Below are 437,097 nucleotides of genomic sequence, written 5' to 3' on the forward strand. Positions count from 1 at the left end.
ACTATCATCGTAAGATTTTAGTGGAAATATATAGCAGCGTTAAAATTCTATCATAATTGACTTTTTGTATTTCCAGCTTTCACCGATATTTGATGTCTATCTCTTTTGACTGTATTAAAAATAGCAAATGTCACAGGAAATACACAATTTAGCAGGTAATACACATTTCAAGATCCACATCTTTATATCTTCTTCGTCGGATTCCGTTATTGATCGATTCTTTTTTAAATTTTATAAGCGCGTACAGCGATCGTTTCTCGCAAAAGAGTGCGTGGGTTTGCTTCTATAGTCGCTACTACATCTGCGCTATACTACTGCCATTTACTCCTGAAGAATAATAAACTTGAAAAGGTTAAATGCCGCTTCTATGCGTGTACCAACATAAAGAGTCCACGATTAGAAGTTGAAGTATCTCATCGATCTACAAAAACTTTTCTTCGAAAGCAATCGGAAATTGGCACGCAATCGTGCAAAGGCTGGACAGGTGCGAGTATAAAATTATTAGCTATCTATATACCCTGATTACTTATGCATCATCGTCTATGGTAATAATCGTGCTTCGCAATTTTGTATCATTTTACTGATAACTCGATAGTGACATATATAGAATATTGTATCTCTCGCAATTTTTGCCGTCTCCATAATTTGTGAAAATTTTATGTATGAATAACGGGATTATTTTTTAATTAATTTTAAATTAACATTATAAAAATAAAAATTTAGATCAAAATCTAGATTTAACTTATTAACGAGAAGCATAGTTTATGTAAAATAAATTCCTAAAATCTTTTTAAATGCGGAGCGAAAAGAGAGTAATTCATATAAACGCATTAATATAGAATAATAAGATATCCGTAATGCGAAAAGATCCTCATAAATACAGAGTTTAATTATCGGCTATACGACCCAATTATTTATTCCTCATGAATTTTGATCAAAGCTAGTATTACGCGTTGCAGCCGAAATTAAACGCGTCATGCATGATTAACACGCCTGTATGTGCATCGAGTAACGAGAGTGTCACTCTGAAAAACAGAACGCTCGTACTTTTTTTCGCGATCGCGCACCAATTTAGCATATTTTCTTGACTCGGTTCCAACATGGCGCGTCGTTTTTAGAGTGATAATCGCGTTGGCGATCAATCAACTTTACTCGCGATGGAAAGAAGAACGCAAATAAAACAACTTCCGACGAAGTGGAATAAAGCGAATGGAGAATAAAAGAGATAAAAAAGCGCACAGCGCTGGTCGTATTTGTGCTTTCGAGACGCCAGCGCGACGACGAGCCGGCCGCATTTTAATCATAATCCTCTCTGCGTTTGGAATATGTAACATTTAACCTACCGATAAATGTGCCGATAATTACGAGAGTGTGTCTCAATACGCAAATATGAAAAAAATTTAATTAATTATACCCTCAGTCTTATCTCGTTGTATAATTTTCAATAAATTTAGCAGAAAAATTAATACTAAAAGTATATCCCTTAAATCGTGAAAGAATATTTTTCAATTACGCATGATTTCGAAATAAAATATAATCTAATCACGTGCACGACTTGATATAGGGCAGCCTAAAAATCTCACGCTATTTTTGTAAACATATGATGCAGCAGAAGAGGATCAATATCGCCAGGAATGGAGGCGTGCTTTTACGTTAATATGTTATACGTGCACTCAAACAGCAGAGGCGCGAGAAGAAATCGGCGCGATGAAAGGAAGAGAGAAAGAGAAGATATCGCCGACGGGAAGAAGGCGAGGAATTGAAGATAAGTCATCCCGATATGTATACGGAGAGCTTGGCCGATGCGCGACGGCCGCTTTGGCTTCGGCTTGTCGAACGGGTTGTAACTTGCCGCCCTGTTACTCACGCGCTCGCGCGAAATTAATCAACGGTAAAGTAGAGGTGTGCGTCCGACTCTAAACGCGCCGCGTACATCTGCATCGTTGCACGTGCTCTCTTCTCGCGGTTACATTCGTTTCGTTTTATTCCATCTCAATGTACCTGCTACGAGAGCAGCAGAGATGGTTATTCTAAAGAAAACTTTCGATGTTGTGTACTTTCGATATTTGCGTACGTACAACCAAAACGGTAAAAAAAAGCGAAAAATATCAATATTCTTAAATTCTTCAGTCAATCCTAACATTGACAATTCTTATATATACGGTCTACACAGAAAAAATATTTTTCCTCCCCGCGTTCAATATTGTATATAGATTTTGCATTTATAAATATAACTATTTAGAAAAAAATTTTTTTAAATAATCATGCAAGAGTAAGTTAAAAAATACAGAGATATGTCTTACTTTTTCACTTTTCTTTGCATAATTAGACGGAAATCGATTTGCAAATTAAGCAAAAGATAAATATTTGCGATCAAATTTCATACACGAACAAATTACCGGATATTTGCTTACAAAGAATTTGTTCACGGTGCGTTAAGAACTGACAAGTACGTCTTCTATAGTATTCTCCCATATACATGTACTTAGACAGACTGACTACCGCTGCGGCTGACTGACAAGTAGTAAGGCCGGATTGTTACTCATGCATTTGCGCGAAATTAATCAGAGGCAAAGTAGGCGTGCTAAACTAAAAGGTTTAAACCCGATCTTCTCTCGACTCGGAACTCGTGTCGCTCTTTTTGCAGTTCCACGCTACTTGGCCTTTGACTTCGTAGACTCGACTCTGGGAAATCTAGATTAGATGGTACCGCTAGATTAGCTTTACCTTCTGTTGTATCATGTAATATAAAATGTCAATAATATGCGAGTATATTCGCGATGGTGATAGTCATGTATATAATCGCATCGATTCTTTACATTTCTTTACGTATTAAGGAGACTATAAAAAGCCTACATCATACATTTCCGAAGGCGCCGATTTCCGATTTACAAAACGGTGTGTGTTTAATAATAATAAAAATAGTATGCCTGTCCGATTAACATATTCGTTAATATATTTAATTTAATTTTTACGAAGAATTTCTCTCTTTTAAGATTTTAAAGAAGCTTTTTTAAGAAATCTCTCTGATATGCGATTTCATAATACAATTATAATGTGTGTTATCTTATCTTTTCACCTCGCTTTCTATCACCTCTCAACCATCGCCGCTCATATCTTTTTCCCGCTTTGAATTAATCAAAGACAAGAGGCATACTTAGCGCCACAAATAGATATATCGCCGTAGCGACTGCTCCCGTTTTCTTTCAGTTTCATTTTCTCTCTTTCTCTCGCGAACAGGTAGTAAGTAGTAACGACCTTTCAGCAGCTGCTGTCGCGCGTAAAGCTTCCATCGAAGAAGTCTATAAGAACGAGTGCGGGGTGCATAAAACGCCCGTTCGAGATTAACGTCAAACGCCGCCTGTAAAACTTGCAGTGAGCTTTTTGTAGTTTGCTTGCAAAGCCTGGCACTTCGTAGTTACGTATCGTACTTTACGCGAAATAAAGATCGAGCGAGTTTGTCAAGGCTCCTTCAACTAACGAGTTATATAAGTTGTGACTTTGACTTCCGGTCGAAGATCGACACGGGTAGATTTATTGCGACGCAATGTTAATTACTGACGTATTCGTAACACAATTTTATCCCTTTTCTCCTCCCGGAATCTCTCGTAAAGTCGCTCCGGATTAAATACGCGGCCGTCCCGTGTCCGGTGGCTATCCTCCTGAAAGAAAGGAACTTCCCTTCCTCCTACCGGCAAATTAGCGTCGGTTAATGTAATTTCGTGTATGAAACAACGTGCGGACGTGAGCTAGCACTCTGCTAATGCTGGTTATATACAGAGCGGCGAGTTTAAAACATTTTCAGAGGCATAGTACATAGAATACTCATCACGCTTGCTTTTGTCTATAAATTCTTTCAACAACGTTATAAGATTTTCCATTAAAAACCAAGGCACTAATAATTTACGATCTATTTAAATTAATCTAAGAATTTTAGTCTCAAGAAGCTTCGTTAATTATACAATGCAAATGCTGACTGACAAACGAATAAGACGATTGAAATCGATCGAACAACACGTTTTAATATAACTTCCGCTTATAGACAGTATTAAGATATGATCAATCAATGTGGATAAACGTGTTATTACTTCGTTAAGAATGCGCGTAATTTCTGGATGTATGTCGCGACTCTTTTTTCTCTCTTTTTTTTTTCTCCATCTCTCCCCTTCTTCCCCTTTGGATCCCATTATAAAACGCATTATCGCAAAAATAGCTCTAATCGCGGGTAGGCGCGCTGTATCGGCGGACGCGCACGATATTATATATGCTTTAAAGAGCCGGCGAGATACGCGGGAGCGCGAGGCCCGCTTTATCCGTGCCGTACCGTGTAATAGCCTCGGACTTCCTGTTCGTGTAAAGAGCGACGTACAGCACGTATACGCGCGCGCGCGCGCACACATATACACGCGTGGTCGCTGCTCACCGTGGATAAAAGTGAATCGATAATGATACGCGGCCGACAAAAATGCCGCCACACCGGCATTGCCGCCCTCTCGGCACCCCTCCCCGTGGGAATGCACGCGGGCCACGTCGAACGTTCCGGCTGATAACCGTGTTACAATTTAACGCCGAGAGAACCGGTGCGCGGTGTCAGTTTCGTCGGCGCATAATAGCCCCGTGTGTCGATTTGTGCCAAACGCGCGAGGTTACGCCGTACATCGCCGTGATCCCAAATCGAACTCAATATGGTCGCGCAAAGCATGCAAAGGTGTTGTGGAAAGGTGTTGAAAGGCACCATAGATACGCAATAATGAGATAGGTGTCATTGCACTCCCTAAAAGCATTTCGCCCTTTTTCCTTTTAAGCAGCTGATTTGCCATAATTTATTAGACAGTAATTCACAAGGGAGAGTCAAAAAGTAACCTTAATATTTACAGTCTCTTTTTATTAAGGTTACTTTTTTTTATTCCCCCTCGTATATGCTTTGCAATCATCGATAATATGCTTAAAGTATATCTTTCATACCTTTATTTTATTTCTCTTATATGATTAATGTTCCTTGAGTGTAATGTAACACCTTTCAATTAAGAAAAGTCTGAAAAGTCTTCTAAATTTGCCACTATCTGTTATTGATATTGAACGAGAGGAAAAACTTGTTCATCGGATACTTCTACCGTGGATGGTTCATCCGGTTCATGATCATCAAGGGTGAAGCGTGTAAATTCGCTTTTACATACGCGCCCGCGCGTACGCAAGAAGAACGCAGCGCGCCGCCGCCGATCTTGCAACAAATCTATTTCCACGGCGCGCAAAAACAGAAGACACGCCGTGCCGGGTAATGAACTAATCTAGCGAGCTTCGCCGTAGACGTGGCGGAGGCCGGCCGACCGAGGGAGGGAAAAAGGACGAGAGACGGAGGACTTTTGCCGCGGCTTAATAACATGAGTTTTTCCCGACTACTGGCCGGAGTAAATGCTCGCGAGAGAACGGGAGATCGTGAGAGCGACGCGGAGAGCATATTCCTTAACCGCCGCCGTTCCGGTGATCCCGCGATCATTCGACAATTGAAGGGTTCTTGAAATAAAAATGGATTAAATCCATAAAAGATCCACGTTAATTTTTAAAAACTTTCTAAATTAATAAAAAATGCAGCTCAGCTGTTAATCATTTTTCTATTGAATTTTTCATTATTTGTTTCATTTGTCTTAAGATACTATCAGCCAAAAATTGTAATAAACGTTCTGATAAATTTATTATTTATTCCCTGAAATTTTAAACGTGTGACAATGGAAAATTCGAAGAATTTTCCCTTTTACAAAGCATATCTAAAATAAATCTTACAAATTATAAATTTACTCCAATTTTTTTGCCGATTTTTTGAATTATCGAAATTGAAAAATTTAATAATCTTTTATTAGAATTAATTGTATCAATAGCATTATATTTTATACTGACAGCCGATCAATTATTCCCCGTGAATAACGCGGTGATTGTCGCTCTGCGACTTGCGCTCACTTGTGTAGTGACCTATGTAATTTTCATTCAATTGCGGAGCGTAAATGCGCGCGGTGTTCATAGACATGTATAAACGAATCGATCAACATTTCTATTCGCGCACTTCTGAAGCACGATGCCGCAATTAAATACATAATAGAGTACGCTCCGCCGTCGCAGCCGCCGCGCCAACTAATTAGAGGTATTTCGTTGACTAATTCTCGGATATCACGACCGTATACATACAACATTTGCGAGCAGTGTTCCTTCTAGGCTCACCACAAGTTACATCGCGTAGAATAAGTTTAATAACCGCGCCGTCGTAGCTTCTCAGTCACCAGAGCACTGTTTGTCTGCCGGACTGTCATTATCTCGGCGGCGAACTAACTCTCGCCCTTGCCATAAGCGCGCGCGCGTCTCCTCTTCCTTTCTTTATCCTCGAGATAATGACGGTCGCGAGGGTGGTCAAGATGCGGCATAATGCGTGACTGCTGCGTGGCGCCGCTGCCGCACTCGGAATTGTGCGCAGCGGGAATTACGCACGGAAGAATCTCTCGGGACAAATCTAGATCCGCGACCGATTGGGCGCAATCTGCGACAACCACGATTTAGATTGCGTACCGTAATTTCCGTCGCGTGATGCTTCCGAGATACCTACTGCTGACTCACGCGGCAAAGTAACTAATCAAATCCGCATATTATATTAAATAAGATATAATATTTATAATTTCTAAGAAAATTATACTATGCAATGTATCTCGATGCAGAAAATTATACGCAAAATTTCTCTATGTTTAAATGAGTGTTTAATATTACAGAAATCCAGAAATTCTCGAAAAGCACACGACGGCCATCTCGACGTTATAAAATCTCGATTCCTTCTATATATTTGGCCTCGGTGGTGAACGCGGTTGATCGAGCATATATGTATATATATATATATATACCGGGGTGTACGTTTGCATGCGATTGCAGTCACGACACGCAAGAGAAAGAAACGCACGGCAAACCTGGTTACTTCCTATGTTATTCCTATGTTATTCAAGTATTGATATTTTGCTACAAATTGTAAGTATCGCTAATTCTTTCGTCTTGAATGTTAATTGATATATATAAACAAAGCATATAACAGATTAAAAATATTGTAAACAATATCGTATATTTTAACAATATGCTTCGAAATACCGAATATAAGCTATAAGATTATAAGATAATCAATTCATGAAAACATATGTTTCAATTACTTGGAATATTTTTATAATAGATACAATTTTAGATTTACTATTAGATTTAATGTAATCTCAAAGTTCAGTAATTAATTTTGCATTTTTCCAGTAATAACTGCAAAATTATTTTCTATTGATTATATAACTAATACGAAATGAGTACCGATAGCCAATTAAATTAAAACGTCACTCGCGTGCAGTTCACAGCAGGGCTAACAAGCACGAGGAACCGGATGGTTTCCGAATGAATGTCGTTCTTAATTTAAACGCGTCATTAAATAACGCCGCAATTAGCCGCGAGTATGATGCAAAAATGCCGTGTGCATTTGCTACATCACGTCGCGTCATGCGTTCGAGATGTGCGCACGAATGATAGCATTTTATAGCACGCGCTGGCTGAAAGTTTGCGCGTAAGAAGTGACTGTCGTAAAATCTCCCTTGAGATTCCCTTGAGCGGACCGTTCTAAGAGAAAAGCACGTAGCCGACCAGGCCAGTGCGTGTGTTTCTGGGGGACGTGTGCATTACACCTAAGCTCGGTACGTGTTTACACGATGGCGGTGCGGGTTTCTCGGCAACCGCGGCGAGCTTCGGTACCCGCATGACTCCGATCCCACGTAAATCAAGTCCTCGAGAGCCAGACGCTTTTTCCATGCCCGATCGTTAATACCATTTTTCTCCACGTTTATTTAAAAATAGATTGTTATTGCTATTATTATATCTGTTATCTATTATACGAATGTATTTTGCAATCTTGCTGAAAAATAAATTTTTATTAAAACCAAACACCGATTATATTCAAATATTGATTCTGTCGATGATCAAATAAGAAAACTTGAACGTTTTATAATTATTTATTGCAGACTATTTTCACGGTTATAGAATCCAAAAATAAGCAATATCCAAAAGTACTTCTCATCATGATTATTCATAAACTAAGAAAAGAAATAAGACAGTTTTAACGTGCTCAGAATTACTAAAATAACTAAAATCAGTAAGAACCGGATTGGTTTAACTTGTCGATTGCTTAGTATAATTTTCGAGACCGTGCGGCATGGCACGCAGAAAAGAGAAAGTGAACCATCTGCGAGGAAGTCATTAGTTCCTTAAATATAAAACCGTGGGCCGTAAGGTAAGAAGCATCAATTTGTACCCTTCTCGAGACGCATGAAATCCGACGGTTTATCTCGGAATAATCGCAGAGTTCGATGACATCGCGTGATTACTTCACGGTCGCCTGTTTTAATGACCACCGCTGCTCGGCCGCACAGTATCGCGACTCCTATACGTAAATGTACTCAGTAGTTTACTCTCCTAACTCGCTTATTCTCCCCCGATTCCGAAAGATTAAACGCCGTGCAAAAAAAATCCGTAAAAGACAGAATTACGTGATAACTGATTAGAGTTTAGATAAAAATAGAGAAAGCTTTAATGTGATTTATATTATTATATCACGAAATTAATGTACTGTTCAAGCGAAGAGAAAATATATAATTGTATAGGAAAGGACGTATTAATATTTTATTTAGCTTAAAAAAGTATGTTTTTATAGCGCTTCTCACATTTTTAAATATGTTTTATGTAAAAAAATACGATAAAATATAGTAAAGCATATATTATTAGTTCAACCGGAAGTATGTTAATAAAATATGTTACTGAAAAATTAAAAATGTTACTACACTATTTGTGCTAATTCTAGATGCCGACATCATTGTAGCATCTTTGATAGCGCTACATCGCACATGCCTGCGGGATATCTGTCCCAGGATAATTAAACTCATCTATCTATCTGTCTCTATACCATTTTTACATTGTCGTCAGAAAATTGAATGCCAAATTAAATCCGCGCTAATGGCTTCATAGACTGAGCGAGCGAGTGAGCAAAGCGATCGATCGCCATGCGAGAAACGCAAATCGGATCAAACTTAATCGACCGCTTAGCTCTAGTCTAGGTCTTCTCGACTCTAATATCTTCCGCCAATACGTCGGTCTCACCGACGGTTCATGCGACGGTTCATGCGACGGTTCCCCAAAATTTGGATACCGCGAGACGCTTTGTCGAGAAAACCGAGAACAGACTTCGCGCGGTGCTGCGTTCCGCGTTGCGCAATCGACACGAGCGCAAAGCTTGCGCAACGTTCTAATTGCGGGCCGCAGGCAAGAGAAGTATAGGAATCATGACATAATTAATACCTCACGCCGTGCCGCATGCCTGTAGATATACGTGTATGTTTGTATATTACGTGCATGTATACGATATGTTACGTTACACGCTTACGATAGCCGCCGCTTCAATTACGACAAATCACGCGCGCACGCTTTTATTTTCACCACGGATTCTAAATAAATCGCGCAAAACCGTTCTGCGCGGAAGGATCAAACGCGATCTTGCCGCCACTCTGTATTATAAAAGGAAGCTGGCGTGAGGGATTTCTGACGTTAACTTTCAGTCCTGCCATACGATTCGTGCGTGCGTGCGTGCGTGCGTGCAAGCGTGCATGCGTGCCTGCGTGCGTGAGCCGACCCGCTGTCACGCACATTACCAAAGGTAGGCGGGAGGAGGAGAATTAGCAAAGATTCTATCTCTGCCTGTGACCTCGCCGCCAAACTCGGAAGGCCTTGTGTCCATGGCAAAGTCAATTGTGTGCTTCACTATCAAATAATGCCAAAAACTTTCGCGATTAAAGCAATTCGTATGTAAAATGTAATCCTAACATTAAACCGAAAAAACGCTTTTTTTCCTTAAAAAAAAGAAAAAAACATTTTTCTATAAATTATTACATAATTTAATCTTTATATAATACAAAATTATATTATTGTTATATGAATAATTGAAATATTAATTTTTACGAGTTTTATACGCGATAAGATGCTTATTTCTTAACTCTCAAAGGCGATTATCTAGAATTATTTGTTTGCCATGAGTTTGCATTAATTGATAATTAATATATTATTTGAAATAGATATTTTTGCGCAATATGTTTTCTTGTTGCTTAAGTCTTTAATGATATAACATCTAATATCGAAGGACGACGATATGGCAAGTTAATCGGCAATGGCCAACGGCGAGTATAGTAGCGTCTAGCGAGATACTCGAAAATTGTACTATTAAACCTCGAAAAGTGCCTGCGGGTAAGATTCAAAATACCACGGCGGACGTTATATTCCGCGGATGCGCATTCCTGCAGCCTCCTGCAGCTGCTTCTCTCACGGTGCTCCCGTGGAAAACTCCGGAGCACAATTGTAGAATTCGCGTCTCTCCCCCTTTCGAATCGCGGGACGCGTCTACCGAAAACGGGATTAAATGCTAATCGCAGTTGCAACGGTAACAATGGCCCAGTCAGCTATTCTCAACTGTCTTGCCATTGTCTCGCGGGGTGTGTAAATGCGTATACGCAACTCATAAAACGAGCAACTCGCACTGCGTTCATATAAAAACAAACGGACAATCGATTTCCGTTTGAAAATTCTTTCCTAAATGAAGAACATATAAATAGCTAACAATAAGTGTATTAACAAATTCTAGTAATTTTTTTCAAAAACAGCTGTTTTGCAATAATACGGAATAAATCTTTCCTCCCCCCCCCCCCAAATTTGAATTTTGTCATAAATAGTTCAAAATTTTATTTTAATTGTCATAATTGGTATCCAAAGTTGCTTGCTCACGCTTTGAAGAAAAAAATATGTTTGATCAGTGTAGCTAAGAAGAACAAACCTATTATTATTTTATATAAAGCGCTACTAAGTATTATGTATGAGTGCAATCGATGGCCATCCACAATACTATAAGTCAAGCATATTATAAGTAGAGAAACGCGACTGATCAACGAGTAACTCGCGAAGAATCATGAATATCAGCGTCATCCTTCACGGAAATCGTCGAATTTAGCGTGACGATATTCATCGCTGTGAGCGACGAAATCATGCCGCTCGTAAAATACCATGGCGCACTTTAGCGGCTTTAATTTGAGGTACAATATATTCTTCGTTGCGGCTTACGCCTCGCGATGCATTATATGTGTATGTACGCGTGCATTTTCGTGCTCGTGTGTATAAGTGCGTGTGCGCGCATGCAACCACGTAAGGCCTTCTTGTTCCGTGACGAGCGACGTCGACAATGTCGCGTTTCCGACAAGCACGAGCAACATGCGTGCCTACGCAAGATTAGCGGAATGAGTCTGCACACACCACGGTAATGTCGTAATGCAGTCGCTTGGGCTTCAACGCTCCGACAACGGTCCGACTTCCCGAAGAATCGCGCAAGTCTTATTAGTCAAAGTTAATTATTATCTGCAGCGGCACGGCGGCGAGAAGCGAGACAAAAAAGGATTTTAAAAAATATAGACTGACGACTGCGACTTAGGTTGAAACATCGAAGAACGAATATTAAATTGCGTTTTAACACGTGAGTCGACAACGCGCGATTAAAAAACGGGTTAACGGAATAATTAATAATACTATAAGCAATATGATAACATAATCTGAAAAATATTCCAGTTGATTCTAAAATAATTTATTTAATACTCATGTACTCCTTTATTATGTGTGATAAACATAAAAAATATTAAAAGCTGCTCAACAGCTTTTCGTATTGTTTCTGTTATATCTTACGAAAATTACTAACAGAATTCTGTATTGTTTCTATTACATCTTACGAAAATTATTCGAAAATACAAATTTGTGAAGAGAAATGTACTTTGAAAGGACCGAGTTCAACTATAAGTTAAACAAAACATAATTTATATAAAACTTGATATCACAACAAGCATTAAAGAAGTAATTATGTGAATATATCTAACTTATTTTCAATTTGAAAGTTATTATATGGTAGAGATGTAGAAAGTTTTATACGTAGTTTAGAATGAATAAGTTTAAATCCTATACTTCTCCAACATGGAAATAAGCGAAGTGATTTGAAATAAATCCACTTGCGTTGTTACGTTTGCAATAATAGCGCATCACTCACTCGCTCACTCGTTCGTAAACGCTCGCGCGCAAAGTGCGTCTTCGCAGTTGCGAACGCAAACTTTTAGCTGGAACATTGCATAATTTTTTGTCGTTGCGTAAGAGCATCGAAGAACACCGGCAGTTACGTAATCGTATCGTTCGTCTCTTCTGGAAGTACGGCCGCCGCTGCGGATAAAACGCGTGGCATATGATTTTTATTGTGCTGTTTTTTTTAATTCCGCTTCGTACGTACGCGATGTCGATAGCATTACCGTGATTCACAGATACCGGCACGATATCTAAATTCGCGCGCGCGCACGAATGTAAATATATCATAAATATGCAAATGTATTTATGCATGCGTATCGGCCATGCAAATACACTTAATGCCTTTTGTTCGCGCGTTGATCTAATTTAAGCTGTAAAAACGAATTTATTTTCTTGCTTCTCCCGTATCTTTTTAGGAATAAATTGCATTATATTAATTTTGCTAATTCAAGATGTTCGATAATCGCGTGATAATGAAAACAATGCGCTGAATATATGCTGCAGCATCATACCGTAATCAAAGTTTAACAAAATATAATTAAATTAAGATGATTATTTATATAATTACTAAATAATTATTCGCCATAATGAATAAATAATTGAAATAATCAAACAATTTTTATAAATATCGTAATAAATTAAATTATATAAATGAATAATTATGGAAACATCATAAATTTACTCACCAGTCGATGCGCTGCCACTGTACATCTTGCTCCCTTTTCTCTCTCTCTCTCTCTCTCCGGTCAATGTTTTGCTCCTCACTGCTCCTGACTACTCCTTCACATCGGGCAATCACCCTCATGGATATATCATATGATATTCTTGATTTTATTCACTATGAATCAATTCCAACTTTACTCGCGCTTCGCAAAAAAAAGACGATCGCCCGTTGTTCAATTCGGCACTCCCGACATTCATTCGCATGTAAAATTCACTTTCGGATAAAAAATTTATTTTTGATGAAAAAACGCGAGAAACACAAAGTGGACGTAATTCGGGCACGACACCAAACAAACTGGATAGCTATTAACAAAATTCATGACGCATTATTATATACACATAACCTCACAATACGCGAATATCTTAATATTTCAAGCAAGCAATGTTACCTGCCTTGAATCCATCGCAGTAATTCCTTCATGGCCCTGTTGATGTTTGTCGATGTTGGAAATAGTATGGATGGCGCACGCAACGTTCATCGAACCTGTAAATAATGTAAAATACGTGTATCAGTAAAGAGTCCCGCAACGGAATGCGAAGTGATGAGCTCCAATTTCAAACGCCGACAAACGAGTTAAACGCGCGTGATTCCTTTGAGATAATCACTAAATTCGACACTGCTGATACTCGTTCGCACGCGGAATTTGTTTAAAATGGGCGAAAAATATACGAGAGCGCGGAGCGATCGCTATTTGTTCGCGGTATCGGAGCGGTTCGACGCAACCTTCTCTCTGATGAGAGAGACGCTAACCAAGTTCATAGTGTACCTAATTTCACGCTATTATGCAGCAATATTTCAAACAAGCGGCATCGCTTGTATTGATGATTCAATCAGCAAATTCTTCAAGAATTGCATCAATTCTTAATGTTACTGATGTTGAATAGCCTGGTAATGTTTGTCCGAAGTGAAAATAATACGAAATACGCACGAAAAATGTTTATTAGAAGAAGGTCGCACGACGAAATATCAAGCGATAAATGTACTAAATTCGATCATGCAGATATATTAATGGTTTGAAACAATTACCTATCGCCAAATTCGACACTGCCAAAACTCGTCCGCACACGGAATTTGCTCGGAGCAATAAAAAAGACACGCAGAGCTTTTGCGATTCAGCCACATCGGAGCGTTCGTTGCGAACTAAGTGATCTAGTAAAATCCGTGACGTCACATTCATGCGTCTAATTTCGTGTTATGCCGCAGCGAATATTTCAATATCAAGCAAATAGTATTACCTTTCTTGATGAATCCGTTGCGACAATGCCTCGTCAATGTTTTTGATATTGAATAGCACGATCAACGTTCGTCCGATGAGCGAATTGCGCAAAATACGTACGAGCAAAAGGAAACATGAAGAAAGCGCAATTCGGCGCTCGAGCACGCACTACGCAATACAACTGAGAGACTTAGGAAAATATAGGACCAATGTGGAGGGGGAACGATTTGCCGTCGCAATGAGAAGCGCGCCCTTCCTATACGCAGAAATTCTTTCGTGATAAAAACAAAAATATAACTCGAGTTATTTTGATCGCTTGTTTTCGTGAAGAAAACGATAGACATTAAAAATCATTTTCGAGCACAGTAAGAATGTTACGAATTAAAAAACAGAACATAAAAAATGAAAAAATATAACACATTGCAAAATTGTTTTCAACATTTAAATATAGATATACTATGCAAAAATAAATTAATCCATTAAATACTTTTAAACATATTAAAATTTGTATTAAATGCAGAATTATAGGGCTTGCTGCGTGTAGCATGTAAATTTTTACTTTAAAAAATTTTTTTAATCCACAGATTTTCGTATGACACGTGAATTATTATAAATTTAAGAACGATTCTTACAAAATTATCTGCTTCTTTGTGAAAACGAACAGTCGAAATCTCAAAACAATTGAATTTCGTTCTTGTTTACATCGCGAAGGCTCCCTACTTTCTTAGAAAGCGTGTTCCTGGAAAGCGCGCCTCGCATCCAGATGACATAGCATTCCCTCACTCCATCTATATTTCTATACCTACTTTTCTAAGCCTCTCAGTTGTATTACGTAGTAGGTCCGAGCGTTGATTGCGCCCTCTTCGTATCTCTTGCAATTTTTACTTGTCGCAAGTGAATATTATATATTACGGTTATTAACAATGCCAAATTGGACGACGGGCGATCGTCTCGAGGCTTTCCGTGTCCATGCGATCCGTGATTGAGTGTCCCAGTGCCGAATTTATCAAAATAGGTAATGCCGTATGTTGAAATATTTGCCGCGTAATAATATGAAATTAGATACTTGAACGTGACGTCACGGGTTTAGCTAACGGTCGGTCATTTTGTGTCGAGCGTCCCGATACCGTGGTCAAATGACGGTCACATCACATTCTCGTATGTCTACGCTCATAACGGACGAATTCCGCGTACGGACAAGTTTTGAAAGTATCGAATTTAGCGATAATCAATCATCACAAAGTATTAATATGCCTGCGCAATCGCGTTCAGCCTATTTTTCGCCATGGAAGCCCATTGTTACGAGTCGTCGCGAAACTCTTCCGATACGTATATTTCGTGTTACTCATTCATCCGACTAGATGTCATCAACAACACGAGGAGCAGCATCGAGGAACATCAATGGGAGCATTGAGGGATTACCACGGATTCATCGAGGGTGGTAATATCGCTTGCTTGAGATATTGAAATTCACCGTGTAATAGTGTGAAATCAGTTGCACGAACAGTACGCCATGAATGAGTTAATGGCCGACTAGATCGCGTCGAGCGCCTCAGTGCCGCGAGGGGGTCGCTCCGCTTTCTCGTGCTCTTTTCTTCTGTTCGGCAAATTCCATGTGCAAATAAATATCGAAAGTGTCTAGTATTGAGCCATCGTATCAAGACATTAATATACCAGCATGATCGCATTTATCTGTTTCTCGACGTTCGAAATCAAAGTTCACGCTTCGCGTTTCATCGCGGATCTCTTTTGATAAACATATTATTCGTGTTAATGAATATTGCACGTACTATCAACAAGAAATATCAAGAAGTGAGATGTATGAATTTAGTGAACAATTGGTCGAACACCTCGGTGCCGTGGTCGAATCAATTTTGCTTCGTTTTTTTTCGCATCTTTTTGTCCATTAACAATGAATTTTATTTACAAATATGTACAGAATTGGACGGACGATTATCTTTTTGCAATACGTGAGTAAAAAGTGACGAGTAAGAAAGATAAGTAGTGATTAAAAGTGCCATGTGATCCAAAAGAGTACCAAAATAATGCAGTAACAGAGAGCAGAAAAGGAACAGCAGCAACAAAAGATAGAAGGGAACAAGGTATACAGTGGCGAGGTATGCATCGACTGGTGAGTACCTAAATTTGTTTACTGCACGGATTTGATTGTTGATTTATTTACGACAATTTTGTACCATTACGAATTATTGGGTCGCAATAATTGTATTTTGTGACAGACGTTTCGTGGTGTTAATCACATAAATAACATTATTTTAACTTTCATTTATTTTGGAAAATCAAACCTGAAATACAATACAAATGTGTCTGCATAAACAAATGCAATGTAAAGTATAATATATTTTCGATATTTTTGGAATGATTTTTTAAAGTATTAATTTTAATTTATCTAAACTTTAGTTTTCAAATTGAAAAGAAATGAATGCCTCGCTATTATACTTAAACCCTTCAGAATTGATGACATTGTGCACACGCGATTCCTCCCTGTTAATCCTTTTTTTAGTCAAATTTGAACGCTGAATATTCCGTGTCGAGAGATGATAAGATCGGGATTTACAGAATCGTTGCAATCAGTAATTACACATACATTTCATAACACTGTTGCGCAACGTTGTACATGATGATCAGCGAACATCAAATTAAAATAGAGAAATCACGCTAACTTTTATAAAATATTTAAGGATACAAGCACATAATAAACATACAATTGAAGAATAATATCATCACAATACATTTAATCAGATAATATAGAAGCATTGAACAGAATAAATTTTCTGAAACAATTCTTTCAAATTTTGTTAAAATAATGTCCTAAAGAACAATTTTAATTATTATTACATTATTATTATATATATTATTACATTATAATATTACGATATTATATAGTAACATTATATACAATAATATAATGAAATATAATTGGATATTATGCCACATAACTCAAATGGAGGGAATTACTTAAATTTCTCAGGAGAATTTTCTAATTTAATCTTTAAGAAATCCATACCACCTCTTAAATTAAAAAATTTAAAACAAAAGTATACCTATATTATGCAGTTCTAGCGTCGAACATTAATAGATAATTTTCAATAATTTAATAACAATTAGCATTTTAACTTCTCCGTTTGTTCCATTCGTCTATCGGCATTTCCTTTACAATGTATTGCTACTTTATTCTTCACCTCTTCTTCTCCATTTATAGTTCGTCTTTCTTTTTCTCTGTTCGTAACGCCAGCGATGCGGCAGCGCGGCGCCGACAGATCGTCGAATAAATTTTTTATCGCTCTCGTCGACGAGCCAGCTCTCTAACCCTTTGTACCTCTTTCCCCTCACCTTCGCCCGTCTCTGCGGGGTCATTTTCGAATGCATTAAACGCACCCGCGGGATCGTCGGTATTACGGTCGACGCATCGAGATTCGTCGATTCTCTTCTTGGTGGTCGCTTTTCGACGTGTAACTGACATTTACATTGCCGCGAGTGTTGCACAGGATAACTACTTCACGTTCTCATTTTTATCGGGGGTAAACGCACCCTTTGCACTTTCCTCTTCTATAGCGAAAACGAATAATCGCATTTGTTCTCAACCATGTTACGTTACCATTGTACCGTTAATCGTACACCGTCAGCCAAAGAGCATGCACCACAAAAAGATATTAAAATACTGCAAGCTAATTAACTCTTGGATTAATTATTCAATAAACGCCTTGGGGATGCATGATTCGATAAACGCTGTCAGATATTCAGAACTCTAAAGATTTGTTTTTCATAATGCTTAGGTTTTATCATATTTTTATTATAACAAAATATTTATTGCTCTAAACAACATTTTTGTATTTTTTTTATTGTTAAAATAAAAGTTCTTGATGTATATAAATATACATATGATAGATTTTAAATTATAAATAATTTAAAAAACGTATGTGTGTGTATGTGTGGTAATTGAAACTTAGGAGATGCAAATAGATAAACAAGCAAATATATAAACTTTAGAATTTATTATTATTATTTTCGATAATGATTATCCCACTTCAGATTCACTTTTATTAAAATCAAATTTATCATCAAATAATAATGAATATATTGAAATAATAACAAAATTATTAGTTATTGTAGCGAGAGTTGCAAATCACCTTGCGTGTGTTTGCTCAGATAAGTACTTGAATATCGTCATCGATATGCTCCTAGATAATCAGTGAACTCGTGCATCAACAATTTTCCTAATTTTATCTGGGGTTGAGGTTCGCACGGTCTTCGGGCGCGATAATCTCTGAAAATTGGCGAGATGCAAGCCGGCATTTCCCCGTGGAAAAATCGAGCTCATCGACCCGCGCATATATAGTGTGTGCAGTAGTTACGCAATTTTCTTTCTTCTACGAATTTTCTTTTTAATCAACATTAACAATTGAGAATTTTATATTTATTTAACTATCATCGTAATTAGTTAAATAATAAGATTTTATTATTTATTTAGATGAAGACTTTGTGGAAAGTATTCGATGTTAGAAGCATACTTAAAATTTTTGATCTCAAAAGTTAAATTTGAAATCATATAAAGTATAAAATAATTTTTATAAAATTATCCTTTTCTATGTTATATTATAAAGATTATACATAACGTTTCAATAGTATGTTAATAGTAACCTTTCTTAAGTAAATACAGAAATATCGTTTCCCTTTCGCTATTTTCTTACGGTACATCCTTCTTCAAATTAACTTGTGTTGTCTGTACTCAGGGTAAGCACGCAATTTCTGAGACACCGTATATATACATAACGTACAAGCCGTCGATGTGTACGTACAACGGAGACCTGCCGAAGTCGTTCCGTAGGCAGATATTTACAGAGGCGAGCAAATAGTTTCCGATCTCCCTGTGCTTTTCTCGTGACTACTGTTTTCAGTTCGTGGTCGACTTCGATCGACCTTTGATCGATCGTGAATGCACGTTTAATCGAGCGTGCATGGAGTCACGCGAGAATGCACGCTCCCTCTCCCTCCCCCCCTCTCTCTACTTATCTGCGAGAATTTTTTACTCATTCTCTCGGTATACACATGCGGTAACGCATTGTGAAGGCAGACAGTGTAAGATATCTGTATACATACATATGTATAGAGAGAGAAAGCATCCAACTATATTATATACTATAAGTTTAAAATACACTTACTTCTCTTTTGTGATATAATTTTATGTTATTAATGAAAATATATAATATATAATATTTCTTTATTTAAAATACAAAAAAAACATACTTATACAATAATCGAATTGTCCTATTAAATTTGACTTTAATATGCTTATAAAATAATACCGCACATATTATTAATATTTTAGAATATGAGATCGTACGTTTTTCAAATTGCAAGAACTATGCGATTATATTTAAAACCTCGTGAATAAATAGAATGAAAAGTATTATTAATTCCAGCATATACATTTTTAGAAAAGTCACATTTTTCACATAAAAAAAAAAAACTCAAACGTGTCGTTGCATTAATGTTGTGCAACGTATTATTTTAAATTTAGAAATTCTCGTGTTTAAAGAGTTTACGCCGAATAGCCCAAGGCGAAACGATCAGGCGTGTTTAAGGACAGTCGAGACGATCGCTAGGAAGACGGCTGGTCCGTCTGACGATAGAGGTTCGACTTAAAGACGAAACTCTCCGAGTTGCGTTTGAATAGCTAATGTTGCGTGCGTGGCCGCCACAGCGTGCAACAACTTGTATTCTCGTAGAAAATATATGCATTTGTATATCTCGTCCGTTTCGCGATACACAAGCTATTCATACAGAAAAAAGCATTTCTATTTTATTTCGCGGAAATATCGTGCACAAATTAACTCGTTTGCAAATGCGTGACCTTGGAACTTGAAATTAACATTCTACATACAAAGAATGATTCACTAACATTATTATGCCACACATTATTATTATTATTTTTAGCGCAGCTTCAGAGTTTGCTGCAATTTTACCGAAACGACAGAAAAAGTCATACATTAGCATATGAATCTTTTAGAACTGTACAGTCCTCGAAAAACTTTCTCCGCAAAGTTGCATAAAAAATATTCCATTAACATTTGATGAACTACTCTGCAATATATATGAACTGTATTTTCAAGCTAAAAAGAATTTATTTTAACAACAATATCTGTCTCTTTAATCGCTTTAGAATCTGATATACAAAGACCTGGTTTATAAAATATATCTTTTATTTCATCAAATATCAAAAGTAATGGAAAAATGAAATCTTTTACTGAGATAAAAATGTATAATCTCTCATTTTTTCGAAAATTAAAATTATGACGGGGAATCTTAATATTTGTTTCATCAAAAATTCTCGACCTCTTTCTGGTAGTTGTTCTGAACTAATTCGCATTACAATGCTATCATCAAATTATCCGTAAGACATTTTATGGGCACATTACTAGACACAGAAACTATACAATCTCTTAGTTCAATTCACGCTATTATCTGCAACTCAAAGTGAAATCTGTTCAACCACGATAATACTCGCAAAATCCTGCATTCCGTTAAACACCGCAATTCGCGTGTCTCGAAAAATTCCCGCTTTCGAAATAGGTCCAAATAAACGGCTCAGATTTGTCCGCGGCCCATTTTGCAATAAAGATCGTCGCGAGGATCCGCAATGCCAGGACTTCTCGTGGACGTATTCGCGGAAAAACGGTCGCCGGAATGGCGCGACGTCGATCTTCCAACACGGGAAACGACTTCCGGTCGGCGACAGAAAAGCGGAGAAGATCTTCTGTTTTTGTGCGATCGGGACGCCAACGAGTTCAATCGAGCGGATTTAGAAGCGTTATTCCGCGTCAGTTGATAGAGTAGCCATCGAGGACGATTAAACGCAAAAGATATTATTACCAGGATTAAAAATAATTTTACGAATTAATAATTCATGCTTTTGCATAACAAAGATTACTTAAAAATTATTGTTAAATGCATTTCTTTTAATTAAATTTTTATTTTATATTAAAAATTGAAACTGAAAAATTGAAAGCTGATTTGGAATGTCTAATCTTGATAAAGAGCGTGCTACTTTTTTACATGAATAATATGTTTGAAGGAACGATTGGGATGTATGCTGTTAGACGTGACCTTAATTCGTCATCGTTGCTCGGAAGATCGAAAAACTCGCATCTCCGATGAGTCTTTTACTTGAACGCGTCAAAATTAACCGTTTTACGCTAAAATAGCGGCAATGTGATGCGCCTTCTCTCTTTCTCTCTTTCTGCCGCAATAGCCACGGGCAAAGATTCCGCTTCACTGACGAGCCTATAGCTTCTTCTAGTGTAAGATGATAATAATTATTAGCTAGACAAAAAGGTAACGTGGCGGTCGGGCATCCTGCGTGCTGCAGGTCAACATAACGCTATTTTTGCGTTCTAAAACGCGATAAAAACTAAACAGTCTCTGACGAGGCCGATCACGGTCTCGCCGTTTTTCCATTGTCTCTCGATTCCCTCGCATATTCTCACTTAAAACCAAAACATTCTCACTTAATTTTCGCATTTGTCACGTTCATAACGATATCATAAATTATAATAATCAAATGGGATGGAACATTGAAAATTCATTATTCGAGCTTTCTCACAATAGATTAATTACGACAATATGACGCGATCATCGTCAGTATATTTTCGTGCTTGCCATTTCAATGAAGCTATAAAAAATGTATTCGCGCCGCTCTCGCGAAACTAGGACTCCCGTCGTGCGTCAAATTATTCAAGGTGCTCCGCATGAGGACCCGACAACGGAGAAACTATTTTCATACTCCAATAGCTGCATAATTGTATCCGTTCAAGTGCGCAATTCGGTGTCGGTTCAAGAACTGATTCAAGCGGATTAAAACTAGGAATGACAGTTAGCGGGTATTAATACTTTGCTTTCGACACTGAATATTTTTGACACTGATTCCTTATATTAGTGATAACTGAAGATTGACGAGTTGGAAAGAGTGCCAATTTAATTATCATTTGTGTTTCGTCAATTTTTAACATTAAGTATTGTGGAAGATTACTATAAATTTAATTACCGTAAACATTTAAATTGCATTGCGTTAATGGATACCGAAATAAATATCATAAAACGTAATTATATAAATAATAAATTAGTGCAATGATAAATTTTATAGTATGTAAAATGTTCTTCGTTTTTTTCTTTTTTCAATGAAAAATTGAATCGTAGAAGTATAAATCGTGCGACCAATTTTCCATTTTCTGTTCATGAATTATGTTAGTGAAACCGATGTCTCGTTCTAGAACGGGAATAAATCGCGAGATGAAGAGCACAGAGTTTTTACGATTCATGCGATTTTACATCATTGATCCAGATCAGCATCCGCGCCGCGCCGCGCCGCGTTGCTTCGTGAGGAGGAACCGATCCGAATCGGTTCACTTTAGCCGTCTGGAAAATAGGCCAATCCACCCGAAGGTTACCGAATCGCGAGCGCCCGCAACGAATCAATTGTGAAAAAGCCAACCGGACCGGTTTCGCGGTTCCGCAAAGTTAAGGAAATTGCAGAACAAATCAGCCACGCACCGCGAACCGTTCCGTAAGTAGCATACATCTGAAAAACTCAGGATCCTATCGCGATAAAAATACATTATTGTTGTATTTGTATTTGAAAATTAATCAAATACATTATTTTCGTGTAAAAACACAATTGTTCGTTTTATACACTTATCCATTTTTTGAGGAAAGAATTTTTATATACAGTTCGCGCGGTCGATTAATTTTTTATGAAGACGATGTTGCGAACCCGTCGCGAATCGTGATGAACGGCTCGGTTTACGGATGGACGCGCGACCGCGAGATCAAACGAGGGGGGAGGGGGAAGGGGTTATAATTGTCCAGGGCGAGAATAAAGACGTCGTCGTATGCGCGATACGAGCGAACAACGACCACCCATGGTCGAGTGAATCTTGCGTAACGATTGCGATCCGTCTTGAACCTTTCTTCAAGGATAATCAAAAGCACGATCGGTTTTGTTTGTTCAAGCAGTTTTGTTTTCTTCGGTGTGTACAATAGATCATCGGTTGTTGAACGATCTAAAGACAAAGCGAGCAGGATACGAAACGCGCTCGATTTGTCGATACAGAAGTATCGCCCGTCACCATCGATAAGACATTTCATGTGACACGCCAATGCGTGGTGTTAAACAATCGTGCATATTATCAGTTTTGCGCTATGTAGTCGATTACGTTCAACCATCGGTGCCGGTTCACTGGCGCACAGCGACAAAACGATTTTTATGGTTCGACCGTTTCTCTTTAGTCTGTCAAGGATTAATATGTCTCAAGTACAAACGCAACTGTACAACTGAATTTTATGCTTATTACACATTAACTTTAATTACGCGCCGGTAATTTTAATCGCTGTTAATTCAGTCAACGCTTTACGCACATCACTTTATTCAGTAAATTAGAGAAATTTTTTAAAAATATAAAAACCCATTTTAAAAATGCAAAATCTCATTTTTATAATAATGCGACACGTATAACATACATTCTTGTTCTTCTCTGCCTAGATTTATGCATTGCCAAGTTAAGAATTAATTCGAAGGTATTTTGCCTTTTTATCATCTTTATTTTTTTCTGCACGACTATTCGAAATATGATAGCTTATCTATAAGACGACGTTTTTCAGTGATCGATACTTTAATGCCTTTGCGCCAGCTAAGCGCTACCATAAAATTCGTTTCGTGCGATGATTCATAACTGTCCGTAGCTTACTCATTTACTCTCGCGAGAGTAGATAGGTACGCATCGTTCGTTCCACGAGCCTTGCTTCTCAACGCGGCGGTTACGCAGAGAATCGACCACAAAGACAGGACCAGTTTCCTTTGTAGTTCGGTAAGACTTTGTTCTAGGTATAATCGATGCTTCTTGCACGACCACCTCGCAACGGCGATAAAAAACGTCAGTATTCTCGCCGCTTCCCGTCAATCTTCTCACTCTCATGATTTTCGTTGTAAAAAAGAACACCGAAGTGTGATGATACTTGAACAAGAGAAAATTTCAAATAACTTAAGCTACGAAATGCAGAAGCACCTGTTTATTAATTAAAGTTCTGAGATCACGAAGTCTTTTCTTATGTAAATTCGTACAAAAAATTTTTCTAATTTTTTTAGAGGTAGATGATATAAATTACGAAATGCAAAAAACATTTATTTACTAATTAAAGTTTTAAGATAATAAAGACTTTTTTATGTAACTTTATATATACATTTTTATAATGTTTAGTAGAGATAACGCAGATAATTGTAATTAAACGTAATATTATGACAAATTTTATCAAACTTTTTTAACTTTCTAACTTGAAAAAAAACTTGCTTGGCGACTCATGTAACTCATACAGTACTAAAATGTAAATCTATGAATTTTGCATTTTATGGTTTGACACAATTTTTACACGATAAAAAGACTTGTTTTCCTTTTTACTTTTCGAGCATATTTTAATCCAGCAAGAATTACGTCATCACCGAGAAAATAATCGTGCGCGAGATTAACGAGGCCAGTAAACGGAAGGCAATAAATGGCATGCGTTTATGCGGAAAAGATTCGCGGCACTGTTGGAGTTGTCGACGAAGAAAAACGGCGTGTCTCTCCTCTTTCTTTCTTTTTTTTTTTTTTTTTTTTTTTTTTTTCGCTCACCTAAAACTACCCGCGAGCTCGCGGCAGCTCGGGTATTTAACGGCGCGTTAAAAAAGTAATGCGGAAATATAATGGGAAACAAAGGAAAGAAAGTTTCCGCGCTTGCTTGCTCGGGCTTCCAACAGCAGCGTGCCGCAGTTTTACTCCCTCGCTATTTGGTTTGGATAAAGAGCTACCTGTTTGTTTACGTTTCGCTTTCAGCCGTTTGTACTCTCTCTCAACGGTGCACCACAGTGCAACGAATGGGTATGTGTGCGCACGTGTTTCGTGCATATATGTATCCCTCTCCCTCTCTCCCCTCTTTCTCTTCTCCTCTCTCTCTCTCTCTCTCTTTCTCTCTCTCTCTCTTTCTCTCTTTCTCTCTCTCTGTCACTCTTTCGACCGCAGTAACGTAGTTGTATTGTAAGCGATAAGCAGTCGCGTGTGCATACAATCACCGCGAGCTAGCGGATCCGTTTCGCAGACACTCGACGCGGTCCCGTATCGTAATCACTGCACAAAAAGCATCAAAACGAGTTATCGGAAAAGCTTTATTATCCTTGATGGAACTAAAAAAGGAAGTAAAAGGGTAGATCTTTTCCTGGGAAAACTGAAACTCGCCGCTGTGTTGCGTACGAGTGTTACGGCGATCGAAAAAAGGATAATAAATTTTACATTATTGTAATTCTCAATACAAAAATTATCATTATAACGCATTATAAAAAGTGCGCAATTTGTGACTCACGAATTAGATTTACCGAATAATATAATTTTAGCAATCACATATATACACACATACACCTAGAGCTAGATACACAAATCCGCACGCGTGTCTGGTTCATGTTATTTACCGAATAGCTGTCTGATACATAATACGCGACGTAAGAACAGATTTCGCTGGAACATCCGCAGTGTGATGCTATTGTATCAAGACGAGTGCTTGCACAGAGACACGAAACGCAACGGGAAAGGGCAAGAAGGTTCATCGACCAAACGAACGAAAACGTAACAAAAGGAGCGGAAAATCCGACGTGCGTTTTCAACGAACAAGATAATAAAACGTGAAACTGGATGAACGCGAATCGCCGAATCGCATGCCGTTATCCAAAGAATAGAACCAAAAAAGAACGAACTAGAAACGAGATGAAAGATGCGTGTGTATGTGTATTCACATCTGTGTGTGCCACCAAAAAGAGACATAGCAAGGATAAGAAGAAATGTGAGAAAGAGAGAAGAAGACGTGGAATTCTACGTGAATAGGGGGGCTGAATAGTTTGGCTCCGCGTTTATCACCGGCAGGCATATATTTTGCTGCGTTGTGACGTAGAATCCCGAGTCTCAGCGTCGCGACGAGCGTCGTTAGGAGACGGCGGCGTCCATCAACGATATCGACGTTGTTTGATGATCGTTAAAAGCATGCGTTATCTCAATACTATCAGTACTTTGGTCACTAAATTTTCGCATCGATATTTTTAACCGAAAATGGCTTTCACAATTTCGATACGTTTTACGTCGACGTTCAAAGATCTATCGACAGATAATTTGTAAGGACTTCGTAAAACTGTCATGAGACGGAAACGTTTATTAATTAATGTGAAAATTATTCTGACGAAACAAAAATGACCTTTTTTGCAGTCGCCTTTTTTCGCGATCGTAAACGGTTCAAAAGCGTGTCGTACTTTATGAGAATCGAGAGGCGGACGAGTGCCAAGCGAGTTTTGCTCTACCGTCGAATCGATCTGGCGTCATTTGATATAGAATATGTAGATTCATTATAAAACAGATATAGAATCAGAGAGAAATCTTTCCGTATAATTAAAATTTCTAAGGAACTAGTTCAATACTATTTGGTAAATAAAAAAAATATTACTATATAATATATCTATAACGAGAAATATCTCACTATTGTTGTAATAAAATTCGGAAATTACGCTTCTGATTTTTATTTCATCAGAATTTTTTTCCGTATCTCGGAATACGGAAGAAGAGTATCAATTGGACGATGGGCCTGAATCGCCACGCCTATAGGAGACTGACAAGAATTATTAGTGGGTGAAGGTAGCCAGTAGCTGAGCCGAGGATCAATACTAGGCAGACGTCCGTGCGGTGTGGTGGAGTGCACTTCTACACGACTCTAGGCTAGGCTAGAGCTAGGAAAGGTTGGGACGAAGGGAAGAGGTTGGGTAAGGTTGGATCGTGAAACGTCTACGTAGACTTCGGTCCCCATAAACTAAGCGCCGGCTGACTTGACAGTGCCACCATGGGGGCTTGCAGGTGGAAGAAAAAAAAAGTAGTACCTCTGCCGATCCGAGGAAAATTCGATTTTAATATCTAACAGCTCACGGAAAGAAATTGCTACCCTTGAATTTAGCTTTAGAGCTTTCGAGCTTTATGTTGCACGCGTGTTACAATTTTCTTTACATTTACTTATTCAATACTTGCGGTGTTCGTATGTGATGCTAATAACAGCTTACATATAAAAGATGTAAATGAGTTTTTAAGAACTTGGATAAAAATATACGAGTCATTTCATATGCCTCGCATTTTTTAAATCTATAGATTTTTCAACTTCAATTTTTTTTATTACGAATAATAATTTTTTTTAGAAAAAAATTTGATAGCAAAAAGATTGTGGACAATAGCTGTGCGCGAAAACAACTTAGAGTCTTTCAGTAAATCTAACTTCTAACATGAACGAATATATAATTTCTGCGTTCACTCTACAAAGTATTATGTAACGAACTAGCGTAACTGTATCAAGGGAGGGATTTCTTCGCATTCGTCGCGACCGAGGCTAATGCGATCTCGCCATTGCGAATTAGCGGCGGAAGGCCGTGTGTTCACGATCGATGCATTTTATGATCGGCAAGCGGACACGCGGCAGCAAGGCAGCAAAAATAATTCTCGCAAAGCGCAAGCGGAGCAAGAAGTTGCGAAAACTAGTTAAACCGCTTCAAGGTCGAGACCGTGAAACTCGTCCAATTCGCGGTGCAATTCCGCGCACATATCCTTCGCTTGGATACGGCGCGCCGCGCCCCACGTTAGATAACGCCGCAGCGAAAACTATTGAAATTTTATGATACCTTCCTGGATCTCTCCCGACTGTTTTCCCGTTTAAAATGTTTGATATGAAAATAATATCACGAAAATCATACGATTTTAGAGATATAAAAATTAAATTATCAGAATTAAATTTTAATATGAAAAATTATACGATTCAGATATCTTGGATTTACGTTGATGTTCCAAATTTTAGTAAAGATTAAATAATTTAATACGGTCTAATTTTTCTTAAAACTTACATGTTATCACAGATGCAATTAGAAATTTTATCAAAATCTCATTTTGACACAAATAATAAAGTTGAAAAGTGGTCGACGAAAATTCTCAGAAGAAAATTCCCTTCATATAGGAGAAGAGCTCGCGTGGGCGTATAAGTTATCCCTATCGAATATCCCTATATTTCTATACAGGCGTAATTAGAAGATTCTTGGAACCACCAACGTAAATCGAGGAAGCGGATACGCGTGGGTGCGAGATTGTTCAAATGTTTCAGAAGAGATTCCATCTTAACTCAGTAGCTAATTCCCAAGCAGCGCATCTTGATAAAGCGAGTTCGCGTGAGTGCGAGATTAACGGGATCACATGTTACTAAGAACTGAATCTTTTAGCATAGACGCAATTAGGCGATTTCCAAGAATCTTACTTTCACACCGGCAGTTAGAACATCCCAAGACTGTCAATGTAAATGCGTTTGGGTTTGCAAATGTAGCTTGAGTCGAAAAAAAAATCGCAATTAACGTGAGACATGTTTTGTTTTTTTCCTCAAACATTAAAATGTGAAATCTTGAGCATCCAACGCGTTGCGCAAAAGCAAACCGAATTGAAAGAAAAATAAAAGGAAATCGAAAATTTTATTTCGAATGCTTGTTCTCGGAAAATCTCTGTAATGCAATCATCGAAGCGAAATTGCGTAGACGCGGATAAGAGTCGCATAAGGGCGTGAGTATATGTCGAAGGGTGCGAACGTCGCGTCACGTTGCGTACAGACGAATGAGCACACACACATAGGGTACATACATGTGGGTGCGCGTGCGTTCGCCCACCCACTCGTTCGTTCGCGCAAATGCTGATGATCATTCACGCCACTGACCTACTCTGTGCCGCGCGAGCTTCGCCCTCCGACGCCGTGACGAGGTGCTGGGAAAGCAGGGAGAGGCAAAGAGAGAGAGAGAGAGAGAGAGAGAGAGAGAGGGAGGGGGAGGGGGGAGAGAAGGGCGAAAACGCTGCGTATGAAAGAGGGAGCAAGACGATGCGCGGAGACGAACGAGAGTTAAGCAAGGAAGAGAGGAGGTGGGAGAGAGAGGCGAGGAGAGAAGAGAGTTTGGTGTCTGGTCGGTGGGTCTGGGCCTGCGTAACGACGCGTGCACCACGACGATACAAGTACGCGACGGCAGTCGACGGTTGAGGGCTTCGTGCGAGTCGCAGGATGGTGCGGGGGGAGGGAACGGGAGAGGAGAGTAAGGGCGACTGACGGAATAACAGGAGAGGGGAAGGGGGGAGATAGTAGAGGGCACGAAAGGAGGAGGCGAGTTGCAAGGGGTGCAAGTCGGCTGTAGTAGTTGAAGGAGCAAACGGAGGGGGAAGGGGGCGAAAGTCGACCGAGGGGAGGCAGGGAATACGGAAGGCTACGATTGATCCGTGGTCGCCCACCTCATCCTCCTCATCCTTCTCTATCCTCTTCCATCCACCTTCTCTCCTTCTTCCGTTGGTGTCCCTTCCGCGCCCTTTTCGTCCTCAACCTTCTCCTCCTCCGTCTCCTCCTAGTTCTACGTCGCCGCGACCTCACGAATTCATTGTGCGCTTCCGGCTCTCGTCCTTTTTCTCTCCGACGGCCATTAGCTGTCCGTTCGGGTCGCCTCTTATTAGCATAGTTGCAAATTCTATGCCACGATGTCCAACGGCGGCGGCGGCGGCCTCCTCTTAACGCTTGATTGGAGGCCAACGTGACGCTTTGCGTCGCACCAGATACATACACGCGTTGCTTGGAAACTGAACGAGAATGAAGGAACGTCGAGTTTTCGACCGCACATCGTATTTCGGATTTCCGAACCTCAGCTCGGTGCTTTTGTTCATTTCGCAAAAACGAAATTTTTTCCAGATTTTTTTTTAACTTTTACAGTAAAATCTTTTATACAATTGCACTCGCAATTATTCACTCATATCGGTACACCGTTTTAGCGATAACAATTTTAACGATAAAGCACGCATAAAATATACACGGTTCCTATTTCGAGCTGTTATATGATAAATGCAAACTTTGCACATAATTTCTTATTCTTCTCATTATGCTATTTCTAACAATTTTTTGCTTTACGAATTAAAAGGTCTAGTTTAAAAAAGTTATCTTCCTAAATTTGCATTCAAGAATACATAAAAGATACGTGTCTCCTATTTCGAGCTGTATTCTACAACTTATATGCAAAGCTTGTCAAGACCGCAGGTGATCGCTGCGAACGTTTCTTCGTGAAAGACATTAACGATCACTGCATCACCGTGCTAAGGGCACAAAACAGCACGTCCACATTCAAGTTTGACCGCGCAATTAATATTCCGTTCGGTGTCGCTGATTGATGATAGCGCGTTTATCAGGCGACGTGCGGCGGCGACGAGGCTGGATTATCTGTCGCATTAAAAAGCGTTTTCGACATTCGCACGTATTATCCGAGCGTTACATTTCGATAAATGGAACTTAAACAATCGGTCCGTAGAAATTGGCCCGGGCGACGCCATATGACGTATGTGTATGCGTGCGGCGCGGCCTCTCCCGTCTACCGTAAACAGAATTATACAATACCGAATGCGCTACCATTAATTAGCGTGACTTGGTGTCGGCGGTACGGCCACGCACGCGCGCGCTTTTATTTTAGCGTATTCCAACAAAATGTTTTCGCGCCCCCAAAATAAATTGCGGACTTTTTAATTGAGATCCATCGCGTCGATGATTCTGCCTGCTCGAAAACACTTTCCCTCCTCCCCGCGCTTTCCATCGAATTTTCGCTGCTCGTATTTTGGGAATAATATTCCTCGATAAATCAGGAATAATGGAATTCAGTGTCAATATTTAAAAACGTTTTTGTTCTGATTAGTTGATCTCATCATCATCGAAAACTCGTGATGTATTGATCCGTTCTTTTTCTTTCATTTTAAAATATATATCTACAATTTAATTTAACAAATATTCCTGCGTATTAAAAGTCAAATATGCTGGAAACAAATTTGCGCGGTAATATAAAAAAGTATTACGAATCTCGTCAATAACATATGGTACAGTGTATTGCCTGAACTTAACTTATATGATAAGAATGATGCTACTTTCGGGGAACGTGTGGCATTTCGAAGGTGGAAAAATGTGGCAGGGATCGTAAGTTGTAACGAGTTTGCCCCACCAATGCGTATTACTGAGAAGAAAAAAATTTCTATATACGGCGAGATGTATTACTTATGTATATAGCGTGTCGAGCTCTGATTACACGGCTTGTAAAGCGGAAAAGTTCCTGCTGTTTCTTGAAATCCAGTATCGATCGAGCGCATCGAAACGCTACCACGCGACGAAAAAACTTGGAACACGACCGGCTCGGGCAAAACCATCTCGACTGTATACTTTGTAACGTAATGAAAGTCGCGAACACGCAGGAATAATCGGTTATACCGGCGAAGTTGCGTTCCGTGAAGTAGTTATCATTCACAGTGTAATAAATATCGTTACGCAATGCGTCTATTATTATCGAGTCAGATAATTTATGATGATTGAGCAGTGAGAAACATTGTACATCTCCGTAGCGCTTGTACATGATGCTGGAATATTTTTTTTCCAGATATTTTAATAGATTTTTCGTATATACGTCTAAAATGTTCGAAAAATTTTAGAAATAAACAATATCATCTTTTTTATCGATTGGTAAATTGTGTGTGAAGTTAACTGGGTTGGCTATACTTTGTAATACATATATTCAATGTTTTTTAGTTTGCACCACTAATGAACTAATTAACTAATTTGTTCTATTATAAAATACATATTAGAATAATTTACGTAGTTTACCCAATAAAAACTGTTTTTTATCAAGCTATGCAAATTCTTTAAATAGATTCAATATTATTTCAAATTTTGTCGCTGATTGCGACGAATTTTTTAAAATAAAAATAACACGTAAAATAAAATGCCAAAATTTAAAAGAATTAAATATTTTTCACTTACAAATAAATATATACATTCCGTGCAAATTGCGAAGCACTCTCGCTTGTTTAAGTATGCGCTGCATTTATTCAAGTGAATATACACTTGACTCGTTACACTTTTCGCTTTTATAATGTCAAATTACACAGCAATACAACCGATTTTATTCGATCTGCAATCTAATTTGCCTTGCCGATAAATCAAAATTTATTAAATAATTAATTATCTACTACACTACGTAATGCACCTACATAATTCACTAATAATAAAGACATGTATTCTCAACATCACAAGTACATTGTGCTCATTATGTAATCTCTTTTTCAGATCATTCGAGAATTCAGAATTAATGTTTCATTTTTTGATTCTTAAGGCAGCGATTGCATTATTTTACATTTCAATTATTTCTTTGATTTTATAAAAATAAATAGATTTAGCAAGATAAATGCATCGATTCTTGCTTTAGAGATACGTTTTATCTGTTCTATCGATTTTGTAATCTGATTTATAGTCTTTTTTGTTATAAACATTCAACGAAATATCCAAGAAAGAAATCGTGCATTTTACTTCAATTACAATTATTTACTTTAATTACAATTGGCGAAACATTCCTAAATTCCTGCATATAATATAGATAATATAGATTTATAAATGTTATAAACAAAATTATCAAATTTTTTATAACATTTAAATCAATATATATTTGTAATATTCTAAATTGATCTTTTGACAACGGTAATAAGATTCAAATCTACGCGTATATCTATGAAATGATATTTGCAAAGATATTGTTTTGTTTGCCTTAATTAATCTAAGTGATTTTAATACACATATAAATTACACATAGCACATAAATTCACTTAAATAATGCATATTGTGTCTAGACGGCAATATTAATTTAATCTAAATGGACAAAAAAGAAAAAAATAATATCTTTATAGATACCGTTTTGTATGAGTGTACATACGTGTATATAGACCTTTATTTTACTGTTATATAATAATATAGTCTATATATACTAAATATCAATTTAGAACATTACAAATAGATTACTGAAATTTTGGCGTAATTAATGTGACTGATCATGATTTTTTCGCAATAAATATCGAAACACATTTTGTTTTTTTTAGACATAAATCTTTGTAAATAATTAAAGCTTGTTGAATAATACATGCGTGTGCTTCATACGTTTTTATAAGCTAATTAAAATTATAGAAGTGCTAGAAAGTGCTTTTCCTTGCCCTTGTTTTATAAACTTTTTTTCTAAGTTTATAAATCTTTTATGCTTTAGATTCGTATGAGTTTCAGTAGTTTGCATTTAATGCAAAACCTTCTCGCAACAGTGTCTGCGAAAGACGTACTCGTCAATACGACGCACTGCGTAAATGAAGCGATATGTAACGTTTTTATGAAAATGACGAGATAAGAAATTTCCGCGTTGCAACGAACTAGAAAACTAAAATAGCGGCTATAAAAGACAAAATATTACAAAAATTGTTTCAGGAGCTACGAAAGTGCATATCCCGTAATTCGTTAATTAATAATTAATTTTCAGACGCTTTTAAATTTGTATTCTCCCCACGCATATTTAATTATCAATGTGATTGCGGTCTCACTCGTTTCACATTTCCACAATATTCATATATAAGCAAATACAATTCAAAATTCAACTTTACATTTAGTCATGTAAATCTCAATGCTTATGATGCTCGTGACTATTTTAATTTCCTATTAAATTCTTTTTTTTCAGTCTGCATAATGACGTCATTTAGCTATTACTATGTAGCAATTTTATTTTTTTATTTCTGCGTTCTTACACTGTTGGAAATATTGTGCGTAAATCGAAGATTTAAATAAAGAATATGAAACGTAAGGTGTGAGAAATACGAGTCTGAATTGTAATTTAATGATTACGTTCTGCAATCGTCGCCGTAGCGAAGAGATCCGACTCTGACGCGCTATCTCAGGGTTACCTAACAACATGCGCGAGGATGCACTTTCGGGCGACGTCACGAGCGTCCGATACGCTAGTCGACCGGCGCTCGCACAGTCATGCAAAGTAAAAATAAAACGGCGGGCTAGCAATTCCGTTCACGCAACACGCGCGCCGTGCGTTACCTAAGAACGCGTAGACGAGCAATTCAGCGTAACCGCACGGTTATAAAAAAAAAAAAGACGCAAAGAAACAACGGACGCATGGTCGCGCGTGCACCGTTGGATCGATGCATATACACACGACGTCGGACGCAGACGGACTATAATCGCATTTGACACGCAGGACCACAGGTGCCCGAAAGCGACCGCGAGTTGGCCTTCATATTTCTTTATTCCCTTTTTGTTCCTTAAATAAAAAAAGTCTCTCTCAAAGGGATCAAAGTATAGCATGATTAACAATTAATTTTTTTATCTGCGTCATTTTTTTACGAGATATATATTTCTGCCAATAAACATTTTTATATTAAAAACTATGTATTTTTTAGATTTTAGAATTTATTCGACAATTGTGAAAAAAAAAAAATTGTTTAAATATTTAGCGTCAGCATATTTTATATTTTACTCAAATTGTTGGCGATATTGCGTTGTGGAATGATACGCAGCAATTGTGAAAAATGCACGAAAACAATAAATCATGAAAGGTGTTAGCGCTTTTAGTATAAAATTATTAATTATAGATTACACGCAATAGAAAATATCGATAGATCGCACAGCTTCAGCTTTTTTTAGGCTGAAATATGATACTTAGACCGCACGTTGTATATCCATGTATCGATTGCAAATCATCGATTTGCTGGTAACATATAAGTAACGATTGATAACGATCGCAGAGTAACTTTCCTTCGTATGCACACTCGACAACAGTATACACACATCCATGTATCAGTGTTTTTTAGCCATTTTCAATAACTATTTTAATTCATAAATTTTTCGAATATCTGCTGTTATAAAAACAGCAAATTTATAAGCTAGTCATATCCGTGGAATATTTTATAAATACATTCGTTAAAATATATGCACGTCTACGTAAAGAAAAAAGTAGATGAGAGATGTTCTTGCTAAATTTTTTTTATTTACATACTGATAAGCGTTCCATTGACGTGATCTTCTTTAAAAATATAGAACAAATGTAGATTTTCACATTACATGCTGAATTATTTCTACTATATTATCATTTAGACGATATATCTATTAACACACTTTTTAATTTTTAATGCTAAATTAAGTAAATTATCATTGTGAAATTAATCGTTTGCAAATGTTCGGGTTGACATGAGATGAAACTCTGCCAAACGCAGTTGAAAAACACTGTTGGGATCGCATACGCACTACCTGTTACGTGTCTCTCTCTTTCTGTCTCTCATGCGGATGCACAGCGAGCATCGGGTATAATTCGCGTTACCTAAGAATCTATATAAAAGCACAGTGTATCGCTGCGAGAGTCGCGATAGATGAATATATGTGCATGCATTACTAAATGCAATCTTAGCAGAACTTACGCCACGCATGCACACATAATGCATTACGAGAATAAAATAGAAAGAATAAGAAGTATATGATATAATGTTAGCAGCGCGTAATAAAGTGCAAAAAATAATTAGTTTGAAAATAAATGTCGAAAATAAAAGAAGAGCCCTAGACATCTGTTAAATAATATATGAAGGACACGTATATTTATCAAACTTATAAAAAACAATATCATATAACAATGTACATCTCAGGCCTGTTGTTTATAAAAATCAAATTATATAAGAATATGGACTATTAGAATTTGCTTGTTATCAACACACGATGCTTGTAAAAAATCAAAATTATTTACTGATACGTAAACAATGATAAAACGTAGCGAAACATAGCTGTCAATATGATAAAGTAGTGATTTTGTTAAAAACGTTAGTTATACAGCATTGTTTTTTAAATAACAGTATATGTAAGCTTAGAACAGAAATTCATCGTGAGAATCTTTCTCTTTAAAATAGTTGATTTATTTCAAATGTTTATTCTCTTAATTAAGATTGAAGTCACTGACTCTTCGAAATATAAGATAGAATATTTGTGTTTCTTTCATAAGAAACCTCACGCTTCATCGTGAGACTCTCTATCGACATTAGGCTTATGAAGGAGTCGATCCGTCATCGTCAGACAAGTGAAAAAATAGCTATGTTGCGCGTGATCTACGTTGAAAATAATAATTAACTCCGCGCGCGCTGCGTAAGACGTCAATGCGTGCGATACTTTTACGCGTTTCCCCTTTACCCTTCTCTTGCAATACTTCCTCCTTCTCTCTCAGCCACCGGCGAACATGCGTTTTTTTGGTCCAACAACGCCTGTGCCGCGCTACGAATCGCGAGATCCGCGAGAGAAACGTGCGCGACGCTGCCTGTGGTGTGTGTTTGTGTGTATGCATGCGTGTCCGTGTCGCGCGATTTTCTACGTGTACGTAATGAGTGTGTGTGTGCGGACGAGAGCGCACGCGCTCCTCGCGGAGTCTGTGTATGGGAGAGCGCGCGCGGCGTGTGTACGCGGCCGTGCGAGCGTGAGTGTTTCACACCTGACTACTACGTGAGTCGTGGAAGCGATCGTACGAACATCGAAAAACGATCGCGAGTCCGTGGAAAGACGCGAGTGACGTTAAAAATCACGTTGGCGAACACGCGGATTTATCGCGCGACGCTCACGGCGCTCGGTCGCGCAGAATCGATTTATTTTGTCCGCACGGTCTGCGCGGCGAACACGGTAGGTTAGTTGACCGCGGGGCCGAGCGAGCGCTGAGCTGACAGTAGGCCGGCGACGTCACAGTGGGCCGGTTCGAGCCTTCCTTCGTTCGATTCAGGCAGGCTCCTCTATTCGTTTTACATGTAGCAAGGTAAATATTTAGACGCGGTGTTTTGCGAATTCACAAAAGAACGTGGCCCAGTGCGCGGATTATTATTTTTATCGTCGTACATTCGTCATCGGCGCCGTCGTCATCGCTGTCATCGCTGTCATCGTCGTCGCGGGGGCGGACAACCGTTTCTCCGTCCCGACGGTTTTTGTGACGCGTGCGATTTCGCCGTGACAAACGTTTGATTTTGCCACACAACGTCAGACGGATGAACAGAGAATGGGAGAGATAATGTATGTATTCACAACGGAGAGGGTGCGAGCAACAATTTTCGTCTTTCGTCGTACGTCGTCCGTCGATACGTCTATACGTTACCACTTGCCGTGTTCTTTAACCACCGCAGCCACTGCCATCGCTGCCACTGACGTTCCGTCGCCACTGACCGTTGTCACCGCTGCCCGTCACGAGTGTGACGGGTTCGCGATCAGAAAAACGGACAGAGGGAAAAGATAGACGAGCGGAGAGAAGGAGAGACGAAAAGACGGGAAAATGAGAGAGAAAGAGAGAGAGATCGACAGCGAACGGAAGGATTACGGGGAGAGCGCGAAAAATCGTGACCTCGCGTCACGCAAAAACCGCATCGCGAGACACGCACTAAGTTTCGCGGGTTTCACAGTCGGTGTTTCGATTCTGCGATTCGTGCTCTATGTCGATTCATCTGACACGTCGATCGCTGCATCCGCGCGCGTTATTTGCGCTTCGGCGGAGCTGTCATGAGGCGCAAAGTGACGAAGGACTCTCTGTATCTCCCTTGCGTCTCTTCGGAGCGCGCGCGTCTCTGATCGGGAAATAGTGGAGACACGTGAAAACGCGCGCTCTGACAGCTCGCGCTGCGGCGCGGCGCGTGTACGTCACGTTCGTGAGCGGTTCGCGCGCGCATTTCCGGCAGTCACGATTATAAATCGACGCGGCGACCTTGCGCGGCCCCGAAAACTTTTGGCAGGCGTTTTCAAATCTCGCGATCGGTCTCGTTACACCGTGACGTGGACGCGCGTTCGAAATAGTTCAGCCTCCTCCTCACGACAACGGAAAAGTCTGGCCAGAAACAGAAAAAGAGAGAAAGAGACATAGAGAAAGAGAGAAGAAAAGCGATCTCGGGATGTACGCTCTTGGCACGTTGGTCCTCGCGCGTGCCGCGATCTGATGCGACTCGACGCGCCGCGACGTGCCGCGACACACGTGACAGTGAACAGTGCAACGTGTACCGCGCGAGCGACGCACTTAGAGCCACGAGACGTCGAGGAAGCGAGCAGCTCGCGGCGTCTCGTGTGCGTCATCCGTCGTCGCGACGCGTCTTGAGTCGCTGACGTATATTTCGCGGAGACGGGATCCCTTTCGGGGCGGGAAAGAAAGAGAGCCACTACATTTATTAATGCTCAGTTACATGACAGCGCCGGGTTTGCGACGAAAAGATAAACAGGAAGCGAACGAAATTGTTAAACGTCGGCTGAAGGACGTTACGAGAAAGTCGTGATGAAATGCGCTAATATGCAGACGCGCGTTGTCAAGAAAGAGGCATATTGCGAGAGTGCGTGTCCCGCGAGCCACCAACGCAGGCGGACAAAAATACCTCACGTGCATCGAGAAATTGACGAGAAAAAGGGAGAGAGATAGAGAGAGAGAGGGAGGGAGGGAAACGCGTAAGGGGAGGTAAGCGGCAGGTCGTTTTCAGAGCACGATGCAATCGCGAGGAGACGATCGGGTGAGCGAGTAAAAGTAAAGCATGACGGTCCCGAGGAAATTTAGAACGTTCGAACGGTCCGTCATTACGACGCCAAGAAGGCCTTAACTATCGAGATGTTCTCTCTCGCGCGCGGATTTTACTTCAGCAGTGACAGAAACGGCAGTCGTAGTGACGTTACTTTCAAGGAGGGCTTATTCCGACGAATTCGTGCCAAATTGATCGAAAATAATTAATTGGATGATGTTATGCAAAACTGATTAATTCTTAATGTCAGCCGTGATGTCAGCCTTTTTTTCTTCTTACCCTTTTATTGTAGTTGAATACTATTCAAGAGCTTTCTTATTTTCAAATGTCTAGTTTTAAAATCCCTTTTCGCGCACGCAAAATATCACGAATATTCCTGTATTGACATATAGTTGAATAAAAGAAAGTAGTAGTATCGTCATAAATAAGACTCGTAAAATTTTATCAAATAAATCACATAACTGTCTCGGCACGATAAACCGTAGTATTTTGCATCTAATTTATTAAAAATGATTACGTATGTTAACTCACTTTCGCGTAGCGCAGTTAAAGTAAACGAATTCTGTGTTAAAACGAGCGCTCTGAATAGATGTTGATACGAAAGAAATTCTTTTGTAAAAACTACTTTTTCTCTGCGCTTTTTATAGATCCATCTCACTCAAGAATGTGTAGACTTTCTGTCTGCTATTTGAGTATCTTGACTGACAATGATCCAATAATAGGTTCTAAGCACAACACGCGTTTCTGCGTGGAATTTTCTTCCGTGCCAACATCCATTTGCCCTTGGCTCTCTCATCCAACCCTATCGTTTTAATTAGTCGAATTCACTGTGAAGAGGCTTAACAACCATTGTTAAATCCGATCGTTTACGTTAAAGTAAAGTGCAAGTGGTAACGGTGGCACGCGCTCTGTGATCAATTGTCGACTGACGCAACTGGCTTCAATGTACTTCACTCGAACCTTTGACTAAAATCTGTTCCCCATTTCTCGAACTAATTCGATTAGCTTTGACATTTTATACAGGTTCGTTAGAATAATTTTTTTTCGTTTATTATAATCATAAAGTCTTAAATTTGTGAACGATAACACGCGCGATTATCACAAGCGGAAAAATTTAACTTAAAGATGCAGTATAAATATTTATCATAAAATATTTAGTAATTTCTTAATAGTCAAAGTTTATTATATTCAGCTTTTTTCAAATTACTGAAAGATCTCACATATGTTATTAATTAAACAAGTTACAACGCGACGTATATTACGAATAATAATACGAACAATTATTTGCAGAAGTCAATATTCAATAGTTATAGTGCACATTTATACTGATTGTAGTTGATCAAGTCCTGCTATAATCAATATATAATTATGACACTAAGAAAAAATGCAAAAAAGTAATTGCCAGAATTATTGACATTTCAAACTGTCTATTTTCTCTTATTCTCATGTTTTATTATACCGCGGTCCTAACGCGTGTACAGCGACGATAATAGCATTTCCGCGATCGACTCTTGCCTTGACAGAGACAGACCGCGTGACGTATCGCCTGCGGCGCGAGGACGAGAATACCGAAGACGACGTTCCGTCCTCGTTTCTCAGTTCGGTCCTCGCGCCGCGCAGTCTGTCTTCGTCAGGGAACTGCATCCGATGTTTGAAGCGCGCGTGTTGTCACGCTGTACGGGGCGTCAGAGATGTCGAATTTTACAGGGACTTTAATAGAAAACTTGCTTGCAATACTTTGAGTACAGTAAACGTTAAAGTTTCATTTGCTGCTATAAGATACGAATTATTGTAATAATTATTATCCTCAATTTGCATTATCGTTCACTGCATGTTAAACTCAACGCAATCAACGCAACGTAACGGAGATAAGAATAACTGTTCCGCAATTATAATTTTCAAAACTTATTTTCTAACCTCAAGAAAGAAAAAATAAAAAGATAAGCAATGATTAAGTCTTAATAGTAATACGGATTATCTATTTCAGATAACTAAGTTTTCTATGAGAAAATAATATTCAACGTATCGCGGGTGTAACTCTTTCGGCAATACGGCCCTGTACTCTAAGCAACATAGACATTTGACGTTTCGCGAAGGTCGCGTATTCCAACTCTCCTTCTCTCTCATTCTCTCTCTATCTCTCTCTCGCTATCCGCGTCTCGCTCTCGTCTTTTTCTACTTCTCTGTCAGTCTTTTACGCGACGCGTACGCATACGTACGCTCCGACATTTAACGATCGTTACGCGTTCAATTGTTCATCGTCGTCGTCGCCGAGAAACCGCGCACGACTTTCCGACGTTCGACACGAACGCTTTTCGAGCCGCTTCTGCAACGATACATTCCGCAGCGCGTTATCGGCGAACGTGACATTGAGGATCGCCCGAGAGAGAATTGCAACGTAACGCACCGCGGCGTTAGCCGCCGCTATCGTAGATACCGCGACGTCGCGATGCGCCGCGCCGCACCGCGGCGTCGATCAGCTGGCGTCTCTCTGTCTCTCTCCCTCCGCATAACACCGGCGGCGTGCATGCTCCCTTGTGTTCCGTCATATATGCGTAAAACTGACTGCTAATAGGGCGTGCAGACGCGCGTGAGACATTTGTTTGCATGCGAATTGCGTATAGGATGTCTCGGAAACTCATTGAAAGATCTGCACCTGAAAAGTATATAAACAGATGTAAGTTCAAAAACTCATTTTTCAAGCTTAAATCTTTGAAGATCGCAGCTATGAATACATACATTTGAGCTAAATAAATGCGACAATTAGAAAATAAATTCAATTAAACTCAAATTTGCATTAAAAATCATATATGTAGTTTTTTGAAATACATTTTTATAAACGGTTTTTATCTTATAAATACAAATTGTTTAAAACTCATTAAATAATCTTACTATGTTATCGCATTTATTTTGAAATGATTGCAAACTTGTAGATACAGTCATTTCAAGTGAAATTTATTTAATTCTTTCAAACTTATAGAGCTTGTTTTCCTGATAACAATGTGTAAACATATCAAAATCAATGAAATTTACTCTATTCTGCTTCTCAGGTACAGAAATATTTTACGGGATAGATATTTTGAGGAATTTAAAACTGATTTTCTCATTTTTATATATTATTCTGCAATTCTTCTGCTGTAAAAATATCTCATTATTTCTCTAGTTTTGATTTTCTTTGCGAATACAAATCTTAACCACTTAACATGATAGTGATGATGATCAAAAAGATAATCAAAAAGATAATTTTTATGATCGATTTTGTTGATTAGAAATGATTAAAAAAATAACTTGTGATTTATTTTGCCGGTTTTTTATTTAACTATTTTTGCTTTTATTATTTCCTCTTCTTTTTATGTTGTTTTAATTTGTATATTTGTTCTCATAATGCAATATAATTTCCTATCGGCATATACATTTACATTTGAGTTTTGTATTTTTTGAAAGAGAATTATAACGATTATATATTACGTGGTAAAGAAAAGGGGCATTATCTCAGTACGATAAATATCACTTCGTCTCACACTTTTTCTCTCTTCCTTTTTTCTGTCCCCGTCGCGAATCACGCGAAACTCGAAAAATCGACCGACTCACGCACTGTGGCAGAGTTAAAAACAGCGTCATCTGGCTGTGGCGAAAGAGAGACCGCAGTATTTTGTACATTTTCTGCACTGATTAACGCATCCTCGCGCCGCGAGGTCGTTAACACTGATAAATCAAAAGAAAGCGACGCGTTCAAGACTCCTGCTTCGTGGAAGCATCGATCAAATAATTTTTGTAATATCGTGATATGCAAGGATATCTATATATATTTGAAAATATATAAACTCGATAATAATATCTCGCAAGTACTTAGCTACAAATAAACCGATTTCTTTGTATTTGTTGAAAATTTAAAGTAGAATAATACGACAATAATTATTTTAAAATAAATAGTATCTTACACTCAAAAAAATATTTCGCTGATGTAGTTAGATTTCTAGATATCGCAACAAGAATGTATCGCTATTTTTCGTATCTGTGAAAACATTGTTTGTCACATATAGAATTTATAGCAGTAATGTTCTAGCAATAGCTTCTGAAAAATTTAGGTACCATTGCTAAATGTTATTCATTGCATGATCTAACACGTGATTGATCTTATATAGATAGGCGCTTTAGAGAAACTTTCTTTTTAAAGTTCACAAACAATACAGATATATATTCTGTTTCTGTCATCTAAACTGATTAAGTAATTACATATGCAATATCACAACAGTTGCTAATCATTTGTCTGTTTTAGTTAATTTTTTACACCTAGAAAATTTTAGCTATTATTGCAAGATCATTTTTTTGAGTGTACATGTAATATATATTTTTTAAGCATTAACTTTATTTTTGGCGCTTAGCGCTATAATTTACATATATATATACATTTCAAATCTTTGATTTTTATATATATTAATCTAATATTGCAAATATTAAATTTTTTAATTACTGTAAGCAATGTAAATATTGCTGAATTTTAATGCAATGTTTTCAAAAAATTTTAGTAACGATATCAAAATGATATGCATAATACTTACGTAGTATTGATAAGTTGTATTTAAATACATTGCTAATTGGCATTTGTAACGTAATTCTTGCGACGGGAAAATTACAAGCGGCAAGACGCATTTGTGTATCTCCACGCACTAGCGTATATCGGCACGGGTTATCGATTTATAATCATAATCGTCGCAGATAACAACAAGGCGAAAGAATTAGCCCGAGGTGTTTCATTGCCAAGCGATAGACGTTCGTTCGTTCGCAGGCGTCTTCAAAGAAAGGCCAATACGTTTCGATGTTCTTATCGAAACTTTGATTATTGTTTGACGGATTTGGAGCAAGAATGAACTAGATTCGTGACGGTAATTTTAATCTTTGTTTCAAATTCAAAAATGTTGTTATTTAAGTTATGAAAAAAACTATCTAACTTTAATGAATTCGCATTTGAATCTCCATGAGATAAATACATTTTTCACAAACATTTATGACACAAAAAAAAACTATTCGGAATTTTTCTCAAAAATACGGTTATCACTGCTAAACACCGTTTCACGTTAAAAATTAAAATATTTCGAAAAATATTAAAAAGCGCTCTTGCACAATCTCTGAACCGTTTATTTATTTATACGTATCAAAAGTACGGAGAGTAATCTCGGAACAGGAGAAAAACTCCACGCTTCTATACATATCGCGAAAAACAAAAATTGCGTAACAGCTATCTATCCCATTGTCAGCCGGCCGGACGACTTAAATCGGTTTCGACTGGTTCACGATCTTTTGATTGGCGGCATTCTACAGAGTGATTTTCGATGGGCACCGCCGATGGGCGGTTTTGCCTACAATCCCGGCGTACATGTATATACGTATATATATATACGTATATATGTATATACATATTGTAATCATTTTTAAAACGTGACGGAGACAGACGGGCGAGGTTCCCGAACCTCGGAGATAGAGACGTAATGATTGCAATATTCCGCCAGTAATTGCTCCAGTCGGCCACACTGTTGAAACATCATTCGCGCGCGCGACTCGTAGATTTGTTTTTCCCCCGTTTCCATCTCCGCGTGTCGCGCCGTCCGCCGCCATGCCGTGCGCCGCGTCGGCCGAAATGTCATTCTCGCTGGGGATTCGTTTTCTCTTTCCCCGATTCCCGATCTCTATCTGGTGGCAAACGCTCCCAACCCCACGTCGCTACCAACCTTCCCCCGGTCCCGAACCGCGTGCTGTTCTCGATGCCATTCATCGCGGTTCGAAATCGATACGTGCCATTAAATGCTGGCGATGCATTTAAAACGCGCCACGACCGATCGAGTTGGACGAGAGGCGGGGAGCACGCACTCGATTAGATTCGCGAAAACTGATCCTCGTTAACGCCGCGTTATAATCCGCAGATTGACTTCCCGTAAATGCGGCAAGCGAAACTAGCGTAAGTTGAGGTGTGCTGACATCTCAAGTATTTACGGCGCTCATCTAAGCACCGACGTCATTAAATTTTGATCGTAGTTTAACTAATTTTCTACCGTGCGGCAACAAAAATATTGGTGCTGAGTGATTTCGATGTAACGTGCCTTCGCAGAACATGCACATACACATAACTCGCGTTAAAAAAAACGTGAACAATTGTTTAAACATTTGCGTATTATTAGTATTCTTTGTGACATTTTCGAAATCTCAGCGTAAATTTCTTTAATTATCGTCTACTGATACTTTCTCGCAATTCTAATGACAATACTTTGTCTGGACGTTGCGATTCTACGTGCCATCGTTCTTTTTACGCTAAGAGAGACCGATAGGAGCGAGCGAGCGAGCGACGGCGCTCACGAGCGTGTCGCGCGCGTGAAAGGAAGCCCCCGGCAAAAAGCTCACCACGGGGTATTAGTCATTGGTAACCGACCAGAGCTTTTTCGCCGCGCGTCGTGCCGTGCGATTCCTGCAGTCGTGACCGTCGCCTCGGCTGATTTATGGCGAGCCATCGTTATTTTCGCCTAGCCTAGCCTAGCCTAGCCCGTCTGGGCTAGCCTGGCCTCGCGCTTCTTCTGGATGTCTCTCCCTTGGTACTCTTTCTTTCGTTTTCCAGGTTCTTCCTCTCGCAATCTTTCATACTCTCGCTCTTTCTTTTCTCCCATCTTACCTTCCTCTTTCTCCCTATCCATCTCCGTCTGTGCGTTTCTTCTTCCCTCTCTCCGACTGTATTTCCTACTTGCTCAGTTCGCGTCTAAACGTGGGTGGGAGAGAGGCCGGTCGTTACCATCGGTTAACGATGGCTAGGTGCTACTACCAGACACCTCTTGTTCCCCGTCGGAACCTCGTAACCGAGTGAAGTTGCGCGAAAAATATCCGACCGGACTGGAATGCCTCCTCGTCGCCGGAAGTCCGGCCGTTACGCGTCAATTTCGCCGAGTAATTGACTCGAACATCCAGATAATATCATTATCCTTGACCGATCGTAAACAGCTGCCGCCGCTCGCTGCAACCTTAAACTCATTGATTCTTTCCCATAGATCTGCGAATTCTACAAATCTCTTTGTTGCAAGTACCTACGTACACAGATTCTTGGATATGTTTGTATAATCATATGGAATCTTAAATCTGTAGATCCATAAATTTAGATTTCTTGATGTGCAGTTTTTTAGATTTATTCATTTGTCAGTCACGACTTTCTCAACTCATCGATTTTTAGATCCATGAACACTCATTATATGAAGTTTTTGATCGGTAAATGTTTAAAGCCGCAATTGAGGTCCACTAAATTTTTGAATTTTAAATGTTTTCAAAATTGATTGTGCATTGGTCGTGTTATAAAATTTTGGTACAAACAAAAGTTTCAGTTTACTGTCAACCGCGCAGATCGACCGCAGCATAATAGTGATATAATTCTCTCTTCATTATATTATATTACCTATGTTGAGCGATTCGATTATTCCTCGCCATTAATTTAACAAAATTTGCGTTACACCGCGCAGAAACAAAGCGTAAATTATTACCACGATCAAAATTACCGCGCCGTCATTGCGGTCTGGCTCGTTACGAGCGAGCGATTTGCTCATTCTAAAATTCATCATTTAATTATAATGCGTTACAACCGCTGTCACTCTAACGATAATCCCGGCTCGCCGCATCGACTCCTGGATTTTACCGATTTCGCCAATTCGCATCGACCCACGTCAACCGGCTCATAAATTTCGAGACACGCGGGATGCTGGTTGCCCCGAAACTATTGCATATCTTTTCAGTTATAAATCCATTTAAAATATATCATAAAGAAAAATTATTCATGTATGCTTTTTTCAAGCTTAATTTATTAGCAATCTTTAGTTTTTAATTTGGAATACTATCGTTGGCTATTATAATACTTCTCCATCAAAGTAACTACCATTTTTCTTAACGTATCGACCAATATATATGATTGAAAGGACATTTGATGATTACGAGACATTATGTACATTCTCGCTATTATTTTCGCGTCTCTCTTCGCCTCTTTTCTCAAATGGATGCACCGTCGTCCTTTTTCTCAGGTAGCAGTCGATAAACTGTTTGGAATGTCGTCGAAGTTGTAACGAAGCGCCATAAAGTTACGACTACGTCTCCGGCGCGAAACTCCCACGAACTTTCGAATACCTCTGTCCAGGTAAAAGTTTAAGGAGTTTTCGTAGTATGCGCGTTCGCCCACACGCGTTTCCTGCGGGGATAAAAATGCAAATAATCCAACGCATATTCTCTCTTTAACGAATCGAGTTTCGATATCCTCTAATTGTTAGCGAAAATTTGGGGGAAGGGCAATTTATGTAAATATTTTATACCGAAAATTCGTTCAAAACATTAAGAATCTAAATATATTGCAAGATATTATTTTTAAATTAAATTTTTGGATTTATTTTAGTCACAGAATGTAATTAGAAATTTACTTTTATATCGGTATATAATGTTGAAACTTAAAATAATAACATTCTATTCTTTAATTAATACAGTAGAATTTTATACGATTTGCATACTTTTATATTATTAATATTCATTAAGTTCTTAGCGTCAACTCTTTCTATTTCTTTTCTTTTTCTTCTTTTTAATCTGTAACTTTTCACTTTTATCTACAGATTTTTTATATTTACATAAATTTTTGAAAACTGTAAATCTCTGAACTCTGTAAATTCTAAACTCGTGGTCAGTTAGTATAGTTTAAATTTCACAAATTTGTAAATAAAATTGAAAAATACGTATAAAACTAATAAATTAAACAAATTATTGAACGGATATAGGTAATTTTTTAAATAATATCTTGCAACAAATTATCGATGATGCCGCATTGAAAAATATTTTATATCCATATACTGCATAACGTGCATAACGAATATTTTTCACATAATTCTTCAATCGGCTAGACATTCCTCGAAAGCTCATCCCGGCAAAAAACACCGTAGGGCAAAAGTAGCCTTAATTACACACCGTTGTTTCGCGGTTTAACGATTAGCAATTACTTCGCTCGCGATTACTACTACCCATAAGAGCCGGACAGGGATATGTCCTGTTTAGCGGCCCTGTGCCTTCGTTATCTCCGTAGCTTCGACCACGATATATCGTCATTAGCCGTCACGCACCGTCTCGCAATACGCACACGCCCGCTAATTAACGTAGACCTTATATTTCTTCCCAATAAATTTACTTACAACTTTTAATTAACTTGAACATTCGGTCATAATTTACTATCTCTCTCGAAGACTCTAAATAATTTCATAATGTGACAATCCTTGTTGTAAGCCAGTTTTCCACAAAGCGCTCGATAGAAATATGTTTCATATATTTAAGCGCACATAAAAGTTGAGTATCTGAGAAAACAGGATGTCGGGAAATACACTATCAGATTCGATATAACAATTGCAAAGCCTCCCACACAGTCGCTTTATTTTAAGATAATCAATTATAAATAACGAAGTGTCATTTCCGTAATGTCAGCTTTAATATCACTTAAAATGCCAGATCTCTAGATATAAATACGCGTTCGTACATTATCCTACGAAAAAAATTGCTATTAAAGTATGGTTTTATAAAACCTTCAAGTTTTCCTATGAGCATTATCGATTTATAATAGTTTCCGTTTTCGACAAAGGGATATTGCCGTGAAACACGTCTACCACCATTATAAGGGATTTTTCATGAGATACGTTTTCTTGTGTACCGCGCGAGTAACGATGGATTGCGCTTAAAAATGACACAGCTATAGATAGAAAATTGTCTTATCAAACTGTTAAATATGGCGTGCATAATATATAATCGCAGCTTTTTTCCTTTAGCGTAAATTTGAAAGTGTTTCCGGTGTTTGCCAAGATTATTCAGTTACTTCAATTATTTATTAATCGCGATATTTACTTATATTTGCTTCCGAATCGTACATAAGCTAACTAACTTCATTTTGAGAAATTGATTTTCACAGAAGTGTGGAAATTATTGAGCTAAAATGTTACAAATTGAAGAATTTAAATAAACTAAAATTATTTTCAATTTTTTTTCTTAAATACGCTAAGTTTTAGTTTGACTATAAATATTTTAAATAGTTAAACATTTACACCACTTTTATTTATACCACTTCTACGTATTCTTCGAAAGAAATTTGTAATACGGATTTTGTAAAGTACGACTCTAAGTTTCTTCCTGGTTGCATATGTAAGTGCTCCGACACTGAGATACATTATAGTGTATAACAACCTGTAAAAACGCACGCGTCGTTGCATATCGCTGAGAGAAGCGCCGCTAGTATTGTACTCTTAATGACTTCGCAGAACGAAAGAGAAAAAAAAAAGAAAAGGAAAATAATCCTCTCACACGCGCATTCGCCCACCGCCTGTGCATTCGTGCTCTTTGCGGAAAATCTGCGCGTGTCGATCGTGACGCGCATCTACGAGTCGCGCGTGCGTGCGGCCGCGGCGATACGGAACGATTTCGTAAGACGCACTTGACGCAAACCAGGGACGGATCTGAAAAATTTTCAATAGGACTTTCTGATAAAATTTTATCGTAATAATTATTATTTCATGAAACAATACTTTTACTCCACAGCAATAAATAATTTCTTGTGGATTTAAACATTTTATAATTAACCAGATCGTCAAAAAGACATGAGCTTATTATCGGGTTTCTTTTTAGATTTGATCCATGTGTGTGTATGAAGTAATTTTTATATATATAATTATTTTTTATACATAAAAGTCAAATTATATTTGGGGATGATTTATATCAGTTTCATATTCAGCGTTCACAGAGTATGCAATAATGAGATATTTAATTAAAAATTAATATAATTTTCTTCTACTAAAAAAATCTCTTAATTGGTCAAAAAAGATTTGTACTTTGATATTTTTATTAGGTAGAATCATATTACGGTAGAATCATATTACTTTTCTCTACAAGGAATATTTCCACGCATATGAAATGTGTATCTATTATTGACCACACTGTATAGACGTAACGCATAACCGAGTATTACGAAAATTTGCGAAACGCGTCAGTGAAGAGAAGAAAATTCGTAAAGCAAGCTGCACTTGTTCCTCCCACTTGGAGGGTAAAGCCGATATCTCGGTGTTCGCCAGCGTTATCCATCCCACGCTCTTGTACACATACGTACGCGTATCAATTAACACGCGCTACAACGGATCGTGCGTACGACGTGCGCAATCGCGGATTGCGACTGATATACATATACATACATACAAACGTCACCCACGCATACGTGCTCGCAAACGCACGGCCGCGAATTTTTGCCGCACCGACGCCGGTAGCATTGGCTAATTTTACCGCGCGGATCGCGCATGCAAGTGGAACGTTGTAATTCTACAATTTACGAGCAATTTATGCGGGGAAATGGACCCCCCATCAACTTCGACTTCTCTTATTGTCTCGCGATTTCCTCCGAACACTTTTGTACAATAACTGCATATCTCTTGTACAAACAAGTTATTTTGCATTTTCTAAATTTGGTTCTCTCAGAATGTAATTAGAATTATATCGTAATTATATCATAAAATTATATCATAATTAAGAATCTAAAATAACGAAAATGTGATCAAACAAAATTATATACTGTTTTTACATCTTTTAATATTTCACTTTAATATTTCATGAAGCATGACTTACAAAACGGAGAATAATTTCAATGTTTAATAGGATAATTAAAATTTATATATAAATATTATTTATATATAAGAGTTAACATTTTTAAATGATGCTTTGCTTGTAAATATGAAATGATAGATTGAAGCAGACAGCAAAACATATATTTCAAAGGTTACATTGCCAAGTTTAGGATTAAGAAAAATTATCCGTATTATGTATTACAACACAATCATAGAAGAGTTGGTGTTCTAATATTAATCTCAAGTTTCCGCATATTAATGATTGATAATTACAATAAAAAACTAATTCGATAAAATGCTTTTATAATTAGAACTATAGGTAATCATTTAATAAATATGAATATTTTCTCAAACTCCACAAGAAATATACTTTAGTATTTTTATATATTCCAAATTCTATTCTTGTTAAAAAATAGACATCAATAATTCATCTTTTCGTTAATTAAAAGTGTAAAATTTAATTCTGTCCAAAGTGAAATCTGTGATAAGGGCTATATAATTCTATTGTATTTCGAAAGCTATTTCAAAGATGATTTGCGCGGATTTTCACGGGATGTTATGCGGAGTATAATGCGAATGAACATTCGTGAAGCTCTCACGTCGCAAACCGCGCGTGCATATCGTTCGTAAATGGATTGACCCAAAGAAAACCTCTGAAATGACATAAATAACGACGGTGTGTGGGCCGTATCGACTTACGTAACAATACGCGCTGCCGTCGCCACCGCCGCGAACCTCCGCAGAAAAATCACGCAGGAAGATTAAGCACACATAGTGAGAATGAAACGATCGCGCTCATGGCACGATCGTTACAAACTTGGAAAAATGCAAAGACCGGGGAAAGTCAGGAAACGTTCGAAGTCCATCTGTGTAGCAGTCTAATAGAATATCGATCGCGTGGTTATCAGCGAATTTTTTCATTGTCGAAGAATTTATAGATAAAAGGAAATACGGATAGCCTGAGACACCCCGCGTATTTCTATATAATTTGCTTTTTTCCGAAACAAAACAATTTTCGATAATTTTTATTTTAAATAGCTTATTATACTGACGATTATTTTTTTATTTCTGAAATACAAGTTCACACATTTATAAAAGATAAAAAAGAAAAAATTCTTTTAGAAAAATTTCTATATTCATTCCTGACGTCAACTAGCGACGAAATAGTTGTCACTGGCAGGGTGCCTAGTGAAATCGAAAAGATAAACGTCACCGAATAACATTACTTTTATGAATTTAATACTAATAATTTATAATTATAGACATAGTTATGAGATGTAAAGAAATATTTTTTTACGAAATGCCATCAGGCGAAAAAGCCGCAGTTGCGCAAAAATCCCGCTTCAATTTCTCTCTTTCTCTCTCTCTCTCTCTCTCTTAACTACTTCTGAGAACACAGGAACTATTCCCGGTTGTATACAAAAGAATGGAAACATTAGGAAATAAATAGATCGCAACATTTTGCTGCATTTTTTACATTGCAAAAGCTTTATTAGTAGCGAATAAATTGTTTTTTGAAGTCACATAAATGATTAGAATATCAAGATTAGACAGAAAATTATTTACATTACATTTTTGTAAATATTACATAATAGAACAAAATAATAATGATAGAAATTATAATAGAAATTATAAATAGGAATGCCGAGCGAAGAAATACACATAACAACTTAAATGAATGCAAACAGGTGACGATTGCGCTTAGCATTGCGCGCCGGTATACGGCTTCACTACTCGCTCCGCGAGCGTTCATAGATATGTACATCCACTTTGGGTTCTTAACTTTCGCTATTAAGCGATTTCGCTGAAACCGGTACTTGTGAGTAAAGTTTGTAAAGCGCGGCGAGAGAGAACCCGCCAGACTGCGGTGTTTATTGCGCGGAAAAAGAGCGGCAAGCCGCAGCGGCGTTTCATGGCACGCGTGCGTCCGCACCTTTGCTGGATTAAATCAGCGATTTCTATATTTGCAGATGATAAATTGTCTATGAATGCGCGCACGAATGACGTGAGGCGTTTGCTTTTTTTTTTTTTTTTTTTTTTTTAATATATATATTTAATAAGGCAATAAAATTCCGCGATCGATGCGACACGCTTTATACTTGGCATTTACGTGCCCGAGAAAGGCTATATGAAACGCACAACCGCGTAATCATTACAAAAAAGAAATAACTGCAGATCTGGGGATTGGCAAGAGAGCGTTTTTATTGTTTTATTTTTGTGTATTTTCGGTAATCGAATAAGAAACCTTATTGCAAACAATAATTGCAATTGATATTCTCATATGTTTAATATTATCTTTACTGTTATAAACTAAATGAATATTATAATTATATTATGTTACATATATACTCTATTCTTATATATTTATATCAAATTATCTCATTCCAAATTTATATTAAATAATAATTACCGATATGCGAATTGTAAACACCGAGGATGTTATTTCAAACTTGTGAATAAATATATCTCACGGGAGTCGAGCAAAATATGAGTAGAGAGCGTTAAACATATCAATCGATACTCCATGACAAGATCGTCGTTACATCACCCATGGAAATGATTTGATGCGAGTTGGCAAATAGAGTTTACCGGTTAGCGGACCTAGCGCTTCCGGCAAAAAAAAAAGTTTCGAAGGTTCCGGTAACAACCGACGTTATAGCCGTAAAACGATGAAATCAATGCGTAACGACCGTGCCGACGCTATATTTAGCGTGCGAGAGTACAGGTAATTCCTATAACCGTCCCGGCGCATTGACAGGTGCAATTTATCTGAAGCCTGAATGCACGCTGTGCGCGAGCCTCTGTTTTAAAACGCTCGAAAACTGATTATTCGCGCTTCGACATCGCTTCCCTCCAATTCGCGATACAGTAACCTCGCACAGACTGCAATGTAATTGGCCAAGCGATATAAAGCGGCGTCAAAGAATAAAGGAGATATCCGTTCGATCTTTTAGTTATCGATTTTCAATCGTTATTCAGTTCTCGCTTTGTTACATAATCAATTAATCCGTTTAATTTTGCGTTTTAACGTCGAATCAAAATTCAGAAAAAGCAAGATTTAAATATTTTTCGAATTTAAACGACTAATAAAATTTTATCGTTTAAATTCGAAAATTCAATCGCTACTCAAACGAGTCTTATTCTCATTTTTATGAAAAAGAAAAATTAGCTTAGATTATTGCTGAAATAATCAGACGGAGTTTCGGACACCGTGTATACGATGGCGATTTCGTCATGCACCGTCATAATATCGCGGGGGCCAAACGAATCACGCGAGTATCGTGCGACGGTATATACACGCCATCTCGCATATATCCGCGAATATATCACGCAAATGCACGTTTACGCGAATAACGCTTCGGCATAATTATGTGTGTGCGTGTCGCTCGCTGGGCTGCGCACATATCCGCGACACGTGCGTGCGCGCCGTTTCACGCATTAGGCAGCGGCAATAAATACAGTCGAACGCGGGAGAAGGAATAATAAAAGATAAGCCCATATCGTCAGCTGATATCGGCCGTGCATCTCCGGATGTGCTCGGATGCACCGGTATTAAATGTTGGCGACGAGCGCGCGCTGGTAAACATGCGTTCACAAAGTGCGTCGGTGTAAAGCGCACGATGCATCGATATGCTACAAAACAACAACACTCTTGAATAATAAATCGCGATTACGCGTCAAAGAATCGCGTCATTCATGTCGCTCGCACACCTCCCAACGAATCGTCCTGTTAAATGTACGTGTTTCGCAATAGATACGTTCAGTGCGCATGATAGTTATTCATTATAAAAAAGTGAAATGATTTTTTCTTAAATAAATATCGATTTATGAGTGATTTTTAGTGTAAAGTGAGTAAAACATTTTTAAGAGTCTCAGCGAAACACATTTAGGACAGATAACAAAATCTTTTTTTTTCTCAGTCTTAAGCGATCTTTATTTTAATAATTTGACGCAAGATATTTAATTTTAACATTTAAAAAACTATGAAAAGACGTGACGTATTTAAATCTTTCGGTGAAGAAAAATTATTTCAATTTTTTTTGTACGAAATATTACTGTGTTGTCGAAAACACCGTGTTTTCTAAATACGTTGTGTAGCAACCGAAAGAAATCGCGACGCCTGGGCCACGTGATGCGGTGTTCTTAGGAATTATTTACGTTATCGGTCGCGAGTTCCGGCGGTGTACAGGTTTCTCTTATATAGCAGGGTTGCGGGGTGCAGTTCAGACATGGGAAGTGAGCATTACTGCCTGAGGTGGAACAATCATCAGAGCAACTTGCTGGGTGTGTTCAGTCAACTGCTGGAGTCGGAGTCGCTGGTGGACGTGACACTGGCGTGCACGGAGGGACCGTCGATACGCGCACACAAGGTAGTCCTCTCCGCGTGCTCCAGCTACTTCCAGGCCCTGTTCCTCGACCACCCGAACCGCCACCCCATCGTCATCCTAAAGGACGTACGTTTCGCCGAGCTACGTACCCTCGTCGACTTCATGTACAAGGGCGAGGTAAACGTCGAGTACTGCCAGCTATCGGCCCTCCTCAAGACAGCGGAGAGCCTCAAAGTTAAGGGTCTAGCGGATATGACGAACATCAACGCGGCGGTAGCGTCTAGGGAGGAGCAGCAGCAGCAACAGCAGCAGCAACAGCAACAGTCGCAACAACAGCAACAACAACACACAAGCGCCTCCGATACGTCGCGGGAGCATCATCGAGAACGAGAACGAGAACGAGAACGAGATCGAGACCGAGAACGAGACCGAGAACGAGAACGAGAACGAGAACGAGAACGAGAACGAGAACGAGATCGAGACCGAGACCGAGACCGAGACCGAGACCGAGACCGAGAGAGCATAAAAGAGACGAGCGGTAAAGATAGGGAACGAGAGTCGAATGTCGCCGGGGTGTCGGCTGGCGCTAAAGAATGCGAGCAGCAGCAGCAGCAGCAGCAGCAGCAGCAGCAGCAACAGCAGCAACAACCTAGCAGCATCGCTCAAAACACTCCCAGCGAATCCGTGGATGCGGTGGACATGACGGATTGTCCGCCGTCGCCCGCGGGACCCGGTAGTCCGTGCCCGGGACCGCTCGCCCTCGACCGGCCCAGGAGGGACTCCGAGGACGCGGCCAGCCTCGAAGAGACGAGAGCCGGCTCTCTCAGCCCGATCTCGGTGCACAGCGGACCATCCGACATGAGCCTCAGCAACAATACAGGCGGCGGCGCGCCCGGCGGCGTGCTGCCGTTGAATCTGCCACAGAGCCGGCTTCCGTCCCCGCACAGTACCGAGCCCCTCGCCGGCCCGTCGGGCTTACCCCCGGTTCAGCAAGTTCCGCTAGTAAGTATTTTACGATAAGATTAATCTCTCAGAGTGGAAACTCAATCCTGATCCGGGCAAGTAGGATCCGTTGAATCTAGAAGCTCGGCTGACATAATATTTTCATTTAGTATTTAGCAGGAGAAGGCCTGAGCGTTAGAATAATCAAATAGATCTTTTGTATATATTGAATGGTTAAATATTTAATAATTTACATATTATACATACGTAAAAATATTTATATAGAAAGATATTTATGCAAATCTAACGAATCTTACTTGCCCTTCTTCTTTATAAAATTATCAATTAATTTTGTTTATCGATAAAACTTCTGTCGGTATACATTGAATTTAAATTTTTAATTAATCAAAAAATCTATCATTAAAGTTAACGTCGTAGATTTTCAGATGCATTATAGAAAAATAATATACGAGTGCAAACATAAGCTTAAATTCGATAAAGTTTTGTCACGGTGATGATTTTTTTTTTCTGCACATATAAAACATCAGATTTCTAACGTAAAAATGGTATTACGAGAGCTTTTGTGCTTTCAGCTGACACATTTATTGAATAATTTTATTTCCGATCGGTTCAGCTGAAACATCGATAACTAACGTCGCGATTATCATGCAGAAGGTAAACCGACGATAATTTCAATGTTATCTGTCGATAGTGTCGCGTCTGATTTTCACGGTGTGTTTGTTACCTGGATGTAAATCCGATGCACTCTTTTGTTGCAGTCCCTGAAAAAAGAGATGGACTGGGAAAGGTCGACCGAGGAGCGTAGCGCGAGCAGCGAGATATCCACAGACTACAGACTCCCGCCAGATCCGGTGAGTGTCCTTTTTTCCGGCGAAACGTATATATATATATCTATATATCTATATATTTCCAATTTATTATTGATTACTTTTTATTCTCGTATATCCTCTCTTTGCTCTGCATTTCTATACATATATACATAGACTATTGATAACCGTTATCGTCTCGCTCATTCGCAATCGTCGGCAGGAGCGGCGCATTGCAGATGAGACGACGATGTACTTGCGCCAAGTTCCTTTGAGTTGCAACTGCAATTACATATTGCAATGCATTGTATATCGCGTTACGGTCATCATCATGACCGAATCACGGCGGATCGTTCGTGACGCGCCACCCGGTGATGACATACGCGGCTTTGAAATATAAGTCAGTACATATAAGCGTACTTTGCTTCACCCGAAAGTCCGACGGTGATCGCATACGCACGTATACGCGCGCACGCACGCATACGTGGTGTATATGCGCCGAATTCACTTTGCATGTGGGTCTCTTGCATGTGCCCAAGTGCTTTGCTGTTTGCTGCTCTCCCTGCTAATTTGATAGAAATATCGCGTCATTAACGAAATTGCCGTTCGTGCGGTGTCTCGAGGATCATGATCAATGGTCTCACAGCAAACAGGACACTCGTTCGTTCCATTGCGCTTGATTTGTAACAAATTCCCCCGCCGACAGTAGCCACCCCCTTTATGATCGAGCTCTTTCAATGTTTCGACGCGAGACATGTTCTAAAACTCTTCGCCAGTAACGTCGATGCTCTCATCGCTTGTCGTTGACGTACGTCAAAGCGTTATTTCAAAAGCATCCTCAACGTAGCTTTCGTTCGGTAAATTACGGCCGTGACTTTTCACTGCGGCTACAAAGAGAGAGAGAGAAAGAGATACGCGCGGTATATTGTAAATATTGTTCCAATGATGATCGAGGAAAAGAGAAAGGAGAGGAATAGCAAAGAGACTCAAAGCTGTCGCGACGGAGATTTTGACATTTTGAAGACTAGAGGATTTTACAAAAAAAAGGGCTATAAGTGAAAAATGATTTATCCGCTGAAGAGTTCTTTATGAAAGGTCGAAGAAGCTAGTTTGCGAAACATTTATGAGATATAATATAAATAATAAGGAAGATTTTTCGCGTTTATTGTCTAATTAATAATATTGCTTTGTAGAACTTTTTCCCCGAAAATATTCTTACTTGCAATACTTTATAGCTTTCTTTGTATAAAGTCTTCACTTGCGTGTCATATCCGACGCCAGTTTGGAAATCTCGTTGGGACATAATAAATGCGAAAAACGAGATCGTGCATGCTCGTCTACTGTGGCGAATATATTGTCTTCTTTTCCGAACTAATTCACTGTCCATCACGTCCCTCATGTATATTCCCTCGTTTTCTCTCTGCCTTCCGACGCATAAACATATATATCCAGCCTGTCTTTCTCTCTCTTTCTCGTCCCTGTTTGAACATCCATCTTCTCGTCTTTGCCTCTTTATCCCACTTTATCCGTCGTCCGTCGATTTCTAAACGCTACTACAGAGGTGTGAAAATTATTAGATCAAAGCGAATTATTCCGCCGATATCTCCCTAAATAGGATAATTATGTAGAGTCACACTTAAAACGCGAGCGTTACAGCGTAAACAAAACGCATTAGAATGGAAAATGCTACATACATTAAGGATCTCTAATTACACAATTTATAATTGTCTAAATAATTGAAAAATACGAAACCTTCATCCTAGAATCCGATCGGTTTTTCACACCTTTGTATCTTCCACTATCTCGCAACGGTTTTTTCTACTCCTTCTGCACAGCATTCTTTCCTCCGCTACGCGTGCAGCTCGCGCCAAGCGTGTACTAGCTGATCGTAAAAGCTCGACCCCTTCCGTCTGTGAACTCCATCTCCACGTACTTTGAGGGGACCGAGAAAAAGCGCTCGAAGTTTACCATTCGAGAGAGACGGAAAAAAAAAAAAACTGACAAGCGAAAGAGACTACGAAAAGCCAGACGAATCCTCTCCCGTCCTGCCAGCCTGTCTTGCTAGCTCACTGTCAAGAAGTTGACCTTCGTTTTTGGCCATGGTTGTTTTTTACTACATTTATATATATATATACATAAATATATATACATATATATATACACATACGTTATGTATCGCATACCGTTTGTACATTGTGGTATAAATATCTATATATATTTACATATATAGTTTTTGCAATATATATATAAATATTTATACATTATACATATATCTATATATATATATTGGAAAATTTATTGACATATTCATTATACCATTTGTTACTTTGTAATATCTGTATTTCGATTTGTCGTTTTGAGTGCAATGTCTTTTGCTACGGCGAATAAATTTTGCGGCGCGGCACATACGCTGCGAGTACAATTAAAGGGAGGAGGGACGAGAGGGGCGGGTTGAGAACGAGGCTGTGAGGGTTGTCATGGACCTGTATAGACATATATATCTGTTGCTATTTTTATCTACGTATATATATTTATTCATTTATTTATATATATGCAAGATGTCTCCCCCGGAAATATCGTCACCCATTTTATTTATAGATTTCTTGACCAATTTGAAATCAATCTTACTTCAAAATAAATTTATCAACACGCTTCTTTGTAATTTCAATATCATATATACATACATAGTGTCAAATATCCTTGTAAGTTTCATAATAAGATTCTGATAAAGTCTCTGAAATTAATTAATGAAATAGTTTTTATTTTTTATTTGCATTGTTTACTTTGTCAAGAATTTGTTGATTTTAGTCATTTATAAATTAACAACTCTCTTAAATAAAATATTTGAAAAAAAAAATTAAAGATATTTATGTTTTCAAATTGGTCAAAAAATCATAGATGAAAGGAATGGCGGTAATTCGGGGACACCCTGTATACATATATATATCAATACGTCGTGACACACTCGAATAGTTTGTCATACATGTGCCTGGGGTGCGCGGCGCGCCAAACAAAAATGAGCGTCAACTTCTTGTGAATACCGTCTTGCGTGCTGCCGAGAAGCGTCAGCTTCTCGCCACGCCGGAGACACTTTCTCCTCCGAACGAATAGAATTTGTGAATTAGACACGAAAGGAAAAGAAGATAGAGAAGGAAACATAATGGAGAGACAAAGAGAGAGAGAGAGACAGAGAGAGAGAAAGAGAGAGAGAGAGAGAGGACCTGGTTTAGTCGCAACACGTGCTTACAGTAGTGTCGAAAGAACGAGCTTGCCTGTTCTTCCTTTCTTTATTTATTTATTTTTTTTTACCGAAAACTTAGATGCATTAGAGAGAAGCGAAAGAAGGGAGCACGATGCGAAGCGGAAGGATATCTTGTTTTTTTTTTTTTTCTTGTCCATTCGAGGTAACCGCGGCGCTCGTCTGTTTCCGAAACGATGCGCCGCGGTTTATATATATATATATAGATACATATATTTATATAATATACATATATACATATATGTAATATATGTGTGCATCTGTGTATCCTGCGAATCGAGTAGTGCCGGGACGAACGATTTGTCGCACATTATTGCGGTATACATACGGTAGTGTAGTATTGCGGTATATAATCAGTACTAACGTACCGTCGGGATGCTCTTTCGGAACTAGATCGAAAAAAAATGTTTTCAAAAAGAGAAAAATAGAACAATAACTCGAAGTAGATTAAAGTAGAGACCAAAAAAAAAAAAAAAAAAAGAAAGAGAAAGAGAGAAGAGAGACTAGATAGAAAGAGAGATACAAAGAGAGAGATAGAGTCGGAGATGAGTCTTTCCCGCGGGGGTACAGAGCACCGGAGGGAAGACAAGAAGTTGATGTTCTTGTTTGTTTGGTTGCAGGAGTTGATGGGTGTGGATGAGCGGGTGTTTGCGTGCATGTACTGCGGTGCCTCGTTCCTCCACCAGAGCAAGCTGACGCGGCACATCCTCTCGCACAGCCTCGAGTCGCTCAAGTACCGCGAGCAGGCGGCCCACCTGCAGCTGCAGGCTCAGCTGGGCCTCGAGCCCGGCATGCACCTGCCGCCGGAGGCCCACTACCCCGCCGCGGGTACGATCGAGCCGATGGACTTCGAGCTCGCGGCCCACTCGGACCCGACCTCCGGCGTCGTCCTCTGCAAGTTCTGCGGCAAGTCCTTCCCGGACGTCGGCTCGCTGATCGCTCACCTACCGGCGCACACCGGCGATCGGCCGTTCAAGTGCGAGTTCTGCGGCAAGGCGTTCAAGCTGCGCCACCACATGAAGGACCATTGTCGCGTGCACACCGGTGAGCGGCCGTTCCGGTGTACGCTGTGCGGCAAAACCTTCTCGAGGTCGACGATACTCAAGGCCCACGAAAAGACACATTATCCGAAGTATGTGCGCAAGTTCCTGTCCCCGAGCCCCGTGGACCCCTCCGAGGAAGAGGCCCCGCCGCCGCCACCGCCGCATCATTGAGTTCGCCTTAGCCTCAGCAGTAAAGACCGCCGTCATGCCGCCGCCGCCGCCGCCGCCGCCGTCGCCGCTGGCGACGACGACGACGACGACGATCGCCGTACGGAACGCGCTGCTGATCAACGACGCCACCGCGTTGTCGTCGTCGCCAATCGCTCGAACGGACCGACGACGACGACAACGGTGTCGTTTCCGCTTCCGGTGCGGCCGCCGCCGCCACCGCCGCCGCGACGCGTCTCTCCGACATCGTTCCGCATCCGCATGTTCCGCCCCGCTCCCACTCCGCACGTTCTCCGATTCTCCCCCGGTACCACCCGTCTCCTCTCATCCACCTGCTGATCACACGCGTCGCGACGCGCTGCACCCGCCGCGGGCCGCGCGACGCGCGACTCCCCGCGTCGTCGTCACCCAACGGTCTCAACAATCGAGCGACGGGGCAAGAAGCCGGCGGTGTTTCTAGTTAGTCCTGTGATTTTGGTTAGGATGGTTGGTAAACGCGTGTTCAGGGGGAGGGACACGTTAATAACGAGCTCCCTCGTTTAATCAGTGCTTTAAGACGAAACGTTTAGCTTATTATATACATATAAATATATAAATATATATATAGATATATATTATAAATTATACGTATATATATATCGATAAATTATTGAAGGTATATATATACATATACACACACACACGAGCGAGACGGGGTAAGTTAAAAGGAAGAAAAAGGGAGGGGGGGAAACGGGCAGAGCGAAACGGAACAGGAGGGTAAACAGGGGAGGGAGCGAGGGGGGAGGAGAATTTGAGCCGCCACGGTTGGTGCTTTTAAGAGATTTTGATAAAATGCTGTGAATATTATATTGATTACGATTAACTATAAACTATTGTAATAATGTACTGACGTTGTACGATGTACGATGCGACTGTTGTTGATATGATTGAGAATATTTTATACAGTTGACACGGGGGGTTGGGAATAAGAACGCGCGCGCGCGCGCGCGCGCCGACGGTAAAAAGACACGACTGGAAACTGGATAGGGCGGGGAGGGGGGGATAAACAGGAAACGTCCACTTAGTGAAATTCTACTATGGTGCAGTTTGACTCGGTGGACACGCGGTTCGTAAATTTGCAATAGGGAAAAACTGAGTAAAAGAAAGAGAGAAAGAGAGAGAGGTAGGAAGAGGGTGAAAGGTAGAATTTGTTACGAGTGCGCTGGCATTAGTGGCTTCTTCGATTAACTATTGTTCCTCATTTTTTTTCCAAGGCAATATCACCTTCCTCCGCGCTCTCGCCGTCGCGAGTCGACGGATCATGGACGGATACCGGCGCGCAGACCGCACCGAAAAACACTGGATCGAATCCGTCTTTTTTTGTGCACGTCGGAAAGTGTTTCGTGCGTTCCGACGTTTACGGTTTGCAGAATTTGCTGTCCGGAGTGCATCCTTCAGCGAGTCCGCGCGCGCGAACTCGTCGCCGCAAGAAGGTTTGGAAAAAATCAAGTAATCAAGCGATTCCTTATCGCGAAGCCTCTCGTATCGGACACGTTTCCGGCGCGATTCTCTCGCATCTCGCCGATCGAGAGTTGCAGTGAATACGCGACGGCGCGGTAGCCATTGAGACAGTGCAATACCTGATTATGCGACACATCATTACGCTACTTTTTTTTATTCTATTTTAGTTTAATTCTTATTTAACGTTACTTACATTTCTTATGTACATTGCGAAAAAATTCGACAAATTTACAGAGATAAGATGGAAAAATTGTATGATAAATAACGAAAATACGCTAAATAAATAGTGTGAAATTGATATGAAATTATGTAAACTTACACTATTTATTTAGTATATTTTCGTTATTTATCGTGCAATTTTTACATCACATTTGTGTAAATTTACCAAATTTTTATACATTGTGCAAAGTAGTTAGATAGTTCAATCGCGTTGACTCGATTCACGGGTGATACCGTTTTTCGTTCCACTCGCGAGTTCGTCTTTATTTATTTATAGCCCTCTGGGGGCGAATAGGAAGACACTCGGACGTGCGTGTTCTCGGAGAAAACATGGGGATCGGATATGGATCTTATTGCACGATTCACCCTGTCATCGGCGACGTATCGACCGTCTTATCGAACTGGCAAGTTAAACGCGAGTGAATCAAACGCGATATCATATGTACGCAAACATCCGCAATAGAGATCGATGCAATATAGGGTGTCCAATAATAGGTGTGTTCTTTAAAATAGATGACATTTCCGTGAATATATTAAGGTGTTTTTTTCAACTTTTAGTGAGAAATATCATAATAATCAGGAAAAAAATCAATTTATTATTTTATCGAAAATCTGTTTTAATAATTTTTAATTTAAAATAACGTGCAAAATTAATAAAATTATAGTAACTCATAAATTTGTTAAAAAAAGAAGAAATTATTTGAGTTTTTGCCTGACACAAATATCGCTTCGCACATCTGTTATTGTATACATTCTGTACATTTTCCACATTACGCATAATGATCCCACACGTTTCTCGCCAATGTCCGAGTGAGAACCAGTATTTGAGACACATATTTTTATTTTCCTATTAGATGAAGTAAGATAATTAGTGCGCACGCAAGTGGCCTGTGTAAGCAGACTAGCGACTTTTTTTCGGTAAACGATGGAGATGACCATCGTCGACGGCGGCCGACGGTCCGATTCCTCGAAGGCGAAGGTACAAACGTAATTCTCATTGATTTCCTCGGGTAATTTAATTCGGTGCGACACGCGAGTGCACGAGGACGAAAAACAGGCGCGTCTTCGCGGATCCTCGTAAGCAGTAAACACACGCTGCACTATCGCGGCCGAGACGATTGCATGTGATCGTAAGCGAGCGCGCAACGAGCTCTTTCCCCGTCTCTTCCTTTTAAGCGATTCGATGAGCGCATTGTATATTTAGCAGCCACTTACTTTCCGTCGTCCTCCTTGGAAGGGCCTTCCCCACCCACCGAGCGAACGGAGTCGCTCGAAATCGATCGATCTCTGAAATATTCATTGCATTCCGTGCGCGGAAGCCTGCAAAACGGCACCGAAGGAATCGCCTCGCGGAAGATATCGATTAATCGACGTCCAATACACGTGCGAGTCAATTTTGGTCCCTTTCAAATCGCCACGAATAGACAATCTCTTGACCCTAAAATGCTAACCATTGTGTTGAAAAGACGCGTATACTTTAGCAAAATGTTGTCTTGAAAGAATTGTTTTTAAAATGAATTTCTCGCTGAAGCGTTATTTTTATAGCAGTTTTGTTTTAATAGTGTAAAATTTTTGTAAATATTCGAGAACGCGTAAGAATTTTAAAATCTTAGTACATATCTCTGATTGCAATAATGTACAGTAGACATACATTTTACTTTTCTTTAGTATTCTAGGATTAGCGGAGCGAAAGCGTGGTGAGCGGCAGAGTGAATTTATTTAGAGCTGTGATGATTATACGAATTATCCGAACAAGCGATACTTATTGCGCGTTCTCACTCAATTTACGAGTGATTATTTTCTCTCTTCATTTCGATGCGTCTACGTCTCTGTCGGTGATCGTAATTCCTGCGACTTCTGTGATATTTCGCGAACGCACCGCTATTTTATTAGTAGACAATGCACTTGTCACTTATCGTGACTTACATTCCATCGCTACTTTAGTTTTAATCTCGCAGTGATAGAATGCTTTCGTCTTTTGACTCGTCGTTCGACCAGATTCGAGAGCGACGCAGACTTTTCGATGCGTGTGATTTAATTGTGATCTCTTGAGCGGCGTTAAACTTAATTGCAACTCGGTGCTTCGATTTCGATTAGAAATTGTTCGCTTTAGGAAAACGCGCATTTTATTTTCGAATTTGCGCGTGTTTTATTTAAATTCTTTAAACGCGCAGCACACGATACACCCTCGGGAAACGTAGACGCCAACGAGATAACATATGATAGAACGGATTAATGGAATGGTCCTCTAATCATCCGAAAGAAATTTTATTCTGTTGTACAAAATATAAATCTTTGACTTTTCATTTGAAAACCGAACAGAAGCGTGATTTATTTTACACCTGTGTAAAAAAAAATAGCGTCCAAAGTATCGCGCACATCTATCGCGCGCGATAGAATCAATCCGTTCGTTTCGACGGACAGAAGGACGAAGTTTCATTCTACTGGCGATATACGAGCCGCCGGTCTCGAGCGCGTAGCTTTAATTAGAATATTCGTCCGACAAATCGGCATTCCTCTGAAAACGGGATTTTAATTAATATTTACGAGTGACGGTGCCGTTAATGACTGGCAACCGTGAGGGTACATTGAAATGAAAGTTCCGCCGCGATTCTGAACGAGCCTGATTAGAGTTGGCGTGTTTGGCAAATGGATCATAAAGTTTCCAAATACTGTATCAAAAATGCTGTCAGCGGGTTGTAAATTCCGGAATACGATTAATTAAATCCGCGCGACGCGCGGCCGTTACACAACGGACGACGACGCGTACGTCCGACTGTCCGCGGTATTAAAATAATGATATCGCGAATTAAACATTCGACTCTCTCTCTCCATAAACTCGTAACTCTATATTCGAGACTCGAACATAGCAACCATTCCTATCGTCGTGCACAATTCATGAGTTCTGGTCTCGATATTATTCCACATTTATCCACATTTATTTATTAATTGATTTGATTCATTGTGTTTTGCAACTTAAATTAAATCCGACTAATCAGAACAGGAAATTTTCAATATTTTACACAAGCACTGAGCGATAAGTAAAAACCCGACAATGAAAATTAGAATTAGTTGAAAAAATTTGAATTAGTAGAATTAATTCTTGCATTAACGAAAAAATTTAGGAAAAAATATCACATTTTATTGCCTTTGAAAGGATCATCTCTACAGCTATCATTTACATTCCTTTTCTATTCGCGCTATCTTGATACTCGTCGACAACAATATCGCTGAAAGTTTTGCAAATAATTGCGGCGGACGTAATATTGTAAACAAAAAGATAAGTGAAAATAGTATATGAATCACAGCTGCTTTGAAATTCATGTCGCAACTCACAACTCGGTCGTAATCTTCACGCTTCAACGCGCTTATTTGCGTTAATTTTCCGCATATAATCGCGCAAAGCTACGCACTTTTTATCGTCTTGATCGTGGTAAACAGTCGAGGAGTTTTTTCCGCCAAGGCAAACGCCAACTTATCGTCGATGATTCTTTTCGCGTCGCATCTGTCATCCGGTCGACTCGGTTGCATCGACCGGCCAGGAAAACGCTGATGCTAATCGGAGAATTTTGCGGGCGTAACCTTATAATCATAAAAATATAATGAACGCGTACGCGTGGGGGACTGCATAATGTGCGTCAGTTCAACTGTTCTACGTTATCGCTTATAAACGTAAACGCGCGTCTGCGGCACATGTCACGACAGATAAATTATAAATTGGGCAGTGATGCTCAAACGTTTTCAGGTTCTTGTATTCGCACTTTATCATCAACGTAGTATCCGTAATTTTGGTAAAAAATCAAATTTCAGCGAAACTATCATGAAAAATGATACTTTCCATTGATGCGGTTTTTTTTTAGATAAAAAATTATCAAACACGTAGTTCCATGTTCGCGAAACAAAGTTAGAGACGTTAAAAACGATCGAGCGAAGATTTACACGCAATCTATTTCGATATAAGAATAATAACGTTCAGCGTCGGTATGATTTTATTTTTCATGTCGAACAGAATCACCGTCGGACCGTCGCCTCGCCTGTTTTCATTACGTTAAACGAGACTTCGTCGACGTCCGTGTTTTGCCCGTGGTTTTACCGTCGTTCACCGAATTCCGAGTGATGTAAATATTCTGTTTACGCAACGATACGTCGCTGCTGCGCATCATGGTAACGCGGAGTCGCAATTATTCGCGCCGCGAACGCAGAACGCAGGATATAGACGGGCGATCTCGCCGTTAAAGTGCAATCGAGAGGAGAATTAATGAGCGCGACGTATACCGCTTGGCGTAAGGTACAATCAGTTAGCAAAGTTCCAATTAACCTAGGTTTTAAGTAATCCAATGGTTCGTGTATGCGCGATAGAGAGAAGGAGAGAGTACGATTTGACGTTTAGTCTCCTACGGCTGCGTCGCTCTAAGACTCTCCTATTTCAAAGGAATCCTCTTTCCACTTGGCGAAATTCGTTCCAAGGCACTCCGTGTCTCGCGGATGTTTCATATGCGATAGACGCAGATGCGGCAATGAATGACCATTATTCTTTTCTCATCTCTGTAGTCATATATTGCATACAAATTGGTAAAAATTTTCTTCTTTCCTTAAAAATTGATGTAAAAAAAGAAGATGATGTGCTTTCGATATGCAATTATTACTTTTAATATTTAATCTCGCCATTTTATCATTTTTACTTTTAAGTAGTGCATTTTTGGCAGAAAGTCAATAACGTTGAAAAATTTATGATATAATAGAAAAGTAATTATATGGCACAGTAATTTTTTTCATCCAAGTGATTAAATTATGAAATTTCCTTAATAGGTCAGTCGCTGACACATCTATCCTTGGCGATGATTAATTATTTACGGCAATGAAAGATCCGTAACGTGTCTAGGAAAATTCTTAGTTAAATCGAACGCTTCGTATATTTTGTTAATGTCATTCCTCTCGTCCATCCCTTTTCCTTTTCTTTTCGATCTCATCTGTTCGCCGTGAATCCTCGCGAGAAAATGCACGTGCCTCGGATATTATTGTACGTCGGACTGTATTGTACATAGGGGGAATTTATATGCATACGTTGTATAAGTATTCGTCATATACACATACATACACACACAAAACACATACACACTTAGGCTTTCGTTCTGTTTTTATATATATGTATGTAAGAGCGACTTTGGCCAAAAATACTGAAAAGATCGTTTAGGATCGCTTGTCTTAGGGATTGCTTTTAATTTATCTTTAATTTATTATCATCATGATGAACTGAAAATTAGAAAATATTGGTAGCCTTAACTCGATTTTTGGAGATCCTAAAAAATTGCAACCTTCCGATCCCTCAGCTCCACCGTCGTCGAGGATGGTCGCTTAGTTTCGTAGTAACTCCTGAGTTTCTCTGTTCTGAAGTTCCTAAAAACCCGTTCTAACTCAACTGTACATAGTCTAGACGTGTAGCTTGTACCCATATTAGAATGTGTAATGTCATAATCGTTGTATATGTGTGTGTGCGTGTGTGCGTGTGTGCGTGTGTGTGTGTAACGCGCCATGTAGAAGAACGCAACTACGGCGAGGGCAATTTTTTCAAGATATCCAAAACTTGATGCAGAGGCCAGTCTTGAGCGTAATATCTCTCGGAATAATCCGTGGAACCCGACCGATTGCGTTTCCACCATACCCACTTCCGTCCGCATGCGTTGTGAGATTTTTCGTTCATACGTAGGACGTAACTCTTAAGTTCTCGCTAATCTCGCGCATCAGTATGTTTGGCAAAAAGTCTGCTGATATGGTCGCAAACGTGAGAACGTAACAGGACGGAATATAATCCGGAATAACCGCGCCTAACATTTGCACGTCTACTTACATGTCACACATTCGCGACGGATTTACTTCAACGTCGGAGTAGCGCTCGGATTTAAAACAAGCGTTATGTACAAGGTAAAATTTTCTTTAATTATTGATTCTTTTAACGCGACATTTCAATATAATGCTAGTAAAGTGCGGAATATCACTCTGAATTCGTGTGACATTTAAATAAATACATTCACATAGCAAAATCTCGAACGTTGAATCACGCGTCTTCGACTTCAAACTTGTTTCGTCTAATCAAGTATTTATCTTAGACTTCGTACTGTTACATTCTTGCGTCTAATATCTTGAGCGACGCGCGACGCGATGTAGACAAGCGGCTGTAAATATGAAGCGCGATTTATCCTCTTGCCAGAAGGTGTCATGATGCAATACACACATATCGAGTAATAGACTAATTCCTAGTTAGAGTTCCTGTGCAGGAAAGGCAGCTTATGGACAAGTGGACTTTCTCGCCTTTTCTTTCGGCGTCGACACATGCGACGCGACGAATACGGCGAATCAGAAATAGGCACGCGGATCGATGCGCGAATTTTGCTTCGGATTTATTTCCACGTTGAATAATGATCTTTTTTCGTTCGCTGTCTCTCGCGTTTTCACATCGTTTCCCTTTCTTGCTACTCGTATCTGGAGTGCAGAGCTGAGCATGGAGACAAGAGACAAAATACGACCGCAAAAATTGGCACAAAGAGAGTTTTCAAACTCACTGTCGTCCAAAAATCTTACGATAAAACGCAGAAATGCATTGTTTGCGGAAGAAAAAGCTATTCATTGTAATATATAAGTTAATTAAATAGAAAATATGGAGGAAAAATACATCATCAATTTTAATGCATTTCCTGGAATGTGTCTTGTAAGACGGGTAATCAAGAATAACTAGTTTTTATCCCAAGATTTATGGACGGTAACATATATTAATCCCAATTACGCATACATATTAACAAACGCCGAGAACTATCTTTAGAATTCAACATTTCAGAATTCAGAAATATGTATATTCTCATTTGCCTAAGTTTATTTAAATGGAAAACGATATGCGCGCGATACATTATACACAGTGGGTTTTTATGGGTTTAAACGGGATGACGCGCTGAGAAGTTGTTCAAAAAGTTTTCGACATAGTACACACAAATAATAATCACTATGTCGTATTTCGACATTATGCATAATATTGCTTACGCATAATATTTACTTGCATCGATAGCATAACATATTTATATAAGAGAATCGCGAGATCGTTTTCCGTTGCATAACGGACGAAGCGATAGCGTTCCAAATACGATTAGCAATAAAAGATAGAGGACGTACAAGCAATCACATCGAGTGTGAAGATCCAGCAGCTGTAGACGGGCGCTAACACACGAGTGTAGACGCAACAAAATGCTCGTTTCTATTTCAGAAGCTGTCGATAGTTTCGATCGATTTTCCGCGAGATGCCCGGGATTTTTTTATCTTCTCATTTTTAGTAGGAAACATTGACAGTATTAAAAGAGTTACAAAGAGTTAAGTAATCCTGTCGAGGTTGTTCCGAGCGTATGCGTGTATACAATATTATCCGTCGTTAATTTTATATAATATATACATATATATATACATACACATACATTTATATATATATACATATATATAAATACATTTTACGGGATACACAACGTGTAATTGGCAAGCACTTTAACAAAGTACAATATTAGGATTATTATCATTCTGATTGGATGTAGCGTGCATGGGTGCGTGCGTGGATTTCGCGACTTTCGCAGGAAATGCGTGAGCGCCTCGCACGAGTACGAATGGCGTCGCGCGTGCGAAGGAATCACACAGGGAGCAAAAAGGGAAATGTCAGATGTACAATAATTATTTAGGTACTTATACACATACGGATCCATGTATCGCTATATTGTTTCCGGACTAAAGTTCCTTAGGGGCACGCGAATTTGCTCCGAATTCGAACGCCGCCCCGATGTGATGACGGTGCTTTGTTTCTCTTTTAATTGTACTATTAATTTTTATCACCATCCTTACGCAGTATACTTAAGTTATGTAAGATTTATTTTGTTATTCTAACATACATATATTATTATTATTATTATTATTATTATTATTATTATTATTATTATTATTATATTATTGATTATAATTATTAATTAATTAATATTATTGACTATTCAGTATATACTATTATGTTTACTTATGCATATATTATTAAAATATATGGATAAATATTTTCAAATACAAACTTCCGTTCACGAAATTTTTTATTTTCTTTTTATCGTACATATACGTACTGAAAACCCTTTAGCCATTGATACCCGTCCCTCATTCACTTTATGTTTGTAACTTCATCAATGCATACCCCCGGCTGTACTTCCTTCTCAATTATCGCCAATTATGGTATTTATATTTTAATAGTTTTCTCTGCTTATAGGTAGTTTATTTATTGACAGTTCCGAAAAAAAAAAAACGTGTCTCGGTTGAGCATCCCTGCTACGCATTGGCAATTATTAATTCCAACTCGCGCGCGGTTCATGTGGGAATTCATATATATATAGCGGATATAACGTAATACTCGCCGAATTAAACATTTTTTAATACGGATTACAAAACACATACAATTTTTCGAAAAATTTGCGAAAAATATCCGAAAACTTACACCGCGTACTTATTCATCATCGATATGCAAATCTCTCGAAGCGCGTTATCGAGTTTCTATCACGGAAATGTATATATATGTGAATTATTTCTCACCACGTCCATGATCGCGTTGACAGACGATGGTCTGTCGCGCAGGTAATCGTACGATCATCGAGGACACTGCACACACAACGATAAAATTCATTTAAAACGGAAATTTGATCTTATCGCATTTGGCGATTATTTAAAATAAAAAAAAGAGCCGTAAATCGATATTGATGAGGCTGCCGGCGCACTCGATCGACTGTAACATAATTAGGCGGTAACGATTAACGAGTTGAAAATGGGAGAGAGCACACACAATAAGTGGCATAAGCATACCTACGTATAGTATTTTATTGCAAGGCATAGACGAGCAGCATGTAGACTTACGATTACACGTAGGCGAGATAGCCTTACTACACACACGCATATTATTGGCAGGCACGTCAGCGCAACGTACGCGTGTATGCGTACGTGTTCTGTTCTGTAGGACGATGCGTAAGCCGGTGGGTCTCCAATATCCATTACGCGATTGCGTTCAGTTATCCAAAATCAAAGGTTTTCAAATCGAACAATATTTTCCTTCGCGTCCCCGGAATTGTTTCCGATAAATCGCGAATCGCTCTCGCGCTATTATCCATTTTCCGATTTCTCGCAAATTTCAATCGTGTGACATCCGCTGTGTCGGCATTGAGTCGAAGAGAGTATCTTCGGTGAAAAGCATTGGAGACGACTGGCCCAAGCGAACTCACCTATGTGCAGAAGGTTCGTGCTGTCCCTTCGCGACAGCTATGTGCTCGTGCGTTTAATGGTACGATGAGAATCACAGTGTGCGTGAAAACGAAAACATTCGCATATCAGTTTTTACTTCATATCAAGGTGCATCAACGACGGTGAACCATCCACCAAAACTCGATCGTAGGCTATTGTAAACGCGCGTATGTTGTGTGCGAAAACAAACCCGGCGCAGATCCGGCGCGGGCTCTCTAATTAACCATCGCTCTCGCGCAATTAATCCGGATGGCGCGGGGGGAAACCACTCGAATTGCGACGCGAGACACACCGCGACCTCGATCATACGGAGGACGTACGAGTCGCGCGACAGCAGAGCAGAGCGGCTCTTTATTCGTTGAATCTCAGGAATAGACGTTAACGCATTCGCCGACGTAGACTCGCGATTTCGAACTGATATTTTTTATTCGGCCTTTCCCCGCCGCGATATATATATATTTTACCGTCAGAGTCTCGGAAAAAAGTTTTAACAGATCCCATCGTCGCGTGTTTTTACGCAAACGTATAGAGACGTTAATCGCTTTTGTACATATAGAAGAAGTTGCATGTCAGTAGAGACGCTCATACTCGTTGATGCCTTCCTTTATATGTTTCGAACGACTGTATTGTTACGCGAATGCACTCACACGGCGACGACAAGCGGGCAGTCTGCACGAACCTGAAACCAGGTCAGGGGATGAGAGCTTATGCTTAGCGCGTAAAATTGAAATTATCGATTAATCTCGCCAGCCGGATGTTCGAGTATTCGATACGAAAGGCAAACACGGCGCGCGGAGCTTTATCGTTTATATCGACGGAACACCGTAATAAATTTGTACGTCTAAAGTGCAAATTTATAAACTATGCCCGGTGAGAGCCGCTTTAATTTCGCTCAATGTTTATCCGTCTAATTGTATCGATCTGATTATCAAGCAATTTTCTAATTTTCGCTACTCGCAATCAGTTTTTATTAACTTAAAAATTATATGGATAAAAAAAAGAATTAAAAATATTAATTGGCAAAAAAAACGAAATAAAGACAGAAATATACAACCGACACGCAAGTGTATTCTTTAAATAAAAAAATAAAAAAAGCCCTCAACCCTTGACCCGGGCTGATAATTATTACTGTTAAAATGGGGAGAGAAGTGCGCGAGACAGAACAATAGTAATAAATATTAAGATTAACGTAACTGATATCCGATCGATAAAAGATGGCGAGCGGCAAATAGTTGCTCGTCGAAGTAGTTGCTCATGGAAGAGAAGATCGAGTGATCGAGTGATCGACAAGAGAAACGCGGTGGCGGTCAAGAGAGAAAAATTGGCACATTTTAATCCTAGATTTATAGACGCTCGATATATATTTTAAACTTCTAATTAGGAGACTGACTGAAAATTAGAGAAAAAGAGGCATGAGACATATATTGCCGGCGGAAGAAAGGTTGTCACGGTTTATCTACACGATTTACTCTTATTGGCGTTTCGATCGCGGATTTAAATTCTAATAGATGCAAAAGATTCGCTGTTAATGAAGTACTTGTTACGTGAAAAATTTTTTACGATTCGGCATTAATCCGATCGAGTGTGATCACGTGTGATCCCGATATCTTTTGAATATATACATATATATATACAAAGAGAAATGTTATATGTTGTCGCGAATTTGGAAATTCAAGAATAAAAATAATGTTTCGACAACGAGGAACGTTGTAGAGGCGTGTAGAGGGGAGAACTGTTATTCGGACTGATGTAATTTAAGATAAGTCTCACAAAGTTTCCAAGCTACACGCTTGATCGCGCACAAAAGGCATACCGCGAATCGTCCGGTGCTTCACGTGTTCCCTCGCTCTCATAGAGTCCTTATTCTCTAATTAATATCGCGATTAATTACCTAAGCAAACTTAAAACTGTTGCGCACTTTGTCCACGATCGGAGAAGCGTGAAACGACGCGATCACGTCGCGCGCGAGCGGCTAATTTCGACGATTCGCTTCGCTCAACATCTTCTCTTCTATAAACCGCCGCACCGTGAGCGAGTAAGGAGAAAAGGAAACGTAAGCGAGTATAATGAAAATGAATATATCAGTTCACACACACGGGAGAACCTACTACGCAATGAATCCAATAGCAATAAATGTAAAAAGAAAGGGAGGAGGAGGAGAGGAGACAACCTCGCGGAAACGCCGAAACGTATGTAATAATCGACGCTATGTATATCGTTTTCAACTAATGTCCATTCGTTTCTGCGTTTCCGCTGCGATCACTCTACACTATACATATATAAATAAATAAATAAATGAATAAATGAATACATATATATGAAAAAAATATATATATTATATGTCAAGAGATATTTATACTAGTATTTTAATAGTTTAGTACATAATACGATATATAAATATATATATATATATATATATTATAAAAGAGAAAAGGGCGAATGTAACATATACAAAGGTGTCGGACAGTATGCGAGAAAAACCGAGCGAGCAAGAGTGTGTGAGAAAAAGTGAAAGAGTAACTGGGACACTGTACATATATAAAACACACATAGAAATATTATATATTCTACGATATATTATATACATATATTGAATATGACTAGTGATACAGATATATACATAGAGTTATTGTATACACCAGCATATAGAGACAAATATGTGAATAGGAATTAATCTAAACTGAAATTAACTATAGGCAATGAGTATTTAGAGAGTAAGACAAAGTTTATTATGTAAAGATGCATAGGCATTATTACTACGGGGACACCTAATCATAATTATTGACATTATGATAAAAAAATTAGGCAGAGGAAGAAAACCTAGCGCGATGAGAACATGTTGATAAAAAGTTCTTAGGTAGGACTATATAATATATATATATATATAAATATATATATATATATATACTTTATTGTTTGTACATTGGGCACGAGTGCTCTCTTATTTTACTGTGATCCATGTTTTGTACAATTTTCGAAGGTCGCATTGCATACACATGGGCCGGCATTAGGCAGCGTTGCTTTTTCGCCGTTTTTATCCCTCGACTCGTCGTTTTGGGTAGAGCAATCGCGTTTTTGACGAAAATTTGCCTACGTGTAGAATTCTCGCGAACATCACTTACACTGAAATATAACGCGGAACGTGTACTAAAAATTCACACAGCGAATATTCGATAACATTTCATCGGGATCCCCTGGACTCAAAAGACGTCATTGTCGATAAGCTTTTCACAAATCATTGATTTCGCCTGACTGACGTCGCTATCAAAATTCGCATTATTTTTATCTTGTTAAAAATTGGTCAAATTCCATCGGAAGATTTGTTTGAGATATTTTTCGATGAAACAGCCTGTTGTATACGAGGCATGCCGTTCTTCCGATCGTAATGGGCAAAATGGAATCATCTTACAAACGTGACGATAAGAAACGATGTTTGTACATTTTTTGATCGATTTGCACGCTTATAATTTTTTCCGCCGAAACAGAACTACGATTATTTGGATGACATCACAGTCTGACATTCGTTCACATCCAATCTTAGCGACCGTATTTTTCTTTCGCTGTAGACGCGAGATCAATGAAAGAACGTAATCGATCCTCGCGGACTGACCGAGTTCGAAAAATACACCGGATGGTTCATTCATATCAATGTAAAACTTACTCGTAAAACGACAACAAATGCGGGATAACGAAAGTGTTAGATTGGTACGAAAGGTTTGTTGTAGTTATTGAAAAAAAAATTGAAAATAAAATTATACTGTTCCGAAATAATTTTAATTAATAAAATAAAGTTTTTTATTATATATATAAAAAATATTTTAATCCCCTTTTTAAAAAATTTCGATTCGTAACATTATTCAAAACAGAATTTTATAGAAAAAATAGCGATAAACCTTTCGCACTAACTTAATGTCTTTGTATAACTTTTCCTTCGCTGTGAAATGAAGTGAAAGCGCTAAACGGCTCTATGATGAAAGCATTTGTGGATCGGTGGGCTTGCGAAACGATGCGGGAAATCGCGGGAAGAAATCATGCGAGTGATTCGTCGAGCAGATTCGCGAGTCTCACGGAATTGCATTACGCGAAAACTTCGCGAGGTGCACGCGCGTGTCGAAGTGCATCTCTTAGTCGCGTTGAGGATGCGAGGAAGCGGGAGGGATACGATAGAAGGGGGGGGTGGGTAGGGGATATCAAGCAAAGGTATCCTCCGGCTTGTAGTACACGTTGCACATACACGTGCGCGCACACTCCCGAGACCGATAGAAAGAGAAAGAGACGGACAAAGAAGGAAAATCGGGATAGAAGGGGAGAGAGGAGGGATGCTTCTGGAGTTACCCACAGTTGCAGCGAATCGACCTTTCGCGCGTTGGTCGAATACACACGCGCACCGGCGACGTGGACAAAAGAAATCGGTGGCTGATATAAATTCGGAGACACGCGTGCGGAGCGCAAGAGAGAGAGAGAGAGAGAGAGAGAGAAGGAGTGATAAGGAACGAGGGAGAGAGGGTGCAAAAGGATCGGGAAAGGGAAGGAAGCATAGGTCAGGGGTGATATTCACCTGGCACCGCCCCAAGTCACGCCTACCTGCGCGATTCCGAGCGTAGGTAGGCACGCCTACGCGTGCGGCACCAACACGCGACGCATCCACGGACGCACACACGCGCGCTTTGTATCCACGTGGTCGTACATGTCCAACGTAGGTATGCACATACCGCAGGCAGGTGTGCGAGCGTCCGATATCTGAGCATGCTAAGCCTACGCCTACCACTGCCTTCTCGTCCGCGCACACATTGACAACGCGCGATCGACTGCCGCTGCCGCCACCGCTGTCGTCGTCATCGTCGTGCCGAATCGCGTCTGACTTCTACCGCGAACGTCGGCTGCTACTACTAGCCCAGTTAGAGGCATCGCACGAGGCGCACGTTTTGCGAGTTTGCGGGTCGGGTCACCCGGTGACACGTTCCTGTAGCGTATCCGCGTTACTACGTGCTTGTGCTACAAGCGAGGCTTGGTACTCGATTTTCGGATGCCGAGCGTGTCGTGCGATCACGCGACTAAAAGTCTATAGCGCCAGGAAGTAATCGAGCGACCCTTATGTATAGGGATGACAAGATTGACGACGGGTTTATGCCAGATAATTTCCAAAGAACATGAAGTCTATCCGAAAATAATATGATTTCGTTCATATATTGAGAATTTACGATCTTTCGGTTATAAAGAATTAAAAATGAGCAGGATTATTTCAAGCTGAATTATTCTTCAAGCATTGCGAATGAACAACTTTATAAAGGACTTTATACAGAGATGCTTATAAGAATCCAGTTATAACTTGGATAGTTTGTATCTTGAGTTAAACTTGTATATCTTTCGAATGGCAGTTCGACAAAAAACTAAGTTTATCGCTCTTTTAAACATCTATCGTGCGATTAATGTTACTATCAGTACCGTGAATATCGATAATACCGATTGCACGGCGATGTTTAAACTAAAAGACAGGATGTAATTGCATTTTGAATATTATTGGATGATAAGACAACGAAGGACGAAAGTTAATTTGTTATCGTTCAAAAGATCGCTATATGTTTAATGCCGTCATTTTTTTCATAACGATATTGTGATGATTGTAAAAAACGATTTAAACTATCGAACAAAAAAGTAAATGAATCTCGAGCACCATTAGTTTTTTTCGACGTAATATTTTGAATACCAAATTAATGAAAGGATAAGCTTATATAAAAGAAAGTGTGAAATATCGCAAGCAAAGTTACAGGAGGCAATTGACAGTGGCATTAATAGCCGAATCAAATCGATTTATCCGTCGTGATTGTATTTTTTACGAAGCTCGCAATTCTTCTTTCGTAACGCGGAAGAGTAGGCAGCCTCGTTCGCGTTGCCGTCGTCGTCGTCGTCGTCGTCGTCGTCGTCGTCGTCGTCGTCGTCGGGTTCACATCCGCGCACACGTGTGTCCCACATCTACAAGATAGAGACAGAAAGATGCGTGTGTATGCAACGCGCGCGGCGAGATGCAGCAGTGTATACCGACTCGTGGAGCACGTGCATCCCCCCGCGCGCGATGGGCCGCGGGTACGTGCCTGCTTGTCGCTCCGTTATTAATGGGATCTCTTCCGCGGGAATTCCGCCAATAAGGTCGACGCGCAGGATCACGGCCTCTCTCTTTCTCGCTCTCCGTCTCTGTCGCTGTTTCCCCCGCGTTCTCCCCCGTCCGCACCCCCTATCTCGACGCTCAGGCTTGTCAAGCCGCTCTTTCTCTCTCTCCGGTCGAGCTTTTCAAAGTACACCGCGTACATGTAAAAAAAAGTGTAGAAAAAAATTGTACGCCCGACACGTCATATCTTACGGGGCGTGCAGCTTGCCGACGCTCTCGCCGACGCTCGATAACCGCGTTTGATGAATACCGATTTATCGCACCGTGTGTGCGTGCGTATCGTGTTTGTAAAACATGTGTGGGAGTATCTCACCTGTACGCGTAGTATCTTTCATCCAGCGCATTCGTCTGCGAAGGTGTTCGCAAAACAATTTGGTATCTCGCCCGGAAGGTAATCGAAAGCCGTGATCATGTATCGGGAAGAATTACAACGGCAGAATCGCAATGCGAAATGTACGAAACGTTAAATTATCACGACAGAAAAGTGTTGTCTTTCGCGAATAAGAGCGTGAAGATTTTAAAAAATAACTTAGCATCGCGCTCGAAGAATATTGAAACAATTTCGAAAATAATATTTAAAATATTTGAACTTTTTGAGGTATTTTAAGAACACATTTTCATACAGAGTTCTGATTATATGTCGACGAAAAAAATAATCGTGCAGGAAAATATAATAAAGACTAAGGATACCGGGAATCATCAACATTGTCAGTTGTATTGTGCACCCGTTGCATATTTCGCGTCCGAGGCACATCCGTTTTCGTCATTGTTCCGCGGAGCAACATTGTATAACCGCAATATGTACTTAGTAAGCACGTTCGGGATCCACGAATGCATTTCTGCTGTTTCCGCGTCACTTTTTTTCGTGGGCACGTATTAACAATTGACGAAAGAAATGTGCGTAAAAGAAGCACGAAGAGGAGGCTTGGCCCTTTAAATTATTATCTGTAATTCAATAAGTTTTTTTTTACACTTCTACGTTGGAAATAATTTGCAGCGACATGCTATTTTACTTACGATGTGTGAACGCTTTCTTTCCGGCAAAATATCGTTTTTCGCAACGTTGACGAAAATAACATCCGTTCGCCGAGGCTCGATTACAGCGCGATTGAGTTCTACGTTAATCCTTTTTTCGTTTAATTCCCCGGTAATCAACAGAGACAGAGAAGGAAAGAGAGAAAAAGAAATCACATATACATGTACACACGCGTACAGATACATACAGAGAAACACATACACACGCAGAGACACAATCGCAGTGTTCAATATTTTCGGAATCACCCTGTAGATCGGAATCTCGCATATAGTACTAACAGATTGTATAACACTTAACTAAGCTTTCCGTAACGATACGAAAGACATACGAACCTACGAATTGTTATGTTTTCTACAGTAACGTTTGTACTACCGACTTACAACAATATTTGTACAATATACGATAAAAGAGAACGTACCTATACAACATAGGTTACCCAGATGCAATAACTTTTTTAAACGGTGTTACCGGTTACCGGAATATTTTTCATACTTGTAACGACTCTCGTTGCGGCGCCCGCGCACCGTCCGTCCGTCCGTCACGACGCGGACGCGACGCGGCCCGGTCCCGCGGCGACCACTACTCGTTTCGTTTTGTGCCAACCAGTCTTAGATTTTGCTTTTTCAGGATTTAATAACATGGTGTTAAAGCGTAACAACACATGTAACCCGATCTTTAAGAAATCAATGCCCATGCCATTCCATCTCAGCACATCTCGACACCAAGCACCTACGCCCATTCGCTTGATTATCGAATGTCAGAGGGAGAGAAAGAGAAAGAAGAAAAGGGAGAGAGTGTGTATGCGCGCGTGTGTGTATGTGAGAGAGAAAGGGAGAAAGTTGAAAGACAGAGGGAAATGTGTAGTGTACACATAGTTTGTCAGTAAAAAAAAAAAAAAAAAAAAAAAAAACAAACATTGTTCTTCGAACGAGCGAGAGACGGAATTTGAGCGCCGACGAGAAAATGTTTGTTTGCGACGAGACTCTCGAAACTATCTCGCGGCGTTAGTAATTCGATTATCGGACTTTGCGAGGGCGGATACAGGAGGAAAGCTGTAAACGGAACGCAAACGCCAATGGTGCCGTTACGATCTCTCCGCGATGCATTCGGCAACTCGATATTCCGATGCGCCGAGTCGTCGCGGAAAATTAAGAGCAATATAACTCGCACTTGTCATAGCTCAGAATGAAATAGTTTTTAGAATTTAACAAATTTTCATGCGCAGAAATATCATTGACATTTTTAATCACGTTTGAAAGTCTTGTTTAATTGAAAACCTAAAGATCTTCAATTTTCTGTATCACAAAAAGGGATGCAATCGAGTATTAATATCACGGTCGTTTACTTTGAGATTTTCTTCGTCGCACTCCGGAGATTGTCCAGTTCGAATTGAAGCACGAAAAATTATCAATTGAAGGCGAAGGAAAAGGAACGAACGATGAAAACATATCGATAAAATAAAAATACGATCGTATCAAGACAGTTGAACAAACTGTATGATGTATGTCGTTTATTAATATTGTCAGTAAAAAAAACTCAGTTACAAAATGCTCAGACATAAGCGATTTAGTTTTAATATTATTCTCCATTTTAGTTTCATTTTATTTTATATATTTTAGATTAAAAAAGTTAATTTCTTTCATCATGATGTAAATTACACCATTATATTCTGTATTGCGAAAATTTTTTAATTATACATAAAGAAACGCTATCATACAGAGAGAATAATCGATACAAAATTTCAGTATTACGAATTAAATTTTCTTCAGCCGCCAGCGTTCACATCACGTTAATCAAATGTGTTAAATTACTTCCACACGCGTTTAATCAACTTTTCTTTTAACTGTTTTCCTTTGACGAAGTGTTCCTGCTAAAAACTCTCGGACGATTTTTCTCGACCGTCGAGCACACCGAAATATTTTATCCGGTTGCACTTTCGCTTCTCTATTTTTTGGACACCTTGTATGTGTACGATATCGCGTGATACTCGGAACTCCCGAGTGCGACCTTGCTGATCTTAGATATTATGGGCTGCGATAGGACACGTATGTGAGTTATCGAAGCGCGATCTTTACTGCGGAGAAATAAAAAAAACCTACCGACCGACTGACCAACCAACTGATGCGTCTCGTTTTTTTGGATATTCTTTATTTCTACGGGCTGTTCGCGATATCAGAGCGGCGCGATGTTAATTTTATACGTAATTAAGCCATAAGCGATGATCGGGTCTGTTCGTACCGCATGTATTTTAGTAATGTATCCTTACACTTATTGCCGTATCTTTTAAATTATTCAGCTTAAAAGAGTGAGTGCATGATCACACAGTAAAGTCTACTTTTTAAATCAATTTTAACTAATCAGGATATTAATATATAATTATTTAACAATAAAAGGAAATTAGCGCTAATTATCTTCTCATTTTATGCAACAATTCAAAGTTAACTGCTACTAAAAACTTTAATCCGAATTAGTAAAATTTTTATCTTAAAATACTTATCTTGAGTAAAAAATTATACATTTAACAATGATTAGCTATAAAAAGTCGTACGGTGCTAACAGACTCTAATATCGCGAATGTATTTGACGCGCTCGTCGCTATCGCGAACGACTCGTCGGAGGAAAAGAAAGGTAAATATGTGTTGTCAAAAATCGCGATGCCCCCGAGCTCATTGTAATCGAGCATGGCTATGTTTCATTCACAAGTGACGCACAAGCGTTCACTAGACAGTGAGGCGTATAAGATGGACGTGGCTAAAAAGACGATAACTGAATGAATAATCCGAGAATATTTTCCGTCCGTCCGATACGTTTCAATCTCTACCATCAGTGTTGCAGATCATTGTCGAAAGATTTGATTTTAAATAATTCCAAATTAAATGTGAATGAGAAATTGAATCGAAGTCGTGAGATCGTAGCCGTGTGCGAATGCGTACTGAATTTGTGAGATTCGTTTTAACAGCATTTTTATATGCATATACGCGCGAACGCTTGTGTACACGTATACATTTCAGCTGTATCAGGGATCAGACGTTTCGGAAAATCGGCAAAATTCGATATCTCGCATAAGCTCGCGCAAAGGAAAACCCACTCCAAAAGCCCACTCTCGTCTATAAAACTCCATCAACATCGATAACGCGTTCTGAACGTTCCGATCATTGCGGATAGCCACAATTGATTTGGCTTGGCGTAAAAAAAAAGTAAAAAAAAACTGGTTTGTTTCGGTTCTTAGACGAACGAATGCATATCATAGTTGTAAATTAACAATTTGTGAAATAAAAGCTGCAAACTGTTTGTGTTAACAATACGTTATGTGCGTACGATGATATGTGTCCTTGCCTACCCTATGCGCGCAATCCCCGGCGTGTATCCAATCTCGCGTAAAACCCAGAGCGACCGTAGGGATTGTTTATCGCTATCATAAGCCGCGTCCGCGCGATACAAAGGGTAAGTGTATAGTTCATAATTCTCTATTCGAGCGTGAAACGATTCCCGAGACACTCGCCGCGACACGCCATCGAGTTGTGCCTCGAATGAAAGATTCGAAATCAGTTAAAAATATTTTTTTTTTTTTTTTTTTAAATTATTTGCATCATGCAAGTTATTAGAATTACTTGAAATGCACGAATCAGTAGAATTATTCGATACATTTGAATGATTTAAATGTTGAAATTTTCAGACTCTGAATGTGACTAAATATCGAAACAGTTGGAGACAGATTCCCGATTGAGATTCACGTCTCGATTCGAGTCGTATTGCGTAAGGTGCGACGTAATTTTCTTGCTTGTGTTGCAGGTCTCGCTCGCCCTCGGACTGGAAGCGGGTGGATGGGGCGCGCTGGTGGAGCGGACGAGCGGTAGCGGTGGCACCATGCTCGGCCACGGCGGCTTCACCGGCCTGGCCGGGTTGGCGCGTCGTTGCGGCGTCTGCCTGGCGACGTTCCCGTCGCCGTGGCTGCTGGAGCGTCACGCGTTGCTGCAGCACGCCGGACAGACCAGCGACGACAAGCCGTTCACGTGCGAGCAATGTGGCCAGCGTTACCGCTACCGGTCCGCCTACGTGAAGCACCGCGAGCAGAATCACCGCGCGCGACTACCGGCCGACAAGCTGTTCACCTGCGACGTGTGCGGCATGCAATTCAGGTATCTAAAGTCCTTTAAGAAGCATCGTCTCAATCACGCGCTCGAGCGGCTTCAACGCGCGCCCGAGCCACAGAGTAGCGTCGTCGTCGTCTCGACGCCGGCCGAGCGCAGCGATCAGGTATCGAGCACCGGCGAGCCGTCCCAAGTGGAAACCGGCAGCGATACCACGACGAACCCGGGCGACGCCGAGGAGTTGCGCGGCGTGTTCTCCGAGGGCGCCCGCGGTGACGAGAGCGTCTCGGAGACCGCCAGCATCCAGGAGAATCCTGGCGATGCGGTGGAGGTTCAGATAACGGAGACCACCGCTGCCGGAACCGTTGGTGGCGTCGGTGGCGGCGGCGGTGGCGGCGGTACTAGCAGCGAAGCCGGCGACGTGGACGACAATGTCGTCGATGACGATCGGCACGAGCCGAACGAGGCGATAATTAGCCTCGCGCGAAGCAGCACACGCGAGGCCGATCGGCGCGAGCGGCGTTTCGCCTGTCCGTTTTGCGGCAAATGCGTAAGATCCAAGGAGAACCTGAAGCTGCATGTGCGCAAGCACACCGGCGAACGCCCGTTTGTCTGCCTGTTCTGCGGCCGCGCTTTCGGCGGCAAGAGCGATCTGACGAGGCACTTGCGTATCCACACGGGCGAACGGCCCTACCACTGCGAGATGTGTGGCAAGTGCTTCGCCCGGGCTGACTACCTCTCCAAGCATCTCACCACGCACATTCACCAACGCTAACGCGATCGCATAACTCGGCTTATTACCCACCTCGGCATCCTCGAAGCCGGAGAGCAGCGCGACGACACTCCTATTTCTCACCAGCGCGTCGCTTCGCATCGATAAGCTGCGACTGTCGCGGAACGCGACTCGAGGATCGATCTTGCAAAATTACGCTAGCGATGTATTAATAAAAAAACAAATTGATTGCTATTCTCCGCGCACTAAACTATAAAGTACATGAAACAATATTATTCGGAAGACAAAAATTCCCACCGCTTACTTTGGACTCGTAAAATCGCGTCGTAAGACTGTGTGTAGTCGATCGATCATTAATTGTTGCAAGATTATTCCTCAACTGTCGATTCACGACAGTTATCAATAGCTCTCCGCTCTCGGTTGTCCGTTGCCGAGTAAAAACCGTTCTACTCGCGAGAGGTGCAAGCAAGTCGGGTAAAATCGGGTGAAACAATTCCTACTGTGAAGAAAGAGAGAAAGAAACGGACCGCGTCCATTCATCGCCGCCGGCCCAACAAGACGCGTCAATTACAGAGAGAGAGAGAGAGAGAGAGAGAAGTAGTAAAACGCGATTACGCGCAATCTCACTGCTACTACTACGATCCACCAGCAGCACGTCTGACGATGGTTTCTAAGCTACGATAGTGAGACTAACTTGTGATAAGGGATAGGAAACCAAAAGAAAAAAATTAGAAAAAAAAGAAAAACCAAAGAACGCAACGACGCGGCGGGCGAAAGCCGACGGTCAAAGGCTTCCTTTTGTTGTCTTCTTCGTCTTCGTGCTCCACTGACAAAGTGATATATTTGTAATAGCTAACGTAATAGCTAACCTTGATATACTCGATGTGTATTCGATATGTAATATAATTCGCGATGAGCCGCGTACGATAACGATAATTTCTCTTTACGCGAGCTCCGTGCAGACGCGAACACGTCGATGGAATTTTTTTTCTTTTTTATGAGGATAATTCGCAGCCTGTACAATTGAGTAGTTTAGCTAATGATGAAATTTTCTCTCCCTTTTAAACTCGGGCAAATTAATCTTGCAATAAAGAAAATTAAATTTTGAATTAAATTTGATTAAAATTATAAATTAAATTTCTTAAATTAGACATTCTTAACTACAGGATTAATCTTCTTAAGTTCTTGGAAAAGTGGGTTAGAACTCTCAGGACTCTTCAACTCGAAGAACTCTTTTGCCATGAAAAACACACTCTCGACAATTGGTGTACGCGTGCACAGCATGTTCATGTCTATGGAAACCAAGACATAAGTTATTACAGACTCGCAACGCCTACACTAGACATCTTTGATTATGCTGTCAGAAGCGAGGTGAAGCACGCAAACGATTATTCATGAAGAACTTTTTAAAAGTTTTGGCCTATTTTACTAATTTACTTTTTTCCTTCAACATAATGAAAGAATGAAACTCGATATAATTATATCGCGATGAAAGTTAAGGTATCGATTCTGAAAGGTATCGTAAAAATTACGTAGCGCACACATACGCGATATAAATTTAAACACTAATTAAATTTCTATTGATAAAATTATATTTTTCTCCCCTTGGAAAAGAACGCCAATTTTATTTATATTTAAATTTAGTTAAAAATAAATGTGGAGAGATCTGTATTATTCTGCCCCATTTTTTATAACAGCGATAAAATTCCTGAGATAAATTTGAATAGAAATGAGATACAGCTGTGACATTTTGCTTTGAAATTCTATCAATCTATAAGGGATTAAATCATTCATTGAATAATTGTTTTATCGAATATATCAAAGGCGATGAAATTCACGACGTGTTCGACGTTGGCACCGATCGGGAGGGCGAACCTCCCGGAAAGCGTTGCCGGTGCCTTTGAATTCCCAGAATGAACGAATGAATAATATATCCTTTCCTTGATGATGCGGATAGCAATAATATATATCTTTCGTTCTCTCCCGTACGTCTATGTCAGAGACACCAGCGCGATTTAGGTTCGTCGTCGGGAGCCGCGAAGTAGCGTCTTGTTGCACGGTCTACATTCGGTCCTTCCAAAAGTCCTCTTCACTTAGTCGCTATCCACTCTCTTAGATATTTATACACGTGTATATACGCGATATACATACACACATACATATACAATAACGACATGCTGTCCAGTTATGCGCGAGCGCAGAACGAGAGTGGCCGGCTCATTCTCTCGGGATCGGTCTCGTAAGTAGCTTTAACTTTCGACCACTTCATAAACCAAGTCCGATCGTGCGATCCCGTGGCGAGAAAGATAGAGAAAGAAAGAGAAAGTGACGGAGATAGCGATTCTTAGAGAAAACTCAAACGAACTCGAAGGACTCGAACTCTCGAACTCACTTTACGAGGCCGAATCCCTCCACTTGGTCAGGACACTTACTTAGCCCTTAAGTGATATATAGTGTACTTGTGCTGCTCTGTGTACTCTCGCGCACTCTCGAAAGTACGCGAAACGAAGTTGAATAACGAAGGTGCTATCTAACGAATAGGGTTGATCGTCAGATGCCGGCCGGCCGGTACTTCTACCCGAAAGACAAAAAATATGAAGAAACAAAACGCGACGAGAAGAGAGTAAAGCGAAGCTCTACATTGCCAGCTAATGTCGTGCCAAAGAGGGAACTTTAGATATGAGGGAGGAGAAAGAGGAGGAGAGAGAGAAAGAGAGAGAGAGAGAGAGAGCAAGAAATAGGTAGAGAGCGAGATTGAGAGTGAGAGAGAAAGAGAACCTATTCCGTCGGGCGAAAATTCAATTTCCCTCCAAGACCGGCCCGGTGCTGCGATAGGCCAATTTAGTCCGTAATTACCATATTATTATACCGTCTCGATAAGGATGTAATTTAACGATTAAATAATATGTCGATATTGTCGTCCGTGGTCGGTGGTGCGACCATCGTGTCGAGGTTTTATTAAGAGGAACGTGTCCAACGAATGTCAACGAGAATTCGCGGCGAGGCGCGGGGGAGCGTTTCGCTCGCGTTCGCACAGTTTTGATTTCCCACTTCTCGCCGGTTCGCCATATATATATATATACATATACTCGTCCGCCCTAATAAGTACGGACGTACATATGCGGTCCTCGCGCATTCGGGTTCGAGGGGCGCAGTCTAGAAGATTAAAGAAAACAGTTCCATGACGCCTGACGCTCCGATCGTTAGTCCAGTGCCCAACGTCCGCCCACTGCCGTTTCATTTCCACTATGCACGTCGGATTCGTCGTTACCGGAGAAACCGAGGGAAACAGCAAATCGTTATGAAGCAGAGGTGAGATTTTTGGACTTGGAAAAAACCTCAAGTATTTTATCATTATGTACATTGGTGTATTAGTTTCATTCTGGTATACTTTATAATTATTGACGCACCTTTTTGTTAACTAAATACTTTCTGATGTCATACATTGTTACACGTGTATGCGTCATTTTATTCATTTTTAGTGTTTTAGAATCAAGCTCGGTACTTTTGCGCAATGTCTGACTCTCGAGTTTCTAAAATTCTTGAATCCAATTTTTGCATCCTTCGGTTCTTAGATTTTGACAGTCTTGGAAATGTTCAGCGATTTTACTCATGTTTGCATTAAGAGTTCATAATTCCGTTGGAAAAAAAATCGCACGATCTCCGCTACGATCGCGACTTGAATCGCGATAGGACTTGATAGGAATAATAGTCACAGTGCCAAACGATTATTCTGCACCGAAGTGGAACGAATACTACGGTAAGGCGAGGAAACGCGATCGTATAACTGCAACGCGAATGCGAGAGCAATTTTGAAAGCATTTGCTATTTTCCGAATTCGGTTGTCCCTTCGTTTTAGGAGATGGGAACGAATGAAAGTACGTTCCGAATTAAACCACCGGAAGCACCACCGGATGTAGTGCTTGCGTTCGGGCGTAATAACGCTAAACAGTAACTACGCGGACAATCTAATCTCGTTTACAGCGGAACACATTACAACGGAATGCGTTGTTACTCCTATTTACCGTATTAATTGTATTTTGTAGACAGTAATACGACTCCGGGTCAGCTACCGCCACTTTGTTCAATTAACCGATGGAGAAACGCACATTCTCGGATAGTCAATACAAAATCGAATTCTTCCGATATGATTTTTAATAAACATCGATATCGGGGACGAGGAGCGTACACATTTTTTTAACGACGTGATCGCGGAATACGAAGGTACCTTAAAGTAACAACTACATGATGTGATATTTTAATAATGTGTGCCAGACGTTTAATGTATAGTACAGACTACTAGTCACTTCTCGTATAATTAGTTAGAGTTCGACGGGCGCTAATCGTATGTGATAAAGTCGATTAATCTATCTTGTGTATATGGGTCATGGATAATGTGAATCGAAGAATACTTCCTATGATATGCAGCTGATTTTAATCCTGACACAAAATCGAACACGCAATGTTTTATATTCGCCGTTCGAAGTTTAGACCTTCGCACGGTGCGGCTATGTATTTTCGACTTTTTCATTTTATTCTTATTTATTTTATCAGTTTTTTGTCATTCGAGTTGTAGGAAATTGCATCGCTTCGCTGCTACTTTTGTCAATTATTATCGAGAAATATCCTTAACAGAACTTAATTGGGTTTAAACGATCAGAGCCGGAACACACCGGAAGAGAATGGAAAGCATACCAAGGATCGGACAAATCGACATTTATCCGGATACGCGGGGAATATCGAGTCTCGTGGATTCGTTTATACACTCGCATGCTCTGAAACTTACATCGAATTCCGGGAATCAATTAATCGCGACGCGCACGGCGTGTGTGCGACTCTCCGTATCGCACGTTAGTTCGCGTGATAGCCAGTCGTCTTTCAATCGAACTCCGGTAAAACATAGCTACCTACCGAATGCGGTAGAATAATATATTTATCGCCACGCCGCACCCCATGCATGTGCGAAACGATCGACGATAGTTTTTGACTCGTATTTTCAGGCCAACGATATCAGCATCGCGATATCAGGATGCATACTTAAAGTTTCGAATTAGTCCTAGGAATACCAATTTTTCTCTCAACTTGTTTATTTTTTAACAAAAAAGTTTTGAACAAAGAAACTTCTGAAGAATTTTAATTATATGTGATATTTATTTTTTTTAAATAATTTATATATAAATATTATATAATTAAAGTCTTTTAGCAAATTTTTTAAAACAGCGGTTTCCAAATTTTAATTCAAAGAAAAAAAATTTTAGACAAAATTCTTAGTAATGGATGGTATTTCTAGGATTAATTATCTTTCGCATATTTTATAAAGCACTCTTCTAATAACAATTGCAGTAGATCACCGCGATTGCAATTGCAGCATGACAATTTTGAATCTTGCGACTCGCTCTTCTATTGCAATCCAAAATCTTGTCTCTTCAATCTTCAATGCATTTCCAAAATCCGCCGGATAAATTAGATTAGCACGGTTTTGTCATCATGCAAAGTGCAGACTGGCGAGCTTTTATTTTCCACGACTGTCCTTTACACGCATCGATCGTATAAATCGAGGGTTGCATTCTGCAGCTGTAGCTTGTCGATGCACCCTATCTTTCATAGAGATTGAAGGGTGCAGTGTGTGGATCGAAGCTCAAGAATATAATCTCCGTGAACTCAATTTTCAATAGCATGGACGTGAAAAATTTGCATGTGAATCGTCACGAATAAACATACGGATCATTTTTGGGCCTGTCGGAATTTATCAAAATGACCTCGATTTCAGTTGCTTTAATTGATTTGCGATTTTTGTTAAGAGTTTCGGAAAATTAATTTTGATAGAAATTGAAGAATGAAATTTATAGATGTCTCTAAGTTCTGAAAACAACGGACTCCGGACCACCGAATCTTTCGATCGCCGAAAACGTCACGGGATCGGACGATCGGATGCCCCATAAACAATATTTTGTGTAATTTAACTAACGTGTAATACTTATATTTACGGATGAATTTACAGACAGGTACCGTGAACTGTTGCAATCCGTCTCTCTTATGGCCTATATACATGTTGAGAAAGTGTGTGCTGAAAGTGAGCGTCGCGACGTTCGACCCGACGCGACGTTAAAAGGGAGCCTGCGTCTTCGAATTTTATTTCCGAAAGAATAATCGATACGATTTTATTGACTCACGCGTTTTTTCCTTCAGTTTGTCTAAAGATACGCTTGATTCAATCGTCGACTCCTCTAAAGTGGTGGACTAACCGCGGTTCAGGCGTTATGGAATACATTGGGCATTTTAAACCACGTTTAAAGTTATAGCTACAACACCAAGTAATATATATACAAATATATACAAATATGTATATACGCACATATGTATTTGTATATATGCAGATTCTAATATATATATAAAAATATATATAAAAATATATAAATATATATATATGACGATAATATTATATATATATGAAAATATATTTAATGAATGTTCCTATATTTATACTATAAGTACATAATAAGTGTATATTATATTGATATTCGATGGCGATTTCAGGTTTTTACCAAAACTTAAATGTCTGTTTAGATAGTAGTTACTATCGGATATTAGTTTAAAAAAATGCTGGAAGAGCGAGAAAGACGGCGCGTGAGGAGGGGAGAAAGAGAGAGAGAGATAAAAATGAGAAACAGAAGGAAAATGGAAAACAGGTTGTGTGGCGAGGCGACAAATTTCAAAATCCTCAGAGACGTGTGAATTGAGGGCGGTTAGAGGGGGAAAAGGGGACACATTAGGGCACGTATATGTTAAACGGGTTTGCGTGTGTCGACGGCGAGGCGAGGGTCTTCCTATACTGACTGAACGATCAGATGTGATATACGCATAAGGATTAATTATTTACTCTAATCGTATATATGTAATTAATATTAATATGGTTACGATATACAAACATTATATCTATATATTGTGTATAGGTAGATAGGAACATATACAATGTTTTTAATGGTTTATCTATGTTCCGAGGATATATGCTAAATGTATTTAGGTAGGAAGCTGTAAGAAGGTCTCTCGCCGTTAATGTTTGATCGATAGAGACCTCCGGCTAGCGAGCGATTCAATTCACGCTAGAAAATCCTCCATTGCGTATTTTCGCGTACCTGTTGTAGAAGAGAACGCCCCCGTCAGCCGGAAGGTATCGACATCCCGACTATCGTAACGATATGAATGATTTACGTGTTTTGCAGCGAGAAAACGTCCTTGCGCTATCATCTATACGTACGTCTTGAGAATCGTTAAAAAGACGTCGATAAATAGAGGAATATTTGATACTTTCTGCCTGTCATTATTTTTACAGTTTTAATATTTTCGGTAATTTATGAATTCTATTTTCTATCGGATTGTTTTAACAAATTGAAAATCTTTTCTACGCTCCTTTAAGAGATTAGACATTTAATATTGAACATTTGAAAAGTCCAAATATTTTAACAAATTTCAAATATATAAAAGACAGAGAAATCTCATTTTACAGTCAATTCTAAGTGTACTTTGCTCAAACAAAAATTTAATATAAAGGTTTATTTGAAGTTTTATCAAGACGTTTTGAAAAAAACCCGATTTTGCTGAGACATTCGAAACTCTGCAAATAAAAAAAATGTCAAATATTGTAGAAAACGCGAAATTAGGCAATGCAGGCTCTTCTCTTGCGAATCCACGGCTAGCTCATAGAATGCAGAGGGGGGGAGGGGGGGGGGGAATTTTTGGGAGTGTTTCGATTTTCACGCGTTCCGTGCAATAACAGTTTGCTCAATCCTCGGTGTCCGTCGGTCCGTCCGTACGGAACGACTACTTGTAGGTTATAAAAAGACAAAAAAAAAGAGAAAGACGAAGAAAACATGATGAAGACGCGAAAGCGTCTTACACACGCGTGTAGAGCGCAAAGTGACTTAGAAAGTAGTAGCTCGACTCGTTATAGTAGCCAGACTTTTCGATCCTAATTAGCCGAATGGACTTTATCTCCTTTTTCGAAACTTCCTTCGAGTCTCTCTCGGTGTCTTCGGTGTCTATTCTAAAGAGATTTAAAGTGAAAAAAATATATAAAAAAAAATAAAAGCGAAAAAGTTAAGCGTTTAGAGCCTCGGTCTGTGTAATAGCGAACCTAAGAACACGCGGAACCTTTTTTCTTATCGGCGTGATTGATTGAAGAAGGAGTCAAATCTGAAAGACAAAAGGCGGTCCCTGAATACATTCAATGATTGTGCTTATTGTTTTTAGCAGAACTAGTCGTCGCTAAATCTACTCACCGAATCGCTGCTATTCCGGCAATTATATGACTGATAAAAGCGCTGTTACTTCCTCTTTAAACATATGCCGGTCCATTTAACGTCGATCAGTTAATCAGAAGCGTAGGCGACCTACTTGTTACAAAAATTATTATAGATTATATATATATTGACTTTTGATATAAATATATATTTTTCCTTTTTATTTTATTGTTAAAAATTCATAATTTCGGATCTTAATTTAGCTTGAGTTTTTTTCACATTTTACGTTAAAATAAAGAATTTAAATAAAAATCATAGATGAACAAGCTTGTGAAAAAATTCTATCGCGCGAAATTATGTTATGTCTCTATTTTCTTTATGTCACTGTAGACGATTTGGAAATCTTAAAAACATCCGCGAACTTTCTGTCGTTGGTGACATAAGCATCGTGCGGTCCATCCGCGTGTATGTTCCCCCGGAAACGTCGTCGATAAAGAAAAGGTTCTGCGACATATTGAATTCCGCGTTTAACTTTAACGAAAGTCGATTTTGCAATCACTTTGCCGTCGCGAGAAGAATTAATAAGTCCGTGGCCGTACTATCATAATTGTTTGTCGTACCTATCGTTAGATAATTAATTGTAATTTAATAACTAGCACATAATTAACGATAACTATTATACAAAGCGGCGTTACGGACGCGCGTCAGCGCGCGCGAAAAACCCGCGCGAAGGGGTGGGTCCGCGTCGCCGCGCGTGGATGTTAGAGATATTTTTCAACTTGTACTAAATGTGATAAACCGATGAATTGACAATGAGCAATCTAACTGTAATATATGAATATTATATATTACATATATATACATACACAAATATTCTATATATATAATATTACGCGCGCGACACACACAAATATTATATATATATTATATATATATATACATGTCTGTCGTACAAGCCGTAATTAGGATTTACTGTAGCTAGTACGTGTTAGCTTATTAAACGAACACACTTGTAAATGGCAGATGGCGGAATGACGCGTTTATGCGGTCGAGATAAGAGAGAAAGGAAACGAGAGATGGGGTGAACGAGAGGGAGAAGAGGGAATAAGATACAGAGGAAGTCACAAGAGTTAATATCGTATGCCGTCTCGAAATCTGTCCACGAATTTTCCATTGACGCTGGGCGCTGTCGTGCAAAAGCGAAGAGCGCGTCCGCGACCCTCTGGCTCTTCGGCTAACTAACTAATTAATTAAGAGAACTTGGAGTAACGCGTGAAAACAATGTCTCGCGAATCTTTAGCGCGCGCTGTCGTTGTAACAGGATTTACAATCATATCGCGATTTAAACGAGCAAGTTCATAATGATAATGTTACAAAATAAAGGGCGAGGAAAAAGGATCACTGTGGAGAAGAAACTTGTTATTAGATCTTACAAAAAGAAATGAATTTTGTCATTATTATTGTTATCCATTGTTATCTACTGTTATTACTTTATAAAAAATTATAAAAGACATTGTTATCATATTTTATTATTAATTCTTTTAGATAGCCACGATATTTGAGATTCACATGTGAAATGACTTTTGAAATAATCTCTGCAGCCAGGAGTGGCTGATCTTACAAAATTTGTTCGGGTGAATTTTATATTTATATAATAATAATGAATAAAAAAAAAATGCGAGATACCGTTTCGTCAATCTTGTTGCAACGTTTTTGCGCATGGTACCATGCTGGAAATGGAATGGACATGAAGCTGACATTTAAAAATCGATCATGGTATTGCTTGCAATCGCGAAACATGAATCACGCAGCCACGTTCTCGAAGCGCGTTCGATATATATATTACGTATGTTATAAACAGGCGTTGGTACAAAAGTGCGAATCTCCCACTTCGAATCCGATCCTATCGATCGCGAGCGCCGATCCGTGATCGACGATCGATCGACCAAGTTAAACGAACGACTAACGAAACGACGAATTAATTATAGTGTTTTACGAGCCATTATTTAGCGCGGCGCCCCACGTCATTGGTACGCTTTAACTAACGGGGAATATAAAAGTATTGTGTGAAATAAGCACACCACTATTACCGGTATATATTATATACATTGTAACCAATTGTTGTCTACGATATAATGTTATTTTTCTAATTCATATTCAATTGTTATTGTTGAGCGCGAGCGAGAGAGCGCGAGGATGAATGGGGATGAATGACAGAGAGAAAGAGAGAGAGAGAGAGAGAGAGAGAGAGGGGGAGAGAGAGAGATAGAAAGAGAGAGAGAAAGAAAGAGAGAGAGAAAGAGAGGGGAGGGGGATGATAGACGCAGACAAGAATGAAAAAAGCGAGAGGCGAGAGAAAGATGGAGAGAAAAAGAGGAAAGAGAGAAAGGTATTGAAAGATTGTGGAACGGGGATGAGAGCGAAAAATGCGTACGAATGGAAGATGAAAAAAAGCACATCGAATACTTAAGCGCGAATAATGTATTCGATCAGAATAGAATCTCTTGTACTTTCCATTTCCATTTGCTTCCCTTTTGAACACATTTACATACATCGTCACGTACAACGAGTTCTATGTCTTTCCCAGGTGTTAGCAGCTCGATTCTTATATAGATAAAATCGTATTGCGGAATACAATTATAAATTAATATTCATTATCTTCGATCGATTGTAAAGCCGAGGAGTCTCAAATGTGCCAAAAAAAAAAAAAAAAAAAAATATTTCCTTTTTGTAAAACTAAATGCAATTTTACATCTTGATGTGACAGTTCTTGATCTTAGCTCTATATATAAAACTAGAATTTATAATCCACAAATTCTAAGTTCTAACTGTCGCTTCGTATCAGTCGAATTTGCTTTCTTATGAAAAAAGATCTGTCTCAAGATCGATAATTTTGATTCATTCTCTTTCCGCTTTTTAGAAGCCGCAGGATGTATTGTTCCACATATTGGTGTGACCAACATTTTCTAACTTGGCACTTTGAAACTTTGCGACTCGAATTTTAATAGTAGTTTATAAGTGGGGGTGTTTTTGTGCGAGAGACCGCCAAATCGAACTTTCGTCGTCCCAGTTCCATATTCGTCCCGCGCACAGTTTGTTGTGTGCCCCCTTTAGTTCTGCTTTTATTCTCCGCAGAGCATTTTCCACGCGTATAGAAAGTGTGGAAATCGCGCGGCGAGACGAGATGCAAGTGGTGACGGTGCGCGATTAGCGCGACGAAGCGCTACAACGGTGCGCCGGTCGTCTGTGATATACATACAAAGTCGCGAGCGCACAAGTATTGTATTTTTTGTAAGGCTCATGTACGCCACGCAGATTGTGATAATTGAGTTCGCGGTGTCGTCTCGAGAATGGACGATGGACCGGCGTACCTGACGTTGAACGGCGCGAAACGGATTTAATCGAGTGCGATTCGGCGGACCATCCTTTATTTCTCTTCCGAAGCAGAGTGAATGAGGCTTTTACTGTTACGGTTACTGTTTTAACTGTGCGAGGAGGATGCATTCTTTAACTCCAATATGCTAATTCAGAGGATTTTTAATTGCTTCTTGACTCATGCCAAAATAAAAAAAAAAAAAAAAAAAACGTTCTTGCTATACAATAAAAGTATAGCGAAATACTTTAGATTTATACTTCGAACTGTGTTGCTGTTCCTTTTTAAAAAATATCGAAAAATTTAATTTTTAAGTGTACTAGAAAAATTACATTGATAGATGTGCATGAAGTGATACTTTTTATATGGGGAAGCATAGAGTTATGAAAGGATTTCATTTCGCCTTGGAAAAAAATAATAAACGTACCGTGTTAGGACAGTCTCGAAAGAGACGAATGCTGCCTTGTATTCTGATTTGTTCGTTAAAGCTGTCGAAGAACTCTGTCGGCAGAATATTGCTCGCACGTTGTCTTGATTAATCATTGTTATCTGATCGAAGTGAATCTTCGCCGAGAGTTTCGGAAAAATGTAGAAAGAACATTGATTAGAATATTGATTTGAACATCAACTAATTCGAGCTTTTATTCATCTTTATCCAGTGCCATGATGATCATTTTAGAAATTGTTGAGACTCAAATGAATGTGACGTATCAAAACAATTTAATTTTACAAATTACGATAAATTACAAGAATATAACCGACTAAACACTTATAAATTCTGTATTTATATCGCGAAATGTTTATCCTTGCCGAACGCTTATTCAAATGTTCTAACACACCGATACAATAGCTGTTGATAAAAATCATATTGAATTATGTAAAGTTATTTGACCGCAAAAGTCTTGAAAAAAAAATCGTAAGTCTCCACACGAGTTTCGTGTTCGCCAATCATTAATCGTGCAATCTAACCATCGACCTGCCTTATGTAAAACTGCAAGTTTTATTCCGGCTGTATATAAAACGGGAATTTTTTACGACATTGGACGCGCAATCATGCCGGATATTCGTAAAGAGAGTGTTTAATAAATAACGCGTTTAAAACGAAATCGTGTTAGATTGGCACGCTCTCGATGCCCGTGTGAAAATTTTACGAACTGCACAATGTTCAATACAAGCCGAACAATCACAATAACCGCACCACTGTCGAACAACCGATCGTTATAAATTCGTAACTTCCGCCGGATATGCATAAAAGCTCGATTTATATATTCAATATTCGCAAAAGTCGAATGAAAATGCCTGTAGATTTGGTCTCGGCGAACGATTCAAGCGCGAATCAATTATTTCTATAAAATCTCAACGGGACTACGTTAGTTATGTAATTACGCGTCGCGTTTTTGTGATATTTTTAATCTGCGGGTGCGAGCGTCTGCGTGTATGTAGTACGTTGTTGTTGAATCCGGCGTCCGTCGCGACGCCGGAAAGATTGTAAGTCGTGTAATAAAGTTGTGGCTGTAAGGTAACTATGATAACGTCAATGATGATAACGATGATGATGGAACGTCTGGCGCGGTGATAATCGTTATTGCTATCGTGTAACGTTTAATGTATATCAGTGTCGTGCAAAAAAAAATAAGAAAAAAAATGAGCGGCTGAAGCTCCTCGGTGTTGTGGGTATGCATACTCGTTCCTAGCAACTCGTATGACAATTACTATTCGATACTACTCATAACAATTGCATTGATCTACTTTACTCTACGTACACTTTAAAGATAAATAAATACATTCTGTCCAATCTCACCTACCTATGCTTATGTCTGTTCCTCCCCCCGTTCATTCATCTTCCGCTACGACTATTCTTATTGGAGGAAGAATTTATTCCGAAGAAGGTAAATCTGTATTTTCTTATAAAAATAATCGACTACTTAAATGACGGTTAATGCGGTTGTTAATTATCGCGTGCGCTTCAAGAAAGTTAGAGAGATCTATCGCGTGAATCTTTTCGCTAATCTTTTTGTTTCCAGGCGAGGAAATGGAACGAAGAAACGTGTCTAGAAGAAGAAACCATATCTCTTTATTATTCTGTCAACGATATTACATGATTCATTTCAATTCAATCGACTTTTTTTTACAATATTTAATACTCAGATATTTATTTTTAGTAATTTGTTATTTTTCCAGAGTTCCAGACTATGTCATGGTTATAGAGTATTTTCAGCTAGCTATTATCGGCGTACGGAAAAATATGTACGCCTACATATATCTATCCATCTATCAGCAGTAGAAAACGATTAATTGGCGCGAACTGACGAACTTATTCTAGCGTCGCAATAATGTGATCTATTCTATTAAATGATACATTACATAAAGATTACATTTTTCTTACTAGCGATTTGTTTACTCTAGCAAAAGCTGCCTACAATCTAGAGATTATTATATCTTGTAGCACATCTTTGTAAATGCACCATAAATGTTGTTATTATTATATATCTTCATTACGCGCCGTGGCGTTTTTATTATTTATTGTTCTAAACTGGCAGATCGAGAGCATATACATTTCATATAATGTACGTACACGTGGCTCAGCGTATGTTACTTTTGGCCTCCAGTTGAAAATGGGATGGATACAATCGGATATCAGTGACTAAACGTGAAACATGACTAGCTTGAAACGGCGATTCTATGAATCCGCGGCGCGTTACAATGTTCCGACGATTAATTGCTACATGCGACATTTTGTTTTGCGCCCTGCAATTTGTTTCACATAACAATAGTCTCGTATTGCGATATCAGAGTATCTGACAACAATAATGCATGGAAAATGTATAATATAACATGTATATTAGTTATATCCGAGCCACGTAGACATGCAAAGGATAGAAGACTTTGAATTCTTAACAGTTATTATCATCGATTTTTTTTTTTCGATAAAAATGACATTTCATTCGATAAACGGATCTCCTTTAAAAACCGATAGAAAAATATGTTTTCATCGCGTTTTATCACTTCATCGAGATAGCGGAATGCTGAAAAATTACGATAAAACACAATATTCTATTCATCGTGAAAGTACGAGTTTTACGTAATTATAAATATCGTTTCGCGCAGAGAAACATTGAATAATTCTTTATCATTATAATTTTATAAGCAATAACTACTTTATATGAACATTGTTCGAATTTTCAATCGCCTATACTATAAAAAAAAATATTTCTGCATTTTTTTCGTTAATTTTAAACGCTCAAAAAACTGTATCGAAACTAAAAAATAACATGTTTCATGTTACGTCTATCACATAATATTATCATCGACTTGATAAGCAAAACTTTCATATAGAATCACTAGAGATTCGATCCCTTTGTCCAATTCGTACTAGTTACTATTGCTATCGTACATATAAATTATATACGTACATATAAGACATATAGATAAATGCAACAGACTTAAAAAAAAAAAGTAACAACGAAGTGTTAAGCTACAAATAAAGCTTAAAATGCAAATGTATATCGTATGATATTATAGATCTCAGAAATGCCTTGTCATAAATTGTGTCATGTTACTGTAGTACATATCCATACGTCGTGGTATTGTAGATTCGAGTCGCGCAAATATTTTGCACCAAAAAGTATCTTAAGCGTATAAAAATAATCCACCGTGTGGATATCAATGGGTACGTCCATTTATCATTCTACCTATAATCGGACTTTTAGCTCCTCCATTCTCTGCTTTATTCTTCTTCGCATCTCTTTGTATCTGAAACAACAAATTCATATTACAATTTTCATTTATGCATTGCTTGTTTATGCACTCACTTTTCTTTCAAAAGGAGAATTTGACGTTCCTCTTCGTAGTGATAGCGTTGCAATATGCCGTGGCATTCCGCTAGGGACAGATTGAGAAACTGCGCAACGTCGGAGCTGATTTCGGGCGTGGACAACTTGTCAACCAGAAACAATCGCGCAACGTTTTCATGTGGACCCAAGACTACTCTTACTTCCAAGGGATACTCGTCTTCCCTCAATCTTCTTTGTTCTGGAAATAATACAGGGCATGGTATCCTAGGGGAAAATATAATTACGTGTAAGATAATTTCAAATTTATGCATAGAATCACAATTCTCTTACCACCATTGTCGCGTACAACAAACAATGCAAAGTTATCGGATTTAGCATCGACTTTGTATTTGTCTAGCATAAGATTGATGACTTCCTGGGTGTTTACTAGACTCGTCACCCAGACGGACATCTGTGAACCATGAGGCGGTGTGAAGAAACTGGTCTCCCGATTGTAAAAATGACCGTTGATCGAGCAACGACGTCGCAATCGGTTTCGCGATTGACGCCTGCCGCCTGGACGTCGTCTGATCGCGGTGGAGCCTTGCTTACGACGCAAAACGACGCCATCCAACTGTAATCAAAATAGATTGAAATACAACCTTAAAAAAAAAAAGAAATCTTTGATTGAATAAATATTCTGGCGATGTACTTACCTCTAATCCGCTGTCTGTAGACATAGTCATATTATCATCTTCTCTAAACTGCAAAGAATTCACCGAATCCGTATCGCTGTCAGTTCTGTGTCTCTGTAGACAGTCTGGACCGGACAACGAACGATTCAGACCCTTCTCGATCCAACTGTCGTCGGTGCTGATCGATCTATTACTCGAGGCGTTCTTGTCCAAGCTGTCAAAGTACTCTACTCTTCGAAGCGTACCATTTCGATTAGAAGAATTACAGACGGGCGTGTCTGTACTGGAAGAACTACCTAAGCTGTGCGTCGGTGTGCTGTTCACGCTGCTATCGTTATCTCGGCTAGTAGTCTGGTGATTAGGACTGCTCGTTTCCGAGTTCTCGCGGGAGTCTGATCGATCGAGACTTGATTGCGACGAGAGCGGTGGCGTATCCACGCTGGATTGCGAACTTATCGACGGAAGATTCTCGGGCATCGTCTGGTACAATTTATTGCCATCCTCGACTTTTCGTTCGACCTACAATTATATTCCTGAATTTACACCTGTTTTACAAACCGGCATTAAATATGTCAAAAGTAAAACCTGTAAGAGTTCGTCTAGCTCATCCCATTCCATGTTTTTGACATCCAGCTTCATAGGTAAAGTGAGACTCTTTAAGTGATCTGGAGACGTTGGAACCGATTTTACGTTATTCTCTGCACTGCTATCTGTTGTGCTTTGAGACAGTTCATCCTCTTTATCCTCGTCCTCAATATCCTATTGCAATCAAAGGCAATAAATGCACACGCTATTATTATATGTGTCAAGATGTGAAATATATATAAATGACAAACCTCAGAAACGCTGTGTCTACATGAATTTCTATTTCGTGCAGTAACTACTGTGCGTTGATCGTCATCTTCCTTTAAATGAATCACACCACGAACTCCCCAATAAATTCTTAGTGCACCTTCTAATATCAATCTTCCATTGACCTGTTTCAAATTATTTATTTATAAAAAAGATTTAGATTGTGCTTTACAATAATAAAAATGTAAATGTTTTAAGAAATCTTTTCACCTCACGACTTCGAATCCCTCCACTTTTGCCTTCGTAATATTGGTTAAAAACTTTCAGCTTCGATTCTAAGTGAGACCTGGGAAAAATATTTCTTTTTAGAAAATTATTTAAATAATTATCTGAATAATAAAGTTTATCTTTATATACAATAAAATTAATTTTTTATAAATTATAGATTTTGAGATTTCTATCAGATTTCTATCAAAATAAATAAGTTACTATACAATTAAATAGTTTCAATACAAAAGATAAAAAACTCATGGTCTATTAAATTATTTGCAGGACACTTCTGTACATACTTGGTAATGATGCTTACCTTGGTAATGATGGTCGACTTTCCTTTTTTCCAAAACTTGTATGTGACTCCACTCTCGTACCATGACCGAATAGTTGGGGTCCAAACAGTGCTCCATAACAGGGAACATGGCAATAAGGCACACCTTTGTGCTGATTATAATAAAGAACATACATTTTATGATTGCAATCTATTATGTGATCTGTAACATTCATCTATAAAATAAAAGAATAAAAATTAGTTTGCTTGCATTACCTCTGCATGTTGCCCAGGATTTAATCGTTTGCCACATTCTTCACATCGTAGACATTCCGGATGCCAATCATAACCCAGAGACTGTTTACGCTCAGCTAAAAATGAATACGTTTGTTCAAATATATTAATTATTCACATTTGTGTCTATACTTTTTTCAAAATGATAAAATTAACAACATAATTCTATCTGTTATTGTACAATGATGCATAATACGCAACAATTCTGAATGGTACTGTGAATAAAGTAATACACAATAAAAAATTTGAATCTTTTAATAAATTTAAATCCAATATAAGACATAATTAAACGATACTTTACAATGCATACAATATCCCGTAGCAAAGTAAATTAATTGCTTAGCTCCAACTTGCCAACGACGTGATACTTGTCAAAATGAACACTTTGCTTCGAAGACTACGAATTGCTAAAGCTCACCGAAGTAAACGGGTTTTCCGCATTTGTGGCACTTCCACATGACGACGAACGCTCGGTGCAGCAATAAAACAACGGGCGTGTTTTCGAAACCTTAAATGCTTTTAAACCATTTTGTTTATATTAGCAGCGCACTTCGATCATTGAAAATGACATGCGGGTTAATTGGAGATGTTACTAGTAAGGAAACCTTTGTCGAAGGGAAGAATGGGAGGTATCATACTCCGCTGCTTTAGTAACCTGTAATCGTTAAACGCCACCTAGATTTAGTCTTACTTTTTAAACCTTTGTAACAAACTCTATAAATTATCATTAAACGGTAAAATATACTTATTACAAAATGTAAAATATTATACTCCAAAATGTAAAATATTATTACTCCATAACTGTTAATTTTACGCTGGACCTAGATTAATTCTATTAATTGTAAAATATTATATTATGTCCTATCTACACCGAAGGATGATCCTGCTTGTGGCTCATCCGACCACTTTCGCCTTCAGTGTGATTTTCAATTCGTCTACATTACTCGCTCGGATAAGCCACAAGCAGGATCATCCTTCGATGTAGATAGAGCATTATCAGAGAGAAACCTGAGAGGGGCCACGCTGCCGTTTTTTGCACGACGCTTTTACTAGGCCGTACACTAGCGGCGCGTACATCCATTTTACAGCCTGCCTGGAACTACATGGCCACATCCATTTTCCGGGATGGTGTAGATAAGGTATCAGGTTTCTCTCTGATATTATAAAAAATAAGAACATAACTCAAAAACAAAAATAATATCAACTAATTATATATTTTTTATAAAATATTATATAAATACATCCTGTTTACATATATTTAAAATATTTTTACATATTTAAAATTTTTTTTGTATTATTTTAGTGAAAAGTATGTTACATCAAATATTCTAAAAGTATATTAATTAAAAAAAAAAAAAAAAAAAAATAAACAAGAAAATAAGAGCTTGAAAGTGATGAGTAAAGATTTTTTAAATTATTTTTAAACCTTGGAAAGTCTTTCCTAAATATAACAAAATATCAGTCAATTAAAAAATCATTATCATTTTTATTTTTTACTACTAATTGTATTATATAAGATATATATTATTCTTACAATATGATTAAAAGTATCACATCTTTTCTTCACTACTTATTTTTATGCTGCAATTCCATCTCTTCCAAACGTTGCCTTTCAATGTTAGTATTGAACTCATGAATAAAGTTTTCCAATTCCAGAGTTGCTTGTCTACTTACAGGTGGAAAATATTCTTCCTTCGTTTTTACCACCCATTTTTCAAAGTAGTCTGGCTGATTAACATAGTGAAATATCCCCACAGGAAATGATATATACAGAAACATCTTAGCTACTTCTAATCCCCAACCCATCTTTTGAGTACCTTCAACAACATAAAATATTGTGCTTAAAGACACTTGTTTTTAATAATTATTTATAAATGCAGCTGTTATAATTTGCTATTAATTTAATTATCACAAGACAATCAAAACTAGTTAATAATTCTTCACATTTATCTAACTCTATTGTAACATTTTTTATTTAAACTTGTTTTAATTGTGCAAGCAAAATAATATTAAGAAATATTTATACCAATCAATATTATGTGCTATAATTTTACAAATAAGCAGCATTTTCACAAATACCTTTTTTTAAGTATTATTAAAGTCATAATTATAAAAAATTATATGATATAATATTGAATGGAAAAGTAAAAACTTTTCATGCTATGACGTTATCCAAATCTAAGTTACAATAATAATTAGAAAACATGACAGCATAGCTCAGATATGTTATCATATGTACACAGAACTTGCAAAAATTATAGTATAGGGTATACCTCAAATAGATGTTTAAAAAAAACTTGTAATATCAAGAAACACTTTATAGAAATATTCGAGGTTAGTTTCTGATTCCTGTTTATGTCAGCTGTGTTATCATAAACTATATAAAGTATTTAGTAAGCAAAACTACTGGTCCAAATATTATAGTTTTTTCTGTGGTTATCATCCGTGTATATTTGTTAGTGTTTCTTATTTTGTCCGCCAAGAGGCCGCAAATAAACGAATATTTTTTAAGCTACGCGAATTCCTATCTTTAGTTGTGGTACAAAATTAAAACATAACCGCGAATCAACCGCGAATTGTGCAAGTTCAAAAATTAGAGATATTCTTTTTGAATTTCGAGCATCATTGATTTTTTTATATTTCTATTTAATCTCGTAAAACACTTCTGCATAATATAAATCTCTGATAAAGCATAATAAAAAAATATTTCACGACATTTGGCACATATATGTAATTGATAAATAAGCAATAATTGTGATAACGTTACAATAGATTCGTCTCATTACGTACAATTATGCTGAAACAAAGAAGAACGAACCTATTTTTTGTCAAATCTGTCAAAACTGAATTTGAGAAAACGAAAACAGAGCACGTTGGTAGCAATGCATTACAAATGTTTGCCATTTGTTACGACTGTTGAGACGTAGTAGATGCATCCAAAGCGTCCGTTGTTTATCTCAATGTGAAACGTGCAAATAATTCGATAAAGTTTTGTCGGAATTACGAGGCAGCTATGGAAGCTTTATTGCCGTCTGAAATAGCTCGATTAGTCCTTGGTAAGTCCACTTTTATTTTTGAAGCTGAAACACTGATTGTAACCTTTTTCGCGGGAATGCCACACTCATTCTTCCAAAGCTTTGTGATCAAAACTTTGCCATTTCTTTGTCAATAATATGTCATAATGAATGATTAACATAAATTGTTATATTTACCGAAAGAATATATTTTTCCTTATGATTAAATTTTTTGTTTACATCATCTATTTACTCCTTGTATCTAGTGAAAGCTAACAAATAATAATAATAATAAAGTATTATTGATAAACAATAAATAATTAACTATCTTTTTTTTAAATGTAATATTGATTTACTTTATTAAGTCTAAATTAATGAGTTTTTTTTAGTAAACTTTCACTAAATGCGTTTCCTTGAATTTTTGTTTATGAAGAAAGTTAAAGAACATAACTAAAGTATAAAGTATAATAAAAAAAAGAGAACAAATCTTTTGTCATTTAATGTATAAGAATATTTTTGTGTTTTATTTTTGTGTTGGCCTTATTTTTACTTTGATCATATCAATTCAGTTATTAGAATGATTAAATTAGAAATTTATTTTATAGTTACATATTTTGTGATTTTAGGTTATTTAGAAGATCAGAAATGTACTGATGCAGCTAAGTTATTTTTGGAAACATCTCCTCATTTACAAGAATGTCGTACTGTACTTTCTCATGGAAGGAGATTTAGCACTCGAGTCAATGGTTTAACTTTGATAGATGTTATTGAAAAATTGTCTGCCATTAACGCTATGAGTAAGTTGCTATCAATTAGTTAAATTAGTCAATTAACTTTTCTATGATAACAAATAAGAAAGATTAGTAGATTTAATCACAGAATCCAAATATATCCAAATATATTTTATAGATCTTGATTAAATACATAATATTTCTTGCAGTTCAAGAGCGATTGAATAAAATCACGGACTGTGAACAATTGAAGCATTGTGGAGATCTAATAGAACAACTCAAGTTTCTTGTAGAAGAGCCACGTGGCCAACGATTTGTTGTAAATATAAATGTACCCTCACAGGTGATTCATCATTAGCCTGATAAATTTTTTTACAATATTCCAAACATGGTAGAATTTTTCATATTCAATATAATTGATATTATTTAAACTTAATGGATAGCTTTCAATGTACAATGTATATATATATATATATATATATATATATATATATATATATATGCATACACATTATAGATTGAGCATGGGTTAAATTATATAAAATAACATGTTTCACATTTTATAGAGTAACACACAAACATCAAATGGTTCACCTACCATCACATGTAATGTGCGTAAAAGACGTCATAGTAACAGTGAACGGATTAAACGCATTATTAAATCCCAATCAAATGCTATACAACAATCGGATATTATAATGAGTCCGCGTATGTTCATTTGTTTTTTCCTATATTTTTACTTGTGATGTTTAACTTAAAATTTTAATTATGATATTTTAATATAACAGCAAGTAGCCACAATATCGATACAACTCCATTAGAGAGTCTGCCTGGAAATATTCATTCATTACAACAGGCAGAATGTAGTATAGTCGAGAAAAGAGATGAAAATGTTTCACATGAATCTCATAAACAATGTGATTTTGATAAAAATAACAGTGAAAATATTGTATGCAACAGAAATAATATTCGGATAAGTTCAGGTAATTATAATAATAATTAATTAATTGCATATATAAATCAATCACAAAATTGATTCATCTTTCTGTTTTTTTTATAGATGATATCTCAAGTATAAGAAATTGCGAAATGGATATTGACGATAAAAAAAAGGAAGAAAGCAGCACAGCTAACATAACACCTAAACGATATACCACAGCCACAAGTACAGAAGAATTGTTGAGTTTTTCCAGCACAGAAGTTCAAACTATTCCTTATGAAATACACGAATCAGAGTCCGAGTCGAACGACGAGCCTATTGAAAATCTCAGTGTAAGCTTCTAAATGATATAAATTTATGTTCTTTATATGTTTACACTGTTTATATATATTGCAATTTATAAAAATCTATTTTTCAAATTACTCATAAAAACAAGTGATATATTATTAAGTGTCCGTATGTATTTTCAGATATTAACAAAAGAAATCTTAAATCGTACAGACTTACAAGAATGTATTGCGGAGAATATCAACAAAGCAATCATTCCTACAGACATATCTCTCAAGGATGAGAACTTGAATGATTCAGTAGAAGGAAATACTTCCATTATGGCCGAGTTAAATAGTGCTATTAAGTCAATTGTAGAAGCAACAGAAGCCGATCCTGTATTTGAAAAGTTTCTCGATGAAATCATCGGACCGCACACAGAGACTGATACAAGTCCGGAGGAAGATGGTGAAGGAAAACTAAGTCCAAAATCTGTTAATGAGTATGTATATATATTGTATATTTTTATAACTTGTTACAAATTGTTAAAATATTGGAACGTTTTCAGATCGCAAGAACAACAAGGAGAACCAGTTTTGAGCAATATTAATTCACCAGAGCCAATGATAACCGATGTGAGAGCACCTGTAGAAAACGACACAGTGGATGTGCCTTTGAAACACAGGCTTCGCAGTTCTTCTAGACAACAATGTAATCGAATTGAAGACGAAGTTGACAAAGTGAGAGATCAAGAAAAAGAGCACAGCGCTTTGGAAGATCAAAATGCAGCCGCGATATTAAGCATTATTAATGCCAATATTATTAATAACGCACCTGAAACTGATAAAAGAACTTTTCATGATCCAAAAGAATCAGTAGTCACAAACGACAACAGTGGACAAAAAATCCAAACGATGGTATCTACCTTAGATAAAGATGACATATCTTTAGCATCAGTTCAAAAACCAAACGATATTATGCCATCGACAAGTAACACCGTACAGTCGAAGGTTAGGAAACCAACAGTGAAGCGACCAAGAGCTACGAAACCTAAACGTGATCAAGCGATCAGTAACAGTCAGCCTATAACGGAACAAGAAATCATGACTATGCCAACATTAATACTATGCTCGAAAGAAGAAGTAAATAATCTTTTGATAAATCGTTCGTCAACCATTAAATCGAGTTCTTCGCGTTTTATTCCGATCGCTCCGAAAGATTCAAATAAAATTAAGGAAACTGTGGAAACTGTGTATTTAAAAACGGTAAATGTAGCACAGAAACCGATAGCCGCAACACAGCCTGTTGTAGTGGAAGAAGCAAACAATTTCGTTAACCAAGTGCTACCGCAAGGGAAAAATAGCAAAATTAGCAAAGAATTAAAAACTGTGCCCAAATTTGATACGACAGTACCTGTCACTATTATTAATCAACAAGTTTTAGATCAGCCACAGATAATAGAATCGATGTCAACAGGTAAGATCGCTGGAGATGAATCGATAACGCTTTACGGCAATGAGACCAGTGCGAAAACGTCATTGGACGGCACTAACATGCCTATGATCAATCTGGAGGAAAATATCAGCATGTCGGAAAGCGGTCTTTCTCCATATCTGAAATTCAATTGTAACAAAACCAACCAAAGTCACAATCTCTCGGACATTGATTTAGCACCCATGATGGAAAACGCGAGAAAAAGATCAGCGGATAACGATGCAACTGAGAAGCAGCAGTCGCCTAACGCCGATATTATTGCTAAACGCACGCCGAAGTCCCTGTTAAAAAGTAGGTCCAAAAATCATAGATTAAGTTTGTCCACACCGCGTAAGCGAAGCAGTCACGTGAGAGCGCTTGACTTTAGCACTCCCACGATGAGCTCTGCTAGGAAAGCGAGCGGTGAAGGTAACAACACTCAATTCTTGTCTTCGTCAACAAAACGTTTGAAATCTGTTTGTAGAACCTCGTTGTTTAGATCACCACTGTCTAGTACTTCCACTCAGAAACAAAAGAGTCCAATCAAAGTTTGTCAACCTTATAGAATTCCCATAGCCACTAGAAGTCCTGCACCAAAACTCATGGGTGGTTGGGACAAATATAACGGTGTTGGTGTTATTATAGGTGAAGTATCTCCGCATGGGAGTGCATCTTGTTCGTCCTCCGAAGATAAGACTGTTCAGCACAAGCCTTCTAAAGCGGTAACGGAAAGTTGGGATGCTGATTTACGCAAAAGTATACAATTGAATAAGAAAGACGAGGTTGTGACTAAGAAACCTGGGAAGAGGAAGAGAGATTCTATTAAAGAGAAGAATGATGTACACATGAATGCTAAATACAGTCCACGGTCAACTAAGAGCAAAAAGAGAAAAACTAACAAAATAGATAGGAAGTCCAGCCACGATGCGGAAAACATCGAAGAGAACGAAACAGAAGAGAATTCCCAAGACAACACATATCGCACTGCTGCGATAACAGAGGGAAATAACGAGGAAGAAAATTTGAAGAAGACTGTTATAAACACAGCAGATTCTACCACGAATAAACCGGCCAAAGTTTTGAAATCAGCCAGTATTGACGAGACATCGGTAGAGATAAACAGTACAAGCGCACTTAACAGCAATACGGTGATTGAGAAGAAACCTGTGAAAAAATACGCACAATTAAAAACGATAACGACCAATTTAAGGAAGTCTGATGATCAAATGAAAAAGAAAACGGAAGACGCGCAGATTTCCGAGATCTCGAGAATTTTGTCTGTCGACAGTACACAGCACACCTGCTCGATCTTGCGACTGCCTGATATGATTAGCTTAGAGACACCTAGGAAGTTCGACAATATGTCTGGTCCTCCGCCGACACCGAGAGTTCTAAGTCCTAGTAGCAATATCGTCACGCCGTTCATCAAAATTAGTGAAGACTCCAGTAAGATACGTAGCTTTATTACCACGCCGGAATTTCCGATAACTCCGTGCGTAGCTTTAACTCCGAAGGAAGAGACAACTAGGGATATTAAGGGTGAATACAATTCTTCATATTACAAACCGAAATCTGAACAAGTTCAGGACTCTGAATTGTCTAAGCCTAGAGATAGCAGTTTACAGGAGTCTCCTATTATATCGTCATCGCACATATCATTACATTCGACGCACAATAGCCTTACATCTGGCAATACTTATCAGACCTCTAAATTAGAGATAACGCAGTTCGAAGTGATTAAGGAGAACTTGCCAAGGGAAGAGGCTATAAAGGAGCTCAAAATTGCATCCAGTTCGAAAGATTCAGATCTCAATGCGTCTATTGTCATAGATCGCCATGTAGATTTAATAGAGATAAATGAATTTAAAGGCGTAAGTGAGATAAACGACAATTACGTTGCGGATTCCCACAACAATCCTCACAACGATTCTGCGGAGAGTAATAGCTCCTCGTCGTCTGACACTTCGTCATCGTCTTCGTCATCGTCTACATCCAGTTCGAACACGGATACGTCGACGTCGGGTTCATCAAATTGCGACAAAGCACAGAGTAAAACGAGCACGGACACCAGCAATGATTTTGCGGAGAAAGGCATTAACGCATCCAAAAACGAGCGATCGACTGATATACCAATCGATACATGTAAAAAATCCGATAACGATCTGATCGAAGAACAAGAATCATCACCGCAGAAAGTATTCGCGATCGTAAAAACTGATGAGCAGATAGAAGCCACGATGAAGGAAACTCCCGTCAAAGATGAAACTCTGTTAAACGAGGCCGTTATTTCGGAAACGCCTAGCAGCTCGAAAAGCGGAATGGAACATTTCACTAATTTGTCGACAAAGATATCGGCCATTATAACGGAAGACGAAAAATTGTCAAAAGTGAGCAAACCGTCGAAGGATAACAATAAAATTCAAATCAACAAGTTGAAAGCAAAGCCGAAGATAATAAGCATGCAATATATTCGACCAGGATCATCGAAGATTGTCATCGAGCCTGAAAAAGAGCCCGTTAAAGACCATCATCGACCCGAACACGATAAAGTCATGCAGCAATTAGAAGAAAAGCGGCAACGCATGATCGCAAAGATTAAGGATACTTCAAAACCGAATCTTTCTAAAGTGACGAAGCGTAAATGCATTTCCAACGCTCTGAAGAAGATTGGCAGAGAACCACGAAAGACACTGCCAATTCCAAAGTCTTCTCTCAAGAAGAATGCTAATAAAGATGTCAATAAGAATGCGAAGTGTGAAGATAAACCACAAAAAATTTCGACAATAAATACTCGGAAAAGATATCAGCAGCAAAAGCTGAATTTCGTACATAAATGCTGTGATAACGAAGAAGACAGGAAGAAGAATGCCGAATTGAAAAATGCAGCTTCTAACTTAACAAATTATGGAAATAAACCACTCAATGATCATACGAAAAAACAATCATATAAAGGTAACATCTGTGCGGAAAATAATTTGGCTAAAAATCAGAATAAAGAAAGCGAATCCTTACAGTCGCATAAAACTTCTTCGTCGGAAAATCAAGAATATCTAAAAGAAAAATCGAACGTTAAGGAAAATACGGAGAAAAGCTGCAGCGTCAAAAGTAATAGCACCAAAGAAGAAGGAGAGAAACTTCAAGATAATACCAAAAATGCAAAAAGCTCGGAACAAGAAGTGACTTCCACTGAACATATTGTACAAAAAACATCAACTGCAGATAAGGCGAAACAGGAAATTTGTGATCAACCGGAAGATAAAACGAATAAGCCGAGACACTTTGCAAGTCACCCCGACAAGTCTGAATGTTTTAAAATATTACGGTACAAAGTGGATCAAGTAAAGCGCGACTTGTTTAGCGACGAGGAAAGTGATCACAGATCATCTTCAGCCGTAAGCGAGAAAACTAGCAAGGAGGTGATTAATACGGAAACCGAAAACCTTGATCTCATTGAAATTCCAAGTAAGAGGGAAAACGTTAATCCCGAAAATCCCAAGCAAGAATTGTCGTCTGTTCTTCAGTGTCTGCGATTAGTGCCGGCATACAAAAATGAGAATTTGCACAATGGTGAAAACCAGATTGAAGAGCAACATGAGGAACAGAGTGAATATGAAAACAAGGACAATGTCAACAATGAATTACACCAAGCAGCCAATATTCATCATTACAAAGCGGAGTATCATTTTGTGCACGATGACAGTGCACCGATAAGAAAGAGAAGACGAAGGTACAGCGCACATGAGCTACAAATCGAAATCAATCACGCTGATGTTTCCGATCCAAATATTTCCAGTCCCATTGAGTGCATTAGGATAATGAAAGCCTCCGACTTTGAGGAAATATTTAATCTAGCGCCGAAATCTAAAAAACGGGCGATAAGCAAGAGATCACCCACCAAAAATGATAAAGGCAACGAAATGGACAAAGATGCGTTTACTTTAAAAGAAGCTGCGAAACCTTTGGCTACCTCATCTCCTGTAGAGCCTCCTACAGATAAGTTATCAAAAACTAAATTAAAGAAGATGATTACTAAGACTGCTACGACAAACAGAACTGACACCAATACGCAATCCGAAGCAAGGAAGAAGCAAAAAGTTGATAAGCATCAGGAAAAAGGTAAGATCACAAAAAATAATCTATAATTTGAGATTAGATAATTCTTCATTCAAGAAGTTAACGCTTCAGTTTCAGATACTGCCAAAAGTCGGAAGAGGAAACTGTCGGAAACAAAAGAAACGAAACAGGTAATAAAACAACTCGCACATAATATTCATATTCTAATATTTAGACAATATAATTGTTTCCTTTTCTTTTTTAAGATTGAAAAAAAGCCGTGCTTAATTGATCCACAAATGTTGCTTAATAACATGAACAAAGAAGATCTGAATAACCTTCTGGATAAAGTTCATGGACCTGTATAAATGCTCTCTATGATGTACAAATGTACAATTTGTTTTAATTACTACACTCTTGTATATATATAAATATTGCCCTTCTGCGTATAATAGTAGCATGCATTTTTTATATTTTTATACGCGATGTATAGCATTAATGATAAAATTATTTAATTACTTATAAGATAAGATTACTTGGTTATTTAAGTAATTATTCATTGCCAGTATTGCAATCGGCAGTTTATATTATTTAACATTTTTATATGATCAAACGTCACAATATCAAAGCAATTAACTCTGAGGATTTTTTTTTAATGTAACCTCAATTTATTCAAAAATAGATATCTTTTCTTTCTTTTTAATTTAAAGATTTTATTAACTAAAGGACAATGTAATATTTTTAAAAGAATGTGAATTTATGTGGTTTATGAGGAATGTGATACACGTATCACATACATTATAGGCAATATTAATACCATATAATAATAGCGTATAAACCGTTCGATTGACAATCAACAATTTTATTTCATTATCATATAACAATTTAGAAAGGAAAGAATTTTCTGATATTAAACACAAAGCTTTATGTGTACAAATATGTGATACTTTATGTGACGTATTCTATACAAAACTGAAAACTACACATTACAGTACACATTATAAAGTTTAAAAATTATATAATTTAGAAATCTTATAAAACTTTAAATACTTCACTATAGGTATGTGATTATAATTTTCAAAATTATATTTCTTTTTTTATAAATTAGTGTATCAACTGAAATATTTTATTTATCTATTACAAACAGCAGTAATGTTATTACTGTGAATATGGCTATGTTTTTTAAATAATAGTTTTACATTTTATACAATTTTAGTTATAATCCAGTATTTAAAAAAATGTACAGTTGTTTGGAACTCAAAATTTCAACATATGAAAAATTATAACTGTAAAAAAAATATAAGTGAAATTCTAACACTTTGACTTTGCAACTTTGTCCACATCTGGTACCACCTCCATGAACTTTCGCCACTGTTGCATAGTTAAACATATTCCTGTAAAAGTTACAAAGAGAATACAGATTAAATATCAAAATATCTTATAAATATTTATTGTTTGTAATTAAAGTCTTGTATTTAATTAAACTTAAGAACTAATTTCGTATTTAAAAAAAATAGTGTTACCTTTTTTCCCAGGTTTTAAATCGCCTTCTTTGTCGTAATACATTTCTCGAATATCTACATAATATTTTCCTTTGAAATTCCTCACGTTTACTTGGCGATTGTTGCCTAAATCCCAGATGGTTTCTTCTACATCGTCTGATTTCACTTTTTTATGTGACGCTCCTTTGTCTCCCTTGTCTCCCTTGTCTTCCTTTTCATCCTTTTCCTTTTTCTGCTTCTTTTTAGTTGGTTTTAACTCCTGCAAATAAGAAGTAATGTGTAAGGATCAAACTATTACAAAAATTATGAAGATAGAAAATAACATCATACCTCCTCACTGCTATCATCACTATCAGATATGTATTCTTTCGATTTTGGCATCTTTGCGATTCTTAATGTGTAACGAAACCAATAAATTCTTTAAAAAAAATTGATATTACTGTTGATTGTACATGTATTAAATCCGTTTTAACACATAAATTTTGCAATTTTTTATTAAATATTTTATACTGCTAGTAGGTTAATATTATGCATAAATATATTTGTTACTTTTATCATAAATATTTTAAAATATCTTCTAAAATATCAGCTATCTCATGGCCGTTATGTGTACAGAAAAATATAACCTATAGTGTGTAATTACGTTTCATTTTCACATAACAAATTAATCAATATTTGAATATATGTAAACAGAAATTTTAATGCTTAATATTTTATTATTGTGCTTATTATAGTTATATCATAAAATCATAGACATATATAACTATTATATAAAAATATACCAGCTTGGTCTTCAAATAAATTTCAACGCTTCAACGGCCGTGCAAGGCTACGTTACATTGACCACTGACTACATCAGACTTGATCAGAGACTATATTTCCAAACGACGGTTATAAGATAGCTGTCGAGTGCCCATTGGCGGAAAGATGTTTCTCGAACAGAATTTGAACAATTTCGAATATATTTGAGCGTAAGTTCAATATTGTTCAATTATGATAAATATAAACATTTTAATAATTCTCATTTGTTTTAATAATTTTTACGCCCGTACTTTAGCAAAACATTACATAAATATAGTAAAAATACTTATTTTGAGTAATTAAATTTTCTATTTAATTTCAATTAAAGTAAAATTTATTTATTGTCTTATTAATTGCGTTTTTTTCAGAAATACACCATAAAAATATCAAAAATGTGACTTTATTGATATTACATATTTTTTATAAAGATTATATTTACAAAAAAATGTATGTGCAAAATTAACATGCAAAAAATGAAAAATATCGCACTTTACAACATAAAGCTTAAATAAAAAAAGACTAAATATATATATATATATATATATATATATATATATATATATATATATATATATATATAAAATGTATATATATATATCTTCTCTATCTGCTATTTTCGATCAATTTATTTCAAAAAATTTTCATTATTTCTATTAGTAACTGCTTATCAAACCATTTTTATTTTTTACAAGATATTGTATGATTGGTGCCAAAAAGACAGACAAATTTCTTTTTAGCAATTCAAAATGCAATCAATATTTAATAGATTTTTTTTGCAGTAAGTAAACACTATCATAAATTTAATTTTTTGTTTGCATATCTTATAAATAACTTCGTGTGTGAATAATTGTGTTGATGCATACATTTTCTGCGGCAACAGTAGTATTTGCGGAAACATCATCTAATTTCATGAATAATGCTCATTTTGTTCTAGTGCGATGCGCTATAGCCCTGTAAATTAACATGAAAAGATTACATGTACACACATTTATTCACTTTCTTCCTTGGAACGTTCTCTGTCTGAGCGTCTGGATTTCTTCTTACGTCGACTTGGACTACGCGATCTCGATTTGTGTCTACGAGATCGCGATCTTGATCGATGTCGATGCCTAAAGAATATCGGAATCGAGAAGTGTTAACAATATTGTAATATAGACATAGAAGTTTGGAAAAAAAAATAAAAAGAATGTATTACCGATCTTTATGCCGATATTGGGATCTAGACCTATCACGTTCTCGATCTTCATCTCGAGTCATAGATTCCCTATCGCGGTCCCTTATCATAGAATCCTTCTCTCTGTCACGATCACGATCTCTCTCCTTGTCCCTTTCCCTATCTCTTCCCATAGAATCCATTTCTCGATCTCTGTCCCGCTCACGATCTCTATTGTCTCTCTGATCACGTGGCTGCATCAAAGGAGGAATGGCCGTTGGTGGAACCATCGTAGGTATTGTCTTAGGTCCCATGTCTTTGTCATCTTCACCTTCCGTCATCGGAATTGCTAGATTTGTCGGCTGCCACGTCTATAACCAAAAGGAAAAAAAATGGATATCTATTTCTAGCATAAAATATTTTGCATTATTGCATTAAATAGTATTTTTTAAACATTTTTGTTTAGATTGTTAATAATAATGTATAATACGCCGCTTTCTTACCGGATCATTGCCCCACTGGTTATCCTGTGTAGGTTCATAACTCTGATAATATGGATCAGTTTCTGGCATATAAAATGGTGTTGGTTCACTGGCATATCCTGGTGGAGGCATATCAAACGGTGGTGGCGGCATTCCTGCTCCAGGAGGCGGTACACTCATATCAGGAAAACCTGGTTTTCTAGAATACTCTCTCCTATCGGCGGTCATGACTTGTATAACATTTCCTTTTGGTGGAGACTTGTCCAAATTTCTTCTGGAGGCCAATCCAGAACTTCCAATAACATCTATAGTGCCAGCCATCTTTCTTCCTGGTGGTGGACCTGCTCTCTTAGGACCCATAATACCAGAATATTTGCTGTTGTCATTAGTTATTGCAACTTGTGGTACTCTCATACTACTCTGATTGCCAGTACCACCTCCTGCATTTAAAACCAATCCCACTCCGGATTCACTTCGCATCCGCTTTTGACGTTCGCAATATGCCCTCCAGGTCTCCTCATTAAAGCCATAATTAAAGTAATCTGTGATATCTGCACCAGGTTGTCTCCATGGCTTATCTTCCAATTGATCTAAATTGTACTCATGGGCTGGTATTCCATTGATAACTCCAATAGTTTCAAATTCATCTATGCTGAACTTTCCTGGTTGTTTATTCAATTTATCTGGTACTCCGGATGCATTAGTTAGCAGTCCTCCTCTCTTGATATTTAAACTACCATATGCAGGTGTTGATTTGATATCGCCGATAACAACATGCACATCATCGTCAGAGTCAGAATCACTAGCTGCTTCACCATCCTCTTGACTAGAGACTTCCCTTGCCCCATTTTTATTTGCGTCCATATTCTCTTCTTGTGCATTATTTAGCGAATTGGATTCCTCATGATCACCAACAGGAGAATCAGCATCACCTTGTATCTGTAAACACAAATGTATATATGTAGATACGTGTGTGATGTTATACATATTTTAAAAACATCGAGATGTCACAGTTTTTTTAATTATCTTTGTTTATATATATATTGTTTATCGTTTAAGTATTATATATAGGTTATATTACCATTAAAACATAAATACAGATAAAATACAAATTATTATACAAAAAAGACTGTATGCAACATAAAACATTCCAAATATTAAATCTGCCAAATTAAAATAAATAACGAACTATTTCGTTATAACATATTTTGCAAAATGTTACTTTATGGTGAATGGTTGAGACAAGACAGGTTAAGTCACACACCTCAGACTCCATTCCATTAGTTCCTTCCACTTGTTGGTCTTCCTCAATTTGGGATTTGTCTTGAATGTTAACGAGCAATGAATCATTTTGCTGAACTTCCGGTTGAATATTCACTGGAGTGTATTCTTTTCCATCAGTTGAATCTCCGTATAACCACTGATCCTCGTTTTCGTCCGCCATTTTTTCGGCTTCTTTGACAACCATACTGTATGAACATGAACATAGAGGAGAATTCATACTGCGTTTTGTCTGACATAATAGCCAATAAAAAAATTTTTCTAGAAACATTTTTGTTAATGCAAAATTTCTCCATAATATAAGTATTGTGATAAAGCTAGTCGGTGGAAGGAAGACAAAATAATAACTATTAAAATTTAATTTGTATAATCAATATAGATTGTGTCAATGATTTAAAAACAACAGAAATAATTTCCTATTGTTAATATTGAATACAACGAAGCCTATCGCAAGAATGGAATGTGGTAAATGTTCCATTGGCAGTCATATCACAAATTGTAGTTCTTATTGTTAGATACAGACGATTGTCCAATGTCTTGTGCTTGAAAATTGAGTAAACTTTGTACATAGTGGATCGTGGACTAGCTATTGTTTAGCTCTTGAAATGTAAATTTCTTCAGCATTCCACTGGCAGTCTAAAAAATAAAAATTTATTATTAAACTACAGACTTATCATTATCAGTTATTAAATGGATTGTCTTTGATGGCGTGGAATCTATATATATATATATATATATATATATATATATATATATATATATATATATATATATATATATATATATATATATATAATCAAAGTTTCAAATAGTTTTTTAATTTATATTAAATCATTAACTATAATTAATCTCAAATTTTTATATATTATTTCAAAATTGTCAAATTTTCCATAAAGTATCACTTACGATTCATCTGTGCAGTTCTCCCCTACCAATCTTTCTATAATTGTTTGTAACTGAGATATAATAGTCCTTAAAGTACGTATTTCTTGTCGACAAACATTTAGCTCACACTTTAAAGTTGCTACTTCATCCGAACTGTTATTTGTACAGTTATCCATTTTTACTTCTGTTTCCTTTTTGAGTTCAAAGTTTAAGTTTTCTCTCTCTTCTTCTTCTTCTTCTTCTTCTTCTCCTTCTTCTTCTTCTGATTTATTGTTTGATTCAAGAACAGTTACAACTGTTTCCTCTTGTTTTGGAAATTTTTCTTGTTTATTTTCTTTACAATGAGAAAACAGTGTAGGAACAGCATTCCACTTCAATAATTTTTTATGATCTGCTCTTCCCAGTTCAAATTGATCATCTGTAAAATGATCCTAAAAAATAAATGTTCTGAAAGTTAGATAACATTATTAAATCTAAAATGTATAAATATAAGTATAACTTATGCATATAACTACTTATATAATGTAAAATTCTTGAAATGTAAAAGATTGAAATACTTACTTGACAAACATATGCATGTAGTGGTAATGGATCTTTTCTATTTATATTTTGTATCCACAGTTTTCGCCTAGCATTATTTTTACTTCCTTGAGGCAATTTGTAAAGTTTATATCCTTTTTCTGCTCTATTGTAGCACCCTTTGACACAACAACCAGGCATTCTTAACATAAAAACAATTGTTCCAATCACTCTCCAATTACTTGTTACACATTTATTTTATTTATCCTTTTTACACAATCATGAAAAAGTATTTATGGCCACGTATTAATATAGATGTTCTACTATGAGATAATGTGTTAAAATTTGCTCCAATTAATTTAGGAATAATGAAATATATAAAGTATTGTTTAAAAAATGCACTACGTTCTAAAATTAATCCCAAACAGAAGTAAAAATAACAAATAACACATATAGCTGTTCTGAAAGCGTTCAGGCAATGCTGAGATCTGTTCTTTATCACTGCATTAGATTACACTTCCTACACTCTCGAAATAAATGTGTGATTAAGGGCCACTTTTTCCAACGTCGGTTAACTTTAACCGACTGGTAACTTTTCAGAATAGCCAACTTAAAACTCGAAACTTGTATATACATATACATATACAAGTTTCGAGTTTTCAGTTGGCTATTCTGAAAAGTTACCAGTCGGTTAAAGTTAACCGACGTTGGAAAAAGTGGCCCTAAACGTTAAAAAGAAAGGAAAGAAATAAAAATTCAAAAAAATATAGATGTTACAAAAAGCATATTTTTTATATTAAACCTTTCAGATTTTTTGTTCTATGTATTTCTATGCAACTATATAAATTCACATAAATAGAACTTTAGCTATTTACTTGAATAATGCATATGTAGATACCAGATTATATGTTGCCGTTGCACGTTGGAGGACAACATTATCTTTCTCCTTTCAATGTGAAGGGAAAAAGATAAACTCTGAACTAGTGCAGCCGGTTCAGCTATAAAGAACAAAGTTAAGAACAGACCTCAAGATCGGAGAACTCGCAAGGACCAAAAAACGCTTAATCGCGTCCTTCAATTTTTATTTCTTTTACTTTTAGGGTCCCTAATGCCCTAATCTACACCGAAGGATGATCCTGCTTGTGGCTCATCTGAGCGAGTTATGTAAACGCATTGAAACACATTGAAAATCACACTGAAGGCGAAAGTGATCGGATGAGCCACAAGCAGGATCATCCTTCGGTGTAGATAGGGCATAAGTGAAGAACAGTTAAAGCGCCATCATATGATATAATCACTGAACTATAATGGAATGGGCACTGAATCGCTAGCCGAGAGAGAACCACATATCAGGTGTTGCTGTTCTTCTACGTACAGTCAAGTTTGAAACTTTTGACTGTTTAGCGGAGTAATAGGTACAATCGGTACAATACCGAATCTCGATGTTGTTCTCTAAACTTGCACGTTAGTTAGTTGAGGACAAATGTAAAGAAACGTGAGGAAAACATCGAACTGCATGATGAAGGAAATTAAAATATTGACATTTTGTAGAATGTTTAGCAGGAGGTCTTACAATCCTCTTGCCGGTATTCGTCACAAAGTGGAAGTAATGAAAGAGGATGGATCGGTTGATTTAGAAAGTTTCGATATCGAAGATACAAGCGAGTACGAGTCGGATTTTATGAAACTTGATATGAGCCATAAAATGCACGAAAGGTATATATTAATATTTTATATATTGCATTGGATGCACGCTATACTATATTATATTTTATAGAAGCAAATAGTCCATATAATAATTTCGCTTATATCTAAATTTTATTCATATCTAACTCATTTAAGATTGGCTACATTTAATCTTAAATATAGCTTAAATGTAGCTATTAATTTAATATTAACTCGATATTATTTTCTGTAAATTAGATTGTAAAAATAGCTATTTATATATGATAATATATAAATTTATTAGAAGATATTATTAATATGTTTCTTTTCAGAGAAATGCAGAGACAGAAAGAGAAACTTAAACAACAGATTACTGCTCAGAAGTATTTTACAGAAAATGAACCACGTTTTATCACATTTGCAGAAAGAGAACTAATTCACAAGTTACACAGATCTAATCCTGAAGAATGGACAGTAAACAAACTCAGTGAGAGTTTTCCTGCTTTACCAGGAACGATACAAAAAATCTTAAATGCTAAATGGTTACCAAAATCAGTAGAGAGAGTTATTGAATATGATAAAGTGGTAGTTGAAAATTGGAAGAAGTTTCGTGCTGGAAAGCTTCCAGTAAGCCCTTTATTTAATGAACATTTAATGAAATTTAAAAACAGGAAAATTATTTTAACAGACAGAGAATCATTGGCAAAACAATTTGTTTTACCCGAGCCAGAATTTAAGAAACCAAAGAGTCAATTATTTTCTAATATTGTACAGACTTGTCTAAATGAAAAACAGAATGATGAAAAGTTACTATCGCAAAAGGAATATTCCAATAAAGTGATAGGTACAACTGATCACTTGAAACAAAATCAGAATTTGATTGCAAATTCTACAATTGATGATGATCATGTTGCTGTTAAAAATTCAGAGAAACTTACATTAACTAAGGAACAATGTCAAACATTAACATTGAATGAAGAATTGAAAAAACGTGATACAATGTCATTTAATAAGGAAAAGAATAACAAGCTACTTACATTTGATGAATTTATAAAAGCCAAGCTGGAAGATATACGCAAGGAATCTCCAGAAGAAGGTATTGTATTGCTAGATACATACAGGAAACAGGTAGAGGCCAATCAAGAGTTGAAAACTACAACAGTTGCCACAGTGTCTGACGATGCAGAGATTAGTGTGGAAAAGAGCGCTGTATCACAAAATATACAGAAATCTAACAAGAGCATTTCTGTAGCTCCTAAAAATGAAAAATTTTTGAATATTGTGACAGCAGATGATAATTTATTAGATACTAGTATTAAAATATGGAATAAAAAAATAGACACAGAATGCAATTACGCTAAACCAATAAAGATTGCGAAACATCTTCACAAACCTGGTATGATGTATCGAATCAATGATTGTTATTATGATGATGATGGAGAGTTTTTGTATCGTATTCCAGGTGTACGAAGTTAATTGTTTCATTTATTTTTTAATTGAATTATTAATGTATATAACATACGTTATATGTAATATATGTAAGTAATATAATTAATAAAAGAAAACTATGACTTTTCTCTAATATATTTTTTAATAATTTATTGAACTTGATATATTATGCCGTTTTTATCTTTCTATACTTTGTTATAGCATTTAAATTTTAAAAATATGTTTTCTAATGTAAAAAAATACATTTGTATAAAGCGGCTAAAAAGAACATGTATTTATGTTGGTATCACTGGATGAATACAGAACACTAGAACTGATATCTAGTGTATTTAACATAACATAACCTGTATTATAAGGGATTATGTGGGAAGAAGTAGATTGAAAACAAAAATAAAAAAGAAGTTGTTAAATAAAAATTATCACTCAATTAATATAGTTTTACCATCAAATATGATGTCAATTACTGGGACTATACTTCGTATTGAAAGACATATAAGTTAGTATTATTAGACATATAAATTAGTATTATTGAAAAGTTAAAAAATTGGTGTATATATTAGTCATATTATAATATATTTTTAAGAATAAATAATATATTAAATATGTTTGTTATGCTATATTTATGTATTAAATATAATAAATGAACATATTTCATTAATATTTCATATTATCTGGTATTACAGATTATATAACAATTAATGGATTTCACCAGTCTTGTGTACAACATTTGAACCAAAAATGGCGAGAAAAGTATGTATTTGTAGAATTATTTATATGTAATTTAGTATATGAAATACTATATATATTGTTCTGATATATTTAACACGAAATAATTATACTTAACTTTCCTTTTCTATAAAATATTAAGCTTTATAAAGTATAGGTTAATTAATACAAAATATATTTTAGACGTGGATTAACATCAAATCCAAATACTTTTGGCCCATTGACAAATTTACCTGATTATACATTTAAAGATGGAAAACCTACACCTCTTGGGATAAGAGCAAAAGCACGTTTAGAGAAACAAAGTGAATATGCAGTATGTAAAACAAAATTGTAATTATTATTATTTTGTTAACAATTTTTATTGTATTTTTTATTGTATCTATTATAGGTAAAAATTATTAAATTAGTAGGAGAGGTAGATCATGCAGTAGAAAGACATGCTAAATTACAGAAAGAGAATGAACAAAGAAGACAACAAATCCTTGATAATAAATTGAAACCTAAAAGAGATTTATTACTTGAAAACCCAGTAAATAAGGTAAAAGCATAGATTTTGTAATTAGGAAGTAATATACTTAAATATAAATATTATATATGATTGTGTTTTCATGTTTATCTTATTATTCTTTTTTCCCGCGCGATTGATAATCTATTTAAGGATCAATACCGATCAATATCTTAATTAAAAAATATTTCAATGCAAATACTTTAATACAATGCAATACAATATATTTTTTTTTACTTTTTTTTATAATAACATTTTTCAAAATGTTATTATAAATCTAACATTTTTTCAAATGTAATTATAGAGAAAAGTATCAAGAAATATATTGTATTTCTAATATCCTATAAACATTTCTATATTTTTATTGCAATGTATTTATATAAATTTATATATTTATAATTCATATTTTTAAATTTTACATTATAATATATGCTAACGTACCAGCTACACATTGCGTTGTTTTTTAATCTCGATTAGCAAGTAACACAGATACATAGCCAGCTGATGTTTTTAATAACTGAAATATTTAGATTTTTTATGATGAAATATTAAAATATGAAAAACTATCGATATTTAAATATATTAATTGCAAAGATAATATCATAAGATAAATTTAATATCAAAATTAATGCATTTAATGCATTTAACGATATCAAAATATTATTATTTCATACTATATTCAGAATAATAAAAGACAGGTGATACTATATTTTATATATTATACACAACTTACATTGCAAAATGTGGCCATTGTCATTGGAAACGTTTTTCCTGCCGTAATATAAAGTGGTTTCTTCGCGCGGAGCATGACTAGTATTAAATGTTTTGCTGCTTTTGGTTCCAAAGTATACCATAAGTATTCATACGTGGCGCTATGTATTTTTTCAGACTGAAAACATATGTTATATTAATTTTACATTTGTTAAAAAATTAATTTAATTAACTGGAAAGAACAAGACTAATTTTTGTCAATAAGAAAAGGTTAATTATTTCAATTAATTATAACACAATTTTAAAGTCAGACATTTCAATTTTCTGACTAATAATTATAAAAATTATAATTCTTTTAATTTCGATTGCAAATTATGCATTAATAAATTGGCATGCCAATGAAGTCAAATACATGTCAAATTATGCATAGAATAAATACAATTTTTAAAATTTGTGTCTTCAAGACATATTTTAATTCAATAACTTTTGTTTGCACAAAAATTATAACATTTATTCTGATATATATTATCATAGAATTATTAATTTATAAATTTATTAACTCTCTCTCACGCTATATATTATTAAAGCCACTGTAGTAATAATATTTTACTTACTTGTGTCACAAGAAATTCACCGATCGCACAGTAAAGACACATGTGCAGTAAAACACATACATTTGCGGAGATGTACCAAATGAAATGTAAAAGTGTTAAGTTTTCTCCTTGCTTAAGAACCTAGATTATTGTAAATCGGATTTACAGTATAAAATTTATTTTATACTTGAAAGATTGATATTGCAAATTATCGATATTTGTTTTAGGAAAATTACTGTTATTCATCTATTTTTACGTACATTAATTATTAGAAAACCTTGAAGACAGAATAGTACACCAAAAAAGAATATTAGACCAAGCAGCATTAAGTTGAACGTATTATCAATAATTTGAATGGAACTACAATAACAAAAGATAATAAAATTTTATATGGTATTTATAAAATATATAGTTGGATAGTATATCTTCTTACATTTTCTTTGAAATTAGTCATTATAAGTTAAGTAATATAAAAATATTAATTAATACTATATATAATATTTATTTTTATAAAATTACTTTAATTCACATTCTTTAACAAATTCAATTTTTCTTTAAAAAAAGAAATAACGATTGACTAATTCATATTATAAGTCATTTACGAAAACCTGATCAAGCGAATGTGATCCTTGACGTTGAATTTTAAAGTTGCTATAAAATTCGAATTCTTTCCTAAATTCAATAATCGCAAATGCAGGTTTTCTATTTGACCGCATATGTGTAAAAGTAATAGTCCAAGAAAGTTGTCGACTGCTGTATAACTGAGACCAGATATGGTTACTGCGATTCCTTGTGTGAAGAACGTCAGCTCGAATTGCGGACTCTTGGACACATCGTGCAAGTAATATGTTTGAAGTGGCAGTGGTTTTCCAGGATCAGTTAAATTTGTTACGTGCCTCAGCGTCAGTCCAAAAAACAAAGAGCTGAAAGTGATTAAGAGTGTAAGAAATATCATGAATCCTCCGCACATCGCAAGTATGCGAGTGATTCTAGCTTGCTTTAGCATAACATTTCGCTCTTCTTCCATTTTCACTTTCGTCCAGTCTTTTATCACCATGTCAATTAGCGGCGATAAAGCTGCAAAGACAATATATAAAATTATTCTTTTTTGCAAATTTATTTTGGAATTTAATTTGTATAATCTTAAGTGATCGTTTAATAATATATTTGTTATAATCTTGATGAAAGTTTAATAATGAACAATTTATAAATTGAATAGTAAAAAATCTAAAATCTTAGGATAAACATAATTTATTAATAATTTATAAAATGATATATACCTTCTCTTTTGCACCACATAATGGAGACTTTTAATATCGTAATCAATAAAGGTAGAGTATATTGCAAGTTATCTATCATCAGTATCATATCACCCCATACTCTGATCAACGATGCTAAAGCCGGTATTGTTAATACGAAAATCAACGTGATAATGTTAAACAACAAGCAAAATTTCGAGAATATGACTTCATACGAAATCGTACTATTTTGTGGCCACAAACCAACAAGTTTCAACATGCGGCGATTTAAACCAATTGCCCATTCTAAATCTATGTAATCAATCAAATTTTTATATATTAAAATTTTCTATTTTAATATTATTTCACACTATATTAACGTAATATAAAAAATATATCACAATGAATCAAGCAAAGTTTAGTTGCACTCAAGTATCAACATTTCTTAGTAATGAATTCTTAATGAATTCTATTCTCAAAATAAATTTTTAAATTAGAATGTTAATTATATAAAATGATTTTAGATTAGTTATTATTTTCTTGAGTATTCGACTCTTGTGTGACATTTTTTAATAAATTTTATATAAGACCACACAATCGCGTATTCAAAGATTTATCGAAAAAAAAGATATTTAAATGCAATTTGTTGCAATAATGTTAAATTGTTACGAAAGGGCACATCATTTTACACTAAACATTATAAAAATAACGAAAGAAGCACCATTATATCCATTTGAACGATCCATGTCATTCGTCAAAGGGGTACTGATCTTCTTTCGTTGACAATATTATCCCCACTTTTGGAGTGTTGTTATCACGCATGCTTTCAACGAAATTCGTGAAATGCGAAGGCACATTGTACTGTCGTAAATATTACAACAGCCAGAAAGGTGTTATTATCGTCTCGTCAACGTTCATCTGCCAAAAAGGGTTGATAAATAAATTACAATGACAAGTGCACGCAGACGAGTATTCGAAATTCATCGACCGCCAGAAACGTACTTTTCGTTGTTTCGTGGTTTTTTTTTTGCTTCATATATGTAAAGTTGTGACCATGCACGTGCAGAAATTTTCAGAAACAATGCAAAAGTTTCTTACGACCATAATTATGATGATACGAAACGAGGCAAACTATTGAAAATTTCAGAAGACTCGTGGAAAATGTGCAGCTTGCAGTATTTTTTACGTTGTTGCAAAGTATTGCAACTGAAAAAAAAATTGCCACTTAGAACATCTGGTGAGAGTGCATTATTAATGAATCCTTAACTACAGAATTATTTCCATAAGACAGTCGTGACATAGCCATATAACGAGAACGATAGAAAAGGGTAACATTTAAGTGACAAAAGAGTGAGTTTGTCAGTAATGTGATGTTAACTTAAATAGTGAATGTATAAAAATCGAACGTGATTAATAAAGTAAATTTTAAACCGAAACATTTCCACAAGTAAAAAATATATAATACGTGAAATAATAATATATATGCTATAAAAATCTTTATATAGTGATTTCTTCATTTACTAATAAGTGAAGTATAAACACATTTATAAGGATAATTATAATCCGTGTTGTAGAAAAAATGATTTTTTATATCTTTCAAAAGAGGCTCCAAGGAAAAAATTCCATGTTCACACTCTAAGGAATTATCAAATGCAAATGATTCTTTCAGTTCTTGTTCTCAGCTCTAAAAAGAAGAATAGAATTCGTTCCGAGATATCCGGTTTTGCACGCTGACCAAACAAAGAAAAAAAAGTGATTCTAAAAGAAAATTGTAATAACGCATTAATGAGCTGGTTTGGCAAGATGCTGGGATGACATTTCTACTCGCTAAGTTGTTTGCTTACGATTTTATCGGTAAAAAATGAACAGAAAAAGAAATTTCACGACATTCGTTTTCGGATGCAAACGTCTAAGTGTATGTGTATGTCCGTATCGATAGATGGTGCATCTTAAGTTTCGAGACTGATAGATTTTTAAAGCTTAAAAGCAGACCAAAAATTTCGGGACAAAATATTTAGAAAAAAATTATTTTGTGAGATCGCATATATCTCTGAAATTAAATATCTCTCATATGTTCCATATTATTATTTGTTTTTAATCTATTTTAAGACAAAAGTTATTTTGTGAAATGCATTTGTGTTTGTGTTCTTTGAAAAATCTTTATATCATGATGTAACGCCATGAAAATAGCATATACGAAATTTACATTTGTTACGTGTGACAATGCTTACGCACCTTGCGCGGGTACGTGAGTTGCAAGAAGAATTATCCAAGTATTTATTATACAATATTAATCACACCTTCGCTGTTTCATGAACTATTTTTACATGTCTAGCTATAAAATATACTTTTGCATTTGTATTAATAATATTTTATAAAAGCTGAAAAATAAAAAGTTTTCCTTTTTTGGGCAAGTAGACGACATTCGTTAACCATGATATTATTGCTGACTTAACAGAATTTGTTTTATTTTCATATAGGATACACGATACAGTGAAAAATTCTTTTGCGAAAGGAAAAAAAGCAATTTTTCTTATTTTTTTTTGTTATAAATGCACGAACTATAAATGCTGTTCCTTTTTGCACATGCTTGTTTAATGTACTGCTGTGATTACTGTAAGATAGGATTTCGTTTTGGCAGCGGCGCGGATATTAATGTTCCCTCTGGATGATCCCAAGGTGTTCACCTCGTCACATACCACCGCGTAACTGCCACTTTCATTCACTACGCTAACATAATGAATGATTCCTGTAAAAACAAAAATGTTCAAAATAATTAAGAAGTATCTTCTTTTGGCATGCATATCCAATATGTATATATTCATATTAATCAAGATTTAATTTATATGAATTTGTTATGTAATATTTCCTTACCATTAGTGACGGTCAGTGTTAGGGTACTTGATTGAACAGTATTTGTCGGATTGTCAAACTCGATAACTCGGCGGAAAATTGTTTCGTCAGGATATCGTCTTCCAATCTCGAGATTTCCAATAAATCCAGCGGCGTACGAATTAGGCAGTAGATTTTTCTGAATAGACACGACATAAAACAAAAATATTTTTTTCAAAATAATCGAGGATGTGTGCGTCTATCTAGATTACTATTTGCAACATGTTTCCTTGCATTATTTTGCATTATAAAAACTAATAATCATATTTTTATAAGATTTTAATATTGATTCAAATTAATAGTCGTTTACTACATAAAGTAAGAATGTGAAAAATTTTATTTTAGTATTAAATGTCAAAAATCAGCGAAATATATTGGATTTGTCTCATGTTTCAGAATTCCAGAATTTTTTTAAATTTATTAATGAGTCTAACATGAAAATTAAGATTGCAATCATGAATATATCTTATAGTTTGTATATATTATACATCTTGGAGCAAAAGATTAGTCTTAATTATACTATGTACATAAATATTTAATTTTTCCAAATGCAGGTATCGTAAGATATTTGACAAGCAATTTTATCTTACCAACGCTGTTTTCGGCACGGTATCCGTATCAGCAAATGCGATCTCAACATTCTTAGTTGTGGACAGATCTATGGCGGAGACCATCTGCAGGAGCACCAGAACTCCGAGCACGACGATGATCAGACGGGACATTTTGGTACGGTTTGATCGGGTGACGAGGTGCGTCCGTCTCTTTTATAGACCACCTCGAGTGGTGCGCCAAGGTCAGTGTGCCTTATCTGGTTCTTTTGTGATTTCTCCACCATGGCCCTACCACGTTTCTCTCCTGTTGAATACAAATAAGGGAAATCTGTCAGCACGTATGTCGTAGATTTAATGAATTTTATTATCTTGTGTGCACACTATATTTATACTAAAAATTATGTGTTTAAACATAAGTTTCTATATATACTCTGTTCTGACATATTTATAATAAATAATTATAATATTATATAAATAATTATATTTAAATCTACATGTAGCATTTATTCAGCTTAAAAAATATTGAAATAAAAGAACCATCTTTTTTATATGCACATGAATTAATTTATATATATGGAATATCAAATTTATCAATGTTTATTAATGTAGCATGATTTTTATGATAGAGATTTATCTGATTGTACTTTTAAAGATACAAAACTTACGTCTATCGAGTAATATGCTTAAGATGAGTGTATGCACGGTTTTTTTTACGATTTCTTCATTGTAGGGTTTTATCACGTTTCTTCCCCATGGAATACAGATAAGAGAAATGTAATAGTACGGACACGGCCACACCATCCGACTTATGAAGTCGTGCCTGGACGACAAATTCTTGCAGATGACCCTCGAAAAAGTATTGGCCGTATATTGATATTCAAGTCAAACGCTTGACACGTTACAATGCTTCAAGTGCATGTTTCTTTTATTAGAAACTTTATGGATATGCTTTGTACGATCGTGATAGAGTTTTTAAATAAATCCTTAATTGCTGTTCCAATACTTACAAACTTATATATTCTTGGAAATTCTTTATCCTTTACATAACTGTATAAAAAATTAATATGTTAACATATACAAATTAATAAATTAACATGTCTAAAAACTGTGGCATTTTTAACTTCAAGAAAAAATAAAAATTATTAATTAGTAACAAATAAAATACAATTTATTTGTGGTATTGTTCAAAAAATATTTCATATAAAATAAATATACTTACAGTTTATAACCCATTCATTTGTATCATAACGTCATATTCAATCATCTAATGCAAGTACATATTTGCGTATTTCTAATTGTTTTCATAATTTATTTATTGTTGAAGTCAAGAAAAGAATTGGAAACAACAATTATTTTACTTTTCATAAAAGAAATGTTTTGTTTACAGATTTGTGATAAATTGACCAGTTCGATATACAAATCGATTATCGATGAATATCGAATGTACTGTAACACGATGTTCACGCCGTCTACCGGAATGAAACAGAACTGAGCCGATGACAAGCAGTTGTAAGCAGTTGATGGTGAATGCTCAGTAAAAATGGCGCTCGCCGAAATTTGTGGTATCAATTCTTACGTTGATTTTGGCTATTCGCAAGACAAAGATAAGATTTCCAATGAGATCGAGGGATATACCAGAAATTTTACTAATAATCTCCAACTGGCGGTACCGCCATTCATAAATGTAAGTGCACAGAAATTGCTATGTAAATTTGCAACCTCATGCAATGGTTCATATATACAGTTTATGGCACTCAACTTTTATTATAATTTTTCAAATTGATAATATAATTGTTACATTACATTACAATATTCATTAGTAATAGTTATATTTAATATTCATATTTTTTATTTTATTGTTTAGCATCATCTATGCTATGTTTGTGCTTTCATATCATTGTCAAAATATTGATTAGTATAATTCCATAGTTTTTACATGTATTTATGTACTTATAGCCAGCTGAAACTCTGGGTCGCATAGCTCAGGGTACGGATGAGACTGGAAAACACTTAAAAATTAAATTTGATCATGGTACAACCACTTTAGGCTTTCAATACCAAGGTGGTATCATCCTGGCAGTGGATTCACGTGCAACAGGAGGACAGTTTATCGGTAAAGCACAATATATGTTATTTCAACTAATGTATTATATATGTATGATGAAAATTGATTAATTTTTATTTTATTCTCTTTAGGCTCATCCACAATGAAGAAAATAGTGGAAATTAATGACTATCTTCTCGGCACTTTGGCTGGTGGTGCCGCTGACTGTGTCTATTGGGATCGTGTTTTAGCGAGACAATGTCGCATGTATGAACTCAGAAATAGAGAACGCATTTCTATTGCAGCTGCAAGTAAATTGTTGTCAAACATGATTTATAATTTCAAAGGAATGGGATTAAGTATTGGTAAGATACAATAATTAATACTCAGATTGAAAATCTAGGTATCATGAAACATGAAAGTTTATGGAAATAATTTTATAGGTATGATGTTAGCTGGTTGGGACAAACGAGGCCCTGGACTTTATTATGTCGATTCAGAGGGCACTCGTACTCCAGGAAAAGTTTTCAGCGTAGGTTCTGGATCCGTGTTTGCGTTTGGTGTACTCGATTCCGGTTACAAATGGGATTTAACTGACGAGCAAGCTTATGAGCTTGGAAGAAGATCAATTTACCATGCTACACACAGAGATGCGTATTCTGGCGGTATCATAAGAGGTCAGTTATAAAAATTTAATATTAGTTTGATTTATATGAAATCAAAATGTCAAAAAGATATTGATTTCCATTATTTTCTTTATGATGAACAAGCCTAAAGAGCAAATTAAAAATTAATCAATTTTATTTTACAGTGTATCACATGAAATCCACTGGCTGGGTGCATATCTCGGATGAAGATTCCAAAGATCTGCATTATGCGTATAAAGCTGAGAATGAAGCAATACCAAGCACCTCCTCCTAGATTTAATGTGTGTGTATAAGCAAATCATTTATAAAATAAAACAAGATGATTTTCAATTTGTGTAATTTATAATGAATCATTGTGATTTAATTTATCACTTGCTACATATTTCATCAAGTAAATAATTGTAATGCTTATTGTTAAAGTACATTTGATGTACACAATTATATAACTACTTCATTCGGCTTTTTTTTATTAAGATTAAGAATTTTTTGGAAAGAAGAAAACATTCATATTTTTTTATTTCTTATGGAGGGAAATTAATATTGAATTACATACTGTTAAACTTATGAGTGGAATAAACAATTGAAAGAAAAATATAAATTTATAATTAAAATTTTCAGCTGCATTCTTTTCAAGATTAGATCTTGTTTTATGACATCATATATCTCGCCACGTGTAAGTATATTTAAAGCGAGAAGGCGAATATATCGCGAACGGAGTATAAATGGCACGTAGTAAAATCCCCCCTCCTTCACGTTTAGAAGCGCGCATACAAAGGCATCGAGTGCCGCTATCGCCGTCCGATCAGCAGCAGTGCGTGTTGCAATTGCGAGCGGCAGCAACATATTGTAGTGCGAATTTGATTGAATTGGACGTTTTAATCGACGCAAGGACAACGAGATGTCGAGCGGAGCAGATGAGTGCAAACTCAAAGGTGGACATCCCCCGGCAGGTTAGCGATTCTCCGCTGCGAAACGCGGAATAGGTTAATGCGCGTTTACGGATCTGTTGAGATCTACCTGTCGAATGCGTGTTGATTTGGGAACCGGTCTTTCGCCCAAGCAATTTCTAATGCTATGCTGCGCTTGTCGCGCGATTTTGCCTCTTTCAGTGAAAGCAGGCGGCATGAGGATAACGCAGCATAAAACGCCTAAGGATGAGCGTGAGACGAAGCCAAGCAAGGACGTTGAGGAGAGCAAACCATCCAGCAGGTAAGATATAGTCAATTGTAGTCAGTTATTGCGACGTAATTTGACCGCAACAAAACATTGGCCTTTTCGTCGCGGTCAAACTTTGCAATTATCCATTTTTGCGACGGGTAATCAAAATCAGGACCCCCTCCGGCACGGCAGCTGGCCGCAGATGACGGCACCGAGTCACGTACGTCGGATTTAAAAAGAACGGAGAGGGGCCATGTGTGTGACGGAAAATTTCAAACTATTCGGCCGTTCACAAAATTATATATATATAAGAATTGCTTGCGAATTTAATATTTAAAATCAATTAGTCAATGTAATCTAATATTCTAATATTCTAACAGGGTTTAATTTCCATGTAGTTTAATATCTTATCATTAATTATTAAAAGTTGTACCATCTGTTACTCGATGTGATTATGAAAGATATTGAGATTTTTTTCAATGTCATTGTTAAGTTATTGCGATTTTTTCTTCTAAACAAAAATAATTCCAAATAAGAGTAAATGAAACGTTATTGTTATTAATTAGTAAAATTGTCTTCGATATTTTTTATATAATTTGCTTATATTTTTTTATAATTTGATTGAATAGTTTTTATATATTTTATTATATTATTTTTTATAATGGTTTTTATTACTATTCTTCTTTTGATTTACATAATTATGATGCTCTTTAGCTTCCACGATTATAAACGTTCTCTCGTTCGCGATGTCTCAAATCTTTTTCATTAACACTTTTATATTTTTAAATACAAGATAAAGAAATTGCAAGATGTAAAACTTACGTGCCTTTGTCGATTAAGGCATTCCTGTTCGACTACAAATCTGACGATAAGCGAAATTATTGACGTTCTGCATTTATATAACACAATGTTGCGCAATCGAAAATAAATGCAGGTTACATTTGAAAAATATTTACACGGTGAGAATTAATCCAATTATATGAAGCACTGCAAAAGATTAGATAAGATCTCCCCGTCCCCAAAAAATTGATGCTAATACTGCGTAATAAAATCTCACATTTTTCAACAATAAAAATTACAATTTTCTCCAATTTTGCACACTAAAAAAGTATAAATAAAGATACAAACTTGTTTTTCAATTAAGTTTCTAATATGTAACGATACTATATATATATAATCAATTGATAACGATAGCGTATCGCACACAGAAATAGCATCTTGCTTCATAGAGCGCATACCTTTACGTTTATTCAGCAACAAAAACGATGTTTACTGATACTTCATTGTGTCGAATATCGAGAAAACAAAACAAAATGTTTCGAACACAATATCGTGCTATCGTGTTTTAAATTATATATAAACGGAAAAAGGAATTGATTATTGCAGCCCGCCGAAGACTATAATGATCAGTGGTGCCCCGGCCAAAGGAAACGCCGATTTTCCGCCAGAAGCTGTGCAACACTTCCACGAGAAGCCCACGCCGACGCACGACGCACGACCGGCGCATTGTTCGCGTCCCATCATCATTCAACAGCCCAGAAAGTGAACCAAACTTCGTGTATCATGCACCGAGCTGGTAGACCTCGGTCTACAGAGTCATCCGTTGAGTTTACAAGAAAAAAAGATTATAATTATATATAAATATATATAAGGGAAATAAGGTATATATACACATAAGCGTACTTAAAAGAGTTTTTATGGAGTCAATCGAAGAGCTTAGACTATGCGCAGTAACGCATTTGTTTTGCTCAATCCTTAATTCTTTAACCGATGATCGAGATCCTTTTTTTTTTTAAAGAGATACGTAAAAGTTTTTGTTCCGATAAAATTTGTTGAATTTCAAGAAAGTTTGTGTAAAAACTTAAAACAAATTTGCAAAATTAGTGAAACGCTAACGAGCTAGATCCGTTTCTGAAAATGAGACGAGCAGGACTCGCACGAGTATCGGTTAGAGGATTAAGAAAGCTCGATTTTGTATGCTGAAGCCACCTCACAAGAGATTACTATATTGTTGTTAAAAACGAAAAAAAAAAATTATTTTTAACGCCATGAGATTCCTGTATCGGCATTTAACGGGCTTTCGCAAATGCGTTTAACTCATTATCGCACATTTTTATATTACTTTTATAATTTTTATGTTCCTTTTACCACTAGACCATCGTTTGCTATGGTTATATTACAATTAAGTGCGTTGCATAATATGATTATGCAAAGTGAAGCGCTCTTTTCGGGACCAGTGCATTCGTGATAGTACTTTCGCATTTAGTTGCAGTTTCAATCTTTTGCGATCCTTTTCATTTTTCTTTTTATATCCGTTTGACAGTACGATAGGAATTTGACGTATCATTTTAAATTTTGTGGAATTGAGATATTTTGTTAACGTAAGTGTTAAGCGTGTAAATGTCGAACGAGAAACGCAGTTGGCGAGTTTGTATAACATTTAAGAGGGAATAAACATTCATATATGTAAAAAACTTACCAATCATATCTTAATTATATATTCCTATGCAATTTGTTAAAATTATTATCGTTATTATAAATATATCGAAATCATTTCATAAATGTAATAGATGAATATTATTAATATAGCTAAATTAAGTATAAAATACCAACTATTAACATCTATTAATAGCCGTTAGCATCTTGAAATTAAAACTATTATTTAACCATCTCATAACAAAATATTTATTGGATATATAATTTAATAAGAAAAGCTCAATATAAGACAGTCAACAATATATAGATATAAATTAATATGGTAGGAGTAAAACTAATAACAGATTAATAATATTCAATAATATTATTATATCTCACCTAAAATTCGCAGAATACAAATTAAGAATTACTATTGATTTTTTTGAGGTGCATTTTGTTGGTCTACATAATCTCGCACAGTTTTGGAGATACTTTGTATACCATTGGTCACATGGCTTGGAGTCTCAGACAGGAATTTTGTGCTTGCTATGATTCCTTTATTCCATGATGACTTAACAGAGTTGGAAAGATCATTGGTATTTGGTAGTGGTGGTAACTATATATGAAAAATTTAATAACAGCTTTCTTTCTTACATAAATTTCCGATAAAACATTGAGAAAAAAGTTATAAAAACAATTATACAAAATATAAAAAATATCCGTAATACTATTGTACATGTAAACATAAACATATTAATAACTAATTTAGTTTTACTTAATTAGCATTTAGTCTTGATATTGCATATCAATATTCACTAATTAAATGATCACATACAACTTTAAATACTTATATAGAAAATATGCGCTGCATACTATTAAAAATTGCTCATTACTTGAAATAAAACCTACCTCGCTTATGACTTCCTTAGGAATATTATCCTTAACATAAGGTGCGACATTATTGTAGATCCTTCCGTACAATTGCACGGTATTTTCGGACTTAGACCACAGGCCTTGCTGAACACTATAGTAAACAATACCGCCTACGAGGGTGGCTTTGACGGCAAACCTGCAGACATAACCTCTCGTCGTGATTCAATCTCATTTCACGTGAGAATGTAACATGCGAATACCGTGACAGTGTGCCTTCTCTACTCCTCAGTGAATGTACTAACCGCACGACGCCCATTATTCAGTCGGAAGTTTCTTCGGTAAGCAAATTTGATACGAAACGTTCTAATCGTACCGCTTGTCAGCGAGACAAAAGTGAAAGGCTTACGTAAAGTCCGCCATTTTTAAAGTCGATTTTTGTTTCGAGATCGATTCGAGACTAAAATTGCCAACCTAATCTACTTTTTTCGTTCATTTCCTATGTTCATTCACATCAGAGAGAAGACTGAGGCCGAATTCCCACTAAGTCGCATTATCCGCCGCGTCACGAACTAACCAATCAAAACATCCATTATATTCGCGCGGCAAATGATGCAATAAAATGGGATTTTGATTGGTTAATTCGTGACGCGACGGATGACGCCGCGCGTGACGCGCTTAGTGGGAATTCGGCCTCAGTCTTCTCTCCTATATTCACATGATGCTAGTGAATTTTCAATGAAATTATGAATGCGCATGCGTCATGTTTACTGTTTACACAGGTGCAACAAAAAGGCGCGCTGTTGACGATTAATAAATATTTTGCTTTTTTTCTTGTGAAATTGATTTTTTTTTAATTTATTAAAATTTTTCCAATAATGATCGTAATTTAAACTAATAGTAATGATTTGATATTCAGTGGAGTATTGAATTCTAACCTCAAAGTTTGTGATTTATAATGTGGCCAATCCAATATGTGGAGTTGAAGGTATTAAAAGCATTGATTTGTTGTATATTGTTATTTTTTCTAAGAAAAGATTGAAGAGGTGAGTTAAGCAATATATTTATTTGTTATTGCAGCTTATTGATGAGTTTTTACAATGTGGAATATGTTATGAATACATGGATACTAGTGTGATGACTTTGTGCTCTCACAATTGTGAGTAACTCAGACAAAGTTTTTTTTATTATTTTCTGTCATACATATATTGTATATCTTTTCTAATTTTAGATTGTTCCCTCTGTATTAGAAAGTATCTGCATTATAAGACACAATGTCCAATTTGCTTGGAAGAAACATTCGAAAAAGATTTAAGAAAGAATAAGATTTTGGATGAAATTATCTCTCAATATTTGAATGTTAAAGAAAAACTCTTGAAGAAATTTCATCTTGAAGAGACACTAAAAGTGAAAGATAAAAACTTTGAGGAAAAAGAGACTGGAAATGTGTGCTCCTTAAATAATTCAGAATATAAGAAGAAACAAGATGTTTTTGATACAAGCAAGATATTGCATAAAAGTTCTGATAGCCCAGTACATAAGAATAGTAATATTACACCTCATGGAAAAAAGGATTATCAGGATGTATCCACTCCTAGCACTAGTACAGAACGTAGGATACCTCTAATGTTTACACCAAAGAGTACGAAAGGTTTTCCAAATGATGAAAACTGTCAAATAGTAACATGTCCAGTGTGCAAAGTAGATGTGTCCCAAAATAATATAAATAAACATTTGGATCAGTGTTTAAAAAGGGAAAATGCAAAAGATCAGCCTAAAAAGTAACTTATATATCATATTATTTAATATTATATATATTTATTATATATCATTAACATTGTGATATATCAGGGTATCAATATTGTTTTTTCTTTTTTAAAACAAATTAATATATTGTTTAAATATTTTTGAAAATTTGTTTTTATATATTTACTTATTTTGCAGAAGTGAGTCAAAGCGTAAACCCTTGCCAAAGTTAGTGCTAAATTTAATGAAAGATAATGCCATAAAGAAAAAACTTAAAGAATTAGGCTTATCATCTCAAGGAGATCGAAAAGTATTAGAAAGCAGATTGCAAAGATATATTATTCTTTATAATGCAGAATGTGACAAAATAAATCCAAGGCCTATATCAGAATTAATTAGACAATTTGAAGAAGAAGAGAATTTGGAAAAGAAAGTACAAAAACCATCAAATGTAAGGATATACATTATACATAATTATTTTACATATTTTTAATTTTTCTCTTTACATGTCTACATAATATATTAAATTTTATAGAGATTGAATGTCAACCGAAATACGGAACAGAATGTTATAGAACAACAAAGAAAAAAATATTGTAAGTATCTTTGAGACATTTGTAAATGATTGAAATAGAAATATTATATATTCTCTTATTTTTTTCTTATTTTTATTTTTAGTGGCTGTAAATAAAGATAGCTTTGACCATTTAATTGCAAAAATAAAACATGCCGATAGTCCGCAAAAATTATCTATCAGGCGCAAGATATTTAGCAAAGAAAATCCTGATGATTCACATGAAAGTCATATTACAGAAAACGATTCGACTATTAGAGATAACGAAAAAAGTAATTTCTTATCACCGAATTCTGCCAATCCTTATATTGAAGATTCAGATTCGAATGCAACTTGTCCTCTACAAATATATTCTAGCACAGATCCTATGAAATTTTTGACAGTAGAATTGGCTTCTTCATCTAATGATTCTACCGAGCAATCTGCTTTCATTCAAGAGACTCCAAAGCGTCGACGTAAAACCAATCCAGTTTCATTCAATTTTATTGTAAAGACAGAAGAATCTCTCGAAAATACTTTAATACATGAAAAGATAATTTCTAGTAACTCAAGAGAGTGTAACTTTTCGGAGGACAGAATGGATACTGATACTATAGAATCAGTTTCCAAGTATACTAGAATAGAATTGGAGAATAGAGAGCGACAAGTCAATTCATCCGCGGAAAACAGCAGAAGTGGCTTGAAGTATAGTCCAGAGAAATATATTGGAGATTCCGAATCTAGAGATAGTTCGCAAAGGGAATTATGCAATAAAGATACAGATTCAATTGTACAAGACATCGAGAGTTTCGTAGGAGACAATGAAAGTGCTGAAGATGATCATAGTAAGTAATCTGTAATATTAAAAGAATCATAAATAAAATCTTTTGCATTTTGATTGTCGTAAATCTTTTTGTCAAAATATAATAATAAATAATGAATAGATTTAGTTGTTACAGAGAGATTAAAGCAGGAGCAATTACATGACGCGAAAAAGGAATATGTGTCCGATTGCACAAAATTTGAGAAAGAAAATGTGGAATCACTGGATGAAACTATAAAAGTTTTTCGAAAACGAGAGCGTGAAGTGACGTTTATATCAAGTGACGAGGAAAAAGCTGAAGAGAAATCGATGAATACCAGAAAATCACTTAGACTTGGCCTTACCGAAGCTAAGGGATTCAACAATGGAAATATCTATGAGAAAACGAGGAATGAAGAAAATTCGCAAAGTAAAAAGAAGCAGACTCGTGGGACATGTGCGAAGAGTACACGAAATTGTACAAAGAAATCTGTTAGATTGAGAAATAAAATGTCTTAGATTAAGAAGTGAAATTGGTGTCAGAAACATTAGTTGAAAATTAAAATAGTTGAATCATGGAATAAAAAAATTTTTATATATTTTGTTGTGAACGCTAATATATATATATAAGGAATATTTCTTCTGCATTATTGATCAATGACTATAGTTTTTCATATTTGATTGTTGTATTATGTACATACATTTTCATAATTATATAAATGTATATGCACACGGTGCCTTTGATATATAAAAAAGACGTATAATGTTTATATATTTAAAAAATATAAAACGATAAAAGTGTAATATATATTACTGTCGAGTGTTATTATCTTACTCATATGTACTTTTTAATTTTGTACAATAATATATGTAAAAATATTTCCAGAGCATCAGCTCAAATAAAATTTACTTTATAAATACATAACAAGTTTTTATTAATAAAATTAACGTAAAAAGTGTATGTTTTAAACATGAATTAATATAGAAAAATATCTTAACCAATAAATTTCCATTTTCGTAATTATATTATAAACAAAAATTTCTATTACGTCATTCTAATGTTTGGTAGGGAAGATACGAAAATCTTTATATTAAAGACATTAAATTTTATTGAATATATATATATATGTATATATATATATATATAATACTATTCCAAACGGAACAAAAGAAAGCCGTCAGTGATAAAACGATCGGCGCAAATCTCTATAAACTTACATTATTGATACTAACAATAATTTAATAAGCTTAACACAATGTTAAAATATAGCTGCTTGTCTTTAACGATCGCTTATACAGTAAAATATCTGTCTTTGATATTACACAACTTTGATATTAATACACTTTGGTATCGATTTATACAATTATACAGTTAACTTTATATATACATCGTGTAATTCACGATAAAAGCTGATACTCGTCTAATCTCTTAGATTTACAGGCGCTAATGTTCTAAACGGAACGACTATCACATTCATTATATATTGTTCTCGCCTAATTCTCACTTAACGTTATTGCACTTATCTGTAATTTATACGGTGTCGATCTTTTTTTCATTTCTTTAATGTACTAGGCGCGTTGTTATTGCAGGAACGAAAATGTTTTTTATGGTTTAAAAAATGTAGCTATTGTACATGATTCATGAATAAACATTTGTTTCTAATTCCTGTATTTTAACGTTTCATAGGATTAACAGCTTAGCAAAATGGTTCGCTATTTCTCTTGCAATTTTTTAAATATTTTTCTCATGATTATGAAATATTTTCTTGCGCGTAAAATATCTTTCTTCTAAACAGATTTGCATATAGTCTCTTAATAATAGTTTCCCTTCTGCTATGGTATGGCATCACGCGAGGTAGTTACAGAACTCTGATACATCCCCCAAGTATGCTACAAGCGATTCTAACTTCTATCCTATAGTTCTGTTGACTTTTTGAAAATAGTAGGAAGATCCAAATTTTAGACGCGTGAGACATTATTCGACAAGTGGCAATTTATTGCAATTTATTTGCCACAAATTCGCCAACAATTCATTCACAATATTTGTTCACGACGCTTATGATTAGATTGTCTTTTGATTCGCTAAGACAGAGCTGGACAAGATTCATAGTTTATTGTTAGCCCAGTTCCGCACTAAGAGACTAAGATAATACCCTCAAAGTAATGAGATATTACCACGGCGAAAAGATTGCCTTCGGCATTAAAAGGCCAACAATTTCTCCTAATATTTTCTTATTGTTAGTACTCTTTTTTTAAGTGGACATTTCGGAAAATAGATTATCTCTCATGTTTGTGTAAAGAAACTCGAGTTCTTTTTATCACATAATTTAAGTACGAGAATATTAACGGCTGCATATATTCTTCCCTAATTACAAATGGACGAGGCTAAAGCCAAAATGTAAATTAGCTGCCGCAGATAAATTTTCGTGTATTTCGTGTGTAGTTAACTTTTTACACGTAAAATTTATTATTCACATTTTACTCAATTCATATCTTTATTCATATAAATTTGCGACAATGAGTGTCAAGCTCGATATAATTATACACCTTGTGAGATAAAAATATAAGATCTACACGACAGATATCCCACACAGTAGCATTTCTTTTTATTTGAAAGAATCGGGAAAACTTGTACTTTTGGACAAATTCGAAATTTAATTTCAAGTTGAACAGTTTTAAATATGCATTAGGAGAAAATATTATATTATAAGCGTCAAATTCCTTTAGAACAGCTCTGCTACTGAAACTCACTTTTCATAGAATATTTTTTTATTATTGAATAAGTATTGATAGGATACGTAGTTTACAAGGATATGTAGGATATACTACAAGCTCTCAGACGAGTTTCTCTTTTCACGTTCGTGAACATATTTAAAAGACTATCTTTACAACTATGTACATATCGCGGTTTTTATAAAAAAGTCAAGATTATTTTCTCGACAAATAAACAACAGATTATATTTTTTGAGTCGACCACGTTTTATTGTTCTTTTCTCAAATTATGTTTTGATTGGTTTTTTGATTCTCGAAATCGTTGAAAGAATACGTATTACTCATAAGAACTTTTTGGAAATATTACCGCAAATTATGAGAAATATTATTAACAAACAACGATAATTAATCAAAGAGATTCGGGCCTTCGAGCTGAGGGCACTTCAATTACTCTACAATTAATGCGCGGTCGATCTGTCAAACAAACATCCTTCTGGGGCGACAGCCAATGAATCACGTTAGACTGCGGTTTCGGTGGAACTGCAGTCATAAATAATATTGCTTTGCAAATTACGTTGAAACTGGCAGATCGCATGCAAAATTGAAGCTGAAAATTCAGTATTACATTTCTGAGTGACATTATAATTTTAGATCTCCAGAGTTTAGATTCCTCTGAAAGATTTCAGCAGGAACGAGTAGCTCTCTTATCCCTGGATATTCGTCAGAAAATAATTTGGATGGCATTGAAAAATTTTTTTCTCATCTTTCTCGATGACAGTCTTTTATAATCAACCAAGAGTACCAAAGACGATTTATTGTTATGATTAGAAACATATACGCTGTGCTTTTCAAATATAATGAGATTATCTTGCGAAAATGTATTTTCACGGATGATTTTCTTCGTTGTTAACAATAAATTTACCTTTTCTTCTGATGTGGAGGATAGACCGATTTATCTCTTATTCTCCTATATTCTTCTTCTAGAGTCTCCTCTATTAATTTTATTTCATTTTTCATTATATATTTTTTTCTACATATTTTTATTTATTCTCATTATCTAACTCTTGAAGTAGCTCTTTATTTAAGAAAACTCAGCGTCTTCGTTCGGCTTCTTGGTAAACTGTTTTCTACGTAGGATTCATACCTAAATCGTCAAATCCAACAATGCTCACAGGAATATTTCGATTGCATCGTTTCTTTTGTGGTCTTTCTATTTCGATCACACACTGGGTTAGTGTCACGTTACATTGTCCCGTTTGGATCTCCTCATCACCGTGATGCCTATTGAGCCGCGTATCTTGCGCAACAGATCTATTATATCAGCTGTGGACATATGTTCCACGCTGTCCTCATTAACCTGGTGAAAAAAAGATGAAATTCCTGAATTAAAAATACGACGCGTGATACGACGCTTCTCGAAATCTGTATTGATCTTGTTGATCTTTTCATTTTTGAATCTTTCAATTCTTTATACGTTGAAATAAGTAAATGTTTTTCGTCGTAAATAAATAAATAAATAATATATGTATATATAATATATCGTCTTAATTTTCATAAACTATGTTTTGTCACGGAAAGAAGATATAGGCGGAAAATAAATTTGACTCACCATCAATAATACGTCGCCTTGCTTGAGCCTACCATCCTTAGCCGCGACGCTGTCAGGATGCACGACCGATATTACTGTACGATTTCCTTCCGGCTGCAAACTAAAGCCCAGCCTGCTGTTCCACCCACGCGTCAGCTCCACCATGAACACCTGCAACAGCAAGTGCGGATTGCGCAACATTGCGATGCAGCATTCTCAATTGTCACATGTTCACATATTCCAATATTAAAACATCGAACGCGATAAAATAGATATCAAATAACAAAGTAAATTTTTTCAATAAAATGAATTGTTTGTCATAAAAAGGCACTTTAAAACGCCCACTTAGTTGCCGATAAAATTCGATTATAGGAATCCAATCGAGAGACCAACCTCGCTGCCTTGTTCAATGTCTTCAGTGGGAGCGACCGAATCCGTAGTGTCCTTTCCAAGTTTTTCCTGGTCGTGCTCAGTTTCTTGATCCACTTCGTCATTTGGAGCGAACATCACGCCCTTCCACTTCAACAATCCTTTACTACCACCCGGGTCATCCGTTCCGAGGATCTTTCCTGTGCAACACGACAAAAAACCGAGATCATTGGATTGGAAGTAACGCCGATTGACGTTCGCGGAAAATCGGTCGCTGCTTTTGCACAGCGACGTAACTGTTATCTTATCTCTCTTTCTCTCTCCTTCTCCCGCGTCGATGATAGTAACACAAAATAGACTGCGTATATATTACACGCGATCAGAATCGATTTTAGCGGCAATAATCAATACGATTTTAATAGTAATATATGTTTTAAAACTGCAGCTTACATTTAAGTACTTATATACTTAAGAACGCGTTATAATGTTCTTCCATATTAATATATGTGTTTATAAATTTACTAACTAATTATATTGTAAACTTGATAAATAAAAAATTGTATAAAAATTGAACAAGTACTAAAATAGTTGATTTAAATATTGAGAATATATAAGTAGTCAAAATTTACATTTAGTTAATCAAGATTGTGTTCTCATCAGTTTCTCAAAAAAGCGAAACCAGCGAAAAAATATAATCTCAAATAATTACCCGGTATGTCCTGATCACTGGAGTGTGTGATCTTGCTTTTGGATCCAGTCGCATCGCTGGCGACGCCACCGCATGCCGGATTGGCACTCTGATAAGCCGGATTCTTGTAGCTAAAGGCAGCAGTACTGGTGCTGCTGGTGGACGAGAGCATCAGCGGCATCGAGGCCGGCTCGGACGGCAAATCGTTGTCGTGCTCATCGCTCGACAGCATCGTCACGCTTCTATCTTCGCCGTAGCTCGGCTCGGCCAGTCGACCCCGTTCCGCCTCGGCGAGGATCACGTCACCGTCGCCGGGATACTCGCTGTCAGAGTCGACGCTGCAGAACTGGAAGTGCGGCTTGCCTTGCGGCGCCGACAAATCGAGGAATCTCGGCCTGGCCGCATTGTTTGTTTTCGATTCGTCGTCATCGTCGTCGCAGACGACGTACAGCGGTGGCGGGTCGATTATGTCGGCCCCAGGTGTGTTCGCTTGAGAATTGGTGATTTGTGTTCTGACAGAGCACTGGTCTGAGTCCGACGTGGTCTCCGCCTGGCTGACCGTCGACGATGTCATTTGCACGTCGTGCAGCTTGCTTTCGGAAGTTTCTGCGGAGAATACTTGTCATGAAGAGATTTGTCATGAGAGAGAAATTCGACCTAAGATACTATCGAGGATTGCCCTAATTCTCGCGGTTCAAGATAACTTCGAGAGACAATTCGGTGCTGAACGTTCCGTCATCATTTTAACGTTACCGGAAGTTACTAACGTTATATAGCTTTGGCACAGTTTCTCTTATATTTTCCGGATCAATTTGAAAAGATATACTTTATAAATTATAATTATTTTCAAATGTTTGGAAACATCTGTGTGAGAATTAATGAATTATTAACATAAAAATGAATAAATTTGTAAAAATGGATAAATTATCAATTTATTATTATTATCATGATTTTTATTATTGATAATTACGCATTTTATTAACTTTATTAGTTCCTAAGCTGGTAATTATTTAACAATACCTTGATCGGTTTCGGCAGTGGGAGTACGCGTAGCTAGACGACGTAGTCTTCGTGGTGAATTACACGATGCCCCAGGTGACTGCTGTTTGCAGCTACTAGATCCACTCGACGTGCCAGGTGACAGTTTTCGGACCGCCAAATCGCATAACATATCCACGGCTTCTTGCCTACCGAAGAAAACAAGGACCATATGTTATTGTACGGAATGCTGAATGCTCGTATTTTAACAGAATATGACGATGTCATGCATGCAATTTAAAATATAAAACGGTAGCGGTCGCGCACAATCAATGTTTGTAATCTGTATCGATGATATTTTCTTATAACTCTCAAATAAAACGAATAAACAGATAAACGAATACTTTATCCTATTCAATTATGTTACCAAAGAAACGGATTTTGTGCAGATTCTAGATACACAAGAATATATCCACGAGAGGTAGAATCGAAATTACGTTCGTCACGTATATCGGATATTTTTTATCCTTCAATATTCAGTCGTAATATTCTATATATTTCTAATAATAGTTCTTATTTACAATTCTAAATGTTTTAATAATTAAATATCAGATTAAAATTTTGCAAATGTAATTAATTATTAATAAAATCTCTAATTTGCAAACTTAATCTTCTCGAAAACAAAGTGTCGCATGAGAAATGGATATATAAACTTCATAGATATTTAAATTGTTGAATCAAGATACCTCAAGCTTCGTGGCTTACGAAGGGGATGATCGGGCTCGGTGGGTGAAAGTGCCGAGACGGGGGTCTGCGCTAAATCGCGATATAGACGCAGTTTCACTGTCGGTCCACACTGTCGCAGCAACTGGACTGCTTCTTCGTGGCTCATCGGCGACAGCGGCGCACCATCCACTGCAACGATCTTGTCGCCTGGTTTGATCCTGCCGTCGCTTAACGCTGGTTCACGCTTCAGTGCCCGCACATAATGGCCCAGAGCACTGCTGTCTGCCTTTCTCAGGGTGAAACCAAGGCTGCCGTCGACCTTTGTCATCTCGATGTCGAACTCCTGCGAACAATCGCGTTTCACCCTTCTTACTTGACTTATCTTAAACTTCTGCGAGTTCTCAAGCCTTCAAGTTATTTTATTAATTAGAGAATACATATAAATTTTATATTAATTAGTGGAGAATTCTGCTTCTACATGAAGATATGTGCTATATTGTGCTTCAAAAAATGCTTCAAAAATTACTTTTTGTTAATTTAAGTCAAGCTATAAATATTTAAAAAATAATAATGCTTTTATGATATAATTCAACACTGTGCGCTAAAAATGCAAAAAAAGTATATATTTTTTTCTTGACTCGTGTCAAATATTTATTGTGGCGGAATGTACGATGCATTCTACATATGGAATTTGCGGTTGCACGCGGAGCATGGTACGCAACAAGCAATCATATGTAATATGCATAGACTACTGTTTATGAATATTATCTTCTGTAAACTGATATCAAAATTCTCTTGGGAATCGAATATTGCAATAGAGGCATATATGTGCATATGTGTACGGCACATTTCGAACTCACAGCTATATTTAATCGCGAGTATTAGCTACAATTTGGAGAAAAATTATGCCACAAAGATAAGTTGAATTTCGAAAGATGTGTATTTATAAGAAAAAATTTGTTTATCGTTTCTAATTGAATTCAATTATTTTGGGTAAACCGACACATATAACTATTTAGACTGGGATTATTAGCTAAATCAATCAACGCTTGCTCGTAATTCTCTGGGGATGTATACCACATGCGAGTTGGTTCAATGGTTGTGAATAATTATTTATCCGTACATTGCTGCGAGAAATTAAACGGTCTAATTATTATTCCTAGCACCAAATGCAAATATTATTCTTATAGAATATTTAACAATAAAATTAATAATTTATTTTTATTTTTGTTAAAATTTACATTTATATTGCATTGTTGACAAATAAAGTATTTATAGTATTAACTAAATTTAAATTTATATTGCTATTATAAATAATAAAATCATTATCTTTACAAATAATATATGATCGACAGTATTAAATTATCATATATAATATTTTGTCTCTGTCTGTTTAAAAAATCTAAGAGATTACGTGATTTTGTACAGATTTTTATATTAAATCGGTTAATATACTCTCCATTATTTACTCCATTATTTCTAGAAATGGTAAACACGCAGTATATACATTCATGAAGTGCTGTTTAGAAAGACCATTACTTACACCACAGGGCTCGATTTGTAAGGGCGGCAAAGGGTTGAGTATACGTAATGGCGGTGGTGGTTCCCGTCTTGCCGGGGGTGGTGGCGGTTCGCCGGGTGGCGTGACATTACTATCTCCTGGAAGCCGGCACACTACCAACTCGACCGTGCTGGGGGTTGTACGCAAAACTTCGAGAGCCTCCTGCAACAAGTAGCATCGAAATAAGATTATGCGAACTTTCTGCACCTTCCATACATACAAAGTGATAACGCGAGCTCGCGAAGTTCACCGCCACCGGTGGTCATTACAGATCTTATAATTGCCTTATAATTTACAAAAGCCGAGACGCATCTGTGTCCCGGTGATTTCAAATATAAAAAGACGAATGAGTAATCCTTGAAATAAATATTTAAAAAGAGAGATTTTGATGTTTTTGTTTCATTAATGAAACTTGTAAAAATATATGTTTTAATATTATTTTCTCTCGCGAACTACTAATGGATACTTTATAAAAATTTCATGTATTTTATAAAAATTACTAGAATATAAAAAATTGCGAAGTGTTTATTACGTTTGGAAAAAGTTCTTCGTTATAACTTTGAATTCATTTTCTTAATTTCTCGCCAAATTAACGGGTAGCAAACGCACGATTTTACTTTAAAACCGCAGTAACGATTGCAGTTAAATGCGATAAAAGTGCTGTTCGCGACTGGTGCCCCGTAGTAAAACGAGGCAATTGAATTAAAATGAAGTGAGTTTTAGCATCTTCGCAGCCGACGCGGAAAATAAGAGCAGCGAGAAGGGACGCACGAAGTTACGAGTATATGCGTGTGAGTACTGGCAAGGGGGAGAGCAGTATTGCTTTTGCCCTCGTGGGACAACCTGCCAAGTACACGGTGAGATAACGTCTATCCTCTTACTGGGACCCGCGGGCGTAGCTGCATTATGCTAATCCAATGCAAATCTTCGCGAGAGACGCGAGAAGAGAGCAAGTCTAAGGCCGTCAGTCGAGAACGTAGCAGTCATTATTAGTAAGTAGCTACGCTCTACTGCGCTTATCTCTAATATCGATAAAGCTCGTTCAATAGAAATATTAACTACTTCCTGCTTGAAAACAGACATTGACATCCATGTCTAATATTTCGTTGATATATTAATAAACGATTGCAAAATTTTTATAAAAAATAATTAAGTTTAATTTAAAATAATTAGATAAAAATTGAATAAGATATATATGCTTTAGTATATATTTATAGTATTACACATTTTTAATATTATTACTTCCATTTTATTTTTAATATTTTCAATATTTTTAAATAAAGTGGATTGGACTGGAATATATTTCCTGCTTACATTTACTTTGGATTTTTACTCGTCTATATATTTCGGAGCTGCACGGATTTACATCAATAATTAAACAATATTATTTCTGCGAATAAAATGTTTCAGAATTCGCAATATCGCGAAGCATTATCATAGCAAATTAATTTGTAAATAATAATAAGTAATAGTAATCAGTAATTTTAAATAATTTATGATAAAAATATAATTTTATTCCTAACCGTTGATTGATTTACTTACGTAATTGGTGAGGCCGGTCAGCGGAGTTCCATTGGCAGCTAGCAGTATGTCGCCAATTTGAAGCTTGTTGGATAAAGCGGCCGGTTGTTGGGGAAAAAGTCTCTTCACCCTGACGGGTCCCGCGGTGCCGCCACCAGAAACGCTCAGACCAAGACCACGACTGCTCTTCTGCAGCGTCACTCGGAATGTGCTCTCTGAAAGTTATTTAAATATTTTTACTCTGTTCGTGCTTGCGTCATGTTTCACTGAGAATGTTTCGCTTATCTGTTTTACGTAGCTTGTTTAAGCCCTTCGTGTTTGCGATATCAAGTTATTTCAGGAACTGAACATGTAAATTGCAAATTAAATAAAGCTCTCCTCAAAAAGCTGAACTTTGTGACTTAATTTTTGTGCCGTAAGCTACGGTATATTTATGAAGAAAATTTATTACAAGACGAATTGATAAGATAAATGCGATTACATCGAAGTTTGTGCACGACGTAGCGACTTCGATTATGACGCGTAGGCAGAAGATGGGTTTTGTTTAGTCGAAATCTTGATTTCTCGAAATTGTGTCTGAGCTATTGTGCAATTCATCGCTGTGTAGTGACGTATGGTCTAATATCTGGCACCAGAGCTACAATAGGAACAATTACTTTCTGTCTCGGTATTCCATGCAATGCAGTGGAGCACTGCGTGCATATATTTCAGCCGTTACAGCCGTAGCTTTCCCGGAATGCATCCTGTCGGTCATAATTTTCATGGCACTCGCCAGAAGGACATGCTTCCGAAATATAATGCGTGAATGCGCGCGCGTACGCGTGTGTGCGTACGCGATTTTCCAATGCAACTCATGCTGCACACTAACAAAATTTGCCGACAATCGTGAAATCACATAAGCGATTGTTTGATTATGGAACTTTGATTTTACGTAACTGTGCCACGTGCTGTTTGCGTCGCATTGACGTTTAAAGCTGAAGTGTCGTATCGCAAAGCAGAACGTGCCGCCACTTAATACCAATTGAAGTGATACGAACAGTTACAGCAAACCCACTGCAGTAGAATTCAATTCATTAGAAGTTTGGAGCGACACTAAAATGACAAATTCAAATTCGAACACGACGAATAAGTGACATGGGAAATTCGTAGGATCGTTTTGCAAAGCACACAGTTTGTGATCATGAATTCTTTTTTTAAATACATTATGTTAATGATAAAAAAATTTTAGTTAAAATAAAATATTGTTCTGTATTATTATGTTATTACATCTTAAATATATTGTATGTTATATTGCGTTACAATCAAGATTTATCTTCTTAAAAATAAGTAAGATATCGTAACAATTGATAAAAACATTGATTGTAATTTTGAGCGAGTTAAAGAAAACGATCGAAATTTCGTTTTCCATAGGATTGCACAGTATTCGTTGCACAGCAGTTTTAATTCTTTTTATGTATAAAATAAACGTGAATTGGCTTCTAGTTCGCAATGACCCACCTTCCACCGGATATTGACTCGATCCAGCTGACATATCGCGCGTATTGTTCACTTTGTTCACTTTGCTCGCTATTCAAGGGCCACCTTGCAAAAGGGGTAATTTACGTTTGCCGCGTTATTGTCTGGAGTCATACAGTGTCACTCTTCCCGAAAGAGAGACCGGCCATTGTTAAAATCGCTTCGAAATTGTAGGCCGGCCCCTATTCAATGGATTCTCCGATCGTTTGCTAAACGCCTCGTGAAATTGGACGGCCGATTCTCCTGGGAGTGACGATTTTCCTGTGTCACTTCGTGCCACGCGTGTACATTGTTCCACTGTCCGCACCGGCTATTACAATTAAGATCACGATTGCTGACAAGGCGGGTGCACTTTGGAAACTACTAGCCAGAGAGTGACAATTTCTGTCCTACGCTTCCTTGCGTTTCAAGAACGATTAGAAATTAGCTTTGATAAGTAAATTACTACGATAAGCCACCTCACGACTTTTCATTAAAAGCAAATATACTTGGAATTAAGTTAATTAGATAATATTAGGTTCAATTAATGCATTAAAATTATATCAATAGTTTTAATAGTTAATTTTATATAATATTATTGCTAAAAATATGATTACGTACATTATTTAGACGATTTAATCGACTTGTTAATAACCTGTTAATCAACCCGATACACAGTAATTTCGCCAACGTTAATTAATCATGATTCCTGTGAAATATAATTTCTCCATACTTGCATCACACGCACATAACTTTCTCGTACTAGGAAGCAACTAGAAATATCAAGCGGCTGTTAATTAATCAAGACTGTCGGCATACACTCGACGCCGACTCGAAGCAACGTAATCATATCCGATATCTTCCATTGCACTGTCAATCATGACGGTTTACCCGGCGTCGTGCAACCGGGAACAAATGCAGCTCGGTGCATCCGCATTTTACGTCACGCGAGGTATACCGCACCGCAAATATGCGCGAACCACCTCCGTATTCCCCCGGTCGTTTCTCGTCTACTGAAAATAAATGCGAAACGGTGAGAAGGAGACGTGCGCAATATCACTCCGTGTGGATCAAGTCCCACGAGTTCCAGAACTCGGTCCCCGATCTATATGCATACACGGTGTCGTCCTACATCCTACAGACACTGCGCGATAAAAACGATCCGATTAAGGAAACGATCAATTACTCATGGGGCAGGCGGTCGTTTAATTAAGGCTGCGTTTGCATTTAGGTTGGTCAGCGGATTGTAACGGGCGGACTCGTAAAAAGAAGGGAATGCACTCTGCTCCGAAGGTTTGCGTACGAATACGACACGGCTGGCCCAGCACGTGTGCAACGTCCGTTATGGAATCCATTACGAGATAGCAGGATGCCCCCTCCGCAATGAAGATACCGATATTTACGGGTATAACAAGCTCGCCACTAAAGTATATTCGCCGTTACGTTTGTGAGGATTATCGGTCGGAGTGGAGTTGGTGGAGTAGCCGCTTTTTGAAATCTCAATCCTCTGTTCCTTCAAATCGATAATGGAATCGCTCTTAATGCAGCACGACCGATTCCCCAAATCGCATAATGATAAATCTCATTCCCGTTAACGGAGAGCGTTAACAATTTACTATCCGACGAAAATTTCTGATGGAAAAGTGCTGATACACTTCTATCACGTTTTGAAAAATGGGACAAATTAAACATTCGCATGTTTTTCTTTTATCCTGCTTTAACGGCCAGACATAAATTCTTTTGATGCACATTAGAGTTTATTGCGCGAAAGATATGTTCAATGATTAAACTTTAACTATACTTAATAGCAAGAGTAAGTTATATATGTATTTCTCGAGACTCTTTTATTCGAGCTTTTAATGTTTATACCGAGGTGTAATTAACATTGAAGTCATGAAAAGCGATGTTGGCCGTAAAATAAGGCCTTCAAAGAGCGCGATAGAGCGTGCAAATGAGACGCGAACGATGATAGAAGTACGAGAGTTTCAGTAGTCCAGCGGTACTGGTCTTTAATGTCAGGTTCGTTAGTTGCAGATTGCCGGTGACACATTTTTCCTCTTTATCCTGCCAGTCCCTCTCCACCAGCCTCATTTCTTTTCGCCATCGACATTCTAGTCCGAGGTTTGCTTTTCATCAGTAAAAATGCACTGTCTAATGGCGGACACTCCGGACAAAAACTCTAATGTCATTAGCGTGCCGAACAAATACGCACTTAACGAGCGACGTGCGCAACGATTTAAACATACTCGTTATGTTAATTTTGCCGTTTTCAGTTCGCAATACAGTCGCAGAATTTCGAGAATGCGCTCTCATCGCCGATCAACCGTTTGTAATTTCATAATTTCGTATAATTTAATAATTGAACGCTTCTGCCAGGGAAGTTCAGTCTTTCAAAACTGATTTATCCAAATATAGGTTCACTTATAATTCAAATTGTCATATAAATCCAAATGAAATTGTTGGTATAAGAGTCTCTTTTTCGTCCAATAACAAAAAGCAGAATTTTTGTTAATAATATTTATGCATAATTTATCTGTAGACATAAAATGCACAAATAGAGAGTGATACAAACTTTCAAAGATAAATTATGTAATCCTCTGAGAAAAGGATAACTAGCAAAGAAAGCAGCGAAATGCAATTTCAGTTCCAGAATTTCTGACAAGCCGATATTTCAACTATTTGGAAAGGGAATATCTGGGCCATTACTTTTCCACGTACTTCCCGCCATAGCTATAAGATACTCTCGATAAAGACGAAACCATTATCTCTCTGACTTCTACATTCAATTTACCACCGCAGTTATTATTATCCTCGATTACATGCCGTGAATTCCAAGTTATCACTAATAGACTGCCGCTTACTCCGTGCTTGTTAATGGTTTAAATTATTTAGTAGTCTGTTGCTAAAAATAAAAAATATCCTTAAATATCTCAGTCATAAAACGAGTTAATTATGCTAATTAAATATATCGTAGAATATTTACAGAAATAAAACTTTGCCTTCGACTTGTTTTTAAATCTTTTTTAAAAGGCAAATTTAATTAACGTACGCATAGAGGAGTAATCTGCGCTGGGGAATCGGTCGACTGATCAAGAATTTCAACGATTACGTATAAAACTTTGTCGGAGAACATAGTCGAAGTTCAGACTGGACTGGAAATATCTCTACAAAATTTATGATTCATAGAAGAAACGGCGGGCGAGCATGCGGTTGGCGCGCATTTAGCTTTTCCGCAACCGGACGAATTTTAAAGTATCCGCACATTTATGAATCAGAATGAATTACGGCACGTCGTTTTTATTCGGTTACGCCTCGGCAATCTTCCGGTCAAGCTTCCCGCATAACAGTAATTATTTTAGGAATTTGCTTGAATTATAACACGATCATTGTATGGATAATCACGCGCTCCACCATCGAATATTTTGATAAAACGTCTCATTGCAACGCCAAATAGCACGGATACATTTACGCTGCAATTAGATTAAGCATCGATAATCGTATCTTCGCTGCAGATACCTTCGCCGAAGAAGCCACTCAATTATTAGCTGTTCAACCAAGATACGATGTCAACATGATTGCCGTACAGCGGCGAATGCCGCGGTTTAGCCGAGATTAAATCTTAAGCTATTGCCATATATACGTATATACTTGTCGATCACGGAATGTTGAATAAAATCACTTGCATAGCCAGTCCAGTGCAGGCAATTAACATTCAAGAATGTTAGTAACCGCTTGCTCACAATAGTGATTAAAAAAGCTGCAAGCGGTAAATTTATCAAATGTGAGATTTTTAGGAAAAATTTATATGTATGCAACATTAAAATTAATGATATAACTACATAAAAAATAATATTTAATTTGTATTTAAATATAATATAAAAATTTATTTAAATCTATATAATTTAAAATTGGAACCATATACGGTTAGTAATTAAATACGATAATAATTAAATTTGATGGCATAAATACTTTTTGTTAAATTGAGGTTTTGCGCTTTTAGCAAGGATAGCTCTTGAATATTTCCGACTCGCAATTGTCACGATAGTCAGCTTCAATTACGCCAATTGCCGTCCCTATCTTTCGATCTCGCGGGCGATTTTACTTTTTTACTCCGTCCGCACGAGTGATAATTATCAAGGATCACTTTGTTCCGAATTGAAGCAGAACGGGCACAATAAAGTGGATCAAAATCTAGGTCGTTAGAGGCGGATTATATTTCCGCCATGATGGAGCCAAGATAATTTTCTTAGCAGTAATTAAGTCTCGGCGGAAAATCGAATTAACTAATTTCGTTCTATGGTTCGAATGATCCAATCGCAAAAATTCGCTTTCTTCCTTCAAATATCCAAGATCGAATCGATATATTTTAGATTTTAGACGTGGTAGCGAAGTGTAATTTTCTTACTGAAGCGAGAGTTATCGTTATGTTTATTTTTATCGGCTCCGGTGTTCATTTTTATCAGCTCTGATTTCTCGGAACATATATCGAAGTCATATCAATGAAAATAAACTTTATTTTAAGAAGAATTTGCAATAAACTTCAGTAACAAATTTCATTACAAAAGTAGACGATAGAGTTTTATAGCTCATATAAGTGAAACGTTACGATGGTACTCTAAGAATTCAAGAAATAGTTTTAATATATGCAAATATCTTACATGGGCACCGATAAAAAACGAATCAAAGTTTAAACGAAACTTTTACGAAAGAAGTATTTCTTAACAAGTATTTTCCAGATATACGTTTCTCTGATCAATAAAAAAAATATTAAAAATTACAATGCATGATGGATCGCGATCATTTTTCTTTTTTACTGCACGTCAGTAGCATACGCATCTGCAACCGATGCACGATTCGAGTTTACGATCGCATAGGACCGGGATTTATATGCATCCGAGAGATCCCTCGCTCCTCGTAACGAGACGAGGCGTGAATCTTCAGTTCGCGTCATACATGGCTGCGAGATATCTCATCTGTCATTTATTACGCGATTTTCTACCGCATCCGTGCATCACCGTAAAGACATTTCGTCATTTATCAAGTCGACGATCGTAAATATTGAACGAATCGTAGAGTATACGCAGCATGCTAAAAACCTGAGAAGAGTTATCTCCAGAAAGAAAAATCTCAAAAACTACATCGTCAGCGAGACATGATATATCGAATCCAACGATTGAAAGAGAAGAGAAATGTTCAGTCCACTATATGCTAATAGTGATCTTCTCCAAATCTTTCTATCACTTATTCATTAGTTGTCATAACAGCAATTTATTTCTATGAATGTTATCGTAAATTATTATCGGATTAAATTTTTAGTGACAAATTATTCGATAAATTTGAAATTAACTTTTGCTTTAAAAAGATGTTGTGACAGATGTATAATTTTCCAACTTTCAATATTAGCTGATTTTGTAAAAAAACTTTTAAGTTATTAATAATCTATTAAAGTAAAATATATACATACAATTTAGTGAATAAATTTTGTTATTTATGTGTATTCTCGTTTATCATAACAATTTCTTGCAAACAACACGATCGCATTATAATATTACAAATAATGAACTATCGAAATTATATATATATATATGTGTGACCAGTAAATTGATGTTCTTTAAATAACTCATGTTCCAAATTGTATTTGCCCCAAATTATTACCACAATATGATTTACAATGTATTAATATTACAAGTGATGCATGCATTACTATATATTATGTTCAGCAACAAATGATTATTGTGCCAAAAAGCTCGTCTTTGCTGCGTAATGTTGCAGAAAATTAAAAGGAAATTACTAGTCTCAAGGGTAAAATTGAGGTAGTATTTCTTTTTACTGCAGGAACTGTTAAATAGCCATTATTATTGACGGTTTTCGCAGTCCTTCGCGCTACATGTACCCGTTGCCGCTCGCCCAGAAACGTTTCCTTATAATGTAATAAAGAACAAAGATCACGTTGCACAATGGCCGGATATCGCCGACGTAATTTCGTCCGATCGATACGTCGTCGAGTAGGACAAGAGACCGTTATTAAAGCTCCGAGGGCTTTTCTGTATAAACGCGCGAGGCGAATTGTATAGAAGAATATATATGCGGCGTGCGCATGGCGTTAAACTCGAATAAGCACGGTGTCAGCGTGCTATTAATTGTACATTAAACGGGGCGTCCCCGATTTATGCATATATTTAAATAATAAAGCATCACAAAAAAAAGATATGTCAGAAATTCCAAAATTCGATACTTGCGCAACGATATTCCATTATTATTTGACGACAGAGATATGACTACTTGAAACAAATATCGCGTACATTTCATAAAATATTCGATACGATTTATGCTACTGACGATTAATGCTATCCACTAAAGTCATTCGATTTATTCGTGTTCTAAATCGTCGCAGCGTGTCGCGTAAATTTTGCGAGCGGATATTGCGTGTGGCCCTCCATTATAAAGTATCGGAGACTGACCTGATTTACAAACTTTGGAAGTCTGCATAAAAAAAAAATCGTCACGAAACTCGGTCTTTTTATAGAAAATGTAAAAGCAGTAATGATGGTACTAATACTAGCATGTAACGGCGATGAGGAGTGGGGACACAAAACCGCGATAACACGATTGCCATCAGTTCGACTATAAATTACCCAAGAGGGTTGAGAACGCGTAGCTAAACCTGGAAAGCCCGTGCGCCGATCGGAAATCCGGTTGAGTGTTCCATTGACCTGCTCTCGGCGGCAGTGCGCTGTTAACACACGCTTCCCTTTATCGCGCTTCGTGATTAATGACGCGCTTTATTAAAGCGTATCGTAAGGCGGCAACGAGAAAGAGTTAAAAGTCGGCAACGGCGAACTTTCGTTCGAGCTTGCACACTCGCTGCTCTTAAAGTTGCAATAATGGATGAAAACTATGACAATGAATTAATAACAGACGAAAGAGCGGGCTTAGTTAGACAACTGTCCAAGTGGCACACTGTTCCAATAATTTATGATGTTTTCAGAAAGACGAATCAATTAATTGAAAGTAGAAATTAATTTCGGAAGGACCAGCTTTTAAATAATTACCGATCAGCTTTTATGAAAAACTAATTAATATACATAAATTTGTCATTGTTAGATAAATTAATTACAATTTGCTGAAAATTTATCATAAAATAACAATTTTTGTCAGAGCTTGTGTTTAAAAGATCATCCGGTGGTTTTGTAATTCTTTTTGTAAAGGAAATTTGCTGTGGCTCTTGCTTCCAGCCGTTTTCAGTTACAAGCTTTTATTTCAAGTTCTGCTTCGTTTAGCGGAAGCGCACTGGTAATGCGAAGGAAATCAGGAAATGACCAAGAATGAAGGATTAAACAGAAAGCCGAGTAATGTTAGCGAGAAACGCGAGTGGTTTCGATGGCGTTTCTTTCTCGTGAAATAGCTGCATTAACACAGCAGCCGATCGCGAATCACAGTGCATTCAACGAACTGAATTTATCACGCACACTCTTAACATTTATTACCGATTTCTTGGACCTGGAAATTCACGACACGCGATCACGCGCAGGATAGCGATTGACCACAGTCTCTAGGGGCAAAGCATTTCGCGCACATAACCGACTTCGCCGCCGACTCGACGTTAATGCGATACGAGAGGGCATTAAACTACGATAACACGATCGCCATCAGTTCGACTATGAATTACTCGACGAGCGGGAAAGGACCAGAAAGGCGGTCGTGTCTGAAACTCCGGATGTCCATAGCTATTCCGTCGACGTGCTACGCAGGGTCGTGTCGACAGTTCTTGTGCAAAAAGAATCGAAAACCCCTCATTCGCATAAATGAGGGGAGATATGCAAGTATGATTTGCACGAATTTTAAGATCCTGGAGATACATTTTAATTGCAACATAAAAAAGAGTGCAAATCCAGATGAGTAATGATAGATACCTAAAGATTGCTAAGTTGCGAGGTAAAATTAAGAAAACTTCATTTTTAGCACAATTTTTCTAGCAATTTTTATATCTTCCTACACAATGATTTACTTGAGAATAAAGTACACATAATAAATGACGTCATTTTTTCATGTAATAATTTTCGCCTAGTTTTATCCTTAAGTAATCTAACATCTAATTTATGTGAAGTATCTACTTTTCTCTCTCCGTATATAAATTTCCATTTCCATTTAACTGTGCACTTATTCAATAGCGCATGCATAATCGTTAATATCGATTGCATCTTTCCGATACAATACATGTTGACTGGCTGTTTATTTGACTCTCATAGCCGACCCTGATGCTACCTCTTGCATAACAACAATCTGTCGGGAATTATCCAGTAACCCGGCATGATACGGCGCGCACGCTAACCCCCGTCGAATCGAAGAACCAAAATTTCCCCGCCGTGTAGCGCATCCGGCGGAACGCCCGGCCGATGGCCGTCGCATTAGCTAGGCAATCGGCCGGTGAAATTATTCATGCTGCGGCATGCTACGGGCTGGCCACGTACCACGTACCACGCCACGCGACGTACCCCGAGTCGACGGCGGATTTCCTGACGAATTACGATCTCCGCCACGCGCAGGTACACGAAACAGGGGTCGTCGTTCGGAAATTGCCTTCGTGTCGGGGATGGAGTCAAGTCGGGACGAGGCTGGAAATTAAGTTCCGGCGTTTTTCAGCCGTTCATTCCGCGAATCACGCGGAACACGATCGATACATACACGAGAAAGGAGCTGAAAGCATTCTTGACTCTTTCGCTCAGAACCTTCCATTCATACGTTTTCTTCAAATATAATATGCAAGCATGAAAACAATATGATACTTTAACTATCGTCCTTAACGTAAATCGGTAATTATAATTACATCATAAAATAATTAGTTCACTTTTTATATCTGTCTGTGAATTATGTAAATGTGTGGCGATTTTCAGTTAGAGTTGCTTTTAAGGATTTAATGCGCACGGCAAAACAAAAAGATTACTTTTTTTGCTGCAAATCTCTTTGGAGGAACGGAGGCGAGAGAAGATCGCGAGACAGGCGCCGTTTATCCATTCTTCGAAAAGCAAGTCGTTTTTCTTCCTACTCGTTCATTAGCATTCAACGCGTTACGGCTTTTCTTTGTTTTTACCGGCGGAATTATTAGACCAATTAGGGGCGTACAGGCACAATGCACGGAAGTTGCAAGAACGAACCGTAAAGTTCTATCTTCTCTCTCTTGAATACGATCGAACAAACCAAAAGTTTCTATCGCGGACTCTTATGCAAAAATGTTCTCTTATAATTTTAATTTCTAGGATTACATTACTTACTTTTGAAACATACTTTTAAAACGGCATAGAAATTGCAGCTTTTGCATGTGAAAGCTGTAGATAAAAATTGCAGATTTTTTTACGATGATATTTTACACGCGCGATTTATTTGCAATTCCCTGATGCATAGATTTCTTATGCAAAAAGTTATCTTCGTTCGGGAAAAATTTTATATCATATAGACCCAGATATTTCACTTCTATTGTGCAATTAATATTTGTTCCGTTCAAAACAAGCTGCATTGTGCAGTATTAAAAATAATATATTTAATAAAACATAAAGTAGAAATTAATTAATACTGAATACAACACGAAAATAAATCTTACGAGAATAAATATCAAGCAATTACATATCTGTTCAAAAAGTTTTTTCCACTCTGGATGCGCCACCTTAATGACGAGTTACATATCATATCGTCTCTATAATTCCTCATTTTACTTTCTCTTTCATTTTTCACCTCGTTTTCCAACGTTCTCGCATCAGGAAAATTCATTGCAAATGTAGCGATCTCACATGTCTATGCGGAAATTGACTATCATAATATTTCGGCGAGCTTGAATAAGCTATAAAATAAATTTCAGCAAAGTATAATTCGATTCTCTATCTTCCCTTTTGAAATTTTCAATATTCGGGAAATAGTCCGTGATTGTGAAATACTATCTGGGTCGACAATAATAAATTTTTCGAGATACGAAAACTGTTTTCACATAAAAAAATAAAATTACTCGCATTGTATAAAATAAATTGTTCACAACATCGAAATTTTTTTGTTTTATTTTATTCACATTTTATTTTTATTCTTAGTATGCAATGCAACCATATTATCGCATCTACAACAAATAAATTGCGAAAATATGTGTCTGTAATAATAATCAATTTTTCTAGCTAAATATTAGCGTGTAAAATAATCTTAGAAAAATAATATACTATTTGTACCGAATATAGCAAAACAAATAATTGTTCGACTGCTGGAACAAGAAATGATTTTAGGACAATAGTCGCGACAGTTTCTGACAGTGCTGTCTCTCGAAAAAGACCACATCCGGATTAGAGGAGATCTTCAGCGTGCCAAAAACGTTCTCCGATATCACTCGGCCTTCGCATTACGGTCAGTTAGCCGTCGGTGCAGCATTGTGGCGGGTGTACCGAAAATTAACCCGTTGCGATTCCGGCAGCGCCGACCTTGTGACCCGCGTGGAAAATGCGCGAGGACGCCGAAACCGTAAAACAATATAGTTAACTAGCCCCGTTCTCCCTCCCGACGACGTCACAACAGCCCGCGCCCGCACAAATAGGTCAATAGGTGAGACGCATGGAATGCACGTCGAAGTGACCCAGTTCGGAATAAGGCAAGAGCGGTCGTGCAACGGCCGTGCGGATCAATAGCGCATTCTTGACTTAGAAAATCTACAATGTCAGCGATGGAAGGCGGGACCAGAATGAGCAAACGAGATCGGCCTTCGCGGGGAGAAGGCTAGGGTCCCTTTTTTTCCGCAAAATGCGAATTTGAAGCAACCGCAACGGGATTGGAAATCTTATTCGATGATACATCCAGCGAAGATGACGATAAATTTCGCGGTGAAAATTGTAAATCTTCGGTTATCAGTTTTCTGTCATATATAAGATGTGTCCTGGTAGTACCGATATTAATTTTTCTGACAGATTCTTGGACCAATCTGGAATCGATCCCTTCTCAACGTCTAAGTTTTCTAAGGATTATGAGTGGATCTGGGAATGGAATCTGATGGTTGAAGTATTAGGTACTCATCCAGATGGTTCATAACGTTCATCGTCAAGTCATGTCGGAACTTATTACCCGACTCTTCCCGACAACGGCTTTATCTTTACGACAGCTTCCATTCATTCGGATTACATTCGCTCGATCGAAGCCAAAGCTTTCTCATTAAATGGTGTACAAAGGAGAACAAAATGCTTCACTGATTCTTTTCAAGAAATTGCGGCGATAAAAGAAAACTAAGAATTTTAATTAAGATAATTTGTAAAATCATGCGAAAGAAGAAGACTCGGTGTAACTCGGATTAAATTCTTCCCCGATGTGAAACGGGAGAAACAAACAGATTGAGAATCGAATAACAAAGAAATATGAACAACAATAATGCCCTATAAATTGATTTGAGTAATACAATATCCGGACGCGGATGGAAAAGGTTTAAACAACTTATTCGTTTCGAGTTTAGTCAACGCTCAACTGCCATAGACATCCTCATTCGCATCAGGAAGAGAATCTTGAATCAAGTCTCTGACTACTACGGACGTGAACAGAATATTTCACGTCCAAGTGCACGATTCCATAGCGACACAATGACAAATGTAAACAATCTATACTGCGAAACATAGAAACTAGATAACAAGGATCTGATGCTCGATATCACTGCTTATTGATTCGGCAAGTTATTACTCTTGTTGATAATACTAACCCGGCTAGAAGCAAATAGATTGAATGCTTCTGTGTAACGAGAATCCTAATGTCAGATAGTTGTTTATTAGTTGCGCAAGTTTACTTTACTCACCTAAGCCACGATCAAATTTACATACAAGAAGATGAAACGTTTCTATCGCACGTGCGGAATATACTTGTCGATGAAAGATGAATGAACGCTTTTTAAAACGCGCACTTGCCTTTTATGATGCATATCGGCCGGAAGATAAGAATGTCTCACTAAGAGTCGCTCTTCAAACCAATAGAGCTGGGAATTAATAAAGTGGGGTACTTCGGAGTTTAAAACAGCGCACTTTACCTGCGCTTTTAATTATCGCGTATCGATTTTTAACACCCTCGCGACGCGCTATGCACGCGAACGATATATTACAGCAGCCTTATAATTTCGAAGCTGGTTGGATCCCGCCACAAATACTAGTCCGCACAAAGCGTCCGTAGGTGTTCACAAAGGACTGCGTATATTCTAGGTCAGGGTCTCTCAAACTGGGTTGTATCGCCGCCATTCGCAGCCACCGTATATATCCGGAACGTGCGAAAGTGCCTGATTCTGCCTTTGCGAACTCACTTTTGCGACTCGCAATCTTTCCAAGTGGATCTTTCGATTGATCTCGAATCTGTAAGATCACGATAAGCGACCATTAAGCGATCGCAGGAAGTCACGTCAATGTATGATAATCATAAATTCGTATGATGATTCGCGGGATTATGGCATACATATATAATGAACGCAAACTATGTTAGAAGAACGTCCTCGTTTTCCCATAGAGTTCCAGAGGACCATTCGGTAAAAATCGCAAAAGATGGAAAGTCTGTCGCGTGCAGCGATGTCAATAGGATACTGCGTAATGAGGAAATCGCTGCAATAATAGCTGTAGGAGTTTGCAAACGAAAAACACGCAAATTACGATTATGAAGTGTGTCATGAGCAGCATTTTTACAAACTGGAGTACTACATCGCGTCGTTTCGGTTCCTGAGAACCGCTGTCCTAGAGAATACATACGCAAGGATGATGCGTGGGTGTAAGGGTAATAACTACCAGGCTGCGAAACTTGCCCATCAAGCGCAACGAACAACGGTGTGTTGTTAAATCGCACCATTATATGTACTAAAGACGAGTGCCATCCTGTCACCGAGGTATATTCAGCAAAATAAATTGAATTTTTTCGTCGTGTTAAAAGGTTGGACTTTTTGCCGCTTGCGTGAACTTGAGCTACAATATTTTTGTGTTTCGATTTAATCTTTTTGGCTCTGGATTATTTCTTTTATAAAATGAAAAACAGTTTCTCTCACGACCCTTTGGCAATATTGACAACTGAACAAGTCAACTGAAAAATAGCAGTGTGCAAAAACATATTAGTATATGCGCATTAAACACAACAAGAAACATTTTATAGGTATGTCAAAATAATGCTGCTAAGAGAGATATTATGTACGCAGTAAACATATTAAATAAATAACAAGTAAAAAATTATTTTAAAAAATAAGAGCCAAATATTGTTTTCTTATTAGTATCAAGAAGAATTTACAGCAATTTACAATATATTTTTCTTGAATTACTGTGAGAATAGCGAGAGACACAGAGAGTAACATGCAGAAATAATTCCACGAATTCGTCAGCAGAGTCGCTCAGTGAATAACTTTTTCCAAATGCATGAGATTGAAATTGAAAATATGTAAATTTTACACGTGCCACAGTACAGGTTCATGTAAAGCACGCAAACGGCAACGTACTAGTGCGACCGGCAATCGATCAAATCGTCTGGAAATCAGCCGGCACCGAAAGTAAATGACGCATTATCCATTCCGAAGTTTTCTGAGAGAAAGAAAGAGACGACTTTGCAAACACGAACAACCAGTTCGGAGACGCCATTTTCGACATATGTTGTATGTAAAATTATGTAGATTTATCTGAATTTGCCATAAGATTTTTTCCAATCTGATGCGAGTTTACGAGAATTTTAATTAAAGTAAAGCGTTCAAAAGTTTCATTTATATTATGGATGAGTGTGACGACTAACAATGTGGTTTTATTTTTAGATCAATTTGCCAATCGAGACGTGAAAGATTACAATGCCTCGCAGCTCTGTTATAAACGATAACGAGAGAAAATTATTACTTCCTCAGAAGCCCACGCGACGAGTGGGAATTCACGAGGGGTGCGATTGATCGATGCGATCACATATCATTCTAGAACAAGCCAGCTTGTTAAAATATTTTAAATTACGATATATCCACCGTGTCATTAGGTGTCATGAGACTCGGTAAAAATACGTTCATACATTGTAATCAATAACGTACATTTTTCTCGATGTCGTATAATTACGTAAAGCTTGAATAAAATTAACTCCATAACGAGATGGAAATGTTGAAGCACTCGATCGATATTCATATAACAAGTTTTTTTTTAAATGTAAATTTCGGTGATATATAATCACGCAAACTAAGTGTAACAGATTTCAATCATTATAATGGACTCATCTTATCCGGTAAACGTGATAGAGATACGCGAAGGAATAAATTACGAAGAAAATCTGAATGGCAGTCAAGAGGTATATAAAAATGCCTCGCCTGCTAGACTCGATTATTTGCATGGCGAGCACGATCTTCATTCACCTATCATATCCCTCGAGCCATTCATCTTTATTAACTACTCGTTACCGCGTGTAGCAAGGCCGCTCAGCCGTGCATTCGTCACGGAGAAAAAAGAAGTTTCGATCTTCGCAAAGTTTGTGATAGATTTCGCGAGTATGGAAATACAGGTGGCCTGTCCGCGTCCTACAAAATAAGATTTACGAAAGTGTTGTCAGCCGAATGGAAAAGTTTTACGCGTGCATAATCCATACCGCGATATATCTTTCGAAATCCTGTTATGTCAACCTTCCGTAAGCGCGCTCGCATTTTCACATGTATCTTCTCTCTCACCAGTTTTCCTACGAACCATCGATTCTCTCTCGCGCGAACGCGAATATTTCGCACGATTGACTGCTCTATAGAGTATTCACGTTATAGTGAATATGGCTCGCTAACAATAAGCTGATTACGCATGAATGCATTTTAATTACTCATGAATTACACGATGCATAACGGACGCTGCTCTTTTCATTCGCAAAGCAGGCGTCGTGAATTAGAACACGGGAAAGAAATCTAAGTACATCTAATAAAAAAACGTCTGCTAATGTCAAATTCTTTTCATAATAAAAATGGCAAGATAAGTGTTTAAATAAAATAAAAATGACTTTCTTTCGCCTGCGATGTCAACGAGCAAAGACAAAAAATATAAAAATCTCATTTTTCTATTGTAAAAGTTTTAAAAAACAAAACCATTTAAATTCTATTATAATATCAATATAAAAAATTCATAGAAAATGATATTTAAAGATGCTCGATAAAAATGACGAATAGGGGAATATGTTAGCTACTTACCGGGTGTCACACTCGGAAATGGTTGCCCCGGCAACGATGGCGGATGCTCATCCTCGGGCGAACGCTCGGATGCGTATCCCTGATCTTGCGGCTCACCGCTCGCCAGTTTGCTCAACTTCAGATCAACGCACTTGCCAAATTGCTGACGATGCTTGAGTAGTTCGCAATCAGGCTTATGCACTATCTTCATCAGCAAGTCATCGTTGTCGTTGGCGCTAGTGGTATTCACTATGCACGGTTGCGAAGACGATGAGTTCGATTGGAAGCTCCTGCCGCTACTGTTCCTGGCGTCCGGCTTGCGCTTCGGCAGAGTACCAACTAGGTCGAGGTCCGAGTTTCGGTGGCATCTGTCCTCCAAGGACACACCGCGACCGTATCTCCTGCCGGAATCCACGAGCACTGTATCGGCGCTGCGATTTCTTTTGACCGAGTCAAAGTTGCCGTGACGACACCGCACCAGATCGAGATCGCTTTGCTGATATCTGAAATCAATCCGAAATTGCTTGCGGTTGGTTTTTTTGGTCTGGGAAAGACTCGCGTGTTTGCATTCGTCGAAAGTAACGGCCATTTTGAGCCGAGGGCTGGCGTAAAAACCATTTTCCTGGATTTTAAAATACGGAAAGTTCGCCGCGTGTGCGCGAAGGATGCGACAAGTTCGAGGTGCAAACTTCGGAGACTCGCATTCGATGCGAGAGTATGCGCGATCGATCGATCGGCAGAGATTGAGGTCCAAAGAGACATTCTCGGAATTCTCCAAATTTCCACGCCTCCATTCTCCTCGACAGTTCCGCGATGAAATGTCGGAATCGTGTAAGTGAAGGGTGAATTTCAAGAATTTATTATGGATAATTAATTCTAACGGAGACGCATTCCATGTAAAACGTACCAAATTTTCCGTAATACAGTCGTGATGTAGAATGAATAGTTTTTTCATTATATTTGGTGTTGAATATTACATACCTCCAAGGATCGTTCTCGTCCAGAGAATCCTGCGATCGATGTTTAACGAGATCCAAAGTGCCCGTCGGTCCGCTGTCCGAGAAATGCACTCCTAATGAGCGTTTCTTATGCGGCAAAGTACCGAAGTTTCCACCGACGTTATCGGACATAACATTATTGTTATCTCCTTGATCATCATCCAGCACATCCTTATCGTCCAAATGATTTGGTAGTGAACCGCAAAATTTATATCTGCGTAAGAAAAATGAAATAAATAGATTATTTATTTAGATTTCAAGTAATCACAAAAAAGAATTATTAACAAGAAATTATAAATATTTATTAGCAGGATAACAGTTAGATTAAATTATAAGATGTAAGATTTTGCAGAAACTTTTTTGGAGATGTTATCTCTCGCTGCTGTGAGCATTAAACATTACGCTGCTTATGCAATTCTAGTTTTACAGTTTCCCGCTTCATTAGAAGTACGAAGGAAGTTAGAAGGACGAAAGCACCGAGAAGGAAACAAGTTTGCAACGTAGGCGGCGGCATTTCGCGTAATAAGCTGTCGTCAGAAAGCGTCAAATTCTACAAGAAAAATGCATTACGGTAATTTGCATAACTCGCGATTCACGTTTTTTTGTTATTGCGCGTTACACAGTTGACCGGTTTGGTCGGTGCAAACGATCATTTCGTGTGGTTTCAAATTATTGCGTACGTAACGAGCTGCACGAAACGCGACGTGCGTATAAAATCGCGTGCATGAGAGGATTATGCCAATTTAACCGGTGAACACCGTTGTCGCGCTTGTGACATCGGACAAACGAAGGTGTGAGCGCACAAATAAAATAAAAGGAAAGCATACATACGACATACGAAACGCATTCGGTGCGAAGAGAAAAATTCTGCCGTGACAGCACGCTCGCGTGCTGTATGACATATGTGACATTTGAACAAGGTGAAATCGAGCGTACCGGAATCGAAATATTGCAGCGGATGATGATCGTAAGATATTCCGCCGCTTCCGTGCACGCGAATTGTCAAGCAATAGACAAGCATGCGTGTATGCATTTTAGATATTGATATTGTAAATAATACAATAGATCTTCTAATCTATTAGGAATTATAATAAATTTTATCTCGTTTTGTTAAATTAAAAAAAAAAAAAAAAAAAAATAAATTATCTAAAAAAATAAAATTTTAATAAAAGACAAATTAATCTTTACTTTTTAAAGAAAACGTGGAATATCTTGTAATGTAAGTTGTAACTTGTTCAGCTGAGTATAAGTAAATCTAACTTATGTTCAAGTTTGAGGATTAGTATTACATTTATTAAAAATTTTCTTCTTATTTTATTAAAAGTTTATATTATAGTATTATGTATGCTATTTATCTCTTGTTGCTGTGTCGTCCTTCCGACATTGTTGAAAAATGAGTCGAAAAACACGACATAATTATCGCAATATCATGATACACAGCATGATATAATGTTTTGTATTAATATGGCAATTATGTTTGCATGTGTTTCGTAAAACGTTCACAATACGTGACACGCATCGTACCAGGGAACGGTATAGGAAACTTTACTAATAATTCGTACGTGACATCATCCACCGTAGTCCGCTTTCACGCCCGGTGGATAAGCGAATGCCTGCGCAAACCTTCGTGGCATGCATAAGCGCACAAACGCGCAGAACATCTGACCTTTCACCGGTCTCTCTATTTACTTGGACCTCCCATCGTGGATACCTCGATATCTAAAAATTCTACTCTCGCTCTTTCCGGTATAACGATAAAAATAAATAGGCGTTTTATGATGTAATTTCTTATCATTACTGACGTAACAAAACGTCATATATAATATATATAAAACTTTTAGATAATTTTAAAAAATAAAAAAATATGTTATATGTTATTATAAATGTATCTTTATATATACTAACTGATCTTTCACTCAATTTAATTTAATTTTTCGTTGCAATTTTCATGATTAGCATAGTGGATTAAAATTCTGTCTACTTTTCTGTTGCAATTGTATCTCGTAGTATAATTCTTACAAGAACGTACAATATAATCACTATTTCAAGATGAAATTAATAAATAGTAACAGAAAGAACTTTGCAGTCTTTAAATCAACGTTAATTAATATTAAATATAATAAAATAATAAATTGCAAGGTTTTCTTGTACGATGTTTTTTTATATTCACGAAAAAGGAATATTTGATACAATCAAAAAGCGACCTGATATTTCTAGGCTTAAGTAAACAAATATTAAACGAGATAGCGATCCTGCTTTCGCATGTTACTGGCTGCTGGGTTAGACAACAGCACTTACGTAAATGAGATCAAGAAGCGCCCGGGCGCCTTTTAATGTCCCTCCCGACTGCTCTTTTAGCCCGTGTGCCCTTATCCCTCCCGGCTTCACATCGTCCCCGTGTAAACGAGGGTTTAATGGAAGTCGCCCCAGTTCAGCAACTGGCCGACCTTAAAGGTACTTTAAATTATCTCGCGGCCGGCAACTTGTTACTACCGGAGGCGTCGCTGAGCCATTGTAGAGATGCTTGTGCAGTCGCGCTGCGAGAGAAAACTATGCGCCCAGGAGACGCTGATGCAAGTGAGTTCCCTGTTTTGTTTTGCTACGAGATGCACAAGACTGCTTCCGCGCCAGTAAAATTTCCAAGCTTTCGTTTTACTTTAAATGTGCTTTAAATGTGCCACCTTGTTTAATTTAATTGTTGCCAGAGACAGAATTTAGTTTAAGTAAGAGAAGCATGAACTTAGAGATATTTTAGATAAAGACTGTATAATTATATGTATAATTAAAAATCTTACAGTAAAATATATGTTCTATCTATTAGTTTTTGCAATTTGTTTTATATAAAATATAAATTTTTGTATATAATTAGTAAATAAAATATAACATTTATTTGTCATATATCATGCCTCTTGTTGAATAATCGATATATAATAATGTAAAAGATTAATTAAAGGTAAGCACAGATATTATATTAAATACTGCGGGATGCTTACTTAATAAAAAGCAAGTTTGAAAATTCAGGAATGCCCATTAAAATTAAAGAGGTTATTAGTGAATCCATCTGTTCTCTACGAATTTATAAATAGTTTTTAAATGATACACCGCGCGGCGATTACTGTGAGATCATTCTGTCAATCTTGAGATTTCTCCTCATTTATTGTTAGTCAATTATTATGATGACTGTATAAAACGCAAATAATTATTAATTTGATAACACGATGCAAGCAGGCCGGCTCATTTTCTGTCGATTTATCGCTGTCATTTATCACCGTTATCAGCGTCGGACATAATTCACCTTCGGATTAACGATCTCGGCCATTGTTGGTTACGCGCACAACGGCTTACTCCGGTTAGCTAGTTAGACGAATAGGAGTAAAAGGATATTACCGGCATACATAACATGTTTTCACAACGTCCCTGTTATTGGTTAATCGTCTTACGCGGCTTAGTATGCCGGCATACAACATATTCAACTCCACGTCGATAAAGATTTCAGAGCTGAGGCAAAGGAGGATTTCGCGAAAACCTCTCCAAAATTCTCTCAGCGCGATGTCTTGTCTTCTCTTTAGATTTAATTAGCACGCGTCCGGATTAGGGCTTTATCACTTTGGAAGTAATTCCACTCGTGGCTAAGTATAGTTGTTCACGTTTATACGGAGATATCGTCTCTTAATCCTCGACGGAATAATCAAGAAAACGACTACGTGAGAGAGGTTCTAGCTGATCTCCGATCAGCTCGTAATCCATCTTAATCGATCTCGCACGAAATCTACCTCAATCTTTTCGTATAAATCTTTTTATCTCCTTTACTTTGTGTTAATGAGTCGGTCGCCGCAATTAGCTCGAACGATCTTTTAATGACTCTCTTGGGCATTTAAAGATTATTCACGAATTAGTACTATTAAACTGTCGATCAAGATGAATGATATTTGTAATCATTAATAAAGCTAATTCAAAGGCCACGCTAATTAAAAAAAAAAAGTAAAAGTTTGAAGGTAACAAACTTTTCAATTAAAAAATAAAACAAATCTTTAAGAACAGATTCAATCTTAAGTGATTTCTTCACGGAAAGATGCACGTGGTAAGTCGATCGTTTTTCAACAGGCACAAAGAGACTATGAGCAAAAAAAGCCAAAGGTGAAGAGAGTTAACGTCTTATCATCACGCCGGAATCGTGGGTAAAGACTAGTTCACATCGATAGCGCCTGAAAATGAGTTCTCTCCTCGTTTTATATTTGACAATACATGAGTATTGTGCTTAAATAAATACTTCCTGTGCTTAGCTGTATTAATTTTAATATACGCATAAATTTTAATTGATATGCAATAATATTTAAATTTCTGTTTAATTCATAATAAATTACTAATGAAATCTATAAATAATATTTGTATCATAAATGTGATAAAGTAATAAAAATAAATGAATTACTGATTATAAAATAAACCATTATAAACAGTAACAAAGTGTAATCGATAATATTATACTCAAATTTTCTATACACAATTCCCATTTGTGCAATTTGTTTTAAGGGTATTTCTAATCCACAAATAAATTTATGTCAAGCAAATCGATGTGACACGTAGGAACGTAGGTCGTACCCTTAAGGGTGCCTATCAAACGAGAAATCGATCGTGAATTGACCTTTTCCTCCGCGTATTGCAACATGATTCTCCCCTGCAGCGTTTCACTCGCTTTTCATACCGTTCAAAAATTAACAGTGTCTGCAAGGCAGCATTACAAAGAGGATCTAATCTTCCGCGGCGAGAGAAGCGCGATTGAAACACCTCGCACATCCTCGCACTCCTTTTTTCCTTTGATAATATTTCATACTGTTTAATCTTACCTACGTAGTCATTGTACTAACTTTTTTTCGTATCTGTTATAACTTCAACCTACTTTTAATCAAATTGCAAACCAATTTTGTATCCATGCGTAACTTTAGTTTACGGCTTAATACCCTTCAAAGAAAGTTTAACGTAACAAGAAAAAATTATATTTACCTTCTCTCTATTACGGTATAAAGTTACGTGATTAAATGTTAGCGTCGAATATCGCACTTAGAATAAATGTAAATATTGCTTGGCAAAAACAACCGAGAGAATAAAATATCATAAACGCAATCAGACTTTTTGTCTAAGTAAAAGTAAGAATCCACAAAACATTGGAGAATGTAAAATTGTTGATGACAATGGGGGCGGCGTATAATAATTATTAATGTCTAACCTTTCTCTCTGCGCGCTGGAGCAGGGCACTAATATCTTTCCCATGCTGTTGAGCTTTCCTTTGGGATCGCACAAGTTCCCGGAGGACTGAGTGCGCCGGCCGGTGAGGCCCTTCCCGTTATGTCTGCTCAAGTTTGAGCCCATTGTCGACTCCTCGGTCGTTTGGACTTGGTTCGCCTGTTGGTCTTCCTCGAGACGATTCACGGCATTTCCGGGCGTATTCTCCTTGTTCGGCCAGTCGAAGTACCTGTCGACCTGGTTTTTAGCATTGACTTTGCAGGATATTAGCTGCAGTGGCGGGGGCGGCGCTGGCCGATTCCTCTTGCCGCCGGAAACGACCGGTTGTAACTGCGGCCGGCTGCAGCCGCGACGACGATTGCTCGATTGCGGCGACTCGTTATTTACGGACAACCTTTGCACTTTCCAAGCCTCCTGACTACTACTAGTTGACGGCACCGTCACCACTTCCTCACCTGCAATCAAAAAGTGATATCAATCGTCAGTATATTCGGTAGAAATGGATTTTTATCTTTTTTTTTTTTTTTGCGCCCGCAGCTTCTAACAAACGGCACGTCCTGAAATTGCATCCGCGGCTTTAGTTGGATATGTTATTTTCAGTTGTCGTGTGTATTTTCATGTGTAGGAGTATATTTGAGTTTCGCAGAGATAACATCGCGCATCCTAATGCAGTTGCACTTCGCACGCAACTTTTATAAAGCGTAGAATGTGTTCTACGTCGATAAATTTTTAGTGAATTGCCTGTATAATTATGTTTTATTTTACTCGTGGCTGCTTGGAGATTTTTGCAAGAAAAAAACATGCCAAATTTGTTTAAAATACTGTCGCTATATGATTTTGTAAAAGTGGAACGTTATGTATAAATTTTTGTTAGTGTTTATAGCTTGACACTCCAAATGCATATTGATTAACACTAATTCCGCCTTTGAGCCTTCGCAGCGGTTGCGAGTTGAATTTGCGTTCACGTTGAGCTCGGGTCACGTTAGTGTTATGTCTATGGAACCCGATTCATAGCTGCGTATCCGAGGTCCGAGTTACTAATAACCATCGAGCATGAGGCTCGTTGCATAACTGTATTATTAATGCGGCCGACATGCATGCACGTGTATCACGCGCCTCTACGCATTTAATGAACGGAGCTGGATCGAAACGCGGTCGCTTGTTGTGTCTACGAGCGGAAAGTTTTAATTCGGTGCGAGAGAATCGACAGCGTTCGTCAACGCGTTTGTCGTGAAAGAATGAGAGTACACTCGACTTCGAGTTCGATTTAATTCATTTTTATTCGGCGAATAGTAAATTACGACTTGATCTCGTGAAAGCAAAATTGCTCCAGTTTGACGTAAATTATAAATGTAATTTCATAAAAATGTAAATTGAAGGCTTTTCCAGAAAAGTGACTTACGTCCGAAAAAATAATATTGAGAACAATAATTAAAAATTTATATTAAATAAAATTTAATTATTTTTCTTGTTATTTTCTATATATTTATAACATTTTTTATCATATCAATATTTGATAAAATTTGATTCTAATTTGTGAGTTATAATGTTCACGCTGCTATTCGTCGTCCATACAAACGGAAAATTGTGATGATTGAAGGAAAGAGTCGGTCATTAACACATAGGAGAAGGAAATGCCTGCGAGTCATACTTCGCATGCTTGTACTTGATTTCTTGCGAGAAAGTATTACATTAGCAATTCTGCGGTAATCAGGACGATCAACCGTTAACGGTAATCGACTAGTTCACAAATCTGCAACGGTGAACATATTTATTAAAATTAGCTTACAGACCACTTTGACGACATGTAAAATAAGAACAGCATAGTTAATTCAAATGTCTTCTACAAATGATTAATAACTCTTCTCTAAACAACATATCTAAATTCTATATATACATAAGAATATACCTATATTTCTACAAATTTCTAAATATCTTTTTAAATAATAATTTATTTCAAAAGAACAATCGGCTTTTTTAAAATTAATTTTTAAATTTTCTTTACAAGTAACATAATCTGACTTCACTTTCATCAAATTCGTCTCCTTTATCCTACCATTTCCTACCGTATCTGTTAAGGTATAATATATTTTCTTCAGATTATTCAAGCAATTTCGTTCTTCGTATATATATATGTACGAAGAACCAACTTTAGATAACGTCATTGTCACCGCTGTTGTTGGATTAACCGATGACGGTGCAACTGAGAGAAATAGAATAAAATCGAAAATCTGCTGTGCACGTACCTTCCGAAAATGACTTTAACCTTTGTGCAAGCTTAAGAGAAGTCGCAAAATTTACTTATCTTTTAGAAGAGAGCAGCGTGGATACTACTCTCAATTTATTTTATAAAGTGAAAAGAATTTTAAGTGAAAGGCGACGAAAGGCATGAGTAATTATTTGGCTTAATATGTGGTCCTCGACTGCACATCGTTCATCTCGCATGCGAGAGTTGTGTATAAGAAACTCTTCTCTGCCGTGCACGCGAAATCACCGTTGCCAGTAATTGCATCTTACCAGTGCGTGACGCGTTTATAATGCGCGCGTTTATAATAGCGTTCTGGAGAAAAAGATACACGTGTAAAGTGGTAAAAAGAATTTTTTTGTTGTGATGTAAAACGCAAGTGCAGGTTGCGAATAGCACGCTAATATTCGAGGCAGAAATTTTTCTAACAATTTCATCTAAATAAGTCACATTTTACTATGTTACTTTGTCTGATTTTAACGAAAGATTATTTTTAGCAAAAAAATGCGTTCAACTTGGTGTAGGATAACGCAAATCAATTGTTACCTTTCGAGCTATCGTTTCAGTTACAAAACGATACTATTATTGGCTATCGCACAATGCGGATATACATAGCAACGTTAAATATCAACTGCTATCAGATGTGATAAAGAAACAATTTTATTGTTGATTTAAAATTTTCAAAAAGAAGAACAACGGAAATATACGCTTAATTTAATCCAGAGATTGATCTTAAAATCAACAAATTGTGTTGATCGGTTTTACGAGAAGTTTTCATTTCATCGATACTAACAATTATTCTGAATTTTTCTACTTGGCTTCGGTTCACGAATAAATCCGGAGGTAAACGCAAGAAATTGATAGGGACCGTGCGATCAATCTCGAAGAGATTATTGATATCGTAAAGGAGCCAATCGTTGATCCGAAATTTATTGCATCGAGATCTCTCCATAGAAAAGATGCATTGAATAGATGCTCATCGTGAGCGTTTTCAATCCGTACACAGTTTTGCATAGGATTGTAATGCGGTATAAGTATATTTACAATACTAGGAAAAATATTAAAATTGTGAAATGTATTATATTTAAATTTACTACAACATAATAAAATATGTATTTAAACATAATGTATTTAAAAATGTATTTAAATATAATAAAAATATTGAAATATTTTTTTTAAAGTTGTGAAAGTTATTTAATATAAAAAAATATTAAGTAAATTTATCGAAAGTATTTAATAAATTGAGTTTTGTTAATTGTAAAAATGTAAATTTTTAATAAAATCTTATTTCTTAGTTAATTTTGAGTAAATTTTAACAGAATTTGTTTGTTACTGCCATAGAGGAAAATTAAAATTTAATTTCAAACTTAATTATCAGGATAATTTAATGCTGAAAGTTGGAAAGTAGTTTCAAATAACTTTCCATTGAATTTTCATTACAAAAAAGTTGATTTTTCAAATTTCAAATTTATTTTAAAATTATTAAGAAAAAGAAATATATGACAGTTCTGACATAGCCTTTCTAAGCATCTTTTCTTTTTCATTAATATCTGTCATCATGTTGCTAAAAATTTCTAATGGAATTTACAATTGTTTTAATTATAGCCTCCATAAGATCAAGAATAATTTACATCCGGGATATTATTGTGTTTTTGTAGTCGCGTTTATCCGCGAGTAAATCGTATGCGGCTTTACTTGTAAAATATTCAATGTCACCATTGTCAGAAGAAGAAGAACGAGAGAATACGCAATGTAGCGTGTATATACAGAGCGCGATATAACGCGAGTCTGGCATTATAATTACTCCATAATTAGTTCCAAGAGAGCGTTACGCGCCAGCGGAACGGAAACGCTCGATCCACCGTCATGTAATTACCTTTGCTCTCTGTATCGACTGACATTGCTATCAGCAAAAAACAATTTGAGACTGTTCGGAACGGGTGGAGATTGCGAGTGCAAATAGTTGGAATAGTTGCGCGCAGAATAATGCACTAATTCGCATTATGCCGAGCACGTGCTTGCCGATCGCAAATGCAAGCAACAATAACAGCGGTTGTCTGTTCGTGCGGACCGAAACGCTACGTTGGAAAATCCATTTATATGCCAATTAACTCGCGTCTGCTACAAATTTATTATCGTAAGGTCAAGGCAGCCACTGCTATGTTTTGGGTAATTAAACATCGTTCGCAGATCTTAGAAAAGGTGCCAGGTTACAGTATTTATATAGTGTGAATGAAATACATACGTATAAGCATTTAAATATTACAAGAAGTATCAGCGGTTCAGCAGATCGATCAAGCAGATGCCAAAAGATTTGTAATATATTTAATGTATATTTCAGTATTTTTTGCAAGATTTATTTTTTTGGAAGAAGTTTAAAGTAAATATATGTCTTATATACATATAACTTAATAAAGACTTTATGAGTAATAGTGACTCTATTTGAAGTTACATTTAAGAAACAGATAACAGAATGTTCCAAGAATAGAGGACAGAGAAAACGGGTTAAATTAGCATCCGTAATAGTCTTCAGGCGTTTATTTCCTTGTGAATTTAGAAATGTTCTCAGAAGGAGAAAATCACGAAAATCAAGTTCTACAAGTGTAAGTTTCAAGTCTAAAACTTTAACGTTTGTTAAATATATATATTAATCTTTTGAATTTAAACATGTACAATAAATTTATGAAATTAAAAATTTTTTCTTAAGTTGTATATTTTTTCCATTATGCGCAATTCCGACGCAATAGCGCTGTAAATTGATGTTGTTTTAGTTAATTAAATACTATTTGCGAGCTTAAGATAATACCAGTAATACGTAATTACGATTGAAGAAGAGAGGGATTATGCAAATATCGAACGACATGATAATGCGATAATAGCATAAATAGCATGTTCGGAGTAATTTCACAGTTTAATCAGCCTTAACAGGATTATCCAAAAAGTTAAATCTCGCAATACAATTATCATGTAATATTTCTAATTGTCAAATTTATTTCACCAAAAATAAACACGAAAAACGAGTTAAAGATTGCTTTATAAACGAACGTAAGGAATATTGTATATTGAATATGTATCGCTTTTGTTATCAGAAAATGCAAAAATATATGATAGATACGCAATAACGAGGGGCGTAAAATGTGTAAAATTTTATCATACCTGACTTAAAAAATGTTCAACAAGTGTAGAAGAAGACACACGACACAAAGATCACCAATTAAAATCATTAATGTCGACTGACGATAGTCGATTGTCGTTTAAACTTATCAACCTAAAATGAGAACGTATGAGTTTGGTAACGCTGATAACAAAAGAATGTGCGTTAGTAATACTATTGATAAGACAAAGCGTCATTTCGATGTTGATTCTTCACCTGCGTTAGCACAGGCGAAAGATAGAGATTTTTATAGAAGTACTGGGATTATATAAAATCCGTTTCGATTCACGTTTATTTTTAGCCATTTCAAGGCAAACTTATTTATATTTTTAAGATAAAATTAGGATATTTTTATAAACTCTTTCTCATACTAAACAAATTATGAATGAAATAAATCTAGCCTTTACTTTCTTAGTATTTTTATATAAAATGTAAATTTTATTCATATTTTAATATTATTTTCAATATACGATATTATTGTTTTAAATATTCTTGCCTACTATTTTCTTAAACTTTTAAAGCTTAAAGATCTTTTATCTTTATTTTTTCATACAAAGGTCCAAAAATCTAAAATATAATTTAGAAATTCTAAAATATAATTCTGTGCTTATGTAATTCCTGTTATTTTAAACAATACTGTTTTGCCTTATAAATTTTTATCGACTACATTTTTCATTCATCATATAATTTTTTTTCTAAATTATTATGTTGAAGACTTTTTATATTTTTATAAAATCTAATTACTATGAATAAAATTTTGTTGCAATGTTTTGCATCAAAACATTACTGTTTTCTATGCGGAACTATAACTATTTGAATTTTCGACTTTACTTAGTTTCGAGGTTTGCATCGATGGAGAAGTACATTGGTCGATAGTGCAGCATGATGTTTGTTACAAGTAGTGCACTAGTATTCGGTATTAACCACGGCTTGCATTCGTGCGTGACGAACAGAGCTTGGGATGCTGCAGTTTTAGAAGTTTAGTTCGGTCGAATGACGATGTTTAAAGTTCCCTCAGGTTAAAAGTTTGGTAGTTCGAAGCAGTCTTTGCTTTATCTTAGCGACAAGATCGAACTTATCAAGCTTATATGCTTTCTTACGGAGCTTTGCTCCGAATTTTTACTATTCAAGTCGAAAAGAGTCGATTTATGCCTCCGTTTATATATTACACAACGTGCAATTTATTTTACAGCATTTTTTCAATATTTTTAAAACAGATATTTTATAACAAATAAAATACCTGTTTCAAAAATATTGAAAAAATTATCAATTAATCCGGGAAAAATTGTTCTTTTCCTTTTATTTATTCTACAGTAACAAATAATAAATATTTTTAAATTATTAAAATGTTGCTGAGGAAAAAAATTTGTTTATATTAAATACGATAGAATAAATAGCTCAGCACGAATAAAATGTTACTATCCACGAGATAAATATATTTTTAGAAAAAGTAATTAAATTTATAAAATTACTAAAATTGTTAATGTTTAAATTTAATAATTGATATCTTTATCACATTATTATTAAAAATTCTTCTATTGTTCTAATCAATAATTTCGTATCATCATTGAATCCTTGATGTTGCTATCAAAACAATGCTGGCGCAATTGAAGTTAAAATCGTATCTGGTTTAATTCAAATTTGCGGGAATGTTCCACTTTACTAAAGTTCCGCAGGCTTGTAAATTCGGTTCACCGAGTAAGGACTTCGCAACATCCTTAGTTGTCATGAAAATCGTATGTAACGCACCTAATAGCGGCGTGCAATTGTGCATGCAATCTCATTATACTGCCGGCAAACTAATAACATTTCAGTGGCTCTCTAGTAATCCGCTGTGAACTAATTTAAAGCAGTTAATGCCCAAGCCGATTCGTAGTTCTACAAATACTAGCAATTTTGGCGATTGAACTATGTCTGTTATTTTTATATTATTTACTCAGTAGCATGAAAAATGTTTTAACAATTTAAAATAATTTTTTCAATTTTATATTTGTTTGTTTTTATATATTCTATGTTTTTAACTTTTGTCAAATCAAATTCTATAAAAAAATTTATTATACGTTTTTTAATCGTTTTTTCATGAAAAATAATGTTTCTTAATTTTATTATAATTTTATTATAATTTATTCGTTATATATATATATATATATAGCTTTAAACTAACTCATTAAGTATTAAAATTCACTGCATATCTATTACTTTTCAATTGTTTTTTAATATTATTAAGAGTTCTGCAAATGTAAAGTAGTGGAACAGAACAAGAAGAGAAAAAAGTGCATAATTAAAAGAAAAAATACAAAAATTAGACTGTACATATGATTAATATAAAAACAAAAATTATTACGATTTAAATATTGAGATTTCATAAAAATATATGACAATAATTAATTATTTTTATTATAATATTAGATTTATAACTTCATATTTACGACTTCAGAATTCAAGATCCCTATTTATCACAAAACAAAAACTATTATAATTGCATTGATTGTTATCTGATTTTATTATTATTACTATATGATTTTAATAGAGATAAAATTTTTTTAAACCGAGTATGATATATTTGTTTTATTCTAGGATACTTAATGCGGGGTAAGCTTGGAACGAGTGTTTGTTATTGTTTTGATTCCTCTCCTTCCTTGTGTGGAATCGCGCAGTCACTTACCCTCTACAGTTTGTAGCATCGCTCGCTGCTGTTCGCATGTGCTCCTCGTTAGGAACAAATCGCGCGTAATAAAAGAACATATAGAATATCCGAATTATGCGATGAGCGATCGTGGTATGTTAATTAATACTCGCGATTGCGTGCAATCAACCGTGTGAGATTTCATATTCGTACCTATTTGTGGTTATGTTTCCATTCATCGGTGTCCGTCGTTTGTGCGGGCCGGTGTTTGCAGCGATCCATGGATCGTATTTTTCTGCATTATTTTGCTCGCTTGTGACGCACATCTCACAATTCAGAATCAGGAATATATTAAATAGACTCCCGTATTAATTAAACTTACGTTTGACGATTTTCCAGTTCGCGGCCACTACTTCTCACCGCCTCGCGAAGTTAGTCGCGCGTTATTATGAAGCTGTCGCTGGAGAGTCAAATTTTGTACACGCGTAGTAGGTCAAAGCATACCTCGCTAGTTGGTAGTACTGCATAGAATGATGGTGCAGTGTCGTTTCGCGTTTAGTCGCTCATTTTAAATGCAACCGCACGGGATAGCTGTATGAAGTGATAGATGATCATCGCAGGTACGTAATCCAGATACGTGACAATAATTAGCCGTCTCTTGACAATTTTCGGATTTGCGGTTAGTATTTCTCATTTGCTTCGCGAAGCGGCATCGATGTTTCTCGAAACGATCCGTGAAGCATCGATATGGAGTTATTACCGAGGATCCGACATCTTGTCGTAACATACGTTCAACGAACGTTCGTTCCAAGTACATCGAGATTGCAATACGAAACGACAGGCAACCGTCGTTCGTATTAGTGGAGATAGTAATTAATTGCGTTTTGACGATTTTCAGGCTTGCGGTTAGTATTTCTTGTCTGCCTCTCAAAATGATTTGCGAGGCGTCGATGTGAAGTTGTTGTCGCAGATATGAAATTTCATCGTAATCGAAGCTCTCAACAAACGTTAGTAGTGGCGCCATGTAAACTGATGATCGAGCATCGTATTCTGTGTTTATTCGCTTGTACTAATTGCATCTGTGCATTGGGTTTGCGGTACAAAGCGGCGGGCGATCGTCATTTACATTAATTTAGGTATGCAATAGTAATTAATAGTAATTAACCGCCTTTCAATGATTCTCGCGCTTGTGGCTAATATTTCTCGTTAAGATTTCAGATTAGATTAGAATTAATTTTTGTATTCTGGAATTTCAGAATGATACAACACGATCAATGGTATACAGGATCATTTCCGTGAACACTAGTTGCAGTGAGTATGACGTCATTGATCATTCGCCAAGATTCTTGCAAAGGTGCTTCCGCGAGTTGGTAAGTACCTTCATTTCGTATGTTGCAATACGTGCAAATGCCACGAAAAAATGCATGTAATATGGCTAATAATGGCCCGAGATTCTGCATGCAAGAGTTATTATGCAGCCAGTCAGTTACTAATGCATGAGTAGCGCAAGGTACTGTGGATTCTAAGCTGTGTTAATGCACTGTCAGCGTTGCATGCATTTCTACATGCCATATACAACTGACTTCAAATTATAATACGTAACAAGAAAAGTTTTGCACTTCTCTATACAGATCTTTCATACAAAAAAGCGTTTAAGAAAATAATAAAATGCAATTTTAATAAATTTACGTAATTTTATTCAACGTGTAACTTTTATGAGTTTATTCCATTTGTGTAACATGTAATATTTAATATTTTAATATTTTTTATATATCTTAAATTTCTCAAAGCTTTAAAATTAAAAATAAAAAAAAGAATATTTTAAAAAGAAATTTTTAAAAACTTTGTTTTTCTTAGGTTTTTTTAAATTTTATGTAACATAAATGACTGTTATCTTTGGGAACAAATATGAAATGCAAAATTTGATGTATATAAGAAAAAGTATTCAATTCAGTATCAAATTCAGTCAATTAAAATTAATTCAAAGTTAATGTTTTAAAATGTTTGTCATATGATAAATAAAAAGATGTGTAGTAATTTTTTTATTTAGACAAAATTATATTACAATTTTATAAGTATCTTTTAATGACTTGATTCGCTTCTTTATATGTAATAATAATTATGTTTTACATGTATATCTACAGAGTATTTCAGAAATTCTAATTTTAATTTATTTTTTCTAGATTCATAAATCTTCTAAGTTTTTAAATATTTTATATCAAAAAGATATCTTGGCAATCAAATGTTGTGTGTGTGGATTAAACTTTTCAGATTATAAACATCTATTTAATTGAATAGTAAAAGTTTTCTTTATTTAGAGTTTAAAAGTTTTACGGAAAATATTTTAATTAAAGAAAGCTTGTGACTTTAAATCATTCAAAGAATTACTACATCAATTAAGATCTTCGTTCTGGTATACTCTGTAGAACAGCTTTCAGCTACTTTCAAACAAATTAAAGGTAAGGGCATTTATATTAATTAAATTGCTTAACATCATAAATCATGTGAATAGTCTAGACACGATTTGAAAACCTGCTAGTTATTAAGCACGTCGAGTACTTACAATATAGTGCAACGTGCACACAAGCCGATTATGCAGTCTGTTAATGACACGTCGCTCACGCGATAATGTTGCGCTGCTGTAGGCTGACATAGTACCGTTAATGCTTTAACTGTCAACCTCTCAGTCGGCTTTAACTATCTAGATCTTTAGAATTGTATTGTACCTAGTTATTTTTTTTTTATTAAAATAGAATCTTCATTCTCTTCACATTATCTCGCGTTATTCTTTTGAACGAAATGCGGGCGAGATAAGCGGTTTGTATGAGCTTAGCCCGTATATTGAGTTGCAGTTTGACGCATATCACGCACTTTGGTTGGTAATAGATAAAAGGGGAAAAAGAGTATAATGCATTTGTTATGAGTAGACACAAACTTTGAATAAATATTAGAAATGCTTTGCACTGAAACGGTACATTTAATGTTTTCTTGATTTATTAATCTTTAATATATATAATATAACATATCTTACGTATCACAATTATTATAATGTACTTCACTATACTTCACTATATTATACCTTATTATTGCTCTTGAAAATTAAGCAGCTATAATATTATATAGATCATTAATCTTCTTTTTAATAAAATAACAGACTAATAGATAATTGTGATAATAAAAATGACCTTGTGTCATCTCTTTGTAATAAAATGAATAATCATATATTTTATTATAGCTATTAAATTAACGTTCAGTATTTTGTAATGATTTTATGATGACTCTTAATTTTATCGATGGAATATGGTTACATTCGTTCCGTCATTACAATTGCTTTTATTTTCTCTTGAGCAATACGTACAATGTATTTTTCTGCGGTTTCAATAATAGTTTGTTTGAATTTTTATTAAGGGGATTACGCGCGCGCGCGCGCGCGCGCGCGCGTGTGTGTGTGTGTGTGTGTGTGTGTGTGTGTGTGTCATAGTGCACGTTTATTTATTTTCAAAACTAAATTTTTCCTGTTTATCTTTTATGACTGGCCAAGAAACAATTCGCATTTCTCGCAATAATATCAGTTCGTAATTTTTTTCCAAATAAAATAATTAAAAGCAAATTTTTTCACTATTACTCTAATTATACATAAAGGTACGATCGTCTTACGTTCGTTGATTAATCGCTCGGCGAATCCGGTTGCTACGCTCGGATGCTGCGTTGCATATTGTCGGCCGCCTAAGGCGCAGTCCGGACTGTGATCTTTAAGTGCCTCAGTTTTTCCTTAACGAGTCTCGATCAAAGCAAACGAGCGGAGATAATCGTACAAAGTCGGCAAGAGAAAAGAAGACATCGGAGCGCGCGAGTTAACTGTGTAATGAACTTGCTACAAGCGCGCAAATTCCCCCGACTTCTCAGACAACGAGTACTTGCAAGAAATCCTTCCCGGAAAAAAAGGATCGAGAGCGAGAACGACATAACGAGCCTTAGGCGAAGTGCGCGCCGCGATTAATTAGTCCTGCTTCTTTTGCAAGAATTGCGCCTCGCGTTTATGCGCGATGAAAGAGAGCGAGAACGGAGTTTTCAGAGAGAACCGAGCGGGGCGGCAAAGAGGTAGACGAGCACGGACAGACGGTCGGAAAGGTAAAGGGCTACGTGGTCGGGATGATGTATAGTTGTAGCAGCTCTCAAGCATCAGAACGGTAATTTCATAGTCGGTTGCACCGCGAAGGATTTATATTCGCGCCGGACATTTCTGTGCTCGCGCGAATCAATCGCGAGGATGAAAGGGCGGCAGGCACGCACATTCGGCCTCTTCCATATATTTTGCGCCAATATTTAGTCAGACCTCACTGCAAAATGATTATTACTAGTCGAGCGTTAATATGCATGCACGAACAAGGTGCTAATAACGTACATGTCCTTCTATAGAGAATCGAATAAATCTTAGACATAAAATGATAAGATTTTTTATGCCAACGATAAATTGCATAAAGAGGCAATAAACTTTTTTTATATCTTTACTTTGTCTTTTACATAAATATCAGTTTGTGATCAAAATGGATCATTAAATTTCTTGTTTTTAATTATCATTAAAAAAATGAATAGTGGTTCAAAAGTGTTTTTAGTAATTATTTTTATAACTTAATACCATTTATTAAATTTACTATTTATTAATAATACTATTTATTAAATTAGAGATAAAACCACTATGTTTTACAATTTTTAACGTTATAACTTGTTAAAACTAAATTGCATTTATGTGTTGAATAGCCCTTATTTATTTAATTAATATTTTTATTAATATTTTAATAAGACGTTACGTTACTAAAAACTTTTCTGCGTAGATATAAAAAGTTAAACAAGTTACGTGATAAAATTTTATATTATTTTTAGCTGAATCTTTTACATCGTATATTTTTCAAAATTGAACATTTAAGTGACTTGATCTCGATTAATTAAAATTTTTATTGTAATTAACATTTTTATCCATATTAATAAATGTTTTAAATTAAAATGTTAATAAATATTTTTCTCGTTTAGTAATGTAATATTTGGCGAATAAACATGATATCACAGATTTTATTTTTACCGTCGAAGAATTATTCTTATTCACCGTTCTTTGTGGAAAAAACAACCAAAACATCGCTTGAAACTCGCTCTCAATCTTTGTTTACGTCGCGAAGATTTCTTATAGCTAGCGTTCTTAGAAAAGGACATTCCTCGCACCGAGACGTTCCCCCTCCTATCGTTTCCTTATTTATCCACACGCTCTCAATTGTATTGCGTAGTCCGAGTTCGAGCGCCGAATTTGCTTCATATTCTCACATTTTCTACTCATCGAAAGTGAATTTCGCGTACAAACGAATATTGGCAATATCGAATTGAAGGCGATCGTCTCGAGGTGTTATGTTCACACGATTCGCGTTATATATCTCGCGGATTTATCAAAATAAAGCAACATTTGCTTGTGATATTGAAAAATATTGAGTCACGTAGTAGTGAAATTAGGCGCATGACGTGACGTCACGATTTACCGGTCGATCATTTTACATCGCTTTAGTGTTGCGGTTGAGTCGTGATTGCTCCGTGTTCTCATATCTTTTTGTTCGTCTTGAATGAATCTCGCGTGCGTACGAGTGTTGGCAGTGTCGTATTTAGCGATGGGTAATTGTTCCGAGGCATTACTTTGTCCGCGCAATCGCGATCAGTGTATTTTTCGTCGTTCGACATCGCTGTGCCCATCGCTTCGCGTTTTGGCGGGACTTCATTTATCGATACGCGCTTTTTCTACGTATTTTGTGTTATTCGCTCGTCAGACGAGCGTTGCGAATGATATTCAGCATTACAAATATCGAGAAGCATCATGGAATTGTCGTGATGGATTTATCGAGATGGATGACGTAGCTTATTTGAGATATTGAAATATTTGCTGTATAATAGCGTGAAACTAGGTGCATTAACGTGACGTCACGATTTAGTTACCGGCCGGCCATTTTTCGTCGAGTGCTCCAATGTCGCGGTCGAAACGTTATTGCTCCGTGTTCTCATATCTTTTTTGTTCGTCTTGAATGAATTTCGCGTGCGTACGAGTGTTGGCAATGCCGCATTTAGCGATGGGTAATTGTTTCAAAGCATTACTTTGCCCGCGCGATCGCGATCAGCGCGTTTTCGTCGTTCGACATCGCTGCTCGTCGCTTCGCGTTCCGGCGGGACTCATTTATTGATACGCGCTTTTTTTACGTATTTTGTGTTATTCGCTCGTCGAACGAGCGTTGCAGGTGATATTCAGTATTACAAGTATCGAGGAGCATGGAGGGATCGTCGTGATGGATTTATCGAGATAGATAACGTAGTTTACTTGAGATATTGAAATATTTGCTGTATAATAGCATGAAACTAGGTACATGAACGTGACGTCACGATTTAGTTACTGGCCGGCCATTTTTCGTCGAGTGCTTCAATGTCGCGGTCAAAACGCTATTGCTCCGTGTTCTCATATCTTTTTCGTTCGTCTCGAATGAATTTCGCGTGCGTACGAGTGTTTGCAGTGCCGCATTTAGCGATGGGTAATTGTTTCAAAGCATTACTTTGCCCGCGCGATCGCGATCATCGCGTTTTTCGTCGTTCGACATCGCTGTGCCCGTCACTTCGCGTTCCGGCGGGACTCATTTATCGATACGCGCTTTTTCTACGTATGTAGCACTATTTGCTTGTCGGACGAGCGTTGCAAGTGTTATTCAGCATCGAAAAAATATCGTGGGACATTCAAAAAAACATCGAAAGATTGCTGTAACAGATTTATCGAAACTGCTTGTTAGAGACACTCGTTGTGTAGTAGCGTGAAATAAACGCATGAACATGACTCCATGAATTTGATTGCTGATGGCTCAGTTCGTGTCGAATGTCTCGTGATCGAATCGCGATTGTTCCGAGTTCTCGCGTTTTATCCGTTGAGTGAATTTCATGTATGAACGAGTATCGGTAGTGTCGCATTTAGTAATGGGCGATCATTTCCAGGAATTACCTTGCCTGCGCGTCGCGATCGGAGTGTTTCTTGTTATTCGAAATCGCCGAGCCCATCGCTTCGTGTTTCGTTCAGCATCGGAAATATTGTAAAATATCGAGGAAAGCGTCGAGGGCAGTGACGAATTCATCGAGGTGACGCAGCTTGTTTGATTGTATCACGTAATGATTAGTGCGCGAGTTATTTTTTCAATTTTTACGGTTAACCGGCATCGTACATAATAAATCGACAGTATTGAATAAATCTACGGGCGATCGTCGTATTTCGGGTTCAAAATGCACTGTGTCGGAATGCACAGATAAATAATCGTCGGGAATGTCGAATAAAGTAACGGGCGATTGTTGTGTTGAAGTGAGTGTGAGTGATTCGAAGAACAGAGCAACAGCGAGCTACAAAATGCAGCAGAGGTACAACGGAGTGACGATGTAGCGACGATACAGGAACGGTACAGGGACAGTACAGCGACGGTACAGCGGCAGTGTAGCAGCGATGCATCGACTGGTGAGTTAATTAATTTATTATATTACAGATTGTTCGAAAAGTAATGATTAATTACTGGAAATTTTATTTTAGGAAAATAAAATATTGTAGATGTATATTATTTAGAAATATGTAATAAAATTATAAACTGTTGAAGTGAGATAAGAATATATAATATAAGACAAAGTTAAAATGCTAAAAATAAAATTATTCTGTTAAGTTAAATATAAGTAATTTTAAATTGCTATAATGAAATAAAAGATCAATAATTTTGGGGAAGAAAATTTATACTGCATAAACTAAATTTTAAGAAATTTTAACAGCATTATATGAAAGTCAAACAATATATAATATTGATTTATAAAATTTTTATTTATTTTATTACATATAAGAGAGATAAAAAATGAACAAATTAAATCAATCTTATTATTTTTCGAGCAATCTAATATTAATTTGGATATTGCTGATTACAGCACAATTTACAATTGTTTGTATTGTGATATGTATTGTAATTATGTTATTGCAATAATGCTATGTTGATCATTTTTGTTGCGAATTGCGTATATGTAGCGCAAGAAACTACTGAAATAATTAGACCGAGAACAAAATGTGCGTTGCAATAATATCTGGATATTAACCGAGAAACAAGATCTTCTGATACATTTTAAATTAATAGGTACGAGTAATTCTTTTTCAAGACTGAAAATCTTTGATGAAAAATATTTCTGCAACATTTTCGTTTAAATATTTAAACCAAAAAATATTTTTAAAAAGATCGGTTTCACATTTTTCGTTAAAATTTCATTCGTCAGCGATCGAGTACTCCAAAATACATATGCACGTAGTGAACAGCTCTGTAATATAGTTGTCGTTTCACCCTGAATGCGATCGGGCAGTATTTCTTCCTCAGTGTAGAAGGGGAAAACTTGCGATCCGCACGAACCGAAGAGGATGAAGGTTTGCGGTGATGTATCGCATGGCACGAATCGATCCTCACAGGGGGACATATAGGGGGAGGGGGGGCAAGTATTCTATATTACCCAAGCATCCAAAGCTTGTTGCTCAGATATTGCTTATTTGCTGGCCTAGTGTATGTACTTATATGTGAGCTCGCGCGTACACGTGCACGGTATACGTTCGGCTTTCTGAACGGCGATATTACGTGACTCTTTCGAAATGGATATATCGCTCTGTTGCGTTATTCTTGATGCACTTGTAGTTAGTAAATTAAATAGCGCGGGTAAATAAAATAGCGCAGTATTATTTTTGAAATATCTTTACGCAATTTACACATGGTTGATCATGAGGATTTTATAGCGCAATTTTAACTTATTACTTGTTTATTGTTTACTATTTTGCACGCGCGGAAATTTTTGCGTTTTTCCGTAGCTACTTATATCTAATCGTTATAACATTGACAATTATATTACTGAGGGCGTTGAAAATACTCGAGGAGATAATAGAAGTCGACAAGTGTATTCGCGAAATGCATAGTCGACTACGCGGAATTATTTCTCTGTTGCACAAAGTGTGCCACTGTCTATTGCGCATTGGGTAGATTAAATTACCTGTCAGCGTTTCTCGTGATTTTTAGTTACTACTCGCGTTTCATCGCTCGTCAGTTGATCATAGGATAAAATCCTCTAAGTAAATCAGCACTTGGTTTTTTTGCTTTTTTTAACTGGTCATAAAAAGTCTTTATTGTCCGTCTTTTGATTCTCGTGAGTTTTATTCAAGCGCTTCAACAATCAAAGCAATTATTTTTTGTCATTGGTTAGAAAAAAAAGATGAAAAATCGTTAAAAGAAGATATATTTATCTTGCTTCTCTTGTGTGAGAATTCACTTTTTATTTTTTAATCTGTATTATTGCGTTTGTTATATCGTAATATGAACGTTGTGCGGAATTTGCAAAACTAGACGACAAAGTTTAACTAATGAAAAATACGATACGAAAATACGAGAAAACAGTGAAATTAAAATAGCAGATGAATTACACGCAAAGATAAAAACAAGTTTCGCCGCATTCTATTCAATGTTGGGGTGACGTTGAATTTAGATAACAGTGTGTGATGAGGGATATGTCAGTATCGATCTATAGAAAGACTACAGGTTTATATGTTCGGCGTGATTTTTAAAGATAACGTGCTTACGAATTTATCTTCATCCATCACTGTTAGCACTAACATAGGCATTCATATAGAATTTATCTATAATAAATCTGAACATATAACAAAATATTTTATACATATTCTTACACGTTTGAATCGCATATAATAAATTTATAAAAGAAATAATGATAAATAATAAAATAAAGTAAATATTAACTGATTTTCTGTTTCTTTTTAATGCTTTGTTTAGAAAGATAGAGAATTATATGTATATAAAACTCAAATTAACTAATATTTTTAATTTGTGTTAATTTTATTAAGTAAAGCATCTGTATGGCAAGATAATAATAGATTTTATTATATTTTTATGATATAATTTTTGATACTAATCTTTGTACTAAATTGTTTATTTATTGACTCGATAATATTTGGTTTTTCTATCAATTATTTTTATGAGGAGAATCCTGATTGATGTTATGGTAGGATTTCATTATGTGCACATTGAGAATGTGTCATAATTTACAGATAATATCTGATTACTGTGTAAGTGATTTTCGAATTAGATTAATGCGGAGACCACAATGCAGCGGCTAAGTTATCACGCGAATACCGTAAAGAGAGAGCTGTAAGCAAGAAGGTGTCTAATTAACTTGTGCATGATGCACGCGCATCTCGGTTTATGCGCCGACGAATTATCTAGATTGTCGTTGCGAAAGCGCGGATTCGCTGCAGCAGCTAATAAACACATTACTCCGCGAACGATGCACGTGAAACGCAGTTAAACGTGTTCCCACGTGTCGCCTCACGGAAATTGTTAGCGCGTAGCTTCTCTCATTACCAACGTTTATTATTTTCCATCTGATTAGCAAGCAACATGCGGAAAAGTAGGACGTATAATGACAAATAATAGCATCATTTCTAGAATCGAGATTGCTTTTTATCATAAATTTGTTGTAATATGGTTATCGTTAAACAAGCTTCCTGATTAATTATGGCTATTGCTTATATATAAGCATTACAGTTAGTTACGATTATTAATTATCATATTTCTTCTACATAATGATTGTAATTTTAAATATTTGATAAATTATATTTAAAATTATTAAACTCGTAAATTGTATAGAATGATCTAATTAGAGATTTTGAAAACCCTAAAATAAAGAAAAATGTTTTACGTGAAGTTTTCGTTACAAGAAAATTTTAAGTTTGCGTTCTGCAAAGATTAGAATTATATTAAAAAATCAGGCTTTATTGCGCCGATAATTGTACTGACAGTGACGAAAAAGGCAGGAGAATGTTTGCAGTCTCAATCGATCGACCATGCGTAACTTGCACTTATCCTTGAATAATGTATCGAGGGAAACGAATCGACAAGCTTACGGGTGAGCATCGCGATTCAATTCTTACTTCAGGCCACGTATGCACACGTGGTGGGCGGACTAGTTCCACAAATGATCCTTCTGCAAAATTCTCGGTCGATCGTTACGCACTAATCGCTAAAGTGCCCCGACGAGTCTGATTTACTTTTCGACCTGGATCTACCGCACGTCTTCGTAATTTATTTTTAGTTACCTAACGTGTTTGACCGGTATTCAGTTCTTTAGTATTTTTATTAGCAGTTTTTTTTTACTCACGCATGTTTTCGTTGTGTCGCTTACGATGCAGAAGCTGGACGATTATATCGCTCGTTGTGTACGTAGTTCAGTAGATTTTCTAATTGCACAAAAAGTCCTTATCTATCGCATTCGATGATATATTTCGATGTCTTGTCTTCTTGTAAACATTTTTCATATTACTTGATGAAGACATTTATGCAACATATGTCTTTAATATTTCTTTATAATAATTTCACAATTGCATTGCACATACATTTTAGAAATTTTATAAAAGTTTATTTAAAACTATTTATCCACATATATTAAACAAATGTAGTTGCGCTGTCCCGAAAAATTTTAGCGAACACATCGGAACATTTTTGATATTGATATTAATGACACGGTGTCATTTTTTTAATTGCTGTCCATCTTGTTCTAATTCGAATGCGCTCGGCGTGTGCTCACGTTTTTCTGTATTCAATCAAGCGTTGGACACTATATGTATTCCATTCACAGTGTAACTAAACGAGACACCAGCTACGTGCTGGAAACACGTCGGATCAATGTCTGTCGAGGATTTATTTGCCGGCTTTCGGCGCTTCTTAATGGCGTTCGGGTGCCTCGAGACGATCGTTCACAAGAGAGGTTGAAAACCTTCGTAAACAATAAATACCATCCGTTCGGATAAGCACACGTAGAATTCTAACGGCACGAACCTTCGCTTCCTGTCTGCAGAAGTTTCGAGAATTTCGACGAGACGCCAATATTTCTTGAACTTTGAAGCTGCATAACGCTTTCGCGAATAGAAGCACTTTTCGAAATAGGAAGAATACGTTTATTCTCTCTGTTGGAACGGCCTCGCGGCAAAGTTCCTTAAACCCACGTGCGAGGAATCAACGATCCGTTCAATCAAGATGCTGCTACGTCCGCTTCTTTGGACGATATGCCTTTTATTTCGCAAAAGCGTGAAATTTTTGCTCAATCGAATTGCGCTCTCGGTGCGTATTTGCGGGTCTTTGCTTCTGCAGTAGCGAAGCGCAAAATTGATAAAATGTTTGATGAGTCCGCGACAGGATGCGCACGATACTACAGTCAGTAGCACAAATCTGATATTCGTTCAAAACGCATGTGTCGAAGCTCGCTCAGGTTTCGATCCATCCGAGCGCTAATCCACATCCGCCGACACACAGAATTAGTGTAGCATTTAATCCAGGCGACGAAGCGCACGGTTCGTCGGCTGATACGTGCTTCCGTTGAACGACATTTGATTCTCACAACACGGAATGTGCATCAACAGGAGCACTCTCTCTTTGCGATTTTATTGGGGCAGTTTTGAGTTGATCCACATGCCAGCAGTAATGCATAAAATTACCGTCCCAATTAAAGTCCAATCGGTGCATTGAAATAGTAGAATTTCTTGAATAATACACGATATTTTTTGCACAATCTGTCCAGGGTTTGATTTTCGTGTAACCGAGAGTAGAAATACAGTATATACACTTAGAAACGTGTCTCGTTGGAACAGTTCCAGGTGGTTTTAGATTGTAGCGGTTAATCGACGTACAGAGATTGTCTTTGTAACGCACAATTAGTTTCACGTTTGATCTTTTCCCACAAGATAATAAAACAAGTAAAATACTTGTACGTAGCTTGAAACAAATCGTATTGGAACGATTCCAGATCGATTCGGACCGAATTCTGCTGTCGACTCGTAACTTTTAGTCAATGCACTAAAACGGCAAGATTCCTCGAACTTGCATTTTCCGAATCCACAGCGATTCTCTCGGAAAAGAGATTGAAATAAGTACGATAACACTTTAAAACGACTCGTATTGGATCGATTCCAGGTCGGTTGAGATCGGTAACGACTCGAAACGTAGACGTCTCAGACTCGCAGTATTTGATCGGCGCATTAAAACGACGAGATTCCGTGAGTGACACGCGTTTAGTGGCAGCGACGGCGCGAGAGACCGAAGCGCGGCGGACGAGAGACGCGCGAGCAGGTATTTCGGAACCCGGTTTCGGAAGAGGGTCCTGGGATAAATCCACGGCGGACCGTTGGAATGCGTCGGAGGAACTGGGCAGGCTGGTTCTTCGGTCGCGGCGTGCCTAAGAGCGGCCGAGAGCCGAGCTGGAGCTCAGCGATTCTGAGACTCGACTACTCACTCGGTATGAAACTGCTCTCTTCCCTCTCCTTCGGTCGCCCGCTCGCCGCATGCTGCTACGGTGCGGATATGTGTGCACCGTATACGTGCATAAGTTACATACGTGTGCACGTTTCGCGTTGCCCCGTCTCGCTTGTACCACGCGTCCGTATGTCCGCTTGTTCGTTCGCTCGGCTCGGCTATAAAATAGGTATATTCCGCGTACCGATCGTTAGTTGTCGGCCACTTGGCGACTGTACGGTGGGGGCGTGTACCGGCACCTTCTTACTCACTACGTATGTAGTCGGAGAACTTCGTTGCTTGAGCTTTATCGCATCAAGTTCATCCTTAGCTCGCGCTCTCTCACTGTGGGATACCGCGCATACTTATGGGTGCCATGGGTGTCGGTACTCTGTATAGGTACTACGTGCGCGCGGTCCTTGGTAATTTATGGGCTCACGCGGGCAACGTCTCTTCGGCAAAGCTCCTCGCCTTGCCGTTTCTAGTTGCGTAAGAAGCGCGAGAAGTATGCGAGCGATGGGCTGATATATCTACATGCCTTATTATGTTTCTGTAGTATTGTAGCTGGGTAGTAGCCTGGTTACGTATTTCGTGCATACAGTTTATGTTGAAAATAGTCTATGTAAATTTTGATGAAACATGGTGTGCAAATTATCGCATCAAACTTAGTAACATTTGCCAATCTAAAATTAATTCTATAGAAATGTAAAAAGTGAAAAACTATAATTATAAAGAATAAAGTCACATAGATAATAACGGTAGAGCAACAAGTTCGTTCGTAAAAACAACTTAGAAGCATGTAATATTGAAATACGAGTTAATTGAATAAGAATAGAACACGATGATATCGAATGTTGAAGGAAAAGGACGACAATTCTGTCACGACTATTACGATTTTAGCGCGAAGCTTCGGATGCTCGCCTACTGGGATGTGTATTAGTACGACAGAAATAGAGGACAGAAATATGTAGTGTCGTGAAAATTTATAGGTCTGCTTAATGTCTTCGGGAAATCTTGAGTATCGTAAGCCACTTGTCGCTGCGTGAGAAATGTGAAAAAGTTTCAAGCCCGATAACACGGTACGTTAAGTAAAGGAAATACTTTCGTTTCAATTTTACTTTCGGCTTATCGCGACACACCGGAAGCTTCGAATACTTCGAGTATCTTTTAGGATCCGCGCTACTTCGCGCGATAGTACAGTAAATTACTTTGTTTTCGTGATTTAGCATCTTACAGAAAAATTATATTGGAGCATTAAGTTAATTGCATTGCCACATTTCTCACAATTGTAAATTGCCTTGACGAACAGATGGCTTGGATTATTGTTAGAGTACTTATAACTGTAACTTTGATCGACAAGCGGTACACATAATCATATAATGGAGGAGAACAAATCGATATCTTCCGTAGCTGAACATTAAACCGGTAACTACTTTATTGCAACTTCTATCGCAAAGTGTCGAGTAATCAAGTGTTCGACAAATTCGTGGTTATCTATATATTTTTTTATTTTATCTATATCTACGATAATGAGATATCTTGCTAAGATATCTTGAGCAAAGAGTGTTGATTCATACATTTCTATTTATATGATGCGTTATTAAATTAATATATCGAGAAAGTTTTGTGTGTGTGTGTGTGTGTGTGTGTGTGTGTGTGTGTGTGGAGCAAGAAATTGTTGGAGAAATTCTTATTATGAAGTTGTATATTTTAATGAATCTCATTTCTGAATGCAAAAACCATTTATATTTCTATCACAAACATTCACGAATTCTTATTGTATTGCAATTTACCTAAATATGTAAATATTGTGGAGATAAATTTGAAGCAGGGAAGACGAATCAGAGATTAAAGCAATTGGGGTAGAACATTGTCAATAGCTGGATGCTTTGATAAGTCTTGCGCGACTCGCGTATCTGTTAATTTAGGTTGACGATCGATTATATAGACTGTAGAGATGCGGTATTACGTCAGCAACTGAACAGAATTCAAATTCAATATTTGAGATTATATTATATATATATATATATATATATATATATATATATATATATATATATATATATTGAATGTATTTATATTATATATTGTAGTGATTACATTGCCGAAATATTATCTTGCAATTATGCGCTTTGATTTGTTATTATAAATTAACACGTACCTACAAACAGACATGATTGCATCTTGTGTACCGATAAACATGATAAGTGCCACACCTTCGGGAAGTTTGTCATTTTCCAGTTAATACGATATGATGCACCGGATCTATTGGCGCGCCAAACCACTGAAAGAATTGACATTGAGATACGGATACGTCGCGATTCTAGGACAAACGGTCACAAGACCACATTAGATTTCGTGCATTGTGTAGAAACGTTTATTCTCTCGTAGATCGAGATAGATGTGCACAGAGACAGAGTGCACAGAATGACTGAAAATAATGTGCATGAGCGAAGTGCATTTCGTGATCGTCGACGGTCTCGTTATGTTGCTGTCTTCCCCATTGATTTTCCTCTCAATTTGTTTGAGAATTCAATTGCTCTTATTATTTCTATTTTCTTTGCACTACGTGATTTATATAATGATCATTTTGTCGCAAAGAATTCTGTTTCTAATTTTATAGTATAATAAAAAGTTGCGATCTATAAAAAAATGATAATAATTTTAAAAAATTTGAAACATTAACACGTAATCGTGCAATGTTTTTAACCTTGTAGAAATATTAATGAGAAATTAATTAAATTAGTATTTTTATATATATGCGTGGAACGTATAGAAGTAATAATATTCTATAATTTATATCGTCTTTAATCGAATCTACCGGTATTAGTTCGATCGTGCAAGCTTTAACTACTTTATCTTTGATAGTCATTCATCTCGGCCCGTCGTTTCATCGAGGTCGCGCAAAACCAGACGCGGTCGTCGCGAGATAAATGATTCAAATGACCCGACGTAATTCTGCGAGGCTCCACTAAGACGCCCCGTTTGACTGTTCCTTTTCTCCTTTTGGACTCTCATTTCGCACGTCGAGATGCGTTAGCAGCCAGGAAGGAGCCTTATTTTATTTATACGCGCAGCTGGATCCGCACAAAGAGGAAAAAGAGCGCGACGAGGGTTACCGCAAGCGGAAGAGAGAAAGGAACAAAGATTAAAAAGGGTGAGACGGCGACCTGGAATGGATGGAATGGCTAGGCGAAACATACGTGCACGAATGTTCCGCACACACTTGTGGGTGTTGACATCCAATTATTATACTTCCTCCTCACGTACGAGGCTTCTTACTCCCCGCGATGCGCGTACTCGGCATCGTTCGCCGCTAATTCTGCCAGCGCAATGGTGCATTCTTTCGACTCTGTGTTTGCTTTCCTTCTCGCTCTGTTAAACCCTTAGCACGCGCAATGTTACTTTCGATTGCTTTTCCGCGACAACGTGTTCTTTTTTTCTCTGTACGGCATCGTTATACTTTCCTCAACATACATTTGTAGAGTTACTCTCGAAAACTAACGTGTAACTTTGCTGTAAATGGCTAGATTTCAGCACTTTCGTCGTATTGTTCTCAAATTATCTAGATTTGTAGAAATCGCACTTAAAATATTCTAATATAATCGCTTTCCATTCGCGAGTGAGTTAAATCCAATTAATTGTCTGGAGCACAAATTTCACGACAAAAAAACCATTAAACAATGTTTTGTATGTTTTTTTATTCATAAAATTTCTTCTTATTTTTAATCTTATATAGATTCGGTGTTTTTATACCCATTATTAGAGTTTATTGTAATAATTAAACGGGCAACGAAATACGTTAATGCTCGTTGAAATTGCTCCGGGTGACCCAATAATTGTTTGTCTCTTCCCTCGTGAGAGTCGAGATTCGTTGGGGGGGGGGGGGGAAACGTGCAAATCTATATAACGGTTGAAGTGGTATTAGCGAAATGTTTTGCAGCTGCGAGGTCGTCGAGTTGAGAATGGATGCACTTCGTTTCCACTCGTGTCTCTTTTTTGTCTCGATAACCCCTTTGTGCTAATTCGGTCAGAGCTCTCGATACGATCGAGCATCTTCTCGACACGGCCGACACTTTTCGATTACCGAACTGTTCTTGCTCGGTACCACACTCTTTGGAAACTATAATTTTTTTCTCGACAGTATGCTCATTATATTCAAATTTATTCACTCAATTTCAAGAGGTACTTTTCTTGATTGTGGCAAAACATGTGTTTAAGTCTAAATAACTCGCAAAATATCGTGCGACGCTGAAAAAGTATTTTGTATTTGCGCGCTCTGGTTGGCGTAAAATTACGGAACTTGGCAACAACTTCGTCGCCTATCCCCTTAGGACTTACAAACTTCTTTCGCTAAATCGCCCGGAGTGTCCGATGCAATCGAGCATCCCCTCAACGCAGTATCTATTTTTACGTTTTTTACTTCTTTCCGTGTCGTGTAACTTTTCATTTTACCGTTGTAACTCTAAGTGCTTCTTACTCACAGTAAATTCAAGTACGCTTGATAGAAGAATAATTCTGTAAATGTGCACAAAGTACTTAGATATTTTTACAGATGATTCAAAAAAATTTTTTTCACAATTTCTCGTATTTTTTTACGTTTTATGGATAAAATAGTGGAATTTTATTGCAAAGCCAATTAGTTGAAATTGCGTAACTGTTGAGATCACACTGGTCATTTACAGCACATGAGTGCAGTTTAGTCGAAGTACCTAAAGGTTTCATATAACTCAAAATTGTGGAAGTACGCGATACATTAAAAATAATGTTTGAACAAATTTTCTTAGCTGTTGCATCGTCAAGCCTATCAATTTAATTTAGTTGAAGTATCCGTAGCAATTTTCGCGCGAGTCGACATTCACTTTACAACGACGCCCCGACATGCTCAACATACATGCAGATGAATAATAATACGGAGCGCCCTGGGGCAAAATGCATCAGGGAATGCACTCAGTGTAGCCGTCAGAAGTACGTTCCGCCATTGTTTTGGCAGAAATTCACAGTTCCGCTTAGTCGTTTGAGAATGATATATGTAGCATTTTCGATAAAATGTTTTCTTGCAATCGGAAGTTGCCACACTGAAATCATATTAATTTATGCTCTCGTTACAATTTAATCAAGGTGCTCTGCTGTTACTTCAAATATAAAATGTTTCACATGATACATAGATATTTAAAAAAATTATAAATTATTACTGAATATGCAAAATAATATAATTAATATCGAATATGTAGATAGAAGTTATCCAGATTGCCGCGTATAATTTGACTAATGATATGACAGTGATCAAGATGCAAACTTTTCATATGATTTCATACAGAAAATATAGAATATTTAATATCCAAAAATTTCCTGATTTATGATATATAATTACAAAAATATCTAACGAGTTGCAAGGTTATGTAGGATTTATCAATAGATTAATAAAGCAAACTGAAACTTACAATTGCGATATTAAAATTGATAAGTAATAGGAAATACTCTTGCAAAAGTTTGTTTAACTGCGGCTCTGTACAAGTGCGAAGGACGAGGGAGGTAAAGTCTAACCAGAAGACGCTGTCAATGACTTTGGCGTGCCAGAGAAAAGTAAATATAGCACAGCTACCAAACCAGTTCTCTTAAAATAACTTGCGGTCCTAAGGAGTGCATTCTCCATTGCATCGACGGCTTTTTGGTACTGGAGAATGCACGCGATCAGTCGAGCTGGACAGTTTACCAAGTTGACGTTAGCGTGCAGCTATACTTTAACGATGCGTAATGTATTTTCGTTCTCCGGTGCTCGAAAATGTCTGCTTTGAGTATCAGTATAAAAAGTCTGACAGCTTTTAACATATAAAAAAATTTCTATTTAAATTGGCTATAAATTGATGCAATTTTAATATAGAACTCGATGGTCGAAAATCGAATATTAAAAATTAGTAAATTATGAAAAAATTGCATGCACACACACACAATTAACTTCTTATTAAAGAAAATTTTATTTTTTATATATATATATATATATCAATTTATTAAATCTATTGTTGTTAATTTATATATTTTTTTATTTCGATAAAATTTTTCTTGTTTTTTGTAAGAATTGTAAAATATTTTTTCATTTACGCTATCCATAATCTTGATAACTATTTTTATCTACTAGTAATTCTACCTATTTTGAGGTTGAAGTGTTTAGCCTGAGACGTTTAAGCTGCCAGAATAACAGAAACACTGTTTCTACAGTATGCATATTCATAGCGTATTATAGTTTGATTGTAAATTGGAGCGAATAATGGATGTGTTACAGCAGCACGTGTAGTTATCTGATCCGGAATTATTCAACGCTTGTTAAACAGAGGCCAACGTGGATCGTAAGGTCACCACGTGGAATTCACGTTTAACAAAGTGTCGGAAATTTTATTTGATACTATTTGATGATATATATATGTATCGGTTTTAATAGAATATCTGTGAAATATACTCTATAACGATATATTGCAATCGTTACATACGCGAATTACATAATTCAATTTAATGTCGATTATTATCAATCACTATCGACATTTATACTTATAAATTATCGTTATATTAATAATCTTTAGAATTAGATTATACAATTGATTGCTACTGCATTTTATTTATAATAGTATTATTTATAAAAGCGTGTCATTTCGTTACATTATATTGGAATACAATTATTTACAAGCGATGGGGAAAACTTGAAAATTTAATTCATTCATGTGTAGATTATGCATTCTCCCTCTAATATAAGTCCGCCTAAATTAAGTCGCAAGGTTAGGGAAACTCATTAAAGTTGAATTAAGATTTCAGCCTCGTGGCTTCCTTTAATCATAATAATGTTACTTCTTCCGCTTTTTAATCACGACAATTTCACGCTTTGAATTAAGGTGCAAAGATTGAAATGTACAAAGTCCTGCCGACACTTTGCGTCAAAGCTAGCACCTTCTCGACATTATCTTTGTAAGTTAGAAGTTATTCATCTTCGTCATCGCGGTGGTTTTTGATTCACGTCGACTCAAAACGTCCGGAAGCTGGATCCGACTAGAGACAAATGGCATCGAGTAAGTCCCGCGATACATATTCATCTCAAGCGAAGCTCCTCGACTCGGCGGCGCCGCCGCCGCTGCCGCCGCCACTCGCTTCAACTTTTACTCGTTTTCCGTACCCTATTACGCGGTGAATTTATCTCAGAGATGCATATTTCGCAGCTTGTAAAGTGGCTTGGAGATGGTCGTCTTTCGTCTTCTAAACAATTGTGCCGTCGATTTTAATTTTATTCTCGTAGCCGGAAATTATTTCGCGGAATAATTCGTTATCTACGAAATGTAAATTTTACGTTGATGGAATGAATCATTAAGATTACACATCAAAGAAAATCTGCAAATTACAATAATTATGAATAATTTTACTTTAAGATTAAATGTAGAGATTTTTATTTATTTATTTCTACATAATTAGTATTATAACAAATAATAAAAATATTTTAGTAACGAATTAAATATCTTCAAAATAAATGATTATTTGCATAATAATTTTTATTGCATTGTAATGAAAAATTTTTATCGAGTATTCCTCATATCTGACGTCTGCTTGACGAGTGCAATAAAAACAACATGTTTACGACGAGAATAATATCGTTCGCGTGCCTGCTTATTTGCACATTTATAGCTCGGGGCGTGCGATGACGATGACAGCTACGACTATCAGCGCGAAGGCAAGTAATCGACCTTGCTGACGTGTTACGTTCGTGTACAGGTACACGAGTCATTGGGTTGCGATCTCGATATGCTGAAGGATTTCGGTGCAACGTAGGGTCAATCTACCACGACTATCGTTGCGTTTAACCGCCTAATATATCGACGTAGACGTAAATTGCCACGTCAGTCAAGTTACCTCGAAGTTATACCTCAATATTAATCGCTTCATAATAGTTAAAAATATAAATTATGATGTATATTAATATACATGATAATATCGATATACATATATTTGCTTTTAGAAAAGTAAAGTGAAATATAATTATTTATTTGAATGTTTGAATAATAGCAATTTTAATCAAATAATATGCATCTCTGGGAATATTCTGTATATGAATATGATGTAAAAATGGACAGAAAAATATTGAGGCAAAGAGTTGTGTATATTGAGTCGCCTGGGAAAAAATGCAGTAAAACGTCTCCGAGTGTGTACTTCTTTTTCTCGAAATGCTCGAAACGCGACTCGTAGGCACGGTGAATAAAGAGAACGACGAGAAAAAACCGGAATGGAGCTCCGCTGTGCGCGTCACGACGCTCGTGTCTGCAACACGCTGCAATTATTTAGCCGAACGAATCTTCTCCCCCGTCCATTGGACCGCGCGCGCCAGTCCACTTTTGCTGCCTGCGAAATTCTCTTCCCCGTGATAAATCCTCAACGTAATTGAGCGCTGAGGGCGAACGAAAGTCTCAGGCGTGTCAGTATTTTTCTATGGTCGCGACGTTGAAAATATTCTAAGCGGAAAAACGAGAAACCTGTTTGACTCGCTAGTTGTTTTTTCTCTATAATTTGATAGTTTGTCCAAGTTATTATAGATAATTATTTTTTTACGTTATTGTTTGCCGATGCATTCGCAATTGCATCGCATATTTTACATCTCGTATTATTGTAGCTTGAGAGATTTATATACTTCTTCACACTTCCTATTTTAGGCAAATCAAAGAACTATAAATACATTTTATGATACATGCATTACATCAAAACACGAGTATATTTTGTGAACTTTATGGATCGGAAAACATTCTTTCTAACAGTATAAAGTTTGTTGGTAATAGAGTAGAGATAAAATAAACGTACCTCGCGTAAATCAACGACGAGAAATAGAGAAGAGCAGAATTTTCTGAAAAGGTTTTACATATGTGCCCTTAGGGAACTTGTGGAATATTTATTTAACGTTATGGACAAATCCGGTTGACTTAGTTCTTGCGTTATGATGTTTATTCTAGTTCAACATTCTTTATTTGCGATGTTATTAAGAAGAAAAATGTAATCAGCTTTTGTAGCTTGAGTCAAGATTGTCTTTAGGCTTATGTTAAGTCTATTTAATCAGCAACGTGCAGTATATTCTTGATGTAATTGGGAACCGAAATAAACTAGAGATTTTGTAGTAGGTTTTAGTAAATGATATTTTCTTCTCACGAGGGAGAAGAAAATATCGTTCTAGTTAAGGATACAGAAACAGTAAATGCTTGGTATTTTGCGTCTGATGTTATTTGACAACACTATTACAAGTAAAGTTTACATTAAAATTTCGATTTTGACAAAATGCAATGTATGACAGGCGGCACATTCGTTAAAAAGCAAGTTAATTAAATATATTGTTATAATATCGAATGGTAGATAGTTTAAATTTTAATTTTGCACGGATTGCGTCACGTTTTACGTGTTCAATATTTTACTATTTCACGACAATTAGCGTGGACGGGAGACGCGCACTTGTATCGGATAGTACGATAATTATAGCGATAGGTCGATTCAGTGGCGGTGGCCACTGGTATAAAGTGGCGCATGCTGTACACAGCCAATTGTCCAAACCGACGATCCAGAAACAGATGGGTCCCGATGCCAGTTGGATAGACACAATGTACGGATATATGGATGGTTGCTCAGGAATGATGTAATTGCATCGGCAAATGGAAGTTACACGACTTGACTCGTGCGCGATGTATCGTGGCGCTTTCACACTGAGAAGTGTATTTTTCGCGTTTGCGATTATACTTTCAAATCAAATTATCATTGAATCCCGTTATATCAGAAGATGGGGCACATGTGAGAGAGGACATATCGCGGAGTATATCGTTAAGAGAAATTTTTCAAAAGTTATAAAATTTTACATATAAAATATAAATCACGAGGAGTGATAAAATAATGCAAATTGAATTTTTTTAAGTTAATGGAGAATATACTCGAATTCCTGCATATATCAGTGACGTGATTTATGGATAAATTCGTTTCGGGCTTAAATTTTTGATGCGTAACGCTGCAAAAGCCTTTCCATAAAGTTTTCTCATAAATTGCGACGATAAACTTTACGCTATATGTTTGCGTGCGGGAATTAAATTCAGATATTAATAGTAAGTTTGCGTTGTTACTTCGCGTCATTAATTTTTATCTTAGATAAGTATATTAATGAAAAGTTTTAAATCGCTGTTGAAATTTTCTCATTCAAGCCGAAACAGATGTATCGTGTATATTGTTTGATCAATGAAGGGGCATTGCACGCGCGTTTTATTCGTGTAGCTAAACCAAGTGCTTCTCGTGGTCGATAACGTTTGTTTTGACGTTTCTGTAGCGTAGCAACGTAGAAACACCCTCGATACTTGCTTCTTAAAGTTATTGGATTTAGAGTGTTTTCGATGATATAAAATGCACATCGCCTTTATATCGGCAATTGAGTACATAAACACATTATAATTATATGTCATTAATAGTTACACACACATTCCGCTCTATTTTAGATGAAAAATATATCACGCGTATATACGAGTATATGAAGAAATAGATTATTAGTACTTTCAAATTATTAATAATACCAGACTTAGGATTAAATCACTTTAGTTATCATATTTTTTATTTTTTAAATCTGCATATTCAACATTATGATTCTGTAAAATGATGTAAATGTATAAAATTTTGACATTTACATTAAATTCCGCGAATAAATGTGAAAATCATAGCGACAGCTGTATCTTTGGATGCATCTTAAGATATCTGTAGTACTGACAGATGCTGTGCAGCGCGCAAGTCAATTTTCCACGAGTCAAGCGAGATTTAAATCAAAGACGGAATCGTCTCGTGGGAATCGGTGCTCCCAACTGAATTGCATACCTACTTCTCTTTTCGAACAGAAGGGACATATAGAAGCTTGAATAGCGTTTGGGAATAGCTTTATGTCAATCGAAACAGACATTCGAAAAGATGTACGAGCTGGCGGAAACATTTTCGGTGCAATGATCCGTCGCAAAGTTCTATAAATAAAACTCTAGGATATTTTACACGGTGTCGCGTAATTGCGAGACGTGCTTTTTTAAAACGTATTTTTCTCTCACCAAGGAGGGGAATTAAATTGATTCACGTTACGTACGTTGATAAAGCGAAATGGCTGAATGGCTTTTCGCTGTATCTCGAACTTGTCAGTTTTTGAAGGAAGCCGGATATTGGCAATTACTCTGGTTTGATTCGCCAAGAAACTAAATTATCAATTGGCGTACTTGGTCGGAGTTTCGTCCGTTTCACATCCAACATAAGGTTTCCCCTCGCTACTCCACGGTGTAGATAGGTGCAAAGTTACAAGCGTGCGCGGCGTGTCTCTTTCTCCCTTTCGCAGATCGTGAGAAGGGTTATAAGTAGAATTGTAAGAGTCATAAATGGGAACGGAACCGAGCTCTTGAATGGCCTTCATTGCATGGCCAATGCCTTCGAGGTGGAAATAGTCGCGATTGTAGAGAGATGAATAGAGAGTGCGCTATTGATCACGCGTCACAGGTCATGTATAATCATCGACACTGGGAAGAGTCAACCAACTTAATCATTTAAATACAAAGCTATGTTTCATGAAATTGACCTCAATAAAAACGCTACGCTGTGAAAAATCACTGCTTTCTGTTAAGGAGAGAATGCATGTTAGACGGGAACTTATTTATTTATGCATAGAGCTCACTTTCTATTTTGAAAACATTCTTATCAATAAAAAACAAGATTATATATAATATTGCATCGTTTAATTATGCAATTATATAAAATCTATTAATGTTTAATTGTTCAATTTGTTTCTCTTTAATTTGGAAGAGAATTACATTAGTAAAAAGATTTTTTCTGGAAAATTGATGAAGCTGTTATTGCAATCGTAGGTTGATTAGACGCATTTCTATATTATTTTGCATTGTATATATTATACAATGCAATGCATTCGAAAATTCTTAGGTGTCTGAAATATTCGAGAGAAAAGAGACGCGGCGCGCTCTTAGGACCGAACCGAGGAAATTCTGGTGGCGGGTATAGGCAGAGACGGGTGGGCGAGTGCCATGAATACAAATCCGAACACAAATACAAGGGCTGTATAGCCGAACGGATATACCAGCGACGATTTCCTGCAGCTAAAACGCGGCTCTCCCATCCGCCCACGGAAGGAAGAGCTTCCCATCGAACTCGTTAGTGCGCCAACGACCAACGACGATGTCGCTTTATCTGTGTAATGCGACCATAACAACGCGGATGATCCCCTTCGCTTCGAGAAAAGTTTTATGCGTTTCGTCGTTACGTGGCATCACGCCGAATCACCGTGGAAATTACAGTAAAATCGTTCGAGAATTGTGGATTAATCAGCTTTTTCCGAATGATTTTTTTTCTTCTGGATAATATTTTCATGAAAACGCGATGCGGTTATTCAACACGATTCCTGCAAATCCATCTCAGAAATATATAATTCATGGAGATTTGTGCTCATCATCAGAATTTTTTCTCTCATAAGCGAATTTTCAATATACGTGATTAAAAAATGGTGGAAATTAGCACTAGAGATTTTTACCGAAAATGTAATTACTAATTTTAATTAATGATCTTAATTAATTGCTGAGATACTTCACTGAAAATTAAAACGCTATGAGAAATTAGGATCTCTAATGGAATTTTCGTAAAAAATTTTCAACTCTGAATTTTATCCAGGATTCACTGAAAATTTTACTTGTAATCTCTTTTAATGTACACACAAATTATCTTTTAATGTATCTGGTAGTGCTTGAATAAATTTGCTTACCATACGCGCATGCAAACCGCGTAATCTCTCTTAAACGATCGCTGATTTCGCGCGGTAATCGAGTGTTGTCAGTCTCGCGAATTTGGTGCGCGTGCTTTCGATTTCTGTCGTCATCGTCGTCGTTTGCAACGATGATGGATGCGCGATTCTCTCGCTTACCTCGCGCTTGAAACGCTGACGACGCGCCTCTTGTCGCGGTGATTTATCGCAAGACTGCCAGGAAGCGACGATGTTAAAAATCGCGCGATCGTCCCTTTCGCTCTCGCGCGGCACGCGAATACACGCGGAGCGCCGTAATTCGCGGATAAAGCGCTGCATTTCCGCGTTCGCCATGAACCGAAGGCCGCCGCCGCAGCCGTGCCATTAGTAATTTACAGCTTAATGCTCGTGCACAGCCGACCGCAACTCAGCTTCTCACATACAAGGGATCCTTTTTTTTTTATCGTTTCTCGACTCCCGTGACACTAGCCAGGTCAGCGCAGCGCGACACGCCAGACGCTTCGCAGGAATCCGTCTCACCGTGCGTCCCGACGACGTTGGGAGCAAAACGAGAGAATGATGCGGGGGGGATCGAGAAAGGGGAATCGGAGAGACAAGGCTTGCACTGTGTGCGCACGGCTTCCAATTGGTCCGCTAATGGTATATGAAACGCACGCTCGTCTTCGCGGTAATGCAGCAAGTTGTAAACTGTGCGTGATTCTTGATGTTATTGACCTTTGCTTTTGTAATCTGTTCGTCGCTATAGCTTCACACGAAAAAGATCTTTATTTTGCTAAAATTTTATCAATATAATATACCAGAAAATTTTGTTGCAAAAAACATTCATAATTTTACATATTTTTAATATAATTTTGCGTAGGTAGAAAAAATGTAATAATTTAGTAACAATTTCTGATCATCAAATAACGTGGACCAATTAACGCTTGATTATAGCGTTATTCAGCTTTGCGACAATTTATAAAGCTAATCCTTATCAGAGTGCAGTATCGAATATTTTTTCGTGCATCATTGTTATGTAACGATGACATATGTCGACAACGCAAAGTTCGAATATAGAGTTGACTCCCGTCGCCGTCTCAATGGGATCGTGCGTTACTTTTCACGAGATAAAAACCAACGTATATCCATATAAAGTTTCGCCATTCCCAACCGCATTTTATTGTGTCGGAAGAAAAACACCACTCTCGGTATGTGTGCGCGCCAGCCGTTGAAACAACGAACGTTTGTTATTTAAAGTACATTCATCGCGGGTTACGAGCACGCGAATATAAATAGGGATAGTCTCTCTGTAGCCTCATTATAAATCTAATTCAAGAGTCCATTACTTCATTATTAATCTCATCATCTCCTTCAAATTATTTTGCCACGTATAATGAACTCTTTTATTATCATAACGAAGTACATTAACTAAAAAATGTACAATACGTTTGGTGATTAAATTTGATATTATTTTTTCTTTGAAATGAGAATCTTTCAGCTTCTTTATTTTCTTTATTTAGAAATAAAATAATTCAAAGATGGAACTTATTACAAAACTAATTATATTTAAATTACATTATTACTTTTATGCTTACATAAATAAAAAGAACATTCTCGATTTGTTCAGTAGAAAAATATTATTCTGTGCGGGTTTTATCTTTATGAAATTAGATGAGAATTATAATACATGTTAGCAAAAAATAGTTACCATTCGCAATCAGTCATAACTTTCAATTATTTTGTATAATTTTATTGATGTGCATTCACGATATATTTGTGTTCTTTTACTTTATTCGTGCGAGTTAATGTTATTAATAAGTTAATAATAATAAGAAAAAAAATTTCTTCTTATTAGAAGAACGTTGCAGAAAAAGTTTTTTTTATTGCTAATCAGAAATAGAATGCAATTTTTTGCATATAAGAAGAACTTTTTGAGAGTTTATTATGCGAGTTGTATTGAGAGATTATCGCGAGTTTTTTGACATTACCGAGGTTACTTAAAAGTTTCTCGACTAATGACAAAATGAAATTGGCGGGACGGCGAAGGACGTAACCGCATAAATGCACGCATGCCGTAGAGATGTTGTATTATACGACGCTCATCTAATTTTAAAAGAGCTTGAATGTGATTTATTTTGTGTGTTAAAAAACTTTTACAGTTGAGTCATTTAGTTTGTGGGCGGGAAAGAAATGTCGACGCGTTATCGCGATGAAACTTACGAACGAAACTTTATCATATATTTCTTCGTTCGTTTGCTGCACCGTGAGAATTATTCGTAAGGAGAATTAAATCAAATTCCGTGCAATCTTCATCGATTTTGAGAAGGAGAGATGTGTTGCTCTGATGTGCAAAAGCTCTCTTTCTTTTTTTTTTGCTCTTATGAAAAGGCAAACGGTAAAGGATGCTTTTTCGTGAAAAGGCGTTGTGGGTCACGAAAGCGGTGCACAGAATGTTGTAAAAGAGAGCGATTCGATACAGTATGAATGAATAAAACAGGTTGTGATGCGCGGAATGGCCGTATTTGAACTTCAGTAAAAGATATGGTACGCTTCGGAAATCTGAGCCATATAAAGTAAATATGTACATTTGTTCAGAGAATGTCATCTGTTTATCGTTAAATTGAAATAAAATACCGTCCTTTGATATATCGAGATAGCTTTGCGTCACTCGGCATTATTTGTAACGATTCTCTATCATTTATTCTAGCTACTGAATGTTATGATATCCCCGCGGACGTGACATAACAATATTTATATATATATATTTCAGTTCTGTTAAAGAATATTTTTTATAACTAGAAGAAAGAATATTATTTTTCTTTATAATTGTAGTAAAAAAAGTTACAGAAATCTGTTATTAGTAAATAACATGGTGAAAATTTTCTCGCAGATTTTACAAAACTTCCCTTGCTCTTATCTTGCAGCAGTAGGATGTAATGGATCATCGTTGTGTATGCTGACTTTTCAGCGTTGCCTTTGATATCAAGAAGGTTAAACCGCGTTTTGTGGCGGATTACTGGCTAAGAGCCAAAGTATACCTGAGAGCAATGCAAAGCAGTCTCGATTTTCTCAATCCTTTGCTTCATTTTTATGAAGCTGAGCTCTTTGACAGTAAGGTAGCAGAATAGCGCCAGAACTTCCTGCTGAAGTTTTAGGACTCGTTTATAATATACGCTTTAAAAATATTCTCAAACAGTCGCGGAGCTGAGTCTTGATCAGAGATACCAGGCACACAATTTAAATCCGCTTTTGATGAAAGCGACGTGGAAAACTGGTACACTAACAAATTTGATAAATTATTTATAGAATACGATGGGATTGGAAAAAATCCAGTTTTGCGCGGAATTTAATTGAGCAACTTTTACACTTTTAGATTTTCTTTAATTTAAGAAAAGATCTACAAAGTATAAAAAAAATTAATTAACTAATCGCGTTGTTTGATTCAGGTAATTGAAGGTAACTATAACAGTATTTTTTTAAATTTTCTAAGAAAATAGTGTTTTAATGTTTAAATGCGAACTAACAGACTGTGTCACATTAAGTTAAGATAGTAAGAAATTAAAAAGTGGATAAAAAAAAAGAAAGAAAAGAATACTTTTTATTTTAATAATTTAGAAGATTAAATTGTTGATAGTAGTCTTTCTTTAATTTTTTATAAAGTTTGCTTTGCATAATTTAGAAAAGTTAGCTAAAAGATCATCCTATTAAACAGATGATAAAGAGATAATCCAAGTAATATTACTAATTTAACACTTTGAGGAAATTTCCTTTCCAAAAAATTATAAAAAAGTCATCAACTAGCTAAAATTTGTTTTAATTATTAACATTTTTTAACAATTTTATAATTAACATTCTGTAAAAATTTTACTTGTAAAAAAATCGTATATTTTGAAAAACGCAATTATATTTTAATACCAAAATATATGTGCGTTACATTACTTCAAGATAAAGGCCAGAAGTCTCAATGATTTGTGTCCTTTTCAACCGTATGGCGCCCGAAAGTCGTCGTTGCGTCGCGACGCAGCATGGGCTTAATCACATGCGAGACAATCGACGACGTCGTGCATGTTGGCGCCACGACGCGGATCGGAGAGGATTGGCCTTAATAGCGAGACGCTTATGTGCTTTATACGCTTATGTTTGCCGAGGTCGTACCCGTGAGTAACCCAGTATTGACACGCGAACTGACGGTTATCGATCAAAAGTTTGCGTCCGAAATTTTCCGGAAAGTATTAATCTCCCGTATCGTGTCTACCTGCGCTAGTAGATGCAATGTTGATCGCGGTCATTTGTTCGCAGAGTTGTAGTTTGATGTATGTTTCGAGGCTATTGCCAGGGAAATTGAAATACTTTTGGAAAATGTATTTGATGCATCAATTTAAAAGTTTTTCATGAAAGAGAGATTAAAATTTTTTAATTTATTTTAAGTCAAATAGAAGATAATGTATAACATACAACATAATAAGTATTCTGTTATTATCGTGATATAACGGTTTATTTGGTTTAGCTTTTTCGTTTGCGTTCAAAAAGTTATATTTGCTTTCATTTCACTGGATTTTTCTGATTGCGTTTGATTTAATTTAGTTAATTTTGATTAAAAAATAGTAAATGATAAAAGTAATTTTATTGTTTGTATATTCTCTTTTTTAGAAATTGCACTACACCGAATAAAAATAAAATGTGTGAAAAATTTTTATATGCTCTGAAGCATTGCACGAGCGGATTTTGGTTTTTTTCATGTTAGTAATTTGAAATATTTTAAGTTGTAAACGAATATGGTGGTTATTTTTTTACAATATGAAATCCAAATGTGGAAAAGTGCAAGGTAATATGTGCTTTCTGAGAAATATATTGGATTCTTTTGCCGACGATATGCTAGCGTACGCGAAATAAAGTGAGGACGCGTAGTGAAAGGCAACTTCATGCATTTAAATGTGCTCTGAGGATTTAGAGCGTCCTGAAAATTAGTAGTTAAATTGAAGGTCGTTAGCGTTTTACTCCAGCAAAAGAGCGAAGATTAAATAAAAGCGCATTATGCGCTTCTATGAAGGCATATTCAATTCATATTATCGGTTGCACAAAATACTAACATTCTTTTTATTCGTTAACCAACATTTTAAATTTGTAAAATAATGTGGAAAAATTTATGCTATTTTGTTTATTTTCATTATCTATAACAATTTTTCGTCTATATTTATCGAGTAAAAGATTTATCCACACAGAATATTTACCTCATACATATTTTATAAACGTTTTCATAAATTTTCATTTTCCAGTAAAGCGAATTTAATTTTCAAAAATGTATTAATCGTGATAGCATAACATAAGATATATTTATTCGAGATACACGTATAAAATATGAAAGAAGAAATATTTATTTTAAACTACTCTGTAAAGAGTTGCTTTATTTTTGCACTCAAATACAAAAACTTACTGGATTAATGTCAAAGCTTCCGGAATATTCTATCTTGCAAAATTTCAGGACGTGAACAAAAATCACATCTGGTGGACTGCGATTAAACTCAATAAATGTGATAGTGGATTATCGCACGACTGATCCGCCGCTAACCAAAATTTCATTTTGACGGGCGCTTGTGTGCACAATATCAAGCCGCACGCGCGTCAGTTCGCGCTTGTAATTAAATCTCGCACGTGTGCCATCTTCTATCGTCGCTGTAACTGCGCGGACGCGTGCGACGGGACGGCGGTTCTCTCATTCAGGACGCCAAATGAACTCGTTAGAGAGCGAGGTGTGTGTGCACAGGTACGATATATCACATGTGCACTGATAAATTGCATCCGTGTCCTGGGGGAGGCGTTGTTGAAATTTCATATGCTGCAAAAACTGCCGTCATATCGGAAGCAGGAACCGGCGGTGTCGCATTAAAGCCGCTGCGATGTAACGAAATACAATTAGTGGACAAGTACGGCGGGAATTGTCGCTTTTATCGTACGTTAACACGGCGCGTTTGTGAAAATGTTGGCTGAATTTTAGGTCGTTTAGCAAATTTAGGTGGAGTTAACTATTTGTAACGCTCCCATTTGTTTGCCTAGTATCGCTTAATTATCGCGGCAAAGTATAGTCCATCCGTCGCACACAGCTATCGGCTCTCAACTTGGTATATACGGATAATTCAACGCGATATGTAGAATAATAATGTTTTTAAAATTTGTAATTTATATAACACTATGTTCCAACATACTCGTATTATAAAAACTTTGTGTTTTTCTAACATATTTTTAACGTGTACTTTTACATTTTAATGTTCGTGAACCTAGCATATCATTTTCCAGCAGATCAAAAATAAAAGAGAGTTCTTGTCGCATGCAGTCGAGTTCTATAGTTCCTTATAGTTTTTAGTAATAGTTCTGGTGATTTTATCCAAAAAAACACCAATCGAAAAAATGATCTGCTAACTTCCCGTAGCAGATCATTTTCTAGCAGATCAAAAATAAAAGAGAGTTCTTGTCGCATGCAGTCGAGTTCTATAGTTCCTGATAGTTTTTAATGATAGTTCTGGTGATTTTATAAAAAAAAACACCGATCGAAAAAAATGATCTGCTACGGAAAGTTAGCAGATAAAAAATAGAGGACACTGAACATATATGTGATATGCTGGCCGTATATTGATAGTTCTGTTGATAATTAAAGAGTTTTCGTGTAGTTCTGAGCCAGTACATTGCTTTTCCAAAGAGTTCTGACGACTAAAATAATTAGAAAATTTTTTAACAATTATTTTACCCGAAAAACACGCATTTTTGTACATATATGTGATATGCTGGCCGCATATTGATAGTTCTGCTAAAAATTAGACAGTTCTCTTCTAGTTCTGGGCGAGTACATTGCTTTTCCAAAAAGTTCTGACGACTAAAATAATTAGAAAATTTTTTAAACAATTATTTTACCCGAAAAACACGCATTTTTTAGTATATGTGTGATATGCTGGCCGTATATTGATAGTTCTGTTAATAATTAAAGAGTTTTCGTGTAGTTCTGGGCAAGTACATTGCTTTTCCAAAAAGTTCTGACGACTAAAATAATTAGAAAATTTTTTAAACAATTATTTTACCCGAAAAACACGCATTTTTGAGTATATGTGTGATATGCTGGCCGTATATTGATAGTTCTGTTAATAATTAAAGAGTTTTCGTGTAGTTCTGGGCAAGTACATTGCTTTTCCAAAGAGTTCTGACGACTAAAATAATTAGAAAATTTTTTAAACAATTAATTTACCCGAAAAACGCGAATTTTTGAGCATATGTGTGATATGCTGGCCGTATATTGATAGTTCTGTTAATAATTAAAGAGTTTTCGTGTAGTTCTGGGCCAGTACATTGCTTTTCCAAAGAGTTCTGACGACTAAAATAATTAGAAAATTTTTTAAACAATTAATTTACCCGAAAAACGCGCATTTTTGAGCATATGTGTGATATGCTGGCCGCATATTGATAGTTCTGCTAAAAAATAGACAGTTCTCTTCTACTTCTGGGCGAGTACATTGCTTTTCCAAAGAGTTCTGACGACTAAAATAATTAGAAAATTTTTTAAACAATTATTTTACCCGAAAAACACGCATTTTTGAGTATATGTGTGATATGCTGGCCGTATATTGATAGTTCTGTTAATAATTAAAGAGTTTTCGTGCAGTTCTGGGCAAGTACATTGCTTTTCCAAAGAGTTCTGACGACTAAAATAATTAGAAAATTTTTTAAACAATTAATTTACCCGAAAAACGCGCATTTTTGAGCATATGTGTGATATGCTGGCCGCATATTGATAGTTCTGCTAAAAAATAGACAGTTCTCTTCTACTTCTGGGCGAGTACATTGCTTTTCCAAAGAGTTCTGACGACTAAAATAATTAGAAAATTTTTTAAACAATTATTTTACCCGAAAAACACGCATTTTTGAGTATATGTGTGATATGCTGGCCGTATATTGATAGTTCTGTTAATAATTAAAGAGTTTTCGTGCAGTTCTGGGCAAGTACATTGCTTTTCCAAAGAGTTCTGACGACTAAAATAATTAGAAAATTTTTTAAACAATTAATTTACCCGAAAAACGCGCATTTTTGAGCATATGTGTGATATGCTGGCCGCATATTGATAGTTCTGCTAAAAATTAGACAGTTCTCTTCTAGTTCTGAGCGAGTACATTGCTTTTCCAAAGAGTTCTGACGACTAAAATAATTAGAAAATTTTTTAAACAATTAATTTACCCGAAAAACACGCATTTTTGAGCATATGTGTGATATGCTGGCCGTATATTGATAGTTCTGTTAATAATTAAAGAGTTTTCGTGTAGTTCTGGGCGAGTACATTGCTTTTTCAAAGAGTTCTGACGACTAAAATAATTAGAAAATTTTTCGGGTAAAATAATTGTTTAAAAAATTTTCTAATTATTTTAGTCGTCAGAACTCTTTGGAAAAGCAATGTACTTGCCCAGAACTACACGAAAACTCTTTAATTATTAACAGAACTATCAATATACGGCCAGCATATCACACATATACTAAAAAATGCGTGTTTTTCGGGTAAAATAATTGTTTAAAAAATTTTCTAATTATTTTAGTCGTCAGAACTTTTTGGAAAAGCAATGTACTTGCCCAGAACTACACGAAAACTCTTTAATTATTAACAGAACTATCAATATACGGCCAGCATATCACACATATACTAAAAAATGCGTGTTTTTCGGGTAAAATAATTGTTTAAAAAATTTTCTAATTATTTTAGTCGTCAGAACTTTTTGGAAAAGCAATGTACTCGCCCAGAACTAGAAGAGAACTGTCTAATTTTTAGCAGAACTATCAATATGCGGCCAGCATATCACATATATGTACAAAAATGCGTGTTTTTCGGGTAAAATAATTGTTAAAAAATTTTCTAATTATTTTAGTCGTCAGAACTCTTTGGAAAAGCAATGTACTGGCTCAGAACTACACGAAAACTCTTTAATTATCAACAGAACTATCAATATACGGCCAGCATATCACATATATGTTCAGTGTCCTCTATTTTTTATCTGCTAACTTTCCGTAGCAGATCATTTTTTTCGATCGGTGTTTTTTTTTATAAAATCACCAGAACTATCATTAAAAACTATCAGGAACTATAGAACTCGACTGCATGCGACAAGAACTCTCTTTTATTTTTGATCTGCTAGAAAATGATCTGCTACGGGAAGTTAGCAGATCATTTTTTCGATTGGTGTTTTTTTGGATAAAATCACCAGAACTATTACTAAAAACTATAAGGAACTATAGAACTCGACTGCATGCGACAAGAACTCTCTTTTATTTTTGATCTGCTGGAAAATGATATGCTAGGTTCACGAACATTACATTTTAATTTATGCATGTTTTTTGTAATTGTTTCCAGAAAAAAAAACTAATATCGCAATATCCGCAACATTAGCGACGTTTTGCACGACAGCTGTAAAATGTCTACAGAAACGTGCATTAAAAGTATATTTGGAAGATATGAAATCTTTATAAAACCATTTATCATTCCCGGCGTATTCGTGTCTCGTAGATTTTCGCGAAAAATATTGCACCGTCATCCGCAGGATAAAAAGTGCACCTGCGTCTTCGCATGCGGACACACAACGCATAAGATTACGCTCGGTTCAGAATAAGACTATTCATAGACCGTGGCGGAAGTAAATGCTAAATTCTGTACATGTATACATATACCTCTATATATGTATATACAGTTTAAAAAATCTTCATTATTTCTTGGGAGACGCGTTATCTATTTTTCTACTACCGAGTTCCTCGAGCGTGTTTTAGTATTCTGAATATTATCAAAGATTTTCTTTTTTGATAATTTGTATCTCAGAAAGAGGTGGTCATGAACGCGGCACTGTGAAATCATATTTTACGCGGAATGTGGCCGGTTGGTTCTCGAACGATACGGTGATTTAACCACGAGCTCCTAAAGTTCCTCTCAGAGAGCATAAATTTTCACGCGGAGCGATTTTCAAACGCATGTTACGCGTTATAAATCACTGCCAAATGTGTTGTTGAAATTGCACACATTTGATCAAAAAGGCATATTGAAGGAAAACGGAGTGATACCGATGCGAAGTCGAGTAAAATAATATCGATGTTCAAATAGTGGACAAATTTGTTGCTTGTAGAAGAATAATATTTACTATATGTAGAGAACCTGATGTTTTATACAGATGTTAGCATGAATTTCTTATCAAAATAAATTTTGTCTCGATTTTTAAAAATATTTATGTGGGACAGTAAATTACATTTTCTTTTTGAAGTATACGTTCTCGAGATATTCGATATATTTGCATGCGATTCATTTATATTCTGTAGTAATTCCGTATATATTTTAAGATAACGATAGTACGACAAGTGCTCTTCGTTGCATAGAATTCTCTAGTGCGTCCATGTGCATCAGAGTTTGCAGAAACTTCCACTGATTTTTAATTCGCATAAGATAAAGAACGGCGCACGTGTTTAAACTCGAGTCACGCAACATCGATGTTAATGCCTCCGTCGTGTATCTGCGATGAAACTTTGAAGTATTTGCAGATTTAGCACATAAATTTAGCAATCGTTACGAATTGATTGAAATTTTTTATTAAACGTGAAAGATAAGATTTGAAGACAGTTGTAAAATTAATCTGATTATTCTTTCACGTGTACGAAATCGCAAGATTTTACTAATGCGTGGCAATTTTGATCTGAAATTTGCATTAAAACTGAAAGTCTATCTGAATTTGCAAACTTGGAGTAAAATGGAATTCACATGGGTAGCTATTAATATATTCACGTTCCATCTTTACTCTTTAGAGTCATAAAACTATACGTCTAAGTTAATGCACACCGTTCTAAAGTTAGTAAATTATCCCCTTCGTCGCTTTATTACCCTTCGTAAGAGACCGCTTAAAGATTGAAACTTAAATTGGACGTATTAGAAATACTTAAATTCTCTAGTGATACGTTTTTTTTCTTTTTAACAGCAGTGTAATTATGTTATGGGGATGAGTAATCGTTTAAAGTATAGTTATTATTACGTCAATAGACAGCTGTAAATTCAATTTGCTTCGTATTTTTATTTGATAAAAATCTGCGTTAGAGAGATTGAAGTTTAAAATATACTTTGAAGGCAAATAGTTGAACATGTTTGCAGGGACAATGCAAATACTGCACTGGACTGTATATGAGAAATCGTTTTCTTGTTTTCCTGATGCAGGAAACTCGCTCTAACGAAAGCTCGTGACCAATAATTGACGCACTTGGCGAGTAAAGGCAGAAAATTGTAGCGATAAAAATTGCGCGTTACTACAACGCCCAGTGGATTACGCCTGTTGGGCATATATGCATGAATAGTGCACGATGCATCGACAATGCACTGACGATCGTGGAATTCAACCAGATCGCTTCGGAATGTAGTTGTTAGGGGTGGTGGTATTCTGTATAGGAACATGCAGATCGACCTGCAACAACATTTTCCATGCTGCGGATTCCTCTGCTCGCGAGATTTTTTCTCTGAATATGAAAAAGTTTGTCGCATACGCGGTACACAAGATTAGAATAAAATATATTCAAGCTATTTCATCGATTTCTTCTGGTTTTTTTACAGGAAAAAATTGCATACGCAGTTATAAAACGTTACAACTGTATAATTTATATGTCATTTATGTGTGATGTACTTTTTATATGTAAATTTACGGAACATATTTTATATTACACAGATTTCAATTTATATTATAATAGCATTTTAATAGATATTGCATAAATAATTGCATAAATAATTGCATAAATATTTGCATAAATATTTGCATAAATATTTTAGCGTTAATATTTCTTTACTTATAAGAAGATACATCATACTGTCACACACCATCACTTCTAGCAGTGTAAGAAAAATATTTACCTCTGTGAAGTTGGCCCCCCATTTTTCAAAATAAAAAAAAATGATTAGAGTTCTGGATGCCCCCCGAGGAGTTCTAGAGTTCTCAGACCATTTTAGAAAGAGTTCTGCCATTTAAAGTAAAGAAAACACCATTTGAAAAATGGGGGGGCTAACTTCACGGCGCCCCCCATTATGTAAAAAATCCAAATTTTTTTATAGTTTTGAGTAGATTTCAAATAGTTCTATAGTTCTAGATAAGATTCAAAAATAGTTCTGCTCGAAATACTACGTAAATTAAATTTGAAATTCTCGACTTAGAAAACGAAAAATAGCGAGAACTCGTTCAATTTTGATTTTAGCGTTTTGAGCCTTAAGGATAATCGTTAGAACTCGTGAGGGGCTATACAGAACTCTCAACAGAACTGCCGGTTACCGAGAAAAAAATTTTTTTCCTGTAGGACTTAAAAATTTTTCGAATCCGAACCTTCAACCATCGAGAACTTTTTTATTTCGCCTCTGAGCGCTTCGAGTGTTAATAATTATTGTTACAACTCTTCGGGGGGCGTCCAGAACTCTTATCAGAACTGCCGGTTACCAAGAAAAAATTTTTTTTCTGTAAGACTTAGAAATTTTTCGAATCCGAAACTTCAACCATTGAGAACTTTTTTATTTCACCTCTGAGCGTTACGAGTGTTAATAATTATCGTTAGAACTCTTCGGGGGGCGCCCAGAACTCTCAACAGAACTGCCGGTTACCGAGAAAAAATTTTTTTTTCTGTAGGACTTAGAAATTTTTTGAATCCGAAACTTCAACCATTGAGAACTTTTTTATTTCGCCTCTGAGCGCTTCGAGTGTTAATAATTATCGTTAGAACTCTTCGGGGGGCGTCCAGAACTCTCATCAGAACTGCCGGTTACCGAGAAAAAATTTTTTTTTCTGTAAGGCTTAGAAATTTTTCGAATCCGAAACTTCAACCATTGAGAACTTTTTTATTTCGCCTCTGAGCGCTTCGAGTGTTAATAATTATCGTTAGAACTCTTCGGGGGGCGTCCAGAACTCTCATCAGAACTGCCGGTTACCAAGAAAAAATTTTTTTTTTTATAAGAGAAATTTTTCGAATCCGAAACTTCAACCATTGAGAACTTTTTTATTTCACCTCTGAGCGTTAGGAGTGTTCATAATTATCGTTAGAACTCTTCGGGGGGCGTCCAGAACTCTCATCAGAACTGCCGGTTACCAAGAAAAAATTTTTTTTCTTGTAAGACTTAGAAATTTTTTGAATCCGAAACTTCAACCATCGAGAACTTTTTTATTTCACCTCTGAGCGTTACAAGTGTTAATAATTATCGTTAGAACTCTTCGGGGGGCGTCCAGAACTCTCATCAGAACTGCCGGTTACCAAGAAAAAATTTTTTTTTTTATAAGAGAAATTTTTCGAATCCGAAACTTCAACCATTGAGAACTTTTTTATTTCGCCTCTAAGCGTTACGAGTGTTAACAATTATTGTTAGAACTCTTCGGGGGGCGTCCAGAACTCTTATCAGAACTGCCGGTTACCGAGAAAAAATTTTTTTTTCTGTAAGGCTTAGAAATTTTTCGAATCCGAAACTTCAACCATTGAGAACTTTTTTATTTCGCCTCTGAGCGTTAGGAATGTTAATAATTATCGTTAGAACTCTTCGGGGGGCGTCCAGAACTCTTATCAGAACTGCCGGTTACCAAGAAAAAATTTTTTTTCTTGTAAGACTTAGAAATTTTTTGAATCCGAAACTTCAACCATCGAGAACTTTTTTATTTCACCTCTGAGCGTTACGAGTGTTCATAATTATCGTTAGAACTCTTCGGGGGGCGTCCAGAACTCTCATCAGAACTGCCGGTTACCAAGAAAAAATTTTTTTTCTTGTAAAACTTAGAAATTTTTTGAATCCGAAACTTCAACCATTGAGAACTTTTTTATTTTACCTCTGAGCGTTACGAGTGTTAACAATTATCGTTAGAACTCTTCGGGGGGCGTCCAGAACTCTTATCAGAACTGCCGGTTACCAAGAAAAAATTTTTCAGCAATCAATGACGACATAATTGCACGAAAAGATGCAACGTGCAATAATTGCAAAAAGCGCATTAGCCGTACCATTTTATACGGATCTCATTTGATTATTGATACAAGCATTTACAGTGATACCAACTACAGACAGGCCCAAAATATTGATGCTAAACATGAGTATCCTTTGCACAATATAACAAAACTTGTTGCTATTGATGACAATCGCTACAGTTTAGCAGGAGTCATTTCATATACTCAATACGGCAGTTCTAATAATGGACATTACATCGCATTTACATATACCGGAAATAATTGGTTCAAATATGATGATATGGCGTCAAAACGATCTGTGGCAAATGCAAACGAAGAAATATGTCCGCATGTGGTTATTTATGTAAAGCATTAATCCAAAGTAATTTTTTAAACATGAATAAAAAACTATTTCACGGTAACCGGCAGTTCTTTTGAGAGTTCTGGACGCCCCCCGAAGAGTTCTAACGATAATTATCAACACTCGTAACGCTCAGAGGTGAAATAAAAAAGTTCTCGATGGTTGAAGTTTCGAATTCGAAAAATTTCTAATAAAAATTTTTTTTCGGTAACCGGCAGTTCTGTTGAGAGTTCTGGACGCCCCCCGAAGAGTTCTAACGATAATTATGAACACTCGTAACGCTCAGAGGTGAAATAAAAAAGTTCTCGATGGTTGAAGTTTCGGATTCGAAAAATTTCTAAGTCTTACAGAAAAAAAATTTTTTCTTGGTAACCGGCAGTTCTGATGAGAGTTCTGGACGCCCCCCGAAGAGTTCTAACGATAATTATGAACACTCGTAACGCTCAGAGGTGAAATAAAAAAGTTCTCGATGGTTGAAGTTTCGGATTCGAAAAATTTCTAAGTCTTACAGAAAAAAAATTTTTTCTTGGTAACCGGCAGTTCTGATGAGAGTTCTGGACGCCCCCCGAAGAGTTCTAACGATAATTATTAACATTCCTAACGCTCAGAGGCGAAATAAAAAAGTTCTCAATGGTTGAAGTTTCGGATTCGAAAAATTTCTAAGCCTTACAGAAAAAAAAATTTTTTCTCGGTAACCGGCAGTTCTGTTGAGAGTTCTGGACGCCCCCCGAAGAGTTCTAACGATAATTGTTAACACTCGTAACGCTTAGAGGCGAAATAAAAAAGTTCTCAATGGTTGAAGTTTCGGATTCGAAAAATTTCTCTTATAAAAAAAAAAATTTTTTCTTGGTAACCGGCAGTTCTGATGAGAGTTCTGGACGCCCCCCGAAGAGTTCTAACGATAATTATTAACACTCGTAACGCTCAGAGGTGAAATAAAAAAGTTCTCGATGGTTGAAGGTTCGGATTCGAAAAATTTTTAAGTCCTACAGGAAAAAAATTTTTTTCTCGGTAACCGGCAGTTCTGTTGAGAGTTCTGTATAGCCCCTCACGAGTTCTAACGATTATCCTTAAGGCTCGAAACGCTAAAATCAAAATTGAACGAGTTCTCGCTATTTTTCGTTTTCTAAGTCGAGAATTTCAAATTTAATTTACGTAGTATTTCGAGCAGAACTATTTTTGAATCTTATCTAGAACTATAGAACTATTTGAAATCTACTCAGAACTATAAAAAAATTTGGATTTTTTACATAATGGGGGGCGCCGTGAAGTTAGCCCCCCCATTTTTCAAATGGTGTTTTCTTTACTTTAAATGGCAGAACTTTTTCTAAAATGGTCTGAGAACTCTAGAACTCCTCGGGGGGCATCCAGAACTCTAATCATTTTTTTTTATTTTGAAAAATGGGGGGCCAACTTCACAGAGGTAAAATATTTGAAGTTTTTGATAATTGCGAAGCTTAAATGTGGATATCTATCGCGAGTATCTTTATGAATAACGGAGTATGCAAACTTATTCGCATGATTTATACTTGCTATCGGTACAATGTTTTCTCATCCTCGAGTTAGATCTAGATAATTTATTCGCACACAATCGCGCACGATTGCTAATATCGGCGGTTGGTCATAATTTTAGAGAAGTTTGATCGTACTGCGATCGGCCGACTTCTGATTCCCGATTAAATTACACCACTTGCGGACTGGCAGAAGAGCACTCGTACATTTTATCACCAACCTAGATGCCATTTTCGTCGTACCGAAGTTTTGCACTTAGCGGATCGCATGGCGAAAACTCGCCGAGAACTTTTTATATGAATTAGGCGTAGCTGTCATTTTCTCGGTTCTGTGGACGTTTTGTGCTTGGATATTTTGCACTGTGCATCGAACGATAGCGATGAAACAGGAGTTTCTCGAACTTTCGCAAAATTAGTAGCAGACTTTGCGACTAAAGTAATTATTACTCAAGTTGTTTCGCTTAAAATAGATTTGCTATTGTAAATTGTAAAATTTTGCGTTAGTAGTCGCAGCTGTATTAATCGAGATTTTCAGAACTGAAAAGGCAAATTTTGTGAAGGTTTGCCTAGCATGTTTATTCTTTATAAATTCTGTTTACTTTTTTTAATTGCTTTTTTTGGAATAATCTAATTTTCATTACACGCTATATTGAAAAATCTATTTAAACGTTTCTTATATCGAAACATTTATTTGTACGATACAAAAATGAATGAATTTTGCAAAAATGTACAATAAAACAGAAAATTCTATTAAAATAAGAATTCTTTTAAAATTAGCTAACTGGAATTAATGAGTTAACGTTTCTATAACATTCGTTTTTATAACATTTTATTTATTGGTGGAAGAATTAATGCCACGATGAAACTTATGATATCGAAAAACGTTAATGACATGGTCGACTAAATTAAAATTTCTAGAGCAACGCGTGTTTGAAGCGCATATAAATATTTGTAACGACCAAGATTTGTTATACTTTATCGCTAATGTGGGGATCATTTTCTTTTATTACGACGACTGGACCGAGTCTGTTTTAAAGTCTGTAATAAAAGCAGAGCAAATAGAGAAAAATTTTAACGACGGAACGTTAGTTGCAAGTAATAAGTCGTAGATCGTGGATCATCATATTTATTGCCACGCGCAATCTTCCAATCTCAAGCTTAAAATTAGAACGAAATAGGATACGCCGACCATCCTGATTTGCAGCGAGATAGGGTGCAAATTGCCGTACGTCCTTGACAGGTGCAAGCTCATCACAGTAAAGCGTTTCTCCAGAAGTCGTCAAGCCATTTAATTATAAATCGATAAAAGTCGATCGATCTAACCGGTGCATGCGAATAATTAGCTCGTTGAAAGTAATTAACGCGTTCATCGTCGTCATGAATACTGGGCGAATTCATTACGATATATAATTTATGGTAATAATGAACAACTTTAAGCGTTCTGTTTGAACGAATACGATTCATATTGAGAGGAAAGTTAATCAGCTAATTAGCAATTTATTTTTTGCTAATATCGTTAAGTACCATTATGGTGCGATAAATTGACTTTGATTTAACTACCGAAGTACACTAGTTTCAATTTAAATATCTCGATATACATATCATATATAAGAGATATTTATCTAATTTTTATTTTACAATTGTATCTCATCGTGTATGTATCTTTGATGTTAATAAAATGTTAACATTTGGATCACCCTTCCCATGGGTACACCTTGTCGTGGTGGGAGGGCTCAGTACCCGGATGGTTTATCCTGAAGGGGAAGCTAACGTACCCAAACTTTTGTGTCGCGTTTCGAATCGTCGTACTCGTTCCGTCGTAATTTCATAACATAATAAAACGCGCGTCGGGAGTGCGGGAGTGCCGTTTTACCGGGAGTGCCGTGACAGTGTCGCGCGAGTACGAAACGCCGTATTCTAGCCAGTGATGCGCTGTCGTGGAAATAAAGTTGCGTCTGCGCACTAAGCAAACGCTTTGAACCCTCAGTAATTCACTCTCTTTTTTCACAATATCAGCTGATTTCAATTGTAATTGATTATAATGCACTATAATATGTCGTGTTTCACTAAAAACGCGGGAAAACTATCATATCCCCTATAGTACACCTAGATACATCTGTGGTAGCAGTCGACGTCTAGCTGTGACGTCAGCTTACGCATGCGCATGGAGGTTCTATCCGGGAAAAAATTTCACGACAGCGCATCACTGATTCTAGCGAATCTTAAGACGAACGCATTCTGTCAAATGATACAATAAATATTGGGACACGATCGCGAACCTCTTTCGAGGGGGGCTTTCTTCTCGACTTTTGGCTTGGCTCGAGGGAGGGAAGGATCGATTTTTATCATGGGATCCCGACTGGATCGGACTCCCTCAGCCCGCTAACATATGTCATGCATGGAGTTGCTTAATTGCAACGATGTAACATATGATCGACGGCATTGAAGTCAACCCAGCGACTTTGCTAGTTCCGTCTGTTTGGCACCGAAATGCTGCTGGGATGCTCTGTATCCGATCGGTTGACCCCATGACTAATCGCACCCCTTACCTTCTTCGGGCTTATGCCTTCTGCTTTGAGAGAATCGTGCCCCAATTGAAAAGTGCGGTCGTCTGAAACGCGGACGGGATTCGCGCGTAACGTCGCATCTTGGACAATTCGGTTCGATTCACTTGCGACGTCGGGAATGCCGTTTAAAGTAAGTCGAGCGATTTTCGTATTCGGGTACGCACGCGAGCAAGGCGTGCGCCGCGAACGCGTGTGAGTTAGTGTGGGTTAGTGTGAGTGAGTGCCTCAAAGGACCACTGACAACGAGAGGAGGAGGAGGCCTAGGAGGCATCAGGCGTCAGCAGAGCATCGAAACGGTAAGTCATTTATTTATTGCACAAAATGCGAACTTTTTTAGCGATGGTATAGAGACGAGCTTAATGTAACGAAGTCGTCTTTTGTAAGCTAAACTTTCATTTATCAAAATTTCTTATTATGATTAGGTTAAAATTTCTATTTGAGATAAAAATATAAAATATGAATTTAACAGTGCAATAAGATAATATTTTATAATTTGAAAATAGTATTTTGAAAAAATTTTTGCAAAACTCAATTATTTTAATAATAAATTTAAATTTTTGTATCTTTAATTTTTTTGAAACTTAAATTGTTTAAGTTTAACTTTAGTTTAACTTTGATAGCGTATTTTGATACGCATTATATATTTTTGTATTTCTTCTACAGATAGTTATAGCTTTTTTTTTATATAGAATTATATAAAAAACACAAGATATTTTTAGAATTATTTAATTGCACAAATTAAATGCTAAATAAGTGATACTATATTATGAAGTTAGTAATATAAATAAAATCTAATAATATATTACGGTTCATTACAAAAGCTTAACGAATCGTAGTACATGTTTTTTATAATATGTGGAACACATGATGTAATCTAACAAAGTGTCAGATTTATAGCTAATATAAATCATTGTCCTTGCTGTTTTAGTCTTGAGAAAGATTTACTGCGCTCGAATTTTCGAATGGTCATGGCGCGATATTCCTTGTATTGCATATAATCGATAGTGCAGTGTATAAACTTTTTCCAGTGTCATAGCAGGCTTTTTAACGATCACGGATTGTGATCGTATTATTCGAAAATAAAAATTAAACCAAAATTTTTTATAACAATTTTAAAGATTTTTATTGCTATATAAAAATAGAAAAAAGTTATTAAATTGTCGAATACCAACTAAAAAATGTATTTATTGATTGCTGCAAGAAACGAGATATATTTTTTCACAACATATTAATAAAGAGGCAGAGAGTTGTGCATGACGTAAAATTTTAAAATACCGAAATAAAATCACAGCTGCGATTAAGTTCTCATTCCGGATCATAATTGGTTATTTATTAATCTATTGCACCAATATATCCGTGGTCGCAGTAAGCATAAATTTATTACGAAATTACCATAAACTATAGTGTCAATTTAAACAGCATATTTAATCATACATCATAATTTGATCTCGTCGCATTAAGTTGCAATCTACAGTTTAAATCTTAGCTGCGTTTTATCAATAATAATATATATATTTCTAAAGACTATAATTATGATCTATAAAGATAAATAATTTTTCAATTTTAATCTTAATTAATGTAGATAATTTTAGAATTTGTCCGAAGTTTATCTCAAGTGATAAAAGTATCTTATCTGTGATATTTGATATTATTAAAATCAAAAGTAGGTAGATAAGTAATCAAATTGACGCTAGAATTTAATGACATTTTTGTCTACAATCTGAGTCGACTGTACACCTTGAGAATTCAAATAAACGCCTGTTAAGAGGCTGTAATGTCATGTAAGCTGATTTCACGAAATGAGAATAGAAATGAGAATTCCGGTGCCAGAAATCTTACGCAGCCAGAATTTTTCCCGGTGTGATAGCCCATGACTCAACAGAATGGCATGGAAACGAAATACGTCACTCGTAGACTACGCAGATGCCGGAATCGTTGCTTGATGCTCAGGTTGTCTCTTCGCCGCGCCTTTCTCTCTCTACTCTCTCGGATAAAGAAAATCTTTTTAAACATATTATAAATTTTTGATAATTTTATACACATTTATTTTATTTATCTTGTGGGATATATTTTACAAAATTAGTATTTAATATTATCAACAAACTTTATTTTATTATTTTATTTTTTAAATTTATTATTGATAAATTTTTATTATAATTAAACTTCAAATTTGCTGCGCAATAAAATAAATCTCTGAATAAAGACAGACAGAATAGTTAGTTTGAAAACTATGTTAGACAGAAGTGTGTGCTTATAGCTGAATTATTACAGTACACAATATCCAAGTTAGAGCAAGAGTACATTATGGTAACATTACTTTTTAGCATTAACTAGAAATGGCATTCTCATAAATAGGAAATGAAGTTCGTGAGGCATACTGGAATATTTCAACTGACTTATAACATGTCTTTGTTATAATATATATTTACGGATGTGTTTATTTTTTATTCATCTCGAGTAAACTGCTTTTGAATTACATCAATTTAGGAGCAAAAGAAGCTTAATTATTTTTTATTAAAAAAATTAAAATTTAATAGAAAATTTAATAAAAAAATTGAGAGAGAATGGCGATGCAAAATTGATTAAATATTTACCACAAGACCGATGTACGTAACATTAATTTACAAAGGATGTAACGTTGGTAAAGCGAGGGAGGATGTAGCGAGGGAGGCAACTATAATAATAAACTCATTACAATGTCCATGTTTGGAAGAGATGCACTGAAGTCTTGAGTGCATGTTTACTCTAGTTATATCACTGATTTCTGAACTAACATCCTAATGTTTTCAATTATATTGGGTAAATGAGAATAACGAACGGTGTAGAATAATTGCGCGGAAAACGAAAGAAAAATATCCGGAAGCTGCATCGTGAATATTCTATGATAGGGAAACGACCGGCCCCAAGCAGGCGGTGTTTATTCGCTCGCGTAGGTAGAGTACATCCAAACGCACTCTGTGTTCGTTCGATCCGGAAGCAGAAGTCGAAAGAGACGACGGGTAGTTGATTACTTTCGCCGCTGCACGCGATCTTGCACGTAGCCGCCGCTTGCATCTTCGCCTGCAGGACGTGAGGCAGAATGTATTATCTATTGTAATCGCGTTTCGCGAGTTTCCACCCTCGGATTCGACGATGGCGTCGGGGATAGAACGGAGCCGGCCGAGGGAGGAGCGGCAATTTATTTAGAGCAGATAAGGAAAACGTCTGACGCCGCGCAACCGGCACGGCAGATTTACCGCGGCTTTTACACGTGTAACGGCGTTGATCATGCGAGCGCGGAAACTATGGCTCACCTACCAAGCTTTATTAAGTTTGTGATTGGATCGCTTTCGTCTTGATATTACAAATTGCGTAAAGATCTTCCTGCTTAATCATATGCAGATTGGAACGTGTAGAACCACACCGTCCCTATGATATCTAGTCACACACACATACGCACACACACGCGCGTACGCGCGTGGAACTTTTTACCTTCGTACATGATGCTATCAATAATATGCAAATAATATATTTATTAATTGGAATTTGTAATTTTTGTGTACAAGTTGTGCACAAAAATTAAAAAAATTATTTAAAATATAAGATAAGTGCGATTTTATAGTTGAAAAGACTTTACGAATTATGAATTTAGCTCATTGTTGCATCAAATCGATCAATTCTTTCCGTCTCGTTAAAATTTCATTAAAAAGTTTTATGGTTTATATTTCAAATGAGACGCGATATATTTACATGCATGATTTTCTATCTTTGAAGATCATTTTTCTGTTTTGAAGTTAATACGAGGTTGTCATTATCAAGCATCATCACATGCACATTGCTGTCGCGACTGACAATGAGAATAATATCGAAACGATAATCGAGTCGATATAGCCAAATGTCGTATTCATCGCGCTGACGCAATCGTTGATGTCAAGGTAACATTCGATGCGATCGAAGGACCTATGCAGTCTGTGCTAATAAATGAACTGTATCGTGTATCGTTACGAGATGCTGCGCAATCGAGAATCCGTGTCGCTTAACTGCATAAGATAATCTTGCGGTGAAGCAAAATAAAATCATTTTGATCTCTATTGAAAAATATTTATTAATGGCACATTTGCGTAATTTTGTTTTAAGAGGTTTAACATTTACAAATTTTAATTGAATTGTAAGTTGTGAGCATATATATATATGCTCACAATAAAAGATATATATATATATATATATATATATCTTTTTTTTAAATCTCTCTCTCTCTCTTCTGTTTCATAGAAAGAGTTATATTTAAAGTGGAAATCAGTTTACTCAAAATATAATATTAGTCATTTTGAGACCAAACTACACAGATTTATTACCTTAATAAACTTAACAATGTTAAAATTACGATCTATCAAATAGCGGAATGCATTATAATGCAATTTCAAGAGAATATGTCATAAATCTGTTTTAAGCTCATCATCCTTTGTCATGCAAACGCGCCATAATGAATCGTTAGGGAGATGCTCATTCGAGTTTTAATCATGACAAATCAATGGAGTTTTTGCCGCGACGCAAAATGTTTGGTAAATCCAGCTTGTCGAGCTAATTTTCGTTACTACGTTTAATATAGCACCAGCATGAGCAAGCGTGTGTGGCATTCTAATTGTGCCGTCCTTTCATTAGCTTTTCGTTAATGCATTATCCATATTTGAACATCGCTAATTCTATTATTACTATTACTACTATCACTGATTTTCTATTTTATAATTATCGATATCGCGTATTTTACATATCGCTATTTTTAATCTGATTAATTTAGCGTACTAAAACGAACGACAAAAATATCACAAGTTGATTTCGGCCGGCAAAGGGCAAATTTTTAGGCAAGAAAAAAAGTCTATTTTTCCGGTCACTTAACACGCTATATTTTCCGTCATTTCATCGTGAACCCATAAGCGGCGATTGAAACTGGGCATTTATCGTGTACAATTTGTTAACTTTATTTGTCGTTTATCTGTTTATGTCAAAACTTCGTATCTGAAGTTACGTCAATCTGGGTCTTGATTACGTCAATTTACGCCGCGTCGCCATGCCCGAGTTTCTCACGCAACTTCGGCCGGACTTTGTGCCGAAATCCTTCGCGAGGGTCACAAGGTCGAGTCGAGAGAACAGGATTAGGGGAGGACCGAGCACAGGATCTGGGTCAGAGTCCCCTTTATTCGACCCCTTTCTCGCTCTTCTCCCGCGGTCGAGGTTCCTTACCACCCTCTCGTTCTCGTTTCTCATTCTTCCCATTCTGGACCATCTGCGATAGCTTTTCCGGATTCTCCCACCAAAGCCATCACAATGCATAACGATGCATTGCTAGCTGCCGAAGAATGCCGGCAATGTTCCACTGAATGTATCTCTCGGCCACTTTTACGGAAAAGAGATCTCTGACAAGATACTACGATTCAGTACGTTAGCATAGATTAGACACGAGCAGTTCGGATGAGCATGGAAGGATGAACGATCTAAACGACTTTAACGATTGTATACACGGGTGGTCAAGTTGTATATTTTAGAATCTTTTTATATACTAATCTCTGATTGTTTAGGAATATCTGTAGATCATACCCAAAGATAATGAATAGTCAAGAAAATAATTTCAACTTAACTTAACGCAGCAATATATTTTCAGTTAAATTCAAAAAAATCGACAATAGCTATATTAAAATTAATTTATCAATTTAAGATTACAATATAAAATATAACAATAAATAAATTATAATAAATAAAATACAATAAAATATAAAAATTGATATTAGTATATGATTTTATTCATGTTTTACTGGGTAAAATATAATGTTTTATGCATACAGATTATTATCTACTTTTAATATATTCTTATGTAAGCTTTGTCGTTTAATCATTTTCTTTTATATATTGCACGCTTTAAATTCAGTTGGCGGAGTGAGAGAGAGCAAGGGAGAGAAAGAGGAAAGACGAGAAAACACATCAATTTTTAAGTTGTGAAAAATATCTGCGCGCGAAACGCTATTTTTCTGCATATTTTTTATAATGATTGTATATTTGTTATCAGTCGTTAATTTTGACGCACATGATACTCGTGATATCGATGCCTTTGTGCTTGTACGCACACGTAAGCGATTCTGCACGCGCTTCGCGCACCGTCTGGTCACGCGTCTTAATTTAAAACGATCGAGACACGCAAGGAATTTGCGACGAAGCTTCGAGAGAAACGGCGCGACTTGCCGTTATCGATGCATCAACTGATCTTATTTCTACATCATCGATTTAACACTACATATACTTAGTCATAAATTCACCTGATTAGTTATCTTGTTATTGATTTAATCATCTTTTTATAATTATCAGTTGGCAATTAAATATTTTAATATATTTGCTAATAATAATCATGTAGTCTTAATTGTGCTATATTTCTGATTGCTATCTGATTACATAAAGATATAAGATTTGAAAATGCAGCATTAAATTTGCGATTTAATTCGCTAAATAATGCAGCATAAGTGAGTTTTATCTATATTATCTGACGATGATCTTTTGAACTTCGATTCAGTAGCATTCGAACCACGTTGCGGTTTCTGGTAAAGTCTCGCGGTTGTAGCGGTATCGGTGTATCGCCGCTTTTACAGCTCCAGGCAAAGTTTCGAACATAACGTTTACTCGCGATCAGAGAAGATTAAGCCCGATCTGAGTCAGATGTTTACGCGGAAAATTCTCATTTTTAGATTAGGAAACTTCGGATGAAATACGCATTGAAAGTGTTCAATTTTAGTAACCGCTATATCGAGCGAACAATTAATTAATCGTGAAACTTTAAAAGATTTCGTTCGCATGCTAATGAAGATATAAAAATGCATTCAGTTATATAATTGTGTTATATAGTTCGTAAAATATGTTGTATTAAAGAGGCGAAGAATATTTAATATATTCTCTCGGTAATGGATGTTACAGAAATAGATAGATTTTAATCTTTCTATTTTATCATATCTTTCTAAATTTATCATATCTAATCTTCATAAAAATAGAAAATATCATTTATAGCATTATCGAAATTATTATATTATATTGAAAGTTTCTTGTGGTTGATAAAATCAAAGACAGTTATCTTAACGATATGACGAAGTTGATATTTTGAAAGACAATTTTGGGAAAATTGGAAAAAGCCCATTTTTATTTCACAAAAGCCTTATTTTTTAAGTTTAGAATAGCTTAAAATATGTTTAAAAAAAATGTAGAATGCCAATGTTGTGCCGCAGAATGTTGGTACGACGGAAACTATGGACGACCAAGAATAGATTTAACCATGCGTGAATTTGACTGCTCTGATTTCAGACGAATCTTTTCAATTTCATTTCGTCACCTGGTCAATGAAAGCGCTCTGATATTCACTTGCAGAAGTGCGACATCGCTAAAAATAAATTGAACTGTACGACTCGACCGATCGGCACGCCTGCTATACCGTTTCTATGTTCGATCCGCTTAAAGAACCGATCCTTTTCTATCTGAGAACTATCCGTTACTTGAGACAACGCTGAGATTTCTTGCGCCTTAAATGCCGGAATTTGAAGCGAGATTAAACCTTATGTCTGACATCTATTAATTTTAATCAACGCGACCTCATCCGTGCGCGTCGTTGGCATTGTTTTTACTGCGACCCTTTGGACACACAATGACGGGACATTTCTCTTTTGCTCAAGGTTGCCCATAAAGAAAGGATAATTGTTGTATTGTATTTTTAAAGCGTTGTTTTCTTTGTGTGTTGTGAGAAAAGAAATTCCTTCGTCAACAAATTTGTTGAATAGAAATCCTTGGTTTTTATAAAAATATTATATCAATACTTTTTGCAATTGCAATTGAGATTGTTTTATAATATTTATAGTTCGAAGCCCCGGGAAAATTCCCGAAAGAAATTTTTGGAATGTTTCCCCTGAAAGTAGCCTTTGATTATATTGGCAGAAATACTAAATGGATGTAATCATAAAAAATGTTTTTGTAAAAAATCTTATTTACTAATGTTTAATGCTAAACGTAAAAAAAACAAAGAAGTAAAAGATAGAATTCAATAGTCTTATCACTCACGATTTTTCGTGCAACAATTCACAGCAGTTCGAACGGCTTAACGGCCGTCTGATGCACTTGGCTGCACTGTGGCGGTCGACGTGCTGCATTTCCGCTGCGCTCGCAGCCCATTACTTCGTTCCCTTCGAATTCAGCGGCAGTTAAACTTCGGAACTTGATTTTCGTTCACTTTCGTGGACAAAGAGGCCGATGGATTGCGAATCGTTGATTTTCGGACAAGAATGGGTCACGCGTTGCAACGAGACTGCAGCGCGTGAGGATCGCTGGAGGGGATGCGATGCTTGAAGGACAGCGTGTTCTTCCTTATGAGAATTTTCGATAATGTTCCTCTCAATGTGCGTACGTACAGAATTTATTCCCGATAAATAAATTTTTTTTAATCGACGAAGGTAACCACAAGGTCATTCAAGATCGATTAATTTAAGATCGCATCCGTGAGATGTATCGAAGCTTCGTAAACTGCATTTTGTTCCATTTCTGCACACTCATTTCCGTTACACTTCTGTGTTGCCTGGAAGGTATTTTTAGATTAAGATTATCAGAAGAGAGAGCAGGAAAATCAGTCGCGGTATTCGTATAAATAATCAAGTGCATAACAGAATATATTAGCACTTTTCTAGAAAATTTTATTTTACTTGATTACTTTTCATAAAAAATTACTTTAAACAATTGATAATAATAAAATTATTAGCATTGTCACCGATATTTTTTGAAAAATCCGACGATGCAAAAATGCAAAAAAGAAACGCGCAAATATATAATTTTGTTAATTACCGCGTTAATTGTTAATTAATTAATTAATTATTCTGATTTATTTATTAAAGTCTATGTTTTTTAATTTACTTAGATCCCTTTGTACACTTTTAATTCTTTGACAAAAATTATTTTCAAAATGTTACGAATGACGAACTTGTCAGCATCACGATTGATTTTTAGGCAGCTGAATTAATACGTCGATGGGAAAACACAGATGCATACATAATTTCACTTTTCGCGTAAAAATCTTACGATACTTTTAAGAATTGGTTATCTCGATTGCGTACCCATTTTAATTGTTACGCACTGTTGTGTCATCTCGCGCTCGGTTACTTTCTCACAATCATGAATGAAAATTAACAGCGTCCACTCTGTTTTCAACTTCGATCGAACGAATGCGTCATGGGCAACACTCGTGTGTGTGTACACTTATTTTCGGAGCAGCGTGCGGTGCAAATTTCATTCGCGACGCAACACAACGCGCTAAAGGAACGCGCGTAAGCAACGAGGTGGCCCTTCGTTCAGCGCGCGTCGAGTCGTACGGGTTAGACGCGACAGGTGCGATAGGTGCAGAGGAGACTGCTGTAAGAGTAGACGAGCTACGCGTATTCGCACCTGACACGGTGCGACACGGCTCGCGGCTCGCGAGGAACTGGCGGACTGCGCGCCAACGCAAACTCACCCGACCGCCCCTTTTCAACCGACGAGACCGACCAACCGACCGAACCGTCCTGAAGAGCAGGTACTAACACCATCCCTGACCCTCTCTTCTCTTCGCACCCGCGCCGCCGCAGCCGCCAGTCGCCATCCCCCTACCCTCGACCGACCTTTCGACGTGTATCCCCATTTACCCCCGTACTTATCCCAGGTCCGGAACGACTCGGTCGGGGTCCTGCTAAAGGACGGCTTTAGTACCTGTCGGACGTTTTATTTACATAAATCCATTACTTTCTCTCGACCTTAGTTTTTCGTTTTTATTGTACGCTGTGATATATTGTCACAATTGATGTTTGTAACTAATTGGAGAAATTTTCAAGAAAACTATAATATTTCATATTTCTTCTAATGCTAATATTACAGGCACTATTTTAATGATATCATTTTAAAACATTTTGCTGGAGATCTTTTATTTGTGCAGCTTGCATTGCCGATAAAAAATATTTTTGCTTTTTTTCTATTTCATAACCTCTGAAGTCAGGTTTTATTTTTTTGATTCGTGTTTTTTTACATTATTACGATAGAAAGCAGTCCATATATAGTTTGTTTCACGTAAACCAATTCTGACAGTAACGAAAAATTATTTGCTTTAACACAGATGAGATGTTGACGTCATGCGTTATATAGGTTTATAGAACACGAGGCTAAAGTGCGAACAGTGAGCATGCGCCAGTCTCACAACATATATATACATACATATATATATATATATATATATATATATATATATATATAGAATAAAAACATATGGAATGAACACATCAGTCGATCGTTGCGTCATATTTATTAGCACAGGCTATGCTAATTAGCCATGTTCTTCTGATATTCTTCGTGTGTATGAGCTAAGCAACTGTGGCTGATCCGGTCGGCGAAGTATCAGGAGTTAAGCAGAAGCAGACAGCACATGATAATATATCGATCGATAAGCGAAGTCGTTTATTACACGCTCCATACTTCTCATTCATTATAATTGCATGACTAATCGTTTATTTATTTACGACGATAAACTCGCGATTATAACGAACTTTCATAATCGCTCAATATTTTATCTCAAGACATTCCTTTAATATTTTGTCGTCATTACTCTGTAACGCATGACTCAATATTTGTCGTGATAAATTGCTAAGTACGCGTTTCTTAATTACAAATCAATAAGATAATTCCTATACGAGGTAGATAGAATGATTCAAATTACAAGTTATTTAATCTTGAATTATTTTTAAACCAAAACAGCTCTAGAGTTAGTCATCACATTTTCGTGGGATAACGAACGTAAACGTGCTCATTAAGGAATGAAAAATTAATTGCCTAACTGGGAGAAAGGTTACCGACATTTGAAATAATCAGCAGGTTACGAAAGTGGATAGAAGGCTAATGGCAGCGCGTGCGTCATGAAACGGACGAATCTCGCAGCAATTAATATGCGGTTGATACGCAGGACCGGAGAGTAACGGGAATCTGTCTTTTGTGTTCATCAGATTATTACAATTTGTCTAGCAGGAGATTAGTATATAGAGTAGTTTGTCTTTTATATGAACCGCGGCTTCTTTTCTCGACTCGGCGAGGAACTGTTCCCGCGCGCTCATTCCTCATGTCTGTCCGTCTGCTAGCTCGATTTGCGAACAAAAGCCAGACTAGGATTACGAACAATAAGAGAATTCTAACGCGTTTCCGCGCTAAGATTCGGTTTCACACTTCATGAGCTTTAAATCTACGCCGCCGGCGGATCTCTGTAATATCGCTGACGTCATATTGACGAAAGCATTGCCGATCTGAAATCGAAAAGAAATTTATGGTAATTTTAGCAAATATTCCAGAGATAAGTTTTTTTTTCCTTTATTCGCAATCACGAATTGAATGTACACTTTTTGTCTTTTCTTCCAAGCTGAGAAATTTTGGAAAATTTTTTACGCAATATTTTATATTTGCGGATATTTGCGAAAAAGAGTCCAGTCATGCTGTCAATAAGGTTTGCTTGTAAATTTTAAGATTACGTGCAATCTGTTGCGACAATATTGGATAAGCGTTCGGCGCAAGCCGGGAATACGACCATCGATATAAAATAGAAACCGAATAACAATTTTTCTATGGGACGATGAACAATTTTATATCGTTTTTATTTTTGCAAAACGTAATATCGAGTTATCTGCTTATCGTTCTTGCGTGAATTTCTAGAAGAATTGAGAATCGCAAAGACGACGCTTGCAGATACACAATGTCTGACAAGAAGACAATTACATCCGTGAGAAAATAGAGCGATAGATAGATATGATAGGGATAAATATGGGAAGAAAGGGAGGGAGAGCTTAATTTTATTTGATCACCGTACGAATTTTACACTGGAAACTTTTTCCAGTGGCAAATATGATCGAGTTTTCGACAAACGATGCAATTCACGTATGATATTTATCAATGCACTCCGCATACGTTAAAAATAACATTAAAAAAATCAAATTGAGTAAACAACTTTTAAATTCAGTAATCATAGCGAAATACATGCAACATATGCAACGCGTTCGTGATCGCTGTGCGATGTATCTTATATATGCTGTTATATTATCTTGATGTACCGCATAATGTATGAGAACGTTATTTTAATCCACAATTCTGTGCTAGGATTAAATCTGTTTGCAATGCAGATTTTATAAAGTATCACTAAGAATTAGTTCCGCGATGCACTTGTCTATTACATTTATGTTATATTTATGTTATTATTATTTGAACTTGGGCCAGAGATTTTCGATTTTTGTAATTAACAATTAGTACGCATATTATGCAGATAACGGTTGATTTAAGGGAAAACCCATCTAATTATAATATATTTGATGAAGTAGTTATCGGCGAGATTATCGCGGTATCTTAATGCCAATCAAGTTTGCCGTTGAAAATAGAGTTTATCGCATCCCGATCACGGCGGCGGCTCATCCGTAAATTACGTATTCATGATGATAGAAGTTGAGATATCACGTTATGCAAACAATGGGTATTGGCTGAAATAAAATTCGCTATGGATGCCGTCGATGTCGTGCATATCAGTTCGCTGCGGCCGGATCGGTATCTGAAATTCACTTCGATGCATAAAGTTTCACTCAGATCTTCCAACGGCGGATACATTTTACTCTTACTTTATTCTTTGTCGGAAGTTCCTCACTCGCGGCGCAGCTCGTTCTCTCTCTTTCTTCCGCGCGGAAGAAGAAGACACGACTGCGCGCCGTTCGACAGGTCGCCGTTCGGATTACTTTTCATGATTATTCGGAAGAGAGGACGTTTTCTTTGGCGGAGACGGTGGCGTAAATTCGTTTTTCTAATCACGCGGAAGTTGGGGATTTAATCCGAATTATCCAAGTGAAATGGAAGCAGGCGTGTTGGAGAACTTTTACGACTTGCGCGCAGCCGAGTTTCGTGCGAAAGGGATGGCTACAGTTTCACGGACGTGACTCATCGCAACAAAGGGGTAGCTCCTTCTCGAATTTCCTGATTTCTCCCGCTGCCCCTTGCAACCCTTCGGTCGCTACGTGCGATTCTACAACTTGTAGTGTTCCATTACCTACGCGTTAATACGCGTGCATCGATATGCAGATAACTCTCATCGCTCATGAATCGATATAACGCCTCTAATCCAATGCAGATATGACGTTGCATGAATGCTAACTACAAATTAAAATTTTAATAAAAGATGTCATGAATATACATATCCATTATATGTATACTGATACCTTGGCAATTACATTACATATATAATATGATATTTATGAATCTATTTTGTCAATTGTAATTACTTCTTGTTTTATTTAAGCTAAAATATATTATCATATTAATGGGCACTTTTTAAAAAGGATTTTTTTTTTTTTTGCTTACATAATAGCAGTACGGTAAGAGACATATGATTTTATTAAAAGTTGCCGTATTACATGCAATAATTATTACATAAATATACACACTACTTTCTGTAATATAAACAATACTGTTAAAATCACCTGTGTTTTGTAAGCAGATAATATCCGATAGGTATTTGCGAGCACATCATCGACACTATCTGCATTGTTTTGACGCATTGCTAATAAAAGCTTTACAACCGTTATAACCGATGTAACACGCATACGTTTATGGCTCGTTGCACGGGCCACTGTCTTTTCGGAGTATACTGTGTGCGCTGCAGTTTCCGAAGTTCCATTATCCCGTGGCCTTGTACCACCTTTGAATTTCACAGTAGTTACGTGCACACGTGCAACTACATTTATGGCTCGCTGAATTCTGCCGACGCGATTCTGTCGATCAGTTAAACGATTTCGGATATTCAGAAATTGCAACTAGAATTTGAAAATTCTTAGTTTTTAAACAAATAAACGGACGAGAAACGAGGGCGAAAAGTAAAGGACAGTTATGGTACCAAACTCTTGAAAAAAATTCGTACAAAAATATTTTACATATACAGTTATCAAAAATATGTCGAACACAATTTTTGCGATTTTATTTTTGTTTGATGAAATAACAGCAGAGTTAGATATACATAGGATTATATTTTGCCGTTTGTTGTGCATATGCAACATGGTGTCGGCGGCATATGCAGTGCTTGGGTTACAGCTTGTGTTTCAGCATCCACGCGGTGTTTGCGGTCGATTCGTATATCTCCCATTCATCCAAAGAGATGGATGTCGCATTACGTAATCGGGATAATGTGCCGCGTCAAGATTGCATAATCTAATGCATCACGATCCTTCATTATCAATTTGAAATATCTTTAGAATTACAATTTTAACTTTAGCAAGTATTTCTTATAATGACATCGCTGGGTAGAAATAAATTGTATTTATCCGCCTGTGCAAACAGCTAAGAAAAATTCTCACAAAATGAAAAATTTTTCAGTGAAATATCTTATTTTCTATTAACTTTTTATTTGTAGTATAACTATATTTTATAAAAAAAGCCCTCGTAAACCAGCAAGATAAATTTACAGTTTTATAACCACTTAGACATTATTCTCTTCCAAGAGCTTTCTCGTGGATAACTCGCTGAGCTACTTTCCTGTTACTATTACTGGCCACTCTTCCGAGTATCTGATATTTCCACGAATTGTTACTGTGCACGCGAACGGGCGAAAATACAAAATTCAGGGTGTTTTAATTGCGCTCGTAACGATATAAATCATAAGTTGGCAAAGCGAACGGTTGATCTTCTTTTTCTCGCCATTTGACTCGATTAAATAAATCACGGAACAAACTTTCAATTTCAGAGCAACGAACAAATGTGTCATGTCATTGTTTTTTATCATTGAATAATTACTATACATTTGGGTAACGCTCGTGATCGAAAACGTAAAAAATAAAATGCCGTTTACAATTTTTGTCATTCGTCGTCGAGTTGCATCGACGCAATTTATTACGACAATGTACACACGATGCAGCCGTTGCTGATGAATAAAACCGCAAAAGAAGAGTGTGCCAACGTTAAAGCATAATTCTTTCCTGGCGTTTTTAAACGGGGCTACCGCCAACAATACGCCACGCCGTATGTGACAGCAGAAAGAAAACGAATCGATAATTCCATCGACATGCGACGTCCTCGATTTCAAAATTGAACTTGTCTTGCACGTATTGAAATGCATTGCAGCTCGTGCAAACGTGATCTTGAATTATTATTTTATACGAAAAATAGTCTGACTATAAAAGAAAATTTTTAATGAATCTCTTTTGTAAACTTTCAAACAATTCATGTATATTTCGATATGTATATTCATAGAATATATTTACGATATATTTTTATTAGAATTAATTGTTAATAGTTTGCTATTACAATAATAGCAATAATTTATAATTCATATTACTCGTAGCAAAATTGTGGAAATAATTTATGATGCATTGATGATTTGTGAATGTACACGAACAGGGGCAAATTTTCTTATTCAAGATATTGCATGTGTATGAAGTTGGCCCCACACTTTAATAGGGTTGGGATAGTCGAGGTTGTGCTGCATTGTGCCGGATTGTGCCATGGTTGATTTTTTGAAGTCACGCGCGGATTTTCAAAGGATCGAAATTTTTGAATTTTTTGAGTGGCCCCACACTTTTCGAAGGATGATTTTTTCTCGACTGTACTGCATTGTACCGTTTGAGAAGGGTTCCTAACAGATTTGGATTTTGAGAGGGGCGAGAGGGTCGAGGGATTTTGGACATTGCGTGGTCACGCAATGGTCAGGCAAGTCGGCTATTTTTTGGGATGTCGAAGCGCGGCCAACGGAGTTCGAAGGAGAATTGTTTGTGCTGGCTTGTATCGCTTTGAATTTCGTTATTTAAATAAAAAAAATTTTTTTTTAAATTAGGCCCGTTGGCCGCGTTTCGATATCTTAAAAAATAGCCGAGTTACCGTATTTATGTATTGTTAAAAATTGCAAAACTCGGTACTTTCGGTCCGGTTGAAGTGCAAACGAAATTCAAAGCGGTACAAGCCGGTACAAGCGATTCTCTTTCGAACTCCGTTGGCCGCGTTTCATACACATAGATATTGCACTCTTTTAGAATTATCTATGCTAATTAAAATCAAAATATAGCATATATTTTAGAATGGTGTAGTTATTAAATTTATTTGCACTATTGGACAGGATTTGTGCGATATTCAACTAATAGCAAACGCGGTCGAGCGGAAAGTAGCGATACTGGTGATCGGTTGCGTTAATTGTCACGTGTGGATGCTCACAGCGTAATGGCTACTCATTTGACACAGTTTACGGTACGATCTATATAAGGGATAAATTAATAGCATTGTGATGCACAGATTCAAAGGCATTAGTAGACATAATTTAAAAAATTCTTCAGTAATGAAAAAAAATTGAGCATTAGTAGCTATTGATCTACACAATTTGGTACACGGAGAAAATTTTATATCAAAAATTACTATGTACGACAGTAACTGCGGACCGAAAATTTTTACTGTTTCACAATATGAAAAGCAATATGAAAAGCATAGTAAAAGTTTTTATAATTCCTTCATAGTCCGCGGCTACTACCGTACATAATAATTTCTGATATAAAATTTTCTCCTTGTAGGAACATGTCATGATACATGTATATGAATATACATGTTTCTTTTTTCGTGTTATTATTTTCTATTATTCTATTATTTGAATAGTAAAGATATCTCAATCAAAATACCACTTTGTTCGAGTAGAGTTTAATATATCGCAAGGGCGATTGTAATCGCTCGGAAACAGTTGTCCCCAATCTGTCTTATTTCGCCACAGAATTGTTCATTCGGGTCGAGCACGCATTAAATTTCGGCACGAGAAACCAATATCGCGAAACAGCTCCACGCGGGACATTTCAATTTTTCATGGTGCCCTCGTACAACGAAGTATGTGTATCCAAATCGGGATTCAACCAAAAAAAGAGTTTTTCCGCAGTTTTCACACAGCAGACGATTTTTTATCTTAATTCCCCATAGGAATAATCTGTTAAAAAAATTACTTTTTAAAAAAGATTAATAGTAGACATATCCATTTTTGTTTTTCTGAAACTGCCCTAAAATAATTTTTGGAATTAATGTCTAGAAAAAGCATATAAGATAAAATTATTTGCAGAATTAGGAAAGCTGTGAAAAATGAGAAATATTTAATTTATAAAAAAGATCTATTGTTTTGTTTGTTTGTTTATGATATATTTTGAAATGAAAATTATATTATGTATTTAGCACGGTGAAATAATATTTACGCTTTAGAATAGTTACAAATAACAGAAAAGTAGTTGGAAAGGCGACAGTTTGTGGAAGCTGTGTTTGCACTTCGGTTTATAAAGTTACTTTCTAGAAAGCGCGTTAAAGCGCACCACTTTCTATGTATCTTTCGTTAAAAACGTAATGCAAAGCACCGCGCGAGGAAGCGACGATAATATAATTGTGCGATTTTTAATGTAACTTTTGCATCAGGCGTAATTGAACTTTGATATTACGGGGTTAGACAACTTCTCCTCAACGGATTTCCCCCAAACTTTGTCGTCTCTCTTATTAAAGGGCTACAGTAGAGAAACTCGTTACATTGTTCTCATCACATGAACAGTCTTCGATGTAATGCTTTATCATGAATACCAAGAAATTCTAACGAATTTCTATACTAAAGATAGAAATAAAGAAAACATAGCAGCAGATGAAAAAGAAAATTACAGTTATAATTCTATTTTGAAATAGAATGCTTATGCTTTTGTTAAAATTTTCATCTTAAATGTACATGGATATTTGCACGTTGCATGTACAAGTTTAGCAAGTATTTGTGCAATAACCACATAGTGTTCCACCATTGCGCTTCTATGTAACGAACACTGTGTACGTATATGCGGTGATGCACAAGGATGCTCCTGCAATTTAATTGATCAAAGGATGTTAGCGATGCAGATACTTGTTAAGCCGTCTTTATGGCGCGCATGGAAAGCTCTTTGACATGGTTTGCTACAAACATGCAAAAGGAAACGGTGAATTTTTCTGATTCTATTTCCATTTGTTTTATTTTCACGATTATATCGCGGATTTCAGCAACGCAAAAAGGCGTTTAAAATTGATCTCGTCGATTTGGTTATTCTTCGAAGATGCTTTGACATAAAAATTTCTTCTTATAATATTATATTTTGTTCTACATATATCTATTAAACATAAAGAGAACGCGATTTATTGAAGCGACGCTGCAAGCCAATTATCTGCTTGCCAGCGTCAGACGCGACGTTTCGTGTCTAGCAACAAGTCCATCAATGTTCAGACACTTGCTACACGTAGCTTTCAACGTTTTGAACCAAGGCCAACGACGCACGAAATACACCTTTTATGTCGCTTCGCTTGAAACCGCGGTTTCCGTGCTTGCGTTGGGATTTTGCACAAGTCCGTTCGCCCATAACGAGAAAATAATTGCCGTCGGCAGACGTGACGGAAATATTAAAATCGTTGCAATATAACACTTGTAATCGGTTGGAATTATTCCACATATTCCGGCACATCAATTGACGGGAAAACTAGCGAATGCAAACGTTCATTAAACTAATTATCATTCGTTTATGTCCCTACATTCTCCTAATTTCTGGTATCATTTAAAATAGCTACGTGAATAACTTCGTTCTCAATTATGCATTCGAGTCATATATTTGTGAGAATATTTAAGTACTATTTTAACGTTTGCGGAAGCTATTAACTCTGTGGTTTTATTATTAATTATGATTGTTTATTTACCGAAGTAGATGTAAATTATTCGTGATATTTTTGAAAAGGAATAGCGTACGCAATTATATCGTGCAAATTTCAAGTATATTTGTTTTGACTGCCTAGAGTAATGAAATGCAAACGAATGACTTTTGGCTCGAGATGGCGATGTTTAGATACCGCAGAAATGTAATTCAATGTACGCGAAAATCCGGGTTGAAGATGATAAAGGCGAAAAGATTGCAGGAGTACGATGTAAAGAGATTGCAATGTCGGCAACAGTCGTTGCGACTGCGAGAACGGACGCTACAGCTGCACCGGTGCATTTTCGCGACGGAGCAACGGCGTAACGCTAATCTCTTTGGCTGAAAGCTCGTCACAAGAACCGGGTATAAACCGGTACCTTCTTGCTCGTGTGCAAGTCTGCCGTTGAAAATTCTCTCTCTCTCTCTCTTTCTCTCTCTCTCTCTCTCTCTCTCTCTCTCTCCCCCCCCTCCCTTTTTGTAATTAATTCTTGGTTGATTTTTGTTATAATTATTCTCGAATTGCTAGTTGCCGAAAATGTCGTCTGTTTCTGCTTTGCATGAGTCATTAATGCAGAAAGTTTTTGATGTTTGCGAACTTTCGAAAGCCATCAAGCGAGTTAAACTCCCGTATAATGAGAGTGATTTCCGATACGCAATTATTGGAACAGTCATGTCGATGGAAATATGACGTAATTTACCAAGTAAAAAAAATTATTAAACGCAGTTGACTAACATTGGAATATTAATGGTATTGCTTGTTAGTAATAGCAGTGCAAACTGTCATTGCAATAAAGATTAAAATTATTTATAATGAGATGCAGAACGTTGAATTAAATTATTAAATTTAGTGAGTAAATAATTAGGAAAATAGCAGATATTTTGGCATTTGGCAGTTAATATATTAATACAGTGCTACATTAATGAATCTACTAGATTGGAATCATATAAGGTGTGTAGCCAGGTGTGTAGCCAGGTGTCAGAAATGCCGCGCTCGATTGTCGCATGTCTCGGATCTTTGCGAACATTTCCGGAAGTAGGCGTGCGTGATTTCCGGTGTAACGCGTTTGTTTCGCCGCCTACAAATTTCTTATTCGAGAATTCTCGTTTCTTACAATGTTCCGAGGGGTACATAGCGGAAGCGCCGCATGCGTGCCAACTTCCGCTCTGCACCTCTGTGCGCGAGCCGCCGTACTGATGTCACGTAGCTAGAAGGGAGAACGGGAATTCGTTTTATCTCACATTAGTGATCAGCGGACGTTCCACGTTTCTGTTTCTTTTTCTATATGTATAAATGCCAGGATGCTGCTGTGATATGTTTTAATTAAGGCGCCAGAACTTTTGTCTGTGACATTTTTCTCGCCGAAGAAAAGAGTTATTCAATTAGTCGTGCAATTTATTTTGCTCAACTGTACATTACAGGATATTATTGATTTATTAATATATTGAGCTCGTTAAAATATCAGCAGTATTTATAAAATTATTATTAAATTCTATTTATGCAAAGTTCTCATTACAGCTTTTAAATAACTTGATTACGGTAACCATTTTGGTGAATCAAATTATATAGCTTGAAATCTTTTTAATCACATTATTTGATTAAATGACGTGAAACAAAAACTTTGACAAATATTATAAATTATATTAATGGAAGTGTGCAAATTTTATATAATTTTTTCGCGAAACTGGAATATCTTTTTTCAAATATATTTATATTAAGAGATTTTTAAGTTTCTACAGTTTCATAATTGATGCGTCGGGAATTATAAAACGGCCGAGAAGTTTGCGAAGAATGATTGTACGGGAATTCGCGTAATGACCTCCCAATAGGAGATAATAAATTACGTCTCTTCTAGGCGAGCGTAAATTGAATTATTTATCTCGTGGGAGAACGCGGTCGGCAGAGAATGATTGCATCTCTTTCAGATTGAAATTCAAAACGGCCTATAGTTTAAAACATTACACTCACGTCTCATTTTTTGTCATAATAATGGAGTAACCTCGCAAAAGCAATGAACGGATCAGAGATAAGTGTGTGCGAGAGCTTTTTTCGTGATTTTCATAAACCCTAAGGGAGAGGCTTGCCAAGCCTTTAAGCCGAAAGACTCGAAGTTTACGTAAGGCTTCTGAGAATTGACAATGCCCGAGAGGAGTTTTCTGGCTTTCAGAGATCTGTCCAGTATTTTTCTTTCGAGGTAGGATTTCTTTATCCAGCAGACTGGGAGAAGGTCGCGCTTTATAATTCATAAAAGTTAAAGATCAATAATTGGTGAATTTCATCGAACGTTGTTGCTTGTCCTATAATGTACAGTTGAACAAATAACAGAACTGTGACATGTAAACAACATGTAAAAATTTAGTATTACCTTTTTTCGATGATTAAGGATTAAATAATATTTTAAAATATGCTTTTTAAATTATTTTTTGCTCTTATTTGTTATAATTATTTGCAATTAATATTATTAAATATTTACCATGACCAATAATTATTTATAAATTTTTGAATAATATAATTATAGTGCACGGAGAATTTTGTATTTTTTTTTCTTCTTAATGAAAATATTATTTCTCGCAATTTATCGTGAGATCAATACACAGACTTTGCCATCCAGGTAAAATCTAATTATTTTACGAGAGCTTATGCAGGAGTAGAAATCTCTTCAAAGTTTGAAGGATCGACAGAACGGATATTGGAAGTCTAGAGGCGAACAGTTGGGAATTGTAAGAAAATGCATTGAAAGCGAAAACAGAGTTTTCCGCGGCGCGAAACCACTTATAAAAGGGAGGGAAATTAACTGCCACGAACCTGAAAAGATGTTGAGTATCGTAACAAATAATATAAGTTTACAATTATTAGAAAATAGTTTTGACGTATCTATTTATTATCTATAAAATTATGAAATTTTTAATCTCGGGGTGCTAACTTTATATGCTTAAATAATAACCCCTGTCGAGTTGCCCCCTCCATCTTGCACAAATAAAAAAACCAATAGCGTAAAATTATAAGCTATTTATGAGCTTTCATATTCCGCAAATTAAAATTTTTGAACTCGTTACGCTGAGCATGAATTTAATGTTTTTCGTTCTGAGTCGATATCGACTCAGCCCTCCCCCCACCGCTTAAAAATAAAAATATTGCATTAATCTTTGCGGTAGAATTAAGAGCTATTTATGAGCTTTTTAACTGATATAGTTTCGATTTTTAAGCTCATCCCCTTAGTCCTCAAACAACCTTTAATCATGTTCGTGAACCTAGCATATCATTTTCCAGCAGATCAAAAATAAAAGAGAGTTCTTGTCGCATGCAGTCGAGTTCTATAGTTCCTTATAGTTTTTAGTAATAGTTCTGGTGATTTTATCCAAAAAAACACCAATCGAAAAAATGATCTGCTAACTTCCCGTAGCAGATCATTTTCTAGCAGATCAAAAATAAAAGAGAGTTCTTGTCGCATGCAGTCGAGTTCTATAGTTCCTGATAGTTTTTAATGATAGTTCTGGTGATTTTATAAAAAAAAACACCGATCGAAAAAAATGATCTGCTACGGAAAGTTAGCAGATAAAAAATAGAGGACACTGAACATATATGTGATATGCTGGCCGTATATTGATAGTTCTGTTGATAATTAAAGAGTTTTCGTGTAGTTCTGAGCCAGTACATTGCTTTTCCAAAGAGTTCTGACGACTAAAATAATTAGAAAATTTTTTAAACAATTAATTTACCCGAAAAACGCGCATTTTTGAGCATATGTGTGATATGCTGGCCGCATATTGATAGTTCTGCTAAAAATTAGACAGTTCTCTTCTAGTTCTGGGCGAGTACATTGCTTTTCCAAAGAGTTCTGACGACTAAAATAATTAGAAAATTTTTTAAACAATTAATTTACCCGAAAAACACGCATTTTTGAGCATATGTGTAATATGCTGGCCGTATATTGATAGTTCTGTTAATAATTAAAGAGTTTTCGTGTAGTTCTAAGAACTAGAAGAGAACTGTCTAATTTTTAGCAGAACTATCAATATGCGGCCAGCATATCACACATATGCTCAAAAATGCGCGTTTTTCGGGTAAATTAATTGTTTAAAAAATTTTCTAATTATTTTAGTCGTCAGAACTCTTTGGAAAAGCAATGTACTTGCCCAGAACTACACGAAAACTCTTTAATTATTAACAGAACTATCAATATACGGCCAGCATATCACACATATGCTCAAAAATGCGTGTTTTTCGGGTAAATTAATTGTTTAAAAAATTTTCTAATTATTTTAGTCGTCAGAACTCTTTGGAAAAACAATGTACTCGCCCAGAACTAGAAGAGAACTGTCTAATTTTTAGCAGAACTATCAATATGCGGCCAGCATATCACACATATGCTCAAAAATGCGCGTTTTTCGGGTAAATTAATTGTTTAAAAAATTTTCTAATTATTTTAGTCGTCAGAACTCTTTGGAAAAGCAATGTACTTGCCCAGAACTACACGAAAACTCTTTAATTATTAACAGAACTATTAATATACGGCCAGCATATCACATATATGTACAAAAATGCGTGTTTTTCGGGTAAAATAATTGTTTAAAAAATTTTCTAATTATTTTAGTCGTCAGAACTTTTTGGAAAAGCAATGTACTTGCCCAGAATTACACGAAAACTCTTTAATTATTAACAGAACTATCAATATACGGCCAGCATATCACACATATACTCAAAAATGCGTGTTTTTCGGGTAAAATAATTGTTTAAAAAATTTTCTAATTATTTTAGTCGTCAGAACTTTTTGGAAAAGCAATGTACTCGCCCAGAACTAGAAGAGAACTGTCTAATTTTTAGCAGAACTATCAATATGCGGCCAGCATATCACATATATGTACAAAAATGCGTGTTTTTCGGGTAAAATAATTGTTAAAAAATTTTCTAATTATTTTAGTCGTCAGAACTCTTTGGAAAAGCAATGTACTGGCTCAGAACTACACGAAAACTCTTTAATTATCAACAGAACTATCAATATACGGCCAGCATATCACATATATGTTCAGTGTCCTCTATTTTTTATCTGCTAACTTTCCGTAGCAGATCATTTTTTTCGATCGGTGTTTTTTTTTATAAAATCACCAGAACTATCATTAAAAACTATCAGGAACTATAGAACTCGACTGCATGCGACAAGAACTCTCTTTTATTTTTGATCTGCTAGAAAATGATCTGCTACGGGAAGTTAGCAGATCATTTTTTCGATTGGTGTTTTTTTGGATAAAATCACCAGAACTATTACTAAAAACTATAAGGAACTATAGAACTCGACTGCATGCGACAAGAACTCTCTTTTATTTTTGATCTGCTGGAAAATGATATGCTAGGTTCACGAACATCCTTTAATCGATATCGACTCAGCCCCCCCCCCCCCCCCACGAAAAACATTAAATTCATGCTCAGCGTGACGAGTTCAAAAATTTTAATTTGCGGAATATGAAAGCTTATAAATAGCTTATAATTTTGCGCTATTGGTTTTTTTATTTGTGCAAGGTGGGAGGGGGGAGGGAGGGGAGGCAGCTCGACAGGGGTTAAATAATAATATATCGTATGATTTGTTATTGCTTAAATTATAAAAAAAGATATATGATAGTATTAAAAATTACTATTGAAAAATATGATAAAATGCTAGTTTTAGTTTGATAAGATGCGAAAACTTTCGTTATTATTAAATTTTGTTCTCTTATTAAATATTTTTAAAACGCGTGATAATACGAGCGGCATTGCATAAATACGAGTGGGTACAATGAAGGCGGGCATGTTTTCGCGGAACTTTTCACATTAGCAAAAGGCACAAGGGCGATATCTGGCGTACCATCCTGCGGAGAGGTTGTTGTACATCGCAGGCAATGTAAATTAAAGTTCTCAGGTATCGCTTGTAATTACTGTTTTACCAGAGTTTTGGCATTTCCCGAGTGTAGTTTCTCTGCGAGAAGCTTTCCTTGCGAGTTCTATAGCTTTTATTTATTTTTTTAATTAATATAGTCTTGAGAATGTTTTATGAAATTTTCTCATAAATATGTTATCACATTCTTGAAAAATTACAGAACTAGAAATCAGAATTGTAACTCGAAATTTATAGTATAAAACATTAAATACACGAATAGGTATAAAATAATAATTACATGAATAATATTAGAATCCATTATTTAAATAATTGTGTTATTATAATTTATTACGCTTGCATTAGTAATGATATGATTATTGGATAAAGATTGCTAGTTAATCAATACTATAATCTTGATAGAAGACTTGACAAAAGAGAGTTTCAAATCGAAGGAAGAAGATAAAGCTGTTTAAAAGATAAAGAATGACATGAAAGAGAGAAAAAAATAGTATTAATAATAATTAGTAACTATAAATAACAAAATTACGATAATTTACTTAAATAATATAAATTATTCCATGATTGATGATTATAAATTAATAATTATTTGTAATATTGATATAAATTATTTCGTAGTTATTAATTATAATGAATAACAAGTAACTAATAATTAATAATTAAAATCACAAAAATTTAATATTATATCTTACCTTGCGGGCTTTTATCCTTTTTTCTGCGCCGTTGTCTCTTCGTTTGCATCTCCTCAACGTAATTCGAGGATGAAGAATCATCGTGATTCGGAAATTCGTGGCTTCCATTCGTCGATTTTCGCACCTCCTCCTGCCTCCTCTTCAACAGTTCGTAAACTCTCTTGAAGTAATCCCTGGTGATGTCCTCGTTCGATTTGTTCGCCAGCGAACCCTCACCGTTCAGATAACCAAGATCACTGTCGGAACCGACGCCGCCATTTATCTTCGAGTCGGAATCGTTCGCGCGTTCCTCCAGATCCTCGCTTCCGTCGACGATCTTGAAGGTGTCGCTTTTCTTAACGTTCGAGCGAGCGTACAGCTCCCGATAATCCTTAAAGGCGTTCTTCGAAGGAATCGAATTATATCCGAAGTCCGGGGAATTGATACTTACTGCAGACACGCCGCCGACACCATTGCCGCGATCTCTCGCTTGTATCTTGGCAATGACAGGTGATTTATCTGCGTCCCCCTCAACGACGAGCAAGTAATTTTCCTGTAGACTGGTGCCGGGTCTGCTGCTGTTTGTCGACGAAATTTCTTCCTCGGAAAACTTTACGGCGGTTCCATTCCTGGTTGACAATTCTTCGCTCTTTTGATGTGAGTTTTCGTCGCGTTCGTGAAATGGGTCCATGCAGTTTCTCAGGTTTTGGCAGATCTTGCAGTTGCGCGAGGAACAGAGATCGCGTTGCAGATCCTTCCATCTCGGTTTACTCATGAAGTCGTCCTCTTCGGGCGCTTCCCTCTCCGATTCTCGGCGAAGCCTCTCGCTCCTCTTTCGCTCTTTATATTCCCGCCAGGATCTCTCCACATTCTCTTGACTTTTTATACGTCTCGGGGGATTGAAAAGGACCTTGGTACTTTCCGCACTACCCGCCGCTGTCGTCATTGCCGCCGCCGCCGCTTGTCCGAGCAAAACGTCGCTCTTGGTTTTTCGGTAGAGCTTCCTTTTTTCTAGACTCGACGAGGCTCTCTTTAGTTGCGACTTCGCTTGATCGTCCGGTTCCAAAGCTTCGACCAAGACTTCACTTCTCGATCGTCGATAGTTACGCGATTGCCTTTGAAGTTGAGAATCCTCTGAGGATCCTCTACAGTTCGACTTCTCTTTTTCCAATTGCTTACCCGACTTCAATCTTTCCCTCTCGAGCACTTCGGGATCGAATCGCAGGATGCTCGTCTCGCTGCGCACCTTTCGCGTTTTGTAGTTTTTGCGATTGTCCTCATGACTGTAATCGGAGTATCTCTTCTTGATCCCGTTCTCGACGATTTCTGACGCACCGGTGCGAACGGCCGATCTCGAACGCGCCTGCTCCATATTCATTCGTTGCTGTATTTTATCGCGTAGGAATGCTCTGATTCTTGTCAGCTCCTCCTCGTTCATGTCATCCTTTATCTTGCGAACTACTCTATCATTCTCTTCGTTCGGCTTGGAACTCTCTTTCGCCGAGTTATCCGGCGAGATTATAGTGGTTCGAGTTTGTAGATACGATTTCACCTTTCTGTTTTCTTCATTCAAGTTTTTCTTTTCAGAGCTGGTTGTGTCGTTTCGCTTTAAACTACGACTTCTAGCAGTCTTTCCATTCGATCCGATTTTTACATTCTTTGCTTCATCTCCGTCGCAGTCTTCTTCGCGAACTAAACTTAACAAACTCTCGCTCTGACTTCTCAAATACGCCTTGACCTTTCTACATCTGTTCTTGGCGATTTCCTCGGGAGTTTGTCCGATTGTGCTTCGCGTATGTAATTCGTCCATAATCTGCTGTCGAAGATAATCCCCGGCGGAGTATATCTTGAATGCCGTCGTTGCTTCTTCGATGTTTCTTTCGTCCTTCGTTTTCATCGTCGCGTCTTCCACGACGGAGTGTTTTTTTCTACCTCGTCCTTCCTTAATATTAACGTCGCTTCGAGACTTTCGCGGCGCGAAGTTACACGTACCGAATTTGTTGCTAAAGCCGTCAAAGTTGCGGTTACCTTGCATCGCCGTCGCGACGAACGACGACGCGGTAGACGACGTCGACGGTGAAGACGTTTGTTCTTTGCTCTTCGAGCTAGCCCGGGATTCGTCGACGGGAAATTGTTCGTGTGTTCTCAGTCCCTCCCTGAAGGAGCCTCTGGCTCGCTGCGCCGTTCGGCCGGTGGTTTCCACAAGCAGCCGACCGTTCTTATCTAATAGTTGGATGACAGGCAGTGCGTCGGCGGACGTCGTCAGCTCCCATTCCCAGTGCAGCGGTTTCTGCAGTTTCAGTCGGATGATCGGCTCCACCGGCTCGCCGAGGCCTGTGGAATCCGGACCGACCGGACTGGAAGTTCTCGCGCTGACGATCGGATGGGCGTTCTTCATGATCCCGGTTCTTTCTCGTTTGCTCGTTCTCGCTCGAATAACTTACCGGAAAAACCGCCTCGCTCGCTCGCTCGCTCGATCGTCCCGATTAATTCCTCGTTCCGAACGGGTTCGCCGTCTCGATTTCTTAACGGACCCTGTCTTGTCTTGATGAATTTTATGGATCCTGCGGAAGACTGACCGTTGTCTGTCTTGCTTCACCGAAACGCTCGCTCGTTCACCTCGCTGCTCGTTCGATGAACGCTTATTCTTTCGACGACGCAACAAAAATTATTTTCAAAGCAAGAATTCATATGTAGCAATCACAAATGATAAATAAATTTTCTGAGCCGTAGCACTATTTCGTAAGCGTGAGAAGATTATTGCGGATGTCACTTCACACGATCGTTATTCGAGAAACGATTTTCACAGCGAGACGCGGACGCAGAACGACCGGTCTAGCGATAAGTTAAAACTACAGTCCCGTTTTACGAGCAACCGCGAGTAGCAGCCGCGTGCAGTAGTATGCGTTCTTGCGTTGCGGCATCCGAGCTATTGCATTCGTCGCACGATCACATGATCGACGACGAAGCGCAAGTACGATCGTGAACTAGCGGATTGCCGATTCGCTCGTGTTCGCGGACGCAATAATCCAAGTTCGCGCGCGTTACATCGCTTATGTAACGCGACCTCGCGGACTTGGCAGCCTGTCAAATTTGCGGCGGCGGCGGCTCGAGACTCGTGTCGACTTTCTTTTCTGGTTAGCGAAGGCAGCGGAGGAGGGAGGAAGATGCACATACGGTTTCGCGTCACGTTTCATGTCGCAGGCGTATTCGCGAAAGATCCATCTTCCTCGCGTTTCAATGCGTCACTTGTAATTTGCGAAAACAGACGACGAGTTTTCGATCCGCTCACAAAATGATACTACACGTGGACTCGTATGATAGTATGTTTACGTACATCTATATCGATGCGAGCGCAGTATTAAGCACATCTTGGCAACGTATAATTAAAATACGTAACTCTCAATTGAAAATGTCAGCGAGATTTTTCCGTTGATATCATAGACGGCAACTTCATTATTTCGTACAAAAGCGTTTCTATATCGAGCGACGAAACTTGAATTAATCAACAGTATATCACGATCCTCAGTGAAAATCCACTCTCCTGGTATTACTAATACACGTATACTTTCGAGGAATTTCGAATACAAAATGTTTAAAAGAAGAAAATGTTTTTAATCGCACGCGAGTAACTTTTTCCTCGTTCGCGGAATTCGTTCGTTCGCCTGGAAATCGCGTGATCGATCACAGATTCGCGGTGGTCGCTTTCGGCGCGTGCTCGGCACGTTCGATCCGCCGATCGGCGGATATATCGATTAATCGTCGCGTGACTCGTACGGGAGACAGCCGTGGACCTCACTGAGGACGCGTCGAGAGAAGCGAATTCGGGACTGTGCGGCGCGGCACTACTGTAAACGAGCGCGGTGGCGTCATACCGATCCGAAAATAAATCCCGCGGGATTCATCGGGTAGGGTGCAGGAATTCCGGCACGTGGGACGTGTCACGAATATCAGCGTAGACCCGTATGTGTTTTCATTTCTCGTGCACAGGTGCGCGCACAAATGCGTAGAACGCGTGGGTGATTCTAGACTAAATTCGTTTGTTTCGTATCCAGATTAATGACTCGATCGTGGGAACCATTATGTAATCTGCACTATATAGAATAATGGCTATTGGTGATTATATAGATCGAATTTAGCATGTAAAGGAATAATTAGATCAAAGCCACTGAAAAAAATGTAATGCGAATGACATAACTTTGTGAAGAATCTTTCTGGTTTATTTAGATTAAACTCTTATTAAGATTTATTACTAATATCAAAGCTCTCTCGCATTTAAGCTTTATCTTAAAGTTAATTTTACGTCAGCTTTAATACAGGCTGATATATTAACTTTTACACTATATTCCTCTGTGAAGAGATAAGACAAATATCATTACGTTTATTACGTGTCTTCACGGCATATATGTATGTATGCATTACATTACAGAAATTTTATTTAAAAACAAGTTTTAAAAATAATTTTGCAGCGTACGAAATGAGCTTGGCTTTATGAACCAGTGAGTCAAAATTGCAAACATGCGCGGCGTCATAAAGTATACACAAGACTAATTTTAAATCCACAATTTTAAAAGCTATGTTTACTCAGCGTAAATTTTATTCTTAATACCGTTACGTTGAATAACACATAGGTGTCGCATTCTTTATCTTAGAGCTATCACTCTATTCTTTTTATGTATGAACCTTTTGTTGACCTAATTGACTTAATTAATCCTTAATTCACTTCAACTCACTTTAATTTATCAGAGAGAATTTTTAGTAAAAAATATAATTATAATTGTGGGACATCTACTATATACGTTTGCAGCCAAATGCGATCAAAGTGCATGATGTTAGCTGGCAGCTGCAAATCGATACATCTCAAAGATGGATCAATGACCAGCCAGAAATTTGTTTACGATTGATCGTGGACAGGGTTGACGGACATATGCATGTAAGTGCATATACGTATTATAAGTTTATGAGTGTACAGCACTCTACATATACAATAACAACATATGTTTAGTTTTGGTCACTTTCCATGTCTTTTCTGGGACACATTGCCGCAAAAAGCTTTTGCATATTCTCGAAAATTGTAAATGTTAACATATCAGCAGGATAATCGGATTAGCATAATATTTTTAGATTCGCTCTCATAACATTCTTTCGAGATGCATTTTTCACGATTCGCGAATTGCATTCCATATTTATGACGTTGAAAGAATACTTAAAGTATATCACCTCTAGGTATATGTAACCAAATGCTTTCGTGAAGTCAACCGCTTGCGAGTTGAGAAATATTTCAGCGATGGAAAGATACGTCGCGCAACGTGCCAGGCATCATGAATAAGAGATTAGCCAGTGCCCTTTTACGATCGAGCGAGCCTGACGCCGATTCGCGATGTGGCGGCTGTGTCAAACTGGTCCGCCCGTCGGTCACTCGTAAGCTCTTTATTTTTATCCAACGTGCCCCCGATATTGTAGAGAGTTCTCGTAACATCGCGTCACGCTAAATTCGGATAAGGAAGCAAGCCATATATGTTTCCTAGGAATCTATGCGTCAATTGATCGATACGCCGATCATGCGCGCAATTGCTTCCAAATTTGGTTCGTAATTGCGAGTCACAAGATGAATGTCCTTATTTTGATTTAAGTGCTAAGAAGAAATCGATGACTGCTATTATTAGAAATGGAGTAGAAATCGCACACTCATTTCTCTACATTTACGATGAGATAAAGATCATCGGGCGTTAACTGATTTGCGAGCCGTTAAATGGTATACTTATATAATTCGTGAGAGATGAGTCGAGGATGCCAGAATTCTCATCGCAATAATCATTTTTAGCGATTATGTTGCACTGAAGTATATATCTACAGCAAAAGTAGGTTAGTGAAAGAAACGATTTGTTAAATATTTCTAAAAATGCATTTTATTAGATTCGAGTAAAGTTATTTGTAATATGTATAGTTTTAATAGCAGACATAAAATAAACATTGCAAACCTGAAAAAAAATGTCAACATAAATTTTTATCGACGTTGCTAGTAACGATGATTTTGTGGTAGGACCAGTGGAAGAGAAATCGTTTTACAGCATAAAAATAATAATTTATTCAGCATTCAGCAGAAATATAAACGTACAGTATACTCTGCCGAGAGTTATATCTGTTCGAATGAATATAAATGAGAATTGCAGTTTGACAACAAATTGAATTGATAAATACAACCAAGCGCGGAGCTTGACATTGTTATTTATAAATTTTCTAAATATTATAAAATATTGTTAATATACCTTTGCCTGAAAATCAAATCGAGGGATAAGAACAATTAAATTGTTCCAAATTATTCGTTTGATCGATCATTTTTATTCTTATATACTAAATCTAACAAGTCTCCTAACTCCTTTGCCAGACACATTCGAATGTACAATATATTCTTTGTACGTGACTTTAATTGTCACAATTTGTTAATTAAAGAAATTGATCGTAAAATGATATTAAATTTAATAATCGAAAACCAGCTTACCTAAAATGCAGCTTACTGTGAATATAAACTAAAACAATTATAAAGCGATTTCGGTGGTTACATTGAAATTAATCGTTTACACCACATATGATTTTTACAAGAGCGACGATAAAAAGAAATCGCCACTCCAAATTTTCTTGTTTTTTTTCACACAAAAGCTATATCTTTTTTTGAATGCATCTACACGAAATCTGCTCTTCAATATATAGACCTATCTATGTATCAAGTAACGTTATATAAAACGTACGCATAATCAACGGGGAGGACTGTTCACGTAGCATTTTACAGAATCGTTACCGCGTAATGATACTTACATTTATTGTGTACATATAGGTGTATATGATAATAACAGTAAGTATATATGCGCATATAATAATACTAAATCGTAATAAGCATTTTTTCCAGTATCTCTAACTGTGACGCGACGCTTTTAGCTCGTACAATGCAGATGCACTCACTTGTACGATAAATCATAATGCTTACAATAAGTCAACAGAACGCACGGTTACGTAATTATAGGCGCGTTACGTCTCGTTTATCGCGAAATTGCACGTTTTCAAGGAAACTATATCACGTATTACTGCATCATCGTAAAAAGTACGTACTTCCGTCGTGACACCCTTATTGCGTAAGCTGTTCAGACAGGAACTCGATAAAAAGGGATTATATGTAACTGCAATCATTTTATATCACGATATTATTTACTTATTAAAAAAGGACTCAAAAGAGGATCGATTCTGTACGAGTTTTATGACATAAAATAGTAATATCTGTTATTGCAAAGAATATTGAATATCGCGTGTTATTTCTTAAAGTATACTCTGGAAATTATGATAGGTCTCATTCAGTTAACGAATTAAAATGAAGTATATGACTCCACTACGTTAAACCGATGCCAACAAAAGATTTTTGCGGCGTTTTGTGTTTGCAATTATATTAATTAAACTTAATCTACATTGAATCCAGTCTGAAACTAGTCTGGACCATTAGTGCTAAATGAAACATAAATGGCGCAACAAATGTATTTCGCCGCTATCTTATCGACGTAAATTAGAGCTGTGAGACACATGCAATCTTCCCGATATGCCGTGTCGTCGAAAAAGGAAAGTCTCGACAATAACAGAGCTACAAGCTGTCCTCTCGGAAATATATATCTAAAATATTCACAGAGCGCAAACTAACGACACGTGGAACTCCCAAGAGAAGAACAGATCTACGCGAGGCAAATTTTTACAGCTTGCGTATAATCGCACATGCTTTTTCTATATGCGCAGTAGCCTTCTCAATTTTGAATACCAAAGTAGCATACTCAATTTTACTTTATGTTCATATTGCTCATCGAAGACAAAGTCCGTTTTACGTCATCCGACATAAGAAGATGCTATGAATATTTAATGTAGATATTTACGTAATATGTACGCTTAGAACGAGATGTTTCAAAATTTTTTCCGATATTATTTCTTTTCAAATATTTAATTTTTCAAACACAAGCGCAAAAATAAGAGAATTTTATGTACATATGTGTAGAAAATTCCTAGTTTCTACACTATTTATTAGAAACAATTTTGTCCCATTGTGCAAAATTAAATAAAATTTAGTAAAAAGAAATCCGTCTAATATTGAGGAAGCTAGAAATTAGAGTATTTTACGAGTCACAAACCGAACAATTGCTTAGCGGAAAAGAAACTATCGTCTTCTTATAAATCGACCGAATTCGTTTACGGTCGGAGATATCTAGACCGCGCTGCAGTTAAAGCACTCAAACTCGAGCAGCGAGCAGTCTGTTTGCTAGGCGATTCATTGTGATCCTCGAATCCTTTGGGAACATACGGAAAATTTGGTTATTGCAAATCCACTCGTCGCTTTTATCGGAGCGCACACGAGCAGCTTATTGAGATCGAATATTATGCGTGGCATATCTCGCTTATAGAATGTGATGAATAATTTTAACGGATAAACCGAAACTACAAATTTATTTTAGAGCAAAATTGTTTCTTTAAAACAGAATATTTTAAGCCATTGCGCGTGAAATATTTAATTTGTTTCAAAATACAATGCAATTTTTTAAATTTGTTAATTGCATAAATTATTCCCGAAAAAAATATTCTATTAAGGTGATTCGCTTTTATGATTAGTTATAGAAAATAAGAAAAAGCCTACGTTAGTATTGTGCGTAAAAAGTTCGAACTTTGCCTTTGAAACAAGATCTGAACTGAAACAAATTATATAAGCACGCGATGCGCATTAACAAGCATAAATTACTATTTAGCAGGCATTGCGTCGTAAAATCTATTCTTCAGTTGGCAGTGGAAATGAAACCATTTTTGTAGGGATTCGTATCGACACGCGATAACATATATTTGAGATTCGGAGCAACGACGGCTTATAAAGGCTACGCGTGTTACCTATATAGTACAGTAAAATACGAGCTGTGGGATTTCTGGTTTTGGAACGAAGCGGTTAATACCTGAATTCTCACCATGACCGGCTACTGTATGTATCTGAAAAAAAAAAAAACTACACATTAATGTTTCAAATAGATAACAAGAGCTTACTTTTTGTTGAATGTAAATAAAATTTTACTTCAATAAAAGTTTAATAAAGAAATGTTGAAAAATATTGCATTTACCCAGATATTAAAAAAATACAAATAGAAATATTCATGAAATATATAAAATTTTATTAAAAATACATAAAAAAGAACTGGTATATGACGAACAAAATATCACTATTGTTATTATTAAGTGAATTTGATTAAAAAACATAACTAGAAAATTTTGCTTTACTGACCTGAGCAACGGTCTCCCGTTGCTGGAAGGAACTCTTTTCGGTGTCTGGCAGTTTCTCCATTTTCGTGATTTCGTGAACAAGCTTCTGACAACCATCGAAATCTCGCGATCGTGGGATTCCAGGGGCTTTCCTCTTCCTTGATGCGTTCGCCTCGTGGTCCGCGATGACCGTAGATTCTTTCCCGTCGAAAGTTTCCGAGTGAATAATGGTAAAATCGCCTAAAAACTGCACTGACTTCTTCGCGCTTACTTTAGCGAGTGGCTTATGCATTTCTTTGTCAAATACATACGAGGCGGTCTTTTCATACTCTTTCATTACCTTCGATTTCATTTCCGTTGTTTTACAGATTGAAATATCGGGAAGATGTTCCGGGACTATCGAGGCGAACGTTGAAGATTGAGCATTATTAAACGTCTTTCTGAGAATGTCACCATCGTTTGATTTAATACTTCTGCCTCCGTTTGCTTTTCCCTTTTTCACCGTTATTACTTCCGGCCGTTGCGGGTTCCTCGCGGCAACGGGCGCCGCTTGGCTCTTAGTAGACTTACACCTAGCTACTTTCTCTCTATTGTTAATTTTAGAATGTCTCTCGGCGGTCGTTACGTCGCCCCGAATCTCGTAATACTTGACGAAGCTCCTAACTTTACCCGGGGTTATCGTTACAACGTCGCGGGGTGATTGGTCGTTACTTACGTTAGCTACGGGTGTTACGGCCCTGTTATTGTCATTATTATTACAAGGGGTTACGGAAATAGTCTTCCTAGCTATGGCACACTTATCGCTGCTACCCGTCGTATTCTCTACTAACGCTAATGCCGATCGACTCGCGATCCTCTGCCGATCAACGTCGGCTCCGTCGTCCGCGTTTACTTCTTCGTCAGTCTTTTTTCCGCCGCGATCGTGAGTCTCTCTGGAAGTTGTCTCGTATATTCTCCCATCTCTCAGACTGCTTCTGCGCGACGCGTCCGCTATCGTCTCTAATTCTTTGCTGTCGAAAATCTTGTTCATAGTTGCGGGTGCTCCGATAGGAATTCTCTCCTGGAATTTGCTCGTCCGTTGCCGCTCGCGCTCAGCGCTTGTTTTCTTAAGTATAGTCTTGGGAGCGCGAATATCTCGCGGTTTTTTAGACTCTCGTTTGGCATCGCCAGCATTTTTTGCGCTCTTGAACGTCTCCTCGGTCTTTATCCTTACACAGGTTTCTTCTGATTTAATATCAGAAGATTTCTCATCGACTTTTATATTCAGAGAGCTATTCTTTGTGATCTTATCTTTTATACTGCAGGACAATTCCTCGCGTTTTGTTCTCTCAATATTTTTATTGTTTGCGATTTTCTCATCGTTTGCTGCATTATGATGATTATTTTTAAGATCCTGAGGTTTATCCTCGACTTCTATTTTTATGAATTTTTTTTCCTTAACAATTTTCTCAACGCTTGTTGCGTCATTCCTTATGTCTACAGTTTTGACGTTTATAGGAACGTTGTAAACTTCACTTTGAGATTTTTTAAACATTTGCAAGTTAGGACTCTCACTTTCCTTTCCCTTGGAAAGTCCGTTATCGATCGCGACCGAGCAAGCAATACTTTCATCACCACTTATCTTCAATGCTGGTTTTTTATTTTCAGGACTTACTATTTTTAACTTTATGTTACTAAAGTTGCAGAGCAATTCGTTCAGTACGTCATTTTTCACATCACCGGCGTTTTTAGTAACTTTTTCTTTCGTCCCCTTAGAGTCCTTTAAAACTTGGTTCGCCGTAGCTGTTTTTATCACATTATTGAAGTCGCAAAAGTGCTCGCTTTCTTTTGTGATATCTGTATCAAATTCGCCAACTTTATTTGTCAGTACGTTCGGAGTGCTTAATTCTTTGTCTATGTTTGATGGAGTTTGTTTACAAATTACCGCGCAATTTATTGAGATGTCTGCTGAATCGTCGCTCAGCATAGTTTCTAGAAAAGAATTTCGTCTAACCTTTACTGGAACATTTTTCACAAAAATCTCTTCTGATGGCGAAAGTTCCTCGCGATTATTCTTTGATTCTAGAAACTCGCTTGTTTCCTTGTTTTCCTCAATCGACATTTGTCGAGTTTCTTTGATTCTGAGCGATTTGTCTGTGAGATTGTCAATAGAAATTCTTTTCATCCTCGATTCATCCTCGGAATTATGCTGATTTACGTTATCGTCCACATGATCGTTTGAAAAACTTTGGATTGAATCTTTAACGAAAATATTTTTATTCTCAGCAACACATTTCTCTTTGATGTCAGCGCTAGTTTTTTCCAAAAATATTTCTTTTTCCTGCTGTGTTATTTTTTGTGTTATTTCCGCCGCATTTACCTTTTCATCTCTGTATGCGGTTTCTAAACTTTTATCTATAAAGCGGCAAGTGTTTTCTGTAAGTTCGGATGAAACATTTAATATTTCATTTTCATCTTTTTGTTTTGCAGCATATTCCTCGCTTGTGATAGTTTTGACTGACATTAGGATATTTTTCTTTTCGATTTTGAGATTCTCATTGTGCTCGTCCCATGATATTACATTAGAATCGTTTTTACGGATCTTCTCACAATTAATATCATTATTTCTATCATCAAAACACGTTTGTGGAATTCTCTTTAATATCGTGTCAACTTTGTTTGTATCTGTTAACAGAAAAGCATCGTTTTCCCTTGTTGCGGAATTTTCTTTCTCGTTATTCGAAGTGTATGATTTATCTCCCGAATTGCCACCGCAATCTTTTATGTCCGCGAATTTCTCTCGGATTTCAGTCGACTTCACGGAAGAAGTAGTGCTTTGTTCGCCGGCTTGTTCATCGTAGAGAATGGATTCGCAGCTGCGCGAACTATCACACGGCACACCGATTTTTATATTCAAATCGTATTCGGACGTGGAAGGATTCGGTGATTCAATCGCAAATCGTACTTTCATGCCTGCGCGATAATCCGGATTCTCATTGGTTGTTATCGTCGGATTATTATTGTCGAAAATATCATAACCGGATGATTTTTTAACGTTTATCTGATCGCTCTTATCCGTTCTATTTTCGAATCGATAATCGTCGAGTTTCTGAACGAAGTCATCATCATTGAAAGGGTCTTTCCATTTGCCGAGACACTTTTCGAACGGACGGTTCGTTGTCGTCACGCGAAAACAAACGTCGTCGCCCACGTTTAACATAGACACTGTCGACGATTCTTTGTCGTGTAAATCAGCGAGATTCGCAGAAGACCCGTTCGCGAAATCGTCTCTGTTGTATGTAGAGGACATTACGTCCTCGAAGTCGCGCAGCGTGAAAAAAAGCGGTGGATATTTGTTGAGTGCTCTTCGCTTAGACGACGTGACGTCGAGAGAAGGCAGGAATGGTGGTTTCGGCGCGGTCGACTTCGAAACTGGGTCATCGTTTACGTTGTCGCTCATCGCCGAGTTCTCGCTCGCGGATATCGTATCGTCGCGCGATTCCGGGGACTTCGCGTCGATCACGTCTGTCGCGGTGTCGACGGTGCGGTTCTCGCCGTGGTGTTGTCCGCTGACACTTTCGGCTCTCGGACAGCTCGTCGCGGTGTCGCATTGCGGCTGGCTGGTTTCGACGACAGATCGAGATTTGTTCCGTCGACATATCTCTGGCGGGGGCGGCAGAGGCGGCGGTGAATGTTTTTGCTGAAGTGTCGCGTCGTGTTTCGTAGCTTCTATTGCATCGCTGCTCGCCACCGATAACGCAATCGGTGTAGTTTTGATCTTGCGCTTCGTTCGCCGCGGTGGCACGGGTGGCTCAGTCGAATTGTCGTTATCTGCCATTGGAAGAAATATGGTACTTTAAAGAAACATTGTTTAATTTCGATGAAATAGAGGAGCGACAAATTTTGAAAGATTTTAGACCATCTTTTTTGGAATTGTTTAATGAACAAGTTAGTAAATTCGGAACCCGCACACGAGAATAACCACGGCGTTAGACCGTCCGAGACGTACTAAAGGTGTGATTCCTTAGAAATGACAAACTCCCCTTCCTACTACACGGTCAATAACAATGCTTATATGCCATTGCCAAGTCTGACTTTCAGACTACATGTAATTTCATTAAAAAAACATCACACTTGAAATCAAATATTATTAGGAAAATTTAATTGTATCATTATTACAATATATTTCTATGAAATTGCAAAAAATTATATTGAAAGCATAAGCTATTGTTAGTTTACACTTATCTAATTAGACACAGATCTAAAATTTTAACGAATTTACATTTTGTTCTGTAAAATTATTTTAGTATTTGCTGCATAATTAAACAATTCTTTTTCTTAGTTCTGAAAGCTAGACTTATCCGATATTTTTCTTTCAAAAAACGAATAATAAAAAAAAAATTAAAAGGTGTAAATGGTTTAGTAAGTTCGAATATGGCTTCGCTAAACGGATGAAAACAATTCGATTATCAGAGGCGAGTATTGTTGTTTATTTAATGTGGCTGTAATGTTCTAATAAAAATTATATTTTTTCCGGAAGTAGAATTCTTTGCAAGATTTTGCCATATACGATCAATAATGGCGAAAAGCGTAGTAAGAGTTATTCCAGTTTTTCTATTATTTGATATTGTTTACCTAAATGAAAACTTGGCGGCTTGTTCTACTGACGTCGAAGTCTTCTATACTTAGCAGCATACTAGCAGACTTTAGCGCATTATTGTCAACGAGATCAGTCAAGTACAGGCTATTCGCATTGTTATGATTGCCCATAGCGCTGGACGCGGCACTGCTGTAAGCGCTCGAAGTGTTTTGCACCGATGCTACATCCGTGGTTTTCTGAATAATCCACTTGTTCATCATGCTGGACGTTTCCGCCTCTGACGACACGTCGAATTTGATATCACTATAATCGAGAAAACGATTTTTTAATTTCGCAGATACGGTAAATTCCTTACATTTGAACAAAGTTATGGAAGAATAAATTAATTCAAAAAATTATCGAACTATATACGTAATTGGATTGACAATATAATTTGTCATTCTAAATTTAATTCACTCGAAACTATCATTTGACGAATAATTTATTTTTGCAAAACATTGCCAATTTGATAAATTTTTAAGTCAATCATATTCGCTGAAATACTTACTGTAAGTAATTGTTGTCTACAGGGCCTTGGCCCTCGTCACTTCTCAATTCCACGCTTTTCCGAGTAGAGGGTTGCGAGAGGACCAACTCTATCGTTTCGGATGAGCTCTGTAGCATCTTCAGAGCGTCCTCATAGCGGAGATTCAGCAGATTTTGCCCGTTTATCGCTACGATCCGGTCACCTATCGAAAAAATTAATCAAAAACATTTTTATTTTTGCATATTTATCTACCTACTCTTATATTAGTGTCAAAAATTTGTGTTAATTAATCGATTTAGTTATCTCAAATTATAGTTGATAGATTTTATCTATTTATTTTTATTATTATGTTATAATTATAATTTTAATTAGAAATGAGTCAAACATTTTATTTTTACAATACAAACGTTTTACTTGCCTTTATTGACATTTCCGGCCATATCGGCTGATCCGCCGACAGAAACTGCTTGAACATACACTCCACCGTCGTTACCCTCTGTCACTTGCAAACCTATGCTGCCGCCGTGGCCACGTTCCAATTTGATCGTGTGCAAAATTCGTTCCTCGGCAAATGATAGCTCTTCTAAACGAGCCATTAATGATACAGACATTGACTCATCCTCCGGAACTCGGAACGTTTCGTCGTCGGTGCGTATATCGGCATCTATTAAAGAAATGCAATCGGGTTTAAGGGGTGAAACTTTGATATTTTTAACAATATTTATAATAAGTGTCACGTGAAATTTTAGGGAATTTATATAATGTAAATCACATTCAACAAATTTTTTTAAAGTGCTTGAATATCAATTAAATAGTTAAATATCAAAATTCTTTACTCATGAAAATATGATACTTTAATGCTTGCAAAAACTCTTTTTAAATCCTTTAAATTTTTCATTTTTATATAAAATATTTTTAATTATTACTTACTCAGCACGTATGCTTCCGGCATTGGCGATTCGGTGGACCGCGCCGACAATGATTGGATAGATGATTCGGTGTCCGACTTGAGAGATTGCGATTCCGTATCGTCGGTAAGCGCGGTATTCTGTGCCAAACTGCTGTAGATTGCTCGCGTTCCCATTTTCACGCCCAACCGTCGAGGTAAACTAGGTGTACGAAAACCACCCGTCTGCTTTGACACGCCGTAGTTCGGTAAACTGGATGTCTTCATCTGTACAATGATAACACAAGCACGTCACAGAGATAAATATTTTGGAAATTTAGCAGCAGATTTCAACATTAGAATAATGAAAGAATGTAGAGAACGATTATAATAAGTATATTTACCTTATGCAGCGTTTTTTTCACTTCTGATGAATTCCAAACTTCCGAGACGTCCGAAACAGGAAATTCGTTTTTGCCCGATAGACGAACTTTGTTAATAGCGGCGTAAAGTGCTTCAGGATTATTAGGTTTATCTATTTGATTGATGTTATTAGATGTCAGTTTTGGAAGGGAATATGTGCATTCAGTTTCAGCCTCGCTATTTAAACCGGGGCACCGATAGAGTTTGTCATGCTCCGATTTGGTTTCTTTGGGTTCTAACAAGATTTCGTTCGACGTCATTATGCCTCTTTCAGATTCTTCTTCTGTATCACGTGATTCACCTTCCGGCTCCAATCGCACGTTTACTTGTGCATAAAGAGCGTCCTCTTCCGACGAATAAAAGCCTGGTTCGCGACCGATATCTTTCGTAACTATATTAGCATCTTTTTGAGGATTTTCATTCTCTTTATTTTGATATTCTTCCAATTGCATCGGATAGTTTATTCTCTGTTGCACTTTCACTGCATTCGCTACCGGTATCTTAGTCTTACCGTCGCCAATCTTGGTGGGTTTTGGTGGTGTAATTTTGACTTCCGTTGTCAGGGGTACTCCAAAATCTGTAGAAAAATAAAAATTTTTAATTTTTAAAAATCTATAAAGCATTTTAAATATATATTAATTTATATATTTGTAAAGTTTATCTTGTTTACATATTAATATTACTGCATTTCAGAAATTAGGTAATCTAACAGAAATAGAGTACACGATAATTGAAGAGATTAATAGCATGATTAATTAAAATATTGTGAATTGCGTTTGTATGTTTTATGATTTTCAGCTGATTATGAATATAATTATTGTTGAAAATTTCAATTAAATTTTCTACGATATTTATTTAGATTTTCGTGGAAGAATAACACCGGAATCTTTTGTATGTCAAATTTAGCTAGTTTCCTGCTGTAACTTCTGCAAAGTTTAAAGCATTTCAGCAAATTTAATCAATAGAAAAGGCAGTATACCTTTCGCGAGGCCCTGAAGCGACGTAAGTTCCGAGCGAAGTCTGAGGAAGAACTGATGATGCAGGGACGTGAGCTTGAAGACGTAGTAACTTCTGGAAAATAGAAAGTGTACTTTATGTAGGTCATTATTACAAACTGCGGCACACAGTGCACACTCAATACATATTTCCCCGCTCATCTGCACTTCGCACCGCGCTCACGGCTATTCGCGATCGATCTCTCAAATCGCGACAGGCCAACTTACTTTCGATGATCCATCCTCAGCTTAAGCTTACACCGTCTCCCGTTCAGCTTGCTATACACGACCAGGCAGCTTTTGCTGTAACTCAGTTTCTGTACGTCTCGCCACTGAAAGTGGGCCAGTTCCGTTCTCTCCCTCGGTTCGCCCCCTCGCTCTAACAACTTTAAACCTTGAGCATGTATAGCTAGCCATACATTGCTCTCTGTTTTCCTTTTGCGCGTCTTGTTGTTCTTGCTGTTATTGCCGTTAACGTTATTAATATTATTATTATTATTATTATTATTATTATTATTGTTATTATTATTGTTATTATTAACGTTCTTATTGCACGTTTCGTCGCGGCACATTTTTGCGCTTCTTGCGTGCTCGTCCGAATAGGGAGTCATCGGTGGGTTTTCGCGAGACTTTAATCGCGGCGGAATTCTATCGTAGGCGGTTTCCTTAGCAGATTTTTCCTGGCGATAAGCGCTTTCCGTCGCACTATTGTGTGATAACACGACGTTGCGATTGCTAGATACAGCGTTTTTTCCTTTTTTCTGTTTCTCCATCAGCTTCTCCAATTCCTTCGAGTCTATCGTGGCAATGTAGTAGTGCGAGCCATAATCCGGCAAGGACTGCGCGTGAGTTATGAACATCTCCTCGGCTTTGTTCGAGTCCAAGCCACGGCGGTCGCGGTGAGCTCGGTGTAACTGCGCCCGAAGTGTATCGGCGTCGATGCAGGGCTGCGATTGATGTCGGTCCGCGTTCAATATCAAGGATTCCGGCACATAGTGCTCGAGAAGGAAGTAATCCGCGCAACCGTGTTCCTGTAGGGACATAATATAACAGCTGAGAAATTGCGCGCGGATTATGGTAGAATTATCGCCGCTCTGTCATTGTTTACGTATCAAAGCGGTGCTTTTAATACTACCTATTTAAGCTCTCCAAAGCTGACCTGTATTAACTATTAATAGCTAAATTCCGCAGTGTTCGATAGTTGATGAATTTATAATTAAAAAATTATCACATTATTTTTTTATTCATTTGAAAAAATAGAATTAAAAGATTGAAATATTCGTAAATGGAAAAGTTGACGTTAATTTCTGAAATAGTATTTTCATTTTTATTTTATATTATTTAAATTTGAATTAAAATGTTAATTAGAATTCTTTGGTATTTTGAAGAGTTTTTAATGTTAAAAGTCTTTAAATTTACAGATTTGTGTGAAAATTTGGAGAAAATCTTCTCATTGTCAAGTAGTAAATTTAATCCCATTTCATAACAGTAGAGGGTAGAATCTTCACAGAGAGTTACAAATATTCTCACTACGGTCTCGCAGCTCTTCATTTTACTTAATCCCTATTATCTAGAGTTTAACGATCGTTCTTGAACATTTCATCGTTCCGTATTTCGCGTGGTGGTAATTTCATTTCAGTAGCGCGTATCGTATGAATCTCTCGTTAACTCACGTTGACGTTGTAGTTTCCGAATTCAGCTTGAAGCGCGAGACCCGTCAGATTGATTAATTCGGGATAGGGGCAAACCAGCTGCTGCTCCAGTATACAACGTCTTATTTGTAGGTACAGTAGATGCTTCGATATCCAGCTCCTGAAAGCGATACGGGTAGTTAGTTGTACTCGAGTCATACGTATGCTGCTGTCGGGCGTCGTTTGAGAACAAACCTTATGCCACGAAGAGACGGTAGGAAGAATCGAAGCCGCAGGTACAGCATGAAACTGGTCGGTAAACCTAGGAGACCTTTGCTCTTGCCGCTGCTTAACCATCCTGGTGGTGCGACCTTATTCAATTTCGTGTCCGGTGGTAACATTGCGAAATCTCCGGCCAGTAGCACGGCCAGACCCAAAGTGAAGTTTTCGTCGAGGCTCTCCGCTTGGACAATAGCCTGGAAGAATTTATGCGTATAACGTAAAATAATATTAAATATTTTTCAGAATTGGAAACGAATAAGTCGATATATACATTTCATTGATAGTAATTTATTGTTCTGTTTAACGGAGCAATTAAATGCGATATTCATTGAATATAATATGAATATGTGAAAATGTTGACAGTGGAATGTATTTATTAATTTTTTAACTTAAATGAAATGTATTTATGATGCTATAATAATTCTTGGAGCAAAGCCAATAATAGAAATTTATATGGGTGGGATTTATTTATTTTCGTATTTTAATTAGCATGTTTATTCATGAGATATGTGTAAAATAGAAGCTGTGAGAGAGAAAACACAGAGATAGTATCTATAAGCTATGATTTCTCGCGAAATTATTATGTGAGACAAGCAATTAAATGCAGAGAGCGCGGCTGCATTTGATTGTTCTAAAAATTTATCGTAGTGCGACGCAATACCGATTTCCACCGCAGAAGTAATTTTCTATATTGACGGAAATTTGCGAGAGTAACCCAATTGGGAAGTTCGCGGTAGGTTCTCGAGTCTTGAGCGCTCTTTAAATCGGCTACCTATTAAAAACTGCGCGGTAAAATACTTCAGTCACGTTCGAAAGCTTGAATTAAGTGGTAGATGAAAGCTGCGACCTTAAGATAGAGGCCTGTCCTTTTAAACTACTGAATCTACGCAAAGTTAAATTTACTTTTTCCACTTCTACTTCTTTCTACTTAAATGTTAGCATTTGAACGTTCCAAAAAAAGTTTTATATGTTTTTTTTATTTTTCTTTTTTTATTTTATCAATTCTTAAAAGTCTTGGCTGTGAGTATTTTAACAAAGTAAATTAATTTATATTATTTTAAATTATTTTTCATAATTTTCTTGATTAATATAGTTTTATTTGTTTTAAATAAACTTTTATAAATAATTTATAATAATGTTGTTTTTACATCAATAGATATATATTCTTTTATTGGTAATTTTTTTGATAGTATTGCAAAAAAAAAACATTTATCTTTACAATGAATTAAGCAAAGATTGAAACAAATAGATTTTTATGGAATAAGAAGGAATTGCACGATACGTTCGTCGTTTAGCTCGCATAACTCATGGTTTGTGGATTTGTCGTATATAATGATTAGGCTTTGGCGGCTTGCCAGAACTTCTCGTGAGTTCACGCCGGAATTTGTGGTCTCGTAAACAACCGGCCACGTCTTGGCTTTCGCGGCCCAAGTGTGGGCATGAGAGGCCACCATCGTGTGAGCATTACGATCGAATCAGTTCCGCTTAAGAACTAGCGAATGAAGTATATTTTTAAAAAGATTTTTACCAGGACTGGTTGAATGCGTTCTTTCGTGCACGCGGCAAGTAAAAGCAAATAATTTCTTACGAAGATCTCGAGACGCCGTATATTTCACTTCCAGGTGATACAATTTATTAGCGTCTTGAGGATTTCACAAAGTAGAGTCTTATGAAGTGAAAAGCAAACTCTACGTAATGGAACAGAATAACGCATTTGAAAAATATCACTAGACACTAATACACTCTCAAAATTATTTACTAATGTTTTTAAATTTATTAGTATTTGTTATATTGAATTGACAATGCTTTTAAATTTTCAAATTTGCACATTTACGTATTAAATTGTAACATATTATTTATTAAATTTGACACGAAAGTGTAGTGATTATTAATTATATAATTGATTTGCAAATAAACGAATACCATTTACATTGCGAATGATTGTCAGTAAAATATCGTGATGAATGAAACGTTGATCGATGATATATACTTAATAACATTTTATAATATCTATTATTGTTGCTAATTTTGTTAAAATTTTATATTGCCATATTCAAGATTTATGCTATATTTTGGACTCTATGCTGAAATATTTTTTGATCCAGTGATTTCAGTTCATTCTGATATAATTGATCGGTGAATTGAGCCTCTTATCAGTGACGGCCACTCTTCATGGCGAGTTCTCAATCGGTTGCAGTTTATATTGAGTTTCAATCAATTTTCTTAGGAACGTGATGAGTGACACGATCACGCTTTGAATTTTGGAAAAGATATTCTACTTAGATAATCTTTTTATTAATCATTTACGAAAATATAAGCATAGTTTTAATTTTCAAGAAATTTCTGTTATTTTAATTTAAAATTTGCATTGTGTACTGCTAATATAAAATTAGTAAATATTCAGAGCATTTTGATTCGAAAAGCTTACCTGAAATAGATCTCCGGCGGTGACCTTTTGAGGATCGCAGGTTACTTCTACGCGTTGTCCTGTCAGCATTATTACGACTATCCGACCAGAGTTGCCCGCCTACACAATCGAATGAATCATTAGCGTATCATAATTCTGTGTCATCCTTCTGAAATTTCGTGTTAAACCATAATTATTTACATTACATTTTATTTTCCTTTTGCATTCGCAAAAAAAGATTTTAATGTTAGACTTTTGAAATAAATGTCAGAATATGTTTTATACAAACTATATATTACAGTTTTATTAACTATTACATTATATTATTAAATTATAAATTACAAAGCAGTTGTATGTAATAATATATAAATCTATATTAATATAAAAATTAATATAAAAATTTGGAATTTATAAAATAATCAATATTATTTGTATAGAGATACATATTCAGTATAAACGAAGGGTGCTGTCAGGATCCGGTATGGTCTAGTGGCTAGGATACCTGGCTTTCACCCAGGAGGCTCGGGTTCGATTCCCGGTACCGGAATATTTTCTTTTTTTTTTTACTGCCAGTTTGTCTGTATATAGCTGGAAGTTTGTGTTTAAGATCGTACCAAATATAATCCGGTATGGTCTAGTGGCTAGGATACCTGGCTTTCACCCAGGAGGCTCGGGTTCGATTCCCGGTACCGGAAGTTTTTTTTTAAATTTAAATTTGATAAAGCTCTAAAAATTAAATTAAAATAATATTGTAAAAATGGGATAAAACTTACATTGAGTAATGAATGAATAAAAAATAATTTTGTTAATATAATCTTTGTGTACTGTTTGTGAGAAGAGATTGTAAGAGATTTAATTACAATAGATGCAATTTATTAAATCTTGTAACACATTAAATGAACATGTGTTATGAGTAAAAGAGAAATATTTTATTTTTATTTTATTTTATATAATAATTACATGCAATAATATTTTATTATAAAAGTTACGTTAATTATCTTTATTTTTTATTTTTTTAAATAAATGTTTATAAATAAATTTGTAGCATAATTAGCATATATATATTTGTTTTTTAAAAATATTAATATTAACTTTAGGTCTGTTTATAGTTGCTTGATATTTAAACCTTAGCCTCCTCATCTTCAATCCGGTATGGTCTAGTGGCTAGGATACCTGGCTTTCACCCAGGAGGCTCGGGTTCGATTCCCGGTACCGGAAATTTTTTTTTAAATGTATTTTATGAATTACAATATATTTAACGATAATTTTATTAAATAATTTTATTATTTTATTAAATAATTTTTACATATTACATAAATATTAATAAAATATTAAACATTATAAGTGTTTTGAATTTTAAATATATGAAGAAACAAATAATCAGATATTTTGATTTGTCATTTGTGAATTTTTTATTTGTTTGGTTATTGTAATTCAATGTCTTTGATTATGTTTTTTACACGATTTGATTCTAATTTTTTGAAAATTTTGTTATTAAACAATAATGCAAATTTTTATTTAAAATATACGCAGCAGTACTTTTTCTAAAAATAATTATTTTTACTTTATTTTCGTGTATCATTATTTGCATGAGGATCAGTTGTCGTGATCCGGTATGGTCTAGTGGCTAGGATACCTGGCTCTCACCCAGGAGGCTCGGGTTCGATTCCCGGTACCGGAAATTTTATTTTGCAGCTTTTGTGAAATTTTGTAGAGTATCATCGATAATAGTGATGCAGTTAATTTTATATTCGTTTTGACATTTAGAATTTATTTTAATTCTTTTATCATAAAAGAGCGTTGACGGGTTTTTTTTTTCAAAAATACGTACAGAAAATAAATACGAACGTAAGAGATTTTAAACATTTTTACTATAAAAACAATTTGTATGATATTTTTTTATTTTATTTTTTATATATATTGTGCAATTTCAAAAATTTAAAATTTACGTGATACCGAAAACTAAAAATCAATACATAAATGTATTGGTACAAGTTAATGTTTCAAATTTCCTACGTCTCGCTCTTTTGGTTTCATTTTCATACCTTGACTTGACCCACGCATAATGTCTTTGGGGGCTGATTGGCACGAACCACAAATTCAGGACCTACACATTGCGCCTTATTGAAACATCTCATAGGTCCACCTACGGTTCTGTAAAGACGTGAAGGCGCTCTTTGTACCGCTTTTCCTCGCCGTGCTCTTGGTCCGTTCCTCACCATAATTCTGAAAATATTTTTACACAATTTTTCTTAAATTATTAATAGGTAAATTATTATAAAATTATAAAAAAAATTTTTAGAAAAAAAAGCGCGGTAAATTATAAGGTAAATGCAATATAAATCAGTTGATGGGCTGAAGAAATAAGATTCGCGATTCGTTTTTCTTCGTCTTTTTTTTGTAGTCTCGTGATTAATATGGATCAAGCCGACCGGAGGTTTTCATTCGGCATAACAGATCGCGATGCACCTAATTATGCAACGAACCAGAACACTTATGGCAAAATTTCGCAGACAGATATCACGTGAAACGCGAATCTGCTATATACAACGACGTTAACGAACTCTCACACCGAGTTTAATTAAACTTTAACTAGGGTAGACTCCGGATGCTTTTTTAGGGCAGTCATCACTAAGTGCCTCCTTGTTTTCTCTCTCTCTCTCTCTCTCTCTCTCTCTCTCTCTCTCTCTCTCTCTCTCTCTCCCTTCCTCCCGTTCTTCTCTTCTCTCCATCTTTTATTATTTGCGCCAGGACTTCGTACGAGAAGAACGAGTTGAGATAAAGGTCGAATCTCTCGAATTTTCCGAGGCCGAATCAATTTTTGTAATGTATCTGAAATGTAATATCTAGCGTAGTGAGTAGAAAATGTCTATGAAAATCATAAAAGTAGAAGAAAATGTACTTGTACTTGCGCGGCTTTTTAAGAGAGAAGATTAAAAAGATTGGATTAAAAAATACTATATATTAAAGTTTTATAAAATAATTTTATTATTATTTATAAATTGGAGAAATTTTCTATATATGTTTCTCATAATTAGTTAAATATTTGTCATAAAATATAATATTTTTGATTGGAATAAGTTTTTAAAAAATGTATAAAGGTAACGCCCATGCAAAGATCTTTCCTGGAATTTCAATTCCGAGTAATACTTTTAATGTCAACAGTACCAAGTTACATTTATTTTACTGATATTTTTGGAATTAAATGCCAACGCTGAAAATCGTTGCAGCAAATATTTTATGCCGGAAATGCCCGCTTTGTCAGAATAACAGTGCCGTAAAGGCAATTTTAATTTAATCATTTATTCCGATTTAATTTCTGAGTGTAACAGAAGTTGTATCAATTTCCCGTCTAACTACATACGCTTTCGTTCTATTTCCGCTCGACTAAATGTCATCGTAAAATCTAGGGCTCTGCAACTCTCGCGAAGGTCAAAGGTTCCTCGCAGCGCGCCACGTTTCGACCTTTCCACGGATGGCGCGGAGCAGTCGACCGGCATGCATTAGACTGCAACTGGCTGCATCATTCAGCTGGTTTCACGCGCTCCGGGCGTATCTCGCGCGCTTCGAAACCACGATGATTGCGTCAGCGGAGAGCCCCTTTGCAAGAGCGAACCCGGTTCGCTCGGAAACGTTTATTAACACGAACGTATGACTGGGAAGCAAAACTTAATAATGCGGGTCGCACGCGAAGATCCATATTTAACGTTCCCCTTGTGCCCTAATTTAATGCGCGCTTTCGTCGCAAGATTGATGAAATTCCGGCTGGGAAAGTGTGAATTCCGAGGGGGGAGTAAATATAAATTTCCAAATACTCCGCCTCGTGACCTGATATTATTTTATACAAAGTTGCGAGTCTGCGCGTCCTCACACGATTGTATAATAGCGTTGCTCGAGGAAACTCTCTGAGATCCTCAGAGGTCCGACTTCTCTTCTGCTTTTCTACGTTGAAAGATGCTGCATTAAATAAAAGGAGGTTTAATTAAGCATGGAAGTCACAGAAACTTTTCTTTCTTTCTTTTTCTCTTGCTACAAACGAAATTGATTATTGATTAAGATTTTATTCCAATAAAACTTGAACGGCTTGTAGCAACTCGAAATAACAAGTTGCATCGAAAACGCACGCTTTCCTCTCGTAATGAATTACGGCGTAGCTCGTTACTTAAGTCCCTGACGAACAATTCGCCCTGACGAACAGTCTTTTTTTATTTTTCATCGCGAAGCTAATTTAATAGATTGCAGTGAATTGCTGACGTAAATAATTGATTACGCAAATACAAAAGAGATGAAAGAAATTACCTGGGAGGCTTCGCCGGCGGTTCCGTTTGGTTGTTACACTCCGAGTCGGAGAGAGCAGCTTTTCTTAGGGTGGTGATAATTCGAGGTGGCTTCGGAGGTCCTTGTATCCCCCTGAGCCTTATGGAAGACACTGGATTTTGTTGCCGAATCGTCTGTTCTTCCTTTCGCGCAACGCCGACGCATCGAAGCTCGGTCGTCGCGACGCTCGGTTGTGATAATCGTTTGAATTCCTCGTCACCTTGCGTCCTGTTTGGCAGCTGGGGATTCGAGTGTTGCCTCTGCAAAGCTATTCTTCCCGGAGGTGCTCGTCCGTAAATATCCTCGCGAAGATGCTCGTTTGGTTGCGAGATCATATCGGGCTGAGAGCAACCGGTATTCGAAGAATGCCTGTTTTGGATGTGTCGTTAATTTCTCGGAGTAAAAATAGAACGTTACGTAAAATAGTCAGTTGGATATAAATAATTTTTATCTGATTTTTATTTTTAGTTCGTTACTTGAGATTAGAACTAAAACTTTTATTAATAAATAATTAGAATTATTTTTTTATTTGATTAAAAATTAAAGAAAGAATTTACTTTTTTATTTCACATTTAATTTTAATTTGTAAAACATTAAGAAATATTTCTGTTTAAAAATAGTTTATATCTCTCAAAGTATAGAAAGTTATTATAAAATCAATTCACTTGTCGCAATTCTCGCTTACGATAAAAGGAAGAAAAATTTAATTTGAAAAATTTGGAAACTCAAATTAGAAATAAAATTGGTTTGTTCTTTCGAAGCGAATAAATACGGATAATATTCTGCGCGTACCTGTTTATCGATAATGATGCGCCGTAAACATCGTCGCCGCGACAGATCGCGGGAGCTTTCGCTGATAGTCCGTTGACTCGCACGTCCTGGGAGCTCAGGAAGGGCTTAACCGGCAGGGCATATATCGGGTCGTTGTAAACATTTCCGTCGGGATTACCATCGGCGGCTGTGGCGTTTGTCGTCGTTGGCAAATTGCCGCTGCTTCTGGTGTGCTGGAGTCGTGTATAAACCGGCTGCGAGTAGGTTCTCGAGTGATGGTGAATCCGGCGTTGATGATGAGTCGTCGACGGCCCTATCGATCGGCTGCCACTTTGGATGTCCAGCTGCGATTGAAACTGCACTCTGCAGGTGTTCAGGGCGACTTCCTGGTGCTGCTGTTGCTGCTGCTGCGAGCCGCACAGACTCGTCAGATTAGGGTGCGACTGGGAATTGCGCGATTGCGCCCTGAAGAGCGCGCCCTTCGCGTAATAATAATTGTGATGCGTATGATCATTATGCTGTTGACCCCTCAGCGGCTGCTGCACGTGATCTTGCTGTTGTTGAAGCGAGCGCAATTGATTGGTCGGATGATAAATATAATCTTGCTGCTGTTGCTGGCGCTGCTGGATAGCCAGCTGATTTGATAAATGTTGGCCGACACGGGCGTGATGAAAAGATGGCAATTGACCGTTCACAGCTTGAATGTGATCCTGCTGCTGTCGTTGCGTATGATAACCATAGATTTTTTGGTGATTCGGTTGATTCATAATGTTTTGTGTGGGATGTAGGGCGTTTAATTGATAATAGGCTGCTCGCTTCCGCGCGGCGTATTGCGGCGACCTTACGACTTCTCCGTACATCTCCATCACGATATGCGTGAAGGGTCTCGTTTGTAGACGCGTTCGGCAATACTCGGATATTACCTGCAAAGGAAGGAACATGATAACATTGTCAAATCGTGCTTTGATAATGTAGATGAGTTTTGAGTAGATGAATATCTGATAAAATTGGAAAGAATTTTAGGAACTTCTGCACAAATTATTGTTTGATATCTAATTAATGTTGTAAAATATGACGTTTTTATGTATTTGAAGATAACATTTCGAAAAATTTAACACAATTTTTTTTGCGTTCATAATTGGAACAATAACAATTAATATTATTTCGCGATTTAAGAGATAAAATTATTTGATTTGCGCGATATACTTATATACGTCAGATAAACGGCCATGTAAATCTGAAAGTTCGTAATAATCATCGCCGACATAATATCATCTGCGTCGATGCGTTTATCGCGCTATCCAGCGAACCGATTATCTAGTTCTGAAACTTTCGCGTCGCCCAGTAGACGAACTATTAGCTTAAGTGAACAATGGGTATAGCCGGATTCTATAGATCCAGTAAGCTGAAATCCACGGGGAGAAGTGCCACTACCTATTAACGCTTCATTGTATTCCCAGAGGTGATAAATGCGAAACTTCGCACGGTTAAAAATTGCTCAGAAAAAGTAATGAAATATTATTCTCTTTTCGCGAAAATCTTGTAACGAAATCAATTTTCAATGAAAATGTTATGCACATAAAGGTGTTATTTTTGGACTTATCGATCGCAATGCTTGTTTCCAGCTTCATTATTTGCAATCAACTTAAGTAGCACGCAATCTATTTTAGTCAGGTGATACATCTCCGTAACTCTCGATTTCCCAAGGTAGGCAATTTCATGAATTGCAATCTTTGCAGTATTATCCTTGCAACAGGTAAAATGAGAAATTCTGAACTAACAGAAAATTATTTCTGCGCATTAAAACCCGAACAACCGATTTTATTGAATAATGCATCTTAAAATCTTTGATAAAAAATGGAATTTAAACAAATAGAAGTAGCGACCGTGGCATAATATAGATCGAAACGGCCTTTTATTTTCTTATGACGAATATATTTTTGCATATCGAGATAACAAATAATTAATTCATATTTTTGTTAAATTGGCATATTCAGAAAGCAATGTTTGTGACAAGAGCCATTATTATTCTTAACAAATAACAACAGCTGGTGCTCCGGTGGCTATCAGTTTGCGCCACACACACACACAATTGCATCCACCGACTTCGAAGTCAGTACGGCTGCCGTCTTAACCCCGGCGTGCTCTACCGCTGCCTTACGCTTTATCTGCGCGGATAGATACGACCAAGCAAAGTAGGGTGCTCCGAGCGGATAATTTATTGGCCGCCGAGGAATCCTCGTAGAAATTGAGGTTCTGCATTACGCCGCATGCCGCGTGCCTTCGCCTCCCGCCTACTCACCAGCCGATTTCATCAATTTCGGGGGTTATCGGGGTTGCAGCTGCAGAATTATCGCGCGGCCCGAGATGAACGACTTATTACGGCCGCCGCCTCGTCCTTTCCGCGCGATAACGACCGCGTTTTTGAGATTGTCGGCCGTTAATCATCGGGCTCGGCGAAATTATCATAGCTATAGGTACCACCGTATGCAATTTTACGTCCGGGACCGCTTTTCGTGCTCCTCGAGTCGCGCTAAACCCCTGGAAGATCCCCGGAATTGTACGTAGGCCGGTATCCACGAATTTATTCCTCGTAATGTCGCAGCACCGTCGCCTAATGACGTCCTGCGGTTGCATAAAGTAATCTCTTGAGAGCGAGATTTGGACTTAGCTCGCGCGGATTTATCAGCGCGCTCGCTTTAATCTTGATTCTAACTGTCGTAATCAATATACTCTAATTTATTTAAATTTTATTATAAAAAATTTTAGTACATAATTCTACGTAGATTTTTTAACCAATTTAGCATTAACATACTAAAAGTCAAATGGTATTATAGATTTTTTTGCATAAATACAAATCGTTTGTAAATCGAAAACGTGGGCGTTTTCGATATAAGGAGGAGAAATGGATTTTCATCTCTGGATTATGCACTCCGATTGAAAAATTCGGAAGTCTGGCGTTACTTGTGTGCTTTGCATTCGTGCGGAAATCTGCGAAATGATCCTCGTGGTGCATCCAGGCAATATGCAACGTGCGACCGCATTCTCTATTACGTTATCTGGCCATCCTAATATTTACATGTGAGAGAAATCTGTATTATGCACATTTCCCATCTGTTTGCCGTTCGATCAAAATCATTTAATCGTGGCGCGGACGCGGCACGAATCCATCGCCAGCGATTAAATATCATTTTGCCATTCGCATCTCTATAAATGCGATATTCGATAAACAGAGAGCTCATGTGCGTTAAATGTTAATTCCCTTGGTATGCACAACGAAATTGCAAGATTACGTATTGTCATATTGTTACCACCTGAAAAATACGTAACAATGTGATTCTAGTATGCAAACAGGAAGCGAGAGTTTTAATTAATGTTACAATAATTTTACTTAATATGCAAATTAGGTGGCCAATTAATAGAAATTAGTTAAATGTAATATCGATTGCATATACAAATGAAGTGTTCGAAGTTTATTTACTTAAATTATAATGAGAACATAAAGTAGCACGTCTGAGATATCATTGAGATTAAGCTTAATAGTGATATAAAAGTGCGGCTTTATTTAAATATGGTGCATGATAAACCGACTATACTCCTACAATCATATGACATATTTCACAATGTGAAATATTTTTCATCGCTTGTATTATTTTCATTATCTTTTTTACATGGAACTCTTCAAAACGTGTTACATGTTACACCGCAACTCATCGAGTGAGATTATATGCGGTTGACGGTTTCTGGAGCGAATATTCAATTAGTTTTCAATTTACACGTCTGTTGAGATTACATATATATATTACATGTCCATATATATTTTTTTATATAGAATATAAGAATTAATATATGTGTATATATGTAAAGACATTTGTCCGACTACAGATTACAGATAATTCTTTAGCGAATTAAAAGACACTGAATTAAAAGTCATTTTTCGAAAAGAATAGCACCGAAACAATTTCATTAAAACGCTATTTACGTATCCTTTTAATTGTCGACATTAAATATCTTGGTAAATGAGACTTAAATTAATATTTTATTAAAGTCAAGTTTCGGATCATCTTATTATTATTAAACTTGCAGGGCGTCTAACTTCTTACCATCGTAAATTGGATCTACGCTTATGTTAACCGTCTTAAAGTTATTTCGAAAACATTTATCTACTTTTACTTTATTACGCAACGCTTTGTACAACTAATTAAACTTTGTTATGTAACCTAAATTTTAAATATTATCTCTGATTCACTCGAGATTCACTTAAGTGCATTTACATTCGTTGCGACGTGATCTGTATTCCTTGTCACGCAAATCATTGGTGCCTGCCTGGTGCATCTCGAGTATCGTCTCATCGTTCATCTCGACGCACAAATGCCGCGCGTGTTCGCTCTCTCCGTGATAGGTGATTTAATTAAAGCGAGTTTCCATGCAGACCGACGGCGCACACTCGAGGGCCGCATGGTGTCGTGGCTATGATTAAGTCTATGTGGTGTATCGATTAATCCTGTATGAATATTCTCGAAGTCAGACGTAAAACACATAACACATGCAGCTAATAACGCTTCAAAACAACTATTTTAGGGGTACAATTCATAAATATTGATTATTCAATTCCATCAGAATTTAAGAATCAAATTTTTAAGCGAAAATTCTCCAGTGATAGTAAAAGGAAGATATAAAAATACTTGTGACACTGCAATGTTGTCGTTTGTAATCGCACCGTTTAAATGCAATACTTGATGTAACTTTGATATTATGAAACATGATAATATTTGTTGCACAATTGATGCTTTCTGAAAATTACAATTATTGCATAGAACGAAAATCATGAATAAAATTTATAAGCACGGCATTCTATATAAAATCCCATAATTCTTGCGATTATGTGAACATGAATATATTTGTATGTTAACATATGATTGCAACATCGAAACTAAACTAAATTTACTGCAACATTGCAGTTACAAGCTAAAGCTCGACACGCTGCGCGATGCATCTCGAAATTTCAATGTCACGATAGTGTCACGTATTATTGGCGACAAATTGCTTTATTATTCTCGCCGTAGAGACGACCCGGCCTCTCTTGACGCGCGCTATATACTCCGTATGTGTATGCGCCCAATTCTAGTCCGACGCAGCTGCTCGCATGGGCACGTTCGCAACGCTGAATTATTCACCATTCGTAACCGTGATGTGGAAATTAATTTTGCTACGTGCTATTATTCTTGAGACTAGTAGTTAACCGCAGATTGTCAAGATCAGAATCGCGGCGATACGTACCCCGAATAATACACGTACGTGTGCAATACATTTCATAATGCAATAATAACTATCTTGGGATATATCAGTCAGTACTCATTCAGATATTTAACTTAACGCAGTAGTATAGAATTTTCCTCTGTCAGATCTATTTCACTATCTTGCTTTAAAATGTATTTTCGGCAAATGTTAATGCAAACGCTATTTTATAGCAGAGATTGAATCTAAATGTGTTACATTTATCTGACGGCAGACAACATATCGGTCAATAAATAACAAAACGAAATAACAAATCAGAAAATCGAGAACTGTTTAACGGAAGATACGCGCGAAAAATGATTTTCGTGTCGATATAGCACGCGGAATGAAATACCGAACGATGAAGAGTCACTAGACGATTTATTTCAAACACTCGATGGTGCGCACACGGCGCACACAACAAACTTGGAAATTCCGAGCTGTACCTCGGCGGCAAAATCGACAGTCTCGGATTTTTATTAGCAGATTGTACATCGCTCCGCACAATTGTGTAACAACTGGCTCTCGCCAGCTATGTAACACGGATATGTAAACATGCAAGTGTTCGTACTGATGGCAAATGAATCTAGTATGACAATCTTTTGAAGAGTGCAAACAATACACTTTTAACGTGTTTGTAAGTAAATATTATATTGAAAAATCGAGAAAATATTATGAGAGAAAAGGGGGTAATAGCAAGAGAAAAAGTGTCAGAGAAAGAGACTTATATTAGATGAAAAAATCCTTTGTAAAATTGAGAACTTACATCTAGCAGATTCATTAAAGAGGCACGTCTGCGAGGATCAGGTTCCGTCATAGCAGCCAGTACCGATTGCAAAGCGGAAGAGGGCGATACGGAAACCGTCCCCGTCAATGCCGCTACTCTAGGAGTCGTATCCAATAATGCCCTTCCTAAAGAGTACATCCACATCTGTAATAAAATAAGAGATTAACTTTGTATTAAAGATTGATCAAAGGACGTATTAACAGTTTGAATTTGCGATAGACTTCTATATCTTATTATATCGAATATTGAAATTCTAAATATATATGTATATAATACGTTATTTATATAAGTTCTCTCAAGCAGCAAAATAATTTGAACAATCTATATGTATGTAAAACATCGAAGACAACATTTAAATAGAAAGAAATATTTCTACTCAACTTTATAAAATAAAAAAAAACATTTCTTTATTCAGAATAAAGTTCGGCTGTCGAATTAATAAATAAAAGACTCTTTCGAGGGACAGATTAAATAGAGAAAAATGTTTTCACTGATTTTGATTAAATTCTTGATATATTTTAAAACGCCGTTACTTGTTTTATTATGCGTATCGAATATTTTGTTCATTCTTCAAGCGCATATTTAATGAAAGAATTACGTAATTATTGAGAAAAAAATCAATTTGATCAATTTGATTTTTATATGTAATTATTTAAAATAATTATAAATATTACACATGTTAAAAAGATTTAATATTTATAGATTTTTAATATTGAAAATAATTTTTATTAAATTTTTGAAGTATTTTGAATATTTTTTATGCATTAAATTAAACAATAATGCAAAATTGCTATTATTGCAGGAACGTAATTATACATTTCGCAAATAATAAATTATTCATCTTACAATTGCTCTAGCATCAGGTTTCTTCGTTCTCTCTTGTTCCTCCCACGGCATTCACACAATACGTCTTTTATTTTCGCAAACATGGTTAATTATGATTACGTGTATACTAATTATCAGAATACAACAATTGCGCAACATTTTTGAGAAGCATTTTGTCATATCACGACGACAGAGTAACGCGAAAAGTATGGTCGCACGAAGCTTCGATCCGTTCGACACTCGTACAGAGCAGGCAACGGAAGGGAAATTGAAAATCTTGCGATAAATTTTCTACACAGTTATACGATAAAATCTTCACGATATTACATGTAAATTACTTTTATAAATTTTTTATTTGCAATACGAAGCGTCATATTATATTGATCAGTGCACGCGCAATCGTAATAACCTGTGTTTTCGCGAGTAAATGTTGTGTTGTGTAAATGCCATGGAGAAGTAACTATCGATGAATCATTGACGGCGAGTCCTGAAGGATTTCGACAACGGAACAATTATGAATAATTTATTACTTTTTATTTGCCAATAATAGTAATTGTTTATCCTCACGAATTATTAATGAAATATTAATTATTTCGGACACTATTACAATTTGAATACATTTGTATGTTACAGATCGATTGGATTACAACTTCGCTGTGCTGCACATCGTGCCGGTGAGTATCAAATATTTTTTTTTTAATGGATGGACTAGAATATATATAGATTAGAGAAACCTGAAATACATGCAATTATTATTATTGTTATTGTTATTAATTTATTATTTGTATGTATTTATTCTGCGCCAATTTTATTTTAATTTTCTCTAGTCTATCCATTTATTTATGAAGTATGTATATTTATTTTATAGTTGGAACTATATTGTATTGTATTATTTAATTAAATTCATACGTACATACGAGGCGTATTCTCTTAATTAAAAATTTGTTTGTACATGATGGACATGTATTAAACGGCAATATCGAAGAATAGTTGACAGGCCATATAATTCCAACTTTAAAATGGATGCAGATAGCAATATTTAACAAAAGTTGATAAGCTGAGAAAAAATTTCGAGATAATGATAATCTCAAGCTTTTCTCTCATACAAAATATTGATTATGTAACTTCATCCTTTCGATATATGAAAAATAAGCATCGATATTATTCGATATTTCTACTTAACATTTACAGAATAAATAATACATGGAATCTACAATCTGAGATAAAATTGCATGATTTTAAATAATTTTTTATCACAAAAAGTTTTTTTAAATATTAAATTTTTTTATCAGTTTTATTTACATTTGTTGGTATATTTTGTGTTATTTAACGGTATATGGTTATGTAAGCCAGCAATTAAATGTTAAAAAAGCGGGTTCTTTCTAATTTCAAGCCGCATTGACTTCAAATTATGACCGCAGCATTTTTGTTTATTTGCGCGATACGAGAGTGACGGTAACCGCGTTGCATTCATGTGCTACACGATTTTCACCGTGTACTGCGGTCGTGTCACAGAGATGATTCTAACAAGTCGTTCGTGCGCCGCATCATGCAGTGAAAAATGTAAGAGCGACAAACGCCGGAAAAGAGAACGCTTTTTCCCGCCGGCTTCGTGTTGCCCAGTAATCGTAGTTGTGATGCTGCCGCCGCTGCAGCCACCGGGCATTTTATGTTCTCCGGAAAAGTGGAGTCGCAACGTGAGTGTCGAGATGCATAGGATCTCTTCCTTGTCAGTGACGGATTTAGAATGTTTTGGACTAGAAATGTAATTTATATCAACCAAAAAAGTATTTTAGAAACTGACTTCTTGATAAATTGTGACCGAAATATTTTTTGATAAGCTAGAAAAACTATTTATAAATCGGAATTTTCGTAGAAAATACGTAAGTTAAATAATAAAAGACGTAAAAATGCGAATATGTTTAATACTGCAGCATATTTAATATGATTATTTTTTTAGTAGGTATAATATAAAACTAATATTTAGTAGGTATAATATTCTCTGGCTTCTGGTACGTTTTTTCCGTGATTTAAAGTTCACTACTGTTCCTTACAATGTCATTTAGAATCGGAACAGTTACGGAGAGGATACACAAGTCACTCACAGAGTTACTCTTTCTTTCCCTTTTATTATATTACAGAAAAAGCTTGTAGGAAAAGACGGCATTTCCTTTTGAATTTTCCGTCTACGATGTTGAATTAGTTTCCTCTGAAAGTCGTAGAAGTCCTTCGTTACCATCTTCACATTTAGGAAGTAATAGTGAATACTAACAAACTGTTAATTATTTCTAGCTAAGAAGCGCAATAAAATTTATTATATTTTTTATTGCATCCCCTGAAGTCGTGAAAGCCGCTCGCGTTTTCCTGCCTTTACTAAATTCTTGTCGCAATGAATCGGATTTTTTCTCGATATCAAGCTTTAGAGCATCGTTAATGGAAATGCGCCAGTATTTTATTTGATTGAAATTGAATATTGCATTTTGATGTTAGTTTGCGTAGCGAACTCAGATAGAGAAAAAACAAATTGGAATATTAGATTCTAACGAGTTTTATTGAAAGAACTTTTGTATTTTGCATTTAATCAATACTGTGCTTTCAAGTTAACCAATATCTTTCCGCGTTTCGAGCGTGAATAAATGTTCTTTATTCAAACTTATAATACTTTCTTAGTTTTTTAGTTTTGTGCCTTCATGGATTTTAATTTTAGAATAATATAGAATGTAAAATATATGTGAAAGTTGATAATGTGTGGACTCCTTTGGCCAAGTCCATTTCATTCTCAGTTTTTTGTTGATGTGACTTCATCCATGAACCATAATATTTTTCTTCCTTATATTAATAAAAAAGAAATTGTATTTATAAAACAAAAATCATTTTCATAATTTTCCGTAAGAAGTTCCATATAGTCGTAGAATATTAAATGGCAACATTACAGCGTCATATTTTTAGCGTGGAGTATATTCACTCCTGCTTTATGAGTCCATAAATATTACCTCACCACGGAATCTCCATTTTAAACATTACGAGATTTATTTCCGCATCAATATAGTTACGGACATTATCTGTGCATAAACGTAAATTATGTACAATTGTGTCTGTTCGCGTGATTAACGAGCATTGCGGATGCAATAGGATGTGTCAGGGTCGCGCGCTCCCTGCGAGGACTTATCTTTTCGTTAGGGGCGAGGATCAGACAGAGGGAGGCTTTAGAATCGGTAATATAAAAGAACGACGCACCGAAGTTTATTTATCGTGCGCGCCGTTTATTCTCCCTTTAATCTGCAGGAGATAAATACTGGTCCATGCTGAAACAACGAAGTTTTATCCGGCCGTTGACGGGAAGAAAGGATAGTGAAAGAGATCGCGACATGAAGGGGGGAGGTAGAGAGAGAGAGAGAAAGCGAGAAAATTTGGCGAATGCATTGGAAAAAATGCGACGGGGGATGTAGAAACGGCTCTAGGATTTCGCTAAAGATATGGAAAAACTGGCGTCCTCTGTTGCGTTACTCTTCCCGCTTTCGAATCCTTCGAACGAGCCTCGGTGCCGTTAAAAATTCATTCGACGCTGAAACGCAGAAGTCGAGCAAATAAAAAGTCGAGCTGTCAAAGGACTACCATGGCGGCTTAATCCCCTTCGCGCTGAAAGGATTTTAATAGAACGCGTTAATAATTCTTCCCGTGGTGCTCTTTTAATTATACTGGCTTTAATTATATCGGTTCTGTGTCCTTTCTGTAAATATCATTACTTATACACGCATACATGAGTAATTGATCAGTTGGAGCTGAAACTGTTTCTGATAAACGTGTTTTTATCTGACCGTTTCTCGATTGTTACATGTATTCTGCGACACGTAATTATACAGCTATGATTTTGTTTTGGATGTTTATCTTCATTATAAAATCGCTAAGTTTAGAAAAGAAAAATTTGGATAACATGTATTACGAACGAACTGAATAATGTGCATAGCTTTTCCGCGGATAGAAAATGTGCACATTTGCTAAGAAATGAAGAAAATTAATTCTAAATGTCGTAATTAGGAACAAGCTGTAATCAGCAATTTTCGTTATATTATTGAAAAGCGGAAATATAGAGCGAAAAACGCCGCGCTAAAATTTATCGAGCAGCAGATTTTAATTGAGACGCGACTTGTTATTGAATAATAGTGCGTTATTAAGCGCTTTACTGAATGTAACGTACTTTTTCCGAATCCGTATCCGAATAGACGCGACCGGGTCGATACTCCGGCGGCAGGTACGCCCGAGCAGTTTCCGGCGGTGCGAGCTGCAGCAAAACCCTCCCACGTGGTGTCAGTTCCAGTGTGTGTGGAGTCACCACTGGTCCTGCTCTCGAACCACCCACCACACCTCCATCTGAAACAAATATTAATAGGAAGTGCTGAGGTTGTCGTCAAAGCCATAAACTTATTTCTATCGTACTAGTTCGTGTAAGAAGAAAAGTTGGCAAAAGCGTCTGTAGACGTCTATATATGTCTATAACGCTGTTAGGACACATTATAAATCACGATAGGCAAGTGTAATTATAATTAGAAAAATAACAACCTATTGTTAAATAAACTGTTGCATCTATCAGAAATAAAAACTATGTTACGTTTGAAAATATATTACGCCTTTAAAATATATGAGTAAATTTTTTTTATTTAAAAAAGTTGCCATTTGGAAATTTAATCTTTTATAGAGAAAATTTTTACGCGTGACATTTATATAGTAAAAAACAAAATTTATTAAAAACTTCTAGGATTATAGGATTTTTCGTTAAAAAAATTGTATACGTAACAATTCTCTTTTGATTTTTATAATTGTGAAATTTGGAAGTACGTTTTTCTTCATCGAAAATTTGGCATCTTTTAATGTGCACTATCGCAATTTATCGCTCGGTCATATACGCGCGTCAAACTGCTTACAGAGTATTAAAGCTATAATTAATTCTTCGATTAGTTAGTCGGTAGGAGCAGCTGACAAGCTTAAAAGCAGGCGGAAGTTGGGCGCAGGTGCGCGTGTGGGGTTTCCTACTCGACAAAAGGGATTTTCCGGAAATTGCCCAGTTTATTTATCGCGTTTACGCGCCTCCTCACCATCTTGAATCATTTATTATTGCTTGTAATGCGCTGCGTGTGTCTTTAGTAGCTTGTTTTTTTCGAGATTTCGTGAAATCAAATCACTCTTGGGATGTAATTGGAGGAAAACTGCGTCAGAGTCGGGAAAGATTGAGGAAATCGCAAATTTTCTCCTGCAAATCTTATCATCTCGGGACTCGTAATCGCATTTTTGTCGATCATTTCGATTTGTGCTCCTAGTTGCTCCAATATCGATTCTGATTTACTTATCGACTCTTTAAGTTTTTCCATTCAAGGTAATAACGGAAGTTAGTCGAAATCAAGTTTTGTCATACTTTTCCTATTAAACGGACACGATTATTAGATAAGCACGACTCCGTGATATTATTCGGTAGTCATTTTGTAAGAACACCAGATTTACGTTAGCATGATTTCATTTTGGTGTCTTAATAATGGCTAAGTTGCCATATTTTCCATGCAAACGTCGCTTTTGTTTAATGGCAAACAGTCTGGGTTGAAGTGCTAGACCATCCATTATACAGCTCCCATTATAAATCCCGTATAATTCGCCATTGGGGTGCTAATTCTGCGCGTGTCATGGACATTAACAGCCTAATGGTGGGCTAAAGCGCCTTGACACGGAGAATATTCTCCTGCGAGTACGCCCTGGTAATTTAGGCAAGCGCCTCAACCGACAAATTCTCTCTCACTCCCTCTGCCCTATGAAAGCCCAAGAAAATTAGTGAAGGCTAGCAGAGTCGACATGTTAAACGATTAATATTGAATATGCTCGATTAACTTTAATTGATATTCGTGCAAACCATCACCATATTTTATTTTGTTAACTACAGGAAAAGTAGGATTATTCGTTTGAAATACTTAAAACTTATTGTATAAGTTGTGTCTCAAATATTAATACAAATTTGAAAACAAATATGCGCTTTTAAATTGAATATGTTTTGAGTTTTGATAGTTATATAGCGAAGAAATTTTTTTGCAACTTTTTGTACATTTTTTGTAATATAAAACAAACGTTTTCTAAAGTTTTAATTTAGTAGACTATAATTAGTTGTATAACAATTTGATTAATTCTCGTATTGTCAGCAATTAATTTGAACTAATTGTCCTGTGTATCGATGAATACGCTCGCGGCATGTTAGGTGTGCGACAATGTGCGACGCGTGTCGCAATCCGTTGCACTGTTTTGTTCAGTGATACGAGTCGTGATTTCTGATCGTGCTAGTAGTCAATCTCTGCGAACGATCGGACATGTTTCCGTGTAAATTAGAAAGCAGAAATATTGGACGAAACATTTCCAACGGTAAACTATTTCCGTTCTTCAAAGATTTAAGCTCCTAAGGAAATTAGGTGGGTTGAACAGATCGACGTGTTTCCTGATAAATCTCGACTAATCTCCAGATGGTGAAAGACGACTCGCGTAATCACATCTTTTGATCATTAGCGAAACGTTTCCGCAGCAGTTTAATTTCTATACATATATGTATTTCGAATTAAATTATGCGTAAAAACCTCAGACATATAATCTTCATATTAATCTAATTCAGCTGTGTTGATGCAAATATGATTTGGTTGTTTTTTTTAAATATCAATTTGCATACTGAACACGTTAATTATCAATGGCATTTGCATTTCATCGGCAGGAAGAAATTCACTGGATAAACTGTACAGCGTTACTCGGCATTTGCGTCATCTATCACTGTCGGTTTTTGTTGCTGCCAATGTTATTTCGTCCGATGTTGGACCAGTAGTCGATTTCTCTAAATGATTGAACTCGCTTGGACGGCGGACAATTCGATCGCCGACAAGCAAGCGCACGAAAGGTGCGATTCTCGTTGTACTGTAGGACAAAAATCACCGAACTAACACAGTATTTTGTTGCACACACATGTTACGTGTGCAACAAAACGTAAGCTCGCCGCTTGCAGAACGTTCTATCTAATAAAAGTTAACAGATAAAATTTCTTTGGCATGAAGAGTAAGAAGTTACCATTACTTGCAAAATTTAATACAAAATTGAAAAATTATATAACGACTTTGTGCGAAGACAGAAAATATAAAATAAACATATCTTTTTCATTCTTTATTTTATTTTAACATAATATTTCTCTTACGTATGTACAATTTTTATATTCTTTCAAATATCTGTAAGTTCAGTAAAACGAGGCTGGAATGTATTTTAATAACGTTGAATAATAATTATTTTTCTTTGTTTACGCAATTGTGCTAAAGACGCAAGTAAGTCTTTTGTGCAATTAACGCGTAACATTAATTGCTGTCAGCAAATTATTGTAACTGTTTCGCTAATGCGAAGTGAACTTTCGCCAGTGCATACAACTATAAACGTGTTTACGAGGTCTTCATACATGATTGATGATCTCGCGTATATTCCAAGCATTAGGTCGCCCTTTCTACATCTCATCACATCTCCCGCGTTTTCTCCCTGCTATGAAAGGTTAAAGCAGATCTAGCATTGTATCTGTCTTCCATCGATCTTCGTTTGGACAATGATGCATTATAGATAATGGTCGGGACGAAACTTTCCATTGAAGAACGATAATACGTATAGATATTTAAATTTCTTTGTGATTTTATCATAATTGATCTAGCTGTTTATGCAATTAAGCTGAGTATTTCTAATGTTTATAAAAATATATACTAAATAAAAAAAAAGAAAGAAAAATATGATAGGTGATCTATTAACACTTTAGCCATGATTTAGAATCTCAAGAATTTTTTGTCAAAAATTTATTGTACCATATTATTATTTTTTTTTGGGGGGTAAAAATCTTTCAATATAATTTTTAAGCGTAAAATTTAATACAATATTATAAATAATTTATTGTTAAATTATTCATTTTAGTAAAATAATTCTCGTTGATCAGGGATGTTTCGCGAAGAAAAAGATCTGATGTCGAATTAGACAGATACTTTAATGTGATTCTCAAAAACGTTTTTCTAAGATCTGATGACATTTGCTATTCCGGAGTCTCGCCGACACTTATCGGGAGCATTCGAAGATTGTTTTATAGATTCATGAAGCGCCGCAACGTTCACCTATTTCCCAACCGCGTCAGCGGATTCCAGGACGGTGTCCCGTTCGCGTGGGCGTGCGTAGGCGTGTGTACGTGTGCGGGCAGCACGGAGAAGGATGAGGATGTGTCCTGATCTATATATGTACACATATATATATATGCGAGCTTCGACATTGATGGATAGTCTCCTAGAGCCCTCCGCTTCTGTCTGTCCCATAAACACTGACCGTTCGAAATCTACCCTCTGCCATCCTCCCCCTCCCGCTCTATTTAGTGCTCCTGTATCCGTTGAGTAATTTGGTGGGCAAATGCGGTCGTCGTAGCGGGGAAAAAATTGTGTTGCGGAACGAGGAAATGCGCTGCGAGCGGAGCAAAGTTTTTTCGCAAGTCGACAGAAATAAAGTATCGCTGGTAATTAAACTTTAGAAGCTGATTATTTGTAGGATATAATAATATTCTAAACAACCTAGCATAAGATTGACGACGTTGATGCGTTTAACTTCAAAATCAACTTCTATAAAAAAAAACTACATTTCGGTGAGCTAAAACCGAACGTTTCGGTGAATGAAGACTCGGAGCTTTTAAACATATTTTTTTTTTTTTTGCAAAAAATGCAAAAGCCGCGGAAAATGTCGACTCGATGCGCCTTTGCGGTCTGCGATTTATGGTACGAGTTTCCCGGGGATCAGAGCCGGCGTTATTGGCACGAACATTTTAAAAAGAAGTCTGATACTGACGCGCCTCTTTCCACTTGAGGGTGCGGAAGAGAAATATGTTCCATCTGGCTCTTACTTGCAGCCTGGCTTGTCGCGACTCTAGGAGTGTAGATATTAGCATAATCTTCGAAAATTCATGTCGTTTTAAAGCTGCACTTTGTTTTTGTACTAAACTTGGACAAATAGCTATCACAAATAACTATCACATATAACATTTAATTTGGATCTTGATGTCGAGTTGTGTATTTAATATTATTAGAGAAAATCTGATATCTTTTTCTGAACTTTTTACACATAAAGGAAAATAACTCCTTTATATGAAATTAATTGTTTTCGAGATAAAGCGCGAGCTTTTATGATCTGCATAGTTTTACGACCGCCACTGGACCATAGCTTTAACGTTATTAAAATTTAGGTCAACCGCGGGATATCGAGAAATCACGTACAAAACGTACGCGTGCGAAATTCAACGTGCGGGACTAATCCGTGATAATACTAGCGTCGGTTTTCACGTGGCTGGAATTTCATTTTATAAGGGAGAATGTGAAAATAACTGACATTCCGCGAGAGCTCTCGCTATTCTCATAACTTTTCGCTACAGTAGGCGCGATAATTTACAGGAAGATTCATATTTCATTATAACGGCTGCGCTGATTGTACCTTGCAATCGATTTGCAAGGCAGACACAGCGACGAATGACGCTGTTTCTCGCAAAAAGCATGGATTCTTATAGTTCTCGCCTTGAAGACGAGAAAAGTGCAAAACCGTTGCATTCGACTTTCGGTCGGAGCTTTGTTACGAACGTTTTTCACCGCTCGTTCGGGACAAACAAAGTTTCGTAGAACTTAACTTCGGTTGCATTAGCTACGCCACCAGTCCTACATCGAAACAAATGCACACTGATTTGTGGGCGTCTGTACCTTTAATGGCAATCCTCTGTTTCACGGGTGAAGTAGGTAAAATCGAAAAAAAGCGATACGAGGCACAATGACGTAACGTGTAGCGCACCGAATGTATTTCTCGCTGTAGGGAGATCCGGTATCCTTTGTGGCGGCGCATTGATTGACATAACAACGATTCACTCTTGTATCCCTTTCATGTATTTCCTGTGAAATTGCGAGGTCAGTGTAGTTTAATGTAAAGTATCATACACATTTTTAATAAGCTTTATTTGAAAAAAAAGAAAAAAAATACAATTTTTTGTTTTCTACATTGAGTTTCACATTTTAGTATTAAATGACGTTGACAAGAAATGCATCATAGTTTAACCGCGGAGTTGCATTTTTACTTCGATTATGATTCATCGCGATCATCAATATCATTTCTCGGAAGGCGAGATGTAACCTCTAATGGTCTTTCATCGGATTAAAAATTTCTGGTCTTTTTAAAGAACAAACGAGATAAAATACTGTTTACTCAAGAATATCTGAAAAAAAGTAAGTATCTTCCACAAACAAACAGTGTCGGGAAACGGAAGATGACTCGGAAGACGAGTTAGTGTGTTGAAAGTTGGCGAACGGAAATTATATTAACTTGGTGGCGTTCGAATCGATTGTTGCCGCAAATCTATTTGGACGCAGGTAATATAGCAATGTAATTATCGTCTAGATGTGTGCGAGACGTCAGAGAAAAGGACGAAAAGGGTTAAAGTGTCATCGCGGCCGGCGCCAGAGGGTGCGTCTCGGAATTCGTAGAGTAAATATTTAGCGAGCCCTAAGCCCGCCGGATAGCGGTAAATGACACGAGAAGAATGAAAGACCATTAGAGGCTACATCTCGCTTTAAAAGCGAATGAGGGTCGTTCACCCGCGCAACCCTCAATTCTGAAAGTCTGCCTCTTTGAGAGGAGCTGGAAAGAGAGAGTGAAAGAGCGAAATGCGAAACGTGTTAGTGTAAAATATGCCGCGTATTTACATACGTCTCTCGTTTTTTCCGACGCTACTAGCCTTTCTGTTCTATTCGCTGACGCGAACATATGCGGTGCTTTATGAACGAATTGTATGTTGCAGTAATTCCATTGATGATGAAATTCCTTAAACACCGCAAGCTTTCCGAGTCAGACAAACTCTTTCAAAGCTAAAAAGCAAGGTTTAATTATTACATTTCTCTTTCTCTTTTATTGCACATTTTGTAATTTTTCAATTTTAATTAGATATAAAATATCACAGAAACTTAGATTATATATACATATATATTCTGAGATTACTATAAACAACCATACTTTTCGCGTTATTCTTATAATTCGGCAATATACGATATACATAATTAGCTGAAATATTTACAGCGGTGTCAAAAAGTGAAAATTAGAATTTCACAAAAATTTCATTATATTCCGATTGTAATTTAGAGCTGTTTTGAATAGTTCATCAAGATTATTCGTTAGTCTGAATAGGCGCTACGCACACGTAAACTGTGGAAGAGAAGTTAGAAAGGTCGTTAACGCGAAAGATATTCGAAGTGCACTCCCTGCTGCAGCGGCGGCGAGACGTAATTAATGATCGAAATGGAAGTCGCTAACCATCGAAAAGCAGCGGAGAGAACGTGGGAAGACGAGCAGGCATTTCCCCCGCGCAAGATGAGTCTGTAGGGGAGAATCACGGAATCTTACGCTCGCGTGGATGATCAAATTATGAACGTAGGGAACCGATAATGTTGTTATCATGATATAACGTTCCACCTTTCCTCGTAAAATCATTACCCTAAATTGTATGTTACAACGATGAGAATATATGACAGGATATGCTAATGATGTTGTTGCGACGCCGTCAATATGAACTGATTAGAAACAAACTAGATATTGAAAGTAATAACAGTATAAGATGAATTATTTTTTATGCTTTTTATATAATTTTTCTAATGCTTTGTGTCTGGGCTGAGATGTGAAAATCTTGGTTCGTTTTCTCGTCCAGAATAAACCTACTTAAAATTTATCAAAGGATGTGTAGTGAAAACGACGGTGGTGTATAATGTGTATAAAATATCATTTGTGAATATTATTTCTCAAAGCAAATAATATTTCTCTTGGAGTTACTGCAACGTTTCTAGTTTTAATCTGCGAAGAAGCGTTTAAGAGGTTGTACAAGCAGGCGAGCGTAGGCGCCGCGAGGTAAATGGTCGTCTCTTTGTGGATAGGTAATGAGAGACAAAGATAGATGAAATGGAACGGGGAGAGAACTTCATATGTTCGGATTACTGGGATCTTCGCCCTTCATCTCCCGTCCGCGTTATTCGTGGTGGATGACCTCGATACCGCTTGATATCGCAATTTTGAATGACTGGCTCAACTTGTCATAACGACTCAAATCTGTCGATTTTTTTTATTTCGGGCTCGTTTTGTTTTGGATAAAGATAGGAGACCAATATTGCAGTTTCTTTCAGACTTGTTATATTTTTTACTTTTATTTTCTAGTATTTGTAAAAAAGATACATAGAGACAAACGCAGGATTCATATGGTTCTCGCAGTATTCTATAGATCGATAAGAGATGCATAAAGTGAGTCAACTTCATACATCGCGATTACTACGTTTTCACGTTTTTACGCTCTATAAGTCACCTGTTCTTTTTATGATGCAGCGTTTTGATTTCATGGCGATTTATAAGTAGCTCATAAGCGTTTGATAAATTCGTCTTTGCGAATGCTTATGCTCAGCACGTGTAGTTTCCGTGCTATTACGAATGCGGTTTAACAACAAATCCGATGTTAAATCTCAGGATTTCAATGAAAATACGAATTGAACTGCTGAAGGATAAATGCTTAGATGCACGATCGAAGGGACAAATAGAAAAACGCGAAATATAATATAACATACATTTTTAATTTATTAATTTTTTTATTTCTACACGGGTATAAAATATTATTCAATATAAGTAACTAAATTATTTAATTTACTTGTAGGTAATTTTCGTAATTGAACATTAAACATAGATTTTTTTAGATATAGTATTGCGTTTATGTTAATCTCTTTTTAATGCGACAGCTATTAATTTTTATCGTTTAATTTTTTTATATTACTGAATGAAACAATAAGTCTTGCTGAAAAAATAATATATTAGTTAGCATAGCATTCGCTAAATCGATTAATTAAAAATCAATTAATTATGATTAAAATTTTGATTTATTATAAATGAGCGCGATAAGTGAGAGAATTATAGAATTCTGGAGGAGCAAAGAGAAGTAGCTTTCGGGATGAATAAGATTTAAGCGTGCATCTCTGACAGTCGGTCGAAGATGTCTAAAACAACAACAACTGTGTTTCACTCAGTTCAGTATTAACGTGGATGAAGATATTTCAAAGATACGCGATGTGAACGCGCGGATTCACCGGTGGCCCTCTTTGTGCGGCGTCGAATGTTAACGCCTCTCACTGACTGCATTTGTGTGTCGCCGACATTATTAAAGCTCTTGTACACTTTCCTTGTGACACGCTCTCAAAGGAGTCACCGTCGGAATTCCGGATTTCTCTTCCATAAGGTGTAACCCGTATCTCTTCAAAGTAGCGCGAATAGATGGTGTCGCTTTGAAGGGATACGGACGATTCTTGCTGTCGGCCAGCTGTTGAAGGCGGCAGACGCCACGGTAGCGATTATGCAGGAATGATTCTTGACAGCGGTGAAGCCGCATTTTGCATTTAAAAGTCGGCTTCGCGGATTTACGTAATAATTCTCTGAGCTTCCGACAGCACTCACACGAGGGAAAAGTGCAGTCATATTTCGAGGATGCGCAATTAAATCATTCGCGCGCGAATGAATTCTTGGGATGCATACGGAAAATTGCATGCTTCCGCACAGAACCGGAAAATATATTAAGACAGTCCATTACTTTGAGACGCTGTAGCAATGGTCAAAATATTAATGATATAATTATTATTCATCAGCAATATTAAAATTATTATATTTGCAGGAGATGCTGTTCTAAAAATAATATTAATATCAATAATATTCAAGATGAAAATTTTCTCACGATTCTCTCTGAATATTATCACATTATATCCGACAAATTCAGTGCTTGCGAGATTTTCCGAGCAACCGTCTTAAATTATGTCCAAAAGTGTTTGAAATTAACGTCACGGATAAAACAAAGTTTTCAGCTGCCGGCCATTCTCAGCAAGGGCGAATCCTTGGCATTTGGGGTCCGGGGTCCTGCGGTACCGGGGCGAAGCACCGCTTATTATACGGCGCTCGTGAGTCATGCTATGCGGCATCGCAATCGCATACATGATACCTCACGGCGATCTCAGGAGGAACTGGAGAGCCCGAATTGCCGACATTGTAAACACGCCTGTTAAGCCGCGCGTATGCGAGAGTCAAGAGTGAGATGCGAGTCTGGCGCAACGCCGAGCGCGACTTGACGCGCTTAATCTCGCGCGACGTCGAGAAAACGGGGGGTGCTGATGAATATTTCGATACCGGAAATATCGCTACTTTGCCTCAATCTATATTTCACCGTCTGTATTAGTTAGCTATCCGATATTATCAAGCAGACAAAGCAAGAATTCGTATTGATCTACATAATTTATCCTTGTTTATCCCTCGCGATCTTTATCCCTCGATTATCATGGTGATATCGATTTTGATATTTTTGCAATCAAGTAAAAGTATCGACCGCTATTAGATTTAAATGGTGTTTGTTAAGAGGTGACATACTGTGCTATTTATTTTTGAGATGTTCAAGACGCCTTTTCCGATTCAGATACCTTTGATATGCATTTTATCTTTAAGTCTTTCGAAATCTGCCAGGAGAGATACTTCTTGAGATTGTGCAAGATTTTGAGTGGTCTTTGGAGGAGACGCTGCTTCTCGAGATTCTACTTCTCCGAGATGCATTTCGCGGATTATGGTACTCAAAAACAGATTCAAGGCTTATTTCCAGAAATATCTTATAGAAGTTGAAAGCAAAGCTTTAGTCGCTAAAAAGCTCTGTTACATATTTTCATCATTAGATATGATTCAATATCGATATAGAAAAGAAGTTATTTAATGCACGAAGGGATAATCTCGAACGTTAAACGATTAAGTTTCATGGATAAGTCAACTGCCGTTATAATGGCTTTGTTCGGTGGTGCGACTAATGCTACGACAGCGTCGTCGATTACCCGATTAGCAGCATCTCTTTGATGATAACATCCCTCGACGGCTTGTGATTATTGAATATTTAACGTTGATGTTCGTTCAACGTTTGACTTGGCGAGAGCGAAGGGCATCGCAATCGCGATACATGCGATTTAGAGGCGCTCGGCCTCTCGGCCTCTGTCCTTTGTCCAGATTTAATGCTATCGATCTCCCCGGAATGCATTGAATAATGTTCCACTTTGGATTCCATTTGCCATTCTCCGGCGTCGCACTGCATTTAAACATTCATATCGCAGAGATCTTCCTCGTAATGTCCTATTCTCGTATCGCAGTTTCACCGCGCTTGTTTGAAAGTTTTAATCATTTTACATCATTTAAAATGTAACGTTTATCTCACGTCATGTTGCAGTAAATAATTTTTATTTCGCTGGCAATATAATTTTTGTATTGATATGCACTTCGAAGTGTGTTAATCTCACGCGATGATAAATTTATCCATCGCCGCGGGGAACGTATCGAATCGACAGCGACTCGCGATATAGTGCCACATACAGCGCGAAATTGCGAATTTTTTTCAGTACAAAAAGTAGTCGGCATATTAATGAGTTTAGTTAACGAGCGCATTGCGGCAGTTTCCGATTGCATTATTATAACAAAGAAAAGCGTATCTCGCTGATTTTAATGAAAATTATGGTAGCGGAACAAAAAGGTTAAAAATACATAATTTAATATGTATAATAAAACTACGTGACATGAAATGCAGTTGTGTATTTTACAATAAATCGCAATCATTCAATAAATTGAATGTTTGAACGCCAAGAATTGCGCTCTCTTGTTTTATATCGAAAAGTGCCAGCGAGCGTCACAGTAAGCTCGCTAATTCTCAGGAAGTTAATATTTCAGTTACGTGAGAAATGGAGAATACGCTAAACTGTACAATTATCTCATAACAGCTATTCTCAAGTATTAAATTGAATAGAGAGACGAAAAAGGAAGCGTGATAGCGTTTGTTTTTCCACGTGAAAACGCTGACATTTTTTACACATTTTTTTGCGACCTCCTTCGGCACTCAATTAAATGCGTGCTATTAATTACATGATAAGATATATAATTATGTTTAACAAATGTGAGATCGATATTTATCTCAAGATATTTACTTTATTGCGAAAATTGCAGGATACTGAATTGCATCGCATTCTATTTCATTAAATAATTTATTTAGAATCTGCGATAAATTTTTTCACATTTATAATAAAAATATAACTATTGTTAGCTTTTTTAGAGTGATTTTACAACCAGTTAAAAGAAAAAATTACACAGAACAAAGACAATATATCATAAATAATATATTATTAAAGCGATAATATTAATAATGATGGCTATTTAATATATATGTATCATTATTGTGTATAATAATTGTATTGTTAATGATTGATTGCAATAATATTACTACTTTATTATGCACTTTATTGAATTTTTTACGATCATGTTTCATAGATAAATGCTGATTCCGGTGAATAACCGTGACAGGAAATAATCCTTTAATCGGATGAACTCTTTTAGTTTCCCTTTTTTTCGGGAAAAAAGACCCTACCTAACTCTTCGATGCATCATCAATCACGTAACTCGGTCGTCGAGAATTTTTGGCGCCAGAGGGGTAGATGAGGCAGCCGGATGCGATTTTTATAGCGTACCCTGTCACACGGAAGGCATTTTTTTTTTTCGATACTGCCGGCGAGTTATCGATGCGTAAAATAAACCGGATATAAAAGAAGATACCGTAAGAGGCCTGGCTCAAATCGTGACATTTATTCTCAGTTTCGACCTTCGGGGCGTCCTAAACGCGAAGAAGTAATGATACGGGAATCGATGTAATCGAGCGTGGATTATCCGCAATATTTTTGATGACGTTGACAAAAATATTCAAAAGGGTGCTAATGCATTTGGAAACATTGTCGTGTGTAATATTTCTTAGTGCGAGAGACACGGATTTTCTCTCTAGATTATTTATCGCTGTCATGGAGAATAAAAATGTAGATAACAATATTTCTGTGTCGAAAGGATTCACGAAAACATTCTATATTATAATTTTATCTCTTTTAACCCTGATTACATTCATAACGAGTGCTCGAGTGCAAATTCATCATTTTTAAGAAGTCTATAATTTATAATAACTTTTATAATAGCTAACATATTACATTAAATTTCTATTTGTTCTTTGATTTAATAATATAATACGGAAACTGTATTAATTATTCTAAATATCGTATATAATATGATCAACCATAGTATTAATAATTAATTCTTTATAAATTTATTATATCAAAATTTAATTGAATACAAGATTTCAATAACAAATTGTAATTGAAGAATGAAGCTATAGTCGTATTGAAATGCGAATTTTGCATGACTTTATTTAATTTTTTCATGCCACAATTATGTCATTAATTATTATCTCTGTTAATCGAGAACACGTACAAATTTTAATTCGTAAAGTTTTGGTTTAATATGATAGCGAAATAGTTGTATTCGAAATATATGAAGTTGTATTTAGGAAGAACTAGCAGCAAATTCAACCAATATTTTCTGAAAAGCCTTAGGGATTTGCCAATGGATCATCTTCAAATGCTTTCTGCTTTGCTCTACTCTCTGCTCTGAGAGCAGAAAAGGATCGTGCATGTTTCGAAAGATAAATATTTCCTTGACATGAGAGGAAAACGAATAGCACATAATAGCAATGATTGTATATACATTTAAAACATTTAAAATTTAAAAGAATTTACACAATTAAGAAAAAACATATAAAATATTACGTGCATAATTTTCTGTATCAATCTCTTTCATTATATTTTTACGTATTACAGTATTATAATATTAATATTTTATTTTTATTAATATTTTATTATATTTATTATAATAAAATTTGAATAAAAAATATATATTACGTATTATTTAGCATAAAATAATATGAGTGACTTTGTATCGTGCCTGTAGTGCGATGGATGTAGAGAGTTTAATATAATCCGGTATGGTCTAGTGGCTAGGATACCTGGCTTTCACCCAGGAGGCTCGGGTTCGATTCCCGGTACCGGAATTTTTTTTTTTCGGTACCGGAAATATAAAGATTGTAATTTTGTTTTTAAATTCATACGTTACCTATTAACGGATAATAATTAATGACAATTGGCATAATAAAAAATTTATTTTATAATTTCTTTATTTTATAACTACAAATTAGTAAGATGAAGAAAGATGCTTTTTTCCTTGAAGATACATACAATAGCTGAACATATATAATAAATATTTTTTTGGTAAACATTTATTTATAAACTTTTTTGATTTTTTATTAAAGATTTTTTTTATATCTGGAAATTACTTGCCAGGGTAATTTATAGTAATACCGGAGCATTATTTTACCGGACACAATGCATAATAGATACATAATTTTCAACTTACTTGAAAGAAAGAGATCCTGGAGGGCCTGGGCAGCCTGGCAAAGGAGAGCCCATGTTTCTGCAGCAGCGAGTCCCGTGCCTCTTAAGGCAAGAACATCCCCTGCTACCACTGCGAATCCTGGGCCTCCAGTCACGTCCGCTGGCATTCTGTAAACGAGAAAATATTTTTAATCATACTTCATAACTGTGTCCAATAATTAAAAATTTAATTATTTAATTTTTTACATAAATATTGTTTTTTTAACGAGCGAAATTGTAATATTAAGTTTTACAAAAATATGAGCTAAAAATGTGTCAAGAAGATTGGAAAATAGAGGTTTTGAGAGGTGACAATACTTTATCTTCTTTTGGAATGAACATGCACAGGATCAGGGAAACGACATGGCGGCAACGTGTTCTACAGTCCGTGTCGCGAATAAACAAATGCAAACAAGCTAGGGCGTGCATATTGAAGGTATCGGGCTTGTTGCTTGCTCAGTCTCGTTTATATTAGCCCCTTTGTTCGACATACATGTCGTCGTGGCTTAACGTGCTCGAGCAAGGAACTCTATTTTGCAAGAGTTATGTAAATTCATTTTCTTCGATAATACGTTATGTTGTATAAACAGATGCGGGAAAGCTTATCACTATAAAAGATTTGCTATATTAATATTTTATCAAAATAGCACACATAGATCTAATATTTCCTTATATCGGAGATATGCAGATATGATTTTATTATTATATTATGTAGTTAGTAAATGGTTTTTATATGATTTATTGATATTTTATCTTATACATTTACATTTATTTTATACATTTTTATACATTTTGCAATTTTTAGCTTTATAAGATTTAAAAAAGTTTAAAAAATATTTAGAAAATTTATTGTAAAGTTTGTAGTATATCGTAAAAATAAAAATCAAATTAAAGTTTGTTATAAATTATGTTCTTCGATTAAAATTGGCAATTTCAATATTCAAGGAATATTTTCCTCATATTGGAGAACAAGGAAAGAAAATCAAGATGCGCGAATGTTTATCGATTGAAGGTGAAAATCCCGAGTTTTTGCATATTTATTTTTAATCAAACGCGCGACAACGCGTTTGCGTAGTTCTTCTTTGTCCGCGTTTGCTTGCAAACTTAGCAACCGCGAATCTCAACGTCATATGCACATTCCGAGAAACAATCAACAGATATACCGTCGTCAGAGAAAACAATAGACGTCAACCCCATTTTCAGCAGCGTTCTCTTCCGCGACTGCTCTTTCAAGCAAAGTAACGTGGGCTATCGTTATCTGCCCTTTGCGCTGTTCTTCGCTGATTTCTATTTGATCATGTTATGAGAAAAGAGCTTTATCTTGTACACGTTTATATGACGCGTGGGACACGTTTAAATTGTATTAAAATTTAATCTGCTATCTAATTATTATGCTAAGATGTCTGACATGTGGAATAAATACGAAAATACAAAAAATAGCGTTAAATATGCAAAAAATTCTGAATTTTTAATGATAATTGTGAAATATTACATCTATTTTTTATGTTGCGTGGTTGATTTTAATTATGGTTATAATTTTATTATCAGATAAATCTTATTTTACGGTCAAATAGATATATTTTATAAATCTTCAAAATTCTTATCTAACAACTTGTTTTTTTTTTTCTTCTTTTTGTGTAACGTAAAACTATTTATCGTTCTCTTCTTTCTCGTTCTTTTTTTCAAAAGGGATGGGTCGTCTTATTTAAATTACTGTGTACATTTCCTTGTAAATGTTTACGTGTTACATTGAGAGAAGTCCAATAGACAATGACCACGCACGTATAAGTTTTAGATTATCGAGTTTCTCGTGAAACTAGTTTCCAGATAGTCCAAAGTCGACATATTCTCGTGGACACGTTTCGGTCTTCTGCACTTTCCCGATTCTCGCATTTCCAAGTTAGACAGCTGCGATTGTCCTCTCTATTATGCGACGATCACAGCCACAAGATTTCCGCTTGAACGAAAACGCCTTTCTTCATTTTTCGACACAGAATAACGCGACACAGCTGCAGCAATTTTGGTGTTCTGCGAAGTCTCGATATTAAACTTTATGAACGATTAATAACGAAAATGATTGAAACCACAAGTTATGAAATATGTGACATTTTATTGTTTAATTTAAACAAAAATATATATTTTTAAATTGATAAACTGCCATCTTTTGCGGATCCAATCTTGATTGGACGGATCGTGTAAGATTTTTTAGTCTGCTGTAATTCATTTGAGTATTATGACTTTAATTGTGATTAACTTAATACTGCATGATGGCTGTCAATTTAGCGTGTTCGAACTTTATTCGATCAAGCGCGATTGCTCGTTCCACTGACATGTATTACAAGGTTATCGCGAACAGAAATTTTCTTGGTGTGCGTATCACTCACACACACACTATTTACAAGCGGTTTCCCGTTAACAAAGTTATAAATCAAACGTAATTTCCGAAGTGTAACTTTCCTGCAGCAATTAAGCGGTAATTAAGGCGATGTGCCGCATTCTCTCCGGTCGCGCAATTGTAATCGCGATTTTGCGGAGCATAATAAACATCTTGATTAGCTTTCCGTTCCAGACGGTCCATTCCGCGATTGCGATCCGTCTCGTGTGACAACAGTAGCTTGCGTGCCGTCTATCGTGTATTATCTTTCGATCGTTTCAGTCAATGAACCGTTGTAAAATCTATTGATTCGCGCGATGATGGATATCCGGGTTATTTCCTGAAGTTTACAGGGTCAAACACTGTGACAGCAGAATTTATTGCGGATACTGTTGTTTATTTTGCGTACTCTATTTACAACATTAATCAAATTGTTGCTTTTACAATTATATTTATTACCGATGTTATTTCTATTTATTTAATTTTTCATTCAATATTTTGTATTCTTTTTTTTCTATTTGAATTGTATAAATTTATATGATTTTTAATTGTTTTAAAATTAATATTTAATTCATATTATTTAAAGTTTTATTAATTTTTGCAAAAATAAATAATAGATTCTGTATTATAGAAAAAATAGGTACATGTTGGGCTTACTGATTTTATTATTTAAAAAAATTCGTCACTTTTGGTACTTTTTTCTATTCTTATTTTTTTCTTGCCGGCACTCATTGAAAACTTAGGATTATTCAATTTTGAAACTTTCGGTCTTCACTAATATCAGTATTTGTGCTTCTCTGTAGCACCGTGTACCAAGCCTGATTGCTCTTGCGACAAGTGCAAAAGAAACTTCGCGGAAATATTAATTTTCCGCGACAAATATTCCGTCTCGCGGGCGCCAGTTTTCCGCGCAGTCGGCTGGCGATAAAGAAGACCGTCAAGAACAATTAACGAGCTAATTCGGATAATGGTGTTAAAGTCTTTACTCAACTTCACGTAAATGCGCAATATCAATTGTGAGAAAAACATTTTGAATTCGACAATATAATTTATAAAAAATTTCTTTTGTTCTTTATTTATAATATTTTATTAATCTTTTTCTAGAATATTGCTTTAATAAAATATTCTAAATCAAAACCTGAAAAAATAAAAAAATTTAGACAATTTTAAAACATTGATATCCGAATTTATTGTTGCGTTTATTAACTTTAAATCGATATTTTTTGTCAAGTTTAAGATTGAAAGTATTATAATAATATACTTAATAGTTATTATGTTAGTTCTTATTTTGTGTTTATAATATTTAATTTTACATTATTAGCGTTGTAGTTATCTTCGAAGATTATAATTTCAGATGTATGCTATTTCAATCTGATTTCTTCTGTCACATTCAATTGCACGACGTATTACGTTACATTCTCGAACTACCGGACAAACGTGTAACCACTCATGCAACTCGGTCACCTTTTGTGCAAACCTGAAACGGAACTGCATTGAATTATGCAATATCCGAATTTGGCCGGATTAAAGAGGCAACCTAGAATGGTTTTGACAAGCCTAATACTTCATGCGAGTTCCGATAACTGCTTGCAGCTAATCAGCTGTGCATTGGATATTCCATTTACCGTAACATTTCACTAATTATCGTTATTAATTTTCGTACCGCATGCTGTTCCTAAATGACTAAAATTGACTATTTTTCCGGTGTCGGCGTGGAAACGTATGCGGGAGACAGAATGCACATATAATAACGTTAACACGCCTGTGTGATTACGAGTGATCGCGGAGGCAGGGCATTTAATTAGAGGACAATCAGTTTGCGTCGGGATGGAGCCATTCCGCGTGATTTAATCGGAGTGCAAATCAAACTGCACGGTGCACAACGCGGGAAGTACTATCCGCGTTCGTAATCGAATAAGCATTGTGCATGTAACTTTTGCGCTTTTCAAATCGAAAACGCCGATAGAACAATTTAATCGAGATAGTCGAGGATATAATACCTTTATGTAACCGAGTAATTCAGCTTGGAAATTGATTTTCGGAAACCGATCGGTTTATCGACTATTCATGAATCACATAGAATGTCAGCTCGTAGTCGATATCGTGTCGGATGGAACATCTCGCATAATCAACCAGCCTGCGTTCGCTTCGCGCGATCCTATACCCACCTTACACATTGTCGATCGGTGCGTCATAGCGCGGCGGTGTTCGCGCCGTGATGATCTCGTGCGGTGCGAAAGCGTGCGCCCGAGTACCCGGCAGGTAGTACACGAGGCAAGAGACCCCGACGAGAAACAGGAAAAACAGGAACACGAGGTCGAACATCAGTAGAGAGTTCAAGGTCATCAGCTGCATCGTGCGCGTGCAACTCGCTCCACCATTACACGCGTGCACCCACGCACCAACAACACAAACCCGTCGAGCGTACCGCCACCTCCCTTCTTATTTCATCACGTGCTACGATGTTCTACGTCTTCTTGTTTGCTCGATCGAAATTCCTCACTAGCTTCGGCACGCGGCGTGTTCAACTTCGATAGGAGCGATTTCGCTTTGTTAGACTGCGAACGTAGCGATTGGCAATCTTTGATTAATCATTCGTATGAAACCGAAGTATCGTAAATTTCTTTGATCATTAGCTGTGAAATGTGTAAAACCGTAATATATTTGTTAATTATTACTGTTAATTAAAAACTTAAAAAGAAAAATAAACTGCATAAAGTTTATTAGAGTAATGTACTTGTATTTAAAAAAATATATCATTGTATTTAATTGGATGACACAGTGGTTGATATTTGCGCAGCTAAAATATCTGACGTACAACCTTTTAACGCGATAAAATTTTTAGCATAAAAAGCACAGCAAAAGGCAGTTAGCGAGTAATTAAAAGTCTACGGAGTCCCTATAAACACAACGGGAATGAAAGTAACATTGCGGATTTTTTTCTCTTATTTTTTTTAATAATAAAGTTCGAACTTTTCCAAAACCAATTCGCAGTAGTTATGCGGCCATTGACAGCGAGAGTGTTCCGACAATCGAAGTAATTGGATTTCCCACGAATTATTATCGAAAGTTATCAAAGCCAGCCGCACTAGAATCGGTGAGTCGCGCGTATTACCGCCGGTAGGAATGTACGTGCCGATATAGGTGATTATGGATAGTACTTTCACGTCGAAATGAGCGCGGAATAATTAGCCTCATTATCGATTCCATTTATCTACGCGCATTTCATCGTTCGTATAGCGATGCGCGTCGCTTTAATAGAATTATTATTGATTTGAACGGAATCTGCGTACGCGATCAGCTTTATTTTACAATATTCACGTCACATTCGCTTATCAACAATAGTAACTTATTTAAGATGCGCAATTGTTAAATTCATCAAATTTGTCATATAATACATGAATAAGTTGCACTTGAAAGCTTTCTTTTATGAATAATCTGGAATATTTATAGTATTGTGCAAAATATTGATATTATTGATCGTGATAATAAATTTAATCATTGTTGCTCATTGTTATTCTTCAAAGTTTATCTTCCTAACAAAACTTATGGCTACAGACCTTATTTTGGCAATTCGATTTTTTATCAGGCCACAATCAATGATTTCTCATATAATAAAGATATTTTAATTGATAATTTCTCTCAATGATCACGATTGATGACATTCTTTTACACGTGATGCACAAGTTCTATCTGGAAATAATTAGGATTTCTCTCAAAAATTATGGCAAGTAAAAAACAACGCGCTCGAGGACCTTCTCACTCAGATAGTATAGACTTATCTGAAAAAGACGAAAAAAATCTCGCCCGATTTCTTCTGGTACAATAGCTACAATCCATTAATTACAACTTTAGCGTTACGACAAAACGAAAAGGTTCTAAGTGTAGAAGACGGTGACACGACCAGACCGATCGATTGATGACTAATTACAGTTTTAGGCTTAATATGTGCGCGGAAGATTATCCGACTTAGAGGATAGAGAATATAGATTACGCTCTATGAGATAGATTACATAATGAGGGAATGTAATCTGCATTGAGCAATTTTAAGAAATGTGTATAAAATTTATGAAGACGACAACACAAAATGTGCAATTTAATTTATCTGTCTAATGCACAATTGTGACATTGGAAAAAAAATCGGACGTTTGAATCTAGTCTTTTTTTCCAAGTCAATCGAGTCGAGTGGCCAATCACGGACGAAGGATTGTCCGTATCGGAGTGTCTGCGCGCGGTCGAGTGATTTTCCAGTTACGCAAATTTTCCAGTATCTGCCGGTTCGTTCAATGGGTTTCGCCGATGCGCCGACTACCGGCGGAAATTTACGGGATGACATAATTTCCGTCCGGGCCGTTGCGCCAAAAAGGCGAGTCTCATTCACACGTCAGTTTCCCATCCGTTTTCGCAATGTCGTAGAATGCCCATGAAAATTCGTGAATTATCGACTGCGGAAACGCGAAGGTTGCAGCTCGAATTCTATCTCGAATTCTTTGCCTTCGGTTTTTTTCACGAATTTTTTCACGCATTTGTCATCACTCGTCGAGAACTTTTAATATCAGAAATATTTGCCAAGCATAATCGCCTATTTTTTTAAACGTTTCAACAAGCGGATTTATAAAATTTATTTTTAATTCTTTATTCTCTCAATTGTTGTGATCATGATTCAATACAAGGAATTTTTTATCATGTATTTGTTATCAATTGTCGCAAATTTTTATGTATCAGAAATTTTTATAAAAAAGGATTATGTGATTTTTATACTTCTCTGTTACTATAATATAAATGTATTTTATACAAGAATATATAAATTTTATTAAAAATTTTATCAAAATTTTTTGTAATATGTAGAATGGAAAAATAGTAATCAAATAAAAATAATAGTAGTAATCAAATCAAATAATAAAAATAGTAATCAAATCTTCAAATCAATTTACAAGTGCTGTTAAATACGGACGAAAGTTACGGACATGCAAAAAGCAACGGAAAAATAAATCTGTCTTTTTTCGCCAATCTGATAGCTGGTAGGGAAATAAAGAAAGTAAAATTATTTCATCATGAATTTAACTTTTCTCTGGAACTAAATCCGCATAAATCGGACAGAGCGTTTCTTAATTTGAACTTTGTTCCGAGAAGAACAGCTTTCGTCCTCTCGCTCGTTGAGCAAAAAGTTCGGAGGTCTTCACGAAAAAGATTCTCTATAATATCGGCACTGCACCTTGACGACAAACAAGAAACGGGAAATGTCATATGCGTGCCAGCTGTTGCGTGTTTTCAAGCTCAAAAGCGTGACGCGTGTATTTTACTCGACGATGGTGCGGCATGTGCGCTTCGTTGCTTAGCATCTTGGCAAATTTAGCATCGCCAGAATGAATTACATAATATTCGGAAATGACAGTTCTCGTTCCTTGTCGTATCAGTCTGTCATTTTAACTTTCTTTGTTTATGTAAGAAAGATATAGTATATTTAAACTATGATTATACGTCTGAGATGAAAAATCCGATCTCTTAAAACTTTACTTAGAGAAAACTTTCGCGTTTATGTTCATTTTTAATTCCCCCAAGTATAACTGGAATTGGGAATATTCGGGAAGCGAGTTGAAAGATCCTGCGGGATTTACGCTAATTTAAGAACCGGGGGTGAGGGACATTGATCGCGCGGTAAATGATGCGTGAACGAACTAGATAGAAAATCGTGTAATATATGACATTAGGTTTTGCGGCAAACTTTAGAGCGCTCGAATATAGCGACGAATAGGAGCGACCGGTGATATCCCCGACGAAAGGATCACTATCGTCGTCTCCCGGTATTTTCCTTTTTCCCACTACCTGCGAAGGAATTCGCCGAGTACGAGTATCGAACAGGCGAAGAGTTCAGGACGGTTTATGCCGCTGCCGAGTATAGTTGCGATAGATATAGACCGCGAGATAAACGACGTATTACCGGCATAAAGCAACTTCCTCGACGCACGGCGACAGCTATACCCGTCAGCGTGATGTACTCGTATCTTTCCCGTAGCCTCTTTTCTCGATCCAATTCAACGAATCTGTGGAGTATGTGCACGGTACACATAGTACAGGGATACACATCAGTAGGAGGAATGCGACACAAGATTCTTAATATCGAAAATTCGAGAAAAGTTTTGAAAACGCCAACAAAAAAAATTGAATGTCGAAAAATACCATTACGTTTACATTTATCCCGCAACTATTTTGTACTCTCATTGTATCACAGCGCAATTATTGAGTTTCATATCGTTAAAGATATATGGGATTTACAGTCGTGATTCTCTCCGTCGATCGAATTAGATTACGGTACGCGTCACTTAGAAAAGGACGCTCGTTTAACGCACGTGACGACGCGCAATCGACTTTGATTTTATCGTTTAATGGACTATTTGATTTTCATGCTGGTCCACCAGGGATTTTATTAAACGGCTTTTCCCGTCGTCGTGTTTTTCTTTCTCTCTTTAGCTTCTGATTGTTACGCTTAGGCGAATCCACGTTGGCAATCACACGCCGGCAATAAAAATGGTGTTTTTTTCGCAAGTTATAGTAACATATCTGGACATCAAAATAAATATCACATGTTTTGCAGATTTCAGATTTAGAGTAAATTTTGTGCGCTAATCAAAATAGAATAGATAGGATATTTCGTTTAACTTTATAGGAATAAATTTTCAGCTAACTTAACAAATTGATAGTTTGGATTAATTCTATATTATTCAACTATGAAAATTATATTTTTTTAAATTTGATAATTGATTGAATATTGTTTAAACATTATATGAACATAAGAAATTTATTTAAGATTAGAAACAAGAATGTAAGAAACAAATATCAAGGTGTGAACAATTAATTAATTTGCAATTTAATTTAATGATTTCATGTTTAACTAAATTTGTTCTTGCTTCTGAAAATTTAATATATCTAAAGTTGTGAAAACTTTTCATAAAACATATAACTTGTAACATAAACATATAACTTCATTATAAATTTAGATTGTCGACAAAATTACTTTCTAACGTAATAAGGGCGAGATTTTTCGTTCGACTTTTCACTGGAAGAAGTTACGCTCGACAATATTCTCGAAATGGACAGATAGACGGACAGACGTTAAAGAGCACAAGGAAAGTTTTCGCATGAAATAATTTCTATGACACGATTAAATAGAAGGCACGTGGATAATTTTGATTGACATTAGGTAAGCGGTCAGAGTTACAGAAACGCGAACGGGGAAAAAGCGGCTGACGCGCGCGGTGCGCAAACGCGTTAAACGAACCGCGGCGTCATAATTTCCAGCGGTGGATCGCGATAATTTAATTTCGCGGGAATGAAAGATAGTGCCCTCCACAAAGTAGATCGCCCTTGCGCGAGGAATTACGTCGGGCGTATGAGACGGCGCGTTCCCCGTAAGTCGCCAAACTGGAAAGCAGCTCGAATTCCTTATCAAATTTCCAGTACATTATTTCTCATGGAAAATTACAATTCTCATAGCGGGAATACGAGACATGTTAACTGTCGAGATTGAAAATGGCAGAAATTATTAGTAGCATTGACAGTGTGGGTGACATAAAATATTAGAAACTACTATCATGATATAAGAGCACATGAAACTAGCAGCATATAATTTATATATGTGTTACAGAGAGAAATTTGAGGAATTAGATTTTTTTAAATATTATTTTTCATACACTTTGCTCATACTAAAATTTTTATTATATCTATTCATCAAAAGTGATTATATTTTAGTTTTTTATTCAGTGCTAACTTATTCTGATTATTTCTTCTTTTTTGGGTAGAACACTTTTTGCAGGATACAATAAATTATTTGTGATTGGATCTTTTATTTTGTTTATTGGTATAATGACGCTAAATGAGTTCTCTGCTTAAACGTTATATTCAAAATCGATAATTTTGTATTTTTTGTTCGGACATTGAACTGGCGAAAAATCGCATTTTATGAAATTATTTCTCATTACTTTATATCACGAGCAACTAACAATGACGTTTTTGCTCCAACTTTTTTTACGCTACGACTAACCCGTTAATTAATCCCACAATAACGAACTCCCGTTATGAATTATATTTTTCCTTCGACGGAAATCTCATCCGCCTTTCTAGCGCATCGCGTAGCAATAATCTTTTTCTTGTACCTTTATCGCTACTTTTAAAATCTTTCATCAACGCGATCGGTTCCTTTTAGTTTTCAACACGACCGCAAATTGAATTTCTCGCCGACGTGGAATTTGTTCTTTCTCGATCCATATATCGCGTCCTCTCGATATATTACTTCCCTTCACCGTTCTTATATTATTTGCGCTAATTTTTTTTGTTTGGTGCACAATATCGATAAAGTTTTAAAAATATTGCACCTGTGTGACTTTAAAAATACATTGTTTTTCTCCAAATCTGTTTTCCTTATCAAAAAACTCATCTATCAAATTTTGGAACAATTAGTTGAAAAAGATGATCGGAATATTTTCCATCGCAGAATATTTTTCAAATAAAGTTTCTATATGTATAGTATAGTGACTCGTTAGCGAGAGTAAAAGAAACCTGACATTTCGCGTAAATTTAAAAGATCAAAAAAGCAAGGATCGCTTTCGTGCAAATTGCGCGAAGCGGTGCAAGTGCATGCATAACTGAAGCATTTTATAAGCTAGGCTTTCCAAACAGAAGTTAGCCGATGGTCGGGGATAAAAATTTCAATTTGCGAATAGTGCCTGCTTGTGCTTGTGCTTACTGGTCACCTGCTGGATGCCATAGCATTCTCATTTTTTTTTATATAGATATTTACCAAAAGAAGGAAGACTACGGTCCCTGGATAGGAAATAAGGCAGCACATTGGCGTTTTTACTCAACTACGCGTAAATCTTTATCGAGTAAAAGGGAGATGTCATGATATTTCCGGTGACAACGATTGACACAGGTAATTTAGGGGATGAATTGTCTTTCGTGGTGTTAGTTTTGTATGAAAATAGAATGATTTATGGAGGAATCTTCTGAAAAAGTGTCACAAAAACGATTACACTATTTTACTTCCCGGAGGAATTATTTCTGTATGAAATAAGAATTGATATTATTCTTTAATCAGCTCCAGTTAAGTTGCTACATAGAATAGCGTAACAAGTTGTGCAATTAAATTATATGGAAGAATGGCTGTAATCCTCTTTTCTTGGAGAATTAGTGCAATGCAACAAATGATTTGTCTCAAGTTATTTTGCAATATCAAATTTCACATTAATCATTAATTATATTTGAAACTGCCAAGATTATATTTTTGCTTAGTTTATATTTTTTTAAACAAATATTACTAAATTAATTTTAATTTATTTTTAGAAACTAATAAATGCTGCATTTTGGAAACATTGAGTAAGGAAATATAAATTTTGTTTATCATCGAATTTTTGATAATTTGCGACTAAGACAGTTTATGTATAAAAATTCTTTACTATATGAAAGTGACAGGAAATCATTACGTTCTTGACGAAGTTTATATCGGAAAGATATTGTCACTGTGTTGCTTCCATTACTCTTTCTGTGACGATTTATCTTCTCTTAAAGAGAGTGACTTGTAGGTAGTAGGAAGTGAATCGTATGAAAAAATAAAAAATATTTGAATGAAAGGGAAAGTATTTATCTTACGGATGTCATTTCTTTCCAGAATCTTTTTATATACAGCAACATTTATCATGTATAGTGTCAGATTTGAATAATAAATTAATTTAATAAATATCGTTATTATATCTTATCCATCTTTAGAAGTTCGGGCATTAGTAATACAACACTTAATGATCTGTGTTTTATATTTTTTTTTCGAGAAAAGTTCGGTTAAGAAGAAAAAATTATTTGTTTTTACACGTCGTACAGCTATTTTTATAATTTAAATAATAAATTGCGGTCGTATTAAAAGATTTTTAGAAATTATTGTAGAGAAGAACAGTATTCACTTTGAAGTATTAATTTATATAGAGTTAAATAATAATATTATCATCAATTATGGTTTTGAAGTTAAATGAAATTTTCACCGTCGGATTGAATATAACAATAAAATACAAAGAGAGGAAAGAAGGTAATTCTTTCTACTGGATCTTCATTAAGAACGTCAATCGACTTCCTGATTTTAATGAGATATGACGATCAATGGACCGCGAACGAAGAGCTTCCGGATTTTGTTAACAGATCTCTGCTTCGCCCGTGGCAGTTTGCAAATTACGCATAGTATTAATGTCTCGTTTCTCTAAGGACTAAAAACTGTTTTGTGTTTTCAGAAGGTATTAATATCCATTTCAACTATGAACATTTTTTCTGTAACTTTTATACAATATTTTGCGAAAAATAATATATAATTATATTATAGAAAAATAATTTTTTTATGCGAATGACATGTATTCGCGAAAAAGCTTACTTGCGTAACGCCGTAATAAAACTTTTAGTTCCATTTTTAACGCGCTGTATAGAAGTCTAATTGCTTGTTTTGATTAATTAATTAACTTCTCTCTTTCGTTTCATAGAATGGTGGTGTACATTCAACACATTTAAATAATGACTGTACTGTTCCGGAAAGACAAATGTTTCAAGCCAATGAACCGACATACTAAATTCAAGTCCCGCATATTATAAAGTGCAAAATTCAATCTCGAAAATTAATATTACTATATTTTGAACACATATTTTGATACGTGCACGTATTGTATCGAGATTATAATTAAGTTGGTGCTTGCAAAAATACGGTTTTTACACCGCAGTTAATATTAATATATAAATGTTGTTAACATGTAATCAAATATAAAACTCTGATATGTATGAACTTTTCCGTAAAACTCGGTATGAAGTTCATATGCTCATTAATGTGACCCACATAAATCACGATTCAAAATACTGACAGTGATTTGATTGACACTGATCATGTGAAAAAACTCTTAAGTGAAGCCGCGAGATGGAATATTGACAAGTATTTGTATTGGCAGCAATATTGATCAGGCAAGAGCCTTATAAAAGAGAACATATAACTGCGTCTGCATAAAAATAATTAAAGTACGTTAAAGAACAAAGGAGAAGATATTAAGCTACGAATACCGGCGTTACTGGCACGTGTTTCTCGATCGCGTAATCTTCTTTTATTCTTTTATTCATTATTTTATCACAAACGTTAAGATTACGATTCTTTTTCGCTGAAAAATATTAATAATATGGAAATTGTAAAACTAGATGTATGTATATTAGGCATCCAAGATCTTATATTTATAAATCGAAAAAAGATTAGATAGTTTTTTAACATGGATACATTGAATTCTTTTAGCTGAACAGTATAGTTCCTAATTTCATTACAGATTTTTTATATGAATTAATTATTTCCGAAAAATCCGATATTCTTTTATCAGAGAAAAGAGTTACGCAGATAAGGGTAATAGATTTCAACATTTCTCCACGATGTAGCTTACCAACGCCTTTCGTTTAGATCTTTTTTTCAATGTCGCGTTTTCTCTATTTTTCCGATATTTTCCACGCGGCTTCACACGCGCGTTCTCGCGCGTAGATATTCGCGATTTCTGCGATTTACATTCTATTGCGCGAATATTGCGTAGGAGTAGTACCGTCAGCTGTCTAATATTACGGAAATATTGCGCGGATTGGTATGATATTTCTTCGGTTTTTATCACGCCCACGCATCGCTTTGAATTTTTCGATGGAGAACACTGTTTACATTTAATGATACTGAACTTTGAACTTTCAGTCAAAAACATTTTTTTGCGCGTTTTCTAATGGTTGGTGTCAGAAAAAACGTAATTCAATGTAAAAAATCAAAGTCTTTGATCAATATTAACGCGAGCAGAGTACAGTTGTCAAAACGAAAATCATGATTTTGTTTATTTTGAGTTAATAAATTTGATTGTGTTTTACTGTTTTAAAATGAAAGATAAACCTGTCACGAAAAGTATGATGTATGAAAAATGTATATGAAATATGTTATCATTTAACTATTGGATATAGGAAGATTTTCTTCAATATTTTTCCAGAAATTGTGAAATTTTTAACCGATTAAATGTGCGATAAAATTTGAATTTTTCTGTCATAACATACAGTTTAATTCAATCGAAGATCCAAATCGTGACGAACAGAGAGATCGTGGACGGAGCTCCACGTGGTATCGTGTCGTGCAATATCAGATTCCTACGCGAAATTGTGATCGCTACGTTGGCGCAGTGTGGAAGTATCTCGGCGCACTGATTCAGAGATGGTTCTCTGCATTTTCGATATTGTCACCGATCACCACTGATTACACTTTGATACGCGTTGCTTTTTGCCTTTGGTGTGAATGGGTGAATCAAAGTAACGCGACGAAGATAGCAAAGCTTTAAAAAAGTCGATTGAATCGAGATTTAAGTGAAGATTGTTATCAGTAAAACCGATTCCAAATTCGCGTTAGTCGCGAAATGATTTTCCCGCGTGAAATTTTTCTCGGTGGACGCGATTTTTCTCGCGGAATTTTGCAGCCAGAGTTGCTCGCGACGTGAATGCTAGATGAATACTGAGGCACGTCACATCGGGCGCCGGGTTTCAACCCCCTTCTACGTGTGCCTCTCATCCCTCTTCCGGTCCCCGCCACCATCCCGCCGTTCCACTCTCTCATCAGACGCGCATCTACCCACGCAACTGTTGCGCCCCCGCCCGTTTCTGATCATCTCTCAGCATTTCACAGGCCACTCTGCGAGCGCATCGTGGCGAGAATCGGGCCACGTGGGCGATCGATTGCGATCACGATCATACTCGCACGTTAAAACGCTCGTACTGCGGAAGTGTTAAGTTAAATGTGATTAATTATCGATCGTTTCGGCCGCTAGAGCTGCCGCTAACGAAGTTAAAGGCGATATTGCTACTTAAAAGAATTAATTAAATATATGGAACTTTCTATATATTTTAAGCCCGATTGAAATAATGCTCCCATAAATTTGATAAAATCGTCACTTTCAGAATGACAAACGATTCCAGAACGGATCGGTAATATTAATTTAATTAATTAACTTCTAGCTATTGAAGAACTAAATTGTTGCTAATTAGAACAAGTACATTAAAAAATTGAAGTAGATGATTTATAATATTAAATTATTTTTTTACTTTTAACAAGTTAGGAGTTGAAGTTTTTGACGTAATAATGTCAGGAAATTAATAAATATTTGGAGTTGCTAAATTTTGATTTATGAGTTTAACTTTTATCCTACTATGGAATCCGAATATTATTTATGATCCTTTTAAATGACATCAAATAACTTTTTAAAATTCATATCCTTGACATATGGGACGTGTGTTGGGAAAACGATACTGACGACATTTTAAAACCGTCATATGCAACCTTGTATGGGTAAATGCATGAATATGCATCAGCTTATATCATCCGGTAATTATAGGATTCACGCAAATTATTATTATTTTTCAAGTAATTCATTACTTTTAGCTTTTTGAAAAATCAGAAAAGTTATAACATTATATCTTCGCTCTTCGATTTTCTCTTCCATCGTAATGTACATATACGCTTTTTTTTCAGTGCGTCATCGCCAACAGACTAGCTCTCGCTTTAGTTCCATATATATTAGATTATTTTGCTAGATGAGAACTTCTAGCGATTAAAAAGGATAAAACGCGTGGCATGTGGGACGATTAAGTTGATGAAATGCATGTTAATACGCTTAGTAAACGAACGATTTATATTCGTGATTTTTTTATTTGTTGCATTGCGCAGCAGATAGTTTTGTATGTCAACATTTATGTTACATGACTCAGTTTTCGTATTATACGTTTTTCTGAGCAATTATATAAGCAATGTTTATACATCAAAGGAACATGTTTAGCCGCACGGGAGCGGTTATGAAAAAATGGGAAGACAGATCGTGAAAAATGTGTTAATCGATTTCTTGCAGGCGTAAGAACGAGAAACCGGTGTGTGCCGATGTTCTCGTTGCAAGGTCGACGATAATGCGCCTCGTACTTCGTAAACTCGGTTCGTACGATGCATAAAACATGTCGGTGCACGTAGCCTGCCTTCAGTTTTCCGCTAACTAATTAGTCTGGATTTATTAACGGTAGTTTCGCAACAGTCATAGGATTCTTACGGGCAGTCTTCTGTCGAGGGCGCTTAATTAATTACTCTGCCGCAGGGTGGAGATGGTAATAATAATGTGTTCCTAATTAGTTGCGTTCGTCCGCGCATGAAATACTACGAACTTGCAGTCAATGCAGGAAATAGTTATCGGCGGAAAGAATGTGCGAAAAAGATGCACATGATTAATCATTTCTTCATCGGATAACTTTGCACATCAACAAAAACTGCACATTGATTGGAAAAGTTTCCGATTAAATAAATATATTAATATCAAATATTGATATTTATAAATCTTGATAAAACTTATGATTAAATCTACATTAGTCTTTATATAAACGTTGAATTTATATTTGTAAGTATTTATTTATTATAATATCATATTTATTTATGAAAGAATTCTTTGCCGATGTGAATTTAATGAGCGAGATTTTTCAAAAGAATTTTGCGGCATTTTATCATAAAAATCCCTCTACTATAAAGAGGAAAATAAATTTTATTTATGGCATTTATTGAAATGATGTCGATTTAAAATTTCGTTTTCTAAAGAAGCAAAGTCGAGATGTACTTGGCTCACGAAGTCAATTTCAATGGTTCTCGGCCCTCGATCGGGCTTGAACGTGGTCTCGGAATGGAACATGATCTCGGGACATACGAGGCGTGACGTCCGCTGACAATTTCATGAATAATTGAACGTATGCTTTAAGAGGACCGTAACGTATTGGCGAGGTATCGGTTCGTTCTTCAAACAGAATATGCTAGCTAGCCGTCTGGAATGCTTGATTGATTAACAGTTTGCGCTGAATTTTCAATCGTAAGCGGAATCTTTCGGTGCAGTTTGCTCGCGATAGATTGAAAAACATGCGGTATGCTATTTTATATATATATGCTTATAATTCATTCGAATATATATTCACACGCACGTAGATGTTTTATCTGAAAGAGGAGAGAAACAAAGTAAAAAATATTTTGTTCTTTTTTATTGTTGAATTTTATAGGCAAGCGAATTAAGAATTCCATAAAATTGTATTGAAATGTGATCTTCAAACTTGCGCCAAATCAGCTTATTAATGCGCCATTATGATTTTCTCCTTGAGCCGCTTTCTTATTTGCTTCGCTAGCGTGAAAAACAGATCTCGTTGCCGACGGAATCTTTATTTTTCTCGCTGTGCTAACAACAAGAGTAATACGAGAATCATTTGCATTTGATAATTACATTTGGAAGTTGATCACAAATTTTTTTCTTTTGTGTAAAAGCATGAAAAGTGACAGTTAAATAATGCGATTTAAAAAATAAATAAGGACGTAAAAATTAGTAACTCTTTCGTCACCGATCTAAATTTAACCCTCGAAGACTTACAAAAACTCAAATACGTATCGATCTTATAGCCGTATTTTTATAAAAGTTCCACGATAGACTTTTCCAAGGTAAATTATTTGCTCTTATGAATAATATTATGATTATCTCGTTCCTTCGTACGAATTAGCTCCCAATATTCGCGTGATCGCCTGCAGGTCGTATCTAATTGCGTCAGTCGATGAAGATAAAGCGCAACGTCTCTACAAGATGAATGTCGTAAATGTATCATCACGTCGGCGGTTGCTGACCGAAAAGCTTAAAATAAGTTTTGTCCCGGAAATAATCTAACGGAACTATCTATAATTTAATTGTTTGTGCCTCGTGAAGTTTCGAAAATGAATCTTATTTCTTCGTCTACTTAATAGAATGTCTAATCAAATTTTGCTAGTTATTTATTTTGCTGAATAATTGCATTCACCAAGTTTGATCATTCTATTTCCTTTAACATCGAACAAGATGAAGAACTAGTGCCTGTCGGGAAAGTGTTTAAACACTTATATTGACGCAAAGATCTTTAATGATGCGGCGATAAAGTTTGTGCTGATGACGAAATGCAATTACAAGGAATTCTAACGAGGCTGTCGGCGATACTTTGGGAGACGAGGAAGGAAATCAACGCTTTTAGGAAAGGCCATAATGGAAACTGTCATGAAACCGTCGTAGAGAAACCCTTTGTTACTTTGCTCGACCTTTGATTTCGTCTTAATCGTGCCACTGATTTCTCCTCTTTCATCTTTATTATTCCTGACTTAATGCGCAATCGTGCTAAATCAGAAACAGCTTGGATCTTCAGCACTGCAAACATGTGCTTGCATACATTTGCATGAGTCGTCCCAAATTTCTCTTTGCATAAATTTATTAAAATGCGATAAGATGCGAGGCACTAAGAAGGCAAAAAAATTCATGCAACGTAGTAAAAATTGAAAAGAAGAAAATTGAGAATTCATGAAGATGCGAGGGGCGCCAGAAAGAAATTTCTCGCTCGGATCATCAGAAAGTCCACTAGACGTTGAATAATTCGAGTCAAATGCTTCTCGAGACGTTAGAGCTGTAGTGCCAAGTGCGCCAGGCGATAAACTCGGGCTGTCGATAATTAAACGCAGCTACGGAAATTCCCGACGAAACTGCTAGGGCTGCGAAAGGGTGTGCATATTGCGCCGAATAGCAAACTTCGCATAGATTTTAACGGCCTGCCACGATTAACTCGTGCGCCGAAGTCCGTTTCTCGAAGAGCAATTTGCTTAAAATGCGCGATGCCGTGCGCGTACTTTTACAATAGTAGGAGCGCGGCTTAACAATCCTACGAGTGCGTAATTTACGATCGTAATTGCTGCTATTGTGTGCAGTCGAAATGCTCGTGTAGTTTCGTCGTTGATCATGTGAAGTGGAAAATATTTTACAATTATAATCGTGAAAAAAGGAGATAATATTTCGTAACGCGATACAGCTATTCATGCTTTTAGCTGCAGTAGAGCCGCGCCGATAGAATCCACTTTTTTTCAATAATTTATCCAGATGAAATATTTTTATGAGAACTTTACTGTAATTGGTTTGTGCCTGAGATGCACACACTGAGGTATCTGTGTATTAATAATATTGCATATTATTAATATTATTGCAATATTATTAGTCATATCAGGAGTTAAAAATATAGAATCGTTGAAGTTATATTTTTCATAATTCTTTATTATTTTAATATTAATCATCTGAAGTATCATTAATCATTATATGGATACATTTAACGACTGCTAGAAATATAAAAACTGTTGATATCATTAAGCGTATCCTAGAAGACAGGCGAGATGTGTTTAAGAGTATTTGCAAACTAGTTTTTGCATTACTACGCGTATTGGATATAGCTTGCGATAAAGTATTCTCGAGAGATCCTGCACCATCGGCGCGAGATACATTACTTAGAGAACGACCTGGAAATTCTTTAGCAAAACGACTAATGCGCCGTGCTCGTCGACCGTTAGGGAAGCTGCTCACTGTCCGATCGGGAGTTTTCCTCGCCATAAGCGGCGGCAGAGAACACGCCGTAGCAGCCGGAGGGGACGCAGAAATGGTCCAACACCTCCTGGAATCCGGTCGAGTCTTTCCAAAGGACCGTAACACCAATAGTGACGTTGCACTTAGTTTTACAAAAATCTTAGTGGAATTTAAGTGGTGTTTCCTTTTTTTTATTGCATTACGCTTTTATGAGTAAAATTTTACGAGTAAATTCGGACGATGAATAACCGTGTTTGTACCTGTTAGAATTTCAGGGGATTATATGAGTTTAAAGTATAAATAGCAGTACTTTATTTTTTTGTTCTAAAAATACTCGTGCAACCTAGATATGATACGTGGAAAAAGAGTAAAATAAAATTATATTAAAATAAAATAATCCGTAGGATTAAGATTTTATCCGATTATTCGCTATATGTACGCAATGCTAATGACATTTCGCGAATCTTGTTTACAATGACTCGGATTTATTAAGAGAACCGTACACATTTTGCAAGAATTCGCGTTTGACAATTCGAGCGCTTAATGCAAGAATCTTATTTTTTTTTTAAATAACGTGTGGCATTCAACAGAAACCACTTTGAAACTTTGTATATCGGATATCGATGTTCTATGATGACGCGGGTAATGCTTTCGGAGAAAATTGCATCGGGCATACCGGATCGTTCGCCAATGTCAGTTGGAAATGCATCTATGATCCTTTGGCATTATCGGCGAAACGAAGTACCGGATAACCGTGTTACGAGTCAATCTCTCCGCCAAGAATAAGCAAGTCCCTAGAGACTTTGATGGGGACAGCGGGAGGATTTCCTTATTTCGGGCCGTGTAACATTCGAACGAATCCATTTCATTCACGTTATTTTTAGCTTTATTTTATGGAAAATAATCTTCATCTGATATTGCAAATAAATTGAAGCAATCTCATGAATTAATGATTGCAATTTATATTTATTTTAATACAATATTTGTTTCATATTTATAAATTTATCATTAAAATTCTCATCACGATATTATTCGTATTTATTTATATAAAGAAACAGTTTTTCTCACTACAATATCGCAATAAATTCTTTCACTTTGTGCGCGCGTTTACGTGTCCCGTTATTTTTGTAGAAAAGTATTTGTTTCCGGAATTTACCTTCAAGCAAATCTCTTTCCGATATCTTTTCGACGGAAAATTATATTTGCGTCGATATCTGGATTCTTTGTCATCGGAAGAAAGTAGTCGGTGATGCGAACGTTTGTACGCATTCTAGTCAATTTCACGCTATTTATATATGAATAGGAATGCGAATGGCGTGGGTTGTATCTCTTCTGTTCACGGTTTTAGACAGCTCGCGTGATTAATCGAACTTCTTCGTGGAGCACCACATGGGAAATGTTGCGTATGATCTAATCGATCAGAGGATGATAACGCTGAAATTCATCTCATTTGTTAGTAATTTATTAAATTTTCTATGGATTGTGATTACCAAATTGTGCATTTAATTATAAAATAATTATTTGAGATTGTGATGTTAATTGCTCACATTAGAGAGATGAGAGAAAAGTAGTTCTATGGCAGCCAAGTATTGAGACAAAATAAATTTATATTTATAAATCAATGACGGCATAGATGGAAAAAGAATTATTTGCAAATTTATATTGCAACATATGATATAATTATTTCTTTCACACAAATTTAATAGTATATATTTTATTTTTTTCCAATTTTCCGCGATCTCTACTTTTTATTAAAAATATACATATTGCATTACATACATTTATACATACAATATACATATTGCATTACATACATTTATTATATTTTAGAGGGATAAATGAAGGAATAAACAGAAGATTTATTTAAATTTTGTTTATTTTGACTTTAAAACGAGTTATAATTAACTAAGGATATTTAATGCGATTAGTGGAATAACGTCGCATATATGTAAAGAAATGTACGGAGCGAAAATATTCAAAATTTATTCACGGCTTGCACGGCGTCGCACGTAAGAATATAATAAGGTAACAGGTCGTGGAGATTGCGCAGTATTGAAATTATTGCGCATTTGGAAACGCCATATCACATGCCGTGCAAAGCTTCGGAGAACCCTCGACACTGTCGCGAAAATCTTGTAATGAGCTTACCAAGCCGGGAAACCTTATATCAGCACGTCTCGCGGCAAAGTAGATGCGAAAAGCGGCACAGCGTTGCTGGCAGTTGTTGCATGCATCACGTCGCCCGGACTTCATGTTGCGTGAAAAGACGTAAAAAGAGCGAGGTGCTTCGACGCTGATTCGGGGTTAATCGATTCACACGTCAGTGATCATCGGAAGAGATCGATGTAGCGTGGTGAGTTTGATAACATTATATTCCGAGAGAGAAAGTAGCGAAAAGAAGTCTTATTCTATCTTATTCTTGCATAATCTGATTTATTTTGCCCGATAAATTAAATTTTTTAATATTTCGTTATATTATATTCTAAATTTGGATTAAAATTAATAAAAACGTTTATGAAATGATCCTAATTGAATATTTCGAGACATTTTATGTTAGCAATTTAGTAGCAGGATGATACTTATATTGTTAGCAAAGTTATTTTATGGGTAAACATGTGGTGAAAGATCACACTATCACGACTGTCGACTTTACTTTCAAGTCGATAAAGTCATAAAGTCAGGCAGTACGCTTTCGTCTCTGAACTCGTCTCTTCAATTATAACTGGTCAAATATTTGGCAATCTTGGTGGGTCGACATGTAATATCGATATGATGATAGCTAAAGCTCACCAACCATGGCTTACGTGCGGTACGTAAAAGCAACAGTGGGGAGAGATTAAACTTTCGTAACTGTGCGTACAATGGTTCAACTTACGGTAAAGGGATGCGAGAATGAGGGCTCGTCGGACATATCGCTCTCCATAGAAATGATCACGCGCGACTCCGGGCTGTCCTTCGCCGATAACGGCCTCGCCATTGCAATTTCCTCGTTCACTGACCGCAAGCCTCGTTGCTCGTCGAATTTGCATATTTCGTCGCGCGCAGTCGCGTTTCGTGTCACTTTGTTGCGTATGATTGCGTCGTTTGTAACTAGTTTCCAACACAAGTGTATTATTGGGAATTGAGAAAATTTTACTTCGTTCCCGTTGATACCGTTATGACGCACTATCAGCCAGTTCCCATTTACGCGCGCGTCGTTTTCGATAACGGACGAAGCCGACCGATGCGCGCTCGAATAGGAATAATGACCGCGCCAACTTTTCTAACTGGGTGTTCGAACGAGCGACTTTGGAAGTAGAGCATTGGACAACGTTGTACTGTTACCTCGTAGTGACCAACTTTCCGCTTGTGACGCAACACACTGAACCCGTTTAATTATGGGACGAGCAATTATGCAACTATGGTAACAATGAACATCTGGTGGACCGGGAGATTTTTTGTTCAATGTATTATGCTATGTTCTCAATGTGTCTTCTGCCAAACTTTTGCTTTGATAGAGAGATTACTCTGTATTAGAATTATTGTACTGTAATACTCAATTTGATCATTATTCTATTTATTAATCGGTACAGTATCATTTTTTTTTCACATTTTGATGCTATCACAATATTTTTATAGCGATGAATTGATACGATTTCATCATTCATAGTGAATAAACAACTTTTATCGGCTTTTCATTGACCTTCTATGACGAAGCACGCGATGTCGGAACGTTTTTTCAGAACTGAAACAAATCAGTTATCTATTAATTTGCTCTGGTTACGGCACACCAGTAGTTCGGCCTTTACTAGTTATAAAAATCTTGATTAAATTCTGATTTTTTTTCCCTATCAAATTCAATTACAACCGATACAGTTTAACTTTCTCCCGCTCGGCCGTTTTCAATGAAGTTGAATCGTGAGCTTGTATTTCTATCAATCGTCGTTGGCCTTTAAACCATGCAGCAAATTTTTTATATATTCTTTTTTTTAATTTACAACGTCGTTTTTACAACAGTTTACTTCGAGATTGCAGAGAATTACGCAATATTCCCATGCAATTTTTATTTTACACACGACACGACAGTCACAAGATAGAAAAGAAATGTGTACGTAAGTTTGAAATGCGATGCGTTGATCATCGCACCCACTCTCAAGTATGCGCGTTTTTTATATGTGCAGGAATGCCGCGTACAGCCGTGTTCACGCACACAAGTATATTCGGGACAAGAATATGAACGTGCCTGATCTTCGTCCTAAAGCAGATTATCATAAATTGTCATGCGACGAGATGATACTCTTCGAGATTTAACGCGAATTAATTAATATATCATCTACGTGACGTGATTTCTTAAACAGTGTGGCAGCAAGCGAGACACAATGATTAGTTTTCCGGATATCCGTACTTAAAATTTTGAATACATTCCAGTAGTAGCTTTAATAATAATTTCATGAATTTTAATCCTTTCATTATTTATAAGCTTTCATCTAATATCGTTTGTCATATTCTATGCAGAATTCTTACAAAAGTAATTCCTTCTTTTGATTTTATTTGATTATTTTCGATAAGGCGTAACTTAGATGGTTTTAATGTCATAGAAAATTTAGTGCGTGAACATTTAATGTTATATGCCTCTACGATGTTCAGCACTGAAATCAATACTTACAGATGATCACTGTATGGTCATCATGAAGAATCGCGGAAGCAACGAGAATAAGGGTGATAAGAGTCGGCACAACGGAAGCAACGCGACAACGAAGTCGGATTCGGGAAATGTGAGCGATGAAGAGAATCAAGGCTTCGGAAACTGGCTCCGGTCCAGCACTGGTATCGAAATGATGCGACTTTTCGTGATCGCGAATTCAATATTGGTTTTCGTGACTATGGGTTGGCCGAACATGAGAGAATCTTTCTACATTATCAAAGACTATTTCATGGGAGAAGAGGATTAAATTGATCCTGAAAAGAAAGATTTTTAGAAACGATTTTAGAAACAGCATTGTATAAATCTAAGCAATTTTAAACAAATGTAGTAGTTCTACGGAGCAATATTCTTTAGTAATTTTAATTATTGCAATCGATTAATTTTAAGTAAACTTTTGTCTCTCGTAAGAATATTAAGTTCAATATTATAATATATTAGAACTGATAATGAATGGATACGAATGATAGATAGACAAAGACTGATTGTCATTTTATAGAAATTGTTATTGATTGTATAATGGTAAGCGTTATTTTCAGATCGGCAAGAGATCGATGCTTGAGATGAAAAATAAGACGAGAAATGATCGCGTCAGTTTTTCAAAAGATTTATTATCCTTGCAAATACGAGAAAGCGAACAGTTGTCTAGCAGAACTTTTGTCACACGTTATTTGAAAGTCAGATGCATAGATTGCGATGTTTGTGTAAGATAAAGCTTCTCCCTGTAGCTTTTTGTTGAAACTTCTCCATTTTAAGAAGACAAACTTTCTTAGAACTATCGTATAGTGTTCAAAGCATCTAACGAAGGAATCAATTATTCAGTATTATCATTTTGATTCTCAATTAATGTTAAGATAGTTTGATGTTGGTTTAAGACTAAATCAATTCCGTAGCTTATCATATCGATCTCGCTGAGTTAAGGAGCAAAGTGATAACGCATGATATATTTAGAATATTTAAATTAGAAATTTAGAATATTTAAATTAGAAATTTGGAATATTTAATTTACTGTAATACTTTGTACGTAATCGCATCTCGATTACAAGCAAGGCCATTATCATGTTAGCATTCGCCGTTCGTGGTGTGGTTTTGCTCGGCGTTTTAAGTTGGTATAGCGCAGTCATATGGAGGATGATCGACGGTTACTTCAAGGACCAGTTTCGCGTTTACTTGCAGGAGGAGTACCGCAGGTATCCGCGAATGAGAGCCGACGTTGAGAGCGTCGAGGCCGTCGATAAAGGATCCGCTCGGAGCGATTTGCCGGCCGAGTCGAGTCTCAGCCGCAGCATCACGGAGTCTTCTGATCCCGACGCGGTGTGCCCGGTCGACATCGCAGACACCTGTCAGCGAACAGCCGCTTCGAACGGGAAGCCGAAGGAAGCTGTGGCAGGTGGCACCAGTGAAAACGCGGTCGCCGTCGGCGCCGGTTCCACCGATAAAAATGCATTCCCGGAGAGCGCGGCACAGTCGGCGCTGGAAAGTAGGAAGCTGCCGAGCAGTAGCGACACGCATGATGAAGAACGGCGACCGGGTGTCATCCATCAAGAGCGAGCGATCGGGGGAAGCGACAGCGTCCTTGCGTCCTCTCCGCGTCGTTCTGAAAAACCGCGACGTCGCCTCGGCAAAAGAGGACTATCGGGCGTCTCGAAGGAGGCTCCGAGGGACACATCGCGAGAAAAATCGAGAAAACGAAGAGTGAACACGATCGTCCTGACGGACGCCGATTTTGTCGGTGCGAGGATCGATAGTGACGATGACTTTTCGGAATTCGAAGAGGAAGGAGGAGGTCAGAAAGTCCTCAAGGAAGGAATTCTCATCTCGCAGTTGCCGTTTAAGCCCAAGGCGGACATTGGCGACTTAGATAGAGTTACTGCGGAAGAGTTTTGTCCTCTGACCTTGGAGGATGAGGTTTCCTGCGGGGAAACCACCACGTGGCCGTGACTGCGCTTCATGCACGACGTCACCGTGGAATCGAAAGTGTTAAAGCGCATTGAAAAAAAAAGTTATGCCTTAACAGCGGGATCTCGTAGGGCTTAGGGACATGCTGAGAAAGTTGATGCGGAGGACTGCTTATTGTTAGAATAAATCTGTCTAGTCAGTTTTGTGAGTTTTATCAGGGACAATAATGGTAGGCGCAGTGTGAAGAGTTTTTAACTTTTTCATGTTTCAATTCATGTATGTTGCAATTCATTCGATCGGATAGCGTGGGATAATGATACGATATAATCTCGTAGTTTCAATAAATTAATACATTGCTGTGTCTTTGTATTAAGTAGATTATGCCTTTATTAGATATAATTGTTGTTTGTATCAACATTTTCTTTTTTCAAGACAAGTTTCTTGTGTTATTAGAAATTTAGTCTATGCTATAATAAATCTTCTTGCATTTCTTCTTTCACCTCTAAATACAGTGATTTATTAAGGAGAAAATTATCGCTGCAGTCAGAGGTGAGTTTTCGCTGCCTAAGGGAAGAATGTTTCGAATCTAGGACAGACGTAAGTTCCAATGGCTCGAATAGGGTCACCAAATAGGCGCTTCTGTCCTTTAACCTTGCGAGAAGAGGCTGTACAAGGAGAAACTATCGAATGACCGTGAGAAGTCAGAGAAATCGCGATGTACGATGCCGTTGGTTCAACGGAAAAGTCGAAATGCGCGTGAAATTGCGTGACTCTCCACGTATTTCACCGTAATATGGTGAAGGATAAAACTAAAAATTGATATGTAAATGCCGTAATATGAACGATGTTGTCGCATTACGTAAAGATAGATGTAACAAGCGTATCGAGTGCGTTTGGTGCTAAATGACACGTGTAGTAGAGGTTTTGCGAGTGGAATCTCGAGGAAGAGATAAAGTCCAAGTATTTTAAGCATCTTCTTAACAAGATGCTTACCGTCTCGCTTATTAGATGATAAAACTCACGAAGAAATAATAATAGAGCAAACGCGCTGTGATTTTGCGCATTGCACACGAGAATAGAACTGATTAAAAGTGTTTTTAACGAGCATAAGGTATAATTATACGCTCATTTTCTGAAAAATAGAGAGAACGGCATACCTTCATAGCAAGTAAACGAGAGAAATGAATTTTTTTCTTTGTGGATTAAAATTAACAATAGTGTTTACGTTACGCTACGCCTCTTTGTGTTGTTGATGATTTATCAGCGGATATGCCATCCAACGGTCCATGCAAATCAAGTATTCCACTAATGTGGTCAGACGTTAATGCAAACGCATTAAGAAAATTTATTCATTGTATTGAATCGTAGTAGAAGTTGATCAAGGTCGTTTTTAAATAACTGTATCTTTTAATTTGCATTTATACAGCTCTTAAACAAATCTTTTTGTTCTTGACATCATTTCGGAAAATTCTGTATAAATTCTTTTTAGCTTTGCATTATAAATGCAATTTAAATTAAATTTTTTTTTAGACGTTTTAATGCTATGTAAAAAAATATCTGATAATAATAATTTAATATCTTATTTTTATAAAATAAAATAATATGAAATTAACTTATTAAACAATATTGAGATTAGTTATCGGTTATAATCTGTAGAACTGACACAGTATGTTGAAATAATCTTCAGTAGCAAAATATAGAGTTAGGCACAAACTGTGCTGGAGAAATTATGACAGCCAAAAGGTAAATAACACTTTGAAAGGTTTGTTGAAGGAGGTTTTAGTGTCATTAACACAATATAGTTGTGTCATGTTAAGTTGTCCGCATTATTCGTACAGGTATTATTCGCACATTTAAAATACCAGATATTGACGCTTTTTATTACTTCGAAGACGTTTTGCCAATTGGCTGTGTAAATCGAAGCACTTTACATTTGCTATGCACGCAGTATCGATTGCATTGAAAAGCAGTGACGTCTGTGAATATGCGCGAAGAATACTAACTATGCGCTTTTGAAGTGCGAATAACATTATTATGAGATCATAGCTTAGCATAACATTAATCCGTTTGTTTTATTAAATTCAAATAAGACATCTTTGAATTATTATTATCGAAATGAATTACATGAATTTTATACCAACTAAAGTTTACATAAACAAACAGCAACCACATTAAAAATGAAATTTAGAAATCAATTATAACGTAATGTCGCTGGAACGCAAATACCTTAAAATAGCAACGACCTTACGAAGAACAATGCGTCTGTTCACTTTCGATTATTCACAACATTTGAAGCGTATCTAATGCAGAAGAGCGAATGATTTCACTTGTAAACGACATCATATTATGTTATTACAATTATGCAGTATAAGAGAAATCTTGATACGACGTATTTTGTATACATCTCTACATCGTAATAGATATAATAGCTCGCGGAAAAGCAATTCTAAGCAAGATTAGATTAGATTAGATTAGATGCATTAGGTTTTGATTGTTCGTATTTTATCCCGAGATTTACGCAATTAAAGTAGTAATTAAATAACAGAGATCTCTAACTATCTAGTACGTTAAATCGAATTGGAATGCTAGATCAAACTTTAATTATTTCCTTCATTGTATAATTCTTCGATTGCGCAACGGAGTAAGTACGGGCATTTATACTGCTTCTAATTTCATTTACGTGTCGTCGCGCGTTCTAATGCGAGCCGCGATATGCAGGTCGATGATCGAAGTTCTAGCGGATCCGAGCAACACGCTCGGTATGTGGCGCTCGATGTGCTCGACGGGATTTCTTATCCGGAGCGTGTGTCGCGGACAGGAGAATGCGAACCGAAGAAGAGCATGCGTAATATTATACAATCGCGTTTTGGACTCAACTCTCGCGATTAACCGGTCGCGTTTTATCATGAATTCAGCTGCGATCTTTACGGCGGAAATATGCGCGAATATAATCGAAGTCGTGAGTCACAAAAATGTCAGCGGGGCAGTGGCCGTTTATTAAAGCGTTTGTCGGGTATCGTTCCAGAAAGAGTGCCACAAAAAATGCCTTTTATTTTTTGCGCGCCGTAACGACGCGACATTTCCTCGCGTACACCGCAAGATGCGCAAAGAACTGTTGTTGAAGAGAACGGCCGCGGCCGCACAAGGTAATTTCCGTCGTAATTGAGAAAATACACCGGCAATGGCCTCGTTACGATAGTCGTCGATTTCTCGTAACGACTTCCCGCGCGTATGCTCCGATTTGGAAGCTACGCTTTTTTATTCACTTTTCTCGCGCGTCGCGCAGAATAATAATGCGGACGATAGTGCGTAAATCTTGATCTACTTCCGGGGAATGCTAGCGATCGAGGAAGATACAAATGAGTTAGATTTATGAATCGCTCAACTTAGATGTGACGTATACGTTATATTTGTCTCGAGGATAAGGAATGACGATTTCTCTCTCTCTCTCTCTCTCTCTCTCTTTCTCTCTTATCACTTCAATAATATTAGAAATTTATTATCTTACTTGTTAACACATACTGATGTGTTAATTGTCTGCAGCTTGGTTGCTCGTATTTTTATACTGCTTTCACGCCAATTAACTCAGATTATTTTTGGAGGACTAATTTTTTTCATGTATAAAGAATTTCTACATTCTACTTTGCAAAAGGAAATTTTTATTTTAATAACATATGAGAAAATACTCACTTTTCATGCAAATAATATATGTATATGAGACACGATTTCCTCTAAACAATCACGCATAAATAAACTTTCGTTTACGCTGAAGAGTTCAGCCATGATGACACTACTTTCTCAGCTTGACAGCGGATCAATGTTAGCGAAAAGAAAGTAGTCCGGAATCCTCAATTTTTCTGTCCAATCTTTTCGTTTTCAAGCTTTGTGATGGTTAGCAAGAAGGTACGGACTTTCGGAGCAATTAGGGAGACACGCAAATGGACCGTAAAATGCACGCCTCAAATTCAATCGACTCCAGAGAAAATTTAGTTTCACTTTTGCATCTTGCTCTTCTCCTTCGCGTGCCGCGCGTCTTGCTTCGTGATAAGTTTTCTAATAAAGATTATCAAATACATTAGTTACAGTCGCCAGCACTTAATTTAAGTCTAATTGGATCTCGCGGGAGAATCGCGTGTGATTTGGGGTGTGACGCGATGTGCACCTGAAAATTACGTTAAGCCTACAGCTTGCGTTTCACTCTGTTTAAACTATATAAAATAAATGCCGACGATTAAAACTGTGCGGGATTAATTTTATATGACGAGTGCGATGTAGTGTTTTCTGACGCTTTTAAAGTAATAGATAGATATGTATTCAGGAAATGACACCTGCAATGTGTTTGTCTTCTAAATCGGTCTCTCATTAAAGTTACGTAATTTGCTGCGTGCTTTTAAGTATGTAATTTCAATGAACAGGAATCTTCATCATGCAACGTTGTTCAGGATATAATACAGTAGTTATATAGCTTTAGAATCGCTCGTAACTGCATTTTATTACGTGATTATATCGCTATCTTGATAAAAATATAGAAATATCGGATATTGTAAAATTTTTATGGATACTCCTCTTTGTTATTTAATTGCATTTTATTTTTATTTCTATAATATTGCCTTATTTATTTTTTAGCTTTTTACAAAAATGTGAGACAGTATAACGTTCTCGTTTTTCTTGCTCGATAGGAAAATCAATTGTCTTTATTATTTCGGCAGGAAAATCAATTGTATCACTCGGTTGTAACTTTTTTTTATATCGATGATTCACGTCCGCATAGTGTCACGACTTTTGTTTATGTCCAAATTGAATAGCTGATGGCAACAGTATCTTTTCGAGGCACGTGCGCGCCCAAACGTAGCGGTCAACAATGGGGTTACGAGATATCAGGTAAAGATTGCCACGAGATCGTGCCAGGGTCTTAGCAGATCGTTCGAAACTTTCGCTTTGAAATCGCGCGTGATCTTTGGCGTCATCAGCGAGCAAAGGCAACGTCGTTACGTGCCGTAATTCGAGATGCGCCGGAAAGACACGTATCTGCAAACGTATTCATTTTCTTCCGCGATTTGCCACGCACAAACACCGGCAGTTCCTCCTGCGCAGTAGGTGGTTAGGTAAGTGAACGACCTTAAGACAACGGTAATTGTACGTGAATTTTTCAAAGCACGTACAACAACGGTGCGTTACGACACGCTAAGGTCGCTGCATGCCGAAACTGCTCCATTTACGTCGCCCCCGGATTCGTCGCGCAGATTTATGCACTTGTGTGAATATAAACGAAACGGTCTGCAGATAAACAAACTCGCAGATCACTGCGTTACAGAAGAATGTTACAAAAATAATTGAGAAAATTGAATTCAAGTTTTCACTGCATAGTCATTAAAATAAGAATATGTGGATTAGCCTGATAGAATATTTGCTTTCACCATAACGGAATTCTGACGCTTAAACCTATTACAGATTATTTATGTTGAAGATTTAAATGTTAAAATAGATAATATTAAATAGAAAATTGATTGGAAAATATGTGCGAACAATTTTGAAAAAAATTTTCTATTAGTTTCAATGTTAGTTTGTTTTTCTCTCAATGCTATTCGAAAGTAGGAAAACGATTTGATATCATTGAACTCATTTCGATGAACGCCAAGTTAATGACTATCATACATACACATGAATACATCCACACAAATAAAAGATAACAGTAACATTCTTAAATAAATCAACGTAAAGATCGATAAATGAAGCTCGTAAATTTCATAAGAACGATATTAATTAATTCGGCGTGTTCACTCGCGGACAAACTTGTTCCGTGTTTTTCGTAATCGCCATCGAGATTGTCGATTTTGAAAGTCAGCAACCGGCCGTCACACGAAATCGCTCATATTCCTAGCAGACAGAAATGGGAGCTCGAAACTCTAGCCAGGGACCTGTTGCAGATGATCCTACGACCAGAAATATGCCGGGACCCTCGAGAAGCACATTCCAAAGAAGGGTCGAGGGGAGAAGACGGGAATAGCGAGATTGAGATGGGAAAAAAAGGAGAGTACTACATTATAATTCAGTATATATATATATATATATATATACAAGTCTCTTAACGAAGCCAGTAGTCACATGCATTGATATACAGTATCATAATAATATGTTGTTTATATTATAATAATCACTCACAAGATAATTGAAAAGAAATATAAGATAAAGCGAGGCAAAAACAGGAACTCATTAACATCCGCTGCGAAATTATCAATGAGAACGCAAGATAACGAATTAATTTTAATGACAGAGAGGACAAACAATTTTTACGATATACAGAGAAGAAAATAAGAAGAATCGAGAAGGCAGAATAGAAACTCGTCGAGGACTGACGCAGCAACAAGTCTTGCAGAATTAGCATTCAGACCAGCTCGAAGATAGGTTCGAGAAAAAAATTCACAGAACGACGGCGAGAGTGAAATGGATGAGAACACGAGACGAAGAAGGGTCCGGAAGAGCAGAAGGACGGAATGCAGATGAAGAAGATGCACTGGCACGTATCCCGATCGTTCAAAGTATCCTTCGGCTCCTTTCGGTTGGAATGGACCCGGATGCCCTTCGCGCTGCTCTTTCGGAGGGCCGCGTATTGTCCGCGTCGGCGTGCGGCGCGGGGGGGCTCCGGAGAAGCGATAGAGCGAGGGCAGGGGATGGGTACATCGGAGGGGGAGGGGGGAGCTACGGCAGGGCACCCAACTTAACCTTCGAGCAAACGGTCAAAACGCAATCAAATCGGAGTCCACTCACCTCGAGTCGCTCGTTCGTGCCGCTCTCCAACGACGCCTCCCGCGTCATTCACCGTCGCGACGGTCGCTTGTGGCCACCCCCGCAAAGAAAGCACCACTGATGGTAACACAACAATAAAATACCACACGTTGCACACACGTCAAAGCGTTTGTACACGCACAATGTTGGCGCGCCGCATCGTCCTGCGATCGTTTAAAAAGTAATCCTCGGCGCGGGCGCAACACCGAACTCGCAGCTCAGATTCTACGGTCCCATCTGAGCCATCACTGCGTCGTCGCCTGTTCCTTGTTCAGGATTACACTCCGCCGTGTCGGACGAGATCGCTCACACATGTGCAACGATCGTCGTGGATAAGACGCGAAAAATGCGATGCCGCGAGGATCGCGCGCTCCGCTCCGAAGCGGCAGGTAAGTGTGACAAACGCCGACAGACCGACGTGTTGCCGTTTGACCTGCCTGCGAACTGACCAATCGCTGCGCAGGTGGTACCCCGCTGGTGGCAGGAGCAGGGAAAAAGACACGAGGGGCCTAACCACCTGCGGCGCGACCTGCTGGGGCCTGGTGCAAAATGCTCCGTAGATCAGGCCCCGGTTCTCTCACGCTCTGCTGATGCTGTTCGGTCGTTGGTAACGCAGCACCATTCGGTCGTGAACGACGGATGGTGGGTTGTTCGGCGTTCCGGAACGTTATCATGGAATGAATAGAGCGTCCGTTCACAAAGACGAACTGAAACACAACTGAAACACTCGACAAAGGTTCCACCGTTATCAGCTGCTGATAATTTGCTTGATTAATTTATTACGCTAATTATACTACAATGACATGCACGAGGCGAAGAAAATTAGCGCCTCAAATTTGTCATTCAAAAGAATGCGGAATATCTCTCGTGTTTCTCCAATCTAGATTAAAGATTATGTTTATTTACATCATATTTTAAGTAAAAAAATATATTATGATTGTATTAAACGTGCTACAAAATATTATTTTAATGAATAAGAGATGGAATATGAATATGATTACATTTTTTCAATTTCTCAATGATCAATAATTCTTGGAAAGATTTCTCGCGTTATAAGCATTATGATGCTCATGCATAATAATACAGCATTGATTATATTATCAGCAATATTTCTTACTAGATCACGCGTTACGTTTTCGCGATAAAGTCTGGAAAAAAACGATAGACACATGTGAAATTCCTTATCGTGATGAAGCAATGAAATTCGATATCGTTCGGTGATGCGTCAATGTGGGGAAAATATTACGTGGCGGGCCTCGCGTACGGTGCTTCAAGGCTGACCCGGCACATAGGTACTTATTGTATCAAGTCTCGTTAACGGAGATGTTCATTCACTCGCATCGACCAGATGACCAGTATGGCTCGCGTAACTCGCCGCCGCCGCTGCGTCTCACTCGTGTCGCGCGATTGCAAAAGTGGCCGGATACAGCGGCGAATGCGATTTAGGTGATATGTGTCTGAAGCATCAATCTTGCATTATGGAAAAACAATCGATGTTCGATTGACAACGATGGCGGCGCTGGTTCGTCTAAAACGTGGTAGCGTCCAGCTCAGACACGCGGCACTCGAAGTCAAAGGTACGTGTGTCCTCAATCGACTTCCTTCAATAACGTTCCTCGGAATTCTCTAGGCGCATATTATTACCGCACGATCTCGAGATAATTAATGAATGATTTGCGCGACGCCTTACATCCGTTCAGATTTAAAGAATATCAATAACTTAATGATTATTCATAGTGTCAATTTATTTTAAGTATCGTGAAATTATTGAATGATAATTTTACAGCCATAGATTTTTTTATTTAATGTAAAATCGATTTTTGCATAGTCGATCTCGAGAAATCTCGAGATTAAAATTATATTTGGTGTTATTATTTGCAGTTAGTATTTATCTGTAATTTGTAAAAAATTAGTATTACATTCAATGAGATATATTGAGATGCATGACGAATTTTCCGGTTTACACTACTCAAAGAATTAATAGTATCGCGCATTCATTGTCTTGTCGAAAAGCTATTTGCGTTATATTATCACTGAGCCAAAGTCGAGGTCACCTGTAACATATTCGGAGTAGTGGAGAGATAGTGCGCAAAGAATCAAACATTGGGAGTGATAAGAGCGAGATGTCGTGGTCGGTCGCATTATTTTTGAGTTCTGTGAGATGGCAGACTTCGTCAAGAGAGGTAGCGTGCAGTTCGTTAAACGTGGCAGTTGTCAACTAAAGCTCGCTGCGCAAGAGGTTCGAGGTTCGTCTATTTTAATCACTGAAACTAATTTTCCTTTTTTATTGCGTCACATCTAATTTTATTTAACGCTGTCACGCTACCACATTTAAAATAACTTTATCAATATTATTTATTTATTTGTAATAATTTACTTAGTGTAGCATAATCACAATCAAAATTTTTCCACTTAAAAAATCTTATAAGAGGAAAATTTTACATATTTGTACATTGCATATTTTTGCAAATTATTCTTTTTATACTTACGTTAAAATTAATACGCAAAAACCATCGTGTCAGTCGTTTGAGTAAGTTATCAAAATCAAACATGTCGTGCACTGTGTTTGGAAATCACGATAATGAATGTACACACATAAAATATTTTTTTGCTACTTATATTCTATCTATCGAGAATAACGTCATTGAAAATTATTGATTTAATTAGTAAAATATTTATTATTATATAATAATTTTTTATTTATTTTTGTCAATAACTTGACAATAAAAAATTGCTTGACAGTAAAAAAATTACGTAATAACTTTTATGAACATTCAACAATTTTCATTAGCATTTTAACGATAGTAAGATTATTACTCTATGTTTTATCGATTTTTACCAGTGATTTGTTTGAAACGCAAGTAGCAGCATAATTATCATGAGATATCACGCAATTATATTGTTACTTATTAGCGGCTGTTCGAGCGCGACACATCGTCGCCGCGCTGGTCGCAGTTGGATTTGCGCTCTGTGGCGCAGTCGAAGTTAGCTCTTCCGTTGCATTACTGGCAAATCAAAAAGATAATCATGCCATCATCGATACTTCTTGGCACTGTGATATGCTGGTCAATATCACCAGTCGTAATCGCACCGAGGACTTTGAGATTATATTTATGGAGGTACTAAATATATTCTGATGTCATTTAGCATTACATATGCATTCTTTCTATTTTAACTTATCTAACATTTTATTTGCAAACGCAAATATAAATGACACAGAATTAGCTTTAAATATAATTATTTTACTTTCGCTTTAATTGTTGAATTTGTTAAACAATTTTAAGAAAGGAAATGTATATCTTTTTATAAACTAGTTTTTTAAACTTGTCTTTAAGATTTTTCGAGAAATATTGCACGAAATGTGAGGAATATTTATTATTCATGTTATGAACGACAGCTGCCGCAGGAGGAACGAGCGGAATCGATTATGCGCGAGGCCTTTTTATGGGGACAGGTTGCCGGGCCGATCCTGGGAGGTTGCCTGGTGTGGGGTCGATCCGGGCCCTCCATGGTGTTCTCACGAGCGGTTCTTAGCGCGTGTTTAGCGTCTCTATTAGTACCCGCAGCCTGGCGCGGACCGTCGCACGTTGCGCTTCGCTTGTTTCAAGGATTATGCACCGTAAGTCGGCGCGCAGATTTTTTATTGCCGCCGCCTCTAAACACTTCGCAATGCGAGCTCGATTTTGCGTAGCGCTGTAAAAACACAGCGTCGCGTTAACGACGCACACAAAAGCTTCGCGTGAAAATGCTGAGGATTATTGCGACATCCTCTTTTTGTAGGGCGCGACCATGCCTGCTGCTCACATGTTCGCTATGACCTGGTTTAAGAGCAACCATAGAAGCTGGTACTTCAGTTGTTACGCAGGTATGTTGCTGGTTGCGAATATGGCTGTTTAAACAAGAATGCAAGACGGGAACAATATACTTATTTCAATATTGTTCTATACGATAGTTGTACTTGGGAAAAAACCATATAATTTCTAAGATACATTTTGAAGCATTTTATCGGACGCTTTTAGCTGCTACAACTGGTCCAAGTTAATTGACTAATTTTCATACTTTAAGCTGTCAGCGTTGGTTATTGCCTCACCGGATGGCTGGGCACCGCTGTGGTACGAACATTCGGTCGCGATTCTTTGTGTTACGGTCTGGTTCTTTTGGCGCTATGTTGGTACTTCGCATTCGGTCGATTCGTCAAGGATACGCCGAAGTCCTATCAACACGACACAACCGTAAGCGACGCTTCCGAATTGCTTAGCTAGCGCTTGTCAGGAGTCTGTCGATCTTGAATATGCTAATTGGCTGATAAGAAATTACTAGGATAATTGAATGTTTTTCTGTGTAGATTCGAGGAATTTTCCGTATGTTAATTAGCATCTACGACACATTATGACAACTGTAATGTTGACTTGGAATTTATCACGTGCATAAATAGTCTACGAAACAGTTTCCGCGGTGAGTAATTGTTTGCTGATAATTGCAGGCGGCTGTGATACCGTGGGGCAAGCTATTGAGATCTGTACCCGTCTGGGCGTCCGCAGTAGCGACTATGGGTAATCAATGGGGCGACGCGACGCTCGCTCTTGGCATGACGAAGTATCTGAAACTCATTTACGGGTTCTCCACGGCTAATGTAAGTTAATTGAAAATCATTATTCTAACATTTTTATTGTTAGAAAAACACGAGGAGAATGAAAAAAAAAATATATATAAGCGGGAAAAGAGCGTAAATTTTGTATTATGACTCAGTTAAGTAACGGCATAAGAATTCAGTCAGGAATTTTATTCGTACGACCGATCAATATTCCGAAGACAGCTGTGAACGCGTAACAAATCTCACCCCGTTACTAAGTTACGATTCTATTCAGGACTCAGTGCTGACCACATTACCTCACATCGGTCACTTTATGGCTGCGCTGACATGCGGTCTTCTGGTGGACCACGTTCGCGAGTCTAAAATAGTTTCCACGACCACGGCGAGAAAGTTGGTCGTTTATACAGGTGTGTTGTGTGCCTCCATATATATAAGTATTACGCCTATTACGCTACGAAACGCGCACAAGAATTCTAGTCATCCGAATCATCTAATAATTCAGTTAATTTATGTATATAAGGTGATAACTTTAGTTGCCTGTCGGAAGATTTCTAACGAAAGCATAAAATTTGAAATTACGGAAAGTGCATCATACATTGAAATCTATGTAAAATCTAATATTCGTTATCAAATTACGGTGATGAAAAAATCGGTACATTAAAGATTATACGTTGCGCGTCGCGATACGACTCGATTGCTAGTGCAACCCATGCCTTAAGATCTACGAGATCTCATTACGATAGCTCACGAGATCTTATTATGATAATTGAAGGAAAATCTCAAACGTGTTGAGTAACAAGCTGAGAGCTTCTTTATTCTCTGTAAGCTGTATTCTATGTAGCAAGTGTTATTTCCTCAACATCTTTCGGAACTTTTTAATATTCGCAACATTACTAAATGCGGAACACATGATTAGCGCACTTCATCCCCGCGGCCCTTCTTTTCGTCGCCGGTTACGCCGGCTGTCAGGCCCTGGGTGCTGCCTGGCTGGGGATAGCAGCCCTCCTCGTTTCCGGTACTGCACCGGCCGGTGCACTCGCGGCTATAGCCGACCTCGCACCTGCGGAATCGCCGGCGTGTGCCGCAGCCGCGTGCGCTCTCTGCTCCACGCTGGGCGCCGCGGGATTGCTAGCCGCCAACTACTTCGTCACTCAGGCTCTTCACGGCTCCGTAAGTCGAATTAGTATGACTCGGCGCGCGCATTGTCCGCCCACGCAAATGTAACACGCTAAATAGCTTTGTCGTGCCACGTCCGCGAGCATTGAACATAACACGCTACTGTTATGTAAAAAAGATTTTAGCGAAAAGACTTTCTTTGTGCTTTCTACGTTCCGCATGACTCACGCTACAATCATTTATCATTCGCTCTTAAATTTATCATTTTGTATTTGCAATCTGTCCGCTTGAAGCTAAAGAAAGAAAAAAGGTTCTAATTTCGAAGAAAAACAATATCGCCGATTTCAGATCGCTGGCTCCTGGCGATTAGTGTTCGGCGTCGCGTCCGTCGTCTTGTTGACGACCGCTGCGGTCTTCCTGGCGCTTGGTAAAGGCGTTCCGCAACCGTGGATCCCATCCGTGGCGAGACCGCGGAGTCACGATGTAATCTACGAGCAGGACGCGTTGGAACTCGATTACGAGGACGTGGGCGTGCAGACCGAGCCCTACGGGCCCTATTCGGTGGAGGACGACGTCGAGAGTCTAAAGAACGTGCCTCGCTCGGCGTCGATTCACTCGAAGATCTCAGTGACCTCCAATTGAATTGTGACCGCCCTCGTGCGATCTTTTCATGCCATTTTCACGCCTTATTCTGTGCCAAGGATACCTTATTCTTCTAGATTATCGCGATAGAGAAAATAGTGTACAATAACTGCGCGAGAATACACGCACGATGCAAAGGATGTATATAAATTAAAAGTTAGGATTACATATTTTATACGATTAAGATAAATTTGTCTCGAATAACAATGCTACAATAACAAAAAAAAAAAAAAAAAAAAAAAAAAAACAAATAAATAAAAATATAAATCTCCATCTCTTATTAAAATTGTACAAGCAAAAGTCTGCTTCTTACAGATAATAATCTTTCTATTACAAATTGTCGCAGGATTTCGCGTGAAACAAAATTAGAACACCGGATTAACTTGAGATAAAATTGTTGCGAAACGATGCCGTGAATAATAACAGGTAGATTCGTCGACTGATAATTCGACGCGTAGAAAGTCGATAAAGATGATAAGAGTGTCGACGCGCATTAGAAATTGCAGAAGTTAAGTATCGCTTTTTTATCTCTGATTGCTCGCTTTCGACTATTGTTGAAACAGTTTCGCTTCATCAGGATGTTCCGTCGCGATTTTCTCCGTACACGTTATTTCCTAACAAAACTGTTGCATACAAGTATACGTATTACGCGCGTCCTGCGAGACAATGTGTATCCTCCACGGTGACTTTCTATCTGTGGAGAAAGAGTGAGAGAAAAGCCGGCGGATGTGACAGGCGCTCTAATTAGATGGCTTTACGGATGGCGTGTCCTCTTAGCGGTGCTGATCCCACCTCGAAAATGCGTCTACGCTATTGCGCCTAGTGCATGCACGGAATACCGGAAGGCGTATATAAGATCACTGTCCGCGCCAGCGAGTGTCTCCGTGTCCCAATGACGGCCTTTCACGTGCACGCTTGCATATCCGGCGGGCGTGGAAAAATCAGAATACTGTTTAGATATCCGCGGAATATGAACTGCCGTTCGCTGCAAATTGAAATATTTCGCGCACCACTTTTTTTTTGCGCCAGAACTCGTTCGATCGACATTCTCAACCAATTATTGAATCAATATTGGCTTTGCGGTTATCCATACAATACGTTTGCATGATGATTTGTTATTACTCGCTCATTCTATTTATTAATAACCGGTACGCGTATATTTTCGTACTCTTCCAATAAAATTTTAAGAAGCTTAGAATAAGTCTTTCTGACCTCTTTGTTTTAAGTACGATAAAATTAGCAATACCAACATTTATTTACATTTATGCTTATTTATGCGCGATAATCAACCAAGATGATCAAGTAATTACTTAAATCTTTTTTGTTTGACGACAACTTGAATTAATAATTATTATGCAATTCAGAAACTCCAGTTTCCATTACTTTTTGATCATCGCCACTTGTGCAAATCAAACATTTGCTGAGCGGCAATTGCGCCGTTTCAAGAATCTTCCAACTCGTGAGATATTTGCTTAGTGTCGTATACGTAACGCGTTTACCGCAAAACTTGCTCACGGACAAGGAGCGAGCTCTCCAAATGCGTGGAAACCGCGCGCGAGAGATCTCGTGATCTCCGCCCCCGGCCGCATACTCGCGCGCGACTATGCGAGTTTGTTGTGCAGATCCGACCGGGGGGCAACGGTGTCGCAACTCGCGACGCTAATTACGACAGTAGACGCGTTACTATTCTTTCCCGGCAACTCTCAGGGACTTATGAAATGAGTTCTCACACAGCGCCTCGTCTACGACTCTTTTCTTTATTTCGATGCGTATATATCACACTAGTCTCTTACGTAACACCGTATTTACAATCGCAAGCAGGGAGTACGCTAGAGATGTTTTAGGGGTTAGAACTTTCGCATGTTATCCTCGCATTTCAGTGATAGGATAGATATTCTCTTTTTTTTAAATAGTTAGTTGAGACAGATGCATCAATGATTGCCTGCTCATCAATAAATGTCCAAAGTATTTGTCTTGCGATTACGTTAAATATTATAAGTACATTTTTTTAATTTAAAGCTGTGGGTATAATTCTTATGTTATAAATATCGCATAATTATAAATTACATTTGTTATCTGAAGTTATTTGATCATTTACTGATGACTTCATTAATTCTCTCTTCATTAATAATTTAATACATTGAATTAAATTTTGTGTAATATCTGAAAGATATGTGAGAAAATAGTATTTTTGTTCAGGAAAAGAGTTCAATTATCTAATCATATCTCTTAATCGATCATACATTGATGCATCTATTTTAGCGAACATAAATATGTAACGACGAACGATAAATATGCGCATCAGCAGACGTTGGAAAGTTATCGTGTAGAAAATCGGTCTGCATAGCGACGATTTCCCTTTCGTGAAACCGATATGATTCATTAACGATATAATGCGTCCATTGCGTATGCGATATTGGTATTTGTTTGCGAACGGACATATCCGTTCGTCTCCTGTAAAAAAATCGCTACTATTGACGCAAGCTGCTTCGTCACACTTAAATATATTACCGTAAAAATTTGACAGCGTTTAAGGATACTTAATAATAGATGAAGCAATATTTAAAAATTGCCGAAAGCAAATTCGCGGCTGTTCGTTGACTTTCATTGTATTTTCTTTGTTTTATAAAAAAAATTATAATAACTAGTTAAAAAATTCTACAATAATTTACTTGCAACGAGAGTAATATTCCTTTCTAAGGAATTCCTAGCTACTTCTAATCATTCGGTCATCGTTACATCTTTTTCCTCATATCTTTTTCCTCTTCCTCGTCGTCCGCAATAATCTGCACACTCCTGATCGGACCCGTCTTCCTGTACCTCGACGCCGGCGTCGTGGTACTCACGATGGTTGTCGGCATCATCGTCGGCCGTTCGGCGTTGATCGCCAGATTCACCATTCGTAGCAGCAACGCCTCCCTGATCGGCGCCGGCAGGATTTCCTCGTTGTCTTCCATGTCGTGCGTATAGAATTTCTGCCTGTACACTCTTTTGGAATACCTGCCGTCGTGGTAATCGTCGTACTGAGGATAGAGCGGATTTAGAGCTCGAGGATACAGCGGACGTCTGAGGGGCACGCGGTCGCCGTATTGCACCTGTTGCTCGTACGCCAGTTCAGGCCTTGGAAGTGGCGTTTGATAGCCCGCCGGATACGACGGGTACGGTTGTTGATCGTACAGGGCATCCTCGAGGTAGCTTTTCGGATAGGCCAGAGCCTGCACGCCGTACTGGCTCACCAGCAGCCTCCGCAGCAACGTCTGGAAATCACGCCGGCTCAGAGGGGGCGTGATCGGATTCGGCGGTTCCGGCGGCAGTGCCAAGCTGCCGGCTCGGTAAGGATACTCGGGCGTGGTCGGCTGGTAGTCCCTGTCGTCCGGATGCGGCACCGGACTCGGCACCGGTCGCAGAATCGGCCGCGCTCGCTGCTCGGTTTCCGGATAGATCAACGGTCGCACCGCAACGGGACGCGCGCGCATGTAATTGTTGTTCATCGCGATCCGCGCCTCGTCCTCTTGATCCGGCGCCGAGTTCTCCGTCAAGTAATGGACATTGCTGTCCGTCGTGGTCGGATAGACCGGCTGCTGACTCGGCGGCGGCCGGAGAAGAATTCTGCCGATCGGTATCGCTCTGTAGACGCCTTCTTCCTCGAGGTTGCCCTGTATATTGCCTTGCACGAGTAATCTGGGCGGCAGCTCTCGCAGATACTGTTCAGGTGGCTGTCGCACGAAGACAGGCTCGGCGGTGGTCTGTCTGAGATATTCCCGGTTGTCCACAGGTACTCTGGCAGTGGAGGTGCGAAGCAGGATCGGTTGAGGCGACGTGCGCTCCTCCTGAGTGGGTTTCGTCTCCGCTTCGTAGACTCGAGTTCCGTCATATTTCGGACCCGCGCCTCCTAGATTCTCCCGATTGACGTAGAGCTTCGGTCGCTCTGGACGCGCGGTAGTGGAAACTCTCTGCAGAATCCGCGGCGGAACAGTCGTGGTGAACAAAGGTCGCGTCGTGGACAGGGAACCGCCGGCGCCGTAAACGTCGGAGTGTTCGTCGCCGTCGTCGCCGGAATTCTTCGTGGTTTCGTCGTGCAATTGTCTCCTCAAGCTATTGCCCGTCGTGATCTTAGCCTCGTCCTCCTTCTCCACGAAGTCCTCGGAGATCGGTGGGAGGCTGTGCTCGATCGGTCGCTTGGCGAAGATGAGCCTTCGATAGGCGCCGCTCTTATCGTCCGTGCTAGGTCGATTGATCTGCGAGTCTTCGTCTTCGGCTTCGTCTTCGATCACGATCGGCCTCTGCTGGCCGTTGATGATGAAACGCGGTCTATTTTTAGGCGTGCCTTTCAGATAGTGCGCGAATATCGTTTTCGGCACTTCGGTGGTGGTGGAGGTTGTAGATGTTGCGCTGGTACTGACGGCAGGTTTCCTTATGCGAGGAATTGACTGCACGACCGACGACTTTGTCGGCGTTTCCGTTGTCGTAGCGTACACGATAGTCGGCTTCTTCGTGGTTGCTGTACGATTGACGCGTGGTATACTTTGTACGACCGACACGTGTTCCTGTAATGGCGGCATAGTGGTCGCTTTGAAGCCCGTTCCATTCGATGAGGAGTACGAAACTCTCTTTATTTCGCCTTCAGCGTCGACGAAGCCGAATGTACCTTTGATATTGCCTAGCACGTCGCGGCTCTCGACCTGACAAAGCAAGATACATTCCGTTCACTTTTTTGCGCAATCTTAACATTGTGAGGGAAACGAATTAATTTCTTTACTGTTAACATAAAAAGGTAAAAAAAGGGCGCCAAGTACACGCCTTGTTATATTAAAAAAAGTTTTCCTCATAAAAAAACCTTTCCAAAAAATTGTTTTTTTTTAAAAAGTTTTCCTCATAAAAAACCTTTTCAAAGAACTGTACTTTCAAAAATATATTATATTAAAAAAAAGTTTTTCTCACAAAAAACTTTTCCAAAAAAAGTTGTATATATCATAAAAAACTTTTCAAAAAGATTGTATTTTTTTTTCCAAAAATATATTATAAAAAAATCTTTTTAAAAAAATTATATATATTTATTATAAAAAACCTTTCCAAAAAAATTGTACTTTTAAAAAAGTTGTATATATTAAATAAAAATTTGCTACATATTCTGTCTATAAAAGAGGTGATATCAGAAAATGACGCCAAGTTTAAATAAAGAACCTTTCAAAAAAGTTGCATGTATATCTAATTATTTATTTAAAAATGATATTTATGTTTATATCTAGTTAATTCTTTTTAAGTATACTTTTTAAAATAATTGCATTTGTATCTAGTTATTTTTTTTATATCTGTATCTAGTTAAATCCGTCATATTTTCAATACGACAATCCTCTTTTTGATTATAGAAATCTTAATTTATACAAACCTAATAATTTTTTTTGCACAAAGTGAAATATGTTGTAAAACATACAATTTGAGGAGACACGTATTTTTTTATAGCGGCCCTAACTCAAATTTAAGGGATCAAACACTCCTTTGAAAAAAAAACGATTTTTTTCTTTGTGTGTAACTATCGCCAAAACCGTAGGAGATAAAAAAATATTTCAAATAGAAGTTGTATGGCTTGTAATGGACTTTATAACTGTGTAGTTAAATTTTCAAAAAATGAAATTTTTTTTAATTTACCCCCACCCCTTGTTATTATTTTTTCAAATTTCAAAATTTTTGTAATGACAAAAGTTGTAGCATTTTTTACGCTGAATTCAACCATATATGATTTTATTATGTTTTGAAATCACATCTTTCAAAAATGAGTCATCAGTATCACATTATATGCGTCGCGCTGCATGACCGTTTATACCGCACTTGTGTTGTGCATAGTCGCAAAACAAATATAAAAATGACATGTTATTATATATTTGAGAAAGAAAAGTTAACTAAAATTGTTGCTAAAGCATCTTTGAAGTTTTGCTTGCAGTGACCACGGGAAAATAATTTATGAAACGAAAACAGTGAATGAATCAATCTATTCAACATATATCTACCCTGACTCTACCTTCTTGGCCCGACTTGACTGAGAATGAAATAAAATATAAAATTCTGTACAGTTTACTCTTTTTCAATAATTTTAATATACTGTGATTCTACATGCTATTACATTCCACTAAATTACTACGATTTTTTTAAACTATGGTATATAAAATGTATATTCATACGAAATGCAGCGATTATCTATAAGAGTGTAATGTGGAAGGGATGCTTTAGCAACAATTTTAGTTAACTTTTCTTCCTTGCTGACAGGTGTAGAAAAGGACTACCGTGTATTCGGATGGCTAATAAAATAAAAGATATTTGAATTAAATAATTATATATTATTATCTTGTGTTATCGATAATAATACAGTTAAAAAATATGAAAATAACTTTTACAATAATTTAGATCTGAAAGGATTATGTATTTCTCGTTTTATTCATTAACATTTAAATGACATTGTGAATTCTAAATATAGAAATAATTTCTTGTTTTTAAGATAAAAATTCATAAAAGTATAAAAATGTAAAAATATTGTTATAACGAGATCTATATATAAACTTCTTACCGTGAAAAGCGATTAGATTTGTATCTATTTAAGTTATTATTGATGTTGATGTAACATTAAACGTCGTCATTGGCATTGTTCGCATAGAAAATCACTACTATAAATGTAATCAGAGGTGGAAAAGATTAATCTGAATAATTAGTGTTCGATACTGTGGGAACTTATTGTGCCGTGCAATTTACTGTCTTTAAGAAAAAGCCGACAGGCGCGGTCGACATTACGCACGTAATTACCTTGAATGATCCATCGCCGGCTTCGTAACCGTACGTGTAAGAACCGTCTTCGTTCACCTTTCTGATCTGCTTCAAGATCGCCACTTGATGATCGTGATTCGTTTCTGACGTTTGCTGATCCGTGACGTTCGTGCAGCCGGCGGTCGCCAGGCAGAAGAATGCCATCAGCCATGGCGTCATCTTAAAAGCAAGATTTTTCTCTGTGAGAAAAAACGCAATAACACAAATATAGGTATGACGCATGATGATACAGATGATGCATTATGAATATCACGAGAAAGCAGTGTCAAAAATTGTAATCGAGTACGCGAGTTCTGAAAACGACGAATTTCAATTTTCACGCGATGAGAATTATTTATTTCTAATTTATTTAATAATTTACGCAAAATGAAATATTTGCATAATACGTATGTATATCCACATAACAATGTAACATGCACTTGTCACTCTATAGCGTTTCGCGTTCTATAAAACATTTCCCGGGATAAATCTTGAAGACATATGGGCGAAACATCACATGCAACCGTTCGCCGAAGCGCGCACTTTCTCACGAGCACCAATGTCGACTTGGCGAAAAATTGCTGGAACGTGTAAGATCGAGCACTTAGATGGATAGCGATTGAAATCGATCCCGTTCCCGCGCGGATCGGACACCGTACTCGCGCACTCGGCAATATACCTTGCTAGAACTGGAAACCATGTTACCGCGGATGCGGTGAATGTTCTTAATACCGCGTGGGGTGTCGGGTGCCGTTATATATAGGGTGACACAATAGGAAACCGCCGCCGCGCCCCTACCACGGTGCGCTGCGTCGCGCCACGCTCAACCTTGATGACCCCTAAACGTTCATTAAGGCGCTGGAATAACAAATGATAGCTCTTTCGTAGACGATGGCCGTAAAAAAAACCGCGAAGCGCGCGCGCCGCAACGCTTCGGTAGAAAATACACAACAATAAAGGTCCGCGGTTGTGTTTGCTCATCTCGATTGCACGTTCTCTCGTCGACGAGATTGCTTAAGACAAGATTATTTTAACGAGTAGAAGATGGGAAAAGTTGCCAGATGATCGACTTGTTACATGAAGCGAACATGTCGAAAAATGGCTACTTTCCTTTTTCTTCAAGTTAACAGTTGCATTTTTAATTTTATATCTTGCGCAGATTTCGCAGTATTTGAATTTTATAGCATAGACGTTTCCTTTCTCCCGTGAAAATATACGCGAGTTTTTATTATCGGTTTTGTACTGATGTAAAAAAACAGTTCCTTTTACGAAGTACTTTACATTAAGTAAATTACGTTTTCCGCTCATAATCTAATTTTTTTAAATTTTAAGCAAATTTAATTTTGACAAAAATTTAATTTTGAATTTAATTATCAAACTTGTTTATTCTAATCAATAAAATTACTTTTAGTAAATATATAACGATAATTTTTCGTTTATGAAGACGCTAACTGCGGCATTGTCGCAGAAATTGCTAGAAACCTGACAATTCGCATGCCTCGTAATATTCCGAAGAAAGTGCTCCGATAATGGCGACGAAAAAGAGCGGAAGTATGTCCCCTGAGGAGGGAATGAGTACGATATTCTGACAGAATGGGACACACTCGAAGAAGTTTCGGCTTCTGGGGGACAAGTGAAAGCTGCGTGGGAGTTGACGGTCGGGCAAGAAACACACACAGTAGTAAAATCTGTAACAATAGTTCCCATAGTGTGCAACACCAGTATTGTGGTATTCGCTCCACTCTAGGCACTCCCACAGGACAATTATTACATCATGCAATTTCCTCCGTGTTTCGTATTCACTTTTTTGATGCCACTTTGATATGCCTCGCATTTGTGGACATATCGGCTGTCTATCTTACCTCGCGTCGTGCGTTTCCTCCGCGGAGGATTGCTGTCTCCCGCGAGGCTTCGCCGAGCCGAGATCCACGCGCACGCGTACGCAATGCAGCGGCAGATCTATTGAAATCTAAATAATAAAATATGCAGGATATCCGGGAAAAGTGTACGAGACGCATCGGAAGACACTCATGCTTTCTCTTAGGTACTAATTGCTTTTGACAAACCTAGAGTCAATTTCTTTGTCACACTTATGCACTTGGATTATTTAATGTCTCATTATGAATGAAAACCTATATTATATAATTGTATGTTAAGTATTATTGATTGTTTGTTAATTTGATAGGTTTTAAAATTTCTCTTGAAGTAAAATTAGCTTAAAATTGAAAAAATGAGATCTCGTTATGTATTCATGCTTCTGAACCTTAATTCACCAAAACATAGCAATTTTTACAGTTATATAACGTTAATTAGGTCTTCCATCGAGCTAAGGAAAAGTTAACTTTTAATTCTCAGGAACAATCTTATTGTGGTTCTATATTTAATTTTTCTCGAGAGAGTTTTAAATAGTGCAGTATTTAATTTAAAATTGTAATGCTAAAGAGCATTTTAATTTTTTAAAATAAAATTAAAATTTTATTAAAAATTTAATTAAAAATTATTTAGTTTCCTATTAATTATAATTTTGCAATCTTTAATTTTTTTACACGCTAAAGCAGCTAAATATTTGCGTGATCAGTTTCTGCGGAAACGAGCGTTGGGTATGGAGTAAATTGTAACGCAATCACCGGTTGCACATTATCTCTGTTATATTTCGACTGACACACCTACATCGTTACCTACGAAAGATCTTACATTATGTCCGTGGAAACCACAGGTTTGTGCTCTGTTTTCGGCGACCAGCAATGCCAAAAATCCGCTGAAATCTTGCCGTTTCTTATTACAGTAATGTGTTATTTGGGCGCGCCGAAAGATACCGTGAGTGCAACTTGCGAAACGCACGTTAATACGTAACCGGACAATTCACTAAGAATGTTAGAATACGCGAGACGAATGTTAAAACGTGAATATTTGTGAAATGCAATCAATGGGACTGTGATTGAAAATTTTGAAGAACTTAGAAACGAAATGTTATAAATTATTAACGATTATAATAAAATAAATTATTTAAAATAGCGCAGTTTTTATATAATGCAATTTATTAAACATTAAAATATCAAAATCTATATTATTTACAATCTTGGAAAAATACTAGTGATACAGGCAAAATACCGAGAAAAAATACAAATTTACTGAGAACTAATCTTACAATTCCATTTTGTCATATGTGTAGATCCTTTTATAATCTGTAGGCTGATTACTTCTTTTCAGTCGAAGGAGTGCTAAGTCATCGCAAAGTTTTTCCCATCCTAAATACATATTTTATCATTCGCAATGAACTAGTTATGTGTTGGTACTGACTCACTTGATGTCGTAACACGTAACGCCTCGGCAATGCTACCTTCCATACGACGTTGTATGACGTGATAACGTATACCAGGAACTACACTGGAAATTTAAAAATAAATTATGAAAATATGTGAAAGATATTTTTTGCATATCAAATTTCTGGGATTAATTCTTTTATTAATAATCAATTTATCATAACATACAATTGCAGCACACATTCTAGGAAAATTTTGATTGTAGATTTAATTAGAAATTGTTTTTGTTACATATAAATTTTAAGATTTATATCATTGTTGTATTATATACTAAAGGATGGAATATCATATAACATTGTGACAGATCCTCCAAAGATATGAGCATATTTAATATTATCACTGCTAGAGATCTCATATTGTTCATCTTTTTTGCGGTAAGGAACTAACTTCACATGAAATGAAAGCGAAGCGAACGACGAAATTATTGTAATTAGATTACTTCAGAGGATTGCGCCGCGATTGTCGTCTTTGTGTACCAATTTTTGCGCGAGCTAGCTCACTGGTATCACATCAAGCACGTAGCGCATCTAAGTGTTATAAACGCCGCCGTTAAATTATGTCAATCTACGTATTTTTATGTCTATCGCTAGAATGATAAAAATAGTCGTCACATCCTTTTGACATTTACCGTGTAAGATAGAGGATGTTGCGCATGACATGCCGTGTCTTGTCATTTCGCGTGATTGAATCACGTTGACACTCGCTAATAACACCGCCATCTACCTGTCTATTTATTACACGTTCTAAGTGACTATCTATTATTTTTGATTGCTACAGAATGCAATAAATCGAGAATGTTTCGTCTATCCTTATAAAGATGTAGTTTTATAGCTATCATTATTATATATCATTTTATATTTTCCGCATAATGAATAATGTGTTAGAAATATTAGATATATATTTACTTATATATAGTTTACGTAAAGTCACATTTTTAAACTAATAAAGAAATAGTCCAGAATTCTAAAATATAAAATTTCAATATATTGCAGTAAAGTTCTAGACTTACGAAATGATATGTGTGATTTAAGATTTTAATGATAAATGTACATTTATTTTTATACCTTAGAATCTTATATCATTATTTACTAAGTCTAAAACTTTATTGCAATGCATTGAAATTTTATATTTTACTAGAACAATACAGGCGCGCGATACGCGCGATCAAAAAACCCGATCGGGTACCAATCAAAAAACCCGATCGGGGCCCGATCAAAAAACCCGATCGGGGCCCGATCAAAAAACCCGATCGGGGCCCGATTAATAAACCCGATCGGGCTCAGATCAGGAACCCGATCGGGTCCCGATCAAAAAACCCGATTGGATCCCGATCAGGAACCCGATTAGGTTCCGATCAAAAAATCCGATCGGGCCCCGATCAGGAACCCGATCGGGTCCCGATCAAAAAACCCAATCGGGTCTCGATCAATAAGCCCGATCGAGGCTCGATCAAAAAACCCGATCGGCGCCCGATCAAAAAACCCGATCGGGATCCGAGTAAAATTATTAATAAAGTCCCGATAAGGAACTGATCAGGGAAGAGTAATCGGGTCCTGATGAGTATACCCGATCGGATTCGAGTATGAATATTAATAAGGCCCCGACAAGGAACTGATCAGACAAGGCCTTACTTAGTGATTGGCTCCTGATGAGTACACCCGATCAAGACCTGAGTGGAAATATTAATAAGACCCCGATAAGGAACTGATCAGACAAGAGTGATCGGGTCTTGATTAGTACACCCGATAGGGACCTTAGATGTTTGTAAACGCAATGTCCCTATCAGGAACCGATGGGGCTACACTATTACAACCTTATTTTTATTTAACTAGAACAATACAGACTCGTACTACGCGCGCGTACTTATTATAGTAATTTAATAAGTATGAAATCTAAATGTTTTAATAAAATTTTTTTTATTTTAAATAACCGTCAAAATAACTTTTACTCTCAAAGTATCAAACTGTCAGAATAATCGCGATAACCAATCAGCGTCGCGGAAAAGCACCAACAATACTTTCGATACATTCGAATATTGATCTTTCATGCTTTTTTTAAGAATGGAAATATATAGATAACAATAAAAGTTAACGGGCCTTTTTTATTCTTTTTATATTTATAAGAATTATAAAAATAATAATATGATAATAATATCTAATAACATAATATCAATTTCAATAAGATTTTGAACAGGTATTAATGATAAATATATTTTACAGTTTTCCTTCAAGCACAATTTTTGAAATAATTTATTATATTTGTACATAAAATAATGCAACAAGTATTTCATTTTAAAGTACGTAATGTGTACTATAATATAATTTTACTCTGAAACATTTTATTACCATAAAGATCTTTTTGTTTTCTAATTTATCGTTTACTGAATGGTAAAGTACAGTTATGGTAATTACATAGTTGCAGTAATACTTATGAATTCTCATAGAAGATAGAGATTGCTTATGATAGCAGATATATGCGGTCGTTTGTTAAACGATAGCAGCAATTGTCTCGGTCATCTTCTACCGGTAAAATGGAGAGCGTGTTTAGAAAGCAGTAGTGAAACTTTCGCTAACAGTCTGCGGCTTGCGTTAGCCACAAAACGATGAATAAACCGTGACTTATAGTATTACGGTCCACTGAAACTGAGTTCAAGGTTACATATCTCTTTATTATAGCATGAAGATCTCTCAGCATGGATTAATTAGAAATTGGAATATTTGTTTTTAACTTTAATATACAAATTTTGTTTTAATTATTTATCTGTACTAATTATATAATTCATAAAAGTAGGAAACATATATATTGCAATTTAGGAAAAGACACTCTAGACATTCTTTTTGTCCGACATAGATTTTGCAACGGGGAGTTCAGCTATTGTGGGAATCGGATAGGAACATGATACATCTTGTCGATACAGCGTCGAAAATAAATCATCGATCCAATTTACTTTCGCGATTGTATTCACGCGCGCACGTTTCAAAAATTAGGTAATATACTTAGCAACGGCCAGTCATGTATAAACCGTTTGGCTTGGTTTGATTTAACACTTCGCTCGACCCTTTCATTCTCGATGACTTTCACCTTTCAGGCGCTTTATAATCTACTTTTACCACAAAATCGAATATACACGCCGGAATAATGCATCCTTGTTCATTAACGTATCGCCTTCTTTGCGAACGATTATTATATACTCAAGTTGTATAAAAAAAAATTTTAAACTTATTATTATTAAGGACGTTATGAAAGCGTGCAAATTCTGCGCTCGAGACGTTGCATTGAAATTGGCATTTCATTAGGATTATCTTTCAAGCGAAACTAACGTCATACGTGATCATTATGCATATCAATATTGATTAGTTACGCGAGGTGACGATAATAAGATACAATCTATTTGAAATTTATTTAACCTTTTCAGGAACAATTCTTTTAAATTATTGATAGAAAGACAAGTTGCATAAAACGTGAGATGCAATAATAAAAGCCTCGAGACATGACTTGGAAATCGCTTGGAAATCGCAATTAAAATCGCTGTTTCAATCATTGTCTAAACGTCTCTTCAGTCGTGAATTACTTGTGGGATCTTGATGCGCGTTACAGAATAAATCCTGCTTGGATTTACGAACGCGCTAAATGCGTCGATTGTCTGCGATTTCACGACAACACGTGATTCATAATCGGAGCGGAGAAAACACTGCAGGTGGATAGCACGTAGCCGTCGTTCATGACGTAACGACGTTTAAACACGTCGTGCACGGTGACGCCGCCTTTCCCACTTTTCTAATTTCTTCTCGTTGAAGCGCCTTCCGCGCGTGATTCAGCTGTGGCACGAAACGGAAAATAGCGTGCCGCGGGGCATCGGCTTGTTAATATCTCGTCTGGTAGGAATTCACAAGTTCAAATATCTAATAAAACTCGAGGCCGACGTGTGAAGATATGCAAAATAATATTTGTCTGCGCAAATGCAAATAGAAGTAAAAACTGAAGTATTCTTGAAGTATTTAAAACAATTCTTTCAAAAATAAAATAAAATATAATATATACTTAATGATAAGATAAGTAATATATTTTAATTTTTTTAGTCGATATTAAATGAGATTTATCATTTAAGATATGCGTGAATTCTGAGATATCTTGTCTTTTTTCTGTTAATAAATGCAAATTTATGGAGGAATGTGGAAGTGAAATACCAACAACATTTATCGCGAATGTTTGCGATGTTTGCGATCTTGTTCAACAAGCACTCGATATGTTTATTTCAATTTCAGTTCGTACGTGCTAATACTTCGGTCTCGCAGTGCACGTTCCAAGCGAAAGTAAATGATACTGGGGATCGAGGAAATGAAAAGTGACGGCGTAGCAAATTTTCACAGTGATATTTTTCTTTCCAATATGTTTACAAATAATACAAAAGAAAACAACTATAACGTAAGATTCTTCTTTATGAAGATTTATGCGCAGTTATATCGTGCGTATCAATTGCTAAAGCTATACTTTAACGCTAACAAGTATTATTTACAGTATGAGTAGACAACCGCCGCTTCGAGCCCATTGTAGCAACGACACGATTAAACCATAAAATCGTCCAAGATAAAACGTTCCTTTCTTTCTTTCGTGTAAGAATTCTTGTGGATTTTAAAAACCATCCAATTGTAAAAGTATGGATTCTAAAAGTAGCTTTGTTATAAATTTACCTATTTTAATCGAAAGACGACGCCATATACATTTGAGGCACTTTATAGTTATAATTAATGGCTGTGTAACATCGCGGTAAAGATGATTTCGGTCCACTGCTGTTTCCTTCCCGAATTTGATACACATTTCCGCGAACAGAATAAGAGTCGAGTCGCGGAACGCATTAAATCGATTCTCACACTTGTGACAGAGAATGCAAATAGAAAGTCCGCGGCCGGCTCCGGCCGCGAATAGAATGTTGTCCCTACGAACTAGACCACGCCAATAAGAACCTATTGCAGTTTCCTCAACGGTCGAATCGCGGTGAACCCTACTCGCGGCAAGCTTGCAAAATTCCACGTTGCAAAAGACCGAGTACACTTCCGACCGACATCCGCGTATTGAAATTATTATCCAGTTAAAACGCGATATCTTTGCGCCACGGAATTACAAAGACGTGATCAAAATTGGAGAAATTTCAGTGCAATAATACACACGTGAAAAAATTAGAATTATTAAACCGATGATATTGCGCAAACCGACTGAGAATGATTGTATTGCATCATAAGATATTATCTTCGGGGCAGAGAGTCACGTAATTTTCAATTGAATTAAACAGATTTAATGTTGAATTAATGTTTAATTAAAAAAAAGTATAATAAGGTCTCATAACGTACAATCCATTTCTTACGGCATTTTATAGCACGTGATTATGAGTTATTACGGAATGCTGCATAAAATTGCATAGGCGAGAATTGAATGCAAACAATAGAACACTCATTGATGCGTTATATGACACAATAGAACAAACGTGCAACGTTTCAACATTGTGCGTCCAATCGAAATTACCTCGAGTCACCGCGCAAATGGATTTGATTCGACTAATTAGCCCCTTCCGTTTGATCGCGTTTCACCTCGCCTTTCATGCGACTCGATCCTGCGCTGAATCGACGTTTTGTAACCGAGTCGCTCGAACATTATTACGTGGCTCGGGCTTATAGGGTCATGCTTAAAAGGTCCGCGGCCGCGCGACGAATGTTCCGCTCGTGTCGCGGAACCTCCGTATCTCCGCGATAGTACGGTGTTAGGGACCTGCGAGAAATTGCCACGGTAATACATCGTACTTGCGTGCGTGAGTATTGCGTCAGGTTGTTGGCTTTCACTCTCTAACGTGCCTCATGAACGTACACGATATTAGACTGAAAAGAAATGCTCTCAGCATCGGCTTGAGAAACCGAAAGGATTCTGTTCTATGTTAATTCAGTACGCGAATAAATAGAATTTCACTTTTCGTCTAATAAATAAATTATTCTTCTGTTTTTTTTCCAGAAAAAAAAGAATATCTGCGACGAGATCATCCGAGCAGGAGAATCGTGGATAACAGAGATATGATAAGGTAAGAAAAAAAAAGTTAAATTTTGCCACGATTATTATGTCTTGCGACCGACTTTCCGCCTTTGTCACTGTTTGCGATTATTTTGTCAGTAATCGTACGCGCGCGGTTTCTTCATCCAATATCACATACATTGATCTCTTTAACCTTCGAGAAAAGCGGATTATGCTCCGATTGCATCGTCATCGGATATTATCGCTCATGCATTGGCCGAGTCGAACAGATATAGCGCAAGAACGCTTCGAGACACGCATTGAACGGAAAAGCGAATGGATATTATATACATTATATACGACTATCAAAGCGAAAAGTACTATTAAAAACAAGGTAAATTAGAAAATATAATGCTGCAGAAAAAGTTGAAAGATCGACATAACATTGACGATAAACCCGTGGACTTGTATATCGCAACATTTTTAACTATGGGCGCACGGTGTCTTTCCCGCGGAGCGCAGATTATATCAAATATATTGCACACGCATTTTCTCCGCGTACAACGCATGCATCAAAGCGCTCGTGTGTGCCATTCACTCGGCAATATACTTCATATATCCCGGCTTCTGCGTTATCATCTGATAATATATATATATATATACTATATATAATGCATATACTTATATGTAATACCCTCTATGCGCACGGGCCAATATTACGATCTACCAGCGCGAGATCCTCGGCAGTTTAGCTCGCGAGATGCTCGGAACAATATCGAATGATGAATATCGACGATTCGAGAATCCGAGGATCTAATCAAGGGAAGGGGGAGGGGAGAATTTTTAAGCGCCGCGATTCAGATCGCATCAGTAATTATTAGCGCCGCTACCTCGGAGAAATTGATCGATCTGACCTACTGAAAGGGACGGGGTGGCGGCGGAGGCTTTCAAGGGCGCCACGTAATAGAACGCCTGAGGTTCTCTCTGCGATTCCAGCAGTTGAAGCCTGTGCGGTTGTTGATGATGATGCTGCTGCTGTTGCTGTTGCTGTTGCTGCTGCTGCTGCTGCTGCTGCTGCTGCTGCTGGCGACGTTGTTGCTGCGCGTAGAGCTGCTGGGATTGTTGCAGCAGTTGCGCCTGCTGCTTCCTGTAGAGCACCTCCTGCGGCTGGGTTACGGTCGGGGCGGGCGCCGACTGGGCTTGCTTGTAGCCCTGCCGCTGAGCCTGCTGGTACTGCTGGTGCTGCAGACCGAGTAGGGACTGGGGCTGGGCTACGAACGGTTGGAGCTTGTGACTGAGGCTAAAGTCACCCACGGTCTGGGGCAGTGTCTGATAAAGCTGAGTATTGTACTGACCGGTCGCGGGATCGTAAATCAGCTCCGACTGATAGATAGGCTCGGCGCTGGCGGCGGCGGGGGCGGCGGCGGCGACTCTCGAAGAAGTTTGGGGCGAGGCCGGGGCGGGCTGAGATCTCGCGGGTACGTGCGTGCCGATCGTGTTTACGTAACGCTCGAGCTCGGCGGCGAAGTCGAGGTGGGGCGCGCTAGCGGCGGTCGTGGTGCGCAGACCAGGCGACACCGTGGGGTGAGTCTGGCTGTAAAGCAGACCGCTCGGGCGCTCGGTGCTACTGGGGGAGACGTATTGCGCGGCCACTTGAGCGACGTGGGGTCGTGGGGTTATCGCGACCGATTGAGGTCTGGGATGGCGGGTCACCGGTCTGCGGGTCGTCGTCTCGAGCGGCTGATAAACGGTCGAGGCGACCGTGGGTTGGCTACGGAGAGCGGGCGCCGCGGTGGTCTGGTATTGAGCCGTCGGGGTGGAAGCTAGCCTATAGAGAGACGGGCTGGGCGACGATTCGTAGATGGCGGTGGAGGGTGTGATTTGCACCAGGGTCGAGGGTCTTCTGAAAGCCGACGGTCGCAATTGCGGTTTCAAGTCGTCCTCGGTCAGCTCCTGGCTGGCGTCGTCGTCGAGCTGGTACTCCGACTGGAATATCGTGGTCGGCGCGCGAGTAGTAGCTGGCTGATACGTAGGTCTCGCCGAAACGGGTCTGGCCACGGGTCTGACAGCGGGATAATTTGCCGGTCCCGGCAGATCGTCCTCCTTCTCCTCCGGTGGCTCTTCTTCTTCGTCCTTCGGCGCGTTCGGGTCGCACGGATTGCCGGAGACATAAGTGAACTCTCTCTTGTTGCCGTCCGGATCAATGTAACCGTACTTGCCGCGTACGACGCAGTCGGTGCCGCGGGTTTCCTCCTTGAAGGAGCCGTCAGCCGCTTCGTAGCCGAAGGTGAAAGATCCGTCGTCGTTGACCTTGTTGTAATTCCTTATGGTCTGCACCGGCGGCGGCTTCGACGCGTGCAGCCCATCCTTCGAACGTGGCGAAGGAAGCGCGCGGGTGCGCGGCTGGTAGACCGCCACGCTATCGTATTCGTCCTCGGCGGCCTGATTGTCGTTTTCTTCATTATAGTACACTTGAGAATCCCCGCGAGGTCGGATGACCACTCGCCGCGCTTCCGTTAGGGCGAGCAGACACGCCGGGATTACCTGGCGAAAAAGGATTCATTATGATAGACAGCTAGAACAGTTAGATGTGTACAGATATGGATCATTAATATATTGATATGTACGACGTTACGCATATTGCGCGCGAAAGAAAGTGACCTTCTTTCGCCGGATTAATATTTTTTAAGTAGTTTCACGTTGGCGCGAAAGTGAAAACGGAAAGCGTTTTCGGTGAAAATCGTGATTCGTACATTTTTATACGTCCGTTTTTCTGAAATCGAGGAAAAAAGAAGATTAACATATCAAACATCTGCGAAAACTTTCCAATTTCTCCTATAAAGATCTTTCTAATATTTGTTTCCATGAATACTTGCTCTCCGCTTCTATATAATTAGCGCAATTAACAACAATTGAATATTTTACTTAACATCTTGCAGGAGAAACAAGTTTACAAAACATCGCATGATAAGGAAAAGATATAGAATTTTTAATACAAGCATTCGGTGCAACCGGCGGTAAACGACGGAAAACTGTAATAACACGCTATCAGTGGCATCAAGTAGAAATGCACACTATTTGTCGGACGCTCGCATGCTCTCGCGCGTCACGCATTCCTTCACTCGAAAAGGGCGAAGAGGGAAGTAGTTTTATCGCGTCACGCGAGAAACGTAATCGAAATTGCTAAAGTCACTAGAGGCGAAATGGACTAGCTAGTCTAGTTTCCAGGCACGAAGCCGGATCTGCATTACGGAGGTACGCTTATAGTCAATAGGAAGCAGAAGATGGAGCGAGGAGAGAGCGAGTTTCGCGGATCGGTGAACGCTCGTGTGCGCGCGAGCGGTATGCGCGCGGCAAAATTCCTTATCGCTCGAACGCGACCGAATGCTCCGGCTTCGTGGCCGTTAAACGCGAGCACGAGAGGCCGGCGACGTCGTAAAAGGTGGAGCCCGTTTGATTACATCTGATTTTCGCGTAAACACCACGTAACTGTATTGCGAAAAAGTTGTGTATCGGGTACGATTTTTACGAATGTAAAGAATTTAAATTTTTTACCGAATTAATAGTTGATTATTTTTACAAATCAATCTTTAAATCACTCGTGAATATTTTTGACGTAAAGCGTCGAAAAAAAAAAACACGCAATTGTTTTATTGTACCAATTTAATTTTGTATAAATAAAAATTGTAATATTATTCCACTTTGAATGAAATTCAACCGGTAATATAACGCTTATATATTTTCCAAATTAGCCAAGCTTTGTTGATCCTCGGATATACTTTTCGCGATTTGTACGATAAGGGATTCACTTTCTTACTTTTACAAGCGCGCGAGCTTGTTATTCAATTGCGTCACCGCTTAGACATTTCTTAGCTCGATATTTCATAGCTCGTCATTCTTCGACGTATCCCACATACTTATTCAATGGCGAAACGCTCACGCGCTTTTCTCGCGAGGTTGACCGTACGTCCTTACGACAAAACGTGGTCTCGACTTCCGGTAAGGCGGCTGTCGGTGGGAACCGCCCCGGCGCACACGTGTTACGTAATTTCTACTACTCGGCTGACCCGAATACGGGGCGAGGCAGGCAAGGAGCGCGGCTCGCGCGCGGCCGGCGTGCCTACCGTGAGAGAGAAAGAGATTCAGATTCAGAACGTCGTAACTCGGCGCGCATGTTTCGCCGTCGTTGTCGGGCCGCCCCGCCGGCCGCTTCTGGATCTCCTTGAACCAAGGCGAGAGCAAAACACGCGCGCACAAAAGACAGGCGGTAACCACACCTAGCGACGACCCACAGGAAACGCTCTTTACTGCTTCACCGAATACATTTCATAGAAGATAGATACGCGGGGGGAAAAAAGTTCTCTATTATCTCTCGGTACCGTAAATGTTGAATCAGACGAAAGAGTCAGATATACAAATCCACCGTATCTAAACCTTTATGCGTGGAAAATTAATGAGCCTTTCGCCTTCTCAGGCATTCTGGCTTGATATCTCTCCGACCGCTTCAATTAACGTAATTAATAATGCGCGTACAATCAACATTCTCGCTTTGAAATTCGCGTCGTCGCCGTAAACTGATCGTTACTTTTACTGTCAGCGATAGACGGAGAATAGCTGAGAAGAGAACAGCTTTGGACGGATACCAAGTAGTCGTCAGATGCCGTACGATAACGTTCGCTCGAAACGGCTTCGCGCCGGTCGAATGCCGATAAGATCGATCCGCTCGACTTCGCGATGACCTGATCGGGAATATTCGACGATTGCGCGTTGGCACACGAATACGTCCTTGAGGCGAGAAGGCACGTCGTCCTGGAACTTTCCAACGATACAGTATGCTGCAGCGTGCTTTCTTAGGCGTGCGTCGATTAATTTCCAGCTCTGACCCCGTGATAAAATATACCGGCGCCTTTCTGCACGCTGATGACGACGCAGACGCGTTGCCCGGTGACGAAATACCGGCCGAACGAATTCGGCACGCACATAATAAATAGGCTGACAGCGGTGTTGCAAACATTGTTGAGGAGCACGCGAAAGTTGTCTCTCACGACCGATTGCTCAGTCGGAGCTCGCAGTCGGCGCGAATTCAATCGCGGGCGTAAAATTCTGTCGGAATTGTAGCGAGATGATTAGTCATTCGGAAGCACAGTTCCATTCTCCTTCGCCACTCATTTTCGCCAGCTTCCACTGACTAATCAGTCGCGAGGGGAAAGGCGGGAATGAGTAGTAAAACCTCGTCATTAACCATCCTCATTATCGTACAGACGGACAAAGCAGACGTTACCGTTTTCAGATTTTCAATTGCTCGCAGAGTTTGCGAGGGTATTTAAACGCCGACCGATCATTAGAATCGGAATAAATTCGCGGATAACTCGAATCGCAGTGAAGCGAAATGCGGCTGCGTACCCGGTTCTAAGTGCTCCCTGAAAATTGGAAAGGTCTTCGGTCGGCGGGTTAAACCGATTCGCGATTATCGAGTGATGCGGGGCGCGGGCGCGCGTGCGCTCCGCACAATCGGCTTTACCTACCGACGAAATCGACGAGGAGACTTGCAACGTCGTCATTATCGTCGGCCACGGAACGTGCGCGCAACTGTCCGGACCACTGAAAGCGTGTACAGACTAATGACTCTTCCATCTGGTTCGGGTTAGCGGAAAATCGTGACGCCGAGGTAGGGCCCTGTAATCAACGTTGTGGCGTGCCAGTCACATACAGTGAGAGGCACGAACACATTCGGTCCGTGGCCCGATCCAGTTGGGAGCAATCGGCCACGGCGGTGCACCACGCCTCGTCTAAGTGAGCCCCGAAGCTGTCCGGAGAAAGGGAGAATCGTTGCGCCGCGCCGTGCGCAAATCCACGCTCGCCGCTTAATAAACATACGTCCCGCTCTTTTTGCGCGAGCCTCTTATCTCCGATTTCGATCGCTTCCGTGACGTTTTCGCGAAACTTGTCGAAAGTTCGGACGAAAAACAAGAGGAGGAGAACAAGTCACACCGGGCAACGCTCTAATTTCTTTTATTTTATAGAAAGTGTGAAATGAAACGAACGAAACAAGAGCGCTGGGGAAAATAAATTATTACGCGCCTTTATCGCTCTCATACGGTTGAATAAATAATTTAATAAAAAAATTAAGGGTATTCGATATAACATCCAATTATTCTCCACGAGCGCACATGAAGGAAATAATCTTTAATATATTACGTCATACCGAAATAATTATACGCCACAGCTGATGTAGAAATTGTTGCCATCAAGATCCGCAATCACTCAATTTTACGCTGAGTACAATTTGATGGCGGGAAACGATTAATAAGCAGTATCCACTTTGCCCGACCAAGACTCATGGGTTTTCGGAGGATGAAAGAACCTCGTACCGCCGCGTGGGATCAATCATGCAAGCGGGAGAACCAATTACCGATCTATGATTAGCGGCGGTCTCGTAACGCGCGCCGTCCGCGCGCCGATACATTTCGCGGCGAGGAAAAATGCGGAGGAAGTTGTTAAAGGCTCGCGGGAAACGTTGCTATGCATTTGTAATAACAGCCGCGATTGAGCTAATGGCTAAATGTAACGGTAAAAGCGCGCGCGCGCGCGCGGTGTCAAGAAACAGGATGGCGAGTGGTCCCTTTCACGGTGAAGGTGACGCGTCAGTTTCGAGAGAGGAAAAAAAATATAAAATTAAGCGTCGACCGGTTGCATTTCAACACACTCGTGTTCTCGATTCCGCTGCACGCACACACACACACACACGCACGTCACACGTATGCATAATATTCTACGCTGATACAGATCTGGAGAACGTTCCACTCGATCCTATCGTGTTTCACGCTAGGAAGTAGTTAGAACAATTCGCCCGCAACTTTCCTCGTCGAGATTTCCGGAAGCAGCGGAAGCTGCGCGACGCGGTCATGAAATTCATTCCTGATTAACTCCGCGTTGCGAGCGGAGTAATTAGCGAGCGATTGACGGGCGAATTAGATATGCCGTAATATATCTCAGACCCGACATGATTAATCGTCCGGCGCGCAACAGGAAGAGTGTTATCCGAACACAGATATCCGCCGGCATCAATACGTTTTTTTTTTTTTTTTCTCTTTGAATGAAAATAATGATGTAACTAAGGTGTCGTGAACTTTTAACGGAGCCCGCGTGAGAACACGCGTGAATTCTATATTTATCAGCGTGATAAATAGTGCACGGAAAGTAACAGTGCTCGGAATAGAATAGTTGTTTCCGGCAGGCACTTGTCAATTGTGAAAAATAGAAGCGCGGATGCTGACTCAGGTGTGAGATAATCGAAAGGCAAACGCGTTGCGAAATCGCGTATCGGATCTTGTGCGGCGATTAAAGCACGCATCGACGCAGTTTTAGTCAGAGATTGTAGTTATAGAATATGATATAGAACTGATGCTCAAGGTGGAACGGTTATGATTAAGATAAGAAATTAATCCTCAGCGGCGCGTAATAATTACGAGCGTGGGGATCACGTTCGACCTTGTGGATTGAATTTCTTCTCACATGTTCTCAGGAATCGTTGAGGCGTTGCTGCTGACGATTCATCGTGTTATAGCAATGCAATAAGTAGCCGACGAATAACGAGGGTGAATAAAAGAACCGTGTAAAATCTGCCGTGTCACGAGAATTGAACGTTACTATTATAATATCGGCAAGGATAAATGGATGACGAAAGCAACCCAAATAATCCATTGCCTTTGTAATTATATTATGACGTAATTCCAATCGGCAATCCGGCATCGAGACTGCTTAAGGAAGAGGTCGAGGAGTTGCATCTCAAGGTCTCATTAATAAAATCAGACGTAGAATTACGAGAGATTTATTCAATGGGTTTGAAGAAAATGCGAAGAAGCGGTTAAGATGATAGAAAGCGTGAGAATATATATCTCCGGCCGTAGGAAGAATAGAGAGAGATATGTTAATTTGCTATTGTTGAAATATAGATATTTCAATAAGACGATATTTTTTCTATCGCTTTCGACACTTGTTCGCACCTTCTTTTGCATAGGAATGATACTGCGATAACGCGTGACAATAACTATACAAATGTCTTAAAGCGCCCATATTTATCACGAGCGAAAGTCATGCGCGAGGCATTCTGATTACGTCAATGCGGCCCCGGCGAGAATGCCATAAAGATGTAGATCGTCGTACAAAGCGTCAAACGTGACAGCTTTCTTTATCTAGCGCTAGCGTTATTTTCCCGGGCCGGTCGCGAGTGACTTTCTCGCGAAGAGGAGACGTTTCGCGCGAATCGCCGTGCGATCGACAGACGAGAGACGACAGCGGACGTCGCGCGGGGCGATCCTCGTCGTCTGGCAGCTCGGCTCAAGCGGCATCCGCCGGAAGTGAGAACGAGGCGAGAGAATAAGCGAGAATGCTAGTTTGCGCCCCGGCGATAATAAACGACCGCGCGATTGTTCTCACGTAGGATCGAGACAAATATTTGAAAGTGCGACGCGGTGTGCACGCGCGTGCTCGCGGCGTAACAAAGGCGGCGTTCGGAAAAAGATGTTTAGTGATAGATCCGTGTATAGTGGGTGGTTTCTCAGCGAGAGTGAACGTGACTCATTTCGTATGGGCGTCGAGCGCGCATTGGTATGCACGTTCGGTGGTCCGGCGTGCCCTTGTCTTTTGAACGCTGCGTTTGACCAGCGTCGACGGCCTATTTGAATTGCGTGGAGCTCTATTCGCTCTCACTTTCTTCCGGCGAGCGAAGCCGCGCCAAGTCGCGATTCGCGTTTACGGATAGCCAGCTTTGCGCGCTCGCAAACTGTAACTTTCGTTTTTCTTTATGATTAGAATAACATTCGGTCAATATTGGACTACGTGCTTTTTCAGACAGCTGCGCGAAAGTTGAAAGCAGATTAATAAGTAATTTGACATACTCCAATTTCTCCGCAATTTCATTTCACGATACAAATCTTTTAATCGATTCACGCTTGATTCTTTGTAACAAAGCATTAGCGATGCAATATTCAATTTTTCGCGAATTAAGTTTTTTGCTTAGCGAATGAATACATTTTTTAATCGATTGCTTTTTTGTTTAAACTATAGAAAGAAATCGCGAATAGATTATATTCAGCGTGGAAAGAAATGATGAAAAGTAATACGTATTCAAATTTTGATGTATAAAATTAGTTTCAAATTAATCGAACAATTTCATTACTGTAATTATTGAGTTTTATTTATAGGCTAGATGCCGCGAGTTCAACTTTGTCGCACGCAACGTATGCGCAACAATTTCTCCGATCTTTCCAAACCGTAGCGCATAATATTTTGCTACCTTATGCGGCAAACTTAATGCCTGTTCTGCATTTACAATAATCGGGTATAATTATAATGCCGCCATTGGCGGCGCGATGCGTTTCGAAAGGAGCAACCGCCCGGAGTCGCTCGAAAGATCGGCATGCCCTTAATTTATGGATTTGCCAGGCTCACGCGCGTCTGTGTTGCGATACAGTCTCGCTCTCACATTTTCTTTTGAACCGGCTGCCTAATGAGACGACGAGAGTGCCGCCGCAGTGCTACACGCAAAAACAGGAAAGCCCGCTTTAGAATGCTAATTAGCCGGCTAGTTAGGACGATATATTTCGCACCGAAATCTCACGTGAGTTTTGAAAAGAAGCGCTCATTCCGCACACACAGCGAGCCGAACCGATTGAAATTATACATCGAAAATTTGCTCTCATTTTTCTGTCGAAAGAGCGCCGACGTCCGCAAATTGGCAGGTGCTCGATAAACAGATATGATTTAAGGAGCGCACGACATATTGCTTTCTATTGCGCAACGACAGTGAAAAGAGACGGCTGTAAAGAGTCGTACTTTACAATTCGCAATTGCTCGGGTGTCGACGGAGTTTTTAAGGCGCGCACGAAAAGATCCGAATGAAACCTCCCCGGCCCGAAGATCGTTATCGTCGCGGAATCGCCGCTGAATCGCCGCTGAAAGCGGGCGAGAGATTTGCTGCTCCTATTATATGTATTAGCCTCGCTTTCGCAATTCGGCGTTACCGTAATTTCTCCGTCGTCGTCGTCGTTTCTAGCTAGCGAGAAACCGGGTTTCTCGACGAACGTCGAGAACGATCGCGGACGGCCGCGACAAGTCGTCTTTTTGTACCGCAAATCGCGCGTTGCGTCGTTCGTCCCGTTTCTGCATCGTTCGCGCACGAGCTACTTCGCTGCTCCGATCGAACGAGGAAAAAGTGACTTGGCGTTCGATCTTCGCGACAGACGAGCTGCGTCATTGGAAACCGACATTTCTATCGCGGTTTCTCGCGATTGCCAGTATCGGATCACGTAGAAGTGCTCTTGATTCATCTCGCGTGAGAGATGAATCTTTTACGTGTGAAATTACTTTCGATTATTCAACGATTTATCGTCGAGGGGTAATTTCGATCGACGTACGTCGACGATCGAATATTGCAGATCGTCGTGCAGAATTCCGCGAAAACCGACGTTCTCCGTACTTGCAATCGGTGAAAGTGCCAATAATCGGACTACTCCGGGCACTTAGGTCGCCGATCGTTCGATCGTGCCTCGATTTATTGATATCCACTCGAGGCGTCTTTCGATATGGAACGCACACGTATTCGGAGTTATTTCGTTTCTACCTCGGCAACGTAAATTCGCGTAGCGCACCTGCGAGATCGTCCGCGTTTCCTTCTCCTCGCGACTGAACTCCCGCGAGGCGAACGCACTCCTCGAAAGTCCGACGCGCAGAAGAACGCCAGGCGTTCAGGGAAACGTGCGTGATAGAACTCGTGAATTATTAATAAGCGTTTAATTGTCGCATTATGCGAGGTCGCAGGAAAGGGAATCGGAGAAATCGGCCGTTGATATCTGCGCACGGAATCCTTATGCATTTCTTCGCACGATTAGCAAATTACTCTTGTGGTGCAAGTGCACGGGTGAAATCGGCGATTATTAAATGTTCTCACAAGAACCTGACAGGTGCCAGGCTGCTCATGGGCGTAAGAACGCCCATGATAATTTATGATTATGCGCTTTTGAGTAGGCGCGCGAACGTAACCGACAAAATTCATATTAGTTTCAATTATGCTGTTCGCAAACGTCATTGGCTGTCATCGGCAAAAACCTTGTAGAGATAAAGGTGGCGGTCGTTGGAGCGAGTTGAATAAAAAAATGGCTGAGGACCGAGCACGTTTAGCGACTATAACAATGCACCGGAATATAATAGACCGAACTTTCACTATCAATCAAGGAAGCACGTAATGAGCAGGTTCGAAAAATGCAGCTCTCCGTCGACGAGTTGGAAAAATGTCTTCGCCTTAACGAGACTACGGTTGTGGTCGCCGCGTAGCGTGTCTACGACTCGAGCAGATTTCGGTGTGCGAGACGCAAATCTGTTTCCCATTCAACAAAAGATTTCGTTGCCCAACCGCGTGGCTGCGTAGATTCATTAAGGTAACGGACGATGTCAACAACTGTCTGTCGTATACAATTAATTCGCGGGAAAACTGTTGCAATTTCGAGCTCACTTTCGTCGCGGCCGACGCGTCTTTCGCACGAGTAAACGACAAAAGGGGATTTTCAGCGAAAATTCCCGTGGCCATATTTAGGCATACTATATACACCGTGTGGGCGGACACAATTCACTTTCCGCTGTTGTTAATCATGTGCTGTCTATGAATTATAAGTGGCTTCACACGCGCGCGCGCGCAAATTGCAACAATGAACCACGTAGATATTATCGAGGTCCTGACTTTCTTGTGTTAACGACGGTTAATTTGGCGGAGATCGCAGGATAATGAGCCGTTTTTAAAACGCGAAGTCACAGTCCACAATTAACGTTTTAATTAAATGGCGGTATGGATGTCTTGTCACGAGATATAAAACATGTAATATTTATCCTAATTTTGTGACTTAGTGTATTGTTAATAACACATTTTTTATACACATCAATTAATGCTTACGTATTAATTTTGTTACAAAAATTAAGCAATGAGTTTGAATAATGTTAGAAAATATTAAAATTAGAACGTGGCATACTATATAAATTATTTTTTGCACAATTTTTTCTTGGTTGACTCATTTATTTTGAAGAACTTTTATAATGGAAAACACACAAGACAATAAACTGAAACGTTTTAATAATACTACAATTCTCAGTTAATTAAAAATTTTTGCCAATTTTTTATAATCTAATATTTCATTTAAAAAAGATTTCCAAGTTAAAGCATTCTATAAATATTTAAAAAAAAATAAATTACAGGATAATAACGCTATTAAAGTTTTGGAAAGCGTTTCTATTTTCAAAAGTACAGTCTACCAAGAAAAAAAAAGCGTATTCAATATAAAATTCACAAATTAACTGAACGATTTAGCACATACCAGCAATATAATCCTCATGGTGCACACGTCGCTGACGAAGAGGGGGAGGTACTACTTGTATCGGGGAACGGTCCTCCGTGAGTTTCACTGAGAGAGTGCAGCCGTATAGTACCGTGCTCGGTCCTTTATAACCTATACGAAGGCTTTGACTATAGTGGGGGCCTCGTCAGATAGCGGCTACGTCCTCTTCGACATCCGCGCGACACCCGTGAATTAGAATCCGGCTGTGCCCAGGGGGGGCCAAAGCGGCATGGCCATTGCCAAACCGGCACGCGCCCCGCTGCCATTGCCAAATCCCACGCAATTGCGTGTGTACATCGTCTCGCGCGAGTACGAGCGAGCAGACATTTAGAAAAGACACATTGATCTCCGAAAGGGATACGATGTCGGATCGAGCAGGGTCGTGAGAACGCGCTTCTATACGCGCGCGTAGACAACGCTCCGCCGACGTTGTGCCCCGTGTCAAATTGGATTGTCGGTGTACATCGAGGCACGATGTGTATGATGTGGTAAGGCCGTTGGTGTAGGATAATCGCGCCCTCGGGCTATTCGGCACATATGATTATACTGCCGTATTAATTACTGGTCTAAAGCGATCCGGTATATTATAACATATAACAAGTTTCTTCCGCGTTCTATTCTATCTTAATCTACGTTTATTTATGATCGATCAATCTCATGTCGATGTACTCGCGATGACTTGTAAAATTTGTCAAGTGTTACCTTTTCCAAAAACGTCTCATGATTTATTTGTTTTTTATTAATAATAATATTGAATTTTTTATAAGATCCGTGATTCGGCAAAATCATTATTAATTTGAAGCCCACAGGCTTTACCTTGCCTAATTATAACGAAGTGTATGCAAATAACATGTAATGTGCACGCGCACGGCCGATTGGTGAGTTTAGATCGCGCGATAGAGCAGATCGAGCAGGGGTCGTGAGAAAAATTTGTACATGTGGGCGGATTATTCGAGATACATTCGTGATTGATACACGTTTTGCAAAAGTTAATGCCTTTTCTTCAGTATTTAACTGCAGTTAAGTTTTAACGAATGTTGATACATAATCACTATGTATCAACACATCTTATCATTAATCGAGACACAATGTGATTTAGCTTATCGAATTTGCAAGTTTTTTATTATACTAGAACAATACAGGCGCGTGCTACGCGCGCGCACTTATTATAGTAATTTAATAATTATGAAATCTAAATATTTTAATAAAATTTTTTTTATTTTAAATAACCGTCAAAATAATCTTCGCTCTCAAAGTATCAAACTGTCAGAATAATCGCGATAATCAATCAGCGTCGCGGAAAAGCGTCAACAATACTTTCGATACATTCGAGTATCGATCTTTCATGCTTTTTTTAAGAGTGAAAAACAAAATTTTTAGCAATTGGAAATTATAATAACATTATACTACGAAACCTATACAATAACCATGCTTCTAGAAAATAGAAAACTTAATTCTTTTAAAATGTTTATCAGTGTATATTTATACACGCGCGTGCGAAAGTTTTCTTCTGACAAACAAGACTCGATATGCTTTATTTATTGTGGTGATAATTAAAAAATCTCTTTTATTTCTTTGCATTAAAATGTCAATATAAACATTATAGAAAAAAAATCCGTAATCTTTATTAAACATTTTTATCTATATGAGATATAATAAATTAAGAGCAATATGATTTTCAATAACGATATTGCTGGTTTTATAGCATGGCAAATGCTGATTGTAGATCAACGTTCTTGGAATGATAATACACTGAATTGCAAGTATAATGATTATACGCGTGCGCTGGGAAGAAGAAGAAAGTGACGGAGAGACCGTGTGGAGTGGCTAATATCATAACTAACGTCTCAGGCACCGCGAGAACGATGTATATTAATTCGGGAGAGTCGCAGGGTAATTGATGTTCCTATTTCTTACGGTAGTTACGAAGCATTCACGCGATCTATGTAAAATCCAGAAGACGGCGGCGCACTTTCGCTCGTTGTGTATTATGGACGGAAGAGCACTTAGCGTAATCGGGTATAGTCATCGATTCCATGTATCTGTCAGCTTATCGAATTTGCAACACGGAAGGCAAATAATATCGCGATAATATAACAATAACAATGTCAGTGATCGCCCATTGATTTTAAAATCAACTTCAGATCAAGCGATTTCTGAATAAAAATAATAAGAAAACGTCATGAACATAAAGAAGCTGCATAATTATGCACAGCTGCCGATATTATAATTAATTACATTAATTTTGTTCTTATGTAATTGTGATATAAAATGAAAATGCGTTAGGCATCTTAATATCGCGGAAATCGATGATTTTTACGACGCAACCGGCTTTCACACTTCCATCAAATTATTGTAAATTTTCACAGTAATAAATCGTTATGTGAACCTTATTTCGTTCCGAGATTTACGCGAAGCCGGTTTCTCAGAAGAAATCGCATTCGTTCACTTTCATTAGATCGCATGGAGGCGTATTCGAGTTCGCTCTCAGTATCAATGGAAAGAAGAGGCGAATGGATGAGTGGTTCAAGTCGCGCCGCTGCTGGCACATGAAACGCGATGTTATTACTTCTCGAGGCATCGATTCATCTCCTTGCAAAGATTGGTGCGCGGGAGCAGAGGCACGTGCCTAGACACTCGGTTCATTATCAATGCTACGGCATTTTCTGCTGCACGCTCAGCTGATCGTCTTGGCTTTAGCGCGACTTAATGGCAGACAATGTTGTGACGGGAATGAAATTGCTTGACAGTGATAAATCAAATCTATATAATCGCTTTATTTGATATATCGAAGTTATTATAATACCGAGATCTCTTTCATCAAAATATTGCCACTATTAAAAATTAATGAAATGACAAAGCTAGTTTGTTGACTTATGCAAATATTGAATCTTTTTTCAATTTTTTATACAGTTTCTCGAAAGAAAATTTTAGATCGATCAAAAGAAGAATAATAAAAATTATAACAATAATTTATTAACAGAGTATTGTGTGTGTACATGTCGTCACATTACACGCTCGATTATATTTCGTTATTGCAGACTGTGTGCAATCAAACTTAATTCATTATCAATGCTACCGCACTTCCTGACGCGATCACAAGCGGATTCCGCAGCGTTCAGCTGACCGTCTTAAAACTTTCGAAGGGGAAAGTTATTTTCACGAGGCTATTTTCACACTCGCAGATCCGGCCCAAGTGTTTATAGAAGCGTTACATATCTTCGTTTCGTTACCCTCTCGCGTGCTATTCGCAATTTAATTACTTTTATTTCTGGTGTTACATAAAAATGACTAGGACGAATACTATCACTTCGTTACGCATTTCCACGCATACGTGGAATTCGTAATATATATTAATTATCGCGAAGATAATTACGAAACATTTCGTCGTAATACGCTTAACAAATTTAATTGGACAGTTTGCAAATATATTTATTAGGAAAAGAGTGCAAGATAAATAGGGAAAAAAATATATAAAAAATGTATAGAAATAATATAAATAAATTTAAAAAATTCTAAGATTAACAAAAGTAAAAGAAAATCGAGTAAGTACGAATAAACTGCGCGTAGCAAATGAAATAATAAAATAATGATAGGAACGTTTCAATTATTTGCTCTGAATTTCCATCGAACAAGCTCGATCGAAAGTCACGATCGCTTGCATCAACGTTATCGTAGATTTCGCACAGCTCCAACGGAGAACATAAATTCAGTGCAAGTAGATGAAGCCCGTCAGCCTGCCGGCTCATGTTGAAATCTGTCGAAACAGTTTGCGTGACTGGCTTAGCTGACAAGTGTCAATGGCCCGTAACGAGTATCTAGTTTCACGAACCACGCATGATTTTTGTTGCGTTATGAATTCTATAACGGGATAATCGTTTCGTTATCGAAAATCGCCCTTTAGTCGATGCATCGTAAATAACGCTAATAAGAATAATTGGGATTCTAAACGCAATTAAGATTGCAATAATTGGCACTGTCTCGGGCATTTCAGCTTTCTAAAGAGCGTATGTCAACAGCGTACCTAACGCCGCGGTATCAATGTATGTAAACTATTGCGCAAACGTTGTATCTTCGTCAATAGGTCGTTGCATCTGCGATACGGCGCGGTGCCTCCTTGCACGCGAGAAGGTCAACACACATGAAGTAATGCCCACCTCGTACAAAGGTGCATTATGATGCGATCGTTTGGCGCGACGCCAGGGTACGCATTGCAATTTGTCCTGTAATCGCGAAAGTACACAGTACTTATACTAATGTACGAATGACGCCCTTCGTTGATAAGTGGGTGTGCTGCGAGTCTTCACCTTGCAAATCGCAGTATGCGACGGGAGAAAGGAGAGAGTGTTTATCATGCGCTCTGAAACACTTGAAATGCGCCATACAAGAGGAAAAATCGTACGCGATATATAAAAGCAAAAAACGCTAAAGAAGTTAAATAGGAATAAAACGATCGTAAATTATGTACATAAAAAGTTTTAAATTGCGGTAAATAATGCTTTGACAAATAGTTGCAATAAATTGATAAGAAAATATTTATTATACACGCTCTATGTAAAATTATTTCTGATCGCTTGTTACGACAGGTACAGGAAGTAGTGCGAAAGATATGGTAGAAATTGCGGGACTAACAACAAGGTCGCATTTTCCTAAGAATTTGAAATATCAACTAGTTTGGCATGGCGCACGCATAATATCTCTGCATCTCAGTACATTGAATCGGTCATTGAAAACTTTTGAAGAAAAGAATAGCGCGGGCTCGCTCACCTTGAGATTTTCTGAGAATGAAAGTCGAGCTCCGCTTTGTTCAATTCAACCGATTGTGTCCCGACGTTTCTAGAAGTAACGAATATTTCTAGAAAAATATTTACCAAATCACTATTATGTGTATGGCGAAACCATGGGCTATTCGTATGCGGTGAACAGGACGTGGGAATGTAATTTTGGCAATTTCAAAATAGAACAGAATAAAAGTCCAAATATTGAGCGATGCGAAAATTTATCCTGTGAGAAATCCGGTTGATCTCTGTCTGTCTGTTCTCGCGGTGTATTTCATAATCTTTAGAAGCCAAAGAAGGGAAAGAGATAAAATCACAAATGCAGCCATTTCTGCGACAATGTGGCTTTGGTTGCTATTGCATTAGGCGTTTCTTCAAATTATGTTTATGCACATTGAACAAAAGTATCAACAAATAAAATGATATTGCAACTGCATTTAAAAATATATTCGACAAAATTTTCCAAGACAGTTTTCAAGAATAAAATTATATTTTTGCAGAATTATATAAAATATTTAATAGATATGCTTGGTCAAAATATTATTAGTCAAAATTGAAATAATTTTTCTAGAGAAATCTCAGTACATTAATTTTGAAATATAAGTAGAGTTAAAAAGGAAGAAATTACTTTGAATAGCAGTTTCTTTTTTCTTTGCTAAAATATGGCGCAATTAAATAAGTAGTACGATTGTTGCATACAATCTTAGTTAAGTTTTTTTACGTTCATAAATGTGAAGGACAATCCGATAAAATTGAGTATAAATTATTATATTTGAGCGGAAACGTGATTCTTTGTTTCTTCATACATTCAATAAATACGAACATTGAAAATTTTTATGCCTAATGAGAGCGTAATTGGAAAGGTGAAATCAGAATATGTTTATTGCATTATATGGGAAGTTTATGCGCTCCTTATGTAGTGGAATTTAGTATTGGCCTTATTTTATTCCACTTGAATTACCTTACAATACTCTAATTACAGCAATATGCACATCCAATTTACATCCATTCTTCATTGTGAAAACATAGTTCTAACTGATCTCAACGGTATTTCAATGGCGAGGCCGCAAAACGTGAGTTGCGTTTTCTCGTAGAAAAAAATTAAATGCCTACCGGAGAAAAATTTTATTTACATTCTTTTTACAGAACGGAGTCTGTATGGCTCCTATTATCGCCTAATTTTCGCTTATTATCCAAACGATTCTTTAATGAATCATGATACATATAATAACAATTTTAATGATTGTTAAAAAAAGATGACATTGAATTTTTTTTCTAACTCAATACTCATGAAAACAAATAATTGCGATTGAAGTAAAAAATCGAGGAAGTAGATCTTGGCATTTATCTGCTTGAAAAATCAACAATTCTTACTTTTACTTTAAACAATCTTTTCTTATCTCATTTTATTGGATTTTTGTACTTGACGATAAATAACGTTAAAGATCTATTTAGTCCATTTACACAGCAAATTGTAATCTTTCTTATTACTTTATTAAAATTATCTTATGTTCTGCCGCTAATTTATTACTATTCATCACTAATGAAACGAGTGTGAAATAGATGAAATTCATTATTTCTGTTCTAACATATCTTAGATACATACATATTTCTAATTGTTAATTAAATATAATAGGACGTTAAATACAATTATGACGAAGAAATCGTATTACATGGACGAAATGGAATATCTTAGCTCGTGATTTCAGGCGCTAATACCAGTAGTTTTCGACTTCCGATTACAGTGGACGATCTATTCGCGACGATCATTAATCACAGTGTCGCCTACTTCGGGAAGAGTGGGCCACGCCGCGATCACAACGGACTAACAAGTCGTCGAAGCATCTCATTCATGAACAGAGTACAAGACCCACACGCAACCGGAATGTAAATAAACCTGGGATCAATCCTAACATTCTTAGCGTTCTTTAAAATAATAATATCGAAATTAAAGTCTACAGTAATGTGTGTAAAGTAAATTTTTTTTTTACCAAAAAAAGTATTAGTCCTATTACGCTGATGTGATCGAAAGTTATTCTAAAATCATTACGATTGATCCCGGACTGTTCTATTCTCCGGTAGGCAAAAGAGCAGGACTAGACGAGCCTAGTAGAAGCCGAAGCTGATGTCGTGCAACGGCGGCGCCACTCCCTGAGGCAGAGCGTAGTCCCTGGCGAGCTGGTCCAGGATACCGCCGCCGTTGCGGTTCTGCGGCTGCGGGGAGCGGCGTTCTTGGTTCGGCGCCGGACTGAATTGCGCCGGTCCTTGATTGTAGAGCTGCGAAGCCGGTGCGGGTTCGTCGTAACCCGGATTCCGCAGCAACGGGGACTGTTGCGGCACTTGCGGTGCCGCGGCGGCGGCGGCGGCGGCCGGCGTGAAGATAGGCGGTTTAGGCAGAGCTGGTCTACTTGGAGCTACTTGAGCGGGGGCGTACACGGCTTGGGTGTGCGTCTGAACAGGTGGCTGATAAGCCGGACGAGCCGCCTGTTGCTGTCGCTGCTGATATTCCTCGTAGGCCTGCGCTTCGAGGGCCTCTTTACTCGTGGTCTCGTCGACCAGAGTCGGTGGAGCGACGGTGATGCCTTCACCGGCCGGCTGGAAACCGTATTGATTCGCGCCGTACTCAACTATGCGCACCTTGCCGGTGTCATCGACGAAACCGTATTTCCCCCTCACGTCGCCGGTCGGCAGCTTGGTTTCGATCTTGAAGGAGCCGTCGGCCCCCTCGAAGCCGTACGTGTACGAACCGTCCTCGTTGTGACGGTTGATTTGTTTCAGAATCGCTACCGGCGTTGGCTTCGGGTTCGCCGGCGCGGCCGATTGACGAGCCGGCACGTCGTTGGCCGCGTAGCTGCGTGGGGTTGGCTGGCTGGGTCCTTGCGAGTCATACTGAGCGTACTCATCGACGTAATTGTCGCCGGGTTGCTGGTACTGCTGCGCCGACACCGCCAGCAGCGCGGTAAGCACCGTTGCTACCTGAAATACGAGAATGTCATTAATTCGGTGTCCTTTGCAGTACATTGTCGATTATTGTGCTTAGAATAGTGTGTGGAATACTTTAAAAAATATTATTCTAGTTTTATTCCGCTTAATTAATAATAATTTTCAAAGTTATATTAAAAAAGTTCAGTGATATATATAAAAGACAAGTAATAGAAATTTATAAAATTTACATACTGTAACCCAAAAATATTTTTTTATGTATTTGTGTGACTTAGAAAGAACTAATTTTTAAGTCTGCAAGATTAATTTGATGAATCGAAGATACATCAATAAATTTTTACTTTAGTGAAATGGATAAAGTTTACAAAAATTGTATATAAAAATTGTAGCAAGTTCGAGACGATGGTGGTCAGACATTTTATATTATATTTTTTTAGTGCCGTTAAATTTATTGATTTTTACTTGTCATATGATTGCAACAGTATTGAACTTTGCAAACATAAAAGGTACGTCAAGGTGTGGAATACAAAATAAAGCGGAAATTTTTCTCTTTACGCATGACGTGAGGTGCTTAAATAATGAGTTATGAACCGTTAACTTTGTGAAATTCCGTCGTGAGATCATCGCGCGGCGGCGCGCGAACTTAAAACTATACAGGCACAGGAACCTTAACCGTCAGACGTGATAGCGTTGCGAAATGATTGAGAATAGACCGCACACGGTTCGAAGGATACCGGATTCCGCGATCGGCTTTTGTTGCGACAGCAAACAGGTCTCGAATTGCGGAACTCGCGCGCGTTGCGAACGCATGCGGATATGGAGAACCGATAAATCACGTTATTAATCGCGATCGCCCACGCGTGACCATAGCTCTCTATTCGTGCTCGTGCATGATTACGGGCGCATGCTGCCTCTAAAATTAACAAGAATCGTTAATTAATTCATTTAATCTGCATAATATGCTTCCTGTAATTCTAAATGAGCGAGCGTGAAATGCCGTAAGGAGGTTCAACCGACTTTAATTAACCGAGCGAGCTAGCTGTTAATTAATTCTACACCTTTTGAAAATGATTTGCTTCTATTATGTTTACGCTATGCTACACTGCACTCTATTACAATATTGATTTTCATCGTTATTTTATTAGCGTGGTAATATAAATTTTTATTTTGTAATATAGCAATTGTTAAATATATACGTGCAAATATTTGCGTTGCTAGTTTAATATTGCTTTAATTTACAATCTTTATTTCTAATTATTTTATACATTCTAAATTTTATTTCTATTTTTTGTATGCTCCGAACGAATTTAAATTCCAATGTAAAAAGACTTATATAACTTTCTAAAAGAAAAAGGAAAAAAAATATTTTGAGCGCAGAATAATATTTTTATCATAGAAAAACAGAGAGAAGAATGAAAAAGATTGGTCCGTGTCTTATATGGCGCAGCGTGCAGCAAGGGGTTAATTAACCATAGCTAACCGATGTTGGTGCAACCGGTCTCGAGAGTCGCTCGCACTCTCGCCGGCCGTCGTACGTGATCATGCTCATAACAACGAATTATATAATCTTCTTTCCGCGAGCGCTAGCAGGCGCAATATAAAAATAAACGTGCCTCGCGGCTCGCGCGTCATAATAAGTGAAACCTTAATACATTTTTCCATAACGTAGAAGAAAGTAGAAAACGGGATCACGAAAGTTGCGCAACGTGCATTAACGCCGATTGCGATTGTTTTGCTCCTTGTCGCGAGCTGTCGACATTACCGATAATGTTCGATATTGATAAATGATGCTTATAATCGTAATTCTTGAGTAATAGCAAGGAAATGAAGTAAAGCGTTAATAAATCGGTGCACAAACTCGACGGAAATTGCGATTAGATATAAACACTATCTTTTTGATAAAGAACTATCACTTTTGACGATTAGTCGAGTTTTTACAATTTTTGACAATAACATGTGATATACAATTTTTTATTTTAATAAATAGAAAATAAAAAGAGCGTTAAGAAGCTTAAGAATCTGTTTGAACGACGACAAAATAATTGGAAATTGAAATGAATTCTTCAGAACATCTAGCGTCAACTTTCCAAGCGATCGCTTTCGTCGTGCTCACAATACGGATATGCACTGATCACAGCCACAATCACATCACACGCGATTTCCGTCCTCGCGCTCGCGCATTTGATGGCGCTTTTCGCACCACGATAGGCCAACTATGGGAAGGACAGGAAAAAAAAAATGACGCCGCGCGATGATGCTGATGATGCAGATGATGCACTCAGATACGTACCGTCGCGAGGGTGTGCATCGTGTGTTTCCCGGCGGTCGGTGGTTGTGTTAGTGTGTGTGAATGTAAGTAGGCAGCGAGGCTAGAGTACCGGCGATTGCTCGAACTGAGGCCCTCATATACCTTACTGAGGCCCCCCCGTTCCCGCCGACCCCCGCTCTCGCCCTCTGCACTCCTGTTTGCTCCGGGGGACTTTCACTATCTATTCGACTACCGTACGTACGGTCGCCTTGCCGAGTTGTACACCTTATATCCCTTAAATATTCCCCACCAGTCTGCCCCGGTTTCTCGGGAATCTGGAAAATCGCGCTCGATCGCTCGGCTGATCAATCCACGAATCGATCGCGATCAGAATTTTTTTTCATCGAACACGCAACGGATCAAGTTATATTAAAAAAAAACATCGTTTATGTTATCTTTCGCGCGATTAGAAATGAAATTATTTTCAATCGCAATATGGTGTGATTAGGAAAATTTCCTTCGCCAGACGATGCCTTTCTGTCGACGAACGAACGGATTGAATTTCATTTTAGAAATTGACAGAGAGCATAACAATCATGTAACCCACCTAGACGAAAAATTAGATCGGTTTTATGAAACTGGTGTGCCGAGTTTCTAAGGTGGGATATTATGTAAAACTAGCCATACGTATTGGGGCTGCGAAAGAGAAATTACGCAGGAGCGCCGTTTCAAATAATTTGACGAGTGCGCTCGTTCTTATCACTGACCACCGTTTCGCCGGCCGCGGGATAATCTGTAGAAAGCTATTTTATCTGCGCCATGTCGATCTTTTCGCGCAGTGGTGCCATTTTAAACGCATTATTGAACCACCAACTTGACGGGTTCTGCAAGTCTCTTGTCACGCGTGTTCGTGTAATTACCTTAATCATATACCGACTTTGTACTTTTCATGCACTCTAAAATTAGCTCGTATACCTTGCAAATATTTCAGTCACATATATTAGATACTCGATTATATTAAATTATTATAATGCGATCAAATTAAATTGTTACAACGATCAGAAGTGTTAAATAAGTAGAGTTTAATATACAGACACAGTTTATGTAAAAATTATATTAATAATTCTTTTAAGAGCCACTACTATTACCATAAATCTTTGAAATTTCTCCAATTTAAAGAGTAGATCGAGACTTTAAATTGTTATTTAACCAGACAGTAAATATCTCCTATAATTTTCATAACGCATACTCAACCATCAGCTTTTAAATTTATTTAATGAGCAGAAATAAGTATCTTATACGGATTATGCTTGACTATCTACTACTTTCCATTGAAATCGTACTTTCTGTGAGTGCGTAAATTATGTGGGATTATTCACCGAAGGATCAAGTGCAATCGAGTGTAGTCCGAAGCATCGAGTTTACGTAATATCAGTCTTAACAATGCGTCATGCCCCGCGACACGCACTCTTGTTCAAGTTAATATCTCGAAAAAGAGAAAGTGCTATTACATATCGCTCCGCCCTGATTTGATTACACATGCTCGCCACCAAAAATCAAATATCAGGAGAAACGAAAGTAAACGATGTCAATTTAGAAAGAAGTAGTTTTTTATATAATTAATTGATATGTTTGAAAACTCTACATTGAATGAAAATTTTATCAATAATTGAGCACACAATGAAAATGGAAAATGCAAAGGTACGAAAATGCAATGGGTTGAAAATAACTTTTAAGAATCGTGCGATTGTTACTTGGTTTCCATTGAATCTCGCACGGTCTTAATATGGAAAGCGCGACATTGAGCCTCAAAATATAACGGCGTGACTTCCATTCTCCTTGAAACTGACCGAATGCAAGGTTGAGCAGCGATTCGGTAAAATGGAGTACGGCCTTTGCGGGCCGACCGGTCACTCGTGGCATTTTCACCTGAGTTTACGAAACGCGCCGCGAATCGCGCAGGTTCCGCCTATAAAATTATCCGGTAGATCGACATTTTGTAACTTTCTATTGGCATATCAGACGGCCGGCTAAACGATCAATCGATATTGCCGCCTCTTATTTCGTTGTCTAATTTTTCTTGTTGCTGCGCAACAAATTAATAATGATGAAGTGTCGACAAGTCGACACTGTTACACTTGATGTTTTCGACACCATTTTAATAACGCATTTAATATATTGTAAAGTGATACTATTTAGTAAATAATATGCGATAGATGTAATATAAAGTAGTATATAAAATGTGAATGCATACATCCTTCGAAAGAGGGATTGAGAAAAGAGGAGGAAGGAAAGATTTTTATTTCTCATGTTTGCAACGCAATTGCATCCTCACGATCCTCGAGGCGATTACGTTGGTATGGTTTAACGATGACTTCCACGGGGCGTGTACCCCATGATTAAGACCCGCGATAATTGTTCGAGAACGACCCAGATTATGTTTGCATTCACAGTTCTGCCAAAGATTTGTCTTGTGGTGTACTTCAATGCCATTCGGTGAAAGGAAACTCAACATTGGTCAATTTTGCATGACCATCGAGAAAAAAAACTTGACTCTCAATTCTTCAGTGAACCGCTTAATTCAATCATCAGATCAGATTGCTATACAAATCGTCTTGATATCTTCGATTATCATGACAAATTTTAGCTTTATAAAATCTCGTCGAATTAATTAATGTTGTTAAACAATATCAATTAATATTATTGTGACCAGAAACGATGTATATTAGAAATCCGATATTAGCATTTGAATAAATACGTGAGATATTTCAGATGATATTTTTAGTAAACAATTCTTCAGCATTTAAAAAATAATTGCATTCAAATTTCTTTATCATAGTAGCTTCTTTGTTAAAATATAAAAATATGTATTGAAGACCAAGATTTTATAGAAATATTTGAAGAAAAATTGAAAGCTCTTTGTCCTTCCTTTTATTATGAAATCTGAATCATAAGCACGTATTGAATACTTGATAATTTTCAACGTAGTATGCAAGGTCCACTGAAGTACGACGGTCGGGAGCCTCGCCTTTCACGAGTCACTCTCTTCGGAAACAGCCGCGGCGCCGCCAGCCCTGACATTTAGTAATATAGATCATCTCAAATCGAATTAGTTCCTTGATACGCAATCGTAGGACGTTCAGCAATGCTGTTTACGATGGCGCGTTTCTCCTGCATCTCGTGGCTACACCATTCTCTTATTTTTATTGCGCAACTGTTTTGTCACAAGCGTTTTGCTGCAACAACACTTATAACAAAAACCGATCGGCATTTTTGCTACAAAGAATTCAACAATAAAATGTCAAGGAAATTATTAAAAACATTCGCCTGTTCGACACAGTTGACGATTCAGCGACGATTTTCCCGAATTTCGAAACACATTATTTTCTGACAGACTGATTTTTCTGTTTGCCAACCAGCTTCCTCTAATTAACGTTATGTTTTCCATTTTTATGCAATAATTGGGAGCGATTATTCGCGTAACAACTCGATCACATTGTTCGCGCGTGAATACGGACTCTGATCTGAAAAAAAAAATCGATGGTGTAATTGATGCGCATTACAAGAGAAGGTGAATGTGATCAGCGCTTGCATTAATCGGAAAGTAGAAGTCATTGTTATTTTAATGCAATAATATATTATGTTTTAATGAGAGAATGGCTTTCGACCGACTTAGCGAATCGAGTCACTTTATAATTACGTGGTCGCAATAAAAAGAGGAAAGTTATACGTGTTCATTACGCTGGTAAAGGAAAGCAAGTTCTACCGACATCTGGCGCAGTAGACCGTCGCACCACGCCTTGCATCAGAATGTCCCGAGAGTGAACGCGGAATCGCGATATTGCGTGCACGCATGTCGCGTCAATAAAATGCATATGAAAGACGAGGAAACATTAATTCGATTCTTATCAAAGCGTACTTATTTTTTCAAGGATTATTTTATCTTCAAGTGATATGAAAGATTATTACGAAATATATATGAATTTCATATTTGCATTAACAAAATATAGTATGTTTACTGTTTACTATCGAATCTTGTGTAATATTAAATTCTTAATTTTTTTTATTATATACGCTATATGTATAATTTAAAACTTTACGCAATCTTATTATCGCTTTTCAATTCATTAGGTGCAAGTATGTTATAATGAGCATTAATGTGAATTTTTCTAACGATTATTATACCGCTTGCGGAAGACTGTGAGGCAGAAGAAGGGGCTGTCTCGAATTTGTTTTCTGGAAAAAGGATTTTTGATACACGTCTACACGATTGGACACCGCCGATCAGTGCGGTGGGATCGAGTAGACCGGGGATTACATTGTGAAAGGTAGACTTGGGCGGTGGTCCGTGACACTCTCCACGTATCACGTATGCGCAACGTGTAACCCTCATGCAATTTAGGATCCCAACCAGAAGCTGAAATGCGATAGTGGCACGAGCCAATAGTTCCTGTTTCAGATTTCGCAGGAATCGCGAGACACAGTTATCGCCATTAAATGAGTAATAATGTACGAGGAAATTAAGTGCCTTTTATTAAACATATATTGCATCACATATCACATTCAATTTTCACATTTTAATATTATTTCGAAACGTGCTTCATGCCATTCCTGCAGTGCACTTGGGTTTTTACGATATAAGTACGCGCGCATTGGAAAAGACCGATTGCGAAGGTAGCATCTAATACTTGAGACGTTGCACAACGATAAAAGTGCGGATAAAATTCTTGGGTGTGTCCAGTATAGTCCGACGACGTTCCTTGTACGCGGGGAAAAAAATGTTAACTGCATTTTCAGCCGTTAAATAAGGACTGCGGTTGTTTCATTAACAATGCATGCACGTGCAACTGGAATTTGCTGCCAAGTACTTATATCGATCAGATTGCCAGATTGATTATACATCGATCGACATCATTACAAGGCCGATTCGAGTCATTCACTGACGTTCTTTAGGTCGTCTAGGCAATTCCGCGTGCGCTATTGATCCCGCGGTTACATCCTAGTTGCTGGTTTGCCTCGCGCACTCTGCGATCATGTATCATTATGCACTTAAATATAGATAAAATGCATATTGCCGACCTTTCGATGAATCTCAATTTACTTGTCAAGTGCAACGCGTGTAAACATAATTCTAGAAGGTCTTCCACGCGACCGCAAACATCGCGTAAATTAATTTTATGCTAGCACGCGTTGTTGCGAGTTCAAAATGAAACGAGTGGAAAGACACGCGCAAGTTGAAATTAGAAATAAGTTATATAATAGAGAAGATACAATTTTCTAATAAGAGAGGTAGAGCTTTCCGAAACGGAAGAGGTAGAGAGGAAACGTCAGAGAACGAGAGGTAGAAAATATTGTTTCATTCGAAACTCGCGAGGACGGAAGAAAAGTATAATCTAAAATACTAATCTAATCGTGAGTATAATACGTAATGATGTAATTGTGACATTAAATTAATACGTATCGTGAGAAAAACTAGCGTGTGGCCGAAATATTCCGACGGCGTACAGAAATTGAATGAACGTTTATATAATAACGATATTGGAAAACTTATAAATAATGACGTATGTACACGCAATACGATTACTAAATACTATCTCTATCGTTATTTTATCTCCCTCTCTATCTTATCGTTTATAATTAACCGTGTAAGATGCCAATCCGGCATTGACGTCGATGCTGGTCGACGAGTGTCCTTCGGGTGCGACCGGAATCGCAGACGAGGGATACGCGGACTGCAGCTGCTGACCTTGATACTGTTGATACTGCGATCGATATTGCGGTCGATATTCCGGCTGGAACTGCTGGCTCAATGCTGCCGGCTGGTAATTGACGGGCGCGTTATACCTAAAAGACCGAGAAATTGGGTTAATCGACTCTCTCGATTTCATTCCCGTTGAAGCGCGGAGGCGCGACCGATTTCCCGTCAAGTTGAGCGAGTCACGATCTCAGGTGTACTTTCGAGTGATTCACTTGACATTTAGCCCGCTTGTTATCCCGCTGTGTTTTCCACGGCGAGTCGCTTGTAATCCAATCCGATCGGATCGAGTAAAAATTAACAAACTTGGTAATCTAGTTTTAGTTCGTGTTAAAATTTGTTGGCGACTTACCTTGGCTGATTGTAAGCTACCGGCGCCGGTGTCGGCGCGATCGGCTGCTGCTGATTGTAGACGTAATGCTGTTTGTACTTGGTTTGCACCGGCTCGTAACGCTCGCCGTTGGTGTAACGCGGATCGGTATGGTAGATCGACGGATCCTCTCGGTACTGTCCGTCGTCCTCGGGCTCGTTCCCAGTGCCGGCGATGCTGTTGCCGGTCAAGGTCGGCGGGGGCACGTTTATCCCAGGACCGACCGGCTCGAAGCCGCGCCTGGACGCGCCGTATTCGATCTCGCGTACATTCCCAGTGTCGTCCACAAAGCCGTATTTACCATAAACCTCGCCGGTCGGATACTTGGACTCGATCTTGTACGAGCCGTCCGCCGCCTCGTAGCCGTAACTGTAGCTGCCGTCCTCGTTGTGCCTGGCGAAAAATAAACGTTATCAAGAACTTGTTACGTTGTCGCTTTTAAGCAGTTACGTAAGGCAGTTGATGCAGCACTCACTTGTTTATCTGTTTTAAGATGGGTACTGGTGTGGTGACGGGATACGGTTGATTATGCTGCGCGACCGCAAGGCCGAGGCAAAACAAGAGTAGCAACGCCTGGTAGCACAAATTTGCATAAAAACGTTGGCATTCGGATCACTTTCCAATGGCCTCGCACGCGCTTCGAGGAAAGTCGATGTTCGCGATAGCGCGACGACGATGCGCTTTTCTACCGTTATCGAGCTATCATTTTCTACGCGTTTCTGTTATGTTTTTTAACGAGCAAACACTTACGTGAAACTTAGCATTTAACAATTCTTTGCCAAAAAAATGCAAACTTTGCTTTCTACACTGACAATTTATTGCTACAATCATTTACACCATTCCGAATCAGTTAAACACAATTGTTACAAGTTTTCCACTAAAGCGCATCGCATTTCTGCATGTTACATTATTCTAGATATATAAAACTGAACGAACTTAATATGATTCTTAAGACTAATTTTAATCACCGGAAAGAGATGTTTTTTACAAATTCTATCCAATTCATTGTAGTAATTAATAAGCCGTAACATTACATAAATATACGATTTATATTAATTATCATAAATGATTAAATATCAATACTTTTATATATCCTAATTAATGATTTTTCTCATGAACACTGTTTACTATTGCGAGCGAGTGGAAAGAAAGAAAAGAATAATGAGATACTCACGAGAGGATGCATGTCTGGTATGGCAGAAGTTGATGAGGCAGAAGTGATTGTATTATAAAATCGCGGTATACGCCGAGCAACTCTGCTTATATAGGTCCCCTGCGGGAGCGGCGGGGCCCGCCCATGGGCCCGACCTCCTCCTCAACCTCAGCCATCTAAGTACGCGGATTCGCCATACAAAGAGATTGAAAATTTCTATGGGCACTTCTCGGGCTCTCTTCCAATTTTCATTCGCAATATGACGTAAGCTCGTCCGCCGCATTACGTCACATAATGTACTAACACCGGTAGCGATGATAATTTGATAATTATATAATTAATATTTGTTATGACAGGTGCAGGTGTTTTCGTATCCGCAGGTTTAAATCATTATCGCTCTCTCGAGTTTCGAATCCCGACGCTTAATTGCTCTTTTAATATTATTATTAATCGTGTCTTGTGTCAACTATCTGTTTATCCTTCTTCACAAGATGTTTTCTATGAAAAATGAGTGTTCTCTACTTTCTATTAGTCTGCAATTTTTTATCGCCTGTGCAAATTTAATATGCATCCTGTAATTATCGAATGTTATCTAATTATTACAAGTGGTCGAATGAGGTGGATTTTATTTTACTACAATAATTTCGCCTTGTTATTTCTCAGCTTGAAGAAATTCAGCCGAGGTATTACATATTACCTTGTAGGTAATATGCATATTGATTAATGATAAATAATTCCACCTCGACATTGCCTAAATGAGGGGCAGACGTGCAGACTTAACGTGGTATCAATCGAGAGGAAGCCCTTGACCACATAAACCGCCCTTGATTTTCAGAAATATAATTTCGTAGTGTAAGAGAACCTCTTATACCTTTATTTCAAGGACGTCTGCATATGCAAGGTACATTTTTCATTGGAAAGTTCAACAGTGGAGACTTCAATATCGGAGATTTTAACGCTGGATATTCAATCGATATAAATAGCAAAATCTCTCTAATCACTAATTATAAATTCTAATCATTTTTTTATTAATGCTTAATTGACTCAGTAGTTAAATATAACGTTAAATGCTCATCGATAAATCACATTCAATATACTCTGAGAAAATAAAATTCTGCACCTGGAAAATTTTTTGAAATAGAGATCTTATCATTTTTGCGATAGTTTACATTTTTAGATGTGCGTGAACATATGTCTATTATAGTTATTTCTAATATCTACTTTACATATTTTCGCAAACTCATCAAGTGGTTAATGAACTGAATATTTCTCTCGCAATATATTGGAACCAAAATAATATACATTGTCGTAACGTTGTTGTAATGTAAAATACACGAGCGATGAACATCGGTTATGTAATTATACGAATCGTCAGGTTAACCCAGAACTTTCCCAATCATATGAGAGAACTTCTTGACATTTAGCGTGGTGGTAATAAGGGTGATGCGGAATATTACGGTGCAATATTGTGAAGCCCACCTCTTTTTCCGTCTCGCGGCGAATTTATTCGTGAGAACCGTGCAGCGTGAAAATAATACCATCAATCACGGTAATTTTAGTCGCTTCATTTTTCATGTTACTACATAATAATACCATTCAAGATTTGTGTTTAGATCGACGACGTAATTATTGATTGCTAAATTATTGATTCTATAAATATCTCTTATTTTTTAAAATTATTATTTATTCAATATTGCCTAAATTCTTTCATTGATAAAAGTAAGATAGAAATGTTGTTAAGTGTATAAATTCTTTTCTAACGAATGTCTTTTGCCGAGCAAATTAATCTTTTTGTTTAAGAAAGAGTTCTCTAAAAACGATAGATTATCGGAAGAAAATATTACGATTACGTCATTCTTACAAAACATCGCGGTGAAAGTATGTAAAGACAGTGCTCCGGAATTTACATGTGAACAATGACAAACAAAGCAGACGGAATTCCGTAGCAATTGAGTGACAGTCGTAACTAGAGAGTTTATTGCTTGTCCCATTGATCGCATGTCACACTCGTTATCTTTATGCAATGTGGTTACGCGTGTCGCAAGGTATAATTCTTATGCGACAGCTTTTGCAGCGTGGATGATCATGTCGATGAAGAAAACGAACATCCGCTTTTCACGAAATGCTGCGAATCGATGCGGCAATTTTAAGATCGAAAGTAATTTTAATTCCATCGAAGTTTCTGTTCGCAACGATTGATTACGTATAACTATTTCTTAATAGATATTACGTAAGTGTGATTTAAGTTAATATTGATTTTACTGTTTACAATGTTCAATGCTATTTTTAAAATTTTTCTTTAAAATATTATTTATAATGTATACAAATTGTAAAAAAATGAGATATTTATTTTAGAAAGAATAGTTTTTAATTATTTAGATGATAATATTACATCAGTATCATATAATTTCTAATAGAATCTGAATTAAACATGTTCATAAATAATTTATATCAAGTGTGAAAGCTGTGGAAGATAAATGGTTATCGCTGGAATTCGATAATGGTAATATGTAGATAACATTACGTCGCTGCTACTGTGTACGACTGCAAGTATTTTTCGCTTGCTTGACCGATGAAAGACCATGAAGTTCAGCATAAACCCGTAAGGTATCGACACTGCAATACTCGAAGCAACTCGAAGCGAAGTAGAACAAACGCCCAACCGCGGACTTTCATCTCAACTACATTGCAAAAAGTAATCAATCGGTAGGCTCCTGTTAAATTATATTCTTCAAATAAAAGATAATTAAACATTGTGGCATTTTAAATGAACATTTAAACATTAGAAAGTCTTGGTGAAATATTAATAATATTAATAATAGAAGATTATATCGATTACATTGAAATATAAATAATGTACAATGACAGTGATATTTTTTTATAAACATTATTTTCTTAATTTTAAATTCTAAGATATTAAGTTATTCTTTTAAATCTGTTGTACATTTTATATTTAATACTTAATCATTGGAGCCCATCTTTTCTTAATTTTTACTTCTGTAACAGAGAGACACAAAATTATTTTCTGCCTGCCTTCTTTCCTTGCCGATAGCATAGATTACAATGATGAAAATAACCGTTCACGTGCTCGTACGTTAACACTCGCTCGTTTTTAATTCGCAAATCTTGATTACCCGGTCTTTCTGGCGCTTCGCGTATTTTTCACTCACCCGCTGCGCGCCTCCGCCTCGCTGCGTATGATATACGAAATTGAAGCGTCACATAAAACAGATTAAGCTGACGTATAATGAAAGGGCAATTATCATTCGCGCGTGCATTCCGTTTATTTTATCATCGCATGTCCCGTCACACATATTTCACGCACGCCTGTTATTCCGAAGAACACCGTCGCAATAAGCGTCAGCGTGTCCTCATATTAAAAATTTAAGCAACGTAGGTATGCAGCTGTCAGTGGAGCTCTGATCGCGTTGCGAGGGAAAGAGAAAGATATCAAAATGGCCAAAGAAAAAGAATGATTTGAGAAATAAGTTTTCTCAAAGACATTCAATTCCTTTGTTGCCCTTCTGCTGGCAAATCATTTCTGCGAGAAACCAGTTATTAAACTATTATCTTTTCCCTGTGTAATTATCTTCTTATCTTGTATTGTCTTTCTTTTATAATTTGTTACAATTGCTGCAACTGCTCTCGTATCTCGCATTTTTTACACGCGTTTCGATATTCCAAAAATAATTTATCGGACAGGCAAACCACGATAATTAATCGGCGTAAAATTTTTTCACAATGTAATCGCAATATAAATGTAGTAAAATCACAAAATAATCGTATCACCCTTTTTATAGTTTCATACTGAGAGAAAGAAAGTTTGAAACAACGCATCTATTTTTTTCTATGATGATATTGAAGTTAATAAATGTCAAGAATTTTCAAGCGTGACTTCTAGATGATTACGATTTCGTATAAATTTTCAGTCGCGCTGCGAGGTGGCGCGAACTCGATTATTACGGGAGCTTCGGTCCAGTCAGCGCGGAGATTTAACAGCGTAACGGCGCTCGGCGTCGCAATTAACGGCCGGGCCGACGCTGTATAATACAAGCGATTCGATTAACATTGTAGCCATGTGCCAGTTGCATGATTTCCCAGTAACGAGTCAGGTGCCATTTATTCCTGTATCGTCGGCGGCCATCTGCGACCGCGCAGCTCCTCGGCTCTGCCGCGGTATAATTTACAACGGCGCGAGCGTAAATAATGAAAATTTCCGACTGTCGAAGGGGGCTATCTTCAAGGCTTTCCGTGCCGCAGATAATGTTAACCGGAGCTACAATTATCGACGAGTTCGAACTCTCGAATCAAGGATGAATCACGGCATTGGTGGGCGCCACGAACCCCGGCGACCGGTTCGACTATATTCAAATTATTTCGTCCCGATACATCATCATCGGGAAGCCAATTATTGTTCGTATCGCGCGATATTCCATTTGTAATTAAGTTGCACCTGCAATTGAACGCGATCGCGCCCAGTCTTGTCGCGTCGCGAATATACGACCCTTCGCAGACGCGACGCCGGCGCAGTACATCAGTGCTGATCCACGCGCATACGAGGCTGCCAATTAGGCGATTGTTAGTCGCCCGAAAAAGACGTCAATCGATCGCGCGAAGAGCTAAATTGGTGTATCAAGACATCTATCTGAGAGAAAAGAATAGGGTCAGCGCGGCTTTTATCAATCTGCTCGCAGTGCGGCCATTTCGGGCTCGTGTACGGGCGTGCCGATCGTAAATAAACCTTTATGAACTTCCCGCTGTTAATAAATCAGGCCATTTATAATTCCGATTGCCGCCCAGGTGCCAATTAGCGATTGTTATGCGGCTGAAAAAGTGGCACCAATCGCGATACCGGTGCCCGGAGAATAGACGGCGCGCACACCTCGAAGGATAATATAATTCTTGTCGAAGAAGTCACCCGTTTACTTTGCGACTTTACTTAGAGCAAAATCGCCGTAAAAGTCGCAAGGAGCAAAACTATTTCCATGGATACACGATTACGTGTAATTAACGCGCGCTTTTCGCCGAGCATAATAGAAGCAACGTTAAAGCCGAAAGTATATCATGCGCTAAGTCCGATTCATGCGCTGACAGGACTCTCGTTTATAGGAAGTTACGGGACTATGAAGTTACCGAAATTACGATTATGGTGCGCGCACGGCGTTTATCTTTGACGGCGCAGACAACGGGTGTAAAAATACTGTATTATCCTACAAAAGTCTTAGACAAGTTTAATGGATTTAAATGCGACCGCTTGGCATTTCTTAGCTTTTAGCCGCCGCGTGATATTCAGGTACGCGCTATTAACGGCAACTGTTCTGTGTTTCTCATTGAACTATTTGTAAAAATATTTTATCGAGCTGTAAGTTTTGTAAAGTCATTCCGGTAATCTCAAGTGTACCATTAAGTCCATTGACGATTCGAATAAATGTTATTGCGCAACGTCTTGAGCTTAAAAAATTGTAAATTTTTCTCTTATCTTTATGATTCTATTGTTTTTGGTATTATTGCTTAAATTCTTATGAAATCATGCAAAGCGCATGAAAAATAATCGGTCGTTGGTTTTTATTTTTATCAGTTTTGATCTCGAGCGCTTGATTTCTCCACAAGATTTCGTCAGATAAATTATTTCGGACGTTCGCGAATTTGAAATTTGCAAAACGCACACTGAGACGACCGGCGTCATGCCGGCTTTTTGATATTCTTACTTCGCGTTAATGATCGTATATAGATGCAATCTAGATGCGATTGTAGATTATGCTAATTAATTGCCACACGCTACCACCTTCTGTTCACGACCATTTTCTCCGCGGGTGATCGTCGCTATCGCATTTGGAGAGCATTCTATTTTCAGATTATATTATCTTGATCTACTTTACGATCTCTTTAAGATTTCTTTTCTTGACAACAATCATTTCAACAGTGACTTTACTATCGTCGTAAAAATTACTTTTGCCGAATTAAAGAAAATATGTGATTATCGTCGCATAAATGCGACGAAATCGCCAATTAATTTAATTGAAAATGCTTTTCGGCGTTTTAAGTATAAAACAAATTGCTTTGGAAAGGATTGTTTTATAGTAATAAAGACTATAATAAAGGAGACAGCTGAAGATTTAAGAAACCTAACGTCGATTAACTCTTAAGATATTCTGGCTGACATTGAATATATATGCGTTTTGTTTTATGAAGTTCCTCATCCATCATTGGTAAACGAGAAATCAAGGCAATCCGCCAACGCGCCGTATTTAATTTGTTGGAGAAATATATGAGTCCGTATAATCGACTGCAGCGTGTCGTATAGATGGATCGTTAAATATATATATTTGTCAACATTTTCGCGGCGTACTTGTTCATAAGAAATAATGCAAGCTTATTCTTACTGATCGCGCTATGTAAATCGAGTTTGTCCAATTAACCCTTTTTTGATACGTCCTTTACTGTGATATGCATTATCATGCGTTAAAGGCAAACACTTTGTCGTTTAATGTACAACACATGCATAATGAAGATGGAAAAGCATCTATACGGAATAGATAATGACGCAATGATTAACGTCAAATAAGATTAATGATCGGGATAAATATAATTCGTGTATGAACGATCGTACTCAAGACAGTGCTGTAATTTATCTTCGCCTCGCACTAACAAGCAGAAATGCATTCTGCAAATTAAACGTCAAAATTAATATTTCTATTCAAAATTAATTTAAATTTACTTAAAAAATGATTCAACTTAATATTCTAGCTTGATGCAATAACTTTAAAAAATTTTAGAATAGCATATGAAATATAAAAGAAATTCTTAGAAAGATAAACTTATCTTTCTCATAACATATTTTTCTTAAGCAAAAAGCGAAATTCGTCAAAGAATGTATTATTTAAATTAAATGTGGTAATAATGGCGAAGAGTGCGAAAAATGGACGGCAAATTGTTGCCGTCAAGGAGCAGCATTATGCAAATCGGGCGCGACCGATCGTCGCCGCGTTCGGATTTCTCGACACTTAAAAAATCACTCGCCATCCGTCCGACAGAAATTCGACCTGCTGTTGAGGTCGTGTTTCTTGCCTCGTGCCGGGGTGTAAGTACCGGTTGGCCTTGCGAAAAATGTAGATTTGCACGTCTCCCGGATAATGGACGATCCGAATTATGCGGAACAACACCGGTTGTGAAAACTGGATCGGCTACGTCGCAACATCCCCAGTTTGATATGTTAATCTCCGCGCGAAAGAATATAAATATTTACAATCAAAAAAGCAAGCTGTGACCGATACGTCGTTCGAACGTTTCGAACGATACCTCGCCAACGCGATAATGATGCAGATACGAAGATCAGTAATCAGGAAAAATGTTGCTCGAAACATGTAAATACATGTAAATGTGTTACAAAGATGGAGCACTCGTGGTAAATCTAATAAGACGAAATAACCTCGGCACTTGCAAAAATACAGTAAATTTATAAAATTTTGTATTATTAAATATGCATTTTTTAATTACATCGAGAAAAATTAATTGGAAATTTATGAATAATTTATATAATAACATATATTTTTTTTCAAATTAAAATTAAAATCTTAAATCGTATTGTTAAATACCTTTTCTTAATTATAACTGCAGAAAATGATATGCAGAACATTCTAATATATTACCTGCAACATGACGGCCATCAATTGCTCTTAACAAGTGATGAAAGAGCGACGAGAAATAATAAACAGAATATTCATTGAGACTGATAGATGATTGCCGACAGGTAGAACACGCTTATGATCGAATGATCGTCTCATTAATCAAGCTGCCGGAATTTACGTAGAAAAAGATCCGTCACTTGGACATATGCAGATTTGTAGTTGAATTATTAAATTTATTGATTTATAATGAATATTGTTTTACTTTAATCATTGCCGAAGTAAGACTTGGATAAATGCGTATTCGCGAATTCGCAAACATAATGACTTCAATCTTAAACATTTTTTTCTTTTAAACATAATTGATACGATAAGAGCAATATGTTTTCGATAATGTCTTTGATAAATGTGGTTATCTTTTGCTTTGCAGAGTTAATTCTGTATTAGTTATGATTATATCCGACCGTATGTTTTTATTTTAATGGGAAATATAAATTTTTTCTCATGAATATTGCAAAGTAGGTATTCCATGCAATATAAAAAAGATATACGAACGTTACGTATTTAATTCCATTCCGCGCGAGAAGTGGGAAACGAATACATGAGACACTTGTGTAAAAAAATTTTAGAGTTCCAGACCTCGGGGCCTTGATTGGAGTGCATGTTGGAATTCCGCGAAATTTTACTGTAAATTTTATTTTAGTCGTAAGGGGCCACGTATATTAGAGCGCACAGTGGTGGTGGCTCCTCCCGGCTGAACCTAATCGCGAACGTTAAAAGGATCAGAGGAGTGGAGGAAAGTTTATTGACACTTGACTCGTTTCGCGCTGGCCACCCCCAACATTCTCGTCCAACCAGCGAGCATCAGTACTATTTATAGAGGGACAAAACACGTGAGAGAAGAAAAATCTGGCGCCTTTACCGTGATCACGTAAAAATCGATGACATCCGACGACGACGGCGACGTGCAGGAGACTCTTTCTCCGCATCGCTGGCCTTTATACTGGTGCTTCTTCTTTAGCTTTTTGTAAAAGGTAAAATTTTTCAGGAGAACGTCCGCAATATATCTCAGACTTAATCGGCGTCGGTCGAGCTGTTAATTAATGAAATAAATAGCTCTATATCATTTGGCGAGTCTCAGAATGTTAGATGTGTTCGTCGGAATGTCGGATTTTTATTTTGTATATTTATATAATTATTTCAATCTCATAGAATTAACATTGATATATATACGCTCGATGGTATCATCAATTCATCGCAAGTTGATTGATTGCGGCCTTTGTGGACATTCTATATATTAGCATATTATTTTACAATCAAGATATTTCGTCCGAATACTGCGTGTTCGTTATTATTCGTCTGAGTGCAATCTTAATATCGATCTAGTCGAATTCCAGCTGGACCGCTACTGTGTTACACTGGCGCCGTTGCACAAAAATATACAACACAGTGCAAAATATTGCGGAAGCCGGACCGCTTTTTCTGCACGTTGCAGGTTGATTTTAAGAAAGCGCCACCTTTTAAAACGGCCTTACTCGCCACCTCAGGCGCGGTGATTTAACAAACTCATTCCCATTTATCACTGATGTTTACTGAAACGACAAGGCCGTCATGAGCATCCTGCCATCCCTCGATGTATTTACTCGTCGATTTTATTAACTGCTCGTGCAAGTGTGTACCTGATAAAAACACTTTCGCGAATGACATTAGCGGTGTTCGTTTTACAAGCTCGTTTTTAATCTTAATGTGAATCTTCGATTGAAAGCCGCCATCGTGATCTGTATATGAATTCCATCGACGAGGCGATAGAATTTAATGGAAATCAAATCTCTTCAATTATCTATTATCTATTCAATCTTATTCAAATATGAAATCAAAGCATTCCATACTTTCTCTTACACATATTAGAAATTTAAAAAAAATTTCATCTATTTCGATAGACGGATCAATATTTCTTGCAAATGATAGAAAGTTATCACATTAAGTTTCACGGTTGCAAGAGATTCGCCGATAAGTTTATTAATATGTATTGTGATATGTTAAATCAATCGTTGAGGTTCGCCTAATAAATAAAATTGGAAAAAAATAAAAAGCGAATATTCAATTTTTCGTTATTCAATCGACGCGAAAAATTAAATTTGCTTATCATTGCACCATTCGACTATGTAATAATCGAAGTTACTCGTGCGATGTTCATGCAATTCGATATACATTTTTACCGTTTGCTTCTCTCATTTAATTCAAGATATTTACGCGCGAGATTTTTGCTATACTCTGCACGTATTTATGTCCCTGAACGTACATACACGTGCTCGCACACATCGTTCTCGCTGCGAAGCCAACTACCCGGTTAAATGCCGAGCACCAATCTTAATGTCAATCTCTGGGCCGCGATCCGCTACTGTCTTACGTGGAGATTCACGAAAACATAATGAAAAGTGTCACAAGACTGGCCGGCGGGGCTCGCATCGCGCGAGGTCCGGTCTTGCATCCTCACGCCGATTAATTTCAAGAATGTACCGCCATTTATAACAAGCCGGCGTCCCGCTCGCTTAATGGTTACAGATAGCCCGTGGCGAAGTTGCTTCGACCTCGTATGCGCAACCGCATCGCGTATGCATCACTATTTGTCGTACAGGCGAATTGTGACGCTTTGCTAATAATGTGCATAGAGATGCCAATTCCTTGAAACGAGATAACGATTAGAGAAAGGATAGAAAAGTTATTTTAAAAAATATAGCTTTGATAAAGTTTTAAATTAATTCTTAGTTTTATAGAATTTTGCTTGTGCTGTTTTTGCCGTCTCTAAATCAAAATTCAATTTTTTTTAACAATTATAAAAATAATTGATTAGATAGTAATTATTTTATTAGTTTGAATAAAAATTATCTTAACAATCGTATTGATTAGATCAATTTGTGATTGTATGATTTTAAGGAATATCTTCCGTCATGCTTTCGTGACATTATCATCGGAAAATGTTATTTCACAAAAATTGTCAAGTATTGCCGAGCGATTCGTGCAGCTTCGCGGACCACTTGCGGCGAAGCCGAGTGTAATTGAGCTGCTTCCCGCTGAATCACCGGATATCAATATATAAAGCGAAAGTTTCTGAGAATGTACGCATTATTCAAGGCTACTCGCGTCAGAAATAATGTAATGTGCCATTAAAATTGGAAATATTCCATGCTGCAATTTCTCCCATCTGTGTCATATCCGCTTGCGTGCGTATTTGTTTATATATGTATGTTAGAAAGAGTATTCTTTGCGAACGTACTAGCCGACCACGATAATTTTGATAAAAGATCGATGATCACTCGATCTTTTTACGAGATACGTGACCACGGAAGTCTTCAATGACATACGCAATGCTCGATCGCACATCGAGCGCGGAATCGAACAGATTTCAAGGTCCGGGAATCACCGTAAACGATACATCGCGAATAATTCAAAGAACGGAATTTGCCACAATTGACTGAAGTAAATTCTTTCCGGACATATCGGTGCCATTAAGGCCCGTCATCGTGTTTCACTTTCAACGATCTCCGGCAACTTGATGCTGGAACCTTGACATATTTTCGCGATGTCTAATACGCAGAAATACGAAATCTGTTCTATGATGACGTTGTAAGATTCAGGATTTCCGCAACGCAATAATTCATTAATATTCAAATTACTTCACAATTAATCATTCTGAGCGAATTCATGTGTTTGACCAAAGCTTCTTTGTGCTACTTTAAACGCAGATGCGACACGTATTGAATAAATAATTCTGCGTAAACAACTTGCTTGATAATCTCGCCAAATACATCGCAATCGATCACAAAATTGCGATTTAAACTGCCTTCTGGCCGTGAAATTTATGAGTTTATGCTTAAACATTTATAGCTTATTTATAGCAGAGTCGTTTTTATCATTGTTAATCCAGTAACACGATTATCAGATATCTTCATGATATCAAAATAAACCATTAAATTTACCACATTTTTCTAACTCAATTGGTGCGACATTTACTGTTTATTTCATACGATCTCGACAACGTAAACAAGCCATTTTTATGAGACTATAACTGAAGAAACCTGAAGAATGTATGAGTGAAAAATAAAATCAACATTATAATATATCAAGGCGCATTATAGAGGCGAATGCGGTGTTTGCGAATCTCGTGAGAATCAAAAGTCCGACTATCGTTAGACGAATCCCCTTTTGCGGAGATCAATATTTTTCCCGGCTCTCCGTGAGAAAGCGAGCCGAGTGACTTACAGATACATTGTAGTCGCCGCGGAATGCAATTACATCGTCCGCGCGGACGTGAAGAATTGCGCCGAGAATAAATACGAGTTTTTACGGCGCGGAACTGGACCGTAAGGCGAGACTGACGGGCTCTTGTTCAAACTTTTCCACGTTACCAACACCGCATGTTTAAACAGGAAGAAACGTTTGTTATTCCTCTCATCCATCTCCCGCCTTTATTTAAGACCGCGTCGATTAAATGAAGTTATTCCTCGAAGTCATGCATACAACGTATTCATCTCAGGCGGAGATTTACAATCGGGCGCTGCGCCGGCCCGATGTTGCCTCTATAAGTTTCGATGTTGGCGGGATACTGCATGCCGACGTTCCTACAGTATTATCGAACGCGGTTAAAAATATCACCTCGCCGCGTGAGCGCCCAATCGCAGCAATTTTTACGGGAGCTTGTCTTCGGATAGATCTTCGGGTTCGATCGAGTGCGTATCTTGATCTTTCGCCAGCGAAATCGCGAACAATACGCGGGGATACACAATGTGTATGCCTAGGTCGCAGCTGACCTCTCCACGTCGCGCGAATTCCTGCAAAGCGCGAGTAAGCGCACCGGCCCCGGACGAGCACGAGCTCGGGGCACAGGCACGCGAGTAATGCAGATAAAGGGGAAATTTAGCGGCGCCGCGCGCGATCTCCGTTGCGGCGGAGGCACGACGATCCTCGCAAGATACGCCAATACCGCAAGCGAATCGATACCCGGCAGGATAAAGCGATGATTTGCTTCGAAGAGGCAGCGACTCAAAATTCCGTTCTCCGACAAACACATTTCAAATCTTTTATCTGCTTTTTAAAATCCTGTTTTCCATAAATTTTGTATTCGCAAAATAACCTTCAAAAAAAATTTAACAATTTGTAAACAATTTTCCTTTTTTGTAGGACACTTTTTGCAGCGCGGAAAGATTTGCTTGTGATCAAGTATATTATCGAAGATAGCCGGGGAATAAGTTTATCGTAGCTTCTTGAGCGCGCAGATTCTGAAACGTGAAGTGTTTGTCTCGACCCTTTCATTATATTGCCGTCACATCTTTTCTTGCTCGTGGAAACAAGAAGTAGCCGGATGAAGTTGGGAAAATAAAGTCACGACGCGTCGAGACGGCGCCAATAAATTCGCGCATGGTTAATCATCGCAGATCGCGCACGTATATTTTCACGTTTCTTCACGCTATGCGTGCTCGAGCGTGGACATCTGAAAACCGGGCGCGTAATTTGAGCCGCACTCGAAACGCGGACTCCCGCGGACTCCCGTCCGACGTGAAAAACCGAAGAAGACGGAATATATCCTTGTCTTAGCGAGCGCGCCAACGCGAAGGTCGTCCCCGCTCATTCGCAAGGTCGGTTATTCATCCGCGCCCGTTGCACAAGGATTTCGTTAAATGTGCTTTGTATTCCGCGCCAGTCATCGCCGTCATCTTCGTAACGCTGGAGAAATGCCGGAACTGACAGTCACGCACTGTTCCGGGAATTTCGCAGCTCGTGCCCCTTTCTGCCTTTTGATTTTCGATTTGAGAAGGATAATTTGGAAAGAATGAATATCTATTATGTCTTTTGATAGTCGCGGCTTGCCTTGAAAGATAACGAGCGAGTCATCCGTCTTTCAGAACTGTTTTCCTTCAAATCAATTTTTGACAGTACTACGCTTATAAATAATATCACACGATAGAAACAAGTGATAATTGTTAGACGACGTGAGATAAATATCTGAAATAATGCAATTATTAGGGGTACGTGGACGATAATTCCCAGCATGTGGGTATTTTGCAGAGCATCGCTCTCATCAATTCACTCGCGACCTTCGGGCTTACGGTAACGAGCGCTACGCGGCTAATTAACGTCCTTTAATACGTTCTTTTTTGCAAGCTCGTAAAACCAACGGCGAAATATCCGCGAAATATCCGCAAATCCGGGATACAAATGTAACATATGTAGGTTCGCATTAATATTTCTGATTTGTTTTGCAAACAAATCAATTGTTAATTGTTCTACATCTCTTCTGGCCGATCTGGAGACAGATTCGTGCAGTTCAATTGCGTGAATGCGAAGGAAAAGATGTTTTCTCGATTATTAAAGGCCTTTTCTTATAGTTAATGTAAAAACAATAATAATTTTCAAGAGTAAAAAAATGATTTAGAGATTTTTACTTTTTAATAAAAAGTAGATAAATAATATATACCAGTATTTTCAGTTTGTGAACTCATAAATAATATCATATATTATTAAATAAAATATTATATTAATTACTATAATTACTACACAAAATATTAATATCACCTTTTTGCGATGACAAAAATCATTATATCCATAATAAAATCTTATCAGATATCATTAACCCCGATCAGCCACGTATCTTTATTTATTTTTGCCAATTCTATCTGTGCTCTTATGAGGTATGCGTATAATCCGGGATCGGATGAGATGAATCGGAGCATCGCAATTGGAGGGGCCAGCGTCGCGGCGCTGTACAGCGCGGAGATTGAGAATCGCGCATTAGAGAGAGGGTAGAACGGGCCCCTTCGCGAAGGAAGGAAGAAGGGGGACGCGGGTAGAGGCGATCGGTTCTCTCGGATCAGCTGTGAGAGCGGCGTGGCGCCGTGTGCCGCGGCTCTGACCCGCTGTCAGTTGCCCGAGCCCTGTGCTACGGTTAGGACCGCATATAATCGTCACCTTTGAACGACGACGTGTCGAGCTGGTCGCGAGCCGTGCCGCTCTCGGCAGAGGCAAGCTCGTCCTTCAGTCTTCGTTACGAGACCGGCGACGGACAAGCGATCGACGGTGATCGGCGTAATCCGAGAGAGGCGAAAGGCCAGCAACGCGGGGAGTAGCGATCGAGAGCGAGTGTGATCGACCGTAATCCAACCTCCGATCGGACCTTTATCCGCTTAGCCGTGTCGTTAAATCGTCGTCGTAGTCGTCGTATCAGCACCACCGATAGATTCCTGAGCGAGCGTTTCTCTTTTTTTTTCTTTCGCACGAGAGAGTCGCGAAGAAAGACAGCTCGATTCGAGGACGTGGTTGGTGATTCTGATTTTCCTCTTCTGTGCAGTGGAGAAGTGAGCGTCGGGCTTCGACTCTCGAGGAGTCGCCGCGGGTGGAGAACCCGGGGAGCTAAGAGCTGACGACGCGTCCAGGATGATCTGGTAGAGAAGCGGACAACCCCCTCGTTCGAGAGCGCGAGAAATGGCGTGCGGCATATCGGTCGACACGACCGCCACGAGCACGGTGCTTCTTCTCCTGGTAAGTCCCCACGTATTGCTATTTTACGAGCGATCGGGTCCTGAGAGGTCGATAACACGCTTTCGCGAGGGCGTAGTCGACGGCGGTAGATCCGGCAGTGAGCAAGTTTCCTCCCGTAAACTGTTATCAACGTGTTCGTTGCCATTTAAATTATTTGGACTTTACAAGAGGACTCTAAAATCGGATAGTCAAATATTTTCTAGAATTAAAGAATAACGATAATAATAATAATAATGAAAATTAAAATGTATGCATCGTGTAATGTAAACGTCGATTCGGACGTTGTACAAATATCACTATTGATCCACAAATATTGTGAGATTTCAAATATTTTACACACATACAGCGCGACTTTATCAGAATATAATAATATATCTAAACCTAAAGAAAGTAAAATGTGTAGGATGATAAGACAAGTAACGTTCGTTGCGTTACACGAGCAATTTCATAATATCGCACGCATTGTCCCGACTGCCGCGAAAATCGACGCGTGCACTCTCGTGTGCGGACTGGCATTCACATACGGCGCGTGCACGCGTCAACGTGTGTACGCGGCTGGAGTCAAGGATACCGTCGTTATCTAGCCCGTGCTCTCGCTATACTTACATCGAGTATACCCGGCGTATACACGTATACAATGCACGTCGTCGTCGCGGGCGAGTGCTACTTTCATTATGCAAACGCGGAATGTTAAGTTATCGCGGTCCCTGCTCGTACGATTATACGCTTTTTCTTACGCAATGTAACGTAAGATGAGACCAAAGCGAAAATTTCGTGAGCCATGCAGTTTATAGGCGAGAGAAAGGGAGAGTACTACATGGAATTTACATAAGTTCCAGCGAATGTCACAGTGAACTTAATTGACGTAATCGGATAGCCGAATGTCTGGATTTAAATTGATGACTCTCGTTAAAATGCGTGAATTGTTTATAATTAAAAAATAATAATGCAGGTGAAATAATTCTTTGGACATTTAATTAATCCATATATAAATTTATCTTAAATCCCTGTTTAAAGAACGATACGATGTGAGTCCTTAAAAAATGAGAATTAAGATGTTCCTTCGAAAAATCAAAGAAATTTAATTGAAACGAGGATTGCTTCACGGAACATACGCGTACACGTGCTGCAGCTCGCGCGAATACCATGTCAATTATGCGCGACATGTATAACCATGCAAGCCGAGTGTAATTAGCCACGGTGTTTCTTAGGTTAATTTCAAAGTACATTGAAGAAGTTCATTAATTACCAATTAAGTTTTTCTTGATGGCATTGATCGTATGATCAATTGTTCTTCAAAAAGATATCTGACAGCGATATGATTAATAATTAATATTCGATTACAATAATTATTATGAACGAACCAATTTAATTACTTGCAAGTAATGTACTCATTTTTAACAATAGAAAGATTTAAGCGTCGATATGTTCCTTTGAAATAAAATGTATTTTTCAAAATCGATTTATAGAATTCTGATGAATTAATTTTACAGAAAGATTTAACAAAGTTTCTTCATGAAGCTCTTTCGATTGATAGCCCGAGAATATTTACATCTTCTCTCGCACCTGTGCTGATTTCTCGCCTTATTTTTCGCGAGTCAAAGTTTCAGCTGCGGATTACGCGAATGAACCGGATCAAGTTATCAATGTAAAATATTTTGCATGGGTGTATTAATTGTCGACGAATCGATGTATGTTAGCAACACTCGACAATTCAATTAATTAATTTGATTCGCGTGAGAATTACTGCCGATCGCAAAGTGATCTGGTTCTCGGCAACTGGTTTATTTATGCGAATTTTTTCGGAGAGATATGGCGTGTCGCATTTTTCGAGTGTAAAATTTTGTGATGTACCTGGAATGCAGAACTCATGTAACTGCGCGATTTTTTTCAGTAGCTGCCGCCGTTGAAAAATCACGCACGATAAAACGGGATTTATCGGTGCATAAAGTACATTTCGTTTACCTTCGCGCGAAATGAGAGCGGATGCTGAATTGAGATCGTGTTCGAATTTTTTATGAGCTCGCACAATTATACATAAAATAAATCATTAATTCCTTAAAGTCCATGACATAACTTCAACACAGCCACGACTCGCATATTATTTTATGTTTAAAATTGCATGTTATATAAGAATTATTTCACGTATCACGTAAAAAGAATCAGATTTTATAAATGTACATTTAAGGATTACTTTGTGTGATTTTATTTATATAAAATTTATAATTTTATCGACTAAATATATATTTTTTTCTGTGTTTATTTACTAGGAAAAATAAAAAAGTAAAGAAACATTTTTTATTCCCAAATTAATTGAAAATGTCTCATTATTTACTTTCCCTCGTATATAATCTTATCTCGGCCACGTACACCGCACGCGTATATTTTTCACACAAATCTTCTGCTTCGCTCGAGTTTACGTCGCGCGCGGTAGTGCCGTTACGTGGGCAGGTGTGTCTCAAAATTACAATTTTAAATTGTGTGTAGTAATTCATCTTTACAAACGTTCGAAAAGTTAATCACGCTTCGGCACTCGCGGGAGAATCATTCTACCGAGACCATAAGATCGCTAAGAAAGGTTCTCGCGGACGATTAGACGTCTCGTCTAATATCACAGTTACATACGTAATCTTAATGCAAAGTGCACAAAATGCACGCGCCATGGGAATCAAATAAAATCAAGCAATTCTTACGTGCAATTGTCCTTTATTGAAATCGCGTTTTGACGTAAATATTTTCCGAAGGCGATTCACGTTATTGTCTTGAAATTTTTATGTTAATAGAAAACATATATTTTATAAGATATTACAAACTATCTTACACATATTACGTTAAATGTTTTCCACTGAAATCTCGCGAATTCATGAATTGCAGTATTTTTTCACAAGCCTCTTCATTCATTGCTAACACATGAAAGCATATATGAATTAATAACACCGAGTTCCACCTTTCCATTCACTACGTTAATTAAGATACGCAGAGCGAGTAAATAACAGCATGAACGAAATGGTATTGACGACACTGCGCAAGCGATTTCTTAATCCGCGACGCCGATCGGCAGGCAGTCTCTAATTAGCGCTCCCGCGCTCCATTACAAAGGCTCAAGGTAATTGAATAAAGAACGGTTTAAAAATCAATGCTACCTACAAAGTACGCGAGGACCGTGCGGAAGTGACGAAAATCGGCGCGGTAGTGTGGTTTGCTTAATTAAACACGTGTACGTGATTAACGAAAACTAGCGTAAAGTGTAGCATTAACGAGAGATTACTTCGAAGTCTGATCGAAGATTCCGATAAAGATTGCGATAAATTCCGATAAAGTAAATGCTGAGCTGTCTTTTTTTTTTTACTAATATCTCTCTCCTTTTAATCGCCGCAAGCGGAGCGTGCAAATGACTAATGAAGACAAGTCTCTCCCATTCAGTTTGAAGATTAATAATGTAAAGATGTTATCGGCGAATATTGTACTTTGATATTTTTCAGATAAAATATATATTGCGTGTATATTTCTCGTTGCATTTACGAGGCACGTTTTTAAGACCAGCACCAGTTACTGCCATCGTTCTGTTCCCGGACATGTAGCGCGTGATGCGTTCACGTGTAATAAATTATCGACTCGGCCGTTACGCGATAAATCCGCCACGTGTGCTGCGCTATTATGTCGAATCAAAAGTCACGAAAAGAGGCGGAGATGTAAAGAGTCGATGCTTAAATACCGATTTAACATCTGAACAGTGTCGCTTGAAAAATTGTTCGACGAGACACTCGGCACGCCCGCGTATTATACAAGCGGCTTTCCGGCGGGGGGTAAGCATAAACTCTCTAAGACGAAGAGAATTTACGATTTCGCGTATCGGACGACCGTTTTCCACGCGCATCGCGACACGTGGCCTTCGTCCGCGGTTACTGCGACCGAAGGTCACGGCCAAGTGGAATGACGTTAAACTCCCAGGCGCGATCGGTGCACTCCCTGCAAAATTTATGCTCTACCCCGTCTTGTTTACGCCGCGGCTTATTATAAATTATCAATCCCGATTGTGGATTCTTTGTAAGCCTGTCATATCCCTGCCTTTTCCCCCGATTATGAGCCCCATTTTCGATTATTAATCCTCTTTAAGTTCTTGGGATATTTATATTCAATATTCTGATTGTGTTCTTCGTCTAGAGATATACATTTTAGTACAGAGACAATCATTTGCATAAGAAATATCGACTTCAAGGTTTACTGGATTATAATTTTCATATTTGTTAAATTGTTATTGCGATGAATTTACATGAAAACAATGTAAATCTTAACCACAATAATGTCACAAGTAGATTTTATAAGTATTTAAGTGATATAAGTTTCGATTGCTGAAACGGTTCGTGAAAATATTAAGCAAGACCTGTAAAAAGGATGGCACGTATTCTCGCAGAATAAAATATCGGCAACAAAAGTTTCTTTACTGTCTTTTAATTTTGGGACAGGCGTGCGTGACACCCGCAGGTGTAGAGTGCCCCATGCACGCAAACGGTAGCGCCGATAAGCGGACCGGTGATTTATACGCGAATTTCTACGCCCGCTAGACACGCACGTGCTGCATCTTTAAGCATGTATCGAGAAGATTATTGATACAGCTACTATTAATGCGTGCGAAACGATTTCTTACTTGCTCTTTTACCGAGATTCACATTTAAAATAAATTGAGAGTAAATAACAATGAATTATAATTGATTATAATCTTACAACACATCTCAAACATCGATTTTCTGAAACTTTCAAATAAAACCAGTAGAAAAGTTTGTATGATATAATTATTTTTGCATTAAATAAATTAAAATATAATAATAATATTCGGGTATAATATAAAATAGTTTTCGGCGGAAAAACTCTTGATTGAGAATACGAGCCAATCATCGTCATAAAGTGACCTCCACCACTTCATGAAGAACACTATCCAGAACCCGAGGAAGAAAGAGTTTTTTTTTGTTCGAACGACGTTCCAAGCCGAGGCACGTGTTCATTGTACGAGAAACTATTCACACATATAAAACCGGTCCAATAATATTAGAAAAAAATTTATCGTTCTCGCCTTTCGTGGACGCCGCTACGTTTTAGAAGCGCTGCAACGGTACATGCAACAATAACGGGGTGAATTGAGAAAGACTCCTCCGTTAGGATTGTCGAGTAATTTAGCGCGCATTTTATATCACTATTTTACGAGCCGCGATCGTGATCATTAATGATCAAAAGAAAATTAGTGTAAAAACCGCGCATCAGTCTCACTGAAACTCTCATTGTGGAATCTAGGATAAGAGATATCGCAAAAAAATTTGTTCTATAAAATAAGTAGTGCATTTTCGCTATATTGCACAACATTTTTATGCCTCGCATAGGAATTTTAAAATTCATGCAAAAAACTAAGTTGAAAAGAAGTCTTAAAGTAATTCAATATGACATTTATCTTCTTTTTTTTTTTTGGCTCAGCATTCAGTGTTCGTTTCGTAATAATGATAAAATAATAATAAATAATGTATTTTACTCGTGCGGGGAAAAAAACACTTTTTACAATCCTATTTTATGTCAAGCACATCTTATGAATTATATTAAGTATTTAAATCTGAATCTATAATATTAAGATCTCGTATCTGAAGAATCCCGGCAGCTCGATATTGCATCGCAAACTGCAGCATCGTGCATTGAAATCACCATTCTTGAGATATCACGGTGCCGTTGCGCCGATCGAGTGCTAGTCAGAAGCGACGAAAGACGTGTTGATGATTAAACCATCACATCATTATTTATCACATACTATCGATGATAAAAATATTTTAGTAAATGAAAAAAACTTTTTACCTTGCCGAGTGTGTATATTTTTAAAACAGATGGTACTTTTGGTCGTTGAAATATAATTCGAGGCGCAATAACATTTATTCTGAAAACTCTTCAGCCACCGAGTGCCTTCAATAACATACTTCTTTTGCATTTAAATCATTTTATTCTGCATTGTGCAATCGGGCCGATTGCCAATGAAACAGTAACCAAAGGTGAGGACGAATGATTCACGCAATGCGCATTCTGCTCAGCGACCGGCTTCAAGCGACCAGCCTCGGTAAGCTGGTAACCTCAAGACAGCCGGTCTGTAAATCTCTCGGTGGCACGCAAAAATGAACCCCTTTTGTGCTGGGGTTGTCGCGAGTCAGTATGCAGCCCCGTCAAGATTCTGGTTATTGAAGTACGAGTGGTGAGAAGATCCGGTGTTTGAACAAAATTATTTTTATGTAATTTTTCATATATTTATATTTAAATAATTATAATATTATTATATTATATATTTGGATAATAATAATATTTAGTTTATTTCTACTTGTATTGGTAATAGTGTGTTTTACGTTATATACTTAATTGTTAGCTGCGAGTATCCAGACACGGCAATACCGCGTGTCAGAATGTAAAATTATCGTAATCATATATGATAACGTTATAACTAATTATGTAGCCGCGCGGTCCACGCTACTGACGAAACCCTGAATCACGGTTAAGATGAGAGAAAGCGCATTTGCGGTGGGATTCTGTTTTCAGAGCCTGTTTCTTGAGAACAATTCGGCTAATCACGCGGTACCGTACGGACGGGGGAAACACACGGACGGAGCCGGAAAGATAGCTTTGTTGTACGCCTCGAAATACCGTTAACGGACGTAAAGACGCGCGGAATTCACGTTGCATTGAGGCGAACTCGCCACAAAGCACGATGGTGCCTCGATAACGGTACACCGTAACAGATAGAGAATTCCAGAACGGTATGTGTGGCACTGTTGGATCCTAACAAAAAAAAAAAAAAAAAAAAAAACAGCAGTTGCATCGCCGATAGCGTTTCGATCGAAATAGAAGTTTACGAAGCGTTCTATGTTGCTTCGTAAATTCCATCGGTATAAAAAAGACGCGATAAAAAACAGCGGCGTCGATAACCGGTAGTGAAGAGTGCGAATGAATAAAAAATACATAATATCAATTGTCGACATTTCATCAATTACGTCGATATATCGTTGCCTACATACGATTATGCAAAAAGTCGAGAGCCGCTGAATTCGATTATCTTAGAGCTTCTTTTCTCGCACGTTGAAAGTGTTATTAATCATAATTTGGCGTTTTATCAATGGACGTTGCTACACGCATGTTTCAGAGCCGAGAGTCGAAGAAGAAATGAGAATCGAGTTCACAATTATCCCGATGGACAATAAATGGCCTATAAATACATCGGCTGGGCGCGAATTATCGTTGACCGACGGGGCAATAATAACGAATGACATGTCAAATTTTCAAGGATCTCGTGATATATTATCCCACGTCGTTCTTTGATAGCTCATTGAGGCGCGTCGTTAATATGCTTTTTAACGAGTCTTTTTGCATTCTGGAGAGTCCGATCGAAGCGGGGTGCTAAATGATATCTTTTTCATTTCGATTCATTAGTACGCCGTTACACATTCTTCCATGTCTGGCTCGCTCTTGAAACGAATGGTTTCATGCTCTTGTTTTCGAACTCTCATTGCTTAATAATAAGTTTATTTAAAGTAAATTTTAAATTTGAATCGCATTTTATGAGTGCAGTAATATTATTTTATTTACACTTTTGTGTGTGGAGATAATTGTAAAATCAGTCATGTAAATAGTGTCGTAAATATTCTCTCGCAGGACATCCTGTATAAATATCGAGTATTTAATCATATCGTCAGCGTTCTCTAAGGGTACCCCGAGAACGAATCACATTTTGTATGCACCCTCATTCAATTTCCTGCGAGGTTGATAGGAAACTTCCGTTAATTTTTTATAAAGCGTAGAGAACTTCTTTCTCTCTCTCTCTCTCTCTCTCTCTCTCTCTCTCTCTCTCTCTCTCTCTCTCTCTCTCTCGGCTTCACGTATCACATTGTTCTGCAATTAGTCCGTTTACGAGTCATTATGATTAATTGAAATGCTAACTACACTTTACAAAACAGTCATACGATCAATATTCAACAATGAGATCGTCACTGTTAGATTCTCTTCACGGTTTTCCCTTATTACTTTTCTTTTCTTTTTGTTTGCACAATTACATGATTTATCTGATCATAAAATTTAAAAATAGAATAATATTAAATAAATTGATATTAAAATTTGAATTCTTTTCCTTTGAGTGGTCAGCGTCGAATTTAAATCTTTTTTTATTTTATTCCTTCAACTTTGGGCACAATACTTAAGATAATATTTTTTTTTATTTATCACAAGCTTTAAAAATAATATGTATCCGAAAAGCCATAAGAGGGAATTATGCTTTTAGTACTCTGGACGAATCCCAGTGCGATCTCACATTCCGGTAACGTTGTCGAACGAAGGGGTTTCGTCCTGCACGCGTGAAACTTTCACTGTCAGGATAATTCAAAAAACAATGTGTTCTCACTCGCACACACGATTCGAGTCGATTCGGGTGGCGCCAGATATTTTTAAACCAGGACGATAACAGCGGATCAACCGGATTCCTACCGAACCACTGTTCACAGCCAGAAGGAATCTCCTTGCGAAATCAGGATCTATAAAAGAGAGACGTTCACCCTTGCGTTACGTTAACACGCGATTTTTCTACATTCGCGATAATAAGACTGAATTGTATTGGCAATTTTCGAATCGCTTTAAACTTAACAAGAATTACTTGAAATGATAGTAGAATTTATCAATGCGAGGAAAAGGATTTGCATTCTTTAATATGACAATTACACAAAACTGAATAATTTCGAAATTAATTGGTGAGCAAAAATGGAAAATATTTTACGGCTAGTTAAAAATTCGAAGTACATAATTAGAAAAATCACAACACGTGGTCTGGAAGATGTAAGATAACGCTCGAGCCTCTAACATTATTTTCAATTTCTCGAAAGTAGGACGACGCGTTGTGTAACGAGTCGGCATATCATGTCAGTTAACGAATCCGTCCTTCGGCGTCAATCCCAAATTATTACAAAAAAAAAGTGACCTGCGTCTCACCCACACGTAGCTTTGTGATCACCGCGTGTCTATTGAGCGAGGGCAAGGCTTCGTTAGAAAATTCTGCCTACGCTCGCACCACCGTAACAAGTCGGCAGTCCCGTCAATCGCGATGTATTGTTTGTGCGAATTTATGTATCAACTGGCACATGTCTGGCATCAAGCGATCTATTAATCGTTGCGAAAGGCTGAAATGGATAGTCGACGTCGAGCGATTAAAGATTCGACCGAGACAGGCGCTGTTATATTATGTCTGATTCGATTAAAATTACGGCTTACTTAAGCTTAAAGCCTCCTTCGCAGTTTATCTTTAAAACTAAGTTACTTTAATTTTGATTAATGCCAAATGTCTCATTAACAACTATGATAAAAATTACTTGATGAAATATGATTTCTGGAAAGGATACCGAATCGTTTAGCGTAATTCACAAGAGATTACATTAACTCAAGCGATATTTCTTTGCTGAAGAGGCATCATTAATTCTGGATGATTCTAACGTATAGCGTCGGTCTAACAATTCACCAACATATTACATGTCGCATTAAAGAGGCCTTAATCTTAAAGTGCTTAACGCTCGCGTCATTTGCATGCGATGTCTTTCAGGCAAATCGTCGATCATAAATTTTTCCGGGATAACGTCTCGCAGAAAATACGACAGCGCGTAAAAATTCTCATCTCCCTGCGAAACATTTAAAGGGCCCGCGCGACACGAATCCTCCTTCCCAAGCTGTAAAACATTGTTGCCAAAAAAAAAAAAAAAAAAAAAAATCAGGTAGGAAGGGTAGCTAGGCTATTAATAGAGTTTATTTCCTCGGATCCTATATATAGCGGCAGTTTCGCAAGGGTGCGCGTCAACGGACAGATTATTTGTACCGGTTTCGACGAACATTCGAAATGGAGCGATACACGCAGCGATATATCGAAAACAAAAACGGAAGTTCATGAATTGCTTTAAAATTAATTTAATTGCTTTCAACATTGAAAGACGGAATGCCGTTTATTTGTATACATCCAAGATTGCGTATAATGATAGCGTATCATTGGCGGTCACCCCGTTATTTATTTATCACCCCTCGAAAGCAAGGTCGGGAAAAATAGTCTCGAGCACCCACATCTCGTACTACTCTCGTGTACGACCTTAGCTCGTAAATCCTCGCGTTCGCTCGGAAAGCAGATCGAAGATTGCGTCGACCGTATTCGCCGTCTCGGATCGCGGACAGATCGATATTCCTCGATCGAATCTTTCACTTCAGGTTGAATTGTATCCATTTCACCGGCCATTGAGTTTTCAATTCCGATCGCGAATCAATGAGTCCGTTTTTATCGGTGTAGAAAGCGAATTTCTTTCTCTTTTTAATTGTCGACTTTAACCCACTTTATCCTTGAACTAATTTTCAAGATATGAGTCATTATAAAATGTCGGGCCAAGTAGGTTAATATTTACAATTAATGATACTGCTGTGTGCTAATTGGCGAAATTATTTTCTTATATAAATTATAGTATTTTTATGTCCTTCACCTTTTATACCTGCATCGTTATCAGCAACTTCGATTAATGACGCCAGTAGTTATCGGTTACACGGGTGCATCGTTCTGGTTAATAGCAGCGCGAACTTAACGATTAGAGCCACGGTGCCTCGGAATGCGTCGTGTCGGATTCCATCCCGGTTTCCTTCCTTCTCTCCCCCTCCCCCCCCCCCTCGTTTCGTTACCTTCCGCGATATCGACGGCGGGAATCGAGTCGCGCGCGAAACCGATCTCGGGGAATTTCGAGAGAGAATTTTTAGTATCCTTATCTGGCCACGGCTATCCCTTGCGTCATATATTCGGGCCGTTGACGCCGCCTGTCGCGGCGTCAACGATTGTAGGACCTCGGCAAGGACGGCGCCAGGCAAAGGCGGGCTTGGCAAACAGAATGTCCCATACTCGTCTCCTCGCGTATTTTTTCTCTTCCGCGCGTAGGACTTTCTCCTTTGAGAGAAATCCTGATCGGCCATTGACAGCAACGTGCTGTTCCGTGCGCCCGCAGTTTGTGCGGAATTCAAAACGCTCACGACGACGTTTCCGACCTTGTCGATGACTGCTGAAGCCGCTATTCGGCAAGCACGAATTTGCGAGAGTCAAATCCGGAATTTATTATGATTTTAAGTATTTGATTAAATATGATGTTAAGCATTGTAGTATAACATTATTTATTACAGGATATTCTGTATGTAGATTTGTTAAATCCAACAAATTTCTCGGTACTATGCAAATTTAGCCTTGCTACAAACGGAACATTTTCTCATTTTTTCACTCACGAATTAATGATGACTGATACTTTGAATAAAATCATCTAAAGTTTCATACGCGACTGAAGTAACACGCATCTTATAGCCGTTATAACATCTGTAAAATTGTTGCTCATGAAGCCTATCGAACAGTGGCGAAAGATACGGCATAAGGAAGTATCTGTTTCTAATTTTTCCTTTTCTTTTAAAAAAGCGAAATAAAAAATTGACTTCATTTTCAAGGTAAACTTGGCAAAACTTTACTTAAACCGGACAGATAACCTCTGGCTGAGCGCACGAGTAGTCTTACGGGCAATTAAGCGGTCTTTATGAGCATACAATGTGACATATTCCCCGTATAATTTCTCCGGCTGAATGCAGCCGCGAACGCGCCCGGATAGAGTGCACACATGCGTCATATCGCGTTTTCTTCGTTTTTACTGCGCGTCTCTTTGTGCAAATCCGTTTCCAAGGAATTCCGTGGCGTAAACTCTCCGGGGCCGAAAGATTACGATACCGGCTCCCCCTCCCCCTGATCGGCTCATGCGGCCGGGCCTCGAAATTCTCGCATAAGTGCGCGATCGTGTTAATCCACTTTGAAATAGTAACCGCGATACGCGACATAATTTGGTATTAATTTAATCCGAGCCGCGTTGCGCGAGCATTTTTAATTGCTCGCTATCGCGATAACAACCGAGAGGTTTTTTCGAACGTATTTCACGGCCGTGAAAGAAGAGGGTACGCTTGCATGTACGAAAGCGCTCTCTCGTTTTTCGGCGGCACATGTTTCTCACTATCCGAACCTTCGATATGTCAAGTACAATTTGATTGAATAAACGCGTAAAAAAAGTGTTGTGAAAAAATAGAGCTAAAGCCAAATGGATTAATCGATAAAAGTTGAAAGCGACAAGAGTTGCACGAGTCAGGACCGGGGATTATATCGTAATTTTGTTGACGGATGTAGACAGAAACGCGTCGGTAGGGACAAATCACTTAGGACCCTCGTGAGGCGTGGGCCCGAAAAGAGTTACGTAGGACCATCCGGTGCGAGCGGCATTGAACGACCTTCACGAATCGGGGTCCCTGTCCCGTGAACGACCCCACACGCGAGGAGGATTTTACGTTCGGCCACACCGACGCGGCGCGCACACGTAGATACACGAGCATCGTAACTGAACACCGGACTATGCGCCGCTCTCGCCGCACCGTGATCGGCTTTTCGAGCACAATGTTACAAGGTTTGATATCGGCTATAAATATCTTCGTGGGCCACAATGCGTCCGCCACGGCTGACTCGAGGAATTCGTAGCTATCCGTAGACGTGCCGTTTGTCGTACGGCGATATAGAAAGCGACCGGTGCCGCTCATTTTCGTTTCTAAATTATGGTTGTAAATAAAGATCGCGCGGGGAAACACGCGCCGAATAGATTTATAACGGTTCGAGCACAGGAGAAACCGGCTACTAGTTTAGAATCGAAACAACTGATGAGATCATCAAGACACGGGGATCCCGTATATATTATTTTTCTGCTATTTAATCCCGCTCGATAAAAATGATGTTCACGCTAATGCACGATTATAGACGCGATCGAGGGACTATATTTCTTTTTTCTACATTAAACATTCATTAAAAAACCGAGGATAATAGCATTCCACGAAGGAAAGAATTTTTCCGTAGCATCGAACTAATTTTTATTTTAAATGTATTATTATTTGAAATTGCTTTGATTTTAATCATTTTTAATTTAAATTTACAGCGAGAATACATATTTATATGACAGCGCACGCGAATGCCAGATTAACATTTGACATTAATAGAAAAATAAAACGGGAGACACTCGTTCAAACATTTGCAATAAGAGCTACAGATTTTTTTAGCTATTCAATGCTATTTTATTCAACTGATTCACTGCGAGATAAATCGCCGAGACTTCGTCGAGAACGATTAGGCTGTCCGTTTAAACGCTCTCGTCTGGTGACCCTTGATCCGGACGTCGCCACGTCCGGACACGCGATGGTCCCCTCGAGATACATTATTACCATATGAGCGCATCCGGGAGTAGAGTAACAACGAACGGCGCGATTTATGGAGCTTAACTCTTCCGGCGAGTGATGAGAGGACGACGCGAGAGCGTGCAAACGCGAACAATGTGAAGAGAAGCGCGCACTGCTTGCGCGCTCTAATTAGGCGAGCGATCGTATTTTAAAAGCTCCTAAGCAGCCTTGGGGTGCATTGCGAATAAATCGCGCAGCCACCGATCGATATCTCGTCGAAGCGCATTTGTACTCGTTGCACGTCACGCCTGAGCGTATGATAATTCATGCTAATGCGCCTGCTGAGACTTCGACGTCGAATCTTTTTATAGTCTTGCGGAGTATCGAGATTGATTATGCGTGGCAAGATTTATTTCACGAGTGATTACAATGTGCTGACGCTTTTTTTAAGGAGACTACAGACTCACACAAGTGTCTGAGATGATTTACACCAGAGTTTCTGAAACTGTTTTAGTTTGCCGTAGCTGTAAAATTTTTCTACAATCTTCCAAATGTAAATAAGCTGTTGATAATACTGAAATAACTTTACTTGATGCTTTCAATTTCTTCAGAAAATCTCTATGAATTATTTATGAAATCGTAGTTTAACATGCGCTAATGTTTACTTAGTGTAAAAATACAGCTCATTAATACTCAAGTTATACCGGTTTGGAAGTCGCGGATCCTTGCACAATGTGTATTTTAAGCGCGCTGAGTCCTAAGTTTACGAGTAGTAATGATTTATGGTACCTTAAGGTGTCATTTACGTCATTAAATTAATTCATAGCATCCGCGGTTCATATTTAAGAGTATTCCTGAATTTACGGTGCACCTTGTGCACTCGGTGTCGTCGGAACGAAAACGAGTGATCCGTGCTTTCGTATAAAAGTGAACTTTTACTTTTTGTAAAACAGGCTCGGTTACGATAGGCCGACAAATATCCTCCGCTTCCTTAATAAATTTAATGCTCCCATTAAGGAATTTAATTATTCATAAACCGTCTGTTTGTGAGTTCGCCGGATAATACGGCCGGGTATAAGGGTACTTGTTAATGACGTATCATACGCCGCTCGTTATTTTCGACGTTGTAAACGGTGATATGTTTAAAAAAGTCGTCGTAAAAAAAAGAAGGAAGAGAAATACACTCCGGTTGACAAATACGGAATGCTTGTTGCATAATACATTATTGAAATTGCGAGATAAAGGATGGATTGCTGCAATAAAATCGCATTAACCTTCTTTGCCGTGTCATGCACGTAGCACATCATCGAAATATATGATTTAATCTCTTATGGTGATCATGTATCAAGTCTAATTAGGCGCTGGTTTAATAAAAATCCTGATCACTTTTGCGAAAGCGTAGATATTTCCAAATAAAACTGAGAGAGAAGAAATGTGATACTTCAATAATCGCCGCGAATAATTTCACTCAGCTGATTGTCGCAAATGTCAGAAATTAAAAATTGTATATTCTGTAGTGTCAATCCAATCACTCAGGGATTTTGGAGTAACGCAACTCATGCACGCCCACGCCCAGATATACCCCAGGCAGAGAGTTGCGCGTATCTCCCGTCGGATATATATTTTCAACACTTCGAATGCAGCGAATTATTTTTTTGTGCTCGCCTCTACGCGTAAAGACGCAGCACGCATCGACAAAGGATAAAAATCGCAGTCGCCATTAAAGTCACCTCGTATTTCTCGTGATTTACGATCGCACGCAATATGCTCGGAGCACGGATGCCGTTATACATATATATTCCTTCTTCGTCTTCTTCGCTGCGCGCACGTGTCCGGTGCTCGCTAAGTGCGCTCGCGATGTGTGCGTGTTCGCCTTTGAGAGTTATCCGCGCACACCGTGAGCTCTGAAATTATATTCTAAGTGAGACTCACATGCAGATTTTTAATACGCGCAAAAACGTATAATTTGGAATACAAAGAAAGCGGCTATTATCCTCCTACTCATGACGGTTATCTCGAAATGCGTTACTGTTAAAAAGACTAGTGGAAAGTTCGTGATGATTCTCACAGTTCAGCTCACGTAATTCTTCGGGGCTTGTTCGTGAAATCCCAAAAATAGTTTCCTCGCGTACGCTAGTGCGGACTGATCTTTTTTTTCGCCGTGATGTAAGTTCATGTCACGGTCGTTGCGCAGAACAACGAGCGATATATATTGTGCGCCACGTAGTTGGACGTTGTTCATCAGTCACACCGAAATCTGGACCGGTCATCAAAAAATTCGGCACGACGAAAGAGCCTCGTATCAAGCGGCGTGATCGGTCGCTCCGTCCATCGAGCGCATTTAATCGCCCGGATACTTTGCTGTTATTAATAAATTTATATCTCGCGCAATTTGTTACGGGGACAGAAAAAAAGACCTCCACAATTTGTTACTCATCAGACATAAGTGACATAATGGCTGCCGGCGACGCCGTGTAAAAAAAGATGCGGAAATTATTGATGATCGTAACTTATTGATTAAAATCGGAATAAATTTGCGACGTTGTGCGTGACAAGTTACGCGAGAAAGAACAGATAACTTGATAATATATAATAAATGCATCGCTGAGATTAATTATTCAATTATTTAATGTCATTTAATCTTTTGCTAATTCATAAAGAATGCTCCATGCGAATAGCTGAATAATTTACAGCTTCTTTTCGCACTGGATATTCGTGACGGAACTTCTTGATTGATATTTTTGATGAAATACGCGAATAACGCTGGTTCTCACGTAGAAGGATAAAATTCCACGAAGCGTCTTTGGGCTCTGCATCTTCGCGCGAGGAAATGAGAATCATAGTGGATGCACGATGCGCTTACTCGAGTGTACCGATAAGGTCCGCGACCCGCTGCCTCCAGCTTCGTGCATTGAAACACCACGTAGATACCTACTTCGTTTCTAGCCCACTTAACGTTACTGCCTGTAATCGCTACAGCTGTCCGATACTCGCCGGCAACGAGCAAGATTGAATCGTGCGAAAATAAACATTCTTCCCGTGATTGGCACTCGTTGATTGTTCATGAACTATAGAATAGAGAAAGATGTTATCTCTTTCAAATTATTACTACTACTGCTCTCAAAAATCGACAAGAGGAATCGAAGACAAAATTTCTTCAGAGATCTATGCATAGAATATTGTCAATTAAATTCGCGATACTTTTATGCGTGTCTACTTTGTGGCGAACGTACGCGGCTGTTTCCATCATCCGTTGCACGCGCTTATACCTGTTCCGGATGTGCTGTATAAATTCTGAGAGATTGGAAATTGAAGTGATTAAAGGAGCGGTATGAGAAATGAATTATATCCGTGATCTTAACTAGTGTTGTTTACGGTTGTGCTAACGGTTTCTATGTCTCAACGTGCTCTCAGGAAGGCGTCGTCGAGCATTCATGTGATAACAGATGCGCGCGACGGGTTGTTACGCTGCAGATATCGGCAATCACTACGCCGCGTTCCTCGGCCTATACATATTTTTTTTTTTTGAGCGATGCACGAGCGGCGCACAACGACATTTGCAACTTAATTTCCAGGCACACATCTGTAATTCATGTCCCGCCCGATTGAGTCGCTACAACGGACAATTAACGAGAGACCTACGTCCGTTATACCGTGATTATTTCGCGAAGCGACGAGTTACATCGCGAACACATGTAGACAAGCTTTGCAAACGCTAGAGCGAGAGAAAGAGAGGTAATCTGCGGGCAATCGCGATTTCTTTCTCCGCTCGGCGACATGGGCGGCCTACCTGCGTTAATTAAAATGTCAACCGGGAAAAGGAATCATGTCCAAGGTGACGCACGTCGCTGCGACAATTTTAAAATGTCGCGCAACGAGCGACGCTAAATCATACGTTACTTGCGCCCCGGGAGATACGATTAAATTAATAGCTGGTTTTACCATACTATGTTACGATTCGCGGGCTTCAGTGAGTTTGATTATATTCGTTATATAAAATCAATAATAATCAATGTTGTGGCAGAATTATTTTTTAATTCCATGCTTTTTTTTTTTTGTACGTCAAACGAATTTGACGCGCATTACGTGAAGAGTGCATTCACCGACGTTTGAAGGATCTAAGCACGTGTCGCGAAGAGTGATCGCGTGACCATTGCGGCGCGAGGAAACATGCGATCGACATACGCGATTCGTGTCGGTGTGATTGAAACACACAGCGGAACGATGCTCGCTTAATTGTAGCATCTTTCCTGCGGACGACTATTAGCTGCCGGCATCGGTCGGCCGCAATAACAGCGGTGCACGGCGCGGCGTATTGTGCAAGTGTGCGTACTATGTAGGAGTACCTTGGGTATCGAGCGATATGCCTTTCACATAACTGTGAGTAAATGCCAGGCCGCAGCCGCGCGCTGGCGGCTCTCCGTGCTCCACCTCCCAGATGAGACCTATCCTCTAGCAATAAGCAATAACTTGTTGTCGAGACGACGCTTCGCTACGACGAAAAGCTACGACTCTGACCTATATATATCTGCTTCGCGTGGATGCGCTCGATTCGAAGTCGCGAAACTTTTGCATCGACCTAACACATACAGCGCCTGTTCAGTAGCATCCGTCGAAAAGAGTTCTTGAAAAATGTTTATCGTGTTACGCTTACAAGCAAAAGTTCATTTCAGTTTGCTCAGTTTTATTCAGCAAATAAATGTTAACGGAAGAGTATTGCCGGCAACACGATGAAAGTGTCGACGCAACGGTTACAACGATGTCGACGAGGCCGCATCGCGAAGTCGCATAACTTTGCGCGATGCCGCAGCGTTCGTGAATCTCCTCGAGGAGACTCCTGATCTTTTACGTCTGAGGTTTTCGACGAAACCGCAATAATGATCGTGATGGATCGCGCGAAATTCAGGCTCGCGGATCAATTTCGAGCGCGCATTTTAACTGGCGATGCGTCCAGTGCCATTAACGCGCGATTACAGCCACGGCGAGAAGATTAAAGTTAATAGTACCGCATAATTGTAATCATAATTAAAAAAGTACCGTGACCCAATTTGAATTATCCGTTGAATATTGGTAGTCCGAAAAGCATTTTAAAATACGTTTTTAATGCCACGGCATTGGCACCAGACTTACATTTGCATTGCAGGACCGGCGAGATCGTCATTGCACGGCCTCAAACAAAAGCACATATTCTATATTCGAAATGTCAAGATCATTTTGCGTCGCGGTGACGTTTCCGATGAATAGACAGCAACTGTCAGTAGTGAGCGACGTTTTTTATCAGCCAAGAAATAGCGAATTTAAAACGTATAACTACGTAGTATTGTGTGCAGAACTCACTGGCGATGAATAAAATAATACAATCAATGTAGGTGAGGTCGCATCTATAAATACATCCTTTTATTATCCTTCTTTAATATCTCTTTGTTCTACAGAATAGTTCAGAATTTCGTATTTTAATTTTATTAATAAATTCGGTAATTAATTAATTATTAGCTTATTAATTAAATCACAAAGTTCTTGAAAGCACAGAGAGTGTATATTATTCTTTTTTGTTCAAAATTAAAAAAAAATCAACAATAGGATATTTTATTTATCGTATATCAAGGTGGCTTTCTGCGTATATTGGCCACATTTGACGTCATACGCCAGCGTAATGAGTAGCTAGCTTATATTTTTTCTTTATTCTTTCACTTGCGTAAATGTCACCGTGTTTCTCCTTCAGACAAAGCTTCCGTTAAATATAGAATCCTGTTATAGATTTTAACTCAAGCGCCCCTTTTAGTGTCACGTCAAGGCCGGTCATATAACGTGCAACGGACATACGCTGAATTCTATTAAGCAAGGTGTATGAAGGCGAGAAAAAAGTAAAATCGACGGTAATAATTGATCATTACCATGCTAGCGAACAGGCCATTTTAATTAATCCGTTCGGTTGCGCGCCTTGTGCGATTATCTCGTATCCCAGAGGACGATTATTAAAACGTCCTGTGGCGCGCTGTCCTTCCAACGTCACGATCGTCTGACGCGCGTCTACCGCGTGAACGTGCCTTACTTTGTCCGAACCAAAAGTGCCGAGACGAGGAGAGGAAAAAAAATCCTCGAATGATGCAGCGTGCTATTAGCGAGAGCGCGACGTTCTCTTCTTTCGTTCGCGAGGGGAGAGTCCTTGGCGTCCTTGCGTGGACACACGCCGAATGCGCGTGTATTCATGTCTCAATTAAATTGAAAACCGATACACGCGATATTCCGCACTCGTAGACCGACGGGATAAATACGGCGCAAGGATAATTTTTTTTCATCGCTAAAAGATGTCGGAGTTTTATAACGATGGGTTGACGTTTTTGCGTACCTGCGTAGCCGCGTCGAAGTTATTTTTGCGAAGGATCGACCGACATACCAAGCTGTGGGTAACAGCTCGTTACGGAACGGGCATTTCGGATTGTGACAGATTCATCGGAAAAAGATTTTCAGAAATATAAATAATATTCTCGAGATAAATTTTATTATTTCGAGTTTTTGTTTGAAGAGATTGTAAAAAATATATAAAAAGCTCCGTAAGTGTAAAAATGTTCACATGCACATTTAAAACATTTTAATTGAATAATTTCCTGGAAATATAATTATATATATTACATAATAATTATCTAAGACAGTAATTTTAAAGTTTGAGAAACCGATCAACTTTAGGATTGTTTCTTAGTTGTTTTTAGATGCAAGTATATAGCAAGCCTTTCACGATCACGATCGCAATTCGTGCAATAACACTTAAGCACACAGCGCCGCACTCGCTCCGCTTGCATGCACACGCATGGCGAGCGCGAATCGTATTTCTGTCGGTGGCTAAACGTCTCTCTTCTTGCTCTGCTTTCCTGACGTAATCGCGCAAGGCCGGGACGAGAAATCGCTCGGAGCGTGGCTGTCCACTTATAAAGCACTTAGAATAACTGATCCTCTATGATACCCGGCAACATTGTGACAAGTACGTGTCAATTAACATTACCATAATCGTTTTAGTTTATCATCGTAATGGTTTTCAAATGCCAGTAATATCGCTAATAAAAAACGAATAAAATTCTTAAGTAACTTCCAGCCTTTTATATCTTCAAATTCTGTGGATTCTGAATGATTATTAACATTCATTGAGTCTCTGGATCGAAAAGATCGCGAAGGACTAAATATAATTTAAAAATAACGATACACGAACAGTAATATAACATTTTCGGCATAAATCTCATGACTCTCCTCATGCAAATTTCATAATTATACGCATCATTATTCTTTTTAACTTATACTTTTGAACGTTACTGTACGCATTTACTACTCGTTCCTCTTATTCCTGTAATTACCGTTCCGCCGTCGTCGTCGAAGTTGCGGAGGATCGACAAGGGCTACAACAAGTCGATGGCAGGCCACTTGCCAATTCCCGTGCACCGACCAGCCGAGCACAATAATCGTTTATCGCTTCATTCGCCGGCCATTATAAGCACAGTCAGTAATAACGTCTCCCGCTGCGACAATATATCGTCCTGCCAGAGTTACACCGCCATGGATATCGAAAGCGAACGATTTATTAACCCCTCGTCTTCTTTTCGCGCGACGCCATACCGTATCCTAAGTAATTACTTGATGAGTCTATAATGCAGCATAATCAACCTGTCACGAAAATGCGAAACGAGGCCGTCTCCGCCTCCGCCTTCGCCGTCGTTGTAATGAATGCGAACTTCTTTAAATTCTTATTCAATCGCGCCGAATTATTAAATATTAATTTTGTTTACACAGACGCGCATAAATCCACCGTCGCGCGCGCCGTAATTTTGTCCCTCTGTGCGGATAAAATACAACATGTGTTTTTCTCTCTTATTTCTCCTCCTCCTCTTACGTGTAGCATAACGTAATATCCATATTTAATATCTCATTACTAGCAGACACATTTTGGTCGCTTTACATTAAGCTTCCGAACATATTCGTAATTTATGTCACGCATCGTATGCAAAATATCATTCATTTTCTTAAGATTGGAGTCGCGCAGAATAATGATAAATTTGCTATTTTCAGAAATTCTCGAATAGTTAAAGCTAATTAGATTTTATTATATTTATATATCTTTAAAAAGACAACAATTAGGACTGTGCAATTAATAATCTTCGATTTATTTGAAAAGTAAATATCTTTCGAACGAGGAGACAATACTGAAAATTTAGCAATCGATAATTCTTGCACCATTTTACAAATCATTGTCTCCGGCTTTAAAGGTGTCGTTAACGTCAAGTCGAAGCACGTTTTTATTGGCTTTAGATTGTTGGACTCTTCTTTCCATGTCGGATTAAAAAAAAACAAGCTTTTTTTCACGTAATCGACCGTAATTTCCGAACTTTCTCTTTCAGAGGCAACGCCTCACGTACCGAGCACGGACGAAAGAATGTAACTCCGACGGTTTGTACCGCAAATCGATCTGCGAACGAGTTGGCATTTTCGTCCAATACAGAGCAAAAATGTTACGATAAAATATCTGCGCGATATTACGCGATCGCAAAGACGGAGGATCTCTCGTTAAATATCTTGAGCTCGTAAAACCTATGGCATTGTGTAGAATGCATGAATATCTTATGAGAATTAAATAGAGAACACGAATTATTTAGACTACGATTAAAATTGCCTTGTTCAAAATAAACATTACATATCTTAACGCTGGAAGATAATTCTTTCTGACGTTTCAGTTCCGTTGATGACGATTGATTCGCGGTCGAATTTGGCGCGGACGTTGCGTATGAGAATCCCAACATACGCCCACGCACGAGGAAGTCATTAGGATGATGTATCTGATACGAGGCGCCGCGACTTGACTCAATGACCCGAATACTTTCGACATAAGCGTCCGTTACTTTCTTGTGCACAGAGCATGGTACATTCCTCCCTTTGTGATTTGTATCTCGCGATTATACGAAGTTGAAGAATAAGTGTGTGTAAATGTTTTCGAAAATGTAACGCGTTTTCACTTTGATCGTTAATAACAGAAGATTCTATCTATTTTCAGCTATAACCCGCTCTCGAAATCAATATAGAATCGCGACGGTATTTTGGGATAGACGTGTGTGAGAAGATTGTGCTTATATGTAGATTAATCTTGATTGATGTGTAAATTTTTATTGAACCTACTAATTGAATATTTTGAATGATTTGCATGGAATAATTTTGTAAAGCATTGCAACGTGTTACATATTGCAGATATTCTATGTAGGACACTTTTTTCATACGTTTGCATAACGATTTGATTAAAAATCTCCAGCGTCGCTCGCCGTGTCGCGTTTATAAAACGTGCGAACGCGTTCGTTCGTGTTTCTTACGTAAATTATTTAGAAGTATGTGGGAGAGCGTATTTACGACGCCGATTCGGAGTACGAAATTACGCCACTGTATTCATTGTGTAAGCATTGTTGCAGACTTGTTAAACTTTCGCTTGATGGATATTGAAAACTGACCCTTGATTGTTTTAATGATAAAATTCGCGATAAATGTATGGATACCTGATACCGATCAAAGGATACATTTAAAAGAGAACAAAATCTGTCAAGCAAACAAACGGTATTAAACACATTATCTGTGCTAAACAATACAGACATCCGTATAATCGAATTAAACAATTCGATAAAGATATCATTCTTCTCTATTTCTGTTGCGCACCGGAAATTTTTAACAATTTAGCATAAAATTAACTGTTTATTTTTTATACGAAATAGCATATAAATTTCTTAATTTGATTTCTCCATTTTATTCCAGCGCGTTTTTATCCCAAGTTTTTCTATTCAGATCAAAATATTTACTTATCAGATTGGATAAAAATCTACATCGATCAAGATTAATCCATACGTAAGCACAGCCTTGTCACACACGCCTGTCTCGAAATACCGTCGCAACTCTATACTGATTTCGAGAGCACGGCTGAAAATAGATTGGATCTTGTGTTATTGACGATCAAAGTGAAAACGCATTACGTTTTGGAAAATATTTACACATATTCTCTCTTTATTGTATATTCGCGACATAACGTCTGTAAATTTGAATATACATTCGCGTACCACACCTAACCGCAACCTTGATCAACCTCTTTCGCAGATTCCTTAGAATCTGATATGTTCATGTCATTTACTTCGCATACCACTCGAGTCCTTCGATCAAGGTGCTTCACATCAACACGTAAAACTGAATACACACGAGAAGAACCCCGAAAGATGCCTTTTAATCAGTCAAGAATGCCGACGAATGCAGCATTCGCTCGCGTAAGACCGATATGCACTTTACTTCAGAGTTTATTAATTAGGATATTAAATTGTAATTTTTTCGGATGAAAGCACGCAATTAGGCATGTATATCGATAATGTTTACAAAGTAAATCAAATACTACATATACATTAAGATCCATTCCAGATATGATTTTGTACTTAAAACGCGATCTTAATTATAAGTCGCAAGTCGAGTTACTTAATTCGAATGTTTTATTTACTTAAAAGAACATAAAAATACCTGAAGGAACTAACGCATTAAGAATTGAAAAATGACTTGTTGATTTTTATCGGGCTGAAAACGGAACACGTAAATATGCGTAAGTACTTACGAAGGGACGCTTGAAAAAAACGTCGAAACGAGGGCAAGAGCATTAAGTCGACTTGCGCCCACCTCGCGTCTGCTCACAAATCCGTGATTCTTTCGCGATGACGGGATCGTCTTTTAAAACGAGCCGCACCTGCATATTGTTTATAACTCGGTATCATCGGATAATCCGTCCGGTCGGAACGTCGTTACGTTCTTCGTCGCTACGCGGTTACCCACGCGAAAATTCCTGCGCTCGTTATTAACCGGTGTATCATACCGCCGTATCGTTGACTTGGCGCGGGCATGTTCATAATATAGATCACAATCGTGTATCTCATTGATTTTGCTCCCGTTACGTTCACCTCCGAGGAGCGCGTTGGGCGTTTCGGATTGGTCCCGATGTATGTGAGCGATCGAGAAAGAGAATAATTATCGGAGATCGTTAACGTATTGTTTGTGCGAAAAATTATAAATATTTCGCGATAAAAAAATCAGATTCTACCAGACCATGTAAAATTTTTTTAATAACGTATAAATATTAAAAAATTAAGTAATAAATTAATAAACTAAATAAACATCTGATTTTGAGTTAAAACTTTGTTCAAGAGTCGGTTAACCGAGAAATTAATGTCTTAATCAATATCTAATAATGTACTTGTTATCTATTGTGCAGTTTCAAAAATATTTTCCAATTATTCATATTTTACAGATTTGCAATGACTCGGCACTAAAAGCATTACTCTCCTTAATTTGTTTTTCAGTATCTGTGATCGAGACACCTTTTCGAACACTCCGTGCGAAGCGATAATACATTCGCGTGATAAATGGACGACGCGCGAAGAATAAAGAATCAATATAGTCGAAATAACGACTTTGTTAAGCGTGCGAAGGAATCGTTCGATCTGGGATGTCAGCGTGACAGAACAAATTACTCCCGATACCGTTCGTACAAATATATTAGCGCAATTTATCGCGGTCGAACTTCAAAAAGAATTATCCGCGGTAAAAACAATCCCGTAGGCGTACAATGTATAATATAACTTATTGCCGTCCTTGACGTTCTGTGATAAACTTTGCGCTGCTCGGTAATGAGAGTATTTTCGAAAAAATGCAAAAAAAAAAAAATACCGCAAGGAAAGAGAGACGTAATAAATAAAATCTCTGGCAATAAGAGCGCACGGCGACGTGTCTAATTTAGCCGCGCTAAAAGGCCATCAATCATCGTGCATATTAAGTATCGTAACACGAGCGGCGATCATCGCTCTTTCATTTAATAAACGATGCCGTCGCGTGGGATGCATCACTTATGAGAATGCACTCAACATGAGCGTGCGTGTCCGACGCACATACTCGAGAATGACTCGGCCCAGCCGCGGTGACCTCACCCGGCGAGGTGTCCGCATGACAGTACGCGTTCTCCTTTCAACAGGAAACCACCGTTCTATTCGGTCGATCAACCGGTCCCGCGTGCGCGCACACCTTTTAACATCTCGCTGGCCAGCCGGCCTTATAAATCGGCCGATATTAATTCTATGCATATTTATAATTCGTAAGCGCGTACATACATCGCGGCGCGCGCTTCGATTTATGAGAACGCGCACGAGCCGAAGACAGTATGATTAATAATGGTACACAGTAAAGGTACACAGTATCGAGCAAACATCGGAACCGCACGTCCGCGTTGCGGCATCGATAATCGTCCCGGAGGGAATATTAATCTCCCGGGAAGAATTAACCGCAGCGATCGAACGACCGTTTAACACGTCGCCCATGGGCTAACACTTTTTTATCCCAACATGCACGCGCACATATCGCCGACCTGGCGCGAGAGAATTGTACTTAAATTCAATGAGATCAGAAAATTTTCAAGTTTCGAATGGTGAATGGCTCATGGGCACTCGTGGCACTTTGATACACGGATTGCCGATTTATGGACGCGGAGAGTTATTAAATTAAATAACTTGATACGTGCAAAAAGTATTCTCTTGTTGCTACTCGCAAGATTGTTCAAGGTTTCAAGTTAGAATATTTTAAGAGGAGATAGAAAGCTTAATTTTTCAAACAGCATGGGTGGTGATTAAATAATAGCATCGAAACATTCGTGACACACAATTGCATTCATCCATAACGCGTGTTCATACGTTGGCGAGTAGAAATAGAGCATCTATTCTCGAGACGCGAGCGCATTTCCCGTCGGTGCAAAAGTATGGTACCGGCGATACCGGTTTGCGGATCTCAACCGCTTTACTCGGACTAACTCTTAGTCCTCCTCCGCCTCTTTGCCTTCCGTTTCGCAATTGCGGGGGCAGTAAGTAATAAAGGCGCGGACGAGGATAAAATCCTGCAAATGCATTGTAAATCGCTGCGAAATAATTGTCGAAATAGCGACGTTAAACTTTAGTTAGAAACAATCACAATAGACGAATACTATAACTTTCGTTTCAGATGCCCTGAATTAGTCTAATAGATTTTATCTTTTGTTCAATTTTTCCAAATTTCTGTCGGTATATTAGTCATTCTAAAGATTTAACAGTTAACTGAAAAATATTGATAAAAAACTAGACGAAAATAGTAAATCGCTACGTATATTGCAAAGTATCCATGTGTACTGCTTATGTATCTCTCCTCTTTCCATAAGATACCTCGCCCTTTCTCTACACCTCCGTTTCTCCTGCTAGCAAGAAACGCGACATCATTAATAACGGTTTTATGTAGATTTTATAAAACTAGGACATAAATGCGCGCCTTTTTTTCTTTTCTTTCTTTCCTTGGTCCAAATAAATATTTATTTGATTCAAATTGATGTCCAAATAAATATTTACTTAGTAACTAGTAAATATTTACTTGATTGAAGTAAATATTTTTTTTATTCAAGTAAATGATTTTTTTGATTCAAGTAAATATTTACTTGATTCAAATAAATGATTTTTTTGTACTCGTTATTTTTATATTACAGAAATCGCTATTTATTGATAATTTTTATTATATTAATTTATCTTTTAATTATTTTCTGTAAATAGAAGAAGTTTATAAAGATTAAATAATCTAATGCTTGATACATCGCGCGCGCTTAATCTGAACCACCTTACTAGTCGAACCATTACTTGGGTCGGGGCAAGGACGGCAGCGACCTTCTCTCGGAGTCGTAAGACTCCAACACGGTGCGCTGCAACACGGTGCAACGGACGGAACGCGATGCGCCGCAACGCAACAACATGCTGGGCAATAAAATCGAACTCACAGGAGAGGTCCAGATACTTTTAAATTTACAATGTAGCAGAATTTTATGCCGTTCAGGTTTGCAAGAGAGGGATAGAGAGATTATCGTGTACAATAAAAGGAAAAGGAATATTACTTTCTTTCTCTCTCGTTGTTTTTTCGCGCGGCCACCGCACCATAGTGTCACGTAATAACACCAATATAAAATGTATATTGATAATTTATAGAAAATATTACGAAATGTCCTAAAATTTTTCAAAACGCGTTTGCGCTTATCTCGATTCACGAACGCGGCCAGGATTTTTAGAAAGCTCCATGAGCATCGTGTCAAAATTTAAAATTCTATTCTTATATATATCTTCATATATATTTATATTTTTAAGTTTTTTTGTAATTGCTTGTTACAAAATTTAATCTTATTATCATTGAATATAAATGTAGAATTTATATTTCATATTAAGAAAATGTTTCATAAAATCCTTGCCAAGATATACATATTTAGTTTTCACAAATAAATTTTCTACTTTTTGCTTCGAGATGTGAAATATTGCATCTCTTCACATGCTTCTTGTGGCGCCCATGACTGGACTCCTGCTTGTATATCCTTTCTCTCGGTATACGTGGTACATGTTGCCGAGCAATCGCGTAATAAAAGATAAATTAAGCGTTTATGTTCGCGCGCGCCGACAGCAGTCGCTATCTCCTGGACGTAGGATTCATTAGTACTTAAGAAACACGCACAGCTAATTACCGTCAAATTTACCTTAAAACGCTCATAATGTTACGCGGCTTCCTGCAATTTCCAAGAGAGATTTGCTCTCACATCTTTGCTTCAGCGCATCTTCTCGCAAAACTTTCCGAACTTTTCCTTCTTCGCAGGCTTTGTCGGCGCATCGAGAGACAAAGATCAATTTTTAACAATAATATTATTTTCATATCTCTCTCGAAATGTCACGAATATTAATTTTATCTTTTTTCGTACTCAAGACCGCGTATTATTGTGCGAAAGTCATCGTTCTGATTCGCACGATCAGAGGCACGTAGCCTCTACAATGATCACTATAATCAAAACATATGAATATAAATTGCCTCAGCGTGTACGAGTATTTCAGATACCACTCGGTGGCGAAGAAAAATCGTTAAAATTACTTCAAGGTCCACAATGTAAGCAGTCACGAAATTCCTCAACTGCGACAAGCCGCAAGAATGTAAACGTGTAATAAAGAGCTGCTCGGCTCATATTAATTACCTTTTCACCCCGCGTAAACGTCGATTGCTACACGCGCTCGCTTTATTCCGAGATTCTCATCTACAAATATCTGCGACAATTCCATTCTTTTTGTCGCTTATCATTGTATCGGGACGCCATTGTTTGCAAATGCGAATGCCGAGCGCGTAATGGTTCCGGAATTATTAGACGTAGGGCTGCTGCGTTTGAGCGATAATCTCGCCCACGTCGCGCAGTCCTTTACGGAGCGGAGGAATGAGGATCCCGATAAACCGCCCGTTCCCGTATAAATATCGCACTCGTGACGTTGGCTCTTTACCTGCGATTCGTCAAGGTCGCGGTTACAAAGAACTCGAGCACCCAGGTATCTTATTACACTCGCGATAGCCGCGTATCTTATTATATAGGTATAGAACCCACGGCGCGAGCGGTGATTGGAAATCGATTAAGAACACGATCGATAAGCTAGGGGCTAAAAATCAGAATGAACGATAATTACCCGCGTCCTCTGGGCGGCGCGTAATTTATACTCGGAGCTGAAAGTCACGGGACGTTGCAAATAAATCGCGAAAACATAGAACGCGCGCTGTAAATAATCTATCAAGATCTAGTAGAGCCATATTTTGTAACGCGCATATGAAACGTGTTTATGTAAAGTGATGTGAACTTTGACATTCCCCAAGAGTTCGGTTAGTACTTAAAGAATTGTTTAACAAAGATCTGTGGATGTTGAAAATTTATTTCATGCGAACTTAACTTTAATAAAATGTTCTGAGAACTTACTAATTTCAATGTTAAACGGACAAATGGAGCCTCCCTTATTCAGAGAGCAGGAAGCGACGCGAAACTCAGCCGTGTTCACGACGAGTCTGCTGTAAAAATGTTCGAGATTTCCATCGGGAGGCTGCCTGGCGTGTCTTTGAAGGACTTTACGAGCGATCACGTCGGGCAATTTATAAATCGCACGGATGCACACCTGTCTGCGTCCTTCGTGAGTCTCTGCAAACTCGGTTCGTGTAAAAGCAGTTTATCGCCCCTCGGCGCGGTTTCGAGAGCCCCGACACGATCGCACTGCCGTTCGCATTTTGTTCCGTCTTTTTCGGAAGAAGGGTATAAAGTATTCGCGAACTTGTTCGCCGATTCCACACTGCGTTTAACGACGCCACAAACAGACGCGAGAATTCTAAAATTGTCGCACTAAAATGTTACGAACGGCGCGTTGCACGCCGGATTCTGTATTTGGACATTACAGTAATTCGGATGTTAGTGCAACTTCATTTGCGTGCTATTACTTATTTTTCATCACATCAGTTAGAATTAATTGAGCGCTTAACAAACTTCTTACCCTCTTTACTGCAATCGTTCGCGCTGCAGTAGATATTTCACAATAAGCATACTTGATATATATAAAGATATTCTTGTTATATTCTTGTTATTCGAAATAAAAACATCAATAATTTTGAGCTGTGATTAATTAAAGAAACTTGCTGAAATATAATTAAGATTTGTTAGCAATTCTGAAACTGCCTTTTACTCTCTTGCACACTAAAATATTTAAAACTACGAAAAAATATATGGTCTCCGATTAAATTCTGACAGGGAAAAATTCCGTTTATAAAATGCGCTTATAAAATTGAAGTAAATATTTAACAATCCAAGTTATCCAATCACAATGACAAACAATCGTGTGTTTTTTTCAGGTTCTGCTTCAGGCAGCACTGGTCTGGGAAGAAGTGCGCGGCGCTCCGGTGAAAAAGAGCGACATACTCGCCGGCACGGAATTCTTATCAGTCTTCATAAACGGTGCCATGGCATCGCCGCCGCAGCGACGTCGGGGCTTCCTCCGACGCGGTCATCATGCAGCCTCGTCGGCGGGCGACAGCGCGACCGCCGAGTCGCATCAGAACGAAGCGTCGATCTATCGAATATCTCGAAATCCAGCCGCTGGCCGGCCGATCTCGGTCTCGAGACCACAGACGAACGGTCGCGAAGAGGTACGTTTTTATCCCATAAGTCAGAAAACGCTGGAGAACCGGCAGCAAAATCTAGCGTCGTTGATCGATGATCTGAGCACACCGGGCGGCATAAACTCGGCGCGTCTGACGCCGTCGAGCGTCGCGGCGACAACGACGACGACTACGACGATGACGAGTGCACCGCCGCCAGTCAACCGTAATCGAATAATCTCTAAATCGAACGGGACTAATGTCTCTGTCGCCATCGGCAGAGGCGTCAGTCGACAGAAGGTGATCGGTGTCAGCGTCACGTCCACGGTCGAGGCTACGCCGTACAAAGTGCGTGTTGAGCATTACGACAACGCTGATGCCGCGGTAGTAACGCGACCGCCAAGTTTGGAGTCATCGGCGAACAAAGAAATTGCTAGGGAACCAGCTAGAGAATCGTCTGGAAGCACGCCGAGGGAGATGAATAAACCGTCGACATCATCGCCGTCATCCACGACGACGACAACGACGACCACGACGACGACCACGACGACGACGATGATGACAACGCCGCCGCCGGCCGGATTCGTCACGGAAGACCTCAGCAACATCGTCTCGGAATCGAACAGAAGCGAGTTCTCCGTCGACGAGGATTCGCCGAGGACCAGTTGGCGCGATCGCGTCACTATGACACCGCGAATTCAGCAGGTTCCCGCGTTCACGGAGAATCATCGGGACGAGATCAACGATACCACGCGTATTGTCGACGTTGACGCGATCACTCCGACGGAGGAGAATTACGAGCTGCCGGTGGTGAACTCGGAGCCGCGCGAATTAAACGAGGAGCTGCCGGAGGTGTCGTCAGATCGGCTTCAGGGACGCAAGATGGGACGTCACTACGACGCGTCGCTCTACGATCGCTCGGGCTCGAAGGTGTACGGTCAGTCGTCCAAGATATACAAACCTGCGCATACATACAATGAACCCGCCAAGGTGTACAGCGAACCGGCTAAGGTTTACAGTGAGCCCGAGCGAGTGTATGGAGAACCTGCTAAAGTGTACAGTGAGCCTGCCAAGGTCTACAGCGAGCCGGCCAAGGTTTACAGCGAACCTGCTAAAGTCTACAGCGAACCTGCCAAGGTCTACGGTGAGCCAGAGAAGGTTTACTCCGAACCATCCAAAATCTACTCGGAACCGGCCAAGATCTACTCGGAGCCGGCCAAGATCTACTCGCAACCGGCCAAGGTGTACGGCGAGCCTAGCAAAGTGTACGATTCCGAAGGTCAACCGATCGATCGTCACCAGCAGCAAGGTGAACCCGACGAGCAGAACTACGAGGTCGACGAATCGGTCAGCGTCGGCAGCAACGGTAACGTTCACGGGCCGCAATTGGTCGTCACGGAAGAAGCGCCGGGTGCGTCCGAGGTTGAAGACGGTCACAAGGTCGGCTACGTGGTTGAGGGCAGGAACTACAGGAAGTATAGAGTCGAGGAGAGAACGCCGGATGGCTTCATCGTAGGCGAATACGGCGTCGTTAGTCACGACGACGGCTCGCTGCGTGGCGTCAGGTACACCGCCGACGGTACCATCAATCCTCAACTCATCTACGACGCTCTGATGAAGTTCCTCGCTCTGTGAGCGCCGCAACAACGAGCGGAAGGAAACGAGAGGAAGGAGGACGAATCGACGAATCGTCGCGAAACACCACGAAGATCGCGCATCACTGACGGACTGATTTTCTTATCCTACGAAAAATTTACAATTGTGTGCACAATATTTCTATTCTAGCTAGATTTTTCAACGTTAGCAATGTCTGCCAATGCTGGCAGAAAGAAATACTACGAATCAAATACTACGAAAGCTAGCCTGTCCTTTTTCAGGAAGAATCGATTACATGACAAGAAACGGCAAATCAGCGAATTGCGGATTAATTCGGGGTGGCTTCGACGACGTCGTCGACGAGACGAACACGACTGATTCTTTTGCTCTTGCCAACTCAACTGCCTCAACAATTAATTTTAAGGACGACATTTAGGATCTAAGGAAGAGCCCGCTGCGTGTCCTACCAAGGTGACCCGTGCGCGCCGCCGATTTGTGTCCGATCCCGAGGACCGAAAGGTCGTCCGAGATCGACGCACGAAAGTTGAATCTCGATGCACAGTCATTGCGAAACGCTGACAGATGAAAGTTACTCTTTGGGTGGCGAAAGTACGAACTTTTGTGTGTAGTGCTGCTCGATGGCCTTTGATGATTGTGGCAACCGATCGAAGTGGTTGTCAAATGTTTTTCTTCCGGGCTATTCGCAAAGCTCTCGAAGCGAGAACAGGACTATTAAAATATTTTAGTGCGCAAGAGAGCCTGCACTTGACGATATGCATCAGCTCAGATTACTTCCAATTGTAATATTAACAATGTCAAAGTCGGTAACTTTGTATCTCTAAAATTTATACGATCTTCTACACGGTATTTATATTGGTTTTTGCCTGAAAGCATCATAAAAAATGTATAGTCATCGTAAAATTATTATAATTATGAGATACGCATGAAAAACCATGTGAGCCTTTTAATTAGATTTAGAAATATAGTGAAATACGAAATGTTAAAGAAAGATCTAATCTCAATACAACTATTAACACAAACTCGATTTTAAATTTACGCTGGCAATAATTTCCGCGCGTGTACGTAGTCTTCTCAACTGAATATCTCAAATAACAAGAATCTGTACCCGCCTTTATATTTTCGGTGACGATGTATCCGCAACAGACCCTCGATCTTTGATCTCTGATCTTTGATCTCTTGTAAGAAAATCTTGGGTCGAGCTCAGAGCCGCAAAGATTCAGACCGAACGAAATATTTTAGCTGAAGCAATAGAATTTTTTAACATGTCAAGCACGTTTTGTGTGAAAAGAACTCATATTGCAACACGGAAATAATCTACGGCGCAAATCGGTTATCTTTCTATTAATTTTTTTGAACGATAAATCGAAACGCTGGAGATGGTTGATTGATCGACACGATCTCGTGCGAATTGAAAGTAAATCTTTTTTATACATTAGATAGATGCTATTAATGGCAAGAGACCTATATCTATCAGAGATTAATTTAATCGCCGAAGGGGATCTAACGAATTACTCCCTAATGATGTCAAAATTAACGCTAGAACACTTAGATTTTTCAAACTTACCGCCTTTAACGCTTAAAAAAACGACTCAATTTATTCTCATACTTTACACATTCAATATTATTTCCTGCCGAATCATATGCAGTATGATGATTCCCATTTCGAAATTTATCCAAGTTTCTTATAATGTCGATAACATCTAAAGAAAATATATTAGTGCATTGATTGATAAATGAATCGAATGCATCTAAGTGTTTTAGAGTTAATTTTAGAATTAACAGCCTCCGAAATCATTGACTGAATATTCCCTTCGTGTGCATCGCCGTCACGCTTCTGCGATGAAGAGGTAAACGAGGATGTTGCAGCTGCCAGGGCCCTTATTCGAAAATGATTCGACGGTCCTCCGATTTTATCAATGGGGGCCCCGCAGCAGCGATGGACGAACCGACTTGTCGCGGCAGCGTTTCTGCGCGTCTACTAGTTCTAAGCTCCCCTAGATATTAAGACTGTCCCACATCAAAGGAAATATCTCAATCAGCGAGAAAGCCTCGTTTTTTTTTCCCGTAGCAATTATATTACCTAGTGTATAAAACTAGCTCGTTTTCTTCTTATTACCTCAGTCCTTTGAGATAGTTCCTCTCGCCATGCAATATCGAGCGAGCATCCTAAGCGCGAGTAACGCTTCGCCAAACTAGCGAGAAGTATCTACGGGATGTTCCAGAATTATCGTTTCTCTCATGAACGAGCAATTACGGTAAAGTCAATTACGAATTGAACAATGAATAAATAAATTCACAAATAAAAGTGGTGGTTTTAGTTCCTGGACATTCCAGATATCTCTCGCGTATTGCTCACGTTCGTAGACTAAGTAATGTCTTGATTATTCTGCTTTACTCGCCCGTATATGTACACTTCTAAAGCAATCCGATATGTTACAGACGGTATCTCTAAGAACTTCCTCACATGTAAGGCATGCAATTTAGATAATATTTACTATTAAAATATTATGTATAGTGCGCTCTGTGCAGCCGTCGCCATTTTTCAACAACAATTTTGTAATAAATTGATTGCCATGAAAATAACATCCCAATTATTTTACTCTACAGTAGTCTAGAAGTATACTTTTTAATCTCTGATTTTATAGTTAAAATTGTTCCTTGATAATATTAGCTTTATTGTGCCTTTTCTATTTTAGTGTTTGGTATTACATTATTGAGCAGCCAAGTTTTTAAATAAATTTTGTTAAGGAATATTTATAAGAAATTGAAACAAGAATTAAGTTTAGCAATATTTAATATTGCTAATACGTGTCGCATATCTTTGTTTTCTAATTTTTCTACACAAAATGCAAACGAGATAAAACCCATATTGTGCCGTAATTACGATTAAATTTTCACAAATGTTAAACGAAATTGTAGTCAGTAAAAGTATAATATTTTTTAGCTACTATACAGAAGAGGCTCTTTTTACCAAGCATGTCGTATTTAAAAGATCTTCAAATTTTACGACGTTCGACCGTTCGGTGAAACTCCCGCCATAAAAAACGAGTCAATATATCAATAATCACGATTTTTATGTTGTACCAACAAATTATATATCAAACTTGTACTTTGATAATCATTTTTTTTTGCAGAAACATTGAACGATTGAACTTATTAACAAAAAATATATTGTTTATGTGCAATAAAATTGTATTAAATATTATCACAATTACGCACATGATTAAATAATGAGTAAATCATTTTATTACTCACCAATCATCAGGCTATTGCGGTTTGGTTGCAGTTTGCTTGCTGATTCCATCTCAGATTATTTCGTACCCGCTTCATCGGAGAATCCAGAGCAAGAATATCCAAGGAAACTCTATTGCTGAATAATGAAA

At 37.5% G+C, this 437,097-nt stretch overlaps 25 protein-coding genes, 3 long non-coding RNA genes and 5 other non-coding genes across 56 annotated transcripts; 17 read left to right on the plus strand and 16 right to left on the minus strand.

Moving 5' to 3' along the window:
* The first annotated feature begins 15,209 nt into the window (after positions 1-15,209).
* On the plus strand, positions 15,210-97,248 carry LOC137000978 (zinc finger protein 211-like). The gene is made up of 2 exons (XM_067358705.1): positions 15,210-16,224; positions 82,804-97,248. Exons 1-2 carry the CDS (start codon positions 16,213-16,215, stop codon positions 83,875-83,877), a joined length of 1,086 nt encoding a protein of 361 aa, XP_067214806.1. The 5' UTR covers positions 15,210-16,212; the 3' UTR covers positions 83,878-97,248.
* Positions 36,742-60,957, plus strand: mamo (maternal gene required for meiosis). Its single transcript, XM_067358696.1, has 4 exons — positions 36,742-36,852; positions 54,434-55,559; positions 56,279-56,371; positions 60,206-60,957. Exons 2-4 carry the CDS (start codon positions 54,459-54,461, stop codon positions 60,797-60,799), a joined length of 1,788 nt encoding a protein of 595 aa, XP_067214797.1. The 5' UTR covers positions 36,742-36,852; positions 54,434-54,458; the 3' UTR covers positions 60,800-60,957.
* A 252-nt stretch (positions 97,249-97,500) lies between the features above and the next one.
* Positions 97,501-102,247, minus strand: Rassf (Ras association family member). 2 transcript variants are annotated; one of them, XM_012360907.2, is made up of 10 exons: positions 101,965-102,247; positions 101,529-101,623; positions 101,295-101,425; positions 100,979-101,054; positions 100,753-100,893; positions 100,502-100,675; positions 99,938-100,435; positions 99,573-99,855; positions 99,261-99,480; positions 97,501-99,201 (listed from the first exon to the last, which is right to left on the minus strand). In XM_012360907.2, the coding sequence occupies exons 1-10, from the start codon at positions 102,002-102,004 to the stop codon at positions 99,141-99,143; spliced, it is 1,719 nt and encodes a 572-aa protein (XP_012216330.1). In that variant the 5' UTR covers positions 102,005-102,247; the 3' UTR covers positions 97,501-99,140. The 2 variants fall into 2 exon arrangements, with proteins under 2 accessions (XP_012216330.1, XP_067214798.1); XM_067358697.1 differs by lacking the exon at positions 101,965-102,247 and adding an exon at positions 101,848-101,960.
* A 494-nt stretch (positions 102,248-102,741) lies between these two features.
* LOC105668407 (protein PET100 homolog, mitochondrial) lies at positions 102,742-103,972 on the minus strand. 2 transcript variants are annotated; one of them, XM_012360780.2, is made up of 3 exons: positions 103,820-103,972; positions 103,081-103,363; positions 102,742-102,987 (listed from the first exon to the last, which is right to left on the minus strand). In XM_012360780.2, exon 2 carries the CDS (start codon positions 103,350-103,352, stop codon positions 103,113-103,115), a length of 240 nt encoding a protein of 79 aa, XP_012216203.1. In that variant the 5' UTR covers positions 103,353-103,363; positions 103,820-103,972; the 3' UTR covers positions 102,742-102,987; positions 103,081-103,112. The 2 variants fall into 2 exon arrangements, with proteins under 2 accessions (XP_012216203.1, XP_012216201.1); XM_012360778.2 differs by lacking the exon at positions 102,742-102,987 and having other exon boundaries at positions 103,013-103,363.
* Positions 103,973-104,067: 95 nt separating this feature from the next.
* Positions 104,068-113,344, plus strand: LOC105668403 (putative leucine-rich repeat-containing protein DDB_G0290503). 4 transcript variants are annotated; one of them, XM_012360768.2, is made up of 11 exons: positions 104,068-104,602; positions 105,187-105,357; positions 105,501-105,634; positions 105,858-105,999; positions 106,080-106,274; positions 106,352-106,563; positions 106,702-107,000; positions 107,067-108,283; positions 108,617-112,087; positions 112,157-112,215; positions 112,291-113,344. In XM_012360768.2, the coding sequence occupies exons 1-11, from the start codon at positions 104,560-104,562 to the stop codon at positions 112,390-112,392; spliced, it is 6,045 nt and encodes a 2,014-aa protein (XP_012216191.2). In that variant the 5' UTR covers positions 104,068-104,559; the 3' UTR covers positions 112,393-113,344. The 4 variants fall into 4 exon arrangements, with proteins under 4 accessions (XP_012216191.2, XP_012216189.2, XP_012216190.2 ...); XM_012360766.2 differs by having other exon boundaries at positions 107,067-112,087; XM_012360767.2 differs by having other exon boundaries at positions 105,501-105,610; positions 107,067-112,087.
* Positions 113,129-114,462, minus strand: Ssb-c31a (single stranded-binding protein c31A). The gene is made up of 4 exons (XM_012360777.2): positions 114,309-114,462; positions 113,857-113,944; positions 113,548-113,785; positions 113,129-113,418 (listed from the first exon to the last, which is right to left on the minus strand). Exons 2-4 carry the CDS (start codon positions 113,905-113,907, stop codon positions 113,336-113,338), a joined length of 372 nt encoding a protein of 123 aa, XP_012216200.1. The 5' UTR covers positions 113,908-113,944; positions 114,309-114,462; the 3' UTR covers positions 113,129-113,335.
* Positions 114,463-114,711: 249 nt separating this feature from the next.
* On the minus strand, positions 114,712-119,867 carry LOC105668404 (Factor interacting with poly(A) polymerase 1). Of its 5 annotated transcripts, none has more exons than XM_012360772.2 (7): positions 119,742-119,867; positions 118,690-118,849; positions 118,150-118,559; positions 117,227-117,879; positions 115,984-116,901; positions 115,523-115,851; positions 114,712-115,436 (listed from the first exon to the last, which is right to left on the minus strand). In XM_012360772.2, exons 4-7 carry the CDS (start codon positions 117,512-117,514, stop codon positions 115,316-115,318), a joined length of 1,656 nt encoding a protein of 551 aa, XP_012216195.1. In that variant the 5' UTR covers positions 117,515-117,879; positions 118,150-118,559; positions 118,690-118,849; positions 119,742-119,867; the 3' UTR covers positions 114,712-115,315. The 5 variants fall into 5 exon arrangements, with proteins under 5 accessions (XP_012216195.1, XP_012216194.1, XP_012216196.1 ...); XM_012360771.2 differs by lacking the exon at positions 119,742-119,867 and adding an exon at positions 119,546-119,688; XM_012360773.2 differs by lacking the exon at positions 119,742-119,867 and adding an exon at positions 119,523-119,666.
* A 53-nt stretch (positions 119,868-119,920) lies between these two features.
* Positions 119,921-121,894, plus strand: LOC105668405 (neugrin). 3 transcript variants are annotated; one of them, XM_067358701.1, is made up of 3 exons: positions 119,921-120,062; positions 120,199-120,363; positions 120,645-121,894. In XM_067358701.1, exons 2-3 carry the CDS (start codon positions 120,200-120,202, stop codon positions 121,786-121,788), a joined length of 1,308 nt encoding a protein of 435 aa, XP_067214802.1. In that variant the 5' UTR covers positions 119,921-120,062; position 120,199; the 3' UTR covers positions 121,789-121,894. The 3 variants fall into 3 exon arrangements, with proteins under 3 accessions (XP_067214802.1, XP_067214803.1, XP_012216199.2); XM_067358702.1 differs by having other exon boundaries at positions 119,989-120,115; XM_012360776.2 differs by lacking the exon at positions 119,921-120,062 and having other exon boundaries at positions 120,069-120,363.
* Positions 121,895-122,077: 183 nt separating this feature from the next.
* mRpL52 (mitochondrial ribosomal protein L52) lies at positions 122,078-123,088 on the plus strand. The gene is made up of 4 exons (XM_012360496.2): positions 122,078-122,257; positions 122,445-122,511; positions 122,671-122,803; positions 122,879-123,088. The coding sequence occupies exons 1-4, from the start codon at positions 122,212-122,214 to the stop codon at positions 123,038-123,040; spliced, it is 408 nt and encodes a 135-aa protein (XP_012215919.2). The 5' UTR covers positions 122,078-122,211; the 3' UTR covers positions 123,041-123,088.
* A 258-nt stretch (positions 123,089-123,346) lies between these two features.
* LOC105668246 (odorant receptor Or2-like) lies at positions 123,347-126,289 on the minus strand. The gene is made up of 7 exons (XM_012360493.2): positions 126,259-126,289; positions 125,580-125,849; positions 124,908-125,376; positions 124,560-124,659; positions 124,321-124,440; positions 123,729-123,884; positions 123,347-123,512 (listed from the first exon to the last, which is right to left on the minus strand). The coding sequence occupies exons 1-7, from the start codon at positions 126,281-126,283 to the stop codon at positions 123,459-123,461; spliced, it is 1,194 nt and encodes a 397-aa protein (XP_012215916.2). The 5' UTR covers positions 126,284-126,289; the 3' UTR covers positions 123,347-123,458.
* Positions 126,290-127,977: 1,688 nt separating this feature from the next.
* Positions 127,978-129,154, minus strand: LOC105668467 (uncharacterized). Its single transcript, XM_012360882.2, has 3 exons — positions 129,020-129,154; positions 128,412-128,568; positions 127,978-128,286 (listed from the first exon to the last, which is right to left on the minus strand). Exons 1-3 carry the CDS (start codon positions 129,149-129,151, stop codon positions 128,132-128,134), a joined length of 444 nt encoding a protein of 147 aa, XP_012216305.1. The 5' UTR covers positions 129,152-129,154; the 3' UTR covers positions 127,978-128,131.
* On the plus strand, positions 129,091-129,823 carry LOC137000979 (uncharacterized). Of its 2 annotated transcripts, none has more exons than XR_010891117.1 (2): positions 129,091-129,222; positions 129,711-129,823. It is a non-coding gene; the product is annotated as an uncharacterized lncRNA (long non-coding RNA). The 2 variants fall into 2 exon arrangements; XR_010891116.1 differs by having other exon boundaries at positions 129,189-129,318.
* Positions 129,824-130,468: 645 nt separating this feature from the next.
* Positions 130,469-132,001, plus strand: Prosbeta5 (Proteasome beta5 subunit). Its single transcript, XM_012360881.2, has 5 exons — positions 130,469-130,664; positions 130,937-131,093; positions 131,177-131,389; positions 131,468-131,701; positions 131,836-132,001. Exons 1-5 carry the CDS (start codon positions 130,521-130,523, stop codon positions 131,943-131,945), a joined length of 858 nt encoding a protein of 285 aa, XP_012216304.1. The 5' UTR covers positions 130,469-130,520; the 3' UTR covers positions 131,946-132,001.
* Positions 132,002-132,426: 425 nt separating this feature from the next.
* LOC105668469 (death-associated protein 1) lies at positions 132,427-135,307 on the plus strand. The gene is made up of 3 exons (XM_012360885.2): positions 132,427-132,621; positions 132,781-132,880; positions 134,216-135,307. The coding sequence occupies exons 1-3, from the start codon at positions 132,570-132,572 to the stop codon at positions 134,373-134,375; spliced, it is 312 nt and encodes a 103-aa protein (XP_012216308.1). The 5' UTR covers positions 132,427-132,569; the 3' UTR covers positions 134,376-135,307.
* Positions 135,308-135,610: 303 nt separating this feature from the next.
* LOC105668468 (MICOS complex subunit MIC13 homolog QIL1) lies at positions 135,611-136,574 on the minus strand. 2 transcript variants are annotated; one of them, XM_012360884.2, is made up of 3 exons: positions 136,420-136,574; positions 136,154-136,313; positions 135,611-135,860 (listed from the first exon to the last, which is right to left on the minus strand). In XM_012360884.2, the coding sequence occupies exons 1-3, from the start codon at positions 136,431-136,433 to the stop codon at positions 135,675-135,677; spliced, it is 360 nt and encodes a 119-aa protein (XP_012216307.1). In that variant the 5' UTR covers positions 136,434-136,574; the 3' UTR covers positions 135,611-135,674. The 2 variants fall into 2 exon arrangements, with proteins under 2 accessions (XP_012216307.1, XP_012216306.1); XM_012360883.2 differs by having other exon boundaries at positions 136,378-136,559.
* A 255-nt stretch (positions 136,575-136,829) lies between these two features.
* Positions 136,830-140,143, plus strand: LOC105668230 (E3 ubiquitin-protein ligase RAD18-like). Of its 2 annotated transcripts, none has more exons than XM_012360472.2 (7): positions 136,830-137,102; positions 137,195-137,273; positions 137,346-137,895; positions 138,059-138,311; positions 138,396-138,456; positions 138,539-139,258; positions 139,358-140,143. In XM_012360472.2, exons 1-7 carry the CDS (start codon positions 137,073-137,075, stop codon positions 139,732-139,734), a joined length of 2,070 nt encoding a protein of 689 aa, XP_012215895.2. In that variant the 5' UTR covers positions 136,830-137,072; the 3' UTR covers positions 139,735-140,143. The 2 variants fall into 2 exon arrangements, with proteins under 2 accessions (XP_012215895.2, XP_012215896.2); XM_012360473.2 differs by having other exon boundaries at positions 136,831-137,102; positions 139,364-140,143.
* Positions 140,144-140,300: 157 nt separating this feature from the next.
* On the minus strand, positions 140,301-252,868 carry LOC105668273 (uncharacterized). Its single transcript, XM_067358690.1, has 12 exons — positions 250,066-252,868; positions 172,211-172,682; positions 166,970-167,200; positions 166,010-166,491; positions 149,380-149,573; positions 147,820-147,999; positions 146,297-146,619; positions 145,593-145,759; positions 144,594-145,178; positions 143,909-144,084; positions 143,537-143,686; positions 140,301-143,284 (listed from the first exon to the last, which is right to left on the minus strand). Exons 1-12 carry the CDS (start codon positions 252,440-252,442, stop codon positions 143,165-143,167), a joined length of 5,457 nt encoding a protein of 1,818 aa, XP_067214791.1. The 5' UTR covers positions 252,443-252,868; the 3' UTR covers positions 140,301-143,164.
* On the plus strand, positions 223,734-436,297 carry LOC105668274 (uncharacterized). The gene is made up of 5 exons (XM_067358695.1): positions 223,734-225,068; positions 283,654-283,694; positions 357,064-357,130; positions 401,664-401,854; positions 431,852-436,297. The coding sequence occupies exons 4-5, from the start codon at positions 401,798-401,800 to the stop codon at positions 433,730-433,732; spliced, it is 1,938 nt and encodes a 645-aa protein (XP_067214796.1). The 5' UTR covers positions 223,734-225,068; positions 283,654-283,694; positions 357,064-357,130; positions 401,664-401,797; the 3' UTR covers positions 433,733-436,297.
* LOC137000980 (uncharacterized) lies at positions 225,568-234,346 on the minus strand. Its single transcript, XR_010891118.1, has 3 exons — positions 233,880-234,346; positions 232,837-233,347; positions 225,568-232,684 (listed from the first exon to the last, which is right to left on the minus strand). It is a non-coding gene; the product is annotated as an uncharacterized lncRNA (long non-coding RNA).
* On the minus strand, positions 256,108-263,131 carry LOC137001057 (uncharacterized protein PF3D7_1120600-like). Its single transcript, XM_067359019.1, has 2 exons — positions 259,337-263,131; positions 256,108-259,047 (listed from the first exon to the last, which is right to left on the minus strand). Exons 1-2 carry the CDS (start codon positions 263,129-263,131, stop codon positions 258,952-258,954), a joined length of 3,891 nt encoding a protein of 1,296 aa, XP_067215120.1. The 3' UTR covers positions 256,108-258,951.
* On the minus strand, positions 262,986-335,011 carry LOC105668260 (tyrosine-protein phosphatase non-receptor type 13-like). 6 transcript variants are annotated; one of them, XM_012360525.2, is made up of 19 exons: positions 315,865-316,530; positions 305,949-306,308; positions 301,390-301,535; positions 287,219-287,391; positions 282,175-282,339; positions 276,153-277,054; positions 275,343-275,729; positions 273,089-273,269; positions 271,065-271,163; positions 268,610-268,830; positions 268,397-268,535; positions 266,952-267,754; positions 266,708-266,799; positions 265,710-266,305; positions 265,350-265,593; positions 264,838-265,083; positions 264,441-264,621; positions 263,929-264,196; positions 262,986-263,124 (listed from the first exon to the last, which is right to left on the minus strand). In XM_012360525.2, the coding sequence occupies exons 3-18, from the start codon at positions 301,532-301,534 to the stop codon at positions 263,929-263,931; spliced, it is 4,842 nt and encodes a 1,613-aa protein (XP_012215948.1). In that variant the 5' UTR covers position 301,535; positions 305,949-306,308; positions 315,865-316,530; the 3' UTR covers positions 262,986-263,124. The 6 variants fall into 6 exon arrangements, with proteins under 6 accessions (XP_012215948.1, XP_012215947.1, XP_067214792.1 ...); XM_012360524.2 differs by having other exon boundaries at positions 305,949-306,338; XM_067358691.1 differs by having other exon boundaries at positions 305,949-306,416.
* On the plus strand, positions 271,519-271,590 carry TRNAE-UUC (transfer RNA glutamic acid (anticodon UUC)). Its single transcript has one exon. It is a non-coding gene; the product is annotated as a tRNA-Glu (tRNA).
* TRNAE-UUC (transfer RNA glutamic acid (anticodon UUC)) lies at positions 271,667-271,738 on the plus strand. Its single transcript has one exon. It is a non-coding gene; the product is annotated as a tRNA-Glu (tRNA).
* Positions 272,190-272,261, plus strand: TRNAE-UUC (transfer RNA glutamic acid (anticodon UUC)). The gene has a single exon. It is a non-coding gene; the product is annotated as a tRNA-Glu (tRNA).
* Positions 272,653-272,724, plus strand: TRNAE-CUC (transfer RNA glutamic acid (anticodon CUC)). Its single transcript has one exon. It is a non-coding gene; the product is annotated as a tRNA-Glu (tRNA).
* TRNAE-UUC (transfer RNA glutamic acid (anticodon UUC)) lies at positions 300,956-301,027 on the plus strand. The gene has a single exon. It is a non-coding gene; the product is annotated as a tRNA-Glu (tRNA).
* On the plus strand, positions 323,399-328,314 carry LOC105668269 (uncharacterized). 2 transcript variants are annotated; one of them, XM_012360538.2, is made up of 3 exons: positions 323,399-323,580; positions 325,875-326,033; positions 327,085-328,314. In XM_012360538.2, exons 2-3 carry the CDS (start codon positions 325,989-325,991, stop codon positions 327,847-327,849), a joined length of 810 nt encoding a protein of 269 aa, XP_012215961.1. In that variant the 5' UTR covers positions 323,399-323,580; positions 325,875-325,988; the 3' UTR covers positions 327,850-328,314. The 2 variants fall into 2 exon arrangements, with proteins under 2 accessions (XP_012215961.1, XP_012215960.1); XM_012360537.2 differs by lacking the exons at positions 323,399-323,580; positions 325,875-326,033 and having other exon boundaries at positions 326,157-328,314.
* On the plus strand, positions 335,931-341,212 carry LOC105668265 (sialin-like). Of its 2 annotated transcripts, none has more exons than XM_012360533.2 (9): positions 335,931-336,170; positions 337,507-337,712; positions 337,991-338,212; positions 338,374-338,458; positions 338,659-338,825; positions 339,077-339,226; positions 339,462-339,594; positions 340,104-340,357; positions 340,652-341,212. In XM_012360533.2, exons 1-9 carry the CDS (start codon positions 336,104-336,106, stop codon positions 340,943-340,945), a joined length of 1,578 nt encoding a protein of 525 aa, XP_012215956.1. In that variant the 5' UTR covers positions 335,931-336,103; the 3' UTR covers positions 340,946-341,212. The 2 variants fall into 2 exon arrangements, with proteins under 2 accessions (XP_012215956.1, XP_012215955.1); XM_012360532.2 differs by lacking the exon at positions 335,931-336,170 and adding an exon at positions 336,653-336,839.
* On the minus strand, positions 336,747-337,509 carry LOC137000981 (uncharacterized). Its single transcript, XR_010891119.1, has 3 exons — positions 337,433-337,509; positions 337,083-337,153; positions 336,747-336,863 (listed from the first exon to the last, which is right to left on the minus strand). It is a non-coding gene; the product is annotated as an uncharacterized lncRNA (long non-coding RNA).
* LOC105668261 (uncharacterized) lies at positions 342,684-349,577 on the minus strand. 2 transcript variants are annotated; one of them, XM_012360528.2, is made up of 3 exons: positions 348,420-349,577; positions 347,741-347,920; positions 342,684-345,627 (listed from the first exon to the last, which is right to left on the minus strand). In XM_012360528.2, the coding sequence occupies exons 1-3, from the start codon at positions 348,438-348,440 to the stop codon at positions 343,681-343,683; spliced, it is 2,148 nt and encodes a 715-aa protein (XP_012215951.1). In that variant the 5' UTR covers positions 348,441-349,577; the 3' UTR covers positions 342,684-343,680. The 2 variants fall into 2 exon arrangements, with proteins under 2 accessions (XP_012215951.1, XP_012215950.1); XM_012360527.2 differs by having other exon boundaries at positions 347,741-349,577.
* On the minus strand, positions 355,422-369,541 carry LOC105668264 (uncharacterized). Of its 2 annotated transcripts, XM_067358698.1 has the most exons (3): positions 369,426-369,541; positions 358,416-359,604; positions 355,422-358,331 (listed from the first exon to the last, which is right to left on the minus strand). In XM_067358698.1, exons 1-3 carry the CDS (start codon positions 369,441-369,443, stop codon positions 357,928-357,930), a joined length of 1,611 nt encoding a protein of 536 aa, XP_067214799.1. In that variant the 5' UTR covers positions 369,444-369,541; the 3' UTR covers positions 355,422-357,927. The 2 variants fall into 2 exon arrangements, with proteins under 2 accessions (XP_067214799.1, XP_012215954.1); XM_012360531.2 differs by having other exon boundaries at positions 355,422-359,604.
* On the minus strand, positions 374,967-379,778 carry LOC105668268 (calcium homeostasis endoplasmic reticulum protein). Its single transcript, XM_012360536.2, has 2 exons — positions 379,458-379,778; positions 374,967-377,200 (listed from the first exon to the last, which is right to left on the minus strand). Exons 1-2 carry the CDS (start codon positions 379,473-379,475, stop codon positions 376,331-376,333), a joined length of 888 nt encoding a protein of 295 aa, XP_012215959.1. The 5' UTR covers positions 379,476-379,778; the 3' UTR covers positions 374,967-376,330.
* Positions 383,501-387,946, minus strand: Cpr97Eb (Cuticular protein 97Eb). Its single transcript, XM_012360541.2, has 4 exons — positions 386,715-387,946; positions 386,016-386,113; positions 385,523-385,933; positions 383,501-385,259 (listed from the first exon to the last, which is right to left on the minus strand). The coding sequence occupies exons 1-4, from the start codon at positions 386,724-386,726 to the stop codon at positions 385,040-385,042; spliced, it is 741 nt and encodes a 246-aa protein (XP_012215964.1). The 5' UTR covers positions 386,727-387,946; the 3' UTR covers positions 383,501-385,039.
* Positions 436,298-437,097: the final 800 nt, after the last annotated feature.

This window comes from Linepithema humile, chromosome 7 (genome assembly GCF_040581485.1).
Source record: "Linepithema humile isolate Giens D197 chromosome 7, Lhum_UNIL_v1.0, whole genome shotgun sequence".
Classification (NCBI taxonomy): domain Eukaryota; kingdom Metazoa; phylum Arthropoda; class Insecta; order Hymenoptera; family Formicidae; genus Linepithema; species Linepithema humile.

Coding starts and splice junctions, on each gene's coding strand:
- mamo (XM_067358696.1), top strand. CDS start 54,459: ATGGGAAGTGAGCATTACTGCCTGAGGTGGAACAATCATCAGAGCAAC. Junction 55,560..56,278: donor CGGTTCAGCAAGTTCCGCTA/GTAAGTATTTTA, acceptor CTTTTGTTGCAG/TCCCTGAAAAAAGAGATGGA. Junction 56,372..60,205: donor ACAGACTCCCGCCAGATCCG/GTGAGTGTCCTT, acceptor GTTTGGTTGCAG/GAGTTGATGGGTGTGGATGA.
- Rassf (XM_012360907.2), bottom strand. CDS start 102,004: ATGTGGAAGTGCCACAAATGCGGAAAACCCGTTTACTTCG. Junction 101,426..101,528: donor ATCCTGGGCAACATGCAGAG/GTAATGCAAGCA, acceptor TATTATAATCAG/CACAAAGGTGTGCCTTATTG. Junction 100,676..100,752: donor GTAGACACAGCGTTTCTGAG/GTTTGTCATTTA, acceptor TGATTGCAATAG/GATATTGAGGACGAGGATAA.
- LOC105668407 (XM_012360780.2), bottom strand. CDS start 103,352: ATGGGTTGGGGATTAGAAGTAGCTAAGATGTTTCTGTATATATCATTT.
- LOC105668403 (XM_012360766.2), top strand. CDS start 104,560: ATGGAAGCTTTATTGCCGTCTGAAATAGCTCGATTAGTCCTTG. Junction 106,000..106,079: donor GGATATTATAATGAGTCCGC/GTATGTTCATTT, acceptor TTAATATAACAG/CAAGTAGCCACAATATCGAT. Junction 106,275..106,351: donor TAATATTCGGATAAGTTCAG/GTAATTATAATA, acceptor TTTTTTTTATAG/ATGATATCTCAAGTATAAGA.
- Ssb-c31a (XM_012360777.2), bottom strand. CDS start 113,907: ATGCCAAAATCGAAAGAATACATATCTGATAGTGATGATAGCAGTGAG. Junction 113,786..113,856: donor GTGATGATAGCAGTGAGGAG/GTATGATGTTAT, acceptor TCTTATTTGCAG/GAGTTAAAACCAACTAAAAA. Junction 113,419..113,547: donor TTTAAAACCTGGGAAAAAAG/GTAACACTATTT, acceptor TAACTTTTACAG/GAATATGTTTAACTATGCAA.
- LOC105668404 (XM_012360772.2), bottom strand. CDS start 117,514: ATGTTTCTAGAAAAATTTTTTTATTGGCTATTATGTCAGACAAAACGC. Junction 115,852..115,983: donor ACCAGTGGGGCAATGATCCG/GTAAGAAAGCGG, acceptor TTTTGGTTATAG/ACGTGGCAGCCGACAAATCT. Junction 115,437..115,522: donor CAATATCGGCATAAAGATCG/GTAATACATTCT, acceptor GATATTCTTTAG/GCATCGACATCGATCAAGAT.
- LOC105668405 (XM_012360776.2), top strand. CDS start 120,164: ATGATGAAGGAAATTAAAATATTGACATTTTGTAGAATGTTTAGCAGG. Junction 120,364..120,644: donor AGCCATAAAATGCACGAAAG/GTATATATTAAT, acceptor GTTTCTTTTCAG/AGAAATGCAGAGACAGAAAG.
- mRpL52 (XM_012360496.2), top strand. CDS start 122,212: ATGATGTCAATTACTGGGACTATACTTCGTATTGAAAGACATATAA. Junction 122,258..122,444: donor TCGTATTGAAAGACATATAA/GTTAGTATTATT, acceptor CTGGTATTACAG/ATTATATAACAATTAATGGA. Junction 122,804..122,878: donor AGAAACAAAGTGAATATGCA/GTATGTAAAACA, acceptor TATCTATTATAG/GTAAAAATTATTAAATTAGT.
- LOC105668246 (XM_012360493.2), bottom strand. CDS start 126,283: ATGGATCGTTCAAATGGATATAATG. Junction 125,850..126,258: donor TCGTTCAAATGGATATAATG/GTGCTTCTTTCG, acceptor TTGATTACATAG/ATTTAGAATGGGCAATTGGT. Junction 123,885..124,320: donor GTGAATTTCTTGTGACACAA/GTAAGTAAAATA, acceptor ATATGTTTTCAG/TCTGAAAAAATACATAGCGC.
- LOC105668467 (XM_012360882.2), bottom strand. CDS start 129,151: ATGTCCCGTCTGATCATCGTCGTGCTCGGAGTTCTGGTGCTCCTGCAG. Junction 128,569..129,019: donor CCGTGCCGAAAACAGCGTTG/GTAAGATAAAAT, acceptor GTGTCTATTCAG/AAAAATCTACTGCCTAATTC. Junction 128,287..128,411: donor AACACTGACCGTCACTAATG/GTAAGGAAATAT, acceptor TTGTTTTTACAG/GAATCATTCATTATGTTAGC.
- Prosbeta5 (XM_012360881.2), top strand. CDS start 130,521: ATGGCGCTCGCCGAAATTTGTGGTATCAATTCTTACGTTGATTTTGGC. Junction 131,094..131,176: donor AACAGGAGGACAGTTTATCG/GTAAAGCACAAT, acceptor TATTCTCTTTAG/GCTCATCCACAATGAAGAAA. Junction 131,390..131,467: donor AGGAATGGGATTAAGTATTG/GTAAGATACAAT, acceptor ATAATTTTATAG/GTATGATGTTAGCTGGTTGG.
- LOC105668469 (XM_012360885.2), top strand. CDS start 132,570: ATGTCGAGCGGAGCAGATGAGTGCAAACTCAAAGGTGGACATCCCCCG. Junction 132,622..132,780: donor AGGTGGACATCCCCCGGCAG/GTTAGCGATTCT, acceptor TGCCTCTTTCAG/TGAAAGCAGGCGGCATGAGG. Junction 132,881..134,215: donor GAGAGCAAACCATCCAGCAG/GTAAGATATAGT, acceptor TGATTATTGCAG/CCCGCCGAAGACTATAATGA.
- LOC105668468 (XM_012360883.2), bottom strand. CDS start 136,433: ATGGGCGTCGTGCGGTTAGTACATTCACTGAGGAGTAGAGAAGGCACA. Junction 136,314..136,377: donor AGAGAAGGCACACTGTCACG/GTATTCGCATGT, acceptor TTATGTCTGCAG/GTTTGCCGTCAAAGCCACCC. Junction 135,861..136,153: donor CTAAGGAAGTCATAAGCGAG/GTAGGTTTTATT, acceptor TTTCATATATAG/TTACCACCACTACCAAATAC.
- LOC105668230 (XM_012360472.2), top strand. CDS start 137,073: ATGTGGCCAATCCAATATGTGGAGTTGAAG. Junction 138,312..138,395: donor AAGTACAAAAACCATCAAAT/GTAAGGATATAC, acceptor TAAATTTTATAG/AGATTGAATGTCAACCGAAA. Junction 139,259..139,357: donor AAGTGCTGAAGATGATCATA/GTAAGTAATCTG, acceptor AATAATGAATAG/ATTTAGTTGTTACAGAGAGA.
- LOC105668273 (XM_067358690.1), bottom strand. CDS start 252,442: ATGAAGAACGCCCATCCGATCGTCAGCGCGAGAACTTCCAGTCCGGTC. Junction 166,492..166,969: donor GACGAGAACGATCCTTGGAG/GTATGTAATATT, acceptor GATTGATTTCAG/ATATCAGCAAAGCGATCTCG. Junction 143,687..143,908: donor ACATTGAACAAGGCAGCGAG/GTTGGTCTCTCG, acceptor TTGCTGTTGCAG/GTGTTCATGGTGGAGCTGAC.
- LOC137001057 (XM_067359019.1), bottom strand. CDS start 263,131: ATGGCAGATAACGACAATTCGACTGAGCCACCCGTGCCACCGCGGCGA. Junction 259,048..259,336: donor AACGGGAGACCGTTGCTCAG/GTCAGTAAAGCA, acceptor TTTTTTTTTCAG/ATACATACAGTAGCCGGTCA.
- LOC105668260 (XM_012360523.2), bottom strand. CDS start 301,534: ATGCCAGCGGACGTGACTGGAGGCCCAGGATTCGCAGTGGTAGCAGGG. Junction 287,392..301,389: donor CCAGGATCTCTTTCTTTCAA/GTAAGTTGAAAA, acceptor TATTTGTTTCAG/ATGGAGGTGTGGTGGGTGGT. Junction 268,536..268,609: donor CCGTCTCTTCGTGGCATAAG/GTTTGTTCTCAA, acceptor TATCGCTTTCAG/GAGCTGGATATCGAAGCATC.
- LOC105668269 (XM_012360537.2), top strand. CDS start 326,968: ATGTTAGCATTCGCCGTTCGTGGTGTGGTTTTGCTCGGCGTTTTAAGT.
- LOC105668265 (XM_012360532.2), top strand. CDS start 336,755: ATGGCAGACTTCGTCAAGAGAGGTAGCGTGCAGTTCGTTAAACGTGGC. Junction 338,459..338,658: donor GTACTTCAGTTGTTACGCAG/GTATGTTGCTGG, acceptor TCATACTTTAAG/CTGTCAGCGTTGGTTATTGC. Junction 340,358..340,651: donor CTCAGGCTCTTCACGGCTCC/GTAAGTCGAATT, acceptor CGCCGATTTCAG/ATCGCTGGCTCCTGGCGATT.
- LOC105668261 (XM_012360527.2), bottom strand. CDS start 347,983: ATGCGTCATACCTATATTTGTGTTATTGCGTTTTTTCTCACAGAGAAA. Junction 345,628..347,740: donor CCGGCGATGGATCATTCAAG/GTAATTACGTGC, acceptor TTGCTTTGTCAG/GTCGAGAGCCGCGACGTGCT.
- Cpr97Eb (XM_012360541.2), bottom strand. Junction 385,934..386,015: donor ATCTTAAAACAGATAAACAA/GTGAGTGCTGCA, acceptor ATTTTTCGCCAG/GCACAACGAGGACGGCAGCT. Junction 385,260..385,522: donor GTAGCTTACAATCAGCCAAG/GTAAGTCGCCAA, acceptor TCGGTCTTTTAG/GTATAACGCGCCCGTCAATT.
- LOC105668274 (XM_067358695.1), top strand. CDS start 401,798: ATGGCGTGCGGCATATCGGTCGACACGACCGCCACGAGCACGGTGCTT. Junction 401,855..431,851: donor GCACGGTGCTTCTTCTCCTG/GTAAGTCCCCAC, acceptor TGTTTTTTTCAG/GTTCTGCTTCAGGCAGCACT.